This window comes from Bos grunniens, chromosome 6, assembly GCF_055505025.1.
Source record: "Bos grunniens cultivar Pamir isolate PY7600 chromosome 6, Bosgru_T2T1.0, whole genome shotgun sequence".
Lineage (NCBI taxonomy): Eukaryota > Metazoa > Chordata > Mammalia > Artiodactyla > Bovidae > Bos > Bos grunniens.
The window spans coordinates 19,571,384-20,054,026 of NC_141170.1; the positions used below are offsets into that span (position 1 = coordinate 19,571,384).

At 41.2% G+C, this 482,643-nt stretch overlaps 8 protein-coding genes, 4 long non-coding RNA genes, 1 other non-coding gene and 1 pseudogene across 126 annotated transcripts; 9 read left to right on the forward strand and 5 right to left on the reverse strand.

Moving 5' to 3' along the window:
• The first annotated feature begins 360 nt into the window (after nucleotides 1–360).
• On the forward strand, nucleotides 361–52,283 carry HPSE (heparanase). 4 transcript variants are annotated; one of them, XM_086404999.1, is made up of 12 exons: nucleotides 361–956; nucleotides 22,139–22,284; nucleotides 24,795–24,920; nucleotides 34,076–34,249; nucleotides 36,588–36,756; nucleotides 37,301–37,348; nucleotides 37,889–37,982; nucleotides 38,420–38,526; nucleotides 40,062–40,176; nucleotides 43,625–43,743; nucleotides 44,888–45,034; nucleotides 50,512–52,283. In XM_086404999.1, the coding sequence occupies exons 1-12, from the start codon at nucleotides 376–378 to the stop codon at nucleotides 50,669–50,671; spliced, it is 1,986 nt and encodes a 661-aa protein (XP_086261125.1). In that variant the 5' UTR covers nucleotides 361–375; the 3' UTR covers nucleotides 50,672–52,283. The 4 variants fall into 4 exon arrangements, 3 of the variants coding, with proteins under 3 accessions (XP_086261125.1, XP_086261126.1, XP_086261127.1); XR_015165219.1 differs by lacking the exon at nucleotides 37,889–37,982; XM_086405000.1 differs by lacking the exons at nucleotides 43,625–43,743; nucleotides 44,888–45,034.
• Nucleotides 46,128–59,059, reverse strand: LOC147370363 (uncharacterized). 3 transcript variants are annotated; one of them, XR_015165222.1, is made up of 4 exons: nucleotides 58,666–58,799; nucleotides 52,798–53,274; nucleotides 50,158–50,256; nucleotides 46,128–47,683 (listed from the first exon to the last, which is right to left on the reverse strand). It is a non-coding gene; the product is annotated as an uncharacterized LOC147370363 (long non-coding RNA). The 3 variants fall into 3 exon arrangements; XR_015165223.1 differs by having other exon boundaries at nucleotides 47,131–47,683; nucleotides 53,196–53,274; nucleotides 58,666–59,059; XR_015165221.1 differs by having other exon boundaries at nucleotides 47,131–47,683; nucleotides 52,722–53,274; nucleotides 58,666–58,803.
• Nucleotides 58,136–85,147, forward strand: COQ2 (coenzyme Q2, polyprenyltransferase). Of its 6 annotated transcripts, XR_015165220.1 has the most exons (8): nucleotides 58,136–58,421; nucleotides 70,566–70,732; nucleotides 75,529–75,650; nucleotides 77,364–77,449; nucleotides 79,303–79,436; nucleotides 81,251–81,483; nucleotides 83,399–83,587; nucleotides 84,469–85,147. XR_015165220.1 is itself a non-coding variant. In XM_086405003.1 (7 exons), exons 1-7 carry the CDS (start codon nucleotides 58,169–58,171, stop codon nucleotides 84,533–84,535), a joined length of 1,038 nt encoding a protein of 345 aa, XP_086261129.1. In that variant the 5' UTR covers nucleotides 58,136–58,168; the 3' UTR covers nucleotides 84,536–85,147. The 6 variants fall into 6 exon arrangements, 5 of the variants coding, with proteins under 5 accessions (XP_086261129.1, XP_086261128.1, XP_086261130.1 ...); XM_086405003.1 differs by lacking the exon at nucleotides 81,251–81,483 and having other exon boundaries at nucleotides 84,449–85,147; XM_086405002.1 differs by lacking the exon at nucleotides 81,251–81,483.
• LOC147370365 (recombining binding protein suppressor of hairless pseudogene) lies at nucleotides 62,097–63,690 on the forward strand (annotated as a pseudogene).
• A 10,485-nt stretch (nucleotides 85,148–95,632) lies between the features above and the next one.
• LOC147370366 (placenta-specific gene 8 protein-like) lies at nucleotides 95,633–173,451 on the forward strand. 3 transcript variants are annotated; one of them, XM_086405008.1, is made up of 8 exons: nucleotides 95,633–95,760; nucleotides 119,305–119,384; nucleotides 123,622–123,804; nucleotides 131,180–131,250; nucleotides 161,151–161,279; nucleotides 163,899–164,023; nucleotides 170,956–171,070; nucleotides 173,250–173,451. In XM_086405008.1, exons 3-7 carry the CDS (start codon nucleotides 123,677–123,679, stop codon nucleotides 171,058–171,060), a joined length of 558 nt encoding a protein of 185 aa, XP_086261134.1. In that variant the 5' UTR covers nucleotides 95,633–95,760; nucleotides 119,305–119,384; nucleotides 123,622–123,676; the 3' UTR covers nucleotides 171,061–171,070; nucleotides 173,250–173,451. The 3 variants fall into 3 exon arrangements, with proteins under 3 accessions (XP_086261134.1, XP_086261135.1, XP_086261136.1); XM_086405009.1 differs by lacking the exons at nucleotides 95,633–95,760; nucleotides 119,305–119,384; nucleotides 123,622–123,804; nucleotides 131,180–131,250 and adding an exon at nucleotides 142,708–142,748; XM_086405010.1 differs by lacking the exons at nucleotides 95,633–95,760; nucleotides 119,305–119,384; nucleotides 123,622–123,804; nucleotides 131,180–131,250 and adding an exon at nucleotides 143,521–143,621.
• On the reverse strand, nucleotides 111,284–159,343 carry LOC147370367 (uncharacterized). The gene is made up of 3 exons (XR_015165224.1): nucleotides 159,178–159,343; nucleotides 134,051–134,146; nucleotides 111,284–111,792 (listed from the first exon to the last, which is right to left on the reverse strand). It is a non-coding gene; the product is annotated as an uncharacterized LOC147370367 (long non-coding RNA).
• Nucleotides 173,452–183,317: 9,866 nt separating the features above from the next.
• On the forward strand, nucleotides 183,318–185,666 carry LOC147370368 (uncharacterized). Its single transcript, XR_015165225.1, has 2 exons — nucleotides 183,318–183,605; nucleotides 183,709–185,666. It is a non-coding gene; the product is annotated as an uncharacterized LOC147370368 (long non-coding RNA).
• An 18,741-nt stretch (nucleotides 185,667–204,407) lies between these two features.
• On the forward strand, nucleotides 204,408–239,273 carry LOC147370369 (placenta-specific gene 8 protein). 3 transcript variants are annotated; one of them, XM_086405015.1, is made up of 5 exons: nucleotides 204,408–204,466; nucleotides 226,916–227,206; nucleotides 229,073–229,197; nucleotides 235,214–235,332; nucleotides 238,976–239,273. In XM_086405015.1, the coding sequence occupies exons 2-4, from the start codon at nucleotides 227,086–227,088 to the stop codon at nucleotides 235,316–235,318; spliced, it is 351 nt and encodes a 116-aa protein (XP_086261141.1). In that variant the 5' UTR covers nucleotides 204,408–204,466; nucleotides 226,916–227,085; the 3' UTR covers nucleotides 235,319–235,332; nucleotides 238,976–239,273. The 3 variants fall into 3 exon arrangements, with proteins under 3 accessions (XP_086261141.1, XP_086261140.1, XP_086261142.1); XM_086405014.1 differs by having other exon boundaries at nucleotides 227,056–227,206; XM_086405016.1 differs by lacking the exon at nucleotides 204,408–204,466 and adding an exon at nucleotides 226,014–226,112 and having other exon boundaries at nucleotides 227,056–227,206.
• A 6,238-nt stretch (nucleotides 239,274–245,511) lies between these two features.
• Nucleotides 245,512–284,368, reverse strand: COPS4 (COP9 signalosome subunit 4). Of its 2 annotated transcripts, XM_086405012.1 has the most exons (10): nucleotides 284,286–284,368; nucleotides 274,392–274,471; nucleotides 271,630–271,781; nucleotides 270,513–270,616; nucleotides 265,689–265,842; nucleotides 265,379–265,529; nucleotides 257,856–258,026; nucleotides 253,908–254,023; nucleotides 252,175–252,259; nucleotides 245,512–246,016 (listed from the first exon to the last, which is right to left on the reverse strand). In XM_086405012.1, exons 1-10 carry the CDS (start codon nucleotides 284,357–284,359, stop codon nucleotides 245,883–245,885), a joined length of 1,221 nt encoding a protein of 406 aa, XP_086261138.1. In that variant the 5' UTR covers nucleotides 284,360–284,368; the 3' UTR covers nucleotides 245,512–245,882. The 2 variants fall into 2 exon arrangements, with proteins under 2 accessions (XP_086261138.1, XP_086261139.1); XM_086405013.1 differs by lacking the exon at nucleotides 252,175–252,259.
• On the reverse strand, nucleotides 261,726–261,860 carry LOC147370371 (small nucleolar RNA SNORA70). Its single transcript, XR_015166297.1, has one exon. It is a non-coding gene; the product is annotated as a small nucleolar RNA SNORA70 (small nucleolar RNA).
• A 21,161-nt stretch (nucleotides 284,369–305,529) lies between the features above and the next one.
• On the forward strand, nucleotides 305,530–369,922 carry LIN54 (lin-54 DREAM MuvB core complex component). 40 transcript variants are annotated; one of them, XM_086405076.1, is made up of 15 exons: nucleotides 305,615–305,792; nucleotides 306,864–306,905; nucleotides 307,061–307,561; nucleotides 320,725–321,437; nucleotides 325,276–325,399; nucleotides 333,576–333,718; nucleotides 353,480–353,696; nucleotides 358,927–359,000; nucleotides 359,347–359,544; nucleotides 361,137–361,228; nucleotides 362,017–362,088; nucleotides 362,862–362,964; nucleotides 363,121–363,258; nucleotides 364,654–364,856; nucleotides 367,608–369,922. In XM_086405076.1, exons 3-15 carry the CDS (start codon nucleotides 307,339–307,341, stop codon nucleotides 367,807–367,809), a joined length of 2,502 nt encoding a protein of 833 aa, XP_086261202.1. In that variant the 5' UTR covers nucleotides 305,615–305,792; nucleotides 306,864–306,905; nucleotides 307,061–307,338; the 3' UTR covers nucleotides 367,810–369,922. The 40 variants fall into 40 exon arrangements, 39 of the variants coding, with proteins under 39 accessions (XP_086261207.1, XP_086261222.1, XP_086261204.1 ...); XM_086405078.1 differs by lacking the exon at nucleotides 307,061–307,561 and having other exon boundaries at nucleotides 305,540–305,792; XR_015165226.1 differs by lacking the exon at nucleotides 353,480–353,696.
• Nucleotides 369,923–370,718: 796 nt separating this feature from the next.
• Nucleotides 370,719–396,317, reverse strand: THAP9 (THAP domain containing 9). 3 transcript variants are annotated; one of them, XM_086405072.1, is made up of 5 exons: nucleotides 396,166–396,317; nucleotides 387,235–387,430; nucleotides 384,235–384,538; nucleotides 382,902–383,052; nucleotides 370,719–377,771 (listed from the first exon to the last, which is right to left on the reverse strand). In XM_086405072.1, the coding sequence occupies exons 1-5, from the start codon at nucleotides 396,243–396,245 to the stop codon at nucleotides 375,803–375,805; spliced, it is 2,700 nt and encodes an 899-aa protein (XP_086261198.1). In that variant the 5' UTR covers nucleotides 396,246–396,317; the 3' UTR covers nucleotides 370,719–375,802. The 3 variants fall into 3 exon arrangements, with proteins under 3 accessions (XP_086261198.1, XP_086261199.1, XP_086261200.1); XM_086405073.1 differs by having other exon boundaries at nucleotides 371,991–377,471; XM_086405074.1 differs by having other exon boundaries at nucleotides 376,856–377,710.
• LOC147370374 (uncharacterized) lies at nucleotides 396,092–404,311 on the forward strand. Of its 9 annotated transcripts, none has more exons than XR_015165229.1 (7): nucleotides 396,379–396,518; nucleotides 396,806–396,961; nucleotides 397,321–397,408; nucleotides 398,363–398,426; nucleotides 398,829–398,900; nucleotides 401,974–402,048; nucleotides 403,065–404,311. It is a non-coding gene; the product is annotated as an uncharacterized LOC147370374 (long non-coding RNA). The 9 variants fall into 9 exon arrangements; XR_015165227.1 differs by having other exon boundaries at nucleotides 396,505–396,660; XR_015165234.1 differs by lacking the exon at nucleotides 398,363–398,426 and having other exon boundaries at nucleotides 396,092–396,518.
• A 2,620-nt stretch (nucleotides 404,312–406,931) lies between these two features.
• SEC31A (SEC31 homolog A, COPII component) lies at nucleotides 406,932–466,626 on the forward strand. Of its 50 annotated transcripts, none has more exons than XM_086405019.1 (29): nucleotides 406,932–407,456; nucleotides 416,124–416,206; nucleotides 416,872–416,995; nucleotides 418,284–418,482; nucleotides 420,852–420,947; nucleotides 421,835–421,975; nucleotides 423,265–423,407; nucleotides 426,508–426,607; nucleotides 428,124–428,285; nucleotides 428,482–428,634; nucleotides 432,574–432,810; nucleotides 433,726–433,800; nucleotides 435,225–435,263; nucleotides 435,622–435,699; nucleotides 438,910–438,985; nucleotides 439,412–439,590; nucleotides 440,699–440,825; nucleotides 442,055–442,200; nucleotides 443,436–443,609; nucleotides 445,602–445,778; nucleotides 448,110–448,202; nucleotides 448,897–449,023; nucleotides 450,669–451,010; nucleotides 456,216–456,254; nucleotides 457,780–457,838; nucleotides 459,272–459,535; nucleotides 461,881–462,000; nucleotides 464,580–464,651; nucleotides 466,033–466,626. In XM_086405019.1, the coding sequence occupies exons 2-29, from the start codon at nucleotides 416,128–416,130 to the stop codon at nucleotides 466,210–466,212; spliced, it is 3,801 nt and encodes a 1,266-aa protein (XP_086261145.1). In that variant the 5' UTR covers nucleotides 406,932–407,456; nucleotides 416,124–416,127; the 3' UTR covers nucleotides 466,213–466,626. The 50 variants fall into 50 exon arrangements, with proteins under 50 accessions (XP_086261145.1, XP_086261143.1, XP_086261150.1 ...); XM_086405017.1 differs by having other exon boundaries at nucleotides 406,932–407,020; XM_086405024.1 differs by having other exon boundaries at nucleotides 406,932–407,020; nucleotides 450,669–450,965.
• The last annotated feature ends 16,017 nt before the right edge of the window (nucleotides 466,627–482,643 follow it).

Genomic DNA, 482,643 nt, shown 5'->3' on the forward strand with positions numbered 1-482,643 from the left:
GGGGTCTCAAAGAGTCGGACACAGACTCAGCAAATTTCACTTTCAGTGGCTCAGCTGGTGAAGAATCTGCCTACAATTCAGGAGATCCCGGTTTGATCCCTGGGTCGGGAAAATCCCCTGGAGAAGAGAATGGGAACCCATTCCAGTTATTCTTGCCTGGAGAATCCCATGGACAGAGGACAGAGGTTCCTGGTGGGCCCCAGGCTATGGGGCCCCAAAAAATGGGACACGAAGTGACAGGCAAGTGTTCCAAACGCCAGACGAGAGTGAAGCGATGTATGCTCACTGGAGGCTTTAGTTGAAGTCAGAAGCCCCGTGGGCGCCACGGGGAGGACCTGGAAGGAGGAACCGCTGGCCTTTTCGCTAACTAACTTCATGCTTCAGGGAGCCAGGTCCGGCGTGCCCAGCGCTCCTCCCCCAGAGCTCCCCGGGCCTCCCGGACGCTTGGCTCTGGGCCACGTCCGCACCCTTCGAACGGGTGTGGGTGATTTCGTAAGTGGACGTGACACAGCCACCGTGGGGGAAAGCGTACCGGGAAGCGGGAGTGAGCCTGGAGGCGGGCGCGGTGGGAGGGGTGAGGGGAGGAGGGAGACAGGGAGGACCGCTGAAAGGACGCCGCGCCCCCGGCGTGAGGAAGTGCACAAGGTCTCGGCGCTGTCTGCGCGAGGCCGGCTGCAGGGGCGGCCAGGTGAGCCGGGGATGCTCGCGTGCAGGAAGCCGGGGATGCTCGCGTGCAGGAAGCCGGGGCTGCGGCCGCCGCTGCTGCTGCTGCTGCCGCTCCTGGGGCCGCTGGGTCCCTGCTCCCCGGGCACCCCAGCCGCAGCCGCGCCGGCCGACGACGCCGCAGTGCTCGAGTTCTTCACCGAGCGGCCGCTGCACCTGGTGAGTCCCGCGTTCCTGTCCTTCACCATCGACGCCAACCTGGCCACGGACCCGCGCTTCTTCACCTTCCTGGGGTAAGTGCCGGCCTGCGGGTCCCTGGCCTCCTCGCTCCTGATCTCCTGACGTCCACGGCCGGCCCGCCGGCCACTCCTCCTCTCTTTACTCCGGGACCTTCTCACCTTCTGTCTCTCCTTTCTCTCTCTCTGTCTCTCCCCAGCCACCCCCGCTGCTGGGTCCCCCGAACCGCCCTTTTCCGCCTTCATTCATTCAGCAAGTGGTGCCTGAGCGCCAACTGACGGCTAGATATTAGGGGAGACATTGAGAAAAGAAACTTTACAACTGCCCCCAGAAACTTGCAGGCAGGAGGGTACCCACCAAGCGCACCTGGAGGGCTTTGAGCGCTTGAATTTGCTGCCCAGTGTAGGACAAGTAACTCTGTGCCAGGCTCCAGTCTCTTACACGCTGGTAGTGTTGTAGCCACGCGTTCTGAAAAAGAAACTCACTCAGACGGACAATGCAGATAGTGGAGTGCAGATTATTACACTGGTGGGCCCAAGGCAGAGTCTCCTCTTAGCCAAGGACCCTGACCAGTTTTTCTGAAAACCTTATATACCCTAAGTGTACATGTCCAAACCCACCTCCCCAAATTCCCTGAAACTAGTCTGAACAAAGGAAAAGAAAGATAAAATCAAAGTTAACCCGTCACTCATATGCCTTAAGCCTAGGTAGTTAACAGGGGACAATTATCAATAGGCCTATGGTCATACCCCAATAAGCATAATAGAATTTATGATTCTATTTGGTTGCCCAGATAATTAGGGTATTCTTTTAGGCAACAGAGAGTCTAGGTAAGAGCCCTGGGCTCTTCCATCCAGGGGGCCTGGTTTTCCAGTTGGTATGTCTTTTCCATAGATACTGGGCATATAGCTCAAAGTCCACAGTCCAGCCCTAGATGGAGTCCCGCTTTCAAGATGGAGCCTGTTCTGTCTGTTTCCTCCTTCATTCCCTCCTCTTGATGCTCTTAACTCATAGTATGAGCATCATTCATAGGGCTATATTGCACCCTGACTCTCCGACCTCTAATTTGGGAGAACGACATCAACCTTTGGGTTACAAAGTTCATGATACATTGTAAAATAAGGGTCCACAAAGCAGAACTATCAAAGCAAATATAACCGTGGTAAATATAGTTTTCCACCAGTCACCCTTCACCCAAGATAGGACCGAAGTCCAAAAAGGAAGATTATCATCAGATGTAACTTTTACCTGACCTTTCATGTCATCTAGGGTGGCTCATATATAGCCAGATAAACTAGGATATATAGACAACATTCAACTTTAATTAGAGCACAGGTCCCTCTTTGTACTGAAACTATGGTTAATCTCAAGATGATACCAGCAAATCCTTGTACCAGCAGTTGATCGTAGAGCTTCACCTCTTTTTCTTCTTTAAGATGATCTTGGTTTCACGGGGATCATCGGGGTCCTTTTGTGTAGTCCGCTCGGTGTCCTCCGGGTCTCGTGGTATGCTCTCTTCACCCTCATGTGGAGGATCCAGGGAGTGACACCTGCAACTTTAACTGCAGTAGGGCTGCTAAGAACAACAGTATATGGACCCTTCCAATGTCGGGCCAAGGAGTGGTGTTTCCAGTCCTTGACCACACCTGATCCCCAGGCACAAGTTCATGAATCCGTGCCCCAAGGGGGAATGGCACCCTTTCTTATACAAAATTCGTTACCTGATTTATTACCTTACTCAGTTATTCCATCTGCTGTGAAATCTCATCTCCCCTTACATGAGGCAAATTTTTTATTATTTTTATTTTACCTGTTTTATTATGGGAGGGGGCCTCCCATACACAGTTTTGTATGGAGAAGAGCCATGGGACTGTGGGGTCATCCTGAGCCTGAGCAGAGCTATCAGAAACAAGTCCACCCAGGAACAGTCAGTCTCTAAGATCCACTTGGAGAGTGTCTCTTTAAGTGTCTGGTTGGTTCCTTCCACCATCTCAGAACTCTGGGGCCTATATGTTGTATGTAATTTCCACTTGATGTTTAAAGTTTTGCTTACTTGTTATACTAAATCAGCTACAAAAGCCAGGTCACTGTCTGAACCAATGCTGGTAGGAAGTCCAAATCTGGGAACTATTTCCCTAAGCAGGCACTGGGCTACTTCTGATGCTCTTTCAGTCCGGGTAGAAAAAGCTTCTACCCATCCCAAGAAGGTACATATTATGACCAGCAGGTAATGGTAGTGTCGGTGAGGTTTCATTTCAGTGAAGTCCACCTCCAGGTGTTCAAAGGGCAGCGTGCCTTTTACCTGAATCCCTGGAGGTTTCTGTCTGTGCTGAGAGGCAACATTAACCTGTGAGCAGGCGGTGTAGTTCTGAGATTTTGTCCTGCATAGGGAAGAGAGGCAGGGAGCCAAGAAATATTTTCCAATTTGCTCTTCCAGTTTATCACAGCCTAGATGGGTTGCTTGGTGTATTTGGTTTACCAGAGTGGGTGCCAGCTTCTCCAGTACCAATAATTTGCCACTTGGCAATTCCCACCATCCCTTTTCAGTCTTGATGACCCCTTCTGCTTTGGCTAGTTGGTTTTGGGCTTCAGTGTATTTTGGAGAGTCTAGCGTTACCTGAGGTAGCTCTGCCAATATGAGAGCTTTAACAGGGGCTTCTCTTGTCACCCCCAAGCCCTCGGCTGCTTGTTTAGCGGTCTTATCTGTCAGTCTATTCCCTGAGCCCGGCGGGTATCCTCTTTTTGACGTCCTCAGCGGTGTATGACTGCCACCCTTTCTGGTTCCCAGGCAGCATCTAATAGGGTCTTAATTTCTTCCTTATTTTTAATATCTTTTTCACTAGCTGTCAAAGGCCTCTCTCCTTATGCAGAGCCCTGTAGTGAGGCAAAAGCATACCTGGAGTCTGTGTAAATGTTTGTCTTCTTACCTTTTGACAGCTGGAGGGCCTGGATTAGAGCATATAGTTCGGCCTTTGAGCGGACCAGTGTGATGGCAGAGAGCGAGCCTCTACGATGGTTTCTTCCGTGACTACTGCATATCCCGACAGTCACTGTCCTTGTTTCACCAGGCTGGTGCCCTTGGTGTACAGGACCCAGTCTGGGTCCGGGATTGGCTGGTCTCTCAAGTCAGGTCTGCTGGCATATTTCCTTGCAATCATGTGAGGGCCCACCCCCTCCCACAAGAAAGAGAGTGGCCAGATTCAGGGCCTGACAAGGCTCAGTAGTAACATGGGGGTTCTCGCATAACAGTCCCTGGTATTGAGTAAACCGGGATGTTGACAGCCATTTATGGGGGTCGCCTCGCAGGAGAGTGTTGACCTCATGCGGGACTTTTATGAACAAATCTTGACCCAAAGTCAGCTTGGTTGCCTCCCAGACCAGTAAGGCAAATGTAGCAACTGTCCATAAGCACCCCAGCCACCCAGTGGCAACATTGTCCAGCTGATTAGAGATAAGTCACAGGTCTGTCCTGTGTCCCCATAGTCTGGGACAACACTCCCATAGCCACCTTGTCCTTTTAGTCACATAAAGAGTAAATGGCTTAGCGAGGTCTGGCAGGCCCAAGGTGGGTGCTGACTTAATTGTACCGGGTTTGAGTTCTATTACCAGTGGGACTTGTTTTGCAACCCTGGGGTGGGTTGTCTTCCACCCAGACCTCAGGGAATTGTTGAGTTAATTTTCTCTCTAAACTTTTTAGGCCATCCCGTTTCCCTTCCGGGAGATTGTGCAACCTCCATTCAGAGGGGTTACTGAGAGAAGAGTAATAGGTGGTTGAGCCCACTCAAACAGTGGGTCTCTCCTGGGGGAAAAGGTCACTTTTGCCCCCAGTTTAGACAGCAAGTGTCTTCCTAACAAAGGCGCTGGGCATTCAGGGATGTATAAAAATTCATGAGCCACTTGGTGTCCCCCATCTGACATTTTCAGGGTAGGCTAGAGACACAAAGGCTGCATTTATCACCATCTGAGACCCAGCAGCCTCTGGCTGGGTCTATTGGCGTATAACGTCTATAGGGTCGCACAGTCTTTCACAGAACTCAGAGGGTGATTCGTTTTCCCTTTGAATCACTTCAGAGGGTTTTTCGATACTCATGGCTTTTCGGGCCCCCCTCTTGAGACCTTGCAAAATTGTCACCCGATATCTCTCCAAGCGGCCCCTCCCTTTTTCTGTGTTACAATCCCAGTTGGGCCTCTCATGGGGGGGGGGTTGGGGAGTGGGGTCGGGGCTAGTTCTGCCCACCGAGCTGGTTTGCAGTACCCTCAGGTGCCATTTCTCTTAACTACTCTTTGGCCTCAGTTAGGAGCCTGTGTCTTTCCTCAGGGCTGAAAAGGGAGACTAGTAGTTGGATTATGTCACCAGTCGACCTCACAGAGCATGTGGAGGCTGTTAGGCTTCATCTTCACCCCATAGTCTCCTCCAAAACCCTTCTCCAAAATTTTAATCATGCACTCCAATACAGTTGCCTTAGATTCACTTCCCCCCATCTTGTTTACCTTTTCGGACCTTCTTCTACTTTTCCGTTTCGTTCTACAAAGTACTCAGTACCCTATGTACTTTTGATATTTGCACTCAATGACACTTAAATTTCCATTCTGCCTCCTTCCTAATTGGGGTGAGAAGAGCCTTACCTGCCAGATCCCAGAGGGAGAAGGGGGATTGGCGTGTCTTCACCTGCAGGTCAGCACAGCCGAACCAGAACACCACGTGGTCCAAGACTGTTTCTCCCTTAACTTTTAAAGTCCATTCTGTCTTGGTGGGCTTGATCAGATGCGAATGAAAATACAGATGGGTTAAATATCCCATATCCCAGGCCATCACCGGAAAAGCCAATTCGTACTCACTTATGTATCCCCCTCCTTCTGGCCTGACAATTCCAAGAGGGTCAAGAATTTCATAGCAGATGGGACACCTCCTTAGGGAGGGCAGAATACGAGCACACAAAAACCAAGTTTCTTCTCCTAAAAATCCCCTGGCAATTGCTTGGTAATAATTTTCCCCAAGATGGCATGGACACCACCTCCTAAATGACCTTCACAAATTTCCTTTCTAAGCCCTAACACACTCGTCAACCTGTGTACCAAGCAATCGCTGCCACCTGCCTATTCCAGGCCCCTGTGGGTCCGTGCCCCTTCTAATCCCTCCCAGGGGGGTGATCAGGCCCCCTCTTCCACCCTGCCAGGTGGGTTCCTCCTCACCTGAGCGCTCAGTTCTCCTGCTGCCGTCCACTACCTGCTAACATTGAGAAGCAGAATCCTTCCAGAAGGGCTAGGCGCCTTCCCCCTTCTAGAAGATTCGAGCCACAAGGCCACGGAGTAGTCCCCTGAAGAGACAAGTCCATGGGACTTGTCATGGGACTTGTCTCCTCAAAGTGAGGTGTTTCCCAACCCATGCAGCAAATATTGTAGCCACGCGTTCTGGGAAACAAACTCACTCAGAAGGACAATGCAGATAGTGGAGTGCAGTTTATTACACTGGCGGGCCCAAGGCAGAGTCTCCTCTTAGTTAAGGACCCTGACCAGTTTTTCTGAAAACCTTATATACCCTAAGTATACATGCCAAACCCACCTCCCCAAATTCCCTGAAACTAGTCTGGAGAAGGAAATGGCAACCCACTCCAGTGTTCTTGCCTGGAGAAACCCAGGGACGGGGGAGCCTGGTGGGCTGCCATCTCTGGGGTCACACAGAGTCGGACAAGACTGAAGCGACTTAGCAGCAGCAGCAGCAGCAGTCTGAACAAAGGAAAAGAAAGATAAAATCATTGTAAAATAAAGGGTCCACAAAGCAGAACTATCAAAGCAAATATAACCGTGGTAAATATAGTTTTCCACCAGTCACCCTTTACAATATTGGACAGTTGCTACATTACAGCCATTTATGGGGGTCGCCTCGCAGGAGAGTGTTGACCTCATGCGGGACTTTTATGAACAAATCTTGACCCAAAGTCAGCTTAGTTGCCTCCCAGACCAGTAAGGCAAATGTAGCAACTGTCCATAAGCACCCCAGCCACCCAGTGGCAACATTGTCCAGCTGATTAGAGATAAGTCACAGGTCTGTCCTGTGTCCCCATAGTCTGGGACAATACTCCCATAGCCACCTTGTCCTTTTCAGTCACATAAAGAGTAAATGGCTTAGCGAGGTCTGGCAGGCCCAAGGTGGGTGCTGACTTAATTGTACCGGGTTTGAGTTCTATTACCAGTGGGACTTGTTTTGCAAATCTGGGGTGAGTTGTCTTCCACCCAGACCTCAGGGAATTGTTGAGTTAACTTTCTCTCTGGACTGTTTAGCCCGTTAGGTTTCCCTTCCCGGAGATCGTGCAACCTCCATTCATCTTGAGGGGTTACTGAGAGGAAGAGTAATAGGTGGTTGAGCCCACTTGAACTGTGGGTCTTTCGTGGAGGGAAAGGTCACTTGTGCCCCCAATTTAGACAGCAATTCTCTTCCTAACAAAGGCACTGAGCATTCAGGGATGTATAAAAATTCATGAGCCACTTGGTGTCCCCCATCTGACATTTTCAGGGTAGGCTAGAGACACAAAGGCTGCATTTATCACCATCTGAGACCCAGCAGCCTCTGGCTGGGTCTGTTGGCGTATAAAGTCTATAAGGTGGCATAGTCTTTCGCAGAACTCAGAGGGTGATTCGCTTTCCTTTCCTTTGAATCACTTCGGAGGGTTTTGCGATACTCATAGTTTTTCAGGCCCCCCTCTTGAGACCTTGTAAAATAGTCACCCAATATCTCTCCAAGTGGCCCCTCCTTTTTTCTGTGTTACAGTCCCAATTGGGCCTCTCATCGAGAGTGGCTAATTCTGCCCACCGCTGCGGGTATGCAGTACCCTCAGGTGCCATTTCTCTTAACCATTTTTTGGCCTCAGTTAGGATCCTGTGTCTTAAAAAAAAAAAAAAAAAAAAAGGATCCTGTGTCTTTCCTCAGTGCTGAGAAGGGAGACTAGTAGTTGGATTATGTCATCCTATGCAGGGAGGTGGGTTCGAAAAATAGTCTGCATTAGCCTAATCGTGGCTTGTGGCTCCCCCGAGTACAGTGGAGCGTGTCTCTGCCAGTTTAATATATCCGCAGAGGAAAATGGCTGGTAATACTAGGTTACAGGGGGCTGATGGTAGTGCCTCTTTCGTCCTGAACTGGAGGCTGTTGTAGCTCTCTGAGGGGCATCTGTAGTGGGGTTCTTTCCCCCTGTTCCTTGGCAGAGCACAGCCTCTGTCTAATTGCTGTGTTTTCTTCCCCCTTCCCATCAGTACTCACCGGGAGAGGTGGATACAATCTAGGAGGTCTAGCTGAGGTGGAATTCTGGGGGCACTGACCAGAGGTCTCCATTGCTGGGATTGGAGCCTGCCAAAACGGCGGCTCTATGAACTCCGGGAGAGCGGGTGCAAGAGCAGTGGCTGCTGCAGGAACTTCAGCTGGCCCTGGATTGGGGAGTGAGGCAGCCTCCGGTCCTTGTAGAGCGCTGGGAGGCAGGCCCATCATTATCCAGTATGGGGGAGGGGTCAGGTCATCCGTGTTCAAATCCTGTAGAATTTCCTTTTTTATCATGAGTGAATTTTTGTGCCATTAATATTTTTCCCTTTCCCTTCTGGATACAGAACCCTGTCCAAGTAGAAAGGTCTTGAGCTAACCCTAGCCATGAGTCAATATATGGATATTGATCCGGGTGTCCTGGCTCTCCTGTGACTACTGTATAGACTGCATCCACTATTTTTAAGTTCATGGTGTCCTCTGGCGGCCATCCTACTCCCATAGGGGCCATTCGACCTCACAGAGTATGTGGAGGTGGTTAGGCTTCATCTTCACCCCATAGTCTCTTCCAAAACCCTTCTTTAAAATTTTAATCATGCACTCCAATACGGTTGCCTTAGGTTCACTTCCTCCCATCTTGCTTATCTTCTAGGACCTTCTTCTACTTTTCCTTTTTGTTCTGTCTACGAAGTTCTCAGTACCCTATGTACTTCTGATATTTGCACTCAATGACACTTAAATTTCCATTCTGCCTCCTTCCTAATTGGGGTGAGAAGAGCCTTACCTGCCAGATCTCAGAGGGAGAAGGGGGATTGGCGTGTCTTCACCTGCAGGTCAACACAGCCGAACCAGAACACCACGTGGTCCAAGACTGTTTCTCCCTTAACTTTTAAAGTCCATTCTGTCTTGGTGGGCTTGACCAGGTGCGGATGAAAATACAGATGGGTTAAATATCCCATGTCTCAGGCCGTCTCTGGAAAAGCCAATTCGTACTCCCTTATATATCCCCCTCCTTCTAGCCTGACAATTCTGAGGGGTCAAGAATTTCATAGCAGATGGGACACCTCCTTGGGGAGGGCAGAATACGAGCACACAAAAACCAAGTTTCTTCTCCTAAAAATCCCCTGGCAATTGCTTGGTAATAATTTTCCCCAAGATGGCGTGGACACCACCTCCTAAATGACCTTCACAAATTTCCTTTCTAAGCCCTAACACGCTCGTCAACCTGTGTACCAAGCAATTGCTGCCACCTGCCTATTCCAGGCCCCTGTGGGTCCATGCCCCTTCTAATCCCTCCTGGGGAGGGGCGGTGATCAGGCCCCCTCTTCCACCCTGCCAGGTGGGTTCCTCCTCACCTGAGCGCTCAGTTCTCCTGCTGCTGTCCACTACCTGCTAACATGAAAGGTCCGGGCATTGAGAAGCAGAATCCTTCCAGAAGGGCGAGGCGCCTTCCCCCCTCTAGAAGATTCAGGCTGCAAGGCCGAGGAGTAGTCCCAAATGGGACTTGTCTCCTCAAAGTGAGGAGTTTCCCAGCCCATGCAGCAAATGTTGTAGCCACGCGTTCTGGGAAACAAACTCACTCAGAAGGACAATGCAGATAGTGGAGTGCAGTTTATTACACCGGCGGGCCCCAGGCGGAGTCTCCTCTTAACCAAGGACCCTGACCAGTTTTTCTGAAAACCTTATATACCCTAAGTGTACATGCCAAACCCACCTCCCCAAATTCCCTGAAACTAGTCTGAACAAAGCAAAAGAAAGATAAAATCAAAGTTAACCCGTCATTCATATGCCTTAAGCCTAGGAAGTTAACAGGGGGCAATTAGGCCTGTGGTCATACCCCAATAAGCATAATAGAATTTATGATTCTATTTGGTTACACAGATAATTAGAGTATTCTTTTAGGCAATGTAGAGTCTAGATACGAGCCCCGGGGCTCTTCTATCCAAGGGGCCTGGTTTTCCAGTTGGTATGTCGCTTCCATAGATACTGGGCACATGGCTCAAAGTCCACAGTCCGGCCCAAGATGAAGTCCTGCTTTCAAGATGGAGCCTGTTCTGTCTGTTTCCTGCTTCAGTAGGATGGTTAAAGAAAGAAGGAGGAGATGGAAAAGGTCATCAAGGAGAAAAAGCTTACTTATTATCCTATAATAAAACTTTTATTTTTTTAATGTTTATTTATTTGGCTGCATAAGCACACAGGATTTTTAGTTGCTGCGTGTGGGGGTCCAGCTCCCAGACCAAGGATGGAACACCAGCCCCTTACATTGTGAGTGAGTCTACCCCTTCCATTGTCTCAGCCACTGGATCATCAGGAAAGTCCCAATAAAACTTTTAAAGGGTAGTTTTAGGTTCACAGCAAAATCGTGCCCTAGGTAAAGAAATTTCCCGTAATACAGTCATTTAAAATTTTTTAATGTTACATCAGTGATACCTGGGAGATTATTATAGTGACGTACAGAGCCTTAACAAAAAGCTCTCTCTCCAAGATAAGGCTGCAAAATGTGGCATTGCTTTATCAGCTGGAACTTTTTTCTCCTTTGAGGAAGACTGAGCCTGGTGTAGGCAGGTTCCCTGACCCCTGCCGGTGAGTGTAGGCTGATCCTGAGATAGGGCACTGCCAGACCCAGGTCATCTAGGCCATTCATCTGGGTCATGTGAGCCTCCAGAAAATGCCACACCTTTCACCCAACTCAAAACAACTGGGTGTCCTGCCATTACCAAACACCTACAGTCTGGCCTTCTGTTGTCATTGCTAATTCTAGTTATTTACTATGCAAATAGGGCTCAGAGGTAAGGAATCTGCCTGCAGTGCCGGAGACCTGGTTGATCCCTAGGTCAGCAAGATCCCTAGGGAAGGGAATAGCTACCCACTCCAGTATTCTTGCCTGGGTAATTCCATGGACAGAGGAGCCAGGAAGGCTACAGTCCATGCGGTCGCACAGAGTCAGACACGACTGAGTGACTAAGCAGCAGCAGCAGCAGCAGCACTGTGCAAATAAAAGCACATAGCCTAATGGTCGCACGACTGACACTGAGAGGAGCCTTGATTCCCAACTCTGTCAAAAATGGGTGGCTTGGTTTTTACAGGTTGCTTGGCAACTTCAACTTTAGAGTGGAACTTCTAAAACCTTCTTGTAGGGTTGTGATGAGCATTTGATGAGATAATAAATAAGTACTTAGCATAATGTTTGACAGTGCTCAAATTTTAATTGCTTCTTTTGTTTGTTTTTTGTTTAATTGCTTTTTTGTTAATTGCTTCCTAGAAATTGATGAATATTTGCTAACCATTCATCAGTTCTCTGTGGATTTCTTTCGATGGTCATTAACCTCTATCAAGAATGTCCTGGTGGGAAGGAGTTCCCACTTTGAGCCCTTCCCCTTACTCATAGTGAGCTGATACTGGGCAGCCCCCAGTGCTGGTTGAGAGAAAGATTACTCTGGAGAAACACTGGGCTACAGGGCTCCATATGTGAGGACCCCAGGCCTAGAAGGGATGTGAGGAGTGGGGATGGGAGGATGTGATAGGGGAAGAGAGAATGGGAGGTGCCTTACTGCAAACAGAAAGACTAATAACCATTTACTGAAATGTGAGAACTTAAGTCCTTTTCTGCTATTGTGGCCAGCATATACCCTACCCCTCCCCTCCCCAAAGAAGAGCATTTGAGGATCCCTTCCTGGGGAAACAAGTCCAAAAAACCCCTAAAGTATGACTTTTGGGGTTCGGGTCTGATCACCCTGCAATCAAGCTAACCAACTCACAAGCAATACCCCCCCACACACGCCCTCGCCCCAGTCCCAGTCCCAAACACAACTTCCATCCTGTGATTTAGTGAATGGGATACCCTCTCCTCTTCTTAAATGCATCTCTTAATTTCTCATAGCACTCTTTCTTTCCCCACTGGTTTCCACCTTTTTGTTAAAGGCTGGAGGATAATGAAAACCAAAACAGTATAGAGTGCAATTAATAAAACTGTTTGCTTACAAAACACAGAGTATTGTTGTTCCCAAGGGCTCCAGGGCTGGCTCCCGTATGAGCTCCTACTCATCTTCCATGTCCACTCCCAGAGGCATCTGCAGGAATATCCATGCAATTCTCATCTGAGACCTTAAAGACTCCAGCTCAGGAGACATAAGCTCCTTCCCCTTCTCACCTAGGACAGAGCTTCTGAATCAGAGCTTCTGGCAGGTCCATCTCCCCAGGAGGGTTGGCACAGTGCCCAAAGTGAACTTGTCATCTCAAAAAACAAAATATTTAGCTTCCATCTCAGAAAACAACCCAGGGCTTATCTGTCACAGGAGCAGAGAGTCACGTGGGCATTTTTGTATTTCATTTCCTCAAAAGTTAACTGCTTGGATGAAGAGCTGAGCAGATAAAAGCTGAAATACTAAGAAGGACAGTATTATAAAAATAGCTGACACTCACTGCGCCGTCATCACAGGCCAGTCCCCGTTCTAAGCATCTCCTGGGTATTAGTTCATTTAGTCCTTGCTACAAAACTCTAAGGTCAGGACTATTATTATCCTCATTTTTAAAATGAAGAGGTTGAATCTTAGGGAGATTCAACAGCTTGCCCATGGTCAGCCAGCTATGAGATGAAGGAGCAGAATTTGAAACCAGATGCTAATTGCACAGACATGAGGACACAAAAAGAAAGTAAAGCACTTTATATTTTTTTAAAGGCAGCAGAGGAGGGATGGGAGAAAAAGATCGTCTGGAAACAAACTGAGATAACTGATGGAAGGAATTGAGAATAGGAAACTCAAGGCCCATACCTCGATGGTACTTCAAAAAAGACCTCAGCAAATTCAGTCAGATGATTCTGGTTCCAGTTTCCCATAATGGCAAACAGATGTGTTTCGGGGTTTGTTTGTTTGTTTGTTTCCCACATTTGCAATTAGAGAACATGGAGTACATAGAACTTCAATGACAGTGAAAGAACAATCTAGAATCAGAAAGGAGCATCTTTTCAGTGTGTCCTCTTCCCGGAGGAAACTCATCAACAACCCAGGCAAAAACTTCCTAAGCCCGAAGATCTGGTTCTCAAAGACGGGAGGACAGAGACCAGCACAACTCAATGGAAATAGAATGTGGGCCTCATGTGCAAGCCTCGTAATATAATTTAAAGTTCTCTAGTTCAGTTGAGTTCAGTTCAGTTGCTCAGTCGTGTCTGACTCTGCAACCCCATGAATTGCAGCACACCAGGCCTCCCTGTTTATTACCAACTCCCGGAGTTCACCCAAACTTATGTCCATCAAGTCGGTGATGCCATCCAGCCATTTCATCCTCTGTTGTCCCCTTCTCCTCCTGCCCTCAATCCCTCCCAGCATCAGGGTCTTCTCCAATGAATCAAATCTTCACATGAGGTGGCCAAAGTATTGGAATTTCTTCTAGTAGCCATACTTAAAAAAGGTAAAAAGAAACAGGAAGAACTTATTTTAATATTGTATTTTGCTTAATACAAAAGTATCCAAATTATTATCATTCAACATACAATCAATACAAAATATTAATGAGATATTTTACACTGATTTTTGAACCAAGTCTTCAAAGAAATCTGGTGTATATTTTATATTCACAGCATGTCTCAGTTCAGACTAGCGACATTTCAAGGGTTACCGCATGTGGTTACCATCTTGGCAATGCAGCCACATTTCAATCAAGACACATATTAAGCACAGTTCACTAATTCAAGATAAAAATTAAAGTGCTGAGCCAGTGGTAGAAATCAGGAATGCTACAGAGAAAAAAACAGTGGTGCAATACAGTGACTATGCAGTAAAAATGCAGCTGTGTTTGCTTTTCAAAAGGATTTGAACTTTGGTTCCAGTGGTTAAGACTCCAAGCTCCCAATGCAGGGGGCCCAGGTTCCATCACTGATCAGGGAACTAGATCCCACATGCTTCATGGCATGACCAAAGAAATAAAACTGGTTTGCTTATTTTATTTCAGCAAAATACATCTCCTTTTGCCAATTTGACAAATACTTATTATTTGTAACTTTCAATAATCAGGTTCCTTTGTCTTCATTGACAAAGTTGCTTTTCATCTTGGGAAAAGCACTTATCAGCAATGCCAAATGCATGTTTGGACAACTGATGTTTGCTTCCCTCATGGCTCAGACAGTAAAGAATCCTCTGCAATGCAGGGGACTTGGGTTCCATCCCTGGATTGGGAAGATCTCCTGGAGAAGGGAATGGAAACCCACTCTATTATTCTTGCCTGGAGAATTCCATGGACAGAGGAGCCTGGCAGGTTCGAGTCCACTGAGTCGCCAAGAGTCGGACACGACTGAGCGACTAACACTTCTGTGTGCCTGCTGCTAAAAGAAAGAACCACAGCCAGCAAAACAACTGAGGGCAATCACAAGCCATAGGCTCATATGTTTTGACCCCTGAGACTCCCCTCTGGTTGAACAGTGCTCACTAAGCTCCCTTCCCTCCCAAACTATTCACCGTGCAGCCTGGAGCCCGTGCATGGTAACCCTGCTCCATCCTCCTTGGAGAAAATTCCTGCTTCTTCTTTCAGTTCAGTCGCTCAGTTGCATCCAACTCCTTGTGACCCCATGAATTGCAGCACGCCAGGCCTCCTTGTCCATCACCATCTCCCGGAGTTCACTCAAACTCATGTCCATCGAGTCGGTGATGCCATCCAGCCATCTCATCCTCTGTCGTCCCCTTCTCCTCCTGCCCCCAACCCCTCCCAGCATCAGAGTGTTTTCCAATGAGTCAACTCTTTGCATGAGGTGCCAAAGTACTGGAGTTTCAGCTTTAGTATCATTCCTTCCAAAGTACACCCAGGGCTGATCGCCTTTACAATGGACTGGTTGGATCTCCTTGCAGTCCAAGGGACTCTCAAGAGTCTTCTCCAACACCACAGTTCAAAAGCATCAATTCTTCAGCACTCAGCTTTCTTCACAGTCCAACTCTTGCATCCATACATGACCACTGGAAAAACCATAGCCTTGACTAGACGGACCTTTGTTGGCAAAGTAATGTCTCTGCTTTTCAATGTTCTATCTAGGTTGGTCATATGAGCTCTTCTCTGAAGACCCAAGTGGAGACATAGATGCCACTTCTCCTCTGAAGTAGCCCTCCGGAGTAGAAGCTGTGCCTTGTCCAACACTGCAGCCCCTTCCCATTACTGGCTTATTAATACACATGACTATTCATGATTAGATAATATTTTCCATCTCCAGACTTTATGGCCACCTTATAGATTCCCAAGAGGGAAAATATAGCTAGACTAAGCTAGGTTTGGGTTTTAGCAAGAAGAAAAATGAGACAGGAGTTTGGGGGTGTTATCATAAGAATGACTCATGGAATAAACCAAGAGGCCTAAATCAGATACGGAAGGAATAGAAAAAGAAAGAGGCTGTTCAGTAGAGGTACTTAAAAAAATAGTTGTACTGGGATCCACAGACTCAAAAAAACCTAAGAGAGTGAGGAGTTTAGTCCAAGAATAGAAGTTTTAAGAGTTCAGATGTCAAAGGTTCTTAGTGATGGATCGAAAAGAGTCGGACATGACTGAGTGACGAACACACACATTTTAACCATGGGGCTTCCCTGGTGGCTCAGAAGTAAAGAATCCGCTTGCCAATGCAGGAGACGCAGGTTTGATCCCTGGGTTGGGAAGATCCCCTGGAGAAGGAAATGGCAACCCACTCCAGTATTCTTTCCTGGGAAATCCCATGGACAGAAGAGCCTTTGGGGCTACAGTCCATAGAGTCGAAAAAGAGTCAGACACAACTTAGGGACTAAACAACACTTTTAACCATGTTTAACTGCACAGTTCAGTGGCAGTAAGTATATTCACATGGTTGCGCCACTCTCCCCGTCATCCATCTCCTGAATTTTCCACCTTCCTACACTGAAACTCTGTCCCCATTAAACACTAACTCCCCATCTACCTGATCCCCTCGGCCCCTGGAATCTACCAATGTACTTTCTATGATTTTGACTATTCTAGGTACTTTGTCTAAGCGGATTCAAACAGTATTTGTCTGCACCTAATGTATCAGTTCAGTTCAGTTCAGTTCAGTCGCTCGGTCGTGTCCGACTCTTTGCAACCCCAAGAGTTGCAGCACGCCTGGCGTCCCCATCCATCACCAACTCCCGGAGTTCACTCAGACTCTCGTCCATCGAGTCAGCGATGCCATTCAGCCATCTCATCCTCTGTCGTCCCCTTCTCCTCTTGCCCCCAATCCCTCCCAGCAACAGAGTCTTTTCCAATGAGTCAACTCTTCGCATGAGGTGGCCAAAGTACTGGAGTTTCAGCTTTAGCATCATTCCTTCCAAAGAAATCCCAGGGCTGATCTCCTTCAGAATGGACTGGTTGGATCTCCTTGCAGTCCAAGGGACTCTCAAAAGTCTTCTCCAATACCACAGTTCAAAAGCATCAATTCTTTGGTGCTCAGCTTTCTTCACAGTCCAACTCTCACATCCATACATGACCACTGGAAAAACCATAGCCTTGACTAGATGAACCTTGGTTGGCAAAGCAATGTCTCTGCTTTTGAATATGCTATCTAGGTTGGTCATAACTTTCCTTCCAAGGAGTAAGCGTCTTTTAATTTCATGGCTGCAGTTATCATCTGCAGTTTTGGAGCCCAAAAAAATAAAGTCTGACACTGTTTCCACTGTTTCCTCATCTATTTCCCATGAAGTGATGGGATCAGATGCCATGATCTTTGTTTTCTGAATGTTGAGCTTTAAGCCAACTTTTTCACTCTCCTCTTTCACTTTCATCAAGAGGCTTTTGAGTTCCTCTTCACTTTCTGCCATAAGGGTGGTGTCATCTGCATATCTGAGGTTATTGATATAGTGGAATGCATTTTTTAAGTTTCATTTAATATAAGATCCATGGAATTTATACAGTCCATGGAATTCTCCAGGGCAGAATACTGGAATGGGTAGCCATTCGCTTCTCCAGGGGATCTTCCCAACCCAGGGATCAAACCCAGGTCTCCCGCATTGCAAGTGGATTCTACCACCTAAGCTACCAGGGAAGCCCAATATATGATCACTGACCTTCATTTACTGAGAAATCCAATAAATACCTTTCAATCCTTGTCTTACTTGTCTCTACTATGGATTGAATGTCTGGATGGCCCCCCTACAGTTCCTATGTTGAAGTCCTCATCCCTGGTACTCAGTCTGTGACCTTATTTGGAAATAATGTCATTGCAGACACAATTGGGCTTCCCAGGTGGTGTGGTGGTAAAGAACCCACCTGCCAACACAGGAGACCTGGGTTGGATCCCTGGGTCTGGACAATCCCCTGGAGTAGGAAATGGCTACCCATTCCAGTATTCTTGCCTGGAGAATTCCATGGACAGAGGAGTCTGGTAAGGTCTCAAAGAGTCAGTCACAACCGAAGCAATTAAGCATGCACACACGCAGACACAATTAGTTAAGAACTGGTCATACTGGAATGGAGTAGGGCCCCATTCAGTATGACTGATGACCTTATAAAAAGGCAGGATTTGGAAACAGACACACACACACACAGAGAACACCACGTGTACTTGGAGCTGTACTGCTCTGAGAAGCTTTCAGAAGCTGAAAGAAAGGCCTGCAGTAGATCCTCCCCCAGCACCTGCAGGGGGAGCATGGCCTTGCCAACATCTTGATTTCAGACTTCTTGCCTCCAGAGCTCTAAGATGACACAGGTCCATTGTTTAAGCCACCCAGTTTGTGGTGTTTTGCGACTACAGCCCTAGCAAACCAATTCAGTCTCCTAGAAGCATTTGGCCAGAGTGACAACTGAAACACTTTCTTATCCCTTCAGATTGGTGTCACGGCCATGTCTGGCGGTTTCCCCCACCACTCTAAGGTTCTTCACCACCTCTTCCTCGAGCTTGTCTCAGTGGTGCTGTTCCCTAGGCTTCTGACCTAGGCTCTCACCTTCTTTTTTATTATATTTATTTATTTATTTGGCTGTGCCGGGTCTTAGTTGCAGCATGCAGTATCTTTAGCTGTGGCATGCAAACTCTTCAGGGTTGAACCCAGGCGCCCTGCATTGGGAGCACGGAGTCTTAGCCACTGGACACCAGGGAAATCCCGAGACCTTCTTTTTTCACTTTACATAATCTCCTGAGTGGTTTCATCTCATCACTTGAATTACTGTTCAGGCAGTGGTGTGTCAAGCAATGTTTCACAACTGGCTGTCTGAGGGGAGAGGAGACTGATTTATGGTTGTTTTTTTTTCCAATTTCTGTAGTCTAAACACCCCCTCCATGGCTGATTTCAAACTGCCAACAGTTAAACACTGGTTCTCAAAACATAAAAGTTGGCTCTCACAAGCTGGTACCAGCCAGTGCAGGGTGGCTCCCACGCACCTCCGCTTTTGTGTCAGAGATAAGCAACTTATTTTTACACATACAGTAAAATAAAAATACCTGCAGACATTTCTTTCCACTAACAAACTGTTCCAGAAACGCGATACCTGCCAGAGCTTTCGCATGTTCTTTGGTTATTTCCATGTCATTGTGGTGGTGGTGGTGATTATTTTCCTCCTTTCTTTTTTCCGTGTGTGATAGAAATACCGTACCTTTGTTCAGTTTTGTTTTTAGGACAAGCTTGCAGGTGTTTTAAATCTGGCTTTTGTCAGAGAGCATCAATATTGTTTCTCAAAACAAGAAAAGATTCCATTGCAAAGGAGACAGACAAAAAGGTCCTTGATACAATACTCTGAAACATGTGATTTCGTTTACTTGGCAGAAGTCATAGCACTGGGTTTTAATTTTGTTCAGGAAATGGTCTATGTCTGACCCCTCATGCCCTGTTGTCAGGCTAGACTCAACTGTTCATGCACTTGGACATGCTTGCTGAGTCGCTTCAGTTGTGTCCGACTCATTGCAACCCTATGGGCTGTAGCCCACCAGGCTCCTCAGTCTATGGGATTCCCCAGGCAAGAATACGAACCTTTATTAAGCACCAGCTCTGTGCCAGGTACTTGTCTAGGTTTCATCTGGGTGCTGAGGAGATTCTGATGATCCAGACAGAGTCCCTCCTTTCACAGAGCTTAGCTTGAGATGGGGGTGGGATAGATAGTAAACCAAGGAAATGCAATAGAAAGCTAATTTCAGAGACTGCTGGATGCTCAGAAGAAAACAAAGGCAGGGTAATGTGGTTGAGAGTGACCTGAGGGGGTACAGCCACCACTTCCGGGAGCCAGGCTGTGGTGCTCCGACTTCAGAGGCAGGCGGTACACAGACGCCTGCCTTGAGACCCGACAGCTCCTGCTGGTACTCGTGTTCCCTTCATTTCCCAGAGAGCGCCATTTCAATTGCTCTCCCATCTCAATTGCTTACAGACATCAGCCCCACAAATCTAAAAGAACTTCCTCTGTCACCACACACAACCAAAATGGAAATCAAGGACCAGTATCAGTGCCTGGCCAAAAAGCAGTGGGACGGGGCCAGCCTGAAGTGACTTTGCAGAAGTTCCTTGTATCAGGTTTAGGGCTGCAACTCTACCTGTAGGCTAAGGGTTCACTAATTCACACCAATGGTTCACATTAGTGGAACCACACTAGCCAAAGCACCAAAGATAAGCACCGGAGAACTAATGCTTTTGGTGCTGGAAAAGACTCTTGAGAGTCCCTTGGACAGCAAGGAGATCCAACCAGTCAATCCTAAAGGAAATTAGTCCTGAATATTCATTGGAAGGACTGATGCTGAAGCTGAAGCTCCAAAACTTTGGCTACCTGATGCAAAGAGGTGACTGATTGGAAACGACCCTGATGCTGGGAAAGATTGAAGGCAGGAGGAGAAGGGGACGACAGAGGATGAATGGTTGGATGGAATCACTGACTTCACAGACCTGAGTTAGAACAAACTCCAAGAGATAGTGAAGGACAAAGAAGCCTGGTATGCTGCAATCCATGACGTTGCAGAGTTGGACATGACTGAGTGAACAACCACAAAAGGGTAACCATACTAGTGGTTCACACTAAGCATTCACTGACTTTTAGACTGAGGACTCACCTCCACTTTATGTGTCTTCTGAGCTCCAAACACACATGGCCAGGGGCCTGATGGAAATGGTTATTGGTGCACCACTGGTATCTTGCGACACTGAGCCCCATGCCTGCCTTCATCCCTGTCTCCAGTCTAATGCCTATTTATTTTTCATCTCATCAAATGATATTACCATCTTCCAAGATGCTTCCCAGGAATAATCTTGGATTCTTCTCCAACATTCCATTAAATACTCAAGCTAGTATTTCTGGGTTTCCCAGGTAGCTCAGTGGTAAAGAATCTGCCTGCCAATGCATGAGGTGCAGTTTCAATTCCTGGGTGGGGAAGATCCCCCAGAGGAGGAAATGGCAACCCACTCCAGTATTGTTGCTGGGAAAATTCCATGGACAGAGGAGCTTGGTGGACTATAGTCTGTGGGGTTACAGGGTCAGACATGACTGAGCATGCATGCACACTAGTATTTCTATCTCCACTTGTGTCTTGAATTTATTCACCTCGCTTCATCCCTACTTTTGTTACCTGACCTCAGTCCATCACTTTTTTTCAATATTAACATGACCACAGTCTTGGTCCTTCTATTCAGTGATTTACACTGCAGCCTGGGATTCTTTTCTAAAACAAAAGTCTGGTGCAGTCATTTCGTTGCTTTAAATCCTCCCATGGCCGCCATCTTATAAACCAGAACTCCTTCCAGGACATGGCAGCTCACCAGCCATCCATGATATGGTCCTGCCTGCCTCACCAGTCTATCCTCTCCCACACCTCCCTGCCCCCAGTCTCTAGGCTCAAGCCACACCTTAAGCATCTTAAAAGAACTTGAAGTATTTTTGAGGGTCCCTGAACCTACGGTGGGTCCTGGCACAAGGAGATGAAGCACAGAGTGAAATTTGTTCAGGGATGTTATCAGTGAGGAATTGATTGAAATCCCCAGCAGCACCAGAGAACTCAGGGAATGGTGGCATCTGCCAGGAAATCCTCAGAACCTCTTGAAAACAAATGGGAATGTTAGCTCGGACCAAGTAAGGATTCAGAAGAAAGTCGTTTCCACTTTGCTACGAACCCAAATGAAGCTAAACTGTAGGAAGGGGGAACAGGATGTCAAGAAATATTGGCAATTAGTTCTCTGGCATGATTTTCCAATTTGAAACAAACCCACATATAAACTAATTAACTGGGCCATTTTGTGAACACACAACATCAGGCCCATGTGTTTTAAGAGCTTTCCAGAGAGCATGGTGGCCAGGATCCCATATGTGAGGCTTCAGAAATACATGGAAGCTTGTTCCTGTTACCTGCGTCTTCTGTTTTCTTAGTATTGTTCACTAAGTATTCATGACATCTTCATCTTTCTGAGAGAATGGATTATAAATCATTTGAATTAGGTTCTATAACATTCTGTACTATTCTGAGCACCTAACAGGAGGATTTTTGGCTTGATGACGTATGCCTTTAGAATTGCTTGAATAGGAAGTGTCCTTGGTGGATAGGAATTAGAATCTTACACCATTCTAAGTCATTTGACTTATATTGAAAAGGATAGTTTTCCTTGGGGTGGAGGTGGAGGTTGGTGAGGGAGAGGAAAAGGACTTGTAAGTCATTTATGAACTTCTCTGGGAACAGAAATTTTTGAGGACAATATATTTTTCAAAGAAACACAGAGTCATCTTTCCTGTAGTTTCCACTCTCTTATGTCTTTTCCTCCATCAGTCACAGAAGATTAAGAACTCTCTGAAAGCACTAAACACTATCGTGCTAGTCAGGTTGAAATATAAGCTCTTGGCTGAGTCAGCACTCCCAGTTGCTTTCAGATGCCTAGAAGAGCAGCCTTGCAATTAGGAAGATTCCAGTTGAGACGATGTCCCCGTTAGAGTGATATGACTTCTCTCTCCAGTGCCCTTGCAGCTAGATGTTAGAAAATGGGTCCACCAAGAGAGAAGGGAGTCAATGTGTAGAAGTCATTGTCTTGGGGAAAAAAAATAATTTTAATTTCTTGCTTGTCTTCATAACAGTTCTTCAAAGCTTCGTACCTTGGCCAGAGGTTTGGCTCCTGCATACCTAAGATTTGGTGGCAACAAGGGAGACTTTCTCATTTTTGACCCCAAGAAGGAACCAGCCTTTGAAGAGAGAAGTTACTGGCTATCTCAAAGCAACCAGGGTGAAGTTTTTTAGAGATTACCCATTTATTTGAATTCACTTGAGTCGGTCACGAGCATTCTCAGAGAAGAGCGGTTTGTCACATCAATTGATAAGAGATGAAGGGCTCCCAGTGGAACTGTGGGGATGCCTACACAAAAGGAGGAAGCAGTGGGCAGGTTTCCTCCTCTTGATGTTCTCAGGAATGTGAGACATGGGGGGCACAGGGAAGGTGCTGGACATGGTTTTAAGAGAGTTAGTGTTACTCACTCAGTCTTGTTGGACTCTTTGTGACTCTATTGACTGCAGCCCTCCAGGGGATCAGGGATCAAACCCAGGTCTGCAGCATTGCAGGAGAATTCTTTACCATCTGAGCCACCAGGGAAGCCCTTAGGAGAGTTAATTGTGCTGTAAACAGAACAAAGATTGTAGCTAAAGGGCAGAGCTGCCTAGAGGAACCTGTGGGGAGAAATGCACCAAAACAGAGAATATTCCCTGCTGAAAAGACAGCACTGATCGAAGCTCATTTATTCCAGAAAATGTGGATGAAAGGTGTAATAAGGGGATGTGGAGATGTGCTCTGTGTCTAAGAATGGATTTTAAGGCTTGATTTGTTGGGCAGTGGTTCTCAGACTTTATTGACTATACACAGTCACCCAGGGGGAGTTTGAATATTTGAATTCCTGGGTGCCAACCTTAGATTACAACTTGAGCAAGCTCCTCCTTGTGATTCTAAATATTAGGAGTCTGTGGGCTTCATCTGAGAAATATGCTAAGGCACCACAAGGATTTGCCCTGTGTCTTTCATAAGTGCTATACAGACACCAAATGGAAGTTAAATTAGTATGTTAACAATTATTGAAACTACCATGTACATCTGAATTACAACAATGTACTATGTATATATTAATGAACAATATTTTGCTATTTTATATATTACATTTTTTTGTGGTTAGGAAGTGTTTAGAACTGTTAATCAGTAACTGGGCCAAAGTTGATAGAATAGTAATTAGAAAAAATGAACAAAAGCCAGGAGGGTTTTCCTGGAATAACAGATTGAAGTATGTTTAGACCTGGCCCTTTCTCCCCAGTCAGTCATATGCGTTTTGAAGTTCTCATAAGTTTACATAGGAGACTGTCCTTCGTTTATCAGTTTTCTTCATCCTGGTGGGGAGACAGGATCACTGGGATTATCCCAGTGCTTCTGAAACATCCTTTATGAGGGGCTTCCCTGGTGCCTCAGACTGTAAAGAATCTGCCTGCAGTGCAGGAGACCCAGGTTTGATCCCTGGGTCAAGAAGATCCCCTGGAGAAGGGAATAGCTACCCACTCCAGTAGTTTTCATTCTGTCTGCCCTCTGATGGATGAGGATAAGAGTCTTATGGAAACTTCTTGATGGGAAGGACTGACTGTGGGGAAAACTGGGTCTTGATCTGATGGGCAGGGCCATGCTCAGTAAATCTTGAATCCAATTTTCTGCCAATGGCTGGGGCTGTGTTCCTTCCCTGTAGTTCAGCCTGAGGCCAAACTAGGGTAGGGATAAAGATTAAAGGGAGGAGGAGAAGGGGACAACAGAGGGTGAAATGGTTGGATGGAATCACTGACTCAATGGACATGAGTTTGAGCAAGCTCCAGGAGATGGTGAAGGATAGGGAAGCCTGGCATGCTGCAGTCCATGGAGTCTCTAAGAGTTGGACATGACTTAGCGACTAAACAACCCACTCCAGTATTCTTGCCTGGAGAATTCCTTGGACCAAGGAGCCTGGTGGGCTACAGTCCATGGGGTCACAGTGTCAGACCCGACTGAGCGACCAACGCTTTCTGAAACATCCTTCTTATGAACACAGGATGGATGAGGCACCCACTGTCAGGAAGTCAGACTGAAGCTTCTGAGAAAGGAAGTCACGGGGGGCCAGCCAGTCCTGGCAGCCCAAGCCTGGCAGCCCTGCTGCCTCGTGATAAAGAAGTATGACAAGTACTGTCCTGCCAGACAGGATGGGGTGGATTTGTCCAAGTACACACCCTGTGGTCTCGGGAGCTTTGATGATACCAGATATAAAGTAATATAAGTCAGCATTCCCTGTCCTACCATTTTGGCAAGAGGAGATTGCCACAAAGCAGATATAGTCCATGCAAAGCAAATTGCTATGTATTTTGAAAGTGAATTTTAAGAGAACTGAACAATGTTTTGTCTTCCAGGGGGGTTCTCTAGTAATTTCAAGTTTTGGAGAAGCCTCCTGAATTGCTAAATAACTTGAAGTTATGTGCAGTGTATCTGTGTCCAGTATACCTGTGGTGTTTCTTAGGAAACATGCCCTTTGGCTGTTTGGTTTTTTTTTTTTTGGTGGTGATTGGTCAAGCAGCAAATTTGACATGTATAACAGAATACATCTTTCTCTGATCTTAGACCCCAAAACCAGAAACTCAGCTATCCTGCTTTAGTTCACATATATAGCTAGGTAAATAAGCATATGGGATTTCAACCTTATCATTGTACAAGTAGATTCTCTGAATTATTCATTTCATTTGCAGATATTTGCAAATCCGGATCCATCCCTTCTGATGTGGAGGAGAAGCTGCGGTTGGAATGGCCCTTCCAGGAGCAAGTGCTGCTCAGAGAACAGTATCAGAAAAAGTTCACAAACAGTACCTACTCAAGTAAGAAATGAAAGGCACCCTGCTGGTGTCCCAGCCCCCGAAATGTTTGGATGGCTTGAACTTGGACTAAAATTTAAGAGGCCCTATAGCAGTCATGGAAAGCTGCATAATCCTCAAATGTTAGCAAGAGTTAGTGGACAATCTTGAACCCCAAGTTTCTGTTTTCTTTACCTGACTTTGCCTACTAGCCAGGGAGTCATTCAGTCTATTTTATCCACAGTATCGATAGTGTGTATATATCAATCCCAATCTCTCAGTTCATCCCACCGCACCCCCAGCTTTCCCCTCTTGCTCTCCATACATTTGTTCTCTACATCTGTACCTCAATTTCTGCTTTGCAAATGAGATCATCTGTACCATTTTTCTAGGCTTCCCAGGTGGTGCTAGTGGTAAAAAAAAAAAACATGTCTGCCATGCAGGAGACATAAGAGACTCAGGTTCGATCCTTGGGTCTGGAAGATCCCCTGGAGGAGAGCGTGGCAACCCACTCCAGTGCTCTTGCCTGGAGAATCCCATAGACAGAGGATCCTGGTGGGCTGTAGACCATAGGGTCGCAAAGAGTTGGTCACATCTAAAGCAATATACCATGCATGCACATACACATATTGTTTTTTGAAATAGATAACTAATGAGAACCTACTGTATAGCTCAGGGAACTCTACTCAGTGCTCTGTAGTGACCTAAATGGGAAGGAAATTCAAGAAAGAGGGAGTATATGGATACATACAGCTGATTCACTTTGCTGTACATCAGAAATTAACACAACATTGTAAAACAATAACAATTTTTAAAAAGAATCATTCATTCACAAGCTAATAATAACCTTAACTGCTCTGAAGAATTAGGAAGTCAAGGAAGACATGAATACATTTCTTGAGAAAAAGTAAAATACAAAAGTGGGAAGAGTGAAATGTGAAATCATTCACACCTCTTTGTCCATTCTGTTTCCCCTCTCAGAAGCAGCCCCTGTGGTGAACTGTGTATCCCTGGCAGGGCAGCTTTCTCATTTTCTTTCCTGCATGGCTTTGAAAACATAAGACTAGCTCAGCTAACCAGGAATTTATTTCCATTCGTGGAAACAGTTTTCCAGTGTTTAAACAGGATGATGTTGTCACATGTGTCTGTGGGTGTGCTCTGTGCTCAGTCACGTCTGACTCTTTGCATCCTCGTGGACTGTAGCCTGCCAGGCTCCTCCATCTGTGGAGTTCTCCAGGTAAGCATACTGGGGCAGGTTGTCATTCCTAAACCAGGGCATCTTCCCAAGCCAGGAATCAAACACATGTCTCTGGCATCTCCTATACTGGCAGGCAGATTCTTTACCACTCTGCCACCTGATGTTGTTACGCAGGTCTCTAAAACAAACAAGCAATCCTTATCGAACGTGAAATATACTTTTATCTGAAAGTTGATGCTTTATACCCAGCTAAGGGATGATGTTGCCCAAGATCTCAGTTAAGAAAATGTCCTGTGTAGATACTCTACAACTATCTTCTTTTGACTTCTGAAAAATAAATGATCTTGAGAAGATGCTACACATGGGCATCACCAGATGGTCGACACCGAAATCAGACTGATTATATTCTTTGCACCCAAAGATAGAGAAACTCTATGCAGTCAGCAAAAACAAGACCGGGAGCTGACTGTGGCTCAGATCATGAACACCTTATTGCCAAATTCCGACTTAAATTGAAGAAAGTGGAGAAAACCACTAGACCATTCAGGAATGACCTAAATCAAATCCCTTATGACTATATAGTGGAAGTGAGAAATAGATTTAAGGGACTAGATCTGATATACAGAGAACCTGATGAACTATGGATGAGGTTCATGACATTGTGCAGGAGACAGGAATCAAGACCATCCCCAGAAAAAGAAATGCAAAAAAGTAAAATGGCTGTCTGAGGAGGCCTTACAAATAGCTGGGAAAAGAAGAGAAGTGAAAAGCAAAGGAGAAAAGGAAAGATATAAGCATCTGGATGCAGAATTCCAAAGAATAGCAAGGAGAGATAAGAAAGCCTTCCTCAGTGATCAATGCAAAGAAAGAGAGGAAAACAACAGAATGGGAAAGAGTAGAGATCTCTTCAAGAAAATCAGAGATACCAAGGGAACATTTCATGCAAAGATGGGCTCAATAAAGGACAGAAATGGTAGGGACCTAACAGAAGCAGAAGATATTAGGAAGAGGTGGCAAGAATACACAGAAGAACTGTACAAAAAAGATCTTCACAACCAAGGTAATCACAATGGTGTGATCACTGACCTAGAGCCAGACATCCTGGAATGTGAAGTCAAGTGGGCCTTAGAAAGCATCACTACAGACAAAGCGAGTGGAGGTGATGGAATTCCAGTTGAGCTGTTCCAAATCCTGAAAGATGATGCTGTGAAAGTGCTGCACTCAATATGCCAGCAAATTTGAAAGACTCAGTAGTGGCCACAGGACTGGAAAAGGTCAGTTTTCATTCCAATCCCAAAGAAAGGCAATGCCAAAGAATGCTCAAACGACCACACAGTTGCACTCATCTCACACGCTAGTAAAGTAATGCTCAAAATTCTCCAAGCCAGGCTTCAGCAATACGTGAACGGTGAACTTCCAGATGTTCAAGCCGGTTTTAGAAAAGGCAGAGGAACCAAAGATCAAATTGCCAACATCCACTGGATCATCAAAAAACAAGAGAGTTCCAGAAAAACATCTATTTCTCTTTATTGACTATGCCGAAGCCTTTGACTGTGTGGATCACAATAAACTGTGGAAAATTCTGAAAGAGATGGGAATACCACACCACCTGACCTGCCTCTTGAGAAATCTGCATGCAGGTCAGGAAGAAACGGTTAGAACTGGACATGGAACTGGTTCCAAATAGGAAAACTGGTTCCAAATAGGAAGACTGGTTCCAAATAGGAAAAGGAGTACATCAAGACTGTATATTGTCACCCTGCTTATTTAACTTATATGCAGAGTACATCATGAGAAATGCTGGGCTGGAGGAAGCACAAGCTGGAATCAAGATTGCTGGGAGAAATATCAGTAACCTCAGATATGCAGATGACACCACCCTTATGGCAGAAAGTGAAGAAGAACTAATCAGCCTCTGGATGAAAGTGAAAGAGGAGAGTGACAAAGTTGGCTTAAAGCTCAACATTCAGAAAACTAAGATCATGGCATCCGGTCCCATCACTTCATGGCAAATAGATGGGGAAACAGTGGAAACAGTGGCTGACTCTATTTTTCTGGGCTCCAAAATCACTGCAGATGGTGATTGCAGCCATGAAATTAAAAGACGCTTACTCCTTGGAAGGAAAGTTATGACCAACCTAGACAGCATATTCAAAAGCAGAGACATTACTTTGCCAACAAAGGTCCGTCTAGTCAAGGCTATGGTTTCACCAGTGGTCATGTATGGATGTGAAAGTTGGACTGTAAAGAAAGCTGAGCGCCGAAGAATTGATGCTTTTGAACTGTGGTGTTGGAGAAGACTCTTGAGAGTCCCTTGGACTGCAAGGAGATCCAACCAGTCCATTCTAAACGAGATCAGTCCTGGGTGTTCATTGGAAGGACTGATGTTGAAGCTGAAACTCCAATACTTCGGCTACCTGATGCGAAGAGCTGACTCATTGGAAAAGACCCTGATGCTGGGAAAGATTGAGGGCAGGAGGAGAAGGGGATGATAGAGGGTCAGATGGTTGGATGGCGTCACTGACTCAATGGACATGGGTTTAGGTGGACTCCGGAAATTGGTAATGGACAGGGAGGCCTGGCATGCTGCGGTTCATGGGGTCGCAAAGAGTCGGACGCGACTGAGTGACTGAAATGAACTGAACTGAACTGAAGTTAAATTGGGCTAGTCAACATTTCTAAGAGTATATTTTTGACATTAAATTATTTCTTTGTAAGATTTTACTATAAACTATCTGAATTCCAGTGTATCCAATGAATTTTTAAAAATATTTTTAATGTATAAAGTACAGGAGCAAAATAACATGTAAGAAATCAGAAAATAGGTTATATGCTAATAGAAAATGTAGTCCTTTAAATTATTTTTTGCATTTTGAAGCAGAGGACTGTGGGGGAAATACTCTAATCCTTTACCGATATGATCTATGGGACTTCCCTGGCAGTCCAGTAGTTAAGATTCTGTACTTCCAACGGAGGGAGTATTGGTTTGATCCCTGGTTGGGAAAGCAAGATCCCATCTGCCACATGGTGTGGCCAAACATTAAAATATATTTTAAAAAATTTAAAAAATAATATGATCCATGGTTGAACAAAATTTAGCATAACAGGGCCTTCTCAGATTCCATTAAAAGAATGACAGAAATCCAAGAGGCCCACGGCATTAAGGTCTCATTTGTAATAAATCATGTGATATAGGCCTGCTAGGAGAAGAGGCTGTGGTATTAGGCATGTAGAGTCACACATTTTTTCTTCATCATCTTAAACATATTCCAATTTACTCTAAATTTTTCCTTAAAAATATTTGCTGCCTCACATGATCTTTTTAGAACCAAGATGGTAGGCTTTCAACATCTTTTCCCTGCCTCTGGAACTCGGACCTTCCTAGTTTCTACACCAGGGGAAAGCCCTTCTTTCACTAACTGTTGCTGGCTCAGTATAAGCCCAGCCACCCTGTTGGCAATGCTACAGTGTATGACAAATACTACAGACAGTTAATTGTGTTTGGAAATGTTTTGACTTCTGAGTTGAAAATTTCTGTTTTATTCTGCATGTCTTAGAAACATAGAGATAGAAAATTTGCTGCATTTGGTCTGGGCACCAACTCATTGCAGGAATAAGTATCTAAGAAGCTCATAGATGTTGCCACACCTGGTTCTGCATCCATGGCCAAGGCTGGTAATTTCTGAGTAACTGAGAGTGGTATCATATGATGGAAGAGGTAGCAAAAGTCTGTTTTGTTCTTTGCTTAGTTAATGGCCTGTCCCTTTGAAACAGGTGTCCTAGAAGCTCTAAGTAAGTTTTCTAATTACAGGACACATTGGATGCTGTGTTTCACTTAAGTAGAAGATGACAACAACATTTGTCATGAGAATATAAATTCACATTGTAAATCTGTCTGGGCAGGAAAAGGAAGCAGTGTTACAGGTGTGATTTTGGGTGTGACTGCAGAAAGGAGGATTCCTTTATTAAAATAATCATATTTAATGAGCTATTTTTTTTCTCTCTTTCTTCTCCACCTTCTTTCCTCATTGTTCCACTCCCAGACTGGATGCTGGACACACCTACATAAATGGAAATGGTACAATAGTCAGTGCCTATGTTTAATGGTTCATTTAGATTATCTTGGTCCTGGGGAGTTTTCCACCCTCTCAGACAGTGAGAGATAAGAGACTGGATAACGACTGGAAATTGGATAATTAACTATGAGTTTTCTTATTCTTATTTTGAGGAAGGAATAGGTTGGGTGAGTTTTATTTTATGTTTTAAATTAATTTTTATTTAAGTGTAGTTGCTTTGCAATGTGTTAGTTTCTGCTGTACAGCAAAGTGACTCAGCTATGCGTATACATATATCTCTTCTTTTTTGGATTTCCTTACCATCTAAGTCACCATAGAGCACTTAGAAGTTCCCTGAGCTATACAATATTTTCTCATTAGTTATCTATGTTATACAAAGTATCAATAGTGTCTATATATCAATTTCAATCTCTTAATTCACCCCATCCCCCACAACCCTCCCACCCCCACCCCCACCCTGCCACTTAGTGGGTTTTTTTATTTAATTTTTTTTGGCTACACTGTGTCTTTGTCACTCTACTGGGGCTTTCTCTAGTTGCAGTGCGAGGGCCTCTCATTGCAGAGGCTTCTCTTGTTGGGGAGCACAGTCTCTAGGTACGAGGGCTACAGCTCTTGTGACATAGGGGCTCGGTAGTCTAGGCTCACAGGCTCTAGAGTACAGACTCAATAGTGTACTCGAAAGTGTACTTAAAAGTGTGGGATCTTGCCTGACCAGGGATTGAACCTGTGTCTCCTGCATTGGCAGGCAGATTCTTAACCGATGGACCAGCAGAGAAGTCATGCAGTTTTATTGGTCAAGAGTGGATTTGAACTCTGTAAGACACAGCCTTTATCCTAGGAGATGTTACTGCTATACAATTTGAAGCTACTTAAAGTGTATTTGGAAAAATGAGGAGATAGAGGAAGAGTAAGGTATGAACTGAATAAATCCTTGAAAATGTAAACATTCTAGGTTTCTTGAAAATGCTATAAGCTTTGTTGTGCTTCTAGGCAATAACAGTGCTTTACATCTATAAGAGTTTTCTGTGGTTTACAAAGGGTTTTCCCATGTGCTATTTCAGCTTGGTTCCGTGAGGCAGATGGATGATGGTACTAGTTCCAGGTCTGTAGATCAGTACCTGAGGCTCATGCAGGATGAAGGGTCATCACTGATGATTCAGTCTGTAAGTGGGAGGTAAGGCCCAAGCTCAGATATCTGATTCTTGGTTGAGGACACGTTCTCAACTTGATTTGCTATAGATGTGTAGAATACAGCTGTGACCATGCCAGTCAGAGGGCCTTTATAACAGGCTCTAGTAATATGGCACTGTCACCAAATAGCTCTGTGATATTGGGCAAAGCTCTTTATTTCTTTGGGTGTCAGTTTCCTCATAGAAAAATGAGGATGGGCACCAACTCATTGTAGGAATAAGTATCTAAGAAACTCATTGATGTTGCCACACTTGGGGAGGACTCCATAAAGGCCATAAAGGCCCACGCTGTCCTCCACTGCAGCCCTAAGAGCCCAGGAAGAAGCTGCAAGACTCAGAGAGCTTTTCAGCCCCCGATGTCTGTAAGTCCTTGATGATAGGCAGTAGTTTTGTGGAAGTGGGTGACAGAGCAAATATCAAAAACACCAAAAATAGCTTGCTAGTGTCATTACCGCTCCTCAGCTATTATGGGCAGTATTAAATCTATGGTTTCACTGCTATGGAAACCCAAGTAGTTCAGGCTGAAGACTCAGAAACAAAACCAAGACAAAACCTCTTTTAAGGAGAAAGAGGGTAAATTTGCCAGATACAGATTTTTTTAAAACTAGGGGAGGGACTTCCCTGGTAGTCCAGTGGTTAAGAGTCCAAGCTCCCAATATAGGGGTATAGGTTCAATCCCTAGTCAGGGAACCCACAGGACATGGCCAGAAAAGATAGAAATTTAAAAAAAGGAAAATGAACTAAAGGAGTGAATTTCTGTTTAATAGATAACTCTAAATATACATTAAGATCACCAGATTTTTGCAGATACTAATTGATGTAAAGATGACACTCAAAAATTGTTGCCAGGCTTCCCTGGTGGATTAATGATAAAGAATCTGCCTGCCAAGGTGAGAGACGTGGAATTCAATCCCTGGTCTGGGAAGATTCCACATGCCACAGGGCAACTAAATCCATGTACACCAGCTACTGAGTCAGTTCTCTACAGCCCGAGCTCCACAACAAGAGAAGGTACCGCAGCGAGAAGCCAGTTCACCACAGCTAGAGAGTAGCCACCACTGTCCCCAGCTAGAGAACAGCCCACGCAGCAACAAAGACCCAGCACAGCCAAAAATAAAAACAAATAAGTAAATAAAATAAATACACGGTTGCCACTCTCAGAGGTTAGAGGCTAGCTAATGGTTAAAAAACAGAGTTGAAAAGTTCCAAAGCTTTAAAAATCCCTTAGTGACTCCGTAATTTTTTTTTCCCATCACATCTAGCCCAAAAGAAATGCCTAAGAGTTTTCAATTAAACTGTTAGGTCCGAACAACCTAATAGTAATAGTTTTCATCATGTCCAACAGATGTTGATGTGTTCCCTTGCAAATTTAAAAGATCCTGCAGTACCCTTGTAAGTCGAGTTGCCTGGTTAAATTTTAATTTCAAATAAACAATCATTTCTTTACTGCAGGTTTTTCTCAAATATTGTATTTCAGTTAGTTCAGTTCAGTTCAGTTGCTCAGTCATGTCCGACTCTTTGCGACCCCATGAATCGCAGCACGCCAGGCCTCCCTGTCCATCACCAACTCCCGGAGTTCACTCAGACTCACATCCATCGAGTCAGTGATGCCATCCAGCCATCTCATCCTCTGTCGTCCCCTTCTCCTCCTGCCCCCAATCCCTCCCAGCATCAGACTCTTTTCCAATGAGTCAACTCTTCGCATGAGGTGGCCAAAGTACTGGAGTTTCAGCTTCAGCATCATTCCCTCCAAAGAAATCCCAGAGCTGATCTCCTTCAGAATGGACTGGTTGGATCTCCTTGCAGTCCAAGGGACTCTCAAGAGTCTTCTCCAACACCATAGTTCAAAAGCATCAATTCTTTGGCACTCAGCTTTCTGACATACACTAAAAACTATTCATTATTTATCTGAAGTTCAAATTTAACTGATGTCAGATGTCCTGTATATTTGTCTTCTAAACTGTCCCAGTAAATTCACTCCTCAGGGTGCCTTAAGGCCAAAGGAAAAGTGGACAACAGAGGCTGAGGTGGTTAGAGAGTATCACTGACTCAATGGACATGAATCTGTGCAAACTCCAGGAGACAGTGGAGGACAGATGAGCCTGGCACGCTGCACTTCATGGGGTCACAAAGAGTCAGACACAACTTAGCGACTGAACAACGATGAAAGGCTACCTTGGCGCTGAGTTTGGAAACCACGTCCCTAGAGCCCTAAACCAGTTTTTTAAATGTAAAATTCCATTTGTTAATCTTTTGGATTAATACATTATATACATGATTTTTTCAAATAATGTTTTAAAAAGCTAATCAAAATTACCAAGTTATTTTGTGCCTGAGTTTGTGAGTGGAGATTTTTAGGTTATGAGGACTGGGACTTGTGCTGACTAATGAAAAGTCTGGCCTGTGCGTGCTGAGCACTGAGTTTTCCCAGTTCACCTGAGGTCACTTGAGCGAAACCCAAGTGTCAGACCAAAGCCTCTGGTACCTTCCATAGACTTGATTCAGCAGCTAAAACAAACAAAGTCACATTGGCTTTTTTTTTTAGTCCAATTTTTTTGGACTCTTATTCATAATTATAAGCACTCATTAGGACTAGAATTCCTTCCATTTAATACAGAAATAGTAATTCATTACGAGGAGCAAATCTGGAAGCCTTCATCACTTTGACATTTCAGCTGCCGACCTAACCATGAAATGGCAACATTTTTCTTTTAGAACACTCAGTGGATATGCTGTACACTTTTGCCAGTTGCTCAGGACTGAACTTGATCTTTGGTCTAAATGCATTACTACGAACCACAGATATGCACTGGGACAGCTCCAATGCTCAGTTACTCCTGGACTACTGCTCTTCCAAGAATTATAACATTTCTTGGGAACTAGGCAACGGTAAGTGCCTCCCACCTCCAGAAACATTTCAATAATAAGGAAATACCCCTTTGGCATTATTTGTTCCTATTTATGACCTTTTTAATAATAGTAAATATGACTTTTGTCTTGGAGTATTTGTATAAATGCTCAATGGTGTAAGTTTGGAATTGTGGCAGAAAACTCCTTACATAGCCCAGATGTTATTGCTCATCCCAGTTTACATTTGAGCACTTCCACAGATCCCTTGCCTGAGGGAGCAAGAGATAGTAAGAGATGAGGGTTCAATCCCTGGGTTGGGAATATCCCCTGGAGAAGGAAATGACAACCCACTCCAGTATTCTTGCCTGGAGAATCCCATGCACAGGGCAGCCTGGCAGGCTACAGTCCATGGAGTCACAAAGAGTTGGACACGATTGAAGAAACTTAGCACGCACACACAGCTCCCTGATTCCTTTGACATCTTTAGGGTCACTTGGCAGGTCGCTTGGCAGGTTGGACTCAAGCAGTTTGCTTCTACCTTTCCATCCCTTCCTCTGTTCTCCTCTTGTTATTTAATCTCGGCAACCCCATCCTGATATTCATCTTAGGTTCAAGCTAGAAGTTCCAGGACAGGGTTCCCTCTGGGTCAAGCTCTTGAGTGTCTCCTTCTTCATTCTTTTTTTACAAAGAACTTATAAATTCTAATTAAAGTGGGTCTTCTCTGGTGGCTAAGATGGTAAAGAATTCTGCCTGCAATGCAAGAGGCCCGGATTCAATATCTGGGTGGGGAAGATCCTCTGGAGAAGGAAATAGCAACTCACTCTAATATACTTGCCTGGAGAATTCCATGGACAGAGGAGCTTGGTGGGTACAATCCATTGGGTTGCAAAGAGTCAGACACAACTGAGTGACTGACGCTTTCACTTTCAAAGTGCTAATTAGCCACATTCATTGAAGCATTTGCAGTGCTTTGTCTATACATCAGCTAATGGAACTGAACAGAAAATGGAAAGTGAGATGGTGAATACAGTTTTGACCTTCATTTCATAGATGACCAAAGAGGCACAAAAAACATTAACTAAATATATAGCTGTGTGCGTACATCTGTGCTTAGTTGCTCAATCATATCCAATTCTTTGTGACCCCATGGACTGTAGCCCACCAGGCTCCTCTGTCCATGGGATTCTTCAGGCAAGAATACTGGAGTGGGTTGCCATTTCCACCTCAAGGGGATCTTCTCAACCTGGGGATTGAACCCATGTCTCCTGTCTCCTACATTGTAGGCAGATTCTTTACTTATAATGCTAGGCAATTATGAATTAGAGAAATCTTAGAGGAGTTAGGATTTGAACCCAGGCCATCTGGCTCTAGAATGAGGTCATTGCTCTCTTGAGACTTCTGTTCTGGAGGTAAGGAGCCAGACCTACCAGAAAGCAAGCAAAGAAGTGATACATATCTATAGTGGCATGTGTTATGATAAAGTCTAGCCACAGATTTTAGGGCTCGGTGGCTAAGGATAACTAATAAGGTGAAGCACTGAAGCAGAATGGAAGGATAGAGGCAACCACATCCAGGCTTCCTGCAGCAACTACGTGAACCATCCTTACCTGTCTCTGTACATCCCTGCCTCCCAACTTTTCTACCCTACCCATCCCCAAGTCCTTCTGCTCTTCAGGGCAAGATAAAACAGTTATGTCATCACGTGTCCCTCTTCCTTGGGCTCCATTTTGCAAAGAGAAGGTCTGGTTTTCAGGGTAAAGGAGAAGAGTAAAGTAATTTGGGAAGTAGATTAGACATTTCCCGTGCCTTCCTCCCATCTCTTCAGTTTTGTTACTTCCAGATTCACTTCATATATAATTTTCCCTTATAATTCTCAATAAGACTTTTTTAAAGAATTTATCTTAATTTTTATCTGCTATTAAGATAACTTTTGACATTATGGAGGCAATATGGAGCTTCAAAAAATTCTAATTAGTGAAGATGACACATGAGTTTGGCATTTCACAGATAAACAATATAAGCTCAATAAGACTTTTAATTACCTTGTAGAAATGGGTTTTTAAATGCCTTCTCTTAGCACAATCTTTTTAAAAGTAAATCAGGCTATTAAATACTGGATACAGACTATTTCCTGAATATCCATTGGCTTAATATACCCATCATTAATTTCCAACTGTTTTATTATCCCCTCATACTTCAGTTATATAACTTAAATTTCTGTTTTCTTGTAATATCTTCTTTATAACTAGGTATTTTACCTTTCTTGACTTTGGATTCTAAGTTTTTGTAATGTGAAAAATACTCTGTTGTTTTTACGTTGGCTTCTAAATAGAAAAAAATTCTAGGTGAGCATTTATTTTGAGAATTGCTCTTTCAGAACCTAACAGTTTCCAGAGGAAGGCTGGTATTTTCATCAATGGACGGCAGTTAGGAGAAGATTTTATTGAGTTTCGTAAACTTCTAGGAAAATCTGCTTTCAAAAATGCAAAACTCTATGGTCCTGATATTGGCCAGCCTAGAAGAAACACTGTTAAGATGCTGAAGAGGTAAGAGCTAGAGGAAGCAGAACCATTTTTCTTTTTTTTTTTTCTCTCTAATTTTATTTTATTTTTAAACTTTACATAATTGTATTAGTTTTGCCAAATATCAAAATGAATCATTTTTCTTAAAAATATTTTTCTTTGGTGAAGGATCCTCAATAAACCACCTGTTATTAAATAATCTTTGGACTTCCTTGGTGGTCCAGTGGTTAAGATTCTGTGCTTCCATTTCAGGGGGGCCCGGGTTAGGTCCCTGGCCAGGGAAGTTCTACATGCCACATGGTACAGCCAATAAATAAGTTAAGCCAATTTGTTGCCTGACTAGATGGTTTACCAAAAGAGCAAACACTGACTGGCTCAAAATATCAAAGATTTGGGGGCAAATGGCACCTGTGATTAAAAATTTGTATTAGAATTAGGAAGTTCGTGTTGCTTTATCCTAAAGTAGTAACCAGCCCATTTCTAGGGAAAATAACTTGTGTGCATATATTGTGTGCATATATTATCCATATAAGGATTAAGTGATAATACAATAGATTTTTTTTTCTAGTTTCCTAAAGGCTGGGGGAGAAGTGATTGATTCAGTTACATGGCATCAGTAAGTATGTCTCCTACTGTTAATACTAAGAAAGTACAGCTAGCTTTACTTATGACCTAGTTTTCAGACGAGATCGGGCGCGTTCAGAGTGGTATGGCCGTAGACTACTTATGACCTAGTTTTCAAAACAATGTTTTCATTAAGTGCTAATTGACTTTATAGTGTCTAAAGCAGCATTGTACTAGGATTTTAATATTAATAAAGCAAAGATTTTAACTAATTTTAAGTAACATGCTGGTTTCTACAAGATCAAAGCACACTTTCATTTAAGTCATGGAACAGATAAGTGGCTAAAATGAATATACTTGCCAATGAATGGATAACCCACAATACCTACACTTGTGACTATGTTTTCTCAAGACAGAGTAACTGGTCTCCTCCCATCTTATTCTCTCCTTAGTAGAACCTCTGCCTTTTTTTTTTTTTTTTTAATAGCACAAGGGTGGGAAGAAGTAGAAAGGAGGACAAAGGTTGCTAGTTAACTTAAAAGCAGAAAGTAAAGTTTGGTGTTTCTTCCTGAATATTTTCTGAATAATTCAGCTACTATGTGAATGGGCGAATTGCTACCAAAGAAGATTTCCTAAACCCTGATATACTGGACACTTTTATTTCATCTGTGCAAAAAACTCTCCGGGTAATAGTCTTTTTTTTTCTCCTCTCTTTTTAATGTAAAACCAAAGTACTTTGTAGTCTAGCTAGTCCTAAATTCTGTGGGTGTATAAGTTTACATGTTTTTCCAGTTTTAGAGAACAGGCACTAGGTCTTACTTACCTTCAGTTCCTTCCTCTTGGGTCTTACCCATGTATATTGATTCAAAATTAAAAATACTTCCCACAGCCGTTCGGTAGAATAAACTCTCGTAGTCTGTAAGAATGGGGTTATTTGCATTCCTTCCACACCTAGTATTCCAATAAATGTTAATTGCCCCAAACCTAAATGACTGTGAACATATTTTGTAACTGTATTGGATGATGGGTCTCGGGAATGCAAGGTTTTGAATGTGGAGTAATCTTTAGCATCGTATTTGGTCCTCTTGCTTGCAATTACAAAGGAGACTTTTCTGTTCCATAGATTGTTGAGAAGATCAGACCCCTCAAGAAGGTTTGGTTAGGAGAGACCAGCTCTGCGTTTGGGGGTGGAGCGCCCTTCCTGTCCAACACCTTTGCTGCTGGCTTTATGTGAGTGAGCCTGCACTTGTCTCAGGGACCACATAGTACTCTTCTGTTCTATTCAGCTGAAATAACTCATCGGCCAAAAATCAAGGACCGTTTCTATGGCTGAACTCCAAAATTCATGCCAGATTTTGCAATAAAATGATTTACTAAATTAGTTGGACATCTTTAATGCATGGCCCAGATTAATCATTGTATGAATGAACTGCTTTAGAAGTTTTGTTCCTTAATTATGGCCCATAACTATGTGAAGCATTCCTTTCTCTAAAGAAGTACATGGTAAAAGAGTGTATCAAGAGCCTTGACCCTGAGAAGGATACTGAGTACCTATAGCTCTATTCATAGATTCTCAAGACTGTTTAGAGCCTGGAAGTAGGAGGTCACACCCGAGGGGCTGCCAATGAATTTAAAGATTTACTAAATCACTGCCTTCTCCAACCTCCACAAACTTGATTGCTTGAAAACCAACTTGTTTACTTACATTCTATTACTCGGTTAACACTCTTAACCTAACGTTCTGTATCCTCACTGAGCTTTATTCTCTTTCCTCTTCTACCCTCATTCTTAGAAGCCCTGAATAAAGCACACATCTTTATCCATATTTATCCTTATGTAGGGGCATGAGGAATAGAGAAAAGAGTGGAGGTGTTTGTTTTGCCACTAAATAAAGATGAAGGGAAGTTCCCTGGTGCTCCTGTGGTTAGGACTTTGCCTTCCAATGCAGGGGGTGTGGGTTCGATCAACTGGTTAGGGACCACATGTCTCTAGATCAAAAACCAATCGCCAGTCCAGGTTCGATGCATGAGACAGGGTGCTCAGGGCTGGTGCACTGGGATGACCCAGAAGGATGGGATGGGGAGGGAGGTGGGAGGGGGGTTCAGGATGGGGAACACATGTACACCCATGGCTGATTCATGTCAATGTATGGCAAAAACCACTACAATATTGTAAAGTAATTAGCCTCCAATTAAAATAAATTTAAATTAAATTAAATTAAAAAAAGAAAAACCAAAATGTAAAACAGAAGCAATACTGTAACAAATTCAATAATGACTTTAAAAATGGTCCACATTAAAAAAAAAAAAAAGATGGAGGAAAGAGGTGTCCATAGAACCTTATTATTTTGCATTTCACTGACCACCAGCAACCTTTACTTCATCCTCAACATGGGGATGGAGGTGGAGAGGTGGTGGGTGGGAGGATGAGCATGGATCCAACAGGATGGAGAACAATTGTCCATGTTGTCTAATTGTCTATAGTTGTGGGCATCTATGGCTTTGTAAGATGTTTTCCTACCCTGATAGGGGCTCCTATGGTATATTAATAGTCTTCAAGAATTTGTTATCATGCAGAAGTGTGAGAGCACATGAAGAAAAGGATAGTCTCTACTTCATCGGAATGTCTTATTCATGACTAATACCACTTTTCTGGTTTTCTGTCAACTCTTCCCACACAGAGGAATAAATCAGAATAGTGTAGAGGTAAAATTGAGTTATTTTGTTTTCCAAATCTGAAGAAAGCTTGGCCTCACTCTGTTCCAGGTGGCTAGATAAATTGGGCCTGTCGGCCAGGATGGGCATAGAAGTGGTGATGAGGCAAGTGTTGTTTGGAGCCGGGAACTACCACCTAGTGGATGGAAATTTTGAACCTTTGCCTGTAAGTGACCATTATTTTCCTATTATTGTGAGTCATTTAAAGTCTACTGAGGTCCCTCATTTTAAGCTTTTATGAGGAATCAATTCTTTCACTAAATTCAGTGCTCTTAGTAAGTAGCCAAACCATGGAAAGGTGGACTGGAAGAAATCTTAGAAGAAATCCATTGTAACATTTTTGTGTCTCAAGAAATTGAAACCCAGAAATAATGATTTCAACGTGAATCACTGGGGCCATGGCATGAGATTTTTTTTAAAGAGAGGGGTAATTTGAAATTTTATGACTTCAATTTTACATGATAACAAACTTGAATCAACTATTTTTCAAAGTAAACCAAAGTTGAAATTGCCATTAGTATCCAAGGTTTCAAAACATTTTTTATGTCATGAAATCATCATTTATTTAACTTTTAGATAAGCTAGTACCATGTATTTGTTCAAAAATATCACCCTAAGATTGGCTATTTTGTTAATAATCTTCAAGATATTTATGAATAAAGTCTCATTTGCACCCTATCTCCAACGACATCTGGTGCTAAATTAGGGACTGTAGCCTTTCAAATAAAAACCACCTTGAAGATACGCATATTAATAGCATAGATATAGCTCTGAGAAGTATGACCTTGATTTTTGTTATCTAAAATAGCATTTGAGAATATCTGTTTTCTAAGAATAATTCCTACGGGAATTATTTGAACACGGTAGGAAAGCTAAGAAGGTCTGCAAAAAGCACATGACAAATATAAGCTAGGCTTTTGTGGTTTACAGATATCCCCCTAAAATTGCTTTTAATCTATAGTGGTCCAAGCTCATGGAGCACACTGTTCATAATAAAATTTTTAGCAAAATGTCTTTCTACAAAATGGAATCTCTTCCCCAAGTCATTTATAATATGAGTTAAATGAAGTATGATCATTTCATTGAACAAATATCCAAAATCTACTACTGGCCATTTCTTAAATGGACCTTAAACAAGGAAGAGAAGTAAATAATTTCTTCACAATGTGCTCTAAGTACAATATCTAGAAATTAGCTACCTTACCCTGTCACTCTTTATAAATAATGCCAGCTATTTATAATGTTATCTAAAGCTTCAAACACAAACTTTTGACTTCAGAATTCTTTGTATATATGCTAAATATATTTCTTCCTCAAGGTTTACAAGTCAGCTAGAAAAACCTGAAAGAGTAAATGGTACCATTGACATCTGCAGGATCCTAGGGAATCAGCCTTAAACCTATTGTACATGTCTGTTTTCTTATTCAATTTGCATAACAGTCCTGGAAGATGGCAACACAGGTGTCTTAGATTCATTTTTCTATGTATTAATTGTTTAATTAGAGGATAATTTCTTAATAATGTGCTGGTTTCTGCTGTACAACAATGCAAATAAATCATAATTTTATATATGTGTGTGTATATATATCCAGGAGAAGGCAATGGCAGCCCACTCCAGTACTTTTGCCAGGAAAATCCCATAGGCGGAGGAGTCCTAAGTTGCTAAGAGTCAGACACAACTGAGTGACTTCACTTTCACTTTTCACTTTCATGCATTGGAGAAGGAAATGGCAACCCACCCCAGTGTTCTTGCTTGGAGAATCCCAGGGATGGGGGAGCCTGGTGGGCTGCCGTCTCTGGGGTTGCACAGAGTCGTTCACGACTGAAGTGACTTAGCATATATATATCCACTCTCTTTTGAGCCTCCCTCTCTCCTCCCATCCCACCCCTCTAGGTCGTCACAAGACGCCAGGCTGTACTCCCCATTTTTCAAATGTTGTTGTTCAGTCGCTAGGTTATTTTCTGTTCTTTGTGACCCCGTGAACTGCAGCACACCAGGCCTCCCTATCCTTCACCATCTCCTGGAGTTTGCTCAAACTCATGTCCATTGAGTCGGTGATGCCATCCAACCATCTCATCCTCTGTCGTCCCTTTTTCCTCCTGCCCTCAATCTTTCCCAGCATCAGGATCTTTTCTTTTTGCATCAGGTGGCCAAAGTACTGAAGTTTCAGCTTCGGCATCAGTCCTTCCAATGAATATTCAGGGTGGATTTGCTTTTTCATTTTTCACACGGGGATGTTCAAATTAAGGGATACTTGTGGGATTTGCTGGAGGTTACACTGTCCTGTTGTTATTCTAAAGAATGCTATACAAGTCCTGGCTCTGAACGTGCTTGCTTTCTATCCACCCACCCACCTCCCCTCATAGAACCATGCTAAAGTTATGTCTCTTGTGAAAGCATTTAATTGATTCTTCTCTGTAAAATCTTAAGTCTCCAGTGTAAAATCTTAAGCAGAGAAACAAAAGCTGTTTGCCTATTAAGTCTGCTTTATCTCAGTTCAAGAGCTTCCCTATGGCTCAGCTGGTAAAGAATCTGCCTGCAATGTGGGAGACCTGGGAGGAAGGGTTGACGTATATATATCTAGTGAATTAAAAAATAACTTTCTTATTATGAAAAATTTCAAAGTAAAGGGAAAAATATATGAAGCCCTAATCTTGTTTAATCCATAATCCTACCTATCCCTCACCTCCCACTTACTGGATTACTTCTAAGCAAACCTCAGGTATATCATTTTATATGTAAGTATTTCAGTATGTTTCTCCTTTGGAAAAACATAACACAATATAATTATCACACTTTAAAATATTGATAATAACTTCTCAGTATCATTAAATATTTAGTCAGTGTTTCACATTTTCCTTACTGTCTCAACTGTCTTTAACAGTTGGTTTATTCACAACAGAATCCAAACAAGGTCCATATATTGCATATATTATGTCTCTTTTTTAAGCATTTATTATATCTCTTAAGCCTGTTAATCTTTAACTTCTCTCTCCCTCTCTTTTTTTTTGTCTCTTGGAATTGATTAATTAAACAAACCAGGTAATTTGCTCTATAATGTTTTCCACATTCTGCATTTTACTAAGGTTTCAGAGGCAGTTGTTTTAATCTATTCAACAGATAGAAGTTTTTATCTTTCAAACTTGGCTCTGTATGTGTACGTGAGTGTATGTGTACCTAAAATTTTTGCTTTGAGATTTTTCTCTTCTTAGTTTCAATTTGTCTTTCCTGATAGAATAATACTAAAATATTAATTTTCGCTACAAAGGCTATCCACGGTTTCCTATCCCAGGAAATTTTGAATTCTTGGATGACAGACAACACAGAATATTTAAACTGCCTCTGAGCAATCAGTTATATTCTTGAGATCTATCTCCTAGCAGACATAGCCCTCTGAATCACGGAAATATAGTCCGCTGGTGATGAACAGCAGCAAACAAGATACTGCCCTCAGATTCGCGTTGGCAACACAGACCAAAAGATGAATCCTTTTTAAATACCTCTAGAATAACACTCACACTGTTTGTAGGATAGCTATTTGCTTGACACTGTTTTTGTTAAAAAGTAAGTAAAGGTCTATTTTGTCCCTCCCCTCTCCAATCACTCCAACTAGGATTATTGGCTCTCTCTTCTGTTCAAGAAACTGGTGGGCAACAAAGTGTTAATGGCAAGTGTGAAAGGTCCAGACAGAAGCAAACTTCGAGTATATCTTCATTGCACAAACACCAAACAGTAAGTGTGTAACACACCCTTTACCAATCAACAAGTTTTAATAAGTAAACACACAACTTCCTACTCTAACACCCTGCTGTCTTCTATCTATACAGTGGATCTAAGGTGTCTCGTTGTTCTTTATTTTTTTTCATTCTCATAGTAATATGGTGCCAGAGTCTAGCTTAAAAAAAAAAAGGTTAAATGTAGGCATTTACAGTCCAGCAAAGATTTGTACAATGATATAACATAATACATAATAAAAATATATTCTGAATTTAAATAAAGAATAGTACAAATGTAAGTACATAAAACAGATTGCATATGCATGATTAATCAATTGAATGACTATGAATATAAATATGAATTCATATGAGTGAATAATTATGTGACTATACTTATCATTTTGAATCATATCTGATTAATTTAATAAAGAAGAAAAATTAAAAGGTGACTGATAACAACTCTCATGTTTTCAGAAGTTTTAACCCAGTTTCTGGGATTGAGAGGCAATAGAGATTTTTATAGTACAATACTCTGGCTTTAGGTAGCAAAAAATATTTCTAAGTTTGAGATTTTTCTCTTCTTAGTTTCAGTTTGTCTTTCCTGATAGAATAATACTAAAATATTAATTTTAGCTACAAAGGCTATCCACAGTTTTCTATTTCACTGAGTGGGAGCTCTGTTTCTGGTGAGTGGCCCCATTAGAAATGGTGGGGAATGATTTAGGTGGATAAACTCTGTAAAATGTCGGTAGATTTAACTTTCTTATTTGTGTTGGTCTTTTCATAAGGTTAGAAAAAGTCTTGGTTTATATGGTTTGTAATATGAATTCATATGAGCCCACAAAATTTCCCTTTTACCATTTAACTTTCCTAAGTTATGAGCTGACTGACTTCCTCACAAGTCAGTCTGGCAAAGCAGCAAAGATCGCAAAGTTTTGAAGTCCAGAAAATGGTTGTGTAAAGAGCAATATTTTTATCATGTTTTCAAAACAGGACCACATCAGCAGTCTGATATTATCATAACTGGAAGATGCAAAGAGGGCGCAGCATCACTATAAATACGAAATACATTTAGTATTATCCGTGATTATACTGTCACCAACTACTTAATTGCTTAAATTAAATAAACACTTTTATTGAGTTCATGTATTTGCTTTTAGCCCAAGGTATAAAGAAGGAGATTTAACTCTCTATGCCTTAAACCTCCATAATGTCACCAAGCACTTGGAGTTACCACATGACTTATTTAACAAGCAAGTGGATAAATACCTCATAAAACCTTCAGGACCCGATGGCTTACTTTCTAAGTGAGTAATTTTCTTGGTTCATTTCAAACTTTCACCCGAAGTGAATTTTATTGGTCTTTGTCAGAATACTGGGTGTTGACAGGGAGCAAAAGAAAAAAATCAACTATTCCAAGTTCTAACAATTCTTAATGTTCAGGAAGTTATATGTGAATACACACTAATACAGGTGTAACTCATTTGGTGAATCAAAGCAGAAGGATGGGAAGACAAATGACAGTTATCTTACAGAAATGTTTTCATTTCAAAACAACCTGCTGTATATCAGGATCCACTCAATGCATTGAGATTATCTGCTCCAAAAAAATAATCCTTGGTAATACAGTCACTAAAGCAAAAATACCTGTATGTAATTGCTATATAAAGGCATAGAAGTTGGTATAAATTATCATGTGTCATGGATGTGATTCTCTTACAATATCAGAATAGTTTTTTATTCGTTAAAGTGAAGAAAAAGAGTGGTCAGAAATGTGCCTTTTAGGTGAATTATTTAAAGTTGGTTCTTAAACATTTTACTTTTAAAAGCCCATGATTGAATATGTCTTTAAAAGCTTATAGGCAACAGAACACCCAAGGGACTTCCCCGGTGGTCCAATGGTTAGCACTCCATGCTCCCATCGCAGGGCGCCTGGGTTTAATTCCCAGTCAGGCAACTAGATCCTATATGCTGCAACTAAGAGTTTGCATGCAGAACAAAGACTGAAGATCCTGCATGTGCAAATAGGGCACAGCCAAATAAATAAATACTTTTATAAAACCAGAATACCCAAGATTTCTGTCCAATGTGTGTTGGAAGGAGCTCTTTTCTTCATGGCTGTTCTCACACCATGTGTGTGTGGTCAGTTGCTCAGTTGTGTCTGACTCTTTGCCACTCCATGGGCTCTGGCCCGCCAAGATCTTCTGTCCATGGGATTATCTCGGCAAGAGTACTGGAGTGGGTTGCCAGTTCCTCTTCTAGTGGATCTCCCATCTCTGCAAATGCTCTACGAGTGATGTTTTCAGTGACAGCATCAGAACCTGAAAAAGTGCCATAAACATGCTTTCTCCAAAGTCCTATCCGCATAGACAAACATTATTAACACTGGGTACCATTCCATGATTTTTTTTCCTGTCCTTTATTTTACTATATATAACTGTAATCATACAACTTCTAATACGAGAAATTGAAGGAGAACCCACAAGTTTTCCCAAGTATCTTTCCATTTATAGTCTTTGTAGACATTTTAATGGGTTGCACGTTTTATAAAATACCATGGCTTGCTTACTCATTTTCCTACTGTTTCCTCCCATACTTTTTTCCCCTGTTATAAATAATGTATATTTGAATAACAGATACTTCTCTCTTTGGGGATTTTGACACTTTTTAAAGTTCTTAGCATATTTGTGTCTGAGGCCGAGGAGGGAAAAACTTCTCTGAAGTAGCTGAATAATAGTTGTAGAGTTAGATGTATCGTGCTCCCGATGCAGGTGTCACAGGATCGATCCCTGGTTGGGGAACTAAGATCCTGAGTGACCAGCAAAAAGCAAAGTCTTCGAGATCATTTTCGTCTAGCCTTAATGGGTATCTAGGGCCGTCCAGCCCTGTTTATTTCCTCTCTGTTGGATCTCACAGCCTCTGCTGGTGACTGCTCTCTGTGGCAAGAGAAGGTGCCTTTGGGTCTTTCATCTGCTGCTCTTAGTTCTATTCTCTGGAGCAGAGGATGGAATCTGCACTTCATGCCTGTGGACAAGTGGGTTTAGAGGATTTTTTTTTTTTTTTCTCTTTCTGGTAAGGGAGAGTAGCATATACTCTGTGTTCATTTTTATTTTCAATTAGGTGTCAATGTTGTAAAAATTGACAAGTATTAAAATATCTGGATTTCTAGCTTTCCTTTGAAAATAGGTGCTCTGGCAACTCTGGGGTGTTTTCCCAATTCGATGGAAATGAACTGGAGTTCATTTTAGACAACTCATCCAGCTCTCTGTTCCCCTCAGTCCCTATGTGACCCTGCTGTCATAGGCCTGTCCTACTGCTGGTACATGTCACTACCAGACCCCGAGCATTTGAGTTTGCTACTCTTAATCTGATGACTATATATTACTTATATTTTTCTCTCCTTAAAATGTTGCAAAAGTATCCCAGATATGTTTAATGAATGCACAGTTTGCACATATGCTCATGCTAACGACCTCAGGGTCTGGTAAAAAAGCATAGAGAAGAATCACTGAAAAAACTGGGCATATTGAGCCTGGAGAGATCAGATCAGATCAGATCAGATCAGTCGCTCAGTCTTGTCCGACTCTTTGCGACCCCTTGAATCGCAGCATGCCAGGCCTCCCTGTCCATCATCAACTCCCGGAGTCCACCGAGACTCACGTCCATCGAGTCAGTGATGCCATCCAGCCATCTCATCCTCTGTCGTCCCCTTCTCCTCCTGCCCCCAATCCCTCCCAGCATCAGAGTCTTTTCCAATGAGTCAACTCTTTGCATGAGGTGGCCAAAGTACTGGAGTTTCAGCTTCAGCATCATTCCTTCCAAAGAAATCCCAGGGCTGATCTCCTTCAGAATGGACTGGTTGGATCTCCTGTGGCAAGAGAAGGTGCCTTTGGGCCTTTTGTCTGCTGCTCTTAGTTTTATTCTCTGGAGCAGAGGATGGAATCTGCACTTCATGCCTGCGGACAAGTGGGTTTAGAGGATTTCACCAGTTTTCCAAGTATAAAGCATGAAATATATAATGATTACCTTTAAAAAGTTAGTTTCCACTTAAATAACTTGTATAGTGCCCATAGAAGGTCCTGTATCATAAGCATTTAATAAATATTTGAACTGAATATACGTTAACAAAAAGCAGTATTTTATAGTTATCTCAGATGAATTTTGCCCACCTTCTCCAATTCTACCAAATCTGTTGCTTGCTAATTCCTTCCAGCTCTATTTGGTCTGAAACTTGACAAGCATGTCTTCTATTTCTTGTTACCATATTACTAACTTAGAAATAGAAAATAAGATACTACCTTCAAATAAAACCCTACCCTTATTGGCCAGCCCAATGAGGAAATATTCCACATGCTTTAAGCTAACACTCAGTATACAGATAACACCCTAAAGGGTGTTATCTGTATACTGAGTGAATAAAGCTAAAGCTATATTCATAGCTGATTAAACAGTGTAGACAGGTAGATTAGATATTATCTTGCCCATGTTTCATCATCTTAACCCAGAGCAGCATTAATTTACAGTGATTAGACTTACCTTTAAACACTGTGACCTCTCCCAAAGACTTTCTGACTTTTTTTGCACCCCTGTCACAGTCCTCAATCTCTTGCAGAAGAGCTCTAACTATCACCGTTTAGAGATGTTGTCAAGACCTATTTTTGTTTGCGGTTTCCTGATGGTGGTTGTGGCGTTTCCTTCTCCACCCCTTGCAGGAAGTGCTGTGATATAGGTGCTGAGACAAAGCTTGGGTTCATGTGAGTTGAGTGTAACTGCAATGCAGGCTTGTTAACCTTCAGCACAATTATGGTTATCTTATTACATCTTTAGGTACAGAGCCCACAACTGGGCATTTAAGCAAGGAATGCTGCTGCTAAGTCGCTTCAGTCATGTCCGCTCTGTGCGACCCCATAGACGGCAGCCCACCAGGCTCCCCTGTCCCTGAGATTCTCCAGGCAAGAACACTGGAGTGGGTTGCCATTTCCTTCTCCAGTGCATGAAAGTGAAAAGTGAAAGTGAAGTCGCTCAGTCGTGTCCAACTCTTAGCGACCCCATGGACTACAGCCTACCAGGCTCCTCTGCCCATGGAATTTTCCAGGCAAGAGTACTGGAGTGGGGTTCCATTGCCTTCTCCAAAGCAAGGAATAATGGAAACTAATTTCTCTGCTGACTGATACTTAGTAAGGATAGAGTGTGAGAGCTCTTTAAAAATGAAAACTGTATAACAATGCTAAACTGGAAACAAGTGTCTAACACTAGACAGTTCAGTAAATAAACTAATATGCTCGTACAATGGAATCTTGTGCAGTCATTAAAATGCTGCAGTGGATGAATGTTTAATGGTGTGAGCAAGCAGATGTTAGGATATGTTAAGGGGAAAGAATTGAGTTTTAAGAGACTATATACTGTATGCTCATTTTTGTCCATATGAAAATATGTATGTTCATACATACATGAAAAAGAGATGAAGAAATATACATCAAAATCTTAAAAATGGTCATGAGATAGTTTGCTTCTGTTATATTTATCTGCATAATAAGGATGATGATAGATAATACTTTTACATGCTTACTATGTACAAGGCACTGTTATAAGTGTTCTACATATAAGATATATATTACATGTATGACATAAACTCTGGCATTAATCTAAATTTTCAACAGTATAAAACTTTTTCTTTATAAAAATTTCATAACATAAAAACCATTTACGAAAAAGATGAAAGAGATAAAAATATCATTTAGAATTATGGAAGTAACTATCAATAAAACGAAAAGTAGACTAAAGCTTTTCTTCCTAAGCTCTTACTTATATAAGATTTGTTGCCCTAAGAATATATTTCTATGTTTAGTTGCTTTAGTCGTGTCCGACTTTTTGTGACCTCATAGATTGTAGCTCACCAGGCCCCACTGTGCATGGGGATTCTCCAGGCAAGAACACTGGAGTGGATTGCCATGCCCTCCTCCAGGGGATCTTCCCAACCCAGGGATGGAATATTGCATCCCTGGGTTGCAATTTCCCACATTGCAGGCAGATTCTTTACCGTCTGAGCCACCAGGAAAGCCCAAGAGTATATTAATTTGATTTCAATACTAATAAATATACATAACACTTGTCCTTGATTTTTTTCTATTTTTAACTCAGTTTTTAATTTAAATATTAATAGTGAGATGCAAAGAAAACATAATGATTTTTTTAAATCCGTGGTTTAGCTAAAGAAAATCATTTTTCTTCACCACAGCAATATATATTCTACAAAAGTAGCTTAACAGCTTAAGAAAATGAATACATACCTCCTGGGAGAAGGGGAGTAAGAGGGTTTATGGACATAGTTACAAGTGGGAAATTGACGGTCATTTTGTATGTTAAATTCGTACAACTCATATTCCATCTTTTATATTTGCTTCATATCTAAATGTTTACAATTACTTACCATTCCCCCCAAAAATGCCACAAATCCAGAAGTATGTCATCTTCATCCTTTTTACACCTCCGTCATCTTGCCTAGTATGGATTGTATGTGCTTCATTTTCTGTAAGGGGCCGGATAGTAAATATTTGGTGGCTTTGCAGACCATATGGTTTCTGTCACAACTGTTCAGCTCTACCAGTGTAGCTTAAAGGTCCTCTCGGTCAAATACCTACCTGACATTGTGTTCAAATACAAGTTACATAATATAAACTGCCACAGAAAAAAAATTGGGGCCTTAAAAAGTTCTCAGGACTTTTATAGAGTAGATGGAAGAAGTACAGCTTGGCTAACCTGGACGCATCTTTCCCCTTTGCAGATCTGTCCAGCTCAATGACCAAATTCTGAAGATGGTGGATGAACAAACCCTGCCAGCTTTGACAGAAAAACCTCTCCACCCAGGAAGTTCACTGGGCATGCCACCTTTCTCATACGGATTTTTTGTGATAAGAAATGCCAAAGTTGCTGCTTGTATCTGAAAATGAAAGACATGTACTAGCCTGGAGATTGAATTTTTGAGTGTATTGATAAGAGGAAAGCAAAATTCAAACTATCGGAAGGCGAGCAGATGTATTACAGACCCAACGGGTGGGCGATTTCGAGTCCCTGGGAGACTCTCAGTATGAGATTTAGCACAGAATTTTGTTCTAAGTGGACCCCTGCTAATAATAAGCCAATGCCAAACACCATGGTTATATTTTTGCATGTAGTATTTTAAGGTTATTAAAAATGTACATAATATAATACAGCCAGGAGGCAAGTATGTGAAGGATATATTATTAGTTTCATGAAAGTATTGAGTTGTTTTTATTTAAAATAAAACAGTTGCTAGAAAACTGTCAGAGTCTTCCCTCATATGCTATCTCTACAGGCTGCTATAGAAAAAGTTTACTATCACAAGCTCCAAATCGTCTATGAAAGAGCGACAATCTCTTTGCATCTTAACAGAGAGCTGAGTTCAGTTGCTGTTTCTCTTCCCTCTGTTCTGTCTTTGTCAGTAATACCATGTGAGAAGACAGATGGCTAGAGGTGATAGCATTTTAAAAAAAGATTAATGACAGTTTAGAGGGAAGGGATTATATACACTTCAAATGAAATAAAAAATGACTGCAAACGAAATTGATTTACCAGGAGGAGAAAATTCAACTCCGTACATTACAAGCATCTGTTCATGTTTATCTCTGTTAGTGACGCAGTTGTGTCCAACTCTTTGAGACCCTGTGGACTGTAGCCCACCAGGCTCCTCTGTCCATGGAATTCTCCAGGCAAGAATACTGGAGTGGTTGCCATTCCCTTCTCCAGAGGATCTTCCTGACCCAGGGATCGAACCCAGGTCTCTCTCATTGCAGGCATATTCTCTACTGTCTAAGCCACCAGAGAAGCCCCATGTTTACCTTTAATTTACCTTAAATTCTTGTTTTAGTTGGTTGCAAGTAACAGAAAACCCTGATTCCAGTGGCTTGAACCACCAGACATTCATAATCCCACATAATGAGAAGTTCAAGTTGGGTGAGCTCCACTGCTGAAAACGTCACCAAAGAAACAGGTTGCTTGTATCTCTCTGCTCTGTCACCAGCTTCATTCTCAAGCTGGAGGCACGATGTCTATAGCTATTCCATGGGCCCATTCAGACCTGGCAGTAGCCAGAGAAAGATGAGCCATTTTTTCTGTCTTCTTCATAGACTTTTGAACTTCTCAGAGGTTCTCTCAGCAAACCTCTCGTCCTGTCTCCTTGTATCATATTGGCCAGGAGAGGGTTGCATAGCCATTGTCTCCAACTGCCAACATCAGTGAGATTCTTCCAATTGTCTCCTAATAATCTTTTGCAATGGAGAGGGTGTTGAGAAGTCTATGACACTGACCACTGCAGCTCCCTGCTTTTATCAGTAACAAAATGTATTATTTTCTCCTGTGTCTTAATTCTAAGAAATATAATTATATTTATGCCAGCTATGAATATTGTCTCATTTAAGTACATTTATAAGGAGCTAAAGCTGGTATCTAAAGTTTGGAAGCTTTAATATCCTTAAATTTTATATGTCAGTGGTTTTATATTTTCACATTTGAAATAAAGTAATTTTTGTAACCTAACATTACAGTGATTATTCTTTTAATAAAGCGTAAGCCTACATCCCTTGTTTTCTTCACTTCTTTGTTTACACCCTGACCTTTGTCCTTTCAGCCTTCCCTACACCAAGAGTTGACCTTGAAGAAAAGAGACCATCAGGCACAAACATAATTTCCTCCCTCATCATGGAGATCAGATCATGATCAAAGTTCAATCCAGTCTATTTTTCTTCTCCCTGTCCCCTCTGCCACTTAATAAATTCAAGGCCCAATTTTTCACTGGTATTGTTATAATCTCCTAATTGGTCTCTTTGACTTTGCTTAAAATTCTTAAAAATTTTAATTGGCTTAAATTGGCTTAAAATGTGCTTAAAAATTAAAATGGCTCTCCATTCCCTTAGCAGATAGGTCCTTCCACAACAGCACCTGCTGTTTTCTTTGGCCTCAATTCCTGTTGCTTACCCCATGTCTGTTCTCCCACCCATACGCTGGTTGAATGATCTGGACAAACAGCCTCTTCCACCTTCTGCTTCTGTACCTTTAGTGCTGGTCCTTCTGCTCTCCATCTGGACTCTTCTAACCGTCCTCTCTATGCGGCAAACTTTTATGTTTATTAAGACCCAAGGTCTTCCCTGGTGGTCAAGTGTCTAAGACTCCAAGCTCCCAATGCAGAGGGCCCAGGTTCGATCCCTGGTCAGGGAACTAGATCCCACACGCTGCAGCTAAAGACCCCACGTGCGTGCTAAGTTGCTTGAGTTGTTCACGTCCACCTCTGTGCGACCCCATGGACTGTAGCCCACCAGGCTCCTCTGTCCATGGATTTCCCAGGCAAGAATACTGGAGTGGGCTGCCATTCCGTCCTCCAGGGGATCTTCCCCACCCAGGGACTGAACCCGAGTCTTTCACGTCTCCTGCATCGGCAGGCGGATTCTTTACCACTAGTGCCACCTGGGAAGCCCCAAAGATCCCACACGTCACAGCAAAGATGGACGATCCTCCAAGCTGCAGCCAACACCTGGAACAGCCAAATAAATAAATAGTAAAAAAAGAGAAAAGACCCAGCTCAAACAGCAGTTGCAATGCCTCCCCCATCATCTGAGCGGCTTTAGTCATATTTCTTTGCTCCTATAGCAGTTTAGACATTTATTTTTGTACAGTTGAGGATAGTCCACTAGTTTTTAAATTAGTTCTTAGGTTACTTTATTAAATGCAACTTACATGTTCATTTACATTCCCATAGACCTTTCAAAGGACACTAACAAGGCTAGTTTACCTGAAACTGCAGCACAACAAACTTAATAAGGCAAATCTGCATAGTTAACATAATATTTCTAAACATCCCTTAAAAAATTTAAAACACATACAAAAAAATTCTTATACATCTAAAAAAAATCACACAGAAATTTAGTAGATCAAGTTCCCTAAGCATTTAAACACCTTAAAAACAACATTAATCACAAAACCTGTATAAACACAATTTGTACAAAAATGTCATGCCAAAGTTACAAATTTACTATCCTAGCCAGAGTTAACAGAATTCCCAGTTCAGGGCCTCTATACCAAGTATGGTAACAGTTAGCATTTGATTAGAGAATCTAGAAACAGGATATGGAACCACTAGTGTGTTGGGTTCAACCCCTTCCTATGCTTAGGTAGCAGATGCTGGGGTCATCTAAAGCAAAGTCTGAGATACTTGGGATTCAGTAGTTTATTTGGGATCTCAGGAAGCAGGCATGAGAGATCAGGGAGCGTGAGATGGAGGAAAAGGAAAAGCCAGTATTGCGGTTTGTTGTTGAATTTGCTGCAATAGGCAACAAGCGTTCAGTTCCACCAGTACCATGAGAAACACGGATGCCTTTCATAACTTTTCTCTTATTACTCTCATGTTTCTTAGCAGCTATCATTTCATACTCACTTTATTGTCAATTATAATTTTCACAAAGAACATCTGCTTCACATAAAATAGTTTTAAGGCCAAACTGAAAGTGGTGAGGAACTCTCTTCAGACAGGAGCCGAGGGAAAGACATACAAAGAAAGTGTGGAAACAGGAAAGAAGAAATTTTCTGGCTATCATTTGAAACTTAGTTTGGCTATTTGTGACTGGTTATCCTTAGTATTTTGATCGCCTAACCCTGAGGCAGTTACCAACTAAAGTGACTGAGCAGGTATGCATTTAGACCACCACAGCACAGAATCACATCAGTCTAATAACCTCCTTGTTTAATTAATTTAATAGAACACATGGAGGAGGATGGTTGTGTGATCAGGAGGTACTCTCTGGCAATGCTGACCCTTGGCCTAAACATCATACTTGTCCCCCAGACACCCTATGAAGACCCACATCCTCAAAGAGTACCCTTATCCTAGGGTCAGTGCATCCTCAGAAGCTCTCTATTGTCCTCCACTGAATCAGGGTTGCAAGAACGCCTGCCCCTCTGCAGCAGATCCCAACTGGCAAAATATTGTAACGTTTATAACTGGGGGAGGGTAGGTAGGAAAAGTCCACCTTGGATGGCTAGACCTCATCCCCAGAGGCAGGCGTATGACCCTTTGCCTGAAGTGCATATCTGTCTCAGTCTGTTTGTTTTGGCTGCAAATGAATGGCAGTCTCTAGGTTACTCAGTATCATTGCCCTCCAGTTATGTGTCCTTAACAGTGAGCTCATCTGTTTCCAGCTGCTGAAAGAGTAAGTTACAAAGCCAGCTGGAACAAGTACGCTTCAGCATGCTGCTTCTCTCTCGTCCTTGGAGCATATCTTTTATTTTCACAGAAAATGTCCTAAGCTGAATCTAGTGACCTGATTGCAAACACTTGCCTGTTTGTTTCTTTAAGGAAGGAAGAAGTTTATGCAGGTTAAGTTTCTATTAGGACTAGAATGGCTATACCTTTAAGTCCCCCTCTGACTTCTATATACATATTCATGTATATATAACATTTATATATGGAACACATATTTACAAATATTTATATAATATTGTCATATAAGAAAAAGATTTGATCTTTGCCCCCAATTCTTGGCACAAAGTTCCTGAAACCCTTAGAATTTCCTGAGTGGTAAGAGTGTCTTATCTCATTCGTAAGGAACCCCCTTTGAGCACAGCAGAATTTATACTAAAGAGGGGACTTTTAGAAGTGACCGTGTTAATCGCTCAGTTGTATCTGACTCTATGTGACCCTATGGAGTGTATGTAGCCAGGCTCCTCTGTCCATGGAATTCTCCAGGCAAGAATACTGGAGTGGGACGTCCTGCAGGATGGAGGCTAGCAGCAAGAAGAATCAACCACCTGTTAGTGAGTTGGAAACTTTACTCCTACTCAGACCTCCAGAGGGGGCAGAAGGACAAAAGACTGAGTTCAGTCATCAACGGTCAGTGATTTTGTCAATCATGCCTATATAATGAGGCCTCCATAAAACCCCAAAAGAACAGGGTTCAAGGGCTTCAGGGTTGGGAACACATGGTGGTGATGGGAGAGTGGTATCTGTCTAGAGAGAGTGGAAGCTCTGTGCTTGCCCTATTCATCTCTTCTATCTGGCTGTTTCATAGTTATGCTCTTTTATTAAAAAAAAAAAAGCAAAACTGATCATTGGTAAGCGAAATGTTTTCCTAAGTTCTCTGAGTCACTCTAGTAAATTAATCTGGGTCTTGGGAACCTCCAATTTATAGCCAGTATGACAATGGCAAATGCATGCATCCTCAGTCATGTCTGACTCTTTGCAACCCCATGGACTGCAACCCACCAGGTTGGATTCTTTTACCAGGTGAATTCTTTTACTACTGTGCCACCTGGGAGCAAAATTTATCACCCCAAAATATGTCTCTTTGGTGTGAGGATTACTGTAGACTGGTTGTTTTTTTAAAAAAACAAATAGATCAGGAAGAGCTTTTACCTCCTTCCCTCTCCAACTTCCTACAAACCGGAGAAAGAGGATGTGTTCCAGGAAGGGAGTTATCACCATAGATAAGTACAGTACAATGTGAGCTAGGTTTGGTAGACAGGGAGGAACCTAGAAAAATCTGTTTGTTAAAATTCTCTGTCTGGGGAATTCCCTGGCAGTCAAGGGGTTAGGACTTCAGCTTCCACTGCAGAGGCCACAGGTTCAATCCCTGGCCAGGAAACTAAGATCCCACAAGCCATGCAGCATGACCAAAATAAAATAAAATAAATAAAACTTCATTTAAAAAACATTTGATAAAAAAATAAAATTCTGTGTCCTATTATTTCTATATGGCCCAGCAAATATTTGTTTACCAAACATTTGCTCTTTTTGTTCTCTCTGTGAAATATCTTTCTCTTTGAAGTCCCAGACCCCTATCCCCTTCTCTTTAATCCAGGAGATCATCTATACCTCATTTTACCTGACTGTCTCTGGGGGCCCTCATGTTAGGATTCCTCCTACAAATGTAGTTAAATTTTACTTTCTCTTATTAATCTGTCTCATGTCAATTAAGTCTGAGACTAGTCAAAAGAACCTAGAGAGGCAAACTTTTTTCCTCCCAACAAGGATAGCTCAGAAGCACAGGTAACAATCTAGACTTTTGATGGGCTTCGCTGGTGGCTCAGAAGGTAAAGAATCCACCTGCACTGAAGGAGACCTGTGTTCGATACCTGGGTTTGAAATATCCCCTGGAGAAGGAAATGGCAACCTGCTCCAGTATTCTTGCCTAGAAAATTTCATGGAAGGAGGAGCCTGGTGGGCTACAGTCCATGGGGTCCCAAAGAGTCAGACACAACTGAGCCACTTTCACTGAAAGGGGACTATCAACAGTCTTATAGGACTCAGCCTAAAACCTGTGGGAGCTGATGCAAACTCCAGCTAGATAGCACCAGAATTGAGTAAAATTTCAGGACACTTGGGTGTTGCAGAAGTGTTTGATGTGTGGAAAATCCACACGTCTGGTGTCACAAGTCATACAGTGCTGTAGTTGAGAATAAACAGGTACAGGAGAATGTATTTTTTCCTTTACAAATATAGAATACAATTTCCCAGTGCCTGGATCCTGCTGTCTACAATTAAGCAGAGTGTTCAGTATGGAAGCCCTTCCACATTCATTATGTTTCTTCTTTCCCATAATGCTGGAAGGAAAAGGGGAAGACAGAGGATGAGATGGTTGGATGGCATCACCCATTGGATGGACATGAGTTTGAGCAAGCTTCGGGAGTTATTGAACTAGTTGTGAACTAGTTTCCTAAATTTATTAAGGATTACTTCCTTGGCCACCACCACTGGAGACTCAAGATATCACTGAATTACTGATCGGGGTTTTTAAGACAGGCACTTAAAGACTAACCTAATTCCCTAGAACACTAAAATTCAAACGCAAGACTTGCCCACAGTCACGCAGTAATGATTAAATGGGATAATACATGTAAAGTGCCTGTCAAGGGGCCTGGCACACAAGGCCACCCAGGAGTTGACAAGAATGAAGTGCTCAGACCAGATGTCCCAGCTGCAAGCTCACAGGACCCCACACACTCGCTGCCTCTGGGTTATACGAACTCTGAATTGACTATCAAATTTAAGGTTTTCATTTGCGCAATGAACGTCCTTAACCCTGAATATGGCTTTAGTTTACATTCTTGGTGACCTTTTAGCTTTAAAAAGGAAACAGTTTCTACTGCAAACCAGTATTGGGCTTCAGTAGGTTTTTCTCAGGTGGCTTTATTTTACTTTTCCCTATAATAACTGCTACGTATTTTGATACCAGGAATTCCCTTCTCTGAGGAACTCCTTCACAGCGCTAGGTGACCGCGACACTTTTCACGTTACTCGAAAGGATCAGGCCTCTGGACCATGGGGCCGGACTGGCGCGGACGGTCATCCCGCTGACGTCACCGCGCAGCCTGCCGCTGACCTGACGCTCGGGAATGACGTCAGGCCCCTGTGGGTCCGGGCTCTCCCGAGCGCCATGCTGGGTGCGTGCGGCGCGGGACTCGTGCGGGGCCTGCGGGCAGAGACTCAGGCATGGCTGTGGGGCACGCGCGGCCGCTCCCTGGCCCTGGTGCACGCGGCCCGCGGGCTCCACGCGGCGAACTGGCAGCCCTCGCCCGGGCAGGGGCCGCGCGGGCGTCCGCTGAGCCTGTCGGCAGCCGCGGTCGTAAACTCGGCGCCCCGCCCTCTGCAGCCCTACCTGCGTCTCATGCGGTTGGATAAGCCCATAGGTGAGTGCGTACGGACGCGGCAGTCCGGGGGCTGCGGGCGTCATGGAAATGAATCCCGAAACCGCGGCTTGGCCTCCGGGTGCTCGTTACCCTCGAGAAACCCGAACAGGGCGATCTCCAAAGTGCCCGGCCGGCTGTCACCCCCTCCCTGAATCCTGAGCATCTGAGCGGGGCAGAAACTCCGCTCATCCCACAGACCGTGTTCGTAAGTTATGAATCGAGCAGAAATTCCGTGCCCGCATACCTGCATTTGCGCAGATTTACAGTGTGCAAGCGGAGAAGGCGATGGCACCCCACTCTAGTACTGTTGCCTGGAAAATCCCATGGACGGAGGAGCCTGGTAGGCTGCAGTCCATGGGGTAGCGAAGAGTCGGACACGACTGAGCGACTTCACTTTCACTTTTCCCTTTCATGCATTGGAGAAGGAAATGGCAACCCACTCCAGTGTTCTTGCCTGGAGAATCCCAAGGACGGGGGAGCCTGGTGGGCTGCCGTCTATGGGGTCACGCAGAGTTGGATACGACTGAAGCAACTTAGCAGTAGCACAGTGTGCAAGCATTTCCACATTCATTATGTTTCATCTTTCCCATAATGCTGCAAGGCCCCCAAAGCAAATGCAGAGGAAACCAAGGCTCTCTGGAGAGCCAGACCGGATGATGCTGGGTTTCTTAGCTCTTTGCCCTGCACTGTTCGTAGCACAAAGATTTAATTCATTCGAATGCAGCAGGCATTGCACATGTGGACTAATCAGCTCATGGTCGCCTGCTAAGGGAGGATTTCCTTGACTTTTCTGTGTAACGTATTCACCTTTCACTGCAGTCTCTCTCTCTTTACCTCTCATTTTTCTTCATTACCTTCGCCGCTAGCCTTATGCATTTATTGGTTGATACACTTTTCCAATACAGCATAAACTCCACTTATATGGGACTTTTATTTCTAGTGTCTAGAAGACCGTGGCAGTTAATATTGAAAGATTGAAGTCCTACTGCATCGCCTAGCCTTAGGGATAGAAAGAGCTGTGGCAACTTTGTCCTTTCAGAGAACTCCCAGTCTGGTTAAAAAAAAAGAAACAAAGGATTAGGTGAGTTGGGAAAGTATGGGATCAAATATAAGTGATACAGATAGTAAGTACAGCAGGAAAAGAGTAATTATTGTGAGTGTTCATTGCTGGAAAAAGTTGAGAAGAAAGTACCTCAATGCAGTGGTCCCCAACACTTTTGGCATCAGGGGCTGGTTTCAAGAAAGACAATTTTTCCCAATGTTGGGGGTTGTAGGGGAGTGACATGGTTTTGGGATGATTCAAGTGCATTTTGGGCTTCTCTGGTGGCTCAGCTGGTAAAGAATACAGCTGCAGTGTGGGGACCTGGGTTTGATCCCTGGATTGGGAAGATCCCCTGGAGAAGGGAAGGGCTACCCACTCCAGTATTCTGGCCTGGAGAGTTCCATGGACTATTTAGTCTATGGGGTCGCAAAGAGGTAGACACAACTGAGCGACTTTCACTTCACTTCTCAAGTGCATTGAACTTATTGTGCACTTTATTTCTATTATTATGACATCAGCTTCACCTCAGGTCATCAGGCATTAGATCCCAGAGATTGGGGACCCCTGCCTCAAAGGACAGGTAGATTTTGCAGAGGAGGAAAGAGTTCCTCATTGGTGGGGGAATTATTTTTGCAAAGACTCAAGGGTAGAGTTAGAGTGTTGGTACACTAAGGATATAAGCTCGTCTGGAACCCCAGTTGAGCATAGAAAATAGTGGGCATCAAGGCTGAATAAGAGCTGGACAGAATAAGAATGGACAGAGGGGAGGGTGGGGTGGAGGCTGAACTCCAGGTAATCTGGCTGACGGCATGTACCATTGCAGTGAATGGTTCAGTTCAGTCGCTCAGTTGTATCCGACTCCTTGCGACCCCATGAACCGCAGCACGCCAGGCCTCCCTGTCCATCAGCAACTCCTACAATCCACCCAAACCCATGTCCACTGAGTCAGTGATGCCATCCAACCATCTCATCCTCTGTCGTCCCCTTCTCCTCCTGCCCTCAATCTTTCCCAGCATCAGGGTCTTTTCCAGTGAGTAAGCTCTTCATATCCGGTGGCCAAAGTATTGGAGTTTCAGCTTCAACATCAGCCCTTCCAATGGACACCCAGGACTGATCTCCTTTAGGATGGACTGGTTGGATCTCCTTGCAGTCCAAGGGACTCTCAAGAGTCTTCTCCAACACCACAGTTCAAAAGCATCAATTCTTCGGCGCTCAGCCTTCTTCACAGTCCAACTTTCACATCCATACATGACTACTGGAAAAACCATAGCCTTGACTAGACGGACCTTTATTAGCAAAGTAATGTCTCTGCTTTTGAATATGCTATCTAGGTTGGTCATAACTTTCCTTCCAGGGAGTAAGCATCTTTTAATTTCATGGCTGCAGTCACCATCTGCAGTAATCTTGGAGCCCAGAAAAATAAAGTCAGCCACTGTTTCCACTGTTTCCCCATCTATTTTCCATGAAGTGATGGGACCAGATGCCATGATCTTAGTTTTCTGAATGTTGAGCTTTAAGCCAACTTTTTCTTTTTTTTTAAGCAGTGGATGGTAAATACATTCAAATGCCTAGATATAGTCCCTCCACCTTTCCTCAGCTAAGACCCCCAAATTAGGCCTTGTTTTTGGTATTCTAAATTTATGCATTACCAATTTGAGATCAGAGCACTAAGAATTTATAACTATCAGCAGTTAAAGTGAAAAAGTCAATTAAATGGTAGGCACAGTCTTGTCATCACGACCCATGGCATTTTGGGGCCAGATTGAAGTGGATAGGCATAAAATTTTAAGCCTAATTCTAACCTGAAGCCTAATCATTGTTATTCTATTGTTGTGATATGTGTCACAGAGCCGTATGTAGTGTAGGCTTATGGGCATCTAATATCAGCAACTGCTCTAAGTCCCATTTCCATAAATCTCTGGCTTCTCCCTTAGAGGCTCAACCACATAATAAGAGACTGTAAAGAGTTTATATATGAGTAAAACTGTAGAGCCAGACTTCTTTGAATCTTCACTCTGCTCACTTGAGGGACCTCTGGTAAGTTACTTTACCCATCTGGGCCTTCATGTCTCATCTGTAAAATGAGGATACTAAGAATACTGACTTTGTAAAGTTGTCATGAGAATTTGTTAGTAAGTGTCAAGTCCTTAGAACAGTGCTTGACATAATACATGCACGAGAGTGTTAGCCATTACTTGAGAAATTGGAATTGGAGAAGATTGGGTAAATAGTATTAAGTATGGAAAAGACTCTGATGCTGGGAGGGATTGGGGGCAAGAGGAGAAGGGGACGACAGAGGATGAGATGGCTGGATGACATCACTGATTCGATGGACGTGAATCTCAGTGAACTCCGGGAGTTGGTATTGGACAGGGAGGCCTGGCGTGCTGCAATTCATGGGGTCGCACAACTGATCGACTGATCTGATCTGATCTGATCTGATGTTAGGAGGATACCTGCCTGCTTGCTTTGGTTCTACATAAGATGACTGTAGGACTTTTCAGACAACCTATTAACAGTCTCAGTACTGTGCTGTGTGCTAAGTCGCTTCAGTCGTGTCTGCCTTTTTTCGAACCTGTAGACTGTAGCCCACCAGGCTCCTCTGTCCATGGGATTCTCCAGGCAAGAATACTGGAGTGAGGTGGAAGATGGCGCCTGTTGTGACAGGAAAATCTGGTGAGCGGCTTCCACCTAAACGACTTACTAGGGAAGCTATGTGAAATTATTTAAAAGAACGAGGGGATCAAACAGTGCTTATTCTTCATGCAAAAGTTGCACAGAAGTCATATGGAAATGAAAAAAGGTTTTTTTGCCCTCCTCCTTGTGTGTATCTTATGGGCAGTGGATGGAACAAAAAAAAAAGAACAAATGGAACGCGATGGTTGTTCAGAACAGGAATCTCAACCATGTGCTTTTATTGGAATAGGAAATAGTGACCAAGAAATGCAGCAACTGAACTTGGAAGAAAAGAACTATTGCACAGCCAAAACATTGTATATATCTGATTCAGACAAGAGAAAGCACTTCATGCTGTCTGTAAAGATGTTCTATGGCAACAGTGATGACATTGGTGTGTTCCTAAGCAAGCGGATAAAAGTCATCTCCAAACCTTCCAAAAAGAAGCCGTCACTGAAAAATGCTGACCTCTGCATTGCCTCAGGAATAAAAGTGGCTCTGTTTAATAGACTCCGATCCCAGACAGTTAGCACCAGATACTTGCATGTAGAAGGTGGTAATTTCCATGCCAGTTCTCAGCAGTGGGGAGCATTTTACATTCATCTCTTGGATGATGATGAATCAGAAGGAGAAGAATTCACAGTCCGCGATGGATACATCCATTATGGACAAACAGTCAAACTTGTGTGTTCAGTTACTGGCATGGCACTCCCAAGATTGATAATTAGGAAGGTTGATAAGCAGACCACGTTACTGGATGCCGATGATCCTGTGTCACAGCTCCACAAATGTGCGTTTTACCTTAAGGATACAGAAAGAATGTACTTGTGCCTTTCTCAAGAAAGAGTAATCCAGTTTCAGGCCACTCCATGCCCAAAAGAACGAAATAAAGAGATGATAAATGATGGAGCTTCCTGGACAATCATTAGTACAGATAAGGCAGAGTATACATTTTATGAGGGGATGGGCCCTGTCCTTGCCCCAGTCACACCTGTGCCTGTCGTAGAAAGTCTTCAGTTGAATGGCGGTGGGGACTAGCAATGCTTGAACTTACAGGACAGAATTTCACTCCAAATTTACGAGTGTGGTTTGGGGATGTAGAAGCTGAAACTATGTAGATGTGGAGAGAGTATGCTCTGTGTTGTCCCAGACATTTCTGCATTCCGAGAAGGCTGGAGATGGGTCCGGCAGCCAGTCCAGGTTCCAGTAACTTTGGTCCGTAATGATGGAATCATTTATTCCACCAGCCTTACCTTCACCTGTACCCCAGGACCAGGGCCACGGCCACACTGCAGTGCAGCGGGAGCAATCCTTCGAGCCAACTCAAGCCAAGTGCCCCCCAGTGGATCAAACACAAGAGCGAGGGAAGTTACACAAACGTCAGCACAAATTCAACCAGTGTCACATCATCTACAGCAACAGTTGTGTCCTAACTACCATCTTTTTGCTAGGACTTACACTGACTTGAGTGCGGCAAAATGTTGACAAAAAAAAGAAAAAAATGAACACTCTTTTGTGGTTTTTTGGGAAAACTTTGCATACCGGGTTATACTATTCAAAAACCCCATTACCTGCAAGTGCTGATTTGAAGTGCAGAAGCCACAGTAAAACAAAACAAAAAAACATCTAAATATACAAACTTCTGGAAATCGATTTTTTTCAGCTGTTATTTTTGTTTGGTTGGTTTTTGTTTGATTTTGTTTAAATGGGCGAGAAATAGAGATGTGGCTGGAGTAAAAGTTAATCAAAGTGAAGTCACTCAGTCATGTCTGACTCTTTGCGACCCCATGGACTGTAGCCTACCACGCTCCTCTGTCCATGGGATTTTCCAGGCAATAGTACTAGAGTGGATTGTCATTTCCTTCTCCAGGGGATCTTCCCGACCCAGGGATCGAACCCGGGTCTCCCGCATTGCAGACAGACACTTTACTGTCTGAGCCACCAGGGAAGTCCTCAAAAAAAAATGTTAATCAAACTAGAAGACAAAAATCTAACATAGTTTTTATGGACCAAGGAACTTGTATAAGCTTTAGTAAAAGGTACATTTTCACCATACCTTTTTTATATCACATATATAATACACCTTTGTTACCAAATAGGTTGTTCTCCTCCCCACCCACTTTGAGCTTTTGCTCTTAAGTACATTCAGGTTCCAAGCCTGACCATGCTTGTTTAATCTAATTACCATACTCTTCCAGGTCTTTTCTGGTCCAAGGCTGGAACTGTTCTTTTTATTTTATTATTTTTTTAAAAGCTAAAGTCTTATGACTTTTTTTGAATGGAAGGTGTTTTGATTTCAGCAAGTCAAATCTTGTAAAGGCCTGTATTCATGTTTCTTTTAAGATTATATGAAGTCTGTGCAAAAGCTTTAAAAAAAAAAAATGCCTCTGCCTTGCCTGCAATACATTCAATGTACTTAGTCTCTATTCTCAAATACCATTGATAGTTATTTCTCTGTGTTGCTTTTTTTTTTTAATGTATTTATAGTGGTAATCTAAGAGGTTCTAACATTTACCTGAAATTAAATGTGGCCATTTAGTCATTAATGAGTTAATGGCATGGAACATGTTGGTTTTTACAGTGTTCCCTCCCCTTTTCCTGTGCAGAAATGTATCTACTCAGTCAACATTTGTTCAGGTTGTACATAACTTGTATTATGTGTAAGTTAAACATTTTATTTTGAACTTGGAAAAAAAAAAAGAATACTGGAGTGGGTTGCCATGCCCTCCTGCAGGGGATCTTCCTGACCCTGGGGTTGAACCCAGGTCTCTTATGTCTCCTGCATTGGCAGGCAGGTTCTTTACCACTAGCCCCACCTGGGCAGTCTCAGTACTATTAGAATTCATCCAGCAAGCATTCTTTTGAGCCCCTACTGTATGCCAGGAGTAATTTATTGACAGTATCAGAATTCCAGATATGATTTTTCTTTGCTTAAATTCTTCTTTTGTGGGTATTATGTGTATGGTTTTATAATTTTATTTATTTATTTTTGACGGTGCTGGGTCTTGGTTGCTGCGTGGGTTTTTCTCTAGTTGCAGCGAGCAGGGGCTACTCTCCAGCTGTGGTGCGTGGGCTTCTCACTGTGGTGGCTTCTCTTGTTGCAGAGCACAGGCTCTGGGCCCACGGGCTTCAGCAGTTGTGGCACATGGGCTCAGTAGTGGGGGTTCTCGGGCTCTAGAGCACAGGGTCGATAGCTGTGGCGCACAGGCTTAGTTGCTCTGTGGCATGTGAGATCTTCCTGGATTAGGGATCGAACTCATATCTCCTACATTAGTAGGTGGATTCTTTACCACTGAGCCACCAGGGAAGCCCCTATGTGTGATGTTTTAATTTGCTGAAGTTTGCTATTGTTAAAAAGTGGGTTTCACTGTTTTTCAGAAAGGATTACAACTTCCTACAACCATGTCACAGACTACATTATTTTAGGAAGTTTCAGCAGGTGGTGCTCTTTCCACTAAATTGGTGGTATAACTGGTTTTACTGCATTTATGGCTGTTGGTGTTGTCTTGAAGATTATCTATTATTATCTATTAGTACATGTATCTATTATTATCTACTAATACTACATATTATTATCTACTAATACGTGTATCTATTAGTACATGAATCTTATACTCAGTTTATACAAGCTCCTGATCCACTCATCACCTTTCAGAATGCTTGCTCAATTTATTTATAATTTCCCAGAGAGTTTTTACTTTTTCTTTTTTAAAAAAAATTTTATTGTGGTAAAAGTCTCATAACATAAATCATACTATTTTATCCATATTTAACTGTACACTTCAATGGGACTGAGTAAATTCACATTGTTGTACAGAGAGTTTTTACTTTTTATGTAATGAATATATCTTTCTAACACCTATTTGTATTCTCACTTTCTTTCTTCATGGGAGAGAACAGAATGAAAATATCATGTTGATAATCAGTCGCAAAAGTGTCATAGGGAAGACAAAAACATGTTGCTGAGTATCAGGAGGGCAAAAGAAAAAGAATTCATGGTTATGTAGAGATTTAGCTAGAGATGTAGAGATTTAGATAGATTTATGTAGAGATTTAGAGTGATAGTCTAGGGGCAAACTGCCTGGATTTGACTTCCGGCCACGTTGACTTCTGCCGTGTTTTGTTGACTTCTGCCGTGTTTGTCTGTGTTGTTGTTCGGTCACTAAGTTGTGTTGGACTGTTTGTGACCCCATGGACTGCAGCTCACCAGGCTCCCTTGTCCTTCACTATCTGCCAGAGTTTTCTCAAATTCATGTCCATTGAGTTCGTGATGCTGTCTAACCATCTCATCCTCTGCCGCCGCCTTCTCCTTTTGCCTTTCATCTTTCCCAGCATCAGAGTCTTTTCCAGTGAGTCAGCTCTTCACATCAGGTAGCCAAAGCACTGGAGCTTCAGCTTCAGCATCAGCCCTTCCAATGAATATTCAGGGTTGATTTCCTTTAAGATTTACTGGTTTGATATCCTTGCAGTCCAAGAGACTCTCAAGAGTCTTCTCCAACATCACAGTTTCAAAGCTTCAGTTCTTCAATGCTCACCTTCTTAATGGTCCAACTCTCACACCTGTAAATGACTACTGGAAAAACCATAGCTTTGACTCTACGGACCTATGTCAGCAAAGTGTTGTCTCTGCTTTTTAATATGCTGCCTAGAAGGCAGTGGCAACCCACTCCAGTACTCTTGCCTGGAAAATCCCATGGGCGGAGGAGCCTGGAGGGCTACAGTCCATGGGGTCGAGAAGAGTCAGACACGACTGAGCAACTTCACTGTCACTTTTCACTTTTCACTTTCATGCATTGGAGAAGGAAATGGCAACCCACTCCAGTGTTCTTGCCTGGAGAATCCCAGGGACGGGGGAGCCTGGTGGGCTGCCATCTATGGGGTCACACAGAGTCGGACACGACTGAAGTGACTTAGCAGCAGCGGCAGCAGCAGGGGCTCAGGAGGTTAGGAATCTGCTTGCAGTGCAGGAGACCTGGGTTCAATCCCTGGGTCGGAAATATTCCCCTGGAGAAGGGAATGGCAACCCACTCCGATATTCTTGCCTGGAGAATTTTCATGGACAGAGGAGCCTGGTGGGCTGCAGTCCATGGAGTCACAGAGAGTCAGACCCGACTGAGCGACTAACTCTTTCACTTTCAGGTTTGGCTAGGTTTGTCTGCGTGGCCTTGGGCAAATTACTTTCTCAGTGCTTCAGTTTCTGTGTTTGTTAAGTAAATATAATAGCCTACTGCATATGTTTATTGTGAGAATCAAAAGTAGTATATGACAGCACCTGTCGCAGGTAACACTGAATTTGTAATTGTTTTTCATTATCACTGTTATTAGCATTGTCGTAACAACTCTAAGAGATAGATGTTCTTTCGCCTCTTTTGTAGATAAGAAAGACTGAACGTTCAAATTTAATATACTTGAGTGTCTGGTATCACTTGCTAGGAGCAGACACTAGAACCTTCATTACAGAAAGCTTCCTCATTTGTAGGAGTACCCTACAGCTTCCCATCAGTGCATGCGGAACCTATAACACAGACTTACAGCCAAGGAAATCTTGACACCAACATAAAATGCTATAGGTGGTTACACATCTTTGTCTTTAGAATTCTTTTTTAAGTAAAACCTTCAGTTCTTATTGCATCAGGAAAATGCCTGTGAAGTAGTGGCCTTTCTTTTCTATCAGAACAGGTTCAGCTAGCCACTCCTGTTCCTCTGAACTCTACTGGTCAGTGCAGGGAAAAGGAAGTTCTGAAACCCACTGTGTATTACTTAACCTCTCTGTGCATCTGTTTCCTCATCTGTAAAATGGGAGTAATAACGGTGCCTGCTTTATAAGGGTGTCTTTGACGATTAAATGAGTCTGTATGGAGAGAGCATCAGGAGCACTGCCTGACACTGCACAAACATTTACTGAACGGTATTGTTGTTACTGTTTGAGATGGGACACACTGAATGTGAGTCTCCCCAGGACGACCTAAATTCAGCTGTAGACTGCTCCTTCCTGTGTCTTAGCCTCTCCTTGCCTTGCCTTTGAGTCTCAGTGACCTCCGGGAGTTGGTGATGAACAGGGAGGCCTGGTGTGCTGCGATTCGTGGGGTCGCAAAGAGTCGGACATGACTGAGTGACTGATCTGATCTGATCTGCCTTTTCTGCAGTGTGTGCTTATACCCCTTTTGGAAAAGCTTTTCTGATTTTTCCCTGCTCCGTCCCCAGTTAACTTGGGTGGCACTGTCTTATGCCTTTGTAGGATCCTGTACTTGCCCTGTTGTTGAATTGGTCTATTTTATTATTATTTGCTTAACTGGGTTTCTCCCTTCTGATTTACAAGCTGTGTGAAGGGAGAAACCATCTCTCTCTCAGTCACCATTGTATTCCCAATTCCTGGAACATCTCTGGTACAAAGCATGCGCTTTATAAATATTTGCAGATGAATAAAGCTTAAATTTAATGAGGCTTAAACATGATCCTAAGGACTTTGTCATCTGACCATTTTCGTGCAGTATCTGATTTCTTTAGCCAAATGTCCTATTTCACTTTTTGAGGAGGAAGACATTATCCTCCACCCTTCTAAGTCTAAGAATTAAGTTGACATGAGACACATTAATAGGAGATAATCAAACAAAAGTTTAATTGTATGAATGCTGGAGAGAGACCCAAGAAGACTGAGCAACTCCCCAAAATGGTCAAAATATCCTCATCTTAAATACTATCTTCAGCTAAAGACATGGCAGGATATTGCAGGTAGTGGTTTGGAACCTCAAAGGGGTGGGGAGGAAGATAATTCACTGGAGATAGAAAAGCAAATGTTTAATAAACAGTTATCTCTGGTCTCCAGGTCCTACCAAGTTTCCCACAGCACACCTAGCCCATATTTTTTGCAGTTATCTGATAATAGCACTATTCTATAACAAGAAAACTTCCTCGGTCTTCTGTTTCTTAAAGGTAATCAGCCTAAATTAATCCTCATGCCAGAGGGACACGTTTGAGGGATTGAGGTGGGGGTGGGACGGTTTGTATTATATTTCTCAATAGGAAAGGAAAGCTTCAGTTCCGTTCAGTTCAGTCACTCAGTCGTGTCCGACTCTTCTCGACCCCATGAATTGCAGCACGCCAGGCCTCCCTGTCCATCACCAACTCCCGGAGTTCACTCAAACTCACATCCGTCAAGTCGGTAATGCCATCCAGCCATCTCATCTTCTGTCGTCCCCTTCTCCTCCTGCCCCCAATCCCTCCCAGCATCAGAGTCTTTTCCAATGAGTCAACTCTTCACGTGAGGTGGCCAAAGTACTGAATTTTCAGCTTTAGCATCAGTCCTTCTAAAGAATTAGCTTAATTTCATCTAGTTTAGGCAGAGAAGGCAATGGCACCCCACTCCAGTACTCTTGCCTGGAAAATCCCGTGGATGGAGGAGCCTGGTAGGCTGCAGTCCATGAGGTCTCGAAGAGTCGGATACGACTGAGCGTCTTCACTCTCACTTTTCACTTTCATGCATTAGAGAAGGAAATGGCAACCCACTCCAGTGTTCTTGCCTGGAGAATCCCAGGGACGGGGTAGCCCCATGGGCTGGCACAGAGTCGGACACGACTGAAGCGACTTAGCAGCAGCAGCATCTAGTTTAGGAGCTGAGTACCAGAACTACTCACGTTTGTGCATGTATTGTTCTAGCAAAATATTTTATTGAAAAAAAGTAGGTTAATCCCTCTCTCCCCAAGTCATTTTATTACATTGTATTAACAACAGTAAATAAAGTTTTATTCACTTTTTGGAGCAGGTAATACATGCATATAATAATGCATATGACATGATTCAAAAGGCACAAGGGTGTATGTAAAGTGAAAACTAAGTCTTCCACTCCTATTTCCGTACCAGTTCTCTTCCCTGAAAGCAGCTGTTGGTATCAGTTTCTAATGTGTCCTTCCTGGCATAGTTTATGAATATACATTCAAATGTATATATTTGTTTAATATGTGTATGCACGTGCCTATATGTACACACATACACACACATATATAGGAAAAAATTCTCAGTTTGTCCTCCAAACCTCATCAGAAATACATGAGTATCCAAATCCCCAGAGTATGTCAGACTTTGGCTTTTGTCAACCTGATAGGTGAAAAATATTATCTCAATGTAATTTTGATGTGTGTTTATCAGGTTGAGTATCTTTTCATTGGTATAAAAGCCATTTGCATTTTCCGTTACGTTTTTTGTCCATTTTTTTCAGTTGGGCTGTTGATGTCTCTGCAGTTTCTGGGAACCCTACCTATTAGGGAGAATAGTCGTCTGTGACCTGAGTTTCAAGTTTATTTTCCCAGTTTTGTCATGTGGTTTTGACTTCGTGTTCCTTGCTTCTTTTGGCTGCAGTGTTCAAGCAAATGAAAGCAGTTAACTAACTTGAATATGTACCCTTTTTTTTTCTCTTTATTTTTGCTCAGGAACCTGGCTGCTGTATCTGCCGTGTACTTGGAGCATTGGTCTGGCAGCAGACCCAGGTTGTCTCCCAGACTGGTACATGTTATCCCTGTTTGGCACTGGAGCTGTTCTGATGCGTGGAGCCGGCTGTACTATTAACGACATGTGGGACCGGGACTATGATAAAAAGGTAGATTCATCCCAGAAAGGCGCAGGGGCTCCTCAATGTCCTCGCTGAAATAGCAAGTGCTGGTATCCTCTGAATAGCTGGTGTTGTAAAGTGCAGAGAGCTGCCTTTCTTAACCCAGGAGCAGCTGTGGGGGCCGTGTGCACTTCCTTTTTACAACATGAATTCAAACTTGGAAGGCCAGAGTAAGGATATTGGAAGTGAAAGTGAAAATTCCATCCGGAACCCATGGGTGTCTGAAAGAACTGTCAGCCCTTCCTTTGAGAACTTTTGGGACCATAACTATTTCTGTGTAAATCAAACCTTAATTTAAATGAACCAAGGCGGCCCTACTAGCATTTGCAAAACATAATTTCATCTTTTTTTTCTCCTTAGAAAAAACAATACATGCTTAGTCTGAAACACTCAATATAAAGAATAGAAAGGATAGAAAATGCCAGTCTTCCTTATCCCCCCTCCCCAAGCCCCCAGAGAAAACTTCATTTAAAACTTGATACATTATATTTCTTCTCCCAAGGGAAAGGTCCATTTTGTTTTCCCTTTATTCCAGCAGCCATACTATAACAAGTACAAGCTCATTAAATGCTTGAGTAAAAGATCAAGTAAATATTCAATTTGTAAGAAATCCAGGATGAATTATGTGAAGTAAATAATCATATAACACATAAAGTGAATAATCTTCCGGGGTTTGCCTTTCCTATAAGTCTGAGTTTTCTTTAAGTAAAGCACACCTATGATGATTCTTAGTTCAGTTCAGTTTAGTCGCTCAGTCGTGTCCGACTATTTGCGACCCCATGAATTGCAGCACGCCAGGCCTCCCTGTTCATCACCAACTCCCGGAGTTAACTCAAACTTATGTCCATCGAGTTGGTGATGCCATCCAGCCATCTCATCCTCTGTTGTCCCCTTCTCCTGCCCCCAATCCCTCCCAGCATCAGAGTCTTTTCCAATGAGTCAACTCTTTGCATGAAGTGGCCAAAGTACTGGAGTTTCAGCTTTAGCATCAGTCCTTCCAGTGAACACCCAGGACTGATCTCCTTTAGAATGGACTGCTTGGATCTCCTTGCAGTCCAAGGGACTCTCAAGAGTCTTCTCCAACAGCGGTTCAAAAGCATCAATTCTTTGGCACTCAGCTTTCTTTGTAGTCCAGCTCTCACATCCATACATGACTACTGGAAAAACCATAGCCTTGACTAGACGGACCTTTGTTGGCAAAGTAATGTCTCTGCTTTTTAATATGCTATCTAGGTTTAATATGCTATCTAGATTTTTAGTTCACATTAGTTTTTAATACAAAAACATTTATCAAATACCTACTGTGAATGAGACACAGTGATGGATTCTGGGATTGCATCGATGAAAGATAACATTGCTGACTTCAGTTTAGTACTATTAGCTATCAAGAGATAGTGTCCATAAAGAAACTTACTGAAGACCGCCTACCTTACCTTAGCATCATGGACGGGGTTAGAGAGAACTTTTTCAGATAGGGTAAGGTGACCTTCAAACTATGACAGAATAAGATGCCAAAAATAAAGGCTGGGCTGGAAGGTGAAGGTCAGCCTAGGTAGAGGGAGTAGCAGATCCAGAGGCAGGCTGTGAGCTAAAGTCTGTGATGCTCGATGGCTGCAACTGTGGGTTTGTATGTGTGGCTGGAGGGTAGGACAGTGGCAGAGAGTCACGTGATGCACAGTAAAGGCATCTCTGTGTCTCGCTGACCCAGTTAGGATGCCTTGATTCATGCCAAGCGATGCACACTTTCTTAATTTGGGAGGTTGCACTTCCTGGTCGATTTTTCATTCTGTGTAACCATGTGAACGAGGCTTCTAGTGTATATCCCTTCAGAATAATTATTGAACACATTTAGAGCAGCTTGGTGTCAGTTTCCTGATTGTGATATTGTAAAGTTTTACAGAATGTTCCCCTTGGAGGAAACTGGATAATGGATACATAGGGTTTCTATATTTCTTAAAATACAGACATTTTTTTTAATTGCCTAGTAATCCACAAATTATCTTCAAAAAAAGTTTAATTAAAAATTTAATTGAAAAATAACATACTTTAGAATAACATAATCAAACCGACCAACTGTTTCTGCTTCTAAAATTAACAAAATAGAGCCATTTTAGTTTTCTCTTAAGTGAATTTTTTTTCTCCCTAGATAAAAGGGAACTGATTAGATATCTTACATCTCCCCCATGCCACTTTGCACTGATTAGAAGAATCCAGAGTCAGTGTTGACATACAGCAGACCACTTAAGTGAGTGTTTTATAGCTGTGGTTTTGCTAACATGAATTTTAAAATGTTATGAGCATCTCTTTGAGGGAGTGAGTTGAAAAGCTTGGTCAAATTGTAATGCTTACCTCACAGTTTCTTAAAGGCTGTATATCCTTAAGTATATGTTTATGGCTGAAGGTTTTGCTTAAACCTTCATACACACATACATATGCGTGTATGTTAGTTGCTCAGTCGTGTCCAACCCTTTGCAACCCCGTAGACTATAGCTCGCCAGGCTCCTCTGTCTGTGGAGTTCTCCAGTCAAGAATAAATAACTGCAGTGGGTTGCCATTTCCTTCTCCATTTGGTTAATATAGTAGATGACTAAGTAAATTGCTGATACATTAAATGATAAGTGAATTGCTGTCAGGTTATCTGGACTAAATGTGTTTTGTTCATAAGGTATGTAGTCTGCTAGTCATGTGATAAACATTATGTCCAAAAATCTCAGTGCACAGGTGTTAATGATTTGGTTTTGTCAGCTGTGAGCATTCTAGTTTCATAAAAACCACATAGAATCTGTTTTTATTATCATGTTACATCATTTTTAGTCTTTTGATGGGTGCTTTATTTTCAGCTCTCATGTTTAGCCAGGCAGTTTCCCTCGTACTGAAGGGGCAGTGTAATCTTCTGATTAGTACCGTGCTTGGTGGGACTGGACTGACTGTGCCGCCTTCATGTCTGTGACCTTGGGAAGTTCCTGAGCCTCTCTGTCTCAGTTTCCCAAAACCTAGAAGTGGCAAGAACCTTCAAGTGGCTAAAAACAGTTGTTATAAGGATTCAACAGTGCGATGTGTATATAACTCTTAGATTAAGTAGCATACTGTAACACTCAAATACTGGCAGGAATAAGCATAATATCCTAAGTCAAATAAAAGAACATAAATATTATTTCCACTTGAAACTACAAGAACCAAATCAAGGATAAAATGTTCGGTTCTGGCACTAACCAAGATGAATCATTACAGTTTCTGACAAACTATTTCATTACACAGTGAGGCATGCTGTAAATCTGGTCAGCACAATTTTTCTATAAAGGGCCAGATAGTAAATATTTTAGCTTTGTGGGCCGTGTAGTCTTTGTTGTAACTACTGCATTCTGTTGCAGCATGAAAGCAGACACATACAGTATGTAAGAAAATGGGCGTTTCACTGATTCAATAAAATTTTATTTGTGGACACTGAAATTTGAATTTCAGCCTGCTTGCATGTGGCACAATACTCTTTCTCTGATTTACTTTCAATCACCAAAAAAAGTAAAAGCCATTCTTAGCTCATCAGATCAGATCAGTCGCTCAGTCTTGTCCGACTCTTTGCTACCCCATGAATCGCAGCACGCCAGGCCTCCCTGTCCATCACCAACTCCCGGAGTTCACTCAGACTCACGTCCATCGAGTCAGTGATGCCATCCAGCCACCTCATCCTCTGTCGTCCCCTTCTCCTCCTGCCCCCAATCCCTCCCAGCATCAGAGTCTTTTCCAATGAGTCAACTCTTCACATGAGGTGGCCAAAGTACTGGAGTTTCAGCTTTAGCATCATTGGTTCCAAAGAAATCCCAGGGCTGATCTCCTTTAGAATGGACTGGTTGGATCTCCTTGCAGTCCAAGGGACTCTCAAGAGTCTTCTCCAACACCACAGTTCAAAAGCATCAATTCTTCAGCCTTCACAGAAGGCTGAATTTGGCTCACAGGCCATAGTTTGCTAAACCCTTGATATAAGTCATACAAAAATATACTAATTATAGTTAATATTTATGGCATCAGACACTGCACTGTGAAGTAGGTGCTATTATTACCTCTCCCTCTCTTGCTCTTTTTCCTTTAGTAAGTAAGTAACCTAAACCTAGGGAGGTCAAGTAATTTGCCAGAATTCACAGAGCCAATAAGTGATGGAATTGGATTCAAATGCTGGGCTCTCTGATACCAGATCCTGAGTTCTCAACTTCCAGCAGTGCTGAAGATTTTGGTTGTGTTGTTTATTTGTGCTTGAGTTTAGAATAATCACAAGGTTTCAAACCCAGGCTCTCTGCAGTGGGAATTTGAAGGCTTAGCCTCTGGACCACCATGGAAGTCCCATTCCCACTTTCAGACTCAGATAATCTGTCTTCTTTCCTCGTATCTGACATCTGTTGCAGTGCTTCCCGTACTCACGTGATAGCACCCTTATCTGACATGCTCTGCAGCTTCCCTTCCTGACAGTCCCGTTATTTTTGTCCCTCACTGTTCTGTGGAAATTGAGCATGTACTTGCTAAGCTGGGTAGCTAAATAGTTAGATCGGGCAGTGGCTTTGTTTTGCTTGTAGATGGGGATGGGCGACAGAAAGAGGAGTGAATGGTGGGACTTTTTAGTTCTTTTCAAAGCGGGTTTAAATAGGAACTTTGATTCTCGGCAGTACTTCCAGTGCTCACTTTTTATTCATGTGTCTGTCTTAGTGGGTACTATGGGCCAGTCTCTTGAGTCAATGTTTAAGTAAATAATTGAGCTATTTCTCGACACTAAGGGATCTGTTTTATGTGTTAAGGTTACAAGAACAGCAAGTCGCCCAATAGCTGCTGGAGACATTTCAACTTTTCGGTCCTTTGTTTTTCTTGGGGGACAGCTGACCTTGGCCCTGGGCGTTCTTCTGTGTCTGAATTACTACAGGTACAGTAAGTGTGTTTTTCATAATCATGCATAAAATCTCTCGTTTGGTACAGAAGTAGATATAAGATAGAACTGAAGTACCTGAATCACAAAATTGTTTATTACCTAATCAAGCATCTGTAAAGTTAACAATCTGAGTAAATCACCACATACTGTATAAAGTCAGGAATGCTTTCGGCTGAAGGAATGATGAGATCAGCAATTTCGTGTGTCCCACACCACCTCCAGCACTTGCACTGTGTGTTCCCTGAAGGACTCAAGGCACTTTCCTAGGTTTTCTAGGTGCATGCACGGGAGTGTGTGTATAAACCCATTTGTGTAATCTTTCCTATCCACGTAGTGTCTCTGAAGCAGTAGGGGCAGGAGAGGCAGGAATGATTGTACTCACTTTGCAAAAAAAGGTCTTTCCCAGAGTCGTATTCCTAATCAGTGACAGAAGAACAAAGGAGTCATTTGTGAACCTCTTAAACAGACAGAATTAAACTTCTGTGTATCAGACAGCTGCTGACTACATAGTGCTTCAATAAGACAGAAAAGAGGAGGAGCTCAGAGAATAAGCATATGGAGACTAGACTTACTGCATGTCTTATCCTGATGTCTAGTGGTATCTTATCAGTCAAGTGATAACACTTTGAAAGGTTATTCCTAGAGGGGTAATGCCAGGTGAGCTGTGAGCATCCTGAGAACATTTGATGTTGTCCTCCTTTCCTAGGTGCTTTGTGACCTTATCTTCCAGAGAAATAATGCCTTGTCCTGCATACAGGGAGGGGTATTTGGACTCCCATTCTCTGTTAGGACATCTCAGTTTACCTGCTGCCTCGATGTTTTAAAGCGAAATCTAGACAGGCAGTAGCATATGGGGAATATCGTGTTGGATACCCGGACCAGACGCCCTAGGCCTGAGTCCAGCCCTGCTGACTAGCTGTTAGGACACGTGGCAGATTACTTTCTCTTTTTGCTTTAGTTTTTCCCTCTGCCAAAAAAAAAAAAAAACAACCAATCAACCAAGTAAGATAAAACTGCCCATCTCTTAGGGTTGTAGCGAAGATTATTACAACTTAACATATGTAGAGCAGTTAGAGTAGTAGTCGTGTCCAACTCTTTGTGACCCCATGGACTGTAGCCTACCACGCTCCTCCGTCCATGGGATTTTCCAGGCAAAAGTACTGGAGTAGGGTGCCATTTCCTTCTCCAGAGAATCTTCCCAACTCAAGGATTGAACCTGGGTCTCCCGCATTGTAGGCAGACGCTTTACCATCTGAGCCACCAGGGAAGTCTAATACATGAAAGCAATATACGTGTTGGCTATTCTTATTTTGTTTGGTTGTTATAACACTGAAGGTATTTTAAGTTATTTTTGATTGGAGGATAATTGCATTACAGTGTTGTGTTAGTTTCTGCCATAAATGCGAATCAGCCATAAGTATACGTATATACCCTCTCTCGAACCTCCCTCTCACCCCCCACTGCACCCCTCTAGGTCATCACAGAGCACTGAGCTGAGGTCCCTGTGTATAGCACTTTAGGTATTTTCTAATCATCCTTTATACTAATTAAAGTTCAGGAATCAAGGTCTAGGAAGAAAATTTTACCAAATAAAAAGGTATAATTTAAGATAAATCATTTCCTAATTAGTGTTACTATTGTTATCTTTTAGTGATTTTTAAGGGATGGTGACACTAATCTTCTTAATTTTTTTTTTCTTGATTTCAGTATAGCTCTTGGAGCAGCATCCCTACTTCTTGTCGCCACCTACCCGCTAATGAAACGAATTACATACTGGCCTCAGTTAGCCTTGGGTGAGCTTGAAATAACTATATAAGTATCTCCTTCAATCCCCTCAAGCTGTGCTTTTATATATAATACATACACATGTGTGTGTAATGTGACAGAGATAAAATGTCAGGTCAGTTGTGAAATTTTCCAAACCAGGAATAAATTTTCATATTTTAAAAGAGGGCAATTAGCTGCTTTTTTGGCTAAAAAGTCTTGGACGATTGCAAAGGTCATCATCATTGTTTCCTGAAATGGTCTGAAAAATCTGGGTATGTCATGAAGAAAACAATTAGCCACCTCGGCCTACCCGTCCTGAAGATGCAGTGTACTGAGAAGAAGGGTCACAGTTTGTGAGCGCTTCCTCCCTGTCTGTGAAGCCTCCTTAGACTCAGCCAGTCTCTCTCGTAGAACTCTCACGTGGCACTTAATCATTCCAACAGCAGCAGTTCAACAGGAAGGTGCTGAGAGTCTGCCCTCTGTCCCCGCTAATAAACTGTAAACGCCTGGAAGATAAAGTATTCTTTATATATGGATGGTGCCGCATCTAACATAGCACTTGGCACGTCAGTTGGTAGAAAGAGGAAGATAGGTACGTAAGTCAAAATCTATTGCAAAAATAACTGTTCCTAGACTTTTCTATTCTATTCCTAGAATAATCTTGAAGCGTATTAAGAAAGCTAGTATATTTACTTTTAAGTATTTATTGAAACCCTAACTTTTACTTTGTGTCAGGAATCATACCGAGTGCTAGAAAAATAAAAATGACTGAAACACATTCACCGTCTTGAAGGAGCAAGTCCCTCAGGTACCTCAGACTCAGTGAGTCCTAGACTTCTTTTCTCAGATACCCTTTTTTTTTTTCCCCTCCAACGTTGCCTGTTTCCACTTGGAATCCTTCTTCCTCAGCTGATGAAGTGCCTCTCGTCTGTGGTCCCACAGAGCATGCGTGTCAGCGTGCCTGAGCGACTTGCAGGTGGGAGATGTCTAGCAGGTAGCTCAGGATCTGATCTGAAGCTGAGAGACATGATTAGGCTGACACAGAGATACTTAGGAGTTGTCGCCATGCGGATGTTTGTTTATAGCCCTTAGGGAGGGGGTGAGGAACCAGTGTTTCTGTCTGTACCCTTTGTTTTTGTAACTTGAAGGGGAAATACAGCAATAAAGGAAAGGACACAGGAGTTTGACTCAGACAGGTCTGAGTCCAAGCCCTAAGGCATCACTATTTATTGCTTGTGCCAGGCGTCACACTACATAGGACACATGTTCTTCCCACGAACCCCCCTGTTTATCGTGGGATATTATTTTCTCTGTTGCTGCTGCTGCTAAGTCGCTTCAGTCGTGTCCGACTCCGTGCAGCCCCACAGACGGCAGCCCACGAGGCTCCCTCGTCCCTGGGATTCTCCAGACAAGAACACTGGAGTGAGTTGCCATTTCCTTCTCCAGTGCATGAAAGTGAAAAGTGAAAGGGAAGTCGCTCAGTCGTGTCCGACTCTTAGCGACCCCATGGAGTGCAGCCTACCAGGCTCCTCTGTCCATGGGATTTTCCAGGCAAGAGTACTGGAGTGGGGTGCCATTGCCTTCTCTGATTCTCTCTGTTAGCAATGTAATTTTTAATTACCCTTTCTGGCTCTGTTTTCCTGTTTTCTAAAGTGTTGCTAATAACCACGACAGACACTTGGGAGATTTTAAGAAAGAAACACGAGACAGCAGCACACACAGAGCCTTGTCCATGGAGGCGCTCAGTACATGCAGACGCCTGCTACCTCCCCTGTGGGATTCATGGAGGCGCTCAATACATGCAGACGCCTGCTGCCTCCCCTGTGGGATTCTAAAGTACATTTAGACTTGTCTTCTCTTTCTGTTTCACTGATTGCAGGGTTGACATTTAATTGGGGAGCGTTGCTTGGATGGTCTGCTGTCAAGGGCTCCTGTGATCCATCTGTTTGCCTTCCCCTCTATTTTTCTGGAATTATGTGGACTCTGATATACGATACTATCTATGCCCATCAGGTAAAGCAATATCCTTTTTTGTAACTTTGGTTTAACTGTTGGTTTGTTTTTTTTTTAATAACTTTAAGCAAATTGAAAGGTTTTTCTTTAGGCTTTTTTAAAAAAAATTGAGGTAATTGGTTTATAACATTATGTGTGTCATTTGTACAGCATTGTATTTTGACTTCTATATACACTTTGTATTTTGACCACCAAAAATTTAGTTTCTACCCATCTGCATACTGTTGACTCCCCTTATCCATTTTGCCCTGCCCACAGCCCCTTCCCCTCTGGTAACCACTAATCTGTTCTCTATATCTATGTGTTTTAGTTTTGTTTGTTCGTTTATTTTTTTAATATTCCACATGTGAGTGAAATTGTATGGTATTTGTCTTTTTCTGTCTGACTTTTTATTTAATATAGTATTTTATCTAGCATAATACCCTCAAGATCCATCTATGTTGTTGCAAATGGCAAGATTTTATCTTTTTATGGCTAAATAGTATTCCATTGTATGTATATAACATGTCTTTTGTCAATTCATCTGTTGATGGGCACTTAGGTTGCTTCCATATCTTAGCTTGTATATAATGCTGTGATAAACACTGGGGTACATATGTATCTTCTTGAATTAGTGCTTTTGTTTTCTTTAGTAGATACCCAGAAGTGGAACAGTTGGATCATACAGTAGCTGTGTTCTTAACTTTTTGAGACATCTCCACTCTGTTTTTCCACAGTGACTGCACCTATTCATATGCCCACCAGCAGTGCACAAGGCTCCTCTTTCTCCCTCACCTTGTCAACACTTGCTATTTCATGTCTTTCTGATAGCCATTCTAACAAGCCTCAGGTGGTATCTCTTTGTGGTTTTGGTTTGCATTTCCCTATTGATTAATCCTGCTGAACATCTTTTCATATGCCTGTTGGCCATCTGTATGTGTTCTTTAGAAAAATTCTTCAGGGCAATGTCTGTTCAGACCCTTTGCCCACTTATTAACTGGGTTTTTGTTGTTGTTGTTGAGTACTTTATATATTTTGAACATTAACCTTACCGGATATATGATTTGCAGATATCTTCTCCCATTTGGTAGTTTGTCCTTTCACTTTGTTGATGGTTTCCTTTGCTGTGCAGAAGCTTTTTAGTTTGATGTAGCCTTATTCATTTATTTCTGCTTTTGTTTTGCTTACCTGAGAAGATATATTCCTTAGGATAATATAACAATAATGTATCCTGCCTAAGGACAGTCTTTGGATTAAACCTTCTGTTATCTTAAAATGTTAATTATGGGAGTAGACCTGGTCTTTACAAGGATGTATCTTGCCTGAGGACAGTGTTATCTTAAAATGTAAATTATGGGAGTAGGTCTGATGACATTCTGATGTCTGATGACATTACAACCTCCGGACATTTTTTGGATTATATAACCTCATTGTTAACACTAGCAAGCGGATACTCTTTCTGCCCCCTTCTGATGCCTATGTTAGAAGCTTTCTCTATCTCCTTTATACTTTAATAAAACTTTATTACACACACACACACACACACACACAAAAGATATTACTAAGACTGACATCAGTCAGAGTGTACTGCCTATGTTTTCTTCTATGAGTTTTATGGCTTCAGGTCTTACATTCAAATCTTTAATCCATTTTAAGTTCATTTTTATATATGATGTAAGATAGTGCTCTAGTTTCATTCCTTTTCCCAACACCATTTATTAAAGAAAGTTTTTTCCATTTTGTGTTCTTTGCTCCTTTGTTGTAAATTAATTGTCCATGTACTGCTGCTGCTGCTAAGTCGCTTCAGTCGTGTCCAACTCTGTGCAACCCCACAGGCGGCAGCCTTCCAGGCTCCCCCGTCCCTGGGATTCTCCAGGCAAGAACACTGGAGTGGGTTGCCATTTCCTTCTCCAGTGCATGAAAGTGAAGAGTGAAAGTGAAGTTGCTCAGTCGTGTCTGACTCTAGCGACCCCATGGACTGCAGCCCACCAGGCTCCTCCGTCCATGGGATTTTCCAGGCAAAAGTACTGGAGCGGGGTGCCATTGCCTTCTCTGTGTCCATGTACAGGTGAGCTTATTTCTGGGCTCTCAGTTCTGTTTCCAGTGATCTATATGTGTCTGTTTTTCTGCCAATACCATGCGATTTTGACTATGATAGCTTTGTAGTATAATTTGAAATCAGGATATATGATACCTCCAGCTTTGTTCTTTTTTCTCAAGATTGCTTTGGCTTTTTAGGGTCTTTTGTAGTCCCATACAAATTTTAGGATTTTTTTGTTCTGTTTCTTTGAAGAAAATTGTTGGTATTTTGATAGAGGTTGGATTGACTGTAGATTGCTTTAGGAAGTATGAATATTTTAGTAATTTTAATTCTTTGAATCCATGAGCATGGAATATTTTTCCATTTCTTTGTGTCTCCATTTCTTTAAACAATATCTCATATTTTCAGACTACAGGTCTTTTACCTCCATGGTTAAATTTATTCCTAGGTATTTTGTTGTTGTGACTGTAAATGAGATTATTTTCTTAATTTCTCTTTCTGCAAACTCAGTGTATAGAAACACAACAAATTTTTGTATATAAAATTGGTCCCCTACAGCTTTGCTGTACACGTTTATAATTTCTAGTAGTTTTTTGGCAGCGTCTTTAGGGTTTTCTATATATGAAACCACGTCATCTGCAGCTGGTGATTGTTTTACTTCTTCCTTTCCAATTTGGGGGTCTTTTCTTTCTTTTTCTTGCTCAATTGCTCTAGCGAGGAATTCCAGTACTATGTTGAATAAAAGTGGCAGGAATGGATATCCTCATCTGGTTTCTGATCCTGGAAGGACAGCTTTCAGATTTTCACCATAGAGTATGTTTGCTGTGGATTTGTCTTATATGACCTTGATTATGTTGAGGTACATTCCCACCATGCCCACTTTGCATGCAGTCTCTAATGTCACATGACCGTGATTACAACAATAAATAGAAATGCTTACAAATAAAGTTGCTAGAGGAGACCAGTCTGCCACGTGTGAGTGTATCATCAAGACCTAGCTCTACTTAAACAGGAAGGGTTTGACGGGAGAAGCAAGGAATAAACTGAGCTGGAAGTGAAATCTGAATGGATGTGGTTAGGTAGCAAGTGATCATTTTTCTACATGTTTGATTTTAGCAAGATTGAAATATACAGAAAATGAAGTTTGAGAACGCTGAAGTAAAGAAGAGCTATGTGAAGAATTAGACTTGAGTTTGATTTCTAATTTAGTAAAAGTCAGTATAGGATTGTAAAAGTACAGTGATACATAGAAATAGACCTGGAAGATCATTTTTGCAGTAACATTTAACTTCGACTTGGCCTGCACATTCATTTTTGATCAACTGTGTTTCTGAGTTACTGTCATGTTTCACAGCTTACGGTATATCCACATGGTTTTATGTTTTTATTTTTTTCGTTATGCTGGGTCTTTGTTGTGGCACGTGGGCTTCTCTAGCTGAGGCTTGTAGGCTCTCTTATTGCAGTACATGGTCTCAGTTGCCCTGCAGCCTGTGGGATCTTAGTTCTCCAACCAGGGATTGAACCCATATCCCCTGCGTTGGAAGGCAAGTTCTTTACCACTGGACCACTAGGGAGTCCCTGCGTGGTCTTTAAAACACAGTTCCTACTGGAATCAAATATTAGTGATGGTTGCACAAGGCTTCTCAGGTGGCCCTAATGGTAAAGAACCCACCTGCCAATGCAGGAGATGTGGGTTCGATCCCTGGGTCAGGAAGATGCCTTGGAGGAGGACATGGCAACCCACTTCATTACTCTTTCCTGGAGAATCCCATGGACAGGGGAGCCAAGTGGGCTATAATCCATAGGGTTGCCAAGAGTCAGATATGGTTGAAGTGACTGAGCACACACACACGCACTGAATTACATACTTCAAAATGGTGAACTTTGTGGTATGTGAATAAAATCTCAGTAAAATCAATTTCTTACTGCTTTCCAACGTTAGGATAAGAAGGATGATGCTTTGATTGGGCTTAAGTCCACGGCACTGCTGTTCCGTGAAGACACCAAGAAGTGGCTCAGTGGCTTCAGTGTGGCCATGCTGGGGGCACTGAGCCTGGTGGGAGTGAACAGTGGTCAGACTATGCCCTACTACACTGCCCTGGCTGCTGTGGGAGCCCATCTCGCTCACCAGGTTTGGTCTTTTTCTTTCCTTTCCCTCTTTTTTCCTTGGCATAAATTATAAAAATCATTTAAACAAAATGCCCTCTGTGTTTTACCAAGCAAGACACTTCCTAAAACAGTTGCTTGGTTTATGCCGATTTGACTGTCCCTTCCCTGCCCCAGTATGCCATATAAAAAAGCTAGCTGTATTATTTTAGAGAAACAGTATAAACCTAAACCTAGATATTTTTTTCCTTCTGATTTTCTTGGAATTATTTCTGATGCATGTCTAGGAAAATTTGAGCAATGTCTTAAGGTTGTGACTTGAGTTGAATTACTCTGGAAGCAAACTGATCAACACAACCATGTTTTTTAAATGTGGGCATCTATCGATGGTTAGCAAACTAATCACTCACATGTTCACGTCCCACTGGCATTGAGATCAAGGCAAGATAAGATACAAAATGCTAAGATGTAGACAGAGTAAGGGCCAGGTACATTAAACATCTCTTGATGCATTGGACAGCCCTGCACAGTAGAGAGCTGTCCTGCCCAAATGTAACTTGCTCTTCTGTTGAGAAACATTGCTCCAAAGGATAAAGCTAAAAGGGAGGGTAGGAGCTGGGGGAAGCAGATCTTAGATCAATCAGTATAAAGTAGAACTTTCTAAATAGAACTAAAAATAGCATGTGTTGCCTCTCCAAGTGTTCCTCCACCTGTCAAGTGCTGCTTTTTAGGACAGCTTAGAGGCTATCCATTGAAAGATATGGTCAATTGTTTTCTAGTTGGGAAATAGTCTCAGGTGCATTAAAGGCTTCCTATTGCTTAAAATTCTACAACGTTATCTTCTTCATAGTGACATGTTTATCTGTGATGCTGTGGTCTCACACAGCATGTGCTCTTTCCTCCTAGATTTACACTCTGGACATCCACAGACCTGAGGACTGTTGGGAAAAGTTCACCTCCAACCGAACAATAGGACTCATAATTTTTTTAGGGATTGTCCTTGGGAACTTGTGCAAAGCAAAGGAGACAGATAAAACAAGGAAAAATATAGAAAATAGAATGGAAAATTAGCAGATTACGTTTATCTAGGGATTTTTAAAACAAACTTTTACAAAATACTTTCAGGTCTTGTTACCACATAATTAGATTTGAATAAGTCTTATAGTGTGTAACTGAATTACAGACTAGTGGATGAAGTTTTAGAGCATTTTGGCCTAGATTTTAGTTCAAGTATGTACATGTCAGACTGTCACAGGAACCAGGGCCTGTTTAGGATTTGCAGTTTAGGACCTGGAGTGTTTAAATTAATGCTTTCTTCCTGGTGTAATCCTCATCTAGAGTTACAGGAATTATATGATTTTTAGCACTTTAGCCATAAAACCTCGTATATGTCTCATCTAAATGAATGTCTCTAGGAAAGTGGACTCTTTTTAGGGGAAAAAATAAAAGCTGTTATAGAAAGTTGGGGCTTACTGTTCTTTGCATTGACCTTTACTTACTGCCAAAAGCTATAATTCAGGAAACGATTCTGGTTTTTATATTTTAGGAGAATTTAAGTAATTAAATAAATTTTTTTTTTACCTACTCTACCTGTACATACTGGTGTTATTTTCACCCCTGACGTTTATTTGCAAAGCCTCTGTGTGCAGCCATGGGGACTAGAATGGGCAGGCGGTCACCAGGGACTATTTTAGTCTCTGTTTATTTTTTATCTCAGCCGATTGTAATTTATAGGATAGTGGTATATTTGTTAAGTGTAATAATTATTTCTTTCCTTGCCCCCTTCAGAATATTCTCAACACAGGAACCAGAATCATTTTTTTAAGTCCTCTATCAGATCATGGCATTGCTCTGCTCAGAACCCTCCAGGACCTTCCCAGTCACCAAGTACAAACTAAAAGTCTAGTCACCTGGCAAGCCCGCCATGATCTGGCCTTGTCTATGACTCTTCTCCAGGGGAATCTTCCCAACCCAGGGATCAAACCTGAGTCTCCTGCACTGCAGGCAAATTCTGTACCATATGAGCCACCCGGGAAGCCCCCATTAGATAGAGTTTGGTATATGTTAAAACCTGTTAAGGGCTGAATTGTTTTGCCCTAAAATTCATATAGTAAAGTTGTAACCCACCCTCAGTAACACAGAACATAACCATATTTGGTGACAAGGTCTTTAAAGAGGTTAGTAAGTGAAAATGAGGTTGCCGGGGTAAGCCCTAAACCACTGTGACTGGTGTCCCTGTCAGAGGAAATCTGGACACACACAGAGACACAAACACAGAGAGATGACTGAACGCACAGGGAGAAGATGGTCGCCTACAAGCCAAGGAGAGAGGCTTCAGAAACCAGCCCTTTCAACACCTTGACCTCAGACTTCTGGTCTCCAGAACATGAGAAAGTGAATGTGGTTTTTAACCACCTTTTTGTTAAGGCAGCCCAAGCAAACTTAATACCAAGCTGTAGTACTGAACTGTACAGAAAAGATACTTTACAAATGCAGTTACTAGAAAGCACTCCCTTTTTCACCCCAACCGTGACTTTTTTTTCTCAAAGCACAAGTTTTAACCCATATGATGCCCATAACAGTAGTAAGCTGAAGACAGCCCTCCAAAGATGTCCACGTCCTAATGCCAGAGCCAGAAAATATATCACCTTATATGGTAAGCGGGCTTTGCAGATATAATTGAGGAGGATCTTGAGGCAGGGAGATTATCCTGGCTTATCTAGGCGGCTGCAGTGTAATGACAAGGGTCTTTCCAAGAAGGAGGCAAGGTCAAGTCAGTAGTAGGAGATGTGATGACAGAAGCAAGAGGTTAGAGTGAGGCAATAGAGGGTTCACAAGCCAAGAAATGTGGGTGACCTTCAGAAGCAGAGAAAGACAAGGACACAGCTTATCCCCTCTGAGCCCCTTGAGGGTCCCAGCCCTGCTGACACCTTGACTTTAGTGCCATGAGACCGAGTTTGGACTTCGGACCTCCAGAACTGTAAGATCATAAACTTGTGTTGTTTTAAGCCACTAAATTTGAGGTAATTTATGGCAGCTTCAACACGTAAACTAATGGAACAATTGTTTGAGCTCCTGTGACCTGTCCTTTCAACTCTTGGTACCAGTGCAGCACTGGCGGAGATTGCAAGTCCAGGTGTCAGCTCGCCTGGGTTTGAGTCTCTCCTTTAACACACACCAGTTACCTGATCTTCCTGTGGTTCAGTTTCTCAAAGGGGCTAAAAATAATCTTGTAGATTTCAGAATCATCTGTCTGAAAGCAGATTCCATGATAACTGGGACTTTGTCTTATCCACTAAAATAGCCCCAGTATAGCACACTGTAGGCATTCAAAAAATATTTGTATTTTATCATACATCAGTGAGCTATCATTTGAATACGTGCCAGAACCAGGGCTAATTGCCACTGTTAGAAATTACGAATGGTGTTCAACAGCACATTAAAAAATTCACAATGTGCGGCACCATAATAAAAATATAGATTTTCATGTTGTTTAGTCATGTCTGACTCTCTTGCGACCCCATGAACTGTAGCCTGCCAGGCTCTTCTGTCCTTGGAATTCTCCAGGCAAAAATACTGGAGTGGGTTGCCATTTCCTTCTCCAGGGGATCTTCCTGACCCAGGAATTGAACCCAGGTCTCCTGCACTGCAGGCAGATTCTTTACCAACTAAGCCATCTGGGAAGCTCAGATTTTCATGTACACATGAGTAAAATATATAAACATATATATATAATGACTAAAGAAAAATAGACATGTCATGGGTAATACATTATTATAATATGGCTTTATAATAACATTAGATAGACACTGGTCTTAAATTTCATGTTTTAAACTAATAATGTAAACTTTAGTTCTCCTATGGCATCACCGCAGAGAAGACAATGGTACCCCACTCCAGTACTCTTGCCTGGAAAATCCCATGGATGGAGGACCCTGGTAGGCTGCAGTCTATGGAGTTGCTAAGAGTTGGACACGACTGAGCAACTTCACTTTCATGCATTGGAGAAAGAAATGACAACCCACTCCAGTGTTCTTGCCTGGAGAATCCCAGGGACGGGGGAGCCTGTGCCGTCTATGGGGTCACACAGAGTCGGACACGACTGAAACGACTTAGCAGCAGCAGCAGCAGCATGGCAACACCAACTCAGTGGACACGAGCTTGAGCAAGCTCCGGGAGAGGGTGAAGGACAAGGAAGCCTGGTGTGCTGCAGTCCATGGGGTCACAGAGAGTTGGACACAACTGAGCAACTGAACAACAACAGCAAGATGTTATTTCTGGGTTAACTGGTGGCTCTGCTCTATATGCTCTACTGCCCAGTGTAGCCACTGGCCACATGAGACGATCAAGCACTTGACACGTGGCTTAATTGAGATATCCTGTAAGTGTTAAATACACACCAGATTCCAAAGACTTAGTATAAAAGGTGCAAAAATCTCATTAGTAATTTACTGATTTCAAGCTGAAATCACATTTTTTTATATTGAGTCAAATATATTATTACAGTTAATTTTACCTGTTTTTTAAATGTGGCTACTAGAAAAACATTGTATTGCACTAGTCACTAACATATTTCTGATATATAGTAACACACTATATGGCATCATCCATATGCAAAATATTTGATCTATAAAAATTACATAAACTCAGAGCTTTAGTTTCCTTATCTTCTAAACACAGGGGAAAAAATTTAACTTCAGTTGGTTGGTGTGAGGCAAAGCTGATAAATTTCGTGGCACATGATAAAAACTCAAAGAATGTTAGTTCCTTTCTCCCCCATTCCCTTCTTTGAAAGGTAAGCAGCTATGGAAAAAGAAAAACACTGAAGCAAACCAGTATGTCAGCACTTTCAGAGTTCAGTGCTACCAACAGTATTGTCTTTCTATTTGTCTGGATGCTTTTTCCTGAATTAGTTGAGAGAGATGATGATAAATAGAAGATTGATAATGGATGGATGGATAAACCGGCCAGTAGAAACATAGATCTTCAGTTAGTCCACCTCATCTATAGACATTTTCATCAGAAAATGGGAAAAAACTTCCTAGCTTTCCTTCCCTTCTCAACCTTGAGCTAGAATCATAAAAGCAGTGCACAGAGCCTAGAACAGTAGGAGCACCCACTAATTGCTTGTTGGATGAATAAATGGACTTATTGGAATAGGTAGGGGATGTAGAAGGGCTTCTCAGGTGGTGCTAATTGTAAAGATGCAGGAGACGTAAGATCAGGACGTAAGGTCAGGAAGATCCCCTGGAGGAGGGCAGGGCAGTTCACTCCAGTATTTTTTGGAGACTCATGGACAGAGGAGCCTGGCAGGCTACAGTCCATAGAATCGCAGAGTCGGACACAACTGAAGCAACTTGGCAGTAGCAGTGTCCATAGAGACCACCTAGTCCAGTGAATCTCTCTAACTTTTGTTAAGTAGGCAACAGAAATGCATTCTGCAAATAGAAGCTTACATGAAGTCCCAATATATAAATTCCAGATTAAAACAGAGACTTGACCCTTTGACCTGTGAAGGTGCCTGAGCCCTTCCTCTGAGGCTCCCATTTTCAATCAGTGGCGTCCCTGCTGAACTGCTGGGGAGATGTGGGATTCTCACACCATCCAGTCAGAAAACTGTTTCTCCTCTAATTCTGCAGGAAAGGAAGCTAGGCCTAAAGAAATAATTTACCTACAGTAATTTACCCATAGGGCTTCCCTGGTAGCTCAGCGTTAAAGAATCCGCCTGCCAATGCAGGAGACATGGGTTCAATCCCTGGGTCTGGAAGATCACCTAGAGAAGGCAGTTGGCAACCCACTCCAGTATTCTTGCCTGGAGAATCCTACGGACAGAGGAGCCTGGTGGGCTACAGTCCATGGGGTTCCAAAAGAGTTGGACACGACTTAGCGACTAAGCAACAACAGAACAATTTATTGCCAGATGAAAACTGAGAGAAGAATGAACATTTAAGTCCACTAACTGTCTAAGAGCCAACTAAATCTTTCCAGCTTCAGATTCTTTATATCTAAAATGAGTAAAATACTACCTACCTTGTGGTGGTGGTATAAGGATTGCACAAGAAAACAATCTCATCTGGTCTCATGACTTTAAATGTCATCTGAGAGAATAGCATTGAAACATGTATTTTATATATATACATATATATATACACATACACACACACACACACATATATATATACACACATGTATATTATCATATATGAAACAGATCACCAGTCCAGGTTCGATACATGAGACAGGGTGCTCAGGGCCAGTGTGCTGGGATGAGAGGGATGGGATGGGGAGGGAGGTGGGAGGGGTTTCAGAATGGGGAACACATGTACACCCATGGCAGATTCATGTCAATGTATGGCAAAACCAATGCAATATTGTAAAGTAATTAGCCTCCAACTAAAATAAATAAACTATTAACAGAGACACACAAAATAAATAAATGTCATCTGTATACTGATTTTTCCTAAATGTGTACCTGCAGCATAAACTTTCCCTTTGAACTTGAACAGAATTGACTGTTAAACTGCCTACTTGACGCTACTCCTTGAATTCCAAATAGGTACCTCCAACTCAACATGTTCAAAACTGAGCTGTCCGTCTTCCCTCTCAAACCTCCCCCCACCCTCTGTACGGCCTCAGTGATGGCATCCACTCTTGCAGTTGTTCTGGCCAAATCCTGGGATTGCCTATGGTTCCTCTCCTCTCACATTGCACATCCAAGACATCACAAGAGCCTCTGGGCTCCACCTTCAAAATCGGTGCAGAAGACCACCTTTCCTTACCTCCACTTCGACCACCCTGGTCCACGTCACCATCTTTTTCTGAACTACGTACTTATATACTACAAGTATTTTGTGATATACCCTGAATATACTGGTACTTCCTAACCGGCCTCCCTCCTTTCTTCTTGCCCCCTCTCATTCTGTTCTCATCGGGTGATCACATAACAGCACAAGCTAGCCCTTGTCGTGCCTCTCAGAACTTTCCAGGGGTGCCCGAGTTATCTCAGTGTAAAGCCAATGTCCTAAGCATAGCCCTCTGGTGTTGTGTGATAAGGCTACCTGTTTCCTCCCGACTCTCCTTCCAGTCTTTCCCTGCTCCCCTGCTCCAGCTCTGCAGGCCTCCTTGCAGTTCCTGGAATTCTTCCCCCAGGGTTCCATCAATGCTGCTCCCTCACCTCCTTCAGGCTTTGCCCGAATACCACCGTCTCGGTGAAACCTACATCTTTGTCTTCCCTTTCTCAAAGTACACACTCAAAATAGACAAACTTCCTTTTCTCTTTTCTTGCTTTATTTTTCTCCATAGTAAAACACAATGTAATTTGATTTGCTATTGTTGTTAAGTCATGGCTGACTGTTTTGCAACCCCATGGACTGGAGCCCACAAGGTTCCATTGTCCATGGGATTTCCTAGGCAAGAATACTGGAGTGGGTTGCCATTTCCTTCTCTAGGGGGTCTTCCTGGACCAGGGATCTCAAAACTTGGCAGGTAGATTCTTTACCATTGAGCCCCCTGAAAGTGTTAGTCACTCAGTCATGTCCTATACTTTGAGACCCCATGGACTGTAACCCACCAGGCTTCTCTGTCCATGGCATTCTCCAGGCAAGAGTACTGGAGTGGGTTGTCATTCCCTTCCCCAGGGGATCTTCCCAACCCAGGGATGAACCTGTGTCTCTTGTCTCTGCATGTGGATTCCTGATAGCTGAGCCACCTGGGAAGCCCCATACATAATTTGATTTTACTTATTGTCTGTCCTCATCATCTAGAATTTAAATTTCATGAGGGCAAGGATTTTTCCTGTTTTACCAGTACTTATATCCAATGCCTGGAAGGGTGTTTAACACAGAGCAAGCCCTCAATAAATATTTGTTGAATGAATCATGTATGTAAAGCTTTTTATAACATGGAACATGTTTATTAAATATTGTGATTGTTTTCAGGCATCTTCAGCTTTCCTTTTCTTCCCAAACTCCCTCTTTCTCGAAATCATCAAGGAGGAACTACTCAGTTAAGAGATAGCTGATTTTAAAGTTCTATTCTAGGAGAATGATTTTCACATTCAGTTCCTAAGCCCGAGTTTCTTAAATGGTTTCAATTTTTCAGGGTTGGGAGAATGGGAAACAGAAAATAGAGAACTTGTTGAAATCATGGACAAAATTTAAAGGAAATATCCTACTCACTAATAAAGTACAAGTTCAATGTAAAGAAATGGAAAGTAATTATGCTAATGCTAATTGGATTTGTTTGTTTAGTTAGAGTTTAAAACTCTAGGAATCTTGTAAAAATTAAAGTTACTATTGGTTATTACAAAATATTGGCTGTATAACTGTAAATGGAAAGTAACCTTTAAAAATTGTATATAACATTTTAAAATAATGAAATACAAAATTAAAATTATCATTTAATTTTTCCGTAGGCAACAGTGATCATTGTACCAAAAATACATGGTCGTGACTCTTATTTCCTTTATGCTTAGGCAATAGAAATACTTGCACTGTATCAGTGAAAATTGCTGGGATCCAAGTTCAAGTCTTGTTTCAGGAATGCCTCATAAACACTAATTCCTTTCCATTTGTGTTATTTCCTTGAAGAGAGATGAGGGCAACTGCAACACGTTAGCATCGAGAATGAGTGTATGTTTCTGATATAACATAATGAATTCTTAATGAATATTTTTTAAAAATTCACTTGAAAACAAGAAAGGTGGTTGTGGTTTTTGTTTTTTTGTTTTTTTTTTGGCCACATGGCTTGTGGGATCTTAGTTCCCTGACCAGGGATGGAACCCAGGTCCTCGGCAGTGAAAGAACAAGTCTTAACCCCTGGACTGCCAGGGAATTCCTGAAAACAAAGTTTTCAGCACAGATTAATTAACTACTAGTTGAAAATTATTACAATCTCATGATTGTAAGAAAAGGCATACAGTTTCATAATTTTTCCCCATTCCTGCATTCACGTTTCTGAGTGTCTTCAATTTGTTCCTGGCTGGTGGATATTGTGTGTGTAGGTAGACCCTCCTCCAAAGTCAGACGTGGGTGAAGTTACAGCAACAGGTGTGACTGTGCTCTAGGAAAAAGGAACAGCAAGAGCAAAACCTGGAAGTAGAGGTAAACCAAGCCAATTCGAGGAGCAAGAAGGTCAGATTTCTCATTTACCCTAGTGCCGTGCTGCACTGTAACTCATGGTGCCCACGTGCCAGTGCACATGCAAATGGCGCTGGCATTCGGAAGGCAGTTGGGCAGTGTCTCCTAGTTAACTCTGCTTTCACCACTTGACTCAGCATTCCCATTCATAGATATTTACCCAAGAGAAAAGGGAACAGTTTCAGACAGAAACCTGCACATTAATGTTTACAGTAGCTCAATTTATAATTGCCCCAAACTGGGGGAAAAAAACCCAAATGTCCTTCAACTGGTAAAAGGTAAGCAATCTGTGGCACGTATTCATGATGGAACACTGATACTGCTAAGGCACTTCAGTCGTGTCCGACTCTGTGCAACCCCAGAGACGGCAGCCCACCAGGCTCCCCCGTCCCTGGGATTCTCCAGGCAAGAACACTGGAGTGGGTTGCCATTTCCTTCTCCAATGCATGCAAGTGAAAAGTGAAAGTGAAGACACTCAGTCGTATCCGACCCTCAGCGACCCCATGGACTGCAGCCTACCAGGCTCCTCCATCCATGGGATTTTCCAGGCAAGAGTACTGGAGTGGGGTGCCATTGCCTTCTCCCCAGTGGGGTATAGGAAGCTAATAATTCCTGGCATGCTGAGATAGCACAACCAAACTCTCACCTGTGGTTGATGGTATCAAAGTGCAAACTGTAACAAATGTCTTGGCATCCCAAGTGGCTGATGCACCTGTTACAGCAGTCAGTGATGACAATACGAAATGTGATGCAAGATCAATTATTTCTGAGTGCACTTGAGTACTTTACAGAAAGAAAATGACCAACTCAAATCTTTTAACTGAGCTCAAGTCACACTTGGAGAGGAACTTCCCTGGTCCAGTGGCTAAGATTCTGGGCTTCCAATGCACAGGGGGCTCAGGTACGCTCCCTGGTCAGGAAACTAGATCCCACATGCCAAAACTAAGAGTTCGACAGCTGCAACTAAAAAGTCCTTTGTACTCCAATGAAGAAGATTCTGTGTGTGACAGCTAAGACCCAGCACAGCCGAATAACAGCTTCAACCAAAAAGTCACATTTGGAGAACTAGAACTCTTCCACGACAGTCCTAAAAGAAGCTTATGCTGGCACTACTGAGAAATAAATATAAAATTTAATTGTTTGAGTTGCTGAATTATCGCAGTGATGGAACTTAGTTTCTGAGCCTCTCTCTCCTATAACAGCAGCTTGCAAACTAAGTCAAGCAAAGGAGCCTGTGAGAAACCCATCTGAGGCCATTCAAGATGTCTTTTTTTTTTTTTTTTTTTTTTTATTCTTCCAATTTTATTTTATTTTTAAACTTTACATAATTGTATTAGTTTTGCCAAATATCAAAATGAATCCGCCACAGGTATACATGTGTTCCCCATCCCGAACCCTCCTCCCTCCTCCCTCCCCATACCATCCCTCTGGGCCGTCCCAGTGCACCAGCCCCAAGCATCCAGCATCATGCATCGAACCTGGACTGGCAACTCGTTTCCTACATGATATTTTACATGTTTCATTGCCATTCTCTCAAATCTTCCCACCCTCTCCCTCTCCCACAGAGTCCATAAGACTGTTCTATACATCAGTGTCTCTTTTGCTGTCTCGTACACCGGGTAATTGTTACCATCTTTCTAAATTCCATATATGTGCGTTAGTATACTGTATTTATGTTTTTCCTTCTGGCTTACTTCACTCTGTATAATAGGCTCCAGTTTCATCCACCTCATTAGAACTGATTCAAATGTATTCTTTTTAATGGCTGAGTAATACTCCATTGTGTATATGTACCACAGCTTTCTTATCCATTCATCTGCTTGAAAGGGATCTTTCATTCTCAAGACCCAGTAGCCCAGTTTTGTAACTAGAAGCATAAGTCAGATTGAACCTCAACATGTTCCCACAGGACAGGTACACATTATGACCCAGGAAGAAATGGTTTCCGTGCCAACCTAACTGCCACATTTTCTAATATAGCTCATCAGAAACCTCAGAAACACATGTGGGAATTTATTTTAGAGATGTTAAAACCAGAAGAATGTGATACAACCCTAGGCCAGGCCAAATGGTCTTCCCTGGTGGCTCAGACAGTAGAGAATCTGCCTGTAGTGCAGGAGACCCGGGTTTAATTCCTGGGTCAGGAAGATTCCCTGGAGGAGGGCATAGCAACCCACTCCAGTATTCTTGCCTGGAGAATTCCATGGACAAAGGAGCCTGGCGGGCTACAGTCCGTGGGGTCTCAAAAGGTAAAACAGGACTGAGCGACTAACACTTTCACTTTTCAGGCCAGATATATTGACCTGAGTATGCTTACCAGAATGCTCTCCTGGCATAATGTGGAGGAGGGGCTGCAAAAGCTTAAGGAGACAGGAATGTTGGACCTAATTTATCATGTGTGATCATCACATCCACCTCCCAGCTCTGTTCCAGGAAAAGGCCCAGAAGATCAGCCCCTTCACTAAGTCACCTACATCCTTGACAGTCTCTGTCCTTGCTCTCTTTCATAGTCTAGGTGTGACTGAAGAGGGTGTCACCATCAAGAGGGGCCCATTGATTTGAATGGGGCTGAGGGCACCCCAGGGTAGCAGAGGCCAAGTTAACAGCATGTAACCATCAAAAACAAGATGTGTGGGGCAGTCATTCTCTGTCAACCAGGGACTCAGCACTAGTTCGGGGGGCGGTGGAAATCTAGTAACCCAGACATTTTATAATTCTTCTGGAATGTACTTAGAATTTGGAGGATCCATAAAGAGAGTCATTGTGCAATGCCCAGTATAATATAATCCTTAGCCCTATAGGAAGATCTCCTGGGTTGGGCTCAGTGCTTTAGGGAAACTTACTCTGACCTCCACTGACCACACCCTCCCTACAGGACAAGGAACCTGTTGGACCCAGAAGACATACTCACTTGGGCCCAGAGCCACTCCCTTCTATACCATGCTTAGGGCTCCTGAGAACCCAGGATTACAATTCCCTGCCCGCAAAGTCCTGAACCAGCCCTTCAGGACGTGTGCAGCCTGTTTCCTGATTCAGTCCTCCCAAGGGCGGGTGGCTAGCTGTGAGTATACATGCCCAGAGTCCTCACGGATGCCAAAGGGGAACGTGCTTTATGGACTTTGCGGTTTGGGACGAAGCGATGGGTAGAACTAGAGGAGGAACTGGCTTTAGGCTAGGGAGGGGCGGTCAGGGAGCCAGCTTTTTCTTTATTCTGCTGTGAACCCCAACAGAAATTAAATTTGAATCTATACTTTCAGGTCATTGTAAATGTATACTTGTCAAATATTTTATATAATAGCTTGTTACCTTGATTTATAGCTTTTAAATAAGTAGACATGTTATGTTGGCATTTCTTTACAGGCATACCTTGTTTTATTGTGCCTCACTCTATAGCACTTCACAGATATTACACTTTTTTTTTAAACAACTGAAGGCTTGTGGGTTGTCAGATGATGGTTAGCATTTTTAAGCAATAAAGTATTTTTGAATTGAGGTAAGACTTTTTTTAGATGCAATGTTATTGGACACTTAACAGACTATAGTGTAGTGTAAACGTATCTTTTATATGCACTAGGCAACTAAACAATTCGTGTGACTCACTTTATGGCCATGTTTGCTTAAATATGACGGTCTGTGACCAAAGCCACAATGTCCCTGAGGCTATGCCTGCATACACTTGCCCCACACTCAGATGTGTGCTGTGAAATAGGCTCTTGGAGGAGGAGTGAGCTTGGTGACCCTGGTGTGCAGTGTTCACAGTGCCCTCGGAATAAATACTCACTTCTACCATGGGTATTCTGGCCTGAAGAATTCCATGGACAGAGGAGCCTGGTGGGCTATCATCCATGGGGTCACAAAGAGTCGGACACCACTAACACTTTCGCACTTTCACCACAGGTTATTTTAAGCTAACAACACGATGACGCAGCCAGAGTTGCACAACTGGCTTTCCTAAGCCGGTTGGGACACACCACATCCCTGCCCCAATCCACAAATATTCTGGGCTGGACTGGCCCGCCTCGTGCCATCTTGCTCGCCTCTTTTCTCTTCCTGTTCTTTCTCCCGCGCCCCTTTCTCCTTTCTCCCTCTCAGGAGTAATATAACTTCTCCTCACTGATGGGTAGTAATTTTACAGCCATCTTCTGTTGTTCAACTCTGGCCTTGGGTCTTAGCGTTCATCCTCACTAGTTTTTCAAACTTTTTCTTTTAACTTATTTCTTGATTTTTTTAACTTTGTATTTTCTTCAGTTCAGTTGCTCAGTCGTATCTGACTCATTGCAACCCCATGAACTGCAACACACAGGCCTCCCTGTCCATTACCAACTACGGGACTTTACTCAAATTCATGTTCATTGGGTCAGTGATGCCATCCAACCATCTCATCCTCTGTCATCCCCTCCTCCTCCGGCCTTCAATCTTTCCCAGGATCAGGGTCTTTTCCAATGAGTCAGTTCTTCACATCAGGTGGCCAAAGTATTGGAGTTTCAGCTTCAGCATCAGTCCTTCCAATGAATATTCAGGACTGATTTCCTTTAGTATGGACTGGTTGGATCTCCTTGTAGTCCAAGGGACTCTCAAGAGTCTTCTCCAACACCACAGTTCAAAAACATCAATTCTTCAGCACTCAGCTTTCTTTATAGTCCAACTCTCACATCCATACATGACCACTGGAAAAACCATAGCCTTGACTAGACGGAACTTTGTTGACAAAGTAATGTCTCTGCTTTTTAATATGCTGTCTAGGTGGGTCATAACTTTTCTTCCAAGGAGTAAGAGTCTCTTAAATTCATGGCTGCAGTCACCATCTGCAGTGATTTTGGAGACCAAATAATAAAGTCTGTCACTGTTTCCACTGTTTCCTATCTATTTCCCATGAAGTGATGGGACCAGATGCCATGATCTTAGTTTTCTGAATGTTGAGCTTTAAGCCAACTTGTTCACTCTCCTCTTTTACTTTCATCAAGAGGCTCTTTAGTTCTCTTCTCTTTCTCCCATAAGGGTGGTGTCATCCACATATCTGAGGTTATTGATATTTCTCCCAGCAATCTTGATTCCAGCTTGTGCATCCTCCAGCCCAGTGTTTCTCATGATGTACTCTGCATAGAAGTTAAATAAGCAGGGTGACAATATACAGCCCTGACATACTCCTTTTCCTATTTGGAACCAGTCTGTTGTTCCATGTCCAATTCTAACTGTTGCTTCCTGACCTGAGTACAGATTTCTCAAGAGACAGGTCAGGTGGTCTGGTATTCCCATCTCTTGAAGAATTTTCCACAGTTTATTGTGATTGATCCACACAGTCAAAGGCTTTGGCATAGTCAATAAAGCAGAAATACATGTTTTTCTGGAACTCTTTTGCTTTTTCGATGATTCAACCAATATTTGATCTCTGGTTTCTCTGCCTTTTCTAAAACCAGCTTGAACATCTGGAAGTTCATGGTTCACGTACTGTTGAAGCCTGGCTTGGAGAATTTTGAGCATTACTTTACTAGCATGTGAGATGAGTGCAATTGTGCAGTAGTTTGAGCATTTTTTGGCATTGCCTTTCTTTGGGATTGGAATGAAAACTGACCTTTTCCAGTCCTGTGGCCACTGCTGAGTTTTCCAAATTTGCTGGCATATTGAGTGCAGCACCTTCACAGCATCATCTTTCAGGATTTGAAATAGCTCAGCTGGAATTCCATCATCTCCACTAGCTTTGTTTCCAAGGCAAACCATTCAATATCACAGTAATCCAAGTCTATGCCCCAACCAGTAACGCTGAAGAAGCTGAAGTTGAATGGTTCTATGAAGACCTACAAGAATTTTTAGAACTAACACCCAAAAAAGATGTCCTTTTCATTACAGGGGACTGGAATGCAAAAGTAGGAAGTCAAGAAACACCCAGAGTAACAGGCAGATTTGGCCTTCAATACGGAATGAAGCAGGACAAAGGCTAATAGAGTTTTGCCAAGAGAACACACTGGTCATAGCAAACACCCTCTTCCAACAACACAAGAGAAGACTCTACACATGGACATCACCAGATGGTCAACAACAAAATCAGATTGATTATATTCTTTACAGCCAAAGATGGAGAAGCTCTATACAGTCAGCAAAAACAAGACCGGGAACTGACTGCGGCTCAGATCATGAACCCCTTATTGCCAAATTCAGACTTAAATTGAAGAAAGTGGGGAAAACCACTAGACCATTCAGGTATGACCTAAATCAAATCCCTTATGATTATACAGTGGAAGTGAGAAATAGATTTAAGGGACTAGACCTGGTAGATAGAGTGCCTGATGAACTATGGACGGAGGTTCGTGACATTGTACAGGAGACAGGGATCAAGACCATCCCCCTGGAAAAGAAATGCAAAAAAGCAAAATGGCTGTCTGAGGAGGCCTTACAGATAGCTGTGAAAAGAGAAGCGAAAAGCAAAGAAGAAAAGGAAAGATATAAGTATCTGAATGCAGAGTTCCAAAGAATAGCAAGGAGAGATAAGAAAGCCTTCTTCAGTGATCAGTGCAAAGAAATAGAGGAAACAACAGAATGGGAAAGACTAGAGATCTCTTCAAGAAAATTAGAGATACCAAGGGAACATTTCATGCAAAGATGGGCTCGATAAAGGATAGAAATGGTATGGATCTAACAGAAGCAGGAGATATTAAGAAGAGGTGTCAAGAATACACAGAACTATACAAAAAAGATCTTCATGACCCAGACAATCACAATGGTGTGATCACTCACCTAGAGCCAGACATCCTGGAATGTGAAATCAAATGGGCCTTAGGAAGCATCACTATGAAAAAAGCTAGTAGAGGTGATGAATTCCAGTTGAGCTATTTCAAATCCTGAAAGATGATGCTGTGAAGGTGCTGCACTCAGTATGCCAGCAAATTTGGAAAACTCAGCAGTGGCCACAGGACTGGAAAAGGTCAGTTTTCATTCCAATCCCAAAGAAAGGCAATGCCAAAGAATACTCAAACTACTGCACAATTGCACTCATCTCACATGCTAGTAAAGTAATGCTCAAAATTCTCCAAGCCAGGCTTCAACAGTACGTGAACCATGAACTTCCAGATGTTCAAGCTGGTTTTAGAAAAGGCAGAGAAACCAGAGATCAAATTGCCAACATGTGCTGGATCATCAAAAAAGCAAGAGAGTTCCAGAAAAACATGTATTTCTGCTTTATTGACTATGCCAAAGCCTTTGACTGTGTGGATCACAATAAACTGTGGAAAATTCTTCAAGAGATGGGAATACCAGACCACCTGACCTGCCTCTTGAGAAATTTGCATGCAGGTCAGGAAGCAACAGTTAGAACTGGACATGGAACAACTGACTGGTTCCAAATAGGAAAAGGAGTTCATCAAGGCTGTATATTATCACTCTGCTTATTTAACTTCTGTGCAGAGTACATCATGAGAAATGTGTGGCTGGAGGATGCACAAGCTGGAATCAAGATTGCTGGGAGAAATATCAATAACCTCAGATATGCAGATGACACCACCCTTATGGCAGAAAGTGAAGAGGAACTAAAAAGCCTCTTGATGAAGGTGAAAGAGGAGAGTGAACAAGTTGGCTTAAAGCTCAACATTCAGAAAACTAAGATCATGGCATCTGGTCCCATCACTTCATGGGAAATAGATGGGGAAACAGTGGAAACAGTAGCTGACTTTATTTTGGGGGGGCTCCAAAATCACTGCAGATGGTGACTGCAGCCATGAAATTAAAAGACGCTTACTCCTTGGAAGGAAAGTTATGACCAACCTAGATAGCATATTCAAAAGCAGAGGCATTACTTTGCCAACCAAGGTTCGTCTAGTCAAGGCTATGGTTTTTCCAGTGGTCATGTATGGATGTGAGAGTTGGACTGTGAAGAAAGCTGAGCACTGAAGAACTGATGTTTTTGAACTGTGGTGTTGGAGAAGACTCTTGAGTGTCCCTTGGACTGCAGGGAGATCCAACCAGTCCATTCTAAAGGAGATCAGTCCTGGGTGTTCTTTAGAAGGAATGATGCTAAAGCTGAAACTCCAGTACTTTGGCCACCTCATGCGAAGAGTTGACTCATTGGAAAAGACTCTGATGCTGGGAGGGATTGGGGGCAGGAGGAAAAGGGGACGACAGAGGATGAGATGGCTGGATGGCATCACTGACTCAATGGACGTGAGTCTGAGTGAACTCCTGGAGTTAGTGATGGACAGGGAGGCCTGGCGTGCTGCAATTCATGCAGTCACAAAGAGTCGGACATGACTGAGTGACTGAACTGAACTGAACTATGGTGGAGGTGATGAAGATAATGGTGACCTCATTCAAAAGATCCCATGCATGTACTACTACACTCAGTGCCCCCAACTCTGCAGCAGGCCACCACCGAGCCACACCTTTGCTGGAGACTCCTGGGCACTCCCGGGCAAGTGTGGGTCAGTCTCTTGTGGGGTCACTGCTCCTTTCTCCTGGGTCCTGGTGTGCACAAGGTTCTATTTGTACCTGCCAAGAGTCTGTTTCCCCAGTCCTGTGTAAGTTCTGGAAGCTCTATGGTGGGGTTAACGATGACCTCCTCCAGGAGGACTTAAGCCATATCCACACCCAGAGCCCCTCCCCCTGCGGCAGTCCACTGCTGACTGTACTTCGGCAGGAGACACTCAAACACAGTTGTGGCTCAGTCTCTGTCGGGTTCCTGGGTCCTGGTGTGCACAAGGTATGTTTGAGCCCTCCAAGCATCTCTGTTGGAATGGAAAGTGAAAGTGAAGTCGCTCAATTGTGTCCGAGTCTTTGGGACCCCATGGACTGCAGCCTCCCAGGCTCCTCCGTCCATGGGATTTTCCAGGGAAGAGTACTGGAGTGGGTTGCCATTTCCTTCTCCAGGGGATCTTCCCGACTCAGGGACTGAACCTGGATCTCCCTCATTGCAGGCGGACACTACATTCTAAGCCTCCAGGGGAATGGGGTTTGATTCTAAATGCGAATTCGCCCCTCCTACCTTCTTGCTGGGGCTTCTCCTTTGCCCTTGGATGTGGGATATCTTCTCATGGCCACCCCAGCACTGCCCAGCCGCCACTCCACCACTCTGGGTTGGGGAGATCCCCTGGAGAAAGAAAAGGCTACCCACTCCAGCCCATGGGGTGGCAAAGAGTGGGACACAACTGAGCGACTTTCACTTACTTTCACTTTCATTTTGCATTGGTGTATAATCCCCATGCCTGGAGACGGAAATGGCAACCTACTCCAGTATTCTTGCCTGGAAAATTCCATAGACAGAGAAGCCTCACAAGCTATAGTCCATGGGATCACAAAGAGTCGGGCACAGTTGAGCACACACGCATAATCCCGATACAAAATTATACCCCAATACAAACTAAAACAGTGTTGTGATAACATTGTGTTTGCACAAACATCGTGATAACACGAATATTGTTTGTTATACAAACAGTGTGATAATTTCAGCTAACAGCAAAGTCAAAGTATTTCTTTTGAATGAATTTGCCACTCTTCTCCAGAGAACTTCTTATTGAACTTACGTTTTGTCCAGCATGTTCCACAGCAGGCTGCTTTGTATAAAAGTCTGGTCTGGAGATAGGTAATTCACCTTAATGACAGCGATGCACTCGAAACAGAATGTTTAGAGGCTTTTGAAACTAAAACTGCCCCCTGCATTCTCCTGGTTTACTGATTCCTGGCAAACTATATATACTTCACCCTTTTCGCTTATCTGGCTTCCTCATTCTGAGCAACAGCTAACGAATTGAGTCAAGCATGGGGGTGGGAATCCAACAATAATTTCATTCTGAGACTGCAATTTTCATTTTCAGTAAGACACCCCGACCTGCGTACTTGCCTCTGAACCCAGGTCCCGAGAGCTGGTTTTAAATTACCTCGTTGAGTTTGTCTGCTGGATGTCTTGGTGAATATTTCTCTAATTCATTCCTCTGTCTGGAGATAGTCCCTGCATATGCTCTGCAGATACCAAGCATCATCATTGCTTTTAGTGAATATTTAACTTGAATCGGGTATTCATTAAATTGCTGCTGCTAAGTCGCTTCAGTCCTGTCTGACTCTGTGCGACCCCATAGATGGCAGCCCACCAGGCTCCCCCGTCCCTGGGATTCTCCAGGCAAGAACACTGGAGTGGGTTGCCATTTCCTTCTCCAATGCATGAAAGTGAAAAGTGAAAGTGAAGTCGCTCAGTTGTGTCTGACTCTAGCGACCCCAGGGACTGCAGTCTACCAGGTTTCTCCATCCATGGGATTTTCCAGGCAAGAGTACTAGAGTGGGGTGCCATTGCCTTCTCCGAAACTTAAACTAGTTGACTGTTTAATAGTTGTGGAGGGACTTCCCTGGTGGTTCAACAGCTAAGCCTCCATGCTTCCAATGCAGGAAGTCGGGATTTGACCCCTGGTCAGGGAAATAGACGTCTCCACGAAGGGACACAGTCTGACACCAACTTTATTCAGCATCTTATATTTATACAGAAGAGCGTGAGAAAGACAAGACAGTTGACATTTTTTCTTGGTTGACCTATACATCTTACAGTCACAAGAAATCTTGAGAGCATGGGAATGGCACCCTGTTATTATTTCTTACACCAGATAACATTTCTCTGTGCGTGAGAAGTTTGCACAGGACTCCAGGTGTCTGCAGTAAATAAGCGCCTAATCTCTAGGGTGGCGGGACAGAGAGCTATGTTTGCAAGCAAACCCTCAAGGACTGAGGCAGCTCCCAGAGCTTGTGTCCTTCGGACAAAGGACCCTGTTCTCACGGGCAGCTCCCCGCATCGTCCCCTTCTCCTCTTGCCCCCAATCCCTCCCAGCATCAGAATCTTTTCCAATGAGTCAACTCTTCACATGAGGTGGCCAAAGTACTGGAGTTTCAGCCTTAGCATCATTCCTTCCAAAGAAATGCCAGGGCTGATCTCCTTCAGAATGGACTGGTTGGATCTCCTCGAAGTCCAAGGGACTCTCAAGAGTCTTCTCCAACACCACAGTTCAAAAGCATCAATTCTTCGGCGCTCAGCCTTCTTCACAGTCCAACTCTCACATCCATACATGACCACAGGAAAAACCATAGCCTTGACTAGACGAACCTTGGTTGGCAAACTAATGTCTCTGCTTTTGAATATGCTATCTAGGTTGGTCATAACTTTCCTTCCAAGGAGTAAGCGTCTTTTAATTTCATGGCTGCAGTCACCATCTGCAGTGATTTTGGAGCCCCAGAAAATAAAGTCTGACACTGTTTCCACTGTTTCCCCATCTATTTCCCATGAAGTGATGGGACCGGATGCCATGATCTTCATTTTCTGAATGTTGAGCTTTAAGCCAACTTGTTCACTCTCCTCTTTCACTTTCATCAAGAGGCTTTTGAGTTCCTCTTCACTTTCTGCCATTAGGGTGGTGTCATCTGCATACCTGAGGTTATTGATATTTCTTCTGGCAGTCTTGATTCCAGCCTGTGTTTCTTCCAGTCCAGCGCTTCTCATGATGTACTCTGCATAGAAGTTAAATAAACAGGGTGACAATATACAGCCTTGACGTACTCCTTTAGCAGCAGCTTAATTTTAGATGATTACCTGCTCCAAGATGGGAGTGGAGGGAGGATAAAGATGGAAGAGACGTAGGTTACATATGTTAATCTCAGTTTGTGTCAAGTGTATATACATTTTATTTTTTAAATTTTATTTTCTTTTTAAACTTTACAGTATTGTATTAGTTTTGCCAAATATTGAAATGAATCTGCCACAGGTATACATGTGTTCCCCATCCTGAACCCTCCTCCCTCCTCTCTCCTCCCTCCCCATACCATCCCTCTGAGTCATCCCAGTGCACCAGCCCCAAGCATCCAGTATCGTGCATCGAACCTGGATTGACAACTCGTTTCATACATGATATTATACATGTTTCAATGCCATTCTCCCAAATCTTCCCACCCTCTCCCTCTCCAACAGAGTCCATAAGACTGTTCTATACATCAGTGTCTCTTTTGCTGTCTCGTACACAGGGTTATTGTTACCATCTTTCTAAATTCCATATATATGCATTAGTATACTGTATTGGTGTTTTTCTTTCTGGCTTACTTCACTCTGTATAATAAGCTCCAGTTTCATCCACCTCATTAGAACTGATTCAAATGTATTCTTTTTAATGGCTGAGTAATACTCCATTGTGTATATGTACCATAGCTTTCTTATCCATTCATCTGCTGATGGACATCTAGGTTGCTTCCATGTCCTGGCTATTATAAACAGTGCTGAGATGAACACTGGGTTACACGTGTCTCTTTCCCTTCTGGTTTCCTCGGTGTGTATGCCCAGCAGTGGGATTGCTGGATCATAAGGCAGTTCTATTTCCAGTTTTTTAGTCCCTTCGTTTTAAAAAATAAATATTTCCTTAGTATTTATTGATTTTTCTGCCTTTGTTAGGTCTTAGTTGCAGCAAGCAGGATCTCCTAGTTGCAGCATGCAAATCTTAGCTGAAGCATGTGGGATCTAGTTCCCCAACCAGTGATGGAACCCGGGCCTCCTACATTGGGAGCACTGAGTGTTAGCCACTGGACCATCATGGAAGTCCCAGTAGCCCCTTCATCTCATTGGATCTTTCCACTCACATCATTTCCAGTAGTGTAGATGCTAATTTACTTAATAAATGTTTGATCCCAATCTCTTCTGATCATTACCAAATCAACTTTATCCAGTACTTAAGATTGGTATGAAGATAAATTCATGTAAGATTGGCAATGCTTTCCTAGAAGTAGTAAATAGAATCTAGGGATTGGTTAAAAAGTTCAGTACTTATAACTTTGAAAGGAAGTGAGTAATATTCTATTTCTGTCAGTTAGTATATCAGTTCTTAACCTGATAAATTGTTTCAATATGCATTACTATTCTAGTTATATAAACTCCCTGGGGGCAACAACAGTTATATTTTATATCTTACCTGCCATTGTATCTCATCATCCAGATTTTCTTCTTCTTTCTTTTTTTCTGAGGTGAGTTAAGAGGAAGCTTTTTTTCTTAAAGATTTGTATTCTTGAGAGATGGCAAATTGTATAAAAATTCCACATTTTACTGGAATTTACTGGAAGGAAATGAGATGAGACAGAGGTCTTTTGTGGGGGCAAGGGTCGGGGGTGCTGCTCTTCATTGCAGCATGCAGGCTCTCTAGTTGTGGCTCAAAGGCTTTTAGTTTGCCCAACATGTGGAGTTCCCTAACCAGGGCTTGAATCTGTATCCCCTGTGCTGGGAGGTAGATTCTTAACCACGGGACTACCAGGGAAATCCCCGATGTAGAGGTCTTAATAGCAAAATTAACAGACAAACTAATCTTTGGGGTAATCTTTGGTAGTATCCAGAGAAGACGATGGCACCCCACTCCAGTACTCTTGCCTGGAAAATCCCATGGACGGAGAAGCCTGGAGGGCTGCAGTCCATGGGGTCGAAAAGAGTCGGCCATGACTGAGTGACTTCACTCTCACTTTTCACTTTCATGCATTGGAGAAGGAAATGGCAACCCACTCCAGTGTTCTTGCCTGGAGAATCCCAGGGACGGGGGAGCCTGGTGGGCTGCCGTCTATGGGGTCACACAGAGTTGGACACGACTGAAGTGACTTACCTTACCTTACCTTTGGTGGTATCATAAAATAAGATAGTCCTCAGTAAGATAGTAAAATCCCCACCTTATTTCTAAGAAAGACATGAATGCTAAAGAATTGGAGTGACAGAAAAATAGTTTCATCCATGCTAAGCACACTTAACACACATATAAGTACTTATTGGAGGAGAAATTCTTTCTACCAAAGGACACCTTAGAGATTCCTGATCCCCAGTTATTATTCTCTTACAGTCTCCTTGCAATGCTTAGTCCAGAGGTAGGTCTGGGTTCCTATGATGGCAGGATATTCACATCACTCAAGATGGTTCACCGTGTCCTCATTGATACATTAACCACATGCTTCAAATCAGAGGGACAGTGAGATAAGAAAATCATGCCTCCTGATCTCAAAATAGACTCAAGACACTTAAGAAAACAGCAGTGACTCTTTTATGAATTCCTGCTTGGTGTCTGTTTACTTTTCTCCTTCGAGGAGAGTCCTCTCATTGATATGCTACTGTCTTGGATAGAATATTTGGAAATTCCTGAATCTTGTACTTGAAGATACTTTGACTTTTTTGATGGCAAATCCTTTATTAGGCCTGTGGTCCTCAGGCCTAATAAACTAAAAGCTGGTCCTGAGATCAGAGCCAGCTGTCAAAGGGAGGGTCCCTGCTCCACCACACAGGACAATAGCAGTTATTTTTGCTGAATCTCACATCGACAATCTTTAAAGTCTATTAAGGGAGGTCCAAGGTTCTTTGCCAACTCAGTCAGCATCACCAGGGCTGAGTATACCTTGGTTTTCTCAACTCTAAGTGTCCTTACTCTCAGAGCAGAGGACATAATACAAGATTTCTTTCCAACTTCTTAGAACACAGTCATAGCAAAATAATGTCCACATTCAATTGCAGTTGGTTTGGTCAAGTAGTGTAGACAAATAGGGAAAAGAGAACAAGTCAGATCTTGAAGTCTGGTGAATCTTAGGCAGCTATCTTCCTTCTATGATGTCTATAGCCAAAGCTCTCAAATCAACCCTCCAATGCCAGCTTTAGTAGTTCCACCCTGTTTTTTATACAAATAATCTCTTACTTCCCCCTCCCTTCCCTTTATCATGAAGTTTATGGAGCAAAGACCATAGGCTGATGATGTATTATGAGGTTGAACACATTGATCACCAGTTTTAAGGTCTATGGGCTTTGCCCACATGGTTCCAAAAGTCGACATTCATTGCAGAGCATTCTAGCCTATCACAGAGGAATTCCACATTCACTCTATTGATTTACTCAGGATCCTTCAGTTCAAGGGGCAAACTCTACTCTTTCTTTGCTCGTAGTTCTTTTACATTATTGTAAGAAAACACAAGGATGCATGCAGACTGATTTTTTTTTTAATTAATTTTTTATTGGAGTATAGTTGCTTCAGGGACTTTCCTGGTGGCTCAGATAGTAAAGCGTCTGTCTACGATGAGGGAGACCCGGGTTTGATCCCTGGGTCGGGAAGATCCCCTGGAGAAGGAAATAGCAATCCACTCCAGTAGTATTGCCTGGAAAATCCCATGGACAGAGGAGCTTGGTAGGCTACAGTGCATGGGGTTGCAAAGAGTCAGACATGACTGAACGACTCCACTTTCATGGTTGCTTCACAATACTGTTAGTTTCTACTGTACAACCAGATGAGTCACCCATACATATACATATATCCTCTCCCTTTTGGACTTCTTCCATTCCGGTCACCCCAGCTCATTAAGTAGAATTCCCTGTGCTATCTAGTACGTTCTCATTAGTTAACTATTTTATCTCAGTATGAATGGTGTATATGTGTCAGTCCCAATCTCCCAATTCCTTCCACCCCCCTTTCCTCCTTGGTATCCATGTATTTGTTCACTACATGTCTTTATTTCTGTTTTGCAAATAAGATGACCTATACCATTTCATACTGTTTGATTCTATGTATATTAAATTCTAGAATCAGCAAAATGAATCTATAATAGAGATCAGATCCATGGACACCTAAGGCAGGGTCGGGGATGACTGACTGCAGCAGGGCACAAGGATACTTCTGAGGTTGTTGAAAATATTCTATATCTTGACAGGTATGTACATTTGTTGAAGATCATCAAGCTGTCCAATTAAATAACATGCTTTTTTGTATATACTATCTCAATAAATTTGATTTTTAATTCCTTTTCATTGCCTTTGAAAATTTTCATAAGTATCATATCATTCCTGAAACTTGGCTTTCAAAAAGGCCACACTTTAAATTTAATCCTCTTCCATCTTTTGTGCATGTCCTGAATTAAACTCAGATTTTTATAGAGAATTTACTAGGCTGCCTAACTTTGTCTCTTTAGATAACTCTCCCTTTTCTTCCTATCCAAGATAATCCATGTTTGCAAGATTTAGAATTGGATGTTAAAGTACTTCTCCAAAACATTTGTCATCTTCCTTTTGGGGGTCTCTATCCAGGAAGTCCTACTATTTATCAAAAAAACTTTAGATCTGCCTTACCAAAGTCTAGAGTATGTATCTGACCACATCCAACTCTCCCTGACTATCATGAACTCTAGATAATTTGGTCATTCTCTTCCCATGAATTCATATCACTTCCACTTCTCTGCCCAGTTCCTTCTTGTGGCAAGCATTTGGTACTTACTTCCTCTACATTCTGAGAAAACTCCCACTTGAAAACACTTGGTGGCCCCTGGATCATGGCATTCTTAGATAAAAAGGACCTTACAGATCAGTAATGACCCGTTCATGTGTTATATAAGACATCCAAGCTTTTAAGGACTGATGTGTTTGCCCAAGTCAGGCAGTTAATAAAACTGCATTGAAATAACATCTCTCTCATCTCCTGTACTGTTGGGCAGGATGTTGATTTCATGAAAGCAACCAGCTGCTGGATGGATGGGGGCTGAATTTAGCCTGTGTTCTGCTTCCTTTGCCAAGGGGAGTCCTGCTTAGGGCCATAACCCTGCGTAGAAGAAAGGACCTCTCTCTAATTTTCATAAAAGTACCATTTGGCTAATAGTAGCTCTGATCTATGGAGAAGGCAATGGCACCCCACTCCAGTACTCTTGCCTGGAAAATCCCATGGACAGAGGAGCCTGGTGGACTGCAGTCCATGGGGTCGCTAAAAGTCGGACACGACTGAGCGACTTCACTCTCACTTCTCACTTTCATGCATTGGAGAAGGAAATGGCAACCCACTCCAGTGTTCTTGCCTGGAGAATCCCAGGGATGGGGGAGCCTGGTGGGCTGCCATCTATGGGGTCGCACAGAGTCGGACACGACTGAAGTGACTTCACAGCAGCAGCTCTGATCTATGACTACATTTTCTTCCAAATTATTTCAAATATAAACTTTTATTAGAAAAATTTTTTATTAGGAAGAGATTTTTATTTTGAAAGAATTAGTACCCTGTACCTTTCATGTTCCTAACAATTCTTACTGCATCATTTTCAAAAGCTATTGTGTGAATTCTTAAGGAATCCAGGACATTCCCAGATTGGATGTCTTTCACTTCAACTCCTTGAGAAACAGGGGCCCAGCTGCAGACCCAGCCCGGAATCTCAGGGCCCAAGACAGCTGGAAACGAGAAGGACTGGCCCAGGGCTACAGCATGGGAGCCAAGGAAGACTTAAGTCCCTCACCACATAAGGCAGCTTTCAGTTTCACACAAAGGGCCTAGTCCAAGGAGACCAGAACTTGATCCTAAGGGAGAGGTCTTGAGTAGAAGACAGGCAGAACAGACAAAGCAGTTCGGAAGCAGAGCCTGGAAAAGCTCCCTGAGACCATGAAATGTATCCTTGGGTAAGGTGCCTCCTCATGCCTTGGATGAGTCAGCAATAGTACGGAAGACCTAATAGACTAGTAAGGTCAATGCAAAAATGCCGCTGGAGGCCAGGAGGATTCAGTGTGAGCAGATGCCGATGTCCTGGGCTAAGTAGGACAAGACCCTGCATCCAGAGCCCAGGAAGGGCCCACTGGGCCAGACAGGAGCCCGCTGTAGGCCTGCCACCACTCCACTCGATGCTATGGGGATGCATACACCTTCCTTCTCCCAGCCGCCGTTTTGGCTAGGGGAAGAGGGAGACAGGAGCATGATTGAAAACCTGAGCTCTCACCCAAAAGAGGTTGGATGAACACAAAGTTGCCTCTGGTTACCTTTAAATGGAGAGCTGACGTTTGGGGATCTACCCTCATTCCATCACACCAACTCTCAGAACGAGAGAGAATAGTTATAGAAAAGAAGAATGCTGCATTTTTCTGACCCTTGAGTGCAGTTTACCCCAATACACTGGACCTTCTGATTCTAGAGGACATGCTGTGCACAATATCCAGGGATCACAGGGTCAAATTATAAGTTGTCAGTGTGAGTCTGTAGATGCTCGTGAGGTTGTTTTTTGTGCGTAAAAAAATTTCAGAGGTTACATTTTTTTTTTTAATATGAGCGATCTATGGTGATCTTTATTTATTTATTGCCATGCCACATGTGGGATCTTAGTTCCCTGACCAGGGATCGAACCAGTGCCCCTTGCATTAGAAGCTCAGAGTCTTAACCACTGAACTGCCAGGGAAATCCCTACACCTGTTTATAAAATTAATAGTTAATTTACTAAAGTTGAGTCTAAGAACTTAGTTTGCCTTAGGATTTTAAGTTCAACTGAAAATTTGTATTTTTATTTTATAAATATAGCAAATTTTAAAAGCCACTATGAAAGGCCTTAATTGTTATTTGATATCATTTCTAAATGGTATTTAATAAACTCCCTAAAATCTTTTGAAGTACCCTTATAAGTTTAATATGTTATTATCTTCAAAAATATATAATTATTTGATTAATCTCAAAATTTTCCTGGGAATTTACATCATGCATACAAATATGATAAACAACTTATAAACATGGTGATTTTTAATTTCTTAAGAGATCTACTAAGAACTTGACTTTAAATTGTGTCAAATCAATTATGCTCCCTTTGACATTTTAAAATAGAATCACAAGACTATTCTCTTATTTCAACAGGACAAATTCTCTTAAACTTTATTGGTACTTAGAACACTAAGTATGTGTAGGTTCTACATTAACACAGAAATATTAATACCATAGGTGTTATCCTCTTAAACATTTCTATTTTAAAATCTAAATCTTCCCAGGGTTGAAAGATGATGGGTACTGTATTTGTTGGCTCAGGCTGCCATAACATAACACCACAGACTGGGGGGCCTAGACAGCAAAATTCATTTTCTCATAGTTCTGGAGGCTAGAAGTCCAAGATCAAGGTGTCTGCAGATGCAGTGTCTTCTGAGGCCTCGCTCCTAGGCTTGCAGAGGGCCACCATCTCTCTGTGTCTTGAGGTGCTCTGTCCGCTGTAAGCGTGCATCCCTGAGGTTTCTTGTTTGTCCAGATTTCCTAAGGACAGTCATGGGGGACTTCCCTGGTGATCCATTGGTTAAGACTTCACCTTCCAATGCAGGGGGTGCTTGTTCAATTCCTGGTCGGGGGACTAAGATCCCACATGCCTTAGGGCCAAAAAATCAAAACATAAAACAGAAGCAATATTGTAACAAATTCAATGAAGACTTTAAAAATGATACACACCCCCCCCCCAAAAAAAAAAAAAAAGGACACCGATCATGTCAGAGTCCATCCTTATATTCTCATTTCAACTTAAATGCATGCTAAGTCGCTTTAGTTGTGTCCAACTTTCAGATGTTCTAGCTGGATTTAGAAAAGGCAGAAGAATCAAAGATCAAATTCAACATCCATTGGATCATAGAAAAAGCAAGAAAATTCCAGAAAAACATCTACTTCTGCTTCACTGATTACGCTAAAGCCTTTGACTGTGTGTGTGGATCAGAACAAACTGTGGGAAATTCTTCAAGAGCTGGGAATACCAGACCACATTACCTGCCTCCTGAGATATCTGTATGCAGGTCAAGAAGGAACAGTTAGAACTGGACATGGAACAACAGACTGGTTCCAAGTTGAGAAAGAAGTGTGTCAAGGCTGTATATTGTCCCCCTGCTTATTTAACTTATATGAAGATTACATCATGTGAAATGCCAGACTGGATGAAGCATGAGCTGGAATCAAGATTGCCAGGAGAAATATCAATAACCTCAGATATGCAGATGACACCACCCTTATGGCAGAAAGTTGAAGGGGAACTAAAGAGCTTCTTGATGAAAGTGAAAGAGGAGAGTGAAAAAGTTGGCTTAAAACTCAACATTCAAAAAACAAAGATCGTGGCATCTGGTCCCATCACTTCATGGAAAATAGATGGAGAAGCAATGGAAACAGTGACAGACTTCCTTTTCTTGGGCTCCAAAATTACTGCAGATGGTGACTGTAGACATGAAATTAAAAGACGCTTAGTCCTTGGCAATGGCACCCCACTCCAGTACTCTTGCCTGGAAAATCCCATGGATGGAGGAGCCTGGTAGGCTGCAGTCCATGGGGTCGATAAGAGTCAGACACGACTGAGCGACTTCACTTTCACTTTTCACTTTCATGCATTGGAGAAGGAAATGGCAACCCACTCCAGTATTCTTGCCTGGAGAATCCCAGGGACGGGGGAGCCTATTGGGCTGCCGTCTATGGGGTCGCACAGAGTTGGACACAACTGAAGCGACTTAGCAGCAGCAGCAACTCCTTGGGAGAAAAGCTATGACCAACCTAGACAGCATATTAAAAAGCAGAGACATTACTTTGCTAACAAAGGTCTGTCTAGTCAAAGCTATGGTTTTTCCAGTAGTCGTGTATGGATGTGAGAGTTGGACTGTGAAGAAAGCTGAGCGCCGAAGAATGGATGCTTTTGAACTGTGGTGTTGGAAAAGACTCTTGAGAGTCCCTTGGACTGCAAGGAGATCAAACCAATCAATCCTAAAGGAAATCAATCCTAAATATTCATTGTAAGGACTGATGCTGAAGCTAAAACTCCAATACTTTGACCACCTGATGTGAAGAATCGACTCACTGGAAAAGACCCTGATGCTGGGAAAGATTGAAGGCAGGAGGAGAAAGGGACAAGAAGATGAGAGTTGGATGGCATCACCGACTCAATGAACATGAGTTTGAGCAAGCTCTGGGAGTTGGTGATGTACAGGGAAGCCTGGCGTGCTGCAGTCCATGGGGTCACAAAGAGTCAGATATGACTGAGCAATTGAACTAAACTGACTGATTCGAGCTAAGAAACCACACCCTTCACACTGATGTGTCTTAAAATATACAATTTAACTTTAATTTGCTTAAATTTTTCTTTATTTGTTGCTATTCATTCAGTGGCTCAGTCTTGTCTGACTCTTTGGGACCCCATGAACTGTAGCAAGCCAGGTTCCCCTGTCCTTCACTGTCTCCTGGAGTTTGCCCAAACTCATGTCCATTGAGTCAGAGATGCTGTCTAACCATCTCATCCTCTGCCAACCCCTTCTCCTTTTGCCTTCAATCTTTCCCAGCATCAGGGTCTTTTCCAATGAGTCGGTTCTTCACATCAGGTGGCCCAAGTATTGGAGCTTCAGCTTCAACATCAGTCTTTCCAATGAACATTCAGCATTGGTTTCCTTTAGGATTGACTGGTTTGATTTTCTTGCTGTCCAAGGGATTCTCAAGAGTCTTCTCCAGCAACACAATTTGGAAGTATCAGCTCTTCAGTGCTCAGCCTTCAAGATGGTCCAATTCTCACATCCGTACATGACTACTGGAAAAACTATATGTATTTATTTATTTTTGTTGGTCCTGGGTCTTCGTTACTGTGCGTGGGTTTCCTCCAGTTGCAGCGAGTGGGTGCTACTCCTTGCTGCGGTGCCAAGGACTTCTCATTGCAATGCTTTCTCTTGTTACTGAGCACAGACTCTAGGCATACAGCTTCAGTAGCTGTGGCACATGGGCTCAGCAGTTGCAGCACGCAGCCTCTAGAGCGCAGACTCCGTAGCTGTGGCGCGTGTGAGCTTAGTTGCTCTCCAGCATGTGGCATGTTCCCAGACTGGGGACCAAACCCGTGTCTTCTGCATTGGCAGGAAGATTCTTATCCACTGCACCACCAGGGATGTCCAATTTGCTTAAATTCTAAACATACTTTCTCATTACTGAGTACCACACATGTCCCCCAAATTTAACATGTTGATGTGTTATTTATTGCTCATAACCCACAACTAGTGATTGAAAATAATAGACATTTATTATTTCAGAGTGTCTGTGGTCAGGAGTTCTGGGTTGGTTCAGCCAGGAGGTTCTGGGTTTGTCAGCCTGGGCTTCAGTACTGTCGAGGCTGGATGGGGAAGGATCTGCTTCAGAGCTCTCACGTGGCTGTGGGCAGGCCTTAGGTCCTTGCCACATGGGCCTCTTCACAGAGTCACCACAGAACAGGGCAGCTGGCTCCCTGCAGTGTAAGTCAGCCAAGAGGAAGGGAGAGGAAGCCCCCCAAAAGCCACAGTCTTTTTACAATGTAATCTCAGAAATGACATCCCATAATTTCTGCCATATTCTATTCACTAGAAGTAAGTCACTCAGTTCAGATCAGTTCAGTCGCTCAGTAGTGTCCGACTCTTTTCGACCCCATGAATCGCAGCACGCCAGACCTCCCTGTCCATCACCAACTCCCGGAGTTTACCCAAACTCACGTCCATCAAGTCAGTGATGCCATCCAGCCATCTCATCCTCTGTCGTCCCCCTCTCCTCCTGCCCCCAATCCCTCCCAGCATCAGGGTCTTTTCCAATGAGTCAACTCTTCGCATGAGGTGGCCAAAGTATTGGCGTTTCAGCCTCAGCATCAGTCCTTACAATGAACACCCAGGACTGGTGTCCTTTAGGATAGACAGGTTGGATCTCCTTGCAGTCCAATGGACTCTCAAGAGTCTTCTCCAACACCACAGTTCAAAAGCATCAATTCTTTAGCACTCAGCTTTCTTCACAGTCCAACTCTCACATCCATACATGACAACCAGAAAAACCATAGCCTTGACTAGACGAACCTTGGTTGGCAAAGTAATGTCTCTGCTTTTGAATATGCTATCTAGGTTGGTCATAACTTTCCTTCCAAGGAGTAAGTGTCTTTTAATTTCATGGCTGCAATCACATCTGCAGTGATTTTGGAGCCCCAAAAAATAAAGTCTGACACTGTTTCCACTGTTTCCACATCTATTTCCCATGAAGTGATGGGACCAGATGCCATGATCTTAATTTTCTGAATGTTGAACTTTAAGCCAACTTTTTCACTCTCCTCTTTCACTTTCATCAAGAGGCTTTTTAGTTCCTCTTCACTTTCTGCCATAAGGGTGTCACTAGGTCCACCCTAAACGTAAGGGGAGGGGACATGAAATACCAAGGGCAGGATCATTGAGGATTGCCCTAACGGCTACCTACCATAATTGATAACTATGAAAGTGAAAGTGTGAGTTGCTCAGTCGTGTCCAACTCTTGATGACTCTGTGGACTGTAGCCCACCAGGCACCTCTGTCCATGGAATTGTCTAGGCAAGAATATTGGAGTGGGTTGCCATTTTCTTCTCCAGGGGATCTTCCCGACCCAGGGATCAAACCCTGGGTCTCCTGCACTGCAGGTAGATTCTTTACCATTTGAGCCCACAGGGAAGCCCTTGAACCTACCATAATTGATAACTATATTTCAACACAATTGCTTTTCTTTGTAATTCAGTGTGTTTTATTTTTGGCATTAAAATCATTACTCTAAGAAAGGGTCCAAAGCCTTCTCCAGCTGTATGTAACATGTATATAGGCTAAGAGATCCTACTCTAATGCCAGACAGATCAGAGTTCAATCCCTGCCTCACCTACCAGCCAGGCAGACCTTCAGCAATTATTTCCCCTTGCAAGCATTGGTTGATTTAACAGTAAGATAAAGATAATAATAGTGTAGGCTTCTCAGGTGGTGGTAGTGGTAAAGAATCTTCCCACCAACACAGGAGATGTAAGAGATGTAGGTTCAATTCCTGGGTTGGGAAAATCCCTTGGAGGAGGGCATGGCAACCCACTCCAGTATTTTTGCCTGAAGAATCCCATGGACAGAGGAGTCTGGTGGGGTACCACCCATTGGGTCATAAAGAGTTGGACGTGACTGAAGTGACTTAGCACACACACAATAATAGTATGTATCACAGACATGTTGTAGGGATTAAATGAGATCCTGCATATAAAACATTAACATTCTGCTTGGGCATATTCAGTTCAGTTTAGTTCAGTCGCTCAGTCATGTCTGGCTCTTTGCAACCCCATGAACCACAGCATGCCAGGCCTCCCTGTCCATCACCAGCTCCTGGAGTCCACCCAAACTCATGTCCATTGAATTAGTGATGCCATCCAACCATCTCATCCTCTGTCATCCCCTTCTCCTCCTGCCTTCAATCTTTCCCAGCATCAGGGTCTTTTCAAATGAGTCAGTTCTTTGCCATCAGGTGGCCAAAGTATTGGAGTTTCAGCTTCAATATCAGTCCTTCCAATGAACACCCAGGACTGATCTCGTTTCGAATGGACTAATTGGATCTCCTTGTAGTCCAAGGGACTGTCAAGAGTCTTCTCCAATATATTAAGATCCAATAAATGATAGCTATTATCAGTATAGAAAACAATGTGTCTAAATCTCACACATATGCATAGTCTTCTATTTCACATAATTACAAAGCCCCAGGTCATGTTTATTAATGATTGTGATCCACTCTTTCCCCCTGTTATATTCTTTAAATATCTTAAGAAACATATGTGATGAAGACCAATGTCTGTACCTGCTCCGGCACCAAGAAAGCCATGTATTAATAAAATGAAGTATTATTACAGCCAGAAGTGTGAATACAAATGACATCAGTGTAAGAACCAAATGCTGGGCCTAACTCTTCCTTTGGGTGAGGATGTATAACTCAGAAGCTTCTTGCTGAAAGAATCTCAAGCCTGACAATTTGCATTTTCAATCAGTAGAACTCCTGCTATGCAGGACATGGGTAAATAGTGGGAGGAGAATTGAGGGAAGATCAGTCTTTCCAACCCACTCCAGTATCCTTGCCTGGAGAATCCCATGGACAGAAGAGCTTGGCGGGCTATGGTCCATAGGGTCTCAAAGAGTCGGACACAACCGATACAACTCAGCACCCACGATTTTGCCAACTAGCTGTTCCTCCCTGCCGTCGCAGTTCAGAGAAGAAGAGGCCAGGAAGGGATTGCAGCTACACTGTTATCATGTCATCTGTTTGTAAAAGTCTTAACAGAAGATATTGGAAACCCAAGAGAAAGTCAGGAATGGTTCTCCGTGTGTTCACTCTTGGGAGTCTGAAAATCAGGAAGGTGAGTTTTGAAAGAAGCAGTCCCTGTGCTCTTGCAAGTTCCAACCTAGAGAACCTGGTCTAGAAATTGCTGGACTGCACTAAAGGAGTCTCTGTTCCACCTGGTGTTCTCACCTGGGGTGGCCCTGATTCACCAGCATTCACTCTGATCAAGAAGTGGTGTGAGTCACCACGGAGAAGAAAGCACATTTAGATGTTAAGTTTCAATTTCCCAGAAACCAAGAAGGCAAACTGAAAATACTTTGTTCCTCTCTTCTCACCAGCCTTCCCCTGCAAGCTTGCTCTCATTTCCTGGGTACAGTTTTTTCAAAACCATGAGAGAATTGGATTTGAAGTACCTTGATTAGTACTGGAATTAATATTAAACCATTTAGGCAAAGGGTACATGGGATCTCTCTGTATTATTTCCTACAACTGATGTGAATCAACAGTTATCTCAAAATAAAAAGTGTGATTTAAAAAACCAAGCTTCTCAGAATGTACTGTGACAGGAAGAAAGAACAATCTCCACTCCTCAAAAAAAAAAAAAGAAAGAAAGAAAGAAAGAAAACCATTCTGAAAAATCACCTTTCTGTTATTTTGTTAGATGATCTTCCTCAGTCAAGCTACACATAGATGCCATTCTGTGCCGGGTGGAAACCTGTGCAACAGAAAATGACATCTGGACTTCCCTGGAGTCCAGTGGTTAAGACACCATGCTTCCAGTGCAAGGAGTGTGGGTTCAGTCCCTGGTAGGGGAACTTAGATCTTGTATGCCGTGTGGCTAGACCCCCCCCCAAAAAAAAGAAGGTGACACCTGCACCTCTCTTCTCCTTCCCACTTACCAAACCGACAAGTTCCTTATCGACAACTGTGTGGACTATCTCTGGTGGTATAAACAAGAGCTGCTAAGAGTATTTGCCCCAGAGAGGAGGACAGGGGAGGGGCCCAGGAGAAAAAGGAAGATAAGCCTATCAAGAGAGATCCTTTTAAACTTTTGAATTTTATTTCATGTGTACATAACTACTCCAAAGATGATCCCCCAATCTCACACAGCCTCCGAAGGTCCTGCACAAACATGACCAGCTCTGTGAGCCTCTCCCGTCCTACTGGTTTGAACTCAGCAGCCCCTTCTCTGTGTTTCATAGCTCTCCAGTTGGCTGTTGGCTGAAAGACCTGAGAACTTTTAAAACAAGTGCCCATGTTCGGGCCACTCCCCAGACCAACTGAATGAGAACCCCGGTGGAGGGAAAGTCAGTAGGGATGTTTAAAAAAAAATTCCCCAGGAAATAGCGATGCAGATGTAGAGAATGGATACGTGATGCAGTGTGGGAAGGGGAGTGTGGGACGAACTGAGAGAGTACCATGTGTAAAACAGCTAGCTAGTGGGCACCGGGCGTATAGCACATGGAGCTCAGCTTGCTGCTCTCTGATGACTTGGAGGGGTGGGATAGGGAAGTGGGGGGTGGTGGTGGGAGGGAGGCTCAAGAAGGAGGGGACATGTGCATACATATAGCTGATTCACTTTGTTGTTCAGCAGGAACTAAAGCAACATCGTAAAGCAATTATACGCCAATAAAAAAATAATAAAAAGAAAAACATGTAAAAAAAACTTCCCGGGTGATGGTAATGCCTAGGATTAAGAACTTCTGCTCTGGAGCTTTATGGAGCCAAGACGCAAACACTCGCCCTAAAAGTAAACAGTGAATTAATGGTTACAAAAATGAAAAACACTCACACACCTTGTATTTCATTTCTGTCTCCAGAGCAACTCCGTGAGCTGAGCATCGTTGCCCTACTGCTCAGAAGAGGATGGGAAGAGTCACAGTGCTGCAAGTTACCAAGGGTCTCTATTTCTTTGTACTTCCCTGAGTCTGAAACTGGATTTCATATTCTACACCCAAACCCTAGCACAGCACCTCACACACTGGTGGTAGTCAACCAGTTTCTCAGCAAAGGGAAAAGGAACAGTCCAGCAGCAGGAAGCGTCTCAGCCATGCAGGGCTCCACCGGCAGCTCACCTGAGAGGCTTCCCAGAACAGGAATAAGTGTTGATTTTCCTGTACCTCAGCTGTCTGTGTGTGTCTGTGCCAAGTTGCTTCAGTCGTGCCGACTCTATAAGACCTCATGGACTGCAGCCCTCCAGGCTCCTCTGCCTAAAGGAGTCTCCAGGCAAGAATACAGGAGTGGGTTGCCATGTCCTCCTCCAGGGGATCTTCCTGCAGTGGCAAGCGGGTTCTTTACCGCTAGCGCCACCTGGGAAGCCCAGCAGCTTGTTACTGCTGCTGCTGCTGCTAAGTCACTTCAGTCGTGCCCACCAGGCTCCCCCGTCCCTGGGATTCTCCAGGCAAGAACAGTGGAGTGGGTTGCCATTTCCTTCTCCAATGCAGGAAAGTGAAAAGTGAAAGTGAAGTTGCTCAGTCATGTCCGACTCTTAGCGACCCCATGGACTGCAGCCTACCAGGCTCCTCTGTCCATGGGATTTTCCAGGCAAGAGTACTGGAGTGGGGTGCCATGCTTGTTAACACGTGTCAGATCACCACAGTTGCATGTTCAAAATGTGTATTCCTGGGCCCTGGATTTACTGAACCAGGATGTCTCAGGATGACATTTAGGGATATCTAATTTTTCAAATACATATTTCTGTGTGTGTGCATTGGTTAAATACACATAACACTCATCACTGTGACCGTTCTTAAGTGCACGGCTCAGTGGCGTTAAGTATATCCACAATGATGTGTAGCCATCCTCGCCATCCATCTCTCAGGACTGTCCATCTTCCTAAACGGAAATTCTGTACCCATTAAACAATCATTTCCCAAGCCCCTGGCAACCTCCATTCCACTTTCTGTCTCTGTGGGTTTGACCACATTAGACACCTCATCGACTCAATGGACATGAGTTTGACCAAACTCTGGGAGATAGCGAAGGACAGGGAAGCGTGGCGTGTGCAGTCCATGGGGTCACAAAGAGTCAAACATGACTTAGCGACTGAACAACAACAAAAAGTAGAATGACACAGGATTTGCCTTTTTGTGGCTGGTCTATTTCACTTAGGATAATATCTTTAAGGTTCATCCACATTGTATCATATGACAGAACTTACTTTTTAAAAGGCTGAGTAATATTTCGTTTTACATATATGACATATTTTCTTTATGCCTTCACCCCTCAGAGGACATTGGGACTGCTTCTCCTTTTTCTTCTTGGCTATTGTAAATACTCCACAATGAACATGGATGTGTAAATATCTCTTTGAGTTCCCATTTTCAGTTTTGTTGATATATATACACAGAAGTAGAATTGCTGAGTTACATAGTAATTCTATTTTTAGGTTTTTGAGGAACTTCCCTACTGGTTTCTATAGTGGCTGGACCATTTTAGATTCCCATCAATAATATGCAAGGATCCAATCTCTCTACATCCTGCCAGCACTTGTTATTTCCTTTCTTTTTTTTTTTTTCTTTTGGTAGTGGCCATCCTAATAGATGTGAGGTGATATCTCATCGTGGTTTATATTTGCATTTCCATGATGGTTAGTAATCTTGAGTATCTTTTCATACACTTGTTGGCTGTCTGTGCATCTTCTTTGGAGAAATGTTTGTTCAAGTCCTTTGCCCATTTTTGAATTGGGTTTGGGGGGGTTGTTGTTGTTGTTGAGTTCTTAATATTCTAAATATTAACCCCTTATCAGATATATGATTTGCAAATATTTTCTCCCAACCTTGTATGTTGCTTTTTTACTCTGCTGAACAGAACTGAACAGACATTTTAACACTTGATGTATTTGCATTTCGGAGAAGGCAATGGCACCCCACTCCAGTACTCCTGCCTGGAGAATCCCATGGATGGAGGAGCCTGGTAGGCTGCAGTCCATGGGGTCGATGAGGGTCGGATACGACTGAGCAACTTCACTTTCACTTTTCACTTTCATGCATTGGAGAAGGAAATGGCAACCCACTCCAGTGTTCTTGCCTGGAGAATCCCAGGGACAGGGGAGCCTGGTGGGCTGCCGTCTATGGGGTCACACAGAGTTGGACACGACTGAAGCGACTTAGCAGCAGCAGTATTTGCATTTGTCTATTTTCACTTTTGTTGTCTGTGCTTTTGGCATCATACTGGGAAATCATTCTGAAATACAATATCATAATGTATGACAGGTTTTCTTCTAGGATATTTATAGCTTTAAGTCTTATATCTAGGTCTTTAATGCATTTTGAGTTACTTTTTGTATATAGCATAATGTCAGGGTCCAATTTCATTTTTGTGCCTGTGGATATCCAGTTTTCTCAGCATCATTTACTGAAGAGACTCTCCTTTTCCCATTGTGGTTTTGAAGATATTTTGACCATATATTATATATGATGGTTTATTTCTGGGCTGTCTGTTCTATTCCACTGGTCTGTGTGTCTATTTTTATGCCAGTACTATATGATTTTGTTTAATATATCTTTGTAATATATTTTGAAATCAGAAATTATAAGGCCCACAGCTTTATTTTTCTTTCTCAAGAAGGTTTTGAATACAAGGTGCTTTGAGATTCTATATGAATTTTAGGACGGACTTTTCTATTTCTACCATTGGGATTTTGATGAGGATTTCATTAAATCTGTGGATTGATTTGGACAGTGTTCAGTTTTAACAATGTTAAGTCTTCCAATCTAAGAACATGGGATATCTTTTTATTTACTTATGTATTTTTAAGTTTGTTTCACAGCATTTTGTAATTTACAGTGCATGTCTTTTGACTCCTTCAGTTCAGCTCAGTTCAATCACTCAATCCTGTCTGACTCTTTATGAACCCATGGGCTATACCACGCCAGGCTTCCCTGTCCTTCACCAGCTCCCGGAGCTTGCTCAAACTCATGTCCATCGAGTTGGTGATGCCATCCAACCATCTCATGCTCTGTCATCCCCGGCTCCTCCTGCCTTCAATCTTGCCCAGCATCAGGGTCTTTTCCAATGAGTCAGTTCTTTATATCAGGTGGCCAAAGCTTCAGCTTCAGCTTCAGCATCAGTCCTTCAAATGAATATTCAGGACTGATTTCCTTTAGGATGGACTGGTTGGATCTCCTTGCAGTCTGGGGGACTCTCAAGAGTCTTCTCCAACACCACAGTTCAAAGGCATCATTTCTTTAGAGCTCAGCTTTCTTTATGTTCCAGCTCTCACTGCCATACATGACTACTGGAAAAACCATAGCTTTGACTAGATGGACTTCTGTTGGCAAAGTAATGTCTCTGCTTTTGAGTATGCTGTCTAGGTTTGTCACAGCTTTTCTTCCAAGGAGCAAGCGTATTTTAATTTCATGTCTGCAGTCACCATCAGCAGTGATTTTGGAGCCTTAGTTAAATTTTGACTCCTTAGTTAAATTTATTTCCAAGTAATTTAATATTATTGATGCTATTAGTATTTAAGTGGAATTCCTTTTTAAATTTCATTTTCAGATTGTTCATTGTTGGTGTATAGAAATGCAACTGATATTTGTGCGTTAACTTTGTACCCCACAATTCTGTTGGTTTTTTTATTGGAATATAGTTGCTCTACAATGTTGTATTAGTTTGCAGTGCACAGTGAAGTGATTCACTTCACAGTCACAGTGAAGTGAATATATGTATACATATATCCCCTCCCTGGTGGAGTCTTTAGCGTTTTCTACATATAAGATAATGTCTGTGAATAGAAGTATTTTATTTCTTCCTTTCCAATTCGAATGCCTTTTATTTCTCTATCTTGCTTAATTGTCTGGCTAAGACATCCAGTATTATTTTAAATAGAAATGGTTAGAATGGGGATGTTTGCCTTGTTTCTGATTTTAGAGGGAAGGCTTTCAGTTTTTCACCATTGGGGTGTGATATTAGCTATGGACTTTTCACATATAGCCTTTATTATGTTCAGGTAATTTCCTTCTAAGGCTGATTTGTTAAGTTCATGAAAAGGTATTGCTACTGCTGCTGCTGCTGCTAAGTCACCTCAGTCGTGTTCAATTCTGTGCAACCCCATAGATGGCAGCTCCCCAGGCTCCCCTGTCTCTGGGATTCTCCAGGCAAGAGTACCAGAGCCGCCATTTCCTTCTCCAATGCAGGAAAGTGAAAAGGGGAAGTGAAGTCGCTCAGTTGTGTCCGACTCTTCGCGACCCCATGGACTGTAGCCTATCAGGCTCCTCCGTCCATGGGATTCTCCTGGCAAGAATACTGGAGTGGGTTGCCATTTCCTTCTCCCGAAAAGGTATTGGATTTCGTCAAGTACTTTTCCTGCATCAGTTGAGGTAATCTTCTGAGTTTTTCCTTCATTCTGTTAATATAATGTATTGGATTGACTGATTTTTGTATGTTTAACTATCCTTGCATTCCAGAGATAAATCTCACTTAGACATGGTGTATAATCCTTTCAATGTGTTATTTAATTCAGTTTGCTGGTATGTTGCTGAGAATTCTTACCTCAACATTTATCAGAGGTATCAGTCTGTAATTTTTTTTTCTTTTAGTATCTTTGTTCAATTTTGGCATCTGGGTAATGCTAAAATCATAAGTTGAATTTGGAAGGGCTCCCTTCTCTTTCTTTTGGAGAAGAATTTGAAAACTAATGTTAATTCTTCTTTAAATATTCTGTAGCATTCTCCAGCCATTTAGTCCTGAGCTTTTCTTTGTTGGGAGGTTTATGATTGCTAATTCAATTCTCATACTAATTATCAGTCTGTTTAGGTTTTTTATTTCTTCATGATTTAGTCTTGCTGGGTTGTATGTTTCCAGAAGTTGATCTCTTAGGTTATCCAGTTTATTAGCATATAATTGTTGCAAGTAGTCTCTTATAATCCATTTTATATCTGTGATACCAGTTATAGTGTCTCCTTTTTCATTTCTGATTCTTGTTTTTTGAGTTTTCTCTTTTTTCTCTTAGTCTAACTGAAGGTTTGACAATTTAATGGGCTAAAAAAACCCAACTCTTACTTTTGTCATTTTTTTTCTTTTGTTTTTCTATTTTATTTATTTTTGCTCTAGGCTTTATTAGTCATTCCTTCTGGTAATTTTGGGTTTTGCTTTTTCTTATTATTCTAGTTTCTTGAGGTATAAATTTAGGTTTTTGATTTGAGATTTTTCTACCCACGCCAGTATTCTTGGGCTTCCCTTATGGCTCAGCTGGCAAAGAATCTGCCTGCAATGCAGGAGACCTGGGTTCGATCCCTGGGTTAGGAAGATCCCCCTGGAGAAGGGAACGGCTACCCACTCCAGTATTCTGGCTTGGAGAATTCCATGGACTGTATAGTCCATGGGGCTGCAAAGAGTCAGACACGGCTGAGCGACTTTCACTTTCACTTCATTTTTAACATACAGGCATTTCCCTCTTAGTTGTATTTGCTGCATCCCATAGATTTTGCAACGCTGTGCTTTTGTTTTAATTTGTCTCAATGTATTTCCTAATTTCTCTTGTGATTTACTCTTTGACCCATTGGTTCAGAGCTAACTTCCTAGTTTTATGGGGGAAATTTTCTATCTGAGTGAGATCAGGAACAAGGCAGGGCAGAGCTCTGCTTACGCGTGGCATGGACTTGGAAGACTCAGGCATTGAGATACCCACAATCTGGGGAAGGGTCATTAGAACCAGCCATGGAGACCATGTGGCTTGTTGAGTATCTTGACATTATGTGTGCATTTCTGGCTCTGTCCAGACGAATCTTTGGTTTGTGGTACAGTGGCTATTCCCAGAGCCCAACACAGCTGTGTTGGTACCTAATCTTGTTCCCACACTCAGAGAGAATTAACCATAGGCATAGAGACGGTCTGGAGACAGGCACTCAAACAAATCACAGTCTTCAGTCTTCACCTTTCTCCTCTCCTCTCTCCTTTCATTCAAACAGGATGAGAGAAAGAGTGAATAATACACCACGTGCTTTATATGCATTACCTCATTGATATCTCACTAAGTATTACTATCCTCATTTTATAGCTGAGAGAACTGAAGCTCACAAAGGTTTAGTAATTTGCTCAATCAATGCTGACTAAGTAGACAGTAAGAGGAAGAGATTGGATCTCAAAATATGTTCTTTTTGGGTCTAACACCCAGACTCTTCTTTCTCTTATTTATTAAACAGATACCTAGTATGTGTTTCCCTGTACTAGGCACTCAGAAAGCTACAAAGAAAAACAAAATATGATTCCTGGAACCCAAGAAAACCACTGCCAGAAAAATAGATACCAAACCTGTAAATACGAGAGGCTTTTTTTAAAAGTGCGGTGATGGGTAAATACTATGGGAGCACAGAGAAGCAGGGATTATAGGGTGTAAATAGAGAGACATCTCACATTAGGGCAGGATTTTACCAGGAAAAAATGAGGAGGAAGAATTTTTTTTTAATTTAATAAAATGCCAGACAGTAAAGATTTTAGGCTCTGCAAGCCAGACAATCTCTGCTGTAGCTACTCAACTCTGCTATGGTAGCACGAAAGCAGACAAAGTCCAAATGAAAATGAATGAACGTGGTTGTATTCCAGAAACCTAATTTACAAAAACAAGGAGGCAGCTGGATTTTGCCTGGGTCAGAGTTTGAAGATCCCTACAAAATCAATGATTAAAGCAGGGAAGAGATCAAATCTTTGTTCTAGAAAGAACACTCTGGGCAAGGTAAAAGAAAGAGTTCATGTTCTCATCATCTTTTTCCTTGGAGTAGTTCAGGAAAATTTGCACCGAGGTTGACCTAAAGGAGGCATCTCTGGTAGCTCAGCTGGTAAAGAATCTGCCTGCAATGCAGGAGACCCCAGTTCGATTCCTGGGCCAGAAAGGTCTCCTGGAGAAGGGATAGGCTACCAACTCCAGTATTCTTGGGCTTCCCTGGTGGCTCAGGCAGTAAAGAATCTGCCTGCAATGTGGGTGACCTGGGTTCAATCCCTGGGTTGGGAGGATTCCCTGGAGGAGGACATGACAACCCACTCCAGTATTCTTGCCTGGAGAATCCTCATGGGCAGAGGAGCCTGGCAGGCTATCGTCCATGGAGTCGAAATTGCAAAGAGTCTGACATGACTGAGTGACTAAGCACAGCACAGACCTAAGGGCCTGGGATTTTGTGAGATGAGGAAGGTAGTATTCAGGGTGTTTTCACACAGTTCTCTCACTCCCTTCTCACTTGGCCTCCCGGTCCCGTTTCCTCCTATATATTTTAACCTGTTCCCCTTTTGAAGGGGTGTAGAATTGCTAGATTTAGCAAATAAAAATACAGGAGACCTAGTTAAATTTGAATTTCAGATAAACAAAAGATAATTTTTAGTGTAAGTATGTCTCATGCAATATTTGGGACACACTTTTACTAAAAGTGTATTCATTGTTTATCCGAAATTCAGACTTAACTAGGGACCCTGTATTTGTTTCATTCTTCTCACTTTATGTTTTTATTTTTTTTGGCTGTGCTGGGTCTTCATTGCTGCAGGGGGCCCTTCATTGCAGTACACGGGCTTCTCAAGTTATGGCACACCAGGGGCTCCAGAGCACATGGGTTCAGTAGTTGCAGAACAAGGGCTTCTCTTATTGCAGCATACAGGCTTAGATACCCCACCACATGTGGGATCTTAGTTCTCAGTGAAGTGCAAGTTGCTCAGTCGTGTCCGACTCTTTGCAACCCCATGGACTATACAGTCCATGGAATTCTCCAGGCCAGAATACTGGAGTGGGTAGCCTTTCCCTTCTCCAGGGGATCTTCCCAACCCAGGGATCGAACCCAGGTCTCCCACATTGCAGGCAGATTCTTCACCAGCCAAGCCACAAGGGCCCAAGAATACTGGAATGGGTAGCCTATCCCTTCTCCAGGAGATCTTCCTGACTCAGGAATCAAACCGGGGTCTCCTGCATTGCAGGTGGATTCTTTACCAACTAAGCTATCAGGGAAGCCCCTAGTTCCCAGACCAGGGATCAAACCCATGTCCCATGCATTAAAAGGCAGATTCTTATCTACTGGATCACCAGGGAAGTCCCGGGGCCCTGTATTTTATTTGGCAATGCTACTGGTAATGCTCCTTCAGTCAGAGTTCCTCAAAATTTTAAAGAAATGTAAGAGGACAGGCTCAGCATACCGTGATGTCTAGATTGGGTTGTGACTGATGGGGACACGTGAATAGCAGGTAGGTGTGGGTAGGACAGTAGAGTAAAGCCTAGTAAGGTGAGTATTAAGGTAGATTCCAGAGAAGTCCAAAGGTTGAAGAAAGTGGGTGGGGGGGAATGCTGATGAGAGGTTTCTGAGAAGCCTGTGAAACACAGCCTGGGCTCGGAAGCGGAGTAAGTGTAAGAGTAGTGCATTTTATAATTCCTTCCGTGTGAACAGAGCTTTACAACTTCACAGCAGTTATCTCCATTGACTCTTGCAGGAACCTTTCAGAGAGAGGGCATGACTCATTGATCTCAATGAAAAATGAGGAAACAAAAGACTCAATATAGGTCAGGCAAGTTCCCTTGGATAACCTTGGTGAATGGTCCTGCTGAGACTCAAACAAGGCCTTTGACTACACTTCACTTCCTCTGCTTTCTGAATGTTTGTTCTACGGTCAAAGGAGTTAATCAGAGTGGTAAGAAGCAGCAACACCAGCATCAGCAGCTAACATTTATTGACCACTTACCTGGTGCCAGTTCTAGGTGCCTTGTATATTTACTCACTTCTCACAGTATCCTGATGAGGTAGGTATTATTACCATCATCAATGTATAACTGGCACAGAGAGATAGAGCAAATCATTCAAGACGATACAGAATGAGAATTCAGGTCCAGTTATTCTAGTTCAAGAGCCCAAGTAGCTGATGGGTTGCCATTTCCTTCTCCAGGGGATCTTCCTGACCCAGGGATCAAACCCAGGTCTCTCACCTTGCAGGCAGACGCTTTAACCTCTGAGCCACCAGGGAAACCCGATGAAGACTCAGTTCTCCTTAACCAAACTTCGGTCAGGCTCCTCTGAGACATCTTCCCCACCAGGTCTCAGCCTTGTCCCTGTCCTGTTCTTGCTGAGTCCAGTGCAGCAAGAATCTTGCTAAGTCCGTTTAGAGAGAATTCCTCACCTTTAATATATATATGACTTTTGATTGCACTGTGGGGCATGTGGGATTTTAGTTCTCTGGCCAGGGATTGAACCGGTGCCCCTTGCAGTGGAGGCTCAGAATCTTAACTACCGGCCTACCAAGGAATCCCTCCCTGACCTTTATATCTGATCAAATTCCTCCTCCCCCTCCTCCCCCACAGTTATCGCATCACTGTGGTCTGTCTTCAGCAAGAATCTTATTAAGTCAGTTTAGCAAGAATCCCCCTACCCGTAATGTCTTCCCTTACTACCTCTCCATTTACTACTGACCTCCTCAGATTGTCAGCTGTAAATCCCCAGCTTTGTTTTCTGTGTTCAGAATTTTTGTTGTTCAGTTGTAAAGTCATGTCCGACTCTTTTGTGACCAGATGGACTGTAGCTTCCTCTGTCCATGGGATTTCCCAAGCAAGAATACTGGAGTGGGTTGCCATTTTCTTCTCCAGGAGATCTTCCTGACCCAGGGATCAAAGTCACGTCTCCTGCATTGGCAGGTGGATTCTTTACCACCAAGCCACCAGGAAGCCCAAGAGATAATTCTTATCTGAACTGCATGGTGGGACAGACACCTAATAACAAGAATATCTGCTTTTCTTCAGTTCAGTTCAGTCACTCAGTCATGTCCAACTCTTTGCCACCCCATGAATCGCAGCACACCAGGCCTCCCTGTCCATCACCAGCTCCCGGAGTTCACTCAGACTCACATCCATCAAGTCAGTGATGCCATCCAGCCATCTCATCTTCTGTTGTCCCCTTCTCCTCCTGCCCCCAATCCCTCCCAGCATCAGAGTCTTTTCCAATGAGTCAACTCTTTGCACGAGGTGGCCAAAGTACTGGAGTTTCAGCCTTAGCATCATTCCTTCCAAAGAAATCCAGGGCTGATCTCCTTCAGAATGGACTGGTTGGATCTCCTTGCAGTTCAAGGGACTCTCAAGAGTCTTCTCCAACACCACAGTTCAAAAGCATCAATTCTTTGGCGCTCAGCCTTCTTCACAGTCCAACTCTCACATCCATACATGACCACAGGAAAAACCATAGCCTTGACTAGATGGACCTTTGTTGGCAAAGTAATGTCTCTGCTTTTGAATATGCTATCTAGGTTGGTCATAACTTTCCTTCCAAGGAGTAAGTGTCTTTTAATTTCATGGCTGCGGTCACCATCTGCAGTGATTGTGGAGCCCAAAAAAATAAAGTCTGACACTGTTTCCACTGTTTCCCCATCTATTTCCCATGAAGTGATGGGACCAGATGCCATGATCTTCATTTTCTGAACGTTGAGCTTTAAGCCAACTTTTTCACTCTCCACTTTCACTTTCATCAATAGGCTTTTTAGTCTGCTTTTCTTATCATTCCATAAATCACCACCTCTTTTTGAAGTCCCAGGGCTATCCCATTCCCTGGCCATAATTACCTAACTTGTCCTTGGATCTCATTGTCTTTGTGGGGCTCCTATACAAACATAACTAGCTGTGTTTTTCTCCTGTTAATTATCTTATGTCAATTTCATTAACAGACCAGCCACAAGAACCTAGAAGGGTAGAGGAAAATATTTCCTTTCCTGCACAAGTAATCCATTGATCTTGTGCAATATGCAAACACTCTATTGGAAACAGATATACAATAACAGATAAGACAAGGGAGTCCCTTGTCTCCAAGGAGCTGTGGTTTGACCAGGAACTGAATAATCTGAAATTGGGATAGGTCCAGAAAGTCCGGAAAGCAAGATTCCTGTAGTCTTAGACTATAATCTATAGAAGAGCAGCAAGAATAAAGTCTTTGGTGCATCTTTACAACCCAGGGACCAACGCAATGATTCGCTCAGTTTGTTGAGTCTAGTGTATTCAGAGCTCTGCAACATCCAATGACAAAGGTTGAGTTCATACAGTGTGTTAAAGTGAATGTTAATTACAACAAGAATGCAAGTAACTGAAGAAACATGTTCTTTTTTTTTTCTTTTAAGCAGAAGTGAGTTCTTTCAAATGTTACTGTTAATTTTTGCAATTGTGTCTTGAAAGCACTTTCCTGTCAACTTTTTCCATGATTGTGTCAACTCTGGGGAAAAGAGCAATGCAGCAGTCTGGTTTTCAAAATTTGTATCAAGTCAAACAACATTTTTCATCCCCACAAAGAAGAGAGGCTCCTCCCTTGCTTAAAGTAGAGTAGGTGATGGGCCAGGTGCTACTTCCTCACCCAGGATCTAATTTTAATTTTTGCTCCAAAATAGTGTATTTAAACAAAATTTTTCATAGAGTGTGTATTTCACAGGATGTGAGAACCCAAACCAACTTCACTGGTCTGGGTGGGGTTGAACTTTCTACCCACAATTCAATTGAACCCACCTGTGCAGTAACTGAATCATCCCACAAGGCAAAACAAGCATGAATGTGTTTGGCTGCATAGGCAATAGCAATTAAGGACTGGGTCCTGAAGCTTTGTTTTCAGAAGGAAAACACTTGTTTGTGATTCCCTTCCTACCATGATTCTTCCACCCTCTACCTCGCCCCAGCGCAGGTGGGATTCCTGTGTTTTACTTTCCCAAAGCCCCCTTTTGCAATGCATTTGTGATCTTCTGTGATTTTCTGTCTTCTTGCAGTGCAACTTTGGCTAACAGAGGGCTGGTTTACTTGGATCTCATTTACTACAGGATCCTGGATGCCTGGCAAAGTAAGTGCTCAACAAATATGTGTGTTGATGACCAATCTAGTGGGGCTTCCCGGGTGGCTCCACGATCAAGAATCTGCCTGCCAATTCAGGAGATGCAGGTTCAATCCCTGGGTCAGAGAAGATCCCCTGGAGGAGGTAATGGCAACCCACTCCAGTTTTCTTGCCTGAAAAGTCCCACGGACAGAGGAGTCTGGCAGGCTACAGTCCATTGGGCTGCAAAAAAGTTAGACACAACTGAGTGACTGAGCACAGATGCACGACCAATTGACTGTCCACTTTCTAGCTGTTAACATATTCGGAAATCAAGAGAGCCCGGCCTTTATTCAGAGCAACTGAGTCCATCTTGGCTCTACCTTTTCTAGTTTTTTGACTCTGGAAAATTCACCCAGGCTTTCTGAACTTCATTTTTTCATCTGCAAAATAAAGATGGTAATAATAACATCCTCCTCTGGGGCATTTCTAAGGAGTTAATATGATGATGGACTTGTAAATACTTAGTAGACATTCCAAGTACATCAGCCGAATTTAGTTAAGTGGTGAGTATATCAGTGTGGATGCTATAAAAGACTGTAGAAAATGAGTGGCTTAAAAATTACAGAGACTTCCCTGGTAGCCCAGTGCTTGAAAGTCTGCCTCCCAATGCAGAGGACTTGGGTTTGATCCCTGGTCAGGGAACTAAGATCCCACATGGACTTTAGTGTCTATGAATCCACCCCTGAATTTTGTTTCCTCTTGGCATAGAATTGTACCTAATCACTAATCCTCCGGATTAATCAAATGACACACTAATTTCTATGGGTACCTACCAATTCTGGCTTCCCAGGGATGTCATAAGGACACCCACCCAGGCAGAACTTCCAGGAAACTGACCCCAAAATAAAAGTTACCATCAGAGTGGTTGCCAGGGGTGGGATGGGGAAGGAAATAGGGAGTTTTTGTTTCATGAATGTAGAGTTTCAGTTTTGCAAGATGAAAAATTCTGGAGATTGGTGGAACAAAAATGTGAGTATATTTAGTTTTACTGAATTGTGCACTTAAAAATAGGTGATCAGTGTTCACTTTCACTTTTCACTTTCATGCATTGGAGAAGGAAATGGCAACCCACTCCAGTGTTCTTGCCTGGAGAATCCCAGGGACGGGGGAGCCTGGTGGGCTGCCGTCTCTGGGGTTGCACAGAGTCGGACACGACTGAAGTGACTTAGCAGTAGCAGTGGTGACCCAAGGACAAAAGAGTAGATAAAACCCAGGAGGATCTTGGAATGCAGGAATGGAAAAACCAGACCCTTATCATCCTTCCCTCCCCCATGTTGTTACTATTAATGGATTTCAGGTCCTCCTGAGCAGTATAACCTGTCTCCCCTGCAACCCCATAGGGAGAAGGTATTTGCTTTACTCTTCCCCCTACCAGTATACATGCCTCATCCAATCAGCAAATGACCCACAAGACCCCTATCCCACTCCTTGTACCATGGCTATAAAAGTGGACTCTGTTCACTAAGGGTTCACTAAGGACCCCTGTTCAACGTCGGTTCTCCCTTGAGCTGGCCTGCTGTTGTAACAGCATCTCCCACTCTAATAAACTTTATTTCCCTCTCATTCTGTCTCATGTCGAAATTCTATTCCAACCCACGCCCGGACCATGACAGTCAGTACGTTTTATGTTATGCATATTTTTTACCACAATGTTTAAAAATGTAATCATTGAAAGTCTCCACCAAACATTCAGTAAAAGGGGGAGACCTCCAAGGTATAAAGATACTGCATTTTATGACACATTGTATTTAAAGCTTAGGTGTTATTATCACCTCTGGAATTTTTATAGCTACAGAGAAACATCGATCTGTAGGGTCAAACAGGAATAAAATATCATCCAAATATTTCACATTCCCAGACAAAAATGGAGCTTAGAAAAATTAGTGTCCACACTATAAAACAGTGTGTGAAAGTTATTAGATGCACAAAATACATGGACCCAAATTAGCTATAATGTTGTAGCCACGCGTTCCGGGAAACAAACTCACTCAGAAGAACAATGCAGATAGTGGATGCAGTTTATTACACTGGTGGGCCCAAGGCAGAGGCTCCTCTTAACCAAGGACCCCAACCAGTTTTTGTGAAAACCTTATATACCCTAAGTGTTTGTGCTCAAACCCATCTCCCCAAATTCCTTGAAACTAGTCTGGACACGGTAAAAGAGAGATATGATCAAAGTTAACCCATGATTCATGTGTCACAAGCCTAGATAGTTAAATAGTGGACATTTATCAATAGGCCTGTGGTCATACCCCATAAGCATAATGGGATTTACGACTTTGTTCTGTTACAGAGATAATTAGCATATTCTTTTAGGTAAAGGAGAGTCTAGGTACAGGTCCTGAGGCTCCTACATCCGGGGGATCTGGTTTTCCAATTGGTATGTTGTTTCCATAGATACTGGGCATATAGCTCAAAGTCCACAGTCCAGCCCAAGATGGAATCTGTCTGTTTCCTCCTTCAACAACACTTATGGGATTTCCCCCAGCCTTATTCACATATCACTGACATATAACATTGAGTGAGTGTAAGGTGTGCAAACTGTTGAGTTGATACACTTACCTATCGGCAAAGATTGCCGCTAACACTTCCATCAAGTCACACAATTACAGCTTCTTTTCTGTGCTGAAAACATATAAGATCTACTCTCTTAACAGCTTTGAAGTGTGCCACACAGAATTAATAGTGTTTGGGTTTTGAACAAAAGTTGGTTAACTGGAAACTTCTCTAGCAACAACTACAGACCTGTGGAGTAGAATACACACACCTGGTTTTCCACCGTTATCATTCAACATCTCCATTCAAGTTTGCTGAATTTGCATGCCTTTTGTCTTCTTGCTTCACAGAGCAAGGTTACCTAGAGCTAACAGAAATAGGAAAAGTTTCAGTGTTTACATTTCCCTTCTTTAGAAATCCAAAGACTTTCATCCATCAGCTTTGCCACTTTTCATATTTACACAATTGTTTCCGTGGCAGCCACATTGTAACGAGAGCAATTTACAGTTAATCCAGGGCTTTCTCGCATTCCTCTCTCAGTTTTGCTTCTTAAAGCATAGGGCATCATTGCCCTGCCTCCTTTACAAAAATGTTCTCTACAGCTTGTCTCCAGCTGTGGTTTTTTTTTTTTTTTTGGAGGGCATTTCCTCCTCCTTCTCTGGCTCTATCCTTCCTGTTACCTTTGTCACTTGGTTTTCTCCTCTATTCACTCAGTGAATATTTCCAGAGGGGCTGCAATGTTCTCCCAAGAGGGAGCAAATGGATGTGGAGCCTGCTCCCTTGGGGGTGCCCCTGAGACCAGAGAGACAGGTGTGGATCAAGTCAACACAGGAACAAAGGTGGACTTGCAATAGCAGTTCATGATGGGGGCACTGGGCCAAGGGGAGATCAGGGAAGGCAACTGGGTCTGAGATCTGAAGGATGGGTAGGTATCTGTGGACCAGGTGAAAGGGTGAGGCCAGAACCCCAGTGCTCAGTCTCAGGCAGCACCATCTTCACCCATGTCCTTAACTTGCATAGTGCTTGCTGGTTTACAACCACAACCACAACCACTCAGACATCACGCTTATGTTCTGTGGAGTGGAGGGCAGGCGCTAATATTAATAGCTCTTTGTGTAACTGAGGACACATACAAGGTTCATTAAAGCCATTGAATGGTGTACCCAGAATGACGTGGTCTGGAAGTGGTCACTGGAGTGACCACTGGACTAACCTCAGGTCTCCAACCATAACTCCTGGGAATATCATTTTCTCTTCCGTGGTGACTCAGTCATTCATAACATCTCAACAGAAAGTTCTCAGACCCACTTCTCTGGTCCTACCAGAGAATGAAAAGTGCATTTTTTCACATTAACAGCTGGATATTTCTACATGGGCATCCCCCAAAAATGTCACTTAAATAAAACATCAAAAACTGTTGTTGTTGTTGCTCAGTTGCTAAGTCGTGTCTGACTCTGCGATTCCATGGACTGCAGCATGCCAGGCTTCCCTGTCCTTCACTGTCTCCTGGAATTTCCTCAAACTCATGTCCATTGAGATGGTGATGCCATCCAACCATCTCATTCTTTGTAATCGCCTTCTCCCCCTGCCCTCAATCTTTCCTAGCATCAGGGTCTTTTCTAATGAGTTGGCTCTTCACATCAGGTGGCCAAAGTACTGGAGCTTCAGCTTTAGATACTATTTCCCTTTTTCATAGTTTTCTTAACCTAATATTGGACAATTTATCTTTCCCAATGAACTATATGATCATTTTATCTAATTCTAAGAAAGAAAAAAAAAAAAACCCTTGTTTTCATTCTAATGGAACTGCATGAAATCAATTTTAAAAGCATTGACTTTATTATAAGATTTCTCATCCAAAAACATGAACATCTTTTCCAGCTATTCAGATTTTTTTCTGTTTTAACAAGACAGTAAGATTTTTTTTCTCTATATTTTCTGTTATTTTCTTATTAGAATTATTCCTAAGTAGTTTATAGTTTTCATCACTATTGTAAATGGAAAAAAATATGTTCCCATTTTTACTTTTTGCTGGTTCTTATTAGAGCAGAAACCTAAAGGAGATCAGTCCTGGGTGTTCATTGGAAGGACTGATGCTGAAGCCAGAACTCCAATACTTTGGCCACCTCATGCGAAGAGTTGACTCACTGGAAAAGACCCTGTTGCTGGGAGGGATTGGGGGCAGGAGGAGAAGGGGACGACAGAGGATGAGATGGCTGGATGGCATCACTGACTCGACATGAGTTTGGGTAAACTCTGGGAGTTGGTGATGGACAGAGAGGCCTGGCGTGCTGCAATTCATGGGGTCGCAAAGAGTCGGACACGATTGAGCGACTGAACTGAACTGAACTTATTAGAGCAGAAAAGACCTTTTGGTTTCTGTATGTTTATCTAGTATCCATCCACCTTATCACATTCTCTTAAGATAATATTTGCCATTGGTTTGGAATAAATAGTCTTTTGCCTGGTTAAATTTCTTTTATACCTACCTGCTTAGAATTTTTATTCCGATTGAATGGTTGTTGAATTTAAGCAAGTGCTGTTAGAATATCTGCTGATGTTTTCTCTTAGCTTATCAGTGTAATAAATTATGGTGATGGACTTAGAGACTGACCCACTCATGCAGTTGTGGAATAAACCTTGCTTATTTATTGTCTTTTATTCTTTTGATATAATGTACAAAGAAGTCTTCTATAATTTTCCTCTCTAAATCATCAGTGATATTAATCTATAATTATAATTAGTGATTAAAAAATAATCTATACATTTTTTTCTTTCTTAAATTTTAGTGTTAAAATTACACTGGCTTCAAAACATCATTTTAAAAGACTTTTCTATGGCTTGGAGGAGTGGCTGAATTTCCATTTCTAACCAGCTCCCAGGTGATACTAATACTACCAGTCCAGGAACACACTTTGAGGAGCAAGGGTCTAAATTACTTAGCACTGGAATTGTCAGACATTTAGAGGTAGATTAAAGCCCAACTCTGAGGCCATCGGGCCCTAGAATCTTTTCAGTATTGACCTCCAAGCACATTATTGTTGTTCTGTTTTTGTTTTTTCCGTCTTCTTGGGTCTGTTTTAATAGCTTGTGTTTTGCCAGGAAATCACACATTTCTGTAGGCTTTCATAATCATTGCTATAGAGTTGCCTATAATGAGTCTCTCAAATTTTTGAATTTCTCACATACCTATGGTCATGACTTTTTCTCTCATTCCTAACTTCTTTTATTTCCTTCTCTTTTTTGACCTCGTCAACTTTGCGCATTTTTTGTCTGTTTTATATATAGTTTACTAGTCTATTCACTAACTTTTGGAGTTATTTCCAGCAGATTCTAATTTGTCCTTCTTACTAATACTATTTTAATATATTATTTTTTCTATATCATTAATTTCAACTTTTACCTTTGTCGATTGATTTCAATTTCGTGTTTTCTTTTTCTAACTTTTTTAAGATGAATATTTAGTTTCTTTTTTTTTTTTTTTTTGGTTTTACTTTTAAATTATGAAGGCATTTTAGAGCTCTAAATGTTCCCTTTAGTACTGTTTTCAGGGTCCTATTAATCTCAATAAAAGTGGATTATTTTTCCCTGGTTTCTAGAGAGTTTTTCCTACTTACATCATTCTTGTGAAAGTTACAAGTGTCAATATATGTAAAAAGAGTAGTTGCCCTGCTCTTTTTGGTGTAAGCAAATGTGGGTGTTAACTACTGTAATTATTTACCTATTTATTAGAGACGATCTGAGAGGACAAGTCTGGAGCTGTTGGTGGCCCCTGTACCTCCACGTGAAGTTTGAGAAGGAATGAAGTTGGCATGAAGCAGAGCAGAACCAAGACCACTGGGCCTTGGTTACATGGTTGGACCTGGAGCAAGTTGGTCCCAAAATTGGTTGCACCCAAGATTTTTCAGATATGAGGCAATAAATTTCCTTTTTTGCTTAATATGATCTTCTCTGGTAGCTCAGGCATAAAGAATCCACCTGCAATTCAGGAGACCCCAGTTCAATCCCAGGATCAGGAAGATCCCCTGGAGAAGGGACAGGCTACCCACTCCAGGATTCTTGGGCTCCCTGGTGGCTCAGACAGTAAAGAATCCACCTCATGTCTGACTTTTGTGACTCCATGAACTGTAGTCTGCCAGGCTTCTCTGTCCATGGGGTTCTCCAGGCAAAAATACTGGAGTGGGTTGCAATTTCCTTCTCCAGGGGATCTTCCTAACCCAGAAATCGACCCTGGGTCTCCGGCATTGCAAGCAGATTCTTTACCAACTGAGCTATGAGAGAAGCCCATGACTAACACTTTATATTTACAGTTAATATTCTGTGATTGCAGTCAGAAAGAGTCTTAAACGATACAACTGCCAAGCAGTGTCCCAGGATAGAAACTTGAGATCCATTTCAATTTTGCTGTCTCACTGACCATATTCCATATAGCAAGTCTGCAGATTCTACTTCTTAAATTTCTTTTCGTTATGATTCCTTTTCCCCACTTCCTTAATTCAAGGGAGAAGGGAGGAAAAAAGCAGTGTTTGCTGAATACTTATAGACATATTTATAGACTGCTAGGTAGTGGTGGTATGACTACATGACTTTAGTCACAAAGTCAAGTCTGACCCTTGTGACTCTTCAGACTGTAGCCTACCAGGCTCCTCTGTCCATAGGATTTCCCAGCAAGAATACTGGAGTGGGTTGCCATTTCCTTCTCCAGGGATCTGACTCGGATCGAACCCAAGTCTCCTGCATTGGCAGGCGGATTCTTTACCACTGAGCCACCAGGGAAGCTCAAACTACTAGGACACGTTCACTATTTAATCCCAACAGTAACCGTATGAAGAATTTGAAGAATTTGAAGCAGAGATGGTGACTGACTAGACCAAGGTCACACAGTGAGCCAGCAGTGATTCTAACTCCAGAAGCCGTACTGGGCACCCCTATCATGATAAACATTTTCTCTCTTGATAAACATTTACTCAGTGAGTAACCCCAGAAGCAATAGTTATAGAACTCCACCCCAGGCAGTGCCCATATGACACAGGCCAGTGGCTACTTAGTCCTTTTTGAAAATGGCAATGACTCTCCAAAGCAGTCTAGTCAATACCCAACCTGATCACTTTTCTCAGAGAATTTGTCATCAACCACTAAATCTCCACGTTCTCAGCCCCAGAGCTTGTGGAACCTGTTTGCAAAGAAAAGAGCAACACCAGCCAGGTTGTGGCCATGCCACATCTTTTGATCAAAGAAAGACAAAAAAAAAAAAAGGCCTGGTGATTTTCTCAGCAGGAGTTCACACACACACATACACACACACACACACACACACACACATCTGTTCACATGTCTGTCTCCTTGAAAATATAGTTCTTGGACTTCCCTGGTTGTCCAGTGCTTAAGAAGCTTTCTGTCAATGCAGGGGACATGGGTTCAAGTCCTGGTCCGGGAAGATTCCGCATGCTGCAGGTCATCTAAGCCTGTACATTGCAAATACTGAAGCCCAAGCACCCTAGATCCCATGATGTGCAACAAGAGAAGCCACTGCAATGAGAAGCCCGTGCACCACAGCTCGGGAGTAGCCCCCGCTTGCTGAAACTAGAGAAAGCCTACACAGTAATGAAGATCCAGCACAGCCATAAATAAATACACAAATTTTAATATATATATATATAGTTCTTTAAGGAGTCTTTTCTGTTGTTTTTGTTTTTAATTTTTTAAATGTTTGGCCACACAGCACATAGGATCCCTGACCAGGGATCGAACCCACACCCCCTGCAGTGGGAACTCGGCATCTCAACCACTGGACCACCACAGAAGTCTCTGTGGAGCCTTTCCTGAATAGTCCTATAAACCTCTCTCTGCTGCCATTCTAGGACTCCTCACATAGACCATCTGAACACTTCCTACTTCTACAGATGCTCCTTTCACTTCCTCAAATCCACCGAGCTCATGCCGGGACTTTTGCCCTCTCTGGGAATGCTCCTCCCACCCATCCACACAGCCACCTCCCAATCCTCCTCGGGTGTCTGCTCCAGGGAGGCCTCCCCTGCCCATCCTGTCTGAGGTAGGTCCTGGCTTCCCCGACTCCCTCTTTCAGAACCACAGCCCCCTGATGACTGTCTTTGCAACCCTTTAGAACAATACACAACAGTTTTATTCACTTGGATGTTGACTTGGGGTTTGTTTGTGTTTGCGTGTTTTTTCTTTCCTCTTTCTCCTTTACTAGGATAAAACCAAATGGGCATCTTGAGAGCAGGAAACCTGTTTGTTGCTCTTATATCACTGGTACATCACACAGTCCTGTTGTATAGCAAGGACTTAGTATATATGTATATGTTTAGTGAATGAATGAATAAAAGAATCAGAGACTAGAATATAGAACCTGGGGGGCCTGATTTAACTCAATCACAGACGACTTGGTGGGTCCCTTTTTAAAATGTTCAATTGGTATAAATGGGCAGAACGCATGAAGTTCCCAAATCCTGGATCCTTCCCCATTTGATGGAATTAAATTAATCCCTGGGTGATTCTTTTCCTGTTTCTGTGTGACTGGCTCAGCGAATGAGTGAGTGAGTGCTCAGTCATGTCCAACTCTGTGACCCCGTGGACTATAGCCCACCAGGCTCCTCTGTCCCTGGGATTTTCCAGGCAAGAATGATGGAGTGGGTTGCCATCTCCTCCACCAGGGGATCTTCCTGACCCAGGGATTGAAACCACGTCTCCTGAATTGGCAGGTGGATTCTTTACTACTGTGACACCTGTGGCTGGCTCGGACCATAACTCTAAAGACATTTTAATGTGACCCCACGGGCCCCTGAATTTCACTCATGCCAGTGACAGAGGCCTCCCCCTGTCCTTCAAAGTCTCAGTGTCCAGCTGGAGAGTGGGGCAGGTGAGATGTCCTACTGTGGAGGAGAGGGGTACACAGATGGCTTTGAAAGAACCTTAAAAAAAGGGCTTCATCCTGGGAAAGGGTAGGGGTGAGAGGGGAGGGAAACGCGACTCTATTGCATATTGTCCATGTATCCAGGCTCTCCCATATTATCTTATTTAATCCTCACCAGGGTCCTGAAATGTGGATGTTTTCACCACTGTTTTATAGTTATAAGACTCTTATAGTTAAGAGTCATAGTGGAAAAATACAGACTTTTATGTCAGATAAGCCTGGATTCACATTCCACCCTTTCAGATTAGCTGCTATAGGGCCCTTGAAAACTATTCAACTTCTCTGGACTCAGTTTCCTTATTATTAGTAGTAGTAGTAACAATGACAGTTGCTATGAATGTCAAATGATGAAGATATATGACATTAGTTGAAATGATTTTGTGCTTTAAGCACATGCTAGAGATTTAATGTATTACAGCCTTTTTTGTGAAGAGATTTGCCCAAGATCCACAGAATAAGTAGCCTAGAACTTGATGACCTCTTGCTTTGACTCTTGGGAGTCCCTTGGACAGCAAGGAGATCAAACCAGTCAATTCTAAAGGAAGTCAACCCTGAATATTCATTGGAAGGAGTGATGCTGAAGCTGAAATTCTACTACTTAGGCCACCTGATGCGAAAAGTCAACTCATTGGGAAAGACCCTGATGCTGGGAAAGATTGAAGGCAGGAGGAGAAGGGGGTGGTGGAGGACAAGATGGTTGGATGGCATCACCGACTCAATGGATATGAGTTTGAGCAAACTCTGAGAGATAGTGAAGGACAGGGAAGCCTGGTGTGCTGCAGTCCATGGGGTCCCAAAGAGTCGGACATGACTGATCATCTGAACTGAACTGAACTGAAGGAACAGCAAAAGGATATTTTCTTTCTTTCTTTCTTTTTTAATACTGGAGTGGGTTGCCATTTCCTTCTCCACGGGGTCTTCCTCACCCAGGGGTGGGACCTGTGTCTCCTGCACTGGCAGGCAGATTCCTTACCACTGAGCCGCCAGGGAAGGATAGTTTCTATATGGGCCACACGGCGTGTCTCACTTCCCAGGTCATACACTCTCCTAGGACGGGAACGATATCACCGCCCATTCTGGCTGAGTGCTATGGTTTCAGCTCACACTCCAGTCTTCTACAATAAGGTCATATCGATTATGCCGATACCTGGGTTTTCTACTCAGTGGTATGTATGAGGTATGGGGTCTCTGTGACCCCGTGGACTATAGCCCACCAGGCTCCTCTGTCCCTGGGATTTTCCAGGCAAGAATGATGGAATGGGTTGCCATCTCCTCCACCAGGGGATCTTCCTGACCCAGGGATGGAACCCAAGTCTCCTGCTTTGCAGGCAGAGTCTTTACTACTGAGCCACCAGGGAAACCCTGCACCTTCTCTTTCTATGAAATTGTCCCTGCAGTGATCTCCATGACGACAATCTTGCCTTCTGGAATCCAGGCTCCACACCAGCACCAGATGGGTGACTCCAAAATTGCCACTGTCCCTCTCTGCACCCCTAACCTTCAATAGCTTCTCTTGTCTCTCATTGGCCATCCAGCGCTTTAGCTTAGAAAACAATCTGACAAAAAGGAAATCTAATATGTCTTTAGCATTTTTGAATCATAAGGCCAGCTGCTCAATTCTCACTTTTAAACATGTCAAGACCCTTAAATGCCTTAGGAAATAGATGAATTCTAGAAATCCTAAATAAATACAACTTGGACCTTCATAAGATGTGTTGTTGCCCAATCATAGATAAATCTTGTTGTCTAAGGAAGCAGTATTATCAGGCAAATGTCGCATAAAATAAATGTAATCAGATGAAACAGAGTGTCCACTTTCTTAAATGGAGAAACACTGACCACCCCAACCCACTCCAAGCAGTAAAGACAGGCTTGCTTGCTTTCCTCCAGTCCCACCTCCTAACTTTCCACACCTCCTTCCCACCCAACCCCGCCTTAACTGATGACAGCCCTGGGCTACAGAACAAAAGTGCGGTGTTCCAGAGGTTTTTCCTGCTGATCTGAGCTGCTGTCCTCTGCAGTCAGCCTGTGTGTGGTGAGTATTTTTGCAATAACTTTAATGTTGCAAACTTCTTGTCTTTCTTTCATCCTCTTTCAAAAGAAAATTATTTTAATAAATTATTGAGCTAGTAAATTCTTATCATATAACTAATATAAGGTAGAATTGAATAATAAGTGAATTTTTGTTAAAAGCCACATGTCTGCAACATGTAATTGTCTTTTAAATTAAATTTGATGGGGCGATTCATAAGATCGTGTATATAGACTGTCTCTTAAAGATGAAGAGACATTTTTGAAGTGAAAAAATATTCTTAGTTATAAAGAAGAAATTAAGATGGGTTGTTTAAGCAGATTATTCTAAATTCCTTCTAGAAACTTTGTTATTTTGTAATTAGTTTCAAGACTTGCTGTGGAAATTACCATTGCTAGATTTTGCAGTTTATTATTACTTTACTGTCTGAAGTTAATTCTCTCTGTTTTTGTATAACAAAAACACATTTTTGAGATCATCACAGTCTGGCCATTTGTCACCTTTCCTGATTTGCTTTGTTGTTATTATGGGCAATATTACGAAGGCAAATCTTAGTATTTTCACTGTTGAGGGAATGATTAATTCTTCTCACGTGTATGATTTAAAGAAAGGGGTCAGGGAGAAAAGTTTTTTTTTTTCTTTTTTATTTCTTAAAGATGGTCGATAAAATGCATGACATCTAGATGGATGTCTGGTCTCGAGACTTTGAAATTGCGCACGTGAGACTTACTGTTTCTGTATTCGTACATTTGTTCATTGAGCCTCTACTCTGTTTCAGGCATCGTGTTAGGATAAAAAGATGAGTGGCCAGAATCCATAGAGCTCAAACTCCAGTAGAGGCAAGGGACCTGAAAACAGCTGATCTTAAAATATCAGGTCAGACGCTCACACTCAACCACACAGTCGTGTCTGACCCTTTGTGACCCCATGGACAACAGCCCGCCAGGCTCCTCTGTCCATGGGATTCTCCAGGCAAGAACACTGGAGCAGGTTGCCATTTCCTTTTTCAGGGCATCTTCCCAACCCAGGGACCGAAACAGCATCTCCTGCTTCTCCCGCATGCGCAGGCAGATTCTTTACCACTTGAGCCACCTGGGAAGCCTTGAGAGGCCTAGTGTGGGTGTGTGAGTCACACAGTTGTGTCTGACTGTTTGCGATCTCATGGACTATAGCCTGCCAGGCTCCTCTGACGATAGAATTCTCCAGGCAAGAATATAGGAGTGGGTTGCCATTCCCTTCTCCAGGGGATCTTCCCCACCCGGGGATTGAGCCCAGTTCTCCTGCATTGTGGGCAGATTCTTTACTGTCTGAGCCACCAGGGAAGCCCTCCGAGAGGCCTTTTGTTGTTGTTCAGACACTCAGTCATGTCCCACTCTGCGACCCCGTGGACCACAGCACACCTGAACTGAAGGCTTCCATGTCCTTCATCACTCCCGGAATTCGCTCAGATTCCTGTCCACTGAGTCAGTGACAAGGTCTTAAACACACTGAAAAACGTGTGGTATGCTATCTACATTCCTCCATATGTAAAGAAGTCCTGTGTAATTTGATTATTTCTGTCAAAGATTACCTTTATTTGAGGAAGGAGAATAAATATTTTTCCTTTATTTTATTTCACTTTATTGCAGCCCTGAGGATATGCTTAGTTTAGCTCTTTCGAGGCCATCCAAAGCAATCCATCGGAAGACCCACCCCAGTGCACTTCCATGTATTAGCAAAATGCAGAGGAAGCCAAGAGTACTGAACAAGCATCATTGTTCAGCCATCAGTTTTATTGAGGAATTGGCACTTAACGCTACTTATAAACTCATTTGGGTTTAATGGGGATGGGGTGGGAGGCAGTGAGAATGTAGATAAATGTGCCTGTGCGTTTTTAACGTCTGCCCCTCTTAGTGCATAGATTGTGTAGGGAGGTGAGAACAAAGATAAATGTGTGTGTGCAGATAAATGTGTGGGTCCGTTTAACGGCTGCCCCTCCTAGTGCACAGATCATTTTCTGGAAGAAGACATCCAGAGGCTTTTAGGAGAACAAAAGTTTGATAATTAAGTGTATTGGTTCCTGCTTTTTTTCCCGAGTTAACTTTGTCAACATTTAAGTGTTCCGCGGCCACCAGCTAATAGTATTTTCACTGAAGTTTTGAGATCCATTTATATTGACTAGAGCACTCAGAAATGGTTTTAGTTATCGTCTTAGAAAGTATTGGATAGGACTTGCTCAAGTTTTGGATTACAGCTGTTGCTGCTGTTGTTTAGCTGCTGTCATGTCCAACTCTTTGGTAAACCCATTGTAGCCCATCAGGCTCCTCTGTCCATAGGATTTTCCAGGCAAGAATACTGGAATGGGTTGCCATTTCCTTCTCTAGGGGATCTTCCCAACCCAGGGATCGAACCTGTGTCCCCTGCATTGGCAGGTAGATTCTTTACCACTGAGCCACCAGGGAAGCTCTTGGGTTACGGACACCACCCAAATTCACCATTCTGTAACTTTTGACCCTTGATTTTATGGCTAATGACCAGCACTATCTTAACCCTCTTTTCTTCCATCACCAATGCAATTTGTGGGCATTGAGTGGGGTGGAGGGCTCTTCCTGCTGCCTCCCCCCACAACCCCATCCCTTGCTAATAGCACAAAATCTAAAATTATTTAGCAAAGTTGCTGCTGCTGCTAAGTCACTTCAGTCGTGTCTGACTCTGTGCGACCCCATAGACGGCAGCCCACCAGGCTCACCCGTCCCTGGGATTCTTCAGGCAAGAACACTGGAGTGGGTTGCCATTTCCTTCTCCAATGCATGAAAGTGAAAAGTGAAAGTGAAGTCGTTCAATCGTGTCTGACTCTAGCAACCCCATGGACTGCAGCCTACCAGGCTCCTCTGTCCATGGGATTTTCCAGGCAAAAGTACTGGAGTGGGGTGCCATTGCCTTCTCCTAGCAAAGTTGACTGTTGACCAAAACAGACTTTAAAAAATCAGCTAAGTCCCTTCAAGATGTTTGTGCTGAAGTGAATGGAGCTATTAGCTGTAAATGATCTTCAACCCATGTGACTCAAAGGACAGATGATTCCAGTTCTAATTTAAGTTGCAGCAAGTTTTAAATTACAGTCCTGTACTTCTTAGGTCTTCTGGTTCTTCTAGCCAAGATATTAATTCTGAGACAGTTACAAGTTTGCTATGCTGATAAGACCAGATAATAGATATTCCAAACATGGGTGGAGATAAGCCCTCTGCAAGTCCAGGAGCTGGTGATCCCCTCTTCTCTTTCTGGGATTCTCCCCTGCTGAGTTCCTATTGGAGACAAAGATTTCCAAGAAAGAGGTGAAGAGACAGCAGATAGAATAAAGGCAAGACATGAGTCTGGGAAAATAATTGCCTAAGGGAGGAATCTGATTTTAGATGAGAGTTTTCATAGCTGTATATGACTTAAAACTTCTAACTCAAGGATCCATTCACTCAACCAATAATATTTCAGCCTTTTATTCTGCAGACAGAAATAAATTGGGGGATGAGCTGGAAGAACTCAAACTCTTTCTTGGAAAGACTCTTTCTGTTCCTTTACACCAACTCAAGAGTCACGGTAGAAGTTTTAACTAATTAGATAATAATTCTGAGCTAGAGCCCAATGATTGGATCCCAATTCTAAAAGAGATAAATGCTCACTCCCCAGTTATAACAAAAAAGAAAACAGCCTTCTTTTCCCTGTAGGAAAAATGTTTTACTGCCACATTTGGGAGTAAACTCATTAAAATGTGTTCCTACACACACAAACCAAATTTTTATTGGATTAAATGGAAGGACATACATCACAGATGTCAACAGTAGTTCATCTTTGGACTTCCCTGGCAGTCCAGTGGTTAAGACTCCGTGCTTTCACTGCCAGGGTACAGGTTTGATCCCTGGTCAGGGAACTAAAGGTCCCGCATGCCGTGTGCCCCCCTAAAAAAAATAGTGGTTAGCCTTGTATGCTGGATTTAAAAGAAACATTTTCTTTTGACATTTTTGTGATATTTAGATTTATGTTCATTGATTGTACTGTTTGAACTAAGTTTTAAAAATTATACATGTTTGGGGTGAAAAATTAAGTGGGAGGGGAATTTGAAATTAGAGGGGAAATGTGTGTTTTATCTTTGTGTAAAAGACTTACGCTCCATTACTTCAGTACTCAAATCATCATTTTGGATAGACTTCCTTCAGTAATTATGATAATTTAATTCTCAGCTCTCCCTGTACCCTGGAATCACCTAGGAAGTTTTAAAAATATCAATTCCAAAGCCTCCTTCACTCACACCAATGGAGCCAGAATCAGAATGAAGCCAATTAGTCAACTTATTATATAATCTAAGGGTCCGTATTGTAATTTTTGTCTTCATAGCATTGACCAGAAGGTTTGTTCTTGTTGTTTAGTCGCTAAGTCATATTGACTTTTTTGAGACCCCATAGACTGTAACCTGCCAGGCTCCTCTGTCTGTGGGATTTCCTGAGCAAGTATACTGGAGTGGGTTGTCATTTCCTTCTCCAAGTAATCTTCCCAAACCAGGGATCGACTCTGCATCTCCTGCTTTGGCCGGTGGATTCTTTACCGCTGAGCCATCAGGGAAGCCCAAACAGGAAGTCATATTACCTAAAATGAGAGTCCATGAACATTTTACTGCTTTCTTCTATTATCACAATGGGTGGGTATCAGCAACACCTGGTGTAAAAGTTTTTCAGCTCTCTGGCGTAGAACTTGAACTTCGATCAGTTGTACAGTCAAATGTGATTCATTGGTGTGTGCGAAAGATGCACTGCTCAGTAAAACACCAGCTTGTTTTAAATGGATATTTAAATGCCAGTCGTAGCCCATGTTGGCCAAGTCTCCTTTCTAAGCTTCCCCACTGGTCACTTGCTAAAGCAGTTTTATTAATAGAATGGATTTATAAGGAAAACACATTCTTTCCTGCAGGTATGCCTTTAGCTTATCTCCATGTTGAATTAGGATGGCCATCAACTCACCTCCACACTTCTATTCAGGTGCATGTTCTGTTTGCATCTTTTAGTTTTTATGACACTACCTTTGCTTTATATGCCTTTTCTTCTGCGTACCTGTTGCTACGTGTAATAGGCAGCCCTCGATGGGTATCTGAACTCAGATTCTTGCCAAAGACTTCTAATTTAGCCTTTGCTGCTGCTGCTAAGTCACTTCAGTCATGTCCAACTCTGTGCGACCCCATAGATGGCAGCCCACCAGGCTCCCCCATCCCTGGGATTCTCCAGGCAAGAACACTGGAGTGGGTTGCCATTTCCTTCTCCAATGCATGCAAGTGAGAAGTGAAAGTGAAGTCAATCAATCGTGTCTGACTCTAGCAACCCCATGGACTGCAGCCTACCAGGCTCCTCCATCCATGGGATTTTCCAGGTGCTGCACAAATCTTAACAAACCCCAGGTGGTGAAAATACTATCCATGGAGGAATACTCAAGAATATCCATCCATGTTTTTCACTGAACAATCTAAAAAATCTGATTTTTAATCTTGAATCATCCCAGATTATCAGAGAGGTAGATACTCGGATGGGATCATTTTAGCTTCTTGCTTTCACTGATTCTACCCCAGAATTGTGCTATAACTGTGTATTAGGGAATAGGTTCTGGAAAGTCACTGCTCTTTCTAATGTAGAGTTATTGAGATAGGCTTTGGCCACTGCATTTTATGTATCATCTCCTTGTTGAGGAAATTGAGAAATGTGTCTAGGTCTCAATCTCTTTTTATTTTATGGACGTGATCAATCTCCTAAATGTTTGTATTCCCTCTTTGCTTTGCCTAGTGGGAAGCTCAGAGACTAATTTTCAGCCCATACCAAGCACTGTACAGGAACCTTAGAGTAAGTGCCAAATTTACTCCCGGCTTTATTTTCCCTGATCTATTTTTGTGGAGAAGGAAATGGCAACCCACTCCAGTACTCATGCCTGGAAAATTCCATGGATGGAGAAGCCTGATGGGCTACAGTCCATGGGGTCACAAAGAGTCGGACATGACTGAGTGAACTGCAAAATTATTTTCCCTGATCTCTTTATTTTTGTGTCTTGTTTTGTATATAATTTAGTAGATGGTTCAAATCTTTTTAAAAACAGGGCAAGACTATGAATCAAAATTTCTCAGCCTTGACGCTAGTGAGTCAAATGATTTCCTGTTTGTGGGAATGGGTACGAAGTGGAAGAGAAGGGAAGGGACAGAGAGAGAGGAAGAGCCTCCCTGGCCTCTACCTACCAGGTGCCAATAAGCCGTTGTCCCCCTACCCTGAGCTGTGACAACCAAAAAAATACCAGACATTGCCAAATTCCCCCTGTGGGCAAAATCACCCCTGATTGAAACTCACTGGTATAAATGAATCAATAAACGTAATACTGAATATGTAGGGGAAGAAAAGCTTTCCTCAACCCTCTTAGGGTCCCTGGCTGGATCTGAAAATTAAACTAAGTTTGACAGGGGAAATGCAGGCAAAAGTTAAATTTTAACATGTTCATGGGAACTTTTGCAAGAAAATTAGACTCAAAAAAGTGACCAGAGCAGGAAACTTTTATACCTTTAGACAAAGAAACCATAGATTTGTGAAGAGTTGACAAGATAAGAGGGTTTGCCCGAGGGGTACTAAATGGTGAAAAAGTAACAAGGTTTGCTTATTCTTAGCCCTAAATTCCATTTCTGGTGCTAAGGATGTCTGCCTTCCTTCTGGTTCAGAGAGGGTACCTTTCTCTTACTTACCTCTTGCTTTTTGGGAAGACAGGTGAAGGGAGAGACCTTCCTGCTTTTGCTATTTTCTCAAACCCCTTCAGGGGCTTCCCCAAAGGTGGCGCTAGTGGTAAAGAACCCGCCTGCCAATGCAGGAGACTCAGGAGACCCAGGTTCAATCCCTGGGTCGGGAAGATGCCCTGGAGAAGGAAATAGCTACCCATTCTACTATTCTTGCCTGGAGAATCCTTTGGACAGAGGAGCCTGGTGGGCTACGGTCCATGAGGTCGCAAAGAGTTGGACGTGACAGGCAACTTAAGACGCCTGCAAACTCCTTCAGCTTCAGTATGCCAAGGTGTCATATTTTAGGGTACTGGGTCCTGAACCCCACCAAGAACCTAGTAATTTCTAAGCTATGTGGAGGCCACTGTCTTTGAGGGACACAAAGATCACTGAAACCTACTGACCACACTAATAAAAGCCAAAAATAAGCCCCCCAAAAAAGAAAACGGAAGTTCTCAGAGTATGCATAATTAGATATAGCTCATATCTGAAGTTATTATAGCTACTGTAGCTCTCCTAATGACTCTGCGGAGAAGGAAGTGAAGGCACTATCGTCGTCATTGAGAGAAAAGGCACAGAGGTAGCCAAGTATCGATGGATAGAGCTATGGTTAGAGCCCAGCATCCTGACCCCCAAGTCCAGGGGGCTCTCCACCACACCACCAAAGTGTTGTTGAGCAAGTTCAAAGGAGGGAGAGAGGCAAACCCAACTTGGAGGATTTGGAGTGGCTTCTTGGAGGAGATAGCATTTGAGATGCGATGTTGACTGCTCAATAGAGAAAGTGGAAGCATGAACTCACAGCAGGAATGGCATAGATGGAAAGCTTGCAGAGTGGTGAGGAAGCTGACCAGCTACGGAAAGGAGAGGGTCGGGGAAGGACTAGGAAAATAGAGTGTGTTGTGCTGCAAAGAGCTTCTGAGGGCAGGCTTATGGGGCTTGGCTGTGAAAAGGCAGTCATTCCCTAGAACCACGTATGCCTGACAGCCCTTCATAACTTAGATAAAAGTAGAGAAGAAGCTTAATGAATTAGGTCACCAAAGAGATTAGTAATGGTAGAATGATAGTGGGGGCCTGGAGGGATCCAATTTATCAAGTGATCATTATGCTCTACCCTGTCCCCAAATTAAAGGCTTTAGTGAGCCAAGTCCCCTTCACCGTCTTGATGAAAGGAGGGTAACTGAACTTTCCTGGTGTCCGAAAATTTCCCAGTCTTGCACTATCAAAAATGCAAGGGGTGGGTGGGACAGAGAGGGGGGTGGAGGGAGGCTCCAGAGGAAGGGGCCATATGTATACTTAAGGCTGACCCACATTGTTGTATGGCAGAAACCAGCACAACACGGTAAAGCAGTTAGCCTCCAACTAACAAAAAAATACAAGAGGGCTCCTCATTTAAGCGTTAGCAGGCATGAGCACCATTTTAACCATGAGGAGAAATGTTTTCGAGTGACCTTTTGAAAATAAAAAGATTTAGCTTCCATTAGAAAATGCCATACCATCAACTGCACATAATCATTTTAAAATTACCTTACGACTGAGAGTTCTCATTGTTCTGGCTAAGATTTCAGAAATGACACAATTGGTGGGACATTAGGCAGCATCCTACTAGGATACAGACAACAGCGAATTCTTATGCGATCCAGATAATTGGCTCCAGATGCGGATTCGGGCCTGCCATGGGGGCTGGGTGCTGGAAAAGATCGAGAAAGGAGATGTCTTCCTAGTGCAGGGGCTGACGGTTTCTGGGGCCGGCTACAGGGGGTTGGAGGTCAGATGGTGATGTGAGACTAATCATCTCTCTTCACTCCCAGTCTGTAAACCAAAAGGGACCATTTCCTCCTCTGTCTCCTAACATCACAGTCCAGTGGTTAAGACTCTGCTTCTGATGCAGAGGGCATAGGTTCAATCCTTGGTCAGGGAACTAGAATTCCACATGCCATACAGCACAGTCAAAAAAAAATTTTTTTTAAAAAAGAAATGACACTGTAGGGGAAGAAAAATAATTTTCCCTCTAACCATCTATCTTCTCAGCTGGGGCCCTGGAACAAAAGATAAAGAGAAAAGCAGAAGTTGATTAACACCTATATCTCATATACATGGGAGAAAAGAAGGAAAACTGTAACTCTCAGCAGTGGCTTAGACTTCAGGCTTAAATATCATCTTCTGCTAAAAGCAAAAGAGAAGCTGGGAATGGACCAGTTATGGGGAGGAGGCCAGGTCAACAAGAATAAGGTTTGTTATGCAGAAAAGGGCCTGGTCCATCCAAGAGTTTCTTATGATTTATTTCTTATTAGAGTCATTCTTCTTTTCTTGGTAGGACAGGGAGACCACCTTACAAATGGTGATCTTCTTTCTAAATATACATTTCCCTTCAAGCATGACTTCTACTCTGTTTCCTATCTTCTCCTGAGTCTACTGTTTCTCAAAATAATCAGCTCAAAATAACTTCCCTGGTGGCTCAGACAGTAATCTGCCTGCAATGTGGGAGACCCAGGTTCAAGCTCTGGGTCAGGGAAGATCCCCTGGAGAAAGAACTGGCAACCCACTCCAGTATTCTTGCCTGGAGAATCCCATGGACAGAGGAGTCTGGTGGGCTACAGTCCATAGGGTCACAAAGAGTCGGACACAACTGAGCAACTAACACACACACACACACACACACACACAACTGTAATCCTAACAAGGCCAAAATGGCATTTGGGGATGCCATATTCTGGTTACAGTATAACTGGTCGAGTGTGACGTGGAGGCTGCAGAATTCTGCTTAAGACACATTGGAGCTGGGGGTGATGGAGTGGGATGCACACTTAGACCAGGGGCTAGAAGACAGGCCTGCTGTGGGTCGCTAGATGCTGCAGAATCTCAAAGTGATCAAAAGCAAGGCCTTCTCAGCTGCCTTTATGTAATTTCCTTGTTCCAGAAATGGGTGGCATAGAACCCTTGGAATGATCTGGTAGGAAGCTGAAAGTCAGAAAGAGGTGGACAGAGGAAAAAAGAGGGGAAATCAAGGGAATTAAGAGCCCTGGGAAGCCCTAGTGAATGAATGATAAGCAACAATCTCACTCGACCCTATCAAGATAGATCAGACTGGCTGAGAGAAATAGAGCCCATGTGAGACCCAGGCAAGTCAATGAAACTCCTTCCACGAGACAGAGGGCTTGATGGAATAGAAGAACTCTGACTTTGGCTTTAGCTCACCTGGCATTGAACCAGACTGAGCTACTTAACTTCTCCAAGTATCAGATTTCAACACAGGAAGCAAGACTGTTGCAAGGGCAATATCACACATCAGATTGCCAAACATGGAAACTGGCAATAGAAACTGCTCAATAAATTTCAGTTTTCCTTCCTCTATCCATGAATGAACAATTATATGTTCCCAGAGGAAATGCTCTTAAATAATTAAGCTGCTGCTGCTGCTGCTAAGTCGCTTCAGTCGTGTCTGACTCTGTGCGACCCCACAGACGGCAGCCCACCAGGCTTACCCGTCCCTGGGATTCTCCAGGCAAGAACACTGGAGTGGGTTGCCATTTCCTTCCCCAATGCATGAAAGTGAAAAGTGAAAGTGAAGTCGCTCAGTCGTGCCCGACTCTTAGCGACCCCATGGACTGCAGCCCACCAGGCTCCTCCATCCATGGGATTTTCCAGGCAAGAGTACTGGAGTGGGGTGCCATTGCCTTCTCTGAAATAATTAAGCTAGAAATCAAATAAACCATTGTCCTTTGGGACGTTATGGCAGGGGAGGCGGGGGTGGGGGTGGTAGTGAAGAAAAGGGCCTAGTACACAACCTAGAAAAGCCCACTATTTTCACCTCCTCACCATCACTTCCCATTCCTGTAAGTTTGGGGAGCAGTAACTGCCCCTACACTGGTATTTAGTTCAGTTCAGTTCAGTCACTCAGTTGTGTCCGACTCTTTGTGACCCCATGAATCCCAGCACGCCAGGCCTCCCTGTCCATCACCAACTCCCGGAGTTGACCCAAACTCATGTCCGTCGAGTTGGTGACGCCATCTAGCCATCTCATCCTCTGTCGTCCCCTTCTCCTCCTGCCCCCAATTCCTCCCAGAATCAGAGTCTTTTCCAATGAGTCAACTCTTCGCATGAGGTGGCCAAAGGACTGGAGTTTCAGCTTTAGCCTCATTCCTTCCAAAGAACACCCAGGACTGATCTCCTTTAGAATGGACTGGTTGGATCTCCTTTCAGTCCAAGGGACTCTCAAGAGTCTTCTCCAACACCACAGTTCAATATTGCTTGGGACATAATTTTCAAATTTAACTGAATAATCTGTATTTTTTTCATAAATGTGATGACTCTATTTAATCACTTAACCCTAGTTTCTATTTTTCTCAATTTTAAACCTAGGTGTCTGCTTCGCAGGTTCTTTAGAAGCCTATGAGTAAAAAGAAAGATAGTGGCATTTCCAGATATGGGCTAGGATGTGGAGCAACTGGAACTCTCATACATTACTGATGGAGGTAGTGCCACTACTTTGGAATACAGTCTGGCACTATTTACAAACCTTGGGACCCAACAATGCCACTCCTAGATATAGATATAACAGAGATGCATACATAGTTCCCCTAAAGATATGTACAAGAATGTTCATAGCAGTGTTGTATTATTGGTAACAGTCCGGGCTGGAAACAATGCAATGATAGCATGGATCAAGAAATTGTGGTATGTCTATAAAACGAAATCTTATACAGCAATGAGCAAAAGAAGCAAGAAATAGAAGAATAAATAATGTTTATTATTCAATAAATATAAGGCTCAGACACAGGCAAAATGAGCTTCTGATGTTAGAAGAAAGGATAGAGGTTGCCTCTGGGTGGAGGGCTCGACTTCTGTAAGAGTAAGGAGGGCTTCTGGGGTTCTATAATATCCTAGTTCTCGATTCAGGCTGTGGTTTCAAGAATTCACTTGATGAAAATTCATCAATCATGTTTACAGTTTCTATCCTTTACTGTATATATACGCCCTGGAGAAGGGAACGGCTACCCACTCTAGTATTCTGGCCTGGAGAATTTCATGGACAGAGGAGACTCACAGGCTACAGTCCATGTGGTCGCAAAGATTAGGACACGACTGAGCAACTTTATATTGCATTTCAATTAAAGGGCTATTTAAAGAAAAAAGAAAACAGTAGAACTGGAGAGGTTCAACTGTCAACTAGGAACAATAAGCAGAAGGAAGAGACAAGAGGCAGGTTTGGGGGCAAGTCCCAGCAGGACTTGCCACACAGAAGAAGCATTACCGAATAGAATGTGAACAAACCTGTGAGGGGACCAAGATTCTGTGCTGATCCTTGAGTTCCAGCACGTGCATTTTGAACATTTTTTTTAATATCTATTTATTTGGCTGTACAGGGTCTTAGTTGCGGCTTACGGGACCTAGCTCCCAGACCAGGGATGGAACCCAGGCCCCCTGCACTGGGAGCATTGGACCACCAGGGGAGTCCCCACTTTGAACATTTTTGAACTCAGAAGCAATAAGTAAGGTTTCATTTCTCACAAGGACTGCTTATCAGTGTCTGCTAGGAGACTGCATTCAACAGGCTTCAGGCTCATGTTTCCACCCCATTTTTCTTAAAAAAAAAAAAAAAAGTGCTTTCAGGATGTTTAGAAATATCCTTGGCCTCTATACACTTCTCATCCAGTTGGGACAACCCAAAATGTCTCCAGACGTTGCCCAATGTCCCCGAGGAGTTGAAATCATCTCTGGCTGAGAACCAGTTCTCTACATATGTATTGTAAACTCCAGGTCAAGTTTTCATTGACTGATTTTAAGATATTAAAAATACATACATATATACATGCATACATTAAAAAATAAAAAAGCAGTTAGTCACAAACTGTCTAGCTTACTGAGACCCCAAAATTCACCTGAGAAGGGATCCTCTAGGAAAATACTGAACAGGGTTTGCTCATTTCAACTGGTCCCTGATTGATAGAGGGCAATGGGAAGAAGAATGAAGTTTCTGGAATCCCTTAGAACTGAATTCAAATCACAGCCCTGCCAGTCTGTCACTTTAGACATGTGGCTTTTTTCCCCTTTGAAGACCAATTTTTAAAAATATTTATTTATTCATTTGGTTGTATCAGGTCTTAGTTGAGGCTTATGAGATCTTTTTAGTTGGCAGCGTGTGGGATCTAGTTCCCTGACTGGGGATCGAACCTGGGCCTCTTACTTTGGGAGCATGTGCTTTTGGCCACTGGACCGCCAGGGCTTATTTTCTGTGTGGCTTATTTTCTGTTTCCTCTATCAATGCTCTTTCTTCTGCAGCCTTGTGGGAAAACTACACACACTTTACAATTCCTACAAGTATAAAAGAAGTATGGGATGGGGGAAGTATTGTCTCCTCCAGGGCCAAGTACCACTGTTTTTATTTAACTAACATTCATGAAGTATTTACTCTGCCAAGATTCCTTCGAAGGACTTTTCAAACATCAACTCATCTAATCTTCATGACAACTTTGTAACCTGGGTACTATTGATATCCCGCCTTTCACAGATGAGGAAACTGAGGCACAGAGAGGCGAAGTAACTCACCCAAGGTCATGAGCTGGAGCCTGGGGCCAGAGTCCACGACCTTAACCACTTGATCATGCTTCTCGGTCCACTTTCTCATCTTTTGGTTCCTATAACATTACCCATAAGATGCTCCCCATATCTTTTCTCTGAAGAGACTAAGGAGAGGATGTGGAGCCAACATGCAATCTTTGAGACAAGCTACATTTTCTCATCCATAAATTAAAGAAGTTCGACTAGTGATCATGATTTTTCCTTGGCCTTGGCACTTAGTCTCTTTGCTTCAGTTTTCTTGTCTGCAGTGAAAAGAATCTTAACAGCCTAATGCCCTGAGTGCTCTGGCCTGCTGTGAATATTAAATAGAGACCAGTGTGAAGTAGGAGCCAAACATGAGAAGCATGGCACTCTATATAAGCATCAGCTATGGTCATATCTACAACATACCACGTTCAGATTTTTTCCATCAGTGTTCACTGGCACTTAGATGCTCTCCCATGTGTGTGGTGATTTGCAGCTTTCAAAACGTCTTCACGTACGTATTGTTATCTGAGTTTCCCAAACACTAGCAATGACTAAAATCCAAGCTTTCTGACTTCTGACCCATTGATCCCAGGTGCTTTTCTGTATCAATAAGTCATGCATGGACACTGCTACTTGGCAGCATTTAGTTTAAAACAGACAATGTCAGGTCATTGATACACAGGGAACACGGGGTTTAATAGACATAGTCTCATCACATTAACACGACAAAGAAGAAAGTCAGATTGTACTCATTTTAAAGATGCTAAAACTGATGCTCAGAGAATTTAGTTTAATTGTCTGAGAACACAGAGCAGGTGGAAAATAGATTTGAATCCAGCTTCATTTGTCTCCACCGGTTCCTAACCGTGATCTAGGCCCTGGCAAGTCAGAGTGTGGGCCAGATGCCAACAGCATTGACACCACCCACGAGCTTGTTAAAAAGGCAAATCTTGGGTCTCACTCTGGATCTACTGAATAAGGATCTGCTTTCTAGAAGGACTCCTTGGTGAGTCCTGAGCACATCATAATTTAAGAATCACTGACCTCTATTGCCCCTCAGTGAAGATCTATCTCTGATATTCAGAAGTGCAAAATCTGTAAATAAGCACATATATGCACACATACACATCCATACACACATATATTGTAGGGTGTTTTTAAAATATACCTCTTCCCTGGTAGCTCAGACTGTAAAGAATCTGCCTCCAATGCAGGAGACCCAGGTTCGATTCCTGGGTTGGTAAAATCCCCTGGAGAAGGGTATGGCAACCCACTCCAGTATTCTTGCCTAGAGAATTCTATGGACAGAGGAGCCTGGTGGGCTACAGTCCATGGGGTCGCAAAGAGTTGGACATGACTAAGCGACTTCACTTTCACTTTTCACTTTCATGCATTGGAGAAGGAAACGGCAACCCACTCCAGTGTTCTTGCCTGGAGAATCCCAGGGACGGGGGAGCCTGGTGGGCTGTGAACTATGGGGTCACACAGAGTCGGACACAACTGAAGCGACTTAGCAGCAGCAGCAGCAAGAAGCTAACACTTTCACTTTTTCTAAAAATTTTACTTTAAGAAAGGGAATTTAGGGATTTTAAAGCAAGTGGCATGAGTCCCTGTGTTAGACTGGGAATTGAATTAATAGATACTTACTACATACCAGGACAGATGTTTTCATATATAGCAATGTCAGCATTTGCCCATTCCAGGTTTTGTTTTTTTTTTAATCAATACTTCTTATTTAGGAAATTATTCACTCTTTTTTTTTTTTTAATTAAACCCAGAAAATTTTATCCTTACCCTAAATGACTCAACACAACAAATATATGAAGCACTAGAAGAATATTTAAGATACAATTTTTGCCCTGGAGTAATTTTTAGCTTTGGGGTCTCTAGGGAAGTACTTAAGGACAGTTTTCCTTTTTGATATATTGGCTAAACTGATTTTGGTTACCTATACTGATAACCAAAACATTGTTTTTTATTATAAAGCAGTTTTCTGTCAAGAACATAGTCTTGCTGGTACATTGCTCTTTATTTAATAGTATACACACACCCGTAGCAGAAGCAGCTTTCTGTATATGTTAACTATACTGATTTTCCCAGTAAATAATTTTTAAAGTAATGGATAATTCTTTCATGAGGCCAGGAGTATATCTGTAACATTCAGAGCTGAACCACACATTACCTATACAACTTACTCTTATTTGTTAACCATTTCTTATGTATCATGTGCCAACTCTGATCAAACAGTAGGAGCATCTGATACCCTGTCTTGTGAAGATACATCCCGCAGGAGCATTCTAGGATTGATTAGCAACGTCTGCTGCGAGTATAAGAAAGAGATCCTGAAGTACCCTTGTCATGCACTCTGACCCTGTTTCCTGGTGCAAAAAGCAAATCTCTTTACTGTTCCTCATGCCTTCCACACTCTTTTTGCCCCCTAGGCATTTCCTCACATTATTTTCACTGTCTAGAATGTCTACTATCTTGCCTATACAAGAATCACATACTCTCCAGTCAGCCTTCCCAAGTTTCTCCAGAACAAATGATAAAAACAACAACAACAAAAAAAACCAAGAAACCTGTTCCCAAATCATATGTTTGGACTTCAGCTCAGGTCCCTGGGTCAGAGGTTTATCTTACATCCCCCATGGGGTCAAAGAGATTCACAAAATAGACTTGTTTTTTGCTTCTTTTTTTTTTTTTTTTTTTACACTTTTATTTGTTATAATAGTTTCAGGCGAACAGCGAAGGGACTCAGCCATACATATGCATGTATCCATTCTCCCCCAAACTCCCCTCTGTCCAGGCTGCCAGGTAACACTGAGCAGAGTTCCCTGTGCTCTATAGTAGGACTTTAGTTGAACCCATTTTAAATATCACAGTGTGTACATGTCCATCCCGACTCCCTAACTGTCCTTTCCCCCACCTTTCCTCCTCCCACCACCCCCACCCCCTAGGCAACCATACATTCGTTCTCTAATTCTGTGAATCTCTTTCTAGAACAGACTTGTTTTGATTGAAAATGTATGCCACCACTTCCTCTGAATTATTCTACCTGTCTTTGGTGCTATGCAAGCGTCTCTGCAGTTTTAGGTCTTTTATTTCACTACTGAAGAGTCCTACCTGATGAGTTCTCTTCTTCGTTTCTCCTCCTTGTTCAAAGTTCTCATATCTCCTCTCTGGCTTTGTACCTACACCCAATACCAAAACAAGGCCAGACTCGCTGGATAAAAAGATTTTGAATGAATTATTCTTTCCTTATCCTCTTTTGATTTGGTTCTCAGAAGAATCAGTGGTTGGGAAAGCAGTCAAACAAATATGATGTAAATTTAAAAGCAGTCAGATTAGGCACTAAAACAGCTGGTCCCCTTCACCACTCTTACATTTTTTATCAGCCCCTCTCCCTTAAGAAGCACTTTGGTACTTATTGAATACATAGATTCCTCAATCCCTTTCTAGACTTTATAAGTTAAATCCAAATTTCTAGGGATGTATAATTTTAAAACCCCCTCAACTGGTTCTTACCCACAGTAAATTTTTAAAAAATAGAAGAAAACTTTGTCGATTATAAGCAAGTTTTCTATTGTATTTAAATAAGTTATATCACAAATGTTAGCTAACAAGGTGACAGTGATTTTCTAAGACAGAATATCTGTAAACAAGCCAGTGGAAAATAACTTCTATGTAGAATATTTTAATTAATAAGACTCCTTTATAATGAGAAATACAAAACACTTCTACACAGAAACTGAAAAGCTGTGTCTTACCCTTCATGAATTTAAATTCACTCGGTTGGGCAAGGGAATATTATCCATTCTCATGACTTCTAACCGTCACCTCTCTGCTAATTAGTTCAGCAATATCCTAGTGCATATCTACTGTATCTATCTGTAATCGAGCATGAGGAAGACCGTGCTGCACAGTCAGGACTGGGAAGCACAGCGGTAGAATCTTTGGCTGGAGACTTCCTTAGCAACATAGGGGAGGAAGACTGAAGGGAGCAAAGCAGCGGGAAATGTGGGTAGAGGCTGCCCTCCAACTAGTGAAGGGAAGTATTGAAAGTGACCCGGGACCAAACCACAGAGCACGCGGACTTCCCTGGTGATCCGGTGGCTAAAACTCCTCCCTCCCAAGGCCGGGATCCCAGGTTCGATCCCTGGTCAGGGAACTAGATCCCACACGCTGCAGCCAAAAATTCTTATGCGGCAACGAAGATCAAAGATCCCGTGTGCCTCAACTAAACCCAGCACAGCCAAATAAATAAAGAAATACTAAACAATAAAATTAAAAACTATAGAGCATGGCATAGTTAGATTCAATACAAGAAAAGAGAAAGGTTTAGCATTAGTCATTAATGAAATCAAAGACATTTTCTCTCTTGAGAGTTCTTACTGGGTAACAGCCCACAAGACTTAACTTGATCACTGAATGAAATGTAAAAAGTATAGGGAGGACACCCTTTCCCAGTGGTTTTGCAACCACTGGGTTTTTCTGTGGGGCTTAAAGCCTCTTTTTTCAGAGAAACACTCACAAAGAGAAATTCATCTTTTTCCAAGTTAAACTTTAGCTGTCAGGATACCACTAGTAATTAGTTGGCTAATGCTGACATTAGCCTGAAACATCTGCTTTCATAACATCAATTTTATGGAGAAATAAACAACTTTATCTCACAGAGTTCTCCTACAGAGCAACTGAGAGAATGCCTATGAACTTGCTTTGTAAAAACTGATTATAATGACCGTTAAATAAAAATACTTCAAATGCAAAATAGTTGTCTTGAAAATAGCACACACAAAAAAATCATCTTGCTGATAAAAGAGGAATTGGTGAATGGGGAAAACACACACACACACACATACACAACCGGACAACCTGAGAATGGAATCCTCATCCCTTCTCTTTTATGCTGCTTTTCTATCTTTTATATTTTTAATTCTCAAATATCAGCAAGAGTCTGGAAATGTCATGCCAAGTTAGTTGAATGTGACTGACTCCAACCAAAGGAGGTGCAGTGAAATGCTTTCTGAACTGATATCTATGTTATATCCAACCAATACAGTTAGGTGTTAAATAATTTTTTGGTTTTGTTTTCACAGGCAGTACCCTTTTGAACTCAGTCTTGAAAATGAACCCAGTTGTTTCGCAGCCAGGTTACAGCTCGGCGGTCTCGGCGTCCAGTGACTGGCAGACTGGCACCTTTGACTGCTTTGATGACATAGGGATCTGTAAGTAAACGTAGCTGTTGCTTTCTCCCGAGCTACAATCATGCAGTCACTGCCATAACAAAAATGGCTTGCTTATCCTCTCATTGAGATCCACGTGTTATTCTAGAGATCAGCGGTCACAAGGTGGAACACCTGGGCAGACTTTACTAGTGGATATGTTTTGTCTGTCCTGTACATAATGGCCCCTCTTGCTGTATTAACTTTAAAACAGTAGAAACCATATAAAAGTCAGATTCCAGGGACTTCCTTGGCAGTCCAGGGGTTAGGACTCCTCGCTTCCAGTACAGGGGGCCCCAGTCAGGGAACTGAGATCCCGCATGCCACAGGACGTGGTGTGCCTCTCAGATCAGATTCCACATAAAAATGCAGCTTTCTAATCTAGATTTCCAGCTCCCCTTGAAAATTTGGAAAATCTGGAAAGAGGAGTCCTCTGTCTCAACTGGCAGAAGTCAGCTGCTGCCAAGCTGACTTGTTGTTGCTGTTGTTGTTCAGTCGCAAAGTCGTGTCCGACTCTTTGGGACCCCATGAACTGCAGCACAGCAGGCTTCCCTGTCCTTCACTATCTCCCGGAGTTTGCTCAAACTCATGTCCATTGAGTTCATGACGCTATGCAATTATCGCAGTCTCTGCAACCCCCTTCTCCTTTTGCCCTCAATCTTTCCCAGCCTCAGGGTCTTTTCCAGTGAGTCCGCTCTTCACATCAGGTGGCCAAAGTTCTGCAGCTTCAGCTTCAGCATCAGTCCTTCCAATGAATATTCAGGACTGATTCCCTTTAGGATTGAATGGTTTGATCTTGCAGTCCAGGGGACTCTTAAGAGTCTTCCAACCCCCTTAGTTAACCCTCTTCAAAGGGACCTCCACTCTAGAGTTTGCCATATTCATGTCCATCACCCACTGTTGGCTGGTTTGTGTTTTTTTCAACCAGTTTTATTCATTCATTTTACCTGCCTGCCTTGAATTTATTATCCTTATCCAGACCGATCATCGGGCTTTATATTTCCCACCTCATTAGCACCCCCATGTTCTTGATGTGCTTCTCCACTCTTCCCTTTACCTCCTCTTTTCCCTACAGGGTTGAGTCTGTGTTTCCAGATTTCAACATTCTTGTGACTCTTGTGGTCAGTGCATTTCAGGAAGCTTTCGGGTTTTTAGCTTTCCTAACCTTAAATTCTTTCACAGCACCAAACACACTTTGGTGTAAGACAAATTCCTGTTTCAGAGTCTATTGCCCAAAGGGATGTAGACATTCTCTGTGTGGCTAGTCTTTCCACTGTCTTGAGAAAGAGCCTTTTGTGTGTGTGTGTATATGATGGAAGTTCCAAGTTCTGTGGAGATAGCCTTTGGCTGAAAACCATCAATCAAAAAATAAGAGTTTTCTTATCTTATCTAGGGTACAGCCATGACAAAACTCCACCCTAGCGCTTTTCAAAATAAGCTTGAACTCAGCACGTTTGAGAACAGTTTCCTGTTTGTCACTATTTTCTTAGGTCATTTTTTGTCTCACACAGACTCTTAAAAGTGAAACTTCACTATACTTTTTAAGTTTTTATGTCAATATCCCTTAACTTTTACTTGCTTCGATACTCGTAACAATAATAAAACTTTCCTCTTTGCCAGAATGACCATCTAGAATCTGTTTCCTACTGCTTTTCTCGTTTTTTCAATTATTTCTTTACTCAGTGCTTTCTGATCCTAAGCACCTTCCTACAGTTTCCAGAGGGTTGCTCAGACATTCTGACGCCACAAACTTCCTATTCCCGTATGCTCCAAATGTAAACAAGGATAAGGAAGAAAGATAATTTGGACATGCTCAGATCAACAAGGCAGGAACTTTTTTTTTTTGGATGACTATTTTGATGATTTAATGAGTTAAGGTTGTCGAGGGGAGAAGTTAGCAATTATTTTTTAAGCAATTTTTTTCCTAAACGTTTTATTTTGTATGGGGGTATAGCCGATTATTCTGAAGATCAGCCCTGGGATAGGGAGGCCCGGCGTGCTACGATTCATGGGGTCGCAAAGAGTCGAACACGACTGAGCAACTGATCTGATCTGATCTGATAGCCGATTAACAAACAATGTTGTGACAGGTCTCAGGTGAACAGCGAAGGGACTCAGCCATATGTATACATGTATCCATTCTCCCCCAGACTCCCCTCCCATCCTGGCAAGGCAGGCGTTTTTGCAGTTAAATCTGACCTGGCATATGACGAGCAAATTTCCCCAGTGTGTGTAGGATCTAGAAGCAAGACATAAAGAGCCAGGTGACCCCACTGTTTCCACCAAGTGTCCACTAAGGCCATTTCCTGAGTATGTATTTTCTTGAAAGCGGTGTGTGTGTGTTTGTGTGATCAGTTGTGTTCGACTCTGCAACTCCATGGACTGTAGCCCACCAGGCTCCTCCGTCCATGGGATTCTCCAGCAAGAACACTGGAGTGGGTTGCCATGACCTCCTCCAGGGGATCTTCCCAACCCAGGGATCGAACCCATATCTCTTATGTCTCCTGCATTGGCAGGTGGGTTCTTTACCACTGAGCCACCCGGGAAGCCCGTGGAAGAGGTGTGATTAAATCAGCCTCCTTACAATCTTGACTGATTTCTGTGATTTCACCCTGCGCTCAGGTCTCTGTGGGGCTTTCTTTCCCCTGTGCCTTTCATGTCAGATTGCCTCTGACATGAACGAATGCTGCCTATGGGGATCAAGTGTCGCCATGAGGACAATGTATCGGACCCGATACGGCATCCCGGTGAGTCACCCATGTCCACCAGGAAGTAGTCACCCCGACAGCCCAACGGCCTTCCTTCAGTCTAACCGCATCTCCATGATTGCCCTCCTCACCATCATGACTTGACCCTAGCCTTTTCTCCACTGCCATCCTAAACATTTTTTCCTTTAAACTTTAAACTTTTTATTTTGTATTGGGGTATAGGTGATAAAAAATACTGTAACAATTTCAGGTGTACAGCGAATGGATTCAGGCATACACATAAACGTATCCATTCTCTCCCAAACCCTGCTCCCATCCAGGCTGCCACATAACATTGAGCAGAGTTCCATGTGCTGTACAGTAGGTCCTTGTTGGTTACCCATTTTGGATATAGCAGTGTGTACATGACCTTCTCAAACTCCCTAACTATCCCTTACCCCCGCATCTTAAACTTTATAAATGATTTACAGAGACTATCTATCTATCCCTTGGGATATATTCACAATAAAACTTTTTAGTGATCCAATAGATGTGTCTCTGAAAAAGCTGTTGGAGATGAGCAGGTGAGGGATGAAGGTCAGCCCAGAGTCTCTCCTGGCTTTACTCACAGTCAGACTGGACTCTGCAGGGTGGGTAGCTGTTGCTTAGAAAGCCTTAGGTGAAAAATGGGTGTATATAGATTCCCCCCAGAGCTGGCACATTTTTGAGCCAGTTACCTCACTGATAACTCGTAAAACAGTGTTTGTTCACTCAAAAGATATTATTGAGCACCTAGAACCTTGTTAAGTCATAAGCTAGTGTTCACTCATTCAACGGGGATTTACTGAATATGCGGAATATACCAAGGACTATTACAGATGCTAAAGACACACCAGTGAACAAAGGAAATAAAAATTCCTGTCTTCGTGGAGCTCACTTCAATTTTTTTGAGATTTTTATTTTAACATAATTTCAGACTTAAAGTCACAGAAATGGTACAAAGACTTCCTATACACTCTTCACCCAGATTCCCCCAATATTTAAAAACGTACCAGATTTGATTGATTTTCTCTCTTTCTTGTCTCTATTTATCTATTCTATTTTTTTTTCTGAATCATTTGAGAGTAAATTATAAACTGGATACCCTATTATCTCTATTTCAGTGTGTATTTCCTAAAAACAAGGACATTCTCTTATTTTATCACCATGTGCTTATCAAAAGGAATTTAACATTGATACAGTACTATTAGCTAATCCGTGGGTATTATTTAAACTTTACCAATTATCCCAATAACTTTCTTTAGATGAAAAAAAAAAAAAAATCAGTTGTCTGGACCAGCTTCCGCCAGTGCCTGGCCTTTACTTTCTTTCTTGACCATCCAGGGCAACAAAAATGTGAAATTCTGCCCTCAGCTGAGCTGAGTAAGGGCCCCTGGCAGTTGTCTGGAGATGTCTGTGGCATCTGTCTTCCCTAGAACTCCCTCAAGGGAGTGGTGGCAAAGCTGCAGGGATGAGATGGAGAAGCTGAGGAGTTAAGCCAGCTGTTTGCCCTCTCTTGAAGAAGAAGATAGGGTAACATGGGTGTGTGTGCCCGCATCACTTGAGGCACAGAATGCCTGTGGACAGTATTAGAGGGTGTGGGTGGGGAATAATCTGAAGGGAGATCTAATGATGGAAGCAGACAGAGCCTGGCGAGTGATTCTGTCAATGGAAAATTGCAATCATGCAGGGGCTGGGAGGGTTAAGATGAACTGGGGCCACTGGAACTGAATGACAGCTGTCATTCAGTTGTCTTCTATAATATGGAAGATTTTCTCAGTCTTTGTCTTTTTTTTTTTTAATGAATACAGATCAGTTATTTCGTAGACTATCCCTCAATTTGGTTTGTCAAATGTTTCCTCATGATAAGGCTTTGGTTTTACACTTTTGGCATCAACTCTACAAAAGTGATGCTCTGTTCGCCTTGCACCACATGACATCAAGTTGTCTCATTGTGTGTAATGTTCACGTTGATTGCTTAGTTAAGATAGTGTCTGTCAAGATTCTCCACCACAAAGTTGCTACTCTCCCCTTTATAATGGATAAGGATCTGGTAGAGAGATGTAAATCAAACCTTCACCCACTAGCTCTAACATCTGTGATAGATTGTTGCCTCCATCAGTTATTACAGTGATGGTTGTCAATGGGAGAGCTTAGGCACTAATGGAAGGAAACAGTTACAATATAATTAAGAATGCTGCTGCTGCTGCTGCTAAGTCACTGTAGTCGAGTCTGACACTGTGAGACCCCATGGACGGCAGCCCACCAGGCTCCTCCGTCCATGGGATTTTCCAGGCAAGAGTACTGGAGTGGGTTGCTATTGCCTTCTCCGATAACTAAGAATAAGTAAGAATATAATGTATAGGTTGGTGATACGTACAACAGAGGAAAATGAAGCAAGGAAGAGGAATTTAGTGTTGAAAGGTTCTAATTTTAAATCGCATTATCAGGAAAGACTCAATAAGAAGGTAAAGACCTAGTCTACGCCTCAGTTCAGTTGCTCAGTCGTGTCCGACTCTGCAACCCCATGAATCGCAGCATGCCAGGCCTCCCTGTCCTTCACCAACTCCTAGAGTTCACTCAAATTCACGTCCATTGAGTCGGTGATGCCATCCAGCCATCTCATCCTCTGGTGTCCCCTTCTCCTCCTGCCCCCAATCCCTCCCAGCATCAGAGTCTTTTCCAATGAGTCAACTCTTCGCATGAGGTGGCCAAAGTACTGGACTTTCAGCTTTAGCATCATTCCCTCCAAAGTAATGCCAGGGCTGATCTCCTTCAGAATGGACTGGTTGGATCTCCTTGCAGTCCAAGGGACCCTCAAGAGTCTTCTCCAACATCACAGTTCAAAAGCATCAATTCTTCAGCGCTCAGCTTTCTTCACAGTCCAACTCTCACATCCATACATGACCACTGGAAAAACCACAGCCTTGACTAGATGGACCTTTGTTGGCAAAGTAATGTCTCTGCTTTTGAATATGCTATCTAGGTTGGTCATAACGTTCCTTCCAAGGAGTAAGCGTCTTTTAATTTCATGGCTGCAATCTTTTTGCAGTGATTTTGGAGCCCAAAAAAATAGTCTGACACTGTTTCCGCCTATACCATCCTAAATATCCTCAGTCTCTTCTGACCTCAGTATCTAAACAGTGTCGGGCCTGACTAGTGCTTGAATTGGGGATAAAGTAAAGACCTAAAAGGATGAGAGGATGACTCATCTTCGAAAGGTCCAGGCAGAGGAATGAGCTAGAGCCAAGGTCCAGAAGTAGAGTTTACCTGGAGGGTCCGAGACATAGCAAGCAGCCAAAGAGGTGGAAAGACTGGACGTGGGGTGGGAGATGGGGAGTGGTAACAGAAGAAGAGAATATCACAGCAGGACCTTGCAGACCATTTTAAGAAATCTAGCTTTCATTTTAAGTGATCTGAAAAGCGTTTAAAATGCTTTTAAACACAGAGGTGACCTGAAAACTTAGCCTGTCACTCATTGTAACCAATAACAATTCATCTCCCTAAGCCTTGGCTCTCTGATAAAATGGTAACAATGATACCTCCCCTAAGGTGGTGCAGTAAGAGTCACAGCAGATAATGCCGGGAAAGGACTTAGCACAGAGTCTGGCAAGTGACAAGTGCTCGTTAGTCACTATCATAATTTTTGTTCTTAGCTCAGCTGTCTTCGGGCAGCCTGCATTCCTCCCGTGGGCTTGCTCAGTTGCCTCTCTCAGCACTCCCTGTGCTCTCATTTACATCCCTCAAAAGGCAGCAGAACTTAACACAAGGGTTCTTAACTTCGTGACTGTTCCACAAACTTCCCAAAACCATACGCTGAGTGTCGGGTGTACGTACTTGTGCACGCAGTTGTGTACATGGATGTATGTAGTTGTGAGTATGGGAGTGAGATTCTCAAAGTGGTCCGTAAAGGGGTAGAGGAAGGAGAGCGTAGCTGAATTCTGGAGATAAGTTTCTGGAAACAGCTCAGCAAACAGCTCACTTTGGGGCTCTCTGACAAGTCATTTGTTAGCATCAGTTTTCTCACCTTTCATGAGAAAGTTGTGCAAGATGATTTCTAAGGTCTTCGTAGGGTCTAGGATTCTATAATAAGTTTTCTTGGTGTCTATTCTATACGTGCATTTATACACAGTGTATCTCTAGTGTTCTTTCTTAGAACAGACCTCTAAAATGGCTAACAAACCCTAGGACTGATTTGTATAGTTCAGGTTCTCTGCTTTGTTCCCCCTTTACATCTATGCAAGCATTTATAAGGCTGCCCCAGCACAGCCTCTCTGACCTCCCATTCCCTTCATGGACACAGACAGGCAAGACAGCATCCCCTTGGCCAGGGCCACAACCTCCACAGCAGAGGAGAAAGAGAAGAAACAACCACAGATTGAACTCCTATGTGCTGGAATACTGCCTGGACATATATTTGCTCACATACTACTTACACATGAAAAGCAGGAATGAGAAAGCCTTAAGGTCATAGAACATGGAAATGCTGAAATTTGGGCTCAAGTTTTTTTGTTGTTTTCTAAATTATTACTTTATTTTTAAAAATTGAAATGTAAACAAAATTTACAATGTTGTGTTCATTTCTGTACAGCAATGTGAATCAGCTCTATGTATATATATAAAAACCCCTCCCTCTTGGACCTCCCACCCACCATGCTTCATCCCACACCCCTAAGGTCATCACGGAGCACTGAGCTGAGCTCCCAGTGCTGTACAGCATCCTCCCACTAGCCATTGTATACAGGGTAGTGTATATATGTCTCTGCCACTCTCTCAATCCACCCCACCCCACGGGCTTATGTTTATTCTGACTTACAGTCAGGCCTGGTTCTTCCCACTTGACCATCTTGTCTTCCCAAGTCCGTGTCTATTGAGTCATGTACCACAACTCATTCATTTGCTCAGCAATTCTGTAACCAGTCCTCATGACCAGATTTTTTTTTTTAAACAGCTTTCAAACAAGTGAAGCACAAGTCCCCTTTTCCATACAGAGTGATGAATGCAAAAATCTTTGTCTCTGGTACCATTTCCCAAGAAGATGTTCTGAGCAAGGCGTTTATGTCCCTTGCTAACTTCAGCATGGTTTAAACCCGTAGTTCATGTCCTCTCATTTGAAAGAAGAATTTTTTTCTTCTCAATATTCTCTATATCTGTATTATGAAACAGACTTAGAATTAGGGTGTGTTTTCTAAAGGTTTCCCTAGGTTTCTCAGCAAATAATAACGGGACTTTTTTCTCCTACAAACTTCCTGAGATAAAGACAGGCATAGACATGCTGGAACAGAAAACTAGTTACATCCTTGACAAATATTTTCTTTTTTGTATTAATAACATATTATGTATATTCAATAAATGTTGGTTTAATGAAAGCTTAAAAGATGAATAAATATAAATAATGAATTCAAACATGGAAAAAAAAAAACAAGCACTTTGAGGAAGGGTTAAAGGATTTGGATGATTTTTCAGGGAAAAAGAAATGGTCAAGGGACCAAATTGTCTTCAAACTGAGTATCCATTCCTTAATCTGATGAGGGTCAAGACATTAGATTTCTAACATGGTTATCTCATTGTCCAGTCTTTGTCCCACACACTTTCTCCGTCAGATAAAAATCAAAATCACTACAGCAAGGAAAAAAATTTATGAAAAGTAAATCATTTTTCTCACCACTTAGGAACTCCCAAACTTTATAGGCTAAATCTACTCTCTTTCTCTTTCCTGCTCACTCTCTGTCTCTGGGTCTCTCTGTTCACACTGGAAATTGGGAATTGTACTAAATTTAAAATATTTTTTTTAATTTAAAAATTTTAAAAACTAAGTGCTATCCAGAAATGGAGGGCAAAATATATCAGTCAGTCAAGACACACAGTCACATAACCTGCTCATCAGATTAGACCCCTCGGATCAGCCAGTGCTGACTATACAGAGCAGGAGTCCCTTCTAAGGCATCTCTTGCCATACGTCATCAAAGACCCAACTGGACCTCCCATGGAGAAGGCCTTCAAAACTCTGCAAAGCAGCTCATTCTACAGTTTTTCTAGACACTCTTCATTCTCTAATTTCTTCTTTTGCCGGTAAGGTTTATATCCTCTCTCACTATGGACTGCCTCCCTTGCAGAACATGAGGGATGTCAATGAAAAAGATTAGAGGGATACAGGGTGACGTATGACCTAGCACTATACTCACAATCAATTGGAAAAATTGGTGCATTACACAACTGGCTTTAAAGGGAACCATTCCACATCAGTAAAAATAGTAGGTAAATCAAAAGGTTTTTAAAAAGGAAAAAAATAGAGAACTCTTCTAGAACAGATAATAGAGAACTGTGGCTATGATTGTAACCTGCAGATCATTTGAAATGGTATGTTATTATGTAAAGGGTACTGGCTTGAGAGGAGAAAGACCAGTCACTGCCACCAGTTTATGTGATTTAGTTAGCAAGTCAGTTAACTTCACTTGGTCATCAAAAAAAAAATAGGGATGGGCTTCCCTGATGGCTCAGTGGTGAAGAATCCACATGCCAATGCAGGAGACATGGGTTCTATCCCTGATTTGGAAAGATCCCACATGCCATGGAGCAACTAAGCCCACGCGTCACAACTATTGAGCCTGTGCTCTAGAGCCCAGGAGCCAAAACTACTGAAGCGCACACACCAAGAGCCCACGCTCTGCAACAAGAGAAGCCACTGAAATGAGAAGCCTGCACGCCACAGCTAGAGAGTAGCCTCCACTCACCGCAACTAAAGAAATGCCCGTGCAGTGACAAAGATCCAGCAGAGCCAAAAATAAATAAATAAATAAATGATTTTTTTATTAAAAGAAAAATAGCAATAAGATGATAAACAAGTGACATAAAATGTATGTTTTAAAGAGGTTTGAAAAGTGAAACAAGTGCAGGGAATTGCGTGACTATTCACAGGCTACCTGTTGATCCATTTGTTTGTTTTTTAACAGGGATCCATTTGCAAGGATTGCCTGTGTCTGACATTTTTACCGCTCTGTGCCCTTTGTCAACTCAAGCGAGATATTGAAAAGAGAAAAGCAATGAATGCTTTATAAAAGATGCTTGGTAAGTTAGCGGGACTTCTTTGATTTGTGAGTAGCAAAAGGAAGTCTCAAAGGTATCTTTGATTTCTTTGGTCCTCTATCTCACAGATCCATGAGATGGCCCTTGGCAAAGGGAGGGCAAATGACTTTCAATGGCCAGCCTGCACCAATCAGTTGGGACTCAGCTTCCCAGGGAGCCTGGGTAGAGAGGGCTAGCCCTGATTGGATGGGAAAAAATTCTGGGATTTGTTAGGATGTCTGCCACAGGTGAAGTGGCTGTATGATGTACCAGATAAACGTGCCCCATATCCTCCATGTATATCTTCACAGCATCATGACCGAAGGTACCAGAGATACGTGTACAACCGAACATTCATTTCCCAAAGCCTACATCTCAGGTCGGCTGCTGTCAACAGTAACCCACTGAGATGTCACACTAACCGTGACTGTGTAATGGATCTAGTGATATGTTCTTGTCAACACCACAATATTAAAAGAGTAATTCATTCTCCAAAGTGGTAGAAAGCTACCTTAGTCTCTATGAATGAACAGTGGACAATTCAACCAGTTATCTAAAATGCCCAAAGCTCCCGTTTAGGAAGAAGAGTACTGCCTTTTTGGTGGTGATATTGTCAAAGCTGGGCAACTGCTCATATGCCTAGTTTCCTAAGCTCTCCTGGTCACATTTTAAATCTTCTTAGTTCTTCCTATTTTTCTTAGGCAAGAGGATGATGGCTTACTCAGTCCTGTCTTTCCGTCTCTTGCTGCCAATCCCATGGAATTTATCATCCAAGTTTTATTTTCACCTGGAAAAGGCTATTCTCTAAAAGTCCTATCTCCTGAGAGGTCTCTGAGAGCATTTGATCAGGATACTGCATTCATCTGTGTGAACAGTTGGCATGGGCACAATCTGTCTCTCTCTCAGCTCTTTTGCCACATGCAGCACAAAATTGTGTCCTCTTCATGAACGTTTTAGCTCATTTCTTTTAGTGCCATTTTAGTGTCTTAGTATTTGTCTTCTGACTGCTTTCCTCAATGACTGATGTGCTTAACCCATTTACAAGCAGAGTCCAGATGGTGAGTTTTCTTATTCTTTTTCTTCCTTGTACCCTGCCTCCTGAGACACAACTGTTGTTTCTCTTCCCAAGCAGTGACGTTTCTTTAAAGCCATTTGTTACCAATGCAATTCAGAATTTTGCCAAAGTAACCCTAGTCCCCGACATCAGTTCAGTTCAGTTGCTCAGTCGTATCTGACTCTGTGACCCCATGGACTGCAGCATGCCAGGCTTCCCTGTCCATCACCAACTCCCAGAGCTTGCTCAAACCCATGTCCATCAAGTCGGTGATGCCATCCAACCATGTCATCCTCTGTTATCCCTTTCTCCTCCTGCCTTCAATCTTGCCCAGCATCAGGGTCTTTTCTAGTGATTCAGTTCTTCGCAGCAGGTGACCAAATTATTAGAGCTTCAGCTTCAGCATCAGCCCTTCCAATGAATATCTATGTAGTCCCCTACATAGAATGTGGTAATTTACTGGTCCATTATCCATTAATGAAAAAGACTGTTCTGGGATCTCTGCCTTTTAGAGTCTCTTACCTTAGTGTGAATGATGATTCACTGACATTTGATAAGAGAAATTGTCTCTGGCAATCTACAGAGCATTCTGTTGGTTTACCTAACAACGTAGCAACGGTACCTGACATAGCAGTCACTTAATAACTATTGTGGGTGAATAAATAGATGCAACTTTCAAGCAAGGAAGCATAGTAAGCTCTAACCTAGACACCTCATTGAATCTTAGCTAGTGGTTGTGACTCATTCAAATATTGGGTTGACCAAAATGTTCATAAAATCTTATGGAAAAACCTGAATGAACTTCTTGACCAACTGAGTAAATTGTACTGAACCAGGGGTCATGATTTGATATAGATTTTAAATATGTAGCAATTTGGGAGCTTCCCTGGAGGTCCAGTGGTTAAGACTCTGCACTTCCATTGCAGAGGGCATGGATTCAATCCCTGGTCGGAGAACCAAGCGTCCACATGCCATGTGGCCAAATAAATAAGTATTTAAAAATAAATAAATATGTAGCAATTTGGCAGTAAGATAGCAGTGGAATGAAAGTTTTGATACTTGGAACAAGGATAATGTAAAGATGGAATTCTTTCATTGATTTGGTCTTTCTTTTTCTGATTTCTACAGGTCAAGTTCACATGGTAGTGAAAGAAAATGCTGCAATGAAATACTGCATCTGTTCAGTGCTATCTCACCTTAAATCTTAGAAACTAATTCAGCTAATCATATGGCTTCAAAACATTTTTAATTTTTGATTTGCTTTGAAAGAAATACATTTCTAGTGCTCCTCTCTAAGATGACTGCCATTAAAAATTAATGTCTTCAACAATTCTTGTGTCTTTAAATATTTCATCATGGAATTAACTGTTTTTGTTGTTATTGTTGTTGTTTGTATTAGGGTATAGCCAATTAGGGGCTTCCCAGGTGGCATGAGTTTGATCCCCGGATTGGGAAGATCCCCTGGAGGAGGGTACAGCAACCCACTCCTATACTTTTGCCTAGAGAATCCCACGGACAGAGGAGCCTGGCAGGCTACAGTCCATAGAGTTGCAAAGAATCAGACACAACTGAAGTGACTTAGCATGCACGCAGGTGACTCAATGATAAAGAATCCACCTGCCAATTTAGGAGATACAAGAGACACATGTTTGATCCCTGGGATGGGAAGATTCTCTGGAGGAGGAAATGGCAACCCACTCCAGTATTCTTGCTGTGATCATCCCATGGACAATGTAGCCTGGTGGGCTACACAGTCCATGGGTCTCCGAGTCAGACACGACTGAGCAACTGAGCCTGTCATAGCTGATTAACAATGTTGTGATGGTACCAGGTGAACAGCAAAAGGACTTAGCCACGCATGTGCATGTAACTATTCTCCCGCAGACTGCCCTCTCATCCAGGCTGCCACATAGCATACAATAGGTTTCTTTTAAAAAAGCCAAGTTTGTCAAAATGTCAAAGTTGAATGATGAGTATGTAGAGATGCTTCATTCTACTTTTCTACCTTTACATAAGTTTGAAAATGTCCAGTACAAAAAGTGTTTTAAATGTTGTCAAAATGCTTTTGTTATTTTGGATTTTCCTTGCGCCCAGAGACCAGGTGTTACCCTGCAAGGCTCCTCACCCCAGGAAAGTGTGGTTTCCTCCCCCAGGGAGTTTCATCGGCCTTGGCAGGTCTTCACAGTAAATCATTTCCAGGAATTAATTGCCTAACAATGCAGAGTTTACTGTAGATTTTATACACACAGGGAGGATTTGTGCCATAAACCACACAGCAAACCACCTAATTAAAATTCGCATTGCACATCTCTGTCCTCTCCCAAGTCATCTCTGGTAGTAAGCCAGCCACAGGGACTCCACTTTCTTTTTCTTTTCTTTTTTCCCCCAGGTTAACTTGGCATTTTATTTCATTTTGTAATTTAGATATAGTTGACATATAACATTGCATTAGGGGTGTGTGTGTGTGTGTGTGTGTGCACTTAGTCACTCAATCATGTCCAACTCCTTGCGACCCCATGGACTGTGTAGCCCGCCAGGCTCCTCTGTCCATGGGTATACAACATAACAATTTGATACATGTATATATTGCAAAATGGTCACCACAATCATTTTACTTCACATCCATCACAGCACAGTTACAAGATTTTTTTCTTGTGATGAGAACTTTCAAAATCTACTCTCTCAGCAACTTTCAAGTAGGCAATAAAGAAAAGTGAAATGGCATTTACAAGGTCAGCAATATATACAGAATGGCAGTGCTGGGTCCAGAGAGCAGGGTTTGAGTCCTATTTTGTTGCTCATGACAGTACCCTAAAGTTTTTTTTCTTCTTATAAAAATTAACCCTAGGACTTCCCTGGTGGTCCAGTGGTTAAGAATCCGCCTGCAATGCAGGAAATACAGGTTCTATCCCTGGTCAGGGAGCTAAGATTCCACAGGCCACGGGGCACCTAAGCTCATGCACCACAGCTACTGAGCCTGCGGGAAACGGACCCTGTGTTCTGCAATGAGAGAAGCCCCTGCAGTGAGAAGCCCACGCGTCACAACTAGAGAGCAGCCCCCGCTTGCCATAGCTGGAGAAAACCCGCATGCAGAAACAAGGGCCCAGTGCAGCCAAGAATTAATACATAAAATTTTAAAACCTGGCCCTAGTGCTCAGGCTTCCAAGGATTGCTATAAAAAAATTACAGAATACCCTGTCTGTTGCCTTCCTAGCAGTCTTCATCTTTCTGTGTTTTTTTTTTTCTTTTTTTAATTTTATTTTATTTTTTAACTTTACAATATTGTATTGTGCCGGGAGCTGGCATATTGCATATTGAGTGCATATTGCATATTGAGTGCAGCACTTTCCACATATTGGTTTTGCCATATATCAAAATGAATCCACCACAGGTATACATGTGTTCCCCATCCTGAACCCTCCTCCCTCCTCCCTCCCTGTACCATCCCTCTGGGTCGTCCCAGTGCACCAGCCCCAAGCATCCAGTATTGTGCATCGAACCTGGACTGGCGACTCGTTTCATATATGATATTATACATGTTTCAATGCCATTCACCCAAATCATCCCTCCTTCTCCCTCTCCCACTGAGACCAAAAGATTGTTCTATACATCAGTGTCTCTTTTGCTGTCTTGTATACAGGGTTATTGTTACCATCTTTCTAAATTCCATATACACGCCAGTCAGAATGACTACGATCCAAAAGTCTATAAGCAATAAATGTTGGAGAGGGTGTGGAGAAAAGGGAACCCTCTTACACTGTTGGTGGGAATGCAAACTAGTACAACCACTATGGAGAACAGTGTGGAGATTCCTTAAAAAACTGGAAATAAAACTGCCTTATGACCCAGCAATCCTACTGCTGGGCATACACACTGAGGAAACCAGAATTGAAAGAGACACATGTACCCCAATGTTCACCTCAGCACTGTTTATAATAGCCAGGACATGGAAGCAACCTAGATGTCCATCAGCAGATGAATGGATAAGAAAGCTGTGGTACATATACACAATGGAGTATTACTCAGCCATTAAAAAGAATACATTTGAATCAGTTCTAATGAGGTGGATGAAACTGGAGCCTATTATACAGAGTGAAGTAAGCCAGAAGGAAAAACACCAATACAGTATACTTTCTGTGTTTTAACACCTGCATCGATGGTAATTGATAAGCATCATGAAAACAGAGACAGATCATATTGATCTTAATTTCCTTCTTACTCACCCAGCACATGGAAAATATTGTGGCAAGAAGTCACTAGGTTAGGTTCAAAGGTATAAGAGGTGGCAAGAATTGTAATCAGATAAGACATTTGTGCAAAATGAAACTATTTGGAGTTTTTTCCTAGTCATTTTCCTTATGAAAATATGGGGTAATGTGCCTACTATTTTATAAATTGTTTTGTTTTATGGCTTAACCACAAATATATGAAAGATTTCTCATATTAGTAAATATCAAAAATAAGCAGTACAATGTTACTGACTATAGTCAGCATGCTGTACTTTGTATCCCCATGACTTATTGACTAGAAGTTTGTATCTTTGTACCACCCTCATTTGCCCACCTCCCACCTCTGGCAACCACCAATCTGTTCTCTGTATCTATGAATCTGGGTGTTTTTGGTTTTGATTTGGCTTGGTTTTTTAGATTCCACACGTATGTGAGATCATATGATATTTGTCTTTCTCTGTCTGACGTATTTCACTAAGCATAATGCCTTTACGTGTACATGTTTACACCCACACACACAGATTTCCTTTATCCATGCATCTGTCTTGGTTGTTTCCATGTATTAGCTAAGAAGGCAATGGCACCCCACTCCAGTACTCTTGCCTGGAAAATCCCATGAACGGAGGAGCCTGGTAGGCTGCAGTCCATGGGGTTGCTAAGAGTCAGACACGATTGAGCGACTTCACTTTCACTTTTCACTTTCATGCATTGGAGAAGGAAATGGCAACCCACTCTAGTGTTCTTGCCTGGAGAATCCCAGGGACAGCGGAGCCTGATGGGCTGCCGTCTATGGGGTCGCACAGAGTTGGACACTACTGAAGCGACTTAGCAGCAGCAGCAGCAGATAATGCTGCAGTGAACATGGGGGTGAAGCCCACATACCTTTCTGCTGCAGAGCAATTTAGTTCCATCTCAGCTTTCTAGTCCCAGAAACCATAGTCCCAGAGATGCAGAATGGGTCTCGTTATTGTTCAGTCTCTAAGTTGTTTCCGATTCTTTGCAACCCCATGGACTTCAGCACACCAGGCTTCCCTGTCCTTCTCTATTTTCCCGGAGCTTTCTCAAACTCATGTCCATTGAGTCAGTGATGCCATCCAACCATCTCATCCTCTGTTGCCCCCTTCTCCTCCTGCCCTCAATCTTTCGCAGCATCAGAGTATTTTTCAATGAGCTGACTCTCTGCATCAGGTGGCCAAAGTATTGGAGCTTCAGCATCAGTCCTTCCAATAATACTCAAGGTTGATTGGAATGGGTGTGGAACTCTGCTACTAAGCAAAATAATGTGCTTCCCATGTAGCTTATTTTAAAATTACTTTAAAGTTATGATAAATAAAAATTTTTTTTTTAATCTTTGATGTAGCTGATGACAGTTTTTAGTAGTCTCAGTTTCCCACTCTTGATATTATGCTGTATCCCATATATTCCCAGTGGCTAAGGCTCCCTCATACCAGGCCAGTTCCCTGTGTGTTAGTTGCTCAGTCGTGTCTGACTCTTTGTGACTCCCACAGACTGTAACCCACTAGGCTCCTCCATCCCTGGGATTTTCCAGGGACTAGAATACTAGAGTCGGAGAAGGCAATGGCACCCCACTCCAGTACTCTTGCCTGGAAAATCCCATGGATGGAGGAGCCTGGTAGGCTGCAGTCCATGGGGTTGCAAAGAGTCAGACACGACTGAGCGACTTCACTTTCACTTTTCACTTTCAGGCATTGGAGAAGAAAATGGCAACCCACTCCAGTGTTCTTGCCTGGAGAATCCCAGGGACAGAGGAGCCTGGTGGGCTGCCGTCTATGGAGTCGCACAGAGTCGGACATGACTGAAGCGACTTAGCAGCAGCAGCAGCAGCAGCAGCAGAATACTAGAGTGGGTACCCATCGACTTCTCCAAGGAATCTTCCCGACTCAGGGATCAAACCCTGGTCTTCTGCATTGCGAGCAGATGGCCATCTGAGTCACCAGGGAAACCTCCTAAAACCAAAACCTCCTTAAATGCTACTTCATGCTAGAAGCAAATTGCTAGAGACAAGAAGGAGCAGCTCTTCAGAGGAGGTTGAGGTTGGGGAGAAGACAAGTATTAATAGAAGATCTACAAATTGACAAAGCCAAGGACAGCAGAAGAGAATTCATTTCACTTGTCCAGGGTATGTAATGATTATCCACACATTCTATCTGCCGTGGCTGCTCTATCAGAGTCAGCTGTTGCTGCTTAGGGGCTTAAACAACAGCCATTTCTTCTACGCAAGAGTCAATAATTTATGGGACTTCCCTGGTGGTGCAGAGGATAGGAATTCACCTGCCAATGCAGAGGACACAGGTTCAATCCTTGGTCTAGGAGGATCCCACATGCCACAAGGTAACTAATTCTGTGCGCCACAACTACTGAGCCCATGCTCCACAGCAAGCCACCGCAATGAGAAGCAGCTAGAGAGCAGTCCTCGCTAGCCGCGTCTAGAGAAAGCCCATGTGCAGCAACAAAGACCCAGTGCAGCCAAAAATAAATTAATTATTTTTTTTTAAAAAAAGAGTTTATACTTTGGCGCTTCCCTGGTGGCTCAGATTGTAAAGAATCCACCTGCCAGTGCAGGAGACTTGGGTTCGATCCCTGGGTCGGGAAAATCCCCTGGAGAAGGAAATGGCTACTCACTCCGGTATTCTTGCCTAGAGAATTCCATAGACAGAGGCGCCTGGTGCACTACAGTCCAGAGAGTCGAAAAGAGTCAGACACGACTGAGTGACTTTCATACTTTGGGTAGGATACTCTGCCTCTGCTCACGCAGTGTGAACTGGGGAAGCTCAACCAGGGCTGGGAAAGAATGCTGCCTCTTGGCTGTAGTTCAGCCGGGCCTGAGCCTAAGGGATTGGGTTCCTCTCCACATTAGCCACGCCACCAGCTGCTCGGACTGTGTCACCGTGGGGTTGTTGGGTGTCCAGGGCAAGCATCTTGAGAAAACCATACGGAAGTGAGTGACATTTCTATGATCTAGTTTTAGGAGTCACACAGCTTCACTTCTGCTGAACTCTCTTTATTGAGGAAGTAGCAAAGGTCTGCCTGGTTTCAAGAGAGAGTGGACACAGACTCTTTTTAAAAAAATAAATAAATAAATAAAGTTTATTGCATCCGGGGAAAACAAGAACAACTTCTTATTTAAAGAACCCCAGACTCTAACTCAGCGGTCCCCAACTTTTTTGGCACCAGGGACTGGTTTTGTGAGAGACAAAGGGGCTTCCCTGGTGGCTCAGTTGGTAAAGAACCTGCCTGCCAATGGAGAAGACATAAAGAAATGTGGGTTCAATCTCTGGGTCAGGAAGATTCCCTGGAGGAGGGAATGGCTCCCCACTCTAGTACTCTTGCCTGGAAAATCCCATGGATGAGGAGCCTGGTGGTCTACAGTCCATGGGGTGGCAAAGAGTTGGACACAACTGAGCAACTAACACTAATTTTTCTATGGATGGAGGTTGGGGGGATGGTTTTGGGATGATTCAAATGCGTTAGTTAGTGTGCACTTTATTTCTATATTATTATATCAGTTCCACCTCATACCATCAGGCATTAGATCCTGGAGGTTGGGGACTCCTCCTCTAACTCTTAACGGAGTGTGGCCAAGTGCTTGAAGAATGTAAGAGACAGAGCTACTGTTGTACCCATTTTGGAAAATGCAATCTGCCACAGATGCCTTGCGGAGAAGGCAATGGCACCCCACTCCAGTACTCTTGCCTGGAAAATCCCATGGACAGAGGAGCCTGGTAGGCTGCAGTCCATGGGGTCGCTAAGAGTCGGACATGACTGAGCAACTTCACTTTCACTTTTCACTTTCATGCATTGGAGAAGGAAATGGCAACCCACTCCAGTGTTCTTGCCTGGAGAATCTCAGGGATGGGGGAGCCTGGTGGGCTGCCGTTTATGGGGTCACACAGAGTCGACACAACTGAAGTGACTTAGCATAGCATAGCATAGCACAGATGCCTTGAAGTGCTCCATGCACTGCAAAGCAGTGAAAGCAATGGCAATGGTGCCCAGCCTGGGTTGTCAGTTATAATGGCATAAATTCCATAGTTCCAGCTAAGTCTTCCTGGTGACATTGAAAAGACTTCAGAGCATAAATGTGGTTGAAGCTTATAACAATCGCCTATTCTTCCAGAGATTCTCATTCAGATCTACGGTGGGATCCAGGAGTCTGAATTTTTTAAAGGACAGCAAGTTTTTCTTTCTCTAATTTTTATTGGAATGTAGTTGCTTTACAGTTAGTTTCTACTAACACCAAAATGAATCAGCCATATGTGTATATATATATATATATATATATATATATATATACATATATAATCTCCTCCCTTTTGGATTTCTTTTCCATTCTAGTCACCACAGAGCATTAAGGACAGTTTCCTGTGCTGTACGATAGGTTCTTATCAGTTATCTGCTTTATGCATGGTAAGTGTATATGTCAATCCCAATCTCCCAATTTCTCCCAGTCACCCCCTTTCCCCTTGGTGTCCATACATTTTTTTCTGTGTCTCTATTTCTCCTTTGCAAAGAGGCTCATCTGTACCCTTTTTCTAGATTCCAGATAGTGTTAATATGCAATATTGGTTTTTCTCTTTCTGACTTACCTCACTCTGTATGACGGTCTCTAGGAAAAAGGACCGCAAGTTTTTCTGATGCAGGTTGTCCCTCTGCTGTGAGACCAGTACCCTTCCCAGTCGATAGTCACTGAAGGAGCCCAGAGGTGGTAACTCAGGTACAGGCCATGCTTACAGCACTGGGGTTGAAGTTCTGAGCTGAGTGCCCTGTTTAGCCCTCAGCTTCCTTTCTCAGTCCTCTCCACTTTAGTTTTCTTTTCCATTTCTGCTCTGAGTCCTGTGTCCTGGAAATCTGGTTCTCTCTGTAGCGACAAAACCTCTATTCTATTCTACTCCTATTCTATTCTATCCTACCCTATCTTGGGAACAGGGCATAACACAATATTGTCATTGGGCTGGAAGAAGCACAAGCTGGAATCAAGATTGCCGGGAGAAATATCAATAACCTCAGATATGCAGATGACACCACCCTTATGGCAGAAAGTGAAGAGGAACTAAAAAGCCTCTTGATGAAAGTGAAAGAGAAGAGTGAAAAAGTTGGCTTAAAACTCAACATTCAGAAGATGAAGATCATGGCATCTGATCCTATCACTTCATGGGAAATAGATGGGGAAACAGTGGAAACAGTGTCAGACTTTATTTTTTGGAGCTCCAAAATCACTGCAGATGGTGATTACAGCCATGAAATTAAAAGACGCTTACTCCTTGGAAGGAAAGTTATGACCAACCTAGATAGCATATTCAAAAGCAGAGACATTACTTTGCCAACAAAGGTCCATCTAGTCAAGGCTATGGTCTTTCCAGTGGTCCTGTATGGATGTGAAAGTTGGACTGTGAAGAAAGCTGAGCGCCGAAGAATTGATGCTTTTGAACTGTGGTGTTGGAGAAGACTCTTGAGAGTCCCTTGGACTGCGAGGAGATCCAACCAGTCCATTCTAAAGGAGATCAGTCCTGGGTGTTCTTTGGAAGGACTGATGCTGAAGCTGAAACTCCAGTACTTTGGCCACCTCATGCGAAGAGTTGACTCATTGGAAAAGACTCTGATGCTGGGAGGGATTGGGGGCAGGAGGAGAAGGGGACGACAGAGGATGAGATGGCTGGATGGCATCACTGACTTGATGGATGTGAGTTTGGGTCAACTCCGGGAGTTGGTGATGGACAGGGAGGCCTGGCATGCTGCGATTCATGGGGTAGCAAAGAGTCGGACATGACTGAGCGACTGAACTGAACTGAACTGACCCTGTTTTACCCTCTGCTTCCTTTCTCAGTCCTCTCCACTTTAGTTTTCTTTTCCATTTCTGCTCTGAATCCTGTGTCCCTGCAATCTGGTTCTCTCTGTAGGGACAAAACCTCTATTCTATTCTATTCTACTCCTATTCTATCCTATCCTATCCTATCTTGGGAACAAGGCATAACACAATATTGTCGTTGTTCAGTGGCTGAGTGGTGTTAGCCACTTGCAGTCCCATGGACTGCAGCATGACAAGCTTCCCGTCCCTCTATAACAAGTCATTTTTTGCATTTCCCACAATCTCATCCTCTCATTAATCAGTCTAGTTTTCTCCACCCTCTACAGAATCATTCTACAGTGGCTGCTTTCTTCTCTGAATTGCTAGGGGGTTTCTTCTGGGGGAGGTATTTTTGCAGTGCTCTCCTGGTAGAGAATGTCCCTAAAGACTTCTGAGCTGGAGCCCGGTCCAGATCATCTTACCACCTGATGCAGGCAACCCCCAAGCTTTGTCCTCACTCACTTTCTTCTGTCTCAAGCTTTCACAGGACCTCTTCTTCAGAGCTAGAAGTTATGTTCCATTCCACCACAAATTTCCATGTGGCAGCAGCTTCTAAATCTGTTACCACTACTTTTTTCCAATATTTCTTATTGAGGTAAAATACACAACATAAAATTTACCATTTTAAAGTGCACTGTTCAGGGGTATTAAGTGCATTCACATTGTGGAGCAGCCATCACATCGCCCACCTCCAGAACTCTTTCCATCCTGTAAAACTGAAACTCTATACCCAAGTTACGTTCCCATCAACTGTGCACGAGAGTTTTTTTTTCCTCCATATCCTCACCAAAGCTTATTGTTTACTATCTTTTTGACCGTTCTGATGGGTGTGAGGTGATGTCTCATCGTGGTTTTGATTGGGATGTCCCTAATGATTAGTGATGTGGAGCATCTTCTCACGTTCCTGTTGGCCATCTGTGTGCCTTCTTTGAAAAAAAAAAGTCTATTCAAGTTCTCTGCCCATTTTTTAACTGAGTTGTTTTTCTCCTTCCAGATACAATGAGTACGGAATCTTTCAGTCTGACCCAGAGCAACCCAAGGATGATGGGTGGGGTAGCACTCCCTGTTTGGTGGGTGGGACACTTCCTATTTGGCAGGTTCAGTTTCAGATAATACTGTTTGGTTGTTATTGTTGTTTTTTAGTCGCCCAGTCATGTGAGATGCTTTGAGGCCCCATGGACTGCAGCATGCCAGGCCTCCCTGTCCCTCACCATCACCTAAAGTTTGCCCAAGTTCAGGCCCATTCATCAGTGATGCCATCCAGCCATCTCATCCTCTGACACCCTCTTCTTCTGCCCTCAATCTTTCCCAGCATCAGGATCTCTTCCAACAAGTCGGCTCTTCTCATTAGGTGGTCGAAGAACTGGAGCTTCAGCATCAGTCCTTCCAGTGAGTATTCGGGGTTGATTTCCCTAAAGATTGACTTGTTTGATCAACTGTTTGGTTACTTACATTTAAAACCAAACCACTTATCTTCTTCTCATTCCTTTAGATGTGTCTGATGAAGATACATTAATACTTTTAAAACTTCTGATGATTTGTTCAAACCAAGAAATGACTTTCTTTCCCCTAAAACTGAAAACAAGTATCTCTTCCAGGACAAAAGAGGACTCTTCCCCATGAATTTGCAATTTTTACTGACAGCAAAAATACAAATTTCTGGCAGCTAGAAGAAAGCCATTTTCCAAGGTTTCCAGCTTTCAAAAGCATGTAGGTCCAAACTCTGAAAGGCAAAATCAAGAAAAGCTAAATGCTAATGGATTTAACTGAGGGATGTGAAAAAGGAAGAAATTCAGGATAATTTGTTTTCTAGCATAAGCAGCCAGCTGGAAGGGAGAGCCACTAAGCAAAATGGAGAAGATTGGAGTAGGGTGGGAAAAGAATTTCAAGAACAAGAACACTGTAAGCTCTTTGGGGACTTGTTAAGCTTGAGGTGAATTATCCAAGGGGAGTCAAGAGAGCAGATGTCAAGAGTTTGTTAGTCAAAGGAGAGACTCAGGGGAGAAACACAAATTTAGGATTCCATGACACTTGAATCCATGTGGATGAATGGGATCAGCAAGAAAGAGCAAAAAGAGAAGAAGAGGGTTGAGGGCCAGCACTGAAGAACTCCAAGATTGGGAAATCAGCTGGAAAAGGAAAGTTTAGGGACTTCTCTGACAGTCCTTGGTTAAGACTTCGCCTTCCAAGGTAAGGTGTGTGGGCTCAATCCCTGTCAGTGAGCTAGGATCCCACACACCTTGAGGTCAAAAAGCCAAAATATAAAACAGAAGCAATATGTAATAAATTCCATAAAGACTTTTTAAATGGTCCACATCAAAAAAAAAAAATCTAAAAACAAAAGGAAAGTTTACCAAAACTCAGAAGGAACAGCTTGTGTAAAAAGAGAGTAAAACCAAGGAAGATAAAAAAGGAGAGTGTTTCAAAAGGGAGAAATCAAATAATATGAAGACACTCAGATTGAGCAGGTGGTGCCAGTGGTAAAGAACACTCCTGCCAACACAGAAGACATAAAGAGACATGGGTTCGATCCCTGGGTTGGGAAGATCCCCTGGTGAAGGAAATGGCAACCTACTCTGGTATTCTTGCCTGGAGAATCCCTTGGGCAGAGGAGCCTGGAGGGTTACAGTCCTAGGGTTGCAAAGAGTCGGACTGAAGCAACGTAGCACGCGCACAGAGACCTTTTGGAGAGCTTCTCTCATGTTGCAGGAGGCTGGGAAAGGACAGAAAATGATTTCCCCTGGAGCTGGCTATGGAAGGGTAAACATCTTGGGGGAATGAAAGTGCTGGATCATTCCCTTCTACATGTTGAGGGTGATAAAGCCCAGAAAAATGAATGGGGCAAGGAGAGGAGGTAGGAGGGAGACAACGAGAGAACTAAACCGAAGAAAACGTCCCTTGGGTCCCTCAAATGAACTCAGCCTTATTGGCGTGGCTCACTGTCAAGTCCCAAGGGCCCACTCTACTGAATAATCACTTGCAAAAGACTGACTGCTTAGTTATCTGCATTTCTTTAGAAATAAACTATCATCTGGCATTTTACAGGACACGGCTGTCATCTCTACCTTGGGTCATTTTTTAAAGACGTGCTGACCTGCATTGCTTTCTCAGAGCTTCAGCCAAGAATATCATTCATGGCAGGATGAGAGGCGGGGGATGGAGGGAGGCAGACTCTGTCCACCTTCCCAGCAGTGTGATCAGGAATCTCACAGAAAGGATCCTGTCTTCTTCATTTCTTTACCCTCTTTGGAGCTTCACAGATAGCTTGGCATGCAGGAAGCACTCCACAAATAATTCATTCAGCAAGTATTTACAGAGTGCCTATCATGTGCCTCTCTGTGCCTCAGTTTTTGAACTCACAAAATGAGGATAATATTAGTACCTACTTCACAGGGCTGATGTAAAGATGTAATGAAAATATATATATAAACTGCTTAGAAGAGTATCAAACACGTGGTTGTTCAGTTGCTAAGTCATGTCCGACTGTGCAATCCCGTGTACTGCAGCACATCAGGCTTTCCTATCCTTTATTATCTCCTGGAGCTTGCTCCAACTCATGTTCATTGGTGATGCCATCCAACCATCTCATCCTCTGTCGCCCCCTTCTCCTCCTGCCTTCAATCTTTCCCAGCATCAGGGTCTTTTCCAGTGAGTCAGCTCTTGGCATCAGGTGGCCAAAGTACTGGAGCTTCAGCTTCAGCATCAGTCCTTCCAGTGAACATTCAGTGTTGATTTCCTGATGCCCAAGAAAAGTTAGTTGCCTTTGTTATCATTCTTGTCATTTGCCAAGCATTATTTGAAGGTCTGGGGACACACTAGGTTAAAAAAAAAAAAAAAAAAGACTCTATTATCATGGAGCTTAAACTCAAATCTGCTGTTGTAGAATAAGCAAATAACCTTTACAACAATTTCTGTACAGGAATGTTTCCCTTTGTACTTTCTCTAGATCTCTGCTCACTCCCTACAAGTTCCCTGTGGTTCAGATAGTAAAGACTGTTCCTGCAATGCTGGAGACTCAGGTTCAATCCCTGGGTAGGGAAGACCCCCTGAAGACAGAAATTGCAATCTACTCCAGTATTTCTGCCTGGAAAATCCCATGGACGGAGGAGCCTGGCAAGCTACAGTCCACGGGGTCACAAAGAGTCGGACATGACTGAGCAACTAACACACGCACACTGCTCACTCTGTATGAGTTCTCCCAACTCTACTCATTAAAAAACAGAAGAAAACAAAGCAGAAATTTCTTGTGAAACTCTCAAATGAGTGATTTGTCTGGAATGGAAGGATTTGCTTTGGCAGCATGGGCAAGGGGCCAGTCACTCTATGAAATTGGAGGGAATGCCCCACTCTAGGAGCGCCCACAGTGATGGGCTCCCCTCCTCTCAGCCAATGCCCCTGAGTGTATTCTGTGGACAGGGGGCATGGCATCTGCTCTCAAGGGCTCAGACAGGAGCCCAGGCTGGTCACCACTGCCTCGGCCTAAGCTGTCTGCCCTGCCAGATTTCAAACAGGTTTTCCAATATAGGATGAAGTTGCGCTGTCTGTAGTCAACCTGCATGAAGACTGCAGAAATCCTGATTTCCCAAACCCCACCTTTCAAGAAAACACTCAGAGGGGTAAGCAGGGTGGGTGGGGAGCGGGGAGGGAAGCCACACTTTCAGCACACTTATTGGTGACCCGGAGACACGCCAGAGTGTGAATACTGTGGCTTATTGGGTTAGTGGAAGCTTGACTCTGCTCTGTGGTTAGTCTCATTACCTGTAGGCTTTGCATGCTAAATCCCTTTAGTCATGTCTGACTCTTTATGACCCCATGGACTATAGCTCACCAGCCTCCTCTGTTCATGAGACTCTCCAGGCAACAACATTGGAGTGGGTGCCATGCCCCCCTCAGGGGATCTTCGCTACCAAGGGATTGAACCCAAGTCTTTTACATCTCCTGCATTGGCAGGCAAGTTCTTTACCACTAGTGTCACCAGTGAAGCCATTCTGTATGCTTAATCCCAGTTTACTTCAATTTCTGAGCTCTCAAGTCTTGGGTGAATTACATGAGTGTTCAGTTCAGTTCAGTCGCTCAGTCATGTCCACCTCTTTGTGACCCCATGGACTGCAGCAAGCCAGTCCTCCCTGCCCATCACCAACTCCCAGAGCTTACTCAAACTCATGTTCATTGCATCGGTGATGCCATCCAACCATCTCATCCTCTGTCATCCCCTTCTCCTCCCTCCCTCAATCTTTCCCAGCATCAGGGTCTTTTCAAATGAGTCAGTTCTTTGCATCAGCTGGCCAAAGTATTGGAGTTTCAACTTCAACATCAGTCCTTCCAATGAATATTTAGGACCAATTTCCTTTAGGATGGACTGGTTGGATCTCCTTGCTGTCCATGAATGTTAGTTCTGTTTATGACAGCTACCCTGGTTTTGGTTTTTCAAAGCACCTTACTAGACGATAATTTTAAAATGTCACTTTATTCATCAACATCCAAAGAAAAGTATTACGATTTCATATTTTTGCAGATCATAAAGATGACTATATTCAACATCATTCCAACTTCTCACATCTTTCTACAAAAATGCAAAAATCCTCATGAATAGCTTTGTGCATTGTATTAGTTACCTGTTCATGCACAACAAAATTTTCCTATACTTACGGGTTTAAAATAACAATCATCATGTTTAAAATAACATCACTCATGGTTTCTGTGAGTCAGGAATTCAGGTAGCATCAATGCGAACAGCTTATCTTTGCTCCATCATATCTGATCTCTAGTTGAAAGACTCTAAGGCCAGGATTTGGGACCATTTGAAGTTCATTCATTCACATATCTGGTGATTGGTGCCAACTTGTTGACTGAGGGCTTTGTGACTATTGGCCAGAGCACACACATGTGGCCTCTCCATATAGCTTGGTCTTCATCAAAATATAGTGGGGCTTTCCTGATGGCTCAGATGATAAATAATCCTCCTTCGATGCAGGAGACCTGGGTTCAATCCCTGGGTTGGGAAGATTCCCTGGAGAAGGGAATGGCTACCCACTCCAGTATTCTTGCTGGGAGAATCCCATGGACCAAGGAGCCTGGCTACAGGCCATGGGATTGCAAAGGGTCAGACATGACTGAGTGACCAATATTTTCACTTTTCCAGGGACAAGCACAGAGGGTGAGACGATCGTTTATATGACTGAGCTTGGAAGACACATGGCATTGTTTCCACTGCTGCTCCATTGGTTGAGCAGCCACAAGCCTCTATCCAGATTCAAAGAGAGGGCCATAGACCCTTACATGTGAAATGAGATTATCAGTCACATAGTTGTGAGAAGATTATGACAAGCATGTGGATTCTTATCTTTGGGAAATGTGATCTGCTATGTGCATGTACTTGGTAACAGGAACTTGTGATAAAATACTTTTAGCTTATGTCAATAAACTTATCCTTGAGCACTGACACATAATTAATGAGGTCTGTTGCTATTCAGTCGCTCAGTCATGTCCGACTCTTTGCGACCCACGGACTGCAGCACACCAGGCTTCCCTGTCCTTCACCATCTCCTGGAACTTGCTCAAACTCATGTCCATTGCGTCAGTGATGCCATCCAACCATCTCATCCTCTGTCGTCCCCTTCTTCTAAGGTTAGACCCCACAGAGGTTAAAACTCTTCCAGCGTGATGCTAGAGCATCCCATTTGCACTTACCACATGGAATTAAAATTGCCCTTTTGTTGGTCTTCCCTGAGAAAATGACCTAGACTCAGGAATTCTGTCTTGCTCACTTCTGCATTCTCAGAGCTCTGTGACACCCACTACGTGCCTGGTGTTGATTATCCCACCAGTGCTGGCTGACCCAAAAAGATGACCAAGCATGTCCCAAGTGAAAAAAAGTGAACGTGTTAGTTGCTCAGTTCTGTCCGACTCTTTCTGACCCCATGAACAGTAGCCCCCCAGGCTCCTCTGTCCACTGAATTCTCCAGGCAAGAATACTGGGGTGGGTAGCCATCCCCTTCTCTGAGGGATCTTCCAGACCCAGGGATCAAACTCAAGTCTCCTGAACTGCAGGCAGATTCTTTATTCTCTGAGCCACCAGCCCAAGCACATACCCAGGGACCAAGCAAAGCAGGGACACACACAGAGAAAAGAAAGGGAACAAGGTATTTCTCATGATTTGTCTAAGATTTAGCAAATTGAAAATGCCTTTGAATTTCTGCACATATAAATGCTGGGTCATTTCAAAAAGCAAACATTTATTTTGAACTAGATTTGGTAAGACAGAGAAACCATGATCTTTTCAGGCCTCAAGAGCTTGCAAGATTCCATCTGCAACTCCTCTTCTTCACTATGGTGCGGTTATTTCCACCCCTGTCCATCCCTACAGATGAGATGCTGTGGAGGGGATGGCATTCTCATCCCTACTCCATTCCTTTAATCCCTCCTACCATCACACGCACAAGGCCTTATGGGTATATTATGCTTTTCTAAAACACGGGCAGCTACTACAAGGAATTATTTAATTCAATGGACAGGGAGAAAAAAAGAAATGATTAAAACATGTATATAAATTTATAAACCAAGACACATAAAATGCTTTTTTAGAAAAGTAGAGGTTGTACCTACTGGGATTTATTTTGTACCTTAGATTTTGTGGGAAACAAAAATCTTCAAGATAGATTGACAAAAATGCACACAAAAAACAAAGCCAGGAGGAGCACACAGCCATTGTATATAAGCATCGTGTCTTTATACACGGAGACAGTATAACTGGGGGACCGGAGAGGGAAGGAGACTTACTTTTCACAATGCACTCTTCTATAGCTCTTGAATTTTGTGTATCATCTTTCCAAGAAAATGACACAATATTTAGAAAGAAAAATAACAGAAAGGGACAGTAAATAATAACTGAAGACAAATAGAATTCACTTAATCAGTAGAACCAACCAAACAAGGCTTGTCAGCAAGAAAATAGTGCCTAGGTCAACAAGACACAGAGGAAATACTGGACAATTTGACATTCTTGAGATGAGAGGCAAGACAGAAGGCCGGGGTAGGGGAAGATTTAGGAGGAAGCTGTGCAGAGAAATGGCAACCCACTCCAGTATTCATGCCCGGAAAATCCCATGGACTGAGGAGCCTGGTGGGCTGCAGTCCATGGGGTCGCAAGGAGTTGGACACGACTGAGCAACTTCACTTCATTGTGCAGAAGTCATAGAATGAAACCGTGTAAGGGAGACGGTCCAGCCCCGGGGTTGCAGGGCGGGGGTGGCGGGCGTGTGTCCTATTAACAGAAAGAAATACACAGCACGGAGCGCTGAAGATAGCAGGACTACATGATCAAGGTCCGGAAAAGCTTCTCAAAGAAACTGACAATTGAACTGAAACCTAGAAGATGATTAAGAATCAACCAGCCAAGAGGGACAGGAAGGGCAGTGCAGACAGTGAGTGAAAGAGCACGTGCAAAGGCAACGTGTGCGGAGAGCCCAGACTCAGTTCACACTCAGAGCCCACACACCCGCTGCCACCAGGGCATTCAGATTCAGCAATCAGAATGTTCACTCCTCCCTCTGGCCAAGAGAAACCCTCCTCCACAGAGCTAAACTGTGGTGGGGAGCTAATGCCAATTACGTATCAGGGGAGGACACTTTTATAAATTGTGTGAGTGGTAGTCACTCAGTCACATCGGACTCTTTGTGACCCCATGGATTGCAACCCGCTAGGCTCCTCTGTCCATGGGATTCTCCAGGCAAGAATACTGGAGTGGGTTGCCATTTCCTTCTCCAGGGGATCTTCCTGACCCAGGGACTGAACCTGGATCTTCCACATTGCGTGAAGCCTATGATTTTCTCTATTTGTTCACTGGTATATCTAGCATAGGAGAAAGAAGAAGAGGGCAGCAGAGGATGAGATGGTTTGATAGCATCACCGATTCAATGGACATGAACTTGGGCGAACTCTGGGAGATATTGAGAGACAGGGAAGCCTGGCGCGCTGCAGTCCATGGGGTTACAAAGCGTTGGAGATGACTTAGTGACCGAACAACAACAACATATCTAGTATTATTACCTCTATTTGAAACTAAAGCACAGATAAGAGAATCAACTTCTCTGTCCTAGATTATGCAGTTAGTAAGTAAAGGGTATTTGGGGGTACTCATTCAGGTGTGCAGGTATGATTTCATCCAGGCTCAGACTTCAATTCCCTTAGCTCTAGTCAATCCTCTCCCACTGGTTCAGTTCTTCTCTCTGCATCTCAGAAAAACTGACAAGGGTTTTGTGCTGAAGAGTCAACAAACAAGCATTTAAAAAATATTCCTGGAGGTTTGATGCATGAGACAGGGTGCTCAAGGCTGGTGCACTGGGATGACCCTGAGGGATGGGATTGGGAGGGAAGTGAGAGGGGGTTTCAGGATGGGGAACACATGTACACCCCTGGCTGATACATGTCAATGTATGGCAAAAACCACTACAATATTGTAAAGTAATTAGCCTCCAATTAAAATAAATAAATTAATTTTAAAAATATTCTTGGAGACTTATAGCTAAAATCAAGAAACTGGGAAGAGGTTCATCATAAAAAGAAGTTCAATGAATTTCTAGATGTAGAGTAGATGAGAAAATGGTAGTTGAAGAAAAACTAGAGGAAGCTATATTCTAGAATGCTTGTCTTCTATGAAGCTGAAGAGTGGTGGGAGACACTCTTTCCTGTAAAATCCTGAAGACTGTTTCAGAAATATTGAAAACAATGGGAGATGGAATTAAGACATGACTGTCATTAGAAGCAATGGCTGAATGAAATAACACGAGATTCTCCTAGTGCTGAAGGAATGAGTTTTCAGAGTGAAAGGAACCGCACAGGACCCAGCACAATGAAAGGGGGAATAGGTACAGCTAGACACCTGAGGTTACAGAACTTCAGAAACATAGGCATAAAAAAGAAAATTCTAAAAGCTTCCAAAGACACATTGCTTCCAAGGAATAAGTACTAGATTGACATCTCAGTCACTTCCAAGGGATATTTGTAGACAAGAGTGCATATAACATACAGAGCTTGGCTTTGAAATAATGATAAATGGACACTCATGAATCTTTCACTTCACTGAAGACACTAAAAACCAGTCCCTGTGACACACCTGCCTGCCCCACCATGGTTCTGCTCTTTCTTTCCCCACCAGAGGTAATCTGAATTTTGCACTAATCATTTTCTTGATTTCTATTATAATTTCACCACACGTGTGAGTTGGACCATAAGGAAAACTGTGCCGAAGAACTGATGCTTTTGAACTGTGGTGTTGGGAAAGACTTGAGAGCCCCTTGAAAATCAGTCCTTGGAAGCACGGAAGGACAGATGTTAAAGCTGAAGCTCCAATACTTTGGAGCTGATGTGAAGATGAGCCACCTGATGAGAAGAACTGACTTATTGGAAAAGACCTTGATGCTGGGAAAGGTTGAAGGCAGGAGGAGAAGGGGACAACAGAGGATGAGATGGTTGGTTGGCATCACCAACTCAGTGGCCATGAGTTTGAGCAAGCTCCGGGAGTTGGTGATGGACAGGGAAGCCTGGTGTGCTGCAGCCCATGGGGTCACAGAGAGTCGGACACAACTGAGCAACTAAAGTGAACTGATGTGTATTTTGCTGACTGATGTAAATTTTGGTTTGGAAATATTACTATAAAACATACATTCATTATGTGAAATTTCTATAAATATCTTCCTATCATGTGTATTCTTTTGACGTGCTTTTTCCATGTGTTTTTGAGCTCACCCATGTGGGTGTTGACCTCTGAGGCTTACCTACTTTCACTGCACTATAATATTATTTGTCTCATAGTACTTAAATGATACTATCTTGCTTTTGGCTCATCGCCTGGTAGATTTTTATCTATCCCTTGACTTTTAAAGTCTATGTGTATTATGTCCCTGAAAATCTTGATGAGAATGTGTAGCTAGATTTATCTGTTTATTTTAAATGTCTGATCTGATCTTTTTTGTGTTATAACTGAGGTATTTAAAGTGAGTGATACATCTGAGGGAGGGGGGAATCTGCCATCTTATCTTCTGCTTTCTATTTCTCTCTCTTTCTTTTCCTTCTTCTTTCTTGTCTTCTTTTGGCTTCTGTCTCTCCTTGCATCTCATTCCTCCTTCCCATATAGGACTTTTCTTTTAATTTATTATGTGATAATTTATTACATGTCTTTTCCAGTATTCTGGCCTAGAGAATTCCACAGACTGTATAGTCCATGGGGTTGAAAAGAGTTGGACATGAATGAGTGACTTTCACTTTCACCTCACTATTTCCCATAAATAGCTCAATTACATTCTCCGTGTATTTAACAATTCCATCTGGGCAGCTCATACCATACAGGGCAAAGCTGCAGTTTCTATTTTTCATTTGTGACTTGTTCCCATTAAAGGAGGTATTTTCTCTTTTGCTCCATCTCTGGCTTCTTCCTCAACTCACCATGACAAGGCACATATAGCTCAGATGTATTCATGTTGTTTTAAGTAAGGTGAGAGATATAAAGAAATAGAGGATCTGGTTCCTACCCTTGAGGGGCTTATTATTCAGTTTGGGAAGAGAAGACAAAGACGCATAGACACAGCCCAGAAGACAAACTAATGAAGTGATGGAGCAGACGCTGTCGTCTCCCTGTGCTGGGTGTGGGGGTAGGGGGAGGGATGGAGCTGTGCATTAGTCGGGTGAGGTTATATGAGGGGTCCTCTCCTGGCTCACCTACTCATTGACTTGCACCTTCAAGGGGACTTTTCTTCATCTTTTATCCTCAGAGATCCTGCAGCTTCAATTTCTAAGGAGAATTTATTTTAAATGTAGTTATAAGTCTAATTGAACTATAAGGTATGAAGGAAGGAAAAAAAATTTTTTTTCAGATGTAGAAAGACTCAAAAAATGAACTTCCCATACTTCTTGTCTTAGGAAGTCCCATTCAGTGTCATCGAGCTAAATGAGAGCGTGAACCACGAAAAAGGATGACTTAGACTCTGAAACCTCCTGAGAAGAAATAAAGGAAAGATTCGAGTGAACAGAAACACAGCAGGTCTAGAAAACAACTGGGCTGGCTGAGCGCCGAAGAACTGATGCTTTCGAACTGTGGGGCTGGAAAAGGTGCTTGAGAGTCCCTTGGACTGCAAGGAGATTGAACCAATCAATTCTAAAGGAAATCAACCCAGACTATTCATTGAAGGGACTGATGCTGAAGCTGAAGCTCCAATACTTTGGCCACTTTATTCAAAAAGCCAACTCGCTAGAAAAGACCCTGATGCTGGGAAAGATTGAAGGCAGGAGGAGAAGGGGGCGACAGAGGATGAGATGGTTGGATGGCATCACTAAGTCAATGGACATGAGTTTGAGCAAACTCTGGGAGATGGTGAAGAACAAGGAAGCCTGGCAAGCTATAGTCCACGGGGTCTCAAAGAGTCAGCCTGACTTAGAAACTGAACAAGAACAAAAGAGAACAACTGGTCCAAATAGGAACAAGAAGATGGAGGGTTTTAGGAAGGAGCCCTCCAGGTACAACAGAATTCCCAAGATTTGAAACTGGCATTGAGAAGGTGATTAAAGTGCATAAGAAATATAGGAATAGAAACTTCAGAGGAAAAAAGTCCTGACTCTTCAGTTAACGAACTCTGTGACTTTTTGCTAGTTGCTTAACTTTTCTACCTGGCAGTTTCAAAACTCATAATATGAGGTTAATTATAGCCCGTCTTTATAGAGCTGTCATGAGAACTAAGTTAGTAATTGCACAGCAACCTCAAAAGAGCCCAGCAATTAATAAGGGTGCATTAAATGCAAAAAGAAAAATGAAGTTTGGCTCTGCCCTTAAAAGTCATATAGTCATAATGATGTTAATATTGCTTAAAAAAAAAACTATTTAGATACAACAATTGGGCAATATACACATTTCTCAATCGTGGGCACAAAACAGGATGTAAGTTGCATCAGCTTCAAAAATGGAAACATAAAAACAGAAAGGACAGAAGCTGGGAAGCAGAAATGGGAAGGAAGGCAGGAGGGCACGGTCATGACAAGACTCATCTCAAAAAAGGCAAAACTGGGAAATACGGTCACAAGTAGAGAAAATCAAAAAGAAAGGTCTACATACAGCATTTAAAGTCACAAAGGAAGGGCTTCCCTGGTGGTCCAGAGGTTGAGAATCTGCCTGCAGGTGCAGGGGTCACAGGATCAATCCCTAGTCCAGGAAGATTTCACACGCCAAGGGGCAACTAAGCCTGCGTGCCACAAGTACTGAGCCCATGTGCTGCCACTGCTGAAGTCCATGCGCCCTAGAGCCCGTACTCCACAAGAGAAGCCACCACAGTACCCATGCACCACAAGAGAATGGGCCCACTTGCTGCAACTAGAAAAAACCCGCATGCAGCAAAGAAGACCCACCACATCATCATCATCATCATCATTTCAGTCGCTCAGTCATATCCGACTCTTTGCGACCCCATGGACTGCAGCACGCCAGGCCTCCCTGCCCATCACCAACTCCCGGAGCTTACCCAAACTCATGTCCATTGAGTCGGTGATGCCATCCAACCATCTCATCTTCTGTCACCCCCCTTCTCCTCCCGCCCTCAATCTTTCCCAGCATCAGGGTCTTTTCAAATGAGTCAGTTCTTCGCATCAGGTGGCCAAAGTATTGGAGTTTCAGCTTCAACATCAGTCCTTCCAGTGAATAATCAGGACCCATGATCTCCTTTAGGATGGACTGGTTGGATCTTCTTGTGGTCCAAAGGAGTCTCAAGAGTCTTCTCCAACACCACAGTTCAACCACAGCCATTAATAAATAATTTTTAAATTAAGTTATGAAGGAATTAATGCAGAAATTTAAAATAGTCCTGGTGCTATATAGAGAGTGGAGAAAAAAGGGAAACTGGGAATGTGTAATCCTCTATCATGCAGCAAGCCAGAGATAATGTCTAAAATTATTAACCAAGAAAGAGTAGTATATTTATGAGAGATATGAAGATAAACCCCAGAAAACTAAAAACAGAAACAAAAATGATTGAGTTAACCTGATTTTGCTCTATGGAACAAGATTGCATCAACTGAAGGGTGGAAGAGAAAGCTGCTACTTCTCTGGTTATAAAAACCTTCCATATTGTTTGAAAAAGTTCAGTTATTTGTATGATCTTCACTAGTGGCTCAGTGGTAAAGAATTCACCTGCCAATGCAGGAGATGCAGGCTTAATCCCTGGATCAGGAAGATCCCCTGGAGAAGGAAATGGCACCCCACTCCAGTATTCCTGAGTGGAAAATTCCATGGACAGAGGAACCTGGCAGGCTACAGTCCATGGAGTCACAAAAGATTTGGACACAACTTAGTCACTGAACAAAAAAAGTTCACTTTGAAGAAAAATGAAAATGTTTTTGAAAATATACATTTACAATTTTTGTTGCGACAATTTTGCAGTTGTCAGGTTCTTAAGTGGTTACTATAATTTGCTATCATTAGCATCTGAAATTGTTCTCAAATTCCTTCTTTTTTTCCTTTGGAAAGCCATACATATACTTTCCTTTGGAAAGCCATACGTATATGTATGGCTGAGTCCTGTTACTATTCACATGACACTATCACATTGTTAACTGGCTATATCCCAATACGAAATAAAAAGATCGAAAGCAAAAAAGATAGAGAATTTTATTCAAGCCAACCTGAGGGTTATAACCCAGAAGATAGTCTTTCTTTCTTTGTTTTCAATACAGTTCCAGTTTTTTGGAGTTTTTTTTTTTTTTTTGGTTTTTTTTTTTTTTTTTTTTTTTTATGAGTCCTTGAAGATTAAATTTCTCTCTGATGTTGGAAGGAGGTTTTGATGTTGAACAAATATTGATGTTTGAAGGGGTACAAATTACTAGCTTTCCCAGTGAGTTCTCAAGCTGCAGTCTCTCCATTTTAATTATTTATTCCTTTGGTCTCTTGTTCAAGAGCTGGCAGATTTGCACAAAAATTAAAGCTCTCTAAACCCTCTAGAAGCTTCCACCACAGCTGTCATTTCTCTTATACACGTCAGTTTTCTTTCTTGGTTGAGATGGGGAGGAAGTCAAGAAGAATCAAAGAATCAAGGTTTCCTTGATACTGGGAAGGAGGTTCAAGATCTCGCAAGGGTCCTCGGACTCAGTAACAAAGCTGGGTCTTTGCACATCTGAGCTCAAAGGGACGCCAATGAAGCCAAGTACACGGCTCAGTTCCCGGGCTCCTACGGAGCCATCACAGGGACCAGGGACACACCAGGGCAGTTGCACCTCCTCTTCAGTGTGCTTCTCCCAAGTGCCAGGCAAGCCTGTGATAAAAGACATTTTCACCTATTGAGATAGAGGGAAGTCATTCTGGCTTATGCATGAGTTAACTTGAATTTTACACTAAGATATCCTGTTTGTGGCCTATCAAGGATACACCGTACATCTGTTTTAATTAGTATAGAAAAGGGCACACTGATCAGAAGTAAAGAATGTCTGTGTGAAAAATATAGATTAAAATGCCTCTCTTCCTGGGATGCCAGTGCTGGTCCTGCTTTGAGGATAAGATTTCCTTCCCAGGTGGCAAGGCCACACTGACTGGCTGGATATGTACTGGGCGACGTGGGGCGATTTTTTTGGAACTCTTGAAGATATGTATGGGTTTCCCTGGTGGCTCAGATGGTAAAGAATCTGCCTGCAGTGTGGGCGACCTGGATTCTGTCCCTGGGTTGGGAAGATCCCCTGAAGGAGGGCATGGCAACCCACTCCAGTATTCTTGCCTGGAGAATCCCCATGGACAGAGGAGCCTGGTGGGCTATGGTCCACAGGGTCACAAAGAGTCAGACGCAACTGAGTGCCAAAACACAGCACAGACATGTATCCCTAAGTTGGTTTGTTTTCGTTTTGCTCGTCTGAGCCTAGTCTTCTTTGCTGCACAAGGGTTTTCTTTAGTCGTGGTGAGTGGGGTGGGGAGCTACTCTCCAGCTGCAGTGGTTGGGCTTCTCATTGCAGTGGCTTCCTTGTTTCAGAGTATGGGCTTTAGGGCACATGGGCTCAGCAGTTTGGCTCACAGACTTACTTGCCCTGCTGCATGTGGGATCTTCTTGGACCAGGGATAGAACCCGTGTCCCCTGCACTAGCGGACGGATTCTTAACCACTGGACCACCAGGGAAGTCCCATTTAATGTTCTTTGTTCTGACAAGATACAAAACTGTGCTGGAAACCATGCTTTTCTGGAGCAGCATCTCAGAGCTCTCTGGGAAACTGACTTCTGGGCTAGTCTGTAGTTGGGCTCAAATAAAACTCCTTAGGGATTGCTCATTGATTATTTTCATTGACACTGTTCTACCATAGGTCGAATCTTTGCAGCTTCCCCTTCAGCGAGTCTGGAGGAGTCCCATCATTTGATATGATTTTTGTCTACCCTGAGCCACACACCCACTTCCTATTTCAGACAAAGCCAGTACACAGTTAAAAAAAGAACAAAGATAAGACGAAAAGAGATCACTACCTTATCCAAGTCCCTGGTTCTAGACATTTGGAAGGGCTGTTAAAATCCCTGTCTCAGGGTCTTGTTTCTTATTTTTTATGTTCTGCTTGGGGAAAGGGGGGTAAGTAAGTGGGTTCTGTAACCTGCAGCCTATACACGGCCTCTCCCTAAGGAGAGTTGCTACATTTCATGAAGAAAGTTGGGCCTGTCTACAAGTCTGCAGCCATTGAGTATGGAGACCAGATTCCCCCAAGAAAGGGAGCATTGTCTTCTAGCTATAGAAGGACAGACATTTAACCTGAAGTTAGCAGCCCCTCAATAAAACACAGGGAAAGAAAGTTCACAACCTCTTCTATAGCACCTCCTCATCTGTCATAAAACCATGTTCTCAACTGCAACCTTCTGGAAATGTATGTCCACCAGATATAAACTGACAGATTGCCAGCGTGAGCTGGGGTGAATGTGCATCTAAGCACAGAAATATATTTCCACAGAAACTGATTTTGTAATATTGATCTTCTCCTCATTGGTGTGTGTATATATATATATATATATATATATATATACACACACAATGGAATATTATTCAGTCATTAAAAAAGAATGAAATAATGCCTTTAGCATGAGCTTCCCTGGAAGCTCAGCTGGTAAAGAATCTGCCAGCAATGCCAGAGACGCTGGTTAAATCCCTGGGTCAGGAAGATCCGCTGAAGAAGGAATACGCTACCCACTTCAGTATTCTTGAGTTTCCCTGGTAGCTCAGCTGATAAAGTATCCACCTGCAATGTGGGAAACCTGGGTTCAATCCCTGGGTTGGGAAGATCCCCCGGAGAAGGGAAAGGCTACCCACTCCAGTATTCTGGCCTGGAGAATTCCATGAACTCTATAGCCCATGGGGTCACAAAGAGTCTGACACGACTGAGCAACTTTCACTAATGCCATTAGCAGCAACATGGATGAACCTAGAGAATGTCATATTGACACTGTCTGAAGTAAGTCAGACAGAGAAGGTGAAATATCATAAGACATCCCTTAAATGAGAAATCTAAAAAGAAATGATGCAAATGAACTTACTTACAAAACAGAAAGAGACTCACAGACCTAGAAAACGAACTTATGGTTGCCAGAGGGACAGGATAGGTTAGGGAAGGTCATGTACACACCGCTATATTTGAAATGGATAACCAACAAGACCTACTGTATAGCACGTGAAACTCTGCTCAGTGTTATGTGGCAGCCTGGATGGGAGGGAGGTTTGGGGGAGAATGGATACATGTATATGTATGGCTGAGCCCCTTTGCTGTTCACTTGAAATGACCACAACATTGTTAATTGGCTATATCCCAATACAAAATTGTTTTTGGTGTTAAAAAAATTAAAATTAAAAAAAAATTTTAATAATAAAAACCTATTTTGATTTTTAAAAAATATACTCTTCTTTTCCTTTAACAAGTGTGTTGCGAATCATCCGGTCTTTGTTCATTTTCCTTCCCCAGGAAAGAAATCATTATGTGAGCTGGACCCCTCTCCGTGCTGTACTAACTGTGCCGGCCAGTTCCTCTTCAGTCAGAGGTCACAGACTCTTAGTCTTCTCTCCACAGGAAGCTTAATCCTTTGTATGATATAACCAAAAAACAAGAACTCATGAACCAAAAGAATCTTTGGCAGCTGTCTTTTTAGGATAAGATATGGCTGCTCCTGGAGAGCTGCCACGATTTCGAACAATGTTTATAACAATGAGCCCAGAGTAAAGCAAAGGAAACCAAGATTCATTTACACATGCCCTGAGAAAACCCTGAGAAAGAGAAATGCTTTGCCCTCATTCACATCTGAAACTGCTCAATTTTTCTATGAAATTTTTTATATAGTGACCAATTTTCTGGCTAGAAGAATATGAATTACAGTTTCAAAAGAAACTGGCCCTCTGCTTGCTATGAATGGTAGCTCCAATTATTCCAGATGCTGATTAGAAAATGGCATTCAGTACAGAACATAGCTCCAACTGTTTTTTTTTTTTTTTTAACTATACATTTTTTTTCTATGTCTGTGAGCCTATTTCTGCTTCAAATTTAGGTTCATTTGTATTATTTTTTAGATTTCACATGTAAGTTGTATCATATAGTATTTGTCTTTCTCTGACTTATTTCACTAAGCATAATATTCTCTATGTCCATGCATATTGCTATAAGTGGCAATATTTAATTTTTAATGGTTGGACAATAGTCTATTGTATATATACACTGCATTTTCTTAAGTCAAGTATCTGTTAATGGGCCCTTGTGTTGCTTCCATGTCTTGGATATTGTAAATACTGATGCTGTTTTTTAATATTTATCTACTTATTCATCATTTTCCAACTGTTTTCAAGAATGAATTCAGTTCAGTGATTTTTGGTATGTTCACAAAATTGTTCAGAGTTGTAGCTCTGTGCTAGATGTCAGTTCCTCTCCATGTGAGCACAACATAAATGAACAAAGGTAAACCAGAAACTAAAGAGACTGGTTACCTACAGGGGATGGGCAGGCAAAGAAGGTGGGAGGGGGATGGGAATAGGACAGCAGAGATGAAGTGGGATTAACCCTTTTCCGAGTAGTCACATCAAAGTGGACAGGAAAGAAAAGAAATAACCTAAGTAACTTTGGAAAACAGTGCATTGACCTGATCCTATAAAGCTAAAAACAAAAGAACCGTACACAACTATAGTCTAGTTGGTACATTGGTTGCTCACAGAAGTATGGGTTAGCAATTCTGAAAGCATCCTGTGTACATAATAGGAGTGAACAAATAAGTAAATATATTGTAGAAACCAAGAGCTCACTTTTTCATTGTCTGAAAAAGAACTTAAAATAAGACAAGGAGGAAAGCTAGAATTAAACCTCATGGAATTGGATTAGAATTAGAAGTATCAGTATGAAGTCATGGTTTTGATCGATAATGATGGATGGATGTATATGTATACATATTCATTCATGTGTATAAGTAAACATACATATGTCTCTTCTCTTTACTAAAGGACCCTAAAAGCAATGAGGATCCAACAGCCATGAGCTTGCCTAAAACAGATCTTTTCTAAATACCATTCTCCAGTGAAAGAACCTAGGGCTCCTTGAAGAAGAGGTTAATTCCACACAAATACCCTTCAAACAAGCCAAAGTCATGAAAGACATGGGAAACTTGAGGCACTTCTCCAGTTAGCCAACCCAATAGTTGAGACATTCTCTACAGAGTTGGTCATATGTTGCTTTGTCAAACAAGACTAGGTTATTGAGCTTGTCACAAACTCTGCCTTCAGACTTCTTTTTGGCCTGGCCCCTGGTTTGTTCATGGGGTCTTTGTCTTTCTTGGCCGACTTTCCAGCATCTTTCTTCTTCTTGTCATCTTTGAGTGCCACAGTGAAGCTGAAAGAGCAGATGCTACCTCTGCCACCTTGCTAAGATGTTGGCCCAAAAGGCTAGTCTTCTAATTTTAGAGGTAAGGAAACCAAAGTTTACGTTTTGAGTTGACTTCCAGAGGCCTCACAGCTATCAAGGTGCACAACCAGGATTTTATTCCGCATCAGCTCAGCTACAAACGATGGCTCCTTTTACTACATCACATCCAATTTCTATATAACATTTTTTTTACACTTGAGCTTCTTCTTTTTGAAATAATAACATTTTGATTTCTGATTCATAATATAAGCCTTTCAGAAATGAGAGTGGCTAGTCTTTTCACTCCCTCTGAGGTTGCATGGAGTGTCAGATCTCTCTTCCTAGAGCAGACTGTAAGGTGAAAACGGGGGGCGGGATGCGGTGTAGACCTCAGCAGACAAAGACTAGAGTCCCGCGTCAGCCAATTCCTAGCTGCCACCTTCTAGCCACCTAACATTGCTGTGACTCAGTTTCCTTGACAGTTAAATGGAGGTGACAGTCATACCTATCCCACAGAATTGTGTGTGTGTTCAGCTGCTCAGCCATGTCCAACTCTTTGGGACCCCATGGATGGTAGCCCACCAGGCTCCTCTGTTTATGGGACTCTCCAGGCAAGAATACCGGAGTGAGTTGCCATTTCCTCCTCCAGGGGTTCTTCCCAAGCCAGGAATTGAACCCGCATCTCCTGCATCTCCTGCATTGCAGGTGGATTCTTCACCACTGAGCCGCCATACAATTTTACATACAGAATTGTGAGGAAAATCCAATACATCAACACATTAAAAGCATTTAGAGGACCTCCCTGGGGGTCCAGTGGCTAGCACTCTGTGCTCTCAATGCCGGGGGCCCTGGGTTGACCCCTAATCAGGGAACTAGACCCACACGCTGCAACTAAAAGTTCACGTGTATCAACTGCAAGTGGTCATTTGCCAGCTGCCTCTGCAGGATTCCGTGTGGCTCAGCTGGTAAAGAATCTGCCCACAATGCGGGAGACCTGGGTTCGATCCCTGGGTTGGGAAAATGCCCTGGAGAAGGGAAAGGCTACCCACTCCAGTATTCTGGCCTGGAGAATTCCATGTGTCCATGGGCTCACAAAGAGTTGAACACGACTGAGCAACTTTCACTTCACTTCACTTCACTTCTGAGGGAACTGATTTCTGTGCTGCTTCAGCTCTTGACCTTCCACACGCCCTGAAGGTAATTCAGGAATGGGGCACTCTGTGTTCTGGGATAACTGGCAGAACAGGTCTTCAGAGAGTTAAAATATTTTCGGGAACTGACTTTCCGAGCCCAATCCTTGCATCTCCTCGTCTCTAGAAAAGCACTAAATCCCTTCATGGGGGACATCAGCTCCTTGTGACTAGCAGAAAACTTTTGCAAATCAGGCAAAAACTTTTGCCTGATTGAATGAACTCCCCCTTCACCAAAACCACATGTATACCTACTGTCCCCCCATCACAGTGGAACAGCTTCTCAGCACTATCTAAAGCGCTGTCTCCTGGGATGCAGTCTTCACTTTGCCCCAAAGAAAACTTAACTAGCAACTCTCACGTTGTGCATCTTTTTAAGCTGACACATACCACAACTAAAGATCCCACATGTGACAGCAAAGACCCAATGCAGCCAAATCCAAAATAAATAAATACTTAAAAAAAAAAAAAAAAAAAAACCATTTAGTACAGTGCCTAAAGTGTTCCCATATGGCTCATTGGTAAAGAACCCGCCCGCCAATGCAGGAGACACAGTTTTGATCCCTGGATGGGGAAGATCCCCTGGGAGAGGACATGGTAATCCACTCCGGTATTCTTGCCCGAGAAATCCCATGGACAGAGGAGCCTGATGAGCTATACAGTTCATGGGGTTGCAAAGAGTCAGACATGACTTAGCAACTAAATAACAACAACAACAAGGAAAAACAAATGAGTGCAAAGAGGCAGAAGAAAAAAAGCAGTGTCTGATTAGATACAGAATTCCCAATAGCTTGTTTTCTCTTAACACTACCGAAGCTCCCCAGTTTAAAAATGGCAATAAATACACACTAAATCTTATTTATTGAGTTAAAGGGTAAAATTTAAAAATTGCTAAGTTCTGCCAGGCAGGTAAAATCAATCAAATTATATAATGAATCAAATCTGTTTTCACCTTAAAAAGGTGATAAAAGGTAGGAGAAGGAACACTTTTTTTTTTTTTTTAGTTTCGGTTTCTAGGAAAAAGAAACATACTCTGAAAATTCTTCTGCCTGGATTTCATTGGCCAATAAAAACCGCTGAAAATGTACTTTGACTAAAACAAACTGCAATTGAATACACTTCTTTCCTGCGTCTTTCACTTCTAGTGAGATTCTCTAAGCCACAAGACACAGCTGCCCAGAACCTATTTCTTAACCGTAAGTACTTTGAAATGAAGCATTTCTTTAAAACTTATCTCAGCACTTAAAAAAGAAAGTTCTCTTTAAAAGTATTTGATTTCCTTGTTTCTATTTCTCACATATAGAGAAATGCTTTTATTTGAGTTTCAGCAGAAGGACCAATGGTTTCTTGTCTAATTGTTTTAACTGTGGTAAATTGAGTCATATTCAACATGTGCCAAGGATGTGTGAGATGCCACATTTTTCATAAGGTAGTCTTGAATCATCAACTACTGCTTTCGGCAGGAAACATATATTAGGCATTGTGTCTATAACTGGGTCATGAATTTCACTGTTTATTTCACACATAGGTATGTTTGCTTGTGTGGTCTAGTGCCTTTGTATTTTGTAAATATTTTGCTTGGTTTTTGAAACTTGGGTTTTGAAACTATTCTGCTTGAAAACAGAAGACGAAATTTTGCAGATTTAGCTAAATCATGAGAATAATGAACGAATGAGAATAAATCCTGAGAATCCTTGAATGTGAATTTTTGGTAAGAAAGTAAGGAAAACAGACTAGAATTCTTCAAACTTAAATTCTAGTGCTTTATTTATATGTGTAAAGAAAGAGACCATTTCTCACTATACATTTGTGAGCTTTCAAGATGAGAAGTTATGAGATGAAAATGCTTCCATCAAAATTAAAAAAAAATTTAACATGGATAAACACCAGAAAGAAGAGGAAAATTGAAGTGATATATTGTTTAATATCAATGCAATTAATATAGTATATTAATACTATTAGACAGATAAGGGGCTATCCTTTTCAAGATAAGGGGCTGTTCTTAGAAAGACGATGTGTTCCAAGACTGGAAAGACAGGTATAAGATTAATTGTGACTATTAATGAGTGAAATGAGGGTATTTAAATGGTGAACCAAATCCTGCAAGGTTTCTGGCCATTGAGGTCATCCCATGAAAGGAGTCTTCTGAAGAAAAGAGTCCCAGTCTCTCTTCCAAGCCTCTCCACCAAGATCCTCATTTCAATTCCTCCTGCCTCCATGCTACCTTTTTTCCTGAGTGGCCCCCGTCAACTCTTTCATCACTCACTCTGCTCTGTGGGATCAAAGTTGCCGAGAAATGCAACAACTGTGTAGTGACTCAGTGATGGGCAGAGTTGCCGACCATGGAGAGGGAACTACAGACTCTCTTGAACCCCCGATAAATCAAACACAGACGCTTCACACATTGGGCACCCAGTAGTGTTCCCTATGGTGGGTTTGATCTGCAGGCATTCTTGGTTTTTGTTTTCAGCTCTGCTGGGTCTTCACTGCAGCACACGGGCTCTTCCTTGTGGTGTGGAGCATGGACTTGTGTGTGGAGCGCATGGGCTCAGTAGCTGCAGAGCACGTGCTTCTTTAGTTGTGGCCCACACACTTATTTTGCCCCACGGCACGTGGGATCTTAGTTTCTTGACCAGGGATCAAACATGGGTTACTTGCATTGGAAGGCAGATTCTTAACCATCAGACCACCAGGAAACCCTATATTGGCAGTTATTCTTTTTATTTTTTTTAATTTTTACTTATTTATGGCTGGGCTGGGTCTTTGTTGCTGCACAGGTTTTCTCTAGTTGTGGCAAGCAGGGGCTACCCTCTAGTCATGGTACACGAGCTTCTCATTCCAGTGGCTTCTCTTGAGGAGCTCTAGGGTGTGCGGGCTTCCATGGTTGCCACATGGGCTTAGCTGCCCCTTGGCATGTTGAATCTTCCTGGACCACGGATCAAACCCAGGTCCCCTACATTGACAGGTGGATCCTTAACCACTGGACCACCAGGGAAGTCCTACAGTTATTCTTAACAGAAGAGAAATAAAAACGCCCAGAGATGTGGGTTACAAAGTGTCTGCAGTAAAATAACTGATGCTCCATTCTCCTGAGATGCACGGGCACGCAGCCCAGGGGTGAGTGGGGCTAGTTCAGCCTGTGCTCCTTGACCAGCTGGAGGCCCTGGCATGACTGCATCTGCCTGGAGAAGAGGAAGGCATTTTTTTTTTTTTGGATTCTCACCAAGGTGGGTCTATGCAGAAGGGCTATGTTACTCTACATGACAGCACCCTATGGCAGATGGGGCAGCAGGCCTGGGGGTTCTCAGTCAGATTCTTGGACCCCAGCCCAACCCACCTAAATCACAACCTCCGGAGACAGTGCTCAGGAATCTACATCATAAACAACCTCTCCAAACGGAGGATACAGGCTTATAGACAAGGTCCCAGAAATACTTAGAAATATTGCCAAGCACTAAAGTGATTTCGGGGAAGTTGTCTTTTGTTATCTTGCCCTCAACTCCTGCTGTTGATCTTTAACCTTGAGGGGTTACAGTTAAACACTGTCAGGGACTTAATGGCTGAAGCAACGAGATTTGCAGTTGTTTGGATGTTTTGTGTTTGTTTTTCTTTTATATTTTATTGCAACCTAAAGGATCCCTAGCGGAGAAGGCAATGGCAAGCCACTCCAGTACTTACTCTTGTCTGGCAAATCCCATGGATGGAGGAGCCTGGTAGGCTGCAGTCCATGGGGTCACTAAGGGTGGGACACGACTGAGCGACTTCACTTTCACTTTTCACTTTCATGCACTGGAGAAGGAAATGGCAAACCACTCCAGTGTTCTTGCCTGGAGAATCCCAGGGACGGGGGAGCCTGGTGGGCTGCCGTCTATGGGGTCGCACAGAGTCAGACGCGACTGAAGCAACTTAGCAGCAGCAGCAGCAGCAAAGGATCCTTAGAGTTGTGAAATGCTATTTAAGCCTCAGAGAAGCAAGTGTGTTTGTTTCCTCTCCCACTTGATGACTATCAGAGAGTTGAGTAAGTACTTGAGTAAGAACTCTCATGTGAGAAGATGCAAGATCTTTTTCAGAATAAGCTACACTGGTCAAAAAAGAAGTCTGGGATGCTGGTTCTTACTGCTGTTTGCTGGGGCCAGGCTGGATGGAACAAGCTTCCCCACTGCTATAGGAAACCTTCCCAAGAAATGAAATTTGAAACCTCCTGGGGCCCCCACTCTCTGCTTGGTTCTCTGTGCTGAAGTCCACAGGTGCACCTGGGGCCCCACCATTTTTCACATTCAAAAGAGGAAGTCAAAAGAAGTGAAAGAAACAGAAACCAACCAGAGCTTTGACTTTGGGACTAAAAACTGTTTAGGCTCCTACACTGAGGATGTAAACTTTCCAACAAACTAAATGGCAGTCAGCACACAGCTGCTGGCTACAAAATATTCAGATTACCATTGGTGGACTTCAAAAGCACTCAGAGGAGGCTCCAGTCTCTGTTTTCAGGGTTAACAGCAGCCGATCTGAATACACAAACACATGTAGTATATACTGAGTGAAGACAGTCAAGGAAAGGAAAGGATGACTAGATAATTGCAGGCAAGTTTTTATTCTGAAATCTTAAGAAAATTATAATTAAATATTCATATAATTATATTAAAAATCACAGCATAAGTTTTCCCCATGGCTCAGTGGTAAAGAATCCACCTGCAAAGAAGGAGATGCAGGTTCAATCCCTGGGTTGGGATGATCCCTTGGAGGAGAAAATGGTAACCCACTCCAGTATTTTTACCTGGAAAATTCCATAGACAGAGGAGCCTGGTGGGCTACAGTCCACAAGGTCACAAAGATTCAGAAGCAACTGAGCATGAGACAGTCAAACAAACAAACAAACAAACAAACATGTTTTTCCTGAGAGAGATCATGAGAAGCATATCAATTCATTCATTCATTCCTGAATTTAATGAAATTCATGAATGCCAACTGTTTCCAGGCATTGGCTAGGGCCTAAGGACAAAAACATTCAGACAGCTATAGGATAATCGGTACAAACCTATACATTATTTTTTGGTCACTGCATTTTCTTTTTGTTTCCAAAATGGGTATTTCTTGCTTTGATTATAAAAGGAATAACTGCTAATTGTAAAGTAAAGCTTTTTTAAGACAATGTACAAAATTACAAAGGTAGTTAAAAATATCTATCAACCAGTAACCTAGTGACAACCCCATTTTCCGCTTGGTTCTCTGTGCTGAAGAGAGAAAATGTGCAACATTTTGTATAGCCTTTCCTGGTTGTTTTGTTCTGATATTTGAAGATGAAAAGGAAAGGTAAAAGAAAGTTCAAACATACTTTAAAAAAAAAAAAAAAAAGCATTTCCTGCATTTCTTTCCCAGGCCCCAGAAACGGGAAGCCGTCACTCAAAAGGACGGTTTGTACTGTGGTTTGGAATGTGGGCTGCCTGGCAGTCTAAGGAGTTCAGGAGAGAACTGCCACTTCTTGAGTGGTTTCCAGGATGAGCGTTAGGCTGTGTCTGATGCACTCCAGCTGTAGCCAGGACAACACTCTGAGACTAGTGCCAGGTGTGCTAATGGGCACCTACTGTGAGCCAGGCCCTCCACTGAGCTTTGGAGATACCTCAGCGGACAAAGCTCACAAATATTCCCTGCCCTGGTAGAGCTTACATGCAGGATTAGGAGCTTCCTTTTCCTAAAATCAAGACAATTATTGTCCAAAAAAAGGTGCGCAACAGAAATGGCATGACTGCAGTTTGTTGGAGAAGGCAATGGCACCCAACTCCAGTACTCCACTCCAGTACTCTTGCCTGGAAAATCCATGGACAGAGGAGCCTGGTGGGCTGCAGTCCATGGGGTCGCTAAGGGTGGGACACGAATGAGCGACTTCACTTTCACTTTTCACTTTCATGCATTGGAGAAGGCAATGGCAACCTACTCCAGTGTTCTCGCCTGGAGAATCCCAGGGACCAGGGAGCCTGGTCGGCTGCCGTCTATGGGGTCGCCCAGAGTCGGACACGACTGAAGCGACTTAGCAGCAACAGTAGCAGTATCAGCAGCAGTTTGTTTACTTTCTTTGTCCTGAATCCACAGGAGTTTGTTTTGAAAGCTGTGGTTGCTTCTTGTCATTTAAAAAAAACAACGGACATGTGTGCAGGTAGTAGAATCTGAGGCCAGCCTGTGTGTGTGCTGTGCTAAGTCGCTTCAGTCATGTATGACTCTTTGCCACCCCATGGGCCATAGCCTGCCTGGCTTTTCTGTCCATGGGATTCTCCAGGCAAGAATACTGCAGTGGGTTGCCATGCCCTCCTCCAGGGGATCTTCCTTACCTAGGGATCAAATCTGGGTCTCCTGTATTGGCAGGCAGGTTCTTTACCAATTGGGAAAGCCTGCTTAAGGGGTGCTAAAGTCAGCAGGGCCAGGAATAGGTTGCTGGTGATATTTCTGTCTCTCTTATTTCTTGATCAGAAGTGAGCTGATCAGTCCATTCATCTGATGAAAACTTTTAAAAATGTATTATAAATGCCTGGTGAGGCTGGGGACTCCTGCAGACAGAGCGAGGGGGCCACGAGGGAGAGGGGCCCCAATCTCTGTCTCCGGGACAGGGACCAGCCCGGGTCCTGGCCTCGATACCCTCCCCACAGCCCCGATGGCACAGCCGCCTGGAGCCAGCCTGGCCCTGATCGCCTCTGACCCTGCCCTCCGGTTCCCCCGTTGGCTGCCCCCGGCGCAAAAAGGTCATGGTCGGGCCCCAGCAGAGGAGAAAGGCGGATGCACAACCCACATCCTGGAAAGCCGAATGTGGGTGCCTTGTGAACACGGCACGCCACTGGCACTCTCCATCCTGAGAGGCGAGCAGTCACCCAGAGGAGAACTCCACCTGGCCCTCCGCCCCGCCTTGCCTCCCCGCGGAGACCACACCTCCCGCGGGCACTGGAAAGGCAGGCGATCGAGTTCTCAGCCCTAAAGGGCAAAGCCGGGACTGTTGCTGGGCAGTGATGATTTGATAACTTGGTTCAGCCTAACGCGGACCTACCCCTCGGCACACACTCTGTCCTGCCCTTGTCACGGCCCCCCTTGATCCTCCTCCCCGCAAGAGAGCCAGAGCCCAGGCAGAGAGGCAAGTTCACTTCGTTCACTCGCCTGATGAACCTGCCCTTGAAGACAGACACCTCCTCCCTACACAAAGAGACCCACAAATAACACACGCCCCGCCCCCCCAACCCCTTCCTGCTTTTTGTTCACTTGCTAGAAACTTCTTTCGCAAGAAGTTTCCTGAGAGATCCACAGTGGTTAGAATCTCTCTTTTATTGTAAAAAAAGCAGTAAAGAGTCATTATGGCACATTGAAAAAAATCAAAAACCAAAATAAAAAGCCACCTTAATGTATATAAAAATACAAACCTAATAAATTTTAAATAAACTTCACCTCTTCTGAATGCATTTTATAGTGCTTTATACAAAAAAAAAGAAATTCTTTAGGATGGTTCCTAAGAATTATAAGGGGGAAAAGCAACCAGAGTTCAGAAATATTACAGCTATATTTAAACCATATACTACTAGGATTTGGGAATATGTATTTTTTTTTACAGCTTTTGTGATATATTGCTTTTGTATTTTTCGCTCTAAGTCCCATGGGGGCTTTCCTTTTTCCATATTCTCTTTCATATTCTGTTTTTTATTTTTGGAAATAATTTTAGACTTATGAAAAGTATTGCAAAGTAACACATAGAAAGACAAGCAATAACAAATGTTGGCCACGATGACAGAAACTGCAAACAAAACCCAACCATTCTGGAAAATAGTTTGAAGTAGTTGGAAACGCTAAATGTGGCTTTGATGGTATAGTGGTGAGCATAGCTACTTTCCAAAATGCTAAACATAAGTTAGCATTTTGACCCAGCAATTCTACTTCCAGATATGCCCAAGAGAAATGAAAATACATGTCCCCACGAAAACCTGTGTGGTAGGCAGATGGTAATAGGAGCATTATTCATAGTAACAAAAAAGTAGAAACAACCTCCATATCCATTCACTGATGAATGGATAAACACAAAATGGTCTATCCACATAATGGAATATTATTCAACAGTTTAAAAAAAATGCTAATACATGTTGTGGCAAGACTGAACCTTGAAAACATTATGCTAACTAAAGGCATCAGTCACAAAAGATCATATATCCTCTGATTCCATTTATATGAAATGACTAGAATAAGCAAAGCAATAGAGACAAAAAGCACAGTAGATGTTGTTTGGAGGTGGAGGAGGCAAGAGGAAAGAGAAGTAACTGATGTGTGGGGTTTCTTTAGAGGATGTGTGCTAACATATTTCACAATTAGATTATGGCGGTGGTTGTGCAACTATAAATAGGCTAAACTCACTGAACTATATCCATTTTGAGTGAGTGAATTCTATAGTATGCAAAACGATCAGTCCAGTGGCTAAGACTCTGCATTTCCACTGTGGTGGGGATGAGGGGGACAGGGTGTGCAAGTTCAATCCCTGGTGGGGGAACTAGGATCCCACATGCTCCACAGGGCAGCCAAAAAAAATACCACTGGCTACTCTATTATATGTAAAATGAATGTAAAAGATATCTCAATAAAATATTTTTAAAATAACACACAGAGTCCCCATACAGCCCTCACCTGGCTTTCCCAGTTAATATTTTACAAACCATAGTATAAATATCAAAACCAGGAAATTGATGTTGGCAAACTACTATCAACTAATTAACCTATGGATCTATCTTATCCAAGTGTTATCAGTTGTCCCACTCACATCCTGAGAAAGAGAAAGCAACTCCTGCCACTTGGAACTTGACCACTTGAGCTAGACTTTGGTGAGCTGTGAGCTGGCCGGGCACTCACACCAGGATGTTGGGTTTCTGGAGGGGTGGTTTGGAGATATAATTGACATATAACATTATATTAGTTTCACGTGTACAACATAATGATTTGACATGTGTACATGCTGTGAAATGATGATCACAGTAAATCATTAACATCCATCACCACACAGTTAACAAGTTTTTTTCTTGAGATGAGAACTTTTAAGACTTATTCTCTTAGAAACTTTGAAATATGCAATACATGTTAGTAATGATAGTCACCATGCTGTACATCACCTCCCTGCTGCTGCTGCTGCTGCTAAGTCACTTCAGTCGTGTCCGACTCTGTGCGACCCCATAGACGGCAGCCCACCAGGCTCCCCCGTCCCTGGGATTCTCCAGGCAAGAACACTGGAGTGGGTTGCCATTTCCTTCTCCAATGCATGAAAGTGAAAAGTGAAAGTGAAGTCGCTCAGTCATGTCCGACTCCTAGCAACCCCATGGACTGCAGCCCACCAGGCTCCTCCGTCCATGGATTTTCCAGGCAAGAGTACTGGAGTGGGGTGCCATTGCCTTTCTCCGATATCACCTCCCAAGACTTACTTTTTTTACAACTGCAAATTTATACCGCTAGATAGTATAGCTTGTTGTTACTCCACCCATTTCACCCACACCCCACCCCTTACCCCTGACAACCCCCAACCTGCTCTCCATATACGTAGTTTGGTTTGCTTATTTTAGATCCCAGGTATAAGCAAGATCATACTGTGTGTGTCTTGCTCTGTCTGACTTATTTCACTTAGTGTAATGATAGCTCAGTTGGTAAAAAATCCGCCTGCAATGCGGGAGACCTGGGTTTGATCCCTGGGTTGGGAAGATCCCCTGGAGAAGGGAAAGGCTGCCCACTCCAGTATTCTGGCCTGGAGAATTCCATGGATTGTATACCATAGGGTCGCGAAGGGTTGGACACGACCGAGCGACTTTCACTTAATGCCTTTAAGGTCCATCCATATTGTCCTTCACGCTGGGTCCTGATGCTCTCCTCTAGCACATGAACAATTTCACAGAGCATCAACATCAGCTAAGACCATGAGGGATCAAATAAAAATACTAGCACTCCATAATCAGATTTGAACACAGATGAACTTTAAACATTATCCGAGCCATAAAATACCAACACTTCCCTTTCTTGAATAATATGAGTGATCGCTGTTTCTTTATCTGTTGCATGGTGAGACATGCTCTAGTCACCCCTACTCCATAGATAAGATTTATTAATATACCCAGTCATAACATTGTCTCCACTTTCTGGAACACATCAGTATGTCCCATTACTGACAATTACTAACTTTGGTCACTTGACTAAGATAGTGTCTGCCAGCTTATCCATTGGAGAGTTGCTATTTTTCCCTTTGTAATTAGTCAGCAGCCTGTGGGGTGATACTTTGAGACCATGTAAATGTGTTGTTTCTCATCATACTTCCGAAGTCTAGAATTAGTATCTATCCTTGAGCCTTGCCTATAACAGTTATTACTGTTGCTGCGCTTAGTTTCTCAGTCGTGTCTGACTCTGTGACCCCATGGACTGTAGCTTGCCAGGCTCCTCCATCCATGGGAATTCTCCAGGCCAGAACGCTGGAGTGGGTTGTCAGGCCCTCCACCAGGGGGTTTTCCCAAACCAGGGATCAAACCCAGGTCTCCCACATTACAGGTGGATCTGAGCCATCAGGGAAGCCCAAGAATACTGGAGTGGGTATCCGATCCCTTCTCCAGGGGAACTTCCAGGCCCAGGAATCGAATGGGGTTCTCCTGCATTGCAGGCAGACTCTTTACCACCTGAGCTTCCAGGGAAGCCCCAGTTATTACTGTAGCATTTGCCAAATGATAATCTTATATTTCCATCACTCCATCTTTATTAATTAATAGGAAATCTACCAAAAGAAAGCACTATCCCTTCTCCCTCATTTTAAAATTTATTCTTTTATTTTTATCAGTACTTGCATGTGTGCTAAGTTGCTTCAGTCATGTTCGACTCTTTGCAACCCTATGGACTGTAGCCCTCCAGGCTTCTCTGTTCATGGGATTTTCCAGGCAAAAATACTGGAGTGATTTACCATTTCCTCCTTCAGGGAACCTTCCCAACCCAGGGATTGAATCAGCCATCTCTTATTGTTAGGCAGGTTTTTATTTTTACCACTAGCAACACCTCAGTATAATATACTATACTATACTATACTATACTATAACTTTGTATAGTATAACTTTGCCTATAAGTTATAATCCAATATTGACATTGTTTGGTTACTCATACTGTCCCAGATTTAGCTATTGGAAGAGCCATCAGTTTGGCTCTGAGGCCCTGTCTCTAGTCCAATTTTGAACTTTTTCACCTTGTGATTCCACAAGATGTTCCAGGCTTATCTTGTACTTTACCTGCCCCAGTCCTGGAATCAGCCATTTCTCCAATGAACTCAGGCTCTTTTTTTTTTTTTAATTGGAAAATGGCATTGATAAACCAAGATTTGGGCACAAAATACATTCATTGACAGTGGGCTGTTTTTGCCTCTAGGTCCTCTCAACAGAGAGGGCTAGGAAATATTTATGTATTCATACATATGCACAAACTTCCCTGGTGGCTCAGCAGTAAAGAATTCACCTGCCAATGCAGGCGATGTGGGGGTTTTGATCCTTGGGTAGAAAAGATCCCCTGGAGGAGGAAATGATAACCCACTCCAGTACTCTTGCCTGGAGAATCCCATGGACAGAGGAGCCTGGTGGACTATAATCCACGGGGTCGTGAAAAGCTGAACACGACTTAGCAACTAAACAACGAATAACAACATACACACACATTTCTGTGTGTGTGTGCGTGTGTGTGCGTGTGTGTGTGTGTGTGTGTGCGTGTGTGTGTAAAGCTGTTGTTTGTTGCCTTGGTGGCTTCCTAAGTGCTTGTCTTGAACTTTGACAGAGTTACTGCCCATTTCTAAGTTCTAAGCGACTGTGCTAAGTCGCTTCAGTCGTGTCCAACTCTGTGTGACCCCATGGACTGTAGCCCCGCCAGGCTTTTCTGTTCTTGGGATTCTCCAGGCAAGAATACTGGAGTGGGTTTCCATGCCCTCCTCCAGAGGCTCTTCCCGACCCAGGGATTGCACCCACGTCTCTTATGTCTCCTGCGTTGGCAGGCATGTTCTTTATCACTGAGTCACCTGGGAAGCCTTCTTACTGTATAACTATAATCATTTAATTAAAGTTTAGAAAAATATATGTTTGTATACTGCACTCACCAATGGAAAGGGAAAGACCTAGAGCTCTTTCTAATGGTAGAAATGTCTAACAGGTATGAACATTTAGAAGAACATTTAAAGCTTCTTCTGTCTAAAAAATAAAATAAAAATAAACTCATTTTATCCTCATCCAAAAACACTGAGTATTCTTCACATGAGGCTGTTGCTAGGACTCAAAGGACAATTTATAATGATAGATCTGGCTAATTTATAATTAGCTCCACTGGATCATAGGAAAAGTAAGAAAGTTCCAGAAAAACATCTACTTCTGCTTTATTGATTACGCCAAAGCCTTTGACTGTGTGGATTACAACAATCTTAAAGAGATGGAAATACCAGACCACCTTACCTGCCTCCTGAAAAATCTGTATACAGGTCAAGAAGCAAGAGTTAGAACCGGACATGGAACAGTGGACTGGTTCCAAACTGGGAAAGGAATATGTCAGGGCTGTATACTGTCACTCTGCTTATTTAACTTATATGCAGAGTATATCACGCTAAATGCTGGGCTGGATAAAGCACAAGCTGGAATCAAGATTGCAGGGAGAAATATCAATAACCTCAGATATGCAGATGACACCACCTTTATGGCAGAAAGTGAAGAAGAACTAAAGAGCCTCTTGATGAAAGTGAAAGAGGAGAGTGAAAAACCTGGCTTAAAACTCAACATTCAAAAAACTAAGATCATGGCATCTGGTCCCATCACCTCGTGGCAAATAGATGGGGAAACAAGAAAAACAGAGACAGACTTTCTCTTCCTGGGCTTCAAAATCACTGCAGATGATGACTGCAGCCATGAAATTAAAAGATGCCTACTCCTTGGAAGAAAAGCTATGACCAACATAGACAGTATATTAAAAAGCAGAGACATTACTTTGCAGACAGAGGTCCATCTAGTCAAAGCTGTGGCTTTTCCAGTAGTAATGTATGGATGTGAGAGTTGGACCATAAGGAAAGCTGAGCACCAAAGAACTGATGCTTCTGAACTGTATTGGAGAAGACTCTTGAGAGTCCCTTGGACTACAAGGAGATCAAGCCAGTCAATCCTAAAGGAAATCAATCCGAATATTCATTGGAAAGACTGATGCTGAAGCTGAAACTCCAATACTTTGGCCACCTGATGCGAAGAGGGGACTCATTGGAAAAGACCCTGATGCTGGGAAGGATTGAAGGCAGGAGGAGAAGGGGACAACAGAGGATGAGATGGTTGGAGGGCATCACCAACTCGAAGGACATGAGTTTGAGCAAGCTCCGGGAGTTGGTGATGGACAGAGAAGCTTGGCATGCTACAGTCTATGGGGTCACAAAGAGTCGGACACAACTGAACAACTGAGCTGAACTGACGATGAAGCCTGGGTAGATTTAGGCATGTTTGAATCATTGCTGATACACTGTCCCTGTGTGGATAAATATCCAAGGTGTTGCCCTGTGTCATGTACTGCTCTCCTTTTTTTGTTTATGGGCACTACCCAACTATCCAGCTCACCCACACATGACTGAGCAGTGAAATCTAGAAAAGAAACCAGTGAACTCAAGAAATAGAAAAAGTAATATAGAACAACTGAGGTAATTGGCTTGTTTTTGAAACTGCCCTATGAGGAAAGCAATACAAGAAAGCAAATAGTATAATCATATTGCCTGAGTATCAGGAAGCACTGTATTTTCAATTTTAGTGTTTTTCTTTTGTCCTGATTCTGAAGTGGAAATGTATTACATCTCAGTGTCTAGCACGCTGTGAGTGAATTAAGCATATAATAAGTACTTAATTCAAGAAGACAATGAAAAGTACCTTCTATGAGCCTAACACTGGGTGTGATGATAAAGGAATAAATGGGAAGAGAGGGTTCCAGCTCTCAAGGAGATCACAACAAACCAAGGACAATGCCACAATGCAGTCAGTGCTCTGAAGGAGCAGGCTTTTTAGCTGAGAGCAAAGGGAGGAACAGGGCCTGTGGAGTGAGCCAGAGAAGGGTTTGAATTTCACAATTTACTTAAAGTCTCAGAGCCTCCATTTCCTCATCAACTCAGTAAAGGTAATAGTTCGTACTTAGCCGGGGCTGTTATAACATGAAGTGGACAGTGTGAGTCTAGTATAGTGCCTGATATAGGGTGGCATCTCAGTAAATATTAACTGATACTTTTGCCAAGAATTATTTGTGGAAATGATCAAAAGAAATTTCCTTGCTGCATTTTTGTACATTTTAGCCACTCCCTTTATACAAGTCTGATTTTTTTAAATTGCTCATTAAATTCATCCTTGGACTTTATCTTAATTTTATCTTAATTTTAGTTGTTCATTAAATTTAATTGTTCATTAAATTCATCCTCGGACTTTATCTTATTTAATACTCTCAATGAGCACATAAGGTGGATAGGTCAGAAACCGCTTTCACTTCACAGATGAGTAGAAGGAAATTTAAATGACTAGTTAAATGACTAGGCCTATCAATGACTAGTCCAAGATTACAGTTTAGAAAAACAGAATTTGAACAAAGATATTCTCACTCCCAGATATTCCCTGGTAGCTCAGCTGGTAAAGAATCTTTCTGCATTGCAGGAGACCCCAGTTTGATTTCTGGGTTGGGAAGATCCCCTGGAGAAGGGAAAGGCTACCCACTCCAGTATTCTGGCCTGGAGAATTCCATGGACAGAAGAGCCTAGCAGGCTACAGTCCATGGGGTCGCAAAGAGCCAGACATGACTGAGTGACTAAGCACAGCACAGCACATTCTCATTCCAAATCAAATCAGGGACTTTCCTGGCAGTCCAATGGTTAGGACTTTACCTTCCAATGCAGGGGGTGCAAGAGAGATCACTGGTTGGGGAGCTAAGATCCCATATGCCTGGTGACCAAAACCCAAAACATGAAACAGAAACAATACTGTGACAAATTCGATAAAGACTTTTAAAAATGGTTCACATTAAAAAAATGTTTTTTTTATTCAAATCAATGTTTAATTACCCCCACACTGCCTCTTAGGATGGAGAGAAATTAGGACAAAATGTACTTTATAATAAGCTTTGCTTGGGCACTCTATCTTTGCTTGCCCCCTAACAAGGCTTCAGGTAAATTTCAACTGAAGGATCAACTTGGATGCAGGAAGATTGGAGAGGATTACTGTTATATCCCTGGAGAAGGGATAGGCTACCCACTCCAGCATTCTTGGATTTCCCTGGTGGCTCAGATGTTAAAGAATCTGCCTGCAATGTGGGAGACCTGGGTTTGAGCCCTGGGTTGGGAAGATCCCCAGGAGAAGGGATAGGGAAACTCCTGGGGTCCAGCCCCAGTTGGATCCAGGGATTCCCTCAGGAGGACGGCGTTGGCGATTAGAATAGCAAAGCAGGGATTTATTAGATGCTCAATAATAACTGGTTTACGCGGGAAATCAATAAAGTTCGTGACACCAAACTTGCTCTGACCACAGAGGCTGCAGGCACCCTCTCAAATAGCGGAAGGTGCCCCACCTTAGGCACCTTCTCGATTGGGTCTTAGAAGCCCAGGCAAATAAGTGGTCCCAGAGGACCCCCGCGCTCCAATTATTTTGGCGTGAAGGAAGAACAGAAGAGAAAAGGAGGAAAAGGAAACAAGAAAGAACGACACGGGGAGACCAAGCTTCGGTGAGCAAGGCCCGAAACTTTATTTTCAACAGGGGCTTTTATACCCTAAGTTGCACATAGAGGATAATAGGGGGTGTGAAATCATGCAAAGTCAGCAGTCTTTGATCCTTATCGAAACCAGGGTTTCTTTTCTGCAAACTTATCTTATACAAATGGTTTAGGTGATTTACATCATCTTCTGGCCAGAAGGCCTGTTAACATTTTATGACTCCGACAAAGGTTTGTCAACCATAAGACTTATTTTCTCTAAGAGTAATTATTTTAAAGTTTGGCGCCATCCTCCGAAGGTGTTAGATAAAATTGCATTCCTATAGGGCAAAGGTGCAATGGGTTTACAACGAAGGAAAGAATTTATTACCTTAAGGGTCTAAAGTTGTTAACACCAAGGCCACTGCTTATTTTTTCTACATACCAACTATATTAATTAATACACTTCCAAAGATACAATACAGGGGATGTGGAAACTTGGCAGCAAGCATTGGCTCAACAATGAAATCTTCTACTAGTTCTATTCTGACAATTTCTAATTCCCCCAGAGGCTCTATACTATTTGAATATCTTAACCTTCCCGTGCCTCTCACGGTTGGGAGACTGTAAACAATCGTATGCGTAGCTGTAGGAGTCCGGGTAAACCTGTCAGGCAAGTTAGAGAGCCATCTGGGGGGTTTGGATTTAAACACTCCTATTATGCCCAAGAGGCTAATTAGCCAGAGTTCTAAGTTGATTTCCTTCAGAGAAAAGGCGATGGGGATAGCCCCCCTCCGTGACTGTCGGAGGAGTTGGTGAAAGTCATGAAGCAGTAAAACAGACAGACTCTGGTTTTGGGGTAGACGCTCAGGCAGGCCCAGAGGGGCACCCCGCGAGTTCTGGCTCGCCTTGCCCACCAGAACTCTCCCACATAACCTTGTTATGGGTGGGGACTCCCGTGCTGGCTCCCGGCAGGAACCCACTCCAGTGTTCTTGCCTAGAGAATCCCATGGACAGAGGAGCCTAGTATGCTACTGTCCATGGGGTCACAAAAAGTCAGACACAACTGAGTGACTAACACTTTGACTTTTGACTGTGATATTGTGATTTATACATATTTTACTTTCATTCCTGTTCAGGGTACAGAGCTCCTAAAATCTATGGAATTTATTAAGTGATAAAAGTGGTAAAGGTGTCTTGTTATTCATAACAAGCTCCTCTCAACTATAGAGTTTATGCTAATGAAGCGACTTTTGGAAAACTGTTGAGGATGGGGGCTGGTTGCCAGGGGAAGCAACCTGTGATTGTTGTTGTTCAGCTGCTCAGTCGTGTCCAACTCTTTGCAGCCCCGTGGACTGCAGCACACCAGACTTCCCTGTCATTCACTGTCTCCTGTCTCCTGGAGTTTGCTCAAACTCATGTTCATTGAGTTGGCGATGCCATCCAACCATATCATCCTCTGCCACCCCCTTCTCCTCCTGCCTTCAATCTTACCCAGCATCAGGGTCTTTTCCAATGAGTTGGCTCTTCACATCAAGTGGCCAAAGTATTGGAGTTTCAGCTTCAGCATCAGTTCTTCTAATGAATATTCGGGGTTGATTTCCTTTAGGATTTACTAGGGGTGGAATGTTCAGCCCCACCTCCCAGACTGTGAGGCAGGGAGGGGAGAAGGGTTTGGAGACTGAGTTCAATCACCAATGGCCAATGATTTCATCAATCACGCCTATGCAATGAAGCCTCCATAAAACCCCAAAAGGACAGAGTTCAGAGAGTTTTGGGGTTTGTGTGCTGGGAGAGTGACGCACCCCAAACTCCACAGACTCTGAAGCTCCCCTTAGATATCTTTTCATCTGATTGTCCATCTGTATCCTTTAATACCCTTTGTAATATATCAATAGAAAGTGAAAGTGAAGTAGCTCAGTCATGTCCGACTCTTTGTAACCCCGTGGACTGTAGCCTACCAGGCTCCTCACTCCATGGGATTCTCCAGGCAAGAATACTGGAGTGGGTTGCCACTTCCTTCTCCAGGGGATCTTCCTGACCCTGGGATCGAACCCTGGTCTCCCGCATTGCAGGCAGACGCTTTAACCTCTGAGGCACCAGGCAAGCCCATATAAACTGTTTTCCTGAGTTCTGTGGGCCACTTTTGCAAATTAATGGAAATGAAGAGGGGAGCATGGGAACCTCTGATCTACCTGGTCAGAAGCACAGGTGAGGACTTCCCTGGTGGCTCACTGGATTGAAAGTCTGCCTGCCAATGCAGGGGCACATGTGTTTGACCCCTGGTCTTGGAAGATTCCACATGCTGTGGGATGTGCTACAACTACTGAGCCCAGGCGCTGTAGCCCTTGAGCAGCAACTACTGAGCCAATGTGCTGCAAAACTACTGAAGCCTGTGTGCCTAGAGCCTGTGCTCCTCAAAAAGGGAAGCCATCGCAATAAGAAGCCGTGCACCCCAATGAAGAGTAACCTCCGCTTGTTGCAACCTGAGAAAGCCCACGTGCAGTGATGAAGACCCTGTACAACCAAAACATTTAAAAATGAATAAATGAAAGAAATGCTTTAAAAAGAAGTACAGGTAACCACGTGGATGTACAATGGATATCTGAAGTAGGAGAGGGAGGACAGTCCTGTGGGACTGAGCCTGTAATACATGGAATCTGACACTGTTTACAGGTGGCAGTGCCAGAATGGAGCTGAATTGCCCTGTACAGGCAGGCTCCCCAAGATGACTGTACTCTTGCTTCTCTGTTCACCCTCTGCTTGACCAGTCCCTGTGTCACCTACATTTTACTCAGATGACCGACCTTCCGAATCAGTAGATGCCTGCGTCCTTGCCACCAACCCCAGCTAGTAATTGTTTTAGGTGTTAGATCAGAACATCTCCACCCTGAGAACTTATCAAAGGGGCAGTGAATGGCTGTGCTCTTCTGCTGCTTTCCCTGACAACCAGTGAGCCACCCTGATCTCAATCCCACCTACAACTGGTAACCTCCCCTCCCCCCAGGAGTGAAGACTGGTGGGCTGTCGCTCCAGGACCTTGCTTCAGACGGTCTTCCCTGGTGACATATTAGAGAAGAATCCTCCTGCCAATGTAGGGAACACGGGTTTGATCCCTGGTCCGGGAAGATTCCACATGTGGTGGAGCAGCTGGAACCATGCCCCACAGCTTCTGAGCCTGTGCTCTGAAGCCCTCTAGAGCCCGTGAGCCACAACTACTGAAGCCCATGCCCTCTGGAACCTGTTGTTGAGTTGCTAAGTCGTGTCCAACTCAGTGACCCCATGGGCTACAACACTCCAGGCTCCTCTGTCCATGGAATTTTTTCAGGCAAGAATACTGGAGTGGGTTGCCATTTCCTTCTCCAGGGGATCTTCCCAACTCAGGGATCGAGCCCAGGTCTCTGGCATCTGCTGCCTTGGCAGGCAGATTCTTTACCACTAGCGCCACTTGGGAAGCTATCTGTCTCCCAGAGTTTGCTCAAATTCGTGTCCACTGAGTCTGTGATGCTATCTAACCATCTCATCCTCTGCTGCCTCTCCTAGAACCTATACAAGAGAAAGCCCATGCAGCAAAGAAGATCCAGTGCAACTAAAAGTAATAAATAAATTTTTTAAAATGTGAGATCCCTCTATCCATGAAATTGAGGCAGGATGTAGATGGAACCCCCCTGCCCCCAGGTTAAATCTCAGGGTAAAATTCATTCTCTGTGGACAGAAACCCCATGACAAAAGTTAAGGGAGGAGGCTAGGCCCTGCCCAGAACACATATTTCTCATTCTTGAAGTCAGAAGACCTCCTGTAGACTGAAACTCCAAGACAACAATAGCAGGACAATTAAGGGAGGACTCTGGGCCCTGCCCAGACCACGTATTTCTTGTTATCAAAATCAGGAGACTTCCCCAACCACACATGCACAGAAAGGTCCCCTGGTGGTCAAAGGCTAATGATGCCAAGGGATGCTCTACCCTTTTGCCTTTTCGGTAGAATCCATCTCGGCTAAGAGATGCACGCACACACATGGAAGGATCCTGTGGTACACCAAATATAGACCGTGAACAAGGCAAACCAAAATGATTGGCCAAGGAAACCCAGAAGACATGCCACATAAAACTGTTCAGACTGCCACGAGGGCAAAACTCAGTGACTCTCTCTCTGAGTCCCCGCCATGAGTCTACCCACACGTACTGTGCTCTAACCCTCCTAATAAACACTTCATTTGCTTCACTACTTTCTGTCTTTGAGGGAATTCTTTTTTGCAAAGCCAGGAAGCCAGGGTCTTGTCACTGACCACAGGTTTAGTGGTTAGGATCTGGTGCTCTCATTGCCGTGACCCAGACTCAATCTCTGGCCGGTGAGCCCAGACCCCACTTCAAGCTGCTGCAGACTGAGGCCCCCTGAGATCAGATCTGGTATGGCAACTCGGGAATTTGGAAAGTCAAGGTAAACCACGGGCTTCGCCCAGCTGTCACTTACGGCCCCTGACTTCTACTCCTGCCTTCTTTCTCTCATCTCCCCTTCACTTTCTTTTCAAGAATCAAATAATTCTTGGGTGATAGTTGTTGCTGTCCTCTGTGACAAGGTGGAAACGCAATTTCCAACTGAGCAGAAGCCCAAAAGTTCTGTCTCTCTCTTGCTCTCACTGTCTCTCTCTCACTGTCCTGTGTGAAACCCTCCACTACAGTTTTCTTTTCCACTTTCCTCCCACAACAAGTTCTCTTTCTCACTCCTTATCTCCTTCTTATAATATCCTTCTTCTAGGGAAGAATTTCTTGGATATCATTCCTAAGCTGCATCCCAGCCACTGGCACACTCTGTGCTGTCTGTGTCAGACAAAATCATCAGATGATTCTTAATTCTATCTCAGCTGCCAGGAAGACAGAGCAAAGGATTTCGGGGTTCTTCTGTTGTCTAGTCTCTCACCTCACTCAATGCCCAGAAATCTACTCTGAGAATGTCTCTGCCTGCTGGGCCTCAAACCTTGAGCCTCGTGCCATCTTCCAAGGCGCTCAACTCCAATTCCCCCAAGTTTCTCCTTTGCATCTACTGGACCCCTTCACTCCAGGCCTTGGTAGCTACGCATTCTGCTAGGGACAGCCTATTAGACTGGCTGCTACCCAGAAGCCCGAATCACAAGCTTTGTAGATGCTCAGTCACGAGGAATACACCCAGCGTGGAAAGACTTATCGTAGGACGTAAGCTCTACAGAAAAGGGATCCCTCTTAAGGAAAGTCCTGGCAACAGTTTACACTTAGCGGGAAAGCCCTTCTCTAATTGCTGGGTGGGGTGTCCTGCACATGGTGGTATCGCAGAGGGCAGAGATATCTGGTCAGAAAGCAATGGGAGAGAAGAGGATGCTTGAAATCCCATTAGGTCCAAAGAGAATTTAGGGGACGCCCTGCACCCCTTCAGGTTAAAACCTCCTGGTAAAGGCTTCCGGGATGATGGATTCCATTCTAGGAGCACTGTCTTGTTCTCAGTTGCAAGTTACTCAACATGGGAGGATCCCTCTCCAAGTCAGAAAAAACGTCTCTGGAGTGTATCCTTAAGAACTGGAAATTCTTTAAAACTGAAGGGTTAAAGAAGGAGAAACTTAAATTCTACTGTAGCAGTGCCCGGACTTTGTTTAAGTTGGGAAATGGAGAAAAATGGCCTGAAAATGGGTCTCTAAATTATGATAACCTTCTGCAATTGGATCTTTATTGCTGCCAGATGAGGAAGTGGATTGAGATTCCCTATATTCAGGCTTTCACAGTCCTTTACCAAAATCCCACCCCATGTAGCTCCTGTATTTTAAAACCTGGAGAACCAGAAGACTCTCCCAACACTTTAGATGATCCCCTTCTAAGCTCTCTGATCTCTCAGGGTGGAAACCTAGCACATCCTCCTCCTGACAGCATTCCCACTTAGCCAGTCCACCCCTCATATTAGGCAGAAACTCCAAAAATTACAACTTGGCCCACAAACGCCCATGCTCCAGCTCCCAGATGTGGCCTTTGGGGTATTTAATAATCAAGACCAAGCTCAGGAGAAAGAGAGAACCTAACATGAGAAAAGACAGGCCAGGGCTCGTGCAAAACTGATAGCTGTTGGTGTCAGTCATGCTTTGTGACCTCAGGGGGGCCAAGAAAGTTCAACCATTCATCTGGAAATAAGACCAACAAGAGGAAATGCTACAAATGCAAGTCAACTGGCCACTGTGCCCAAGACTGCCAGAAAGAACCTCCCCACCCCGGGCTATGCCCAGATAGCAGACAAACAGGTCACTGGAAGAGGGACTGTCCCCATTCCTGAAGGGGAAGGGGGACTTTGGCTCCTGAGATGGCCATGCTGGACAACTGGCGTGGCCCTGGGGATTCTGGTGGCTCCCCTCAGTGAGATGCTAATCTCCATCAAGGATCCCTGGGTAGTCCTTGACTCCCATAGCAGAAAAGAAAATTGATTACTTAATTGATACAGGAGCCACTGTACTTTGTCTTAATTTTTCACACTGGACCTCTCTCCTCCTAAAGCTGTACTGTGACTGGTGTCGATGGAAAGCCTTGCACTCGATTATTTTACTGGGCATTTCACATGCCAATTTAAACAACGGTGGATTTTGCATGCCTTTCTAGTTGTGTCTCAGTGTCCTACCCACGTCCTTAGAAGAGATCTTCTGAGCTCCCCTGGGGCCATACTCAGGTCAGGAGGCCCCAAGCAGGCTTTTATCTTGACTCTGACTAAGACAGACCAGCCACGAGGTCCTATTCCCAGCCATATCCTAGGGGCAGTAGACCCTTAACGAGACAAAGGAACCCCTGCAAGGCCAGTAAAGGCCCAACCTATAAGAATGAGCCTTAGGCCAGAAACTGCCTATCCGATAAAGCTGGAAGGGAAGAAGGGTTTACAACCCCTCGTGGATAAATTCCTAAAAGCTGACTCCATGAGTCAGACTATTTGCCTTTTTACTTTAGTTCTGCAAATCCTCCCCTTCTGTTCTATAAAAGAAACGCATCCAGACCCTGACAAGATGGTTATTTTAAGACATTAGTCGACTATCTTCTCGGTCAGTCAGCTTTCCCAATAAAGTCGCATTCCTTGCCTCAACATCTCATCTCTTGGATTTATTGGCCTGTTGTGCTGAGAGCAAAGTGAGCTTGGACTCATTAACAGGCAGGTGTGAGTTAAGTTTTATTTGGGGCAAATGAGATCTATAGCCCAAGAGACAGCTTCTCAGATAGCTCTGAGGAGCTGCCCTAAGAAGGTCAGAGCGGAGGTCGGTGTGTATATGATTTTAGTGAAGGGGACACGTGCCATCAAGCACGCATTTTGGCAGAAGGTTGCTGCAAGTCACATGGAACAGTTGTCTCCGTTAATGATTTTCGTTCTTTTCTAGATATGAGAAGATATGAGAGACTGGGCTCATAAAATCTTGTCTCAAAAATATCTAACTCTCTGAAGGCCTGTTCTGCCAGTGTTCCCTAGTTTACAGGGAGCTTCATTCCTAATTTCCACCCTGAACTCCTTTCAGGGCATGTTGAAAATCAGCAACTAAGTGGTTAATGACTTAATTCTTGTGGCACCAGATAACGAGTGACAGTTTTTAGTTGGCATGGCTTCGCAGGTGGCACAGTGGTAAAGAATCTACCTGCCAATGCAGGAGACGCAGGAAACAGGGGTTTGATCCCTGCGTCGGGATGATCCCCTGGAGGAGGAAATGGTAAACCACTCCAGTATTCTTGCCTGGGAAATCCCATGGACAGAGGAGCCTGGTGGGCTATAGTCTATACGGTCACAAAGAGTCAGACACGACTGAGCACACACACGTGCCATTTACACAGGTTTCCTCTTCTGTTTTCCTGTCTTGTGCAGAGACTAGATAGCTGTTTAAAACAGTACTTACAAGCCTGTCTCATTCCCTAACTCCAAGAGAAGCATCCATTCCTTTAACTGATTCAGTGAATCCCTTCCTCCAGGAGCCTCTGTAGAAAAAGGTTCTTCAAAGATCAGCCAGCGACTTGATCTAAACTGCCTCGCTTGCCTGTGAAGCCAAGTCCCTGAAAACAGGCTTCTAAGAGCAACCTCCAGACTACTGACACCAAGTTCTTCCTTTCAGACCACAGCCGCTTAAGAATCTGCGTTGAAAATGCAAGCTGCATCTTCTCCAGTGGTCATTGTAACCCAGCCTGGAGTCGGAAGCGGTCCAGCACCTCAGAACTCCAACTGGCAGACGGGCTTGTGTGATTGTTTCAGCGACTGCGGTGTCTGTAAGTGCTGGGGAAACCTGTAACCGACTCAGAAGTGAATTTTAACCTTGGGTTGTCCAGTCGCTAAGTTGTATATAAAGCTTTGTGACCCCATGGATTGTAGCATGCCAGGGTCTTCTGTCCTCCACAATTTCCCAGAGTTTACTCATATCTTTCCTTCATTTCTCCCTTAGGGTGTAATAGAAGTTCCCCTCTCATTCCAAGGTACCCTGCCTGTCAGGCAATGCTTTGCAAACAGAAAAATCCTGTACCGACTGTAGGTTGATTCTTCTTCACCCTTCAAAGGATAATCTTACTCCTAAAAAAAGTTCTGGAGTTAAGATAACTGTTAAAAATAAAAAGCCAATGATTTGAATAATGAACAGCCTTGGCCTAATTATTATAAATAGACCATACATTATATTAGAAGAGACGTTTAAAGTTTAACTTGATTAAAAAGAAAAAAGGCTGCTTTTGTTATACATCAATTAAACTCATTACAGTTACACTGTGCCCCACACACAAGGGTTCATTTTCATCCGTGGTTTCAGCATGAGCTCACATAAGCATTATTTTTATTTATACATTTAGGATTGTTATACAGACAAGAATAAAGAATTCTGAAGGCAATTAACTGCTCAGTGGGTAAAATATCTCTAACTCTGCTTCATTTTCAGTTTTGTTTCATTTTATGAGATCTAAGTAAACCTGAGAGAAGAAAAGTTCGGGGTAAGATGTGCTTGTCAGAGAGGCCAAATGCTTAGTTCTCAACACCAAGCAAGAAATAAACAAACCTGCCTACAAAATAAAAAATGAAACAAATTTTACTCTGAGGTTTTTTGTCCATTTGTTTCTTTTTTTTTACCTGTTTCAAATCTACCCAGTGTTCTGAGACAGGGAAGGAAAACCTATTAACCTTTCACTTGGCAGAGGAATTAAAATTTGGAATGGAGTTGATAATTACATTGAAAAGCATAGAGGGAAAGAATCACCTGGGACATGGAACCACTGAGCTGGTTGATTTGTGCTCCTTGTCCTGCTGCATGACCCGGGCTGATAACTTGCACTTCTCAGGACGTTAGTTCAACATCTGCGAATCATAGTGATCATGAAACCACAATAATAAAACCTTCTAAAGAGGAATATTCTAATCCTCCAAACCCTAGTATTGTTACTTGTATAAGTGAATTACAAGTTCTAATATGAGCTTAAAACCTTCACATAGGATTTCTTAAATCAGAGATCTGATCAAATCATTCTCCCTTCTTAAAATATTTCAGAGGTTCCTCATGACTTCCATGACCCCCTCTGAACACTCGTACTTCCAGATCATCCAGTCTCCACCCTGCCTTGGATCCAGCTTCATCCCCATTCTTTCCCATCCCTGGTTCCAGCCACGTTATGTGTAACCAGCCATTGCCAAGACAAACCAAGTTATCTACAGAGGCTCTTTCCCCTTTCCTCAATCTATAAAATTCCTAATCATCATTCCATATTCAGATCAAGCAACAGCATCTTCCCAGAGCACTGGAGGCCCCATTTCTGTGAGTGACACCTTGGGATCTTGAGTAGGTTCCTGTTGGAGAACTTTTCACATTATTTGACCTCACTCCTGGACTTCAGACAGAGGCATTGTGGGTAGTGAGGATAACCTCTGGAACAGGGCCAGGTTTCAGTGAGTCATTCAATACATGGAAGAAGGCAGTACTAGAGGGAATGAGGGGAAGCTGATGTGATGTCGAACAGAAGCAGTGAGGATGACCTTGGCAGCAGACTATGTGACAAAGGCCCCAGGGTTTGGAACTGCCATCCATGAACACACCCTAACTCTCAACCATGGTGGAGGGCAGAATGGAGTAATTCGTACCTCTGATTTCACGCATCCAGGTCTCTGCGGCACATTTTGCTTCACATGCCTTGCGTGTCAAGTTGCATCTGATATGAATGAATGCTGTCTGTGCGGAACAAGTGTCGCAATGAGGACCCTCTACAGGACTCGATACGGCATTCCGGTGAATCTTTTACAATATTGTATCATTCGAATATGCACCCACATTCAAAACAATTGTGATAAACATAGAGGCCATTTGATGGTACCTGTCAACTGAATGGGGGCTTCCCAGGTGGCGCTAGTGGTAAAGAAAGAGGCAGATGCAGGAGACGTAAGAGACGTGGGTTCGATCCCCGGGTGGGAAAGATCCCCTGGAGGAGGACACGGCAACCCACTCCAGTACTCTTGCCCGGAGAATCCCATGGACATAGGAGCCTGGCAGGCTACAGCCCACAGGGTCACAAAGAGTAGGACACAGCTGAAGCAACTTAGCAGGCCCACAGGCATCAACTAAATTTGGTTGGTAGGAGTTTCCTGGCATGTGCATTCTATTATTGTAGCAATAGATCCTCTGGTTATGTGACCTCCTTCTACATTTCTGTGAAAACCGTAGGAAACAAACAACTCTCATATTTGCAATGTATGTCATACAATGGAAGAGGATTGTTCAGGGCCATGCTTGTACTATGCCCCACGTACATGACATGTTACATCACGGAAACCTTGCACCATCTCTGTAAAGTAAGTAGGTCTATCACACTTCACAGATGAGAAACGTTTTAACAGGTAGAATAACTCAGGCAAAGATCTGCACTAGTCGTAAAGGAGTCATTACTCAACTCAGCTTTTCATACCCGCACATTCCATTACACCATGCTAAGTCACTTCAGTCGCGTCGGACTCCCTGTAGCCCTGGGCACTGTAGCCCGCAAGGGCTCTGTCCACGGGACTCTGTCCATGGGACTCTCCAGGCAAGAATACTGGAGTGGGTTGCCATGCCCTCCTGCAGGGGATCTTCCTGACCCAAGGATCGAACCAGCGTCCCTTATGTTTCCTGCGTTGGCAGGCAGGTTCTTTAGCACTAATGCCACCTGGGATGCCCCCGTCATTACACCATAAGCTTCACTTTAGTGCTCTCCAGAAACAGAACCAAAAGGAGATAGAGATGATATGAATACAGATATATAAAGAGAGCACGAAATTTTAAGGAATTGCCTCATAACATTGTGGGGACTGGTAAGTCCAAAAAGCAAGATAGGCTGACAGGCTGGGAAGAGTTGCAGAATCCAAAGGCAGCCTGCGGGCAGAATTCCTTCTTGTTCAGGGGAGATCGCTCTTTCTCTGTTCAGGCCTTCAACAATTAGGTGAGGCCCACCCACATTTTGGATGGTTACTTTAAGTCTACTGATTTAAGCGTTAATTTCATCTGAAACATTACCCTCACAGAAACATCCAGAATAGCATTTGACTGAATATGTGGGTACTATGGCCTAGCCAAGTTGGCACATAAAATTAATCATCACAGAACAAATAAATAGAATATTTAAGGAACTAATTTTACTCCATTGAAATTATTTTATTTTTTTGCTTAAAATGTTTGTTAGTTTTTTAATCATAAAAATATTTAATCATAAAAATATGTATAGGTAACGTTATGACAAATTAAAACACAGAGATATATAAAATAAAAAATGAAAATCTAATTGCTTTATGCCCAATTCCACTATTCAGTGATAAATTTTATTAATATCAATAATTTGGTGTGCATCCTCCTATGAGGCTTTACCTCTTAGTGGTAAAGAATCTGCCTGCCAGTGCAGGAGACACAAGAGACACGAGTTTGATCCCTAGATAGGGAATATCCCTGGAGTAGGAAATGGAAACCCACTCTAGTAACCTTGCCTGGGAAATTCCATGGGCAGAGGAGCCTGATGGGCTATAGTCCATGGGGCCACAAAGAGTCAAACACGACTGAGCTCAGTCTCTGGGCTTTTGGTCTCCTCTAAGGCATATAAATAGATAAATAGATAGATAGATTAGATGAAGCTACAGCTATAGCTGTAGAGCTAGACATATGTGATTTGGTATTTACAGGGCTCTTTTATTTTGTTTCTATGTTTTAAATGAGTTCATACTATATTGTAACTTGGTTTTTTTTTCCACTTAATATATGGTAGACCCCCTTTATGTCCATAACATAGATTCTTTTTCATGTCTGCATAGTATTCCATCATATAGATTAATCACTTTCTTATTGATGAAAGCTTAAATAATGTTGCAGTTGTATATATATGATTTTGTACACGCACTGGTATTTTTGTAGGATAGTGTACTATTAATTGATTTGATTGATAGATCACAGGATATGCACATTCAAAATCTGAAAGGTACTACCTACTCACATACTTTTGCAATCTTTCCTTCTTTTCCCCCCATCTTCCCAAAGTAACCATCAATATGCTTCTGTCAATGTAGATTAGTTTTCATTTTCTACCATTTTATATAACAGAACTATATAGTGTGTGGGCTTCCCTGGTAGCTCAGCTGATAAAGAATCCGCCTACAGTGCAAGAGATCCCAGTTCAATTCCTGGGTCAGGAAGATCAGCTGAAGGGATAAGCTACCCACTCCAGTATTCTTGGGCTTTTCTGGTGGCTCATCTGGTAAAGAATCTGCCTGCAATGCAAAAGACTTGGATTCAGTCCCTGGGTTCGGAAGATCCCCTGGAGAAGGAAACAGCTACCCACTCCAGTATCCTGGCCTGGAGAATTCCGTGGACTGTGTAGTCCATGGGGTTGTGAAGAGCTGGACACGACTGAATGACTTTCACTTTTCACCGTACCGTGTGTACTACTTTATGCAGCTTCTTTCACTCACTATGATTTTTTGAGGATTCATCAAGTTGTTGTGTACACTTAAAATGTGTTAAGAAGGCAGATCTCATGTTAAGTATTTTTAACCTCCCAAAAAATTAGGAAAAAACAAAGAAAATATTTGAATGGCAAATAAGTACATAAAAAGATGTTCAACATCATCAGTCACTAGAGAAATGCAAATAAAAACCATAGTGAGGTACCGCCATACACCTATTGGGACAGCTAAAATAAACAGACTAACTCACACCAAGTGTTAGCTTATACGGAGGAAGTGAAACCCTCATGTACTGATGGTTGGAGTGTAAAATAGTTTCTTAAAAAGTTAAACATACATCTACTTTTTGGCCCAGCCATTCTGCTCCTAGATATCTACCCTGCAAAAATATATATCTGTATCAAGTCTTGTACACAAATGTTTAGAGTAGTTTTGCTTGCAATAGCCAAAAACTAAAAAAACAACCCAGCAGGTGAATGAATAAACAAATTGTAGTCCATCCATGTAATAGTATACTACTCAACAACAAAAAGGAATGAACTATTGATACAATTTGGATGAATCTCAAGATAAATATAATATTAAGTTGTGGGTAAAAATTTCAGGATCATCACTGAAAGGATAAAAATTAGTTGTGGGACATCTGAAAGTACTAAAAGGGGACTTCGCTGATGGTCCAGTGGTTAAGACTTACTTTCCAACGTAGGATGAGGCCTTCGATCCCTGCTCAAGGAACCAAGATCCCACATGTCTCAAGGCCAAAGAAACAAAACATGAAACAGAAGCGATAACGTAACAAATTCAATAAAGGCTTTAAAAACAGTCCCCATCAAAAAAAAAAAATCTTAAAAAAAATAAATAACTACTAAAGGGAACAAAGGGCTTCCCTAGTGGCTCAGAAGGTAAAGAAACTGTCTGCAATGCAGAGACCTGGGTTCAATCCCTGGGCTGGAAAGATTCCCTGGAGGAGGGCATGGCAACCCACTCCAGTATTCTTGCCTGGAGAATCCCCATGGACAGAGGAGCCTGGAAGGCTACAGTCCATGGGGTCGCAAAGAGCCTGACACGGCTGAGTGACTAAGCATAGCACAGCAAAGGGAACAAAAGGAACCAGGAAAGGTCTATTCAGCCAAAAAAAAAAAAAGTAGGAAAAATTAACATTTGATGAATAGGAAACATAAAACAATTTGCCTATCTCATTGGTGGGAATGATTTAGATGTCTCTGCTGTGCTAAAATGTCTTTACCTCTTATTATTTCTCTTAGAGCTTTTGTGGTGAGTCCTTGGGAGCCTGCCCTCTTATGTGATGGGTGAATAGCTCCCCACTTATCTCACCCCTCTTCTTCCCTGGGGCCCCGAAGCCCACATGAGGGCTGTCTGTTAAACGGCTCTGCGCTGTGTCCCAGGCAAGGCCACAGCTGGCAGTTCTGGGCTGGCCCAGCCACTCAAGCTGGCTTCAGTTAACCTCCCATCTTTCATTCCCCAGCCTGTTCCTTCCTCCTTTCTGACCTCACAGGTTTTGGTTTGGGGTTTATCTAATGCAGTGTCCCTGACCATGTTAAGTTTCATGTTCTTGAGTTCTGTTTTACTTTCTCCATCAACATAATCCCATCTGCTTCATTTTTTTTCAAAAATTTCTGAAGATTTTTGGCTTAGCCCTATTTTCTAGTGCAGCTTGAATATTATTTAACAAAGCTCTGCAAGCACATAGTTGTTAAAATTATCTAATTTACAAGGTTTGTTGAAAAAAATAATAGTCCCCAAACTTCTATTCCCTATTTCCTCTTTCCCAGAGCTGTTTACCTCCATATCTCCAAATTGTAGACTTGTACTATTACCTTTTGACTGTTCAGTTGGGGGCGTTGTCTATGGGCCTCCCATTGTGGAAGATGAGAATTTAGTTCTGTTTTCTCCCCTTTCTGCACCATGGACATGCACCCTACCCCTACCCCACTCCCTCCAATATGTGAAGTGAAAGTCGCTCAGTGTTGTCCAACTCTTTGCAACCCCATGGACTATACAGCCTATGGAATTCTCTAGGCCAGAATATTGGAGTAGGTAGCATTTCCCTTCTCCAGGGGATCTTCCCAATCCAGGGATCAAACCCAGGTCTCCCACATTGTAGGCGGATTCTTTACCAGCTGAGCCACAAGGGAAGCCCCCCTCCAATATGATTATATATAATTTTGGCCAAGTCCAAATTTAGCATTTACATTATGACACCTATATTTGCTCTTCAGAGCTGAGTTGAATTGTGTAATGAACAATGATTGTCTTTTCTTCTAAACTTAGTTTTTCCTACTATTAATAACTCTTGACTTTTTCACTAGGAGTTTTCCATTTACTTAGAAGTAATCCAATCCCAAACTCTTTCCAGTTTTCTAAATCTCTTCCCTAAACATCAGACAGACATTCTATCATCTTCATCTTCTTGATGAAATCACTCTGTGACCCTGCCATCTCTATCGTCATGACCTGGGGATTCCTTTAACCAGTTCCGCATGTTAGGCTCTGGTTTCTTATACCCCACATCTTCTTCTTTGTTAGTTTGCTTCTTCATTCTGGTGGGGGCACCCTCTAGGAGCTTCCTGATACAGGGAAAGGGTATAGGAGAAAAGAATTTTGAGATTTTACTTTCTGAAACTGTTTACCTTCCTTTGATAGTTCGTTGGATATTTTTTTTTTCAACCTTTTACCTCTCTTTAATCTTGTACCTCTTTTGCCTCATGGACTCTTTTTCCTTTTTAAATTTTATGTATTTACTTTTTGGGGGGCTGTGTTGGGTCTTTGTTCCTGTGAAGGCTTTTGTCTAGTTGCAGTACACGGGGGCTGTGTAGTGCGTGGGCTTCTCATTGCAGTAGCTTCTCTTGTTGCAGAGCACGGGCTCTAGACAGCATGGACTTCAGTAGTTGCGGCACGTGGACTCAGTAATTGCGGCTCCTGGGGTCCAGAGTGTGGGCTCGATAGTTGTGGTACAGGGGCTCAGTTGCTGTGGGATCTTCCCAGACCAGGGATCCAACCTGGGTCTTCTGCATTGGCAGGCGGATTCTTTACCACTGAGCCACCAGGGAAGCCCCTGGTTGGATATCTTCAATTCTATATATGTTACAAAGTACAGGAAAACATTTGATGTGATAAAAAGAGACAGGAGTTATGTGGAGAAATCAACTAAAATCAACTAACATTTTCCTGAATGTATCCATCCAAACTTCAAATTCGAAGGATCAGCACCTTCTGCTTCTCTTCAAAATGTCTTGAAAACCCACAAGCCTTTATTTCCACATAGGTGGGTTTTTACATTCTGTTTCTTTTCTGTTTTCCAACAGGGATCCATTTGTGACGACTACATGGTGACCCATTGCTGTACTCTGTGCTCTCTTTGCCAAATCAAGAGAGACATCAACAGAAGGAGAGCCAATCGCACTTTCTAAAAAAAGAATCAATGGTAAGTCCCAGAATCTGTGAATGTTTAGGAATGTAATTAAGGGCTTTGTAAACGAAGTATTATTTTGAACAATAATTCAATAATAGCAATTCTTTAAGTCTTTCAAATGTTATCTTAATATAAAGATAGATTTTGATTTCTTCTTATGAAGAAGATAGCTGTACTGGCTTGTTCAAGCTACTATAACAAAATAGCCTGAACAGGTTAAACATCAGGAACTTATGTCTCACAGTTCTAGAGAGAGAATATGTTTTGGTCTTTCTTATTAGGATAGTAATCCCATCACAGGGACCTCATCTAAACCTTGGGGACTTCATGATCTCATCTAAACCTATTACCTCCCAAAGGCTCCATCTCCCAATACCATCACATTGCGGGTTGGGGTTTCAATATCCCAGTTTGGGGAGCGGGACACAAACATTCAATTCATAACTCTGTATTTTGAAACTGTATTTTTATAAATAAAGGGATGACTTTTCTAGACTTCTCAGAATTCTGGTGGTCTATTAATAAAAACACCAATTGCAAAAGCATGTATATGTATAATACAAGAGTGTGGTGAGAAAACACGCTCCCTCCTAATACAAACTGACAAAAGAAACTGGTAAGTAATTACGAAGTAGTACAGCAAGTGAAAACTATGTTACGTAATATTTGGATTGATTGTGGCATGAAGCATATCAATACTTGAGGTGAGGTTAAACAGAAAAGTCCTATTGGAGATGGTGGAATTTGAAAGAGGTGAAATACTGTATAGAATACTTGGAAACATTATGTAGAATGGCATCATCTGAAATTCAATCAAGTCATTTTTCAACTCACTCTTTCAAGATTCTCAGAATTAGCTACTAAGGATGTAGTAAAGTAGAAATCAACATGATTTGGACAATCTTCTATAGAACATATCTTGAGTATGGGAAGAAAACATTAATTTTCCCATTCTTTGCAAAAATACCACTTCCTTTCTCAAGTGAATGAGAACTCTGTATAGGTTAACAAACATAACTCTTGGAAGGTACATTTTTAAATAGTCATATATTTAGCAAATAATGTCTCTAGTACCTAGTCCTGCACGGTACTTGATTTGGGGGAACAAAAGGAGATAAGTTGGTCTTCTTGTCCTTTGAGACTTTATACTCCAAAAAACGGCGTTGATAAAATGCAAACTTTGACCAGTGCCTTTAGTCAGAGTGCTATTTTATGCTCAGAGGAAGAAAAGATGATATTCTGTGAGATGTACAAGTGAAAGTTTCTTGAAAGAAGTGGTTTTTTGATTCTGAAGAGGAAGTGAGCATCAGGGTCTCAAGAGGAAATAGGTGGCACTCAAGCTGTGGGAATAGAAGGATTTAATGAAACCACCTGCAGAGTGGGCAGGAGGCACAGGGACTTTCAGGGTGGGTGGGAGGAGACAGGAGAGGGAACCAGACCTCCCCTGGGCCTCTGGAGGAGGGGAGGGAGCAGTGACTAGAACCCCAAAAGAGAAACCTGTATGGTGGCTGCCCTGAGAGGACCTGAGCAGCCCGGAGCAACCCTACAGGAAGAGTCAGCAGGGAAGGTGCCCTGACCTCACATTCTGACGTCCTTCTGGGCTTCCCATTGGCTGAACCCACCAGGAAGGCAGAGACAGGGATGGAATTGCTGGGGTACACAGGTCAGCCTCCCAGAGCACAGGGCAGGGTGGACAGGGGTAGAAATAGATCCGATGGGACCAACAGAAGATTTCTGACTCAGGATGGGATTTTAATGAATAGAAAAGGGTGTTGCCTCTCAACAGCAACATGAGTGAAACATGAGTGCTGTGCTGTGATAAAGCGCTTCTGTCTGATTCTTTGTGACCGTATAGACCGTAGCCCACCAGGCTCCTTTGCCATGGGATTCCCCCAGCAAGAATACTGAAGTGGGTTGCCATGCTCTCCTCCAGGGTATCTTCCCAACCCAGGGATTAAACCTACGTCTCCTATGGCTACTGCACTGCAGATGGATGCTTTCTGCTTGAGCCACCAGGGAAGCCCAATGAAACTACAGAGGCAAAAAGAGGAAAAAAACATATTTATGAGTTTAGATTCCTCTTGGCAGGAACATAAAAGGGGGAAAATAATGAGAAATGAAATATTTTACTGCAGTGTCATGAATACTAGGCTAATGATCTGGGCTTTCATTTGGTAAGCACTGGGGAGTTATTTGGGGGCTTCCCAGGTGACCCTAGTGATAAAGAATCTTCCCACCAACGCAGGAGACATGAGAAATGGCAACCCACTCCAGTGTTCTTGCCTAGAGAATCCCAGGGACGGGGGAGCCTGGTGGGCTGCCGTCTATGGGGTTGCACAGAGTCGGACACGACTGAAGTGACTTAGCATAAAGCAACTTAGCATGCAGGCAGGGGAATTATTTTAGGTTGTAAGTAAAGGAGTAACATAGGTAGAGTTATGTTTTAGAAAAATTAACCTGGTAATGCTATGTACACAGACTGGACGGGGTAAGGTCAGAAGCAAAGAGGTGTTATTTCAACACTGCTTAAATGAACTTATGAGACAATTTGGATAAAATATTAAGAGCTACCCACACATACATAAATCCTGGCACCTGAGCTTTTTTTTTTTTTTTTCCTTCAAGGAAATTATTTCTCTGAATTTTTAAGCTGGTTTGCTGTAAAAATATCTTGGTGGTCCTGACTCTTGCTCATCAGCTTGGACCCTACGTTATTCATTGACAATAAAACTTTAGATCTCCAAATATCTGTAATGGGAGAATCAAAACATAAAGATCAATGAATAATGTGATTTATGTTAAAAACAGACTGAGGCAAAGAGGTACAAGAACCAACTAAAAAGGGAGAACAGATAAATTTCCCAGAGGTACAGAATTTTAAATAATTAATGAAGGTATGCCTCCCCGTAAGGAAAGAAAGCTTTATTTCCCACCTCTTAAGTATGGGTTTGCATAGTGAGTTTCAAAGTGTACAGTATAAAAGGGGGGCGGGACGAGTATAACCTTGGAAGACTAACCAGGTGGAAAATCCTGACAAAATTACTTTAGCCAGTTATCCTCATTGGTGGTATCCTGTTGATAGCACGCACTCCTGAAATGATGTGATGAAACTGGTGCTTTACCTCTGTGGTCTTCCTCTCAACACCCCACAACTCCAGTCTAACCATCAGAAAAACATTAGACAAAAAAACTGAGGCCCAACAAAAAAAAGAAAAAAAAACCAACAAGAACAACAACAAAAAAAACTGAGGCCCATTCTGCAAAATACAAAAATTAAGGCAATTCTCCTCAAAACTGTCAAGGTCATCAGAAATAAGAAAGGTCCAGTCACGGTTTAGAGGAGCCTAAAGAAACATAATGAGTAAAGGTAATATGCTATCTGAATGGAATCTTGGAACAGCAAAGGGACATTATGTAAAAACTGAGCAATCTGAATAAAGAACAGGCTTTGATTAATAATCTATCAACATTGGTTCATTAGTTGTGATACACCTACCATAGTAAGATGCTAGCCAGTAAGGAAACTGGTGCAGGTATATGGGAACTCTCTTGAAACTTTTCTATAAATCTAAAATGATTCTAAAATTAAATCTTTATTAAAAATTAAAAAGTAGACTGAGAAAATTTAACCGTATTTTTTGTGTGTCCCTCGTAGGTGAAGAGCTCCCTTTCTCCCCTTTCTTCTGTGGTCCCTCCTGACCTGGTGAAGAGCTCTTACTGAAGCAACTAAAATCAACACCTCTTCAGCTTTTCCACTTTCTGCAACTGAAATATAATTGATATTTTTAATCACAATTAGTGGGGTTAAAAAAAACTGAATTTTTATTTCAAAGGAGTGTTATCCCTTAGTTTTGCTAAATGGTCCAGCGTAGTTTCTCCTTGCTATTAAGTTTTCCAGCTTATAAATTCTGTATTACATTTTAAAATATAAACAAATAAAAGATTTTACATGATTCTTTACGGTTCTTTGCTCTCAATAAAATGTCTTCATGTCATCAGTCAATTCCAAGGGTCAATATCATAATTTTGTTCTTGTAGTTTGTTTTCCTAACAGGAGATTTTGGTCCACAGCAATTCAGCTCTCTTTCATGTAAGAAGTTTAAGAGAGAGAGACAAAGACTACGGGCAACTATTCTACGAAAGTGGTCCCCAACCTTTTTGAACCAGGGACCGGTTCCATGGAAGACAATTTTGCCATGAAAGAGGGCGGGGGACAGGAGTGGGGTGCAGTGGGGTGGGTGGAGGAGAGAGAGGGAAGGATGATTCGAGCACATTACTCGTATTGTGCACTTTATTTCTATTATTATTACATCAGCTCCACCTCAGATCATCAGGCATTACATTCCAGAGGCTGGGGACCCCTGTTCTAAGACACTTACAGCACATTTAACCAACGCTTTCCCTCCTTTTTGTGTTACCTACAAGCATTATTCGGAGAAGGCAATGGCACCCCACTCCAGTACTCTTGCCTGGAAAATCCCATGGATGGAGGGCCTGGTGGGCTGTAGTCTGACAAAGCGACAGTGTACTAGGCTCTGCTTCCCAACCGCATACTTGATGGTTTCATTGTTGTGTCATTAATTTTATCTTTTGCATATGAGGTATCAAAGCAAGTAATAAAAATTCAATTGTCAAATTCAATATGATTCAATTTTGGTTAAAAACTGATAGATAAATGTGTGAAGTCATCATTTCTTTTTTTCCCATTTCTCATCCTGTTTATCCTCTGCAACATTTTGCCCTGCTGAAAATCTCACTTCCTAATTTCCTTTCTTTCTCCCCCTACACTTGTGAGTCCATTTCATTTGTTGGGGTGGAGGGTCAGGGAAGGCAATCTTCAGACTAGTAGAAATATCTATTAGTAGAAACATCTACTGTAAGTAAATATTTCACTATAAGGATATTGTGAGATTTCAGTGAGAAAAAATGTAAAACCACCTGGAACTTAATAGGCACTCAAACTTGAGTCCTTTGCCCCCTTTTTTCACTTGCCTTATAGATGTAGGTGTTTTGCAAGGTTCTATCCTGGGGCAGGAGGAGAAGGGGACGTCAGAGGATGAGATGGACTGACTCGATGGACGTGAGTCTGAGTGAACTCAGGGAGTTGGTGATGGACAGGGAGGCCTGGCATGCTGCGATTCATGGGGTCGCAAAGAGTCGGACACAACTGAGCGACTGATCTGATCTGATCTGGTCCTGGGTCCATTCCTTTGACACCTCCTAGTCTTCTCGGAATCATCTACTCTCACAGCTTCAAATGCCTCCTACACACCAAGGAGGACTGTATTTCTAGTTCTTCTCTTACTATTGGTCTTCAGAATGTCTCGTCCACTGTCTACAAAACAACTGCTTCTTGGTGTCCCCTACCCATTCTCTACCCAACAGGTCAAACGATTTCACTACCCAGGTTTTCAAGGTAAGAAATCTAGATATTGGTGAAACCTAAATTGTCTCATCACACCCTTCTCCTTTCCCCTCACATCTACTCAGACATCAACTTCTGTCACTTAAACTCCACTTGATAACCCTAGTGGATGATCTTGTTTGTTCCTGTATCTGCAGTGCCTAGAAAAACGCCTGACACCTAGTAGATACATGCGCAAATCGCTTTGGCCACCTGATACCAAGAACTGACTCACTGGAAAAGACCCTGATGCTGGGAAAGATTGAGGCAGAGGAGAAGGGACAACAGAGGATGAGATGGTTGGATGGCATCACTGACTCAATGGACATGAGTTTGAGCAGCCTCCAGGAGTTGGTGATGGACAGGGAAGCCTGGCCTGCTGCAGTCCATGGGGTCACAGAGTTGGACACAACTGAGCCTCTGAACTGAAGAGATCGTTTATTGAATGAATTAATCTGTCCTCTCCTCTTTGTCTCCACTGCCAAGAATGTAGTCCAAGCCCATATTACGTCTCTTGAGAATCATGTTTATAGCTCCTGAATTAGTTTCTCGGCCTCTAGTAACTCCAGCTCCCATTGCTTTCTCCCCAGTCCATCTTGTACACTGCTTGCCATGAAAAAATTGTAAACATCCTAAAAAAATTTCCCTGATCCTTCATGATGTAACCTCAATCCACCTCTTTAGCCTATTCTCCCACCATCACCATGTTTTCACACTCCAAATTTCCTGTTTTCCCTCCTTCGAACACACATACTTATTTCAAATTTCCAATTCCAAATGCTCTTTGTTTATATATGTATATACTTATATATATATACAAGCAATTGAATGTTTAAAATATATCTATCTGGTTGTGCTGGGTCTCAGTTTCAGCACTTGGGATCTTCACTGCAGCATATAGGATCTATCGTTGCACTGTGTAGGCTTCTCTAGCTGTGGCACCGGGCTCAGTAGCTGCAGCGTGTAGGCTCAGTTGCCCCACGACACACGGGATCTTAGTTCCTGAACCAGGAATCAAACCTGCAACCCCGCATTGTAAGGCAGATTCGTAACCACTGGACCACCAGCAAAGTCCTGAAAGCAACTGACTTTTGTATATTAACCTCATATCCTGCAACTTTGCTATTTAACTCCTTATTAGTTGCAAGAATTTTTTCTTCTGGTTCCTTGAGATTTTCTACATAGATAATCATGTCAACTGTGAACAGAGATAGTTTTATTTCTTTCTTCCCAGTTCAGTTCAGTTCAGTCGCTCAGTCATGTCCAACTCTTTGCAACCCCATGGACTGCAGCACGCCAAGCTTCCTTGTCCATCACCAACTCCCAGAGCTTGCTCAAATTCATGTCCATCAAGTTGGTGATGCCATCCAACCATCTCATCCTATGTTGTCCCCTTCTCCTCCTGCCTTCAATCTTTCCCAGCATCAGGGTCTTTTCCAAGGAGTCACTTCTATGCATCAGATGGTCAAAGTATTGGAGTTTCAGCTTCAGCATCAGTCCTTCCAATGAATATTCAGGACTGATTTCCTTTAGGATTGACTGGTTTGATCTCCTTGCAGTCCAAAGGACTCTCAAGAGTTTTCTCCAACACCACAGTTCAAAAGCATTAATTCTTCGGCACTTTCTTTATGGTCCAAATCTCACATCCATATATGACTACTGGAAAAACCATAGCTTTGACTATACGGACCTTTGTCAGCAAAGTAACGTCTCCATTTTTTAATATGCTGTCTGGGTTGGTCATAGCTTTTCTTGCAAGGAGCAAACGTCTTTAATTTCACGGCTGCAGTCACCATCTGCAGCCAATCTGTATTTAAGGTTAACTTTCTTTTCTGGTCTTACGGCATCATCCAGGACTTACAATACAATGTTCAATAAGAGTGGTGAGGGAATTCCCTGGCAGTCCAGTAGTTAGGACTCTGTGCTTTCGGTGCCAAGGGTGCAGGTTGAATTACTGGTGAGGGATTCCACAAGCCCCCAGGCATGGCCAAAAAAATTGGAGTGGTGAGAGTGGACAGCTTTGCCTTATTCCTGATCTTAGGGGGAAAGAATCTAGCAATCTAGTTTCTCACCATTATGATGTTAGCTATAAGGTTTTTGTACATATTCTTTATTGAGGAAATTCCTCTGTATTCCCAGTTTTTGAAATTTTTTTTATCATGAATAGGTGTTGGGTTTTATAAAAATGCTTTTTCTGTACTTACTGAGATGATCAAAGAACTTTTCTTCTATAGCTTATAGATGTGATGAAATATATTAATTGATTTTTTAATGTTGAACAATTTATATACCTAGAATAAATCCCACTTGGTCATGGCATATAATTCTTTTTATGTATTGCTGGATCTGACTCACTAATATTTTGTTAAGAATTTTTGCATCTATATTCATGATAGATACAGAACTGCAGTTTTCCTTTCTTGTAATATCTTTATCTGGCTTTGGTGGAAGGATGATGCTTGCCTTAAAAAAAAAAAATGAATGAAGAAGTGTTCTGTATCTTCTGTTTTCTGAGATTGTAGAGAATTGGTATGATTTCTTCCTTAAATGTTTGATAAAATTCAGTAGTGAACTCATCTGGGCCCAGTGCTTTCCGGTATGGAAGGTTATTAATTATTAATTTTAAAAATTTAACAGTTATAGGCCTATTCAGATTATTTCTTGGGAGAATTGGTAGATATCGCTCATAGAATTGGTCCGTATCATCTAAGTTATCAAAATTATCAGCATAGAGCTATTTATAATGGTCCTTAATTATTCCTCTAATCTTCATAGGATCTGTAGTTATGACTCCCTTTATTTCTTTTAATTTTTTTTATTTTTTAAGTTTTTTTCTTTTTTTTAAAATTTTATTTTTAAACTTTCCCCTTTATTTCTGATATTAGTAATTTGTGCCTTCTCTTTTTATCTTAGTCTGGCTAGAGTTAACCATTTTATTCATGTTTTCAAAGAAACAGGTTTTGATTTCATTGATTTTCTCTTATTAACTTCCTGTTTTCAAGTTTCACTGATTCACACTCTACTCTGATTTTTATTATTTCATCCCTTCTGCTTACTTTGGATTTAATTTTCTTTTTTTCTAGTTTCCTCTTGTGGAAGCTTATTGATTTTAGATCTGTCTTCTTTCCTAACACATGCACTGCATTCCACAAATTTTGATAAGTTGTATTTTCATTTAGTTCAAAATATTTTCTTCTTGAGATTTCTTCTTTAATCTGCATGTTATTTAGAAGTATGTTGTTTAATCTTCAAGTTTTGTGGAAATTTCCAGCTATGTTTCTGTTATTTTCAGTTTCATTTCATTGTGGTCAGAGAGCATAAAATTTTATGATTTCTGTTCTTTTTAACTTGGTAAGGTGTGTTTTCTGACCCAGGGTATGGTCTACTCTGGTGAATGTTCTATGTGAACTCGAGTGTACTGTTGTTGGATGTCGTTTAGAAATATCAGATTAGATCCAGTTGACTGATGGTGCTGTTGAGTTCAACTACGTACTTAGTAACTTTCTGCCTGCTCAACTGTCCACTGCTGAGAGAATGGTGCTGACATTTTCAAGTATAGTGGATTCATCTATTTCTCTTTGCAGTTTTATCACTTTTTGCCTCACATTTTTTGTTGTTGATGCTCTGGTTTTAATTAAAAATACTGTGATTCCATTTTCTCCATCCTTTCTTAGTGTACCAATTATATACATTCCTAAAATTTTATAGTTCTGAAATTTCAGTCTCTCTGATTACACTACCCATCTGTCCTTGACATGTTGTCTAAAGTTAAAAAAAAAATTTTGTTGTTTAGTTGCTAAGTTGTGTCACAAGTAGGCTAACAGGGACTGAAATTATGCAGCTGGCTTTTCCCCAGGTCAGATAAGGCCTTGGTAGAGTAATTTCCTTCAGAGGGCAGGCCTTTGTCATGGAAAATGATCTGGAAGTATTTCAAAATAGTTGCTTTCTCCTCCCCTGAAACACAAGAGGATCCCTCATCTTAATCATGAGAACTTCCTGGAGTGCCAGGGGGTTTTAACTGTCCTGCCAATCCAAACTTATTGCTATTGTTTCAACCCCATGGGCTGCAGCCCACCAGACTCCTCTGTCCAGGGGATTTCCCAGGCAAGAATACTGGAGTGGGTTGCCATTTCCCTCTCCAGGGGATCTTCCCAAAGCAGGGATGTAACCCACATCTCCTGCATTGCAGGCATTCTTTACCACTGAGCCACCACAGAAGTCCTAGTCCATAGTTAGCCTCCAGTAATTTGTCAGTTACCATTTCACTAGTCACCAGTTACTGGCCCACGCTGGTCTGCTCCTGGTAAGCTGACCTCTACTGTGACTCTTTATTTCTCCAGTTTTGGGAGTGGTGGTGTGCCCTGTGACCTCAATTCTCTGGTGGATCTAAGAAAAGGAATTGATTTTTTTCCACCTGTTAAGCCTTTTCTTGTTGTGAGGATGGAGTGACTACTTGAGCTCCTTACATGTTTGAGTTGAAACTGGTAGTTGCCTACAGACTCTTTTTTAAAAGTCCTTCCCCATTTTCTATATGAACGGAGGCTGGAATGATTCTGAGGAGTCTTTGCTGACCCTTCTCTGCTAAATAAAAAATTCTCCACTGTGTGCTCTCAGACTTGGTACAAGTATTTCATGTGCTGACTCTTGGCTCTGTGACTGTGAATACCTAGGGAAGAGGCTTTTTGGCTTATCTTTTCATTTCTTGCATATGGGATAAATAATTGTCTGCTTAAGTGAAAGGGAAAAGGAATAAAACACTATTCACTAATTAAAAACAAAAGTACTACTTTTATTTGGCTCACTTCTCCATTTATTAGAATAACCACATGTGGAGAGGCACAAAGCACTTATTTTTACATGACTACAAAGTTATCACAAATCCCAAACTTCTTAGCCACAGATATTTCACTTACTCTGTTTAAAGAAAAAGCTTTCAAAACATCTGAGTTAGCTTGATACACAGAGACCCTGAATAAATGGGAACTACATATTTTTAAATGCTTGTACTTCCTGCTCTAATAATGTCTTCTTTAAATAGAATCCAGCATAAAAGGGATTGAAATATGTAAGGTCATGATGCAAATGTTTTTGAGAGATAGTGAAATGAATCCGTACAACGTGGAAAAAGATGTAGTGAGCACAGACGGTCTGCAAGGAGTCACTGAGCCATCTGGGCTTCCATGGCTTGTGCTGTCCATTCTGGTGCTGTCTGACTAATTTTCTCCAAAAGGTTATTCACTTGGAAACAGAGTGACTGGATCTGTTTGTCCCATGTTGGCAGGGCTTCTCGTGCTAAAGAAAAAAGGAATAATGTACAAAGCTGAGGTTACTCCTTTGCAACCATAGTGAATGTGAGTTAGAAGACAAAATACACAAACACTGATTTTTAAAAGTTTACTTCAAAACTCTTGGCTGATAAAATTAAACTAATTAAGCAACAGTCAAGAAAAGTACTCCAATCACTGGCACAGAATATAAAACAAAAGAAGACAAAAATACACAAAATAAAACCAACCAAACCACCTCAGCCACAACAGTAAGATGACTTCACTGAAGTTAAAGCACCTCACTCAGTTTATACCTTAAGATCCACTGGAGAAGGGATAGGCTACCCACTCCAGTATTCTTGGGCTTCCCTTGTGGCTCAGTTGGTAAAAAATCTGCCTGCAATGCAGGAGACCTGGGTTTGATCCCTGGAGTGGGAAGATCCCCTGGAGAAGGGAAAGGCTACCCACTCCAGTATTCTGGCCTAGAGAATTCCATGGACTATATAGTCTGTGGGGTCACAAAGAGTCGGACAGGACTGAGTGACTTTCTTTCTTTCACTTTATACCTTCATAAGACACTGCCACCTACTGGGGAAAGTAAGTCTATTTATCTACTCCACGCTGTCTCTGCTGCTGCTAAGTCACTTCAGTCATGTCTGACTCTGTGTGACCCCATAGAGGGCAGTCCACCAGGCTCCCTGGTCCCTGGGATTCTACTGGACTCTAAACAATATTTTAATATTTAAACTCCAAACAAAAAACTTCATGATCTAGCACGCTTTTCTCTGCACGGCAATCTGCAGTTAGAAATGAAAAACTAGGGAGCAAGCTCCATCCAAAACAGCACCAACATTTACACATTTGGGCACAGAATTAATGAAGGGAAAAAAAACTACAAAATCTGAATAAAGGACATAAAATAACTTGAGCAGATACAAATCGTATTTCCAGCTGGAAAGATGTAATATCTTAAAAATATCAGTCCTTTTCTATTAATACATAAATTTAAAGAAATTTCCAAGACAATCCCCCCTTTCTCTGTTTTGCTTCCTGAACAAGATAAAATTACTAAAGTTAATATGGAAAAACTGATGTTTGAGAATAGCCAAAATAATTTTGAAAATTAAAAACAGGGGCAGGATTATGGTATATCTACACAACTAAGTATTATTCAGCCTTAAAAAGGAATGAAGTACTGACTACATGTTATAACATGAGTGAAACTTGAAAATACTACATCATGTGAAAGAAGCTAAAAGGTCACATATTGTATGGTTTCATTTGTATCAAATATGCAGAACAGGTAAATGCATAGAGACAACAGAAATGAGCTGCTAAGGGGCTGGAGAGAGAGAGGTATGAGGAGCAAGTGCTTAAGGGGCATGGGGCTTCTTTTTGAGAAGATAAAACTGTTCTGGAATCAGGCAGAGATGTTGGTTGTACAACACTGTAAACATACTAAATGATACTGAATGATTAATCTCACATATGTGAATCTCAACTCAATTAAAAAATAGTAGTGGAGGGATAGGGTCTGCTCTATCAACAGTAAAATCTATTATAAATTTATTACCTAATATTGTTACAGATCCACGGAACTGAAAAGAGTACAGAAAGAGATCCAAACTAATTTGTGAAACCTGGGTGGGTGCCAAGTCACTTCAGTCATGTCCGACTCTTTGCAACCCTGAGGACTGTAGCCCACCAGGCTCCTCTGCCCATGGGATTCTCCGGGCAATAATACTGGAGCAGGTTGCTTTGTCCTACTCCACGGGATCTTCCCGACCCAGGGATCAAACCCGTGTCTCTTACATTTCCTGCACTGGCAGTCGAGTTCTTTACAACTAGCATCACGCGAAACCTAATACACTCCAAAGATCAGAAAGGATGTTTTATTTAATAAATGATACTCACATAATTGGCAGTCTATCTTTTAAAAAAAAAACAGCTAGACCATGACTTAAAATTATACACAAAAATGAACTACAGACTGAATTTGTAAATATAAAACAACAAATAAAACATTAAAGAAACTTTAAATATTAATTTAACCCCAAAGTGAAGGAGACTTTCTTACTCAATACAGAAAGCACAAAAGTCATAAAATTAAAAATGGACATATTTGGCTGTAAAAAAAGCTTTTAAATGTGTCTGGGGTTAGGGTTTATGGTACACATTGCCTAATAGAAACACAACTAATAGAATGAGAAAAGTATCTGTAACATTGATACAGGAAAGGTATGGAGAAGAAAGGAAGGAAATGTGTAAGAAAAAATAATGTCAATTCACAGATGAGAAAATGCTAATGACCAATACATGGAAAGATTTAAACATCACCAGTGCCAAGGAAATGTACGGTAAGACAATAATGTGGTATTTCCCCCCAACAACTGGCAAAAGATAAAAAGAAAAAGAATATCCAATTGTTAAAGATTCATTCTCTCATGTTGGTGGAAGTGTAAATGGCTACAGCTTTCTGAAAAACAAACTGGTAGTAGCTATTAATCAAAATACATACATCCTCTGAAGCATCAAAGTATGTAACTTCTGAGACTTCGTTCTAGAGAACTAAGTGTCCCAGGATTTAAAGATTTGCACAAGGAAAGCACCCGAATGTCTATCAACAGGTGAACAGTTGAACTCCATGAAATAACTACACAACTATTCAAACAAATAAATTAGATTTTGTATCTAGTGACTTGAAATATGTTCATGGTATATTAACTTAAAAAAAAACCCACCACTTTGTAGAATACTATGTACTTTAAGGTAGGACACCATTTTTTAAAGTCCCTACCTTTTTTTACTTATCTATATAAGCATGTAGAAAGACAGACAAGATTTCAGACTGATACTAGTTGTGCCAGACAGGTGGGGTTAGAGGAACGCAAGAGAAAGTGAAAAGGTATTACAGACTCTTCCTTTAGTCACTGGTGTAACATTTACTTCTTAATAAGAACAGACTTACCACTGAAATTTTTTTAATCTAAGAAAATTAGAAAGGAAAATATTCCATATTCTATCAAGTTGGCAGACATTAATTTAAATTGTTCTTTTACTTGGTTACCCCTCTGCTATACTATTCATCATATACTGTATTTGTTAATTTAATAATTATTTATTTCCCACTTACAATAGGCAGGGCACTAGAAAAGATGTTGGACATACCATGGAGAATAAGAAACACTTAATATTGATCACTAGGAAGCTGAGCTTGGTAACAGAAACAGGCATTTAGACAAAGAGCTACAGAAATGGAAATAATTATAATTAATGCTAGCAAGAAATTCAGGGTGACAAGAACATATAACTTAGAGCTATTCCTAATCTGAGGAGTCAGGAAAATCATTATTGATTAATGCTGTTGAAACTAAGACACGGGGACAAACAGAAGATGACTGGAGAGGCTGGCTGTGGAGGGATGGCTATTCTGCAATGTCTGATGTGGGAAGGAACTTACAATGATGGAGAAAACAAAAAGACCTGTGGGCTGGACTGGAAAGAGAAATTCATAAAGGGTCACGCACGATCTTTTGGAGACTTTGCAGAATTTTACTCTACAAGCAATGGGGAAAGCATTCAACCAGCATGTAATGGAATAGAGTAACACTGAATCATTTGGTGTTTATTTCTTTTTTCTGCCTGTTTGCATTTTTCAAAGATCACAATCACTCTGGCTATAGCAGGGCAATGGGACTAGAAAGGAGTAATTGCAGACATGAGAAAAAAGTTAAGAGGCTATTTCTTAAGCCCAAAAGAGGGTATAGGAGCTTAGAATAGAGTGGTGACAGGAACAAATGAAGAAAAGTATGTGGATTCTAGATACACATAAGACAGAAAGTTGAAAGGATTCTGGGCAGCAAAGAAAAGAAGGGGTAAGGATAAGGGTGCTGGAGAAAGTGAACACTCTAGTTCTGGAGAGCTGGGTGGTTGTTCTGAGAGGCAGGCAGGGAGGGGAAACGGCAAATGTGGTTTTGGATATGTTCCTTCTGAGATGCCCACGAAGCAGTCAAGTTGAAAACACCTACTTGTCAATTAGAGCTGCTGAGTCTGAGACTCAGAAGAGAGACTTACACTAGAAATCTAAGTATTGTCTGCATAGAGATGGATCAATAGGAGTAGATGTACCAGGTTACTAGGGTAACTCAGCAGAGTGAGGAGAAAAAGGCCGAGGAGTAAGTCCTAAGCAGCCCCAATATTTAACTGTAAAGCAGTACAGAGTCTACAGAGATGGCTGGGAGGAATACCTGGAGAAAAAGGAGGAGAAGCAGGAGAACATGGTGAAGGAGATGGACAGAAGTCAAAGGGGTGGGGGGCAATCAAAAAGGAGTAAGTGGTCAACCCTATTCGACATGATGTAAAGCCAAGATGAAGCCTGAAAGATATAAGGATTTTTACTAAAACGGAAGAGACCCGAGTATGTTTAAATATTGATAGAAAGAAGCCAACAAAGGTGGGGGGGTGGGGAGGATGAAAATGGACAAAATAATTGCTAAGCTCAAGTTCTGTAAAAAGATCTCTGTTGGGGGTAAGGAGTGGCAGAGTTCAGAGAAGGGATCTCAAGTGGAAGAACTAGAAAGAGAGATGGAATCCATCTCCAGTATAACATGAAAGAAGAAAAAGACAAAATTCACTCTATATTTAACATTCAGGAGTTTATAAATCTGATAAAGTTAAGACAATTTCATATGAATAGCTTTTTTTCTTCTCCCTATGAATAGGAAACGCAGTTTTTTCCTGAGTGAAGGAGGACAAAAGTCAGAGATTTAGGAAACTGAAATCTGAAACAGTCACTGCAGAGGAGGGAAAAAGAGTGGACTAGAGAAATGTATGAAGAATCCCAGGCAGTGCTGAGAACCCAGGATCCTGGATCTGCAGCGGTATCAATCAATCTGGGACTCTAGACTCTTCTCCAGCAACCCTAGTTCAGCTACTCAAGGACAGGCCTGGAAAAGCTGAAGGATGGGGTCATTCAAGGTGAAGACCTGCTGGACAGCAGGAACAAAGTTAGCAGGCAAGTGGTCTGGGGCCTCTGAGAAAGAGTAACTGAAATGATGAACCATGAACTCTAAGCTGGATAAGAAGAACGGCAAAACTTTAAAAAGGGAGACGTCCCTGAAGGTTCCGTGGTAAGACTCTGTACTCCCAATGCAGGGACCCTAGGTTCAATCCCTGGTCAGGGAACTAGATCCCACATGCCATAACTAAAGAGTTCATATGCTGCAACTTAAAAAAAGAAAAAAAAAAAGATCCTGCATGCCACAACGAGGCACAGCCAATATATAAACAACTGAGACCTGGCACAGCCAAATATAAACAACTTTTTAAAATAATAAATTAAAAGAATTTTAAAGGGCTAGGATGACAGGAGGAAAGTGAAAGTCACAGATGGAAGGCTCCAGCGCAGTCAAGGAAGAGGTAAAGCAGACGTACCTGAGAAAGACCACTAAAAAGGCTGGGGAAAGGCCATGGCCAGAGGTGGGTATTTCAAGTTACAACTGTCCAAGCAGAATGGTTCTGGTGCAGTAAGGTCCAGGGCACAAATGAGGTGGGAAGACGGGCTGCGGAGGTTTTAAGACAAACGAGAAAGTCGCGATATCTACTTATCTGTCTGCCTCCATCAGTTTAGTGAGCTGTTGATAGGAAATGCAACTGTCCTTTCTACACGCCCGTTACATGGTATGTAGTCAATAAATCTTTGGTGAGTAAATGAATGAATATAACAATTCCAGTTTCAATTTTTCCTCCTTGCGTTTGGACTGCAAGGAGACCAAACTAGTCAATCCTAAAGGAAAGCTCCAATACTTTGGCCACCTGATGCGAAGAACTGACTCACTGGAAAAGTCCCTGATGCTGGGAAAGATTGAAGGCAGGAAAAGGGGATGATAGAGGATGAGATGGTTGGATGGCATCACCAACTCGATGGACATGAGTGTGAGCAAGCTCCTGCTGATGGTGAAGGATGGGAAACCTGGCATGCTGCAGTCCATGGGGTCACAAAGAGTCGGACCCGACTGAGTGACTGAACAACAACAACAACAATTTCTCTGGGAAATAAGTTCACTCCAGTATTAAGATTCTGGGTCAAAGGATAATGCTCGGCAATTGCTCACTCAGCATGTTTTAATCACAAATACACAACACTGTCATTTCATCATGCTATAACCAAGCAAAACTTCTTACTTTCAAAATGAACTATTCCATCAATCTGATCAATAAATCCATTCATACGTCCTTCTGTGATCATTTGTGATGCTATCTTTTCTGCCTGTTTAAAACAAAAAAACACTCTTAGACATTTTAATTATCATATTGAGTTATTCACACATGCTCATCAACAGAACTGAAAGCTTTTGGGTTAGCTGACCATCACTAAGCCTTATGTATGCGTTCATCTGCTGTTCATTACAAGAACAAATCTTGTAAATCTGCCTATTTAATCCCCCAATTCTTTCTGGGTACAATCCATTATTTTACGCTAACTGGGATCTGTTTCTCTTGTAAGATTTTGAACAAGCACCTAGCCCTCTTAGCAATTTTTCTCTCTGCTCAAAATCAAACTCACAATTTTTCTTCTCTCTGGGATCCACAACTCAAAAACATCCTTAGCTTTTCTTATTCTATTTCATTTCAGTTTTCACATTATTACCCCCAAAACTATTTAAGACAGTAGTTTTTTTGAAGGAAAAACTGAAAGTAGGAAGAGTGTTCAAATTTAACAGGGAAATGAAAGGACTTAAAAAACAATTAAAGGGGAGCAGAAGGTCCTCTAATTCCTAAAGACATACTTCATGTTTACTGTCTGTTAAGAAAACTGGGTTGTGACAGTCTTTATAGTAATTCTGATCATGTTCATAATCAACCCTAATTCACTCCTGAACAGACTGTGACTAGCATTTACTGCTAAAAATATATTCACTTCCCTTAGTCTCAGCAAGGAATCATACCTCAAAGCCTAAGAAGAAAGCATCTATTAATGGTAACTAAAGGCCTGGTTCCAAAATGGTTCCACTGCCTTTACTGTGTATTAAATGCATACATGTAAAGGAACTGTGTTAGTAAAATTTTAATTCAGTATTTTCTAACAGATTAAAGGGGATGTGACCATAACTGCATGACTTTAAGGTCTACAAGTTAGTAAAAGTAAGGTTGATTGCTTGTTTTTGTTATTTAAAATTAAGAGAATGTTTTCTAGATGACACTGGAAATACCCTCTAAATAACACCGACACTTGTCCAGAATTTATACATAGCCAACCAAACTTTATCATGACTAAGAATGAAGTCAACTCCCTAATAATGCAGCCAACTTCTTAAGTTAAATCAACCACAGAAGTTACAACAGAATAGCTTATAGTATTACCATAGTCATTAAAGAGCAGGAAAAAGAATTGAGGCAAACGTTAGTTAAAAATCAGAAACCACTCTGAAGTGGATTTGAACAGATATGAAACAAAGATATTCTTACAAAATGGGAATCATAACCTGGAACCCCTTTAAGATTTCCATTCTAGGTCACTTTACCATGAATTACAACTTAAAAAAAATCCAAAACCAAAGATAATTAATTCCATTACAGTACTATTTTAACACTCAGATAATTTACTTGCATTTATCTGAGGCTTTTTATGTATATTTTTATTGCATACATACAATGCATACAATATTTACCGATTATAGTCCTCCCTCAATATCAGTCCTGGGGGATTGGTTCCATGAGGGCCCTGTCTACCAAAATCCACAGAGGCTCCAGACCCTTACATAAAATGGAGTAGTACAATGAATACAGCTGGCCCCCTCCATATCCACAAATTTTTCATCCACAGTTATTAAGGTCCAACTGTATGTATTTTATTTTCTCTTTATATCAATGATTTAGTCTAACTTCCTTTTTATGTATTGGAAATAAGAAAATACCTTAGCTGCAGGAATCTCTAAAAGGGCTCCAAGTTCTTCAAAGGTAATATTATTATATAATTTGCTTGCAGACAATAAATTGTGTTCAATAACAGCTCTGTCCAAGATGCTAGAACCTTAAATATAAATAAGAAAGTTATAATTTTGAAACTAGGTTTACACTCTTAAAAGACGCATCTTTTTAAAAAAAAATTTTTCCAGACATGTAATAATTCATAATCATTGTCTTTATTCTTATCAACATTTTAAAAGCAACCAAGATGCACTAATTGGTACATTTGGAATCATACAATTAAATAAAAATAACATTTAGAAGATGACTGGCAAGTAGTTACTTATTAGCTGAACAGATTTAGTCCTCTGGATTTGGGGTTTCTGGATTTCTGGATTTGCTTCCTTGGACTAGTTAGCAGCTTCATTGCCTTCTCTTCTCTTGCTATAAGCACAAATTTGATCAGCAAGCAGCAGCAAAACATGATCAGCAAGCAGCAGCAAAACAATCATACAACCTGTTCTGTAAGGTTGATAAGTCAAAACATACAGAGCAATGGGACTGTCTCTATTCCTCTGGGCACTGCACAAGCACTGTACTGAGGCAAATGTGAGAAATGTTTGGAAGCCAAGATCCCCTCGTGAGATATCAGGCATAGGATCTTCCCCTAAGAAGGATAAAACGGCCTGACAGAGTTCTGGACCTAAGGCCCCATCCTCAAAGTGTTAGACTGCTGGGCTCACCCGATTCTTTTTTTCCCTTTTATTGAGATATAATTAACATGTAACATTGTATTCATTTAAAGTGTATAACACAGTGAGTTGATATATGTACATAATGTGAAATGATCATCACCAGTTTAGTTAACTAGTGTCATCACCTCACAGTTACAATTTTTTTCTTGTGATGAGGACTTTTAAGATCTACTCTTAGCCACTTTCCAATATAAAGACCTAAATAAATAGGAAAATATGGAAGATTTAATATTGTTAATTCCCCAAATTGATCTACAGGCTCAGTGCGGTCCCTAACAAAATCCCAGCTGGCTTCTTCACAGAAATTGACAAACTCATCTTAAAATTCACATGGAAATTCAAAGGACCCAGTGGAGCCAAAACAATGTTGAAAAAGAACAAAGCTGGAAGGCTCAAAATTTCTGATTTTCTGATTTCAAATTTTCTGATTTTACTACTGAGACACAGTAATCAAGACTGGGGAATTCTGGTGTGAGGACAGACATAAGAATAAGGGAACGGAATTTAGAGTCCAGAAATAAACTCACATTTACAGTCAATTGATTGCCAACAAAGATGCCAAGGTAATTCAGTGGGGAAATAAGAGTCCAGCAAATGGTGCTAGGACAACTGAATATTCACAGGCAAAGTAAAGTTGGACCCCTACTTCACACCACATACAAAAATTAATTTAACATTAATCAAAGACCTAAAGGTAAGTGCTGCAATTATAGAAGAAAACAGAGCAACTTTTTATGACCCTGGATTAGGCAACAGCCTTTTAGATACAACACTTAAAGCACAAGCAACAAAAGAAAAAAACATAAATTGGATTTCTTAAAAATTAATAACTTTTGGGTTTCAAAAGATACCATCAACAGTGAAGAAACAACACATACAGTGGGAGAAGATACTTATCTGGCAATGATAACATCTAGAATATATAAGAATTCACACAATTTAATAATAAAAAAAACAAATAACCCAATTTAAAAGTAGCCAATAAGCATATGAAAAGGTGTTCAACATCATTAAGTCCTCAGGGAAATGCAAGTCAAAACCATAACAAGATACCACACTTCATACCCACTAGGATGACTAGTGGGTAGGAAGACAATCAAAAAGACAGATAATAACAACTGTGGGAGAAAACATGGAGAAGATGGAACCCGCACACACAGGAATGTAAACTGGAGGAAAACAGTCTGGCAGCTCCTCAAAAGACTAAACATAGTTACCATGCTGCTGTTGCTATTCAGCTGCCCAGTCATGTCGAGCTCTTTGTGAGCCCATGGACTGCAGCACACCTCTTTATCAGTTGATGGACATTTAGGTTGTTTTTGCTATTAATAAGGCTGTTGTGAACATTCATGTAAAAGTTTTTGTACAGACATTAGCTACCATATGACCCAGTAATTCCACTGCTAGATATATATCCAAGAGAATTAAAAATTTTAAAAATTAAAAACCTATGTCCATATAAAAACTTTTACATGAATGTTCACAACAGAATCTGAATGTCCATCAACTGATGAAATAAAATGAGGTAACACAATGTTACTTGGCAATAAAAGTGAATGAAGTACTGATACACACTACAACGCAGATGAACCTTGGAAACATCAAGCTAAGTGAAAGAAGCCAGTCACAAGAGATCACATCTTGTATGATTCCATTTATATGAAATGATCAGAACAGGCAAATCTACAGGGCAGAAAATAGCTTAGCAGTAACACTGCAAAACCCTGGGAATATACCAAAACCACTGAATTGTAATAATAACAACAACACTATGTCTCAAGATTGCTAGCCTAGGCGTTGTAATGACAATAAACAAAGATGGCCACGAAAAATAAATAAAGTAACAAAGGCTAAAATGGAAGACGACGACAAAATGCCTGTGCTATATACACAGTCTCCTGTGAGAAATATGAAAATCATTTGCATTCTCAGGGATCCTAGTTAGAATCCCTCATTTTAGAAGAGTAATCTAATTTTATTTTTTCTTTCTTTGGCCAGAAAGCACAAAGTCAAATCTGAAGTTTAATTATATCAGTTCTAGAAACTTTTTATTTATTTAGCTTTTATCAGATAACTTCCTGCAAAAGAATTTATTAAAGTTACTCAGAATACACAGGAGACAAGAAAACTTGAAATTAAAAAAGAAAAGAATAGCAATGGTCAAAACATACCCATTACAGGTGGGCTACAAGTTTAATTTTTTAAACTTTCTAGCAGCCTATCAAATTAAGAAAATCAATCAGTTTATCAACTCACATTACTTAAATCAAGTGCTTGGAGAATCACAACTAATCCTAAGACCGAAATGGAATTTTTCTCACTATCTTCATAAAGAATATCCTATAGAATAAATTATCTCCTTTAGACAGATAATTACTTGTTTCTTAATGTACAATTAAATAAAAGAAATTCAATAGGTCAATATAATTGCTTCAGTAAATCTGGGAACTAGGGCAGTGACTGGTGAGGTATATATATATACCTTTTTGCCAAATCTTACATAAATAATTGCATACAGCTAGATTCTCTTCAATATGGGATGACAGTGAATCCAAGGCAATGAGTTTGACAAATCTGCGTGTCTGTCTTAACCTTTTCCATATTTCTAGTGGTCTACATCTATATTTTTAGTCATGTGTGATACTGTTGTAAGCTACCTTAAAATCTCTATAGATAAACATACTTAAAATTACTGATGTATGAACAAGCATCTATTAAAAATTCTTTCCCAGCAAAGACAGTCTGACTTAAGCAAATAGTAGGAAACACAACACCAAGTTCTATTCTTATTGGAAACACTTACCCCTTAATAAGCTTGCGCAAGCTACTGTGCCAAATTTTGCTCTATCTAAAATAGGACTGGGTAATTATGCTCTGCTACAAACTGATGTTTAAAATTCATTAAGGTACTTACCAAATGGTTTGAGTTTTAAAAAAATCGGGTGCTATAAGCCTAGCCTATAATTCTTCTGCCTTTTCAGTTTCCAAAAAAATATTCCAAAAAATGCTTTCCAGTAGGTCTACCCTTATATTCCAAACTCATATCCATGTATGATATTCATCTTCAGTCAATATTCATTTTTTATCAAGTACTAGACAAAAATATTACAGAAAGATATCAAGACTCTTCAAATTTAACATACGTTCCACTAGTGTGACCTGAATATTCACTACCACATACTTATAAGAAGCAGTCATTACCATCAGCTGTAGTTGCTTTCTGGTGAGGCATCAGCATGGCAGCAAATTCTTGAAGTTGGTTTCCTCTGATGATCCTGTCTAGGTACATTTTCTCTAGGATTCCATAAGCAGCAAGCTGTTGGCACCTTTCATCCTTAAAAAGAGTAGCTAGCATCCGAGAACGCTGCTGTCCTGAGGGAAACAAGCAAGCATCAGACATTCTCACTCTTCTTTCAATGAAAAACAATCTTTCTTAGGACCCCATTTTGCCTACTAAAATATACAGCTGATCCTCATTATTTGTAGTAGCTATGTCCTATAAAGTCGCTGCCAACACTGAATTAGTGAATACCCAACTGCTGCTCCTAGGGTTGACACAGGATTAGGTTCCTCTGAGCCCCTGGTCACAGCATTTTTCTCAACCGGTCAACATGTAATCTTGTCTTGTGTGTTTGTTTAAAGGCACTTTAATTTATGGCTTACACTATAACTCATGTGAAAGAACTTATCTAACTTACCACACGTATATTCTCCATAAGACACATCACAGACTTCCCACACTTGAAAACACAAGATAATACTATGACACTATGCTTAGGGACCATTTAAAAACAGCAAAACCATCAACAAATGCATGAAAATGTGAAGAGTATCAAATAGACCACAAAAAAGGACATTTGTTTATAGAAGGAGAGCTGAAACAGTGTAGAACATCACCTTGTTTGACACCAGCTGGAAACAATTTAAGTAGAAGGGCTCAAATTTTTTGCTGCTCTGCACATGTCTACAAATGACTGTAAAAGCACCTCAAGTATTGATTTGGGAGGGGGTGACAAATTTTAGCAAGTAGGTAGATTCACCTACATGGAATCTGGGAATAATAAGGATCAACTCTATATTCATCTGTGAAGACTATGATACACAATCATTCTCTCAGTAGCCAACAGGGACTGGTTCCAAGACTCCCTCATAAATACCAAAACTTGCCAATGCAAAAGTCACTTAAGTAAAATAATGTTCTATTTGCACCACCTTCATACATCCTCCCTTATATTTTAGATCATCTCCAGATTATGTATAATACAATGTACATTGTAATGTAATGTAATACAATGTAAATAAAATGTAAATGCTATGTAAATAGTTCTGGCTGGCACCAGCAAATTCAAGTTTTGCTTTTGGAACTTCCTAAAAATTTTTTCCCCAAATATTTTTAATCCATGGGTAGTTGAATCTGCAGATGCAGAACCCATGGATATGGAGAACCAATCATATGCCAAAATGTTACAAATGGTTCAAATTATAGCTAATTGCTATTTTCTTCTTCTTGCTTACTTATATTTCTGTAACAAACATGCATCCTTCTGGTTATAATAAAAAATTGATGAAAGATGAACAAATATTTCTCAGATGGAAAACTTGATTTTCATAGTCTCAATTTACACCTTGAGTACCTTTAAGTGGTGGAAAATCACATGATAACTGATGACATTAAAAAGTGAACTAATGGAAATAAAACTATGAACAGACTTTTTCTTTTTAAATTTATTTTTAGCTCTATATACTGAAAGAGCCTAATGACAATGACATCCAGCATCAGTGAGCATACCTAGTACCCTGATCTTGCTAACCTCATTAAGAAGAACTGCTGCTGCTGCTAAGTCACTTCAGTCGTGTCCGACTCTATGCAACCCCATAGACGGCAGCCCACCAGGCTCCCCTGTCCCTGGGATTCTCCAGGCAAGAACACTAGAGTGGGTTGCCATTTCCTTCTCCAATGCATGAAAGTGAAAAGTGAAAGTGAAGTCGCTCAGTCATGCCCGACCCTTAGCGACCCCATGGACTGCAGCCTACCAGGCTCCTCCGTCCATGGGATTTTCCAGGCAAGAGTACTGGAGTGGGGTGCCGTTGCCTTCTCCTAAGAGGAACTAGAAATCCTTAAAAAATAGCTGATTTCACGTCTGGGGCAGGGGAAATACAAAAGGAGCCTAAGGCATCTTTTTATACTACATATCGGGCTAGTACTCAAAGACTAACAGGGGGGCCATGTCAAAAAGACATAATTTGGTCACATTTGGGACAACTCGACCATCAAAAAGAATCACAACTATAATTTACTGTAACACAAATAAAATTTAAAAATTGAGTCAAATATATAAGAATATTCATAGCAGTACTATTACTAATAGCCAATGACAAGTCAACAGGATAAACAATGTGGTATATTCACAGAATGGGATACCACACAACAATAAAAATGAAGAAAGTACCTGTAACAATGTGGATAAATTTCATAAAGTTGAGCAAAAGAAGAAAGAACAAGAGTATACGTACTACATGACTTCATTCATATAAATACAAGAAGCAGGCAAAGCTAATTATATACTAATGACAGCTCTTGGGGTTGGGGGTTAGGGACAGAGGTTAGGAGAAGGCAGGACAGAGGCTTTCACGGTGCTGGGAATATTTTGTTTCTTTTTCTGAGCATTGACTCTATGATGGCTTTCATCTGTGACAATTCACTGAAGTGTACACTTTTGCTATGTACAGTTTTCTGTGTGTACATGTTTTCTGTACATACATGTTTCTGTGTGTACAGTTTCCTATGTGTACATGTTTTCTGTACATATATGTTTCTGTGTGTACAGTTTTGTGTGTTTCTACATGCAGAAGAATAAGCAGAGAAAAAGTTCACAGTGATATTTGGGGAAAAAAAGGGCAAAGAATGAATAATTCACCATTTTTCATTTTCATTTTATATTATATGCAATGAGTGATCCAGCAAGGATTATTAACAGATATTAAATCATGGAAAGGAATTTGGAAAACAGAATTTTTGTGGTGTCAAAGCAGCACCCCATGAATTGCTTACAAAATACAAAGAGGACAATGTACCTTTACAATGGAGTTTCTACCTTAATTAAATGAACAAACTCAGCATCACTAACAGTGGGACAATGTAGCAGTATGTGCTGACATGATTCAATACAGCGAGTATATAGTATCATTATAAGGTATTCTTGCTAGAAAAAAATTTAACCTGAATCTAATATAACCTCTGGCTATAATTTCTATTTTATAAGGGATCTATGGGATTAAGGAATAAATTAACTATATATATCATAACTATATATATCATCTCTCTCTCTCTCTCTCTCTCTCTCTCTCAAAGAGGGCTTCCCAGGTGGCACGGTGTAAAGAATCCACCAATGCAGGAGATGCAAGAGACACACGTTCAATCCCTAGGTGGGAAAGATCCCCAGGAGGAGGAAATGGCATTTCCCTCCAATATTCTTGCCTAGAAAACTCCATGGACAGAGGAACCTGGTGGGCTACAGTCCATGGGGTCGCAAAGAGTTGGACACAACTGTGCAACTAAGCATAGTACATATCATATAGATCAAAAAATGTAGGATGAAGGATATTCTATGTAATAACTTCAAAGTCAGTATTTTTTTTTTTTTGGACAGGAACGTAAGATTCATCAGTGGGCAAGAGGAAGGAGGGGACAGCCCCCAGGCTCTCATAAGGGCAGGGCCCCTCATTTGTCCAGAGGGCCACCATCAGGGTTGTATATGTAATATGTGACCCCTCGCCATCCAGGATGAGCTGCTTTTCTGCCACCATGTTTTCAAGTTCATCTGCACTAAACTTAGTAAACGCTCAGTTCTTGGAGATGTAGATCTTCTGGCGGCCAAGGAACTTGAACTTGGCCCCACAGAGGGCCTCAATCACATGCTCCTTGTTCTGCAGCTCAGTGTGGATGGACATTATGACTTGGCCAATGTGGACCCTGACCAGTGTGCCCCAGGGCTTTCCAAGGGCACCACACATACCTGTCTGGAGCTTAGACTGGGGATAGCATGCCAGTCATCAAAGTCCACTGGAAAGAGTTGTATCCAAGGTCCCTTAGGGCAACCTGTACAGGCAACAGGCTGCATACACTACCGAGGAGGCTGCTGTTTGCAGCCACTGCACACTGGGCCCCCACGGGGAAAAGAGCACAGTCGGCTTAATTGGCTGCAAAAGTTTTTTTTTTTTCAAGTGAGGAAACTATATACAATGTTGTATGTGAACTACACCACAATAAAGTTGGGGGTGGGGCGGGGAATGAGGAAACTCTTCTAGACTAAAAGAATCTAAAGAGGCATAATCACCAAATACCACATATAAAATTGCTCCTTATTTAAGATGAAAAAGGCAGGTATAAAAGATATCCTTAAGCTAACTGAGGCAGTGATAATATGGACCAGCTGCTAAATTCTACAGTGGAATCACTGTTAACTTTTTCAGGGATGATAATGGTATTGCAGCTACACAGAAAAAAATGTTTCTATTCTCAGGAGATACATGATGACATATGAAAGAGTGTCATGATTTAAAGTAATTTGAGTGCCTTCAAATTACTTTAAAATGATACATCAAAACCTGTGTGTGTGTGTGTGTGTGTGTGTGTGTGCATGCGCATGCATGCACGTGGATGTGAGAGAGAAAGAGAGTCAGTGAGAGAAAGCAAATATAACAAAAAGCTAGGAAAATTTAGAGAAGAGTAATGAAGAGTAAGAAGATCTGCTAATAATAAGACACTATAAAGACAAAGCTATAATAATTTGAAGAGCATGGTATTAGTATATTCATAAATACATAGGCTAATTAATGGAACAGAATACTATGTCCAGAAATCTATTATAATGTGCTTCAAATCAACAGGGAGAAAAGGGATGTAGAATTCAATAAAGAATGCCAACTCAAATAACTAGCCATTTAGAAAAACAAGCATGGACTTCCTTGATGGTCCCAGTGTTAGGACTCTACACTTCCACTAAAGAGGATGTGGGTTCAATTCCTGGTCAGGAACTAAGAAGCCATGTGGTATGTCCAAAAAAGTCACTTTATATGTAACAGATCTATTATTGTTACTTTTAAATGAATTAAATATTTTTAAATTACTCACTTCAATTTCTAATACACTAAACAGCAAATATACTCTACATAAACAAAAGCTCTCTAGGGTTCTCAATTTTTCAGTCTAAATCATTGCAGATGGTGACTGCAGCCATGAAATGAAAAGACACTTACTCCTTGGAAGGAAAGTTATGACCAACGTAAACAGCATATTAAAAAGCAGAGACATTATTTTGTCAACAAAGGTCCGTCTAGCCAAGGCTATGGTTTTTCCAGTGGTCATGTATGGAGATGAGAGCTGGACCATAAAGAAGGCTAAGCGCCAAAGAATTGATGCTTCTGAACTGTGGTGTTGGAGAAGACTCTTGAGAGTCCCTTGGACTGCAAGGAGATCCAACCAGTCCATCCTAAAGGAGATCAGTTCTGGGTGTTCATTGGAAGGACTGATGTTGAAGCTGAAACTCCAATACTTTGGCCACCTGATGCGAAGAGTTGATTCATTTGAAAAGACCTTGATGCTAGGAAAGATTGAGGGCAGGAGGAGAAGGGAACGACAGAAGATGAGATGGTTGGATGGCATCACTGACTCAATGGACATGAGTTTGGGTAAACTCCAGGAGTTGGTGATGGACAGGGAGGCCTGGCATGCTGCGGTTCATGGGGTCGCAAAGAGTCAGACATGACTGAGTGACTGAAACGAACTGAAGTGAAAGATCAGAGGATTCAAGAACTAAAACTACCAGAAGAAAACATGAAGGATTCTAAAATATGTAATTTCAGAATAGGAAAGACCTTTTAAGCAAGTCAACAAAACCCCAAAGCTATAAAAGATTAAAATATTTAACTATATAAAAATCTAAAGTTTCTGAATGGCAAAAATTTCATCAATAGAGCCAAAAAAGAGATAATAAACTGGGAGAAAAACTTGTTAACTTCTTATATATGTGAACAGTTTTTATAAGAAAAAGATAAAAAATGGCTAATGAACATAAACAGACAAATTTACTCCAAAAAAATGGGTTTTTCAATAATGATTTTTTTAAAACACATGAAAAGATGCTCAAAAGCATTCATAGTAAATGAAATGCAAATTAAAACTAGAATGAAATATTACCTTTCTTCTACCAGGTTAGTAAGGATAAAAAAATTTGGAAATATGTGTGTGAGTAACCAGGTACATTGGAAAAGACCTTGATGCTGGGAAAGACTGAAGGCAAAAGGAGAAGAGGGCGGCAGAGGATGAGATGGTTAGACAGTATAACTAATCCAATGGACGTGAACTTGAGCAAACTTCAAGAGATAGTGAAGGACAGGGAAGCAGGGCTTGCTCCAGTCCATGGGGTCACAAAGAGTCAGACACAACTAAGCAACTGAACAACACAACAACAATTAGGTACACACAGACATTATTGTTTAGAGGGTAATGTTAAAAGCCAATTTTAATTTCTACCAAAATTTTAAACGTATGCACCCTTAGATTCAACCATTTAACCTATACGTACACATATAATTACTACAGCATCGTAATTGACTAATTATGATAAAGCCAAAGGACAGAAAATAAAAAAGAATGAGTTTTATGAGTTGTATAAAGACCACCGTGATGGATAGCCACATAAAAAAAGCACCTTACAAAAGTGTGTATATCATGTTATAATTTGTGTATAAAAAGGAGCATACACACTTATATACTGAAACAGATAGAAGAAATCAGTAATAGTTCTTCAGAGTAGAAAGTGGTACCATTTTATGTACTGTCTTTTCAGTAACAAAAATAAATAAGATCACTGCTTCATACAGAATGAAATGTGTAGTCTGAATATGCCATTAGGCTCTCAACTAAACACAGTTCAAAAACAAACATTATAAAATGATTTAGAAACGCCATGGCTTAGAATTCTCAGCATTTCCTCTCAATGCCCTTTCCTGCTTTATAAGTTGAATGATTTACATGCTGTAGTTTAGTAAAAAAGACAAAGAATAGTTTACTACTTATATTTACTGGAGAAAAAGATAAGTGCCAGGTCTAAAAGTGAGGCTTGAAGATTAAAAATTTTTTTAAATCCCCAAAGCAGTACATTAATTATATCACCCATTTCTAGATTTTAATTTTCACTTTCCTTTGCGTAATTCTCAATTTAATATCCATTTTCTTCAGTGATATTTTAGCAGAACTAACCATCAGATTATCTCTTAACAATTCCTAATATCTGTGGGTAAGAGGCTGGTAAATATATATTTTTAAAACGTCTTAAGTTAGCAACCTACTCTTACTGCTTAAATGTTTTAATTAAATTTATCATAACTGTATTAATAAGACATCCTCTTGAAGAACAGTTTCTCACCAAATCCTCAAATAGCAGTGAAAGGCACTCCATCGTGTCTGACTCTTTGCGACCCCATGGACTATACACTCCATGGAATTCTCCAGGCCAGAATACTGGAGTGGGTAGCCTTTCCCTTCTCCAGGGGATCTTCCCAACCCAGGGATCAAACCCAGGTCTCCTGCATTGCAGGCGGATTCTTTACAAGCTGAGACACCAGGAAAGCCCAAGAATATTAGAGTGGGTAGCCTATCCCTTCTCCAGTGGATAGCAACGAACCTAAAATTATTAAGCAAAGGTAGCTTTCTTGTTTACCTGCTGATGCTAGGATGGTGCAGTGCAGAGCATGTTTTAAGGCCTCTAGTCTTTCACTTTCGTGTACTATTGTCTTGTAAGAGAGTTCATTGTACCTTTGTGCAGCTTCAATGAATTTTCTTCTATAATCAAGAACACGTGCATAGCATACCTATGAGAGGGAAAATGTTTCAATTAGGGGGAAAATTAAAAAGCAAAAGAAAAGAGAATTTCTGATGTATAACAACAGCATTTATCAGATATTCTGGAGCACCTTAATATTGTGGGATTCGCCAATACAAAATTAATTCCAAACCAGCTCATCAGTTACCTTATAATGTATCTGTAACTGTTCATTGGTTGATTCATTCTGAAGCAACGATGCCCGATTTATGTAAGCCTCTGCCTGGACTGGATCATCGTCCTCCAGATATAGCCGAGCAATCTTCAGATAGGTCTCCAGTTTATAATCAACATTGTACTGTCTAGGCAATAACAGAAATACACAGAATAACTATTTCACCAAGAAAATTTTTAGGGGTGGTAGGAAATAAGTTATTTTTTCCTGATATGTACACATATATTCTGTTACTATAAGGGACTCAAACTTTTTACTGCATTGGAAAAACACAGAGAAGCTAAAAAACATTTCCAAAACAAATTTTACTGAATTTTCATTATTTTTGTCATTATTCATTTCTATTTTAGCTTCTTCTAATCCTCAGATAGTCTCATAAATCAGAGATCTTTAAAAAAATAATGCCCAGTTCAAGGACATATCATGTACTACCACCAAAAAGAACCATGGACATGTACATCCATCCTGGACAACAATTTGGCAGTATGCTCTCCAACCATTCTTTGAATCCTTTAAAATGCATATACCCTTTACCTACTATATTCTACCTCTAAAAAATAAATCCCCCCCAAAAATCATGCATGTGCACACATATACATGTAGAGAATATTCATTTATAAAGTTATTCATAAATATCCATAATAGGAAAAAAATGGAAATCACCCATAATAGTATTTATGGTAATTAATTAAGTTGTGGTATATAAAGATGACAGATACTATACAGTTACATATATATAAAATAATTATATACAGTGTCATTATTATAAGAATTATTTCTGACAATAGTCATAAGTTTTCACTAAATTAAAAAAAAAGGATAAAAAAGTACATAAAAACACTATCAAAATGTATTTCTATATACATACATCAAGAGAGGAATCACAATTATCTCTTGGAGTGATAATACAGGTAGTTTTCAATTATCTTCTTATCCCAAAGGTCACATTTATACACAAGAAATGTATAACTGAAGACCTTATATAATTCAAAACTCATATAATTCAAGATTTACCCTCACAGAAAAGTTAATTCTACTTATCAGCAAAAGTGGTGTTCCCAAGTGGCAAGAACAGAGTTTACAATTGACTTGGCCCTAACTTTGAAACTAATTCTTCAAAAAATTTTATATCAATTCAAAATTTCCATAAGCCATATATCATTAATATTTTCTATTATCTCCATTCACAACTCATACTTACATATATTGCTATAAACAGCACCGTATTTTTCTGCATTTTCATTTTTTATGCCAAGTATATCTATTATATCTATTACTTTCATAATCAGAATGAATCCTTTTTTAGGGAAACAAGCTCTCAATAATTTATCCAAATCACTTTAACTTGTTTAGAAAACCACAGAATTTTCAGTTCTTGGTATTCTCACAGATAATGTTACAGTACTCTCAAAACATTAATAACCACCACTGCAAAGAACAGTATATTTATGTCAACTACTAATGAAAATAAATCGTTTGCTCTGTACTAACGAGACATTGCTCCAGACAGAATAAGACCAAAGCAATTAAGAAAGCCCTCAGCCTGTTCAGAGGCTTCCATGGAGGTTCAGATGGTAAAGAATCTGCCTACAATGCAGGAGACCTAAGTTTGATCCATGGGTCAGGAAGACCCCCTGGAGAAGGGAATGGCAACCCATTGCAGTATTCTTGCCTGGAGAATTCCATGGACAGAGGAGCCTGGCGGGCTTCAGTCTATACGGTCGCAAAGAGTCAGACACGACTGAGAAACTAACACTTTAACTTTTTCAGCCTTTTCAAACTATCAAAGGAAAAAACTGAATTAACAAGAAGCCTTAGAAAACAAAATTCAACATCTATATATAAAGGCTTTTTCATATACTGACTGCTTTTTCAAGGGGCATCATTTCGCACAAAAGGCAAGATACCTGAAGTAATGTTTGCCTTATGATCACAAAAATTAAGGAAGACAAAATAAGAATCCCTTATTCACCTGGTAAAAGAGTAGAGAAGTAACTGAAAATATTTTTTGTCATTTAGTTGGTATTTTTATAGTTGCCAACTGAAAAAGGAAGTGTGTTCAATAATATAACCAAGAGTTTAACAACTTTCATCTTTCTTGTACAATATAAAGAACTGTATTTTTTTAGAATCATATCAAAGGCAAGATTAGCTAAATAAGAGTTACAAACTATCATCTTAATTTTTCTAATCCTTCTTCCATCTCATTTTCTCTAGTATTTCAAACCCAAAAATCCACTGAACTCACTGTGACCCCAAACCACTAATCCTATTACATTGTTACTGTATTTTTCTCCTTAAAAGCCTCACTTTCCTCCCAACCTCACTTGACCCCTAAGGCTAATCATTACAATCACTGAATTGCTTATGCACTTGTCTGCCTTGTTCCTCTCATGCTGTTGTACTTGTTGGGCAAAATCAAAATGCTGGTTAAATCAGAGAGTTCATCCACTCCTTTTCTTCCAACCATGTAGCTGAACTCCGATGGAGAAAAACACCCGACCAGTCTGCCAGATCTCATTTTACAGACTAAGACTGTTAAACGAGCCTTACTGCTGCCAAGTATACCGTACATCTTTAGTCTATTTACTATCCCACTCTCCTGGAGAATTTTTCTGATATCCTTGTATCTCTTCAACCTCACTACTCCCACCCCTATCAGCTGATGACTGATTCCAATTTCACTAAGAATACTGAAATAATCAAAGAGTACCTACACAAGCTCCACCACCATATTACTAACATCTGCACCATATACTCTGTGTTCCTGGCTGTTAGGGTAGATCACTGGGGACTAGTCTGCCCACCAGGGACTATTCGGCAATGTCTACATTTTTGATAGTCACAACCAGGAGTAGTGGCGCCACTGGCATCCAGTGAGTAGAGGCCCCTGGTGCTGCTACACCTCTGCAATAACTAGAGCCTCCACAACAGGGAACTATCCAATCTAAAGTGCCAATGGCACCAAGGCTGAGAAACTGCCAAGTATGAACTATCTGCGGGCCTATCTGAAGCCTATCCCGCCACTGGATTCCTTCCCCTCTTGTCTACTTCTGCAAGAATCCCCTCCATTACTCCCCAAGATCAGAGTTTTGCCTTCCACTGAATCATAAAAGAAAAAAAACAATCTCTACCTAATGTCTACTGTCATCTTCTACCCTACTTCTCTGCTCCCTTTTATGAACACTTCCCCGAGGACTTGCCCATGCTCACCATCTCCAATTCTTCTCTTCCCGTTCTCTTGTAAACAACTTCAGTCGGGCTTTCACTCTCACCATTTCACCAAACCAGCTTCCGTCAAGGCCACCAATGATCTCCACATCACTCACTCTTATGGTCAACCTTCAACTCCTCATCTTACGTGACCATCAACACCACATTGATCACTTGCTCCTTCCTAATACACTTTCCTCGTTTGGCTCCGCAGATACCACACTCCACATTCTCCTGGTTTTCCTCTTACCTCAATGGACAATCCTCACCCGCTACATCTCCCTCCTGCCCTGACCTCTTAATGTCAGAATACCCAGTACTCAGTCCCCTTCTCTACATATATGCCCTGCCTCAGAGATCTCATCCAGTCTAATGGCTTTAAATTCCAGTTATATATCAATGGTTCCCACAGATGTCAACACATCTCTAGTCCAGACCTCTCTTCTAAACTCTAGACTAACAAATTCAACTCTCTACTAGGTATTTCTACTTGGTTATCACATGTCCAAAACAGAACTCTTGATCTTCCCTCAAAACCTATTCTTTACCATTCAGTAGATGGCCACTCTGTTTTTCCAGTTGTTCAAACCAAAACTCAGGACTTCTCTTGGCTCTTTTTCTTATATCCAAACTGTCAAGAAATCCTTAGCTTTATCTTAAAAATATATTCAAAGTCCAACATTTCTCACAATCTCTATCTCACCTGCAGTGGTGCGTAAGCCTCTCAGCTAATGTCCCTGCTTCTATCACTGCATGCCTACAGTTTATTCTCAACCCAGTAGTTAGAATGACTCTTTAAAATATGTCAGGGACTTCCCTCAAGGTCCAGTGATTAAGAATCCACCCTCCAATGCAGGGGACGTGGGTTTGATCCCTGGTCAGGGAACTAAGAATCCTATATGCTGTGGGGCAACTAAGCCTATGCAACCTAACTACTGAGCCCATGTAGCACAACTAGAGAACCCCAGATGCCACAACAAAGAGCCTGTGTGCCACAACTAAGACTTGACGCAGCCAGATAAATAAATGTTTTTTAAAAAATGAAATATAACTCAGATCATGTCAGTCCTCTGCGCAAAACCCCTCAAAGGCTTTTCATAGTTTCACTTAGAAAAATGCCAAAGGCCTTACGACGACTGACAAGGCTCCACGTCCTCGTCCCAGTCCTCTCTGATCTCACCCTCTGTCACTTTCCCCTTTGCTCACTCCACCCACAGTGGTCTCCTTGGTCTTCTTAAAATACTCTGAGCAAGCTCCCATCTTACGGCCTTTGCATAGCCATCCTCTCCAAGAGGATCTACTGATACTCTTCTCTCCAGGAGCGCACAGCCACTCCGTTACCCCCTTCAAGTGTTTAGAAAGGTGCTATCAGGACCACCCTACCACTCTAATCGCCCTGACTAGTAACACATCCCGCCCCTCACTTTATCCCCTTTCTCCATAGCCCTTATCACCTTCTAACATGGTACAAAATTCATCTATTTATTCATTAAATTGTTCATTAGCTGTTTCCTGTACTAAAATGGAAGAAAAAAGTAAGTGAACAGTTATACATATCCATCCAATATCCACTATTTACTATACTTTTGTCCTGTTTCCAAAGGAATTCCCACCAACACTTGGGCTGCATTTCTCCAATCTTCTTCTTTTTCATATATGGATGCAAGATGCTGTCTTATGGAAGCAACCTGAAATAGGAAGCATACGGGTTAAATTATTTCCATTGATATTAGTAACTAATTAAAATAAATAGAATGAGATCTATCACGACAATGCTCTTATCCAACACACTATGCAGGCAAGCAACTAGTAAGTTTACCTAGACTACCCAAATTTCTTCTGTGAACTCTGCAGTCATAAAATAGCAAAACAGTGAACTAACACATTTCTCTAATGTGGATTATAGCAAAATTTAAATATTAAGTCTTGTTTTTGTGTCACTGCACATATAATGCTGGAGTTCTCCTATGTTCTCAGTCTAATTAACAATTTATTGATTTTTAAAAATAATCTAGGGCTTCCCTGGAAGTCTGGTGGTAAAGAATCTGCCTGCCAATGCAGGGGACATAGGTTTGATCCCTGGATCAGGAAGAATTCTACTTCCTGATGAGCAACTAAGCCCATGAGCCACAACTACTGAGCCTGTGTGCCGAGAGCCTGCACTCTGCAACAAGAGAAGCCACTGCAATAAGCAGTCCTCACATTGCAACTGGAGAGCAGCCCCTGCTCACCACAACTACAGGAAAGCCTGCCCAGCAATGAAGACCCAGCACAGTCCTAAATAAACACATAAGTAATTTTCAAAAATAAAATAATCTAAAAAGTAATATTTGGTTCATAAAAGCAAATTATAGTATATAAGCAAATGTCAGCTGGACTTAAAGTATCATAATACTTATTTGATCTTATACTGTAAAATGCTGTTTGGCACACTATTTTGTAGAAATAAAATTGAATGATTATCTCCTTTAAAAATTTAACGGTATCTCTCAAAATAATTGCTGCTATCTCACGCTTAAAAATCACCACTCTTAATAGCCAATATTTTATAATATTAACTATAAATGGGATATAACCTGTAAAACTTGTGAATCACTATACCATACACCTGAAACTTATAATCAACAATACTTTTTAAAAAAGAAAACATAATAAACAGGTTTCTAAAAATAAAACAAAAATCACTGCTCTAGGTATTTACCTGCTCCTCAAATGAAATGACTCTAGGCTGGATCTTCTCCAAGGTGAAATGATAGATTTCTTTGGCTGTGCTATCAGGCAGGTTAGGGAGATGGGTGCAGAAATCAGTCAGCAACTGGCGAGAGATCACGAGGCTGACATTCTCATTTACCACTTGTTAAAAAAAAAAAAAGTAAAGGATAAGAAAAACATGAATAATCTGTGTATTTTCACTAAGCAATTAATTTTCACCTAAAATTAATACTAAAATATATTAGTGTACCTTTCAAAGCATTACTTACAGATCTCCATACTCCTATGACCTTATATTACAGAACCAGTTTTTCTTATTCTGAATTATTTGATCACTTAACAACTACACCAAAACATTAAAAATACCTAATGCCACCTGGGAAGCACTTTAAATACCACAACTTTTCTAAGAATCAGAAATGGCTGAGAAAAAGTTAACAGTTTAGAATTTTATGTTATTCCTTTCTCTTCTTTATATTTCTACAAAATGACTGAGAAAAAGTTAATAGTTGAGAATTTTATGTTATTCCTTTCTCTTCTTTATATTTCTACAAAATGACTGAGAAAAAGTTAATAGTTGAGAATTTTATGTTATTCCTTTCTCTTCTTTATATTTCTACAAAGTGAAGGCGCCTATATTTTTATTTACATTCTTATATCCCACCTAGCTACAGAAAAAAAAAGTTAAAGAAGAAACAGTGAAACAATTTTCATTCAGTTTAAATAAAGTGAGGAGAGATAGTTACTGCCACCTGTACTTTACCAACAAAAACAACAAATAAGAACTTAGGTTAGTACTAGGAAATTTCCTGGTTGTCCAGTGGTCAGGAAACCATGATTTCACAGGAGTGGGCATGGGTTTGATCCCTGTCAGTGAACTAAGATCCACATGCTGAACTAAGATCCTGTATGCCGCATGGTGAGGCCAAAAAAGAAAAGAACAAAAAATTTTTAATAAATAGAGGCTTAAAAAATATAAATAAAAAATAAAGTCATTTTCCACTGTAAAAAAAAAAGAACTCAGGTCAGCACCAGATGTATGGATGGGTTTCCCTGGTGGCTCAGAGGTAAAGAATCTGCCTGCCAACGCAGGAGACGCAGGTCGAGCCTTGGGTCGGGAAGATCCCCTGGAGAAGGAAATGGCAACCCTCTCTAGCATTCTTGCCTGGAGAATCCCCTGGACAGAGGAGCTCGGAGGGTTACAGTTCACAGGGTTGCAAAAAGTTGGACAGAACTTAGTGACAAAACAACAAGATGTATAAACATATTTTATGCCATTGCTTGTAAACATTTATGCTGTATTATTATATATGATTAAGGATAAAAACTCTGGAGCCACACTGCTTACAAACCCTCCTGATTATATGCCCTCAGGCAAGAGACATTCCCCTGTGCTTCTCTTTCCTCTTTTGTGAAGTTAGATTCACAGAAGAAGAAAGACCTGTGAAGAAGGTTGCTGTGACACTTAAATGCAATTTACTAAAGTGCTTTAAGCAATACCTGGCACATACCAGTCAACAAATGTCAGTTATTATTATCACTTTAATTACATTTTTAAAAGATGCATTGTGTTTGTAAACCACTCCTTAGATAAATTAAGTTTAAATCAGTAGTTACTAGGGAAATAAATGATGGTTCAAAAACTATTCAGCTGATGCAAATGATTGTAACAGTAGACTGCTTTTTTTTTTTGGTGGTTCACTGGATTCAATGTTTATAAAAAGCACTGCTCTTTTACTACTAAGTGCAATGGTCTTTAAAAAGCTATGAGTTTTTCTGAAACCACTGCCAGTTTGTTTCACATCGCAGGCCTGAGTTATTTGAGGCAGTAACTGACAGGCTGTGTAACTAATCAGTTTACAGAGTATTAATTGGAACTGAATGATACCGGATGTGATGGAGAACAGTTTCATGACACATGCCATTAGGCACCTATAACTGTTAGAAGTCTAGGCTCTGCCACCTACTAACGAAATGTCCTTGGGGAAAAAAAATCACTGCATCCTGAGACTCATTTTATAATGTATTATATAGGGCTACTTACACCTATATTGTTAATCACAGGGTTACAAAACAGAGCCTGTGTGACGCACACTGTAACTGTAAAGCACTATCAAGTATCATTAATATTGTGAACTCAGAATAAATTCCAGCCTGAATTCTGAGTAATTTTCAAAATAACTGGGTATGCTTGAAGTGAGGGAGTAGGGAAGAATATCTTAAAAGAATGGAAATTTCTAGTTCCCATTCAAAAGAAATGTTCTTAACAACAGCTAATTCTTATCTAGCACTTATCATATGCTAGGTACTGTTGTAAGCACTTTATTATGGATATTAAGTCATTTAATTTTCCAACAATTCTACAGGGTAGTTATCATATCCCCATTTTATAGACAAGGAAAAGAAGGCATAGAGAGGTTATATAATTGACCCAAGATCACACAGCTAATAAAACAGCAGACCAGGATTTGAATCCAGACTATTCTCTGTCATTTGCTATACTGCCTCTCATCAGTTATTATATTAATAACTATGCAAAACCATAAATGTAAACTTAACAACCTCTTCACAGTTCATTGAAAAGCAAATATCAAGTGGCATGTAGTTTAAATTCTAAAATCAATCAAGCTCAATGCATATTTAATTTACTCACAATGTAAATTATATTGACAATCTAAAACAAGGCTTGAGCAAGCTTTTAAGTCTTAACTTGGTAATATAAGGCAAACATGGAATTTTTCTTCCACTTACTTGATTCCACAAAAGCTTTTAAAGCTTCTAGTTGTTCTGCCCCAGATAACTGAATGGCTTTTTCCAGGATCTGACGATACCTAAAATAATACAGAAAAAAAAAAAAAAGTGTGTTTAGAAGTCACCTATATAGACTATGGGCTTCCCAGGTGGCTCACTAATAAAGAATCTGTCTGCCAATGCAAGAGATGCAGGACACAGGCGTTTGATTCCTGGCTCAGGAAGATCCCCTGGAGGAGGAAATGGCAATCCACTCCAACATTTTTGCCTAAATAATTCCATGGATAGAGGAGCCTGGAGGGCTGCAGTCCATGGGGTTGCAAACTGAGCAACTGAGCACGAGCATATAATCTAATACTAACTTTGATGTTTATTTCTATTTACCCTGGTTGCTTTCACTGTGCTCTAGTTTGTGGCTTTCTTTATAGTAGTACACTACAGAATTTTTTTTAAGTTTTCAGTCCATTATAAGAAACATTAAATCTATAATTCAAAGTGCCACTTCTGGTTTTCTTTACAGTATACCATGATTTTTAAAGTTTCCATGTCCATCACAAAAAGACTAAATCTAAGTTCCTGGATCTAAGATGCCACTTTTTCTTTAAAGTTTCAGTTCTGAATTTAAAACATCAATTTTCTTTCAAGTGCCTCAAAAGGTAAGCTATATATATCCTTCACTAATGTAGGCAAAGGACATTATTTGAGGTGACCCAGAACCTTTTCCTTATGAATATAGGATTACCAACAACAGGGTAATGTTGACTAGGCAATGAAGCCAAATACTAGAGATCAGGTGTCTTAGTGTGTACAAAACACACCCCACCAAGCCAAATGTACTGACTGAACGTCCTTCATGCTGTCAGGCAGTGCCCGTTAGTTCTCTACTTGCATTAGCTTCTAACAACTATTCTAATATTCATGATCACAAAAATTCAAAGCAGCATTCTAAAAATGAGGGTGTAACGCTAAAAACAAGACTGATAAGAATTATTAAGCGATAGCAAATTGCTTCCTAACCTGTCAGCTCCATCAGGACAAGGATTTTTTGTTTCGTTTACTCCTATGTGGAGGAGGGCATGGCAACCCACTCCAATATTTTTGCCTGGAGAATCCCCATGGACAGAGGAGCCTGGCGGGCTATAGTGCACGGGGTCGCAGAGAGTCAAACATGACTGAGTGACTAAGTATAGTACATATAATGCCTAGAACAGTACTTGGCATATCATAAGCACTCGAAGATACAACAGTATTAGGAACATTTTATTTCTTAAATTGAGTGGTTGATACATAGGTATTATACTATTCTTTATCCCCTTTCTTTCAATCATAATATTTATCAAAAGCATTCATTAATGCATTTAAAAAACCAAATTGCAATTATTCAAAACATTATCCAGAATATAGTCAAGAAACAAAAACATACAAATAAGGCTCAAATTCTTTCAAATTTATGACTTGTATTTGTAAGGCACATCCTCAAGCTACAGTTCAGCACTCACTGATTCTCATCTGATATTCTCACAAGCTTGATTGTATAATTTCTCAAAACTGCAATGAATCAAACTGGCTTTGTAAGAAAGCAGGTATACTAACAGAAAAGACAGCCAACTCCAAAAGAAGAGTCAAACTAGTCTAAGAAAGAAAGGAAATATTATCAAGCTTTAAAATAAAAATTGCTATTTTAAAAATTTCTAAATTTGAGGGATAAAATACAGTCATCTAATAATTTATTCAGACGGAATCTCATTTTCAGGAGTTCCCTGGTGCCCTGCTAGTTAGGTTTCCAGGCTTTCATGCCATGGTCTGGGTTCAATCCCGGGTCAAGGAACTGAGATCCCACACACAAAAAATCTCATTCTCTCTCTCTGGATATATACATATACACACACTCTTATACATACAGATTTTTTTTCCCTATCTACATTTATACATATACTTTATTGCCCTGGGCATGATTTTAGTTAATGCATTCATTGGTTTATGATTTCTTTTTTAGATTACCTTACTTTTCATATAAATTAAATCAAGACTATGGCTAAACCCTCTTATTCTTAAAGCCCAGTTATCTTGTACTAATATTATATTCAAAGATGACAATGTCTCACTTATAAAAATTTGCTAATAACTTAAGTTTTAATTTACAGTTTCACAACTTATCAATCAACTAATCTATATTGGGAACATCAAAAAAGTTTTTTTAAATCTAAAACAATGGAAAAGATAGAAAAATGACTGATGTGGAGTGGTACATGACAACTACCAAATATTTTTCCATTAAAAAAAAATACTATGGAAAAAAAGAAATTTAGTTAATTAAGGCAACCTTGTGTCTCTGTCCCATGCATTTATCATCGACAAATGTTTATCAAACAAATGCCTATCATATATGTGAATTAAAGTTCAGTATATCAATTTCTGATTTCTTGGCACTTGAAGGGATTTGGAGGTCAATAAAACACATACATGGGAAAATGTACCACAGGCACTTCAGTTCGGTTCAGTTCAGTCACTGAGTCGCGTCCGACTCTTTGCGACCCCATGGAATGCAGCACGCCAGGCCTCCCTGTCCATCACCAACTCCCGGAGTCCACCCAAACCCATGTCCATTGAGTCGGTGATGCCATCCAACCATCTCATCATCTGTCGTCCCCTTCTCCTCCTGCCCTCAATCTTTCCCAAAACCTTGCTTCGATCACCAGTCCCATCCACAACTGGGTATTGTTTCTGCTTTGGCTCCATTCCTTCATTCTTTCTGGAGTTATTTCTCCACTGATCTCCAGTAGCATATTGGGCACCTACTGACCTGGGGAGTTCATCTTTCAGTGTCCTATCTTTTTGCCTTTTCATACTGTTCATGGGGTTCTCAAGGCAAGAATACTGAAGTGGTTTGCCATTAACCACATTCTGTCAGACCTCTACACCATGACCTGTCCGTCCGTCTCGGGTGGCTCCACACGGCATGGCTTAGTGTCACTGAGTTAGACACGGCTGTGGTCCGTGTGATCAGATTGGCTAGTTGTCTTTATAAAAAGTTCATTTGAAAAAAAAGAATCACCAAAACTACGTAACTAAGAAGTAATATCACCAAAACTTAAAACACAACGGAGTTCTTCCCAGTGGACTAGACACTCTTGAAGAACTGGTAAAGTAGAAAGCAGGTCAGAAGAACTTATCCAGAATAAAGCACTGAAATGGAAAGTACAGAAGACAGAGGAAAGGGCAGAGAGGTCACAGTAAGACGGCCTGACAAGGGTTTCCCTGGGGTGCTAGAAGAGAAAACAGAATGGGATAGAGGCAACATTTACAGAGTGCAAGCTGAAAAACCTCTAAGACAATGAAAGAATCCAATCCTTTGATTCAAGAAACACAAGGAAGCCTAACCAGGATAATGCCATAGAGCATTTACAAAAATTGGCCCCAATTCTTGTACTCTCTGTATCTATGCACCTTTGCAATGTGACTTTGTAGGTCTTTGCATCAAGAGGTAGAGTTTATCTCCCCACCCTCTGATCTGGGCTTGTTTTGACCAACAGAAGGCAGTAGAAGTAACATGCCTGTTCCAAGCACAGATTTCAAGAGAATTTGTGTTTATCTTTCTCTCCTGGAACCTGATTTTGCTACATGAATTAGTCCAGGCCAACTTACTGGATGGGGCTTCCCTGGTGGCTCAGATGGTAAAGAATCTGCCTGCAGTGCAAGAGACCTGGCTTTGATCCTTGGGTTGGGAAGATGCCCTGGAGAAGAGAATGGCTACCCACTTCAGTATGCTTGCCTGGAGAACTCCATGGACAGAGGAGCCTGGCAGGCTGCAGCCCATGGGGTTACATAGAGTTGGACCCAACTGAGCAACTTTCACTTGCACTTACACAACCTTTTGGATAATAAGGTAAGTAGCCTAGTCAGCGCCACTGCCCCAGCCAACACAGAGAAGCAGAGTTGCCTACCTGATCTGATGCATGTGCAGCCCCTGTGGAACCAAGACCATGTGGAGCAGGGAAGAATCAACCAGCTGGGCCCAGCTCAAACTGCCAATAAACCCAACTGTGAGCTAATAAATGACTCTGTTTTAAGCCACAAAGTTCTGGGGTGGTTTATTTCACAGCAAAACTTAATTGACACAGATGAGCAAAATCAAATCCACACACTCATCATAGTGAAGCTGCAGAAAATTAAAGACAAAATCTTACAGCTAAGCGTTAATATAATTTAGAAGAGAAATATTTTCTAATGAGGTTGATCTGTAAGCATTTTAAATATCTGAACTTAGTGGTAAGTAGGAAAACATGTGAGAAGAAGCTATCCCAGGCAAAAAAAAAAAAAAAATCAATATCTGAAAAGGCATCCAGTTTGCTGAAAATATAAAACCAAAAAGTAGGTGTGTTTCGAGTGAAGGGCATTGAGCCAAGCGACAGACTGTATTCTAGGTTTGTCACTAGCTATGTGACCTTGGAGCAAACGATTTCACCTGTTTTCTCATATGTAATGTAAATAATATCTGGGGCTTCCCTGGTGACTCAGATGGTACAGAATCTGCCTGCAATGCAGGTGACCTGGGTTCAATTCCCTGGTTGGGAAGACCCTCCAGAGAAAGGGATGGCTACCCACTCTACTATTCTTGCCTGGGAATTTCAAGGACAGAGGAGCCTGGCGGGCTATAGTCCATGGGCCACAAAAGACTCAGATACGACTGAGCAACTACCACCACCACCACCAATGTAAGCAATATCATTTACTGTTTAAGATTAAAATGTAATTAAAGTTATGCTTGGCATATGGTAAACACTAGATTTTACAGAACGCCCCTCTTCAGATGTGAATCACTGAAATTTGTATGTGGGAATAACAGAGAACCAGAGAATCTACATTAGAAGGGGTCTTTGAGGCTATGTAACCTCCTGTCAATAAAGGACAGAAATGGTATGGACCTAACAGAAGCAGAAGATATTAAGAAGAGATGGCAAGAATACACAGAAGAACTGTACAAAAAAGATCTTCACGACCCAGATAATCACGATGATATGATCACTCATCTAGAGCCAGACATCCTGGAATGTGAAGTCAAGTGGGCCTTAGAAAGCATCACTACGAACAAAGCTAGTGGAGGTGATGGAATTCCAGTTGAGCTATTTCAAATCCTGAAAGATGATGCTGTGAAAGTGCTGCACTCAATATGCCAGCAAATTTGGAAAACTCAGCAGTGGCCACAGCACTGGAAAAGGTCAGTTTTCATTCCAATCCCAAAGAAAGGCAATGCCAAAGAATGCTCAAACTACTGCACAATTGCATTCATCTCACACGCTAGTAAACTAATGCTCAAAATTCTCCAAGCCAGGCTTCAGCAATATGTGAACCATGAACTTTCTGATGTTCAAGCTGGTTTTAGAAAAGGCAGAGGAACCAGAGATCAAATTGCCAACATCTGCTGGATCATGGAAAAAGCAAGAGAGTTCCAGAAAAACATCTATTTCTGCTTTATTGACTATGCCAAAGCCTTTGACTGTGTGGATCACAATAAACTGTGGAAAATTCTGAAAGAGATGGGAATACCAGACCACCTGACCTGCCTCTTAAGAAATCTGTATGCAGGTCAGGAAGCAACAGTTATCAACAGTTAGAACTGGACATGGAACAACATGGAACAACGACTGGTTCCAAATAGGAAAAGGAGTACGTCAAGGCTGTATATTATCATCCTGCTTGTTTAACTTCTATGCAGAGTACATCATGAGAAACGCTGGACTGGAAGAAACACAAGCTGGAATCAAGATTGCCGGGAGAAATATCAATAACCTCAGATATGCAGATGACACCACCCTTATGGCAGAAAGTGAAGAGAAACTCAAACGCCTCTTGATGAAAGTGAAAGTGGAGAGTGAAAAAGTTGGCTTAAAGCTCAACATTCAGAAAATGAAGATCATGGCATCCGGTCCCGTCACTTCATGGGAAACAGATGGGGAAACAGTGGAAACGGTGTCAGACTTTACTTTTTTGGGCTCCAAAATCACTGCAGATGGTGACTGCAGCCATGAAATTAAAAGACGCTTACTCCTTGGAAGGAAAGTTATGTCCAACCTACATAGCATATTCAAAAGCAGAGACATTACTTTGCCAACAAAGGTCCATCTAGTCAAGGCTATGGTTTTTCCTGTGGTCATGTATGGATGTGAGAGCTGGACTGTGAAGAAGGCTGAGTGCCGAAGAATTGATGCTTTTGAAATGTGGTGTTGGAGAAGCTGCTTGAGAGTCCCTTGGACTGCAAGGAGATCCAACCAGTCCATTCTGAAGGAGATCAGCCCTGGGATTTCTTTGGAAGGAATGATGCTAAAGCTGAAACTCCAGTACTTTGGCCACCTCATGTGAAGAGCTGACTCATTGGAAAAGACCCTGATGCTCGGAGGGATTGGGGGCAGGAGGAGAAGGGGATGACAGAGGATGAGATGGCTGGATGGCATCACTGACTCGATGGACGTGAGTCTCAGTGAACTCCGGAGTTGGTGATGGACAGGGAGGCCTGGCATGCTGTGATTCATGGGGTTGCGAACAGTCGGACATGACTGAGCGACTGAACTGAACTGAACCTGCCTTTGGGGCATGTGTGTGTATAGTGTATGTAAGGTGTGTGTCTGTGTAATCTGAGCTGTGTGTGTGTGGGGGGGGCAACTAAAAGAGCCCCCATTCTCTTCTTTCTCCAGGTTAACAGTTTTTTTGTAAAATGAAATGTTTCGATTTCAAAGGCCTGATATCTTCCTCTGGGTACCCTCCATCCCACAGAACTGGGGGTGGGGTGGGCAGGGTCATATCTGTATAACATTGACTCAGCAAAGACCTTAAATCCATGACCTCAAACCTGCCCTCAGAGAAGTAACAATCTAGTCGGAAAAGCAGAGAAGTTAAAAGACAAAACAATGATGCGCTATCCTAGAGGTAAACACAGGATGCCACTGGGCAGAGGAAGAGCAAATAACCGAGTCCTCGATGTGATGATGGTTGTTCTCAGAAGCTTTATGGAAGAAATAACATCTGAACTGAATTCTGAAGAACCACACAGGTTTTAGCCAAGTGAATAAGCTAGCACAACAAATGCCCTCTCTCAAGGATTTTCTCTTATGAAACTTGTATGAGATAATCAACACAATGCATATGTACAAAAGCAGCATATATAATTTGCAAAATTGCTTCTCATATAGCCGATTTTTTATATCAATTTTAAACTGCTATTATTTCACAGTTATGGCAAAGTATTTCTAATTGAAGTTTTGACAAGAAAAGCAGTGTAGTCTGCCGGGTTAAAAATTAGCTTTTTAGAGTACAGAAACCTGGTTTCAAATATAAACTCTACACCTTTCCAGCTATTTACTGAGTCAAGCAATATTTATTGAATACCTACTCATAGATATTCTGTAAATTGCTGGTAATTCAGCAATATTTCAAAAAGGAATTTATTCCATTATTTCTTAATATGGACTCCTCTGTTGCATGCATGCATGCTAAGTTGCTTCAGTCGTGACCGACTCTGTGTGACCCCATGGACAGCAGTCCACCAGGTTCCTCTGCCCACAGAATTCTCCAGGCAAGAATACTGGAGTGGGTTGCCATTTCCTTCTCCAATTTAATTGCTAAGTCACGTCTAACTCTTTGGAACCCTAGGGACCATAGCCCACCAGGCCCCTCTGTCCATGGGATTTCCCAGGCAAGAATACCGGAGTGGGTTGCCATTTCCTTCTCCACCTTTGTTACTCCGCTCCTAATACAAACCCTAAAACCACTGGTATAAGAGTATTTCTCTCATAGAGCATGTAGCTGGCAGAACTGTTTTCTTGTGAAAATAAATATGACACATTCTTGCCCAGACAGGACCAGATATGTACCTACAGGCAAGGCCAAGACTTTCCTTAAGAAGCACTGGCTATCAGTTATCAAGTACTTTATTCCATTTAATCTTCACAATAATCCGTGTACTAGACTCTTACAATAATAGCATCCAATTACCTCCTCCTAACCAGGCCCCTCTGCAATGTAACCTGGCCCCTCTTCCCATAGAGGTAGACTGCATTTCCTCTAGCCTTGAATCCAGCCTGGTCTTGGGACTTACTCTGACCAGTGCTTGAGACCTGATATTGTGAGACTTCCAAGGGTAGCCTTAAGAGGCCTTGCCAGCTTCTTCTTTCACCCCCTTGAAACCTTCTTAAGGCCTTGAATGAGAGACAGTGTGCAGAAAGAGAGACCCAGCCAACAGCTACATGTGTATGCAAGTCCATTTTAGCCCTCCCAACCCCAGCTGAGCTGCAGGATGACTGCACTTGCATGAGTAGGCCCAGACAAGACCAGCAAAACGACCTATTTGATCTAAAGCATATTGAGAAATTATACTTCTTTTACACCACTAAGTTTTTGATTTGTTACAGAGCAGTAAATAACTGACGCACCCAATAAGGCAGATACTGTTGTTTATCTGCAATTCAGAGCTGAGGAAGTAAATGCTTAGCTTAAGTTTCAGAATTCTACAAATACGTGAAAACTATATCTCTTCTGATAACTAACACACTTATCTTTTTTTTAACAAAACAAAAAGGAAAGAAAACATGGAAAAAAATATGTAAGTTTTACTTTCATCCAAATCTATCAAAATTACATGTAAAAAGAATTGAGCAGTGAGACATATTCAATTTATTTCCAACCCAGGGATTAAGTCAATATGTACTTACCAGCTTCTTAATAATAATAATAGTAAGGAGGACAATCCTGTGGCTCTTTCTAAGTGTCAGGTACTGTTCTAGGTGCATATACACACTCTATTTTGTCCTCAGAAAGAATAATTATCTTATAATTATCCCATCTTCCTGAGAGGGAAATTTCCCCACAAAGTAGTTAAGCCCAAGAGCACTGCTAAATTTCCCACTGATATACTGGATTACATTTACTAGCAGACAAAATGCATTACAGCCTACATAAAACAAAGTCAATGTTTCAATGGCCAGGTTAAAACAGGTGTAGCCTGTTAAAATGGATCGACCTGATCTTAGCTGTCAAATGTAAATAGGATCAATTTGAGAAGCACACTTGAAACAGAATTACCAAAAAAAATAATAATAATAGTGCTGTGAAATCTACAAAGAGGAAACAGACATCTATCTATCTCCCTATCTATCTATCTAGATGTAATTAACACTGTTGAATAACTGGCTGCAGGGCAGGCACAAATCACAAATTTAAGTTGGAGTGGACTTAACCCTTCTACATAAATTCCGACAAAATTTCTAATCATCTGTTTAAAATTCTGCAAACATCACTACTCTAGACATCCTGACCCACGTTGTGGTGACATTCCTCCATGCCCTTCTTCAGAGTTGGTGGCGAGGAGAGAGAGTACCCAAAACACAACCCACAGAAGATGGTTCAAGTAGTTCTGGACGTCATGATAGCGGCCATACCTGCTCAGCCCCCGTCAGCCTCAAGAAGCCATCTCCCCGGAAAACTCTAAACCGAGGTTCCAGTCAAAGAGAAAAAAACGGGCGGAGAAAAGGCAAACAGAGGCCAGAATTCGGTGTGAGAGGCCGGCCAGTGATTGGGAAGGGGCACCGGGGAAGGTTTAGAAGGCCATGGGAGCAGTCGTCCCACAGACCGCGCTTCTAGAATCTTTAGAGAACGGAAAGGATGCCATCAAGGGCTGAAAAAGTTGACAGCCACTCCAGATCTATGGTCCTGAGCGCTCCCTGCACAAGGTCCCCTCCAGTTTTCTGCTGCTCCCAACATCTGCCTCCACGACCGACCTCAGGCCCGCCCCCTTGATCTTCAGGCCCGCTCCTAGCTTCACATCCGAAAGCCGCCGTCAATCCAAGGAGAACAAGTCTCTGGCTTGCTTCTCCACCTCCCAGGCCCCCGGGAAATACTCACTTGCCCGCCAGATCTTTATGAGAGCCGCTCGAATTCATGAGCTGGGCCAAATCCTGTCGCACGGCTGCCGCCATCTTTCTCCCAGCTCGGCGGAGGCTGCGGGGCCTCTCGCGGCCGAAAGAAACCGAGTGTAGTCCTCCAGAGTGCGGCTAGAGGGAACCCGAGATGCCACAGAGTAGCTCCTGTGTAGGCCAGACCGCCGAGTATGGGCGCCTGCGTTAGGTCCGCCTCCAAGGTTGATTGACGCGAAGCTCCACTCCTCAAATCCTAGGCCCGCCCGGGCTTCTCTTACAGGCTCCGGCTCACGCGCTCCCACTTCGGATTGGCGGATGAACTCCAAGGGACTGTGTCGCTTGTGCAACCCCAGTAAGTGCCCGATTCGCAAAACTTCGGGGTTTTCGTCAAGTTCCGGATCTCATGTCTGTAGTTTACCATCCCTTGTTCTTTAAGTCTGCACTTAAACTACCCATGGTAAAGAACGAGGTTTTTTTGTTTACAATTCACCACAGACCGGTACTTTTGTAAAGTACAATTAAAAATGTCCCCATTCCCTTCCTACTCTGCGTCTGTATATAGATTGATCATACATCTCAGTTTGTCCAGGACAGTGCCATTTTCCATCTGTCGTCCTGGAGTAATTGTTAATAACATGCCCTTTCACTCTGGAAACTGTTCCATTTGGATGACAAATTATATGATCGCCTTACCTTAATACGTAATTGTATTTATGTCTTTATATAGGAGTGCACATTTCTACAGCCTTGCCTACAAAGGGTGTTAAACTTTTGAATTTTTGCCGCTTTATATGTGAAAAAGAACATGTTCCCCATTTGGGGAAGGGGAAAGAAAAGTCCAGAACAAGGAAATCCTTTGAGAAAGTAATGTGGCGATTTGTTGTCGTTATTGTTGTTCTGTCGCTCAGTCGTGTCCAAATCTTTGCGACCCCATGGACTGCAGCAAGCCAGGCTTTCCTGTCCTTCACTACCGGTTCAGATGTCCCTCCATAGTTAAAAACAGTGAGATCTCCATGCCTGGCAACTGTGAGTCTGGATATTTAGTTTCCTTTTGCCTGGCACAAAGGAAAGGATGGTTTTGGAGAGTCAACCAGCAGTCTCCACTACCGTTTGCTCCTCTGATCATAATACAATATCTGTGTGTATCCTTCTTACGGTAGGAGACTCAACCCTAAAGAAGAAAGTTCAAGTTCCCACTCAGTGTTTGTAGCAGCTTAAAATCCAGGATGTCTGATAATGTACAACCCTCTCCAAAAGTTTGGATGTAATTGTTCATGGTCCAGACATATATACACTATAGAACAAATTATCTGCCTCAGGCCCAAAACAATAGAGGAGGAAGGACAGAAGGAATAGGATAACTACAGTTCCAGAAAAGTAAGAGTGGGAAGCACAGTAGTTACTTGTCCACAGCAACGGTAGAATCCTGCCCAGGAATTATGAACACCCACTACCGTTGTTATACCTGCGTGGTGGTTGGACACCATGGTTAGTACTGCATTTTGAGAGGATAATTGCATTGTTCATTGTATTTGGTGGACCCCAGCTTTGCCTTCTAAATACAAGTTAACTGGATGTTGGAGGGTATTCCCTCTCTAGGGGAACGCTTTAGGACTTGAACAGGTGAGGGCATTTGTAGACCAGGTTTTTCAGTGAGCTTTTTTTAAACATAATGTCATTGAATATTCAGTAAACTCTGCTTCCTTTACAGACAGTTTCAGGTGCCAATAAACATACTCAAAGTTGTTTTTGAAGTGAGGTGTTAATTGCTCAGTCTTGTCCAGCTCTTTGTGATCCCATGGACTATAGCCCACCAGGCTCCTCTGTCCATGGTATTCTCTAGGCAAGAATACTGGAGTGGGTTGCCATTTCCTCCTCCAGGGGATTCTCCCGACTGAGGGATTGAACCCAGGTCTCTTGCATTGTAGGCAAATTCTTTACTGTCTGAGCCACCAGGGAAGCTCCTAAAGTTTTTTTTTTTTTTAAGTGGTCATTAAATCTGCCCTATATCCTGACTTCCTTATGCAACCCATTCTTAACATCTTAATGATGGCATCCTTGAAATCATCTGAAAGAAAAAGCTTAAGTGAGAAGAGAACTCTATTAGTTTGATTTTTGCTTCAGTGTATCTTTCCTTTCTCTTGTTTTTTATTTATGTGTGTTTGCCAAAAAAATCACATTGGGCTCTGAGAAATCTCTAGGCTAAGTTTTCTGTCCTGTAATTTAGGGTTACACAAGCCATCAACTTTTTCAACTTAGTGAAGCTCCAGAATTTCCAGACATTCTGTTCTCTATCTACCCTGACTTCCAACTTTACGTGTAGTACCTTATGCGTGCGTGCTCAGTTACCCCTGACTCTTTGCTGCCCCATGGGCTGTAGTTCTCCAGGCTCCTCTGCCCATGGAATTTTCCAGGCAAGAAATACTGGAGTTGGGTTTCATTTACTACTCTAGGGGATCTTCCTAATCCAGTGATTGAACTTGAATCTCTTGTGTCTCCTGCACTGGCAGGCAGATTCTTTCCCACTAGCGCCACCTGGGAAACTCTTGTAATACCTTGCTGAAAAATAAAAGCAGCAGACACATACATAAAGTGGCTCTTTTCAAGATACCTCCACTAGACCTACAAGCTAGGGAGGGAGGTTCCCTGCCTTTCTAGTTATTGTAGGCAGCAGTTTTACTAAAACTTTTTGATGTGACAAAGCCTCCCTTTCCAAATTATTACGCATGCTCAACTTCTAAGAGAATACTACATAGTTTTAGGTTTGGTTATAGCAACGAGAAAAACAAACCTGGGTGGCACTGAGAATTTTTCCCTCCCTTATTTCAGTTGCTTAACAAGAAACTAGCTGGGCACCTCTGAGTCATGGGAAGTGCACAAATCCTAGTTCTTTTAACTAGGTCAAACCTTGGGTCCCAGTCCCAACTTAACTGAGTCAAAATTGTCATGTTGACAAAATTCCTCTAGTAATTGTTGCACATTAAATTTGAGTAGCACTGCTTTAGCAGATGTCACCACTAGTAGAGCTCTTCTCATTAAACCCTTATTTAATAAGGCCATTTCCCTGGTCAGACATCTCCTGTTTTCACATAATCACCTCTTAGTAGATGGTCTCTTCCTCCTTACAGTTCCCCTACAGATATGCAAAGAAGGCTATCCTAGGGTCCTTTTCCTGGCACATCTTCCACTCTGCGTCTTGTGTGCCCAGCTCAAATATGCCTTGCTGTAGAAGTAATAATAATAATTAAAAAAAAAAAAAGAATAGGGTGAGTGCATATGTTCTGCTATTTTCTGAGCACTGAAAGTGAAGCCGCTCAGTCATGTCCGACTCTTTGCGACCCCGTGGACTGTAGCCTACCAGGCTTCTCTGTCCATGGGATTCTCCAGGCAAGAATACTGGAATGGGTTACCATTTCCTTCTCCAGGGGATCTTCCCAACCCAGAGATCGAACCCAGGTCTCCCGCATTGGAGGCAGACGCTTTTAACCTCTGAGCCACCAGGAAAGCTCTAAATCTGTTCCATATGTTCTTGGTACTATTATCAATATTGTTCTAGAGTTATCTTGTGTTTCCCAGACTAGTCCCTGAATCAGCCATTTCTCCAAGAAGGCCTTGTTCCTTTTTTTTCTTTAATCTTTAAAAATTTTTATTTTTATTTTTTTTAATACCAAAAACAATTTGTTTTGGGGTATGGCCAGCTAACAATGTTGTGATAGTTTCAGGTGAACAGCCTTTTATGTTTGAAAGTCAGTTTTCTTAGATATAATCAACCTTGGCTCACTTTTCTTTAGACTGTTAAGTGTGATACTCTATTTTCCTGGGGAATAAAGCATTGCTGAAAAATACCTCATGAGAGTCTAATTTTCTTTTCTTGTAAATGACCTACATTTTTTTTTAACCTAGATGTCCCCCAATTTATCTTCCTCTCACATTAAGTAATTTTACTAGACTGGGTGTTGTTGTTGGTCATTCTGGGTCATTCTCAGGTACACAGTATGCTCTTTTAATACATAGTTTCAATTTCTTTTCAACATCATTGTCTTTCATTATAATTTCTTATACTTGCTGTATTCCTTTGGTTTCTTTCTTCAGAAACTACTATATCTCTATGTTAAATCTGAAGAGCTACCTATTTTTAATACTAGTCACCTTTCCTCAAAATCTTTTTATTCTTCTTATTTTTAAAAATTTCATCCTTTTCACTCTCTCTGTCTCTTAAGGCACTGTTTTTTTTATTTTAATGTACTCCTGGTTTCCTCCTAGTCTAGTCTTCATTTCAAAAATTATATTTTTATTTCTAATTCTTTCCCGAGTTCCACCACTCATTCTGGGTGTTTCTAATTTTATGATGTTACCCCATCATGTCCTCTATTGTTTTCTTTTCAATTTCACTCATGAAAAAAGTGTATGAAGGCTTAAAAAATGTGTATCATCTTCTTTTCAGTTTGACTACTGATTACCCTCCCCAGCATGAGTATGGGCAAGCTCTGGGAGTTGATAAAGGACAGGGAAGCCTGGTGTGTTGAAGTCCATGGGGTCGAAAAGAGTTGGACACGACTGAGCGACTGAACTGAAATGTCTTCCCTCTTCTGACATTCACTGTCAAACACTTTTTCTTCAGTAATATATGAGAATATGTTTTCATATTTCCTTCCTTTTAGACACTTTAGTACCCCATTGCCTCTTTGTGGTGGTGGTGGTTTAGTTACTCAGTCCTATCTGACTCTTATGACCCCATGGACTGTAGTCTACCAGGCTCCTCTGTCCATGGGTTTCTCCAGGCAAGAATACTGAAGTGGGTTGCTATGGCCTCCTCCAGGGGATCTTCCTGACCCAGAGATCAAACTCAAGTCTCATGCATTGCAGGCAGATTCTTAACTGGCTGAGCCACCGGGGAAGCCCTCATTGCCTTTTTATTACACCTCAAGAAGTGGGACTCTTAAAGTATTTTTATTTCTACCCTCTTCAGTCCTAGTGGAAACCTTCAGAACATACAGTATTTATTTCTGCCCCTTCCACTTCCATTGCATTCCTAGGTTTCACTGAGAAAAGTTGGTGCTTTTGTTCTATTCCACCAAATATTTTGTTTTCCTTTGCACTGTCTCTTCTATTCAAGGAATCCTTAATCTACCACTTGTGTTACAATGCCCAGTTACATTGTCATTATTCACTTGTACTACTATATAAATTCAAAGTGAATTACTCACCAAATTTCCTTTCTCTTCATCTTCCTTGTCTTGTTATGAGGTCTCTCTTCTGATTGTTTTGTTGTTTGGTAGTGTTTACTCTGAAGTGGTCCCTCAGATATTGTGCTTGGGTAACAAAACTTATGAATCTGTGCATATTCATAAATATTTATCATCCTGACATTTAAATGGAACTTGGGCTGAGTTGCTGTTCTTTTCCCTCAGTGATCTGTAGATGGTATTCCGCACAGTCTTCTAGCTTGCAGGATTTCAGGTAAGATCAGTGCAGTGGCGCTAGTGGAAAAGAACCTGCCTGCCAATGCAGGAGATGTAAGAGATGTGGATTCAATCCCTGGGTTGGGAAGATCCCCTGGAAGAGGGCACAGCAATGCACTCCAGTATTCTTGCCTGTAGAATCTCATGGACAGAGGAGCCTGGTGGGCTACAGTCCATAGGGTTGCAAAGAGTCGGACACGACTGAGCATGCATGCATGCACCAATGCAGTGGTTTCGCTCTCTCTCTTTCCTGCTCCCTCTCTTTTTCTTTCTCCTTCCTTTACCCCCTCCCTCCTCCATTCTCTATCTCCCCTTTTTTTCTCTTTCTTTATTCTCTTTGAGAGACTAAATAGGCAAACAGGCAGTGGCAAGACCATATATTAAAATAAAACTCTTGACCCATAGTCTACAGCATCTGGACCAAGAAATCAATTCACCATCTGCGTCAACCATTACAGGATCCAAACAGCAGCTCCTGTAACCTTCAGTCCCAAATAGTCACCACTTGATCAATAACTACCAGATTCCTGAATTTTTGCTCCCAGTTGTAACTTCAGTTCAATTCAGTCACTCAGTGGGGCCCGACTCTTTGCGACCCCAGGGACTGCAGCACACCACGCCTCTCTGTTCATCACTAACTCCCAGAGCTTGCTCAAGCTCACGTCCATGGAGTCGGTGATGCCATCCAACCAACTCATCCTCTGTCATCCCTGTCTCCTGCCGCCTTCAGTCTTCCCTAGGATCAAGGTCTTTTCCAATGAGTCAGTTCTTCGCAAAAGGTGGCCAAGGTATTGGAACCTCAGCTATAACTTAAGACCAACCAAGGAAAGCTAAATATGCGCCCCCTAATGATTCACATGATACCTCCCTTCAAGTTAGGCTGTTGGCAGCCTCCTCATGTCCACAGCTTCATGTCAGGGCACACCTGAATTCCCTTTTTTCCACTGTAAAGATGCCTGCCTTTGACTCAGACACAAGTGATGGTGACCACCTCCCTTGATATAGAAAGCTCTAAATAAATAGCTTTTGCTTGTTGTCATTTGGTTGCTCCCTGTTTCCACACTTCCTTCCTGCGTTTTCTTCCCAGTACCTTGTCTCCCTCTCCTCCACCCCTTATCCTCCTCATTGTTCTTCTTTCTTTTTTCATCTTTTTGTAGGAAGCTTGTTCTTTCCACTTGGAAGCTTTTAAAATCTTTTCTTAACAGGAATTTCCCTCAAATGTGCTTGGGTGTGTCTTTTCCCACTGATCTTAGTTGAAACTCAGTGATTCTTTTATCTGTAGATGCAAATCTGTCTTTAGGGAAATTTTCTAGTATCATCTGTTTAATATTACTTCTCTCTTTTTTTTTATCATTTCCTTTCTTTCCTTCTGAAACTGTAACTAGTCATATATGACAGATCGCTTGGGTATCTCTTCAAAGTGATTTGCCTTTTTCATTGTAATTTCTCTCCTTATATTTTTGCTTTGTTTTGAGTTTTCTCTTCCACTTTTTTGGCTGCTTAGCAAGATTCAGTTTTCCTTCAATATATCTTTGATGTTATATCTTAAAAATCATGATTTTTATGTGGATAAAATTTTGTGTAAAAATGTTATAGCTGCTTTAATTGTAATAGTGCCAAGGACAGAAATGGTAAGGACCTAACAGAAGCAGAGGATATTAAGAAGAGGTGGCAAGAATACACAGAAGAACTATACAAAAAAGATCTTCATGACCCAGATAACCACAATGGTGTGATCACTCACCTAGAGCCAGACATCCTGGAATGTGAAGTCAAGTGGGCCTTAGAAAGCATCACTACGAACAAAGCTAGTGGAGGTGATGGAATTCCAGCTGAGTTATTTCAGATCCTAAAAGATGATGCACTGAAAGTGTTGCAGATCAATATGCCAGCAAATTTGGAAAACTCAGCAGTGCCACAGGACTGGAAAAGGTCAATTTTCATTCCAATCCCAAAGAAAGGGAACGCCAAAGAATGTTCAAACTACCACACAATTGCACTCATCATACACGCTAGCAAAGTAATGCTGAAAATTCTCCAAGCTAGGCTTCAACAGTATGTGAACCAAGAAATTCCAGATGTTCAAGCTTGGTTTAGAAAAGGCAGGGGAACCAGAGATTAAATGGCCAACATCCATTGGATCATAGAAAAAGCAAGAGAATTCCAGAAAAACATCTACTTCTGCTTCATTGACTACTCTAAGGCTTTGACTGTGTGGATCACAACAAACTGTGGCAAATTCTTCAAGAGATGGGAATTTCCTACCTGCCTTACCTACCTCCTCTGAAACCTGTATGCAGGTCAAGAAGCAACGATTAGAACTGGACATGGAACAACGGACTGGTTCCAAATTGGGAAAGGAGTACATCAAGGCTGTATATTGTCACCCTGCTTACTTAACTTATATGCAGAGTACATCATGCAAAATGCCAGGCTGGATGAAGCACAAGCTGGAATCAAGATTGCTGGAAGAAATATCAATAACCTCAGATATACAGATGACACCACCCTTATGGCAGAAAGTGAAGACAAACTCGAGTCTTTTGATAAAAGTGAAAGAGGAGAGTGAAAAGGTTGGCTTAAAGCTCAACATTCATAAAACTAAGATCATGGCATCTGGTCCCATCACTTCATGGCAAATAGATGGGGAAACAGTGGAAACAGTGGCAGACTTTATTTTTTGGGGCTCCAAAATCACTGCAGATGGTGATTACAGCCATGAAATTAAAAGACGCTTACTCCTTGGAAGGAAAGTTATGATCAACCTAAACAGCATATTAAAAAGCAGAGACATTACTTTGCCAACAAAGGTCTGTCTAGTAAAAGCTATGGTTTTTCCAGTAGTCATGTATGGATGTGAGAGTTGGACTATAAAGAAAGCTGAGCATCAAAGAATTGATGCTTTTGAACTGTGGTGTTGGAGAAGCTGCTTGAGAGTCCCCTGGACTGTAAGGAGATCAAACCAGTCAATCCTGAATATTCATTGGAGGGACTGATGCTGAAGCTGAAGCTGCAATACTTTTGCCACCTGATGCAAATAGCTGACTCATTAGAAAAGACCCTGATGCTGGGAAAGATTGAAGGCAGGAGAAGGGGATAACAGAGGATGAGATGGTTGGATGGCATCACTGACTCAATGGACGTGAGTTGGAGCAAACTCTGGGAGTTGGTGATGGACAGGGAAGCCTGGTGTGCTGCAGTCCATGGGGTCAAAAAGTTGACACGACTGAGGGACTGAACAATGACAACAAGGTGAAAACAAAAAACACATCATCAAGAAAGTGGGTAAACAAAGTGTGGTATATTCATTCAGTACAATACTACTCAGCATTGAAAAGGAAAAGCTACAGATATAGGCAACAACATAAATGAATCTCAGAAACAATATGCTTAGTGAAAGAAGCCAGACATTAAAAAAAATGCATGTAATATGGTTTCATCTATATGAAGTTCTGAATTCAGAAAAACTAATCTATGATAAGAGAGAATCAGAAAGTGCTTAAAAAGAAGAAAGTGGAGAAGGGTAGGAATTTACTGGGAGATAACAAGAGGTGTAAGTGATGGAAATGTTCCGTATGTTGATAGGTGTGTGGGTTACATGAAGTGTATGGATTTATCAAGTTTTATCAGACTGTACACTTAAGATCTGTGCATTTCACTAAGTGTTACACCTTAATTATAAAAGGGAACAAAGTCACGCTTTTTGTTCCATAATCTTGTGTGTATGTATTGAATTTAGCCTTCTTGGGTGCTTTTATGTGTTTTTATGTTTATGGTTTAAGTTGTCTTCTGCCTTCTCTCGTGGTTTCAAAGGCTATGCTCTTAGAGCCTTTGAGGAAGAGATGTTCCAACACAACTGTGTGGCTTCCCCAAAGGTCCTCTGATATCAAGATAACCAACAGATCCTCTAAACAGTAGTGCCAGGGTAGGTCTTATCGTTCCACCAGGAGGTCCATAGATGTTCACAGGCTACACTCTCTTTACTATCCAGTTGTTCCAATCTTCCTTGCTTTCTGTCTCTATACTCACTGTAACCTGAGGCTTTATTTGTGCCACCTAATGCCCGCCATGTCTGTCTGCTGGTTCCCCTGTGTTAATGTTTCAAGCGGAGTCATATGGTTGAAAGTGGGTGAAAGAGATGTGCTAGCCTGATTGTTTTTTGTAAGCCACCCAGTACCCAGAACTGTGTGCTTTGTATTACGTAATCACTCAAAAAATACTTGTTGAGTAAAGTTGCCACCTGTTGGATGGCAGTACAGTTGGATACAGACTTCCCTGGTGGCCCAGTGCTTAAGACTTTGTCTTCCAATGCAAAGGGTGTGGGTTCAATCCCTGGTCGGGGAGGTAAGATCCCACATGTTTGGTAGCCAAAAAACCAAAACATAAAACATAAGCAATATTGTAACAAATTCAATAAAGACTTTAAAAGTGGTCCACATCAAAAAATCTTTTCAAAAAGAACATAGTTGGATAAATAGGAGACTCAGAGCATCCCAGCATCATAGAATGTGCTAGTGTTTCCATCAAAATCTCCCTTCCCTGGGGGCATTAAAATCAAGGAGTACACAAATCCAAAGCTGAGTAGGAACTCATGTTGGGAAGGTGAAGATGATGATCCGAATCTGCCACCAACCGTGGCAGCAACCAGAAGCAGATATTCAACATGTGTTGTAAAGCAAGAGGTCTGTGGGCTACTAAGACAAATAGGAAGGGATGGGTTGAGAGAATAAGCAGAAGGATTGTCCTCGGAAAAGCTGTGTAAGCTTTGCAGTCCAACAATAGAGACCCTCAGACCCCCTTAATAAAATAACACCTGGAGGACTTCCAGCTTCTGTTTAGCTGGAGAGAGCTGGAAAACGCATTGCTCCCTCCATACAACAGTAATCTAGGTAACCTAAAGAATCATAGATTTTATTAAGCCACTCTAAAAGCTGAGGACATAGAGCAACTCATGACCTGAAATCTCCGGAAAGACAGGTGCTTCTAAATGCAGAGGGGATGCAGGCACCGTGTCACCTGTGGGAGAGTATGGGCAAGAAGATGGGGCAGCCATACAAAGAGGGAGGTAGAATTCTGCTGAATTTTTAAATACATTGCTAGTGACTAATGCAGACTGGGGCTTCCCAGGTGGCGTTAGCGGTAGAGAACCTGCCTGCCAATGCAGGAAACATAAGAGGTGTGGGTTCGATCCCTGGGTCAGGAAGGTCCCCTGGAGTAGGAAATGGCAACCCACTCCAGTATTCTTGCCTGGAAAATCTCATTGACAGAGGAGCCTGGAGGGCTACAGTCCACGGGGTTGCAAAGAGTTGGACACGACTGAAGCAACTTAGCATGCAGACACAAGTGCAGGTTGGCATGCTTGTAGAACCCCGTGGGAACCACAATCATATAAAGAGTTCGTATCCACTCACAGGCTCTTCTCCAGGGACCACCACTGAGCAGCTGAGACAAAGATTGGGGGCAGAGTGGAAGGTAAGGAAAGACCTCTGTGTCCTTCAAGCCCAGCGGAGAGGAGTGGCTGCCATTGCAGGAAAAGCAGGAAGAAACCCAGACCCTCCTCCCGCCGGGAACAGAAGACTTAAACTGAGGGGAGAAGGCAGCAAACCCAGTTTTCTCCAGGAGACGGGTAAAGCCCTACTGCAGCTGGAAAAATGGGAAAAATGAAACAAACAAACAAAAAAATCCCTAAAGCAAAACTTCTAATCCTGAAGAGTGGCCTGGAAACTGTCTATTATTAGAGGTCATAAGGCTCAGAGAGGGTCAGGATCCCCAAGACCCAGAGACACAGAGCCTGCCTGAGAATGAACCTGGAACAGGATCACAGAGAAACTGTCTTCCTTCCCCATCACCACAAGCAGCCTGCTGCTAACTGCTACTGCTAAGTCACTTCAGTCGTGTCCGACTGCGTGCGACCCCATAGCTAGCAGCCCACCAGGCTCCACCGTCCCTGAGATTCTCCAGGCAAGAACACTGGAGTGGGTTGCCATTTCCTTCTTCACAAGCAGTCTAGTAAGTACCAAATAGCAAGCAGGTTACTGCTGGAAGAAGCGCATGAGCTTAGAGGGACTCCTCTGAGTGGTAGAAGCACAGAAAGCCTAATGGCTGAAAGTGGAACAGTAACACTGAGGAAAAAAAAGCAAAACCCTTTAGAAAAGCAGCCCCAACTCTAAGCAGAAAATAACTTTAGAGGAATGTGAAAATGATGATGCACTGAAGGTAACCATAGCAACACTAAAACCCAAGCCCAGCTCAACTCCTGACTAGAATAACTCAACCTCTTACACTAACAGCTTAGCAGAAAAAAGATGCGTGCCCATTTCCAGGCATATATAATATTTACCTCCATCTCTCCAGTTCACAGCTTCCCTGGTGGCTCAATGGTAAAGAATCTGCCTGCCAATGCAGGAGATGTGGGTTTAATCCCTGGGTTGGGGAACATCCCCTGGAGTAGGAAATGAAAATGCACTCCAGTATTCTTGCCTGGAAAATTCTGTGGAGAGAGGAGCCTGGCAGGCTTCAGTCCATGGGACCACAGACAGTCGGACATGACTGGGGACTAAGCACAGCACAGAAGGGTCACAAATTACGCGATTCAGAAGACAACGGAGTAATATGTTGGCGTGATAAAAGGGAAGGTGTCTGGACCTTACCTTTTAATGGTTTTCCCTTCAGCTGTACCTTTTCTTTGGTGATAGTTCAGTCAACACTATCATTCTAACAAAACAGAAGTGAAAACCCACTGCTCCCCCATAACACCCTCACACCCATCTACACATTGACTTTTCCTTTAATTTACCCCAGCAGTGGTAGATGATGGAACCATTCAGTAATGGTTTCTAAGATTTAACTCAGGGCTTGGGGAGAGCAGAAGGAAATTACACGTGTGTGATGCGGCAAACCTCACACTGGCATTGTGCTCAGGGAAGGTAGGCCTTTCTTCATTTCCTCAGGTAGATCATGGGCGATCTAGGCAGGAGCCTGCAAGCGTTTTCTGTTAAGGGTCAAACTGTATTTTAGATATTGTGAGTCACGTTGTCATCTTTGCTGCTTCTGCTTCTACTTCATCTTCTTTTCCCCCTTTTCCCTTCTTATTCCATTTACAAGTATAAAAATACAGAAACATTCTTAGCTTGTGGGCCATCAAAAACAGGCCGGATGTGCCCTTGAGACAATTTAATTTGCCAGCCCTGCTCTAGGCCATTTATCGTAACTCCATTTCCTTTTGAGAGTGAATGGTTTAAGACGACCTATGCAGTCTAGGTCTGGCCAGTGCATCGTGATGAGAAGCCTTCCAGGGGACAAGTTTAACCTTGCAACTAAAAAGTGGTGCAGGGGAAGAAATCTCTCTCCCCTGTGGTTAATATTTGTGTGTCGTGTGTGTTATGTGGGTATGGTACTCGGTGGCAGCCACTGGAAGGCAAGCCTGTGAATGAAAACCTTGAGAACTGTGGCACTGCAAGGAGGAATGAGCCAGGAAGTTTAAGGATATCTTTTCTCTACTGAATTATCCTAGAGAAGTCTATTTCTATGCTATTTATTTTATGAGCTGTGCAGACAGTTCATGGTGGTCCAATGGTTGGGACTCCACACTCCCAATGCAGGGGCCTGGATTTGATCCCTGATCTGGAAGCTGGGTTCCACATGCTGCAACCAGGAGTTAGCATGCTGCAACTGAAGACCCCTAGTAACTATGACACAGTACAGCCAAATAAATAAGTAAATAATACATAGGGGCAACCCATAAGGACCTACATATAGCACTGGGAACTCTGCTCAATGTTATATGGCACCTTGGAAGCAAGGGGAGTTTGGGGGAGAATGGATACATGTATATATAGGGCTGAGTCCCTTTACTGTCTATCTGAAACTATCACAACATTGTTAATTGGCTATGCTCCAATCCAAAATTAAAAGTTAAAAAAAATGAATGAAATATATCGGCTACTTTTCCTTGGGCTTTCTGTGACTTGCAACTGAAAGCAGATTAGTTACTATAGTCAGTAAGTTATAACTATGTAGCAGATAGCTTTGTGGGTAGCTTTATGAGTTCACGGGCTCCAGGCCAGGGCCAGGTCTAGAATTTTTACAGAGGAAGAACAAAGAATAACAGTTTCATTGGAATAAGGAGGTTAATTCTGTGTAAGCACTGCAATTTACAAAAGATGGAAGGGTCATTTGTCTTTGTCAAAGAAAGGGGGTGTTTTCATGAAGATTATAAAGTATGAAAGTGCTCTGACCTCCTCCCATGCTACACCTGTTTAGGCTGATGTACACTGCATCTTCACATGTACCGCCTCTGCTGGTTGGAATCAATGTTCCCAATTCTTCATTTCCTCTTTGTACTAGTATTTGTAATACATCCATACCCTTTGCAGTACCTCTCACTAGAGTACAAATATATACCCTCCATCTCATTGATGTTGGGCTTGGTTGTAAGACTTGTTTTGGCCAATGGAACATAAGCAGAAGTGACAGTGTGCCCGTTGATTAAAGGGGAGTGTTAGTTGCTCAAGTCTTATCTGACTCTTTGTGACCCCATGGATTGTAGACCCCACCAGGCTCCTCTGTCCGTGGAATTCTCCAGGCAAGAATACTTGAGTGGGTAACCATTCCCTTCTCCAGGGGATCATCCCAACCCAGGGATCTCCTGAATTGCAGGCAGACTCTTTACCATCTGAGCCACCAAGTTAAAGCAGAGGGGTAACCTTTAAAAGGATACCATGTCTCCACTCCATTTTGATGTGTTCCTGTGATCCACTAGGAGAAGAGTGTGCCCTAGGTAGCTAATGCCCTGTTAGCTTGGGCCCAGAATTAAAATATATGGAACCGATGGAAGCCCAACCAAAAGCCTAGGTTCCCACCTGGCCTACCTGAGCCCAGCGATCTAGGCTAAACCAGGAGAAAAATAAATGCTTGTGATTATAAGCCATGAACAATTGTAAGATATTTTATAATTACAACGAGAAGCAAAGACTTCCCTGGGTTTTTCTCAAAGTGAAAGTCACTCAGTCATGTCTGTCTCTTTGCAACCCCATGGACTAGATAGTCCATGGAATTCTCCAGGCCAGAATACTGGAGTGGGTAGCCATTCCCTTCTCCAGGGGATCTTCCCAATGCAGGGATCAAACCCAGGTCTCCCTCATCGTAGACAGGTTCTTTACCAGCTGAGCCACAGTTCTAGTGGTTAAGAATTCCCCTGCCAATGCAGGGAACATCAGTTTGATCCCTGATCCGAGAAGATTCCACATGTTGAGGGGCAACTAAGCCTGTGCACCCCAGCTACTGAACCCCAGCTCTAGAGCCTGTGCTCCACAACTAGAGAGGTCACTGCAACAAGAAGCCACGCATCTCAACTAAAGAGAAGCCCCCACTTGCCACAACTAGAGAAAAGCTCATGCACAGCAACAAAGACCCAGCGCAGCCAAAAATAAACAAATTGAATACTTAAAGAAGGCAACTAAAAAAAACCTCTTCCTAGTTTTTAGTCTTTCTGGAGGCAGACATTTCCTTTTCCCAACTAGATGGAAAGGGGAACATATTCCTTCAAACTCATTAAACTCTTTGTGAATGTATGTTAATTGCTCAGTCATGTCTGACTCTGTGCAACCCCATGGACTGTAGCCTGTCAGGCTCCTTTGTCCTTGGGGTTTCCCAGGCAAGAATACTGGAATGGGTTGCCATTCCCTTCTCCAGGGGATCTTCCTGACCCGGGGTCTGCTGCATTGCAGGCAGATTCTTTACCATTTGAGCCACCAGGGAGGCCTGGAACTCTGTGTCCAAGTCCATATAAGCAAGGCCAAGAAAGAAGAAGCACTTCCCTCTCTCTGTGTGAGCCCTTCTTTCAAGTTCCCATATCCTGTCTCAATATGTGCCTCCCAGGATGATTGATATTGGCAATATCTACTTCCTCCAAGGGAAAACCCCATTCCTAACCACAGGTATGGTTATAACCTGAACAGGACAACAACCTCAGAACATAACAGAGGAGCCCCTACTTCTATCCTTTGTAGTAGAAAACCAAAAATGACTAATATGGAGGCAAAGGAATCATAAAGCCAGAGGAAAAGTAAATGAACTTTACTTGATATCAACAGATGATCTTAGTGGTTGGTTTTGTTTTTTAGGTGGTTTGACATTATTAATCACATCCTGCACCGTAAGTGAAAAAACCTGGCATGTGTTCAAAGTGATACCCATCTGCATCCGTGAGTCTGAATCGCTTCAGTCGTGTCCAATTCTTTGCGACCCCTGTGGACTGTAGCCCAACAGGCTCCTCTGTCCATGGGATTCTCCAGGCAAGAATAATGGAGTGGGTTGTCACGCGCTCCTCCGGGGAATCTTTCTGACCCGGGGATGGAACCTACAGCTCCTGTGACTCTTGCATTGCAGGTGGATTCTTTACTGCTGATCAGGTATTCTCTGATTACCAGAGAATCCCTGATACTGATCTGCTACTGCTGCTGCTGCTAAGTTGCTTCAGTCGTGTCCGACTCTGTGCGACCCCATAGATAGCAGCCCACCAGGCTCCCCTGTCCCTGGGATTCTCCAGGCAAGAACACTGGAGTGGGTTGCCATTGCCTTCTCTGATACTGATCTACATTCCCTTATTCCAAACCCTTGCGTAGCAATGTGTTTTGGAATTGAGGATATTTTGAGTTTTAGAAAGCAAGTGCACAAATTTTAAGAACTGTCTTTTTTTTCCTTTTAACACCAACTTTAATGGATAATTTACACATGTTATAATAAAACACATCCATTGTAAGTATACTCAATGAGTTTAGGCCATGGTATATGCCCTTATACAACCAAGACCACAATTAAGGTCAAACACATTTCCACCACCTCAGAAAGTTCCTTCCAAACTCTTTACTGCTACTGCTAAGTCACTTCAGTTGTGTCCGACTCTGTGCAACCCCATAGACGGCAGCCCACCAGGCTCCCCCGTCTCTGGGATTCTCCAGGCAAGAACACTGGAGTGGGTTGCCATTTCCTTCTCCAGTGCATGAAAGTGAAAGTGAAGTCGCTCAGTCGTGTCCGACCCTCATCGACCCCATGGACTGCAGCCTTCCAGGCTCCTCCATCCATGGGATTTTCCAGGCAAGAGTACTGGAGTGGGGTGCCATTGCCTTCTCCGAACTCTTTAGCCTTTATCAAATTCCATAATCAAACACGTTCATATTTCTGCACTGCCATATGTATATTCACATGAGATGTTCTGATCAGAGATCAGATCAGATCAGTCGCTCAGCCGTGTCCGACTCTTTGCAATCCCATGAATCACAGCATGGCCAGGCCTCCCTGTCCATCACCAACTCCTGGAGTTCACTCAGACTCATGTCCATTGAGTCAGTGATGCCATCCAGCCATCTCATCCTCTGTCGTCCCCTTCTCCTCCTGCCCCCAATCCCTCCCAGCATCAGAGTCTTTTCCAGTGAGTCAACTCTTTGCATGAGGTGGCCAAAGTACTGGAGTTTCAGCTTTAGCATCATTCCTTCCAAAGAAATCCCAGGGCTGATCTCCTTCAGAATGGACTGGTTGGATCTCCTTGCAGTCCAAGGGACTCTCAAGAGTCTTCTCCAGCATCACAGTTCTAAAGCATCAATTCTTCGGCACTCAGCCTTCTTCACAGTCCAACTCTCACATCCATACATGACCACTGGAAAAACCATAGCCTTGACTAGGCGGACCTTTGTTGGCAAAGTAATGTCTCTGCTTTTGAATATGCTATCTAGGTTGGTCATAACTTTCCTTCCAAGGAGTAAGCGTCTTTTAATTTCATGGCTGCAGTCACCATCTGCAGTGATTTTGGAGCCCAGAAAAATAAAGTCTGACACTGTTTCCACTGTTTCCCCATCTATTTCCCATGAAGTGATGGGACCAGGTGCCATGATCTTCGTTTTCTGAATGTTGAGCTTTAAGCCAACTTTTTCACTCTCCACTTTCACTTTCATCAAGAAGCTTTTGAGTTCCTCTTCAGTTTCTGCCATAAGGGTGGTGTCATCTGCATATCTGAGGTTATTGATATTTCTCCCGGCAATCTTGATTCCAGCTTGTGTTTCTTCCAGTCCAGCGTTTCTCATGATGTACTCTGCGTAGAAGTTAAATAAACAGGGTGACAATATACAGCCTTGACGTACTCTTTTTCCTATTTGGAACCAGTCTGTTGTTCCATGTCCAGTTCTAACTGTTGCTTCCTGACCTGCATGCAAATTTCTCAAGAGGCAGGTCAGGTGGTCTGGTATTCCCATCTCTTTCAGAATTTTCCACAGTTTATTGTGATCCACACAGTCAAAGGCTTTGGCATAGTCAATAAAGCAGAAATAGATGTTTTTCTGGAACTCTCTTGCTTTTTCCATGATCCAGTGGATGTTGGCAATTTGATCTCTGGTTCCTCTGCCTTTTCTAAAACCAGCTTGAACATCAGGAAGTTCACGGTTCACCTATTGCTGAAGCCTGGCTTGGAGAATTTTGAGCATTAGTTTACTAGCGTGTGAGATGAATGCAATTGTGCAGTAGTTTGAGCATTCTTTGTTCTAGAGAACATTAATACCTTATTGTCATATTGCTCTTCCTACTAAATGAGTTTGCCATAAGCTTCCAGAAACTTTTCAGTTTTCAAAACATTTTGGATTTTAAAATTGTTGATAAGGGGTTTGTATATCTATTATAAAAAGTTATGTGATAATGAAAAAGAAATAAAAGTGATAATTACACTTATATAGATTTATACATGATGGTTGCTTTATAGAGACATCCTGGATTTATGAAAATGGGCCCAAGAGCAAAGGAACTTGTAAATAATCATTTGGAAATGAATATATTTAAAAAGTTAATAAAATTTTAACTTGTGTGTACTTTGTATCTAGCAGTGTATCTGGCACATAATAGGTGTCCAGTAATACATTTTGTTTTTTCATCTAAGCAACTCATACCTCTACACCATCCTTTTTTTTGTTTTAATATCTTCCTGAGAAACTCTTTTTATTTAAAATCTCTTAGATTTTTCCTGTTAGTTTTTGCCTGTCACTTCCTGTAAAACTGTTCCGTCTAGTGCTGTAGTCATCAGCCACGTGTGGCTATTTATTAAATTAATAACAATGAAATGAAATGAAAATTCACACTAGCCATGTTTCCTTTGCTTGACAGCCACAGGTGAGAAGTGGCTACTATCAGATGGTGTGGATACAGAACAGTTCCACCACGGCAGACAGTTCCATAGGATAGAGTGCTCTGTCCTCTGTCGTATTCACCACTTCATTCTCCCTGCCTTGCTGAGTGTTTAGGATTTGGTAGATGATCAACAAATACTTGCTAAATAAACGCTTTTAGTCCATCTGGAAAAGCCCTGAGGCAAATATAAACAAAATTTCCCTTTTGTTTGAACAGTGGTGCTTAGGGGTTTAAGAATCCTCTCCTTGAAAAAAGTAAAAAGTTATATTTATTTTAGGCTGTATTGTAGCTTTGGTTATTACTAGTTTTCAGTCATGGTGCTCACCACATGCCAGGTACTGATCCATGTGCTTTACACATAATACCTTATTAATCTTCATGACAACCTTGTGATGATACTTTTATTTCCAGTTTATAGATGAGGAAGCAGAGATGCAAGAGGAAAGTAACTTGCTTAGGTTCACACAGCTACTAACTAGCAAGGCCAGAATTTGTACCCAGGCAGACTGGCTCCAGAGGCCATGCAATTAATCACAACACTGAGCTCTTTGTGATTATTTTTTAATAAGGACCATTTTGTCTCTTTTTTCCACTATTTAAACCTCTCTATGTAATGTTCTTATTTATTGCATTTAGCTAGGATGCCCTGGAAAATATTAAATAACTGTTATAACCCTGCATCCTTGTGGGTCCCTGATTTTACTGTGCTTCTGCCTTTTTACTCTAACGCATGATATTAGTGTTGTTTTCTGATGATAATCTTGATCCAATTAAGGAACTGTGCTTCTATTTCTAGTTTGCTGAGCATTTTTAAAATTCAGAAGTGGCTGTCGAGGGCATTCCCTGGTGCTTCAGTGATTGTGACTCTTTCCTTCCACTGAAGGATGCCTGGGTTCTATCCCTGATTGGGAAATTAGGATCCTGCAGGCCACACAGCAAGGCCCCCCCACCCAAAAAAAAAAGCTCTAATATTGACTGTGGTGATGGCAGCATAACTTTGTGAATAAACTAAAAACAACTGAATTACACACTTTAAAAAAAGAGAAATGGCTGTTAAATGTTACATGAAACATCTCTAAGAAGTATCATTTGGCTCTTCTTCTTTAATTTAACAAACGTCCTAAGTAGATTTCTTAATGTTAAATCATCATTCTTGGAATGAAGTGTACTTTGTTACAGTGCGAACTTTTTTATTACTGTGTTACTGGATTTTATGTCTTAATACTCAATTTTGTCTTTGTAACAAAGTCATAGTGAGAATAGGATTCTCCTTTTCTTTTGGTGCTCTTTGCCTTGGGGGGGGTTTTAGTATACAGATTATGCTAGCCTTGTGGAATAACCTGAGAATTTTTCTCCTTTTGTGGGAGTCTTTGTTTCCCTAGGTTCCAGCCCAGTTTGGGTACCCATCTCACTCTCTTCTTCCTTCCGGAGGTGCCCCATGGTAACCACGAGGATGTTTTCTTTCTGCTGCTGCTGCTTAGTCGCTTCAGTCGTGTCCGACTCGTTTTCTTACACTAGCCCTCAAAGCTCTTCATAAATGGAACTCACCTACTGATCCTTAAGAACGCCTGGGCATCATTCAGCTTTTTCAACATTTCCTTGCACAGACCCGGACTCTGCTAATTTCATGCCACTTGCCTTGCTAAGTCCTAACCATAGAATTTGAGGTAGACGGGATGGGTGTGCTGTTGATTCTGGCAAAATAGAACTAACATTTGAGGCAGACAGTGTGTGTAGCTGCTTGACACCCCTCACTTTACATGATCGTCAGGATCCTGGGAAGCTTTGTTATTTTTCTTTTGTAGATGGGAAAAGAAACTTGATAACGTTATATACCAATTAGTGAAGGTGCCAGAATTTGAAACCAGGACTGCTTGACTCCACAGTGACTTTTGCTTCCACTACAGCATGCCTCACCTCCTCCATTGTGTTCCCAAGCTTCAGCCTCCCTCGTTGACCTGTTTGTCCTCCGTGCTCCATTAGCAATTAGACTGCACCACACCATTTATATTTCGTATACTCTGAATATTTTCTGTTGTTTCCTCTGCAGTTTTTGCCTCACACAGGGCAGTTACTAACGGAATCTCTGTGCGTGTGCTGATCCGACTCCAAATTTGGGTATCTTTTCTTACTTTATAAAAAGAAAAGCGGGAAAAATACAAGGAAAAGGTGACCAAACACCAAGAATTTGGATTGTGTTAGTCTTGGCAGTACACTGTTTAAAAAAAAAAAAAAAAGTCCCTTTCAAAATAAGTTTAACTCTGCGTGCTGTTCTAGGGGCTTTTTAGCGACCCCTGCAAAACAGCGCCTCAGAAACTAAGAGATTATGTGACGACCGATCACTTTCCCACGCAAGAACATCAAAGAGCGGCAAGACGCTGGAAATCGCACCTACTGCACAGACTTCCTAACAAGGAAAGCTGGACGATAAGGCAGTCCCTCCAACCGCAGGCGCGATCCCGCGCTTCCCCCCCACCCCCCTCCCGGGCTCAGCCGGATGGAACATTCCATGCGAAAGCTTTGACAGAGCGCCCACTCGGCGTCACGTGGAGCCGGAGCGCACTCGCGGAGCCTTGCGAGATGACGCCGGGTAGGGTTGCCAAGGGGTGGGGCCAGGCGCCGCGGAAGGGGCGGGAAGGAAGCCGGCCGGAGAGGCGGGGCTGGCCGAGCGGAGGGGCGGGCCGAGAGGGGCGCGCGGGAGGGGAGGGCCCAGCGTATTATGGGATGCGGCGGTGGAATGGCGCTGGGCGCGTGATTTTGAACAAACCCGAGTCTGTGTCTCGGAGGCGCCGCCGCCGCCGCGGCTGCTGGGAGCCCAGGGAGCGCGGCGTGAGAAGGAGGCGGCGGCGCCGCCGGCTTTGGTGAGTGTCAGCCCGGCAGGGTGGGGGCCCCCGGGCAGGCGGGCGGGAAAGGGGGCGCGCGGGAGGGGGCGCCGGACCGCCCCCTCCGGGAGCCCGGGCTAGAGGGGTCATGGCGGAGAGCGGGAACCTGCAGTCTTGGGGGCCGCCGCGCCCCATCTCCCGGGCCGCAGGAGGCGGGAGGATCCTCCAGGCTCGGCCCCTTCCCGCCGGCACTCGAGAGGGCGGCTGTCACCCGGCTGGGCCGGCGCTCGGCCGGCAGCCCGCCCTTCCCGGCGATCCGGAGGAAGGGCTCCCGCGGCTGTTGACACGCAAGCTGCGCGGCCCGAAGAGCCGCCGTGTCGGCCCCGGGTTTCTGGGAACCGGTTTGGCTGCTGTGTCATTTTGTACCAGCCCCTCCTTTTCCCTGCTGCCCGCCGCCCCGTCCTTCCTGTGCCCGTTTGTAGTGGTGTCTTCTTCGTGTCTGTCCGTTTTCCTCGCGAAGCCCACCGGCTAAATGTCATAATGTTCCCGAGGTGCATGGGTTAGGGAGCGGGCCAGCACTCAGCTTGGCCAAGCAACGGTAAGCACCAAGCGGAGTGCGGGTGGCCGGGGCTGGCGGTGGGGAAGTAAAGTTTACAGATGAAAAAATTGGGAAGGCTGGATACTCAGCGTCTAGCCGGCTGCATATAGAAAACGGCGACGGGCTTGGGTGATGCTAGCACTCGTTTAAGCCTGAAGCTATCGACTTTTCTATGGAGTTGTCATTCAAGCCAGGTAAGGAAATGAAATGCCTTATTCAGCTTCTACCCCTTCTCTTCTTAAACTAACTTCTAAAAAAAGACAGTAGAGTGGCTCTGTTCGAAACCTGGAAATTCAGTTTGCTCATTTCAGATAGATCTTTTAGAGCTTATGGTGTAGTTGAATGGTGGGCACAGAATTTACCTTTTAAAAAATGGGTGGTTATCAAATCTGAAATTAGCAAAGGTAGCCAATTTAGTTTTTTAGAAAAATTTTATTCCTTTCAGAAGCCATGCAGCTTATGTTTTCTTGTTATTTCTTTGATGATTAAAACATGCCTATCTTCTCTTTTAGTTATTTATTAAACTACATGATGAGAGATGCTGGTGGAGCTGGGTAGGTAATTCTAGGGTCTTTTCTAAAGCACGCTGCTTATTTTCACTGTATCAAAAATTTCAGCGGCAGATTTTTTTTGTTAATTTGATGATTTAGATTCTAAAAACGTTTGGCAAAAAAAATTTTAACTCCGAGGTATATTTTCTGTATTTTAGAGATTGTTCACTCATGAGTAGGATCCGTACATTTTAAACCTAGTTACTCTTTGACGTCTTAAACCAAACGAACTGGAAGTCACAGTGTTTATGGACAGAAATGATCAGAGGAAGTTAAGAGGAAACAGTTCGCAACTTTTATTTTGAAAACTTAGATGTCTTGACCACGGTATCTGCGTAAGAATCAATGCCTGTAAATTTACAAATGTATCAGAGAGGTCTGAAGTGCGGTGGGAAACAGCCCATTCTGTCAAAAGCGGTGCTGGCGGTGGAGGAAAATGTCAGAGCTGGTGAATGACACTCCAGGTCTTGATCCTGTTGTTGTTGTTTCGTGTCTGCGATGGACACCGCGCATCAAAGGCATTCCATCATCTGTCTCAAGTTGCTGTCCTGAAAGTGGCAAAGAGTGGAAGCTCTTGGTGGTCCCTCTGCCCCCTTACGCTTTTTTTTTTTTTCTTCTGCTCTTCAAAACAAAAGTATGCCGGACTGGGGACGCTGCAGGTAGCGCGATTTCCCCTCCGTGGCGGGGTGAAAGGTCTCGGCGTGGGTTGTGTGTGCAGTGGTGTCTCCCCGAGCATTTGAAGGTTGGCGGGGCCGGCGGGAGGTTTCCCCGGATATGTGGGTGTGCGCCTCTCGGGAGGGGAGGGCCGGGGAGGGGAGGAGGAGGAAGGGGGAGGTTACTGGCGGCGGCGGCAGCGGCGGCGGCCCGGGCTCGGGCTGTCGGGGAAGCTGCTGAGCTGTGATGGTGATGACGAGGTGAAAATGGCGGATCTTTCGAAATACAATCCCGGCCCCTGACATACCAGAGGCGGCGGCCGCGGCGGCGTCGCCACCCGGGACTCCGTCCGCGGCCCCAGGGTTCCCCAGTAGCGTTCCAGGTCCGGCAGACGAGGGGAGGACGCGGCTGGCCGGAGCCACCGTGCACACGCAAAAGCAGCACCGCCCGGGCTCGGGATTGCCCGGGACCTTCTGGAGCCCCCACCTCGGAGCCGGAGGGAGGAGAAAGCGGCCGCCGCCGGAGGTAGAGGAGCCAGGGGCTACCCTAGGGCTGCTCGGTTGCGAGGTCGCTTTATTTGTGGGGAGGGGGCGGGTGGGCGAAGGATCGCCCCGCGGATCAAGGAAGGGCTAGTTTAGAGTGCAAAGGATCGGCAGGCTCGTCATGACATCAACATTATTCTTTTGAGTATTAAGAGGACTCGAGTTTGCTCTTATACCCAAGGCTGCTGCTGAGGCCTAGAGGAACCGCTAGCAGTTATCCTGGTTTCCTGATTGAATGTTTAAAATATCCACTCCGGCGGGTGTTGGTTTGATGATGTCCAACAGTTTATAGGGTTGTACGTGTCTTTAGGGAGGCCAAACGTTGTCATTTTATTCTGCATTTAAGCTCTGGGTCTTAGATCATAGTCTGTAACTTGTTGGGGTGTGGATGTTCACGTTTTGTGAGCCTATGGACCAGTTCTGTAATCACTGAAATGTTGTCTCTTTCTTTGATGGCTCTGTCATCTATAGAGGACTCCTTGGCCCCTGCCATTCGGCAGATGACAATTGAGATACTGTCAGTCATATCAAATCTATGTGTTTCCCTGCCTCTCATCCATTTCATGAATTCAGAGAGTAAAGTGATGGGAGATTTTACAGTAGATTTTATGATCCAAGTGAAATACAGCTTTGGGAGCCCTGTTTTGGTTCACAAGTTTTGCCTTCATTGTTAAGAAGGAAGTTGTGATGACTTGATGCTCACACTTGATATGAGTCAAATTTTAAGTTGGTTAAAGACGAATTGAGACCTCTGTTTTTCTTAACCTACTGGACTTTTTAGCCCTTTGTTTCAAGAGCTGGAGAGTTGGGCTGATTGAGCTTTTGACAGCCACAGTCTGGTTTTGTTAGGTTGCTTAAAGATCCATGTGTGCTTTAGATTGTGCTGCAGATCCTCTACAGTAGTGTTACTGAAAAGTTACGTATGAATCACATTTTTATACATTAACTTGGGGCCCTCTGATTTTTTTTTCCTCCAGCTTTTGTAGTGGTAGGTTGGGTCAGTTGAAGGTTGAGTATATGAGTGAACAGAGAGATGAATGTTTAAGAAATGTACCCTGGTAATGTTTATGATTAGCAATGGTTTTCCATATCCAAGTTTCCTACAAAGAGATGATGTCATAGCATGTCATACAGTTTTATTCTTTGTGTGTTCTGTTCAGAGAGGAAATATTTTGTGTGTATGTGTGTGTATAGCTTGCACATTGTGTGTCCAAATTTATTCACTAGAGGACTGAGAGACGAAAAGTATTTTTTCGGGGGAAATAACTGAGGGGTACTCACAGGTTTTAGTTAATGAGTTTTTTAAATCGTTTTTTCCTGATGTTTTATCCAGTAGGAATTTGATTGTTGTTACTGTTTTTTCTTATAACTCTTACATTGCAGTTGTTTGGTCTCTGCCGACTCAGCTGCTAAGTCAGTGCTAAGAATTTTAAAAATAAATGAAAGTCGCTCAGTCATGTCCCCGACTCTGCAACCCCATGGATTATACAGTCCCTGGAATTCTCCAGGCCGGAATTATGGAGTGGGTAGCTGTTTCCTTCTCCAGGGGATCTTCCCAACCCAGGGATCTAACCCACATCTCCTGCATTGCAGGCAGAATCTTTACCAGCTGAGCCACCAGGGAAGCCCAATAAATAATAAAGAAACATGCTTATTCATTGGCTTTTTTTGTTTTTGTTTTTTAAATCACCCATTGCCATTGTCTTTTTGTCATTCCTTGTGATTGTCTTTAAAGACCAGTTTTTAGATTATTGTTGAAAGACTTGCTTTTTAATAGTTAGAAGTGTGTTAGAAAGCAGTGAAGAGTTATGCCAGTGGAGTTAGTCGGGTGTCTTTTTTGGTGAAGAGGAGCATTGTAGATTCCTGCTACTTTTTTTTTTGAATGTTACTGTTGGATATCTACCGTGTGTCGCGTACTGTGCTAGGGCTTGGAGACAGCTCAGTATCTTTGCCTTTGCAGACTGTTCATGGGGTTCTCGCAACAAGAATACTGGGGTAGTCTGCTATTCCCTCCTCCAGGAAACTTTCACTTTTGGAATTGGTGGAGGTGACATTGGAAGGATAGGTTGGGTAGGGCCGTAATGCAGAAGGCCTCAGGGTTACAGAAAATGTTTGAGTAGGAGAGTGACAGCCTCAGAGGTGCACTCAGGTGAGATAAGTCCTGTAGCTTTTTCTGTGGGATGTGTCGCAGATAAGAGAAGATAAAGGTAAAAAATAACAGTAGTTGGCTCTGAGCTTCGGAGATTTAAAAACTCTTGGTTGCAGTGGGAAGGAAATATGTGAAGATGTAATCAGCATGATATATGACGGATAAAAATCTTAGGAGGAGGGGATTCCTTGGTGGTCCAGTGGTTGGGACTCCGAGCTGTCACTGCCCAGGGCCCTGGTTCAATCTCTGGTCATCGAACTAAAATCCCACATGCCATGTGGCACAGCTCCCCTCCCCCCACAAATTATAAAAATTAAACAAGACAGAAGTCAGGAGAAGCTAATTTAGATAGAGAAAGAAGAGAAGAATTTTCATTTGTGCTGTAGCATACCACATAACTATCTTCACAGTAACTCTGCTAGTAAACTGGGGCTTAAAGAGATTAGTGCTTAGGGATACACGATAAGCAATGAGGAGAGTCAAGATTTGGAAACACATCTTTCTGATTTGAATCTCCATGTTTTTTCCTCCATGTTAGTCTTACAGCATGAATAATGTACAGTCCCCCTTTAAAGGGGAAAAATATTGTGAATTGTCAGGATTGGCCTAAATAGTTTCACTATATTAAAATACTTAATTTTTAGATGTATATAAATTCCTTATGCTTATTGCTTTTAGGGAAGTATAAATGAAATAAAAACAAAACTATAGAGCCAGTAAAATTTAGGGTGATGAATGATGTTTTGATGAAATGGAAACTTTGCTTGCATAGTCTGCCTTGACTAGACGTGGAGCTTTCTATATGCTGTGTGGAGGTATGCGTGCTCAGTCACTCAGTCGTGTCAGACTCTTTGGGACCCCATGGACTGTGGTCCTCCAGGCTCCTCTGTCCATGCAATTTTCCAGGCAAGAATACAGAGGGGGTTGCCAGGTTCTAGTCCAGGGGATCTTCCTGACCTCCGATCGAACCCCTTCTCCTGCATTGGCAGGCAGATTCTTTACCTCTGAGCCTCCTGGGAAGCCCCATGCTGTGTATCATACGATAACTCAACTCCTGCACTATTTTTCTAAGTTTGAGTGTCACAGAACTTTGCTCCTTAAATCACCGGTTAGGTGGTTTGACTTCCACGTGGCTTAAATATGTCATTTACCTTGTAAGATCCTCATATACCTTTTTCTTTAGCCCACTCTAATTCTGGTACTACTGATGGTGGTAATCCAGAATATACTTTTTAAAAAATATATTACTGAAATGAAAATACAAACTTCCCAGCATTTCTTCAAGACTCGTGTCTTACAGTCCATTGCTCCCAGTTTAGTTTGAGAAATGTAATTCTGTACTTAGTTTTTGAGTTGTTGATGCTAGACTTAATGAAAGCTAAAATCCAAGTAGTATACTTAACCAGTTAGTGTTGGTTGTAAGCTCTAGGTACAAAAGTATAGTTCTTAAACATCCAGGTGTTTCTGTCCCAACATCTGACAAGTTATTTATAATATGGTGGTAGTTCACCACTTTATATGATTATGTGCAAGAGTGAAAATAGTTGTTTACCAGGTTGTCCTCCACCTGTAACTAAGAAAAAGAACAGTGCTTCAGCTCTGGCAATAGTCTCAAAAAAAAAAAAAAAATGTGTGAAAGCATAGAGCATTTGTCGTTTCTATCTTACTTTGTTTTTATGTTGTATTTATTTATTTTAATGTCCTAAATCAGACCCTCCATTTATCTCTGACTTGAACTAATTACTATAATAGCCTTGTAACTGGTTTCCCTGCCTTCCATCCAATAAAACTCCAAGATGAAGTTAATCCTCCCAAACTATAGCTGTGATCATGCCACTCTTCTGTTGACTTCTAAGGTCTGTCTGGGCAAGGGCTTTGGTTAATTTCCCTCTACAAAGTTGGGAAGCAATACATATTTGTTAAGTAAATACTGATAAAAATTAAAAAGTAGTTTAAAACTAAAGCTTTAAAAACGTTGTTTTATGAGCAGAAAATATTGGAAGCATGGGAAATGTGTTGTATATTCTTTTCTTTCCATACCTTGAGAGGTAACCCTTAATACACATGAGGTAAACTACAGCTCCTCTATCCTGTCGGCTTGTGAAAATCCTCTCTTTCTCTCTCTTCTTGGAGTGGTCCTCAGCATAGGGGTGATGAGGTTGCATGTGTTAGGGCATATCTTCCATTCCTAAGGGATAAAATTAGAGTGATGATTCATGTCACTAGATGGCCAAACCCTTTCCTGCCATGCCCACAAGCTCCTTCTGAGAGTTTTCTTTTAGCGGAGGCCACCCTGTCCTGCATGTGACCCTGATTGAAACAGCTAGGGATGTCTAATCATAAAGCAGTTATTACAATCTGCTCAGTGGCCTGTGAGGTGTGCTGGCTCCAGAACTCTGCACAGCCCATGCTACTTAGAGACTGGCCAGACCAATCAGACCTTTTCTGGTTGGAAGTTTGAACTTTACTCCTACTTCCAAGGGAGACTCCTAGTCCTATAGCTCCTGGTCTCTTTTAATAGGACCAGTCAGAAGAGGACATGTTCTTCCTAATAACAGAGCTTTAAAATACATAAAGAACTAAAAATGCACAGGAGAAACAGACAAATCCACAATCATATTTGAGAATTTTAACAGTCTGTCTCAGTAATGGATAGAAGAGGAAAAAGAAAGTCTGGAAGGTCTGAACGGCACTCTCAGCCATTTCGACCTGTTGGACATTTGTGGGGCACTCCTCTCAGCAGCCACAGAACACAGGTTCTCTTCAGGTGCATGCGCACTGTTCACCAAGATGGACCATGCGCTGAGCCTCAAACAAGTCTCCAAATGTCATCTCACACAGTGGAAATGGTAGAGTATTACACTCTCTGACAATGATAGCAGTAAATTAGAAATTGATAATAAAAGGTAGAAAAATCCCCAAATATTTGGGGATTAAATAGCACACTTCTTTATTTTCCATTTGTCTAAGATGCATTCACAAGGAATATTAGAAAAGATTTGAAGTGAATGATAATAAAAACATCGAGATTAGCAGAATGCAGTTAAAGCAGTGTTGGGGGAATTTTTAACACTAAATGTTTATTTTAGGAAAGAAGAAAGTTTTAAAATCAATGATCTAAACGAGTGTTGGCAAACTGTCTATAAAGGGACAGATGGCAACTATTTTAGGTTTTGTAGATCCCCCTCCCCCAACTATTTACAAATGTAAAAATCATTCTTGGTTGGAGAGCAATACATAAATGGACTGTGGTCTTAATTTGATCTGTAGGCTATGGTGTGTTGAATCCCGATCTGTGCTTCCATTTTAAGCTTCTAGAAGAAACAAAGTAAGCAGAAGGAGATAAAGATAATAGTCAATTAAATTAAAAAATGGACAAACTGTTGGGAAAAATCAATGAAGCCAAAGTGATTCTTGAAAATATCAATAAAACAGAAAAATCTCCAACTGATCAGAAAAAAAGGAGAAAAGACAGAAACTACCAAATAAGAAATGAAGAGTTGCCATCTCTACAGACATTGAAATAATATTACATGTAACTTTATGCTAATAAATTTGGCAACTTAGAGGGATAGACATATTCCTTAAAAGATACAAACTATCAAATACCAAAGGTCATTTAAAAAAAAGAGATAACCCGAATAACCCTACATCTGTTTAAGAAATTGAATTTATAGTTAAATAGATGGCTTTAGTGGTGAATTCTAACAAACATTTCAGGAGGAAATAGTAACAGTTACATGTAGATGCTTCTTGAAAATTGAAAAGGGGCAATGTCTCAGCTTATTTTGTTAGACTGGCAATTGTCCCCAGAGAGCCAGTACAAAAAAACTACAGACCAAGAGCCCTTATAAGTATCAGATCAGATCAGTTGCTTAGTCATGTTGGACTCTTCGTGACCCCATGAATCACAGCATGCCAGGCCTCCCTGTCCATCACCAACTCCCGGAGTTCACTGAGACTCACGTGCATCGAGTCAGTGATGCCATCCAGCCATCTCATCCTCTGTCGTCCCCTTTTCCTCTTGCCCCCAATCCCTCCCAGCATCAGAGTCTTTTCCAGTGAGTCAACTCTTTGCATGAGGTGGCCAAAGTACTGGAGTTTCAGCTTTAGCATCATTCCTTCCAAAGAAATCCCAGGGCTGATCTCCTTCAGAATGGACTGGTTGGATCTCCTTGCAGTCCAAGGGACTCTCAAGAGTCTTCTCCAACACCACAGTTCAAAAGCATCAATTCTTCAGCGCTCAGCCTTCTTCACAGTCCAGCTCTCACATCCATACATGACCACAGGAATAACCATAGCCTTGACTAGGCGGACCTTTGTTGGCAAAGTAATGTCTCTGCTTTTGAATATGCTATCTAGGTTGGTCATAACTTTCCTTCCAAGGAGTAAGCGTCTTTTAATTTCATGGCTGCAGTCACCATCTGCAGTGATTTTGGAGCCCCAAAAAATAAAGTCTGACACTGTTTCCACTGTTTCCCCATCTATTTCCCATGAAGTGATGGGACCAGGTGCCATGATCTTCGTTTTCTGAATGTTGAGCTTTAAGCCAACTTTTTCACTGTCCACTTTCACTTTCATCAAGAGGCTTTTTAAAGTTCCTCTTCAGTTTCTGCCATAAGGGTGGTGTCATCTGCATATCTGAGGTTATTGATATTTCTCCCGGCAATCTTGATTCCAGCTTGTGTTTCTTCCAGTCCAGCGTTTCTCATGATGTACTCTGCGTAGAAGTTAAATAAACAGGGTGACAATATACAGCCTTGACGTACTCCTTTTCCTATTTGGAACCAGTCTGTTGTTCCATGTCCAGTTCTAACTGTTGCTTCCTGACCTGCATGCAAATTTCTCAAGAGGCAGGTCAGGTGGTCTGGTATTCCATCTCTTTCAGAATTTTCCACAGTTTATTGTGATCCACATAGTGAAAGGCTTTGGCATAGTCAATAAAGCAGAAATAGATGTTTTTCTGGAACTCTCTTGCTTTTTCCATGATCCAGCGGATGTTGACAATTTGATCTCTGGTTCCTCTGCCTTTTCTAAAACCAGCTTGAACATCAGGAAGTTCACAGTTCACCTATTGCTGAAGCCTGGCTTGGAGAATTTTGAGCATTAGTTTACTAGCGTGTGAGATGAATGCAATTGTGCAGTAGTTTGAGCATTCTTTGGCATTGCCTTTCTTTGGGATTAGAATGAAAACTGACCTTTTCCAGTCCTGTGGCCACTGCTGAGTTTTCCAAATTTGCTGGCATATTGAGTGCAGCACCTTCACAGCATCATCTTTCAGGATTTGGAATAGCTCAACTGGAATTCCATCACCTCCACTAGCTTTGTTCGTAGTGATGCTTTCTAAGGCCCACTTGACTTCACATTCCAGGATGTCTGGCTCTAGGTGAGTGATCACACCATTGTGATTATCTGGGTCGTGAAGATCTTTTTTGTATAGTTCTTCTGTGTATTCTTGCCATCTCTTCTTAATATCTTCTGCTTCTGTTAGGTCCATACCATTTCTGTCCTTTATCGAGCCCATCTTTGCATGAAATGTTCCTTTGGTATCTCTGATTTTCTTGAAGAGATCTCTAGTCTTTCCCATTCTAGACAAAATTACTTAATGAAGTATCAGCCAACAGAATTTGGCAATATATATAGAATATAACTATATAATTTTACTGAGTGGGGTTTATTTCAGCAGTGCAAAATTGGCTTAATAAAAAAAATCAATATAACTCAAAGACTAAAAGAGAAAATGGGCTTCCCTGATAGCTCAGTTGGTAAAGAATCCACTTGCAGTGCAGGAGGCACCGGTTCAATTCCTGGGTCGGGAAGGTCCGCTGGAGAAGCGATAGGCTGCCCGCTCCAGTGTTCTTGGGCCTCCCTTGTGGCTCAGCTGGTAAAGAATCTCCCTGCAATATGGGAGACCTGGGTTTGATCCCTGGGTTGGGAGGATCCGCTGGAGAAGGGAAAGGCTACCCACCCCAGTATTTTGGCCTGGAGAATTTCATGGACTGTGTAGTCCTTGGGGTTGCAAAGAGACACAACTGAGTGACTTTCACAAAGAAGAAAAAGCCATATGTTTATCTCACTAGTTGCAGAAAAAAACATGATTAGGTATCCATTTGAAAAAAGAAACAACTACACTCTGGCACTATAAGTTGCCTTCCTCAACCCAACAGAGGGAATTTATGAAAAACCTACAGCTAAGATTAAGATAGGAAACAAGGTAAAGATGTCTGCGCTTACCATTTTTATTCAGCATTTTACTGGAGGTCCTAGCCTGTATGGTAAGGCAAGAAAAGAAACAAAAGACATGCAGATTGGAAAGGAAGAACTACAGGTTATTATTATTATTATAAATAATAATAAAGAGAATTATTATTCTCAAATAATATGAATTATCTTTCTAAAAAATCCTGTGGACTCTACACAAGATTTAGTGAGTTTAGCTAGGTTGTAAGGTACATGGACAATGTAAAATAGTCAGTTGAATTCCTATATACTAGCAACCAACCAGTTGGAAAATAAGGCGATTTACAATACATCAAAAAACACAAAACACTTAGGGATAAATTTACCAAAATATATGCAAGGCCTAAACACTCGAAGTACAAAACACATTGCTAAAATAAATAAGTAGAGAGGTATACTGTTGGGAGACAGCTTCCCATGGGTCTCTGTAGTTTTGTACTTGTTACAAGAGAGGCAGTGACAACCCTTTTAAACAGCTTCCTCCAGGATGTTTGTATAGCATAAAGCCTTGGGTGATCGAGTTAGTGACTCCTGTCATAGCAGAGGGCAGATTTGCTTATACGTCCAGTATCATAAAGATAGTGTCTCCCTTTGGACAAAGGGCAGGTGTGCTTCAGCCCATGAGAAACAATTCAGGTTCCTTAGGCTCAGGGTTCCTCAGTGTAAACCTGCTGCCTGCACAGCATACGCTTGGGCGCCTCTCCACGTCTGCCCTGTGGGACAAGGGGGCAACAAGGGGACCGAGACACACACGGCGCTTCTGTTCCCTGCCACGCTGGGTGTGTTAAGTCCCCTGTCTCTGTCCTAGGACTACCGCATTGTCTGCCAGTCTCCACGAAACAGTGGCAGGCAGCTTTGTTAGCTTGCAAGGAGAGTCTAGAATCTGAACGGCCTCCCAGTTCTGGACAGTTTTAAGCCATAAGCCTGGAGTGCTGACAGAGACGTGGCTTCTTGAAAGAGGAAGGATGAGCACCTTGAGGCCTGGGCTGGGGGATCTGCAAAGACTGGCCTCTGGCAGGGAATGCTCTCACCCATGTGGCGGGCAAGGGTGGCGGGGGCAGGAGGAGTAGGAGCCCTCCCGTGTTCTACCTCCTAGAATCTTCAGGGGCTGAGCTGAGAGGTGGCCTGGATGGTGCTTGCTCTGGTTGCTGTACACTCCACTCCATGGCCTTAGCCGAAAGGCAATGGGGCTGTAGCTGCTGAGTCCAGGAGTCCCCCCAAGCCAAGAGAAGGATCTCAGAAGTGAGGATTTGGGTGGACTGAAAACATTAGAAGTTTGTTCAGTTGAGCTGCAAGTGTGAGTGCATGAAACTGAAAGTAAATGCACTGTCAGGCCACCATCTCCCTCTGTGGTGTGACCTCTCCTCCTTTAACACCTTGACTTCGGGTCTAAACCTGCTGGGGGAGCTTCAGGGAGAAGAGAGTCAAACTTAATGGCTGCATTGGATAATGACACCCAAGTCATCCTCCTCCTCGTTCTTTGTGGGGTGGAATGTTGAGAAATAGCTGATAGGGCTTGGACAAGGTTTGCAGTAGGAATGGGAAGCTGATGTGCCACTGTGTGTGGGGAGGGTGTAGTTGGTATTGATGTTTCAGCAAGCCTGTTCCATAAATGCCTTGTTCTGAAAGTGCGGGAGGGGGACTCTACTGACCAGGAAGAGCCGAATCTAGAGAAGTACTCATACTTTGGGATCCCCCAAACCCTAGTGATTTCCTCTGAGCTATAAGTTACTGCTATTGATGATGTTGCAATATGCATAAGGAACTCACCCAACTCAATAAGAAGATTAAAAACCCCAATCCTTTTTTTTAATTGGCAAAAGACTTAACACACAGGTACTTTAAAAAAGAAGATATACAAATAGGTAATATTCATGTGAAAAGGTGCTCAACATATTTAGTCATCTGGAAATGGCAAATTAAAACCACGATGAGCTATCATTTCACACCCACTAGAATGGCTAAAGTTAAAAAGACTGACAAAACCAGTTGTTGGTGAGGAAGTGGAGCAGCTGGAAATCCCATGCATTGCTGGTAGGTGTACAAAATGGTACAGCTAAGTTGGGAAATAGTCTGGCATATTTCATTCAAAGTTTAAAATTGTTGTTGTTTACTCACTAAGTTGTGTCTGACTTTTGCAACCCCATGGACTGTAGCCCACCAAGCTCCTCGGTTCCCAGGCAAGAACACTGAAGTGGGTTGCCATTTCCTTCTCCAGGAGATCTTTCTGACCCCAGGATCGAACCTGCTTCTGCATTGGCAGGCGGGTTCCTTACCACTGAGCCATAAGGGAAGCCCAAAGTTAAAAGTAAATTTACCTTATGATCAAGTCTACATCTAAGTAATTATTCAAAAGAAATGAAAATATCTATCCACAAAAACCTCGAATGATTTTTAGCAATATTATTTATGATAGTCCGAAACAAGAAACAGTCAAAATGTCCATCCACAGATGAATGGATAAACAAATTATGGTAGATTCATCCAATGGAATATTACTCAGCAGTAAAAAGGAACTGAGCTACTAATAAGTGTAAGAATAAAGATAAATCTCAAAAAGCATGCTAAAGGGAGAGGCTCATCCTTTATACCGTGGATTTACATAATGTATGATTCCATCTTTGTGAAGTTCTAAAATGGACGAAAAGGCAACACTAATCTAGTGAAGTTGTAGAATAGAGCGGTGGTTGTGTAGAGTAGGAATTTGGGGGTAGAGGGTTGACTGTAAAGAAGTAGACTTATTTTTTAAGGCAGTAAATTGTGTGATTAAAATTATGAACTTTGGTATCATAAAACATATCCTGAGCTTGAGTTCTGGCTCTATTATTTACAAGCCATGTGACCTTGGGCATAGAGTTTAACCTAAGTTTCCTCATCTGTTAAATGATGCATCTTGGAGTTGTTATCAGGATAGGTTAAATTATGCCATCACTGGTAGGTAGTAAATGCTCAATAATGATGATTAATTTTGTCAGTATTAGTTTTTACTGGTGCTACTCAATTATAATTTGCCACTCATGTCTGTTAACTATTAATCTTGGAATGGGTATTGCATTTTTATATTAAAAAAAAAAGGGAAAAGAATTATTGATTAGGTTGCTATGAACCTTTGATGTACTCTGGGCAAATAACTTGTTTGGTGGTGGTGGTTTAGTCACTGAGTTGTGTACGACTCTTTTGTGACCCTGTGGACTGTAGCCTGCCATGCTCCTCTTTATATGGCATTTCCCAGGCAAGAATACTGGAGTGGGTAGCCATTTCCTTCTCCAGGGAATCTTCCCTATGCGTAAATCAAACCCATGTCTTCTGCATTGCAAAAGGATTCTTTACTGCTGAGCCAGCAGGGAAGTCCAAATAAGATATATAGTCAGTCATAAATATGAGATACTCTTTAATATGTGAAGATAATGGTACTGACTTTTATTGGAAGTTTTTCATGACCTTTGGCTGAAAGCATCGCAGTTCTGATTTGTGATCTGCTTTATTATTATTATCATTACCATCTTTTTTTTTCCTTTATGGGACCTGGTTGTATACCTCTTAAATGGTTCCCTTTTTGACATTCTAAGTAGCTGAGGAGGAGTTGAGAATCTTCTTTCCAAATAAAAATTTCTTTAATATGAAGCTGATGGATCAAACTGGGGACCTATAACCCATTTGACCTGCAGTTGCTGAGGTGGCTTACTCTAGAAACTTCTTTAACATCAATTTGAGTATTTAATGGATTTTTATAAATGATATAGTAACCTCATTTTAGGACCTCTTTCACTGGAGGTTCGACTATATTTTCTAATATCTGTTTTTATTTAAATCTTTATTTCCTTGTGCAAATCAGAAGTTTTCAAGTCTTGTTAGTAGGGAAGAAAAACCCAGAACTGGGAAGAAATAAGATGATCAGACATGTCAAAGATTAAAAGGTTTTATTTATGAGCAGGAATTGGAAAGGCGTTTCCTGTAATTATGTATTGACTGAATGCAGTATACTTTTGGATTGAGACATGGTAAATGAGAATGTTTGCTTCTAGTTTTGTGTCTCATAGGACTTACATTTCAGATTCTTGAAGGTTGAGGATTTGTTGAAATGGTTTAACACAAATATGCATCAGGAATATCCCTCACTCAGCTATACAGCAGTAGAAATTTTTGTTTGTCATTTGCATTTTTTCTTGGCTATTTTTTTTCTCTTATATCTGTTTTGAAACATAGTAATTTATTCATTTTTCAACTTTTATTGTAGCACCTGATCAACTTTCTCGAAGGAGAACGATCATGGAGGTGGTGCCAGCTGAGGTGAATAGTTTGCTTCCAGAGGAGATAATGGACACTGGTATAACTTTAGTGGATGATGATAGTATTGAGGCTGTTATTGTTTCATCCCCAATTCCCATGGAGACAGAACTGGAAGAAATTGTCAACATAAATTCTACTGGTGACTCTGCAGCCACGCCCATTTCCACGGAACCAATCACAGTGCACAGTAACCACACTACCCGAGTTGCAGTGAACACCACAGTCACTAAAGCAGATTCTAATACCACAGTGAAACCAGCTTTTCCAAGTGGCCTTCAAAAACTTGGTGCTCAGACTCCTGTGACTATATCAGCCAATCAGATTATTTTAAACAAAGTATCACAGACATCTGATCTTAAACTTGGCAATCAGACCCTTAAACCAGATGGACAGAAGTTAATTTTAACAACTTTGGGCAAGTCTGGTTCACCAATTGTTTTAGCACTACCCCATAGCCAACCCCAGGCTCAGAAAGTTACAACTCAGGCCCAGTCAGGAGATGCTAAGTTACCACCGCAGCAGATTAAAGTAGTTACCATTGGAGGGAGGCCAGAGGTGAAACCTGTCATTGGTGTCTCAGCATTGACCCCAGGAAGTCAACTGCTTAATACTACAACTCAGCCCTCTGTGTTACAGACCCAACAGTTAAAAACAGTACAGGTAAAAAAAAAAAAAAGAGGGGGCTTCTTAATGAAAATGCATGTTAAATATTAAATTGATTCATAGTTGTATGTGTAGGGTGATTAAATGCATAGTTGTTACTGAATCCTCTTGAATGTGCTTTTAGTTAATTGTGTGGTTTTTTTTTTTTTTTGTAAAGTCTTTGATATGTCTAATGCTTTTGAAAATTTCTGCCAGAGAACTTAGAACTTAATTGTGGTTAAATTCCAATGTGTAGTGTATTTATAGCTTTTTACTCATTTTGAAACACATTTTATTCTCAGTCGTAATTTGAGTCCAAGGATGTTCTGCTGGTGTAAAGATGGCAGAGTTGGTGCTGGGCTGTCAAAAAATCATTCAGACATGATATTTTCAGCTAACAGATGGCCAAAGTCTAGGAGAAGTTGCTGCTCTGAGAAACCGTTCGAGCCAGCAGTAGTGCAAACCAGCCAGTATGTGCCTCTTTGGAATTTACTGTCCCCTGCATCACTCACATTTGCAGTGTAGAAAGACAGTGCCGTGTGATGGAAGGTTTAGAATTGGACCAACTGGACTTCAGTCACTTTTCTGCAGGACTGACTGTGCTGTGGAACTTTGGATAGGCTATTTATTTTCTCTGACTTTTTGACTTTAGCTGTAAGATGGCTATTTGATCATGATGAAACACGTAAGATCAGTACTTGGTATGGTTCTCAAAACACTGAAGATCTTTCAAAATGGTACCCATTGTTAGTATGAATAGAAACCCAAGCTAGAAGGTTCTCAGAACATATGTTAAGTGGTTGCTCATTTTTTTTGTGTCCAGGTAGGCCTTTTTAGGTCAGCACTATGCTTAGAAATACAATGATCCACTTAAGACCAGGGAACACAAATGCATCTCCTGTTTTAAAGAGTTGGCTTTTAGAAAAAAGGAGAAGGCGTGAGAACTAAATGCATTAAAGGAAGGGAGGAAGGTTTGGAGAATTATCCACTCACAGCTGATACTAGAAAAAATGTTTTTGTTATTATGTTGGCAAAATAGAATCTTTTTGTGGGCTTTTTATTTAAGAACTTCATACGATTTCTCAGACTTTATATATAATTTGCCCATGTCCCTTTTGCCACTGTTAAACATTTAATGTTCTTTGCTTTCTCATTCACAATCGTCTCTCACTTACCTCTGATTTCCTTTTACTTCTTTTGATGAGGATCTCTTGAATGAGATCCTGTCACCATCAGGCACCTTGTCCTCAACTTGTCCTTTTAAAAATCAGTTGTGAAACTTGTTTTTATGGTTTACCAGAGTTTGTCTGGCTTTGGGGATGTGGATCATAGCCATGTTTATAAGATACTGATAATGTAAATCAGAATGTCATTTTTTTTCCCCATTTAATAGAGCAGTGTATACATACTGTTTGTAAGACCTGGGTACTTGTATCCACTAGTTTTCTTCTATAATCCCTCAAGTACCAACAATAAAAACGAAAACTGGGGTCTAATTTTTATAACTTCTCTTATTGTCGTTACTTTTATAACATTTGATTCTATTTATTTAAAAAGAACTTCTATTTAAAAACAAAAGAAACCCCATTTAGAATATTGTTCTTCTTGGCCAGTTATTTTTATGCAACTCACATCTTTTCAGCTCATGAGTAGCCTCTAAAGCTCTGAGGCTCAGAAAAAAACAAACAAAAAGCTACATGCCTATCTGTATCCATTTTAGGTACCAGAGTATTCGGTTTAGTATTACATAATGTGTATGATCCTCTCATTTTTTTCCCCAGATGGTCCTCAGCATTGTCTTAAGTTTAATCGGATTGAAGCTTTTAGGGAGTGGACGACAGGAAAGGGTGGAAGAAGGAGACCCATCTTGAAAAATGAAGGAAAGAGGTGACAGTTGAAACCAGAGGCAGTAACAGAGATAGTTACACTTAATTACAGATACATAAACCCTTTCCTATAATTCTTCTGCATAGTGTGTAAGGATAATAAATAATTAGCAGTCTTGAACAACATAACTCCTTATTAGTTCCTAAATCTGTACAACACAGTGCCCGAAATTACCTGCATGTATTATTTGATCACATATTTGGCAGTCTTACTTGTAAATTTCCTTTTCTGATTCATTGTTGTGTTAATCTGTTAATTAGATACATTTGTTTAAAAATGATCCTTTATGCTCTGTTTTATTTAATAAAAGTTAAGTTTCTCCTAGGGTAGTTTAATTCATGATACAAAAAGCAAGGTTCCTTAACAGAACTGGAAGTCCTTATTTTCAGCTATGCTCCATTAAAGAAACAAAACCACACAGGCAAGTTGAGATTGTTCATTTGAGTAATTAATGAGCTTTCGGTAGTATTGTTTACATTTTTTTCCCTGGTTGGTAAGTATTTGTATTGTTGTGTGATTGTGAAAATCAGTTAAAAATGGGGAAATACTTTAAGTTCCCAAACTGTAGCTAAGATTATTTTTTGCAAGATACAGATTTCCAAAAATATCAGTATCTCTGCCTCTTGAGATTCTTAATACTAAGTCAATCGACAACCTATTCTAACTTATTTTAGAGTTCTAGGCCTGTAAATACATTTGGGAAATATTTTCCCTTTATGTCTCTCAAATTGCATCAGTTTTGTAAAGTACAATTATGGATTTATTTGGGTATGTCAGAGTTTTGCAGTCTGGATATTTTTTAATATGTAGTTGTAGATCTCTCTGGTTTGTTTTTTTAAATGTGGTTTGTATTTCCTGTACATTTTGTTTTGTCAGTTATGTGTTCTGAGTGTAAGGAAGTAATTTATTCTAGATTTAAGAAAATATGTTTTTAAGTTTAATTTGTAGTTAGAGCACAAAGCTGATATTTACCTGGTTCTGTGATCAGTTGCAGCTTCTAGTATATTTTGTAATTTAAGTTGGTCATGTTTGTTCATTTTGAGTTATTATTTCCAATAATAGTACTTTCAGGGCCTCAATTTTCATATCTGTCAAAGGTAAAGTTAATATTTAATGTCCTTCCTGCTGTGAAAATTTGTGATTTTTGTCATTGCTAAATTTCTGCTTCTGGCTTTTAGAAAAAGCTTTTCTTTGCATACCTTGATAATTTAAATATAAAAATATCAGTAACTCTACTTTCCTTGACTTGTGAAGAATTTTAGTTCAGGGCAACAATGTACCATGTATCATGTAAAATCAGAGGTGAATAAAACATAGACTCTCCCTTAAAGAATTTATAGTCTAGTAAACTATAGTAAATCATATTTTAGTCAATAATATTTCAGAGGCTTCACCTTCAGAATAGTCTTTGTTTTGCCAAACATGTCTCTTTGTATCCTAAGGCATTAACTTGTGCAGTTCTTTACCTGCCCCTGATACATAGATCTAAAGTTGAAGATAAAGTCATAATAAGCCTATCTTTAATGTGTGTTTATATTTTGCTTCCAGGGGCCAATGAGATTATATTTACAGATGTCTTTATCATTTGCACTATGCTTTCTTAATGTATTCTACTCCATCTTTTATTATTGAATAATTTGTTATTTTGAAATTTGGTTTCATTATTATTTAACATTTATTTTAAACATTATTTTTAAAAATTAATTTGATTTTCATGATATGCATATGTCTCAGAGACTAAGATAAGGATTTGAAATAAAATTCAAAGGTATTACTACATAATGGCTTAAGGATGTGATATTAGTATTTGGGTGAATGGCTGCATTTTGAATGTTTTAAATATTAATACTGAGATATTTTTGTTAAATGAGATGGTTTCATATGTACTTCTGTATATCAGTCTTGTCTCATTTTGATTGAGTAGGTGCTTCATAGAAAAATGGTTTTCATAGTTATTTATATATTTCAGATTGCTAAGAAGCCTCGAACACCAACCTCTGGTCCGGTAATCACGAAGCTGATCTTTGCAAAACCAATCAATAGTAAAGCAGTTACAGGACAGACGACTCAAGTGTCACCACCGGTCATTGCAGGTTATATTTCCTTATAGTTTGTTAAGCTAAATACTTCCTCTCCTTTTAGTTTTAAAAAAGGCTGCTCTACCACCTTGAAATGTTTCAGTGTTTATTACTATAAATCAAACTAGTTAATAACTGAGATATATTACGCTTGTTAAGTGTGTGCTTTAAGCAAAATGCCTTATCTCAAAATCAGTCCATCGCTTAGTGTCCTTAGTTTTTGGTATACCTTTGGGAGAAGTGACGCCTCAAACTCCGATCATACCAGCTAACATTTGCATAATGTTTGCTGTGGGCCCCATGCTGTTCTTAGCTCTTCACAAAGAGTGATATATTTAATTCTCTGGCAGTCCTATGGGGTAGGTTCTAGTAACATCCCCATTTTGCCAGTATGGGAACAGGCACTCAACTAGTAAATGGCCAAGTTGGGATTTGAATCCAGGCAGTTTGTCTCCAGAGCACAAGCTAAGTCTAGTAAGTTTAAAGTAGTATATGTAATTGTATAGTATTTCATGGTTTCTGTTTGAATTTTTGGTTTCATTGTTTTAATATTTTCTGTATGCAGTTCTCTTTGAAACAAAAAATTGTGACAATAATAATTACTTCAGTGAGAACAGCATTTTAGTTGTATTACTTTTACCAGCAAATTCTTTAGTGTGGGCCAGTTCTTTTATTATGTACATTAAAATTTGTCATCACCAATAAAACCTCCAAAATCTTGATTTTGAGTATTTCATTCTCTTTATTGTTCTAGTTCATCTGCCTTTGTATTTCCAATCTGGCAATTCTTTCACTTTGAAATCTCTGATCTATTAATTCTTCCACTCGTTAATAATGAGTTCTTTCCTGTCCTTAAATTCATCTCTATTCAACACAGAGTTCATAACCCATCATTATTCTCCCTGAAAACACCATTGATTTTCTTTTCACTCTCCTTCCATACTGGCCCAGCTCTCTTATGTCTTCTTGACTGGCAGGTACCTCATTGCTTCTAGAGAATATCACACAGTCATGGTACTCCTGCTTAATCACTCAGTGGTGTCTGACTCTTTGCCACCCCAAGGGCTCCCCCGCGCATGGAGTTTCTCAGGCAAGAACACTGGAACTCGTTGCGGTTTCCTGCTCCAGGCCACGGTGGCTGGTCTTTAATTCAGAGCTATGCTAACATTACTCCTTTCACCATTTAGGAACCCATTTCTACTTTCCATTGTGCTAAGAGCTTATGGAAGCACCTCTGGGTGGTAGACTTTGACTAGAGACTTTCAAATGCTAATTACCCATTTCCACAATGTGTATTCTTTATGAAGGTACTTCAAATGTTAACAAACCATCCCTGGGATATGTATTAAAGCCACCTAATACTGTCTTTCCCTGTTGACTCAGATGGTTATAGAGTACAGAAAACCTGGGTTTGATCCCTGGGTCCGGAAGATCCTCTGGAGAAGGAAATGGCAATCCAGTCAAGTATTCTTGCCTGGAGAATCCCATGGACAGAGGAGCCTGGCGGGCTGTAGTCCATGGGGTCACAAGAAGTCGGACACGACTGAGCAACTAAGCATTTTTATAACAGTAGGCAACTCTGAAGTCAGTGTCAAAGACTTAATCATTTTCCCAAGGCTTTGAATTATATGCAGGGAGGCTTCTCTTTTTTAGCAAGTGAGAAAAGGCCTTGGGGAGGTGGTGGTTAGAGGGCAGTGTTGGGTAAATTCTCTTTTTGTTCTTTTTCTTTTGGTCTTCAGTAGAGATGTGGGGTTATACAGGATGATTGTGTCTTGAGGACTGTCATGGGAGCTAGGTATAGTCCCAGAGGAAAAATTGGAAAGGGTTTAGGTTTAGAGCTGCCTCAGGAACTGGGCTTCAGTTGGCTGAAAGTGAGTAAGGCTTGGATATACTGGTGATAAAGGGACCACCAGACCCTTGGAAGGTAGGGTGGGTGGAAGTGGTTAACTAGGAGGACTGTCTCAGTGTGAAGTTCTTTACTATTTTTGAGTTTGAGAGCATCCCTTAAAACTTTTAATCACAAGTGGGACAGGGGGAGTTGTATGCTAAATAATTGTGGTTTTTCAGAAGTGTATCTGAGTGAATATTTGGTAATGTCAAGATTGTACCTCTCACATTTGACTGTAACGGATGTCATTGCTGGGTCTTTGGGTCATTTATAGTGTGTTCCACACTAATCATAGCTTCACCTTTTAATTACAGACATTAGCCCTCCCAAAATGCATAGGGACAGACTTCTATTAAATTTCACTAGGGTTTTGGGCATTAAGTTCAGTTTGGAGGGATAATTTCAACTGGTAACTAGTAGTTCATAGCTTTTAAAATTCATGTAAGCCAAATTTAAACCACCAAAATAGCTCTCCTGTTGAATGTCTTATTGTGGCGATTCCATTGTCTTTAAGTTATAGCCAGTGATCTTTCAAACTACATTTAGACTGCTTTTTAATGATTTTGGGGCTTCTCATGGAAGATAAATATCATTTTTCTTTCTTTCAATTAAGATGAACTTAGTGTTTATAAAATTAATTTTTCTAAAATGCAAATCTTGTCACTCCTTGCTTAAAATTTCCTTTATCACATCCATTTCTTTTCCATTTCCTGGCCTTAAATCATCAGGAATAGGTTCAAATGCCAGAGCTTGCTTAGCATTAAAGTCATTTATTATCTAATACATACCTTTTTCATTTTCACCTTCTGTTAGCTCCAGGCCTACTGATGTAACTTATTTCTAAGAGATCACCAGATTGATCATGTTCTTTTAGAACTTAGGCTCTTGGCAATGTTGGGTTTACCAGAAATGATTTTTGTTTTTGCTTCCCTCATGGCTAAGTCTTCCATTATCTTTGGATTATCTCCACTGTCTGGTAATTTTTTGATCCCTAGGTTAGCCAAGTACTCTTTCTCTGACCATCTCCTATATATTTCCATAAAACTTGGTTATACCCACCAAATACTTAACTTTAGACTTCTGTTAAATTTCACAGTGACTTTTAACATTTGTGTTAGTCTTGATGTATTGTAATACTTGGTTTTCTTACCTGTCTGTCTCCCTTACTACACTTAAGATTTCTCTCAATAGTAATTTTGGATTTTGTTTGCCATTTAGTTTTTTAAAATTAATTATTTTAAAGAATTGTGATAAATACGCATATGAAATTGACCATTTTAACCATTGGTGGCTTTAAGTATATTCATGCTGTTATGCAACCATCAGCACTGTCTGTTTCTAGGACTTTTCATGTTGCAAAACTAAATCTCTGTATCCATTAAACTTCTCAATTTCTTTTCCACCAGCCCCTAGCAGAGACTTTTTGTCTCTATCAATTTGACTTTTCTGTGCATCTTGTATAGGTGGAATCAGACAGTATTTGTCCTTTTATGACTAGCTTTTTATGAGTCTCTGGTACCTACAGTTTCTGGTACATAGATGTCTTCAGTGAATGTGCATTGTTGAGTGACTATCATGGAGGCAGTGTGGTGTGGTATGTTGGAGGAGCTATTTGGAGACTTGGGTTTTGGTCATGGTTCTTCTATTAATTTTCTCCCTGATCTTGGGTAAATATATTTTCTGTTCCTCTTATTTCTTTCTATAAAATGTTGATCATTTTATAGAACTATTGTATAGTTCTATAAAATAGAATAATATAGAATATTATAACCAATCACTTCACGTGACTTTTGAGATGGTTAAATGAGGTACAGAGGTCCTCATTGTCAGAGCTCCCAAGGTAACAAGTTGCTATATTAGAGCAAACTTCATCAATGTTAAAATATTTGATAATGAATTAGTCTCTTTAGAATTAGTCCTGGCTCAGGTAAGCTAGCTCCTGCCCCCAGCCTGTCCCGTCTGCAGCTTTTTGGATTATGTCTCTTGTTTCTTGGAGAATACCTACAGCAGAGTATAAAAGGCCTTACAAATTGATTTCAGAGTGAAACTGTGACTTGTATACTTTTGTGCATCTATGTGAAGAGCCAAGGATAAATGGGGATTTGGACATTAATCAGGAGAAATGCTATCTTGGTGAAAAAAAGTAGCTCTTCAAAAGAGAATAATTTGAATTTTAAAGGATATAGAGGGTTCTTGGGAAAATTGATGAAATCCTGAGATATTTTGTCAGAAATAATCTTCTATGTCATCATGTGCCCATCAAATAGTGTCGTTGTGCTGTCATACTAATTTTCAGAGAAATCCTCTCTCCCTCAAATTCAACACTTTTCTAAGAGACAGTGTAGTTGAAGTTATAAACAGAATTTTTATGAAATATTAGCCAATAACTTTTAGAAGTTTTTGTTGTTAATTACAATGACATTTTGGACCTTGTTTTAAATGTAATTCACTTTAAGTGGCCTTTTCTTTTCTTTTGATGTACTTAGCCAATTTTATTTTTCATTTTAATTTTTAAAATTCTACAAAATAACAAACCATAATCACATTTTATTACTTATAACAACCTTCTGACTTACTATTATTCCTTTGACAGATAATAGAATGCTTAAGGTCACATTGTTTTTATTTTTTAATATTTATTTTTAATTGATGACTGCTTTATAATATTGGTTTGATTTCTGTCATACGTCAACATGAATTAACCACAGGTGTACATGTGTCCCCTCCGTCTTGAATTTCCCTTCCACCTCCTGTGCATTCCCACCCCTCTAGGTTATCTCAGAGTAAGTGGCCTTTTTTGGTACCAGTTATCCTTAGGAATTGGAGATTTTATATATATATATATATATGTTTTCTGAAATGTATGTAATGCTTAACAAATAAGAAATTATAGTAATAGCCATAAAAATGAGCACTTTATAAAAATGTGTCTTTATTGGTAGTTTTTTTTTTTCCCCTCCTTAAAATATGATTGTTGGGGCTTCAGGCTTATCCCACAGGTATTAGTTTTGGAAATCAGAACAGATAAACATGTTACTTGAGGCAGGCTCCACGCTTGAGGGTGGCCTTCTAAAAATATTTGATACAGATTCATTCAGTTTCTATAGAATTGACTTATTTAGTTATGATGTCAGTCAGTTCAGTCACTAAGTCGCGTCTCACTCTTTGTGACCCCATGGACTCCAGCATGCCAGCTTCACTGTCCTTCACCATCTCCCAGAGCTTGCTCAGACTCATGTCCAGCAAGTCATTGATGGCCATCCAACCATCTCATCCTCTGTCATCTCGTTCTCCTCCTGCCTTCAATCTTTCCCAGCATCAGGGTCTTTTCCAATGATTCAGTTCTTTGCATCAGGTGGCCAAAGTATTGGAGCTTCAGCTTCAGCATCAGTCCTTCCAATGAATATTCAAGGTTGATTTCCTTTAGGATTGACTTGTTTGATCCAAGACACTCAAGTCTTCTCCAGCACCACAGTTCAAAAGCATCAATTCTTCAGCACTCAGCTTTCTTTATAGTCCATCTCTCACATCCATACATGCCTACCCGAAAAACCATGTTTTTGACTAGACGGACCTTTGTCGGCAAAGTAATGTCTCTGCTTTTTAATAAGCTGTCTAGGTTGGTCATAGCTTTTCTTCCAAGGAGCAAGCGTCTTTTAATTTCATCGCTGCAGTCACCATCTGCAGTGATTTTGGAGCCCAAGAAAAGAGAGTCTCTCACTGTTTCCATTGTTTCCCCACATGTGTGCCAGGAAGTGATGGGACCAGATGTCTTAATCTTAGTTTTCTGAATGTTGGGTTTTAAGCCAGCTTTTTCATTCTCTTTCACTTTCATCAAGAGGCTCTTTGATTCCTCTTCACTTTCTGCCATCAGGGTGGTGTCATCTGCATATTGACATTTCTTCCAGCAATCTTGGTTCCAGCTTGTGCTTCATCCAGCCCAACATTTCTCATGATGTGCTCTGCATATAAGTTAAATAAACAGGGTGACAGCATACAGCTCTGATGTTCTCCTTTCCCAATTTGAAACCAGTGTGTTGTTCCATGTCAGGTTCTAATTGTTGCTTCTTGACCTGCATACAGATTTCTCAGGAGGCAGGTAAGGTGGTCTGGTATTCCCATCTCTTTAAGAATTTTCCACAGTTTGTTGTGATCCACACAGTCAAAGGGGTTGATCGACACAGAGGGGTTTTGGTAGGGTTTGCTAGGATTTGTTTTGTTTTTTTTAGCCTAGTTATGATGTAAGTCAGGCTAGAAAAACCCTAGCAAAACTCTCAGCTGAAATCCACTAAGGAATATGTCTGTAATATAAAATGCAATCATGAAGTAAAAGAAATTTTTAAAAATATATATATTTAAAATAATTTTAAAATTCATAAATGCCTGGTAAAATTTAACTCATTTAAAAAAAAAATTTATGTCTACTATTACATTGCTATTAGTAATAGCCCTGAAACTCTTACATGCTGGTTTTCTGTTAAGTCCCATCTTTTTTTTCCTCTCTTTTCCCCCTTTTTCCTTCCTCTCTCCTCTCGTTCATCTCTAATAGTTGTTTTGTTGTTCAGTACTGCTCTGAGTCACGTTCGGCTCTTTGCGACCCCATGGACCAGGCTTCTTTGTCTGTCCTTCATGGTCTCCTGGAGTTTGCTCAGACTCATGTCCATTGAGTCAGTGATGCCATTGAATCACCTCATTCTCTGTTGCCACCTTCTCCTCCTGCCCTCAAATCTTTCCCAACATCAGGGTCTTTTCTAATGAGTCAGCTCTTCACATCAGGTGGCCAGAGTATTGGAGCTTCACCATTATTCCTTCCAGTGAATATTCAGGCTTGGTTTCCTTTAGAATTGACTGGTTTGATCTCTTTGCTGTCCAAAATCATAGCATCTAAAGGGATCTTGGAGATAATTTAGTTATCTACCCTCTCTGTTTCTTGAGTGTTTGAGTTTCTTCTTCAGCCAGTGGATTTGATTATCCAGCATCTATTTCATACACCTTCAGTGAGTAGGAACTCACTCATATTAAAACAGTCATTTCAACTAGAAATTTTTGTTGGAAGTTCTTCCTTACTGATAGACTGAAAATTTTCTGTTCCTATATATTAGTGCTATGCAGCTTATAGATAACAGATGGTTCTCTGATCCTTCAACCTGACAGCCTGAATCAGTCAGGATAACCTTGGTTTTTCTGCCATAATAAAAGTCTAAATATCAGAAGTTAAAGAAGCTTTATTTTAGATTTTTACTTCAGGGTTATCTACATGTCTGTTGTGGGTTCCAAAGGGGTGGGTCTCTTGTCATCATGGTCACTCAAGGACCCAGGCTGACAGAGGAGCCACCATCTCAGCTGTGGAAGAAGAGAGAGCCTGGCAAGATCTTGCATAGGCAGTAAATGATACACATCACTTCTGCTCACAATCTGTTGGTCAGAACTAGTCATATGGCCCTAATCTCACCACAGGGAAGAGGTGGGGGTAGGAAGGACAGTCCTACTGTGTGCCCAGAAGGGTGAATGGCACCATTGCTCAGTCTTTCAGGAATTTGGAGGAGTTGTCATGCTTTGTAATCCTGTCCTACCTAGGATAAAAATTCCTAATACTTCAACTCATCGTCTAATTTCCAGTTCCATTAGTCTTCCAGACACAGTGTAGTTTTTCTGTGTTGTTCTGGAAGTATATTTCCAGACTGTTCAAGTTAGCCCAGTAACTGTCTGTTTTATACATGTGGACTTGGATCATATGCTGAGGTTTAAGTTCAAACAGGAAGCAGCTGAAGTAGAGAACAGAGACTGAAGCTTTAAGGCTTGGATTCACGTCCTGACTTTGGGAGCCCCTTTCACAGGACATATTGCATACTTTTCTGAGCCCATTTTCTGATAGGTATCACTTCACACTATTATTGACGAGGCCCTTCTCTGGTGCTCCAGTGGTTGGGGCTCAGTGCTTTCACTGCAGGGGTGTGGCTTCACTCCCTGGTTGGAGAACTGAGATCCCAAGAGCAGGCCATAAAAACCACACAAAACAGTTTTGATGAGAATGTGAGCAGAGGTGTTTTTGTGGACTTTCATAAGGTGGTATTAAGATGCTAAGTGCTACTAAAAAGCATTGTTTTGTTTCTTTGTGTCTAGGTTCATCGTAGTTCATTAGGTTCACCATGGTTCATTAGACCTCCTTACATGTTTCAGTTCATACGTGGCTACATGTGAAGTATTGAGCATATGTGCTGCAGTGGGTGTAAATCATCACCACATTCGTTTTTATACAATTATTGAAAAAAGTCAAACTGATGTGCTGCCTCTCATTTGCAGGTAGGGTTCTTTCACAGTCTACTCCGGGGACTCCATCAAAGACCATAACAATATCTGAAAGTGGTGTTATTGGATCAACTTTAAATTCTACAACACAGACACCAAATAAAATAGCCATCTCACCTTTGAAATCGCCAAATAAGGTAAAAAAAAAAAAAAGAATTAGCCACAAATGCCAAGTATTGTGGTTAATGACTTTATTTATATTCCCAAACAATTAATAAGTATTTGGTGAATACCAGATTTAGTAATCGAGAATGTGTGACAGATAAAAAACTTAACTCTAAACGCATAGTAACACAGTAGTCATTTTGCATGCTAAGATGATTTCCATGGCCCATGTGAGTGTGGGTACAGCATAAATCTTTTGAATGAAGTATTTTATGTAAGTATGTGATTCCTCTTCAGTTTATATTTGTGCACAATTATTTTCTTTGGGTCAGTCACATACATAGTGATTATAAAATGTTAAATGCAGGTTTTTTGGAAATAGGATATTGATGTCTTCTGCTTAAGCTGTCTTTGATTTTATAGAGAGCTGAGAGTTTGCTGGGTAACAGCACCCAGAGTACTAGAAATTGCCATCAAATGCTGGTTAACATATTACTGGGTTAATACAGTTCATGGAAAGCATTTGAAAACTTGTCATAATTTGTTTCATTTTAACACTGTGAAGTACCTGTCATTTTAGGTGAAGTAGGTAGTCTTAGCTCACTTTCCTAAAACGTACAGATGTCATTATACAGCGCAGCATTTTGAAAAAAGCATATTTGATGGATATGTTCAAGGGAAAAGCCAGGAATCTACTCTGTAAGGTGCCACCCTTGGGATTCCGGAAACACTCTCCCATTTGTACCTGCCTTTTCATGAATAGAACGAACATTAAATGTTTGCCTTACATGGTTAAAAAGTCTAACTGTTGGCTTCTGTTTCAGTAAGACTTGACTATAAGGTATGAATATGGTGTCTATTACAGTTTATTAAAATGATCTCCTACCTGCATAATAATACAGATAATCATTTACTTAAATGGAATGAATTGAACAGAAATTTTGAGTGCTCACTGCGTGTTCTTCATAGTGATACGCTAGGCTTAAAAGCATAGATAAGCTTGAAGTTTCAGGTAGTTCAGTAGGCAAGTTAGTCTTAAAAGTTAAAAATTACTCTACAGGATTGTCACGGTTACAAGTGGATTGATGAGCCCCACTGAATGCGTCAGGGGTTTTTGTACAAACGCTGCTGTTCTGAAAGGTCTTAACCTTAAAGGTGGTTTGGGCCTTGGCTGTGCGTGGATTGAGGTAATACTTTACATGAAAGCATAGAAGCATGGCCCGTGTATAAATGTAGTGTAGGGAGCTACATTGCTTTGGTAGTGTGAAAGCTGAGGGTGCTAAGGTTAGAAGCAAGGTTGCGCTACCCTCAGGGGAGTTTGGATTTTACTGTTCTTAAAGACTTGCTGTGACTTCCTATTGCTTCTAGGACAATGGTTCTCAACCTTGTCTGCACATTAGAGTCATCTGGGGAGCTCTGATAAATACCAGGGCCTGGTTCTTATCCCCAGGGCCTCTGTTTTAATTGGTCTGGAGTTAGGCCTGGTATCAGGAATTTTTACACTACGTGATTCTGAAGGGGCAGCCTAGATTGAAAACAACTGCTGTGGGATAATATGAAATTTGCATTTTTAAAAAGATGACTCTTGTAGCATAATGAAAGATAGGTTGGAGGAAGGTAAGCCTGGATTTTAGAAGAGACCAGGTAGGTTAGTTATTCTCAATCTTGGCTGCACTTGCGAAGCGCCAGGGGACCTCTTGGAAAACCTCATGGCTGGCCTCTGTCTGATCCCATTTAAATCAGTCTCTGGGCTGGGGCCTAGGTATTAAAAATAATATTTAAAAAATTTAAGGTGTAGGCCACACAACATTGTAAAGCAATTATACTCAAATTTAAAAATAATAATAATAAAGTATAGGCCAGGGTAGAGAATCATTAAATTAGATTGTTATAGTACTTCAGATTCGAGCTAGATTAGTAGCTCAAGGGCCAGGGAGAAGAGATGTGTTTAAGACATAATGACCAGATGCCAGGGTGTTCGGAAGAGGGAGACTCTGGGGGATGACACCTAGATTCCTAACTTGAGTAACAAGGGTAGGTGGTGGCACTGTGGACTGGTACATGGGCTGTATTTGATAGCATACAAGTAAGAACTTGCTTTATTTTCCTTTTATCCTTGACTTTAGCCCCGTTGAATCTTCCTTCCCTGCCTCTTTGACAAGACATCATTTTTACTATAAGAATGAGCCTTATTGCAATGATTAAATTCAAAGTTATGAAAAGTCTACTCCAAATCTTACATCCAGTTGAGTGGAGGTAACTTACACCTAATCATGACTCAGGGTCCATGCAGTGGAGGGCACTGTTTTACTTCACTCTTCCACTTCCTCCCTCTTTCTGCGTTGGGCTTCTGATTGGCAGGAAGATTAGAAGAGAAAGGACGGAGTTTTATGTGACGGGACTGTTGTAGTCCAGCTGCCGGTGCCCTGTGTGGCAGGTGTCCAAGTGTGGCCTTTAGCGTTGTGCGTTTAGGACAGTTTCTGCAGGCTGCGTGGTGTGCCCACATTGCCCAGGTCCCTGTCTGGAACACACCCCAACAGCCTTTGGCAGTCTTCTCGCTCTCTTTTCCTCGTGTAGTCCACCTACAGCCTGTTACTGCTGAGTATCCTTCCTCTAGATGGCACATGTCTTTGGCCTAGCAAATGCTTTATCCCTCCACAACATCTCTTTGGCTAATGGGAAACCTATAGAACCCGGTGGTAGAAGCATAGCTCATCTAACTGTGGTCCTCTGTCTTTGCTCTGTTGTTTTGAAGCTGCTTTCAACCTCTTTTTAAAAAATTACTTATTTATTGATTGATTTTACCTTTGGCTTTGCTCGCCAGGTCTCTCTAGCTATGGTGAGCAGAGACTATTCTTCACCGCAGTGAGCGGACTTCTCATTGCTGTGGCTTCTCTTTTGCAGAGCACTGACTCTGGACACACAGGCTTCAGTAGTTGGAGCTCATGGGCTCAGTAGTTGTGGCTTTTGGGCTTAGTTGTGCTGAGGCATGAGGGATCTTCCTGGACCAGGGATCAAACCCTTATCCCCTGCATTGGCAGGCAGATTCTTATCTACTGTACCACCAGGGAAGTCCCTCCATCTAACCTCTTGCTTTTTACAGGCTGGGACCCATGTTCACATAAGGCCTAAATTCCTGGGGATGTATGTCAGGTCCTTCTGGTGGCTACACCCAAATGGGCTTAAGAGTTCCTTTATCTCAGTATATCACCAGCCAAAGATTGAGATGTCAAGTTTCCCAGTCTGTCCCAGAGATTTTCTGGGGGAACCCCTGCCCTTGTTCTCACTAAGGTGTAAAGCCCTGTTGTCTGTGTTTATGAATTCACTTCTGTTTCTGGTCTGTTTTGTTTCATTTTCAATAGGCAGCAGGTGGATAATAGGGGTACTATGTTCTAGCAACTCACTCTGGCATGGATGGTTTGTTCTTTTTAGAGAATAGGGGGGCTTATCATTTGCTGTTCTCACTAGAGCCACATTTTAAGACAGGAGAGAACTCCCATTATCCCTTTATCCTAGAGAGGAAATACAGAAGGAATAGCCGGTTTGGGCAAAAAGATATTGTTTAGCTCTTGGAGCTGTTTGTCATTGAAGTGCCCACTGCCTGTCTAAAGGAGAATGTCCATTAGGAAGCTGAATATAGGTGGTGGCTAAAACTGTGCAGATGGATGAAGTCAGCCAGGGAGCATGAGGTTGTGTGTGGAGTGAAAAGAAAGGCAGGACTGAACCACAGAATATTAAGAGTGGGTAGAAGAAAAGAAGCCAATGGAAGAGAAGGAATAAGAGAGGTAGCATGAGAAACTTAAAAAAGTGGGAAGGGAAGATGGTCTCAAATTTCAAATGTTAAGAAGAATCAGTCAATTAAGAAAAAGACTAAAAAAATCAGGATTTGCTGGAGATGTCCTTGCTCCCATTAATCTAAAGTGATCAAAAGAAACCTCAAACACCGATACTTCCTTCCCTGCCAGCACTCACAATCTGACCATCATCTTCCTTGAATCTGCCAGGACTTTTCTCATTATTTATTCCTATTTATATGGTACTGGCTATCATCAAAAGAGCCAGACTCCTTGATTACCTTTCCTTTCTCACATCTGATCTCCTTGAAGTCGTCAGTATCTTCTGTCTCCTTACCCGCTGCCGCTGCTGCTGCTAAGTCGCTTCAGTCGTGTCCGACTCTGTGCGATCTCATAGACGGCCTTCCACCAGGCTCCCCCATCCCTGGGATTCTCCAGGCAAGAACACTGGAGTGGCTTGCCATTTCCTTCTCCAGTGCATGAAACTGAAAAGTGAAAGTGAAGTCGCCTAGTCCAGTCTGACTCATCAAGACCCTGTGGACTGCAGCCTACCAGGCTCCCCCGTCCATGGGATTTTCCAGGCAAGAGTACTGGAGTGGGGTGCCATTGCCTTCTTCGCCTTACCCACTACCCACCCCCAACTCTTGAAACCCTCCCACCATACCCTATCTGGGGTTCACAAGCAAAATAATCCCCTAAGCCCTCAACCTCTTCACCGAAGATTGCTTTATCTTTTTCTCTAACGGATACCTGACTCTTCCTGATGGCATTGTTTTCCCCTGCAGACCTCCTGAGTGTGGGCTGTGCTTCCACCCCACCATCGAGCTTGGAAGGGGGGACCTATTATGTGTCCAGATGTCTGTTTTGTTCCTGTTCTGTTCTTTTTAAAGTGCATGCATGCATGCTAAGTCACTACAGTCATGTCCAACTCTTTGCGGTCCCATGGGCTATATCCTGCCAGGCTCCTCTGTCCATGAATCCTGGGATTCTCCAGGCAAGAATACTGGAGTGGGTTGCCATTCCCTTCTTCAGGGGATTTTCCCAACCCAGGGATCAAACCCGTGTCGCTTACTTCTCTTGCATTGGCAGGTGGGTTCTTTACGACTGCCACTACGCCAAAAGTGTGTATGTATCTCAGTTTTAAAGCTTCTTGGACCTCTGATTTATTGTCTTTTATTTTTGGAAAATTTGGACTATATCTCTTCAACTCTTTTCTTCTGCCTCATTCTTTCTTTCTCTTCATTCTAGGACTCTGGTTTCAAAAGGGCCAGACTGAGATCGTTCTGAAGCTCTTGGATGCTCTGTTCAGCTCCCTCCCCACTTTTTCTTTGTTTCACTTGGGTCATTTCTGTTGACCTGTCTTCAAATTAATTGATTCTTTCCTTAGTTGTGTGGAATCTACTTAAGGGCCCACTGAAGGACTTCATCCCTGATAATTGTTTATCGTATTTCTGTCATTTCCATTCAGCTCTTTTTTATAGTTTCCGTCTCTCTACTGACACTCCCCTCCGTTCATTGCATGTTGTTTTCCTTTCCCGCTAGGCCTGTTAACATTTTGATCATAGTTATTTTAAAGTCCTTATCGGATGGTTGCAGCATTCAGGTTATCTTTAAGTCTGGCTTTCATTTTAGAATGCCATCTGGGCCTTTTTTTTTTTTTTTTTTTTTAAAGCTTATACATCTAGAATGGGGAATCTATTAAAGGTGAATAACTTAGCACAAGCACTGAAGCTGGGTTGTTGATTTTTAACAAATCTGATTGGAAAGACTTCAGAACAGTTAAATTTTTGGATACCTGAAGTTCAGAAAATAAATATTTGTAGAGTGTGGGTCTGGGACAGTTGGATCAAAGAAACAAGGGTTAGAAACCTCAAAACACTTTCTTTCTCACTAATTTGGTCTTACAAGTAAATATTCTTAAAATGTAAGGCCTGGTCACCCTTTACCTGATGTTGATGGATGGGTTCTTTTTTTTTTTTCCCCTGGCTATCTTTATAATGAACACAAATACATTTTCAAATATACTGCTCTTTACCTTTAAAAGTCTCTGGAAGTTATCCTGGACATCCTTGAAACTACCTTATTCACACTCTTGTCGGTTTTTCTCTCCTACCCAGGGGATTGCTCCTCTTTTTTGGCCTTATTTGGCAAACAGGGAAGATCTGTTGGTAATTGAATCATCACATAGCCATTTAGGATGCAGAATGTACTTCAGTTCCAGGGGAGGAATTTCAGAGCATAAGCTGTGTACAAATGAAAAGTTTCTTATTCCTCTGAAATCTATGACCAGTACAATTTCTTAAACTCTTTCTACTTCTGAGCCTTCTAGCATGGGTAGAATTCTGTAAAGCTTCTTCTATAATTAAACTCTAGACTCAACATTTTACTGTAGTTGCTTTATCATTTATTTACCCATCCTTCTCTCCATTAATCATCTTATTTTTAAAATGCATTTCAGAGTAAGTTGCACATATTCAGTATACTTCTCCCCCCATATTCCAAGTATACCATTAACTAGAATTCTCTGTTTTTTTAGAGGGTTTTCTTTTTCGTTTTGAGGAATAATTCACATATACTGAAATATGCAAATCTTAAAGGTACAAATATGCAAATCTTAAACATTCGGATGTTTTCAGCTTAAATGTATACATCTATACAACAGAAAAGTCCTCTGTGAAGATAAAGAACATTATCACCACCATAAGAAGTTAATAATTTAAAAAATGTTTTTTCCTATTTCTGAACGTATTACGGTAAACAGTGCACGTGTCATTTGGTAGGTTTTGGTCGTATTTCCTAGAAACTGACAAAACAAATGACTGCGGATTATTAAAAATTAGTTTGCTAGTACTTCAGAGAGTTTCCAGTTTTCTTTTCCTACTAAACTGAAGGAGGACATAAGTAAGTTTATAGGTCATTAGAAATAATTTTTGATGGTAGAATACAATGTGATTTTGGACATAAAATTCAGAAGGAATTCTAAGTATTAATGTATATTATTATAATAAATATCTTTGTTCATATATAGAGATTTATGAAAATAATGTTTTTCAGTGTTTATTTAAAAATAGGAATAGAATTGATGCTGAACTCTCACTCTAGTGATATATAATATACATTTATGGATACATAAATGTAATCTTTTAAAATGAGTCCCATCATCTTATGGAGCAATGCATTCCAATAAAATTTTTATATTGTAATAATCACAGTTTGTAATGTATTTGTTGTTTTCAGTGTTTGTGTTATGAACTCAGTTAAGACAAAATTATTTAACACATAGAGCTTTACATAAAGGGTAATGTGTGTGCTCAGTCATGTCTGACTCTTTATGACCCCATGGACCGTATCCTGCCAGGCTCCTCTGTTGATGGGATTCTCCAGGCAAGAATACTGGATTGGGTTACCATTCCCCTCTCCAACATCAGGGTGATACAAAATGTTTTTAAATTTTCAGTTTATATACATCTTTTTGTTTCAGAAAATTATGATAAAAGAATTTCAAGGGTAAAAATGTTACACTAGAATAAAATTTTTAGAGGATATGGAATTCAAGCACAAGTTCATAGAGGAAAAGGAATAATGTAAATTTCTGACTGCTGAAGAGTTCTTTATATATATTTTAAAAATGTAATAGATACTGGTGAGTGTCAAATCACTATGTTGACTTGATTCCATTGAATACATTTTAAAAAGTAATGTGACGGTTTTATTTTTTTTAATGCTAATATTTGTAATGGGCTAGAAATTACAGTAAACTGAATGATGTGCTCAGTCTCCCTGAAGATTATCTCCATTCCAGCCAACTTGAACAGGGAAAAGTCAGGGAAAAGGTACATGGTGGTACATTTATGGACCAGACCAGATGCATGGTGCAGTTTTCACCTCCCTAGCTAAAGGTCTTGTGGCCTTACCTTGACTTCAAGGGAGCCTAGGAAATGTAACCTGGTTGTATGCAGGAAGCAGAAGAGAGTTTGGATTTTGGTTAGCAGCAAGCAGTCTATAATGTAATTGTCCACCTCACTCCAGTACTCTTGCCTGGAAAATCCCATGGACGGAGGAGCCTGGTAGGCTGCAGTCCATGGGGTCGCTAAGAGTCGGACACGACTGAGCAACTTCACTTTCACTTTTCCCTTTCATTGGAGAAGGAAATGGCAACCCACTCCAGTGTTCTTGCCTGGAGAATCCCAGGGACCGGGGAGCTTGGTGGGCTGCCGTCTATGGGGTCGCACAGAGTCGGACACGACTGAAGTGACTTAGCAGCAGAGTAAGTAGTGCTATATTAACACAAGTAATTGACGTGAATTAGGCAATAAACTGGAAGGCTGAACAATAATGAAGATTTCCTGTTATTAAGAGTCACTCTTGGAGACTTCCCTGGCAGTCCAGTGGTCAAGTCTCCACACTTCCAGGGTAGTACAAGTTGGATTCCTGGTCAGGGAACTAAGATCCCACGTGCTGCATGTTGCAGCCGATAAATAGACAGAGTCACTCTTTCCTTCTCTGTTTGTGAATGGCTGTCAGTAGGTCAGTGTGTGCTGTGTGCTGAGGCTGTGGAAACTATGGAAGAGCTTATGGTGGTTGGTCAGACAGAATTGAATGCATGTAAAATAATAGCAAACAATGAAATAGGTGCTAAGTTGTGTGTATAGGCAAGGTGAGGTGAAACTAAAGAGAAGAGAAAAAGAAGTCCTGGGATTCCTTCATTCTACACTCAGCAATACCTGCCATGTGTTAGGGGCTGTACTTTTTGGGGAAATAGAGCAAAAATAGACATGTGGGACCTAAAGTCTGTGAAGGTATGGGAGGGAATGTGACAGAAATGACTTTAAATGATATACAAAAGTATAAAATTACAAAAGCTCAAGTGATGATATGAACTCCTATATAAGAGGATTCAGCTGCAGTTGGGATGATCAGAGAAGGCATCCCTGAGCTAAGATTTTTTTTAATGGGTAGAATTGGAATGGATGTCAGCCACAAGAGTGAAGGATTGGAGGTAAAAATACTTATAATGTACACATATGTATACCTATGAGATACATGCATACAGAGTAGTAAGATTGGATTGGATTGACTCTGATTGGAATTAGTAATCCTTTGCAGGGAGTGGAGAACATATAGAGATAGGGTTCAATTTTGGATAATTTTCAAAACCAAGCAAATTTAGACTTAATTTTGTCATTTAATGAAGACTTATAAAATGTCTCTAATTAGGCAGTGTTTGTGTGGTGGATTCAAAGCAGGTAGAGATGAATCATGAGTTGATTTTGAATTTGTTTTACATATATCCAGGTAAGAAGAGATATGAGCAATGATGTTATTGGGAGGTTGAGAGAACACTTTTGGGACAGAGGTTTCAGGAGTTGATAGCTTCTGCTTTTGCTGTGAGTCTCTTAAATGGGGATGGTCCTGTGAGTACAGTTTGAAGTGAAGGGGATCTGTTTTCCTGATAAACTTTAGCATAGGTTGTTTCAAGATTGATTAAGAGTTAGAGTTAGGGTGACTGCAGGTTCCTAGTCCCATTAATTCAGTTGCCTAAGTTACTTTGTAGATAAATATGTTTCTCATATCAGCACCCATTAGCAGAGAATTTCTTTTCTATGTTACTATGTTGGTTTTGTTTTTATGCTTTTATAATTAATGATGTTTGAATGCCTTTGGGGTCCTGTTGCACTATTATTAAAAACTTTTTTAATATAGAAATTTATAATATGCTAAAAAGTTAGAATAGTATAATTAACCCCTGTGTACCCTTCATCCAACTTTGGAATTATCCACTATTGTGTTATCATCTGTAACACTTCCCACTTTTTTAAAAAGTAAATCATGTCATTTTATCTGTAGGTATTTTGTTATGTATGTAAAAGATAGGGACACTTTTTCTTTTAACTTATTCACATTCCATTAATGCCATTAAATACCTAGTTAATTCACATTTCCCTAGGCACCTAAATTTTTACACTGTGCTTGAACTTGGGATTCAGAAAAGTTTGTGAGTGAATGCTATTTCCCTTACTTTCCTCCTCTTCCTTTTTTCCTCTTGCCCTTTAAAAAAAAAATCTAGTTGTTTACATCCTATATTTTTCATAGCCTGGAGTTTGCTGGTTGCATCGCTATGGTACCATTTAATTTTGAGAATTTCTGGAATATAACTCAGATGACTCCTGTATCTTTAGACATTAGCATATGTTTTGCAGGTATTTTCTTCCAGTCTTCGGCTTGTCTTTTAATTTTTTTTAACAGTGTCTTTTACAGAGCAGAAGTTTTCAGTTTTAATGAAGTTTGACCCTTCAGTTTTTTCTTTCATGGATTGTACTTTTGGTATTGTATCTAAACAAGTCATCACCAAACCCAGGGTAACCTAACTTTTCTGCTGTTATCTTCCATGAGCTTTGTCGTTTAGTTTTATAGTTTTTAGGTCTGTGATCATATGTGAAAAATGTCAGATCTGTATTGAAAGTCACTTTTTGTGTGTGGATGCCCTGTTGTCCCAGCATCATTTGTTGAAAATAACCTTTCTCCGTTGAATCGCCTTTGTTCCTTATCCAGAGGTCAGTTGCTCTGTTTGTATGGATCTACTTCTGTGCTCTCTTGTTTATCAGTCATTTTTAGTTTGCCAGCATAACTGATTTAAAGATCTCAAACATTTATATTTTAAAAATTCTTCATATTTGTGTGTCTTCTGGACTCTTCCTCTGAACTCTGATGCTCTTTGGGTGGTTTGTCTTTTTGTTTGTTTGCAAACTAAAACAAGCTCATAGCATGTTATGTAAAGTACTCCTTTGTTATCAGTGTGGTTACAAACCTTTTTCTCAGTTGGTTTCATCTTTGTATTCTTGCCAGATATTTTGCACATTAAATTTTTCAAAATAGTGTCTTAAGTTGTGAATTTTGAGTTTTTGATCTATGCTTAGGGAAGTCTTCCTTACTCCCAGTATTTTATTTATCCATTAAAAAATTATTATCTGTTTTTATGTAATTATTTTGCATATAATATTTTATTACAAATTAAGCACAAGAACAAATAGATTTATTCTTGTTTTTTAAGCATGATGGAATGGTTAAATTTATATTCACCTGTCTACCAGTTTGATCCTGACTGATTTATATAACACATCTTGCAGGATGGGCATCTAATTTTTATATTGTGGTAAAATACACACAGCATGAAATTTGCCATCTTTGTATACATGTTAAGTGTTCAGGTCAGTGGTATTAAGTGCATTCATATTGTTGTGCAGTCTTCTCCACCATCCATCTCCAGAGCACTTTCCGTCTTGGAAAACTCAGGCTCTGTGCCCATTCTCCCCTCTCCTAGCCCTTGACAGCCACTAATCTATTTTCTGTCACTGGGATTTTGGCTACTCTACTTCATAAAACTGAGATTATAGATTATTTGTCCTTTACTCGTTATTGGCTTATTTCGCTTAGCATAGTGTCCTCAAGGTTCACCAATCAGAATTTCCTGCCTTTTTAAGGCTAGATGATTAATGCTCCATGGTATGTATATTCATTTGTGGATGGACACTTGGATTGTTTCTATATATTAGCTCTTATGATTAACGTTACTATGAACATTAGGTGTACAAATATCTCTTGGAGACCCTGCTTTGAATTCGTTTCTTTAAAATCTCTCTAATAATGTGGTCCTTTTTTATTGAATTTTTTTAAAAAATTATTTTTAATTGAAGGATAATTGAGTCATTTCTAATGAGGTATATGAACCTAGAGCCTATTATACAGAATGAAGTAAAAAAAAGAAAAACAAGTATCATATATTAATGTGAATATATGGAATCTAGAAAGATGGTACTGATGAATCTATTTGCAGGGCAGCATAACTATAATTATATATAATTCCCTGGTAGCTCAGCTGGTAAAGAATCCGCCTGCAATACAGGAGACCCTGGTTAGATTCCTGGGTTGGGAAGATCTGCTAGAGAAGGGATAGGCTATCCACTGTAGAATTCTTGGGCTTCTCTTGTGGCTCAGCTGGTAAAGAATCTACCTGCAATGCAGAAGACCTGGGTTCGATCCCTGGGTTGAAAAGAATACCCACTCCAGTATTCTGACCTGGAGAATTCCATGGACTGTATAGTCCATTGGGTTGCAAAGAGTCAGACATGACTGAGAGACTTTCACTTTCAGTGGAGATGCAGACATAGAGAAGAGAGCTGTGGACATGGGGGAGAAGGAGAGGGTGAGACAAATGGAGAAAGAAGCATGGAAGCATATACACTACCATATGTAAACTAGATAGCCAATGGAAATTTGCTGTATGGCTCAGGGAACTCAGACAGGGGCTCTACCCCCAGAGGGGTAGGAGGGGTGGGAGCTGGGAGGGAGGTTCAAGAGAAGGGGACATATGTATACCTACGGCGAATTCATGTTGATGCACTGCTTTCAGTTCTTTGGAGTCTATACCCAGAAGCTGAATTTCTGGATCATATGGTAATGCTATATTTAATTTTTTGAGGAATCACAATAACTGTACTATTTTACATTCCCACCAACAATGCACAAGCGTTCTCATGTCTTTGTGTTCTTGCCAACACTGTTTTTCTGATAGTAGCCATCCTAGTGTATGTGAGGTGGTATGTCATTGTAGTTTTCATCTTTCACTAATGATTAATGATGTTCGAGTATTTTTTCATGTATTTATTGGTCATTGTATATCTTCTTTGTTGTCCAGTCACTCAGTCGTGTCCAGCTCTTTGCAACTTCATCCTGGAGTTTGCTGAAACTCATGTCCATTGAATTGATGATGCCCTGATGGTTTAGTCACTAAGTTGTGTCCAACTCTTGTGATCCCAAGGACTGTAGCCTACCAGGCTCCTCTGTCCATGGGATTTTCCAGGCAGAAATATTGGAGTGGTTTGTCATTTCCTTCTCCAGGGGATCTTCCTGTCCAGGGATCGAACCCAGGTTTCCTGCACTGCAGGCAGATTCTTTACCATCTGAACTACCAGGTGATGATACTTTGCAGAAATATATGTTCAAATTCTTGGCCCATTTTTTAATTGGTTTGTTTGAATTTTAGAAGTTCCCTATATATTTTGGATCTCAACCCCCCCCACTAGACATATGATTTGCAAATTTTCTGCTGTTTTGTGAGTTACCATTTTACTCTGTTGACAGTGTCTTTTGAGGCATAAAATTTAAAAATAGCTGCTACACCTAGGGTGGAAGCACGGAGTCCTAAACACTGAACCACGAGGGGATTCCCTGCTTTCTGGTTTTTATAAGACTGCTGCCTCCTAAATCACATTGTCTAAACTTGCCTGATATGGTCATTTGACCCTTTTCTTGAATGCTCCCATAGATTCTAACACATCACATTTAAATTACTTATCTTTGTCACTGTAACTGTGAATAAAGCATAAATTAGGTTAATATCCATGAAAAACTGGCAAATGAACACCTTACATCTTTTTTGTAATATTTCACCAGTCAGTACATTAGTGCCAAAAGTTCTAGTATCCATTCCAAGGTTTGACTCTGTCTTTAGTCATGTAATATTTATAATATCTATCTTTTCTCATTTTCTCATTTGTTTCTTATAGCTTGAAAGCATTTTAAAGCTTTCAAATTGGTAGGTTTATTTTAGTAACCTTAAGTTTGGAAATTAGGATAATATAAACATAGTTTTTCCATGATGATAAGGTCTATAAACATTCTGTCACAAATTTCTGAAAAGCATATTAAGATGGAACCCTATAAATTCCTAATTTCAAACTATATTATAAAACTGTAATAGTCAAAACAGTGTGGTATTGGTATAAACACAGAAAAATTGATCAGTGGAACACAATAGAGAGCCCAGAGATAAACTCATGTGTATGTGATCAATTAATTTGTAATCAATTAATTTGTAAAAAAGGAGCCAAGAATATATGGTGGATATTGGGAAACCTGACAGCTACATGCAAAAGAATGAAACTGAACCACTCCCTTGTACCACACACAAAATTTAACTCAAAGTGGATTAAAGACTTGTATGTAAGACCTGAAAGTATAAAACTCCTAGAAGAAAACATAGGAGGTGGTACGGTCCTTGACATTGGTCTTGGCAGTTTTTAAATAAGTTTGGGAAACATACACCATACCCATCTAGGAGATCTGTCATGCTCGTTGGCATATTAAAGACTCTTAAGAATTCCCATAGCAAAGGGCTTTGTCTAACTTTGTTTACCTCAGGGCTTCATAATTAATGTGATAAAAGTAGATTGTTTTATGTACTACCTGATCTTGAAGAGCTTATGTTAAAGAACAAGCTTTAAAGAACAACAAGTTTAAAGAACAAACTTTAGTAAGTGGTACCCAACCAGCATTGAGGAAAGTTATTATTCTGATTTTGCAGTAGATTAAACAAATAGTATCTTAATATCTGTTCAAAACAAGGAGATTTGTGTAGATGTCCCAAAGCAGTATAAGAATTTCATTCAGTGGTAACATTCTACCCTGCACAGATAGAGACAAAGTTATAAAGAAGCATTAGGTTGCTTGACAGAGTATGCACAAGATTGAGACAAACTGGAACCAAAACTCATATGTCCAAACATTTGTTTCTAAGCTGTGTTTACAAACAGAATCAAATTTTAAAGTATACTCCTCCCCCTCAAAAAAAGCCAACATATTTATATGGAACCCCACAAATTCAGGGTTTGGATATTGATTGAGCCCTCTGTCTATCTCCAACTTCACTAAATAAGAATCCTCATTTATAGAACAAGAAGAGTATTTTATTATTCCTTTTTTTCCCCCTTTAAGGAAAATCTTCAATTAAGCAAGGACTTGTGGTATTTGCTAATTAGAAAACAATAAAGAAGTATATCCCTGTATAATTATTACCTTGATATTTAAGTAAAAATGGCTTAAAAATAGTACAAAAAAATCAAGTCCATGTTTTTCAGGACAACCACTGATGCATGTTAAATGTAGCTAGTTTGAATATAAATTATTCTCTTTTTAACCCAACTGTCAGTGGGGTTAATCAGGAATAACAATAACTGAAGATTTTTACTGAATGTATGTGAACTATTTTTCTGCTGATGTGGTATGTTCAGTGAGACATGCCTTCACATGAAGTTTCTCAGGCTTCTCCAAGGAAGGTACCAATTTGTGAATTCTTAAAGCAGTTAAGTGTAGTATTCAAATGCTTTTGTCTTTTACAAAATTAGTAGCTTTGATATGTTACTTAGTTTATTTTAGGTGTTAAAAAATGCAGTTTACTCAGTGGTTGCCAAGAATTAGGGTTGTGACTATAGAGGGAAGTGCAGTAGAGTCTATTGGTGGTAATGGAAGAATTTTGTATCTTGATGGTGATGTAGGTTACATGAATTTATACAGTCTTTAGTGTACATACACAAAAGTGCATAAAAACTGATGAAATCTGAGTACGGTCTGGTCTGTGGTTTAGTTGATAGCATTATACCAAATGTCCATTTCCTGGTTTTAATAACGTCCTATGGTTATATGAGATGATTTTTTGGGGAGAGGGGAAAGTGCATATGGGAAGTTTGTATTAGTTTTGTAATTTCTTGTGAAATCTAAAGTTATTTCAAAATTAAAAAGTTTTTTAAAATGCTATTTATACTTCTATTCAGTATTCTGTGGTGGTGGTTTAGTTGCTAAGTCATGTCTGACTTACAGTCTGCATGGACTGTAGCCTGCCAGGCTCCTCCTCTGTGCATGTGATTCTCCAGGCAAGAATACTGGAGTGGATTGCCATTTCCTTCTCCAGAGGATCTTCCCGACCCAGGGATCTAACCCTGGTCTCCCACATTGCAGGTGGATTCCTCACCATCTGAGCCACCAGGGAAGTCCAAATGTCTACAGTAGGAGGCATTACAATGTCTTAACTTAAGAAAATGGGCTTCAGAGTTGGCTCTGGTTCAAACCCTAACTCAGCTGCTCTTAGCTATGTGAACTTGGGGAAGTTAACTAAATCTATCTGAGCTTCAGTTTCTCCATCTATAATGGGCATAATGATAATACAAATAGCAGTTCACATTTTTTTAGTGTTATATCAATAATATGTGATTAGTTACTGTTTGTACCTCATATAATTTAACTCAGTTAATTCTTATAACAATCCTATGTGAAAGGTGCCATTTTCAGATTTTCAAATAAGGAAACTTAGCTCAGAGAAGCTAAGTTACTTGCATAAGGTCACTCACCTAGGTACTGTTGGAACCAAGATTAAAACTCAGTCTGGATGTTCTGTTTTTGACTATACGAAACTAGCTTGTGAAGACCAACCATCCCACCAAGAACAACTAAAAAGAAAACGTATTTGTAAAATTCGTTTGAAAGCATTGGAGACCCACCAAGGGACCCAGAACCTTATAGGTCACCATCTTGAAGTCAAGGGAAGCCTAGAGAAGTCGCCTGGTGTTCAGTGTGACCCTTTGTCTTAGGGCATTTGTGAGGTGTGGCTGAGAGACTGAGAAGAAAAGCGCAAAGTGGTCCCAGAGAGTTGAGGAGCTGAACAGACCTTCAGTCTTACAGGCCTCAAGGACAAAACTTTGGGTTCAGGCCCCCAAAAGGAGAAGGAAGCTAGGTAAAGCCTGGAGTCCTAGTCGGGGGAGGAGTGAACCTGCCCCTACTCTTAACTGCCTGCCAGAAGCTGACTTGAATGCTTTCTGGAGGAAAACAAAAACATTCTGAGCCTCAAATTATTTACTTAATTTTTCATAAACAGTGCCTGGTACTCAGTCAAAAATCATTAAGCGTATCAGGCAACCAAAGTATTCAGAACAGGTATAGGTAGTATAATTATCAGATTGGCTTTTTAAATAACTAAGATTAATATATTCAGGAATTTAAAAGCTGTGACAAACCTAGACAGCATATTAAAAACCAGAGACATCACATTGCCAACAAGGTCTGTGTAGTCAAAAGCTGTGGTTTTTCCATTAGTCATGTGTGGGTGTTAGAGTTGGACCACAGAGAAGGCTGAGTTCCGAAGAATTGACACTCTCAAACTGGGATGCTAGAGAAAAGTCTTGAGAGTCCTTTGGACAAGCAGGGAGATCAAACCAGTCAGTCTTAAAGGAAATCAACCCTGAACATTCATTGGAAGGACACACTGAAGCTCAAGCTCCAGTTCTTTGGCCACCTGATGCAAAGAACCGACTCATTGGAGGTGACCCTGATGCTGGGAAAGACTGAAGGCAGGAGGAGAAGGGGGCAACAGGAGATGAGGTGGTTGGATGGCATCACTGACTCAATGGACATGAGTTTGAACAAACTCCAGGAGACAGTGAAGGACAGGAAACCTGGTGTGCTGCAGCCCATGGGGTTGCAAAGAGTTAGACACGACTTTGTGACTGAACAACAATTTAACAAGACAAAGAACTCCAGCAGGGAATTAAAAGCTATAAAAGGGATCAGATGAGTATTTTCAAACTGAAAGCTTAAAACAGATTAAGAATTCAGTAGATGAGTTTGTCAGCAAAAGAGATACAGATTAAACAAAAAGGATTAAATATTTTTTGAGAAACAAAGAGTAGAGAATTTCTCAGCAGACCAGTACTTAAGGAAATCCTAAAGTGAGTTCTTTAGGCAGAAGGAAAACAATCCCAAATGGAAGCAGAGAAAGAGTATAGAAAGGATGGAAAGGGTACATTTGTGGGTATATTTAAATTAATATCTTACAGAGTTTCAATTAAATGGAGAATTTAAAAATATTTACATATTTTTGTAACACAAAGATGGGGCAGGAATAAATGATGTTAGTGTTCTGTGGTTCTTCCGTTGTCTGGGTGATATTTAAAGTACTGATTTAATTCCAACATTGAACATTGTAGTCTCTAGGGTAATACTATATAAAAATAGTAACTATATATAAATAACAAACTACCATGGGGGAAATAAATAATAAAACATTTAACCCTAAAGCAGGCAAAAAAAGAGAGGAAAAGGGACAGAAGAGGACAGGATGTTCAGATAGGGATTAGTTCAATGGTAGATTTAAATCCACATAGTTATTTAACTGTTAGATGTAAATAGATGTATACTGATAAAAAATATAGTCAGATCTGATTTTGTCCTCAGAGACCCAGTTATATACAGCATGTAAGAGTTGTAGTGTGAAGTTTAGAGAAATTGAGAGAATTCTCTGGCAGTGAAGTGGTTAGGATTCAGCGTTTTCACTGCCATGGCCCAAGTTCGATCCTTGGTCAGGGAACCAAGATCTTGAAAGCTGTGTGGTGAGCCAAAAGAAAAAAAAAAAAAAATTGAAAGTAGAGTTGGAAACACAGTATACTGTGCAAACTTATCTAAACCAGCCCCCATATTTGCGGCTTGCTGTACCTAGCTCCTAATGTGATTGTTAGATTCAAATTCGATAATCTTAGTGTTTTCAGAAGCACTGCCCTCTGTGTGTATTAAGTATGCAGTAAATTTAATTATTATATCTGAAGCACCTTGTTTCTGTAACAAAATTTTTCTTTTTTATTAAAGATGAATGTTAATTGAAATATAGTTCACTTACAGTGTTGTGTTAGTTTCAAGTGTACAACAAAGTGAGTCAGTTATACATGTATGTATCTATTCTTTTTCAGATCATCTTCCCTGATGAGTTATTGTCAGATATTGAATATAGTCCCCTGTGCTATACAGTAGGTCTTTGTTGTTCATTTCATATAGAGTAACATGTATTTGTTAATCCCAAATCCATAGTTTATCTATCCTCCCCCTCTTTCCCCTGCCTTGTTTCTTAAAATAATGTTCTTTTTCCCTTTAGAGTTGATGTCCCAAAGATAATGTCTCTTGCATCATTATACACCTGACTCATAGGTTGCTTGACTCTTAAGTAGCTTCCATATGTATACATTTTTTTAAGCTTTATATTTTCATTTAACTCACTGACCATCAACCTGTTTTATCTTTATTTTAAATCTGCTTTGTGGTGCCTCTGCCTAGTGATAATTGTGAATTATTTTATGCTGAAGTAATGTACTTTGACTACTACTTGGAGAGTTGCCAAACTAAAGTGACACTCTTCCTTTTTCCCTGTACTTTTATGAAAATGGTCAAATTCTTCAGAACTATTCTCTCATGAATTGTTATCCATAGAATGAATTTGGGCTACCTCCCTCATGTCACCTGTCTTTTAGCATGAGGGCTGTTTGAAGAATAGGTGGGGGTGTAATTCTTATCAAATAGTACCATAGAACTAGTTAGAGAATTTTGTCTGGACCCTTTCTTTGTATGACAGCCTGTTGTACATTGGTTAAACATTAATTGGAGACATCTTAAAAGACTTTTGTTCTTTTCTGCCTTTGATGTTTCATTTAGCTTTTTGGAGAGTCACATTGCTTTTTTGTTGGACTGAAGGAAAGGATTTTAAATGATTATATTGACTTAGATCTGAATCATCTAAAATTAGTTTCCCTAGACCAACCAAAATATAGTTGTAATTTTGGACTGAGTTTGGCCTTCTGCCCATAGGCTAGTGGGTACAGTTGTATCTGTGGGATGTTTTATATATATATATGCCTTCCAGAATTGGCTAGATTTAATGAAGGCTTTTCTTTTGATTTCTTTCTCCTTTAGGACATGTGAATATGAAATTTGCCATAGTTAATTTGGTGGGTAGCAATAAAACCAAATATCTGTGTCCTTTTTTTGTCTGTGTTGAAAATGAGGCTTATTTCTGTAAGTTTTAAAATAATCTTTTTCTTACAAATTTTACCTGATATTAACAAAACTGTATGAGTGCTTGTAATTTACACAGTAGTTTCTTCATAGCAAGTCATCTGACCTAGACTGTCAAGGAAGTTAACTACTAGAGATGGAAGGTAGAACTCACTGATTTTGGTTACACTGGTGTTTTCATTACTATTCATTTCTCTTTGAACAGGTCATTCCTTTCAACAGCTGTTGATGCAATTCAGGAACATACTCTTTTACTGAGCAATTGTCATAAGTGCCAAGGGGTAGGAAAGTGAAATCCCAGATTAATGATAGCCATGTTGTATTGTTTAATAGGCAGTGAAATCAACTGTGCAGACCATCACTGTTGGAGGCGTGAGCACATCACAATTTAAGACAATTATTCCTCTGGCAACTGCTCCCAATGTCCAGCAGATTCAAGTGCCTGGAAGCAAGTTTCATTATGTCCGACTTGTTACTGCCACAACAGCCAGTAGCTCAACCCAGCCAGTTAGTCAGAATCCCAGTACAAACACTCAGCCTCTCCAGCAAGGTTGGTAACCGTTTTTTTTAAAAAACACTAATGAATGTTTTAAACCTTATCATAGGAAGTGATCCTTTTCTTGCTGAAATCCTGATTAAGCAGGCATTTCAGCTGAGAGTTTGAATCAGCAGCTGTTGCAGAAGGCAGTGAAATAGAATATATCCCAGTTGTATATAACTATAGTATTTTGTTCTGCTAGAAACTGATACATAGTGTGCTGTAATACCAGATGATTATTTATCAGTTTGTGGGTAGCCATTTGATTGCTGATTTAAAAACCTACCATTATGCCAGTGGGATTGATTTAAAGGGAACCCAATTATTTATAATCTTTTTTACTAAATGACAAAGCTGTCTACACAGGGTTTGGGGTCAGTTGAAATGACCAGTAGGCAAGGTATAAATGATTAGTATGTACTTCATCCTTTATGTACTTTGAATTGATAATGAAAATCAGTTAAAATGTTATTTTGCTCAATTGTGTTTTTCCTGGCAAGTATTCCTGTTAGTAGTCCTACTTCTGTTTGTACTCAATCCTTCCAGCTGCCTGATGTACATACACAGATTCACACATATAACCTTTATCCACATTTATCTACTTGTTAAGAAATTGAAACTGAAAGGATCAGGACAGCTTATATTTAGGGTCTAATTTTTTTCCTTGGAAGATCACTGCATATTCCATCAGTGTCAAATGGCAGGTGAATGATGTGTTGTTTATTGGATGTAGCTAGACGGATTAAAGACCATTTGTTTGCTCCTTCATTTTTATTAAGGGATCAGAGGGTTGGAGCTGTCCATTGCTAATAGCTCGTTCATGTAAGTCTAAGGGAAAGTGGAAGCAAAAACTTGTTTTATAAATTACTGATGGGAGAAAATGGAAGATGCATTAGGGAAATAGTATTTCGGTGTGTATTCTATTAAAATTAGACACCTCAAGTAATTATGTTTTCTGTTCTCTCTTTAAACTGATTATGAAAGAAAGTCTTCTATAATTATAGTGTTCTTAATGAGAGGAAAAATGACATTTGCATGTACTGGTGACTAAAGGAGTCAAGTTTATATTCTCTCATTACTTAGGAAGTGCTGCTTAGTGCTACAGTTTTCTTAGATATCATAACGATATAAAGCAGTCACTAGATACAGTTGGTTATATTTTATGTTTGTGTGTTTGTATGTATGCAAATATGCTGAGCTTCCACTTCTAGTGTGACTTAACACTGATTGATTCGTCATCGAGAATAAGTCTTTGTTGTGAGCAGAAGAGGAAGCTGAAGATCTAGGAAGAGTAGAGGAATGAGTTGGGTGTTTCATAATTCTGGTGTGTGTACTGGTTCCTTCTTTCCCCACCTACATCTGTCTCTCTGCTTCCCTCTGCTTCTCTGTTCTTTGCCTCCTTGCGGTTCCGCACCCCTCCTCCTTCCCCACAGCTTCCTTTTTGCTTACCTTCAGTCTCTCTCTCTGTCCCCTCCCCCCATGTCCTTCACATCTGTCTATTCCCTCTTCCCCACTACTTGCATACATATGCCACCCATGATGTTTCCCTTCTGTTCACCCAGTTTTCCTCTTTTTGTCTTTCTCTCCTATCCCATGGAAGATCTGGGTGTATGTAAAAGATATTATTTCATAGGAATAACGAATTAATGCCTCTGTTTTCGTTAGAGATATACTAAATAGTTACTCCAGTTCTTGAAACATGCTAAAATCTTTCTAAAGGCTGGATTCCCTATGAGGGATTTACTTAAAAGCCAAAGGGAACTGGGCTCATCTTGTTCATTTTCCCATCAAAGCCATACCAGTAGTCAAAGGTTCTGCCCTGTTAATTGCTGGCTGGATGGCAGATAGCACAATAGAAGGACCCAGAAGATTGCTTGGTTAATTAACCTCTTTAAAATATAATCTACAGTCTTGGTGAGGGAGGAAATCAACTTAAGAAACTAAAAGCCCTCAAAGCAGGTATGGTTTCTGAAGTTTTGAAGGAGACTATTTTAAAAGGATTCTTCAGAATTCCTATTGAAGACCAAAACATTAAAGATTATGCCAACTTCTGTGGAAGCTGCAGTAGGGATAATGTGGGACCAAGCTCAAAAGTTGAGGAGGAGAAACCTCGACTGTTGACTAAGACGTGTGACGTCAGTATGACCATCCCCACCGTGTATATTTGATCATGTTCTTTTTTTCTGGCCACTGTGTTTTCTGTTTTCTCCATTCTCCAGATTTTCAGTCAAAACCCAGCATGCAGATGCCAAGCTAATGTAAACCTAGAGATCCCACGTTTTCCAGCTGTGTGTGTGTACATGTGTGCATGCTAGTGTGTGCATGCATGTGTGTGTGCACACGTGGGGACACTCCCGCTGTCCTAATCCAAATGAGATCCACTCACGTCTCCCGTGGGAGGTGAATAAGGGCAAGATGCACACTCCTTCCCCGTCATCTCACAGCCCACCAGGAAAGTTCCTGCATTTCTGTGCACTTGCCCCCAAATCACTGCTGGCACACTCATGGAGCAGTGACCAGCGTCGCCTTTTCAAGGAACAGGTGGTGTAGAGAGCCCCCTCTTCAATGTCCCAGGCATGAATTCAGGCTTTTAATTTCTTTTTAATTCATCTTTTAATTCTTCATAGTATCGCTGAGACCAGTCTAACCTGTATTAAAATCAAATCAGAATAGGAAACAGTTTCAATTCGGGTGTCAGGTGTCACTGCTCCTGTAATTCATGGTCATACACTTTTTTCATATAGCAACTTTTTCGAGATACAATTCAGATCTACCATAGGATTGATCCTTATGTTAAACACGGGGCAGTTTAGTGATGTTTAGTATATTCAGAGACAGCGCAGCCCCCCCGCACTGACCGCGCACTCTTTCTGGAGGTCTCTCCCTTTTCCACCTCCCCCCTCCTCCCTAGTTTGTTACCTTGCTGAGGAGGCCTGCGCCCTTTCAGATCAGAGTACTCTCTCTCGTCTCGTGTTCTTCCAGGGCTCTCAACTTTTGTCTTCAGCCATCAACCCTTCCATCCCGACCAAAAGTAAAAAAGACAAGAACAAAGAAAACCCTCTTAACATTGTTAACAGCCTTTCTGTTCAAGGAAGTCTGTTCTTTACTGTTCAGAACAGTTTGTCTCAGTGTCCACAGCAGTTTATTATCTCAGCCTCTCTCATCGCAGGCCCTAGGTCTTTGGTGTAAGTAAGACCTGAAGGATGTCTTCTCAGGTGCCTCCTGTAGACTGTGGGAGTGGCAGCAGGCTTGATTGGAACTTGTGCGCCTTCTGATCCAAACATACAGGTCTAGGGCCAGCCTGTCTCCTGAATCTCATCATCTCACGCCACCGCTCCATGTCGGCTTTCATCTTCCCTTCCGGTCAGCGCATCCTTGAATGTTTCGTGCTAATGGCCACCATTTTCCCTTTCACTTGAGGGTTCCAGGACGGCTGACTCTTCTTCCCTTGTGCTTACACCTCTCTCCATCCTTTCCCTGCCACCCTGACTTTTCAGCTCTCCCCTCCTTTCCACTCCCAGTGCCCTCACCCCAGGTCAGGCTCTCGGGCTCTGTACTCGTCCGACTGCCTTTGCCCCTCACAGCTCTGTTGGGTTTTACGTGCTGCTGCCACGGACCGCTTCCCTCTGTGCTCTTCCAGTAGCGTTTCTTTACATCACAGTGCTCAGAAACTTCCGATCGCCTACGGAATTAAAAACACAGACGACGCATATAGATCTGTGCCCTGACATTCAAAACCTTCAACAAAACAGCCAGAGTCAGGCGCCTTTTGTTTTTTTTTGCCAGCACTAGACTACTTTTAGAAGGAAATGGCAACCCACTCCAGTGTTCTTGCCTGGAGAATCCCAGGGACAGGGGAGCCTGGTAGGCTGCCGTCTCGGGGGTTGCACAGAGTCTGACATAACTGAAGCGACTTAGCAGCAGCAGCAGCAACCTACTTTTAACCCCTAGTCCCAGCCAGACTTGTCTGTTTCCAAGCATTTTGTGAAGAGAAGCTTCAGATGTGAAGCTTTCCAGCATCAGGCCCCCCACTTGTCAGGCTCTGCCTCTGCGGTGACCTCCCTCCTCCAGTCTTCGTGCCTGCCCTGCAGCCTGGCCTTCGGTCAGGACCCATCTCAGGCTCCGTCCTCCAGTCTGCATGCCCGCCCTACAGCCTGGCCATTGGTCAGGACCCATCTCAGCCTCCGTCCTCCAGTCTGCGTGCCCTCCCTGCAGCCTGGCCGTCGGTCAGGACCCATCTCAGGCTCTGTCCTTCATAGGATGCAGCTCCTCCTGTTCCCATCCCCTGCCAGGCATATGTATGTTCCGTCTCCTCTGGACTCCCATGGTGCTGTCTCTTTTTTAAAATTAATTTTTATTTTATTTGAGTACTTGTCTAATCTGTTCTGCTTGAATGTAATAATCTCTTTGAGCAAGTGTCTTGTACTGTAGTTTCCCTGGAACACTGTCCACAATGACATTTGTGTAGTAACAAGGGTTGTAACGACACCAGTAACAATAATGGCTACTAACATGTATTGAGCACTTGATGTTTGTTGAGCACTGTTCTAATAAATTTTCATGAATTAACATATTTAATCCTCTTACCCTGTAAAGGAGATACTACCCTACACTGCAGGCAAGGATACAGGAAAGAGAACTTAAGTAGTGAGAAAGCAGCAGGATTGGGGTTTGAACCCCCCAATCTTGGCTTATGACTTAGGAGACTGTGTTCACTTTTTTAAATTATTTTTTTACTGAAGTGTAGTTGAACTAAGGGGATGATATTATTAACCTTCCTGCTATACTGCCTTTTAGTAGTACTCTAAATAATGAATTGTACAAGAATGATATTTTCTCTGGCTTGAATATAAACACAGAGATAGAAATAGATAGAACAGCATGGTAACCCACGCTCCCGAATGGCAGTTTTTAATTTATGCATCATTTCATCTGACTGGATTTAGTAGTGAATCTACATAGCCTCTGAATACAGGCTGAAATATTTTCAGAGTATCTTAAACGACAGACAGTCCCTCATAAAGCAGGCAGACTAGAGCTATCTTAGATGTAAGTTCCCCAGTACATGGGTTAAAGAATTTTGAAAATAACTCTCTTGGTTAAAGATTCTTCCAAATAGGAAACCAGTGGAATTATTTAAGCTTTTTCATGAGGATATTCTGAAGGAACTAAGTGTCTTAAATGTTTTAAACAACTATTTTCTGTAAATAAACTGTCCTTTTCCTCCCTCCTTTTTACAAAGCTAAACCAGTTGTTGTTAACACCACCCCAGTGCGGATGTCCGTCCCACTCGTCTCAGCGCAGACAGTCAAACAAGTGAGTGTCACGCCACTTCTCTCAGTCTCTCCCAAACAGAAGGTTACCTCTAGAATTGAAAGTTAAGAAAAGATTTATTTATGTATTTTTATTAAAGCAGAGTTGATATACAATATTATATGTTACAGGTATACAGTATAGTGATTCACAGTTTGTAATAGTATACTCCATTTCTAGTTACTATAAAATGTTGGGTATATTCCCTGTGTTGTACAATATACCCTTGTAGCTTATTTCTGTATAATGGTTTGGACCTTTTAATCCCCTAAGTCTAAGAGATTTCAACTGAATTGAGAAGCTATGAAATTTATTTTTGTGGTTCCTGATACACTGCCTTTCTTTGTAGGTTGTTCCAAAACCGATCAATCCAACTTCTCAGATAGTCACCACCAGCCAGCCACAGCAGCGGCTCATCATGCCTGCCACCCCACTGCCACAAATCCAGCCAAACCTCACGAACCTGCCACCAGGCACTGTGCTGGCACCAGCTCCAGGAACAGGGAATGTGGGCTACGCAGTGCTTCCTGCTCAGTATGTGACTCAGGTATGGGCAGAAAATCCAGTCACTGCATTTCAAAAAGCTTATGTGTGCATGTGTGCTCAGTCGACTATTTGCGACCCCATGGACTGTAGCCCTCCAGGCTTCCCTGTCCATGGGATTCTCCAGGTGAGAATACTGGAGTGGGTTGTCATTTCCTACTACACGGGATCTTCTCAACCCAGGGATTGAACCCACATCTCCTGCATTGGCAGGCAGGTTCTTTACCCCTGTGCCACCTGGGAAGTCTCCTTGGAAAGGTTAATCAGGTCTAAGGTGTCTAGCATTGTCACGTTCTAAAACTACTCAAAAACATGTAACTCAGTGTTGAAGACTCTTCCCAAAACCTTGACATGTTAATAAAAATTTCCAAGTCTATTTTTATATATCTTTAGCATTTAGATATGTACAACACAAGTCTGGTATACAAGCTCCTGATTTGTATACAAGTTTGGAGCTGAGAACAGTTTGGTGGGAGGGCGAGATCATGTAGATACAAGAGAAAGTAGGTTGAGTCAAGATGAGCCGTCCCAGTGAGTTTAGAAAGGGCTGTGACTGTAATGAATAAGATGCCACTGACTTGTTCTTAGAAAGTAAACTGTGAGATGTGTCTCCAGGTGACGTATCTGGTAGCTGTCTGTCCAGACCTGGTCCTCTTTAGATGACAGCTGTAGATGACGTCTGGTTATCTTTGGCATCAGAGCCACATTGTCTAGTCAGCTGGCTTTCATTAGGACTGCTGCTTTCTAGGAAGCAGATAGAAGTTTTCCTTCTCGTGTAAGAATCAATCCCTGGTATCTCAGATGGTAAAGAACCTGCCTGCAGTTGAGGAGACTCAGGTTCTATCCCTGGGTTAGGAAGATCCTCTGGAGAAGTGAGTGGCAACCCAGTCCAGTATTCTTGCCTGGAGAATTCCATGGACGGAGGAACCTTGTGGGCTACAGTCCATAGGGTCACAAAGAGTCAGACATAACACAGCAGTTAACACTTTTACTCTTCTAAAGTAAACAGCTTACTTTTCTAAGCTGTTGTTCAGTTTTGATGTACTCAGATTATAAGAGAGAGTCAGATTTTTCTGTGTACTTTAAAGAAATGTACTTTGGAGTATAATATCTGGGTACTGGTTGAAAAAATTAGTGTTCAGTATTTGTATCATTAGCATCTCTTTTCTTAGAATGAGTATGAAATAGAAACTTAATTATTATGCATATAACTTCTCATTTCTGTAACTTGTGATAAATGACCCCAGTTTATTTGCAAGTAGACACATTGCATTTTTCTTGCCGATACAAGTTACTATAGTATTTTCAGGACATTCACTGAGAATTTTCTAATTTTGATACAATTATTCCTCTGTGAAAGAATTTCTCCCATTTGTGCCCTGTAGTACTTTAAAATGTTCACATTGTTTTTTACCTCTGGTATTAGTTTTTGGTCTTTAAAAGAGCTCCATGAGGTAGTAAGTATTTTTGTATGAAATTTTCCATTCTGTTATTCCTATTTTAAGAGGTGATTTTGTGCTTCTTCCCCATCATTATATTTAGGAATATTGTCCATTTTTGTAAACAGGGTCTGAAATTACCTTTCTTTATATGTAGCTCCAGCAGTCTTCCTATGTGTCTATAGCAAGCAACTCCAACTTTACCGGAACACCTGGTATCCAGACCCAGGCAAGGCTTCCGTTCAATGGGTGAGTGAGTTATTTGAATATGTTTTAAGTTGTTGCATCAGGTTAAATGCCGCGTGAAATAGCCATACATATTTCAAAATACATGTATTTGATTTTTCTCCCCTCAAAGCCATGTGAGCATGCCCCTGCAGTACTTTTTATTTTGTAATACTTTAAACAGAAAAGTTGCAGGAATAGTCAGAGAACTCCCAAATTATCTTTTACTCCCAGTCACCAATTCAGCGCAGGTGTTTTGTTATTTTCTGTCTATTTTCTCTATCTCCTCCTGAATATGTCTTAAAAATGATATTACCTAGTTTTTAAATTATTGTTTAGAGCCTTGCTTTGGCGGGTTTTTTTTTTTTTTTAATCCATTAATTGCTGTCTTTATAATATTGGTTGAGAAGCTTAAGTTACATGGAACCAATCTTCCCCTTCTCTCCCCTCCTGAACTCCAACCTCACACACCCTTTTCTACTTACTACATTTTATAATTGAATCTCAAAAGAGTTTAGGAGATTTCAACTTTAGTTCTCTTAGAAGAGAGTACTTTTTGTGGATTGTTCTTTAGAAACTGTTGATAACTTCCTTTTCTGTTTTAGTCCATATCTTGGTTTTACCTTTCTTTTCACATTACTACTTGCTTTTTGAATTTAATGTATATGGAACAACATAGCAAACTTTTATTAGAGGTGGATATATTTGTTAAAACTTTATTTTAGGAGGAATTTACAGGTTAGACACTTTTATAATTTTACATAGTTACCTTCGATTAATTAAAACGTGTATTTTTGTGTGTGTCTCTATAGCATAATCCCATCAGAGTCTGCTAGTCGGCCCAGAAAGCCTTGTAATTGTACGAAATCGCTGTGTTTGAAATTGTAAGTCTTTTTGCTACTGTTTCCTCATTTGATACAACTGAAAATGCTTTAAAAAATAAATGGAGCTAACAAAATTCTTAATAGACTGATTTCGTAAGTCCTAAGTAAACAGACAAGTGAATGCTGGAACACGTACGATAGTGTACAGACACTCTGTGTTGGCAAGAGAGCAGCAGTTTTAGGGTCTCTGCCACAGGGGAGGTACAGCAGCATGAGACAGACGTGGTCTCTGTCCTTACTAGTCAGTTTGAACTTACTAGGACCTTTGTGTTTGGTCTCCTAAGTGAGATGGTACTCTTGAGTAGTCTTTTAAATTGCTGATTAATTTGCTTGTTAGTACTGAACTAAGAGATTGGACATGAAACAGTTAAATAAAATGCAGTGGTCTTATGAGGGTTTAGAATCCAAAGAAACATGACAGTAGTTCAAGTGAGCAGGTTCCACTAATAGAATTTAGCCCATGTTTTTCCTTTTTGTGATTTTGAAATAACTTACTTTTGAGTGCATAAAGTCACATAGCTCTTGTGTTGACAGCTGTTACTACTAGAACTAAGTCTATAAACCAAAATTGTAGAGGTCGGGGGCTTTACCTTTGAGCCCTGTCTTGTAGTTGACAGTCAGTGTATGTTGTCAACTCTGTAAGTAAGTGGCTCAGAGTACATTTCTAAAATGCTTTACTGCATGTATAATGTTACTAAATAAGATAATTTCTAGCTTTGTGTTTCTTTAAACAATGACTTTTTATGTGACTTATGCTAATTTTTATATTCCAGATATTGTGATTGCTTTGCAAATGGTGAATTTTGCAACAACTGCAATTGTACTAATTGTTATAATAACTTGGAACATGAAAATGAAAGGCAAAAAGCAATAAAGGTGATTATTTTTTATTTCTTTTATCTGACAAGTTTCCCGTTTCACCTGTTTTTTGTTGAGCTCAAGTATTTTACAAAGGAAGTTAATTCCCTTTGCAGAGTTGAAGTTTAATCTGCTGTGATTTAACATGGCTTGATATTTGATCTGTTTTGATAGGCATGCCTTGACAGAAATCCAGAAGCTTTTAAGCCTAAGATAGGGAAAGGGAAGGAGGGAGAATCTGATCGACGTCACAGCAAAGGATGTAACTGCAAACGATCAGGATGTCTTAAGAACTACTGTGAATGCTATGAGGTGAGATGGGTTGGGAAAAATGATCTAACCATCTTTTGAAAATAACTTTAGAAAGGGCATACAAAAAAATTTACTGTGGGACTTAACCTGGCGATCCAGTGGTTAAGACTCTGTGCTTCCACTGCAGGGGACGCAGGTTCGAATCCTGGTCGGGGAACTAGGATCCCGCATGCCTCACAGCACAGCCAAAAAAAAAAAAAAAAAGTTTATTTGTAAATTGGGAAATTACTTTGCTTTTGCAGTTGGAAAATACTGCATTGGAAAAGTCAGCCTTAATTTGAGGAAGACCTGCCTTCTAGCTTCCCAAGCAGGACTTCAGAGGAACAGTACCTTCATTTTGTCATTACAGTTTGGGGTCTCATTGGCAGCTTTATAAGCTCATAACTTCTTGTACCTGGAAGTATGCAAACCATAGTACCAGTTTATGGATTTTCAATAAAAATAACATCAAAGTGGATTGAAAACTCTGTAGTAGTGGTTCTTCACTGAGGGGTCTTACTACACAGTTTCTCCCCCAGAAATTTTTTGGGAAAATATGTGGATAACAAAATAACCTGCATTCCAGGGTGCAATCCTGAGAGTGTAGTCTTATCCTGCCCCAAATGCCACTAGTACCCTGTTGAAGAACTCTGTAGAAAACGAAATTCTATTAGGAGGTTTGCCTTGTGAGCATAAAAGTAGTTACGGAGGAACATGTAGTTGCTGGATAAGACTACTGAACTACTGAAGGGTTTGGGGCATCCAGAGGGAAATGTAGGGTGGGAGAGGTATTCATAATAAAAACAGCATCTGTGAAATCCCTTTAATGTGATACTCTGTGTGTGTGTGTTTGCATAAGTGGGAGGTCACCAACGTGTTCATGGTGATTTGATTGAGGTGGCTATATTATGGATGACCTTTATTTTTTAATATTGTAATGTATCACTCATATTTTTTAGAATGAATATACGTTACTCATGTCAGGAGGAAAATCTATATAGTGAGGGAAAACTGGTATGGAAGGCCTCAAGCCAGCATAGGATAGCCACTCTCAGAACGGCCAATACTGGACCCGTCTACATGCAGCGCTGGCCCGCTGGGTGTTGCTAGCAAGAGGTGTTTCCATTTTATCTTCCGTCAGTTGACCAGCTAACTCTTATCTGTTGACTTGGTCACGGAATCTACTGTGGTTATGTCCTGTGGTTTTTGTTTTGTTTGTTTTTATTGGCGTTCAGTTGCTTTACAAGGTTGTGTTCGTTTCTACAGTACAGCAAAGTGGAATGAGCTGTAATACATATACATGTACCCCCGCCCTTTGCCACCGCAGAGCACTGAGTAGAGTTCCCTGTGCTGGACAGTTGGTTCTCATTATCTTTGGGTTTTGATTTGGAAGCTTTTCTTTTGTAAATCTTTTAGGCAAAAATAATGTGTTCCTCAATATGCAAGTGTATTGGCTGTAAGAATTTTGAAGAAAGCCCAGAAAGAAAGACACTGATGCACTTGGCAGATGCAGCTGAAGTAAGGGTGCAGCAGCAAACAGCAGCGAAGACCAAGTTATCCTCTCAAATTTCAGACTTGCTGACCAGGCCAGCACCAGCTTTGAATAGTGGAGGAGGAAAGTAAGTTGACATTTTAATAGCTTTTTATGGTATGATATATTCATTTCTGATAAAGTTTCCCTTGGGGGGCAGAATTGGGCTCATATTTTTGGTTGTTGCAAACCTGACTTTTCTGTTTTCTACCATTAATTACTTGTGAAGGAATATAAAAGTAACAGAAAAATCACTGTCATATATAGTTGTAAAATGCTCAGTAAAGTTTTAGGTCACTGGGCTTATTAATTGGATTTCTTCCTACTAAGATGAGGTAATTATGTAATTTGACAAACTCTGAAGAAAAACAAAATTTTTGTATCTCTTACTGGTTTCCATCTTTCTTCCCATTCTTACCTTCTCTTGCCTTTCCCGTGCCCCCCTGGCACTTTGCCCACCTCATTGGAGCCCCTCACATACTGTATTGTTGAAGCTTCTTTTCCTAGACTGCCGAGCTCTGGAGCAGGAAAGCTGGAGCCTTACAGTCGGGCCGACCTGAGTTTTAGAGTTACCGGTGTGCTCGTGATTTGTGACTTTGACAGGCACTTCATCTCTCTGAGCCTCACTTCAGTTTTCTTATCTTTACCATCACCCTTTTCATGTGGCCGTGAGGAGTCAAGGAAAGTTTGGCAGGGCCCAGTGCAACAGTCTGGAGAAGGACATGGCACCCCACTCCAGTACTCTTGCCTGGAAAATCCCATGGACGGAGGGGCCTGGTAGGCTGCAGTCCATGGGGTCGCGAAGAGTCGGACACGACTGAGCGACTTCACTTCATTTTTCACTTTCACTTTTCACTTTCATACATTGGAGCAGGAAATGGCAACCTATTCCAGTATTCTTGCCTGGAGAATCCCAGGGACAGAGGAGCCTGCTGGCTGCTGTCTATGGGGTTGCACAGAGTCGGACACGACTGAAGTGACTTAGCAGCAGTAGCAGTGCAACAATCTTCTGACTTGAATTTGTATGAGTCTGTAAGAGGTTAATTTGAGGAATTACTAAATGGAATGAGCCTTGCAAATGGTATTTTATTTAAAATGCCTAAGCTGAAATAAGATCCAATTTATAAAACTTATAAAAGTAAGGCTTTTGTACAAAACATTCTGGATATTAATTCTAGAGAACTCTTATTACTGGCCTATAATCAGCAAGAGGTTCTGGGACTGACTGAAGGAGAAACGGGCAGACACCTTCATGAGAGGAGCCACAGGGGGTCCTTTCTGGTCCCAGTATACCTTCAGATGATTAAATCTAATCGCCTGTTAACCGCTCAGTTGTGCCAACTCTGTGTACTCCATGGGCGGCAGGCCACCAGGCTCCTCTGTCCATGGGATTCTCCGGGCAAGAATACTAGAGTGGGTAGCTTTTCTCTTCTCCAGGGGATCTTCCCAACCCAGGATTGAACCCAGTCTCCTGCATGGCAGGCAGATTCTTTACCACTGAGCCACCAGGGAAGCCCAATCTAATATCTATGTGGAGATGAAAGATAATGTTACGCTAAAACATTTACAAGTAATTTTTCAACTCTGAAAAGTGTTTGTTATTATGAAGTGTGAAAGAACACAAAATTATACACTATAATCAAAACTTAAGTATAGAGACTTCCCCAGTAGTCCAGTGGTTATGACTTCATGCTTCCAATATAGGGGGCAAGGGTTCAATCCCTGGTCAGGGAACGGAGATCCCATGCAGCACAGCCAAAAGAAAAAAAAACACCAAGTATAAGACGAACTGTATTAAAAAAGCCCTGCTAGCATGTTAATAGGCTTTTGTCTTTGAGTGGCAAAAATTTGAATTTTTTTCTTTCCATTTACTCTCCATAGTTTCCAAATACTATATGATGAATGCTACTATTATACATGATTACTTATACAATATTATTGTAATATTAACTTTAATATTTTAAGATTATATTTTCTAATTTAAAATTTGAAGTTTTTATATTTTAATGTTTTATATTAAAAAAATTTCCATGCAAGTGTGTAGCAGCTGCAATCCTGTTACCCTGTCTTGTCCTAGTGGGGCTTCATTTCTGACTTCATTCATTTGGTGGGCCCTTTGATCAGTGACTGCTCGCTTACAGGTTGTTTAGTGGTTAGAGCAGGTTACCTGATTTTAGTCTCTTAGGCTTTAAGACTTGGTTCCACATAGCTAGCCTCGGGATGGATTCCTCTGAGTTAATACTCAGTAATTTAGGTCTTCATGACTGAAACTTTCTGTACAGAACAGCATCTGTGTCCCCATTGTTTTGTTTTTGTTATGGAATAATGGAAACTTTTGGTGTGGTTTGTTTTTTTACAAAAACACTATAAGGGCCTATAGGAAAGTGCTTTATTTTCTCTGTTGTCCAGGAAATGACAGTGCTTTCAGTTTCCAACATTACACATTTCATTCATTGAGCAGATATCCGTGGAGTGTCTTTTTGTGTCAGGCACTGCTCTCAGAAGTGCAGAAACAAGAGTAAGTAAAACTAAAACTGCACTCAGAGCTTACATTCCTGAATCAGGAGGACTTCTGTTACAGCAGTAGCCCGGCAACATGTAGAATTACATCATTCAGTTAGCCAGGTAATCTTGTCTAGGTCAACGTATTTTATATCAAATGTTATATTTTAAAAATGTGACGTTCTTTGGGATGTGCTTGTGTTCATGGCACGAACTGTGGTGTTCACTGTGCCAGCTGAATCATGAAAATGTAGACAAGTTGTCCAGGTGAATGTCAGCCACTTCTGCCGATATTCAACACCACCATCATCTCTCTCTCTCTCAAAAATCATTGCAGGTTGCCATTTACGTTTGTCACTAAAGAAGTAGCTGAAGCCACGTGTAATTGCCTTCTTGCCCAGGCGGAGCAGGCAGACAAGAAGGGAAAATCAAAGGCAGCTGCTGAACGGATGATACTTGAGGAATTTGGGCGATGCTTAATGAGTGTCATCAACTCTGCAGGAAAAGCAAAAAGTGACCCTTGTGCCATGAATTGCTAACTCTTGCACAAAAAAACTGCTAAATGGAACTGTATAGAAAATTGAAGGTTCAGGGACACTTGATTTTTCTGGAAATAGCTTGATAATTATTGTATTGTTAATTCAGTCCTTGAGACCTGAAATTATATTGATGGAGAAGAAATTTTAAAGGAGGAAATTAGTACATTTAAAATCTTAGTTAAATCTTCTTATGCCCCTTCTAAATTGAATTTTTCTTCATTGTATTATATAGGTTTTTAATTTGCTTGGGTTTCTTAAGAACTAGATGTTCTATCCTTCTGATTCTATTGACAAAGAACATTTATAAATTACTATTATATAATTTATAATGTATGGCGTTGTATGACTTTATTCCAGTACAAAAAGCCAAAGTAGTACTGGTATTACCCAGTTATTCTTTGGTACTAGCAGATAGAATGTCTGTATAAACAAATTTTTATGAAATATATTCAAATGACATTTTGTGTTTAGAAAAGGACTATCTTTTTAAGAAAAATCAACTTTTTAGGGTGAATCCTGGAATAACATCCTGTTGTCAACTTTGGGAATTGTCAGAAGGGGAAATCATTTATAGGCACACTTTTAAAATAAAAAAGTTATTTTGCTTTTTTAAAAAACATAAAAGTGTTAAAGGACAGAAAATAATTCTCAAAAGATGGACAATTTGTTTCTGCAATAAGGAGTGACTAAGAAAAGTTCTGAGATGTTTCCATTTTCTTTGAGAGAGGCGGTATGTATTTGAAATAATAAATTGTCAGTGATTAAGGGGTACTATTAAAATGAACGGTGCATATGAATAGAAGTAAACATATTTTTATTATGTAGTGATAAAGTAGAACCTTACATAATTATCAGGTATGAAATTTGGCTTGGATGGAGAAATAAAGGGTATTGAAGCTCTAAGAGATGAATTTAGAGGATTTTTCATCTATACATACAGTTCTCTTTAGAGACTTTTGAACTATGAGGTTTCAAACCAATGTATGGCTCTTCCTTGATTTACTGAAAGGGGCCTCCTAACAGAGCTTTCAGAATTATAGTGGGGTTTCTTTTTATAAGGGAAGCTTAATATGGCGTTATTTTTAGCCAGTGATTTGGTAAGCCTACAGTATGAGTGTTTTCATATAATTACTAAAATAACATAAATCATTTTCAATAATTCAGAATTCAAAAGCTTTATGAATTTAACAGCCCATTATAATAGGACTCTGGATTTTATGATGAGAAAAAACCATGTTGGAATTCAGACATTTTATTAGGTACCTTAATGCTCAGTAATTAGTAGTATATGATTATTACATTTCCTACAAGGAATCTATAGTTGTATGTATTAAGTGTGTATATATGTTCATATGAACATGCAAGATATAGGCAATAGAAATTAAGTAATCCAAAAGAAGATTCCGTTATTAAGTATCTTCCTTTTGAAATCTGGATTTATAAAGTCATAGTGCAGTAACTTTAAATGTAGATAGTGCCGACATCCTTAGCACCTCACTCTAGTATGTTTAATTAAAATTTGTATAAATGTAAATTAGTGTAAGAGGATAAAGTAATATCTAATCAAGTTATTTTTCAAAAGATAACAATACCTTTTTGGTCCACACCTAAACTGTGTTCATTTTGTACATATTCTGTGTTTAATTCTAATTGCACCTTTGTGATGTGTATTTATATACAGTGTGCATAATATGGTTGTGAAATTTGGATTACAATTGTAGATTATGTATGATGGCATTGCTTGAGAATGTTTTGCTTGTAAAAATTTGAAGGTGCAATCAAATGCTACTAGTTTTTCTGATTTTCAAGAAGCTATCTAAAGTATTAAGCCTTTTCCTTCCTGTGTAGTACTTACTAAACAACTTTTTGTATTTAGGCATTTGCATCAAATTGCTGAACAAGATTAATATCCACATTAGTTCAACAATTTTAAAAGACTATTTGGGGAGGGTTGGGTATATAATTTTTTAGCTCTATTTACATCCCAAAGTAGAAAGATAAAATTTATATTTACTAGAGCTATTCAAAGAATACACTTTTCTATATTGTAAAAACAGGAACAGCAAAGTAAATCATACAGAAAATAAACATTTATACTATTCTGTAAAAAAAAGGTTTTGCATTTTTTTCTTTAATACTACCACTTTTAACTATTGAATATGCAAGAAACCTTTAAAAATATCTGATATTAAATAAACTTGACATTACTTCTGAAGGTACACAACTGAAAAATAAATCTATCATTTTGCCCAATTATCATGAACATAAATTGCTGTGAAATGAGAATGTCTTATTTCCACTCTTCTTTTAAGTAGAAACTCAATCTACTCTTTCCTCTTCATGTTTGATGTTCTTATGGAGAGCACCTTTCTTAATTTCCTTTTCTCAAGAACTGCAGGTCTCACCTCTGGACTGTATGGGAAAACAGAAACTTAATGTTGCAGGTAATAAAACAAGCTGAGCAGTGACACTGCAGGACAGACAGCTGCTTTAGCCTCCCCGTTTTCTGATACGGACAACTGCCATTTTCTCAGTCTTATGTAAAATGTGAATAAAAATACCTTTAGAAAAGTTTTCTATTTTTATTGTTTTATAACACAAATAACTAAGATGATGAATACTTGTTATGTAATACAGCTTCAAACCAGGACCTCCAGCCCTGTGATCGTACTGCATCCTTAAGTATTAATCCTTAAGTATTAATATTTTATATAGGAATTCTGGAGCAGCAGCTTAAAGGAGAGGGAAGTCAATCAGCTAAGAAGCCTTTATTACTATAGTTACTTTTCATTATGTTAATACTTAGGATTTTTTTTTTCTTGTTAGGGCTTCTTTAATGCACATTTTTCCCCTTACCTATAGACCAAATGTGAACTTTTTTAATCCAAGTAACTTTATAAAATACTAAGTTTTAAAGGCTTTAATTAAAACTTTATTTTGCATTTAAGGCATTTTTAGTTTCAAAAAGTATATTCAGAGTAATGTTTATTATAAGGCCACAGACTTCAATGTAACTATAATTTAGTGAAACAGTGACATTTTATTTTCTTGGGCTTCAAAATCATTGCGGATGGTGACTGCAGCCACGAATTTAAAAGATGCTTGCTCCTTGGAAGAAAAGCTATGACAAACCTAGACAGCGCATTCGAAAGCAGAGACATCACTTTGCCAACAAAGGTCTGTATAGTCAGAGCTATGGTTTTTCCAGTAGTCATGTACAGATGTGAGAGTTGGACCATAAAGAAGGCTGAGTGCCGAAAAATTGATACTTTCAAACTGTGGTGCCAGAGAAAACTCTTGAGAATCCTTTGGACAGCAAGGAGATCAAACCAGTCAATCCCAAAGGAAGTCAACCCTGAATATTCATTGGAAGGACTGAAGTTGAAGCTACAGTACTTTGGCCTCCTGGTGCAAAGAGTCAACTTAGGAAAGACCTTGTTGCTGGGAAAGATCAAAGGCAGGAGAGGGGATGACAGGATGAGATGGTTGGATGGCATCACCGACTCAATGGACATGAGTCTGAACAAGCTCCGGGAGATGGTGAAGGACAGGAAAGCCTGGCGTGCTGCAGTCCATGGGTTGGACACGACTTAGCGACTGAACAACAGAAAAATCTGACAGTAAATAAAAAGAATACATTGTGAACAGGTTGGGTTTACCCCAGAAATAAAAGGTTGACCCAACATTCAAAGAAATCAGTGTAGTTCAGTGTATCAGCATACAAAAGAAAAACAATCATCTCAAAAACTGCGGAAAACCACCTTTTGACTATACCAACTACTACTAGATTACATGCTTTAAAAGGGTGAATACTATGGTATGTAAATTAGAGCTCAAAAATGTTCCCCCTGAAACGAGCAGAAAAATCATCTGAGAAAGTTCCAACACCCATTTATGGTTTAAAAAAATTCTTCCGCAATTTAGGAATAGAAAAGATCCTCAACCAAAAAGCCTACAACTAACATCACGTGAATGGTGAAGACTGTGTTTCCCCCTAAGATTGGGAACAAAACACTCCTGTTCAGTGTTGTGTTTGGGTCACTGTACAATAAGATTTTCTTTTTTTTACAAAACGGCCATAGATTGGGAATGAATAAATATGCCAGTGTCTGTTTGTGGATGGTGTGATGTGATTGCCTATATAAGAAAAGTCAAAGGGTCTTAATAAAAAGGTACTAGGATTAACAAGTGCATTTAGCAATATTAGTTTGCAAAAAAGTATATTTCTACATAGTAGCAATGAACATTTAGAAACTGAAATTCTAAAATTACCATTTATAGCAGCACCACAAAACATGAAACGTAACAAAAATATGTACAAGATCTGTATGTGAAACAAAAACATTGATTAAAAAATTGAAGATCTTCTATATATATATAATTTTCATGGTTTGGAAGTCAACATTAAGATATCATTTCTCCTCAGCCTATAGATTCAACATAACTCCAGTCAGAATCCCATAAGGAGTTTTTGTAAAAACAAGCTGATTATAAAACTTACACGGGAAGGTACAACTAGAATAGCCAAACATTTTTTATGAAAGAACGAAGTTGGAAGACTCCTACCTGACTTCAAGAATTATATAAGGCTAATCAAGGTAATGTGGTATTGATGAAAGACCCATGGATCAAGGCAACAGAATACAGAGCTCAGAAATAGATTAATATTTATGTGGTCAATTTTTGACAAGGGATCAAAGGTAATTTACTGGAAAAGAACAGTCCTTTTAACAAATGGTGCTGGGATACCATCAGTATGTAAAAATATGAACTACCACACACGAAAGTCAACGAAAACGGATCATAACCTAAATGCAAAACCTAAAACTGGAAAATATCTACAAGAAAACATAGGAAGAAAAATCTGTGACTGGTTTAGACAAATTTCTTAGATAAGAAACTAAGAAGTGTGATCCCTAGAAAAATCAATAAATTAGACTTACTAAAATTAATGTCTGTTCTTCAAAACATACTAAAAAAGTAAAAGCCACATCGTAACCTTTAAAAATTGTGAACCACTCATTATGTTATACACTTGCAACTTACACTGTACAACTTTACCTCAATCAAATTTTAAAAGCCATAAACTGGGAGAAGGTATTTGCAAGATACATCTAATAATGTACTTTTATCCAGAATACTTAACTTACTGTTTTTATTTAACTGTTTTCAGTAAGAAAACAATCAACCTTCCTTAAAATAGAGGCAAAAGACTTGAACAGACATTTCACCTAAGATGACAGTGACTGGCAGATAAACCTATGAAAAGATGTTCAGCGTCATTAGAAAAAGAAATGAAAGCCACAATGAAATATGGCACACCCATTAGAACAGCTGATTCAAAACAGAACCCTGACAATACCAAGTGTTGGGGAGAAAGTAGAGGAACTAGAACTTTTCATGTATTTCTGGTTAATGTACTGCATGGTACATCACAGCAAAAGATAGTTTGTTACAATGTAAAATATCCATTCATGAGTTGGACATTTGGACTTTGTCACTTTTTAGCTATTTTAATGCTGCTATGAAATTTGTACATTTCTCTTGGGTATATGCCCATTGGTAGAATTGCTGGGTCATTTGGCAAAGAACTGCTAGGCTGTTTTCCAAAGTGTGTGCATTCCTACCAACAGCATATGAGGGTTCCAGTTCCTCCACATTCTTGCCAACGCCTGTTATCTTGTCTATTTTATTACAGCCATCCTAGTGAGTGTGAAGTGATATCTCATTGTGGTTTTGATTTGCATTTCCCAAAAGGCTAATGATGTTGAGCACATATTCATGTATATCTCCTTTGAAGAATAACTTCGTATTCTTTACCCATTTAAAAAATTGCGTTGTTTTATCCTTTATTATTGAGTTCTTTGTATACTCAGATACAAGTGCTTTACCAGACACATGATTTGGAAAATGTTTCTATAGCTTGTCCTTTACTTTCTTGATGGGTGTCCTTTAAAGCACAAAGTTTTCAGTTTTGATGAAGTTTTTGCTTGTACTTTTGGTGTCCTAAGAAGCTATTGCCAAATCCGAGTCTCCACTATTTTATTCTAAGAGTTGTTTTACCTCTTACATTTGTATCTTTGCTCCATTTAGAGTTAACATGTTGCATGTGTATATCCAGTTATTCCAGCACTATTTGTTGAAAGTAGGAAGGATACATTTCTGAACATTTGTTTTCTCTGAAGAGAAAGAACAAGGGTGCTGAGTAGAAACTGTAAACTATCAATTACCCTAGTCAAGTATGGACAGCAAGTTCACTGTGAAGCATATCATATCACGTAAATCTGACATCAGACTTGGATCACTGCACTAAGGCAAGAACAACTAACTGAGCTAATGGCAGTGATGGAAAAATTCTTGTCTTCAGCGTTTGTCCAGTTTATACCCAGCACTTAAATAAATGCAAAGCACTATTTTAATAAATTACACAAGACATGGGTCAGATGTAACAGCAGAGAACATAAGACACTACAGATATGAACCTAGCTTTAAGTTAAAATAAGTACAAAACTTGACTTTATATAAGCAATAAGTTAAAGGTGGTGACATAAACAGGCTTCCTTTAAATAAGATTTATCCTGGTGCATCTAAACTCATTCTAGTGCAAACAAAACAAAACCCACAGTATTCAGACTCCTTAGTAATATCTCCTTATAAAATGTAGTACAGGACAGTTCTGGTTACAGTTCAAAACTGAAGCCTTTGAGGTAGACCCACCAGAAATATATCAAAATATACTATTTATGGGGAACTTCAATGAATAAAACAAGTTTTATCTGTCCTTAATCTTTTACAACTTTGTCTTCATATTAACTGTAGTCTATGAACATTAATGACAATAAGAGATACTTTACATACACAGGTGAATAATGTGTGTGTTAGTTTTTTTTTTTTTCCCCATTAAAATACCCCCATTTCTGGAAGTACATATAATTATATGTTATCCTATTTTGTCTTTTCAGATCTGGATACGAGAGAAAATTGTTCTTAGTATGTTTCCATCTTCAGATTATTTAAGCTTCTCCCAAATTTCTGAAAAATCTCATTATGTGATTAAGACAAACTTTTTCATACTCTCCCAACTGACCATTTTTTCCCCAACTGATTTATCACATGATATGAAACAACCTTATTGCAAACTGAAAATGTTTCATCATTATCCTCTTCAGAAGAAGTTGAGAAAAGGCTTCTTTGCGTTCTCTGGTGAGCACTGTGCTCCTCCAATAGGAGTCAAGTACCCACTCTATTATTCAAAGTCCAGACAAATGGGCTGTGAAAACTGCGTCACCTGCATACTCCCCAGACAACATTTCCGAGCTTGGCTGTAGCACAAGGAATCGTCCGTTTCAGGGCTCATGTGTTTGTTTACCTTCTGCCTAATAGAGTTTAATTATTTCTATTTAAAGGTACCCCAGCAAAAGGATTTTTGTAGTGTTTGGTATTTAACTTGGCCTAATTTTCATGTGTAAGTAAACTATATTCACAGTTTGATAGGTATTCTGTTAACAGTCTTCTTTTTTTTTTTCAAGTGTTATTCTTAAGAGTTGTAGAACAAATCTCTTTCTGGGAATGTAGTCTTTATAAAAGGAGTCAATGTTTTAGTGACTCCTTTGTCATTATTCTTTTTAAAACTTTTATTGGAGGATAATTGTGTTACAATATTGTGCTTGTTTCTGCCATTCTCACTTGTTTTTAAAGTATGTCCAGTTGAATTACTCAGTTGGATAGTCGTAAATTCAAACACAGCACCTGTTGGCTAGTGTTCTTACTGACTTCTCGCTTTTTACGTTTTAGGTAACTCTGAAATGCTTGCAAGCCCTACCAAATTCCATGCAGATTTGATAACGTGCATAACAGAAATTCCTAAGACACAGACACAAACTTGTCCACTGTGCAGAATTTGTAAAATATTGTCAGTTGAATTTTAAAATAAATGTTGACCAATTATTTTTAATAAAAATGTTAATATATTTTAGGTCCTTCATTTGAATGTCTATCTATTGTTCCTTAGCAAATGCCTGAATTTATTGGTATTGGCAAAACTTGAACATCTGTAATTCTGTGAAGATGACCAGTGTTTGCTTGACAAAGTTTTCAACTCAATTCTTTCTGAGTGGTGTTTTAAGGAGTACTGAGTTACATCTTTAGCTCTGATCTTTAAGAAACAGATTATGATATTCTTCAGTAACTTTACAAAGTGATTGATGGCATATACTTCTCCATCAAAGAGATGCTCATCTAACTCTACAAAAAGATAAATATGCCCAGAAAGCTCATATAATATTTTCTGTTGAAGGTAATATTCCCTCTGTTTGGGAAGCAGTGGTTCATGAACTGTTGGTTTTGAATGGGTTCTCACAACTCGCTCACAAGTATTTATGACTCGGCACAAACTTTCAGAAGGGAAATGCACACCATTCTCCTTTTTAACACATAACAGGGATCCAATTTTAGAGGCTTTGAGATCCGATGCATACAGCGCACTGAGGCAGTCCTCACATGTTAAAAGAGCTGATAACTTATTGGCAATATAACCAGCGCAAGAGGTGAGATTTCGCCTACGAACTGACAGGTCTAGTAAGGCCTCGCTTAGCAAACAGTCAGACCAGTCTGGGCAAATATCCTCTTTGTAAAAAAGACTCTCTATAACGCTGACACCATACTCACGCTGAACTGTCCCAAGGGCCAGGTCTGTCCTTCGAGCAATTGAAATGTCAAGGCTGCTTACTTCACTTAGAAAGACCTCATCTTGTAATCTGTGTCTGGTCTCCAAATTATGGTAAGCTTTCTGGAATGCCATGCAGGTAGGGTTAGAAGTGGTTACTGATACCTGTCTGAGCATCTTTAGAAATAATTCCAGATGATCCTGACTGAATTTGTACATCAGGAGATAGGGGAAAGGCATGACTTTGGGGAAAACATAATTTTGGTAGAGCCATTTTAAGCTCTCGGCATTAAGCAAAAATCCCAGGAATCCCAGTTTTCGCTTACCTTTAAGGATTTGATTATTGCTAGTGTCAGATAATGTAACAAAAATAGTCTTGGCTTCAGTTAACACATGGTTGATTTTATTAAAAGTTTCAGGTAATAGAGGTCCTTTAAATCCCTTTCCATAAAAGTTCCTACTATTAAAAATGTCAAACAGATTGTTAATTAAGCGTAAGAAGTGGATGGTACCAACACAGTTCTGAAAAGAAGGCAGGCCTAATGATAGCAAACATTCTAATGCCCTGACCACGCTCTCACTGAAGACTTGGGCGGCACAATTCGTTTTCAGTATGTGGTTCTTCAGATTTGCAAGTTTTCTTGGGATTCTCTCCATATGTGATAATTCCTGTTCCTCTAGTGCTGCTAACTCCACGAGGTGCTGCCAATGAGCTGTGCCATTGATAAACTGAATGCTTTGGAAATTCTGAAATGCATTTCTTATTAATTTAAGCAAGTGGCAAGAATCAAAGAAGTAGGCAATCTGTTGGCTGGAAGATGAAGGATGCTGAAATGTACACTTCGTGTTGTCTCCGTCAAGATGTATCCCCAGGGCCTTTGCCATCTGAACACTGTGAGCTGAGGCATCAGACGTGACAGCCAGCACTGTGATCCCTATGTCACTTAGTCTGCCAATTGTCAGACGAAGCAGCTGAGCTTGCAAATATCCAGAGGCCCTGTTTACAAAAAAATAACCAAGAGGTGTACTCCAGTGACCAGAAATACCCACTGCCATGAGCAAAATAGTTTCTGAGGCAAGTGGCATTTCATCAGCATCAAGTGTGCCAAGACCAAAGTCCATAAAGCCTTGCAGATGGTGACCGCTGGGGTCCCACTGGAGCTGCTGCGTGAGAGATAGACCTTTAATCACCAGTGAACAAGACTGATACCGCTGGTCTCCATTCTCTACTTTTTGCTGAAGAAAAGAAAAAATGTTGCTGTTGAAACCTGGACCAGGTTTGCATTTGGACAGCCATCTAGAAAATGTAAAAGATGAAAAATAATAAGACACAGAAGAAGAGGGACTTTCCTGGTGGTCTAGTGGCTAAGACTCCCCGCTCCGAGTGTAGGGGGCCTGGGTTTGATCCCTGGTCAGGGAACTGATCCCACGTGCTGCAGCTAAGACCTGGTGCAGCCAAATATTTTTTAAAAAACCACTAATGAAGACATTAAAAAGGGGGAAATGCCTTAAATGGTTCTAAAGTAGCCTCAACTCCCTGTTGAAATAAAGGCAAGTAGCCAAATTGTACTGACACTTTCAAGCATATATTCCTATTGTGACCATAAAACAGTAAGATAATGGAGAAACTAGAGTGTGTACACTCAGTTGCTCAGTTGTGTCCAACTTTGCAACCCAATGGACAGGCAACTCTGTCTACGAAATTTTCCAGGCAAGAATAATGGAGTGGGTTGCCATTTCCTCCTCCAGGGGATTTTCCCGACCCAGGGATCGAACCAGCATCTGTTGCATCTCCTGAACTGGGCAGGCGGATTCTTTACCACTGTGCCACCTGGGAAGCCCCAGTAGAGAAACTTAAAAAAAAAAAATAGCATTTTTAAGACGCAAACATACCACAAAATAATTTTAAACTTATTCACTTAAGTGTACAAATCAATTACCTAGTTTGTTCTAATCGATGTGTTTATAATTTAGATGATAAACCAGCCTTACCTATATATTCATTGAAATGAAAATTGTAGAGGGAGAAGAAAACTTTGAGAAATCTAGTACATCTACCCCATTTTATAGATGAGGAGATAGTGAGGCAGCTGCTGTGCTGCGCTGAGTTGCTCAATCGTGTCCAACTCTTTGCAACCCCATGAACTGTGGCCTGCCAGGCACCTCTGTCCATGGGGATTCTCCAGGCAAGAATACTGGAATGGGTTGCCATGCCCTCCTCCAGAGGATCTACCCAACCCAGGGATTGAACTCAGAGGGATAGGGTAAGATGCCTGGCCCGTGCTGTGCTGCTGGTCATGCACAAACAGGAAACTCAGCTTTCCTGAGACCCTCGTTCAGTGCTTTCCTGACTGTCTTTACAGTCAAAGAATTATGCCCTTTGGGACAATTAAGTGTCTGTTTGCTCCCAACAAAAGTACCTATACTATGATATTTATCTTGGGAGTTTGGTTTTTTTTTTTTATTTATCTTAGGCTGCACTGGTCTTCGCTGCTTCCCAAGGGCTTTCTCTAGTTGCAGAGTAGGGGCTACTCCTTGTTGCGCCGCATGGGCTTCTCATTGTGGTGGCTTCTCTTGTTGCAGAGCACCAGCTCTAGGTGCATATGTGTTCAGTGGTTGTGGACACAGGCTTAGTCACCCTGCAGCATGGGGGATCTTCCTGGACCAGGGATCGTATCCATGTCCCCTGCACTGGCAGGCAAATTCTTAACCACTGGACCACCAGGGAAGTCTTTTACAGTTTCCTTGACCTTCCCAGGCTGCTGCTAATTGTCTCCTATTAGTGATTGTCACTAACTGACAGAATTCTTCTCATCAGTTCTATTTTACTCTAATTTGCTACAGATGGCAACGGCACCCCACTCCAGTACTCTTGCCTGGAAAATCCCATGGACGGAGGAGCCTGGTAGGCTGCAGTCCATGGGGTCGCAGAGAGTCGGACATGACTGAGCGACTTCACTTTCACTTTTCAGTTTCATGCATTGGAGAAGGAAATGGCAACCCACTCCAGTGTTCTTGCCTGGAGAATCCCAGGGACGGGGGAGCCTGGTGGGCTGCCGTCTATGGGGTCGCGCAGAGTCAGACACGACTGAAGCGAGAGCAGCAGCAGCAGGAAAGGAAGTAGTCAAGTTTAGTAACTGTCTAAAATAAGACTAAATCGATTCTGAGGTAGACTGAAGTGTCTGTCTTTGCTGAAGTTTACTTCTATAACTCTCAAATGACGTTTTTTAGGTTGAATTTCTGATTTGGGGGCTATATCCTAGGTTGCCAAGATTATTTCCTAGACTAGCCGATCTCTAATTGAAATTTTAAAGTATGTTTCCATAAGTATTTCAGGACAGAGCTTTCCAAGTATTTTGCTGCAATCTGAAAGTTAGTTGCTCAGTCATGTGTGACTCATTGTGACCCCATGGACTGTAGCCCTCCAGACTCCTCTGTCCACAGACTTCTCCAGGCAAGAATACTGGAGTGGGTAGCCATTCCCTTCTCCAGGGGATCTTCCCGACCCAGGGATCAAACCCAGGTCCCCTACATTGCAGGTAGATTGCTGCAACCCAGAATTTTCATAAATAGAATTTACCTTTATTATATGCCATATCCTTACTATATGTATGTGTGCATATAAATGCATATATAAAATTTAATGTGAATTATGACTCACTAAATTGATTTCAAGATGCACTAATAGATTTGAAAGACAATTATAGGATGCAAAAGACATACTGTAACTATTTAGAAGGCAAAAATATTAGTTGTTTATATTTTAAAATAGGGCAAAATAAGACAATGAGAAAACGTATAATGGCTCTCAACAGGCTTTTTTTTTACCTACAATTCACTGGTATGGTGAAAACCCCTTTTCAAGCGTGTCACCAAATTTTAATCAAGTGGTTAAAATTTGTCCTTTTGCATTAGGATTCTCGAACTCTAAAGATGCTAACTGTGTTATACATACAGTAAGTATATAATGAAACTCTTTAATGCTTCTAAGTAAGAGTTCTAGCTTAAACAGTTTAAAAAAGCTTATGTTCTGGTGAGCTTGCCTTCTAAATGGAAATCTGAATGATATCTTAATGTCCACAACTACTAGAGTGACGCTTATCAGGCAGAAAGACAAGTGAACTTCTTCATTTTCTTTTAAGTTTTTATAACTTAGAGTAGAAATACCCAAACCAGGTTTTTAGAGTTGTAGGGAAGCAACTGATTTCTCTCTCACACCAACTTTTTCCCTGACTCAAAGTGAAAAAAATTTTTTTCTGATTGTATAAAATGACACTTTCATTTTTTAAAATAAATGAAACAATACAGAAAAGTACAAAATGGAAAGTAAAAAAAGAAAAAAAAAACACTGTTAATAGGTGAACTTTATAAAACTAACAGACTCACAGACATAGAAGACAAAAGTATGGGTCCCAAAGGCAAAAAGGCAGAAGGGATAAATTAGGAATCTGGGATTAACATATACATACCACTCTATATAAAACAGATACACAACAAGGGCCTACTGTACAGCACAGGGAACATTCCAAATCTTGCAATAACTGATAATGGAAAAGACTCTGAGAAAGAATATATTTATATACACACATATAACTGAATCACTTTGCTGCACACCTGCAACAAAACACTGTTCACTGTAAATCAACCGTGTGTGCTGTTGCTTCAGTCGTGTCCGACTCTGTGCGACCCTATGGACTGCAGCCCGCCAGGCTTCTCTGTCCACTGGCTTCTCCAGGCAAGAATACTGGAGTGGGTTGCCATGCCCTCCTCCAAGGGATCTTCCCAAATCAACTATACTTCAATATAAATAAATAATTTTTAAAAAATCACTTAATATTTTAAAGACATTCTTCCAGATCTTTTTCCTTACATCTGTTCACAATCCTAAATGCCCATCCAGGCATTCTTCCATTCCATAAATATTTATCAAGAGACCACTGTGTTCCAGGCACCCTGCCAGGGCAGGGGGTGTAACAGAGAACCAGACGCAGATCTCGTACTTGAGCAGCTCACAGTCTCATGAGGCAGACAGTGTTTTAAGTACTAAGATTCAGTTCCATATGTGTGTGCAAGAGGGTACCTCGGCCAGAACTGGAGGAACAGCAGGCTGGGCTTCAGAAAGGATGTGACATCTGATCTGAGTCTGAAGGGTAAGGGCTAACCTCCAGGACTAACAGGGAGAATGGGCATATCAGGCAGATGGAGGAGAAAGTCTCCAAGGCCAGATTTGGCAAGAAATGCCTTACGGAAGGAACATGGACTCTAAGAAGGCAGAGAGGGAGGCAGGAGATGAGCTGCAGAGCCCAGCAGGAGCCGCATTTCGTCACAGAGGCTCCGGGAGCCACAGGAAGGAGTTAGCCTACAGTTTCCAGGTAATGGGAGGCCCAGGCAGCAGGAATGTGACTGGTGTAAATTGAACTGCATCCCTTGAAAAAGATGTATCATCATGCTGATCCCCAGTTCCTCAGAGTGTGCTCTTATTTGGAGATGGGGATCTTTACTCATCAAGCAAAAATGAGGTCACTAAGGCACACCCGAATTCAACATGACTGCGTCCTCGTAAGAGGAGGAAATGTGGACACAGAAACACACGTGGATAACGGAAGACGATGTGCAGAAACACAGGGAGAAGACCACCATCCATCAGCCAAGGAAAGAGGCCTGGAACAGACCCTCACCTCACAACCCTCAGAAGGAACTAACCATGTCAGCACCTTGATTTTGGACCTCTAGCTTCCAGAAGTGTGAGGCAACGCACTGCTGCCATTTGAGCCAAATACAAATAAAGGGGTCTGTAAAACCAGCGATTTTAAATAACAGTGAATAGTGAGTATTAAATTTATACGGCATCACAGTCACTGTGTTTTTTTGCTTCCCACTTAGAGAAAATAATAGGGAATAACAGGGAAGCCTGGTGTGCTGCAGTCCATGGGGTCACAAAGAGTCAGACATGATTTAGCGACTGAACAACAAGAAGAGAAAATAAATATATCTATGTATTTTAACCACAGATCCTAAAAAATTATTTTTCATATATCTGTTCTCTGGATAACTGCACTGGCATCAGTGATCTTTGCCTCAAACCAATGGTAGCAGTCTAGAACTCCTGTAGATTAGTTACATATTAAAACTACCGAAGTATATGAAGTACACAAAACTACTGAAGTATATTCCACTATTTCAAGATTCAGTTTTTACCACCCAGAGGGTCTCTACCATCTGAAAAATGCAAAAAAAAAATATTGTCAGCCTACATGCCCTCACTCTGCTGATCAAATATCGAGATTGTGATACTATGCAAATACCACCGACAAGTTTTTAAAAAGAGAAGGACAAAACGAAGAGTATGAATACACACAGCGTTAGTGTATAAACTGTAAGAAAGAACAGCATGTTTTATTTTACATCAAAAAGGTCATTCACTTACGTTCTGAGGATGGAAGAATGAGGCAGCTTAAGAATCTTTCTTACATAATCGTAGACTTTGCTACTGCACAAGTAGAGTGTACACGCAAACTGCTTCATTTCTGCCGAGTACTCAGCTGTTTCTCTCCAGTTATACAACTCCCACTTAAAATCTGTTGAGAGTAAATTTATTCTTTGTGATGAAAAATGTGTACAGTAACATTTTCAGACACAGATCATAGTATTTGGATATAAAAATGTGCTAGGCACCAAAATTCAAATATAATCACATTTTAACTGAATTGCTTCAGAGGTTACTATCCAGTCTTAGAGACTATCAATTTATCTTGTTCACTGTGGATCATTTCACTAAAAAGAGGGATGAAAAATGTTTCAACCTAAGTTATTATGTTTTACTATTCATTAGCAGCCTATGTGGATATTTTTGGAGGAACAGGAAAGAAAATGAAATAAAGGAGTAAAATTAAGTCTCTGGATTATGAGGACATTCATCTGTTTTAGTTTGTTCCTTGGTTACCATTTATTTGAGAGTAAAAATTAGACATGAGAAACATTTTGAGGGATATAGTATACAGCATTAATCAGAATGAAGAGACAAATCTTTCCTACCATTGAGAAAAAAAAATTCTGTTCCTGGTGAGCACCCCTATTTATAACCTATATTCCCCACCTGGAAAAACACAAAATATGCTCCTCCACTGGAGGTATCTAGTCCTTTTGACATGCTTCTTTTTTTTTTTTTTTAACCAGAATGCAAATCCAAAAATCCCTACTCCTTTCATCAAAGAGTATGTTGGCAATTCTTATGTTACCCCTCTTCAAATATCCTGGTTCACGAAGAAGACTAGGTAGTCTTTCAATGGACATATATATACTCTATAGAGTATTTTAGAAAAAACTTTGGAAACTTACACAATTTTCAGACTCAAAGAAATTTTGCAAATTATCTAGTTCAACTCACTGCAAAAAAGGCTTTAGTGATAAATTATGCAGCAAATTAATACTGCTTACAAAGAATTTGCAGTGACAAGTGTGACTATAAAAAGTGAAAAGTACAATATATGGTATAAACTATATGATCTCATTTCTGGGTTGTAGGATTATGTGTTGTTTTTATCATTTACACATTTCTTTGCTTCTCCTATAATAAACATAGAACTTTTAAAAATGGATAATCGTAACAAGATTTTGGTGATTATTTTCCATTTTTCTTATTTATGCTAGAGACTCTTCAGCTAAAGGCATATTTTCATAGGCAACACAAAATAAAAATGTAATATTTCATAAAAATTAGGAGCTGTGCAGTAAGTATTATAGGTCACTGGGGAACATACCAGAAAATTGTGCTCGTAGCAGACATTCTGTTTCCTCTGTAAGTAGCTTCTCTTCTATAAGCGCATCAATTAGTCGTAAGCCCTTTCTCTTCTTGATCATCCTGTAGTTTTTTGCAGAAGCAAGTCTTTTTTTGGACACTTGCAGCATCTGCTGCACCTCAGCTAGCTTCTCTGCTCCTATTGTCAGAGGTCTCTTTAAACTGTAGTTATGGTCTTCAGTAGCAACCTCTTGAGAATTATCAGGAAGTGGCTGTTTGAGGATTTTCTGTCTTGCTTTACCTTTAAGGTGTACACCTTGGAGAACCTAGGACACAAAAGGAAAATGAGGTTTATTTCAGAAATTATCACACAATGATTACCTATTAAAATATCACTGAATACAAAGCACTCGCCTGGTTGCCGTGGAGAATTAGGTATGAAAGAAAAGGTAATAATCTCTGATTTTTAAAAATGTATAGTCTCCAGGACAATGTACACAAGTTTTTTGGTGGTGGGATCCATACAGAAATAGTAACATAATGCTGAGTTTCTGAAATGATTCAAGTAACTAGTGAAAGGTGGTGATAATTTGGGAAGGTTTTGAGTTGTTCTTTGAAAGAGTAATAACATGGTTAATAAAGGGGACTGGGAAGTTATTTGTGCAGAAGGGAAGGCATAGGACAGAGCATGGGCCCTGGAATCAGACTCCTGGCTCCCTCACTTAAAGCTGTAATTTAACCTCTATAATCCCTTAACTTTTCATGTATAAAATATGGATAACAATACAGAGTTGACTTGAGGATACAATAAGCTAATTTACATAAATTGCCTAGTGCACTGCCTGGACCATTGTGGGTCTCAATAAATTGTAACTATTACTGATTTTAAACAAAATCATAAAAGCAAGGCAATTTATCATATATGCAGTGGGTAAGTATTTGTGGTTCCAAAAGAGAATTCAGAGTAGTCAGAGATGCACAAATCAATTAATAAAAAGCTCTTGGAACTTAGAGTTTGGATGTGACACCAAGGATATTCTTCTGAAAGAGGGAATGAGATAAAACAACACTGAAAAGAGATTCCAGTGAATAAGAGGATGGTTAGGGCAGTGCCAGGATAGAATAGTCGGGTGACTATATGAAGACTGCAGACAGTGACTGAGTCACATATGAGTGAGTGGGTGACTAAGGGGTAAAAGGATAACATAAAAACAATCAAAAGAAACATAAAAATATAACACCAAAACTGGTGATTGACTCATTGAAAATCTTCTATTTCCTGTATACTTCTTTCCATATCAATGCTAATGATTAGGTACATTTCTGGTCAAAATCAATAACATTTTGGGGGAAAGCCAAAAAAAAGGGTAGATAATTTCAAAGTATTGGGTTGGCCAAAGAGTTCATTCTTTTTTGTAAGATGGCTCTAACAAAAAAGAGCCATCTTACAAAAAGTTGTCTTTAACCTCATTTGAAACAATTTTGTTAGACTGTTTTGTGACAGCTGTCATATCAGCATGCATTAAAAAAAAAAAAACTATCAAAATTGGTGAATTTTTGTGTAGCCACTTTAATATTAAAGGTGGGGAAAAAACAACAGTTTCAGCATATTATACTTAATTACTGATATTTCAAGAAAGGCAAAAATGCAACTGAAACGCAAAAAAAGATTTGTGCAGTGAATGGAGAAGGTGCTGTGACTGATTGAACGCATCAAAAGTGGTTTGCAAAGTTTTATGCTGCAGGTTTCACTGAATGATGCTCCATGGTCAGGTAGACCAGTTGAGGTTGATAGCAATCAAATCGAGACATTGAAAATGATCAACACTACACCATATGGGAGATAGCAAACATACTCAAAACATCCAAATCAAGCACTGGAAATGATTTGCACCAGCCTGGTAATGTTCATCACTTTGAGGTATGGGTTCTACATAAGTTAAGTGAAAAAACCTTGACCATATTTCCACATGTCACAATTCTCTACTGAAATGTAATGAAAACATTCCATTTTTAAGACAAATTGGGATGGGCAGTGAAAAGTGGATACTAGACAATAATGCGGAATGGAAGAGATTGTGAGGCAAATGAAATGAACCACCACCAACCACAAAGGCTGGACTTCATCCAAAGAAGGTGATATTGTATGTATGGTGGGTTTGTGTGTATGTATGTAAAGGGTCCTCTATTATGAGCTCCTTCTGGAAAACCAAGTGATTAACCCCAATGAGACCAACTGAAAGCAGCTCTCAATGAAAAGCATCCAGAATTACTCTATAAGAAACACATCATCTCCCATCAGGCTGACGGAAGGCTGTGTGTTCCTTTAATGACCAGGCAAAGTCTGTTATGGCTTTGTTGGGAAGTTTTGATTCACCTGCTGTATTCACCAGACACTGCACCTTTGGATTTCCAATTATTTCAGTTTTTATAAAATTATCTTAACAGAAAAAAATTTAATTCCTTGTAATATTGTGAAAGACACTTGCAAAAGTTCTTTGCTCAAAAACATAGAAAGTTTTGGGAGGAAAGAATTATGAAATTGCCTGGGAAATGGCAGAAGGTAATGGAACAAAACAGTAAATATGTTGTTCAAAGAAGTTCTTGGTGAAAATGAAAAAGGTGTCTTTTATTTTCACTTAAAAACTAAAGGAACTTTTTGGCCAGCTCAATATTATGAAAACTGTCTAATATTTAAACAAAACCCTGAATTCTAAGGCTATTTACATTCACTAGTTGATTTTTGCGATCACGTCAATAACCTTTATGTATTTCTAGTCATGATTTGCATATATACACCTTCCAAAGCATAATTATTAATATTAATACATACGTATTTTTAAAATATTATGTAATATTACATATATATTTTTAAAAACAAAAGTATTGTATTATTGGATTTACTTTTTAGGCCTAGGTTTTTGGTTTTGCTTTTATCTCTGTAAATCCTAGCTATAATGTGAGCAGTCTCAATTTTCAGTTTCTATAAAGTTGAATTTTGTTTACACCTAGATTTAAGTACCTTGTACAGAGAAACAGAAGGCACAGCTCCTTTTTTCAGCTTTCTTCTTATGCCATATGACTCAAAGTCACTTTCTTGAAAATGTTTGGAACATAGCATAGCACCTGGTCCTGGGATCCAAATCTTTTTGCTTCTGGGGTCCATACGATTAACAGCCCTGATCCATTTTGAGCGCTGTATAGTATCAGTTGGAAATCTACAGCAATCATATTAAAGTTCCATTAACATGAAAACATCATAGTAATACTACAGTATTATTTATTACACAAACCCATTTATTATTTAACAGCTTTATGTAAACATTAAGTCCAGCTAAAATTTAACTCACTTGATCTGATTTCATTTTTCAAAGTTCTTTGACTTTTTAAATCCAAAAGCTCAGTATCTAAGTGATCTCATCTGTTTCAACTTGTATGTGGACAATTCTCACATTTAATATCCTGCACATTCTATCTGCACAGCCTACACTTAACAGAACCTGCTCAAATTTAACATGTGTGTCTTTCCTTTCCTGTGGCGATTTTAAACTATATCCACAGATTCTTTGGTATGCCTCCTTTCAAGGGATGGAGCCTATTTCCCTCCCCTTGAGTGTGGGCTGGAGTTTGTGATTTGCTTCTAAAGGTGATAATGGGCTGTAAGAGCAGATCAGGAAAAAACACTGAAGATTTGTCTTCCTTGCTCTATTGAATGGTTTTTCTTTGGGGGAAGTTACCCGCCATACCATAAACAGCCCTGTGGAGAGTCCACTTGGCTAGAAACTTGAGTTCTCCAGTCAAAGGCCACATGAGAGCCTTTTTGAAAGGATATCCTTCGGCCTCAATCAAAGCTTCAAGTGACTGCAGTCTTGGCTAACATTTTGATTGCAATCTTATGAGACTCCCAGTCACCCCCAGTTAATCCACTCCACAATTCCTGACCCTCAGAAATTTTGTGAGAAAACAGATGCTTCTGATGAATTTTGAGGAAATTCATTACTAAACAGTAGAAAACAAGTAGAAAAATACGCTGGATCACAGAAAAAGCAAGCGAATACCAGAGAAACATCTACTTCTTCACTGACTATGCTAAAGCCTTTGACTGTGTAGATCACAACAAACTGGAAAATTCTTAAGAGATGGAACTATGAGACCACCTGACCTGCCTCCTGAGAAACCTGTATGCAGGTCAAGAAGCAACAGTTAGAACCGGACAAGAAACAACAGACTGGTTCCAAACTGGGAAAGGATCACATCAAGTACGTATATTGTCACTCTGCTTATTTAACTTATATGCAGAGTACATCATGTGAAACAGTAGACTGGATGAACCACAAGCTGGAATCAAGACTGCCAGGAGAAATATCAACTACCTTAGATATGCAGATGATACCACCCTAATGGGAGAAAGTGAAGAGGAACTAAAGAGCCTCTTGATGAAGGTGAAAGAGGAGAGTGAAAAAGCTGGCTTAAAACTCAACATTCAAAAACCAAAGATGATGGTATCTGGTCTTATCACAACAAGGGAAATATATTGGGGAAAAAATGGAAACAGCAACAGACTTTATTTTCTTGGGCTCCAAAATCACTGCAGATGGTGACTGCAGCCATGAAATTAAAAGACGCTTGCTTCTTGGAAGAAAAGCTATGACAACCCTAGACAGTGTATTAAAAAGACATCACTTTGCTGACAGAGGTCCATGTACTCACAGCTATGGTTTTCTAGTAATCATGTATGGATGTGAGAGTTGGCCCATGTAGAAGGCTGAGTACTAAAGAACTGGTGCTTTTGAACTGTGGTGCTGGAGAAGACTTGAGAGTCCCTTGGACTGCAAGGAGATCCAACCAGCCAATTGTAAAGGAAATCAACCCTGAATATTCATCGGAAGGACTGATGGGGAAGCTCCAATACTTTGGCCACCTGATGGGAAGAGCTGACTCATTGGAAAAGACCCTGATGCTGGAAAAGACTGAAGGCAAGTGGAAAGGGCGATAACAAAGGATGAGATGGTTGGACAGTATCATTAACTCTACTGACATGAGTTTGAAGAAACTCTGGGAGATGGTGAAGGATAGGGAATCCTGGCGTGCTGCAGTCCAGGGGGTCGCAAAGAGTTGGACACAACTTAGCAACTGAACAACGAAAGAAAACAAGTACATTTCTTACACTCAGTTTTTCTATTTTGTTTTGAAAGGACAACTTTTTCCTAGCCTTGAACATAAAAACTACCTTGCATTTTTCTACTTGTCAATCCCAGCCAAATTATTATATTCAGAAATGAGTGAGGGAAAAAACTCATGAGATTAAATCACAGAACTGCTCTATCTGCACCTTCTTCTTTTATCTTGGAGACAGATTGACAGGTATCACTCTTACATATTTTAACTCATGCTTTAAAGTGCACAGTTGTAAAGAACTGAAACTGGTAAAAAAAAGTTTCATTTCCTCAGCTAATTTTGTTAGGGAAATGATATGTCAAAATGGCAAAACATAATTCTGAGATACTCTCTCAATCAGCTTGAGAAACAACAGTGAGCTGGAAAACCTGCACTTAAGCCTCCATTCCCTTTTGCAGCCATGTGGCACTAGATACATCTCTCAGTCTATCAGCTTCCTCCAGGGCGGCAGGAAGAGTGTATGACACAGATGTGTTCAGAAGCACTCTGTAAATGGAAAGGTACCATCTAAAGTTTGTTCTTTGTTAGGAACAACTAATTCCACTTTGGGGGCTTTTTATCTTATTGTTCCAGAAAAATGATGCTATACAATCATGAGAGAATGTACAGGGAATTATTTTCCAATAAACAAAGGCACATCTCTTTTCACTGGGTTTTCTTAATGATGGTACGTGTTTGTGAGGCAACATTTCCAGATTGAGTGTAGTCTCTTAACAAGTCAGGGACCATCAAAAGTTGGCTGGTCTACCAAGTTACATTACTAGCCTGATTTTCTGATGCAGAGCTTCCCAACTGGCACACCTGGAGAGCACAGCTATCAACCCCCTTAGCCCATGGGGTGGGCTGGGCCACCTGGAGCTCTTGAAGTAGTTACATTAAGCCAGTCCCAAACAGGTTTCTAGGTTTGTAGCTTTCTGATGTGTAAAATGACATGGAAAAGGCTGGTAAATACTGCAGTCTTTAACCAGCATGATTGAGTTCTGGACAAAAATAAATTGGTATTAATAATTGATAATACTTTTAAAGCATTTACCTTGTGTTTTGTATGTTTTAAAGACATTTTTAGTCTCAGAAAAAAAAAAAAAGCTCAGTAAGACAGGTTTTTATCCTTTTACAGAAGATGAAACCAAGACTGGAGCAGCCAAGTTTAGCCATCAGTAAATAGTCAGTTAATACTGGAATTCAGGAGCTTCCCTGGTGGGCCAGTAGCTAAGACTCTCTGCTCCCAAGGTAAGGGGCCTCGATTCCATCCCTGGCCAGGGAACTAGATCCCATGTGCCGCAGCTAAGAGTTGCAAAGCCACAACTAAAGATCCCGCATGCTGCAACTAAGACCTAGAGTTCCTGTGTGTCACAGCTATGGCCCAGACCAGCCACATAAATCATATTTAAAAGCAAATAGATTAACTAATCAAATAAAACTGGAATCCAGAGGTCCCCAGTCTAAAGCCACCTCTCAAAGTGAAGGTCGCTTATTCGTGTCTGACTCTTTGCAACCCCATGGACTATACAGTCCATTGAATTCTCCAGGCCAGAAAACTGGGGTGGGTAGCCTTTCCCTTCTCCAGGGGATCTTCCCAACCCAGGGATCAAATCCAGGTCTCCCGCATTGCAGGTGGGTTCTTTACCAGAAAAATTCTCAACCAATCACCATCTCACATACACAATAATGAATTGGCTTCTGTAACACAGAATCCATTTTCTTCCTCCTGTTGACTATGCCTTTTTTACACTGTTAGTGAGGATTTACCTCTGGCTCCCTGCACATAAAATATTTTCCAGAAAAGTGGCTAACAAAACCTCTTCTACAGGGGTTACATCCAGGGAGGGAGAGAGAAAGGACTGAAGGGGAGGGCTTTAACTACACCTATAGCTTAAGCCTCTTCCAAAAAAGAGACAAGCAAACATGTTACCATCTGCTTATTGAAAACAGATGTTTGTAACATATAAATAAAAGTTTAAAATAGAATTCATTACAACAGTTCAGGCAGAACTGTTCCAAATTACCAATACATATATTTCCTTGGTTATGAAATAAATTTCTTAATCTCTTTATACCTACAGAAAGAGAATATATCAAAGAGTCACTTCAATTCTTAACTTGCCGGTCCCACTTTCCATTTAAGTCATTCATATGTTTGACAGAGCACCAATATTCTCATAATAATATCAGAGGCATGTATTCAAAATTTTTGTTATGGAAAGAGTGCCATGATCAAATAGTTTGAAGATGGCAGCTTCAGGCAACAGCAAGTTGATTAACTCTCTCCTTCCCATATTACCTTTTTGCTGAGCCCTTACTGCAGACCAAAGCCTTTGACTGTGTGGATCACTTTAAACTGTGGGAAATTCTGAAAGAGATGGGAATACCAGATCACCTCACCTGCCTCTTGAGAAACCTATATGTAGGTCAGGAAGCAACAGTTAGAACTGGACATGGAACAACAGACTGGTTCCAAACAGGAAAAGGAGTACGTCAGGCTGTATATTGTCACCCTGCTTATTTAACTTATATGCAGAGTACATCATGAGAAACGCTGGACTGGAAGAAGCACAAGCTGGAATCAAGATTGCCAGGAGAAATATCAATAACCTCAGATGTGCAGATGATACCACCCTTATGGCAGAAAGTGAAGAGGAACTAAAAAGCCTCTTGATGAAAGTGAAAGAGGAGAGGGGAAAAAGTTGGCTTAAAGCTCAACAATAAGAAAACTAAGATCACGGCAACTGGTCCCATCACTTCATGGGAAATAGATGGGGAAACAGTGGAAACAGTGTCAGAGTTTATTTTTTTTGGGCTCCAAAATCACTGCAGATGGTGACTGCAGCCATGAAATTAAAAGACGCTTACTCCTTGGAAGCAAAGTTATGACCAACCTAGATAGCATATTAAAAAGCAGAGACATCACTTTGCCGACAAAGGTCCGTCTAGTCAAGGCTATGGTTTTTCCAGTGGTCATGTATGGATGTGAGAGTTGGATTGTGAAGAAAGCTGAACGCCGAAGAATTGATGCTTTTGAACCGTGGTGTTGGAGAAGTCTCTTGAGAGTCCCTTGGACTGCAGGGAGATCCAACCAGTCCATTCTAAAGGAGATCAATCCTGGGTGTTCATTGGAAGGACTCATGCTAAAGCTGAAACTCCAATACTTTGGCCACCTCATGTGAAGAGTTGACTCATTGGTAAAGACTCTGATGCTGGGAGGGATTGGGGGCAGGAGGAGAAGGGGACAACAGAGGATGAGATGGCTGGATGGCCTCACCGACTCGATGGACATGAGTTTGAGTAAACTCTGGGAGTTGGTGATGGACAGGGAAGCCTGGTGTGCTGCGATTCATGGGGTTGCAAAGAGTCGGACACAACTGAGCGACTGAACTACTGCAGACCAGTGTTACCTTGTCACTAGGACTTACACCACAGTATCCTAACTCCTTCTCTCCTCTCTATTCTTTTCTGTCTTCCTTACAACTTTCTAGCTGTCAGGAAGGCCAACAATTCCTTCTCATTCATACATAGACTGTGTTTAATTCTGCACACATGTACCATTAACAGAAGTACAGACAGAATGTATTTAGGTTGGAACAGAGGTATAGAGGAAAGGCTCACAGAGGAGCTTGGACTCTTATTTTTTAGGCACTAAAGAGCCCGAGGGATTAAAACCCTTCCCTAAGGGAGTGAGCATGATAAAATTTGCATTTTTTAGAAACATAATTTCCAGTAATCTAGAACATGAGGACTTTACTGATAGCTCAGTTGGTAAAGAATCTGCCTGCAATGCAGGAGACCCCAGTTCGATTCCTGGGTTGGGAAGATCCCCTGGAGAAGGGAAAGGCTACCCACTCCAGTATTCTGGCATGGCTTGCAAAGAGTCAGACACAACTGAGTGACTTTCAGTTCACTAATCTAGAAAATGAAATGAACAGGGAAGAAATCAGGCTGGAAGAGTCACAGCACACTGGTATAATAATTGTATCGAAAAAAAATTTTTTTTTAATTAAGCAGGTCTTGCTCTGGTCCACAACATATGAAACAAATAAAAGCAGTAAGTGAGTTCTTCCTTATTTAAAGAAACTAGGAAAAAGGCTGGAGAAGGCAATGGCACCCCACTCCAGTACTCTTGCCTGGAAAATGCCATGGACAGAGGAGCCTGGTGGGCTGCAGTCCATGGGGTTGCGAGGAGCTGGACACAACTGAGCGACTTCCCTTTCACTTTTCACTTTCATGCACTGGAGAAGGAAATGGCAACCCACTCCATTGTTCTTGCCTGGAGAATCCCAGGGACAGAGAAGCCTGGCGGGCTGCCGTCTATGGGGTCACACAGAGTCGGACACTTTAGTGACTTAGCAGCAACAGCAGCAGGAAAAAGGCACAGGAAAAACAGGGCAGCAAACGTTGAGAAAGAAATCAAAGAAAAGGGAGAGAACTAGGGAGAGGATGTCAGAACAGCCAAAGGAGGTGTCGGTTTCAAGTAGTGACCAGTACGATTAAAAGTTAAACAGGTCAAGAGAAAGACTTATTAATATAATTGCTCATTTAGGTTTGGCAAGATTACCAATAACCCTCAGTCAGTGGGTGTGGACAGATATCTGGCTGCGGTAGGTTGATAAGTCAACAGGACTTAGGGAAGTAGGTGCAGGCTTCTGTTTTGAGGAACTTGGTTGTAAATGGAAGGAGAATGGTAGGGTAGTGCAGAGGTGCACAAAGGTTCAAGAGTTTGTGTGTATTTAAAAGTGGAAGTAATTCAAGCCTGTTCAGTGTTTTTAGGCAAGTAACCATCAGAGAGAGCAATTTAAAATGAAACTAGAACAAGAACTAAGTGATGGAAGCAAATCTCAGAGAAGAAAGGATACAATTACAGCAGCTTAGGTGGAGGAAGGGCCTCCCTTAAAAATAAGCAACACTACAAAAAGCCTACCATACATAATTGAAACTCCTTGACATGTTTTTAGATAATTTGTTTCCTACATCTTCACTTTCCATTCTTTTATTTTCCCATGCTGTGCTTTGTGCTGCGCTTCTTTGCTCAGTCGTGTCCAACTGTTTGCGACCTCATGGACTGTAGCCGGCCAGGCTCCTCTGTCCATGGGGATTCTCCAGGCAACCACTGGGGTGGTTCACCATTTCTTCCTCCAGGGGATCTTCTCAACTGAGGGATCAAACCCAGGTCTCCCACATTGCAGGCGGATTCTTTACCATCAGAGCCACCAGGGAAACCCTTTTCCATGCTATTTCTATTTAAATGCTATCCTCTGTCCACCTCACCCTCCATTCTAGATAGAGTTCAAGGTCCAATTCAAATACCACTTGTCCCCTACAGGTCTTTTTGATCTTTTCATAAAAGTCCTTTGTCTACTTTGGTCTAACTCGCTACCTCATCATATTGCCTTATTAGGCTACCACTTTAAAAAATACCAAACATTTCTTTCCCTCTGAGAGGATCTGTTCTACCCACTTTTCTACCTCGCATTAATTTCAGTGACCTTTACCAGACTGTCCCACAGATGTGGGTTCAAATCTGATCAGTCTGAAAATACACCCCAGTCCTGTGCCAAATGAAACTTCCTTGCCATGACCAAATACAGCCAGAATTGGACCTGGCTTGTAGAGCTGGGCTAATGATCGTGAACAACTGGTAAAGACACACAGTACTAGTTAAAATCTGAAAACAAGGGCCTTCAGAACCTTCCTGGGTACAAAAGCCCTGTGTCTCCTGTTTCTTACTTCTAAAAGTGGGGTGTTGGGGGGGGGGCGGGGGGTGGAGGGAGGGTGATGGAATTCAGTGTCCCAAGCCTTCTCTGAGTTCCAAAGAGATCAAAGCAGTGACTAATTAGGGAAATCAGGGAAAGCAGAAAAGTAGCACTTAAACCAGATAGCCTGAACAATAAATAGTTCAGTGACAACACAATAGTCCCAATTCCTTCTCAAGGAATACACATAACGTTTTGGCTATCTTTAGGTAGTTCTGTAAAAACTAAACCCCACCCAGGTGGAGAATGGTGACTACCTGTGGATCACAAGCCCTTAGACCTCAGGTTTGGAACCAGAGGTCTAACCACAACCAGAAAGCTGATGATTCAGTTTCTCCAAACACCAACCTGTTACCCCCACTCAATCAGAATAACGTCACGCACCCTGCAGCCCTCATCCCAAATGCCGCTTTGAAAAAATCTAAAAGCCATCAGGGAGTTCAGAACTTTTCAACACCATCTATCCATTCCCCTCGCTTGGCACCAATTAACGCTGGACTTTCCTTCACCACAACCCACCATCAGTAAATTGGATTTGCTAACCGGAGGGAGAAGGGAGGCGAGCTCTATTCCAAACAAGCTCTATTACGAGCTCTATTCGTAACAAACGCATATGTACTCAAGCTCCCAAGCAAGACACACACTAAAGAAAGCGCACGCCTTCAACAGTTCTTCTAAACTGCCTTCCTTTCTCCTCTTCAATAAAACGACGGAAAGGCAGCAAGACTCCTTTAGAGTAACTCCTGCTAAAAGCTACTGGGGTCCGGTAGGCAAGCTACAGGGCACTGGTAGGCAAGGAGAAAACAAGCACTTCGCAGACACACTCTGCAGACAAACACTGAGCAGGATGACAAACACAGAGCAGGATGACAAAACTGAGCGTTACCCTCCAGGTTGCCCAATTCCCTCCCCCGCCCCACGCTACGCACGACACGTCGACGGCGTGACGCACCACCCGGCCCCGCCCCCACCCCCGTGGCCTGCAGCGCCTGGCCCTGCTGGGAGTTAGCGCGGAGGCTGTTCTCACGCACTGGTGGAAAGAGAGGCCGCGCTCCCGGCTCAGCACGGTGTCTCGTGTGCTGCAGCCCACTGCCGAGCAACTTCGGGTCATCTTCTTGCTACGTGGGGCTCCACCTCCGGTGTTCCCGCGACACCATGAGTCGCGGTCAAGTTAGCTCCGCCCGCTGACTCCGCAGCTACCACCTTTATTTGTTTGAGAAAGGCGGGCTCTTAAGGCTCTTTGGCTCCCGCCCTACCTCTCCGCGGGCGCTGCGCTCGCCGCCGTGGCCAATCACAGAGCACGTCACGTCGCAGCAGCCAATCGGAAAGGCCGGGGGGTATTAAGCCAACCTCTGGGCCTCCCCTCGCTCCTCGTTGGAGGGTGGTAACTATATTTCGCTACAATGGGCTCTTTTTCGTCCGGCCTGGTGAAATCTAGGGCCATCCGCGCTTCTTCCGAGGCTCGGCCAGAGAATGCCAAGGGGGAAAGGCAGGACAAAAGTTGAGGCGAATCCAGAGGCATGCCGGTGGGTCTCAAAGTGCGAGCTCTGAAAGTGTCGGGAGGTCTAGGAAAGGATGAACGTGGCGCCCTAGAAATATTGAAGGCAAAATTAGAACCCAAATAAATTATTTAATGGGGGGCATGTCATTTTCTTGCATTTTATTTTGCAGTTATCTGATGCGGAGATAATGTCGGAGCTATTGGTAGAGTAGGTATGTGACCTCAGGATTTAATGAGAATTTAATACCAAGATAAGTCGGTTTTTAATTCATCGAGCTCTTTCCTGCAAGATCCTTTGCCGCAATGGGGATTAAGAAGGAGATAAGGTAAGAAGGTTCTGGGGATTTGGGGGGAAGCGCACGGTCTAGTGGGGACTCGTCAATAGAAGTACTAGGAGGGGCAGGAGGGAGGGCAGTGAAATGGTTTTGCTTGGGATGTGCGACATCGTGGATAGTTTTCAGGAATGAGAAGATCTTAGAACGATGTCTTTTTTAAAGCTCTTTATGTTTACGGTATGAGACTTCAGTTTTTACAGAAGAAACAAAATGGAGCCAAGGTGGGGCGTACTTTCTATTTTGCATGTTTGAAGACGTCCTTAGTATATTATGTAGCATCTTTCCTGCTTAACGTTGGAGGCTCATTAAAGAAAACGAATGTTCGTAAACTTTTTTATTTCTGTCTCTAGCTGCAAGAATGAGTCCAGCATCCAAGCAAGGTTGTTCTTTCTCCCTTGTTACTTAATCCAGATTCTGGCTGAAAAGATTCATCTCAAGGTATTGTTCACAGTTGCTTTCCATTATAATATGCTTATGTAGTATTCAGTTCAATCCTTGGAAGGAAAGTTATGACCAACCTAAATAGCATATTAAAAAACAGAGACATTATTTTGCCAACAAAGGTCCGTCTAGTCAAGGCTATGGTTTTTCCAGTGGTCATGTATGGATGTGAGAGTTACACTGTGAAGAAAGCTGAGTGCTGAAGAATTGATGCTTTTGAACTGTGGTGTTGGAGAAGACTCTTGAGAGCCCCTTGGACTGCAAGGAGGTCCAACCAGTCCATTCTAAAGGAGATCAGTCCTGGGTGTTCATTGGAAGGACTGATGCTAAAGCTGAAACTCCAATACTTTGGCCACTTCGTGCGAAGAGTTGACTTGTTGGAAAAGACCCTGATGCTGGGAGGGATTAGGGGCAGGAGGAGAAGAGGACGACAGAGGATGAGATGGCTGGATGGCCTCACCGACTCAATGGACATGAGTTTGAGTAGACTCTGAGAGTTGGTTATGGACAGGGAAGCCTGGTGTGCTGCGGACACGACTGAACGACTGAACAGAACTGAACTGAAAAAGTGTTGGTTCCAGGGAAGTACGCTTAGGCTCTTTGAACCCATTAAAGGTAACTTTAAATGGAGACTTAAAGTTACCATTATGGAGTATTAAAAGAGCAATGCTTGCGGGTGTTGGACATTTCTGATTGAAGTAGAGCCCTGGGCAAAAGGGCTGCTGTTAAGATAGGTTCAGGGATAATCTAACCTGCTTCGAGCTGGGCACGAAGGTGGGTGCTGCTCCTAAGAGAGTCCAGGTGCAGGCACACATTTTTCATTTTGTTAAGCTAGAGCTGCCAGTTCAGCATCAGAGTACAAAGAAGGGATGTTTTTCTTTCCTGCTGAATTAGTTCATGAGAATGTGGCTCTCAAAGTCTTGACAGTATCCATCTAATTATTTATTACAGATGGGTTTCAGAAAACTGCAGTGCTGGGGAACAATTGACTTCAATGCACACCTGCTCAATGAAAGTAACCAGCTTACTTTACAGCCACAGGGGGTCGGTGCTGTGGGTATTCTTAGTGTGCTTCTGGATAGGGAAGCATGCAATCCTTTATAAATGGCATCATTGATGTTGAGTTGTATTTATGTATTTTTACATTTGCTAATAAGCTTTATATACTTTTTGTTACTATTTTTCATTTTTTTCCTGGTCAAATTGAAGTTCTCAATTTATTTCTCATTTGATTATATCTTTGCTTCCTTCGATAGCTTCATATCCAATGATTAAACATTTTCACTGCTGTTCACATAATGAACTTATGTGATTACTGAATACATGAATGAGGATATGTAAGCTGTATTAAAGATATTATTTGTAGAAAGCACTGACCAGTGCAAAAAATAATTTGAAATAAAATATCTCTTTTCAGGAATTGTATTCTTGAAGATGTCGGAAAAAGATTCCTGGGTCTTGGAAGAGAATTACTAAAACTGCAGGGGAGGTAGTGTAATATCTTTCTTTTTTTTAGCATATTAAGTATTCCTGGTACAAGAGCAGTGAGTGGAAGGGGAGGATTGTCCAAGTAAAACATATATTTATAAAGGGTTGAATGAAATCTAACTTTCTGTTTTATGTTATAAAATCTCATTAATTGCTTACTTGGGGAAAAATTAGTAACAGCTAATGCTTATTGAGTTGTACTAAATGTTTTGTATGTGCAGGATTTTTTGTTTTTAACACATTTTTCTCAGCTATGAAAGCAAAAATAGAGGCTTTGCCTTCTAGGACTGGTATCTTCCGTATTGACTACCTATCTTTTTGTCAGATTTTTAGCTAGTATTACATTTATTTGTCATCCTGACATCATAAAATGTATTTCTAGTAACTGACATATTCTCACTGAATTTTTCATCCTGTTCTCTGGGGATTTTTGTTCTTCAGAAGGCCTTGGGGTTTTGAAATTATTGGTGACTGAGTATAAAGTCAGTTCTGAATCCAATCCTTGCCCATGAATTTTAGACCTTTTCAGTTAATTCATAAGTTGTACATTTTACTTTTTTGGATATAGATTATGACCTTCTGGGACTTCCCTCGCTTGGTTGGTTAAGAATCCGCCTGCAGTGTGGGAGACCTGGTTCGATTCCTGGGTTGGGAAGATCCCCTGGGGAAGGGAAAGGCTACCCACTCTAGTGTTCTGCCCTAGAGAATCCCATGGACTGTATGTATAGTCCAAGGGGTTGCAAAGAGTCGGACACAGCTGAGCGACCTTCACTTCACTTGACTTCTGACCTTCTGTGTTAGTGTTTATTGCTGTGTAACAGATTGCTCAATATTTGGCGATTTAAAGCAAACACTGATTAAACAGTAAGGAACGGAGGTAGAAGACAGACATCAGCTTCCAAACTGTCTTCAGTTGGCAAGCCTCCATTCCCTGATGGCTGTTGGCTGAAGGCTTCAGTTCTTCTTCACCGTGTGAGCCTCTCCCTGGGCTTCCTGAGTGTTCTTACCACGTGATAGCTGGCTTTACCCAGAGGGACTGGTCTAAGAGAAAGGCCAAGATGGAAGCTTGTCTTTTAATACTTTTTTTTTTAATTTGCTTGAAAGTGACAAAACATCGCTTCTGCCCTGTTCTGTTGGCCTTAGTGTGGTGTAGGTGGGCACTATACAAAGGTGTGACTACCAAGAGGGGAGGGGTCATCAGAGACCATCTTGGAGCCTGACTGCTGCTGCTGCTGCTAAGTCACTTCAGTTGTGTCCGACTCTGTGCGACCCCATAGACGGCAGCCCACGTAATTAAGTATTATTGTTGTCGGACCCGTTTCCCCTCTCCTAATTCCTCCTAGGTGGAAGTGGTTAGAGAAGCTCAGTAACACTAAACCGTAGATAGAAATTGTGTATCCTTTGCCTTATTATTTTGCTTGGGGTGCAGAATGACTTGAAACAGTTGAAATTTCTATGTAGAGTATTTCAAGGAATGTAGTCTGATTGCTTGTAGGCAATTACACAAATATTTGAGATAGGATGCATTAAAAATACAAATATGCAGCAGCAGAATTAGAGGAGTTTGCCCTTTTCCCCCAAAGGGTGAGTGTATGTCCTTTTCTTTCTGCTGCTCGCCGCCGCCCTGGGCTCTGTCCCTCTTAATGAGCAAAACATAGACCTTGTCAAGCAGTAATAATGTTCTGCTGCTGCTGCTAAGTCGCTTCAGTCATGTCCGATTCTGTGCGACCCCATAGACGGCAGCCCCCCAGGCTCCTCTGTCCCTGGGATTCTCCAGGCAAGAACAGTGGAGCGGGTTGCCATTTCCTTCTCCAGTGCATGAAAGTGAAAAGTGAAAGTGAAGTTGCTCAGTCGTGTCTGACCCTCAGTGACCCCATGGACTGCAGCCCACCAGGCTCCTCTGTCCATGGGATTTTCCAGGCAAGAGTACTGGAGTGGGGTGCCTTTGCCTTCTCCGCATAATGTTCTAAATAGGCAGAATTCTAATTAGTTCTGGAGACTTGTAATCTTTTTGAGTCTTTTCCCATCATCACTGCTTGAAAGTTCTTTGTTAGCAGAGACGACTCTCCCACTTTTCCTTTAAAGTTTTAGTGTTTATGATCACTGGAAACGTTGTCTGGTAACAAAGACATTACACACAGAGCGAGGCATAACCAGTTTGGGGATGTGTTAAGGTATGGGTTCAGTTCAGTTCAGTCGCTCAGTCGTGTCTGACTCTTTGTGACCCCATGAATTGCAGCACGCCAGGCCTCCCTGTCCATCACCAACTCCCAGAGTTCACCCAAACCCATGTGAATTGAGTCGGTGATGCCATCCAGCCATCTCATCCTCTGTAGTCCCCTTCTGCCTCCAGTCTTTCCCAGCATCAGACTCTTTTCCAATGAGTCAACCCTTCACATGAGTATTGGAGTTTCAGCCTCAGCATCAGTCCTTCCAATGAACACCCAGGACTGGTCGGTCTCCTTTAGGATGGACTGGTTGGATCTCCTTGCAGATCATCGAAAAAGCAAGAGAGTTCCAGAAAAACATCTATTTCTGCTTTATTGACATGCTAAAGCCTTTGACTGTGTGGATCACAATAAACTGGAAAATTCTGAAAGAGATGGGAATACCAGACCACCTGACCTGCCTCTTGAAAAACCTATATGCAGGTCAGGAAGGTATGGGTACTCCTCTAATATCAGGGTTAATGTTGAGAAGGCACCTCCAAGTTAGCATAAGCTGACCTGTACAAAGAAGTAAGTGACATGCTTGAAATTATCTTTGTTGAGTTTTTTCCAGTCATAGTAAAATTGGAAGTCTTGTCTGTTCTACGTGAGAAAACGGAAAACTATAGAAGTGTGCCTTTATGTATTTTTAAAGGGGAGCTAAGCAATAAAAACTTAAAACTAGAGCTTAAGTTGAAAATAAGTACAAATGTCCAATGATTAAACTTTTCCACTGCTGTTCACATCATGATTTGTTGTGATTAATGTATGTGAATGAGGACATAATGAAGAAAAGAAAATCATGATGCATATAGTTAAGATATGGTTTTTGTACATTGACTTGCCTGTAAATGTTTTTCATTTTAGGAATAAAATTGAAGGGTGTTTTTCTTAGAGAACACCATGTGTGAGATTTATCAAGAGTTTGAAGATTTATATAAGGTAAGAAGTTTATAAACTTATTTTTTTTAAGATAGTAATTTTAGAAAAACATTGGATTTTGTATTCATTATGTATTGAGCATAATGTGGATATTTAATTAAAATTTTTCCTCATTCAGCTTTCAAAGATAAAAAATATTATTTCAAAGATAATATAACTTTCATTTAATTCAGGAGAGGCTCTTGGGTGGGTTGGGGGGGTGTGTGGCAGGACTTTTAACCTTGATAATCATCTTTAAAAAATAATAATGATATAATTCTTTCAGGCCCTGAAATTCTTAGAGGTCATATATTCTTCGGTTTAAATTGGTTGAATTATTGGATATTCTGTAAATAATTCTTTGGTATGCTTGTGGATGACCATCCTTTTACTTGAGCTTTGTTCAAGAACAGTAGATAGGCAGGTAGTCAGAGCTGAGAACCTCAAACCTAATACCAGATTGACCTGCTGTGAATTAGGCATGGCATCTTGGGGTGTTTCTCAAATTTAACCAAGTTAATTTTCTATTTCTTAAAGTTTGATATAAACTTTATGGCCCTTAGTGATAAGATATATGAAATTAACGCATTTGAAAACAGAATTTAAACATTAATGGGCTGGATGCTACTGTTTTCTAGAAGTAAACATAGTACTGGCTGCTGTTCAATAAATGTTATACACATATGGGCTTGTGATTGTGAAGTTTTACAATCTGGACAACAGTACAGTTATCCAGAACTTTAATCTTTTGCAGTCCTTAAGACTATTGAAATGAGGGGAGGGGCTCTAAATTCTCCATAAATTTAAACACTCTAAAAGGGTGTTTTTGGACTGTCTGCAAATCCTTCTTTGAAGAATTCTATATAACATTATCTCCAAACATTCTTTCAGTGAGTATTTCAGAGTCTTAGAATTAACATTCTTTTCAGAAAAACTTCAGTTTTATTTGATCTAGAACTTGGTTGGCCAGTAGTTAACTAAATTGGGTTAAAAGTTGACTATTTTGTGAATTTCCAACACAAGTTTTTCTGTTTTAGATACGGGTCCTTTGCGCCATTTCAACATGTGAATCTTTTCACACGGTAGTTAAACAGCACCTGACCCACAGCAACACAGCGGAACTTTCAATTGTCACAATATTAACTGTGTATTATTGCATAAACTTGGCTATGGCTCTTTATTCCAGAATCATTATGCAAAGAAAAGGTGTGCATCAAGAATGGTATCAGTTACATCACTTCTTTCAAAGTCTTGGTCATCGAACATCTATTAGTTACACAGATAGCAAAGCATGTAACTGTTGCCTCCTTGTCTCCCAGTGATAAGCCCATGGAACATTTTACAAAAATGGATAATCAGAAGAGGGAATTGGTCAATAAATATGACTGAACTACAAAGAAATGAAAAATGATTAACACTGCAGATAAAATTAGTGTTAGAAGCTTTGAAAATGGCCACTGCAAAGCAAATATAGGATGATACCACGACCAACATGAAGCTACAGTACAAGCCACATTTTTTGAGTCTGATGAATATAAAAGCAAGGTAAAATTGGTTCAACATCTTTTAGTGTAAAATTTCACCAAGAACAGAAAGCCGCTTATGGTTGAAATGAAGCATTTACTTCTCCTTTGTAGTGTAATCAAGAACAAATACCAATCAGTTTGGCATTGAAATCAGTTGCTACATTGAAGGAAATGGTAATTACAAGGACATCTATTTACTGCCAGTAAAGGCTGGTTTCATCTCAAAGTCAACACAAACTAATGTTAAACTACCTAGTGAAGCTACAAACTCAGAGAAGGATGTTACTGTGAAATGTGTGCTCAGATTCCAAGAACTACAGGCAGTCCTTGCAGTAGCGAGAGGCTGTACTGTGGAAAAACTGCAGCATTCAGATGGGATGTAAATGGAGTTAGAAGATAGAGATGACCATTAGAGTGTTGACGCTGCTGCCATTCAAGAAACAGTTCTAGGTATGTAGGAGGCAGAACTCAGTGAAGTTTTATGTAGGAAAGCAGTTGTAAACAATGAATGCATCTCAAAAGAAGTGATGTTGTTGAACAACTTAACATTGAAGGAACTTGCAGAACTATCATGACATTGACTGTTAAAAGATAAAATTTTGGAAGCTGATTCAAACTTGGAAATGAATATGACAGTTTGCCAAGGCATAGATAAGATGCCTTGGCATCTCACTCCATATTATAAGTTTTATAATGAGAAAGCAAGCACATTTCAAAACTACTTGATACATGTTTTTTAATAAAGAAATAAAACGTAACTTTCAGTGTCTCCAGTGGTTTGTTTTGAGGTTTTTTTGTTTGGTGGGGGAGATAATTGTTGGGTTTGATTTTTTTTTTTTTTTGGCTGCACCATGTGGCTTGTGGGACCTTAGTTCCCTGATCAGGAGTTGATCTTAACCAGAGCAGTGAAAGCTACAAATCCTAACAACTGGACTGCCAGGGAATTCCCAATGTTTGTAGTGTTACTACAAATATTACTTTAAAACCATAAATTACAAAATTACACAAAAATTTATAAATTACATTTATAACCAACATCAAGAGGTTTTTTAATGTTTTGCCAAGTCACAAAATAATTGTTAAATATTAACAATTACTGTTAATCCCATAGATTAAGACTTTGCACCATTTCAGCTTGTGTAGTCAAAGGCAGAACCACCTGCGTTTAAAACAAGGAGCGGAGTTTTTATATTCAGTCAGATATAAGTGCATCAAGTCTAGAACTGTAAGCTTTATCATAACCAATTATTATTGACACTTTTCACATTGTATGCTACTACATCAAGGCTTTGAAATAAAAATTTATACAAAGTCATTTGGACTTTACAGGCAAAACCCTGTCTAACAGAATGAAAGAGACAGTCACTCACTAGCATCCAACTCTGACTTCACCAGGCTCCTCTGTCTGCGGAATTCTCCAGGCAAGAATACTGGGGTGGGTTCCCATTTCCTTCTCCAGGGGATCTTTCAGACCCAGGGATTGAACCTGGTTCTCCTGCATTGCAGGCAGATGCTTTACCGGTTGAGCTACTAGGGGAGCCCCCAAATATGGTCCGACTTTTAAATCGGATTTTTATTGACACCTTTTTAGGTAAACTAGTCCTTGGAATGGTAAGTGAAAAATGGAAGGCTTTTTAGAACTTGAAATTAACAACTATCCTAAGCCTCTTGAGTAGGTCTACTTCAGCCTTACAGAACTATTTGCTTTTTAAACTGAACCATAAGTATACACCACCACTAAATGGTTTACAAGTGATGCCAAAATCTTGTCTCCGATGCTGAACAGAAATAGTATGGAAGAGAAATAGTGGTTTTATTTCTTTGGCAAGCAAAGAGGGAACACAGTAGGCTAGCACCTCAAAACCTGCCTCCTTTAGGGAATAGGGAGAGGCTTTGTATCCCAGTGAAGGTCCTGCTTTTTTTTTTTCTTCTGCAAAATTTCAGAACAGCCACAGCTGGCATCGCACAACTCAGTAATCGGGTCATGTCTCCCTGAAGTTAAAACAACCTGTGACCTTTTTTGAAATGCTACAAGAGAATGTAGGGGGAGAAGAGTGCCAGATGCAAAGTATAATTCATACAGAATCAGAGTGATAGTTTTGTTTATCTTTGTAAAGGACAAGTCTAGCAGATAAATAAACAAGATTGCTTAACTCTAGCAGTCCTGTTTGGCTGGTATGTGCCTAAGACCATTCATACATGTATGTTTAGTGAACACAAAAACGTGCCTACTTTCTTAAATACGAGAGTTTGCTATATTTTACTTTACTTCCAGTGAAGGCGTTTAGAAATGCTGTATTGGGAAGAGAACTGCACATGTACAGGCTCTGGCGAAACCAATCAAGTTACAGTGTGACAAATGTTGAAGTGAAGTCCCTCAGTCGTATCCGACTCTTTGCGACCCCTTGGACAGTAGCCCACCAGGCTCCTCTGTCCATGGGATTCTCCAGGCAAGAATACTGGAGTGGGTTGCCATTTCCTTCTCCAGGGGATCTTCCCGACCCAGGGATTGAACCCAGGTCTCCCACATTGCAGGCAGACGCTTTAACCTCTGAGCCACCAGAGATCTCAAATAGTATCGCAGGATACTAACTACAGTACCTTATTCACTCCACTGTGCCTCTAGGGGCTTCCCTGGTAACTCAGCTGATAAAAGAATCCGCCTGCGATGTAGGAGACCCCGGTTCCATTCCTGGGTCGGGAAGATCTGGAGAAGAAAATAGCAACCCACTCCAGTATTCTTGCCTGGGAAAGCCCATGGACGGAGAAGCCAGGAGGGCTACAGTGTATGGGGTCGCAAAGAGTCGGCCATGACTGAGCGACTTTCACATTCATGCCTCTTTAGAGTAACAAATCAAGCATGTCCACAGCAGCCTTTGGGTATGATCAGATCGTTTGGTTCTAAATATACTCTCAATAAGAAATACCGGAGAACCAAGTAAATAAGTGAAATAACCCAGTAACAGCCTTGTAATAAGGCCCTTGCAGCCCGATTTCTCGGTGGCCGGTCGCGTCGGCAGCGTGGAGGGGGCCGCTGACGTCTCCCAGGACCAGCGCTACGTGGCGTTTCTGCTGGCAGGGGCCGGCCTCCCGCCAGACAGCTACGCCCACCGGGACTTCTCATTTTCGCATCATCCTGGCCACCGCACGCCGCCCCTTTGAATTCATAAGTGCAAGCGCGGCGCGGAAGCGAGTCCTCCCGGACTCCCACCCGCTACAGAGCCCCGACCCGGGCCCCGGCTCCGGCCCCGGTCCCGGAAGTGCCGTGGCGGGCCGCGTATCGGGGTGGGCGGGGCGGGGCGTCGCTCCCGGAAGCGTCGGCCAGCCGGCTGGGCGGGGCTGCGGCTGCCACGTTGGAGCGGAACGTGGAGGTGGCCCAGGCCAGGAGGAGGGGCGGCGGCGAATGCTGGGAGAGTCCAACTGGCGCCGCGCTCACGCAGGAACCGGTCGCCGGGGGTCCCCGCCAGGTGCGTCCTCCTGTGCCCTCCTGTCCTCTTTGCGGGTCCTGGGGCCTTCGGGGAGAGTCCAGGCCCACGCCTGTATCCCGGTCTCGGTCTCCGCTGGTCCCCGTCAGCCTGCGGCCCGGTCTCCGGCGGCGGCGCGCCCGGGTCTTCGTTTCGGGCCGGGCGGGACAGCGCCTGGCGTCACGGCTGCTTCGGGGATCGCGCCGGCCCGCATCCGCCGACGTTTCCTCCGCTGAGCAGAAGCGCCCCTGAGGCTTGCGCCAGGGTGTCCAGCCCAGGCGCGTAGCTGGCGTCTGAGATTAGGAGACCTTCGGACCCTGGTGCACAAAGAGGCGCGGTCCCCAAGGGCGAGGGAAGGAAACAGACCTCATCAGCATTACCTTGGTTGACTTTAGTTTGGGGTTTTTTGGTATTATCTGAGCTGTTGCCAGATTTAAAGGTAAATTTATAGGTTTTAACTACGGACTACTGTCACTTAACTGGGATTGTTTTATTTTAAGGGCAGTCGCCGCCGGTCGCAGCCTGTATCTCGAAGGAAGTATCATTCAGTGCTGTATGTTTTTGCTACTGATTTACTATAATAAGAGGTTAAAGTAAGGGGGCAGGTGTAAAATAAATCAAAATGTTGCCTGGGCTTGTGGGCATTGTAAACTTTTTCATAACTCGGGGAACTAATTTTACCCAGGTCATTCTGAAGTTTCAATGATGGTCTGTGATAAATCCTTCCCGCGAAACTGTATTTTCTAACCACAGAAGACTGAAATTGATTGTCTTTGTGGGCAACTGTAACTGTTTAATCAGTAGTTAGAGCTTCGTCCTTGAATCATACTATCTTATGTTTTCTGTACATAACGATTGATTGTTCTAGAGTTGGCTAAAGTTTACTTACCTTTTCTCAGTGGTTCTTTGCTCCTGTTTCCTCATTTCTCCCTAATTACAGCCCTGCGAATGGTTTGTAGACCCTTAACGAACTTTCCCTGGTAGCTTGGAAATGCGGGAGACCTGGGTTCGATCCCTGGGTCGGGAAGATCCCCTGGAGAAGGAAATGGCAACCCACTCCAGTATTCATGCCTGGAAAATCCCATGGACCGAGGAGCCTGGTGGGCTACAGTCCATGGGGTCGCAAAGAGTCGGACACGACTGAGCGACTTCTTTTCTTCTCTACGAACTTTTGGATAAGTTGAAGTGTTTTTGTTGTTGTGAATTTCTGTTACACACATCTGAGGTTATTTAGGTTTAGGAAATGTCAGATTTGAAATGAATTTCCAATTATATAACTTAATTTTATATAAGCAAGTTATTTTCTGAAACCAGTAAGAACAGAAAGAAATTTGTAAACTATAAAGAGCAATGATTCTTAATCTTTTGGGGTTCCTCTCTCTTTTTTCTAGAAGTATTTGTGATTTTATTTTGTTTTCTGATGTTCTTTTGATATTTATGTATTTATTTCTAAATTTTTATTGGAGTATAGTTGCTTTACATTGTGTTAATGTCTGTTACGCAGCAAAGTGAGTCAGTTATATGTGTACGTGTATCCCCTCCTTTTTGGATTTCCTTCTCTTTTAGGTCACCACAGAGCTTTGAGTAGAGTCCCCTGTGCTGTACAGTAGGTTCTCCTTTCTCCTTAGTTATCTGTTTTATCCAGAATATCAAGAGTGCATGCATGTCATTCCCAGTGTCCCAATTCATCCCATCCTCCACCCCACCCCCCACCGCCCTTGGTATCTATAAGCTTGGTTTCTAGATCTCTGTCTAATTGTGCTTTCAAATAAATTCATCCGTACCATTTTTCTAGATTCCCCATATAAGCGATATTATACAATTGTTTTTCTGACTTAACTTCACTCTGTATGACAGTCTCTAGGTATATCCATGTCTCTGCAAATGGCATTATTTCATTCCTTTTTATGGTTAAGAAGTATTACGTTGTGGGCTTCTGAGGTGGCTCAGTGGTAGAGAATCCGCTTGCCAATGCAGGAGATGCAGGTTTGATCCCTGGGCTGGGAAGATCCCCTGGAGAAGGAAATGGCAACCCACTCCAGAATTCTTGCCTGGGAAATTCCATGGACAGGGGAGCCTGGTGGGCTACAGTCTGGGGGGTTCCAAAGAGTTGGACACAACTTAATGAGTAGAGAACAGCAATGACATTGTATATATCACTCCACTCTCTTTTAAGGATCTGATGAAACTACTGGATCATCTTCCTAGAAACATGCACATACACACGTATAGGATTTTCTGTATATCGTGAGGTTTATACAATTCTAATTAAAGATTCTTATAAAATGATATTATTAAATTAATCCGTTGTTTTTCTAGAAAAGTTGTAATTCTTAAATAGGTTAATTTCAGGGACTTCCCTGGTTGTCTAGTGGTTGGGACTCCACACTTCTCCGGTGGGGTAGAGGGAGGGCACGGATGGAATCCCTGATTGGGGAACTGGGGATCCCATATGCCGTGTGATGTGGCCCAAAAGAGGGTTAATTTCAGCTCAAAAAGTTTTGTTGTATTAAGACTGCAGATAAGTGTGACACTATTTAGTTCAATGACCAGCGCACAGTTGCATCTTTGATTTGGTTTTGGCTGGGTGAGATGAGCCTAGACCATCAGTAACATTAAATAAATTCTCTGAAACAAATGTGCCCATGCTAATGAGGTATCTTGTCCACACAAGGTGGTTTTTTATTAGCCACAGTGGCAGCCGGGTATTGTGTTTCTGGTTTGGGAGTCAGAGTTTCCAGTTGTGATACCTCTTTGACTTTTTACTTCCTGAGGTTTAGTTCAGTGCTCCATGTATGATAACATTGTGAGGTTGGAGCTGTTTAGAGGTTAGTGCTGTTGGGTTTTAGTGTTGCTTCACAAAATCAGCTTTTAGAAAATGCAGGGGGAAAGTTTCATTTCACTGCACACAATTGTTGCGGAGAGAAACTTGGATGAATAAATAAAAGTTGTGGTCTGGATCGTAAATTTTTTTCAGTAGATGTATTCTTTTGAAGATTCACTGGGGTACACATTTTAAATGGTGACTTTTGTATTAGCTGCCGTTTACAAGCATTTATTTACCAAGTGCCAGGCACTGTTCTCTGTGAATTCTCACAGCAGACCTATGGCGTAGATGCTTTTATTATAGTTATTTTACCAAATGGTTAGCCAAGACGGACATAGATAAAATTACATACCAAAAGTCAGCTAGGACACGTGGAACTGGGATTTAAACTGACAGTGTTGGCTCCAGTCTCCATACTTTAACTGCTCTTCTTTTGGTACTGTCTTATACGGGGCATGTGTGAACAAACCATTGTCCTCACAGTTTTCTTTTCATATTTCACAGTGATTGTGTTCTGTGCAAAATAGTTTCAAATGAAATAAATCTGCGTGGTGTGAATTCTAATCACATACAATATTGAAAAAAATTACATAGAGAATTCCCTGGCAGTCAAGTGGTTGGGAATCTGTGCTTCCCCTGCAGGGTGATGCAAGTTCGATCGATCCCTGATCAATTAACTAAAATCCCACATGCCACGCAGCACAGCCAGATAAATAAATTGAAATAAAAATATGTCATTAAAAACTACAGAAAGTTTTTAAAGCAAGTCTTACTTGGGAAATTGACATGGTTTAAGAGTTCTTCATATTTTCAAGGAAACTAGTTACAACTAAATGATCAATTGTAAGAGAAGGAGATACACATGTATCTGATGAAGCTGTATTTTCATAGTATTCTTAATAGTTTTGAGAATGATTGTAGCTTATGATATTTTTGTTTAGTTAGATTCAAACTGCTTAATGTAGTTCAAGGCCATTGTCGTAGTATAGTATTTGATTTTTTTTTTTTAAACAATGGTATTTAAACCTTACGTTCAGTACAGGTTATTAAGTGGAACTGCTTCTGATGGCACATTGAGTACTAAGGCCAAGAAACAGATTTTATAAATGCTTTGAATTCCCTCTTAACTCTTTTATGTTCTTGTAAATTAGTCTCTCTCTTTCAGTAAATGTTACCCATTAACTAAGTGCTCCTGAATTCCTGTAGCCCTTGTACCTTTCCTCCTGGAGATACTGTAATTATATTCAATTGGGTTTAAAAATATATATATATATGTAGCTATTTTGTTTTCAATATTAGAAATTATTCTAAAGGCATTTTAGGAAACCTTTTTTTTTCCCCCAAGCAGTACTTTCCCACTTTTTAAATAAGAAAAGATCCTTTAAAACAGTTAAGAATTTAAAAATTAAATATTTTACTTAAAATTGGTCTTTCTAGTGCATCAGTCTTTTTGTATTCCTTTAAATATAGACATTCAGAATCAATCCAGCAATGTATATCTCACTCTGTGCGAAACAGTTTTAGATCCAAAAAGGGTAAAAGTTGTAAGACTTGATTGAAAACAAAACAGTATTTGTCGATTTGGTGAAACAAGATGACCAAACAAGATGAAACAAGTTGATAAAACAGACTGGGAAAATACGTAAGCAATATGTACTAAGAGAATGTTATAAAGTTTTACCGAGATAAATGAGTTGCTTAAAGTGTTCCGGCAGGTAGAAAAAGTTTAGATCAGTGTTGATTGATCAGTGGAGCAGATTTCATGAAGGAGATGGGACTTACTAAAGACGACTGAGAGGAGAAAGAAGGCATTTCATATAAAGAAAATAGGCCTGTTTTTTACCTCTTAGAAAATTGTGAGTTGTTTTTTTTTTCCTTTTTTCCTTCACAATAATCTTAGGAAACTAGATGTGCGATTTTCTTGATTAATCTCATGATGATAATAATCTTTAAAGTAGTTAGTGTATTAAAATGCTTTTTGACTTATGTGCTAGGCATTGTGTTTGGACCTCTGTAAAATACATTTCTCTCATTTGAACTTCACAACATCCCCTGAGGTAGTCACACTTATCCCCATCTTACAAGTGTGGGAATTGGGGCTCAGAGAGATCAAATAATGTGTAAAGGTGTCAAAAGTAGCAGGGTCAATGTTCAGGTTGAAGGACCAGAAGGACCAGAAGTCAGTGTTCCGGACCAGAGGTCCTGCCTCTTTGCAGTGTGATTCAGCCTCCTAATGCATCCACTTTGCCTGACCTCGCCCAGTTTCTAAAATTCATTTCTTCTTCCCTTAATTTCATCATGCATTGTAGTTTCTTTGCCATTCAGTATTTCTCCTAAATTTTAATATTTTTTGTATGATTAAAATTGAATACTTGAGCTTCTTGTAGCAAGTAAGAGGCTGGACTCTGGAGCTCACTTCTGAGTTCAGATCTTGGCTCTGCCCCTTGCTGGCATGTTCAAATCATTTCATCTTTCTGTCCCTTCCTTTTATCATCTGGTCTTCAAATGTAAGCAACTTGACCATGTAAGACTCAGGGCATATTTTTAGTCTAAGGCCCTCTTAAGAAAACTGTTAGAGGATGAACTTCATCCTCCAGAGATGAGTAAGAAAACTCGCAAGAGTGCTATTGGAGAACATTGAGTATATTTAACTGCTATGGACCTGAGGCTGAAACCAAAGTGGGAATAAGGGAGAAAAGATAAAATGTACATGTTACATATCTGATCGTGTAGAAATTGGTCATCAAACTAAAAAATTGAGAGAACTGGGAAGCAGGAAGAAAATTGGAGGTAGAATAAATTTGTGGATTGCCTAATCTGTAATGTCTAGGAGTCAAAGGACATCATTTAAAGCTGACAAATCAGTAGAAGTATAAGCGTATTTAACAGTACAAAGGGAAACTCTGAGAAAGATGATACTAATGATTATAACTGTGTGCTGCAGGAGAGGCAGTAAGCTATATAAGCTAATTCTGTTAGTGCTCGTAGTTAATTAAACTAGGTAAAGAAATAAAGGATTAATGGTATTAAATGGAAATTACTTAAAATTATAGTTACAAAGATAGGACCAGAAACATACAACAAATCAGTGCTCAGAGAAAATTCAAAGCCTAAAGAAATAATAAAAATGGATAAGTAAAGCATTTAACTAAAAAGGTAGAAAAACTTTTTAAAAGTGAAACTAATAAGTAAAGCCAAAATTTGACTCTTTGTAAATACTTAGTGAAACAGGTTAAGTCACTTAGCTAATTTTTCAAAGAAGGGTAGGACAAAACATGAATATTATAAGGACTAATCACCACACACAGCACAAATTAGAAGAAGCATGAGTCCATGTTTAAGTCTAAACAAATAAATTAGAAGATTGTATAAAAGAGTACAATAAAGGAACATCATGGGAAAACATAATTTACAAAAATGACCTTGGATAAAGAAAATTCAAATAGATCAATATCCATGGAAGAAACAGAGAAAATTACCACTTACCTTCCCTTCAAAATACCAGACCCAGATATCTCATAGGAGAATTCTGGTAAATCCTTAAAGAAATAGTAATTTCAGTGTTGTTATTGAAAGTGTTCCAGAGCATGGGAAAAGAAGAAAACCTCCCACATTTGTTCTGAACAAGTGTAACATTGATACCAAAACCTGACAAAGAATGTACAAAAGAGGAAAACTATCAATTAAATCTCGTTTAAGACTCTAGGAACGAAACTCTTTTTAAACAAAATCTAGGAGCTCTGTAGTAGAATCATGGCAAGAGAAGTTGATGCATGGTATGAAAAGATGATTCAGTATTAGGAAATCTGTTAGTGCTTTGTTTTGTTAGTAAACCAAAAGAGAAAAATCATATGGTCATCTCCAATTACCTAATGAAAAAACATTCAACAAAATTCAACACCCAGTCTTTATGAATAGCATTCAGTAAGATAGTAATCAATGGCTATTTCCACATCCATGTTTGTATACATATGTATATTTATTTACTCGTACAGGTGTAAGTGTGTGTGGACACTCACTCACATCTGTACAAATATATGTGTATATATCTCAAATTCCAAAACCATGCCGAGTGGTGATACAGTAGGCTTTCCCACTGCAGAACAGGACAAGACAAGAAATAGCGCTGTTATCACTGCTGTTGAGTATGATACTGTTAGTCCTGGCCAGCTCACACAAGAGGAAGATACCAGAGGAGCGACAGTGTGAAATGAGGAGACTGGCTCTGTTGGCACATGGTATGAATATATATGTGGAAACCCCAACAGAATCTACTGAAACACTACTCCAAAAAGAGAATTCAGTAAGAAAACAGGATTAAAGATTAATGTAGCGAAATCATTAGCCTTCATTTAACAATGAGATCATAGACATAATAGTGGAAGGAAAAAAAGCCACATTTGCAAACGAAGCAAAAGATGAAATACTTAGGAGTAAGCAGACCCAGTATGTCAAAAAAATTTCAAACAATACTGAAAAATAAAAAAGAAGGCTTAACTCTAAAGACATGTTCTTGATTAGGAAGATTCACCATTCTGTCAGTTCTCCATAAATTAATTTATTAATTTGGTACAGGTTCAATAAAAAATACTAACATTCTCTTTTTTCTGGAATTAGACAAGAAATTTTCTGATTGTTTATGTCGTTAAAAAACAAACAAAAAATAGCAAGGAAAATGGGTGGGGATTATTGAAATCATACTCATGTAAAGCCTCAGTATTTAGAAGTGACATGCCTAGCATGTAAATACATGGGCATAAGGAATGGTAATCACAGAATAAATGTACATGAATACTGAAATGTAAACCTTAGCCTATATCCTGATGTGTACAGGAATATAAACCTAAATATTAAATCTAGAAATAAATACAGGAAGTTGGTACATGATAAAGGTGGTATCTAAAGTTAGTAAGAAAAAAATTTCAATAAATGATTTTGAAGTAATAAAAAATACATACTTCGAATATATTCAATACACTGTATATACCAGGATACATTTCAAGTGGCAGTATCCATCAGAATTAAATTTACTTTTATTCTTTAACCCATCAGTTTTACCTCTGGAAAACTATAGCTTTCCTTGTCCATAAGTGAAGTAACATGTATGTGTGGCCATTTATTTCAGCGTTGTTTGTAAGAATAATAGCTCAGTTGATAAAGAATCTGCCTGCCATGCAGGAGACCCCAGTTCTGTTCCTGGGTCAGGAAGATCCCCTGGAGAAGGGATAGGCTACCCACTCCAGTATTCTTGGGCTTCCCTTGTGGCTCAGCTGGTGAAGAATCTGCCTGCTATGCAGGAGGCCCCGGTTCAATTCCTGGGTAGGGAAGGTCCGCTGGAGAAGGGAAAGGCTACACACTCCAGAATCCTGGTGTGGAGAATTCCATGGACTCTAAAGTCCATGGGGTCACAGAGTCAGATACTCCTGAGCGACTTTCACTTTCAAAAACAATTCAGGTGTTCTCAGTAGGAGACTAAGTAATTAGATTAGGCTACATCTGAGAGTGGAATACTGTGCCATGTGAATGCATTTATGTAAAATAACAAAGTTGTTTTTGTTGGTGGTGTTTGGCAGAATGTGGGATTTTAGTTCCCTGACTAGGGATTGAACCCACACCCCCTACATTGGAAATGTGGAGTCTTAACCATGGGACCACCCGGGAAAGTCCAACAAAGATATTTTTAATGCTGTAGCACAGTATCTCCTGAGTTTTTCTACGAAAGTAACTTTCACATAGAATATATAAAATAGTAGCATATGGGATTGTAGCTTGGAGTGACCATTTAAAAATTTGTTTCTGCTTTATCTTTAAAATTCTTTGGGTTTGCTATATTCCCCTCTTAGTCTGCTTTATTTAAAATTAGTTTGTCACACTGCTCTTGCTCCTGAGCAGTCCTGCTCCAGGAAGGCACACCTTGTTCGTTACGTGCCTTCTCTCCCCCTGCTGCACTGCCGCCTGTCTTATCTTGACTGAGACGCATACTGCATGCAAGACTGATTAACCACATACTATCCCTGTTTTTGCACGTTTCCTTCCAGACAGATTTTTCAACGGAAGGATGATAATCTATAAACAGAATAGCCCTATACTTGTCTCAAAATAATTTAACAAGTTTCTTTCAAATGGTCCACATTTCCCAACAAATGATACCTAGTCCAATGTGATTTATTGGCATTCCAGCATTACTATTAATGTATTGGTTTGTCCAATATATTTCTATGTTAAAAAATGTTCCATCTTACATGTTTATTATATTTCTATGTGAAATGTTCTCTTTAGCAGGATGAAGTTAAAGGAAGTAGATCGTACCGCCATGCAGGCATGGAGCCCTGCACAGAATCATCCCATTTACCTAGCTACAGGTAAGTTCAACAGAGAGAAGACCGTATAAGTCACCTAATTTCTTATTTTCCACATCTGACTTATTTATACTTGGCCTTTAAGATTCAGGTCAAGCTTCAGCTCCTCTAGAAAGCCTCTCCTCTCCTGATGAGATACGTGCAACATTCCTTTCAGCTGAGTTCAGTGGCCTTCCTATATGCTTGTACATCATAGTGTTAATCATGGTCTATTACATTTATAGTGTCTTCCTCACTTCAGAACTGTGCTCTATCTTTATTCCTGTGGTATTAAGCACAATAGATAAAATGTAAAAAAGTTAATAAATACCAATTTGAATGAATGGACAACAGTTTTGATGCTCCTTTTTTATATAACTAGAGTTGAAGTTATATCATTTGTGACTATAAGCATGGAACTGTTCTTTCAGAGATTTTATCTATAGACTTAAAAAATTGTCTGTACTACCGACTTTTACAAACATCATCTCTGAGCCTTGCATCAGAATCTTACTGCTGTAGTAATGGAAAGCATCTGCTCAATGGTATACGTGCTGAGATTTCAGTCATTAATGTAGCATTCATGAGTGAGATAATTGAAAAACATGCATTTAATGTCTATTTTGTATGGTTTTCTCTGAGTCTTTCTGGTTTTGCATGTGTAGTTACCATGAATATATTTTCTATAGGAACATCTGCTCAACAATTGGATGCAACATTTAGTACCAGCGCTTCTCTTGAGATATTTGAATTAGACCTTTCTGATCCATCCTTGGATATGAAATCTTGTGCTACATTCTCTTCTTCTCACAGGTATGAGATTCAACCTGAAATTTATGTGATTATTTGATTATATGTTGTAGTTGATGCCTAGTGTGTCTATAAGTGTTCCATTATGAAATTGTAAGGAATACCGTTAGTGACATATTTTGTGAAAAAATATCTGAGTTGTTTAGGCAGAAGTTTAAAAAGTGTCTATATATGTTCTGTTGAATTTCCTTTTTTTTACGGACTGTTGTGTGTAGGAAGGAAAGCCTCTAGTGTCTGGTATTTTTTTCCTCATGATATAGTAGAGTTACTTTCTTTTGCTTTTTTTAATCTTACCTCTTTACAGAAAAAGGTAGGCATGACTAGAAAAAGTAGTTAGATGAATATTAAAATGTTAATAGTGATTTTCTTTGGATGGAGGTTGCTTTTTTCCCCTATCTACTAATGTATTTCAAATTACATTTCACAGAGAATTTTATTAACATGGTTTCTGATACGATAAGTATTTAGATGGGTAGATTTCCAAGTACTTAAGCTGTATAGGATACTTTAATTTCAGTAGCAAAATGTGCTTTATAGCATAATGCCTTGGCAGGTTTTGGTGAAGAGATTGTACCTTGGTTAACAATACAGTTCAAATCCTGGCATCTCCCATGGGATGGCTTATAATCATCCAAGCCCTCCCACTGTACTGGGAATCCCAGATGCCTTTCATCTGGCAGTTTTTCGACTCAGTACCATTGTTATATATCTCCATGCCACCTCCATACCAAATTGTAATCTTTTATTCTCCACCAGTGGGTGGAGAATTATGTCATAATAGACATAATTTTGATATCACTTTTTTACTGTCAGAATACATTATTTTTCTTAGAAAATTTCAGATGACTCCCTTAACTGCTTTACTGTTTAACAGATGACATGTTACTGAGTACTTCTGTAGTCAAATAAAGTCAGGGGAAGTGGTTGATGAGCTCTATTTTATAAATGAATCAAAAGCAGCTTAGGGAGATTAAGTAACTGGCTCAGGGTCTCACAGATTCTAAATGGTAAAACCATTCTAAGGCTCTTATCTTCTGACACACAAATCAAGTATACTTTGTTGTATTAGCTGTACAAAAGAGTTTTTGTACCCTTCAAGGTTACAAAATGAAATATGAGTATAAATAAAAACTAAAATGCCATTTCACCAACTTAGGTACAGTTACCAGGAATAGAGGAGAAGCAGTGTTTTTGGTGTATTTATGAAAAGGCTTAAATATATAATTTCCAAATTCTTTTCTAAGTTTATCTGACTTCAAAAAAGAGTATTTTTGCTCATTTTCTTTTAAAGATACCACAAGTTGATTTGGGGACCTCATAAGATGGATTCCAAAGGAAATATCTCTGGAGTCCTGATTGCAGGTGGTGAAAACGGAAATATTATTCTTTATGATCCTTCTAAAATTATCGCTGGGGATAAGGAAGTTGTGATTGCCCAGAATGACAAGCATACTGGCCCAGTGAGAGCATTGGATGTGAACATTTTCCAGGTTAGACTTTTGACGTTTATTCATATTTCTTGAGATGCACGCTGCCTATTTGAAGTAAGTATATGAGTCTACTGTGCCTCAGTCTTGGAGAAAGCTAAAACTGTGCCTATGCAGGTTGTTGAGTGAGTGTATTTGTATGAAGAATGAAAGGTTCAGAGTTGGCTTCAGTGACTGATACACTAGCCCCAGGGAAGGGATCAGGGTGATGGGTTTAGTTCTAGAAGTCTGGAGATGTCATGTCATCTTACGGACATTTTTAAAATATTAGGCACCTCAGAGGTTGAAAACCTAGTCTTTTAAAAGTTTGTCTAGGCTACTTCCCTGGTGGTCCAGTGGCTAAGACTCTGCATTCCCTGTGCAGGAGGGCCTAGATTTGATCCCTGGTCAGAGAACTAGATCCTAGAACTAAAGACGCTCCATGCCACAAGTAAGACCTGGTTCCTCCGGTGCTGTTGTATGTGGGTTAATCTGTTGTTTTATTAGTGCTAAATGTATTTATGTCAGAGATTACTACTCTATCAAATAATAAGATGTATACGTAAATATAGTATAAATTTAATGGGCAATTAAGAATCTTTGTACTGTTGCCATTGTAAACATTACTGAATGTTAATTGTAGAAATGTTAAATAGCAACCCACTCCAGTGTTCTTGCCTGGAGAATCCCAAGGACAGGAGCCTGGTGGGCTGCCGTCTATGGGGTCGCACAAAGTCGGACACGACTGACGTGACTTAGCAGCAGTAGCATACATTAATAAAGATCTTGAATTAATAGGACATTTGAGTATAATCAGAAAATAAATATTATCTTTAAAAATAAAAAGCTTGATAGTTATTTTTCTTGTATTATAAATAGATATTTTAGATATAGAAATACAGAAACCCAAACTTCTTCGTTTTCTGTGGCTTGTGGTGCCCACTCTTTAGATTAGATAGCTAATTTCCAACAACTGCTGATTTTTGGTTCGTGTCTTATATCATAGGTGGCTACTGCCATGGAATTCCTCTGTTTTCAGAGTTGTATGTCAGTTGTTGTAGTAGGTTAATGAGAGTGAACAGTAAAGGATGAAGGTCAGTATATGAATCTCATTGTCTTCCTGGACTTCATATCACAATTTTAGGGTCTTTTTGATCCAAACAGTGCACAACATAGTTTACCTAGAAATACTACCACCTGGCGCAAGACGGAGCATACATGAAACAGAAATACGTGAGGACAGACACGGAAAACAGGTTTATAGTTAGCAAGGGGAAAGGGGATTGGAGAGGGATAAATTAGGAATTGGGGACTAGCAGATATAACTACTATATATAAAACAGATAACAAGGTCCTGCTGTATAGCACCGGGAACTAGTAATATAGTCAAAATCCTATAATAAAATAAACTATAATGGAAATATAAATATATATATGTAACTGAGTCACTTTACACCAGAAGCTATAGTTTTGTTTATTTATTATTTAATTGGAGGCTAATTACTTTACAGTTTTGTAATGGTTTTTACCATACATTGACATGAATCAGCCATGGAGAAACTATAGTTTTTTAATTGAAATAAGTCAACTAGACTTCAGTTAAAAATTTTTTTTAAATAAATAAATACATGAGGATTTTTACTAGTCTTAATCTTGATCCAACTCCAGAGGCTGACTTTGAAGTGCCTGAGATAGACACCATTATTTTAGCATTCAGCTATTTGAAGCCAACAGGGTGACCTATTTTTGTCTCCCACAATCAGATTCCCTTCCAGAGATCCAAACCACAGGCAATAATCACCATATAAGAATTTATCCGTTTAATTATTTTTTAGTGTCTTGTATTGAAATGTCAGTAGATGTGTTATCTTTTTTAGTTTAATAGAGTTTTACAATATGTTTCTTTAGAAAACTGATTAAATTTCAGATTGTTATATATAGTTTTTAGGGGTTTATGCATTTTGATTTTTTTTAATTAAACAGAAAAATTACATGCCTTAAAACTGAAAGATTTTTTAAATTAATTATTTTTAATGGAAGGATAATTGCTTTACAGTATGGCTTACCCATGTCCCCTCCCACTTGAACCATACCTCTCACCTCCCTCCCTATCCCTCCCCTCTAGGTTGTTAACAAGCCCATTTGAGTTCCCTGAGTCACACAACAAATTCCCATTGGCTATCTATTTTACCTATTTATATTACCTACAGTAATTTAAGCGTTCTTGTTACTCTCTCCATACAGCCCACTCTCCCTCCTCCCCCACCAGCCGTGTCCCTGGCTGTTCTCAGTATCTGAAAATGTACAGATCTTTCCAGCTCCAAATTGGGTTATTCTGAATTCTCTTCATTATTTGTAAGTGCTATTTATTTGTTAATTCTTTCTTATTGCAGACTAATCTGGTGGCCTCTGGTGCTAACGAATCTGAAATCTACATTTGGGATCTAAATAATTTTGCAACTCCAATGACACCAGGAGCCAAAACGCAGGTATTACATTGATTTCAATGTAATCAAAAGAACCAAAATCAGTTTTTCTGCACTTACTTGTTTTTTTCACACAAAATATATCTGTTTAAATGTCAGCGTTTAAAATATCTCAGTGTTTAAATGTCATTGATTTTTCTTTAGCATGATCAAGTGTTAATAAATATGTTTCCTAAGAGTATCAGCAAGTCCTTCAACAGTAAATATTTATTTAGTACTTGCCATCTCCCATGCACTGTTTGAGGTACTAGACTTGTGGTAGTAAATAACATAGTGTTTAATAGTTTCTTAGGTATAATATTTTATGTAGTATAGTGTTCTATATTATATAGTATTTTAGCAATACCCAACCTCAGAATAAAAATCATAGAGGAAACTTACTTAAAAAAAGAAACACAACCTTGTTTCCTATGTAATTCTAATAAGTTGACAAAGAACAGTCATCTCCGCCTTCTTTACACTGTATTGACTATTCGATTTGAGTGGCTATTATAACAGGCCCTAACATTTTGGCAATCTGAGAGGCAGCGTAACAATAGTATATGGTTTTCTAGGTCTAGGCTGTAACTTTTGCTCTGCCTAGATGTCTGTCACGTTGACCAGCATCTACTTTGTGGTCCATTATCTTCCATGGAGCAGTTGCAAAGTAAAGAAACAGTGCTTGATTTGTAACAGGAGCCTAATAAGTGGCTGGTGAATAGACAAGGTAAAGTACTTGAATTGGTGTATACCTGAGCTTTAAACTGCATATGTTGAGAATATAAAAATAAATTTATGGAAGGTATAGATACAGATTTTTAAGTAATCCATTTCCTAAAAAGAAGAATTAGATTTTGTAGTTAAACTTGATTACAGTTGAGAAATGGTTCTTAGTAGTTTATTCCTTACAGCCCCCAGAAGATATCAGTTGCATTGCATGGAACAGACAAGTTCAGCATATTTTGGCATCAGCCAGTCCCAGTGGTCGGGCCACTGTGTGGGATCTTAGAAAAAACGAACCTATCATCAAAGTCAGTGATCATAATAACAGGGTAAGTAGTAACTTACACATAGTTACACATAGTAACACAATCTTAGAAAACAGATTGATTTGTGAGAAACATGTTTTGTTTCTGCTATAGCTATTCCTATATTGTTTGTCAGAGTTGGGAACAAGGCAGATTTCTGTAAAGTCAAATCCTGTTTTCTTATGGACCAGTCATGTTGGAATGAGAGGTTGTTTTTCCCTTTGGGGAAAATAATAAAATTCCTACTAAACCACACTGGATATATTAATGATGAAGAGAAAGATTGGTCAATCAAAGCAGTTATTCCATGATACACCAGTTGTTTTGCTTTGCCAACTATTCCAAAGCATTATAGCAACTAGAATGTAAAATTTTTCCCTGCTAGTAATTTTATGACTATGAAGCTGTAGGCAGTGCTAAAATGAACTGATATTCTTCTCCCACTTGCTCAGTAGACGCTGTTGTATACACATTACATTTTAATCTTACAGATTCATTAATATTATGTCATCATATGTTATAAAGTAATTTAGACACACCTTAGGGCTTGCCTTATTAATTTGTTTTCAATTACTGTTTTTAGTTGGACATTTAAAAAGCGAGTTTGCCTAAATCAGAGAATACATATATAATTTAAAAACAGCAATAGCAATGAGAAAACACTATTTATAAGCATATTTCCTCAAAGTATTGTTTTTCAGTGAGTCAGGAGTTTTAAAACAAGTTTCAGTGGAATAAAGTACACAATAAGTATTTCAGTCACCTTCTAGAACACTTAACAGGATCTGAGCTTCCAAGTATTTCTCAGTAATAATGTTAATTTATCCCATATGAAAGTTTGAACAGTAGTTGTTGCTTTAGTCACTTTATCTTGATTTTTCTGATAAAGTAGAGGAAAGGTATTAATTTTTTTTAAATCTTCTCATCTTCATTTCTCTAAAAGTATTAAATTTTAAATTTATATAAAACTTTTCCCCTTATTACAATTTTGACAGGACAACTCATTTGTGGTATAGAATTACTCTGGCCTGGAATGATTTGGTGTATCAAAGTGTTGGATGAATTGAAAACATTTAAACTCTTTAGTTTAAGACCACTGTTTAAGAGTGTTTAGTAGAATTTAATTTAGTGTGTTTTTAAAAAACAAATTTTAAATAAATTAAAATAATGACTACATAAGTAAGAATATTGTTTTCATAAGCCTGAGCTGATGTTTTCTACTGTTTGCTTCAATAAATGTATATTCCTCATGTTCATTTCGGCTTTTCATAAAGTAGTATGATTGATAAGATGTGAGCCTTGACTGTGTGCAGATGCATTGCTCTGGGTTGGCGTGGCATCCTGACGTTGCCACTCAGATGGTCCTTGCCTCTGAGGATGACAGGCTACCAGTGGTCCAAATGTGGGACCTTCGCTTTGCCTCCTCTCCGCTCCGTGTCCTGGAAAACCATGCCAGGTATCTTGCTGCTCTTCGAAAAAGCTTGATTTGTGAATTGTAAAAAATGTATTTACTTACTGCTTTGAATTATCAGATAATTTTTTAAAATTAGGGAATCTGCTCTGTCTCTGTCTTATGAAAGTTAGTATAAATAGTTCATTTCTATTTTAAGCAATAGTCATCTGATTTTTTGTACCGAAAAATGGTAGCCAAATCATATCACAAAAACCTGAAAATATGTTTATGGATTTTCTACAACTTATTTCAAATAATAGGTAATAGTTAAAAAATAAAATTAAAAAAAATAATAGGTAATCAAAATTCTAGTGAATCATAGCTCTTTGGGACAACTCTTGGATCTTTGGGACATTATACAGTTTGATGTTTATTTGATTCATCATACTTATGAAGAGTCTTCCATGACATTAATGTCAAGCAACAATTGAAAAGTTTGTTTTACTTCTGAGTGTTTATCTTAATTTAAAAGCAAACATTTTTGAGATAGTAAGTGGTTCATTCTACCTTCAATTTAATAAATGTGTGGATGCTGTAAAAAAACATGAGAATTGTCTTGTGTTAACTTGAGTAGCATCAAATTTAGTTTGTGGGAGTCACTGGCAGTCCAGTGGTTAGGGCTCTGTGTTCCCACTGTGAGGGACATGGGAGCTGAGATCCACAAGGTGCAGAGTGCCGAAAAAGGATTTTGTTTCTTTAGTTTGTAATTGTGCAGATTTCCTATGATTTATATTCAGGTGCCCAGGGAGTTTATGTATGTTTTGTTCAGTGTTTTTAAACAAGAAACAAATCTCTTGTAGTGTTGAAGTATTTTCAGTGCTTTGGGCTTTTTTCTTCTTTCCTTTTTAGGGATATACAGACTAAAGCTTTAAATTCCTTTTTCCCCCATGTGGTGGAATTACACACTTTGAGAAAGTCTTAAAGTTTGTGACCTCTCCTTGAGCTTCTTATAAAGGAGAAAAGAATCTGATCACAGTGTAATCCTATTTAGATGTTATGCTTCAGTCAGCTTTTTAGTAAAGAAGGGGTGATTCTGAGAAGTTTTAATATTTTTCCCATGTTTGGTAAGGTTTTATTTATTTATTAAACACTTGCTTGTTGAACACATACCAACCAGTGTACTAGGATTCAGTAATACCAAAAAAATCCCTGCCCGGTGTTGAACAGAGTTCCCTGTGCTGTACAACAGGTCCTTGTTGGGTGTCTATTTTAAATATAGCAGTGTATACATATCAGTCCCTAATTTCCAAATGTTAGCTTGATTAAGACTCATAGTAAACCTGTAGAGTAAATGCTATTATCCCATTTTACACATTGGAAATTGAAGCTTGGCAAGGCTAAACTTGGTTTAGATCAAAACTGTCAGCTGCTGACTTCCAAGTCAAACATCCTGGTCATTGTATCTATGCTCTTAACATTACATTATACTGCCAGTTTCAGAGTGGGCACATTTTAGCAAGACAGAATACCATACTGGGTGCCAGGAGCAAATCAGCCTCTCTATTTCTGTTTTCTCCTTCTAGTAAATGCAAGAGTTGGATTATATGATCTTTAAGGTCCTTCCAGTTCTGTAGTTCAGTGATTTTTTTTAATACTTGCTAAGAATTTAAATGTTCCTTAAGATGTGATATTAAATATGATACTGATATCTAAAGGCATTCTTGACGTGCTTTGAAATTTTTGGCATACATAATAGGATTCTAAAGAGAGGAGACAGTAAGAGTCCATTATTCCTAAATGGACTTCTCAGGTGGTGCTAGTGGTAAAGAACCCGCCTGCCAATAGAGGAGATGTAAGAGATGTGGGTTCAGTCCCTGGCTCTGAAAGATCCCCTGGAGGGAGGGCATGAATACTCCAGTATTCTTGCCTAGAGAATTCCATGGACAGAGGATTCTGGCGGGCTACAGTCCATGGGGTTGCAGAGTCGAGCAGGACTGAAGCGACTTAAGCACACACACATGCATTGCTATAGTTGGGGAAAGTTGAATATGGACTCTCTATTTAGAGTATTGTGTAAAAATAACATTTTCAGTATGAGATTATATATAGGAGAAGGTTCTTATCACCATAGAGAAGTGTAGAGGTGTCATGTAATAATCTGCATTTGACAGATGCAATATATATATATATAGAGAGAGAGAGAGCAAAATATAAAGACCTAAAGTAAATGTGGCCGAATTGATGAATCTAGGTGAGAAGTCTAAGAGTGTACATCACACTATCCTACAGTTTTTACAAAGATTTTAATGCTTAAAAGATAAAATGTTGGAAGCAAAGACATTCTTAAATAATTTGAGTTCTCTTCCTATAGCGTATTTTTCTGATTCTGAGAGGACTTAGATTGTAAAAAATACCATCATATTAAAAACAACTTTGGGGGAAAAGAAGAGTAATATATACCTTGATGGTATGTTTTCAGAATAATTGAGGACTCTTTGTATGTTTTTAAGAAAAACACAGACATAATTCTAGTTTCTAGTATTTTTCTTCATGGTCTGGCAATGTTAACCTTTCTTTCATCTCTAAATAGCAGAGGCATGAATGTAGAAAAAACAAACTATTAATATTATATAGTACTTATTTCTGGATGGTAGGATACAGGGATTTTTTAAATTTTTGCAGGGGATGCTAATCTGAATTTTTCAAAACATTTACTGAAAATGTTACTTTGTTTGAAAGTAAAAGTGTTAGTCACTCAACCATGCCCGACTCTTTGCAAGTCCATGGACTATACAGTCCATGGAATTCTCCAGGCCAGAATACAGGAGTGGGTAGCCATTCCCTTCTCCAGGGGATCTTCCCAACCCAGGGATCAAATCCAGGTCTCCCACATTGCAGGTGGATTCTTTACCTGCTGAGCCACCAGGAAAACCCTGTAGACCATGTGTTGGGCATTTGTTTTCTTTTTTTTTGCCATCATACACTGTACTCTATATTGAGCATCTTTGTAATGATCACAGAGCATACCCATTGCTAAACTGCTTTCCAGAAAGATTATATGAATTGTACTTCTGTTAGCAGTGTGTCTCTCCAAAGCCTAGACAGAAATAATTTGCAGATTTGATTTACTCAAGATTAAAAATTTCATCTTTGGGTTTTTAAGGGGGATTTTGGCAATTGCTTGGAGCATGGCGGATCCTGAATTGTTGCTGAGCTGTGGGAAAGACGCTAAGATTCTGTGCTCCAACCCAAACACAGGAGAGGTATGGGGAGGAAATATTTTTCAGACTTGGAGTGATTGTAATATTTAACTCTAGCTGAATAAGAAAATTTCCATATGAATTCTTTAGCACATGATTAAAATTAAGAATGTGAAAGTAGATGGAGGTGTGTATGAAATGCTAAACTAGCAGAGACTTTATCTAAACCCAGCTGTTTTTATCTGGAAATACCAGTCATTGAAAATGGTGTATTTGAACCTAGTAATCACCCCACCCCCAACCCCTCACTTCCAATAAAAGGCATTTATCTAGACTCAGAAATGGTTGGTTGGATTTATTTAGTGTGTTTTCTGGAAATCAGTGTCCTCAGAGTAGGAGTGTTCAAGGTTTGGGTCCTGAAGGTCCTCTTTGATTTTTGGACATCAGTGGATGTAGATTTTTAATCTGTCTTCTGAACTGTACAGCAAGAATATAATACTGTATCATGAAATATTTGTCATGTGTTCTATTTATGGAAATTTAGATGGATAAGCTAAATGAGCAGGCTAAATGCCTTTTCACTTAATTCTGTTTCCTTATAAAATAAAACATTATTTAAAATGTCACATGAAGTCCAAATTAAGCTAATCTGACTTGTTTCTTATATCTCCTAAGAGCATCAGTTAGCATCACACTAACCTTGAGTTAGTAACAATTATTACATGATTACATTGTAAAGTTAATAAGCAATTATTACATTATTTATATCAGCCATTTTTAATAGTTTTTCTATATTCTCTTCCTCCTAAAGAAAACTGTTTATGCCAAATTCTGTTTTGATTCTGCAGCAATAAGAATGATGTGTACATGTTTTCTCAGTTGACAAGAAAGAAGCCAGTCTTCTCAGTGAATTCTTCCTTCTCAAGAATTTTTTTTTTTTAATTTTTATTGGAGTATAGTTGCTGTACAACGTTGTGTTAGTTTCTGCTGTACAACCAGGTGAATTAGCTACATGTGTACTTGTATCCCTATTAAAAGTTTCTTCTCATTAGGCCATCACAGAGCCCTGAGTGCAGTCCCCTGAGCTGCACAGTGGCTCCTCACAGTCAGTCATCTGTTTGATACGTACTGACGTGTGTCAGTCCCAGTCTCCCAGTTCATCCTGTCCCCCGCTTCCCCCCAAGATTTGTTTTTGAAATTTGATCTTCAGATGATTTAAGTGTGGTTCTTTGGATCTTAGCCAGCAAAGTCAGTTGGATAGAACCCTTTTAGAGGTCAGCGAGTTGATCCTAATACAGTATTCTGATCTTTCAGATGCATCTTCTATTACAATTTCAATAAAAATAGGAAAATCTCAGTTTTTAAAATGTTCTTATTCCAAATCTGGTCAAAATTTTGATTTTGTCATTTCGTTTTTGTCATAATGAACTTTTCTTGTACTTTAAAGAAATTTTTTAAATTGTTGTTTTTCCTGGCTGTACACTTTCTAAAAGTAAATGTTTAATTACAGTTGTACTTGTTGATCATAGTAATTCAGGTGTTTTGGCTATAAAGCGCCTGTACTTCTTTTTTGGTCTAGGTGTTATATGAACTCCCCACCACCACACAGTGGTGCTTTGATATTCAGTGGTGCCCCAGAAATCCCGCTGTCTTATCGGCTGCTTCCTTCGATGGGCGTATCAGCGTTTATTCTATCATGGGAGGGAGTGCAGATGGTTTAAGGCAGAAACAAGTTGACAAGGTAATAAGAAATATTAAGGTTTTTTTATTACAACATCTGAAAAGAATCATCTTACTGTATAATTATTTTGAAAATGACTTTATGGATCAGCGATACCAATTACTTGGAAAATTGTGTAAAAAAATTTATTCGGTATGACTTGAAAACGTGTAACATAGTCTTGTATAAGTTATGAAAATCCCGCTTTATTTTTTAGCTTTCGTCATCTTTTGGGAATCTTGACCCCTTCGGCACAGGACAGCCCCTTCCCCCATTACAAATTCCTCAGCAGACGACCCCACAGAGTATCGTGTTGCCTCTGAAGAAGCCACCCCGATGGATCCGAAGGCCTGTTGGTGCTTCCTTCTCAGTAGGTGGATTTGTTTCTATGGTCCGTAAACACCGAGGACAAAGTATTATTATAAGATTGCTCAGATGGAAAAGGGCTGAGTTTGAGATGTGTTTGTGAGTTTTCATCATTTAGAAAGACTTCTCAGGAAAAGTGGAACCTACTCCCTTTTTTCTTTTAAATTGTGATAAAATATACATAACATAAAATTGACCATTTTAACCATTTTAAAATATAGCACTTGAGTGGTACTGAGTACATTCCCCTTGTTTTGGAACCTTTGCACTGCTCCCGCTGCCCCACTTTATTATACTCGTCATCCCTCTCTATCTCTCCTTCCTTCGTTCCTTCTTTCCTTTTTGGGGGTGGGGGGAAGGGTGCTGCATTCTAGTTGTTACGAGGTCCACTGTGGTTGCACATCTAATCTGTAGCCTCTCACCTTGCAGCACTTACAACAGCACTGAAGCTGACATTTGGATTCTCTGTCTCATCCTTGGCTCCAAACTCATGTGGGAAAGAAGACAGTGTTAGTTATTATCTTCATAATACTTCAGTACTAGTGAACGGACATTCCCTTTTCATTCCAAAGATAAATATATAGTGAACATTCTCTGTCAGGCACCATCCTAGGTACTGGAAACACACCTGTAAACTAGGTAGAGTCTGTGTCTCAAATAGTGTGTATAGAGGGGCAGCGAGACTTTTCTGTACAGTCTGAGTTTTCTTTTAAACCTTATCCATACATAATTTTATTAGTTTTAATTACTTTGGGAAGCAGAGAACTAACTAGATGAATGGTTAGGATTCAGTAAGTAAAGTGGAAAGTCACAAGCAAAAGTGAAGATTCAGAGACAGGAGAGCAGATAGAGAAGACCAGCACTAGGGATGAGAGGTTAATTAAATCAAGAATGAATTTACAAGTGACGTAATCAACCGTCTGTTATTTAGGAAGGTTAGTATGTAGCAAAAAGGCAAAATGGTTGTCTGAGGAGGCCTTACAAACAGCTATGAAAAGAAGAGAAGCAAAAGGCAAAGGAGAAAAGGAAAGATATACCCATTTGAATGCAGAGTTCCAAAGAATAGCAAGAAGAGATAAGAAACCGTTCTTTAGTCATCAGTGCAAAGAAATAGAGGAAAACAATAGAATGGGAAAAACTAGAGATCTCTTCAAGAAAATTAGAGATACCAAGGGAACATTTCATGCAAAGATGGGCTCAATAAAGGTCAGAAATGGTATGGACCTAATAGAAGCAGAAGATATTAAGAAGAGGTGGCAAGAATACACAGAAGAACTGTACAAAAAAGAGCTTCATGACCCAGATAATCACGATGGTGTGATCACTCACCTAGAGCCAGACATCCTGGAATGTGAAGTCAAGTGGGCCTTAGGAAGCATCGCTACAAACAAAGCTAGTGGACATGATGGAATTCCAGTTGAGCTATTTCAAATCCTAAAAGATGATGCTGTGAAAGTGTTGCACTCATAATGCCAGCAAATTTGGAAAACTCAGCAGTGGCCACAGGGCCGGAAAAGGTCAGTTTTCATTCCATTCCCAAAGAAAGACAACACCAAAGAATGCTCAAACTACTGCACTATTGCACTCATTTCACATGCTAGTAAAGTAATGCTTAAAATTCTCCAAGCCAGGCTTCAGCAATACGTGAACTGTGAACTTCCAGATGTTCAAGCTGGTTTTAGAAAAGGCAGAGGAACCAGAGATCAAATTGCCAACATTTGCTGGATCGTTGAAAAAGCAAGAGAGTTCCAGAAAAACATCTAGTTCTGCTTTATTGACTGTGCCAAAGCCTTTGCATGGATCACAACAAACTGTTGAAAATTCTGAAAGAGATGGGAATACCAGACCACCTGACCTGCCTCCTGAGAAATGTGTATACAGGTCAAAAAACAACAGTTAGAACTGAACGTGGAACAACAGACTGGTTCCAAATTGGGAAAGGAGTACATCAAGGCTGTATATTGTCACCCTGCTTATTTAACTTATATGCAGAGTACATCATGAGAAATGCTGGGCTGGAAGAAGCACAAACTGGAATCAAGATTGCTGGGAGAAATATCAATAACCTCAGATATCCAGATGACACCACCCTTATGGCAGAAAGTGAAGAAGAACTAGAGAGCCTCTTGATGAAAGTGAAAGAGGAGAGTGAAAAAGTTGGCTTAAAACTCAGCATTCAGAAAACTAAGATCGTGGCATCCGATCCCATCACTTCATGGCAAATAGATGGGGAAACAGTGAGAGACTTTATTTTTCTGGGTTCCAAAATCACTGCAGAGTGGTGACTGCAGCCATGAAATTAAAAGACACTTGCTCCTTGGAAGGAAAGCTATGACCAAACTAGACAGTTTATTAAAAAGCAGAGACATTACTTTGCCAACAAAGGTCCGTCTAGTCAAAGCTATGGTTTTTCCGGTAGTCATGTATGGATGTGAGAGTTGAACCATAAAGAAGACTGAGCTCTGAAGAATTGATGCTTTTGAACTGTGGTGTTGGAGAAGACTCCTGTCCCACAGCAAGGAGATCCAACCAGTGCATCCTAAAGGAAATCAGTCCTGAATATTCATCTGAAGGACTGATCCTGAAGCTGAAACTCCAGTACTTTGGCCACTGGTATGAAGAACTGACTCATTTGAAAAGACCCTGATGCTGGGAATGATTGAAGGCAGGAGGAGAAGGGGACAACAGAGGGTGAGATGGTTGGATGGGATCACCAACTCAATGGGCATTAGTTTGACTAAACTCCAGAAATTGGTGATGGACAGGGAGGCCTGGTGTCCTGCAGTCCATGGGGTCTCAAAGAGTCGGACACGACTGAGCAATTGAACTGATAGTATGTAGCATGGATTGGAAGGAGGAAAAGACAAGCAGTAGACATGCAATCATACAGCAGTTCAATATGAAAAGAATTAGGCAGAAAAATAACAATGTAAAAGGAAGAAATGAAAGTGGTTTAAGAAAAAATCAATACCTGAAGCTGAGGAGTGACTGTGAGAGGCAGAGGAAGAGTTCTGAGCCTGCTTATAACGAGAAGGATAGCGAACCTGTACGTGGGAGCCCCCTAGAGAAATGAAGACCCAAAGGCGTGGCACAGCGAAAGTGCTTCTAGACTAGGCTGAGCAAAGAGCGGCAGTCGTGGACCCGTAACTAAAGTACGTAGAGAGACGGAGGGAGGTGATTTCTATTTATCAAGTTCTGTTTGTGCAGAGTTCTACTGTCCTGGACTCCCCGTCTCTGGAGATGAGTGTTTTTTCCCTCCTGATGTAAGAAGAGCAGCTCTCACATGGGAGTTTCATCTCCTACTTTCAGAGAGAAAAGAGGAGGTCAGAGTGTCTTCCTTGCTCCTGCTGTTTCTCAGTATTCTTTCAGTTCACTTGCTCTGTCGTGTCTGACTCTTTGCGACCCCAAGGACTGCAGCAAGCCAGGCATCCCTGTCCATCACCAACTCCCAGAGCTTGCTCAAACTCATGTCAGCTCAAAATAATCCTTATGCCATATGACATGTTTTGTAGCAGCATATTCACCCCCTTTTAAAACTTAGAACCTAGAGTAGAAGGTGAGGAAATACAAAGGCTAATAGTTGAATCAAAAGAGGGAGAGATAAATGTAATATAGTGAGGCCATCTGGGGGTGGCAGAGGTGACCTTTGCCCCCGCCTCGAGGAGGAGTCGTATTGAGTAGGTGGAAGTGCGTAAAAGCAAGTAGGTGAGAAATTGTGGGGCGCAGCTACTAGGACATTGCATCCAGAAGGTGAGTGTTGTGAAGAGGAATAAACATTGAAGGCTGGGGTCAGATCGTGAAGCATGGAAAAGAGCATCAGCGAATTCCATGCAGAGGGAGACGTGTAGGTCACAGTTCTCTCCTTTAGCAGGTTTACGAGAAGCACGTTAAGGGGCCATGTCCTTGTGTCTCAAGCTGATGTTGTTTCCTCATCCTGCTCTAGTTCGGAGGCAAACTGGTCACCTTTGCGAATGTCAGAACGCAGCCTCACCCGGGGGCTGAACAGCAGCCTCAGCAGCACCACGTGTTCATCAGTCAGGTGGTGACAGAGAAGGAGTTCCTCAGCCGATCGGACCAGCTGCAGCAGGTCGTGCAGTCACAGGGATTCGTCAGTTACTGTCAGAAGAAGATCGATGCTTCGCAGACTGAGTTTGAAAAAAACGTGTGGTCCTTTTTGAAGGTAAAGTTGGTGATAAGCAGCTTTGCTTCATTATTTGCAAATTTAACTGTTCCCATCACATTCTAAACTTGTCTTCCTGTCAAAGAAACAGCAGGAACAGTGTGATTTGGGGGATCTCATGATGAAATTAAATAAAACCTTATGAAAAGCATGTGAAATAATACTTTATGTCAAGAGTTGTTCTTTCTTGGCTTTGAAAAGCCTAATATGAAATGCTTTTTAAATAATATGCTAGATGTTTTTAAGTGCTTAAGTGTTTTTAAGAGAGATAATATTCAGCAGACCTTCTTAAAATTAAAACATAGAGCTGAGTATAATAAAAACATAGCATGTTTAATTTCCATAGTAGGTCCAGTTACAGACAACGGGGGAAGAGGGACCAGGTGTAGAGGGGAGAGGTCAGAGGCATTTCTCATCCCTTTTACTGAGTTGCATTTGTGACAGTAAAATAGCAAATAGAATTCTCTTTTTGGTTATTTTGCCTCCACTGGAATGTCTGTTTCCCAAGTCTGAGTTTTGCAAAGAAAAGAGCTCTTGAATGCAATAATATTTAATTCATTTTTATATTTTGTAAGTATTAGTTTCAAGAAAGTTTTAGGATGTGACATTGAATATTTCACGTAATGTGAGGTTTGCATTCATGTAGCCTTTGGACATGACTCGGTTTGTTTTTACAAATATGAGTTTAAAAGTAAGCTTTATTCAGCTTGGCTAATTAATTACTAGTATACTTATTATTTCTTAAAAAATAGCTTCTTTAAAAAAATTATTTGGATTCTCTCACAGTGAAGAAGCTTCTAGTTGATATAGTAGACTTTAGATATTTTAAATAATTCTACTTGGAATTTGAGCAGTTAATTAAAAATTAGGCCTTTAGATGCAGTTCTTTATTTCAAGAAAATGTCTTTTTTTAAGGTAAACTTTGAGGATGATTCTCGTGGAAAATACCTTGAACTTCTAGGATATAGAAAAGAAGACCTAGGAAAGAAGGTAAACTTTGGGGGGAGTTTTAAAGGCTGTGCTTACACAAGTGAAATATTTATGTAGTGTAGGTGTTTTTTGTTAATTTTTTTTAAGTTCTATACAGATTACTTCAAATCATTCAGTAAACATTTAATAAGAATTTATGCTTGGTCACCAGAGTTTTGGATTCATGTTGTTAAAGTTAAAACTTTTCATCGATAATACCCAATTTAGAAGCTGCCAGAACTATCTTTAAACTTGATCTAAAGAGTTGTGTCAGTTGGGCCTTGAAACAAAAAAGGCAGTGAGCCTCAAACACTGGCAATAGCACTTGGATTTTTAAGAGGATGAGTAGTCAGTGGCTCTGGAGGAAAGAGAGGGAAAAGTTTGTTTCCCTGCGTTATCTACAGCTTAAGTGATGAACATTAGGGTACAGTTTTCCACCCCAGCTATTTATGCCCTCAGCTCACAGTTCCCAAACTGTGTATTGAGTTGGTCCAGCTCACAAGTAACTAGTATTAATAAATATTTTGGAACAAAGGTGTTTTACTGTACTGAGCCTGAATAAATAAAAAAGCCCAAGTGGTTTGCTTAATTTTTTCTTTCGTTTGTTTTTGCTTAATATTTTAATGTTAAAAAAAAAAAGATTGCTTTTTAAAAATGGGAGGTCATATTCCAGTTTTTAAGTTTTCTTCTCTGAGGAGCTTAATAATTATTCCACAATGTTGACCTAACAGCAGTTAAAACACTCTGACCTTGGAAACCTTGAAGGAAATAGATTGGATTCTTTGTGTAATCTGTATTAGGCCTTTGCCGTTTTTTGGAAATGACTCAGGTTTTCCATAGCATCGCAGGGTTATTGCGCGTGTGCAGCAGGCAGGATCCCGTGCGCTCCTCTCAGTCAGTGCTGAGCACTTGGAAGATTAGTACCTGGGCTCACATCAGAGCCCCCCTGCTTACTGGCCATGTGTCTCTTGCTCACTGCTTTAGATTTTTTTTATATTTAACTTTACTGTTAGTCTGAACTTCTTCATGCTATAACTTGATTTGCAAGAGATTAACGTGAAAGTTTTAGTGCATACCTGACAGCAGAAAATGAGGAGATAAAATTTGATTGTCAAAATACTCTTAATGTTCTTTCCATAGTGAGTATCTGAAGAAATTTTTTTTTATGGTTATTTAAGACAGAAGAATACATGCTGTTTTGAGGTTAGTTTTATAACTGAATAGCAGAGTAAGATGACATGTGAGCAATAAATCTGCATAATTGAAACCAGCATCATTGAGAATCGGCTCTGCACTCATTTTACTCTGTTCTTGAGCATGCTATCCCTGATTTGAACCTTTTTTGGATTTTTGCCAATGAGAATGGAGTAGTAGGTGAACATTTACTGTATGCCTTGAAATAGAGTTAACTCCCTTTGGTAGCTGAGTTGTTGTCTTTATTTCAGATTGCCTTGGCCTTGAACAAAGTGGATGGACCTGACGTGGTAAGAGAAGGCCTGTAAAAATAGCTACCTTCTAAAATTTTGGTTTAGGTCATAAAGAAGAAAATATAATTTAGGAAATTTTTGTCTGTCTTACTGCTTTACAATTTAAAAATACTAATTGTAGATATTTTTAATACATGAATAATTCTCGTTTGGCAAGAAAAAGGGGTTGGGTCTTAGCAGTAATGGCTCTTTGCTTTTCCTCTAATGATATTTTTCAAATAAATTTACTTAGTGTAATTTCTTGTGATTAAACTAGCTCTGAATGTTGTTGGTTAGGTCTTTTGTCTTCTTGTTCCCTAATAACCTTTTGATGCTGCGTTCTTCAACCCCTCTGTCACTGTTTTGTGTACCAAAGGCTCTTAAAGACTCTGACCAAGTAGCGCAGGGTGACGGGGAGGAGAGCCCTGCTGCTGAAGAGCAGCTCTTGGGAGAGGTATTTACTTTTCTCATCTTTAACATGGGGAAAATATGTGGTTTGTTTATCTCACAATGAAACATGGAAAATTTCTTGGCTGCATGTTCCAGCATAAAGCTGGCATATATTTTCTTAGAGATGCTTAAGATAGGAGTCTGTTTACTAATTTGACAGAAGTACCATCTCTAAGGGCTTCCCTGATGGCTCAGATGGAAGAATCCACCTGCAGTGCAGGAGACCTGGGTTCGGTCCCTGGGTTGGGAAGATTCCCTGGAGGAAGGCATGGCAACCCACTCCAGTATTCTTGCTTAGAGAATCCCGTGGACAGAGGAGCCTGGCGGGCTACAGTCCACAGGGTCACAAAGAGTCGGACACGACTGAGTGACTAAGCACATACCATCTCTAAAGTCTTCAGTTCTCTGACCTAGCTTCTGGATTATCTGGTTTAAAATTAACAGCTGATGTGAGTATATCAGGATGTCAAACTGAAAAAAGATTTTGTTCAGAAATCCACATTGCATTGCATGCAACATTAATGTTTTTTCTTGGCTTGTTAATATTTAGGGCTCACGATCAGTGGCATAGGCCTCTGAATTAATCTTTAATTTTGAGTCCAAGTAAAGAATCCACCCTCATCTCCTGCATTGTGGGTAGATTTATGCTTTACCATCTAAGCTACCAGGGAAGCCCAAATAAAGAATATTTCACTAATAATCTGATTGTTCTGACTCAGTAGAAAATGCATCCAGAGTTATAGTGACCATTTTTATAACTGTAAAAAAGAGTCCTTGAGCACAGAGTTGTATCATTTTTATAACTATATGTATCATTTTTATAACTATAAAGAAGAGTCCTTGAGCACAGAGTTGTATCATTAATTTTTTTTCTTTTTAATTTTCTGGGTGTTTTTTAAACCACTAATAAATAATTCTATAATTTACTTTTCTTGCTTTCTAATTATATTTCTTTCATCTTGGAAAATTAATCAACAGGTTCTTGTTTCTCATCTCATATTTGACTTTTTCATTGTTCTTTTTGATATGGAGATATCCTGACTATGTAAAGTTTCTTATAGCCTTTTACTAAGTTATAAAAATAATTCCTCTTTAAATTTAGACAATTACAAGACAAGATGATTATTATAAATATTTTCCTTAGAATTGGATCTTCAAGCATTTATTTGACTCAAGAATAAAGGGTATGCATAAAATCTTACTAAAAATTTGAACTAATTTTGGGAATACCTAGAATTGTAGGGTACATTCAAGAAAGATACTTTGATTTGTATACAGCTGGACTTACCCTTTCTATACAAATAGAGAATTGTTTAGAAATCCACTCATAAATTAATAGGTATATATGTATGTAACACGGAGAAGGCAATGGCACCCCATTCTAGTACTCTTGCCTGGAAAATCCCATGGATGGAGGAGCCTGGAAGGCTGCAGTCCATGGGGTCGCTGAGGGTCGGACACGACTGAGCGACTTCACTTTCACTTTTCACTTCCATGCACTGGAGAAGGAAATGGCAGCCCACTCCAGTGTTCTTGCCTGGAGGATCCCAGGGACGGGACAGCCTGGTGGGCTGCCGTCTATGGGGTTGCACAGAGTCGGACACGACTGAAGTGACTTAGCAGCAGCAGCAGCATGTATGTAATAAAGCAGTAGTCATCAATATGTGCTTTCAGAATATTTGAAAAAAATGTTTAAGGTGGTCATATCTTCTCTTTAATCCTGATAATGCTATAATTATATAAAATAAAACAGTAGTTTAGACATTAAAGATACACATTACATAATAAATTGTGCATATTTTGGCTTTGTGTATAATTTATAAGTCCATATATAAGGGTTTATTTGTTTTTTGAAAGCAAATTTGAAACATTAAGAGAAAAAAAGATCTTTTGGGAATATTTTTTAGTGAATATAATCAGATCAGTATCTGATTTGTTCCTCAGTGCTTCCCAGGTGGTACAGTGGTATAAAAACTCCTGCTAGTGCAGGAGATGCAAGAAACACAAGCTCAATCCCTGGGTCAGGATGGTCCCCTGGAGGAGGAAATGGCAATCCACTTCAGTATTCTTGCCTGGAAAATTCCATGGACAGAGGAGCCAGGCAGGCTACAGTCCATGGGGTCACAAAGTTGGACACAACTGAGCCCGTCAGTACAATATGAATAAAGTTTTAAAAGTTTATTTCAGTTTTTAAATCCTAAAATGCTTCTCTTTTGTTAGGGAAAGAATTAAGATTATGGTTATTTTCCTGTAATAGTCAATTTTAACTAATTTAACTAAATTTAACATCATTCACAGATGATGCTATACTTTGTGCTACACTAAAATTATCCAATTCAAAAATGCTCCTGACTTTGAATACTGGGTGCTAAGATTCAAATGTATAGGTAACAGGAGCACAGAAGATAACATTTTATCTCATGTAAGACAGACGTGTTTTTTCTTTTAGTTCCTCTGTAATCTGATATATATTATTTTTTGTCTTCTTTTGAACTTTTATGCATTGAAGAGAAAGTATTTAAAATATTTGCCAGCAGTATGCCTCTATTACATTTCTTTTCTTCTAAAGAAAGAAGATATTTATTTTTACTCAGTCTTACAGCTAGTTTCAGAAATTTATAACAGAACTGTGTACATTTTTACCAGACCAGCCTATAGTTCCGGGTATGATTAGTTGAAGTGAACACAAAATCTCTAATTGAATTTGAATATATTGATAAATAACTCTTTACATTGCATTTATATAAGGATGCCAAGCATTATTTTTTTTCTACAACTGAGTCAGTTACAACCAAAAGACTCTTACAACTACACCTACTGGACAGAAGTTTTTAGATGTATGGAAGCAAAGTTGCTTTTAAGATCTAAATGTAATGTAATTTAAAACATATTTTGTGTGTCTCAGGCTACTCTTAGTTGAGATATCTAAGAAAAAGACTTCAGCCTCAGGTATCTTCTGAGCCACCAGTGTGAATATGTACATTTAAGTTTGTTTCACGTTATTTCTGATGACTTTGGATTTTATTTATGATTATCTGATAAGAGTTAATTCTTAAGGATGTCATAGATTTTAGTGTAAACTTGAATCTGAGAGCTTCTCTGGAATAACTTGGCATGTCATCTAGTCAGTAAGTAATCATATTTAAATCTTGTTTTGCTGGTAAATTATTGTAGTTCCATTCTGGCTAAGTTGCTGCTCTTTCCATCTCTTTAGCAAATTAAAGAGGAAAAACAAGAATCTGAATTTCTACCAGCAGCTGGAGGAACATTTAACATCTCTGTCAGTGGGGGTAAGTATCTGTTGGTTTTGATATCAAATTTTTTAACCATTTGAAAGCAAATAGTCCCTGAGTTTAAGTTAGAAACATTTTGTCACATGTGGTAAAGGTTGAAAAGAACTCAGTTATCATTTAGTACATGTAATCAGTACCTTAAAAATGATGGCATGATCTGATACCTATGTGATAAAAACTGTAAAGGATCTTTATTATTACATTTAAGCAATCTGAAAAATATGTTATTTTACCTAATTTTATTTACATGCATCTCAGTATGTTTCTGTAGATATCAGCAGTTTGTGATAGAGATTAACCTCCCAGTAATATTCAGAATTCAACTTTGTGTTTTCTGCTGAATGTGTACTAGATAGATGTAGTGTTTTTTTTTCTTGTAACAAAAAATTTTATTAACTTGGGTGTATTATATCTTTATTGCAGATATTGATGGCTTAATTACTCAGGCTTTGCTAACGGGTAACTTCGAGAGTGCTGTTGACCTCTGTTTACATGATAACCGCATGGCTGATGCCATTATATTGGCCATAGCGGGTGGACAAGAACTCTTAGCTCGAACCCAGAAGAAATACTTTGCAAAATCCCAAAGCAAAATTACCAGGGTATGTTATTTTAATAATAAATAATAGTATTTGTTTGTAAAAAGCAAAGCACTCATTATAGATAATTAAAAGGGAGAAAACAGTGAAGAACCAAAAAACCACCCATAATCCTTTAACCCAGAAATTAGTTATTGTTAACAGGTTGGCATGATTGTCCCAGGTTTTTGTCGTTTATATATATAATTTTTTTAATTAAAATGCTTTTCATATTTTTACTGTAGAAAAATTAGAACATAGAAAATGTTAAAGATAAACATTGTAATACTTCCTGATTCTTCAGTCAGATTGGTACATAACCTTTTGTATATCTCTCTGTGCGTTTGTAGAACTTTTAAAAACAGAATCAAGATTCTAGAAGTACGTATGTGTGTTGTTTTACTTACAGACACTGTCACTTACGTTGTAATCATTTTCCCATATCATTGAAGCTTCTTACAAAAAATTTTAATTGCCCTATAATATTCTATAGGAGGGAGATATCATTTCCCTTATTTTGAGATGTTTAGTAGTTTCTTACATTTTCCTAATATAATTAAGACAGTGGTAAACATCCTTATTGTGCCTAAAGATTTGTACAAATTTCTAATTGTTTAACGAGGCTGAGATCCTTGGAAAGGAATTTCTGGTGCAGAGGGTCTATAGGTTTTTAAGGCCCCTGCTCGATGGTACTCGATTTCTTCCCATAAAAGTTGCCCAGCGCTCAGTCCCGCCAGCCTGGGTTGCGGTTCGTCTCCAGGCTTGTGTCGTGTCGGTCCCGCCTGTGTCCCCTTTCTGCCCCACTGGCTGCCTTTCACCTCCTCACACAGCCTGTTCCCTTTCTCTCCTAGGACTTTGCCCCTAGTACTTTCTTGGCCAGGAATGTTTTTTAACACCGTATATAGTTTTCCTTCTTAGCCTTTTGTAAAATAGGCTACTGTGACTTTTTTCTTTGAGAGAAAATCATATGGTTTTTTTTTTATGTCAGTTGGCTAAAGGATGTACTTTGCTGCTCCTTTATTTTGCATGAAATACTGTCAAAAGAAGTTGAAAGATGTGATTGATTAGCCAGAGTTAATTTTTATTAGTATACCAAAGGCTTTTAATTGTCCCTTGGTTTTCCTTCCCCAAGCTAATCACTGCAGTAGTGATGAAGAACTGGAGAGAGATTGTTGAGTCTTGTGATCTTAAAAATTGGAGAGAGGCGTTAGCTGCAGTGTTGACTTACGCTAAATCAGATGAATTTTCCGCCCTTTGTGGTAAGAAAATGAATTTTATATGACATACATGGCATGATACATTGTAAGTAAAATTAGTGACAGATTTTATTTAGAAATTTTTGTGAACCTACTACTAATCACAGACAAGAAAATGAAGTTCTCATTTGAATGCTTTTCTCAGAAGTATTGACTGTGTCATTTTTCCATAACTTCTAGTCATTTTTTTAAAAATATTGTATAATGATTTTGATTTCACACAGACCACACTGAGACTTTTGCATTTGCTACTTACTAACTGTATGAACTGGGAAAAATTCATTTCTAAGCCTTAGTCTATTCATATGTAAAATGGCACATAATCAGCCCTCTGTTAATAAGTGTTAGCTTGAAAAAATAAGTTCCCCTGAAGAAGGAAATGGCAGCCCACTCCAGTACTCTTGCCTGGAGAATCCCATGGATGGAGGATCCTGGTTTGTCTAAAATGGCAAACAATTATTAGCAAATAAGTGAAAGTGAAGTCTCTCAGTCGTGTCCGACTCATTGCAACCCCGTGGACTGTAGCCCACCAGGTTCCTCCATCCATGGGATTCTCCAGGCAAGAATACTGGAGTGGGTTGCCATTTCATTCTCCAGGGGAATCTTCCCCACCCAGGGATCGAACCCTGGTCTCCCGCATTGCAGGCAGACACTTAAACCTCTGAGCCATATAAGTAAAAATTACTGTTAAAGGCCATGACTAAACTCTGATAGCTCAGACATAATGTTTATTATATGCAAGAACAGAAGCTTTAGGTTGCTGGTATAAAAATGAATAACCTTGAAAGTATTATGAGAATAGAAAAATTATAAGATATTAACTTTATTATTATAAATAATTCAGCATAGTCCTGCTTATTGATATTTACTCCAAATGTGCCATATTTTAGTCCACTGCTTACAAAAGTACCTGGACAAGATAAAATGCAGTTAAATGTTCATTAGGATTTTTGTGTTCAAATATTGTTCCCACTTTTAATTTTTTCTAATGTAATGAGAAATTTATTCTATGGCTAGATATAGAATCTTGTGAAATTGTTTATTATATATAATCTGTCACACCACTCATTTAACAGTAAGTATTTACTGAATATTACATGACAGTGATTTTATTTCTGCCTGCTACTCAATGGTTATAAAGTTTGATCCATACCTCTGAAAATATTGCTGGGCAGCTCATGAGCTTGTACACAGAGTGCCTTGTGTATAAACTTATTTGTTTTCCTCTACAGATCTTCTGGGAACCAGACTTGAAAGTGACGGCGATAGCCTCCTGCAGACTCAGGCCTGTCTCTGCTACATTTGTGCAGGGAATGTAGAGAAACTAATTGCATGTTGGACTAAAGCTCAAGACGGTAGCAGTCCTTTGTCCCTCCAGGTTAGTATCTTTGAAACAAAAGGTGCTTCCTCTCCAGTGCTGTCTTTCACCCCTGCTTATGTTCTAGAGACTGATTTATTCCAGGTGTTCACTGCTTTCACCCTACTTAATTACACTTTAATTCTTTGGCTGGATAATTATGTGGATTTACTGCTGTATTTGGAAGGGCAACGTTTGAGATGATGGCATAGTGAACTGGGAGTGCAGCTGTCTATGAGGACGAAATTGGAATATGATAGTGAGGAAAGTAAGCGGCAGGAGCATGTGGAAGCCAGTTTGCCTCTTTTCCTCATGCTCCTCCTCTGCCTCCAGGGATCCTGTCTGCCTTGGGCCGGGAAACCCAATGGGGTCAGGAGTGGGAGGAGTCCTCCGTACCAGCAGACTGTCTTCACGGTTCAGGAGAAATGAGTGTAAAGATAAACGGAATCCCATGTAGCACTAATACACGGCAAGAGAGAAAGTAAAAAAGTCTGGGGACTATGGTCAGGTGTTGAGTAACTGTATATTTAGATTTTTTTTTTCCCCCTAACTATTTAGTCAGCAGAGTCCCAAGAAATCTCAGTCTGTTTGTTTTCTCTCAGCAAAGATGTTCTTAGTAGGCTTGTGGCTTTAAAGATCACTACTGAAACCAAGTCTTGTAGGAATCAAGGTTTTTCCTTCTAAGTGCTTCTGAGAGAAAACACTTTTTTTCCCCACAATTCAAGATGGATTGGTGTACTTATGAAGGGCAGATGGGATATTCTTGTACCTTATACCTGATGCATAGCTCTCCGTTGTTGAAATGGGTATTGGAGAGCAGTGTGAGAAACTTGGGGTTTGAAATACTAAGCCCGTTTGGAGGTCAACTTATCATACTACTATTTTTATAGTATAATATTTTCTCTTCTACCTCCTGGGACCCAGTTTCTGCCTTTGGACATGTGCCTGTCACTTTCATTTCGGATACTTGCCTGTTTCAACTCACAAGACAAGTATCTGGCAGTTGAAGGATGTTTAGGAGAAGATGGCAACCTGTGCTTTAACCATGTGTAGAAGACCTTCTTCCGCCTTGCTTTTTTAGTTACCTAAATGGTCGTCCATTCTTTAGAGCTTTTAAATATTGGTGATAATGAACACTGTACTTTGGTAGGCTTTGGAGCTGTTCGTAACGCCTTATCTTTTCCTGCTTCCTCTCAGTATACATCTTGGTATCATTGTCCAATTCTCCTTCACTCCCCCTTCTTTTTCTCATTCAGGATCTGATTGAGAAAGTTGTCATCCTGCGAAAAGCTGTACAACTCACCCAAGCCATGGACACTAATACTGTAGGAGTTCTTTTGGCTGAGAAAATGAGTCAGTATGCCAATTTGTTGGCAGCCCAAGGCAGTATTGCTGCAGCCTTGGCTTTTCTTCCTGAAAACACCAACCAGGTAATTAGAACTGGCCATTTTTCTTCTTTTAATGTATGAGTAAGGTGAGGTCAGTAGATAGCATACAGCATTAAACATAAATGTACTAGTTGGAGCAGTTGAGTTTCTATCACTTAACTATTGGTGAATATTACTGATGAGTCTTCAAGGTTAATTTTAGGTGTATGCAGGCTACGTCAGAGATAGTCTTCTTCCCTTTGTACTTAAGGGCATAGTATTTGAGGAAAATGAGTAGGAAAAGAACCAGTTTATTTCTTAAGCCAAATGCTGATTCTGTGCACAAGATTCTTTGTAGGTGTCTTCTGTGTTGAAAAGCTATAAATGTTAATACTTAACCAAATTGGACTTGTGATTTTAAAATCCCCTCAAATGACACTCCAGGTAATAATGTATCCGTTCATTCTATATGCTATTTCAGTCTGGTGCTGTCTATAGGCGAGTATATTTTTAAAGTATCCAAGGCAGAGAACACTACATTACACACATAATTTAGTGTCCTTATTTGGTGTGAAATAACTCAGCCTTGTTCATATTTGTTCATTTCAGTTATTCATTTCATATTGTTCAGTTCAGCAAGCGACTGAATATGTAGTGATGACTAAGATTGCCAAAATCCTTTCCCTGCGGGAATTTCCAAACTCACAAGTGACTCTGCATTGTATATCTGCTAGAGCTTAATTTTGAGGCTTTTCTTATTACTGATCTTTTTATTCTAAACTTCATTCAGTTTTTGACAAATTTTTTAGTTTTCAGTATTTTGTCTGTTCTAGGGCATAGCAATACATTTCATTGAGTAAAAATACTTATACCCGTGTCCCGGGACTGCAGAGGTAGGACACCAGTTGGTTTTATATCCACTCACATGTAGGATCCAGCTCACATCTTAATTGTTAATGAGAACATTAAGTGGAGTAGAAACAAAATCTTTATAATGACTTTGGTTTAATAGTTTTATAGGATTTTCTACTTAATAGAGTCTCATTATTATATTGAGGTCTAAGACCCTTAATCTTAAGACTAACTTTCTCTTAAGACCTTTAGATCTTCTAGCCTAAGAAGTAAGCTCTTCATTTTTAATACTGTTTATAGTCACATACATTTTATATACATTATTCTAAATGCTTTTCTTTGGACTTTTAAAGAACATTCTTTGTGTAAAAATTTTAATTTTGACATTACTTCCTACTATATATATCAGTATACTCTTAGTATTTTCTGGAGAATATTTTCTGAGACTTTGTAATATCATTATGGTATAGTTCTTCTCCATAAAAGACTAGTTTACCTAAGTATACCCACAGAGTTTAAGTGATGTCTTTAAACCTTTAATGAATTTATAGAAATGTATAATTTTTAGATACTAAAATGAAGTGTTGCTAAAACATTTTAACATATGTATATGGTCAACTCATACTTACTGGAGATCCATATAATTGTAGATCCATGTGAGCTGCCCTGAATTTAACATCTGACTCTTAATTTATTTCAAGCATCTCTCTCTTAATTAATTTTCATCTCTTACATAGATCACCATTTTCTTCCATCACTATCTTTAGCAGTTGATTCTCTTTCGGAGCCTTTTTTTCCCTACAGAGAAACAAAGTTGTATTCTTTTCAGCTTCTGTGGTTTTGTGGTTTTTTCAGCTTTTGTGCTTTTGTGGTTTGTGAGCGTTGCTCACCTGTCACTACAAGAAGACGACAAACAAGCAGTGAGGACGGGTGACAGTCTTGGTACCGCCGCGTGGCGGGCGTGACTCACGTGCCTCCTCAGTTAAATGACAGGTTACGCTGTATATAGTGGACCTTTGGTGCCAGTCTTGAATATTGGAAACCGTGATGTCAAACCCTGATGTGCCAGAGCCTGTGGTGTAATACACAGCATATGAACAAAAATCGTATGAATGATCATGCTTACTTTAAGATCGATATGTCATATTTAGTTGGGTGAACTCTTTAATAATTTGCGTGGCTGTCTTCCATTGCTTCTTATAGCCAAATATTGTGCAGCTTCGAGACAGACTTTGTAGAGCACAAGGAGATCCAATACCAGGGCCACAAGAATCACCCAAAATTCCTTATGAGAGGCATCAAGTGCCCAAGAACAGGCCTGGACCTGGTGCTGGCCACGCACAGATGCCAAGAGTTCCAGCTCAACAGTACTATCCCCATGTGAGTGATACGGTCCAGACTGAGTAGGAACGTTTATGTATGTCACATTGGTGGTTTTAGTTTGTTGGGGAAGAGGCCTGTGATGAAACTGTAGACAACATACTGTTTTAATGGTTATAATTTTTCTATCCTTGAAAGTAGCATTTATGATACATTTTTTTTAATTATCCCTCTAATCTAGTCAAATAATTGATAAATTAGATATAGTTTAAGCTAGGGAGATTTCTTATTTCTCCATCACTCAAACATATTGCACATGTACATCTGAAATTTTTACAATTTGATTCATCTAACAAACTGTTAGTAAAATGAGAACAATTTTGTGGGTGACTTGGTTACTTTTTTTTTTTTTAACATTTTTAGAAAACAGTCTTTTTCTAAGGTATATTTTCTGAGTCACTAGTGTGGGTGTTCTGTGTCTTCTGTATCAGCACAGTAGAGTATGCAGAATCCAAGTTGTTTTTTTTTTTTTTTTAACAACTTGTAAAGAGAAAAGCAAATGACCAAAGGTTTATGAAGTTGTAGGTCATGGGCAGTGCGAAGTGGTTATTAATTAACTCATTTATTTATTAAATAAAAATTAGCAAATGGTTAATGGTATAAAATGGGGCCTCTTATTGTCTTTTGCTATTCCATGTAGAAACTTGTATTTCCAGGCCAGATAACCTTCATGTTCTTAAATAAAATTTATTTTCATAAGTAATAAATAGTCTTGATTTATAACCAAGTTAGCAGGTACTCTGCCCATATTAAAATAGAACAGATTGCTAGTAGAATTGATGGAGTCATTTTTACATTTTGTTGTAGCAAAAATAAGCATAAAACCTTAAAAACTGAAAAAGATTCATGCTTTTTTGTCAGTTATGCTTTTGCTTGGTACTTAATCAAGATTGGTTACGTTTGAATATAATTATAACTATCTATACTACTCTGCTTTGATTATTTTTTCATTCATTTGACAAATACAAATCTAAGAGCTTGCCTGTATTCTCCCTGTTGAGGGTGTGTTGGTAGGCAAAACAATAAATTCCCCACTCTCATTGCTAGTCTTAGAAACCTGTTACATAGGGAGGGCACATCAGGTGATGGCTGGGAAGCTGAAAGGTGGTGGAGAAGCCAGTCACTAATCAGGATTTTAAGACATGAATTTGTCTTAAAATTTGACAAATTTAAGAATTTGTCAGCTAAGTAATAGTTAACAGGATTAGAACTCCTCAGCTCAGCACCTTGAGTTCGACCTCTCGGGGCACTAAAGTAAGGCGTTCTCTTCTTTGGGAGAAGACAGGTTTACTCCCTGAGTCCTCAAGTTCATCTGTCTTTCAGGGAAAAAGTGGAAACCTTAAAAGACTTTTGTTATACTTTGACCTAGTGGTCCGCTAGTTTAAGAAAAGGAAAACAAATTCAATCATGAACTAAGAGTAGTTTTTCATGATTAAAGCTTATGGTGTGCTGAATAAGGGCAGTGGCTTGTGGTTTTAAAGGAAGGCTTACAAGCGGGAGTAAAAGGATGAAAGGGAAGCCACATCAGGATTTCTTACTGCGACCAGCACATCTTGGCTACTAATTGTTGATATGATTGAGTTTCTACAAAGATTTACTTGACAAAAAATATTTTGATGGCTTTAAAAATTGATTTTGAAAGCCTCTGGACTCCAGGGTATAAGCAACACGGTGCAGTGTAGCGAACACTGGCTGGGAGTCAGCAGATGTGGAATCAGCCCGAGCTCCATCACCCCAAGTTTTCTGGACCTCAGCCAGCCCCTTCATTTCCCTGGGCCTTGTTTTTCCTCCATGGTAAACGGTAGGGATTAGATGGGATGATCTTTAATATTCTCCGATTGTATGACTCTAAGCCTCATACAGAACTAACATGATTTTTGTAGCTCTAATGAAGTCCTGAAAAGGGAAGTATATAGCAATGTGTCCACAGATACAATCGTAGCATGAATACAATTACTGCTTCAAAAATCACTTTTTTTCTCAATAACTGCCCCCCCCAACCCCCCGGAATGTCTTCTTTCTTTCCCTACTTACAGAACCTACCTTTCTCCACTTACTCCTGACACTTGAATGGCATTGTTCTTGTGCTTTGATTTAGTTTCCGTATTGATTTTTCTGCTATCTCCCTCTGCCTGTCCTCTTCAGAATGTGTGTTTTCTTTTGGAATCCCAGCTGCCCTGAAACCAACTGCCTGGCTAGTGTGCACTGCTGTCTCGCTGCTCTTTTTCGCTTTGCATCTGCCTGTTAGTGCCTTCAGGGATTTTTTTTTTTCTTCTTTTAACATTTTCATTTTTTTATGTTCTGTGATTGGTATTTCTTTGTTCAATTCAGGTTAGAATTGCCCCCACTGTCACTACCTGGAGTAACAAAACTCCTACCGCCCTTCCCAGCCATCCACCTGCAGCCTCTCCCTCTGACACACAGGTATATCCTTCATTATCCCTCTTTGAGCAGAGTTCTGCTCACCTGAATATGTATGTAGTTATGTATCTTCTACCTACCTCGAGTTCCCCACCGCCATCTGTTTGTCTGCTTATTGCAGTTTAGTGCTTTTGGGAGGCAAGAAACAGGTTTTTTGGTGTGTTTTTTTTAGCACAACTTATTTTCTTATCACTCTCCTCTTCCTTGACAGTTCTAAATTGACTCGAACTAGAAAAACATCAACCAGGGTTCTATCAGTGGTTTAAATCTAATTTCACTGAAGATTTTTTCCCTTTTCTTTTCTTCTTTTCTTTTTTTTTCCCCGTTTTTAGCATTGCAAGAAATGCTAAAGAAGAAAAAAAAAATTCCCATGTGGCATGTATACTTACTTTCCAAAGCATTAGATACGGATGGAATTTAGTAGAGATGGAAAATCCTAGTGACTTTTTATAAATATCATCAATACTATTTTATGAGGCTATAGCATCTCTTGCCGTTCATCGCTGTTATTACTTTGGACCTGTCTAATCTTTAAATCACGTACAACGTGTTGCTCAGAAAACATCAGTATGCATAGAGTGTAACTTTTTTTTGCATAAAATTTTTTTAAAATTTCATTTCAGAGATTATAAATCCGTCTGGTAAGATTCTTGGTTCCGAAGGTAATCCTCCTTTTTACCATATTCTCATTGCCTAGGGAGAAAATCCTCCACCTCCAGGCTTCGTAATGCATGGAAATGTTAGTCCAAATGTTGCCGCCGCCCAGCTTCCCACATCTCCAGCTCATGTGCACACCCAGGTACCACCTTATCCACAGCCACAGCGTAAGTAGTGTGACCCCGAAGCCCTGTCACAGCAGCATGTGTTCTCCAGTGTCGTGACGCTTTACCTTGGAGTTCCAAAGCCATGATCAAACCAGTTTTAACAAGTGAATAAAGAGCCATTCAGTGTAGGACTTGAGTCCTTGATGTAGAGAAACTTGGTTTCTCTGAGAGGCGTTCTGAACCAACCTGCCGGGAAACAGCGCCCATGTCACTGCGTTCCGAACAGTGGGTTCTCCCTCCCGTTCCTGAGCCTGCTAGAGAGTCAGTCGTTCCATGATTTTGGCATAAAAAAACAGAATTTTGGAAATTATTTGGTGACATATACTTTTCCTTTAGTCAAGATGATGCAAACCATTTTTGGAAAAATGGCTCCAAGGGATGTTTCTTGTGGTTACCTTCCATTTATTTTTTTTTTTAAGGGATAGACCATATTTTAGAGCAGTTGTAGATTCACAGCAAAATGGAGTGGAAAGTCCAGAAAGTGTCAGTATGCCTCCTGCCTCCGTGCCCAGCCTCCCCCCCGCAGACACCCTGCCCCGCGGTGGCGCGTTGTACAGTCGGTGAGCCTCCGCTGACCGTCATTAGTGCCCAGTGTAGTTTACTTCAGTAGTTTACCTTCAGGCCTTGCACATTCTATGAATCTTCACAAATGTATAAGAATGATGTTTCTCCATTGGCTTTCATTTTTTTTTTAAGAAACTATTTATACTTGGAAGGGAAAACATCATCACTATTTTAAAATTTAAACAAAAATGAAAATCTCAAAAAGAGAAAATTATATGACCAACTACTGTAAAACACGAAGATATTGCCTAGCAAAAACTGGTCTTAATGAGGATATTCTGTGCTAATAAGATGTATATTCTTACTTAACATGAATATAAATTTGATACAGCTTTTCACTCAGTGCTCAATGTGAAAAGTGCTATCTGTCTTCAGAGTAGACTGAGCACAGTTCTGTTAGATTCCCTCTGTGGAGGTTCACATTCTGGGCCTGGTCACTCAAAAGGGTAATGGTATCTTGAGTTCTAGTCTTTGTATTAAAACATTAGTTGACTGCCTGATTCCTTACTAACCAACTTTGTGTACTGTAAGAAATATAATTGTCAGGGATCATAGAGAGTTGCCTGTTAATCTGGAACTGTGCTCAGGCCTGGAGTTTGAGTAGCTTATGATTTTACTAGATGTTGGAGAAGGAGTCTGGTTCACAACAGTAGTGCTCACCCTGCAGTTGTTATGGTGGGAGAGATCTTGAGTGGCCACCAAGGTCCCTTAATTTGCAGTGTAAAGGAGAGTGTGCTTAGGATGTGTCATTCCTGCATGGCTCCATCTGGTGGCTAGTAGATGTCACTGCAGTCTTTTCACAGGCATAGAAGTCCCAGAAAAGGGTCAGTTCTTTGATTTTCATAGCCAGCCGCAATCTGGAAACGGCAAGGTTCAAATATTGGGTCCAGTGACTTTTGATATAGTTAGGGCAGCTGACTATCAAAAGCATGACATTATTTTAAGTGGGTAATGTTTGGTTGTAACTTACTGTTACTAGAAGAATTGAAAATTTCCATAGAGTGAGTTCACTTGGATTTTCCATTGCTGTCTGATTAAATTTGTAACTAATTAAAATTTCTGTTTCTTCTCCTTGGTGTAGCTTATCAACCTGCCCAGCAGTATTCCTTCGGAACAGGGGGGTCAGCAATGTATCGACCTCAGCAGCCTGTTGCTCCTTCCACCTCAAATGCTTACCCTAACACCCCTTACATTCCTTCTGCTTCTTCCTACTCTGGGCAGTCCCAGCTGTACCCAGCACAGCACCAGGCCCCTCCACCTACCTCCTGCCCTGCCGCCTCTTTCCCTCCTCCCCCTTCCTCTGGAGCTTCCTTCCAGCATGGCGGGCCAGGAGCTCCATCAACGTCTTCAGCTTATGCACTGCCTCCTGGAACAACAGGTACACTGCCTGCTGCCAGTGAGCTGCCTGCATCCCAAAGAACAGGTCTGCGCTTGAAAGGGGTTTGGTTTGGCTCCCCCCACTTTGTTATTTCATGATCACATGGGTGGATGGAGGGGGATTATTTAACTGTAAACTGGGCAACAAGAGGTATTGATTGAATTTTACAACACATGCTATAACTATTTCTCAAAATGTGATTTTCCCATAATAAACTTTAGTTGCTAAGCAAGGAAAGCTTGAGTGCCTTAAAAGAGTAAAGAGTATATAATCTGCTGTTGAATTTAAAATAAGTGGTAAGAAATTAGTTGGCAAGAGACGTGCTGGTTGGAGCTAAATTTAATTGACACTAATTTCTTTACCAGAGTAGACCTGTGCTCTTGTGTTCTTCCTGAACTTTAAATTTTTAAAATTATTTGTGCCTTAAATTCGTTCATAGAGACTAAATAATGTAGGTATACACATTGTGTAATTTTGTTTGTAAAGGTGAGGAAGGATCTCAACATGTGTACTGAAAGGAAAAAAGCAAAAGAATGGAACTCATGACAGAGAATCTCTAAGACAGCAGAAAGTCAGTATACATCAGTATAGGGATTCTCCATTAGGACAGTTCTGTCCTCTCAAACAGTTTAGAAATTTCTAGGCAGTTTACTTGTTGTTAGTGGTCAAGTTCTGCCTGAAATTTTCTAATTAAAATCATAATTTAAAATTATTTTTATAGTGAAATACACAAATTTTTTTTTATCTCTCACATTGCAATTAAGAATTATGTTCATTTTTCAGAAGTAGGTAACATTATCTGATCTTCATATTAGAATTGTAAAAGAGGCCTATAAAGTATGTATTATAAAAAAAGAGATCAGTTAATTGGGATTAAGAACCACTGACATACTAAAGAATACAGGCTTTGGAGTCAGACTTCCTGTGTTTATATCCCAGCTTCACTCTTTTCTAATAGTTACGTGATCTTGAATAAGTTACTTAATGTAAACCTCAGTTTCCTCATAATAAGAGTAGTACATACTCATAAGCTTATGAAAAGGATTGAGTGCATTAATACATTGAAAACGTTTATGGACAGTGACCACAGAGTGAGTTAGCTGTGACTATGCAAAACCTCACTCACAGTTAGAGCTCTGTGCCTTTTGGTAACTGAAATTAGTTTCCCTTGCCGATTATAGTTGATGGCTTTTAACTAGAAGGACAAAACAGGAGTGAGTCTTGCTGTCGGATACCAAAGTTGCTCCTGGAAGTCCAGTATAATTTTTCTCTCTATCTGCTAAGCAGTAGCTTTAATAACTGAAAACACTTATCATATAATAAGATTTATTAAGGAAGTACTTTTTTCTTGAAGTCTTATGGATCCAGAATTGTACACGTTATCTCTTTCTCTCTTTTTTGGTATATATTCAGACTACCAAAAATTCATACAATATGTATCGCCCTTTACTGCACAAATAAAATTTATATAATTTTCAATACAGAAAATTCAGATTGATATTTAGAAAGGAATGTTAGTTCAGTTGTAAAGTTCAAAAAAAAATTTAAACCTGGATAAGTGAAAACAGTATCCGTTCTGAATGGTTGAGTAATAAGAGATGGAGTGAAAGATAGGTTTAAGTAAATCCTCAAGTAAGGAGGTACTGCAGAGAAATGGGGGATCAAACTCTCATTTACTGAACGTACATTGGACATGTACCAGTGCTTGCCATCTTTTTTCTTATTTAGTTCTCATAGCCATGAAAAATAGGAATAATTATTTTTTAAAAAATTGACATGAGGAAGCTTGAGTTTCCTAGGGTTACATAGCATTCTCATGACGGCACGGTCATGATTGTCAAGTTGAGGCACAAACCCAGGTCCCTCGGTCTGCGGAGCCTGTGTCTGTTCTCTACCAGATGGTCTACTGGCACAGCGATAAAGAACCCGCCTGCCAGTGCAAGAGGTGCAGGTTCAGTCCCTGGGTCAGGAAGCGTCCCTGGAGTAAGAAACGGCGACCCACTCTAGTACCCTTGCCTGGAGAATCCCGTGGACAGAGGAGCCTGGCGGGCTACAGTCCATCACGTCTCAGAGTCAGATGAGACAGCAACTGAGCACACGCTAGTCCTGATGGAAGAGACTGAAATAGCTGTCAGTGTTGGAATTACAGGAACATTTAGCATCACTGCTTTAAGTATTTGTTACTTCATCATCTAAATCAACTCTTTGCATGGGTATTTTTTCCCTCCTTGAGCTGAAGTGTGTTCGGCCTTGTAAGTATTTGCTTATGTGCAAAGTAACTGTTCTAACCTGGCTGAGAAGCAGAGTAACTAATAGGAAGAAGAAGCAATACTCAGTATGTACTAAGCTGGCTGCTGTGTTATCTCTTGCATGTTAATAGTCTCTATATTTTAATTAACAGAGCTTTACCTTATTTTTTGATTTCCTGAAAACTTTGCTTAGGTTATACAGATAATTGTCACTAAAAGTTTTACCTTTGTTCCAGTATATCTTAGATTATTATATCATGGTTTTCTATAGGACTTGGAAATTCAACTGGTAAATTGTTCTTGATAAACACTAGGATTTTCAGACCTCCGTTAGTGAACCACAAGGCGATGTGCCTGCTACTCAGAGAAGCTCATGCTGCCATCATCACGACACTCATTCAGTAAATTCTTACTGAATGCCCATTCAGTCTATGATCAGAATTACTCCAGGCAGAGGTAGGAAGGCAGAAAAGTACGTGCGTGTCTAGTGAATTGCACGTAGCTTTGTTGTCAGTTGGAACATAAAATTTATATTTGGGCCAAATTTTGGAAATCATTACATTTCAAGGCAAGAAACTTTAGGTACCTGGTTTTTAATCTTTTCAACAGCAGAAAGGAGCATGATAGCCTGCCTTCCTTTCTCCGGCTAATTCTGTTTTACCTTATGTTGTTAGAAAATGACCACAAGGATACGTTCTTTGTCAATTTTAATTCTGAATTTTGTTACCCCTTTTAAAAAACACAACATGCTCAGCTTACAGGGGAAGGGGGAGGTGTGTGGTTAATGAGGATGCTCTTTTCTCTCTGTCTCAGATTATCTTCTAGCTAGAAGTCTCCATGCCATTGGCACTAGTATCTTTTCCACTGAAAATACCTTAACCAGTGCGTAGATGCTACCATTGTGTTCTTCCAGTTATACCTGCAAAGGTTCCCAGGGGAAGCAGGAGTCAGGGATGGATGGGAGCAGCTCCACGTCTCTCTGTGAGGCCGAGCGGTTCTGTGTTCCCCAAAGACCCTGCGGAGGACAGACCCCTACACCGAGGTGGACAGGGGTCTGCAGTATCCAGTGACATGCCACAGTTGGTTTTTAAGTTAATTTTTTATTAATTTTTTACTGTAGGATTTTGAAAGAGCTCAAATAACATAAAAATAAAATTATAATTCTGCCACCCTTGTATGACCACTGATAATTTTGGTGCATTTATTCACTTCATACATGTATATGCATACATTATACGTATGTGTGCATGTATTAAGGTTTTTAATGTAAAATAGACTGTAAATTTACCGTTTTCATCATTTTTAAGTGACATTCAGTGCATTTCCATTGTTGTACAATCATCACTACTAACTGCAGAAGTTTTTCATCATCCCACATTGAAATTGTGCAGCCTTTAAAACTCCTCATTTTCCCAGCCCCTGCTCACCAGCGTTCTACTTTCTGTCTGTATATATTCTACGTACCTCATGTAAGTAGTCATTTTTAGAGGACGTTTTAGAAGACAATTTTGTCTTCTTGTAACTGGCTGTTTCACTGTCTTTAAGATTCATCCATGTTTGTAACATGTATCAGAATTTCCTTCTTAAAGCTGAATAATAATCCAAATCACCAAACAGTTTGCATCTTCAGAGCTTTTAGAGCTGCTGCTGAATTATTTACGGAACGTAGTGGTCCTTCGCTTTACATCCACTCTTATGTATAGGCCACATCTTGTTTGTCCACTGTAAACCTACACACGGGCGTTTCGGCTGTCTGAATAACGCTGCTGTGAACAGGAGGATGCAAATGTTTGCTCAGCTCCTGGTTGCAGTTCTTTTGGGTATATACCCAGAAGTGGAATTGCTGGCTCAAGGAGTAATTCAGTGTTTAATTTTTTGAGGACCCACCACACTGTTTTCCATAGTGGCGGCACTCCTCTCCGCCTGCACCAGCAGTGCATCAGGGTCGTTTCTCCGTGTGAAGACAGTTGAATTCCTGTGAGTTGTATGTGCCTGTTATGTGCCTTCACCACACGCTTTTGACTGGAGGCTAGGGCCTAGCCCCACCCCGAATACCTGACGACTTTGGAGTTGCTGTCTTAGTTCCAGCCTTCTTTCCTCTTGTCCACTGCCTGAACCTTCGGTTCTTTTAAGGAAGACTTGTGCTAAACAGTCTGCACATCTGTGTGTTCTTACAGAAAAGACAATGTGAGGCGGTTACACAGTCACTGGGCCTGATCCGGTGTATGTTCCCATTCATGGTGTGACCCCAGAAATTACAGTTCCTCCAGAATGCAGGCCTTTGGGGCCTCCCAGATCCAGCAGCAAAGTAGTACCCCCTCTTTAAGGTTGTCTAACGTGCTGATTATGTTTAGCAGTGTAGTGCTGAAGTCTGCACAACAGGGCAGAAACCCTCCCATTTCTTTGTAAAACCCTGCTACTTAAAAAGGGCTTGGACCCGCAGCATTGGCATTTCCTGGGAGCTAGCCGAGACAGTAGACTCTCAGACCCTATGCTGTACCTAGTGAATTAGAATCTGCATTTTTGCAAGGTCCTCAACTGATTTGGATTCAAGCTTTAAATAATGCTAAAATGGACACAGTTACAACATGTTAGGCAGTGCTCTCCTCCCTCCCTGCACCTTGATATTACTGAGCTTCATTGATCAAATGGTAGAGAAACAATCCACGCAAACAGTTGGGGAAATAATGTTATCTTAAGTAGAAAGGAACAAAATTTTCGCTTTAAAGAGACAGCTGGCATAATAAGAGAATATAAGTGTTTAAGAGCTAATTGGGTCTGACACATTTAAATGAAAGAGCTTTGCCCACAAACTGATGACTTTCTTAATTAGATAGAAGCCATTTCATGTGATTTGATTTAAAAATAAGTTTTTTTTTCCCTTACAAAAGTAGTTTGTTCTTTCCTGAGGTTAACAGAGGGAGCAGAAACAATTAGAAAATGAGTTTAGAATGTCTTTGATGATAATACTGTTTAAGTGACTTTTACATTTTGTCTACAGAAAATCAGTCAATGCAAGACCAGGCATCTATATTGGAAGGTGAATTAGTTACAGAATGTATATTTGGAAATCTTCGAATCATTGAATATAATTAATGAATGGACATTCACAATTATGCATGTGAACTTCAAAGCAATGATATCCTAAATCTGACCAGTATCATTTTTAAAATTTGGCTTCTTAATTGAATCAAATCATAGAACTGATGAAATTAACATAGTGACACAAATTATTTTGAATCATAAAAGTTGTATATTGGATGTAGACAAAAAGACAAGGCTATACCAATATTGTCTTAGATATAAGAAAGATTAGAATGTGATGGGAAAGGCGTGAATGATTAGTTTGTGTATAACCAGAAGTTTAAGAATTTGTTAAGTGGATAGCAACATGTGGTTTAATATTTTGTGACTGCCTCCTGAGTGTTTTGAGGCTCATTTGGCATTCCGTCTCCTAGTCAATGTGTAGAAAAGTAATTCTGTTTTTAAAATCAAGGCAAATGAGTTCATGCTGGCTAGGAGAAAATCTTGTTTTTTAAAAGAAATTTCTATGACATTATGTTCTTTGGTTTGCGAAGCAAGTTTGTTGTGATTTAATATCGTGGATATCAATTGAGCAAAAATAAAATGCCGAAAGAATTTTAATTTGTTTAAAGAAGAATAATTTTTTGCTTTTACATATACACATACACAAAACTCAAACGTAAGAGGATTATGTTGTGATTTAGTAAGTATCCTACTCCTGGCATGTTTTGTTCCTTTTTTCTTTAAAGATAAAGGCAGCTAAGTATTCAATACCTTACGAGTTCTGCTACTGATGTTCATGTCTCACTTTGAGATGACAGGTTTTGGGAGATCTGGGGCGGGGGGAGAAAAATTTACCAAAGATGACAGTAGTTTAATTTTCCATTTGCTGCCAGCCTGGAATGTGGCAGTGAAAAAAAAAAAAAATCTTACTACAGATATTTGAATGCACTTTTCTACTTTGAGTTAAGATAATTCTTAACTCAAAGGTAGTAAAACATACTGGTATTGTGCAGTTGGGCTGTTTTTCATTTTTTAACAGTGTTTCTACCATGCGGATGATTTGCGTTTGCTGAATTGCTTGTGTTTAATTGCTTTCTTAGGAAATAGGAGATTGCTACTTTTATTCTTTTTTGTGTGTGTTGAATACATCAGGAACCTTTTTTTTTTTTTTTTTTAGCAGATTCAGGTGATTTATTTTTTCTTTTTTGGGAGAGAATTGTTTGATCTTTGAAAGTCATGTACCAATATAGACATAAAAGCTTCACTATCCTTAAATTTAGCACAGCTATTTCCCTTTAAAAGGAGTAATATCAAGATATCCTGCTTTCTAAGCCAGGGCCCTGTGATTGATTACCAGAGGGTTCGATAATGAGTTTGTGAATCCAGGGCTACACAGTGATCCCAGCAGCTCAGCTGGTAAAACTTTTGTGACAGTTATCTCAGGGTGAAGGTAGAATTTGAAGGTATTATATGATGATACAATTTAGTTTTCTCTTTCCAGGATTCTAAAGGAAAATGCTCTCTATTATCTGTTACAGGTCCTCAGAATGGTTGGAATGATCCGCCAGCTTTGAACAGAGGACCCAAGAAGAAGAAGGTACTGGAAAAAGATGTCTATTCAGTTGCCCCCAGATGTGCTCTCAGTCATGTAGCCACTGAAGCACACTACACTCACTGTCCTTTAAAGGCAGAGCTTACTGACTGCTGTACTTAATGCGTGTATTTTAACTTTCATCTTCTAATCCATGAAGGGAAGGAAAATACAGGACAGTACAGTGGTATGAATTAAACCCCTTTTAGAAGACAAGATATGTAAATTCCCAATGTCTGTTTCAAAGAGTAGGAAACAAAATTTCAGGTTACTCAAATGAATTTCTTTTTTAGGAGTTACTTTGGTTTTGGGTCCCAGCAGTAATCATGAATTCGTAATTATATTTTGGACTATTTTTATCTATCACATATGATATGAAAAGAAATAGCCTTGTTAGCTGAGCATCATTTAGAGCATAGCATAAGGTTCTTCTTTTATCGCAAGCCATTTTCTCCTTTTTTTTTCTTTACTCCTAGTGATTTCTGTCCCCCAAGTACAGTAATGAGAGGCCAGAACATAAAATTGGGAGATACTAAATGAACAGAATCCCCCAAATTATGTCAGTGATACTCAGAAACTTAAGTCTACTACTCTGAGTGTGATTGATCACTAAGTTAGGTATCACTTAATGGTCTCGGCAAAGGGTATTATATCTGATCACTTGACACACACACACACACACACATTTTTGGCATTTCTTATCCCAGTATAGCTAAATACAATTCTCCATCCTCTTTCAACAACGCCATGGTTCTGGCCCATTATGGGATGAGTGTGGAAGGCAAAGGGGAGAGGCTGAGAGATCCAGGTTTGAGTCTCCAACCCCCTTAGCCAGATTAGCTTTACTTCTACGTTTCACTCTAGGATTCTGCATAAAAATCCATTTTCAAAAGTATTCTACTGTTACTAAAAAAGTTTTTAGCCACAGAATGATCTAACTGCCTTATTCATTTTTTAAAATTGAAGTATAGTTGATTCACAGTGTTGTTAATTACTGCTGTATAGCAAAGTTTAATTCAGTTACACATACGTATGTTCTTTTCCATTATGGTTTATCATAAGATGCAGAATATATTTCTCTGTGCCGTACAGTAGGCCCCTGTTATTTATCCATTCTATGTATAAAAGTTCACATCTGCTCGCCCCAGGTCCCACTCCATCCCTCGCTCAGCCCCCTGCCCCTTGGTAACCACCGGTCTGTTCTGTGTCCATGGTTCTGTTTCATAAGTAAGTTCGTTTGTGTCATAGTTTAGAGTCTACGTGTAAGTGATGTCACATGGTATTTGCTTTCTCTTTCTCACTTAACTTCACTCAGTATGATAATCTCTAGTTACATTCATGTTGCTGCAGATGGCTAACTCCTGCATTTAAAGCTGAGGAAATGTTGTTATACCATTTTTTTCTTACTCTCGGTGCCTTTTGTGTCCATCTTTTAAAAGATGCCTGAGAACTTTACGCCTCCTGTTCCCATCACATCACCAATCATGAACCCCTTGGGTGACCCCCAGTCTCAGATGCTGCAGCAGCAGCCTTCAGCACCAGTACCGCTGTCCAGCCAAGCTCCGTTCCCACAGCCACACCTCGCCGGTGGCCAGCCCTTCCGTGGCATCCAGCAGCCCCTCAGTCAACCAGGCATGCCTCCGTCGTTTTCAAAGCCCAATATCGAAGGTGCCCCTGGGGCTCCCATTGGAAATACCATGCAGGTAACAGTGAATCTGTGGAAGTGGGAGATGGCTCTATTTCAGTGTGTTTTTTCAAGGTGTTAACTTTTATGGTTATACCTTTATTACTATCTCAGTTTGATTTCAATTTAGACAACTTAGGTAAAAAAGAACTTTTTTTTTAAGATCACACATGTACAGTATTTTCCAGTGACGTGGCCATATGTGAACGTTCTAGAAAGGGCTTATGTATTTACTAGTATATGTTAACAGTAACTTTGCAATTGCAGTATTTCATTTCATCTGCTCAGTAGCCACAATTTAAGATCAGTTGAATCCATATTGGCATCCAAGGCTGCTCAGCAAAAGCTGTTTCCAAAGGGTTTTTTCCTTTAAAATGTAAAATAAAAATATAATGACTTTGATCTTTTCTTGTATGTGTGTAAGAGCTAATAATATAGCTATATCCTTGGATAGAGATATCAGTTCATACTTGCTTTTCACATACAAGCAGCTAGTTGGCAGGGCTCTCAGTAATGAAAAAATCTTATCAGGTTTCCATGTAACTGACTTAGGCATAAAAGGTAATCTTGATCTATTCATGAAAAATAAAGAGGTTGGGTCACAGTTCAACATAAGAAGATGAAATATCCTGCCCAAGTATATAAAACTAGTTCTTCTGTCATTGTCTTTGACTCATTGAAGTCAAATTTATAAAGATTGTGTCTACCATAAGAGTATGTTTTGCTGTTAAGAGAGTTCTTAGATATTAACAGTAGCATTATAAACTCCAGTGTTCTGATGGAGGTGGGAGGACCTGCTTCTTTTCACAAGAAGATATACTTAATATGCATTGTTAGTTTCCATGATTACAAGTCTGTGCCATTTGTGAAGCCATTCATTTGTGTTGGGACCTGGGAGTTCGTGCTACACTCGTCTGGACCAGAACTTCAGTTACCATGGAGAGGGAGAGCGCCATGGATGTGTGTGGTTCAGCCAGGCCATGATACCCAGCTCCCTGTCCACTTGGATGTTTCTGAGGCCCTTCACGCTTAGTATATCCAGAGTCCAATTCATAGTCCTCCTCCCAAACCTAGTTGTCTTTTGGTGTGTCTTGTTTCAATTAATGCCACCATAATCCTTTCCATTAATCCAGCCAGAAACCTGGGCATCTTTATACTCTGTATCCTTTAACCTGTTTTCAGATCTATCCCCACATCTTGTTGTTATTACTGTAAAGTCTCTCTCCCCTCCCTTCTCTGTGTTTCCAGTCTAGTCCATGCTACCTTTGTCTCCATTCTCCAGCAGTACAGGAGCCTCTCACTGGTCTGCCAGCATCTGCTATGACCCACCTCTTCTCTGGTCTTAGCTCATCGTTGCTTAACATGTTACCACAGCCCACTGTTCTCAGGATAAGGACCAACATTTTTCATATTACCTGGACGCTCCCAGCTCCTACTCCTCTTTGCTGTCTTCTGCTCCCGCCAAGCTGACCTCCTTTCAGTCCCTGTATCGTCATCTTTCCTGTGTACTTGTTCTTCTGTCTGGAATGCACTTTTTCCCCTGTTTAACTCCTACTTAACCTTCTGATAAAACTTCCTTAAAGAGCCTTCCCCTCAATTAAATCGCAGTTATATTGTCTGTTGGTTCCAGTGATGTGAACTTAACCACAGTTGCTGTTTTACATACATTTATGACATTTTTAAACTTTCCCTCCTGCTAGCCTGTAAACTCCCTGAGAGATAAGATTATTTCTGTGTTGATTCATTAGTGCCTAGTACATAATTGCCTAATATTTTCTACGAATGAATATAATCAATCAAAACTTGAAGCACTTACACATTCCTTCTTTGTTTATCCATCTTATGCATTCAGTTAGGTCATAGTCTCTTCTAACCTTTGATTTAATCTCACAGTTTGATAAAAGACCAGTTAACGAACCTCCAAGACTGTTGGAATAAACAAGAAGGAGCCAACAAGCAAAGAATGCAAGACTGTTGGAATAAACAAGGAGCCGACAAGCAAAGCAAGCAGTCACCCCCACCAGCCAGCTTCATAAATGCCTGGTTCTTTGTTTCTTACTGGCATGGTCCTCTTGCCCATCAGTTATATACAATCATGATCAACATATGTTCCATGATTAAACAAATACTTTATATGCAACCCTGTTTTTGAAAATAGAAGCTGTAGGAAGACTGCCTGTATCTTCTATTGAATATCTGATTTTTCTGTTTGCTTATCCCAGGTGATTCCACACGTTCATTTTTTGTTTGATTTTGAATAGCCTATCTATAATTAGTTGTTTGCTCTTTATGACAGATTCAGGACTTTGTATACAGGTAGTTTCTGGTCATTTCTGCTCATTTTAATGGTATTATTTCTTCCAGCATGTGCAATCTTTGCCAACAGAAAAAATTACCAAGAAGCCTATTCCAGATGAACACCTCATTCTAAAGACCACGTTCGAGGATCTTATTCAGCGCTGCCTCTCTTCAGCCACAGATCCTGTATGTGTTTTTTATTTTGTTTAATTAAAAGATTCCATTATGGAGCTCTTTTATATTTATTGCTTAAAGTCTTACAAGATGTATTTTGAAAGTTTTTACAAAAGTAGTAAAGCTAGCATTTATTATGGTTTGCTTTACATATAAAAGCATTCTCAGTTGCTTTTTACATATAACTTTATATAATCCTTAAACCAACTGCATGGAGGTAGGTTTGTCGTATTTATTTACAGATGAGGAAGTTAAGGCACAAAATAGCTATAATCCAGGCAGAGCCAGCATTCAGACCTAGTCTGGCTCCAGAATTCATGTTCTCAACCCCTGAGCTGCACTGCCTCATCGGCAGACATCACATCTGGCACAAGAATAGGGCAGAATGCTAAAATACAAGAAACTCAGACTTGGGGTTTCTTTCAGAGTGTATGTCTAAAGGTTTTAGAAGTAGGGACTTCCCTGGCAGTCTAGTGGTTCAGACTTTGCCTTCCAATGCGAGGGATGCAGGTTCAATCCCTGGTCGGGGAGCTAAGATCGCACATGCCTCATGGCCAAATAAACAGAACGTGAAACAGAAGCAGTATTATAACAAACTCGATAAAGACTTTTAATATGGTCCACATCAAAACATCTTTTTTAAAAAAAAGCTTTTAAAAATAGACAATCTTTAACTTTGCAGAGTCCTTAACAGTTCAGTGTTTTAGATATTGGAATCATATTCATAGTCAAAGCGACTGATGTGACTTAGTTTATTAGAGGATGTCTGGGTATTGGCAACAACAAAAATTCCACAAAGCCAGTCTTGTTCGAGATGAAATTTCAGTTTCTGCCAACAAGCATAATGTTTATTTAGTCACTGGCCAGTTGTCTGCTTGCAAACACAGCCTCTGGAGTTTGCTGTTTCATCAGACGTTGAGTATTAATATGTGCCGCCTTCTGCTAGTCTTTTGAAAAGCAGTTCGCTGTACGGACAGTATCAGGAGGGCAAAGGCAGGGGAAAGTTAACATAAACCTTAGCCCCTGGCATTCTGGGAGTGATAGAAGGACCAGGCAAGGAACAGAGAACGGGTGAAGCTGATAAACAGGCAGGTGTGTACTGTCTCCTGGCACACCTCTAAACAGAGAGGTCACCATCATGCAGAGTAGAGCAGTCCTAATGGGAGAACTTCAGTCTCCCTTCAGGCATGAGTCAGTGTGAATAGAAGCTGGCAGGACGCATAGGGCACGGCCTTGCTTAGTACACTTTTGTTGAGCTTCAGCTCCTCCAGGTCACAGTATCTGTCACCTCCTTTCTCGTGACCCAGGACCAGGCAGAAGATAAAGACAGACTGTTCCTGTCAGTATTTGAGGAAGAAGTTCTGACGCTGCCCAGGACTTTGAACCGTCCACAAAAGTCCATTTTAATGCAGTACTCGAAATCATGTTTATGGTTTCGCTTTGTTCTTATTTTCACTTCAGTTCAGTCCAAATGACACAAAGTCACGTTACAGCACGGCTTGGTTTGTAAGGCTGTCCTTGATGGCTTCAGCCTTTCCTCCCTCCTCTTCTGACATACGGACGTGCCTTCCTCAAACACAGCAAGACGGTGTCAGCATTGGAGGTTTTGTAGCTGCCCCTTCTACCCAGGGCTCTTCCCCAAAGAATGGCAGGGCTCCTGCTCTCTTGTTCCCAGTGCCAGCTCAGGTGTCCCGTGAGCCACCCGGACTTTCTCAGCACCTCGTGCTGCCAACACCGCCCACACCCTTACCCCGCGACCTTTCTTCATGCTGCTCGTCACCATCTGACCGCAGCGTATTGTTTAGTTATCTTTTTCCCACCCAATAGAATATGAGCTCCGTGAGACACAAAACCATCCCCAGCATGGCACACAGTAGGCATTCAATAAATACTGAAAAATAGTATCACTTCTAGGCATAATGTAGGTCATTAAGTTAATCACAGTATGATTTTAAACTTTGAGACTAGTTTTCCCTCACTATACTGAGTGCTGGAGAAGGGTAGGAGGACTCATTTAATTTAAGAACTCTTTTTTAACACTTCCCTCTTAATAATCTTAAGATGTCAGAAGATAATTTTCTCCTTTTTCTTCTTTTGGTGTTTTAAAGGCCCAGAATAAGATAGGATTAAATATACCAAATGTGATTGAGTGTATTCTTGAGGTTAAAAAAAGACCCCACAGTTCACCCATATGTTTGCTTCCTGGCTGCCGTAACATTCTTGTTTAATGCACAGTGACTGTTAGGCCTCCTTTTCTGTAGTGCAGGGCCCATTGCTGCCTCCAGGTGGCCCTTGCTGTTGCTTGTGGACGTAGTGTCGTTGGACACACACACCTCAAGTGTGTCGCAGAGCCCCTGAGATCCAGCCAGAGTCCCCTTGTGCACACCTCTGGCCCTGCCTGCCTCGATAGATAACTGTTCTCTGTTCTAATCATCTGTTCAAGTTCCTTGGTGTAAGGTATTGGCATTTCTTTATAAAACAAAGCTGTTCAACACCATGATTATAAGCTTTAGTGAAATGAGATGGGGTAAGTTCTTGGGATAAAAGTTATTGTTCAAATATAGCATCTCTGGTTTTTTTCTCTTCTGCAGCAAACCAAGAGGAAGCTAGATGATGCCAGCAAACGTTTGGAGTTTCTGTATGATAAACTTAGGGAACAGACGGTAAGTTCGTGGAAAAGAAGGGTTTATGATAAACATTTATTCCTGGTTGCTAGTCATATGTGTCGGATGAGCACTTGCATGTCATAGGTAGTGTATCGTATGTAGTGTGTAGTACATAGTATGGAGTGTGTTTGGGGGAAGAATGATCATGACGGCTACAGACTGAGCTTTGCTCTGTCTAAATCTTACATTTCAGTCATTGGGGATAAGGGCATAGGGCTGTATATGTGTGTGTGAGAGAGAGAAGTTTTAGCCTTTTTATAACAGAATATAAACTAGCCCACATTGGCTCTAAGGTTACTGGCCTTCTGTTCATATTTATGTGTGCCTTGAATTAAGAAATCAAAGAGTAGGCAGATACTCTGTTTTTCCAGAGACCAAATCTGTCATCTTTCTCGTAGTCTTAAGACTCTGACCCTTTTCTTTTACAATAGCTGTTACCCAAAGGCAACGCCAAACGTAGCCAGTGTGTGTACCTGTGAAGACAGTCAGCAGTGAGGAGCAGACACTGTGTCTTCTGTTCTCTGTCCCGCCACCTCTCCATGCCTCTCTAGAATTGTTTTGTTTTTTAATGAAAACACTTGGAGAGGAAAAAAAAAGTTGGAGTTTTTCATACTTTTGCATTTTAGCATTCCTCTTCCCCATCCCCCATATCAGTCCCATCAGATAAAAATAACCATTTAGCATGAGACCCCAACCAGAGAAAATTACTATAGCAGTGGAAAGGGGTGTCGCCCATGGACTGATCCAAAAAAAAAAAGTCTTCTCTGAGAAGTATGGAAGCCAAGTAATGATATGGAGAGGAAAAACAACTATAGGTCTTATGGTTTTAAGAGATGACAGGACTATAAAAAGCAGTTAAGAATGAGCAAATTGAGTCCATAACGAGGACTGTTGCCCTCCTGATGAAAGTGGACCAGGAATACAGGGTTTCTGTTGTCAACAAGGTCTTATAGTAAATTGGGCGCCTACTACAGGATGTCATGATTAAGACTCTAACTTCTTCATGTACAAAGGAGACACTTTCAGAGCTGTGAGGCTATATCTAAAGTAATGAAGATTTAAAGCTGTTAAATGGAGAAAGACATTAACTTTCCAATTTAAGGGAGGAGATCTGGCTGCTTTCCTCTAAGAAAATACCTAGCTGATCATCTGTGTGTAGTTCGTAAATAATTCCTTACATAAGTCATTGTGTCGTGGTTCCATTTTATAACTTGTGTGTTGTTTGGTCTGAGAAACTTTCTAGAACTGCTCACCAGTTTATTCATTTTTTTAAATAATGTATATTTCAAACTCCTGGTAAATGCCAGGGTTTCATGTTTATAGCAGGTCTCATGGAAGATTCTCCTTTAATTCGCTCTGTATTCCACCTTGATTTCAGCTTTCACCAACAATCATCAACGGTTTACACAACATCGCGCGGAGCATCGAGACCCGAAACTACTCAGAAGGCTTGACTATTCACACCCACATCGTTAGCACTAGCAACTTCAGCGAGACCTCCGCTTTTATGCCCGTTCTCAAAGTTGTTCTCACCCAGGCCAACAAGCTGGGTGTCTAAAGGACGGCTTTACTTTCAGCCAATATCGCCGTTTTTCCAAAGAAACATGTTTTAAACGATGATAAGATATGGACCAATCCTCCTTAGCATGTTTCCATAGCAGCCAGTCAAAACCATTCATGTTGTTTCTGCAGATGTATTCACGTTACTAGACCTGCTCAAAACCCTGGTGCTTTCTTTTGTTTTAATCTTTTATTGCCCATGATGATTTTCCTATTTCCTGCAAAAAATGGATTTCCTGGATTACACATAGTATGCTTTCCCGAAATATTCTGATAAAATCTGGTTTTTGAAACCTCAGTTTGCTCTTTGGAAAAGGAGCCTTTGGTTATGCAGTACGCAGAGCCGAAACTCAGTTTCTTTCATGTCCTCCCAACTTCCTCCATGTCGATCAGATTAAAGTGTGTAATCCTATTTGTGTGTATGTAGTCTTTTTTTTTTCTTTAAACAGCTACTCACAGTTTAAAGTTTTATTTTTTGTGTCTTTGGCTTCACTTTGGTCCTGAACAAATAACTAAATCTAAAAGAAGCTGCTACACAGATTTTAGCAAATACTAATGAAAAGTGGGATCACTGGCTTTAAGTATCTATAGGAAAAGATTGAACATTTTCATTCTGTAGAATGCATTGAACTTTTTTCTATTAATAAATGTTTTTAATATTCTGTTTGAGTTTTTAGACTGAGTTGTCTCCATTTTATATTTAGAAATTTATTCATCTTTTTTTTTTTTTTAAGTTACCTGTATCTCTGAGGTTTAAGTTCAGGAAGAAAACTTGTACTTGTTTTTTTGGCCATGCCATTCAGCATGTGCACGTCTAGTTCGCCGACCAGGGATGGCACCCACGCCCTCGCATGGGAAGCACGGAGTCTCAACCACTGGACCGCCAGGGAAGTCCTCAAAACCTCAACTTCTGTCAGCTTCCTGAATCAAAGCCAGACATTGTTTTCATCCAGTTTTCCTGTCAAATAATTTTATTGTAACCTATCTTAAGAACAGTGTGGTAAACAAAAGGTAAGGGTCCCCACAGACTTTTTTTTAAATTTAATTGTAATTTTAAATTGAATATAATCCAAGATTGCTATCTGTCATTTCACAAAACCTCACTAATTGTTACAAAGGAGGGACAGAGTAACTCTTACTAGGGACCCCCTTGGGTATTAATCATCCAAGAGTTTGAGACAGAGGGTGTGTGTGTGTGTGTGTGTTTGGTATCAATCATCCAAGAGTTTGAGACAGAGGGGGGTGTGTGTGTGCACGTGTGCGTGCACGTGCGCACGTGACCCCATGGACTGGGGCCCACCAGGCTCTTCTGTTCATGGGATTCTCCAGGCAAAAGTACTGGAGTGGGTTGCCATTTCCTCCTTCAGGGGATCTTCTGGACCCAGGGATCAAACCCATGTCTCTTAGGTCTCTTGCATTGGCACCCACAGACTCTTGAATCAGATTACTAATAATTTTCATTGTTTAAGCAGTTTTAGCTAAGTGAGTTGGAAAATTAGAAGGTAAAGAGTGTGACTACTGTGGAGAGAGCGATGCTGTTTCAAGGACTAAGTAGTTACCAGGCATTTTGCAGCCTAAGTGAATTAATTTGCAGGACCCTCTTAATTGCCTTTGCTGGGATTCCCTGCTCACAACATAAAACCCTGCTTTTAAAAATAAATGTAGTTTTGTAACTAAAAAAAGGAGGACCTCAACAGCATGTGTGAGCATTGGAGCCTCATGAGTAGGGTGATGTATCTGCTCCGTTGCCCTCAGCCTCCTGGGAGTTTGGTGGTCTAAGTCAACCCTACGACTCACTGAACTGGCAAGCTGAACTTCTAGACCTGCCCCTTGACTCGTGTCAGCCCATGACCCCATCAGAACAGCAAGCTGGCCTCTAGTAATTGTCTTGGTGTTTTGCCCTTACAGTTAGGATTTGTGTTATGGCTGCCGATAACCTTGACAATGGCACAGTTGGCAGGATTTGACAAAAAAGCATGTTCCAAAAGATGAGAAATTGGAGTAGGTGCTAGTGGGGTCCTGACCAACCCCAAAGATTTCACAAGTAAGAGTATAAAAAACTATTTGCCCCAACTTCTGAACAGCTGTTATCTCTCCTTTTTCAATACAGTATTGTAATTTTTCCCCCCACCATGGAGACATTTTTCCACATGTCTGATAAGCCTGGAGAAGTTTCGTATAAATGGATGCAAGTAAGACTTGAGCCCAAAGTACTGTTTAGTTTCTGAAGTATGAAGATAACAGGAGATGATAGGAAAAGAGCAGTTTTCCTTTTAAGGAAGCAAACAAGGAAAGGGGTGTGAGGCTGGGTGTTGGCTGGAAGACGGACCAGATCTCTGGGGACATGCTTTCTTATCGTGCATCTGCTCCTCTCCTCCACTCTGCGTGTGACCTTCTGGGCTGGGTGGGGTGGGTGTACCTTGGGCCCCTCGGCTGATGGAGACAGTTGTTCATTTGAATAGTGGGGCAGCAGGAAAGAAGTTGGGAACAACCACTCTGCACCTGATCATTGAGAGTCCAACAATCGTATATATTCCTTTGAATTCAGAAAATTCCCATGTACACTGGGAGGACAGAAAGACACAGTGGGATCCCTGGCAAGCAGGTGTGTGCTGTCTGTGTAACCCCTATCTGAAAGATGGAGGGATGGTGACTGGTTCACGCTTTTCTCATAAACACTTCTTACGAACCAGACTTGGGTTCATGTAAGAATGGCTGCAAGGCTGTCTGTTGACTGCTCAGCCACAGTAGAGACTTCGTTAGAAACTTCTCTAAAGAGGCAGCGCATCGCACACGCACACCCACATGTGCACACATCCTATTTCAGTTGTCTTTCCACTGCTGTGGTGGGCGGCTGCCTTCCCAACCATCAGCCCTGACGCGTCTAGAGGGGGGTTCATCAGATGCCAAAGGTGTCTCTCACAGGCAGGTGGCATCTCCGATTATCCAGTGAAAAGGCACTGTCTGTGCAGGGAAAATCTCAACTGTTGCCTCTAATAAATAAATGGTCCAAACTAGATTACAAAGAAAAAATGGTCAAATTAGCCTCCTGGCAGTCTGCTTGCTCTACACACCTGTCTGTAGCATCTTTTCTTCTTGGGGCTTTTGGTGACCACACCAATCACTCAGGCTCAGCTGAACAGTGCGCTTCTGAGCTAACTGGGGTCAGGCGGTGCCATTCCTTAATTTCCAGCTGTTTGCCTTTTTCCCCGTCAGGAGACAGGGAATGTGTGGGTTTTAAGCTGTTGAAACAGATCTTGAAAAACCTAATAAAATCAAATAAAAGGAAATAGACTTTGGTTTAACCGTGGTACATGTTTTTTGCACCCCGGATTAATGTTTCCAGTGGTCTGCTAAAGTAGTTATTTAGCAAACAATGTTAATGAATCTCCTCAAATGACTTTGTACAAACATCATTACTCAGTAATACCTCAGGTCATTATTTTAATGGAGAAGACACCTTGCTGAATTTGAATTCGATTTTTGACTGACGTTCCACAGGCTTAGAAGCCCGTTGTGCATCAGGTCGGCCTGACTGCTTTCATTGCTGGTGCCTTATAATTTCCCATTCTGTGAGCTTCTAAAGCTACCTTTTGTGAATCAGTGGGCTCACACTGTGCAGTTAGGAGAGGGAGAGGCCTTGTGAAATAGAGCAAACGTTCCTGTTTCCAAAAGACCCAAGAGCTTGTTGGATTTTTGGTTATTACATATGAAGTTAAAGGCAATGGAACTTGTGTCTCAGGTATATCCATGTTATTGCTTACATATCTTTAAAGGCTATTACATTTCCTAGCTCCTGAGAGTGGCCTCTTAGTGTTGTCATTAACTTTGTTTCTTTACTTCGTTAAATACTTCTGAAGTCCTTTACTCAGTTCAGTAGAGACTTCATGTCCAAATGGATATCCTTCCAAGTAGGCAATGTAAGTGAATCAGTAGGGAGCCTATCATAGGATCAAAAAGGATTCAGATTTGATGAGAAAACGTCCAGATTTTTTTTTTTTCCTGAATAGTGCAAGGGTAGTGAGTGAGTATATAATTTAAAGGCGCCACTAAGGATGCCCAGTAAATATGATTGGGCTGATGGTGAAAATAATTTCATCTTGTACTTGGTCCAATAAAGGAACTACCCACTCCAGGAAAATTAGAATTTATGGTGGAATCAAATCCAAAAACAGATTTCAGTACTAAAGAACGAAAGCAACCACCTCCTAAAAGTGACCTAAAAATAAGTTGCTTTCTGGATTGTTGCCGTTTTAGTCGCTAAGTCCTGTCTGACTCTTTGCGACCCCGTGGACTGTAGGCCACCAGGCACCTCTGTCCATGGGATTCTCCAGGCAAGAATACTGGTGTGGGTTGCCATGCCCTTGCCCAGGGGATCTTCCTGACCCAGGGATCGAAGCCGGGTTTCCTACAATGCAGGCAGATTCTTTTCCATCTGAATCACCAGGCAACTTCAGTTGCTTCTGCTTGGGTGTCATGCCTACCACCTGCCTGATCAAGTTCCTGCCCAGAGACACAGGGTATCAGAATCGGCTGGCCCAGGTTATCTGCTCGCCCAAGCAGAGTGATGTTAAACCCACCAGAACCACATGAAGTGGTTTCCTAAAGGAAACGGTGCCATTTTCAGGAAAAGAGTGGAGAAAAGAGTAGGCAAAATGCTCCATTGCCTCCTGTAGATCACAAAAGGAAAGTTACGGTACCAGGTTTCTAGACTAGAGAGTCACAGTAAAAAGCTATTGGGGAAATACAGATAACAAGGACCTACTGCATAGCATGGGGAACTAAACCCGGTACTCTGTAATAACCTATATGGGAAAAGACTCTGAAAAAAAAATGGTATATGTGTAACTGAGTCACTTTGCTGTACACCTGAAACTAACACAACATTGTAAATCAAAACATTGTAGTCCAAAAAAAAAATAGATGTGTTTGAAAAGAAAGCTGTTAGGGAGCCCACTGCATCCCAATGGCTTAATTGTAACTTCACAAGGGGCAGTGCAGAAGAGAACCTATCAGAGTCAAGGAGCTGGGTTCCAGTGTCTTCTCTGCCACTTAACTGTTGGTCAAACCACCTCACTTCTTTCTCCCTCCATTTCTCACCTGTAAAATGAGAGGGTAGGACTAGATGATCTCTAAGGGTCATCCCAGGTGGCGCTAGTGGTAAAGAACCCCTCTGCCAATGTAGGAGATGCGAGAGACTCAGGTTCAATCCCTGGGTAGGGAAGATCCGCTGGAGGAGAACATGGCAACCCACTCCAGTATTCTTGCCTGGAGAATCCCATGGACAGAGGAGCCTGGTGGGCTATAGTCCATGGGGTCACAAAGAATCAGACACAACTGAAGCGACTTGGCACGCTTCAGTGCTAAGTTCACTTCCAACGCTGGGAGTCTGTGATCCACCTCCTTCTCACAGCATCTTTGTATCAATATGTTACATTCCAGAAGGAATGGAAAACAAATTTTGTGATAAGCACTGAAGCTTTGAAGAAATATGATGAAAACAGCTCAGGCCTATTTATATTTGGAAACTTTTTTTCCTCTTATAGTTTCTAACTGGAGAAAAGTCAATGCAACACTTTCCTTTGTTGGAAATGAATGGCAGGCATTTAAGAAATAGTTGGTAACTTGTGGACTTGGGGACAGATGTGTTTGCTTGGCCTTGAGGTCCTTAAGTAGTGAGTCCCGCAATTAACTTTTCTAAAACCCATTTGTTCCCTCACATCAAGAATACGCCCCATTTGACCACACAGAATATTCGCGATGAGCCAGTTTTCCCTCTGGTGCTGCAAATCTGGGTCACCCTTTTGACATTCCTGAACTCCACTGACAAATGCCCTCTCCGGGCTGGAAAACCACAGGGCCTTGGCCTTCAGAGCAGCCCATGGTAACTGACACAGTGGGAGGACAAAGAGGTCATTGACACAAAAACAATGACAGCAGCTAACGCTGAGAAGTAAATAAGAGCTTCTCTGCATTTATCTGCCCTTGGAAAACCAAAATAACGATCCTGAACGAAATGGGGGTGGGTGTTGTGGGGAGAAGGGAGCCGGAGAGCTGGAAGAGATGTGGGTGAAAACTCAATACTATCTTTCTTCTGCCACAACAAAAGGGATTGTTCTTTTGTTTCAGAGAGCTGGCATTTAGGGGCTGGGAGAGAGACAGATAGAGGAGGAGTGTGTTTGGTTTGTGGACCTTGTTTTGAGCCAGATGTTGGTCACAGGGGGACGTGGTGGAATATTAACAAACCTCACGTGTCATGGCTGGGTCATAAAAAGGATGATTCCTCCATAGCATTTGTTAGAGCCTGCGGCATACACTCCTTGTATTTTTTTAACTGGAGGATAATTGGACAATATTGTGTTGGCTTCTGCCATAAAACAACACGAATCAGCCATAAGTATACATATATCTCCTCCCTCTTGAACCTCTCCACACCACCCCTCTAGGCTGTCACAGAGTACAGTGTGGAGCAAAGCCTGTGTTACACAGCCGCTTCGCATTAGCAGTCTAGTTCACATATGGTATAGTGTATATGTTTCAACGCTAATCCCTCAATGCGTCCCACCCGCTCCTTCCCCCTATGTGTCCCAAGTCTGTTCTCCATGTCTCTATTCCTGCCCTGCAAATAGGCTCATCAGTACCATTTCCTGACCATTTTTCTAGATTCCATGGACATTGTGGCATACACTTCTTGTAGTGATCATTTGATTCCTCTTTGCCTCGCCTACGGGGCAGTGAGTCCAGGAGCACAGTCATGTACTCTTCTGAACCTGGAGCTGAGCTCAGTGCTTGCTTCTGGAGACTAAATAGACAGATGCCTAATGAAGGCCTGTTCACTGAGTCAACCTGAAAACAACTTGGAAAGATGCTCGAGGCAGGATGTCACTGACAAGTGACATCAGAGCTGGGTTTGGGTTGGTTTCAATACTCAGTGGTTTTTTGTTAAGTGGACCCCCTCTGATCTATGAATTGGGAACTAAGGGCCTTCATGGGCTATTTCCAAGGCCAGTTTCCTGCTGCCAAATTGCAGCACTCTCCGAAGAGTGGTCAAGAAAGGGGGGAAAGGGTCTGAAGCACTAAGGCAGGGGGTTTTTGTTAAAGGAAAACCCCTTCCTGGGCTTCCCTGGTGGCTCAGTGGATAAAAATCTGTCTGCCAATGTATAAAATCTTAATGGGAAAAATTTTCCAACCCATTTAGTACAGAAGCAGGAATGCCAACCCTCCTGTGAATGGAGGACGCTGAGAAGATTTGCATTTTCTATCCACCGTGGTGTTGCTGTATCTCAAACCCAATCTTCCCATAATCTTGGAGGCTAACTTCCCAACTTCATGCTCCTCTGAAATCACTCTCATCTAAAGCCTGTGAGTGGTTTTCTCATCCTGGGATCAGAAAGAGGGTTACGTTTGAAATTTCTGTCCATGCACCTCACCCGAGAGGCAGGCTTTCTCCTCACGCCCCTGCCCCCACCCTCTTCATCCAGAGCCCATTCCTTCCTGAGCTGGAGGAGTTGCCCTAAATGATTACCTCTGGTAAAGGAGAGCAGATTTTATTTCATAGTTCGCTTAGGGTTAAGCGAATCTGGAACCCCTCCAGTTCACCCAGTCGTGGGCCCCCAGAAGCACCATGGCTTCCTGGCCAGGCACGCTTTGCAACTGCATGAAGCCTATCTCTCTGGCCTGATTAAAAAACCATCAGATATCCAGCACTTATGAGGCATCAACCCCTGTCCCGAGCTCTAGTCCATTGAGGAAAGGGGATGTCTTCATTTTGCACATGAAAAAAAAAAAAAGTTAGATCATTAGGTAAACTGCACAGAGACCATTCCCAGCATGGAGCTGTCTTATTCTTATATTACGTAGGATGAAACTGAAGAGTTAAGAGACCGTCATCGTCCCCAAACCACCAGAGTACTCAGACTGGCTAGTTCAGAGTGGTGAGGCCAAACTCAAACCCAGTTTTCAGATGCCAACCTGGATCATTTTCTCAACACTAGTTCCTGTTGCCAAAATATAGGTTTACTTAAGAAAACCATAGGCATGTAAATCCACAAGCCAGGAATTGAGCTTGTGCCCTTGGCAGTGAAAGTGCAGAGTCCCAACTGCTGAACCACCAAGGAACTCCTTTCCCTCCACAAACATCTTTTTAATTGGAATATAATTGCTTTACAATGTTATGTTAGTCTCTGCTATACAACAACGTGAATCAACTCTGTGCTGTGCTGTGCTTAGTCGCTCAGTTGTGTCCGACTCTTTGCAACCCCATGGACTATAGCCTGCCAGCCTCCTCTGTCCATGGGGATTCTCCAGGACTGTGGGATTCTCCAGGATTGTCCAGGGGATACTCAAGTGGGTTGCCATACCCTCCTCCAGGGGATTTTCCCAACCCAGGGATCGAACCCAGGTCTCCTGTATTGCAGGCAGATTCTTTACTGTCTGAGCCACCAGGGAAGCCCTTAATCAACTATAAGTGTACACATATCCCCTCCCTCCTAAGTCTCCCTCCCACGCTCCAGGTCATCACAGAGCACTGAGCTGAGCTCCCGGGGCTCTACAGTAGTTTCCCACAGGTTAACTATTTTACGCATGGCAGTGTACACATGTCAGCGTTACCCTCAGTCCGTCCCACCTTCTCCTTCCCCTGCTGTGTCCACCATCAAATATTTTGATGCCTTTTTTTTTTTTTTTAATTTTGTGTGTACCCTTTAGAGGAATACAACCTTAGATAGACAGTCAATCCTTTGCCAGGCTCACTTCAGTCTCTGAGCCGATCCTTGCACAGATTTCCAACTCAGAGTCACTACCAGGTCATTCTATCTTTCAGGGCCTTGTTGGCTGCTACCCACTCCGAGAAGCCCATCTGACCATGCCAGACCACACACCTCACCAGCAAGTCTTACTCACAGTTTCTATAGGCAGTGTTGCCATCCAAGACTTTCATCTTCTGTCTTCTTTCTCTCTCTCTCCCTGAAGCAACTTCTACTCCAAGGCACATACTACTGGCCAGAGCCTCAGCCCCTGGCTATGACGGTTTTCTTCCAGGATCTCTCAGAGTTGTTTTTTCCAGTAGTCATGTACAGATGTGAGAGTTGGACCATAAATAAGGCTGAGCGCTGAAGAATTGATGCTTTTGAACTGTGGTGCTGGAGAAGACTCTTGAGAGTCCCTTGGACTGCAAGGAGATCCAACCAGTCCATCCTGAAGGAAATCAACCCTGAATATTCATTGGAGAGACTGATGCTGAAGCTCCAGTACTTTGACCACCTGATGCAAAGAGCCAGCTCATTGGAAAAGACCCTGACTCTGGGAAAGATTGAAGGCAGGAGGAGAAGGGGACAACAGAGGATGAGATGGTTGGATGGCATCACCAACTCGATGGACATGAGTTTGGGTAAACTCTGGGAGCTGGTGATGGACAGGGAGGCCTAGCGTGCTGCGATCCATGGGATCGCAAAGAGTCAGACACGACTGAGTGACTGAACTGTCATTAAGAGTTCACATGCTGCAACTAAGACCTGACACAGCCAAATATATATATATATATTTAAGTTATTTTCTCCACCCTAAACTTTTGCTGGGTTCCAGGTCTATATGTATATTTAACAGCCTACTAGACAGTTTCACCTGGATGTCCAAAACAAGACTTTTTTTTTCCTTATTGAGCTTGCTCCCATTTCTTCAGTCCTGTCCCCAAAATGATTGATAAGATAATAATGCTGATGATGACTAATATTTATGGATTCCTTACTACATGCCAGATACAGTTCTAAACTTCAGTCACCATGAAAATATTGTAAGAGAGGCATCATTATCCCCATTTCACAAAAATGGTAATAAACACAGTATGATTTGGTACTCAGTAAGTGGCATTGTTTTTAACCTGAATACCCAATCCAGAGACCCCCAAAAGAATCCTGTCCTTTATATTTCTCCTCCTTCATGTTCAGTTAAGCATCAAATCCTGTTGGTGCTTCTCTTTGCGTTTCTCTGGCTTTATCATCTCCTCTCTAACACTTCTTTTTCACAATCTGTACCTGTGTCTTACTTCAGATCCTCCTCATCAACTGACCAGATTCTTAACATGGTGTCCTAATAGCTCTTCTTGCCTCCAGTCTTAGCTCCCTCTACTTGCCGTCCAGTCATTCTCCACGGCTCCTCTAGAGTGGTCCTGCTGAAATGCAAGCTTGATCATATTATTACACTGCATAAAGCCAATCAGCGACTCCCCTCACCTACCACATTGCTTGCTCTGCAGGGCACGAAAGACATCCTCCATGGGCTGCCCACTGCATGACTTTTCATCTCCATCTCGCACTCTTCCCCCACTTTCGCTTTGGATATTCCAGATACTTCTCTAAGTGACAAAGGCAAAAGCTTTTGCTCACACTGCTTTCTCTGCCAGGAATGCCCTCCACCATGTCTCTGTCTAGTAAACTAGTCATCCTTCAAAACTGTGCTGTCTAATATGTAGCCAGTAGCCACACAAGGCTACTCTGAATTAAGATGTGCTGTGCAATGGCACCCCACTCCAGTACTCTTGCCTGGAAAATCCCATAGACGGAGGAGCCTGGTAGGCTGCAGTCCATGTAGTCACTAAGAGTCGGACACGACTGAGCGACTTCACTTTCACTTTTCACTTTCCTGCATTGGAGAAGAAAATGGCAACCCACTCCAGTGTTCTTGCCTGAAGAATCCCAGGGACGGGGGAGCCTGGTGGGCTGCCGTCTATGGGGTCGCACAGAGTCGGACATGACTGAAGCGACTTAGCAGCAGCAGCAGCAGTGCTATAAGTATGCTCACACTCAGTTGCTAAGTTGTGTCTGACTCTTTCATGACCATGTGGACTGTATGGAATTTTTCTGGGCAAGAATACTGGAGTGGGTTGCCATTTCTCACAAAATGGAATATTATTTGGCTTTGTTTTAAAAGGAAGGAAATTCCGACACATGCTATAATATAGATGAAACTTGAAGACACTATGCTAAGTGATCTGAACCAGTCACAACAAGGCAAATACTGTACTACAAAATATCAGAGGAGTCAAACTCAAAGAAACAGAAAACACAATAGTGGCTGCCAGGGAATAGGGAGACAGAAAAATGGAGAGTTGTTTGATGTGTATAGGGTTTCAGTTCTGCTAAGTGAAAAAGTTCTACAGATTAGTTACACACCACTGTAAATACATTTAACACTACTGAAGTGAACACTTAAAAACGGTTAAGATGGTAAATCTTATGCTCTGTATACTTTACCACAGTGAAATTTTTTTTAAAATCAAGTTCCAAAAAATGAAAACCTTTCCTGGTTACCACAAACCTCCTCCTCTCTCAGATCAGATCAGATCAGATCAGTCACTCAGTCATGTCTGACTCTTTGCAACCCCATGAATCGCAGCACGCCAGGCCTCCCTGTCCAACACCAACTCCCGGAATTCACTCAGACTCACGTCCATCGAGTCAGTGATGCCATCCAGCCATCTCATCCTCTGTCATCCCCTTTTTCTCCTGCCCCCAATCCCTCCCAGCATCAGAGTCTTTTCCAATGAGTCAACTCTTCACATGAGGTGGCCAAAGTACTGGAGTTTCAGCTTCAGCATCATTCCTTCCAGACAAATCCCAGGGCTGATCTCCTTCAGAATGGACTGGTTGGATCTCCCTGCAGTCCAAGGGACTCTCAAGAGTCTTCTCCAACACCACAGTTCAAAAGCATCAATTCTTTGGCACTCAGCCTTCTTCACAGTTCAACTCTCACATCCATACATGACCACAGGGAAAACCATAGCCTTGACTAGACGAACTTTTGTTGGCAAAGTAATGTCTCTGCTTTTGAATATGCTATCTAGGTTGGTCATAACTTTCCTTCCAAGGAGTAAGCGTCTTTTAATTTCATGGCTGCAGTCACCATCTGTAGTGATTTTGGAGCCCAGAAAAATAAACTCTGACACTGTTTCTACTGTTTCCCCATCTATTTCCCATGAAGTGGTGGGACTGGATGCCATGATCTTTGTTTTCTGAATGTTGAGCTTTAAGCCAACTTTTTCAGTCTCTTCTTTCACTTTCATCAAGAGGCTTTTGAGTTCCTCTTCAGTTTCTGCCATAAGGGTGGTATCATCTGCATATCTGAGGTTATTGATATTTCTCCCAGCAATCTTGATTCCAGCTTGTGTTTCTTCCAGTCCAGCGTTTCTCATGATGTACTCTGCATAGAAGTTAAATAAGCAGGGTGACAATATACAGCCTTGACGAACTCCTTTTCCTATTTGGAACCAGTCTGTTGTTCTATGTCCAGTTCTAACTGTTGCTTCCTGACCTGTGTACAAATTTCTCAAGAGGCAGATCAGGTGTTCTGGTATTCCCATCTCTTTCAGAATTTTCCACAGCTGATTGTGATTCACACAGTCAAAGGCTTTGGCATAGTTAATAAAGCAGAAATAGATGTTTTTATGGAACTCTCTTGCTTTTTCCATGATCCAGTGGATGTTGGCAATTTGATCTCTGGTTCCTCTGCCTTTTCTAAAACCAGCTTGAACATCTGGAAGTTCACAGTTCACATATTGCTGAAGCCTGGCTTGGAGAATTTTGAGCATTACTTTACTAGCGTGTGAGATGAGTGCAATTGTGCGGTAGTTTGAGCATTCTTTGGCATTGCCTTTCTTTGGGATTGGAATGAAAACTGACCTTTTCCAGTCCTGTGGCCACTGCTGAGTTTTCCAAATTTGCTGGCATATTGAGTGCAGCACTTTCACAGCATCATCTTTCAGGATTTGAAATAGCTCAACTGGAATTCCATAACCTCCACTAGCTTTGTTCGTAGTGATGCTTTCTAAGGCCCACTTGACTTCACATTCCAGGATGTCTGGCTCTAGATGAGTGATCATATCATCGTGATTATCTGGGTCATGAAGATCTTTTTTGTACAGTTCTTCTGTGTATTCTTGCCATCTCTTCTTAATATCTTCTGCTTCTGTTAGGTCCATACCATTTCTGTCCTTTATCGAGCCCATCTTTGCATGAAATGTTCCTTTGGTATCTCTGATTTTCTTGAAGAGATCCCTAATCTTTCCCATTCTGTTGTTTTCCTCTATTTCTTTGCATTGATCGCTGAAGAAGGCTTTCTCATCCCTCCTTGCTATTCTTTGGAACTCTGCATTCAGATGCTTATATCTTTCCTTTTCTCCTTTGCTTTTCGCTTCTCTTCTTTTCACAGCTATTTGTAAGGCCGCCCCAGACAGCCATTTTGCTTTTTTGCATTTCTTTTCCATGGGGATGGTCTTGATCCCTGTCTCCTGTACAATGTCAGGAACCTCATTCCACAGTTCATCAGGCACTCTATCTATCAGATCTAGGCCCTTAAATCTATTTCTCACTTCCACTGTATAATCATAAGGGATTTGATTTAGGTCATACCTGAATGGTCTAGCGGTTTTCCCTACTTTCTTCAATTTAAGTCTGAATTTGGCAATAAGGAGTTCATGGTCTGAGCCACAGTCAGCTCCTGGTCTTGTTTTTGCTGACTGTATAGAGCTTCTCCACTTTGGCTGCAAAGAATATAATCAATCTGATTTCAGTGTTGACCATCTGGTGATGTCCATGTATAGAGTCTTCTCTTGTGTTGTTGGAAGAGTGTGTTTGTTATGACCAGTGCATTTTCTTGGCAAAACTCTATCAGTCTTTGCCCTGCTTCATTCCGTATTCCAAGGCCAAATTTGCCTGTTACTCCAGGTGTTTCTTGACTTTCTACTTTTGCATTCCAGTCCCCTATAATGAAAAGGACATCTTTTTTGAGTTAACTACTCCTTCGTCATGCCCCCACTTTATCCTGCACATACCACGATTAGGACTCTTATCACATTTTTGGTAATGATTTGTTTGACAGGATAAAAAGGTTACTGTTCCATGAGTGAGATGATCACTCATCCACTTCTAGGGTCTTGACCATAAGCTAAGAAAATATACTAGGGTCTTTGGCAAGATGGAGAAAAGAGACAGTAGTCCTGACGGCATAACATACTACAGGGGATGTTCATTATTAGCAACAGGATACCTTGTTTCTGTAGAGGTTTCACTCTGAGGCTAGACCTGGAGGTTCTGTTTTCTGTATTATCTGAAGGGCCTGAAGAGCACTTCCTCCCACCTCCAAAACATAAAAACCTCCCCCTCCCCATCCTGAGTTCAACCAGCTGAAGTGGTTGGCACTACCCAGTCCGACCTGTGAGCAGGACAACAGGAAGATGCTCACTTAAGACAGATTCAAGCTAGAGTAGTTTAACTAACAGATAAGGGTCTCTGAGGCCCCATGAAGAATGATTTGGCCATCCCCCACCCAGACTCTTTGTAGGTATTGGATTGGGCAAAAAGTTCATTCAGGTTTTCCAGAAAGTCTTACAAAAACCCAAACAAACTTTTTGGCTAACCCAATACATGTGATGCCTGACGATAATTTTTTTTTTTTTTCCAGATAATGGACTGGACCTTGCTGCCCTTCCCAGTTCATAGCCAAGAGGTAACATTTCTTTAATCTGTCTTCTCTCCTAGATGGAGAGCTCCTTTAGGGCAGGGACCACATCTTATCCATCCTCGTATCCCCAGCATCCATCAGTTCTAGCACCTAGCAGGTACCTAATACATGCCCAACCAATGACTGAGTGGTTAGAGTGATGGTGGGGTGAGTCATTACGATAACCTGGAGAGAGGATAACCCAGAGCAATTAATCCACCCTGAGATAAAGGACAGGCTGAATAGAGAGCCACAGAGAGTATGTGAGTCTGGGGGTTGTGGGCAGCAGAGGGAGCATGAGAAGAAGCTGTTCAGTATGAAACCAAGGTTGAGCAGGTTGATGAAACTGACACCCTCAAGTTTGATGCTCTTTTGTCTCACGGGTCTATTCTTGCCTGGAGGATCCCATGCACAGAAGAGACTGGTGGGTCACCAAGAATCAGACGCGACTGAAGCAGCTTAGCATGCACACAGACGTTTCGTGTTCTGTTGTCTCACTGGTCTAGCAGCAGTGCTGACATTTATCTGGTGGCCCAGCAAGTATCCTTTCATTCTATAATTTCAGCTTTGTCTGAAGCAACACCCTAACACTGACTCAGTGGCCCCCATTCCACAAGTCACACATCTTGGGTTGGTTTTAGATTATACATTATTTTCTTCTGGCTGATTGGACTGATTCAGGTCTGCTAACAAGACGCTCATGTGTGGCCCTTTCAAGTAATCAATTCTGGGTAATGTTTTTTCCTGTCTCAGACAATTCGAGAGGGCTTCCCAGGTGGTGCTAATGGTCAAGATTCTGCCTGCCAATGCAGGGGATGCAAGAAACACAGGTTTGACCCCTAGGTTGGGAAGATCCCCTAGAGAAGGAAATGGCAACCCACTCCAGTATTCTTTCTGGGAAATCCCATGGACAGAGGAACCTGGTGGGCTACAGTCCATGGGGTCACCAAGAGTCGGACATGACTGAGTGCACAGCATGTACCACAGAATGCTGGAAAGAGTTACTGACAATGGTTGATCCCGAAGTCAGCTTTGTCAACATAATAGTCTCCTTTCAAACTCACATTTATAGAATTTGCAAGCCAGAAAGAAGAGCAAATATTAGATGGTTAGATAGCATCATTGACTCAATGGACATGAATTTGAGTAAAATCCAGGAGATGATGGAGGACAGATAAGCCTGGTGTCCATGGGGTCGAAAAAAGAGTGGGACATGATTGAGCAACTGAACAACAAGGAAATTTGTCCCTAGGGGACTGAGTTGGGTCACAGTGAATAAGAACTAGCTTTCAGGGCCCCTGGCTTCCATACCTGGGCCTGTCTCCTTCTGCTCACTGCAGGTGCAGCCACGGCTGTTTCAGGCACAGCCAGCTGCCCCTTCTCTGCGCTCCTGTGCCATCAGGGTGCTCTCTGAGGAGCTCTAAATTATCTGCCTTAGGGGGAATGAGCAGACAAGATTTTTTCTTAGGTTCATTTGCCTTGGAACGTTCTGCGTGATTTTTTTTTTTTTTTCCTGAAGCCCCATTCTCAACGGGGGCTGACTTCAAGGCTAAGATAGTCCAGAAGCCGACTGGCTAGAGGAGAATTTGCCACGAACAGCTGCAAGGCTGAGGGGCCGCGCAAGTGGGCCGGGCCCGACTGGATACTAACCGGCCCCTTGATCCTTTATCATCTGACAGGCGCTATCTGAGCATCTACTGCGTGTCTGGCTGCAGTTGTTCAAATAAGAACCGAGCGAGCGGCTGCCTCCATCCCCTCCACACAGGCCCCAGAGCCATAGGAGCCGGGAGACACAGGAACTTCTGATCGTCATCCCAGATCTGGCCTTAACTTGTGTGCAATTTGGGAATAGGACTGCAAATTCTCCAGCCTGTAGCTTCAAAGAGGGGGTAAAAAGAAGTCTTTTTCAATAGGGAAAGGTATTTCGGGGAACTGG

What these genes read in the sequence shown, in the direction of transcription:
- HPSE (XM_086404999.1), top strand. Translation starts at nt 376, where the DNA reads ATGCTTCAGGGAGCCAGGTCCGGCGTGCCCAGCGCTCCTCCCCCAGAG. An exon ending in GCTATCTCAAAGCAACCAGG is followed by an intron (nt 22,285 to 24,794) that starts GTGAAGTTTTTT and finishes TTTCATTTGCAG; the next exon opens with ATATTTGCAAATCCGGATCC. An exon ending in ACCTTTGCTGCTGGCTTTAT is followed by an intron (nt 38,527 to 40,061) that starts GTGAGTGAGCCT and finishes ACTCTGTTCCAG; the next exon opens with GTGGCTAGATAAATTGGGCC.
- LIN54 (XM_086405076.1), top strand. Translation starts at nt 307,339, where the DNA reads ATGTCAGAGCTGGTGAATGACACTCCAGGTCTTGATCCTGTTGTTGTT. An exon ending in GTCACCACCGGTCATTGCAG is followed by an intron (nt 325,400 to 333,575) that starts GTTATATTTCCT and finishes TCTCATTTGCAG; the next exon opens with GTAGGGTTCTTTCACAGTCT. An exon ending in GCAAGGCTTCCGTTCAATGG is followed by an intron (nt 361,229 to 362,016) that starts GTGAGTGAGTTA and finishes GTGTCTCTATAG; the next exon opens with CATAATCCCATCAGAGTCTG.
- COQ2 (XM_086405002.1), top strand. Translation starts at nt 58,169, where the DNA reads ATGCTGGGTGCGTGCGGCGCGGGACTCGTGCGGGGCCTGCGGGCAGAG. An exon ending in GCGGTTGGATAAGCCCATAG is followed by an intron (nt 58,422 to 70,565) that starts GTGAGTGCGTAC and finishes ATTTTTGCTCAG; the next exon opens with GAACCTGGCTGCTGTATCTG. An exon ending in ACCGGGACTATGATAAAAAG is followed by an intron (nt 70,733 to 75,528) that starts GTAGATTCATCC and finishes TTATGTGTTAAG; the next exon opens with GTTACAAGAACAGCAAGTCG.
- LOC147370366 (XM_086405008.1), top strand. Translation starts at nt 123,677, where the DNA reads ATGGACTGTAGCCTATCAGGCTCCTCCGTCCATGGGATTCTCCTGGCA. An exon ending in CTTTTCCTGCATCAGTTGAG is followed by an intron (nt 123,805 to 131,179) that starts GTAATCTTCTGA and finishes GTCTTCTTGCAG; the next exon opens with TGCAACTTTGGCTAACAGAG. An exon ending in GATCCTGGATGCCTGGCAAA is followed by an intron (nt 131,251 to 161,150) that starts GTAAGTGCTCAA and finishes TTGTTTTCACAG; the next exon opens with GCAGTACCCTTTTGAACTCA.
- LOC147370369 (XM_086405015.1), top strand. Translation starts at nt 227,086, where the DNA reads ATGCAAGCTGCATCTTCTCCAGTGGTCATTGTAACCCAGCCTGGAGTC. An exon ending in TTTCAGCGACTGCGGTGTCT is followed by an intron (nt 227,207 to 229,072) that starts GTAAGTGCTGGG and finishes TCACGCATCCAG; the next exon opens with GTCTCTGCGGCACATTTTGC. An exon ending in GGACTCGATACGGCATTCCG is followed by an intron (nt 229,198 to 235,213) that starts GTGAATCTTTTA and finishes GTTTTCCAACAG; the next exon opens with GGATCCATTTGTGACGACTA.
- SEC31A (XM_086405019.1), top strand. Translation starts at nt 416,128, where the DNA reads ATGAAGTTAAAGGAAGTAGATCGTACCGCCATGCAGGCATGGAGCCCT. An exon ending in CCTCTCCCTCTGACACACAG is followed by an intron (nt 448,203 to 448,896) that starts GTATATCCTTCA and finishes CTCATTGCCTAG; the next exon opens with GGAGAAAATCCTCCACCTCC. An exon ending in GCCTGCATCCCAAAGAACAG is followed by an intron (nt 451,011 to 456,215) that starts GTCTGCGCTTGA and finishes TTTTGTCTACAG; the next exon opens with AAAATCAGTCAATGCAAGAC.
- COPS4 (XM_086405012.1), bottom strand. Translation starts at nt 284,359, where the DNA reads ATGGCGGCAGCCGTGCGACAGGATTTGGCCCAGCTCATGAATTCGAGC. An exon ending in GAAAGCAACTACAGCTGATG is followed by an intron (nt 254,024 to 257,855) that starts GTAATGACTGCT and finishes TTTATATTTAAG; the next exon opens with GTTCTAGCATCTTGGACAGA. An exon ending in TGGAATAGTTCATTTTGAAA is followed by an intron (nt 246,017 to 252,174) that starts GTAAGAAGTTTT and finishes TTTTTTCTTTAG; the next exon opens with CACGAGAAGCCCTGCCAACA.
- THAP9 (XM_086405072.1), bottom strand. Translation starts at nt 396,245, where the DNA reads ATGACCCGAAGTTGCTCGGCAGTGGGCTGCAGCACACGAGACACCGTG. An exon ending in CGCGGCCTCTCTTTCCACCA is followed by an intron (nt 387,431 to 396,165) that starts GTGCGTGAGAAC and finishes TGATTGCTGTAG; the next exon opens with ATTTCCAACTGATACTATAC. An exon ending in CATTCTTCCATCCTCAGAAC is followed by an intron (nt 377,772 to 382,901) that starts GTAAGTGAATGA and finishes TACATTTTCTAG; the next exon opens with ATGGCTGTCCAAATGCAAAC.